Source organism: Onychomys torridus, chromosome 4, assembly GCF_903995425.1.
Source record: "Onychomys torridus chromosome 4, mOncTor1.1, whole genome shotgun sequence".
NCBI classification, from domain to species: Eukaryota; Metazoa; Chordata; class Mammalia; order Rodentia; family Cricetidae; genus Onychomys; species Onychomys torridus.
Window position 1 is genome coordinate 48,832,338 of NC_050446.1, and position 414,164 is coordinate 49,246,501.

General features: G+C 43.9%; 2 protein-coding genes across 6 annotated transcripts; both read left to right on the forward strand.

Annotated features, from left to right (window-relative positions):
• The first annotated feature begins 7,248 nt into the window (after positions 1–7,248).
• Pdk1 (pyruvate dehydrogenase kinase 1) lies at positions 7,249–41,558 on the forward strand. Of its 2 annotated transcripts, XM_036184160.1 has the most exons (11): positions 7,249–7,594; positions 9,247–9,388; positions 15,399–15,470; positions 21,138–21,322; positions 21,556–21,645; positions 23,387–23,464; positions 24,712–24,788; positions 26,277–26,375; positions 32,739–32,849; positions 34,828–34,941; positions 37,786–41,558. In XM_036184160.1, the coding sequence occupies exons 1-11, from the start codon at positions 7,399–7,401 to the stop codon at positions 37,924–37,926; spliced, it is 1,305 nt and encodes a 434-aa protein (XP_036040053.1). In that variant the 5' UTR covers positions 7,249–7,398; the 3' UTR covers positions 37,927–41,558. The 2 variants fall into 2 exon arrangements, with proteins under 2 accessions (XP_036040053.1, XP_036040054.1); XM_036184161.1 differs by lacking the exon at positions 23,387–23,464.
• Positions 41,559–116,107: 74,549 nt separating this feature from the next.
• Positions 116,108–385,333, forward strand: Rapgef4 (Rap guanine nucleotide exchange factor 4). Of its 4 annotated transcripts, XM_036183312.1 has the most exons (32): positions 116,120–116,511; positions 157,328–157,470; positions 161,261–161,349; positions 175,006–175,152; positions 262,790–262,862; positions 266,966–266,985; positions 300,282–300,335; positions 300,648–300,754; positions 303,619–303,740; positions 305,343–305,526; positions 320,789–320,873; positions 321,390–321,450; positions 323,436–323,512; positions 323,852–323,998; positions 326,300–326,419; positions 328,030–328,041; positions 331,870–331,942; positions 336,788–336,866; positions 351,587–351,737; positions 353,778–353,866; positions 354,530–354,560; positions 354,773–354,851; positions 355,319–355,465; positions 357,151–357,248; positions 362,936–363,061; positions 363,467–363,645; positions 366,268–366,358; positions 369,927–369,977; positions 370,746–370,833; positions 371,220–371,284; positions 380,997–381,051; positions 384,098–384,795. In XM_036183312.1, exons 1-32 carry the CDS (start codon positions 116,447–116,449, stop codon positions 384,223–384,225), a joined length of 3,036 nt encoding a protein of 1,011 aa, XP_036039205.1. In that variant the 5' UTR covers positions 116,120–116,446; the 3' UTR covers positions 384,226–384,795. The 4 variants fall into 4 exon arrangements, 2 of the variants coding, with proteins under 2 accessions (XP_036039205.1, XP_036039206.1); XR_004944679.1 differs by lacking the exon at positions 328,030–328,041 and having other exon boundaries at positions 116,108–116,511; positions 326,300–326,415; positions 331,853–331,942; positions 384,098–385,333; XM_036183313.1 differs by lacking the exon at positions 300,282–300,335 and having other exon boundaries at positions 116,122–116,511.
• Positions 385,334–414,164: the final 28,831 nt, after the last annotated feature.

The following is a 414,164-nucleotide window of genomic DNA, read 5'->3' on the forward strand; positions in this document are numbered from 1 at the left end:
TCTGTAATGAGAGCTGGTGCCCTCTTCTGGCCTGCAGGCCTACATACAGACAGAACACTATACATAATAGATATATCTTAAAAACAAAACAAAACTAGTCTTAACAAATGCATTTTAAAATAAAAAAAAAAAATTCAAACTATTCAATGTGGGCATTAAAGGACTGTTCACAGTCCGGTGTGGTGGTACACGCCTTTAATCTCAGCAGAGGCAGGGGGACCTCTGTGAGTTCGAAGCCAACATGGTCTGCATAGCTAGTTCCAGGTCAACCAAAGCTACACAGAAAGACCCGAAGGAAAAGACTACTCAATGCTGTGAACCATCCTGTTGCAGCCTTCTGCTGCCCTTCCCTTTGCTTAGCAAAGTGGATCCTTCTCAAGGCTCCCTGCAAACTTCCTGTTTGCGAACCTTACTGGGGGTGTGTGAGGGGAGGGGTGGAGTGGGCCCCCCCTGAGTCCCCCCCTGTCAGGGGTTGGGGTGGGGCAGGGTAAAGAATCTCCCACTCTGCTTCAAAGTACTTTCTCTAAATAAAGAACAGTGTTTCCGAGGCCAGTGAGGTGGTCCATGCCTTTAATCCCAGCACTCTGGAGGCAGAGATAGGTGAATCTCTGTGAGTCTGAGGACAGCCTGGTCTACAGAGTGAGTTTCAGGACAGTTGAACTGCATAGTGAGATTCCGTCTCAACAAAACAAAACAAAAGCAATGTTTTCCTTCAAACAAATCCTGATGAATAGATGACCTCCACACCATGCACACTTGCATTTCCTGTTAAGAAGGCTCATAGTGTGATGAAACTGTGAAATGCTAGATGTTCTATAAGGCAACCTCCCACCCCGGGGAACTGACTGCCTTCCAGCTGTTTCCTAACTCTGTAAACCATAGAAAACAGATACTAAAAGCCAACCTGTTAGCCTAGGGACCACCCTTGCTGCTTCCCAGCAAAAACCAACTTTGCAGCCTTTGTGAATTACTTTTCCTATTCCCTGTTCAACTTTGGCTGAGCTCTTAGGATTGGCGATACGGTTTGTTGCTGTTTTCTGGTGCTTTTATTCAGTTGGTGTGTAAATGAGAAGTGTGACACATGGCAATTTATTGCTGCATGATCATCTTAATTTCGATCCTTTTTCTTGAAAAACATCTTTCTTGTGCATTAAACAGACAGGAAATGACAGCACACTCAAAAGGGAAATGGAATGGGATTTGGTGAAGGAACTATTTTTAGGGGTGTGAGTTGAGTTAAGCCACTGGGAACTGCGGCCACACTGGAGGAACACAAAGGCAGCCAGCAGCAGCAAGGGACAGGGGAATAAGTGACCTTCCTCTCCTTTTGTACTCCCGGCCCTATGAAGGCAGAGAGCATGGGAGACAGGGTGATACTGTCCAGCTTCTTTTCTGCTGCTTCCCCCACGATCTCCTGCTAAACGCATCCTTCATGGATCATAAATTCTTGGTGTAGTTAGAGTCTGGCTCAAATCCACTAAATTAAGGTGTGTGTGTGTGTGTGTGTGTATGGCAGAAGTGTAAGTAAGGATCTGGGCATTGTGGTGGGTCAATCTCTGGAGTCTGAGACCAGCCAGGGCCCATACTTGGTGAGACCCTGTCTCCAAAAGAAAAAAGTAGAGAACTTTAAAGCGTGATTACATAAGACACCCGCATGGACGAGTAACACAGCTCTTCTGTAAGGTCCTCTCCAGCTTCGGGACAGGAGAGAAGGAAGGAGAGAAAGGAAGGAAGGGAAATTTAACATACCATGTATGACCCGCAGCCTTGTTCCCTGTGTATGGTATGGAAGCATAAAGAATCTACTTTGAGGAAGAGAAAACCCACTTTGTAAAGTAGTGATGGAGCTGGTGAGCTGGTGAGTGGGTAGGGGCACTTGCTGCCAAGTCTGGTGACCTGAGTTTGATCTTTGGAACTCCTACACTAGAAGAAGCAGTCCCTGTAAGTTGTCCACTTGCTTCCACAAATGTGCCACGGCACCCTCCCTGTACACCCCTACAACCACCCTCTGGACCCTCTCCCCAAGGGTGAGGGTGTGTGTGTGTACATATGCGTATGTGTGCACATGCTAGAAAAAAGAAAGGAAAGAAAGAAAGTAAGAAGGAAAAAGAATAATAATAATAACACTCCAAGCATAATAATAATAATACCCCAAGCTGGTAATTGGGCCTGAGGAGATGTCTCAGTTGGCAAAGTTTGAGCCATCTAAGTATGAGGATCTGAGTTCAGGTCCCCAGAACCCACACACAAAAAAATGTTTACAGCTAAGTGGCCTGTTAATTCGGGCTCTGGGGATCAGAGACTGGAGGATCATTGGGGTTTGCAGGCCAGCTAGTCTAGCCATAATGGTGAGCTCCAAGTTTGGTGTGAGACCATTTCTCAAAAAATAAGGTAGAGAGCAATAGAAAATGACACTCAAGGCTGACCACTGCATTCCACAGGCATGTGCACACATACGGACATGTACACACACACACACACACACACACACACACACACACACACACGAACATGCACAGACATAATCACAAACATAAAACAAACAACAACAAAGATGACTGCCTTCTGGGATAACCTTGTTTCTGCTATTCGATTGTGCTCCCACACAGGTTAATGTCATTTAGACATCCTGATGTGCTCAGATAATAGCAGCAGAGATGGAAGTGGGTTTGAAGCAGGAAAGAAAGATACAGAAGAGTAAAGGAACATAAAAAGGGAGGGGCCCTTTGTCCTGGAGTGTGATTCATCAAAACACACACACACACACACACACACACACACACACACACACACACACACAGAGAGAGAGAGAGAGAGAGAGAGAGAGAGAGAGAGAGAGAGAGAGAAGAAATTTCTTAGAAACTCTTAGAGATATAACTTAAGAGCCACTAAATCCGATAATTGGTTACTGCCAATAAGCAGGACTCTCTCCTGAGAAGGCCATGCCCACACCTCCATGTGTCTTATGCATTCCTTGAACATCTCTCTAATAAGCCTCATGCTTAAGGCTGTGTTAAACTTTCTTCATAATAAACTTCAACTCTGCTTCATTCTGGCCTATCCTGAAATTCTTTTCTGCAGCAAAGTCAAGAATCCCCATGTCACTTAAGTTCTCCAAGGAGAACTCTTGGGCTGCTATGGCAGGCAATATGGAGGGAGTCCGGTCTCCAGACCATGTTGACAGGTTGAGGGAGCTGAATGATGCTGTGCTTGATCCAGTAGAAGAATCTGGAGCTCAGGGAATGATCTAGAAAGAAGAAGAGGAAGAAGAAAGAAGGCAGCTAGAGAGGTTGAAGTTGGTGCTTTAGAAATGGCCAGCCATGGTGACACATACCTTTAGTACCAGCAATTGGGAGGCAGAAGCAGGTAGAGCTCTGTGAATTTGCCAGTGTGGGTTGTATAGTGAGTTCTAGGCCAGCCATAGCTATACAGTGAGATCCTGTCTTTAAAAAAAAAGCCAGGCGGTGGTGGCATATTCCTTTAATCCCAGCATGGGGGGGGGTAGGAGTAGGGGGGCCGCGGCGGCGGCTGGGGCAGAGGCAGGTATATCTCTGTGAGTTCGAGGCCAGCCTGGATTACAGAGTGAGTTCTAGGACAGGTTCCAATGCTACACAGAGAAACTTTGTCTCAAATAGAAAAGAAACAACCAAACAAAAAACAACAAAAAATTAATAGAAATGGATAAGAGAGGAATTGGAGAGATGGATCAATGGCTAAAAGCACTTGTTGCTTTTGTAGAAGACCTGGGTTTTGTCTCAGTATGCACATGGAGTCTCATAATGGTCCAGAATTTCAGTTCCAGGATATTGATGCCTTCATTTGACATCCACAGCACACACATGGTACACATACATAGATACAGGCTAAACACCCAAGCACATAGTAAGATAAAATAATCTAAAGAAGAAAAAAAGATAAAGAAACAGCTAGGAGGCCATCTGAATGATGTTTAATATTCAACTTTAAATTGTTTTCTCCTAAGCCTCTGGAAAAGTCTACAGCAAGCACACTATATATGTGAATGCTTCTCATAAAATCCTAATAATGAGATGCCATTGATCAGCTATTTAGTAAGGCCTGGGCATTGTGTTAACATGTATTGGTATATTATTTATGCTACAGTAACCTAGGAAGACATATGTTGTACCTTTCCTAGGTAACTAGATTGAGTCTCTGAGAGATTAAGACACTTGCACAAGAGCATATAGCTAATACAGCACAGTCAAAACATTAAGCCAGAACCCAGGCTCTTTTCATTGCACTACACTGTTTGCCTACCTACAGTCTCCTTGGGCCACTGTTGTGGGATATTTGTACACTGCGTGAAGATGTATTGCTCTGATTGGTGTAATAAAAAGTTGAATAGCCAATAGCTAGGCAGGAGGTATAGGTGGGACTTCCAGGGAATGAAAGGAAGAGGAGGAGGAATCGAGGTGCTCAGGAGATGCAGAACAAGCAGGGCATGCAGGAGGAGAGGTCACAGCCACGAGCTACATGGCAGCACATAGATGAATAGAAATGAGTTAATTGAAGTTATGAGCTAGTGAGAAACAAGCCTAACCTAAAGCCAAGCTTTCATAATTAATAAGTCTCTGTGTCATTATTTGGGAGCTGGCCAGTGAGACAGAGAAAGACTCGTCTGTTACAGGCTATCCTTATAGGGCTGTTTTCTAGACTCTTACCTAAAGGTCACTGATGACAGCCCCTCCTCTATGGTGCCCTCTCAGTGACGTGACTGTAATCAACAATAACCTTCCATGTTGAATCAGATCTGTTGCTCCATAGTTTCCAACTGCTTCTGGGGTCACCCAGAACAAACCTAATCCTTTCCTACAACAGCCTCTCTTGTTTGAAGTTATGGTGTTGAAGGTACCGGAATATTCTGCCCCAAATACGCCCCCTTTGGCAGATAGATTATTTTGAGCTACAGGCAACTGGGAAAAAAAAAAAAAAAAAGGCAGTAGACAGAGGAGTAGCTGTAAAAACAGGTCCTTTTGTAAAGGACATTTTCATTTAATGACCTGCCACTTCTCTAAACAATCAGTTCACTGTACTGGGCTGAAGATGCTATATGCTGGAATTCAAGGCCACTTTTTGAGAATTATCATTCCCTGGCTATACACCACAACTGTATGAAATGAATTTTTTTTTTTTCATTCCTCTGTCTTTCTTTACAGGGACTGTTCCAATAAAGCACTTAATGTTACAGTAGAAGTAAAGCCCCATGAAGAAAAAACTCCATCTGGCCAAGGGAATAGAACCTCTGGCCTGGATGGAGATCTAACAGTCCAGTTGGGCAGGGGTCAGTCCCCTGGCCAAGGACTCCTAGGAAAGCAGAATCACCTTAAGATGTGCTAAAGACATACAGGCAATGATTTTTCCTTTAATGAGATACTGTACTGTTCCTTCCCAGAATTCCTCCTCCTCCAACACAGTCCCTACAGATCACCATGAGGTTCTGCTGGGTCTGCCCGCCTTTCTGAGGCTAGAGTCAGAAAGGCACAGCTTTTAACTTTTCCCTCCCTCTGTGATGCTGGCCAGAAGGAACCTAAGTATGCTTTTCCTGGTATTTGGGGCTTCTTTTCTCTTTTCTCTCAGGTCCCCTTTCCCACCATGTGGCTTGACTTCCATGCTGGTAAGCCAAGAGTATGGGTTTTTTTCTTCCTCTTCTTCCAGCCTCCTCTTCCTCCTCCAGGCCACTGCTGAGATGGACAGTTTATCTCCCCTGGAGTTTTTTTCTTTTAAACTCTAATAAAATTATCTTTGACCTTCCACTTTAGTTAATTCATTTATAAACGAGACTCCGAACCCCAAGAGGGACCACAGTTTCTGCTGTATCATCAGGAAAAACCGTTCCTCTTCCTCTGTAGTCAAAAGCACCTGTTTCTAGGTGGACAATGTTCCCCTTTGTGCCTTACACAGTTTGTTGGATACAGAATAACAGCTTACTCAAAGGGTCGAGCATCTAATCAATCTCTCTCTCTCTCTCTCTCTCTCTCTCTCTCTCTCTCTCTCTCTCTCTCTCTCTCCACCCCCTCTGGGGGCAGGTATTTGTTTCTTTGTTTTGAGATAGGAGCTGGCTTATATTGGATGATGACCGAAAACGTCTGACCTCCCCGGCTCCCACCTCCATCTGCAGACTGCTGAGGTTACAGGCTTGGGACAACACAATGTTTGGGGTTTTCTTTTCTTCCTTGGGGTGCTGGGGATGGAACCCAGGGGCTTTGGCAGATTGACAATCATTCTACCAATTAAGCCATGTCCTCAGTATTCATTATTTATGTATTTTTACAAAACCCAAGGATGACCAGCATGGAGTTGTTAAGTGTTATTCTCTATTTTGTGTACTTTACATAATTGATAAACTTCACACCTGTTGGGGTGTTCTGTGTAGCACGGGTCAGTTGAAGAAAAAAGGCACACCAAGATGGAATTTAAGGCCTGTGCAGTTCTGTGGGATTAAATATTAAATATGCTCTAATCCTATATTCACTATTTCTAGACATTGAAAAGGCAGAGCAGGCACACTGTGACTTTAAGATAACGAGTTAACAGAAAGGTAGAGAGTGGAGAGAAGTTTTAAGTACTGTGTAAGACTGTTTGCAGAGAGTGCTTCAAGCTGGGCTGCCAATGCGCTCTTCGGAGGACTGTGGTCGTGGTATCTTTTAGAGCCATATCCCCAAGATCAACTCCTGTACCACTATTCGGCCAGGGGTGAGCTCTCGAAGCTCTTCACATGCAAATCGTGGGGGCTTACAGGATTCAGGGGCGTTTCTGGAACAGGCTTAGTGCCAGCGACCACGCACGTCCTAGCGTCTTTCGATTAGGACTGGGAGGAGGAAACAGGCAAGTGGGCGTGCGAAAGGGGGTGCACCATAGCGGGGGTGGGGGGATCGTAAGATCCGGTTAGCCACCCTCAGGCTCCCTGGGAATTAGCCAAATCTTCGCTGTCTTCCGAGTGCCAGCCAGGATTCCGGCTGCTAGCTCGGGGTGGTTTCTGCGGCCCCATCCGCTAGGCTGAGCTGCGTTCCCCTTTTCCCTTTCCCCGCCTCCGTCCTCCCCGGGATCCGCCCAGAGGAGGAGGGGCTTCAATGAGTGGCAGTGGCTCGCGCTCCCTCTTAACTCACGTCTCCGTCCTCTCGAGGGTCCGCCCACGTGGAGGCGTGGCTTCAGGAAGGAACGGGGGTGGGGGGGCTGGAGAGTGCTCCGTCTTGTTCTTCTCCAGCCTCCAGGAGCCCCGCCCACGGGGGCGTGGCTCCAGCGAGGGGCGGTGGCCAAGGCGCTGACAGCAGCTCCCCGCCCCCGTGGCCCGCCACGTCCCGCACGTAGCGCCCGGGCCGCGGCACCGAGTGGCAGTCGGCTAGTGCCGGGGGCTCGGGTCCTCCGGCGGGGCTCGGTATGAGGCTGGCAAGGCTGCTCCAAGGCGGCCGGGGCGTCAGGCCGCGCTGCGCGGTCCCCAGTGCTAGCCGCAGTCTGGCCTCTGGCTCGGCTTCGGGCTCCGGGCCGGAGTCCGAGCGCGGCGTTCCGGGCCAGGTGGACTTCTACGCGCGCTTCTCGCCGTCGCCGCTCTCCATGAAGCAGTTCCTGGACTTCGGTGAGGGCGGCTGGGCCTTGTGCACGGGACCCCGTCCTCCCAGGCGCACCCCTCCTCCCTCTTGTCGCCTCCTCTGTGTCTGAGGTGCTTCCTTCCTCCCCGGAGGGTGCGGGCGCTGGCAGGCCAGGCACGTCACCGGGGCTTGAGGCCACAGTGTGCGAGCAAAACAAAGCAGGGGGCCCGCGGGCTGCAGCCTTCCGCGCACGTGCGCAGGTGCGCGCTCGGGACCCGGTGTCTTCCGGGGAGCCTCGCTCCGGTTCAAGGCCAGAGCGCACACTGCTTCAAGGGTGGCGTTCTGCAGAGGCGAGATCAGTGCCAGCCCTGCGATGATCATCCAGAGTGGCGTGATGGCAGGGAAACAAGTTACTACTGGCCCAGTTCTTTCCTCGGCAGTGTTTGCACCGAGAGCAAGTTCGTTTCATCAGTAGTCAGCCACAAGCACGTGTAAAGTGCATGATCTTGTCTGTGTGTAACAGATTGCAGAACTGCAGAGTTAGTCCTTTGACTTCTCATCAGGAGCAATGGGGGGGGGGGGGGGGGGGGGGGGCGGGATGCTTGATATAAATTCTAACATTGAAATCCAAAAGTTCTGGAGTAGAAAAAGTTATCTCTGTGTCATGTTGTCAGGTTATAAGATGGTTGGCTGGCCTAAGAGATTAAGTGGCGGCTGGATGCTTTATCTTAAAATTGTGGTTTGCAGTGGCAGGTGGTTTTCTTGTATTTCTTTTTTAAGGGAGGGAGTACGCAAGGCCTCGTTTTTTTTTGTTTTTGTTTTGTTTTGTTTTGTTTTGTTTTTTTGCTTTTTTGCTTTTTTTAAATGTCTGTGCTGTGGTGGTGCAATGATGTTCACCTTGTTCATGGATATACTGTTAAATTTTTGCAAGATGTTTTCCTTGTGCACGCATCTCGCCATAAGGAAACTCCTACGGTTGACAAGATAGCTTCTGCTAAGGTTTCATTTACAAGACTGAATTAGTTTCAAGTGGATCGCTGAAATAAGACTTTAGTTCCAGTGAAGTTGTTTGTCAAGGGATGGCATCATCAACTATTCTGCCAAATATCTGGATACAAGAGTGGAGAAGGGGGCAGGTGAATTTCCCAGGAATCAGACAATTGAGTAGGTTCTACTTGGTGGTTGCTAACATGGTGCTGGTGGTTTTGCCTCCTTTTGCCTGAAAACCTTGTCCGCACTGACTCTATTCTAGTGAATTGTATTTGTGTCCAGTCAATTTTGACATGCCTAGGTCAAAATTTACCCAGAGTCAGGGATCAGAATGTCTCAAGGCTAGCAGCAGTGAGGCATATAGAATGAATGGGCTTTTCTCACCTCTTCTCAGGTCCCCAGCCTTAGCAGACACATGCAGTTTATCTCAACCCTAAAATAGTAAGTGCAAAGTATAACAAAATACCTACGTTGTTGTACTGAACCATTGGAATAGCAGGAATTGGAAAGTCGTTCTGGAGTCAGGGTTACTTTGTAACCAGTTAGCTCAACCTTGCCTGGATCTGGCTTTGCTTTCCAGCCCCTTCCTCTCACTATGGTCAATCTACCATCTGGTCCTGCCAAGGGACTCCCTCCCCTTTCTCCTTGCTTCCTGGCTCCTGAAAGCTTGTGCCTTCTACTTACTGCCTTCTCCGCTGTTTGGTTTCAGGATCAGTAAATGCTTGTGAAAAGACCTCATTTATGTTTCTGCGACAAGAGCTGCCTGTTAGATTGGCAAATATCATGAAAGAAATAAGCCTCCTTCCAGACAATCTCCTCAGGACCCCGTCCGTACAATTGGTACAAAGTTGGTAAGAGTCCCTTCTTGTGTTTACAGTTTCAGTGGACTTGTGGACTTTGTTCAAGGTTAAAGAAACACTTTTATGCATGTATGAATGTATGTATGTATGTATGTAGGCAGGGTCTCTTATTTGTTTGTTTGTTTATTTATTGAGGCAGGGTTTCATATAGCTCTGCCTGGCCTGAAACTCTCTATGTAGACTAGGGTGGCCTCAAATTCAGAGAGGTCCACTTATCTCTGTTTTCCAAGTGTTGTAGATTAATATTTATCTGAGATAGGATCCCACTATGTAGTCCTGGATGGTCTGGAACTTTATGTAGACCAGGCTGGTCTCAAAAATCAAAAAGATCTGCTTGATGTTTTCCTTCAGGTGCTGGGATTAAAGGTTTGTACCACCATGCCCTTTATTTATTTATTTATTTATTTATTTATTTATTTATTTATTTATTTTTATGTAAATGTGTAAGTATAGATGTACCACACATGTGCAGGTGCCTGTGCAGGCCAGAAGAGGGTACAAGATCCCCAGGAACTACAGTTTTGAGCTGCCTACTATGTGTGGTGGGAACCCAGTCTGAGTCCTCTGCTAGAGTAGCAAGTGCTCCTAACTATTGGGCCACCTCTCTTGCCCTGCACATGCTCTTCAGTAGAATCTTAAGGCAATCCAGGCCCTCCTCTGTTCTGTGTATCTTGTCTTCTCAACACTGTACTTGATTAAAATTCCTTGGTTTTGAGAAAACCAATCAGGCCTGCACAGAAATACCATTACTAAGCTTAAGATTTATGCTACAGTCTCTGCTGGAGTGTTATATTCTAAAGAGAAAGGTATCTACCATTTACTGATGGCTGTATACTTACATACATTTCTTTTTATTCTTTTAACCATGCGTGGTAGGCGTGAGTCACTCCTTTTACTGGTGAGAAAGCTAAGACACTATACAGTCCTTTGTCTGGGTGTGAGCATGAACAGCAGTGGAGCCCTGGGTTTCAAACCTGGATTTGTCTGTTGCTGCTGTACCATGGTGTCTTCAGAATGATGACATGAATTCAGGGCTGCATGTATTTTATTATAAAGTGAGTTTATTTTGGTGAAGTACATCTTTTTCTAAATTATAAAGACTGGAGGATGGAGATGTAGGACAGTTGATAGAGTGATTGCTGGCATGCACTAAGTCCTGGCCTCGACCCCCAACACTACATAAACCAGAGGAAGTAGGGCACACTTGTGTTCCCAGCACTCTTGGGAAGTGGAAGCAGAAGGATCAGAGAGAGGTTCAGGGTCAAGTTTGGTTACACAGCAAGTTCTAGGCCAGACTCCTCTAAGTGAGATCCTGTTTCAAACAACAAAAATCACAAAAGTTACAACTCTTATTCTGCTTTTTAGTAACATCTGTATTAGTGAGTTCAGTGTGATGATGTAGTGTGTGCACTGACACTTTCTCCCTTTTAAAAATAAGTAGAAGTTACTGTATTATATAGGCACTACAATTTTCCCAAAATGATAATAAAAGGTTTTAAAATTTAAGTTTTTTTTTTTTATGTGTATGGGTGTTTTGCCTAGATGTACATTTGTGCACCGAAGGTGTGCCTGGTGCCTGTGGAGGCCAGAAGAGGGCGTCTGATCCCCTGGACCTGGAATTACAGGTGGTTGTGAGCTGCGATGGTAGTAGTGAAAACTGAACCCAGGTCCTTGGAAGAGCAGGAAGTTCTCTTGACCACTGAAACCATTTCTCTAGCCTGATAATAGAAGTTTTAAGGGTATATATTTTTTATGTGGCCACCTGTCTGAATCTTTTATTTATTTTGAGACAGTCTTCTTGTCTTCATCTCCCTAGTGCTGGCATTATAGGCATGTATCACCACAGCCTACTTGTTAATTTTAAAGTGTTATTAACTTTGTTTTAAATTATATTTTAAACATTCTGTGTGTGTGTGTGTGTGTGTGTGAGAGAGAGAGAGAGAGAGAGAGAGAGAGAGAGAGAGAACACATATGCACCAGTGAGAGCGAGAGTGAATGCGAACACACACACACACACACACACACACACACACACACACACACAAGCCCATGTGCTCAAATTCCTGTGGAGGTCAGAGAACAACTTGCAGGAGTCAGTTCTCTCTTCCCATGTGGGTCTCAGGTATCAAACTTTTTGTTAGGCTGGTGCCTTTAACCACTGAGCCATCTTCTGGTCCTTGGTCCTTGTTGTTGTTTTGGGACACTGCCCTGGGCAGCCTGGAGCTCACTGTACTGCTGTGAATGTCATTGGGTATGCTATGAATGTGTTGCTCTGATTGGTTAATAAATAAAGTGCTGATTGGCCAGTAGTCAGGCAGGAAGTATAGTATAGGTGAAGCAAGCAGAAAAGAGAATTTGGGGAAGAGGAAGGCTGAGTCAGGAGTTGCCAGCCAGACACAAAGGAAGTAAGGTGTGAAGGCAGAGCTGAGAAAAAGTACCAAGCCACTTGGTTAACCATAAATAAGAATTATGGGTTAATTTAAGTGTAAGATCTAGCTAGCAAGAAGCCTGAGCCATTAGGCCAAACAGTTTAAATTAATATAAGTGTCTGTGTGTTTATTTGGGTCTGAGAGGCTGCAGGCCCAGGTGGGACTGGAGAAAACTCCAGCCACAAATGGCACTCAACAGCTCAAGTTTCCACCTCTCAGAAAAGGGGAAGTGCTGAGGATGTCTTTCTGTATGCTGTGAATGTGTTGCTCTGATTGACTGATAAATAAAATGCTGATTGGCCAGTAACCAGGCAGGAAGTATAGTATAGGCAGGATAAGCAGAGAAGAGAATTCTGGGAAGTGGAAGGCTGAGTCAGGAGATGCTGCCAGCCACTGCCATGAGAAGCATGATGTAAAGATACCAGTAAGCCAATGAGCTACGTGGCAAGGTATAGATTTATAGAAATGGGTTAATTTAAGATATAAGAACTAGATAGCTAGAAGCCTGCCACGGCCACACAGTTTATAAGTAATATAAGTCTCTGTATGTTTACTTGGGTCTGAGCGGCTGCAGGAGCCGGGTGGACAAAAAAAAAAAAAAAAACTTTAGGGTTGGGGATTTAGCTCAGTGGTAGAGAGCTTGCCTAGCAAGAGAAAGGCCCTGGGTTTGGTCCTCAGCTCTGGCAAAAACAAAAACAAAAATAAAAACACCAAAAAACTTTAGTTACACTGTACAGACCAGGCTGACATTGAACTTGCAGAGATTCTCTTGCCTCTACCTCCTTGGAACAGGGATTACAGGTGTATGCTACCGTGTCCAACTAAAAGCCAATTTCTGTTGTTTTTTTTGAGTCAGGGTCACTGTGTATTATTAGCTAGCCTGAAACTCACTATGTAGACCAGGCTGACCTTGAACTCACAGAGGTCCCTCCTGCCTCTGTCTCCCCAGTGCTGGCATTAGAATCATGAGCTGCCATGCCAGGGGGAAAATATTAAGCAAAATTTTTGTTTGTATGAATGGCCAGAGTCAAGTATTAATTGGGGAAAAAAAAGTAACTGCCAAACATTTCCCAATTATGATCGATGGAGATGCTACTTTTCTATTTGTAGATATTATAGTTCTATTCTCAGTACCTACACTGGGGGGTTCCCAATCACTTATAACTCCAGCTGCAAGGGATCCAACACCTTCTTCTGGACTCTGAGGACCTTTGCACCCACATGTGTACATACTTTCCAACATACGTACACATAATTAAAAATAAGTCATTATCAAAAGGAGATAAACAAGGGCCTGGGAAATTGGCTTCAAAGTGTTCACTGCTCTTCCAGAGGGCCAAGGTCAGACCATGCATAACAGCCTGTAACTCCAGCTCTGGGGATTTGTCAAACTTTTGTGGCCTCTGAAGGAACACACACACACACGCACACACACACACACACACACACACACACACACACACACACACAGGAAATAAATAGTAATAAGCAGAAGAATGACTGCTTCGTGTCGGTCCCCAGAGGTTGGCTAGCTCATGTAGTTAAGGGAGAAAAGTAGTTTAGAGGGTATTTTTGGGATACACAGGAGAAAATTTAATCTTCTGAGGAAGCCTTTCCCATTCCTTACAGTTTTTCATGAAAACTAGCTTACTTTTGAAATTTGGTTTTGCCTCACAAGGGGGAGAGATTTAAATTCCTCCTAAAGACAAGGCTTTCTCTTGCCAACGCAGAGACATTTGAGGGCTACAGCAGGGTGGTAGTTATGAGAACCACTGGGCTTTTGACTGCAGCAAGGCCACTGTCAGACTGGCTCAGGGATTTCCAGATGTCGAAGGTCCCTTCCTTGTCCCATCCTCGCAAAGTTGGGGCAGTGTGAAATGCTTCCAGGCACACCGTGCGGGATTCACACTGTAAACATACCCAAATGGTTGTGCAGGTATTTTCAGCCCTGGCCCTGTGGTGCCTTTATTATGGCCTTTCTCATTTTGTCTTGAATGGTTGGGTAAATTAAAAATTTACATCTTAATGGTTTTTGTGTTTTGTTTATGGTAGATTGTAGGCTTTCGGTAAGTACTTTTTGACTGGATCTAAACATTTACAACTAAAGTTTTAAAACACAAACACTTACACTTAAGTTAGATTCTTAGAGCAAGGTGTACCCCTCATATTGCTGTGACTAAGACAAACATTTACCCATGATCACAGTTAGGAGTGACAGTTCAGTTCTCATGATGTGGTATTTATAATCTAATATGCAGTGGGATATGAAAGATTAAAGAACTTGTAGGGTTTAGAATGTAAATCTTAAACTCTTAACACAAATCTGACCTACTGACCTGTGCTTATGTGTGTGTTGAGGGGCATATACTGGGCAAATGCTTTACCACCAAACTCCACCCTCCAGTCCTTATCTGTTTGTAGTTGGATTTTTTTTGGGCCACCAGCTCACAACAACACAGAGACTTAGTAATTATGAAAGCTTGGCCTTAGCTTAGGCTTGTTTTCAGCCAGCTATTAGAACTTAAATTAACCCGTTTCTATTGACCTACATCCTGCCATGTAGTGTTACCTTTTCTCCATACTGTACATCCTGTTCTCCCGCTGTCTCCTTTGAATCTGCACGCCTAGGCTCCTCCTCCCAGTCTCTGTTTCTGCCTTGAAGTCCCGCCTACTCTCTCCTGCCTAGCCATTGGCCATTTAGCTCTTTGTTAAACCAATCAGAAGACGCCTTAGGCAGAGACACATCTTTATATTATAAACAAATATTCACTAACATCTGCTTTTTAGTTTTTGTTTTTGAGACAGGGTCTCACTATTTAGATCTGTCTGTCCTGGAACTTGCTGTGTAGACCAGGCTGGCTTTGAACTCACAGAGATCTATTTGCTTCCCAAGTGCAAAAGGCTACCACACCTGGCCCTTATCTGTGATTTTAATGATAAAAATATGTGTGCACTCACCCCCCCTTTTTTTGTAAAGAGTTTGTGTGTGTGTGTGTGTGTGTGTCTGTCTGTCTGTCTACATGGTTGTATGCAGTGTGTGGATGCCCACAGAGAACAGGAGAGGGAATTGGGTCACCTGGAACTGGTGTCACAGTGGTTGTGAGCTCCCCTCTGTGGGTGCTGGGAACTGAACTTAATGTCTGAAGGAGTAGAAAGTGTTCTTAACCACTGAGCCATCTCTCCAGCCTGAAATATATACTTTTTACCATGTACCTAGAACTTTGTTTAAATGCTAATGGGGGTAAAAATCCTATTTTAGGACTGGTATGTAGCTCAGCTAATAGTGCACAAAGCCCAGATTTGATTCCCCGTACCACCTGAAGCAGGGCTTGGTGGTGTATGCCTGGCAAGCATTTTACCCTGTCTCAAAAAACAACAACTACAAAAGAGAGAGAGAGAGAGAGAGAGAGAGAGAGAGAGAGAGAGAGAGAGAAAGAGAAGAAAAAACCAGCAATCCTACTTCAACCATAATTTATAGGAGTATTCTAAATTTAAAATTATAAAATATTAGAAATACCCTTTTTGCTAATTTCATAGAGTGAATAAACTCAGCTCTCTGATTTGTGTTTTAGGTATATCCAGAGTCTTCAGGAGCTGCTTGATTTTAAGGACAAAAGTGCTGAAGATGCTAAAACTATTTATGAGTAAGTATAATTGGATGATCCTCTTCTGAATACAGGTTTTATATGTGTATATATTTTGGTTTTTTAATTTTTATCTTTTTGGTTTTTCAAGACAGGGTTTCTCCGTGCAGCCCTTGCTGTTCTGGAATTTGCTCTGTAGACCAGGCTAGCCTTGAACTCACAGATCTACTTGTTTTTGCCCAGGTTTTATACCCTTTAAATGCTATTTAAAGTGTTGGTATGGTTAGCTCAATTTGCCATTGGCCCACTTTAAGGAAACTGATTAATATTGAGGCTTTGTTTTTGTTTGTTTGTTTGTTTTGGGTTTTTTGAGACAGGCTTTCTCTGTGTAGTTTTGGTGACTGTCCTGGATCTCACTCTGTAGACCAGGCTGGGCTCGAACTTACAGAGATCCGCCTGGCTCTGCCTCCCGTGTGCTGGGATTAAAGGCTATAAAAAGCAAGGCTTCTTTTATAGCATAGTTACTGATCCATTTATAGCAGCCCACATAGGTACAGAAGAAAAGAAGACAGTATAGACGACAGAGCTGGCCTGGATGTAAAACACACTCCATATCCCTTTTACAGTAAGAAGAGGCAATTCAAATGTGATGATCAGTGAAAGTCTAGATGTGACCTGCATGTCACCTGTCTGTTAATCTGAGGAGGGCATGCCAGTTCCAAAGGGACAGCCATCTCTGCTCCCACTGCTCATTGATGTGTGCAGATGCTACCCGGATAATTGGAAATTTTCTGTTTTTGAAGAAAAGCTTACAAGTCTGTGTTTTCCATGTAAGATCTCTAATTTTGAAACATGACAACTGCTTATGCTTCTTTTGTTATCTAGAAGGGCTATTAACAAACAGCTCTGGGTTTCTGTGGTTTGTGGTTTATAAGATAATGTAACTCCTGTGCTCACCTTCATAGCCCACACACCAGAGTTGATAAACCCAGCTAGTTACTTGGCAGTGATCTGCTTCTAATGAATGTTATTAGAGTGTAAAGACCATTGTCCTCAAGAGTATGTCGTACTTTATTTTTGGACCATCTTTTAAAAGGATGGCACTACTGCAGTTTTCAAACGTGGTTTTGGTTTGAAAGTAATATTCAGCAGAAGATCACTCTCTAGGTGAGTGACATCATTTTGTGTTTAAAACAACTCTACTACTGAGATATCGTATTTATGTACAAATAGGGTTGTGGCTTGGGGTCTTGTAGCTGGTAAATGGTGGGACTAGGAACAAAGCAAAAGGTAAATGATAGAATGCTACTGTAGAACCTTTTGAAAACATCCATCATTTATATTCTTGTTTATGGTGGGAGAGTGGAGGTTTTGAGTCAGGGTTTTCCTGTGTTGCAGTCCTGCCTGTCCTGGAACTCACTCTAAGACCAGCTGGCCTCAAACTCACAGAGATCTACCAGCCTCTGCCTCCTGAGTGCTGGGATTAAAGGTGTGCGCCACCACCACCTGGCCTATATTCTTTTAAAATTACGTTTGTGTGTGCATGTTCATGCACAGGCAGGTTCCTCTGCATGTGCGTGGAGGCCAGAGGACAACCTCAGGTGTCAACATCTAGAATGCTTGCCATCTGCCTATTTTGAAATGGGGTCTTGTAGTGGGTACCTGTTCCACCTATGACCTTGAGGTACCAGCCCCTAGGGTGTGGCCTCAGAGCTAGCTTAAGACCTGAGGGTCAGGTATGCAGGCCCTTCTCTTCTCTCCCTCATGGGCTTGGATGGTGGGGACTGACTGTGGATCGGCCTTCTAGGACTCTGCAATGGATTTGCCTTATCCTATTTAGTGAGTTGTTCTCAATATAATATTTTTAATAAATAGTTCCTTTATCAGTAATCTGTGTATTGTCTGCAGTATCTGGCACCCACTGTGGCTTAGTGAGTCAATTAGGCTACTTTGGTTGGCCAGTGAACTCCAGGAATCCTATCTTTTTCTCCAGGACTGGGATTACAGATGTGTGGTACCATGCTTGGCATTTTACATGAGTGTGTATGGATTGGACTCAGGTCATTATGCTTGTGCAACAAGCACTTTATCAGCTGAGCTGTCTCCCCAGACCAGCTTTTGTATGCTGAGACAGGCTTTCTTGGAAATCATTGTGTAGTTTAGCCTGGCTTCTAGTCCAACCTCGCTTCTAGTCCACAGTGATTTGCCTGCTTCAGTCTCTGCTTGGGATTGCAGCCGAATTGCTATGTAGGCAGTTTCCCTGTCTTGCAGCCACTCTCAAATAATCACTCAGAGGCTTAATATTAATTACAAATGCTCAGCCAATAGCTCAGGCTTATTACTAATTAGCTCCTACTTTTCAAGTTAACCCATATTCCTTATTTATGCTCTGCCACATGGCAGTACCTTTATTAGTATGATGGGTTCATCTCCTGCTCCCTCTGTGTCTGGCTGGCATTTCCTCTGACTCTACCCTTCCTCATCCCCTCATTCTCAGTTTGGCTTTCCTGCCTAACTTTATTCAGCTTGTTTATTAAACCAATCATAGTGAAATATATTCACACAGTGTACAGAGGATTATTCCATAGCATTTCCTTTTTTTTTTTTCCTATCAAGTAAGAATTACAATATCCAGTCTGTTTGTATTTAGCAAAATTTATCCATCCTATTTTGGTGAGTCTGAAGTTTTATATCTAATTTACCCTTTCATCATAACTAAGAAAAATTAAAACTATGACTATCTAGTCTTCAACTCCATCAAAGACTCCAGAAGGATGAAATGTTACCTAATGACAGGGACATCAGGCTGCCTGGACAGTCACCCAAAGTTCCTCTGCAATGCTGGGGCATCCATCTTCAGCCTACAGGCCTAGCATATCTGACAGAAATTTTGGGAAGCAGGGAAATTTGAAGGACTGTCCAACCTTGTCTTGGCAAAATTTGGCAGTCACCTTTCTCATGTGCTGCAGGTCCAGTTTGGACAGTAACTGTCAGCAATTGAGGCAAGGGCAGTTTCTTTGTCCATGTGGCTAGCTTTTGCCATTAAAAAAAAACAAAAACAATCCAAACTCCATATGGAGTCTACCTGAAATATTTTTTGTATACTTAGAAAACCTAACTAACATGGCGATAAGTTTGACTATTATAGATGACTATTAATCTGTATTTCTTAATTATATATTACATTTTAATTGAGCTGCATAAATGCAATACCTTAAACAAGAGTAGAAATATACATACAGTGTAACAAAATTAACTTTAAATTTGTATCAATAAACTAAAATCCATACCAATGTAAAATATTTTGAGATTAACTATTGTTTTTTGGATTAAAATAGAGTCAATGATCTACCCTTTTCCCCCATCATATTAATCTACCCTTTGCCCCATCATTTCTACATCATATCCCTCTTTCTTCTTTTAGAAAGCAATTGACTATGACCAATAACAATTTCTAACCAACACCCCTTAAATGAAAAAAAAATATTTATAACCAATATTTTTGGAACGTGAACATAGTTTTCTAGACTACTTCCTGTTGATTGGTGGGTGCTGGTAATCTCTGAGGGACCCTGAGAAAAGTCAGGATAATTGTTAAGTCTTGGCTCGAGTATTCCCTGAACCTGGGTCATCTCAGTTGGCATCCTTGAAGCTGTTTTGGATGCTGGATCACTTGGACTGTTTGATTGGTGTTTGGTGCCCTTGTTCTGAAAATAAATTTTTAGAGGTAACATACCTATCTGTATTAATACAAATATAAACTGTGTTATTCACAAGTCAGCCAAAGAGATATTTGTTATGTATTTGAGCAGGTAAAATATACATCACATGTCTTGTAGTTACTTTAGGTTTATTTTCCCATGTCTATAGTCAGGATTTCAGGGGGTCTTCCTCGGTCAAACCTGATTTTCCTTAATCTGGAATGAATCCATAGCCTCTCATTTCCTCTCCCCAAAGGGACATACCTTTTGACTTAAATTTTGGAGTCAAGATGTTTTTAAAATATATAGGTTGGTTTAATTTAGTAGCTTTCACAATCAAATGTCTCTCAGGGGGCTGGCGAGACGGCTCAGAGGTTAAGAGCACTGACTGCTCTTCCAGAGGTCCTGAGTTCAATTCCCAGTAACCACATGGTGGCTCACAACCATCTGTAACGAGATCTGGTGCCCTCTTCTGACATGCAGGCAGAACACTGTATACGTAATAACTAATTCTTAAAAAAAAAAGAACATGCTTTATAAAAAAAAAAAAAAAAAAGTCTCTCAGCAGTTATCATTCCCCCCTTAACAGTCAAAAAGTCCAAAGACAACACGATAAAATATAGAGTGCAGATTCTTTGTGTATTTCCCATCTTTATGTGGCTTATCATATTTTTTTACTCTATTCCCTTTTTGAGAATTTTATTATTTTTAAATATTTTTTTTTTAATCTATGACTGTTTCTACCCCTTCTCTTTTCTCAAGCCTTCACACATTTTTTTGAACACACTGTGACCCATTCAGAGGCCTTTCTGTCTGAATCTGTCCTTACTGTGTATCTCTAACCCTTTTCTGTGTGCGTGAGCAAAACCCCTAAAGCTGCCATGCAGTGCACGGCTGGGAGACACCTCTTCGTGCCGTGGCCTGTGTGAGACTGTGGGCATGGGCTGTACTGCAGGTCAAGCTCAAATGCCACAGCCGGGGTGAGTCTCTAACGTGGCCCACTTGGCTCTGTCTTTGTATCTAGAACCCTTTTTCTTTTTAAAGCTTTCTCAGGCTTTGTGTGGATGTACGTGCACCACATTGGAGTGTCATATGTAAACAGTGCTTTTTGTCCTGACTGCCTGGTCCAAAATAAACACACAAAAACTTGTATTAATTACAAAATGTGCTATACCCTGCTCAACAGTTTTTGTTTTAAAGAGAAACAAACAAGGAGGGGATTATAATAATTTCCAGTTGTTTGTTGGTTTTGAGGAATTTTTTAAAATTATGATTTGTTTTAATAGCTTGCTTTTGAAGTTTGTTATCAACTAAGAATTCCAAGTGTTTTAAGCAGTGAGAAAATCATTGGAGTAAGTTAAATAGTACTCAAGCTGATGCCTTGGGAAAGCACTCATTTGGAAGTGTGAATCCTAATGGCTAGGTTATGAGATTGGTTTTGTTACATCACAATTAAGACTTCCGTCTTTTATCTTATTCCCTAAATTGACAGAAATAAGAAGACAGTATGATTTGAAAAATCTTTTAATTCAACAATTTTCTTTTTCTCGTCCTCATCCACTTTGTAAATTCAGGGTGGTTGAAATCAGAGTTTTTTTTTTCTCTTTTCTGTCCCTAATGGTTTCTTCTCTCTTTGAACTCTAGGGAAGAGATGCACAGCTGATTCTTTTGGCTTTCTCATCTTGACTCACTGTGGAGTGTTTCCCTAGAAGCAAGGGCCGTTTTGTTGGCAGTGTGTCTCTGGAATGCTGTCCTCTTTAGTGAGCCTCAGATGCTTAGATAACAATGGATAAGGGAAACTCTTAAACTGTTCACAGTAGTGTGACAGCCGTATGGGTTTTATATTTGGAGATCCTTGTACCTTGTAGATCTGGTGTATTTTATGACCTGAAATGTGTTATGCAAACGTGGGAAAGCCTTCACTGACGCTCCTTTCTCTGAACTAGTTTTTTTTCGGTATCTACAACTTGTATCTTAAAGTCACTTGTCAAAATATTTGGATGTTTTGACAGAGAGGTTTGTTTAGCTTCACAGACACAGTGATAAGGATCAGAAACCGGCACAATGATGTCATTCCAACCATGGCCCAGGGTGTGACCGAATACAAGGAGAGCTTCGGGGTGGATCCTGTCACCAGTCAAAACGTCCAGTACTTTTTGGACCGATTCTACATGAGTCGCATTTCAATTAGAATGTTACTCAACCAGCACTGTAAGTGTCCCAGAGCTGAAAGTAGTAGTTAGTTGATGTGTGTATTAGAAAATGTCCCTGTAAAGTGAACATTACTGCTGTACAAAGAAGGCATTTTATTGACTTTAAAATGTCATCTTTACGCTTAAGGAAAGTATTTGTTCTACTGTTTGGTACCATTTAGAGCAACATCATTTAGCTCTGGAAAGGGGTGTTAGGTAAAGGCACTTCATCTGGCTTTTCACTTTTGATAGCTTTATTGTTTGGTGGAAAAGGAAGCCCATCTCACCGAAAACACATCGGAAGCATAAATCCAAACTGCGATGTAGTCGAAGTTATTAAAGGTAAGTGCTTCGTCCTTTCTAGAAGGACACGGACACCCCCAAGTGCTGAGTGCTGTTCCTTCTCTTGTAACTATTGCTTATGTCACAAGAGAAAGATGTTAGGAACAAACGTTAGGTTTGGAAAGCACTTCATGACGTGAATTGTGCAGTACGTGAGGTAAACGCCCTCCTGATAGAGTCCTCTGTTAGTAAGTAAAGTTTGGTGATATGACTAAGTGTATTTAATCTGTTTTGCTTCAGAAATTTAAATCTTTCCCCCATTCCCCCTACAAAAAGGGCCACCGAAATGGCTCAGTGTATAGACACATGTAGCCAAGCTTTAAAGCCTGAATTTGATCCCCAGAACATCCTACTTGTAAGGAGAGCACTGACTCCCAAAAGTTGCCCCTCTGACCTCCTTGACATACACATGCCCACAGATGTACACACATACAAGAAAATCAGTGTCATAAAATATTCAGGTTCTGAGTCTGGCCTTTCTAGTTCCCAATGAAACTAGAAATTTGCATCTTATCAAGCATTTTTTTTTTATTGCCATCACATGCATATCTGTATATAAGTTATTTTATGGTTTTTATTGTTTTTAAATTTTCAAAACAATGTTAAGTATATGGGTGTTTTTCCTACAGTTATGTCTGTACATCATGTACTTGCCTGGTGCTCTTGGAGGCTAGAAGAAGACATGTGATCTCCTGGAATTAGAATTAAAGATGGTTGTGTGCTGCCATGTGGATACTGGAAATTGAGTCAGGGCTTCTCTGTGTATCCCTCACTGTCCTGGAACTGACTCTGTAGACCAGGCTGACCTGGAACTCAGATTCCCCCTGCCCCTGCCTCCTGAGTGCCGGCTTTAAAGGCGTGGGCCACCGTACTCGGCTAGCGGCCCGTGTTCTTGACAGTTGGCTCATCTCTAGTCACCGTGTTTGCTGCTTTTAGAAAATGGAGTGTCAGACATTTTGCTACAAACTCACAGCCATATGGACATAGCTCCTATTTTAAATGGCTCTGTAGAATGTAACATAGTGCCATAACCTAGCCTCCTTATAATATACACTTAGGTTGTTTTCATTTTTTCCTTTTTGTTACTCACAGTATCTCCGTGAACATTCTTAAATATATAGTGATTTGCTAGTATAAGGCAAGAATTTTAGAATTGCCAGGCATGGTGGTGTACATCCTTAATCCCAGCACTCAGGAAGCAGAGGCACGTGGATCTCTGTGAGTTCAGGGCCAGCCTGGGAATTTGAGATCAGACCAGCTGGGGTTACACAGTAAGACCATTACCTTAACAACAACAACAATAATAAATCCTCCAATTAAAAACATTTTTATGCACTTAAATTTTCAATGCTTCTCAAAAAAGTTATCAAGTAACAAAGGTGTCCACTTCCTAAACCCTTACCAACTGTTTTTGAGATGTTTCAAAAGCAAATGTATAATTTAAATGTATAGTTAATGTACAAATAATGATCTCTTTAGCCTGCTGTTTTTCTTTTGCTTTGTTTATGGTATGTGTTTCCACGCTGATGTTTTAGAGTTTTTGTGGCCCTTTCTGTCACTATTTTCTCATGGCTCAGAGGGCTCTGTCACATAAGAAGACTTTCCCCTCACGAAGTTGTTGAAGTATATTTTCTTCTGCAGAGAATTTTAAATTTTCATTTGTCATTGCTGTTGGCCTCTTGTTGCATAAGACAGAAGTAAATTTATTTAATGCTTCTTTGTTTTGTTTGATTCACACTAGATGGCTATGAAAATGCTAGGCGGCTTTGTGATTTGTATTATGTTAACTCTCCTGAACTAGAACTTGAAGAACTAAATGGTAAGCCTGCCTGGTGGCGTCTGTCCTCAGTAATGCGTGTTCTGACGACCAAAGGAGCAAGTTGAGATTGACTTGAACAGTAATGGACTCTTCCGTCAACGTCTTCACTAAGTGTGAAGGCAGAAGATACATGTGTGCGGTGCACATCTACACTTACAGAATTTAGTCTGACCCTCAGGATAAATGTTTTCTTGTTTTGTTTTTGCTCTCTTTTAAACTGATAATTTTGATTCATTGCTATTTTTTTTCAGAGACAGGAAAAACAATACCAAGAAAATTATTTTTAATTTTTGTGTGTTCCTCATAGCAAAGTTTACCCTTTTTCTACTTCCTGCATTGTAAATCAGTTTTTATTGTTGAAGTCAGAGACCGGGCGTGAAAGACAAAGGAAGCCGCTCACCCGTGTCTCTCTGATGGCCTCCACCCTGCCTTTGGATAAAGGGTTCAGGGTTTTGGAAGGAGATTGATGGTGGTAGTTTAATAAGGATAACCTCTCCTGGGTTAAGATAATCCCATGGGAAGGCAATGGGAGGAAATATGTTTTAATGGGCTTTAACTAAGCTGCATTCTGGACCTCCGAGATGTGAACTACCCAGTTGAGGTAGAATCTCTTGTGGTTTCCTACCACGCTGATTCTTCTGATGGGTGCCACCCAGTAAGGAAGATGGGGGTTTTGGAGCTTGCGCTGTATGCGCAGTTTCAGGATATCCCATTCATGTTTCTGAGTGGGAGGTGTTAAGAGGAGAGTTTGGTCTATTGTTTGAATTAGAGCCCAGTTGCTTATTGGTCAAAGTGCTCTAAAGGTATGATGTCTTACCCCTTTGTTCTCCCAGAGGTCTGTGTTACATAGACCCCCTTGAGAAATGATGCTAGCTTTTTAAATTTTTTTAGTCCAGTGCTATGTCCATAGAAATATCTGAAGTAAAATAGACATTGTTCTACCCAGGTGAAACATTGTTTTTCCTAAGATGTCCATCTTAGGAAGTAGGGATTGAATTCTTTGGACACTCGCTGTCATAGAAAAGCGTGGGAGGATGGGTGGCTAACTTCCTACACCAGATTGAGGAGAGCAGCAGGCCTCTTGCCCCTGTCATCCATGAGTGTGAGTTCAGGGCTGTGAGAGTCCCCTCCCCGCCCATGGTGCCACCCTCCAGAGCTGACGTTTCCTCCAGGTCACCCCAGTTTGTTCTTAGGACTGCTTTCGGCCGTCTCTCTGTACTTTCACATTTTTCTCTTCTGCTCTGTAGCGATTTCACCAGGACAGACAATACAAGTGGTTTATGTACCATCCCATCTCTATCACATGGTGTTTGAACTGTTCAAGGTTTGTAAAATAGTATTGCGTAACCTTTGCCAGTCCTTTCTTGAGCTTAGGAATCTCTTCTAAGACCCGTATTCCTTTGGACTTCCTGTTTCCTTAAGATGTGCCGGTTCATGCCGGTTCCTGTCAGTAGCCTGCCACTTTGCTGGAAGAGAGCCGTGTCTATGCAGATGGGTGCCTCCACACAGCCCTGGAGTCAGAAAGAACTGCAGTTGAATCTTTATTCTGTTGCATAACATGTGACCTTGGGCAACTGACTCAACTTCTCTGAACCTTGGTGTCCTCTTTGAAACTAGGGTAATATTCTCCAGGGAAACTTGTGAAGATTGGGAAAGATGTACTGAATGGCCATAGTAGCAGAGCATGCCATCGTTGCTTAGTAGAGTTATATTCGTATTTTCATAAACCAAAATATTTAGAATAGTAATTCCCAACTTTCTACCCTTGAGCCCCACTTACATACCTTTGTTCTGTTTTTTTCCTTAGAAAGTTGTTTATATTGGACCTAGAGAACTAGTTGCTGTTTATAACAGATTGAGAAAACTCAATCAAAGCAGGCTGGTTACGTTGAGAATTGTGTCTCCTGTTCCCCACCCCCTACTCCCTACCCCCCACTTGTTAGTCAGAAGAAAGTGGTTGATAATTATGTGTGGTTCCTGCAGCTGAAAATGACTACCCTAGATCAGGCCTGTATTACCTCCTCCTTTAGCTGCCTAGTCTCCAGCCAGCAACAGATCAGAAGAGCAGAGAGAGATGGCTGTCTGTTAGATCATACAAAATACCAACAGGCTGGCCAGGTGTGGTGGCACACTCCATAACCCCAGTGCTTTGAAGTGGAGGCAGGAAGGGCGCAGGCACTAGCCATCCTGGCTGCCTAGCAAGACCCTGGTTGGGAATCCAAAAGAAAAAGAAAAATAAGAAAGAACAGCGTGCCATAACACAGCTAAGAAAGTAAGGGTGGGAGAATGCACTTTGTTTGGCAAATTAAGAACCTACCTAACACTTACAGAAACCCACCAGTGGCTAAAAAATGTTAGAACTCTGTTTCCCCTTGAAATTTCAGCCATGTAAAGATCGTACCTATGATACTTAATACAACTTTATATAAGCGGTGACGTATTATATAATGCCCATGACAGTGGGTTTTGTCTTAAACTGTGCAGTCTCCTCTCCCCAGGTCTGCTCAGTCCTTGGTGGCCAGGGCTCTCACGCTTAATTCCACATCTGGTCGCAGCTTTCTCTGGCCTTCCTCAGATCTACACCAGTGCCACAGGTCCTGTTACTATTCCATGCTTAGGCAGTGCTGGCCTTGTGTGCCTCATGTCTTTTAGACACGGGTCAAACATTTTACAGTGTAAATTCTCTTAGCTTCAAACCAATGACAAAGAAAACTTAAAATTCAAATAGTGTGCCTATGTTTAGAAGTATAAGTAGTTGCTTTTTTTTTTTTTTTAATTAACTGTACTTTAATGTAATCCTAATGTATTTCAGAATGCAATGAGAGCAACCATGGAGCACCACGCTGACAAAGGTGTCTATCCCCCGATTCAAGTTCATGTCACTCTGGGGGAGGAGGATTTGACCGTGAAGGTAATTCCTTTTTTTAATGGATGTGCAGGCATGCAAAAATAGTGTAAGTCTAATTTCTATAATACATAGTTCATTCTTAAGGGAAAGAATTTCAGTCAAGTAGATAATAAGCACTTTGCTTTGTTTACCTGGCAGGTTATCTTTTGAGTCTGTTTCTGTTCTGGTCCTTAATCCAGATGATTCAGGTTGAAGGAACACCCGGAGACAGACTTTGATGAGTGAAATCGCAAATGTTTGGGCACCTGGAGCGTGATGGGGAGTTAATCTTACTTCAGGTTCAAGCAGTGCTCTCCATCCGCTTTGTTCCATTTCATCACAGCTTCTTAGAGCACAAATGTGATTTTAGCAGTATTTTATAGTTGTGGGAATCTAAGGGTTGGAGATGAGCTTAGGGTCACGTGGGGAATAAAAGCTACAGGTCCTGCGATCCAGCCCTCTGGGCCTCCCTGCCCTGCTCTCGAGCTGTTTGCTTAGGTTCAATCAGATGACACACAGAGTGTGATAGTCAGCGGTCCTTTCTGGCCATTTATGCATGCTGCTCTCAGCTTGCCTTAGCTGCTTTGTACTTACTGCGTTTCTGAGGAGTGTTCTGGCATTGCTCGTTCTAAGGCTTTTACACTGTAAATAGCACGCACTGCTTTCTGGGATGGTTGGTAGAGAGGTGTGAGCTCTCTTGAATGTAGCAGTGGGACACTTCTTGTCCCTTCCCTACCCAGCTCAAGTACCAGTTGACAGGACCACCAGGTACCTACAGAACTCCGGAGATGATCGTTTGCAACCTACAATTTCCTGTATGGACTCGACACTGGGAAAACAATGCAGTTCTTTCCAGAGCTCTCCATTATATGTCCCCAGGCGCCAGGCGCCCTCCCTCCCTGAAATGGAGTCTCTCAGGGCAAGGTACAGTCTGAAAAACCACGGTTTTACACAGCATGGAGTAACTTTGTGCAGGGTGCAGGCATTCTCCATCAGGTAGGGTTGAGAGCTCAGGCCTTCTGGAGGCTTTCCTGGATGGGAGCATTGCTCTCAGAGTATGGCCTTCTAGATTCCCAGGGTTGAGGTTTCCGAAGCCTGATGGCCATCTTATTCCTAAACTCTTGGTTCTAGCTTACCCACATCTTCAAAGCCCTCACAGTTACTTCTAATTGTTTCTGACAGCTGTTTCCAGTGGGACCCGAGACTTAGTGGCAGGGTGCTGGGGAACTCTGTCAGTGGCTGGAGTGGCGCCGGGAGCAGACTAGATGAGACTAGGCCCAGAGCGCATGAGAGAGCTACTGTTCAGTGCTTTTCGTGAACAAACGTCTCCCCCCTGGTTCACTTTCAGGGTCCCGATCCTGACAGAATTACAGTTTTTGCCTTTTTCTTGGTGCTCTGTTGGAAGAGTGACTTTGGGGTCCATCCATCCTTTGCTGTTTTTGCAGATGACATCCCGGTTATTCCTTTTGAGGACAACCTGGGGTTCAGAAGGTTTTGCTGCAGTTCCTCTTTCTTTGTGTGATTGGTTTTATTTTAACAGAAGTTCCTAGATCTTTTTCTGGATTGTGTTCTGGGGTTCCCTGTGCTCAGAGTCACTATAGACGTTTGTTTTTCTCTGGGACCTCTGGACCATTTGTCTTTGTTTCTTCCCTTGTTGCTGTGGTAAAATCTTTGGGAAGAGCAACTTGGAAGAGAAAGGGTTGTTTTGGCTGATCGTCAAAGTGTTCAGTCCATCGTGTTAGGGAGGGCATGGCAGAGGAGCCACAGGTAAGTAACGTGCTGCATTGTATCGTCCATGGTCAGGGAATGGCTAGGATGTTAATACTCAGCTAGCCTTTTCCTTTACAGGCTAGTCCAAGACCAGGGGGTGGTGCCAGCCACTTTTAGGATGGGTCTTTCCACCTTAATTATCATAATCAAGAAAATCTCTCATGGCATTGCCAGAAGTAATCTAATCTAGATTTCCCCCCCCCCACCCCGTGACTAGAAGGACCTGATCTAGATACCCCCACAGGCATGCCCAGAGACTGTCTTATAGGTGAGTCGAGATCCTGTTTGGTTGATAGTCAGTATTAAACATCGTCCCATCGTTTCCTAGGGAGTCAGTTCTCTCCTGTTGGCAGTATGGGTTCTGGGTTTGAAGTCAGGTCAGCAAGCTTGGCAGCAACCACTGAGCCATCTCACCAACCCTTCTCTGACTTCAGACTCCCTCCCTGCTCTTCTATTGAACTTTTATTTCCAGTATCTTTCAGATTGTTTTTTTTTTTTTTTTTTTTTTCAAGACAGGGTTTCTCTGTAGCTTTGGAGCCTGTCCTGGACTAGCTCTGTAGCCCAGGCTGGCCTCGAACTTACAGAGATCCGCCTGCCTCTGCCTCCCAAGTGCTGGGATTACAGGCATGCGCCACCACCGCCCAGCTTCTTTCAGATTTTTAAGTACTCTTATTATTTTTAATTATTCTGTAACACATTCTATTATTAAAATTATTAACTATCAATTATTTTTAAATTATTCCATACCACATTTTATTATTCTGTTCTGATTTCTTTGTCACCCCAGAGGTAGTAATTACCATTATTTATTTAAAATTAACAATTTATTTACTTATTTTTCTCTGCTCCCTGTACCTAAACTGTCTCCCTATGTTTCTATTTGTCTTTATTGGCTATTTATTCATAAATAAATAGCAATTCAATGTATTTACTTTAAGGTTGTATTGTTTTCAGATTGTATATTTTGTTTTATTTGCATGTATGTTTATATACTGTGTGTGTGCCTGGTACCTGCATAGTTCAGGAGAGGGTGCTGCATCCCCTGGAACTGAACTGCAGTTGTGGATAATTGTGAACTACCACGAGGGTGCTGGGAACCAAACCTAGGTCTTCTACAAGAGCGTCCAGTGCTCTTAACTGTGAAGCCATCTCTCCAGCCTCATTTTTAAAACAAACAAACAGATCAGAGTCAAGAAGATTCCTTTCCTCTGGGCCTGGATTCACTGAATTAGCTCAGAGAGTCAGTGTTAGGGAAGAAAGGCAGGGGTGGGTGGGTAGTGCTGGAGGTGGTGGTGGCGGCAGCGGCAGCTAGATGAAGTGGTGTGTGCACTGAAGGTGAGCTGGTACGTTTTGTTTCCCCAGCCTTCCTCTCAGCACCTCTGTCTCTTTCCTGATCTTTTCTTGCCACAGACTCAGGCTCACAATTGTCTCCGTGTTGCCTTGTTTTGTTTTCACATCTCTCTCAGTGTGGTTGCTTCCGGAACGTTCTTCCGCTTGCCTGAGTCTCCACACCTCGATCCACCTCCCCACCATCCTTCCTTCCCTTCCCTGGAGGACTCAGATCTTTTAAACTGCTCCGAGATACTTTATATACCTTATATAGCCCACCATGCTGTGCCCCGTGTTGGCTGCAAAGCAAAGGTGGTTCCTCAGGCCTCACGGTGTTCCCCGGCTTAGATTGCCTGTCAGCCTCTAGTAACAAGCCACTTCTCACAGTCCCACAGTCCTTTCTGCTCAGCTCACATGCTCTCCTGAGGAATCACTTCTTGTTTTGTGTGGTCTCTTTGGCTAGAAAGTTCATGTTTTGCTAGAAAAGAAGAAATCAGAAAACATTTATTCAGAACTACTTTTTTTTTTTTTTTTTTTTAAAAGATTTATTTATTTAGTATGTATACAGTGTTCTGTTTGCATGTATCCCTGCAGGCCAGAAGAGGGCACCAGATCTCATTACAGATGGTTGTGAGCCACCATATAGGTGCTGGGAATTGAACTCGGAACCTCTGGAAGAACAGCCAGTGTTCTTGACCTCTGAGCCATCTCTCCAGTCCCAGAACTACCTTTTAATGGTGTGTGTACACTTGTATGTGTGGGTGGACGTGCACACATGTGTGGATGGGTGAGTGGGTATGTTTGTAAGTTAAGAGCAGGTGTGCTCATTTGGAGGACAGAGGACAGCTGTAGCTGTGGGTGTCCTCCCGGTCCTGTGTGAGCCAGGCTGGCCAGCCTACAATCCTCCGGTTCTGTGTGAGCCAGGCTGGCCAGCCTGCAGTCCTCCAGTCCTGTGTGAGCCAGGCTGACCAGCCTGCAGTCCTCCCTGTTCTGCTTCCCACCTGGCTGCAGAAGCTTGGGGATTACGTGCATGTGCTCCTGTGCCGGGCTTTGTGCAGATTCTGGGGACTTAAACTCAGGTCCTCATGCTTAGTACATCGAGGCTTTACCCACTGAGCCATCTCTGCAGCTCCCCCTTAATCTTCATTATTAATATTACTATTCTATTTTTAGAGTTATTTATTTTATGTATGTGAGTATTTTGCCTGCATGCATAGCTGTGTGATACATGCGTGCCTAGTGCCCCTGGACATCAGAAGAGGGAATTGGATCCCCTGAAATTTGAGTATGGATGGTTGTGAGCCACCATGTGGGTGCTAGAAACCAAACCAGGATCTCTGCAAGAGCAGCAAGTGCTCTTACCTTGTGAGCCCTCTCTGCAGCCCCTCCCCCACCTTACTGTCTATTCTGACGACCACTCAGTCAGGATTTTCAGTACACCCACACTTCTCACCAGTGAAGGACAGCTAAACATGGAATTCGCCTCTGAAAATAAATACTCATCCCAGAACTGTTTTTCAAGACAGAGTTTCTCTGTGTATCCCGGAACTCACTCTATAGACCAGGCTGGCCTCAAACTCACAGAGATCCTCCTGCCTCTGCCTCCCAAGTGCTGGGATTAAAAGTGTGTATGACCACCCCTGGCAAGAGCTTTTTATTTATTGTACTAAAATAAATAATTTCAAGGCCTTTGAGTTCAGAGCCAAGAGGAGTTTAAGCATAATTCTACACACTGGTTCTTTATAAAGTCCTTATGTAATTTGATACTGTAATTACTTAGTTCTATCTGTATGAGAGGCAGATCTTCAAATGATATCTCAGGGCAGACTTTTTAAGTCTGAAAATCAGAATAGGATTCTGAGTGTAGCTTATAGTATGTGGGAGGCGGCGCTTGGTCCAGTCTTTTGCACCTCACAGAAAATGAAAACAGCTATGTAATTTTTAGTATATTGGTAGTATACATACATTATCATCTTAAATACTATATGAAAACTCAACTATAAACCATTTACTTTATAGCTTTTTTGGATGTATTACTCATTGCATGCATATGCTAAAAGCATACTTATTAATATATAACATCAACTTAGATGACAAGAGAATGTTTATAGTAAATTAGAATGCAGGTTAGGAAAATAGTCCATATTAATTATAAAAGAAAACAGTATAAATAATGTGTAAGCTAATTACTAATTCAGTCTACCATATGGGTACTTGACTTGAAAAATGATAGAATAGTACAAAGATCTGTCCTTGAACTCACTCAAATGTTGTCTGGGATCCTGTGTTACAAAGTTGCATTTCTTTAGTGGTGTCTGTGCCTGTTGAGCACACAGGTGTGGAGGGCAGAGGACAACTTGCAGGAGGTGATTCCCATTCCCACCGTGTGCACCCAGGGATTGAACTCAGAGTGTCAAGCTTGGTGACAAGTGTCTTCAGCCACTGAGCCATCATCTCATTGGCCCTTACTTTTGTTTTTTTGTTTTGTTTTTTGTTTTTTGGTTTTTTTCAGATAGGATATTACATTATAGCACAAGCTGGCCTCTAATTGTGGCAGTCCTTCTGCCTCAGCCTCCTACATGCTGAGATTCAATTTTAAACTCAATTCGTTTAAAAAAAAAGATTTATTTTAGTTTATATGTATGTGTGTGTTTATAGGTTTTGTGCAGTGCCCATGTAGGCCCGAAGTAGGTGCAGGATTCCTTGGAGCTGGATTGTTTAGAACCAGCATGGGAACCGACTAGGTGCTCCGGAGGAGCAGTCAGTGCCCTTGACTGTGGACCAGTCTCTCCAGCCCATTTCAAACTTAGGTTCTATAATGTATTTACAAAATTAGAATTATGAGCATTTCTGACTTGTTCTTTGTCTCCTGCTTTTTTTGTAGCCATCTCTCTTGCTAATACATAGAATACTACAGATTATTTAAACAACTACATAATTCTGTTTTAGAGTGTGTTTTATGTACTCCCTCATGTGGGTTACTCTCTGATTTTTCTTAGAGCTATGGCAGATACTCTCATGTATACTTTGCATGTTTTAGTTTCTTAGGATAAACTTAGGAGGTGCTATTGCTGTGTAGCGTGTCCTTGCCTTTTTTATTTATTTTGATCCTGGTTGTCATGTTGCCCACCAGGAAGGATTAGCTTTGTGTTAGCTGCACCGTCCAGAGCAGTGTTTGCGTTTGCAGCTTGGGCTGTGGTTTCCGAGGACAGCGTTCTCCCTGAAGCGGTTGAGTTGTGAGACGATAATGTGTGGGGCTTGATCACCGCGTGCTCTTTCTCCTCTTAGATAAGTGACCGAGGAGGTGGTGTTCCACTGAGGAAGATTGACAGACTCTTCAACTACATGTACTCCACTGCACCCCGGCCTCGTGTTGAGACATCCCGTGCAGTGCCCCTGGTAGGTGACTCAGGGAGGCTGTGGTGTCCGTCAGCCATCATCGGGCTGGGTTCCACCAAACTAGCTAAGCCAATTGCACAGGGGCTCACAGGGAAGGAAAATGCTTTGAAACCTTAGAGACAAACTTCTGTTACACAGTCCTGGGATTAATTTTCGATTGAAATAGGTACAAGAGAGATTATAGTTTCCGGCTACTCTGGGCGGTTTTCTCTGTGGTAAACCCTATGTGACAGTCTATTTCAATACGAAGATTAAAGTATGGATTGCAGTAATAATTGGTCAACATTCACTTAATCTTTAATATTGATGTTTCCCCCTCAAGTATTTGTATTTAGAAAGACCCCATTGTGTTGACTCACCTGAAATTCTGATCCCTTTGTTTTTTTTTTTTTTTTTTTTTGAGACATGGTATCACTATGAAGCACAGGCTAGCCTTCAGTTCACAGAGAGCCACCAGCCTTTGCCTCCAGGGTTCTAGAATTAAAGGCATATGGCACCACGCCCACCCAGCTCTTTACATTTTCTAAAAATTCATTTTTATGATTGTATGTGTATGAGTGTTTTGGTTGCATGTATGAAAGTGCGCCACATGTGCAGCACCCACGAAGACCAGAAAAGGCTGTTGAATCCCCTGGAACTGGAGTTATAGATGGTTGTGAGTCACCATGTGGGTACTGGGTACCAACCCTGGATCATCCTTAACTGCTAAGCCATCTCGCCAGCCTCCAGGTTTTGATCTTTTAAGTTCACCAGTCTGAACCTCAAATTATCGTTGTTTAGGTGCTGTTTACTCTCAGAGGTACCCCCTGAACAAAGCGCCCTAACGGGAGAAGCGGGGAACGACTACTGTGACTTCTCCTTCTGTCCTGCTGATTCTCCAGAGCAGGACCCTCTGAGAGCTGAAACACGAATACAGCTCAGCCCTAGGGCAGGGCAAAGTTGGAAATTGGGCAGTTGACTTGGAGGGACACACAGAGTTTAGAATTGTGAAATCATTCGTCCTAGTGGGATGGCTCAGTGGGAACACTCTTGCCTTACCGTCCCGATGACATCATTTGATCCCCATGATGGCAGAAGAGAACCAACTCCTGGAAGCTGTCCTCACCCTCACACTTACAGCATTATGCACACATGTCTGCACTCATAAACACACAAGTAAAATAAGAAAGAATCAGTGGGAGAAGAAGCCAAGGCCTAAGCATGTTGGTGCAGTGACTCTTCTGTTCACACAAACACTAACATCTGTGAGGAATGCCACCAAAGGCATGGTTGGGAGATGGAAGCCATTTTTACCTTTATCCAAGTGTCTGTGAAGTCTATCCAGATACTGGAAACATGTTGAACAGTGAACAAAGATCCAGAAGTTCTGTGTTTAGGGAACTCAGAAGGAGGTTGGTTCTGCTAGATTGGAGAGCAGGAGGCAGAGACCTGCTCCTGTCACAGAAGCTCTCTAGAAGCTGGGCTTTTTACCTCCAGGGCAGGGAGTGGGTGGTGGAGTAGGGTTTGCTTTGAAGACTTTGGAGCAGGGGGGAGTAAGAAAGTGGACTGTTTCACATTATCTCAGGTTCAGAACAAAGGCTGGAAATCAGTGGTGTGAAGTCCGGAGATTCTTACCTGTTGCTGGGAAAGCTGCAACAAAGCATTTCTTAGTCTTGCTCCTAAGTGAAACCGTGTGCTTTATATGAAATTGCCAAGAGATGGCCTGGGGCACCCTGGGGCATGACAGCAAAGGAAAGCAGTGTGCCTTCTGCAGACCACACAGTTACGTTACAGACAGTAAAGGGCTTTGGGTCCAGAACTGAGGAGGCGTTGATGGGCTCAGCCTAACTCCAGCGTAATCCTTCCATCCTTCCGTGTGGTTGTGCTTTACAAGCTCTCTCGGGTCCAGAGGCCAGTGGCTCTGCAGAGGCATTTGTCTTAGTTAGAAGTGTTTCAGGGTGCAGGTCTCGTAACAGAACTTTGTTTTCTTGTTGAACAGGCTGGTTTTGGTTATGGATTGCCCATATCACGCCTGTATGCACAGTACTTTCAGGGAGACCTAAAGCTGTATTCCTTGGAGGGCTATGGGACTGATGCTGTTATCTATATTAAGGTAATAACCAAAGCTTCCTGATTTATTGAAACTGTATTGAAACATATGTTGTTGTTTTAATTTTTACGTGTATGTCTATGTACAATGTATGTGCCTGGTACCCTTAGAGACCAGAAGTGGGCATTGGATCCCCTGGAACTGGAGTTACTGACAGTTGTGAGCCACCATGTAGGTATTGGGAACTGAACCTGGGTCCTCTGCAAGAGCAGCCAGTGCTCTGCACCACTAAGCCATCTCTTCAGCCCCTTGTCCAATTTTTTTAATGGTAAAGAAAGGTACCAAAGAAAAAGTATAATGGTATTTAATAAATGTAGTGATAGCTGAGGGCAGTGGGGGAAGAAACAGAAAATTAGGTTAAAGTAGAAATCCTAAGTGTGCAAGACCGACCCTGGGTTCACTCTACAACTGCAAAAAAAAAAAAAAAGTGCATTTGGTTTTAATTGGTTTTATATGACCAGTCATTGACCTGCTCTTTAAAAAACTAAACAAAAACCTACATTTGTTTGTTTGTTTATTATGTGTGTGTTCATGGGTGTGCACATGCAGGGTGTCAGAGAACAACTTTCCAGAATTAGTTCTTTCCTTTCACCATGTGGGTTCTGGCGATTGACCACGGTCATCAGACTTGGTGACAACCACCTTTAACTGCTAAGCCATTTTGCCAGGCAATAATAACACACAGCCTTTGTGTGTGTGTGAACCCATGGCCTTCCACATGTTAGGCTAGTACTCCCCAACTGCCAGTAAATAATTATTCTTTTTCTAAAAAAAAAAATTTACTTTTATTTTCTATGTATGAGTGTTTTGCCTGCATGTATGTATACCCCACATATGTGCTTGGTGCTCATGGAGAAGGCAGCATCAGATTCCCTGGAACCAGAGTTACAAATGACTGTGAGCCACCATGTAGGTGCTGGGAATAAAACCCAGGTCTTCTGCAAGAGCAGCAAATGATCTTAACTGTTGAGCCAGCTCCCCAGCCACCTAAAGTAGTTCTTTTGAAAATATGTATTTATTATTTAGAGTGTGTTGTGTATGGGCATGTGTGTGTGGAGGTCAGAGGGCAATGTTGGAGTCCCTTCCTCTGACCGTGTGGGTCTTGGACATTAAATTCAGGTCTTTAGGCTTGATGACAAGCGTCTTTACCTGCTTGAGCCATGCATATACACAAATAAATAAATGTAATAATAATATTTTAAAAGCACTAGTTACATGGTTGGTGCTCTAGTTTCTTGTTCTGGCCACTAGATGGCACCTATTTTATAGGCTATGCTCAAGAATTTTGTGGGGAAAAGTTGGCCTGAAAAGATTAAATTCTCATAGCCACATTTCATTTCATTTCATTCATTTATTTATTTATTTATTTATTTATTTATTTATTTATTTATTTGTGTTTTATGTTTTAGGTATATTAGTGTTTTGCCATGCATGAGTGTTGGGTCCCCCAAAACTGGAGTTTTAGACAGTTGTGAGCCACCATGTGGGTGTTGGGAATTGAACCCAGCTCCTCTGGAAGAGCAATCAGTGCTCTTAACCACTGATCCATCTCTCCAGCACTACCATGTTATTTTTTAACATGTTGTGAGGAACTTAAATATCAGTGAAGTATTTTTAGCACTAAATGTAGTGTTTTGGTGGATGTTTAGACTACTCAAAGAGAACACAGGTGGGAAGGTTTTCTACTTGGGAAGAACTAGTGTACTGGCATTTTAAAGGAGGAGTCATCGTACATAGTCTCGTCAGAGACCTCATTGGGCATGGTCAGAAGGAAATGACAGTTCTTATTGTCAACATCTTGGGAAATACAATGGCCTATTGTCAAAACTCTGAAAATTCCTACTGTGAAGACAGTAACAGAAAGTGTAGTTTTTCGCTGGTTTCCATTGTTTACAAGAAGCTGTAGGGCAGTGAACGAATGATTGTGTTTAGGAAACAGAAATACATGTTCAGTGACCTAAACTGACTCTAATGGAGGAAGAAGAAACCACAGTATTCGGACTGGAATGTTGCTCAGTGATAGAGTACTTGCCTCCTATACAAGACCCTGTGTTCAGTCTCCAGTGCTGGGTATGGGGTGGGAGTAGGGCAGAAGATCCAAACAAGGACCAAGCACTCTTCATGGGAAACCCAAGATGTCTTAGATTAGCTTAATATTAATGATGATCAGATTGGTATGTTCAGTTTTTCATTTTTTTAAAAGATTGTTTTATGTATATGAGTGTTTTGCCTACATGTATGTTTGAGTACTAGATGCCTGCCTGATGTGTGTGGAGCTCAGAAGAATGCATCAGGTTCTTTGGACTGAAGTTACAGATGGTAGTGAGCCATTATGTGGATGCTGGGACTGAACCCAGGTCCTCTGCAAGAACAAGTGCTCTTAACCACTGAGCCATCGCCATCCCTATAATGGATTAATGTTTTTAATAATACATTACTATACAGTGAAGAAGATTGGGTTTCTCCCCTCATTCAATCTGTATACATATATTAATGTAGATACGCCCGTTTTTATGCTCTTACACTTAGCCAGCCTTTTGAAGTAGCTGGCTCCTGTCTGGTGTGCACTTTGTAAGAGGTGTCTGTTCTGCCTTGGTAGATGTTTCCAGACTGGCTGGCTAGGGAATGAATGAATCATCAAACACAATCACTGTGCTGTCGGTGCAACAGATGTAGTAACTAGCATGTTTCAAATATGTCCACCCTGAAGACGGTGTGTGATTAGCAGGTAGTTGATAAGATGCCAGTAGGATGTTGTTTACTTTGTATTCATGTTTGCCACCACATATTATCTCCGGGAATGAATTCTTAAAAAGCCTGACTTAGAGAACTTCTTTTCAATCCCAGGCTCTGTCAACAGAATCCATCGAGAGACTCCCTGTGTATAATAAAGCTGCCTGGAAGCATTACAGAACCAACCATGAGGCTGATGACTGGTGTGTCCCCAGCAGAGAGCCGAAAGACATGACCACATTCCGAAGCTCCTAGATGCACATGGGATGCCTGGACAGTCCAATGTGGCTTTTGCTAGGTTTGGAAGAGATGTGTTTGGAGCCACATTGTACCAAATATGTCACGTGTGATTTCACAATTGTGTTTGCTAAAGCTCCTAAAGGATCAGTTATACCAACTTTATTCTGTATGTTTGATTAATTGGACATACTTTTAAACACTCATAATTTTGGCCAATTCCCCTGTGTGTGGTAGATTTATGGAGTGTGAAGTCTCTGGGTTTCTGTAGGAAGTTGAGGGTTGTTTTTTGTTTTTTGTTTTTTTTTTTAAGTTTTCATTTATTTCTGCTAGAAACATCTTCTAAAGGAAGCGGAGTAGCTGGTTAGTGGCCTGCTTTTGGAGTTCTGTCTTCTGTTAGTAGTAATGCCGAATCAGGTGGTTTTCTTGTCTCCCATGAAAGGAGAACACAGAGGTACCAGTAGGACCTTTCAGCATCTACATGCATTGTCGGCTGAAATTACTTGCTATGGCATAATTTTATGGCAGTGCATTTTAATGATGATGGTTCCCCACAGAGCTAAGTCCAGATCACGTACACTGTGCTCAGGATCAATGCAAGGGATTTTCTTTAGAAATAATGTGTCACTGTGTCACCCTAGCTGGCCTTGAACACGATGCCCTTTCTTAGCTTCCTGAGTGCTGCCCCAGAAGAGTGTGTCTGGCTTATGAGAGAATTGTTCATTCCTCAAACAGGCAAAGGAGAATCAGAGAGTAAACCAGAGAGAAAGCCTGACTAAGTGCCCCCGACTGAGCCATTGGCTGTTGAGATTATCTGATGGAGCTTTGGAAAGAATTAGTTTCTCTGGGTCTGCTCTGGGTCTGCTCCAGGCATCCAGAGGCTGAAGGCCAGAGATGAGTTTCTCAAACTAGGAAAGGCTCATGGATGGCCTGGCTGAAACCACCCTTCAGAATGAGTCAGAACACCACTGCTATGGTGACAGATTGGATTGGTAGCCTTTGGTTCCTTGTTTCTAGGTGAGATTGCTAGATGTTAGGGGATGTAATCTGAATCTCAGGCGTGGTACAATTGAAAGCAGTATCAGGAGCAGGGAGACTAGGATGATTTTAGTCACCTTGGTTTTAAGTGGTGACTCTAAGGACATGTATTTTTCTAAAAATACTCAGATTTTTTTTTTTTAAATCAGAAAAGTCCTCTTAGATTGATTACAAAAATCCTTTGTATCTGTATGGTAATTTAAAGTTTGCAAATGCTTTGAAGTATTAGGACGTTATTTGTGTCAAAACACAACGCTGTGGAGCAGCCTGTGACAGCTTGGTTCTCACTCAGAGTGACCCAAAGTCACACAGAATTAGAGCCCCAGCCTGAGCTACCCCTTCTGATCACTGTCAGGGATGTTCTTACCACATCTGTTAGTGATGAGGAAATACTTTGAAAAGGTGTTTGAGTGTGCTTTGCCACTGAACTGGAGGGGTTTGGGGGTTTGGTTTGGAAAATGCTATGAGTTAAAACATCTCACTCTTGACAGGATTTATCAAACTTCACTATGTCCCATAAATATATACATATTTAATACAAAAGCCAAATCATGCAACATGGCACAAAATAGAATTTTTGTACCAAACGATAGAAATATGCAGATTGAGAATGCTCCAGGGTGGTCAGTCCAGGATCCTCAGGTGAGAGGTGAGGGAGCTGAAACTCAGGACTTACTGGCCCAGAAATTTTTAGCTAACATGACCAAATGTTGGAAAAGACACACCTTATACCTGCTGTTCCTAATTGAGGACTTTGTAAGAAATAATAGACTATGTTCATGAGTGACATTTACTCCATGTATTACACTTATTAGCTTTAAATTAAATTTTCTTGCAACAATGAAATATTTTGGAATCTTTTGTACAACTGTCAATAAATGTACTATTTTTACTTGTGAAATACTTTTCCCTCTCCAAGGAATTAAAAAGTCCCCCCCCCCCCATTTAAGAGCTAAGAAATGTTCTCATACAATAAGTAAAATGATTTTACTTTAGTCTCTTTTTAAGGTGTGGCACCTTTTTGCTTTGTTATCATGGTTATGGATGGAAAATTGTGTGTGAAAATGTTCTGGGGTTTTAGAGTTACTTTTAAAGATACCTAAAAGGTTTATAGATTCTTAAGGTGAGCTGTTTTGTCCGTCAGCATTAATTTTATGTGGTGTAGGTGTAAAAATAGATTGATAGTTGGGGAGTGGATAGCAAGTGATTTTTATAACCTGGGCAGTTAATGAGTATGCCAGTGCACTGCGGGAAAGGGAGTGTGAGAATGTTCCGCACTGAAGTTTAAGATGCTTGTTGGTTTTGATGCCTTTACACTTATTAGTGGTCAGTGTCTTCCACTGTGAGGTTCCTGTATGGAGATACTGAAGCAGAATTTTCCTGAAGTATGTTGTCTCGGTGACAGTAAACGGAAAACATGGGTCAGCTCTTCTTAAATAAATTTGAGTCACTTAAGGAATTTTAGAAATATGCCCATGTCTTTTGAGGAGCGATTTCTTTCATCAAGGCTCAACATTCTATAAAAGCTCAGGAACTTGGAACTAGGTGCCAGCACACTGGCTCAGCAGGTAGAAGCGATGGCCACCAAGCCTGGCAACCTGGTTCTTGCCTCAGAGCACACAGGGTGGAAGGGAAGAACCAGTTCCCCATCAGTTGTCTTTGGATCCCCACATGTGCGCACCACACAAAATAAAACGAAACTCCAGCTGTAGCTAGGTGTCGTGCACGCTCTTAACTATTTGTAATTTAAGAGGTGTTTGAGGCAGGTGTCCAGTGTATATAGTCTAATGGGGAAGCAGGTAGTAGAGTTTGCATGATTTGAGTTACCCTAGATTTTCATTATCTAGTGTACTACCAGTGAGTGACATTTACTGCATAGATGGAGAACTGATGGATAATTTTGAAAAGCTGTATAAATAAATCTGAGTAACTTTCCACAGTAGAAATACTGAGGGAAGGCCTTAATTTAACCAGCACTACCTTCCACTTAATACTAATGGAATGCCTGAACTTTTATAGTCAAGACCGATCCTGTCCTATCCCTCACTGATAGCACGGAAGCACCACATCTTTCTCACTGTGCGAAGTTGGTAAGGTCCAGCCAGCATGGTGGCACACCTGTTAGTGGATCTCTTGAGTTTGAGCCAGCCTGGTCCAGCATTGGGAGTTTCGGGCCAGCCAGGACTACATAGTCCCCGTGGTGTTTGTTTCTTCGTTTTAAAATCAATGAAGTCCATTAACAACTACAGAGGGGTGGGAAGAGTTGTGTGTGGCTCTGTGAATGACCAGTTAGGGAGGAACTAGCCAGTAAACTGAGTCTGTGTCGTCAGTTTTACAGGAAATGTGAAGCTCCAGAGGATAGGTGGTTAGACTTGGTTGTTTTCACTGAAGGAACTTCTCATTGTATCTGATTAACTTCTGGTCTCAATACTATTAAATTTCCCATAGTCAAACCCAAGACACTCAAAAAATAATAAACTAGTGCTTTGTGGCATTTTTTCATTTCAGAAGTGAATGCATTCCTATTTTGTTAATCTTGTTATTCGTAAATACTGTACCATTTGCTCTACTTTTGTGTTTGGAAAGAATTAAACATTTTTCTGCCCACTTTTTTTCCTGTAGTCTTCATATTTCTTTAGCAGTTTTTAATAAGAAAAAACAAGATTGTCTCTATTGTTGACTTCCTAAAGCTGTTACTCGGCTAGGGACGTAGATGCTTGCCTTGTATTCATGAGGCCCCTGCGTTTAAGACCCAGTACCACGTAGCGGGTAGAGGCTAGTAGTCCAGGGGCACATGCCTCTACTCTCTGGGTCACAGGGGAGGTGGAAGCTGGAAGATCAGAAGTTCAAGCTCATCCTTGGTTACATAATGAATTCCAGATCCATCTGGGATATTTAAGACCCTGTCTCCAAAAAAAAAAAAAAGTTACTTATTGAGTAGTGGCAACTGCCCTTTTACCTTGTTAGGGATTCTTGAGCAAAAATGTTCTAGTTTTACCTAGTAATAAACTCAGTAATTATTGTTTAAGATTCTGGATGGGCCTACAGTTATCACAGAACAGTGGGTGAAATTTAGAGCTGTGATTGAAATATTGCCACTTGGTTATCCGAAGTTTAGAAAATGTTGAAAAGTCCCTTTAAAAACAGCACATGAGCCTTACATTTACATAAAAAGCTGCAGTATTCTCTGGTTTTGTCCTAGGTGCCTGAGATGGATGTGCTGGTGGCATTCTTACTATGGCAGTGTATAGGAAGAATGCCGTACATTTAGCAGCTAGCGTACTGTGCAACTACAGTACAATATGAAATCATTTGTGCAAAAATTCATTTTTAAAATGGAGTTTGTATTATGTTCTGTCTGAAATAGAATAGAAGAGGCAAGCAGTTTCCCCCCCCCCCCCCACCATTATAGCATAAAAATAACTGGTTTAATATGAACTGGTCCAGTCTTTATTCTCCATAGCTCCCCCAGTGCCTTGTCTGGTAGGCTCTTGCATCTGCCAAATGTGTAATGCAATATGTTTTAACAACGCCGTCCTTTCCCAGTGGTCCCTCAAAATGGGTCAGAAAGCAGAGCAAGCCGTGGATAGTCACCAACATGAGGAGAAGCAGGGGAAAGATAAACTATGAAAAAGATGGGAAGAGTGTGGACAGCGCCATGAGGATGTTCAAAGTACAAAAGCATACACTCACTGGGCGGAGATGTATAAATACTGTCCTGCTGGTAACGCCAAGGATGACATTTTGGGGGTCACTTCTTGAATAGCATGTACTTGAGACTAAACGAGTCAAGTCTAGTCACATTCCAGTAGAACATGATGCCCAGGAGGAAACAAGCTAAGTAGACAGCACAGGCCGACTGTCCTGCTGGAAAGCTGGGCATGTTAGAGTTTAGTGAGCAAAGGGGTTACTATGCAAGCTTGTGCCCACGCTTTCTGGGAGGTGAAAGATGCAAAGATTTCTCTCTTAGAACTGAATCATGGGGAAGGGTGGGTGGGTAAAGGGCATCTGTGTAAGTGTGAGGACCTGAGTTTGCATCCCAGCACCCAGCCTTAAAGAAAGAAAAGCTGAGTGTCACAGTGCACCTGTGGAATCCGAGTGCTGGGGAGTAGATGCAGGGAGACCCCTGGGGCTGATTCAGACCAGCTGATGGTCAGTGAGAGACCCCATCTCAAAAAACAAAATGGAGGTGAGAGAGCAGAGCTTCTCAACCTTCCTAAAGCTGCGACCCTTTAATACAGTTGCTCACGTGTTGACTCCAACTGTAAAATTTTTTTGTTGCTACTTCATAACTGTAATTTTGCTACTGTTATGAATCATAATGTAAATATCCGGTGTGTAACCCCAAGGGGGGGTCACAACCCACAGGGTGATAACATCTGTGATAGAGGAAGATACTTCTGGCATCTATATGTGCATGCACAGGTGAGCGCGTGCACATATGCGCACACACACACACACACACACACACACTACACATGCAATCTCATGCAGTCACATTACACTTACACTCTTATTCTGTATCCCCAGCGCCTAGAAGGAGGTACTGAAAGCTTGTTTTGAGGGGCTCACAGTATCTCAAAGGGCCTTGGATGCCCGAGAAAACTCTCGTGTCTTGCTTCACCAGGACCGCTTGGCTGCTGGGGCACAGAGCATAACACTCTGTGGCCATTTAGAAGCATCTGACAGGCAGAACAAGAAAAATGTGCTTTCAGAAATTCCGACGTCAAGGGCATCTTAGTTGCAGGGTCAGGTTCCTGATACAGAAAGAGTGTTGGTTCTGGAGTTCAGGTGTTGGTGATGATGGTGTCGTTTTTTTTTTTTTTGTTTGTTTGTTTTGTTTTGTTTTTTTTCATTTTTTGAGACAGGGTTTCTCTGTGTAGTTTTGTGCCTTTCCTGGGACTCACTCTGTAGACCAGGCTAGCCTCGAACTCAGAGATTCGCTTGCCTCTGCCTCCCAAGTACTGGGATTAAAGGCGTGCGCCACCACTGCCCGGCAGATGGTGTAGTTCTAAATGAAATCTATATAATGTGAAACTAACCACTTTAAAATGTAAGCCAAAACAAAAAGTGAAATTCAAACATTTTACTTTCAGGGATCATTTATAATTTAATTTTTATTTATTTGGGTGCATGTTCACACATGCTATCGTGTGTGTGTGTAGAGGTCAGAAGATAACTTTCAGAAGTCAGTTCTCTCTCCACTGTGGGTTCCAGGAATTGAACTCGGGTTCTCAGGGTTGGTGGTAAGTGTCTTACCTGTATCCCTCTTGCTGGCCTGCGGGGATGATTGCTGTGGTTTGAAGTGTAATTTGGTAGCATTTTGTTGTGTAATGGAGTATAACCATACTTCTACCTATTTCCAGAACAGACTCCATTTTCCCTCCCCCAAAGTAAACCATGGACCAGGTTGAGCAGGGTTTTGTTGTTGTTGTTGTTTCCTCTTCTTGCCATGCCAGTTTTCTAGCATGATCTAGTCCTGCAGACAGTATTGCAGGCTATTTCTACAGCAGCATAATCTAAGAGTGAAAACCCAAGAAAGTAAGCCTGTAGGACCAGGTCACCCAAACTACCTCCAGGACATCCTTTCTTTAAAGGAGAGTTCTAAACCAGCCTGAAGTTCAAGTCAGCCTGCTTATATTTTAAGCCCCTCAAATTGAACATTAAAAATATAAACTTCATTTTTTAAAAAATGAGATCTGGTTGAGGGACACGGTTCTTTCCCAACCCCCTGCTGTTCATACTTTTTTCTAAGACGTATTTTGAGCCAGCTGAGCATTATAGCTTCTGCATGCCTCCAGGTGCTGGCCATTCCTGGACCTGTGTCAACTTAAATAAGATTCACTGTGACCCCAAGACACAGACTCTGTAGTGGCCTGGCCACCACGGCGACCACAGGCTGTGCCCTGGCCAAGCTCTGTCACTAACTACTGGAACGGAGTGGGTCATGTAATAGAACAGTCATGTGAGGGTGAATCTCAGACTGACTGTGGGAATGAGGTTGGCCTGAGTGCACGGTCAGTCCTAGCGAAACAGGTAGAGAGGTCTGGAGGACCCAGCAGGCATCAGGGGAGGAGGAGGGACCGGAGAACAGACTGACAGCTGGCGTTTGGATTCTGAAACTTCACTGTGGAGGACGTCATCATATCCAGTGCATATACTCCAAGGTGGTTCCTGAGCAACTGTATAGAAGCAGATATTTAAGAATTTTTAATTATCCTTATGTACATACATATTTATGAGATATGGTGCTGTGGATATTGCTCTGTGTAAATAAAATTCTGATTGGCCAGTGGCCAGGCAGGAAGTATAGGCGGGACAAGAGAGAAGAGAATTCTGGGAGGTGGAAGGCTGGGGCAAAGAGATACTGCCAGGCGCGGCCACGACAAGATGTAAGGTAAGCCACGAGCCACGTGGCAAAGTATAGATTTATAGAAATGGGTTAATTTAAGATAAAAGAAGTAGATAAGAAGAAGCCTGCCCCAGCCATACAGTTTGTAAGCAATATAAGTCTCTATGTGCTTTCCTGGTTGGGTCTGCCGACTGTGGGACTGGTGGATAAGAGAGATTTGTCCTGACTGTGGGCCAGGCAGGAAAACTCTAACTACAGTATGGTGTGTGTGTGTGTGTGTGTGTGTGTGTGTGTGTGTGTGTGTGTGTGTGTGTGATGACCAGATCAAAGTAATCAGCATAGCCACTCTCCCCAGCATCTATCATTTCTTTGGGGGACACTCAAAATCCTATTTTGAAGTCTATAATATATTACTACTTACTGTGGTCACCCTGTAGCATAGAGCACACCCGAGCTTTTCCCTTCTGTCCATATGTTTTACCTCATCAACCAACCTCTCTCTGCCCTCTCTTGCCTCTGGTGACCTCAGTTCCATGCTCTCAGATCAAGTGACTGAGCGTCTGTAGATGAGTGAGATCAGGAAGTGCTTATCTTCTTGTGCCCAGCTTACATGTCCCCAGTTCCATCTGTATTATCACACATTATAATATTTTGATAGTTTGCAAAATTTTTTATTACTTATTATTTATTTTTATGTGTGTGGATGTTTTATCTGCTATATTGTCTATGTTTTATCTGTTATATTGTCTATGCACCACATCATGCATGTAGAACCTACAGACGCCAGAAGAAGGCATCAGACACCCTAGATCTGGAGTTATAGATGTGTGAGCCAGTGCATGCTGGGAATCAAACCTAGGTCCTTGGGAAGAGCAGCCAGTACCATCTCACCAGTCCCAGTGAATTTCAATATTTTTAGTGGCTGAAGAGTATTCCATTGTGTATATGCTACATTTTCTTTTATCTGTTCATAACCAATGAGTGCCTAAGATGATTCCAACTCCTGGAAGAAGTAGTATTTGGAAAAGGAGCTATGTTTGGTGTTAGCCTGTATCAATCCATGAAGTATCAAATGTTGTACAGGTTTTGTGAGGTAAGGCAAAAATCTAAGTCAATTAGAGATTCGAAGCAGGGTAGTTAGTATTTAACTGGGAGAGCCCTAACACAATGGGATAAAGGTCCATTTGCAACTGCCCACCACTCTCTGGACCTTGTCTGCACAGGAGTGTAGATCCAGCTAGATTTTTTTCTCCCAATGACCACTAGCTACTTCCAACATTTATCTTTCAATCTTTGGAGATTTCTCTCTGTTTCACTGTCTGTTTGGGTAACAACCTTCATGTTCTTATGAGTTAGAATGGTCTCGTTTTTGCAGAAGGCACATAGACACTAAGAAAAAAATTACCTACTTAATACTCATTATCTAGTCCTCAAACAGGAAGTTTTGAATGCTTACTGGGTGTTATGCAGACACTGGAAGACTAAAAAGGACAAGCATTGAGCCTGACACCATGGAATGTAACTGTCACCTGGTACTGGGAGGCTAAGCCAAGAGGGTTGTTTGAACCCAGCCTGGGTCACATAGACTATAATCCCCTAAACACACTGATACACATGATACTCTGATGGCTTTTCTAGATATGGGATTAAATGTCTCTCCTTGGTTAGGCTCTGTTTTCAGAGGCTCAGAGATATTTGGATATTTTAATAACCATATTTTATAATTTTGAATTTATGTGAACAAAATGTAAGTCCCAAATCTACAGAGATTACTGTGACTTTTAGATTAGTCGACACATTCCTTTTGCTACAGAACCTGTACTTTCTTTCTTTTTTTAAAAATCAGAGTAAGTTTTCATTATAGCAATTTCAAACAAGATTTGTTTTTAGTATTCTCTTCTCCGTCCCTGACCTACCTTGTACCTTTCCACCTACAGACCCAGAACCTTTTTGCTTTCATGTTCTTGTGTCCATGAGCCCCCTGCCCTCTACCTCACTTAGCACTTGGATCAATGGTTCTCTTTCTAGTTTCATAGCCTATATGCACATTCACACCTACCTATGTGCATCCATATATACATACACTCACACCCAACTATGTGCATCCATATATATGTACATTCACACCCACCTATATGCATCCATATATATGTACATTCACACCTACCTATGTGCATCCATATATACATACACTCACACCCACCTATGTGCATCCATATATACGTACACTCACACCCACCTATGTGCATCCATATATATGTACACTCACACCCACCTATGTGCATCCATATATATGTACATTCACACCTACCTATGTGCATCCATATATACGTACACTCACACCCAACTATGTGCATCCATATATATGTACACTCACACCCACCTATGTGCATCCATATATACATACACTCACACCCAACTATGTGCATCCATATATACATACACTCACACCCAACTATGTGCATCCATATATATGTACACTCACACCCAACTATGTGCATCCATATATACATACACTCACACCCAACTATGTGCATCCATATATACGTACACTCACACCCAACTATGTGCATCCATATATATGTACACTCACACCCACCTATGTGCATCCATATATATGTACACTCACACCCAATTATGTGCATCCATATATACATACACTCACACCCACCTATGTGCATCCATATATACCATCATCCACACCTATCTATGTGCATCCATATATATGTACATTCACACCTACCTGTGTGCATCCATATATACATACACTCACACCCAACTATGTGCATCCATATATATGTACACTCACACCCCACCTATGTGCATCCATATATATGTACACTCACACCCAATTATGTGCATCCATATATACATACACTCACACCCACCTATGTGCATCCATATATATGTACATTCACACCTACCTGTGTGCATCCATATATACATACACTCACACCCAACTATGTGCATCCATATATATGTACATTCACACCCACCTATATGCATCCATATATACGTACACTCACACCCACCTATGCATCCATATATATGTACATTCACACATACCTATGTGCATCCATATATACATACACTCACACCCAACTATGTGCATCCATATATACATACACTCACACCCACCTATGTGCATCCATATATATGTACATTCACACCTACCTATGTGCATCCATATATACATACACTCACACCCACCTATGTGCATCCATATATATGTACATTCACACCTACCTATGTGCATCCATATATACATACACTCACACCCAACTATGTGCATCCATATATACATACACTCACACCCACCTATATGCATCCATATATATGTACATTCACACCTACCTATGCATCCATATATACATACACTCACACCCAACTATGTGCATCCATATATACGTACACTCACACCCAACTATGTACATCCATATATATGTACACTCACACCCACCTATGTGCATCCATATAAACATAGGCTAGGCCTACACAGGATAAAGACCATGCAATTTTTTTCTTCCAGAGTCTGTTATCTTAACACCTGCATTTTCTAAAGCAATGACATTAATACGAGGCACCTTTGGAACATCGCCTCATGGGCACGAGCAAATGGCAGCACTCATCTCACTGCGAGAAGGCTAGGATGATGCTCTGTGTGAGCGCTAGGATGATGCTCTGTGTGCACGCTAGGATGATGCTCTGTGTGAGCGCTAGGATGATGCTCTGTGTGAGCGCTAGGATGATGCTCTGTGTGCACGCTAGGATGATGCTCTGTGTGAGCGCTAGGATGATGCTCTGTGTGAGCGCTAGGATGATGCTCTGTGTGAGCGCTAGAATGAGTGTACAGAGCTTCTAGAAAATTATTCCAAAAACTGGGCACATCCAAATGGGAGATCTTCTGATTTGCCTCAGGGGACTATTGGGTGCTTTTGGCCAAATGCTTTTAAATTAATAAGGTGAAAGCTTTCATTGTTCTCCATGCAAACTGGCCTTTCCCAGTACAGGCACGCATCATTAAACAAAGTGTCAGTATGGCCCCACGAGATGGATCAGACTACCTGTAAACCTGTGATGTCATAGCCATTGTAGTTTGTGTAAGTCGTTTACAAAGATAAAATCATCTAATGATGTATTCTCAGTTATTTTCATGGTTGAGCCATGTATTGTGATATAATTGTGTCATATTAAACACAATCCAAAGTTAACTGTGAAGGTCTGAAAATTGAACATACAAATAAAAACATTCTTGTCACACCCAATCTAAAGTAGTGTCTAGGATTAAAGAAAAAAACGGAGGTGGAGTGATGGCTTGGCAGTTAAGACTACTTCCTGCTCTTCCAGAGGACCCAAGTTTGATTCCTAACACCCACAGTGAGTGGGTGGCTCTCAACCACCTGGAAGAGCAGCTCAAGAGATCAGATACGGTCTTCTGAACTCCTTGGGAACTTGCACATATGTTGAGTGTATATTCACACACACAGAGTCACATAAGAATAAATCATTGCAAACAAAAACCTCCCAGGTTACATTTGTTTCAGGAATTCTGCTGGGCCCACACAGAGAAAGCATGCTTTGTTCTTTAAGACTAGTTTTTCCTCCTCAGCAACTGCCCACGGGACTGCTGACTTCCAAGTAGTTTTCCTTAGTAACTGATGCTGCTCTCCAGGTGCCCTGCCACCTCCCAGCACCAAAAGTGCCAACGCACTTTCTTTTTTCTAAAGATTTATTTTTTTATTATGTATGCAGTGTTCTGCCTGCATATCTGCCTACAGGCCAGAAGAGGGCGCCAAATCTCATTGTAGATGCTTTGGGAGCCACCATGTGGTTGCTGGGAATTGAACTCAGGACCTCCAGAAGAGCAGCCAGTGCTCTTAACCTCCGAGGCATCTCTCCAGCCCCTAGTGCACTGACATGTGTGGATCTCTCTCTGTCCTGATAAAACAGCCAGCCTTTTGTTATTTTTCCAGGCATATTAGTGGCTTCTCTAGGCATATGAGCGACCGGTCTCTCTAGCCTACGCTTACATGTCCTGCATCACAAGTTCCTTCATTTCTTACCAAATAAAGGTTCATTATTGGAGATTCTGTTCTATTGTTTTGTTAAAATAAAAAAAAGCAAAGATTTTATACCTTTCAGTGAGCTTATTTCAGGCATCTAAACCAAGTGGATCTGACTTACTGTAGCTTCCATATTATTGCTTCAGGTGCAGAGAGATGCACCCTATTAAATAAATGCAATGTTCTAAGACGTTCCTCAATCACAAACAACCCAAAGAAGCAAGAGGAGGGCATTCCTGGATACTAGGTTTATAAAGTGGGTAATGTATTTTCTTAAATGCTTATTATTGGAAAGCATGATTACCCTGCTGTTTGAGTTTGTGATATTGTCCTTAAATCTAAATTATCCGTTGAACAAATTAGTAGGCCCCTGTACTGAATCCATAGTTTTCTGATGTTGAGTACAAGTCACCATTAGCATTCCCCTGTAATCTGCATCTTTCCAGTTGTGTTGGGCCTTTCTCATTGCATCGTATGCTATGAACTTTGTGGCACATTACTTCCAGTTGATGTCTGGGCCTGGAGAGACTGCTCAGCAGTTAAGAAGTCTTTCTCCTCTTCTAGAGGACCTGAGTTCTGTTCCCAGCGCCCATGTCAGGTGACTCACAAATGTCTTTAACTCCTGCTCCAGGGGAGCTAATGCTTCTGATCTCTGCTGGCACCCACACTCATGTACATACACACAGGCACACATACTCATGTGCATACACATAGATACACACACTTACACATAATTAAAACGAAGACAAACCTGGATGGGCAGTAGTGGTGCATGCCTTTAATCCCAGAACTTGGGAGACAGAGGCAGGTGGATCTCTGTGAGTTTGAGGCCAGCCTGGTCTACAGTGCCAGTTCCAGGACAACCAGAGCTACACAGAGAAACTCTGTCTTGGAAAAGCAAACAAAACAAAAAGGACAATTTTTTTTTTTAAGCTAAAGGTTGATAAATGCAAGGTTCAGGTCAGTGGTTACAAGGGTTAGATATGGAAAAGCACAAAGTAAAATCAGGTTTATTATTAAAGTTGAAGGTTGTGAGTGCATATCAGGGTCATGGAGGTTTAGCACATTACATGTCATTATGCTGAGTAATCTGATTTAGGTTGATTCCCCAGAAATGGAATGAGGTGTGGGCATTAAGTGTTAGCTGAGGGAACATTCTCCACAGTCACACCAGAGAGCTAGAACAACATTCTCCACAGTCACACCTGAGAGCTAGAACAACATTCTCCACAGTCACACCTGAGAGCTAGAACATTCTCCACAGTCACACCTGAGAGCTAGAACAACATTCTCCACAGTCACACCTGAGAGCTAGAACAACATTCTCCACAGTCACACCAGAGAGCTAGAACATTCTCCACAGTCACACCAGAGAGCTGGAACATTCTCCACAGTCACACCAGAGAGCTGGAACATTCTCCACAGTCACACCAGAGAGCTGGAACATTCTCCACAGTCACACCTGAGAGCTAGAACAACATTCTCCACAGTCACACCTGAGAGCTAGAACAACATTCTCCACAGTCACACCAGAGAGCTGGAACATTCTCCACAGTCACACCAGAGAGCTGGAACATTCTCCACAGTCACACCAGAGAGCTACCCCTGGAAGGCCTGGAAGCAGGCAGCATGGGAGAGAGCATGGTTCATCACGCAAGCTGTAACTGAAGACTCGTCCCCTCTTGAGAGTTCCTGAGCTGTGTCTGCAGAGTGGTCCTGTGTGAAGGTGAGAAGCACGTCCACTGTCTTCTTACAGCAGTCAGTTACAGAACGCGGTCATGTCCTGGGAGGGTCATAAATGTGGGTGAGGGAATTACAGAATTCAGCTGACGTCCCCAGCAGGCAGGGGTTATCAGCATCGGCCAAGGATGAAGTCCCACGGTGTTGTCTAGGAGGAAGAATGCAGAGATGCATGAGGGCCTCCATCTGCGCATGGCTTCCCTCACTCCCATGCCACTGTTGGGCTCCTGGGAAGTCTGTCTGCAGGGATGGATGAGGATGTCTCTGACTGCTAGACTTTCTTGTTACAACCCATGTGCTGCTTTCTGGGCATGAGGAAATTCTTGACTTGATCCTTTCTCAGGAGCATTCTTGTCTGTGCTTGGGTTTCCAAACAGACTCAGAGCATCTCCCTCCAGCATGTGAGTAAATTTTCACGATCAGAGTTGAAAGATGAAGGGGTGCCGCAGGATCAGAGAGAACAGACAATGCTGCTCAGAGACGTTTATCCCTCATATAATTTTTATGACCCGACTTCCCTCCAGGCCTAAGTTATATTTTTTTAATGTCCTAAGCTACATGCTTCAGATGTTTAAAAAAATCATTTTCTTTGCTTTTCTGCTGTAGCACCCTTCCCCGAGGCAATGGATGGACTGATTAAATGAATCGAGGACAAAGAGAAAAATAAATTCAGAGAAGGAATCTCAGATAACATCTCAAAATATTATCCTGCCGCAGTTACATCCGAGGACACTAACGGGACCTGGGGGCGAGAGCGATGAAATCTTGTAATAGTTTCTGATGGCTCATGGAAAATGGAAGAAGCATAGATGATCAAAGGCAGGGGAAAGGTTCAGCACTTTTCAAGTACAAAGAAAGAGGGTGCTGCCAATTATAGGTAGGGAGAGCGCCCAAGGAACTCGCCTCCTTTTTTTCCCATATATAGTTTGTCTTGGACAGGGGCTATTGAAATAAGGCGTCCAAATGTTAGCAAATAACCTGAGTATCTCCTGAAATATTGCTCTGGGGAGCAGAAATTTAAAAAAGGTTAGAAACTGTGCAGTACAGTGAACTCTGAAAGACACCTGGACCTCGACCCCAGGGGCTCATGGGAGTGGGACCCAGAGAGGAGTGATCACTGCAGTTTGATTTCTTTGACATGGCTGACACTACCCTATGCATTTCATTACCTCCTGTGCATCACCGACTCGTGTTTGCTCTGGCCCAGCTCTTCCTCATGTCCTAGGCCCTGTCCGTCATTTGTGGCACGACTGTATGAAGCTGGCCCTAGCTGGCTCTTTCAGTGGCTGATAGTGTCAGGATAGCTTCTGTTCGGAACGTGATCACAAATGAGGTGGTACAGTGGGTTGGCCTCCTTTCCATGTGAAGGCAATCTGGGATTGGCTTGTTGCTGAGATCATGATGGGGGATATATATATATATAAAACACTGAGATCCTGTCTCCTTTGCCTTGTCATTTTCCACGGCTCTCTGAACCACTTGCTTTTTCTCACAGGCCACACAAGGCTTTTGGGCAAAGAATGTTATAAAAGGTGTGTGTATGGTGTGTGCGCGCATGTGTGTAAGTATTTGTGCCAATTCACTCAGACCTGAGGAGGTCAAGTTCCCTGCTTCTCTCTCTCTCTCTCTCTCTCTCTCTCTCTCTCTCTCTCTCTCTCTCTCCATTATTCCCTTGAAACAGGGTCTCTCAGCCCCTCTTGTCTCCATGGTTACAAGCACACATGTGACTGTGCCTGGTTTTTATGTGGATTCTAAGGATTCGAACTCAGGCCCTCATGATTGTGCAGAAACCACTCAACACCCTAAGTTCCAAAGAATTTTATTCTTTTAATTAAAGAAAGAATGTTATCAAAGCTTTCAGATATACTCAGTGTGGCTCATGACTGGGAACAATGACAAGAACACTGAGTAAGGTTTTAGGAAAACGCCACTCTCTTTTGATTCACTAGTATTTAATAATTTAATTACCTAAATGTGCTTTCAAAATAACAAGCCTTGTGGGCTCCAGCCGTTCTACAGATCCCACTTAACATGCCCTATTAATAATGGCCCGAAGTCCCACTCACATGCCTTGGTTTTATAGCACTGGGTGTGGGACATGTCCCCAGGCAGACATAAGGTCTCCCTCAATTTCAGGCAGACCACCCAAAACACAGTTCTCCTGAAAACTCACCTTGTTTCCTTTTTTTGTAGTTTGTCTTCACTAGACAAAAATTAGTGACAAAACAGCGTCTGAAATCTTCTGAGAGCATTAGAAATAAGATGTAGAAATGGCAGCCAGAGAAGAGGCTATCTGTCACCATGGACAGTCCAAAAGGAACCGGAATTAGGCCAAAACAGTGCTGAGAGGAGAGGCCCAGCGTCGTACCCAGGAAGGCAGACAGAATGGGGCGCATGGAGCCTGGAGAAGAAGGGCCCCAGAACACCCACAGAAAAGCAGGAGGAAAACGTTTGGGACCCCCCTTATTTAGGCTAATTCTGTGGGGGAATCAAAGAGAAAAAATAGGGATAATTTCCAATCACTAGAATTTGTTTGAAAAGCAAACAGACGCCTCCAGTCTGTTGTGAGGTAATAATTTCACCAGGACCCAAGACTCATTTCTTTGACAGGCAGGCAGTGAGAAGAGATGTGTTCTTCTAAGAATGGCAGCCATGATTCTACCTACTGCTAGGAAAGTTATTTTCGTTACTTTTCTCATGGCTGGGACAGATCAGCCGAGGGAAGGGGAGGCTTGTCTTGGCTCGCTGGCACAGTCCACCACGGTGGGAGGGCATGGGGGGGGGGCGCAGCTTGAGGCTGCCGATCACACCTGTGCTCAGGAAGCAGAGGGACAGGCACGCTGGTGCTCAGCTTATTCCCCCCTTTTTATTCTCCCCGGGCCCCCAGTCCGTGGAATGATGCCACCCGTGTTCAGGGAGGGCCTTCCTTCACGTTCACACCTCTCTGGAAACGCCGTCCCAGACACCCTCAGAGGACTGTCTCCCGGCTGATTTTGAGTCCTATCAAGCTGACCATAAAAATTAATCGTCAGGAAAAGAAAGTGAAAAACCGAACCCAAGTCGGTTATCATTCCTGTTAGCAAAATGTTTTACATGGTTTAGAGAAAAACTAGTGATTCAGAAAGAATCTTAGAAAGGCCTGTGGATAAACTCAGAGTCAATTTTATGGCTCATGGCTGGCAATATTAATGGAAACAGTATTAATAAAAAGTATTCTTTTACAGTAATAAAAACTCGAAGCAAGGACTCATAAGTCATAGTCTAACAGTGACTGAGGCACTTACTTTCCCTGCGTGATTTAAGGGAAAGCAGACTTTAAAAAAAAAAGAGTAGCCTTTAAACTTAGCTGTCACCGAGGAGACCACAGACCTCAGTTTAGGCTAAAGACAAAGATGAAACAATCCAGCCAGGATAACATGCCTGCGACCACACTGCCACTAAAAATGTGACATCCCAGGGCAGGTAAGATGGCTCCTCAGGTAAAGGCAGTTGCTCCATGTCTGATGATCTGAGTTCCATCTGCAGAGCCCACACAGCTATACACACAAGCTGTCCTCTGACCCTACACAGGCACCGTGGCTCGTGTTCACACGCAAGATAAATACAAACATTTAATAGTTGTTGGGTAGAAATGGTTGTCTCAGGGCAGTGGTGGCACATGCCTTTAATCCCAGCACTCAGGAGGCAGAGGCAGATGGATCTCTGTGAGTTCGAGGCTAACCTGGTCTATGGAGCTAGTTCCAGGACAGCCAAGGCTGCACAAAGAAAAGAACCCTGTCTCAGGGGAAAAGAAAGAAAGAAAGAAAGAAAGAAAGAAAGAGAAAGAAAAAACAGTTGTGTTGCCCTACTTTGTGGTAGAAGAAGAGCCTGGAAGCTCCCCAGTGGGTGCTCCTAATTTGAGGTTCAATTGATGCCTCTTGCTTTCAATTTTCCAAGATTGTAGCCAAAACTTTGCTGAAGTAAAGCTTATATTAGTATTACGTGTGGCTGTGGCTTCACCGCCAGTTGCTCTGCCTTCTATTGCTGGAGTCCTCTGTGTTCCATTCAAGGATCCCTGCTCCCACGCCACACAGTCGCTCACCATGTTCTCATCATCCTTGTCTTCAGAGCTGACCAATCACGGTTTCCCAGTGGGAAGTGACTGGCCAGGGGCGTGAGGAGGACAGCTGACCCCCTGAGGTCAGAATCATTTTTCAGGAATTATTAGGGATTTGAGGAGGAAGGTTGGGGAGCGCTCTCCTGGTACCACAAACACACACTATGGTGATGCAGTGTTATGGAGACACCTCTTCTTACATTCTAAGAGACTGGAACTTTTGCTGGACCTCACAGCCCAGCTGCTAACACCTCTTGGGGTCACTTAGGACTGCTATCTTGCATTGTACTCAGCCTGTGTAACCTGCCTTTAAGAGAACAATATGACAGTCAATCTTACTGTGCCTTGGATTGCCCCTGTGATGAACTTTTACAACCCAAACTAATACATAGTTTTAATCTTAAATTATGCATTCTTCCATGCTCCTGATCCAGAGGGCAATACATGTGTGTTTGTAGGTGTGTTATAAAAATCATTTGCTGAAAACAGCAAGTGAGTGAAAGCTGCCTTATAAAACAGATATCTGCTATAAATACAGAAAACAAGACACGGATATGGCTTGACAGTGTTTGCGTGTTTGTTACCTGGGACATTTGGGGTCAGCTGGAGCCAGTGACTTAAGCCCTTGTAAAACTCTTAAAGGATCCTGTAAATCATCCGTCATTCTTTCCACATGTGACACTTTCTGTGATGTTCAGTAAATACAGAGCAAAAGCCCTTTGCTAGGGACAGACAGTACAGGTTATGACAAGACAGCATCCAGGACGTGGAGAATTCAAACTCCAGCTTGCTCATGGTTAAACCATTTCAGGAGGAAATCTCTGATTTCTTCAACGAGACACAGACACGTATTAGTGACTCCGAGTGTGTAAGTGAGACGCATAACCAATGCCCCACACCTTTTGAGTAGAAAAGCTGGGACCCTTTATGACCGCGGGGAGAGAGCATCCTGGGGACTCCACCAGTGCAGAGGGAAACAACCTAAGGGATGAGAAGAGATGACAGAGGCCTGACGACATATTTGAATGCCCGAATCCAGCTGCAGTCAGGTCCCTTTGGAGCCTTGGATACTTCAGACTCCCGGAACAATGAGTTCTTGTCTGTTAGGCCAGCATGAGTTCAGCGCTGCTGCTCAACCCCAGAGTCCCGGTTAGTTAGCCATGCCAGAGTTCCTTTTATGCAGTAGAAACGTAGCTTGTCCTTAGCACACGTTCTGATGACCACCTTCAAAGAGCAAGAACTGAGAGTCAGAAGAGGTCTTTATTTCCAACCCAGATAGTACTAACTACTTAGTGATGGGTTGCATTTATTTATTTATGAAAGTAACCCCAGCAGGCTCATGACTTAGAAGGAGCGTATTGAGCTCCAAAGCTGGGCTAGACTTGGAGCTTACCTGCTGAGTGAAAGCAGGCTGCTGATTGTAACAGGCCATGTGTCTGATTTATTGCGCCCATGTACTTGTGGCATGGTTTACATTGCTCTCACCAAGACGGATCTTGATTTACTGTCTTTGGATCAGACAGGGGCTTGTGAATTCTGAGTTTCTGGAGTATAATGATGTGGGTATCTGAAGCTGGGCTATACAAAGGATGTAACTTCTGGGCCAACGAGATGGCTGAGTGGGTAAAGGAGCTTGCTGCCAAACCTGATAACCCGCTTTTGATCTCTGAAACTCACAGAGTGGAGGGAGAAAACTGACTCTGGCAAACTGTCTCCTGAACTCATTTGCTGTGTGTTTCCTTTGACAAATGTAGGCTTGTATAACTTCAACATCAAAACTATTGAAACCTTGTAATTGCTCAAGCCTGTAATATCACAACATGTTCAGTATGAAATATGTAAATCTAGTGTTATCTGAACATTTATACTATACCCATTTCCATAGCAACAGAGTAGAATTTACAAAAGTGGATATTTTAAATATTTAATTGCACCAAAAATGATTACCTTTCTATCATCTTATTTCAACTGTACTTTTTCAGATTCTGTATTAGTCTACTTGGTATCTATTTATCACAGAGCTAATTATATTAACTATATTTTCCTATCTTCTGTATTTTTGATGCCCTGATATTTAGGGCCTTTATAGATCTAGGAAGAGACTGTCCCATCCAGGGCTCACTAGCTCTAACATAGTGAGGATCTTGTTCTCACGCACCAACCCCATATCTTTCATGTCCTCAATCTTTTCAGAACCAGGTACCTGACAAAGAGAAACCACCAGAGACTTACAGATACCCCAGACACTTCTAGAACCACTCAGGCTATGCAGGCCATGGGGCAAACTTGTTTTTTTTTTTTTTTTAGCCAAACTTGGTGTTTCCCTGTTGTATGAATTATATTTTCTGATGCTGAAATAAAAAATCATGACCAAAAGCTGATTTTGGTTTTTGTTTCTACAGGCAGAGTCCCTAATGGTGAGGGAGGCATGATAACATTTAGTGGTCACATTTCCATCCATACACTTGAAGGAGAAAGTGAACTGGATATAAGGTGAGGTTATAGGTCCTTAAAGCCCTCCTCCAGGGACATACTTTCTTCAGCAAGGCCACAATTTGTAGGTGGAGTTTTTCTGTGCCAGCAGTCACTCTAGAAAACCACTCAGAGTCTTAATATTAATTACAAATACTTGGCCAATAGCTCAGGCTTGTTACTAGCTAACTCTTACATTTAAATTAACTCATATTTTTTATTTATGCTTTGCCACATGGCTTGGTACCTTTCTGCAGTGCGCATGCTCATCTTGCTTCTCTTTGCATCTGCTGCAACTCCTCTGACCCTACCCTTCTTCCTCCCAGCATTCTCAGTTTGGCTCTCCTGTCTAACTTTATGCTGTTCAGCTATTGGCCAGTCAGCTTCTTTAGTAAATCAGTTGCAATGACATATATTCATAGTGTAAAGGAATATTCCACATTTCCCCTTTTTGTCTAATCAAAAAGGAAGGTTCTAACTTTAATACAGTAAAATTATATACAACAAAAACAGTTATCAAGTTAAGAATTACAGTTACAATATCTAGTCTATTTGTATTTGACAAAATTAAAGAAAATATTCTGTTATCTATCTTATCTTTCTGACTCCAAAGTTTTGTACCTAATTTACCTTCTATCATAACCAAGGAAAACTATAGCTATCTAGTCTTCAACTTCATCAAAGAAGGGTGAAATGTTACCTAATGACAGGGACATCTGGCTGCCTAGACAGTCACCCTAGGTTCTTCTGGAACATTGGGGAATCCAACTTTGGCCTACAGACCTGGTATATCTGACAGACATTTCTGAGAAGCAGGGAATTCTGAAGGGCTCTCCTACCTTGTCTTGGCAAAGCTTGGCAATTGCTTTCCTTTTTGTCCTGCTGGTCCAGTTTGGACAGTATATTGTCAGCAACTAAGGCAAGGGCAGTTTCTTTCCCCAAATGGCTAACTTTTGCCATAAAGAAAGCAAACTCCATACAGAGGTTCTTCAATGCCTGTCATCTTCTTTTGAAGTAAATGGGTGCTATCAGGAGCAGATGTGTTTCACTGTCATGCAAAGCCTGATGTTATTAAACATATTAAATGTTATATTCTGCAGGTCTTTGAAGTGTTTGAAGACTATCTATCCATCTAAATATATCTGTGTATGATCTTGAAAACATACCTAGCATGATTATGTTTGACTATTATAGATGACTAGTAATCTGTATTTCTTAATTATACATTACATTTTAAAATGAGCTGCATAGACATAATACCCCAAATAAGAGTAGAAATATACATACAGTATAACAAAGTTAACTTTAAATTTGTATCACTATATAAAATCCATACCAATGTAAAATATTTAAGACTAGTAGCTTGCTTTTATTATTTTTTTTAAAGAAGATTCAGTAATCTTACTCTTTTATCCTATCACTTCTATATTCTCCCTTTCTCTTTTTCAGAAAAAGATATTTGAATTTAACTCCTTTGTTTAGCTTTTTTTCTTGACTATTACCAATAACAACTTGTAGCCAATCCCCCTTAAATGATAATAATATCTATAACCCATCTTTTAGGAATATGGATGTTGTGCTCTAGACTACTTTCTGTTGTTTGAGGGTGCTGGTAATCTTTGGGGGAACCTTGAGAAAATCAGGATAATTGTTATGTATTGGCTGGAATAGTTTTTGAGGCTGTACCATCTCAGCCAGAAGGCTTGAAGCTGTTCTGGATGCTGAATCACCTGGGCCATCCATTTTTATTGGTGTCTGGTCCCCTTGTTCTGAAAATACATAAACTTTTAAAGGTAACATACCTATCTGTATTAATACAAGTATAGATTGTGCACTGTACACAAGTCAGCCAAAGATGATTTTTTTGTTTTATCTTTGAGCAAGTAAAATACACATCATGTGTCTTGTAGTTCTTCTAGGTTTATTTCTTTATGTTTATAGTCAGTATTTTCAGGGTGTCTTCCTGATCAAACCTGATCATCTTTAACCTTGAATGAATCCATAACCTCTCATTTTCTGTGGAAATAAAAACATAACCTCTTCCTCAAAGTAACATATCCTTTGACTTAAATTTTGAAGTTAAGATTTTTTTTAAATATATAGGTTGATTTAATCTAGTATCTTTTATAATCCAGTGTCTCTTAGCAACCAAAAAATTTAAAGACAATACAATAACATATAGGATCCAGACTCTGTGTATTTTCCATCTTTATGTGGCTTATTTATTTTATATTTCTTTACTCCCTTTTTAAGGACTTTATTATTTTAAAGCTATATTTTTTTTATGATGTCTATACTTAATCTTTTCTCTCCCAAGCCTATGTATATTTTTAAATACACTTTAACCTCTTTAGAGGTTTTTTTCTGTCTGAATCTCTCTTTATTGCATATCTGTAGTCCTTTTCTGACCATATGAGCCTTTAAGTGGTGTGGCTAGGACCAAAGCCTTTGCTTTGGCGACTGACTTCACCCCCTTGGTTCCCCGAGAGCCTAGCTTCATGGCAGAGGTACCAGCAAGAGCCATATTTACTGCCTCGGCTCTCAGGAATTTTTGAGTTCATGCTGCCACCCAATAGTGTACCACCGACTGCTCATAAACCTCATTTAAGTGTTTGGTAGCAGGGCCTCTTAAAAGAGCCACACAGTTTTTGTTGCTCACACTGAGTTGGGAGCCGCCTCTTAAAGGAGCCATGTCCCTGCTAGCAAACAGAGCCTACCAAGAAAAGGCAGTTACCAAGAAGCTGTGCTTGACTCCATTTTTGTATGTTTAGAATGCTTTTTAAAGCTTTGTCAGGTCTTAGGTGGAAATTCGGGCTCCATGTTGGAACACCATTTGTAGGCAGAGTTTTCCTGTGCTGGCAGCCACTCTTGATGTGGGAAACCAGCCCCCACATTTATTTAGCTCAGGGACTCTTGAGAAGTGAGGGATGAGAGATTTAGAAACAGATAGAAATCCAGCCTCGGGAGGGCCTGGATCCTTATCCACTGGCCCAGAACAAAAGGGCTTTTTTAAAAAATAACAATGCCAAGGGGAGGGGCAAAAAGACCTCCCCTTATTAGATGCAGCCAAGTCTACACTTGGTACTTCCAAAAACCTGGTACTCAGGCCCATGGTCCAATCAACCTCTTATACAGTCCTGCCAGGTAATGTCACTAGGAAACCTCAGTGGGCTCCAACACTTAAATAACCACTCAGAGTCTTAATATTAGTTACAAATGCTTGGCCAGTAGCTCAGGCTTGCTACTAGCTAACTCTTCCATTTAAATTGACTCATATTTCTTATCATTGCTTTGCCACATGGCTTGGCACCTCTTCTCAGTATGGCATGCTCATCTTCTTCTCCCTGAACCTGCTGGCAACTCCTCCATCCCTGTCCTTCTTCCCAGAATTCTCAGTTTGGCTCTCGAGCCTAACTGTATTCTATTCAGCTTTTGGCCAGTCAGCTTCTTTAGTAAACCAATCACAAGGACATATATTCATAGTATAAAGGAATATTCCTCAACAACTCTTAAAGGTTTCCATAACTCTCCTAAACAGTGCCTCCATCTGGGGACTGAGTGTTCAAATCTCAAGCTTATGGGACAGATTTCATAATTCAGCCACCACAGTTGTTGGTCCTTAATAATATGACATACTCCTACTGGGAAAAATGGTTGACAAATTCTTCTTTCAAAGGCTTTGAACTCTCTGTGTCAGCATTCTGTCACCTATGTAATTTAAAATCCCAAGACTATAAAGGGGACATACAGAAGAAAGTCTACTATAGCCCATCAAATAAAATTGATCCCCCCAACACACACAAAAATCAAATGTAACTAAAGACAAACAATGAAAAGCAAGTCTCCTTCCCACTCCAGGCCTTCAGTATTCCAGAAACACCAGCTCAGTGTATAGCATAGAAATTGTACATATAACAGGGCCAGGAGAGATGGCTCAGCGGTTAAGAGCACTGACTGCTCTTCCAAAGGTCCTGAGTTCGCGTCCCAGCAAACACATGGTGGCTCACAACCACTATAATGAGGTTTGGTGCCCTCTTCTGGCCTGCAGGCAGAAAAACTGTATACATAATAAATAAATAAATCTTTAAAAAAAGAAATTATATATTTAACAAAAAATGACATTTCAGGATTCCCATGACCATTTGAAGACAGAAGAGTCTAGCTTGGGTTTATATATCCAAAATAGGCCTGAGTTCAAAGGTTTCTACATAAGGCAACTCTAGAGCAAACTCTTATTGATATCTGCAGGCATCCCTTGGTTACCGCTGTGACCAGTTGACCTGTCCAGGTTATCATGGGATGTTCCCAATGCTCACACCATGCTCACATCCTCACAGGTCATTTATTCTGTCTATTTCTTATCAGAAATATTAACATGCAAAAATACTATTTCTTTGATGGAATAAATCATATAGTTAAAATCTGTATAATGACTATTTTTATCCACAAGCATTCTTCTATTCAGTACAAGATATAGCACAAAACTAAGCAATATTAATACTCAAACCCTATTATAAAACTTTGATAATTAGTTGTAATGCACTCATAAAACTCATAAAACTATTTCTATTTACCACTGTCCACATCATGTATATTCTATAGCCATTCATTTGTGAGTTGAAAAGACATTGTCTGAGGACAGATGAAATATTTTCACTCCTGTGCTCCCCATGAACTCAGTCTGTATCTCTTCCCATTTCTTTTCTCATCCTGGCCTCTCTGCTCCCATACCAGGCATGGTCCCAACAGGGGAAGCGCCTCCTGGGAAAAGACTCTCTGAAGTTTCTTCTCAATAGTTTAGACCAAAATGTGAAGTGACTGAGCATTGGTGTCCTAATAAATAAGTAGAAATAGGAGAAGTGGTCCTGTAAAACCCAGAGCAAGTGAACTTAGGACTATGTGCGAAGTAGACACCAGGTGTGGTGGCTATGGATAGGATGTTTGTAGGAAGAAGATTAACAGATGGTATGATCTCTGAGACCCTTGGAATGTATTATTGCCTTGGGAAAGCGCACGTATCTCCTCCCACCCCTTATTCCCTCTCTCCCTCCCTTCTTGCAAAGATTAGTTTTACTGTTGGTTTCAATGTCTGGTGTGGGTTCCTGCTGCAGAGATGAGCTGCCAATTATGTTCTCAGGAAGGTGGAAGGGCGAGCATTCATGGACTAGAATTAAGCTGTGGATGCAGCAAGAGTGACTTGAGAACCCCAAGAAAGAAACTTCCAAAAGTGACAAAATCCCACACACCAGTGGCATCGGCATCCTCTGGGCACTGGATGAAAATGCAGCCTCAGATCCCAAATCAGACTTACTGAAAGAAACTCCCAGGGAAAGTCAGCATTCTGTTGCTTGTTAAACAAGCCCTTCAGGTAACTTGCTAAATTAGGAAGTTCCAGAACTTTCTAGAGCAAGCCAGGCCTGGTGTGCTCACTGAGTCCTCCTAGCACAGTGGCTGGTCAGGTGTGTCCTGAGCTCTTAGGGCTTCCTGCTCAGGCTTTTCGTGTCTGTACCAAGTCACTGGCTTGCTCCCCTTCCTTTCTGTCAGAATCTAGAAAGTGTAAGTGTTAAAGCTTAAATTTTAGGAAATCATTTGCTTTCACACTTGGTGAACTAAATAAAGAAAATTACTTGTGTGATTTGCATATTTGAGATTGGATCTATGGGAGGAGAAAGCTCCAGGTAACTCAGATCATAAATAGGAGAGCATTGGGGAACCACGTCACGTTTATTATAACTCATTAGCCAAATGATTGCATTAGCTTTCACACTGGTCTAGTCATCAGGGCCTGAACAGGTGAGTTTTTAGCCATTAGGAAGTGATCACCTCATAATGATGTAATTAGAATATTAATGTGAGATTCCTTCCTCACTTAGCTTTCATCCATTTGTCAAATACTCGAATCATTGAAAATGATCACCCACAGGTTTCAAGCTGTGCCTCCAGGAGAGCATGCTCACGGTACTCCCACAGGAATACTGCACAATAGGGCCCTGGATGTTGAGCTCTGTGTTTTGGAAGGCTAGGCCATGATGCTCTTTCAGTCTCAAGATATCTCTTCCCACTCATGGGCCCTGGAATTGCCTGCCCAAACACCTAGTTTACATGCAGGGCTTGAAGTCTTCCTCCTTAGGTCTGTCTTCCTAGGGACAGGCTATGGCCCTGTGTGTCTACCCAAGAGGTGGCCAGAGCAGCTGTTTGTTTTGGAGGGGACCTAGCTTGACTGTATGGGGTGGAATGTTTGTAGACAAGACTGAACCGGGGAAGGAGGAAAGAGACCACGGGTGGGTTAGGATCAATTTTCCCTGCCCCACTGAGAGGAACTCTGAGGGATTCAATAATTCCAGATTCAAACTTAGCCTCCAAAGGAAACCAGACTCTATTGTAGACATTTACTAGCTTTGATTTATAATTCCACGTAGTCAAAAATGATTTGGTGAACCTTCATTACCGTTCTTGCTCTAGGCTCCATAAATGTTGGACGCCAGTTGGCCACCCACACAGACTCATGGAAAACTTTTGTAATCCCAGTTATATGGAACTGGAGTCTTTAGCTCCCATTACTCAGTTCTCTGAGAGTCACCCATGAAGGGTGGTTCATTTCAGATAGTTTTAGAGTGAGGGAAGATTGGGGATTAGCCCTGAGATAATTTGGAGACCCCTGCTTTAGATAAGATGAGAGAGAGAGAGAGAGAGAGAGAGAGAGAGAGAGAGAGAGAGAGACTATTGTTTCCTACCTATTGGGCAGGAAAAGATAAAAGACAAAATGTGTCAAGAAAAACACATACAACATCAGCAACAAAAACTCCAAGAAATACACACTGGTTAGCTGCTGGCATGTTGAATCAGGCAGTACAATGGCATGGGGAGGGACTGCACGGGGTAACAGAGTCTAGGCTCCGAGACTGTGTCCAGCACGAACATCCTGGATGTGAGTTGTGCAACCTTTGAGTAGTTTAATGTGGGTGCTGGGAGTGTCTTGCCTGTAAACAGAGAATGACAACAGAGTCTCTTTCCAGGGAGGTTGTGAGTTCACTTAAAATGAAAGTGTGGAGTGCCTGCATGTTGTAAGTGCTCAGGAGATGCCTTCAGATTTTATTGGTTCTCGTGAAAGAAGTGTGTGTGTGTGTGTGTGTGTGTGTGTGTGTGTGAGAGAGAGAGAGAGGGGGGGGGCTATATATGTGGGGAGGGAGTGTTCTAAAGGGAAGGTTAGGTAGAGATAGGAGAGAGAAATGTAGAATCTAAATCTATATATTAGATATGACAAGAAAGCAGAAGCAGGTTATTTTAGGGAAGGAAGGGGACCAGTGAGGGGACTCTTAGAGTGACGGAGGTAAATATGAGCAAAGTTCAGTCACACACACACACACTTGTACATGCACACACATGAAAATGTTCACTAACTAAAAATTAGTTAAGTCATAAGTAAATGAGGGTTAAATTTAGGCATTTTAACTTTTGAAACATTTATCTGGGCAGAAAGTGATTCACAAAGCTGGCTGCAGCAGATGACAAGAGACTCAGTGTTCCACTAGGTCTGGGTGAGTGTGTGTGTGTGTGTGTGTGTGTGTGTGTGTGTGTGTGTGTACACATGTATTTGAAGATGGCGGTGTGGGGATTAGTAGTAAAGTGCTTGCCTAGGATGTGCAAGGCTATGGGTTTGATCCTCCGCTGCAGTTAAAGTGGGAAATCTGTTAAGATCTTGTACCTGAGAAAAGCTCCGGGTCTTGCGTCTTACATCACCAGGGGGCACTGGTGACTACACGTGCACCTTAAAAAGCCAGATGCAGACCCCAAGCTCTGTCTCTGCTCTCCTCTCTCCTATCCCCTTCTTCCTTCCAATAAAGCTATCTGTAACTCTGGTAGTCATGGCCGTGGCTCGTAACTTTTCCACCGATAACCAGCACAGCCACCAGCCCCAGTTACCTATCATCTGGTGCAGTAACTTGGATATGAAATTCTGGGCACTCTGCATCCAAGGCTGAGCATTCGGAAGCCTATTCCGAGGACCTGCAACTGCCAGCCACCGCTGCCGCCACCACGGTACCACATCGGGACTGTGCTCACGTCTGCCTCCACCACATGTGTGATTGGTGAGTTCCCCTGCCTTTTTCCACACTTCGGCCTGAGCTATATTCTTTACGCTGGACACCCCGCCCCTCCCTGGGGGTGTGTGTCCTCGGGCTGTGCTGGCAAGGACTCATTCTCTCCCTTGAGGAAGGGGACAATGCTGTTGGACCCTCAGGGGGTCCACATGCTGTGTATGCTCCCAGACCTTACTTCTCTCTTGAAAAGGGGAGTAACCTGTGCTGAGTGATAGATCCTTCCACCTCAGGGATGCCTGGGATTGGAGTCTGATCACAGTTTTTTATTTTAATTTTTTGTTTTTCTCTCTCGGCACTGCAGCCATGGGACATAGGGGCGGATACCAGTAAATTTGGCTGTATAATGGCTTCATGGGAATTATCTAACTTCTGCCAGTGAACAGGCAAATGAAAAGAGTTACCTTAATCCACAGCACTTCCCCTTTTCTTTTTTTTTTAAGGAAGGTTTTAACTTTTACATAGTACAATTACATATAACAAAACAATTATCAAGCAAGAATTACAGTTATAATATTAAAGAAGATATCCTATCTATCTTATATTTGTGAGTCTAAGGTTTTATATCTAACTTATCTTTTATCATAACTGAGGAAATTATAACTATCTAGCCTTCAACCACATCAAAGACCTCAGAAGGATGTAATATTACCTGAGAAACGGGAGAAGGATGCAAGCAACTTTTAGGAGTCTTGCAGGGTAGACAGAGACAGCTGGCAGCCTGGACAGTCACCTAATGTTCCTTTGTAAAGTTGGGGCATTTGTCTTCAGCCCACAGGGTAGAGTCTCTCGGTCACTTCTCTCAGTGTCCTGTAGAATGTCTGGCAGTTTCCTCTGTGAAGCAGGAACCTGAAGGACCATTTTGAAAGCAAAGTTCAGTGGTCACCTTTCTATGGGTCCTGCATGTCCAGTTGATCGAGCAGTCCAGGCAAGAACAGTTTCTTGTCCAAATGGCTATTTTTGCCAAGGTGAAGATAAACTCCATATGAAGTGTCTTCAATGCCCATCCTCCTCTCTGAAGTAAATCAGTGCTGCCAGGAGCAGACATGTCTCACTGTCCAGAAAGTCTAAATTTTAAAAGTATTTTAAATGCCATATTCTGTAGGTCTTTGAAGTATTTGAAGATTACCTATCTGTCTGAAATATCTCTATGTACATCTAGAAGACTTAACTAACATGTCTACGAGTATGATTATCATAGATGACTAATTATTAATCTATTTTTAATTATCCATTTCAATTTAAAATGAGCTATACAAACATAATACCTTAAACACGATTAGAAATATACACACAGTATAACAAAATTAACTAAGTTTGTATCAATAGACTAAAATCTAAACCAATGTAAAACATTTTAAACAAGCTGTTGCTCTTTAGAAGTAAGTTCCCTAATCTACCCTTTCATCCTATTATATCTATATCATATTCCCCTTTCTTCTTTAGAAAGAGATCTCATTTATAATCAACTTGCTTTTTAAAGAAAAATATTGGTTTTTCTCTGTCCCACACCAGAGGGCTCTTTTGATTTGGGACACAAGTATCTCTTAACCTTTTTTTTTAGCAATATGTCTGGGTTTAGAGAAGGAGTGAGCCAATTCCATCTCCAAAGCCAGCTTGATAATTTTGGGAATGTGGGCGTAGTTTTTCTTACTACTTCCTGCTGGAAGGGGGCGCTGTATCTTATGGGGACATAAAGAAAATTTTAGGATTATGGAGTAGTCCATTAAGGTGAACCTCTGAGCCAGTTGCCTTGAAACCATTTTGGATGTTGGATCATCTGGGCCATGGTGTCATCAGAGACCTTTCAGGTGGTCTTGGCTGATCAAACCTGATGTATCTTAATCTGGAACAAATCCACAGCCTCTGGCTTTCTGTGGAAACAAAAGCAGAGACTCTTTTCCAAAGCAACATATCCTTATATCCAAATTTTGAAGTCAAGGTACCTTTAAAATTTACATATTTGTTTAACTCAATAGCTTTTACGATCAAATCTTTTTCTGCAGTTAAAAATCCCAAAGACAACATAAACCAGATTCTCTGTGTAATATCCATCTTTGTAAGACTGAAATGCCACTGTGGCTGCTGGCTCCGCCCACCTCAGTTTCCCAACATGGCGGTGGGACAGTTTACCGCCAGCTCTGGGTCTGGAGCCATGTGTACCATGAACTATCAGAAGCAGTTCTATTAAAGCAGCACATAGCCCAGAAACTTTTTTTTTTTTTTTTAACTAGCAAAGGCTAAATCCACCACGCAGCAGAGTAAAGTGCCGCTTGTAGACTCCTCATTCCCGCCACACTGCAGGTCAGACGCACACGCCAGGAACCCACCATAGTAGCTCAAACCGGCAGGCTGCTGCTAACTTGAGAGAGACAATTAGGAAGCTGTTTTTAGCTCTGTCTTAGAATCTTTTTTCTCAGGTTTTAGGTGGAAATTCTTGCCAACACGTTGGACGCCATTTGTAGTTGGAGTTTTCCTGCCTGGCCCTGTCAGGACAAATCTCTCTTACCCGCTAGTCCCACAGTCGCTCAGACCCAACCAAGAAAGCACACAGAAACTTATATTGCTTACAAACTGTATGGCCATGGCAGGCTGCTTGTTATCTACCTTTTCTATCTTAAATTAACCCATTTCTGTTAGTCTATACTTTGCCACATGGCTTGTGGCTTACCGGTGTCTTTACATGTTGCTTCTCATGGTGGCAGCAGCTGGCAGTGTCTCCCTCCAACCTTCTACTTCCCAGAATTCTCTTCTCTCTTGTCCCGCCTATACTTCCTGCCTGGCCATTGGCCAATCAGAACTTTATTGACACAGAGCGATATCCACAGCACCTTATCACCAAGCTTTCTACCGAAACTCTGAACCTCTCCTCCACCCCCCTCTCCACTTCTGATTCTTTCTCTGCCTTGTGCAACCACTTCTGTCTGACTTCCGCTCTCCACTCTTCGCTCTCTGGTATTGGGCAGGCTTTAACTCACCTCACCTTAACTCCTGAATGAGTGGGTGGGCTCTCCAGTATTGGGCTCTCACCTTAACTCCTCCCACTCACTCTCAAGCTGCTGTGAGAGGCACAGACAGGTCTGAAAGCAGGCTAGGATACATGCAAATAAGTTTACCATCAGTTCACACCCTGCCTCCTGGCAGGTCTTTGAAAAGCTGTCCTCAAGCTAGCGGACATCAAAAAGTTCAAAAATCCGTCTCTTGTCCCCCAGACCTCCCCAACATAGGACTAAAACTTAGGCATCTGGAGAGCAAGGCTCCTGACCCCACAGGCGGAAGTTCCAGCTGTGGCATTTAAGGTATGCCAGGGGAGAGATGAGAAAGCCCGAGAACAAAACTGCCAAGTGCTGGCCCATGCTGTCTGACTGGCTCCCAAAAGCTATTGGGTCCCTGTTTTAAGTGCGGGGGGGGGGGCGGGGGCGGGGAGGAAAGGCCACCGGGGCTAGTGCATGTCCTGCCATGCCATCGGTTGAGCCTTGTTCAGAGGGCCACCTAGAAAGACAACCGGTCAGCTGAATGCACCCAGATACCAAGAGGCAGGGGGACAGACAAAGACCTCCAGCAGACCTAGGCTTGGCCACAGCCTCGTTCGCAGGGCACCCAGAACACAGCATGGAAGCCATCCGTTTCTTTCCTTCTGGACATCAGAGCCACTAACCCAGTCCTGGGGTCCCAACTCTCCTCATTTCCCTATTGTCAGGGTAGGGAGGACAGCCTTACCCACCTCACCAGATTTGCTTGCACTTTCAGGCTTACTGAATGGGAAAAGAGTCTCCTGCCAAGACAGGAGCTTCCATTGCATTGCTCCCTCCATGGGCCTCACTCCAGACCTGACAGAAGTGCTTCTCCTCCTCATGCACACAGACAGGGCCCTGACCTCTGCCTTGTCCCTAATTCCAAAAGAATGAGTTCTCACCCCACACGCTTTTCTCTTCCCAGTTCCCTCTCCTAATTAACTGCTCAGCTAATGGTACAGGACCACCACTGAACTGGAGTCCAGGGATCATCAAGTAACAGCTGTAAGAAACTGTAACAGCTAAAAGGTATTGACACCCCCAGACCCAAAAGTGTCTGGGCGCTACAAAACATCTATTATTGTTAAGTGCTCTCAATAATTGATCACCTGTGTCTCCTGGATGCTTAACTAGCAAAGGAAACAGGTGCCTTAAATGATCCATCTCTGATAAAGCTTATCTCAGGGTATAAAAATGAAAAACATGTTCCAATCTCTCTGTCTCTCTCATTAGCACTAACCAATACAAGCAGAGTACTAAACACTACAAATGGTCACTAATATTCTCATGGCTGCTTCTTAACATGTTCAAAATTTCCCCAAGCTCCAGAAACCAGCTTGAGTCCCTCTGGACAGGTCGGATGTAATTCAGGCTTTTTCTGTCTCACCAGCATCCTGTCAGACACAAAAGCAGCCAGAGTGCCAAGCCAAGATGAATGGATGGCTCCAGGGCAGCAGAACAGCCCACTATCCCAGGATGCCTGTCTACCTCAAAAACAAAACAAAACAAAACAAAACAAAAAACTCTTTCCCTACCCTCTTAAGAGTCAACCGATGCCCACCAAGTCAGCTGCAAGCAGTTTTTCTGGGAGAAACGATGCCCCTATTCCTGTTCACTCAGTTTTTATAAGAAGCAAAAATCCTGGACTATTAGGATCTTGTACCTGGACAGCTGGGGTCTTGCATTTATGTCATTGGGGGCACTGACAACTATGTACATGCCTTAAAAGCTGGATGCAGACCCCACGTGTTCTCTCTGCTTTCTCTCTATTCCCTGCTCTCTGCTCTGCTCTCGCCATCTCTTCCTCCCCCCACCCCCCACCCCCAGGCCTGATTCCCCTCTCTCCACCCCCTTTCCCTCCTAATAAAGCTCTCTGTAACTCTATTAGTTGAGGCCATGGCTTGTGACTTTTCCCCTGGTAACCAGCGCTACCACCAGCACCATTCACCTATCAAAATCCACAGGGAAATGTTAGCTGAGGGTTTCTGATTGATTACACTTAAGTTTTATTTTACATTGAGTTTTAATTGAGCTTTAGTGGTGCAGAACCCAGGCTTGCATCTTGGCTCTACAATTTCCTGGATCACTTTTGGTTTTCATGCCTGTGAAATGAGGATGGCAATGATAGGTCACCATCACATGAACTGTGTGTAGGGATGGTGCTAGGTAGCCGGGCGGCGGTGGCGCACACCTGTAATCCCAGCACTCGGGAGGCAGAGGCAGGCGGATCTCTGTGAGTTCGAGGCCAGCCTGGGCTACAGAGTGAGTTCCAGGACAGTCTCCAAAGCTACAGAGAAACCCTGTCTCGAAAAAACCAAAAAGAAAAAAAAGAAAAAAAAATGGTGCTGGGTGGTTGGTGGGACTCAGCCTGTACCACCTGCAGACGAAACTGTTACCTGTTCAGGATTACACAAGCCAGCTTTTTAATCACTGGACAGCCTGAAATTAGCCATGAGGGGAGCATTTTTACCACAGAAATTAGCAATGACTACAAACCAGGCTCCTTTCTCCTAGAGGGCCATTTGCCAGCACAGTGGTGATTGCAACAGAGAAACATTTAAGGGACAGCATTGCCCAGTCCAGAGTAGGAACAGACACTATTCAATACTTTCAGTTGTTAGTGGGCCTTAATATGCACAAAAATGTTTTAGGCATGGTTGTAGTTAGAGTTTTCCTGCCTGGCCCAGTCAGGACAAATCTCTCTTACCCGCCAGTCCCACAGTTGCTCAGACCCAACCAAGAAAGCACACAGAAACTTACATTGTTTAGAAACTGTATGGCCATGGCAGGCCGTTTGTTATCTACTTCTATCTTAAATTAACCCATTTCTGTTAGTCTATACTTTGCCACATGGCTTGTGGCTTACCAGTGTCTTTACATGTTGCTTTTCATGGCAGCGGCTGACAGTGTCTCTCCCCAGCCTTCTACTTCCCAGAATTCTCTTCTCTCTTGTCCTGCCTATACTTCCTGCCTGGCCACTGGCCAATCAGTACTTTATTTACACAGAGCGATATCCACAGCACTTCCCCTTTTCTTTTTTTTTTTTTTAGGAAGGTTTTAACTTTTACATAGTACAATTACATATAACAAAACAATTATCAAGCAAGAATTACAGTTACAATATTAAAGAAGATATCCTATCTATCGTATATTTGTGAGTCTTAGGTTTTATATCTGACTTATCTTTTATCATAACTGAGGAAATTATAACTATCTAGTCTTTAACCACATCAAAGACCTCAGAAGGATATAATATTACCTGAGAACCGGGAAAAGGATGCAAGCAACTTTCGGGAGTCTTGCAAGAGTAGACAGAGACAGCTAGCAGCCTGGACAGTCACCTAATGTTCCTTTGTAAAGTTGGGGCATTTGTCTTCAGCCCACAGGGCTAGAGTATCTCGGTCACTTCTCTCAGTGTCCTGTAGAATGTCTGGCAGTTTCCTCTGCGAAGCAGGAACATGAAGGACCATTTTGTCAAGCAAAGTTCAGTGGTCACCTTTCTATGGGTCCTGCATGTCCAGTTGATCAAGTAGTCCAGGCAAGAACAGTTTCTTGCCCAAATGGCTATTTTTGCCAAGGTGAAGATAAACTCCATATGAAGTGTCTTCAATGCCCATCCTCCTCTCTGAAGTAAATTGGTGCTGCCAGGAGCAGACATGTCTCACTGTCCAGAAAGCCTAAATTTTAAAAATATTTTAAATGCCATATTCTGTAGTCTTTTGAAGTGTTTGAGGATTACCTGTCTATCTGAAATATCTCTCTGTATATCTAGAAGACTTAACTAACATGGCTATGAGTATGATTATCATAGATGACTAATTATTAATCTATTTTTAATTATCCATTTCAATTTAAAATGAGCTGTACAAACATAATACCTTAAACAAAAGTAGAAATATACACACAGTGTAACAAAATTAACTTTAAGTTTGTATCAATAGACTAAAATCTATACCAATGTAAAACATTTTAAATGAGTTGTTGCTCTTTAGAAGTAAGTTCATTAATCTACCCTTTCATCCTATCATATCTATATCATATCCCCTTTTTAACTTTAGAAAAAGATTGCATTTATAATCAACCTGATTTAAATAAAAATATTGGTTTTTCTCTGTCCCACACCAGAGGGCTCTTCTGATTTGGGACACAAGAATCTCTTAACCTTTTCTTTTAGCAATATGTCTGGGTTTAGAGAAGGAGTGAGCCAATTCCATCTCAAAAGCTAGCTGGGAATTTGGTCATAGTTTCTCTTACTACTTCCTGCTTGAGGGGGGCACTGTATCTTATGGGAACACAAAGAAAATTTTAGGATTATGGAGTAGTCCGTGAGGGTGAACCTCTGAGCCAGTTGCCTTGAAACCATTTTGGATGTCGGATCATCTGGGCCATGGTGTCATTGGAGACCTTTCAGGGGGTCTTGGCTGATCAAACCTGATGTATCTTAATCTGGAACAAATCCACAGCCTCTGGCTTTCTGTGGAAACAAAAGCAGAGACTCTTTTCCAAAGCAACATATCCTTATATCCAAATTTTGAAGTCAAGTTACCTTTAAAATTTACATATTTGTTTAACTCAATAGCTTTTACAATCAAATCTTTTTCTGCAGTTAAAAATCCCAAAGACAAGACAAACCAGACTCTCTGTGTAATATCCATCTTTGGCTCCACCCACCTCAGCTTCCCAACATGGTGATGGTACAGTTTACCGCCAGCTCTGGGTCTGGAGCCATGTGTACCATCAACTATCAGAAGCAGTTCTATCAAAGCAGTTCATAGCCCAGAAACCTTTTGTTCTTGTTGTTTTTAACTAGCAAAGGCTAAATCCACCATGCAGCAGAGTAAAGTGCCTCTTGTAGATTCTTCATTCCCGCCACACTGCAGGTCAGACGCACACGCCAGGAACCCGCCATAGTAGCTCAAATCAGCAGGCTGCCACTAACTTGAGAGAGACAACTAGGAAGCTGTTTTTAGCTCCGTTTAGAATCTTTTTTCTCAGGTTTTAGGTGGAAACTCTTGCCAACACGTTGGATGCCATTTGTAGTTAGAGTTTTCCCGCCTGGCCCAGTCAGGACAAATCTCTCTTACCCGCCAGTCCCACAGTTGCTCAGACCCAACCAAGAAAGCACACAGAGACTTATATTGTTTAGAAACTGTATGGCTGTGGCAGGCTTCTTGTTATCTACTTCTTCTCTCTTAAATTAACCCATTTCTGTTAGTCTATACTTTGCCACATGGCTTGTGGCTTACCAGTGTCTTTACATGTTCTTTTCATGGCAGCGGCTGGCGGTGTCTCTCCCCAGCCTTCTACTTCCCAGAATTCTCTTCTCTCTTATCCCGCCTATACTTCCTGCCTGGCCACTGGCCAATCAGTACTTTATTTACACAGAGCGATATCCACAGCACATGGTGAGACTCCATTAGTAGGAGAGGATGGATGTACACACAGTGCTCCAAGGAAAAGCAGCTTAGACCAGATGAGAGAACAGTGCTACGGAAGGGTTTGTCATTACAGTCTCTGAGACTAGAGATCTGCCATGGCAATCTTCTCCATTTCTATCTGGAATTAAAAAAAAAAAAAAAAGATCTGATCTCACTGTAAATGGCTGGCTGGCCTGGAATTCACTCTGTAGAGCAGGCTGGCCTCAAACTCACATCTGTCTGTATCTGCTTCCTGAGGGCTTGGATCAAAGGCATGCACCACAATATATGGCGGGTTTTCCTTAACTTTTAAAGATAGAGATTGTAATGCCTGCCTCATTTTCCATATGAGGTTTCTACAAATCAAAATGAAATAATAGCTATGATGTGCTTTGTAAAATGCTATGAGACTTTCCTAGACTTCAGTGTTCATTCTTACAGTGAGGCTTTTCTCTTCAAAAGCAAAAGCAAAACAAACAGAAGTATCCTCCATCCAATTATTAGTATTTCTGCTGAAGAAAAATGATTCAGCCATAAACCATTAATACTATTTAATGTAGATTTTGATTTTCTATTTATGCAAATCGATCTAATATCTGATCATGCTAGCTAGACGTATGTAAGTAGCTTACAAATGAGAGTATATTGTAGTTTAGACTTAAGCAATGGGAAAGATTCTATCTGTATTCAAAAGAGCATAAATCAAGAATGTTCTGCTCCTGTATAAGTCACTTAAAATAAACTTCCCTCCTTCTGCCAGGAATACAAATGGCATCAACCTTGCTGGTGGCCAATCAATGAAACAATCTTCTCCAAGGTGGGTTGACATCTGATTGTGGCCTGTGGAGCAGCCGTCCAGTGAGGCCATCATTTCCTATGAGGTAAGAGGGAGATGAGAGAGAGACTCAAATAATCATTAAAGCAACATTTGGGACATTTTAATACCCAAGTTTCTAGTTGGAGCTAAGCAGCAAGAGTTCACAATTAAACCATGAAGAGTGTATACAGTTTATTTAGTTGTAGAAAAATAATAATCATAGATGTGATTCATAAGGTTTGTGACTCATGGCTAATTACAGTTTTCTCCTCTAGGAGGCAAAGACATTAAAAAGTGCATCCAGGGACCAATAAGGATGTGGTACTGGGGTTTATCAGGGTCTCTTAAACTTCGCTTCACTTCCCCAGATGGAGAGGCCAGGAGCTCAGGGGTCAGGATGTTCCTTATTGCTCTGGCATGCCCTGGCATGAAGTTATGACTGATACCTATGAGATACCAGGTTCCAGACTTCAGTCAAACTTGCTACATTCATCTTTGGGAATAAATCCACAGGATGTTGCAAGTCCAGAAGGCAAACGTAGAGAAGATTCTGGCTGGGTGGTGGTGGCGCATGCTTTTAATCCCAGCACTAGGGAGGCAGAGGCAGACAGATCTCTGAGTTCAAGGCCAGCCTGGTCTACAGAGTGAGAGTTCCAGGACAGCCAGGGCTACACAGAGAAATCCTGTTTTGAAAAACCAAAAAAATAAAATAAAATAAAAATTTGTTTTCTGGACATTTTCTCAAATTCTCAGAGTTGGCCTTTCTAAAAAACATCTCCTGATTTCACACCAAAGATGAGATAATAATTAACAGAAGTGTGTTATTTAGAATTTCTGGATAGTGTCAGCTATATAGTCTTTAAAGTAAAATCTTACTTTTTATGTGCATAGGTGTTTTGCCTGCTTGTATGTCTATGCGCCACATGCATGCCTGGTGCCTGTGGAGGCCAAAAGGGGGCATTAGAGTCCCTGGAACAGAAGTTACCGATAGTTGTGAGCTACCATGACAGTGACTAGACTTGAACCCAGGGCTCTGGAAGAGCAGCCACTGCTCTTAACCAGTTGAACCCTCTCTTCAGCCCCAGCGTCATGCTATCGGATAACAGGACACAGAAGTCCGGAAGTGGAAGGCCAGTTCCAAGTTTTACCATGGATTCACTGTGCTGTCATTAGCTGCTTTTAACTTTTTTTTTTTTTTTTTTTTTTTTAAGTCTGAAGCATTTATTTGCTGAGGAGCCACAGGCAGAGAGATCAGTACCTGAGTACAGAGATGCCTTTGTATCTGGTGATAATGCAGATTCTAGTATTTGTACTTAATAGTACATGCATTAGGGAATATAGTATTATTTTGTATCTGCAGACAATGGTATTTGATGCTCTTCAGAGGAAGACAAGATAGTATCAATAATGTGTGTGGGAACTATGGCTTCTAGTTCTGTATTGGAGGCTTTGCTACTCTGGAGGGACCACCCTTCCCAGGGCTGTGGAAGTCCTATAGAAGGCAAGTAACTTGCCTTTCATATGAAAGCCAGTGAGTCCAGTAGCTACCCCCTTACCCTTTAGGAACTCTGCATCCCTTCTCTAATCATTGAGGTCAAGTGCCAGATAACCACAGTTAGCCCCTCAGACTAGCCATGCCCCTGCCTCCTGGCTGCTCTGTGTGCTTCTCTGTGAGGCTATGCTTATGTAGTATACCCACAAACCACTTCTTCCTTCAGAACAGAAATTTTTATCTCTGTGGCTTACCATGCTTCACTCAAAAACATCCCAAGTGCCTTTTGCAGCTATATATGTATTTTTAATTGATAAATGAAGCATAAGACATTTGAATAGTCCAAGATCATACCATGTGTTCTAGTTAGCCTTAGTGATCTAATTAACATACACTGGAGTTTTATGAGAAGACACATCTCCATTGAGGAGTCTCCTAGATGAGGATGGCCTATGGAAGATTGTCTTGATGCACTGATTCAGGAGGGCTTAGCAGACTGTGGAAGCACCAGCCCTAGGAGATGAGCCCTGGCTAGATAAGAAAGGTAGCTAAATATGAGCCTGTGAGTGAACCAGCAAATGACATTCCTCCAGTTCTTTCCACCCCTGAGTTGTTTGGTCATGGTGTTCATCAAGACAACAAATGAAATCAGAACACCATCCCTTAAAAAAATAATTACTTCTCACCTCAAAGTTTATTGATTCTTGCTCCAAAGGGAGTAAGAGAGAATTTACTCTTCCTCAAACATGAGTGACCACAGCCCTGGAACATGTCTTGAGGTTGTATAAAATAACATGTTCCACCTTGAAAATGGTTACATGCACTTTGATAATTAGGACAAAAGAAAATCCTAAGTCAGTGTCCATTCACTACGTGTGTTCACGAGGCCATCAGGTGGGTAGACTACAGTTAAGTGAAGAAACTCTGGTCTAGTTTCAGAGGCTATCAAGATGACATTTATTGTTTTTTAGACTTAGGGAAAGTGTGACTTGTTAAGTTAATCTGTATTGGTCACTGAGATATTAGACCAGTTACAGAATGTTTTAGTTTCATTTCTGTTGTGGTGACAAAACGAATCTGAGAGAGAAAGTTTATTTCAACTTAAAATTCCAGGTTACAATCGATCATTGTGGGGAAGTCAAGGCAGGAACTCCAAATATATCATACTCACAGTCAAGAGCAGTGAGAAATGAAAGCATACATCTTTGGTTGGTTGCTTGTTTATGCCTAACTCAAGGCAGAGAGCGAGAGCTAACTGGGAATGGTGTGGGCTTTGGACACCTCTAAGCTTTCCTCCAGTAACATGCCTCCTCTAACAAGGCCACAACATCTAATACTTCCCAAACAGTTCCATCAACAGAGCACTGAGGAGTCAGATATATATGAGCCTATGTGGGTCCTTCTCATTGAACCCCACACAGAGGTGGTTGGTAATAATTGCTATTGAGGTGACTAAACATAACCCAAGACACTCTGGCTCCCAGTCTGCAGCCTTTCCAGCCTTCCAGCCTTCCACCATCATGGAGTTGAAGTCAATCAATCAGTATGCAGACTCTTCAAGACAGAGGGGTCTTTTCCAGGTAGCCCCAGTCCACAGTTCAATTCTTTACATGAAAGCAGCCACTGGGCACACCAGTGTGGAGTGGAAATCCATCTTGTGATAACAGAAACAAGGAAGCCAATAAAGTCTTTCTTGCTCTAAGCATGTAGCTATTTTATTTTCAATTTAGACTTTTCTCCCTTACAATCCTCTCTGTTTACCCACTATGATGTTTCTAGCTTCCCCAGCTAGCTCTTCTCTGCTTCCCTTTTCTCTCTCCTAATAGGTGCACATCACTGGCTGCATCCCATCTTGCCTGACTCCTGGAAAAACAGGCTAGGTCTTCACAAGAACTATGAATATACACGTGAATAGGAAAATTATTTTAACAGGCATTTAGACATTGTTTATTCTTACCTGGGCATGGTACCTGATGCCTTTGTCCTTAGCATTTGGGAGACTGAGACTGGAGGATTGGAAAGGAGGAAATGGCTCAACAAATCAAAGTATTGATCACTGATACTACTTTGGACACTGCCTTAGTATGGACAGAGATTTATATTTCTTTATTTTAAAAATGATTTTTATTCTGCTTTCTTGTTTAACCCAGGACCATCAGCTTAGGGATGACACCACCTACAGTGGGATGGGTCTTCCCATCAACCATTATTCAAGAAAATGCCCCACAGATTTGCCTACAGGTCAACCTGATGGAGGCCTTTCTTCAGATGACTCCAGTTTGTGTCAAGTTGATAAGCTAATCAAAACAATAGCCCTTCCACAATTGCATATTATCAGAGTTTGTTAACTAATATTATCTGCTGTATTTGCCATTTATAATTTACAGGCAACTTGTTTCATTATTTGTTTATTATTATTATTATTATTATTATTATTATTATTATTATTATTGACATGGTTTTACTGTGTAGTCCTGGCTGTCCTGAAACTCCCTATGTATCTCAGGCTGGCCTTGAACTCACAGCGATTCCTCTGCTCCTCTTTCTCAAGTTAAATTGGCCTTTGACAAATATTAATAAAAAGTAGCTATGTCATTTTTGTTCATTAAGAATTTTAAAGACAAAATTTCTTGAATAGATTGGAATATACCTATAAAATAGCGTTTTCCTTTTTAAGCGCCTAATGTTTTGGGGCCTCAGTTGCTTCCCCTGAGAAGTCTAATCTTCCCTCCATCTACTTGTTAAAGGCATGCATCACCACAGACACAACTTGCAAATGTCTTTACACTTGCTGTCTTGTTCATGTCTCCCAACTAATTGTGCAAACTCAATTACTCTAACCTTTATGATTGCAGTTCCTGGGCAGAGTTCCTTCCCAGTCTTAATGACATCAAGCAAAGTAGAAGAAGTAAAATATATTCTACAAATAAACCACAGGATTCTTCACAGTCTCCCGCAGTCATCTCGCCAACCATTGCGAGGCTTCAGATTTTACCTTTATAAACTAATATTACATAGAATTATAATGCAAGTTACCATTATAAATGCAATTGGCATTTGACTAATATTAGTAAAAAGTATAATTTTTGTTCATTAAGAATTTTTAAGATAAAATTGCTCAAACAGATTGGAATATACCTCTAAGATAATATTTTCCTTTTAAAGCCCTTAATGTTTTAGGGCCTCAGTTACTTCCACTGAGGAGTACTTTTCATTTATTTTTCAGGAGAAGGGTTGTTATAAAAACACCTTGAACTAATAATGGTTATGAAAATTTTTTGAAGACTGTTGTTTACATGATTATATTTGCTATAAAGATGTCCATAATATGGAACATAATGATAATGTCATAAATCAGGGCATAAATAAGCAGTAAGGGGCAATCTGTCTTTTTTTTTTTTCTGGTGTCCATAGTAAAATACATTATAGAAGAAAGAAAAGACAGTCACCATGTCTATCTTTTAAATAATTTTATGTATGTATGTATGTATGTATGTATGTATGTATGTATATATGTATGTGTATTTTGCCTGTGTGTATGTCTGTGCACCATCTACATGCCTGATGCTTAGGAGGCCAGAAGAGGGTGTTGGATCCTCGAGAACTGGAGTTACAGATAGTTGTGACTCAGCATGTGGGTGCTGGGAAATTCCTCTTCTGGAAGAGCCAGTCTCTTAACTACTGAGCCATCTCTCTAGAGATGATGTCTTAGGAGAAAATTCTATCTTCACAGTAACAAGGAAATCGAAATCAAGTAATGGAGCAAAAGCCTAAATCCACTTTAGGAGGGAAACTTGGAGGAAGAGGTACCTCAGTAATATTTACTCTCCAAATGAGCAAAAAATTGGACAGGAGGGCGGAAAGAGTACTTCTTGCTCCTTTTATTGTTTCTATAGAAAGTCTTGAGAGTCGTGACGAAAACAGCGTCTTTGATCTTGAAAGAGAAAAGCATTTTTGGAAGACTGAGTGAGTCTGCAGAGAGGAAGACAAACTCCCCACCTTCCCAGAACAACTGGTTCCACGATAGTCTGTGAATCAGCAAGGCTCAAATTCCATGTCCTGCCCTTTCAAACTGCCTGGGGTTTAAAATTAGCATCATACATCAGAGCAACATCTCCTACTAAGACATAGCTCTCCTTTCCATGTTTGGTAGCTGTATTTTTAGCCGCGAATCACTAGCGTTATCTGGATGGCAGACCTTTTAGTTTCCACATTCCAGGGTCTCTCTCATCAGTCTGAAAGTCAAGCCCATTAGCACAACTACTAGGGACCTGTGATTTCCGGTCCTGTGCAGAAAAGGCAGTGGTGATGTCATCACATTTTGCTTTGATTTTAAAATGATGAAGAGTGTTGCTTTTGGCAGTCACAGTGAGGCACAGTTTTACTGGTTAGACAGGAACCAACGTTTGGAAAGTCTATTCCTTAGTGTACAAATACATCATTGCTGGCTCCTTTCTCCCCGACTTAGTCTGTCTCCGGCTGCTGTAAAGAGAAAAGCGCCGCTTGGGCATTTTACATACAGTAGATGTTTGTTTGTTAGACTCACGGTTCTAGAAGCCGAAGTTGTAAGAATGAAGGGCTGCATCTGCTAGGGGCCTTCGCGCTGTGCTTCCCACGGTGGAAGGCAGAGCGCCCCCTTGTGGCGGAGGCCGCTGTAGTCCTCTACCGCCAACTATAGAGAGTACACACTGGGTTCAGCTCTGGCTGAAATACAGTCTTGGCGTAAAGGAGGTGCTTTGTAAGTGTTTGTACGTGAATAAAAGTGAGAAAGGATTCAACGACACTTTTAAGGGCAGAGAACCTTCTAGAAACCACATTGGGCAGTTGAGATTTAAACAAAGATTTTACTGGCTTGCTGGTGTTCCTATGTGGGATCCATCAGAAGGAAATCCTTCAAGAAACACGGGGCAGGAAGATTTCACTAGACAATTTAAATGTTGAGTTTAGAATGTCAAAATGTTGGCATTCTTGAAGAGTTCCCATGAACATGATGGTACCTAAATTGATTAAATTTAACTTTTGAAATTTAAGTTAAATTTAATGTTAACTTTTTAGTTGATTAAATTAAACTTTCAGGAGTGGCAGCCTGTGATGTATGGGCTTTATGGAAGATGTTGGTTGGTATGTTGGTTGGTCATTTCTGCTAAGTTGGTGCTCTTTGGTTTTTGACTTCCCCAAATTAGCATATTCAAAGAGTTATTCCCTGTCTTTTGTACAAGGGGGAGTGCAGGGGGGTGATGGCTGGAAGTGTTTTCTTTTGGAAAGCATTCTCATGGCCTAATGAACCGTATGTACTGGGAGGGCATGGTTCAGCAATGACCGCCAGAAGCTACTCAGGCATCTGCTGTGGGAACAGGACCAACAGGTCATGAAACTGCAGCTTATTGTTTCCGGACATATCTGTTCTCTCTGTTGCAGTCATTATGGGGGAAATATTGGGAGAGGAAGAAAAAATTAGAGTGGGAAGGAAGAGAGGCAAAACCACAGACCAGTGTTTGGAAACCAGGATGAACTCAGTGCACTTATTAACCAATATCTTCTTGGAGAGATGTTTCTGCCACAAAAATATAAAAGTGCCACAATAGACAGACAGACAGACGATAGACAGATAGGCAGGCAGGAGAAAGGTGTCCTTAATTTGAAGCTGTTTGTCACTGATTGAGACATTTGCAGGAGACCTTTTCTTCTGTTGTGGGGTCTCCATCAGAGACCACTCAGACACAGCTTCAAGCCAATAGAAAGAAGGTCAGCAACTTCACAGTGTTCAGGACTCAGATGCTGTCCTGAGCCGTTCTTTTCTTTTCTTTATCCCCCCAAGACTGGGCTGGCCTCAAACTCAGAGACCTGCCTGCTCCTGCCTCTCAAGTGCTAGGATTAACAAAAAAAAAAAAGTGCTGGAATTAAAGGTGTGTGCCACCACCCAGTACTGAGCCTTTCTTAAGGGTGGGTTTTTAAGCACAAAAATGAAGACACACCTCAGTTAGCAAAAACAGTTAAAAAGCGAGGTTAGTATGTTTAAGGACTTTCCCAGAACTATGGACTTTGATGAATTAGGTCTTTGTTCTCATTTGGCAGGTGGGGCTGCCTACATGCTGGGTTCCAAGGCCTGAATGGTACTTCAGTCTTGGTGTCAGTTTTGCTAAGGTCTGGTGGCTATTAGGATCCCTAGCATCATGTTGTGGAACTTTCTTTGACCTTCCATCAATTCCCAGACACTGATGTGTCGAGTTGCAGCTTCGCACACCTCCTAGACACTCTCTGTTGCCATCTTCATCACAATAGCACACACATGTAACTATTTACTCACCAGGGTCTCTCACTCACAGGAGGACATCCTATTTTGTTCATTACTGAATCTTCAAATCCCCCATGCCCGGGGTTTGAAAAGAGTGTTTGCCCAATTCATATCTGCTGGATCATGAGTTAGACTATTCGTTTTTTTTCTACTTCATAGGAACCACTGTCTCTGGAACCCATGAACACTCATTGACAACTTGACTCAAAACAAAACAAAAACAAACAAACAAAAAACAAGCCAAAAGGAATTTGGTGGTCAGTCAAAGCTCTCTAGTCTGAGGGAACCAGATGATGGCTATGGACAAAGTGTGTGAGCCTTCTTCCAGTTTAGGAAAATCGAGGGCTGGCCCCGTTACACATAGGACGCATCTGGGATTGCCTTTCAGGCTCTAGTGCACATCTTTCTTTTCAGTGACTAGACTTTGCTTCAACTGTGCTTAAACCACGCTGCATAAATATCAAAGTGGCTCAGTGGAGATATGTCTTATGGTAAGAAACGGTACCATCTCCTTCACTAAGCAGCAGGCTTAGTAAGTCTGGCTTGTTTATGGGGCTGGCGTGTGTTGCCTCGAGAGTGATATCTCTATGGCCTAGATTGTATTAACCAAGTTGTTCCTTCTCTATGGGAACAGCCTTGGTAGTGTCAGCTAAACTGGCCACTATATCAAACTTGTTAGAAGATGCTGCACCACCTGGGACTCCATCTCGTTGGCCAGCAGCTACAGCTTGATTGACTCAGGGACATAGGTAGTCCTATTGGAAAAGCCCAAGTAGTATCTACTGCTAGATCTAGGTGCTGCAGCCAGCTCTCAGCCACCTGGAAGCTGGGACCCTAAATCCTACAGCTCAGTAATCTGAGTAAGCTTCACAGAGCATCCTTCCCATTTGAGCCTCCAGCTGAGAGCATAGGCTGCCTGGCACCTGGGTTACAGGTTTGTGAGACTCAAAACAGAAACCCAGCTGTGCCTAAATGGACCCAAAGAAACGGGGAGGTTAAATGAATTGTGTTGGTCTATGCCAGTGACTTTGTGGTAGTTTATTTGCAGCAATAGGCAATTCATTATCTAGAGCCCCAGATGATATTTAGTATCTTTCAATTGTATATTTTCAGGGACGAGCAGGTCTATATACTAGAATAGAAAATGTTAGCAAAATGCACTCTAATAGAACACTACTGTGGGCCATTTGGATTCATTTCTTTTCATATTCTGCTGGAAAGGGCTGATCAGCAAGGAAAGTACTTAATGTTCATGATATGCTTTCCCTACGATGATAACCATGAATGTACTTTACACGAACACACTCTATGTACCTGTAATATATCTCTGATTCTTTTGCCTAGAAATGTTGTATTGCTTTATGTTTCTGTATTGCTACAATTCTTCCAATGAACATCTTTTAGTAGTTGAGGGCTGGAGGGATGGGTCAGTAGTTAAGAGAGCCTACTGTGACATCGTGATGCCTGGAGTTTGGAATCCAGCACCTACATAACAATGCAGGCCATCGAGACATGTACCTATAAGTACACACACACACAACTAAAAATAAATCTTTAAAAAAAAAAGATCAGTAGAGTTTCTCAATATTCTCTCTCTCTCTCTCTTGAATGCTACACTGATAAGAGTGTGCCACCATGCTTGATTTGAAATTTTTCTTATAGTTCTACATCTTTGTGATTAGGTGTCACAAGTGATCTAGATAGACCCCTGCTGGTATTTTCTTCTGTAAACACGCAGCTTCCCCAGCCTCTGCCACATGAAGAATATTTTTTATGTGGCTGTAGACTACCCAAGAATAGCATCATGTTAATCATGATGGATGGAGCAACTGTCCTCCTCATCTTTAGAATATTCTGAACAGTGATGCTCTGCTGGGGATGTCTTTCTGTGTGCTGTGAATGTGCTGCTCTGATTGATTGATAAATAAAATGCTGATTGGCCAGTAGCCAGGCAGGAAGTATAGTATAGGTGGGATAAGCAGAGAGGAGAATTCTGGAAACAGGAAGGCTGAGTCAGGAGACACTGCCAGCCGCTGCCATGAGAAGCAAGATGTAAAGATACTGGTAAGCCATGTGGCAAGGTATAGATGTATAGAAAGGGGTTAATTTAAGATGTAAGATCTAACTAGCAAGAAGCCTGAGCCATTAGGCCATACAGTTTTAATTACTATAAGCCTCTGTGTGCTTATTTGGGTCTAAGCAGCTGCGAGACTGGGCGGGACTGGAGAAAACTCCAGCTACAATGCTCAGTAATCCATGCTGAGCTTAATATCTCTGTGCTAATTGAGGTACTGTCTTCTGAGGTATTTCGAGATGTTGATTGGCCTCAACAATTAAATTGCCCTTGCCCCCAAATTGAGGAATATACATAAACAATTAGTATGACCTTACTCTTTCAATAAGTATGTGTCATTCATGAGGCTGTGTGATGGAAGAAATGCCCCCACCCTTCTAAGGTTTTGCCTCCAAGCAGCAGAAATGGAGTTGCCTATCCCTCACTCACATTGCAAGTTTTCCATAGTTATTATTCTAGCACAAAAAATGCACAGTATAACCTCACCATATGCTACTTGCTAATGAGGAGAATTAGAGCTACTGCCCAGAGGACTCACCATGGCAACCACCACAAGTACCTCATTGGAGAGCTAGAAACTACAAAGCGATTTAAAAAAAAAAAAATCAGCATTTGTTTCTTCTCAAAGTACAATTTTGGCATACAATTCATGGTCCCATCTCTGTCTAGAGTGACTTTCAGCCTACAGTGTTGTTTTTATTGTAGAGAAAAAAAAATCTATTAGTGTCCCTTAGAGAGCTATATGGAATGTATTTTTAAAACCAACCAATTTAATATTGCACTCTGGGGGCTGCAGAGGTGGCTCAGCAGTTAAGAGCACCAGCTGTTCCTCCAGGGCACCCAGCTTCAGGTCCAACACTGACATGGCAGCTCACAGCCACCTGTAACTCCAGTTCCAGGGGATGCAACACCTTCTCCTGGTGTCTGTAGGAACTCAAGACATCTTTAATACTACATTCTGTTTGGAGTCAGGGACAAGTGGGCATGCATGAGTAACTGCCCACTTGCTACCAAACATATAGGACCTCAGCCTATGAAACAGTGTTGTCCCCATCCAGGTCTGCCTCCTACATTAATTCTTTCTGGAAATGCCCTTCCAACACACCCAAGTGTCACTCAGGAAAGCCCTAAATGTTTCTTTTTGTTTGTTTTTTCGAGACAGGGTTTCTCTGTGTAGCTTTGGTGCCTGTCCTAGATCTCGCTCTGTAGACCAGGCTGGCCTCGAACTCAAAGATCTGCCTGGCTCTGCCTCCCGAGTGCTGGGATTAAAGGTGTGCACCACCACCACCCGGCCCCTAAATGTTTCTTAATCCAACCAAGCAACAGTCAGATTTAACCCCCACAAGCTGCTAGTCAGTTTAAGTTTAATTTTTTTTTAAGATTGCCAGTTTTACTTCTACCTCTGTTTACTTATTTTGGGGACAGACATTTCCTGACTGACAATGGTCCAAATTTACAATTTATTTTTTAATTTTTTTTTTTTAGTTTTACTATGGCATGAAAACAGCGTGCCCTCAGTAGTAGAAACTGTCCGTCAAAATTTGAATTTGGGGATCAATGAGACGCTCAGTGGGCAAAAAGCACTTGCCAGCAAGCCTTGCGATGACCTGAGTTGACCCCCAGGACCCGCATGGTGGAAGAAGAGAGCAGATTCCCACACGTTTCCTTTGGTCCACCATTCACTGGGCAGCACACACAAGCATACCTCCCACACACATACAAATAAGTAAATAGATGTAAAGCAGTTTTTTATCCTTTTCCTGAGACTAATGATATGCCATAATGCCTTCTCTCCTAAGACTTGGAAGTGAGCAGTGGTCACAAGTCAGAGCTCCAAGCCAGCACCCGATCACAAAGGGAAATGACCCATGTTACAGCGTACCTCTTTTGTTTTGTTTATTTTTTGTTTTTTTGAGACAGGGTTTCTCCATATAGTTTTGGTGCCTGTCCTGGAACTTGCTCTGAAGACCAGGCTGGCCTTGAACTCACAGAGATCCGCCTGGCTCTGCCTCCCGAGTGCTGGGATTAAAGATGTGCGCCACCACCACAGCATACCTCTTTTGATGTTATTAAAAGTTAGTTGGGTGCATAGGCAATTGTGATTTACATTTTCCACTTAGAGTGGTTTTTATCAGGATATCACCCTCTCATCTAAGGACTATCTGTGTATTATTACACACATGCAAAGTTAGGACTATGAGTTCTGGTGATCTGAGTTCTTATATCTAGAAATATCTATTTAAAAACCAACCCAGCCTGTACACAGGCATGCCCATGCTAGCTGAGGCCACTTAGCTCTGCTGAGGAGTCAGCCCCTTCAGCTTTTGTTTAGAATGCATCGGGTAGTGACAACTTTAGCACATACTTGTTAATGATGCCGTCTCTTCGTCATTTGGGGAATATCTCCGCTGGGTATGCTATTTCCCTTCAGAAAGGATTTATATTTGATCCTGGGCAACGGCTAAGGCTGGGGCAGTAATGACACCCACAATTCCGGGTGAATAATTGAAATGACTCAGAGCTGAGCTGGCTTGTTTTGATTCAAATCCACCCGAGGTATATTGCTTTAGTGTTCCTAACTAAGGATGGAGGGATTTACTGGGGTCCCCTCATTGCTGAGCCCTGTTTTCTCTCTTACCTATCTAGTTACCAGGAGCTCTGCTGCTTTTTTTTTTTTAATTTTTAAAAGTTAATTAATTTATTTTATACACTGATTGCAGTGTTCTCCCTCTTTTCTCCTCCCTTTCACCCTCCCTCCTGCAAATCCTCTCCTCTGTTTCTGTTTAGAAAGGGGCAGGCCTCCCATGGGTATCAACAAAGCATGGCATATCGATTTTTGATTTTGAATTAAGGTTGAGCAAGGCAATCCAGTATGAGGAATAGGTTCCAAAGAGCCAGCCAAAGCATTAGGGGCAGCTCTGCTCCCAGCTGTCACACATATGCAGAGGGCCTAGGTTGGTTCCATCCGGGCTCCTGGCTCCTGGGTTGTTGGTTCAGACTCTGAGTTCCTGTGAGCCAGGTTAGTTTTCTTTGAGGTGGGTTTTTTTGTTTTTTTGTTTTTTTTTTTTTGGGGTGTGTGTGTGTGTGTGTGTGTGTGTGTGTGTGTGTGTGTGTGATGTCCTTGACCCCTCTGGCTCCTACAATTCTTCTTCCTTCTCTTCAGCAAGATTCCCCAAGCTCACCCACCATGATCAAATAGAATTCATCCTAGGGATGCAGGGATAGTTCAACATACAAAGATCTGTCAATGTGATCCACCATATAAACACATTGAAAGGAAAAAAAAAAAACCCATATGATCATTTCATTAGATGCTGAAAAAGCCTTTGACAAAATTCAACACCCCTTCATGATAAAAAGTCTTAGAGAGATCAGGGATACAAGGAATATACCTAAATATAATAAAAACAATATACAGCAAGCCAACAGCCAACATCAGAGAGAAACTCAAAGCGATTCCACTAAAATCAGGAACAAGATAAGGCTGTCCACTCTCTCCATATCTATTCAATATGAAGTTTTGAAGTTTTTATCTGCAGCAATAAGATAACAAAAGGAGATCAAGGGGATACAAATTGAAAGAGAAGAAGTCAAAGTATAGCTGTTTCAGATGACATGATAGTATACATAAGTGGTCCCAAAAATTCTACCAGGGAACTCTCCTACAGTTGATAAACATCTTTAGTGAAATCGATGAATACAAGATTAGTTAAAAAAAAAATCACTAGCCCTCTTATACAAATAATAAAAGGGCTCAGGAAAAAATCATGGATACAACACCCTTCACAATAGCCACAAACAATATAAACTATCTTGGGGTAACTCTAGCCAAGCAAGCAAAAGACCTATATGACAAGAACTTCAAGTTTTTGAAGAAAGAAATTGGAGAGAATGTCAGAAGATGGAAAGATCTCCCATGCTCATGGATCGGTAGGATCAACATAGTAAAAATGGCCATTTTACCAAAAGGAATCTATAGATTCAATGCAATCCCCATCAAAATTCCAACATAATTCTTCACAGACCTTGAAAGAACAATACTAAACTTCATACGGAAAAACAAAAAACTCAGGATAGCTAAAACAATCTTGTATAATAAAAGAACTTCTAGAGGCATCACCATCCCTGATCCCAAGCTCTACTAAAGAGCCATAGTAATAAAAACAGCATGGTATTGGCATAAAACAGATAAATAGATCAATGGAATTGAATTGAAGACCAAGACATAAATGCACACATCTATGGACACTGGATTTTTGACAAAGAAGACAAAAATTATACAATGGAAAAAAGAAAGCACCATCAACAAATGGTGCTGGCATAACTGGATGTCAACATGTAAAAGATTACAAATAGATCCATATCTATCACCTTGCACAAAACTCAAGTCCTAGTGGATCAAAGACCTCAACATAAATCTAGTTACACTGAACCTGATAGAAAACGGGAAGTAGCCTTGAACACATTGGCACAGTAGACAACTTCCTGAATAGATTACCAGTTGCACAGACACTGAGATCAACAATTAATCAATGGGACCTCATGAAACTGAAAAGCTTCTGTAAGTCGAAGAACACCATCAGTAGGACAAAACAGTGGCCTACAGAATGAAAAAGATCTTCATCAACTCCACTGCCTTTTAGCTGCCTGGTTTTGAAAGTGGTGACTACTTCCAGGGGAAAACATCCAAAAATACTGGGCTAATCTTTCTGGCTTTCGTCTTTCTCCTGGATTTTGGCTCTATAATACTTTACTGTTTTGAATAGACTTAGATTTCTCTTAAAAACTATATCCGGCTTTTTCAGGTGCTGTCAGTCAGGTGGTTGGTCAGAATTACCCACACCACCATGCTGAAGGCAACACTCTTGGTACGCTGCCCAGATTCTCTTGACAATAACTTTTCCATATATACTGACCTGAAAGACTGTCCTGACATCCTATTTCATCTCTCACAAATACCAGGTCCTAAAATATCAGTTCGAAGGGACTGGAGTATGGCTTAGTGATAGGACATATGCCCAACATGCATAGACTTTGGACTCAAACCACAACACCAAAATGATACATCAGATCCTAACTTTGGAACCTTTCAATGTTACCTTAAAAGGAAATACATATTTTCCAGTGTGATTAAATTTGGGATCCTAAAATGAAGAGTCATTCTGGATTATCTGGGTATGTCCTGAATGGTGCTCAAATACCTTTAGAGGACTGGTGCCGATACTATATATAATAATACTATATATATTACATCACCTAGTAGACAAGATATACGTAACAGTTGGAATGATGAAAGGCAAGGGGTGTCAGCAGTCAGCAGTTAGAAGTCTAAAGGAATAAGTCTCCCAGGGGTCTGGAAGGAAGACAGTCCAGCTGTTATCTTGAATTTGGTCTGCTTCACTGACTATGGCGTTCTGCAATGCCCAGATCTGTGAGAGAATACATTTCTGTTATTTGAAGTTACTAAGACTATGGTATTTTGTTACAGCAGCTGCCAAAAGTAATACATGTATGAATTGTATCATGAAAGCCATTTTATATACTTTATCAAATGTAGACAACAAAGGATTGGAAAGTACAAATCTTTGAGTCCTTTCCTTTTAGAAACTGACCATCTACTGATCTAAAGAAGCAGATCAGCACCCTGGCTAACAGAACTAAAATAACAAGTAACTATGGGGGAGGCGGAGAAACCCAGGAATCCATCTCACACAGGGTAATATTTGGAGAACTCTCTATGCTTCCTAATTCACGGAGCAAACAGATGCTATAAAACAGGCATCAGGAGCTCATTATTATTATGATGCAGCTTCTAAAACTAAGCATGCTGTGTCTGCCATGGCTCTGGAGAAACAGGACAATTTAGAGATCCTAGAATCAAAGTAACAATGATACCTCTGTGTTTGCTGGTTCCCGTATTATTCCTGGGGGCTTGCTTGGTCTGACTTCCAGAGAAATAAGGGCAGATGACAAGAGCTGAAAGGGCTGGTTCCAACTCAGATTACAGGGAAAGCTAGGCCCTTTAACATTGCATAGGAGCTGCGTGCCAGAGTGAACAGGTTCACTGGCAAGGACGGCTCCGTTTTCCTCTTAACATACAGTGCAACTTTGGGATACAATGGCCATCAGAAGGGAAGCCAAGGTTTATGTTTTATGACACCAGGTCTTATTTAAAGACTCTGCCGTGGCAATGTGCTGACCCCTTGCTGGCAGGGCAAGGAGGAGGAAGCCACCTCATTACTGAGGCAAAGTTGCCAGTTTCCCAGTCAGTGGCACTGACACCCTTGAGGTAGGAGGGGCCACTCTCTGGTTAGGGGAGTGGGTCTCAGCTCCCCTCTAAGTCTCCCACACTGGCTTGGAGCAGTGAGAAGGCCTCATTAATGTTTCTTGGGTGGCTTCCATTGATTCCGTGGAGGTGACTTTGTGACCAGTGGTGGAAGTGGCTCTCCAGCCACCTTCCTCTGATATTACTTTACCAGGAAGGAGGAGTACATTGCTTTCCTGGGCATGAGGTTTGGGTCCAGATACTCCATGTGGTCTCGCCTGCTGTGGTTTTCTTAGGGCTTGTCAGGGCTGGAAATACTGATCCATACCTGCTCCTCTATGATCCCACCTGGGGGAGTGGAAAGGAGTGTCTTGCCAGTACAGCCTGGCATGGTGAGTCTCAACTGCCTAGTTGACCTTGGAGGGCACATGTGGGCATGGGATGACTGTGTTCCTGTGATGTTTGACTTGGCTGAAGGTTACTGTTTGAAAGTTCTCTGACTGAGCTGGGCAGTGGTGGTGCACACCTTTAATCCTAGCACCCGGGAGGCAGAGGCAGATGGATCTCTGTGAGTTCGAGGCCAGCTTGGGATATAGAGAGAGTCCCAGGACAGCTGCCCCTTAGCCTTTTGTTTCATAAAAAGGAAGAGAAATCCCAAGCTGTAAAGTTTATCCTTGTTTAAGTTCTTTATAATGGTGCCCTTGCACATGTTTGGCAAGGCTCTTGTATGAATTAATTCATATATCAGTTAATATAATTAATATAATCAGTCTATAAGGCATCACATATGCACAACTGCAGTTTCTTCAATAACATAGCTCAAATTTCAGTTACTTTGATGCTATGGTTTGCATGTGCCCTGCCACCTACAAACGTAACGTGTTAAACAATCTCCAAAGCAATAGAATTGGGAGGGAGGACCTTATTGAGAGATCTGTCCTCATGAGTGGATTAAAGCCATCACTATTGCAAGAGTAGATTTTTTTGGGTTGGAGAGATGGCTCAGCAGGTACGCGCTTATGGAGCAAGCCTGAGATCCTAATTCTCTAGAACCATGTAAGAAAAGCTGATGTGGTAGCACACATCTGTAATCCCAGCACTCCCATGTAGGGATGGGGGCAGAGACTGGAGAGTCAGTAGGAAACCTGGAGGCCAGCAACAGCTACTTAGGCTCAGTGAATATACAGGGTCCCAAACAAGAAAGACCTGGCCTCCATTCCTGAAAGTTGCCCTTGACTTCCAAATCCATGTCTTGGCAGGCATAGTGTCTGAATACACCACATGCACCTTCATAGAATAGAATTTTTTTTTAAAAAGTAAAATAAAAGTGTAGCTTTCTAGCTCTCCCTTATTCTTTCTTGCCATTCTGCCTTAGATTATGGGATGAGGCAAGAAAGAGCTTACCACCTTCGAACTCCTTGATCTTGGTTTCCTAAACATAAGAAATAAATTTCTATTTTTTAAAAATAAAATACCCAATCTCACGCTATCCTTTTATAGATGAGATGTATCATACATTAATTGTGAGAAATTGAATAAAGCACATACCTCACTACTAGCTTGGTTTACAAAACACTGTGTAGATAACAGATGCATAACAATCAGTGACCTGTCATGTCATCATTTCTAAGTCTGTGCTGAATGATCACTGTGTGTTACTTCAGCCAAGGACAGCTGAATTCATTTGTGCTTTCTGATTCACCCATATATCATTCTGAAAAACAAGCAAACAAACAAACAAACCAGGTAACTAAAGCTAAGGCAGCTGGTGGACAACGAGGAAATCGCAGTAAAGAAATAAAAGATGATGTTGGAGGTAAAATTCAGCTCAAACATCCACAGAGTGATAGAGGAAAGAACGGACCACCAGTACACTGACATTGCTACCATGGGAAAGCCTAGATACCCACTTTGTTTAATTCAGGAAAATGGCTGAGATACGGCTGTCCCAGAAGGCATGATACCAGCAAAGAGGGGGCACATTAAAGCAGATCTTGGAGATATTTCACAATGTAAGGAAGTGCTAAGCATGACATTATACACTGACCCGGATTTAGGAAGGAGTAGGACATCTAGATAAGGCACAAAGGACAAGACCCAAGGTGCTACCCAAAGTTTATTTTATAATTTTGATTTCCAAAGAAAACTTGGATTGTCCCTATTTCTAAAGTTACAAACTGTGTGAACCGAGGTCTGGTCTCACGGCTTCTTTTGCATTTAGATTGGTAAATGTTATAGATGTTAAGTGTTGAAGTCTCAACGTTTTCACAGAAGTTGCTAAAGGTCATGGACACTCATTGTCTCCCTGCTGTCCTTAGGATGGCTGTGTGACTCCAGCTCACAGCTATTTTTACCTTCCACGCTGTGTGCAGGGCCAGGGCTGTCTGTCAACGCAATCAAGACATTGGCTTTGCTGCCTTGTTTTCCTATCCCTGCCTGCCCTCTGCTGGAAGTGCTAGACATCAGCAAAATTATCCGGAGACTCAAGACACACGTACGGTGATGCTGACTGTGTATTGTCCCCATCCTGCACCTCTGTTGCCCTTTGAGGCTACTGTCCTTTCCCCCTGGGTTTAGTCATCACACTCACATCCTGCAGATGGCTCTGATGCTGTAACAGCCCTGTCAGGTAACTGAACGTTCTCAATTGAAGATTGCTCCTACTGCAGCATCATATATGCTTCTTATAGAAAGAATTGTAGGAATTTATGCAGTTCTGTTGCTGACTGGGACCAACTTCCACTGCACAACTAATTTTTTTTTAAGTTGTAAATGTTAAGTCAGAGGTCATCCTCTTTATCTTACACCAAATTTCAATTGAGATTCCCTCTGCCCAACTCCTTTTTCTTTCTTAAGTTGTCTGCCCTTGTTGGGCAGTTCTTACAGAAACACTCAATTTTAATAGCTATATAAAGACTTCCTGTGTGACTGTTTCTAGATTACTTGAATTCCTAGATGCTGTTCTGGTCTTCTCTTCATCCCACCCCTACACTGGACCCTTCTGTTTACATTGCCAAATAATGTAACTATTTAAGTTAGATCCACAGAATTCATTTAATAAGTGATGCATACATACTGATGTGTGCGGCACAGTGGCATTTCAGTTAATGATAGACTGTTGCAGCAAAGTCTGGGATAAGCACTCTGTCACCAAGGAGAGTGGAAGAGAGCTGCCACTGATGGGCCAGAACCTGGAAGCAAGATGTCACCAATGGGCCAGAACCAGTGCCTGAAAAGTTTGATCCTGGGTCCAGTTTAGAGTCTCATTTTGTACTCTAAAGCCACAAGGTGGGTGGGGGTGGGGGGCAAGCAAGCAAGATTTTACAGACATGCACATGGCAGTCAGCAGGTTGTTAAGGGCAACGGAACAGCATTTCAGCTGTTTCTCCAGACCACTGTGTTTCAGGAAGCAAGTGAAGCCAGATTTGGCAAATAGGCAGTACAAGCAGTGCTTTAAGTGAATCTCTAGCTAAATCACCAAATCAGTATCAAGTAATTGGTCTTTTCTACCTTATAAAGACCATCCATATGATAGTGGTCCTCTGAGATGACATCACCTAGGAAAGCAGTGTCCATCTTCCTGCAAGCATCTCCAGGTGGTTTGTGCAGCAACAGAATGGCAGTCCTCCTGCCTCAGCCTCCCACGTGCTTGAATTGCAGGTGTGAGCCACCACACCTGACTTCCAGTTCTATTTTTAAAGACATCTTGGAGAACTAAAATGTCCTAAGTTTTTATAATGCCATTGCAGAGTTCCTGATTTTATCCTTATATCTGGGGATATGCAAAGGCCTGGGTGTCATGCCCAGCACAGTGGCAGGTCCACTTGAATGCTCTCATCAACCCCTATTTACGAGAGGCTATGGGGTTGCCTAGTCCCTCTTCCTGGACAGTCGTGTACAGCCGTGGAATGGTGTTCAGTAAAGAAAAGAGGCCACAGTTGGTGTAGACCTCTTTTAAGCTCACACTTGAGTTTCTTTGTGTTGATTTCCTTACCATCTAGTGTAGTTTTTTTTTTTTTTTAACTCTTTGGGGGCCTGCCACCCAGCTCCCGAATAAATAATCGGAGACTTATTTTTACTTATGACTATCTATCCTTAGCTTGACTTGTTTCTAGCAAAGCTTTTCTTAACTCAAATTATACCATCTACCTCTAGGCCTCTAGGCTTTTACTTTTCTCATATATATATATATATATATATATATATATATATATATATATATATATATGATATAGATAGATATAGATACGTATCTTTCTTTCCTTACTTTGTAGCTGGCTGTGTGGATAGTCCCTGGTGTCCTCCTCTCCTTCTCCTTTTTTTGATCCTTGATCTTCTTTGCCCAGATTTCTCCTCCTATTTATTCTCTTTGTCTACCAGCCCCACCTATCCTTTCTCCTGCCTAGCTATTGGCTGTTCAGCAAAGTAACACAGCTTCACAGAGTTAAACAAATGCAACATAAAAGAATGCAACACATCTTTGCATCATTAAACAAATATTCCACAGTATAAACAAATGTAACACATCTATAACTAATATTCCACAACAACCCAGGGCATGGAGAGGCCCACGGTGCTGAAATCAGGGGTGGGGCTGGCACAGTTGGTAAAGTGCTTGTCTCAAAAGCAGGAGGACCAGAGCCTGACCTTTAGAACCCATGTAATAAAGGTGGTGCATTTGTAACTGCAGTTCTGGGAAGAGACAGGTAGATTTGTGGGACTTGCTGGTGATCCAGCCTGGATGAACCAGCCTTCTCCAGTCCCCCCAAAACAAGAGGAGTAGCCCTTGAAGAATGACACCCAAGTTAAACCTTTGGCTTCTACATACAGGAGTGAACACACACATACACACACAACACACACACACACACACACACACACACACACACACACACACACACGGCACAGCCTTTACCAGCCTGGATCTTTCCTGGCAGAGAATGGAATGCCCCTACTTTTGTCTCCCAAACCTGGAACCAATTCAGATTATTTAAGGAGCAGAGAATGTATGTTTCATTTGCTATATACATTGAAATCAGACTGCTATAGCAAACAACCAACCCTAATATACTCTCCTTTTCTTCATTTGCCCAAACACCTACTGGAAAACCTCTGATATAAAATTTTACCAGGCTTGCTAATTATTGGCAGGAGGTCATTCATGAGACACACTTTTTTAGACTTTTGCCATTCACATGCTTGTAAAGATGAGAGACTAAAATGTAGATGGCATTTATTAAAGTGTTTTGAAGTGGTATAAAAATTTCATCTGATGCATTGACTCCAGATTATCCTCATTGAGGCCTGTAGTGCTGTGCTGGGAAACTGTTGAGGTGATGTCCAGGCTCATAGGAAAGCACTCTGATTAATTACCAATAACTGCCATGGGCAGGTGAGGTAAGAACCACAGCATAGGTTCAAAAACTACATCATCCCTGGGGATGCAGCCAAGCCCCTGCTGCATGCAGAAGGCTGTTCCTAGAAATCCAACTCAGATTTGCCACCAAGGCAGCATCCTTGCCATGCCTCTTATTTGTAGAAATTGCTAGATCTTATTGGAAGATTGACCAGGCCAAGTACTAAATGAAGTTCAGATGACCCCCAGCTCCTCCTCCACCACCACCACCACCACCACCACCTAAATTTTGCTTGATTAGTTTAAGATTCAGGTTTTTTTTTTTTAATCACTCAAAAATTCTAGTTCAAGTCATTTTTATTTTATTTTATTTATTACTCTGTGAGAGGCTCTCACTATATAGCCTAAACCAGGCTGCAATTCTCAATCCTGCCTCTGCTTACAGAGTGCTGGAATTTCAGGTGGGAAGAAGCTACTTAATGAAAACAGTTTTGAAGGCTTGCAGGCTGCAGCTTCTGAACAGTGGCTATGCAGATGCTTACACTCTGGTACCACAGCCTCTTAAATCTGTGACTGATTAATCCCTGTCTAGTTTATTGACTGGCCTGGAAAGCAAATAGAGGAGCCGGAAGAGTAGGAAATGCTCTCTTGATATAAAGGAGCCTCAGGTAGTTAAAAGTGTCAGGCCCTTCCCTTCTGCTGTGGTGACTGGTCTTTATTCCCTGTTGTTCTCAATGATTTGGTTTGTTTGTTTTGTTTTCTAGACAGGGGTTTTGTTTTCTAGTCAGCACAGTCCTAGCTGTGCTGGGACTCACTGTGTAGAACTGGCCTTGTATGCAGAGATTCGCCTGCCTCTGCCTCCTAAGTGCTGGTATTAAAGGCAGATGCCACCACCACTACCCAGCTGATAATTTCGCTGTTAAACTACAGGTACTCAGTTACTACCAAGCAGAGGATTGAAGGCTGAGTTTAGATACAAGTGACTGAGTCTAACTCATACAGCATCCATCAAGACCTCAGCCTAAAGGCAGAAGTTTCTTTCTTGCCAGCAACTCCCAAATACTTGGCAGCTGCTTCCCAAATTACCACACAGAGGCTTATATTAATTATAAATGCTTGGCTAGTAGCTCAGGCTTATTACTAACTAGCTCTTTCACTTTAATTAACCCATAATTCTTATCTATGCTTAGTCTCCTGGCTTGGTACCTTTTCTCAGTATGGCATTCTTATCATGCTTCCTCTGTGTCTGGCTGGCAGCTCTCTGACTCCACCTTTTCTCTTTCCATCATCCTTAGTTTGGTCACCCCACCTATACTTCCTACCTGGCTACTGGCCAATCAGCATTTTATTAAACCAACTCAAGTGACAAATCTTTATAGGGTACAAGAGGATTATTCCACAGCATCAGCCCTTAACAAATCTGATAGAGATGTCCTGTTTCAAAGACTATAGGAGAGAATTAATACCATTTCAATGCAAAATGAAATCTATGAGTTAGTGGAGAAATTAATTTCTTTTAAAAAATCATTTAAAATTACTTATTTATTCTTATTTATGTGGATTGCTGTTTTGCCTGCATGTCTGTCTGTCTGAGGGTGTCAGGTCCCCTGGAACTGGAGTTACAGACAGTTGTGAGTTGCCATGTGGGTGCTGGGAATTGAACCTGGGTCCTCTGGAAGAGCAGCCAGAGCTCTTAACTGCTGAGCCATCTCTCCAGCCCCAATTCAAGTAATTTCTAATCATGAAGGAACAGATCTATCCAAAGTTGAAGGATGGCCCAGAAAATATCTAATCCAGACAGAGTCTCAAAAGGGGTCAATATCATGAAAAGACTTTAAAAAATGGTTGAAGGGATTATCTTACATGACACCGGCCCAACTAACTAGAATACACACACAATAGACAAAAGAATGTTTCATAGTGTATTGTTTGTATTTGATAAGAGGATTCTAACATGGCTGCTGCTTGGGTGAAAAGATCCATGTTGCTAGGGAGACACTTGTTCTCAGACACAGATGTATGTGGGACCTCAGACTTGTCTCCAGTGATGTGTACCCAGATAGGAAAAGTATCCCAGGAACAGCCAGTACAGGTGGAGCAGTTATCAGCCTTGTGGTTGTTCCAAACTTGCAACTTCTCTGTAGCTTTGAAATTTTCAAATGAGATTCGATTAAAAAAAAAAAGAAAAAAAGAATGAGAAGCTGGGCGATTGTGGCGCATGCCTTTAATCCCAGCACTTGAGAGGCAGAGGCAGGCGGATCTCTGTGAGTTCAAGGCCAGCCTGGGCTACAGAATGAGTTCCATGAAAGACGCAAAGCTACACAGAGAAACCCTGTCTAAAGAGAACATTCTTAATAATTTATATTTTATTTTTATTGTATCAAATACAGTATTTAAGATGGGGTGATAGTCATTTCAGATCTTCAAGCATAAAATATATTTCTAAATGTGGTAAGCAACACCATGAATAGGGTCATACACTTGTAATTCTAGCACTTGGGAGGTAGAGGCAGGAGGATCAGGAGTTCAAGGTCATCTCTGCTGATATATGTAGCAAGTCTGAGGCCAGACTGGGTTACATAAGAGCCTGTCTCTACAAAGAAAAACATTCTTGGGGAGGTGGAGGGGACCTTGCCCACGATTCTGTTATCACTGGTGATCTCTGCGTGTTTCCAGGTTCTTTGTGCCTGTCCAAAGACACACACACAAACATCAAAGCAGGGAGTTTTGTTAAGAACAAAGAGGAGGACAAGTTATTGCCAAGGGAGGCCGTGGACCACTTGAGAGAGGGAGGGGTACTAAAGGGTTCAAGCCATTGTTAGGAGGAGGAGGAGGAGGAGGTGGCTACCAGGCTGCAGAGCAAGGTGGTTCTCGATTTTGATTGATAAGTTAAAGTAATACAACCCCCCCTCCATGATACGCATGATTTCAATCATGTGTACTCCCAATCATATGCATTGGGCACTAGAAAGCAAATAACAGATTCTTCCTAAAAACTCACTCAGAGGACATAGTTTGTCTTATTTTGCATGCACCCCAAACCAGTCTGGGCCATATCTGTGCCCTCATTCCCATACTGGCATATGGTTGGAAAGGATTTGAATAGAAACTGTCCATGAGAGATGGGTCATTGAGAGTCAGTGGGGTAGAAAGCCGACTTCATTGATCAGAGTTGGTGGTGTGTGCCGCTTGATGCAGGCTGGAGTGCTAGATTGCTAGGTTTGTTTTGGGGAGAGGGGTGTGCCTATAGCCCCCCAAAAGTGGAGCCCCAAGGGGTTAAACTGTTCCCTATGCTTGCCTACCTCACTTTCATTTCTCTTTTTTAACATACATATTTTTATTATTTATTTATTTATTTATTTATTTATTTAATTAATTAATTATTTAGGTTTTTCAAGACAGGGTTTTTCTGTGTAGCTTTGCATCTTTCCTGGAACTCACTTAGTAGCCCAGGCTGGCCTTGAACTCACAGAGATCCGCCTGGCTCTGTCTCCTGAGTGCTGGGATTAAAGGTGTGCGCCACCGCCACCGCCGCCGCCGCCGCTGCCGCCGCCAACACCCAGCCAAATTTTTATTTTTAATAGAGACATTTATTTATGGTATAGACTATGACATTTTTTTTTTCTTTTTGCTTTTTGTGTGTTTGTTTGTTTTGAGACGGGGTTTCATGGGGTAGCCCTGGCTGTTCTGGAACTCACTCTGTAGACCAGGCTGGTCTTGAACTCACAGAGATCCACCTGCCTCTGCCTCCCGAGTGCTGGGATTAAAGGCATATGGTACCACTGCCTGGCTGAGTATGACATTTCAATAAATGAATATAATATATAATGATAAGACCAGAGTGCCATTATCCTCTCATTTTTACATGATTATTATGCTTTTTCTTTCTTATTTCTCTCATGTACACACACACACACACACACACACATACACACACACACACATACACACATACACACACACATACACACACACATACACACACATACACACACACATACACACACACACACACACACACATATATGACATCACATGACAATTTTCATTTACTTGTCCTATGTAACGGTGGACATTCCTTAGAATTTCCTACAGCAGTATATCCTAAGCCCTCTTGATGATTACTTCTTTTTTTTTTTTTTTTTTTTTTGGTTTTTTCGAGACAGGGTTTCTCTGTGTAGCTTTGAGCTTTTCCTGGAACTCACTTGGTAGTCTAGGCTGGCCTTGAACTCACAGAGATCCGCCTGCCTCTGCCTCCCCAGTGCTGGGATTAAAGGCATGTGCCACCACCACCTGACTCGATGATTACTTCTTAATGATCATAATACTAAACACTGGAATCTTATGGAATGGAAATAATAGAAATGAGACAAAGCCGCATATTATGAACAAGACAAGCAAAGCTTCTTTATTATAAGTGATGTTGGACAACTCAAGCCAAAGGCTGCTAGTACGAGTCAGAGGCACGGACAAGGGAAGCAGCAAGCTTTTACTGGCTTTCTGGGGTGGGCTGTAGTTTGGCGATTGTCTGTTGGCCACAGGCACAATTTTGGAAGATGCTTTCTTTCTTGTGAACAAGCATTCTAATGTTGACTTTGCAGGCTAACTGGCCTTTGGGACCTTGTCAGGAACTCCTGGGCTATTCATTGTCTTATGTGAGCATCCTGGCCTCATGGTTTGGTTGGGGCCTTATGGTTGGGCAGATGGACTGCTGGCACTTAAATTGCAGAGAAAGCACAGGGTGGAGAAGGAGAAACACATAGTGCCTCCAAGGGGCAACAGGTCAAGTTGATGTATTGTAGTCGTGGACAAAATCTCAGCCAACCTGTGGTGGTATTGTGTTGCCCAAAATATTGTGCACCCTAATAAGTTTATCTGGGGTCAGAGAACAGACAACCACTAGATACACAGGCTAGGAAATGGTGGCACTCACGCTTTTAATCCTAGCATTCTAGAGACAGAAATCCCCCTGGATCTCTGTGAGTTCAAGGCCACCCTGGAAACAGCCAAGGTGTCTCATGCCTTTAATCCCAGGGAGTGATGGCAAAAACAGAAAGATACATAAGGAGTGAAGACCAGAACCTAGAAGCTTTTGGCGGGTTAAGCTTTAGGCTTTTGAGCAGCACAGTTCAGCTGAGTTCCATTTGGATGAGGACTCAGAGGCTTCCAGTCTGAGGAAACAGGATCAGCTGAGGAACTGGCGAGGTGAGGAAGCTGTGGCTTGTTCTGCTTCTCTGATCTTCCAGCATTCACCCCAATAACTGTCCTCAGGTTTGATTTTATTAATAAGACCATTTAAGATTCCTGCTACACCAACCAACATGCCTAAGGCTTAGTAGAGCCTGACTCAGTGGTCGAGGCAGCACAGGAGACAGACCTAATGTGAAGGTAGAGATGCCAGTCCATCTTAGTCACCCATCAGAGAGGCTGTACAAGAGTCAGTTCTAGCCAAGCATGCTACTTCCAGACTTAGGAGGCGAGGGAGGAGAGGTGCAGAGGCCATCCTAGGCAACAGTTAGTTCTAGGCTACCCTGGGAAATTAGCAAGAGCTTGCTGATTAATCACTATAAGAAAGGTCTGGGGATGTAGTTCAGTAATGGAGTGCTTGTCTAGCAACCACAAGGCCCTGGGTTCCATCCCCAGTACAAAGGAAAAACTAAAAAGGTTAGTGCCTTAGGCTTTCAGGTTTTTGCAAAGTGTCCAAGGAACCTGCAAACCCTCCCCCACCCAGAACACCCCATCTTCAGCAAGCTCTGAGATGTCAAGAATGTACAGCGGCTGCCAGGAGGAGAGTGTTTTAAGTTAACTAGTACAAGCGAAGCCGGAAGGTGTGATCGAGTCTCCGATTTCTCACAGTGTCTCTGTCTTTGCTTTTTGTTTATGTGGCCACCTCTAACTTGACTGGTTTCATATTGGTTTAAGCCAGCAGTTCTCAACCTGTGCATCTCAACTCTTCGGAGGTCAAACAACCCTTTTACAGGGGTTGCCTAAGACCATCAGAAATATCAGATATTTACCTTACGATTCATAACAGTAGCAAAATCACAGTTATGAAGTAGTAATGAAAATAATTTTATGGTTGGAGATCACCACAACATGGGAACTGGATTAAAGGGTCTCAACATTAGGGAGGTTGAGAACCACTGCCCTATGCTTAGAGGGATCCTTGTCTCTAAATTGTTTGGCTTTGTGGTCTAACCTCATGTTTTATGACTAAGCAGTAAAAAGCATGCTTTTCCTGGGTAACAGGGTAAGGGCCCAGGACCTGTTTACTTTTGTGCCCTTGCATAGTACCTATTACTTTCAATTTCATGCCACAGTTTGATTCTTTAATGATGCCACAGTTTAGATTTTTAATTAATGACACATCGATAACGGTTTTGTTCAGCACTTTTTCCATATTCTTTCTCCGGTGTGCATTTCTGCAGGTAGTTGGGGGGGGGGGGTCTAGTGACAGTTTGTAGACTACTGGAAACACTAAATATCTGGGTACAGTAGTGGGGCTTGATGACAGCAAGCCACTGCAAATGGCTTTCTGCTCCTGAGGACGTTTATACCGCCCCTCCCTCTGAATATTTTACTGAGTAACATGAAACACTTCTCCCATGAAGCCCAGATGAATGAGTTTAAAAGTGCTGTTTCTGACCCCATGGTGCCTTCGTATGATGCCAGTCCCAGTCAACGTCACCACTGCAGCCCGAGACTCAGAGCTGAAACATCTCCTAAACTGGTCCCAGGCTCCTGGCCCTTTCAGCTGGAAGGTTTGAGAGTGATTTGTAGGTGACAATAGATGACTAACACAGATGTTGGATGTGGGATGTGGTCAAAACAAAAGGGTAACCCTTTGGATGAGCACTGCATAAAAGAAGCTAAGTAATTATGAGCATATCAAATGGAGATCATCATTAGTCATCAGGAAACATGCATATTAAAACCACGATGAATACCACTGTACACCCACCAGGAAGGCTAAAATTAAAAAGATTGACAATTCCAGCTTTTGGTGAGGTTATGGAACGACTATGGCTCTCACGGATTGTGCAAAAACCATGCAGTCACTTTGAAAAACTAAAGAAGTTTTCATGAACCTTTTGCTGTTGACCTAGAAAGTTCCACGGGTGGTTTTATGCAAGAGAAATGGTCTGCTAAAGAAAGGAAGTGACCATGTAGCTCTTAGCTCTTAGCAGGTCCACTCTTGACAGGCCTAATCTGCAAATAGCTCAATCCACTTATCGGCTGGGGACTGTGTAAACAAACATGGTTTATGCAGGCAGTGTGGTGCTCCTCCACTATGCAAACAGGGGGAACACACATTCTGCAATGGAAGAGTCTCAAATGCGTTACTTTGAGTACAAGTACTGCCCGCCACCTGGTTCGTTATACACCATTCGAGATGCAAAACAAACCCATGATGATAAAAGCAGCTAGTAGTTATCTTTGGTTAGGAAGCTGGTAAGTTATGTTGGCCAAAGGTAGGAATTCCATGAGGTGATGGTGATTTTATCTGGATGGCAGTTGTTTCAGTTAGGGTTTCTATTGCTGAGCTGAAACTCCATGACCAAAAAGCAAGTTGGAGAGGAGAGGGTTGTCAGGACAGGAACTCAAACAGGACAGGAACCTGGAGGCAGGAGCTGATGCAGAGGCCATGGAGGAATGCTGCTGACTAGCTTGCTCCTAACAGCCTGTTCTCCTATAGAACCCAAGACCACCAGACCATGGATGGCACCACCCACAGTAGGCTGGGCCCTCCCCCATCAATCACTAGTGAAGGAAATGCCTTACAGGCTTGCCTACAACCTTATCTATGGAAGCAATTTCTTATTTCTGGTTCCTTCCTCTTAGATGACTCAAATCTGTGTCAAGGTGACAGAAAACCACTGAGCACAGCTGTCATATATTGGATTGTTATATTTTAATTTAAAAAAATCACAAAAGGTACTCTAAGATTTGATCATTTTATTATAATATGTAAATTCTACCTTGACATATAGCAAGAAGGGAAACAACAAACTCAATTCCTGGCCGTGGTCCTGGATCACATCTTTTATTCCTCCAACGAATTTATCTTCTCAGTCCTTCCCATAGCAGGCGGCCAGGTCAGGCCCTTATGTGACTCTTCCCTCTGTCAATACTCTAGGAACTCAAACATCCCTCAACCAATCTTCTTCTAGTTGATTAAGGACTTTGGTTGCCATAGCAATGGTTCTCTGGAAAGCAGACCTCAGGCAAGGATTAAGTGTGAGCACTTTATGTGGGTGGTACAACCCCACGCAGCTGGTTGCCTTGTATATTAGTTTCCTAGGACTGCTGTAATGGAGTGACTGAAGTGCTTAAGACAACGGAGATGTACTGTGTGGTAGTTCTGAGAGTGCATGTTTTCTAGGCAGCTTACAGGAGAGAATCTTCCTTGCTTCTTGGAGCAGGTGTTTGCCGAAATTCTTCCTGGGCCTATAGATGCTTAACTCAATCTCAGTCCCCCTTGTCATTTAGCAAAATCCTCCCTGGGTGTCTTTGTGTCTTTTTGTAAAGATAAAAGTTTGGATTAGAGCCCCATCCCCAACCCATGACTTCATCTTATCATGATCACACATGCAAAGACCTTATATCTAGGTAAAGTCACACAAATACAGGGTGTTAGGACTTGGGTGTATATTTGTGGGGGATACCATTCAATGGTCACACAGGTTGTATGAACTATCTGTGCCCTGGAGTACAAGATTTGTCTTTCAGGATTTTCTTTCATTACTGAGTCAAAAAATTTAACAGAATTGCTTTTTTTTTTTTTTTAATTAGTTGAAAGTTTATCATAACTATGTGTGTGAAGGGGCTCACTAAGGAAACTTCTGAAATGGCTGTTCCATTAGAGGGGAGGTTTTTATTGTGGGTAAGGGAGAAAAAATATCCAGAGGCATCTGGAAGAGTCCAGAGCAAAGAGTAAAAGAAAGAGACTGGACATGGCCAGGACTAAGGAATAGCAAGATATTGAATATTGACAGTAGCTGGGGGGAGGGTCAGGGGGAGCCCCTGAGCTGGAATTTAGGGTAGAAGGGGAGGCAGAGGGACCAGGGTGCTGGTGTGAGGGCTTTGAAATGTATAATTATGGACTGAGGGAGCCTAGAGGCCAGCATGGGCTTTGATATGCTGATAGACACCCTCAGGTATATATATGTCAACGGAGAGTCAGATGTCCCTTCTGCCAGCAGCAAGGGACATGCCTCCCTTTGAGATCAGAAAATTCATTTGACAAGTTCCCGAGGAATGCTGGATTTTATCTACCTTCTGGAAATCCTTCTATAGTCCAGTTTGAATTAAGCCAAGACTCTCATTTCTGGACATAGGCACTGTCTTTTGGAATTTGGGAAATTACAAACTATGCATACTAACACTGTACTTTATCTTCCTATAAAACAGGAGAGGAGGAGCAGCTGTATCTCTGCTCTTCTAGAGAATATACAACCTGAATTTTACATGAGCCCTACAAGAACCTGGTGGTTGGAAGACAATCTCCATACATTCCCAAATCTACGTTTTCCCTGGCTCTCATGGTATTTGGTTATTGGCTTTAATTTTGGTGCTCTAAAGTTGTGTGAGAAATGTTTTTGTTTTTCTATCAAAGGTAGTTAGCCTGCCCAGGGCCAAAAAAAAAATCATAAATCTCCCTCACCTCATAAAACTTTTATTCAAACATTTTAATCTCCCTCCTAGTAAAAGTTTTCTTTACACACAGGCAGTAAGTCTCCTTCTCCTTCTCCTTCTCCTCCTTCTCCTTCTCCTTCTTCTTCTCCTTCTTCTTCTCCTCCTCCTCCTCCTCCTTGTTCTCCTTGTTCTCCTTGTTCTTGTTCTTCTTGTTCTCCTCCTCCTCCTCCTCCTCCTCCTCCTCCTCCTTCTCCTTCTCTTTCTTCTTCTTCTTCTTTTTTTTTTTTTTTGATGATTATTTTAAAATTAGCCAATCCCCAAAGTCTGTGAGGTCTAATTCCAGCCAATGGGAGAAGGACACAGACAGTTACTATGTGTGCTAGAATAAAAGCAGGTGAACCTCCTGCCCCTGTGTGTGCACTAGTCCAGTTTGGGTTCTGGTGCATGGTTTTTGAAGGAAAAAAAAAATCCTTTCGTAGCTACTTTCACTCTGTTCCTTTGCGTGACACTGAGACTAATCTTTATTTCTAACATTTGCTTATATTTAAAGTGCAGTTGAAACTACAGGTAACTCCTCTTCAATTGAATAAACTTTGATATGCCATGATCATACAGAAAGCGAACCCAAACAAACTCTGTTTCTAAAACCCACAAAGAAGGCCAGGGAGAAGGCTCAGAGGGTAACAGCACTTGTTACTGAACTTGACCTCCTGGATGAGAGTCTGGGGACCCACCCACGGGTTTTTGTCAGGTCCCAAAGAACTCAGGACAAATGGCTAACCATGGTGGTGTCTATTTAAAATACCAAAGTGCACGATGGCTGTCAGGCCCTCTGAGTATCACAAGTACCTGTTACAGAGTCCTGACTCCTCTCAACACCCCAAACCTCCTCTCCAGTCCCTGAGGGCCCCCCAATTCCTATCTGACTGGCTCAGCCATTTTGGCTATGCGCTCTCTTGGGTCTTCTCCCTCTCCTGGCCCCCTCTTTTCTTCTTCTCTCACCCTGACCCCCAAGTCCAGTCTATTCTGTTGGCCATGCCCAGTCTGGACTCTCCCAGAAGCCTCTGGCTGTGCTCTCCCTCATATACAATAAAAACCATCTCCTCAACTATACCTTGGTGCAGTCATGTCCTCATTCTCATTCAGAAGGAGAAAATGGACTGTGATTAGCTGTCTTCGAACCTCCACATGAATGCCATGGCACATACCCAGCCATACACATATATACACACACATGCACACAAATCACATCAAATGTGAAACAACAACAACAACAACAACAACAACAACAACAAAAAGCCTACAAAGAAATCTAAGAATGCCTAGTTCAGTATTGTAAATATTGAAGTTCTAAACATGGACCATTTGTGATTTTGCTTTATTGATGAAACTTAAGACCATTGTATTATTATAAGCAAAATTTTAGCCATTTCCTATCCATTCTATTATTATTTTTTTAAAAAACTGTAATCCAGTTATCTTTCCCAGATATGGACAAATCTGCAAAACCACAACCCTTTTAATATAAGCCACAAATTGGCGCTCTCCTGATCGGGGTGGTTTTAATTACACACTTGTTCCTTAGAAAAGCTCAAGGGCCCACAGAGATGTACTTTCCTAATGAGTGTGGGATTCCTTATAACTCCCAGGTGAGTTGCCTCACCTAGAAAGGCAGTTGTTCTAGTTGAATGGGAACGCATGGAAGGTGTAGAGGAGGAAGTTGATTCCATACAGTCATCATTAGCCCAAATCAGCTGTTTCAGGGGAAGTGTAACCTGAGGCACTGAAGTGGAGGGAGATGAAACCCTGTGGGGAGATGCAGAGATGCGGGGTCTCAATAAAAACACCAAGTACAGAGGAAGAGAGAAGTGCTGAGGAGGCTGGTGGTAATTGAGTGAGAGCTTGCTTGAAGAGTCTACAGCTTGGTTTCATGTGTCAACTTGACTACATCAAGAGGTGCCCAGTTTTTGGGTTTGTCTCGGAGGGTTTTTCTCCATGGGATTAGCATTTGAATCACTGGGTTTAAAGCAGATTAGGGGGACTCACCGCTACCTGGGTGCCAGGCAGGTGTTATGCATCATCAAAGTTCTGTGAAGACTTGTTAAAACCACCTTTAGCAAGTAGTTTATTGTAGGCATACCTTCTGAGGCTGATTTTCCTGTTAGCAAATAAGGAAAGCCATAAGGGATAGGGTAATGTAACTGCCTAAGTGACGTTTGTTAGACTCTCGCACAATATCTTGGCAGTCTTGTGAGGACCGTTGGTCAAATAGCCAGCTGGTCTACCTTTAGGCCATCACTGGCCATGTTGAACGCTCCTTGGACACCATGAAGAAACTACATGACAAATGCTGTTGCTTTCTCTGCATCCAAAGGTGCAGCTCCAAGCACATGTGATCCAGACAGCTTTTACTTGACTTTCTCTGCATCCAAAGGTACAGCTCCAAGCACATGTTGTGATCCAGACAGCTTTTACTTGACTTTCTCTGCATCCATCTCCAGCCAGGCAGAAGGGGAGCCTAATAGAGGAATAGTTGTGACTGGTGCCAAAGAAGCAAAGCCATGATTGGTATAAACCAGGGTCCTTCATTTGCATGAAGATCTTCTGTGATGACGCCATGCCCTGTGTCTGGCTGCATGAGAAGACAGCTTTGTAAACTGGCCAGGAGGCCACACTTCTGCGCAGCCTCTCTGGTATGTCAACCTGAGGCCCAATAACAAGGCTTCTCTCAAGAGGCCCTTTCTTGCCTGCTTTTGATATCTGACGTTGGTCGAGTGGGCTGAGCTGGAAACAAAGAAAGGAGAGGTGGCAGAAGGGACATGGAGCAGCTGACAGATGGAGTCACAGAAGTGGGGAGCTGGAGAGTCGCCAAGGCTCGGAGAGCCACGGAAGAGGTGGAGCCACAGGAAGTGTGGTGACCTTGCTGGTGCCCCTGACAACTTGGCAGTGATGGTGGCAGAACCAAGGAGAGAGATGGTTACAACAGTGGCAGCAGGAACCAAGATTGGATTGGAGACACCGCGGTGTCATGGAGCTGTGACCAGGACACTGTAGGAGCAGGGGAAGAAGCAGCATCTGCCGTAAAGTCTTAGACTCCCCAGTGCCAGGAGATGGAATAGCAGCCGCTGCCAAGGGCCAGGGAGTCCCCACACCTAGACCTGTGTATTAGTTCTGTACCTATCAAGGTGCCTGTGGCGGTCTGAATAAGAATGGCCCTCCTAGGCTCATGTATTTGAATGCTTTGTCATCAGAGAGTGGCACGATTTGAAAGGATTGGGAGGTGTGGCCTCGTTGGAGTGGGTGTGGCCTTGTTAGAGGAAATGTGGCAGTGGGGTTGGGCTTTAAGGTTTCAGAAGCTCAAGCCAAGCCCTCTGGCTCCCTTTTCCTGCTGCCTGTGGATCCCAATGTAAAACTCTCAGCTACCCTGTCTGCCTGTGTGCCTCCGTGTTCCCTGCCATAAAGATAATGGATTAAGTCTCTGAAACTGTAAGCCAGCACTAATTAAATGTTTTCTTTTGTCAGAGTTGCCTTGGTCATGGTGTCTCTTCACAGCAGTAGAACACTAAGACACTGCCCAAATGCCAAGGGAAGGAAGATGGAGTTTGGCTGTGGTTTCAGAGTTGTGGGGACAGCACAGCAGAGCATCTCTGTTCATGTTACAGTGGGCCAGGAATTAGGGGGCAGGTGTGAGTCCGCAAGCATAACAACATGGCCCTAAGCAACCACGCCCACCTCCTGCAGCCAGGTCCCACCTCCCCAAGTTTTCAGATTCTCCCAATGGTGCCACTGGCTAGAGACGTGAACCCACCAGAGAAATTTTGGATTCAAACCATAACAGCTCGGGAGCTGTGTGACATGGTTAAGGACTTCCTTGGCCTACACCAAAGATAAAAACTCTTTTTCACCCCAGGGCTAAGGATCCCAGCTCTTGAGGCCTACAGGGAAGCTGTGATGTTGGAAAGTACCACCTGCTGCCACTCCCTGCTGCCAGCCCTCTACTGCCGAGTGCCAAAGGATACAGAAGCTGCCAGAGACCAGCATCTAAGAGCTTCTCCTTGCCTATCCACCACTTCTCTCTAGGTTGAACAGGAGGACCCCAGCAGCTGATTGGTAACAGACGCAGCAAAGCAGGTGTTCCTCCAGAGTCCACCATCATCCAGTCTGAAGAAACTTCATAGAGCAAGAAGTGGAGGAAGGGAGGATTTGCATTCTCCTTTCCTGTCCTACTGTTGATCACAGGTGTCATAGTCCACGTTTCTCTGTCCTCTGCCCTAGGTTTATATTATCAGCATCACTGGAGCCCAGATCTTTGAACTCAGTTTGGATCACCTCACCCGCTGTTTTGGGTCTCCATCTTCTAGAAAGTATATCACAGGCTTCTCAGCTTCTATCCTCATGGAAGCCGACATGATGTCAGTGAATACCCAGTCTACCGTGGACTTTCCAGCGATGGGAAGATGCAGGGTTCTACTTGATTTTTGCTGCTGTGCCTTTGATTTCTATAGGGCAATAATTATTCGGGGTTATGTATGTGGAGCGCTCATTTGAAGAATGGCAGAGCCGTGCCGGGAGTGAATGGCGATGATTGTGATGGGAAGCTCAGAATAGCTTGAGTAGGAAGTGTTATTGTGTCTTAGGGAGAACCATCTCCTGAGTCCTTCACAGTGGAAAATCTGAAGTTACAGAATGTAAATAGAAGGCCATCAATATAAGGGGCCTCAATAATTTATAACTACGTTTCCAGGAAACACAGAGGGTACATACTATCTATCTGTATTGTGCAGAGAATAATACCGAAGAGCTACTTGAATGCATACTTTGTGCTTGGTGCTTTGTTACAAGTCCTACAAGCCTGATTCTCACATATAGTGCCATGAATATCTCCACTTACTGATGAATCTAGTGCCACGGATATCTCCATGTACCAATAAAACAGTCTCCCTCTCTCTCTCTCTCTCTCTCTCTCTCTCTGAGACTGAGTTTCTCTGTGTAGCCCTGGCTGTCCTAGAACTCACTCTGTAGACCAGGCTGGCCTCGAACTCACAGGTATCCGCCTGCCTCTGCCTCCTGAGTGCTGGGATTAAAGGCATGCACCCCCAATCCCTCACCCCACTGAAAATAGAATCTTAAATAATTTATTTAAGGCCAAATTCTTAGTGGAAGAAGGAACTGCAATTTGAACTGAGGGGCCTACCTCCAGACTGTTAACTCAGCTTCTGCTCAGATAAACAAAGTACAGCTTGAACAGTAAGTGGCTTCTTTAAGGGCCGATCAGCATTAGCAGATATACATTATATAACAACACTTTGCACCTAGTGGGAGTGTCATAGAGACCTCCCCTGACCATGTCAGCTGTCATAGAGAGAATTCACAGATCCACAAGGAGAGGATTACGCAGAAAATAACTTTTTGCTAACCATCAAAACAGGTCTAGAGAATACTAAAATAAATTAAAGCTGTATAATTTGAGTATTCAGAAACCAATAAAAATTCCCAATGAAGATATTTTGAACATGTAAAACATATTCCATTACTAGTAGAAAAGTTTATGATCTATTAATTTTTTCAAGCCCGCTTGAATATATTTATACACATCTAAAACATGAATGGTTGAATACAGACAGCCAGTTCTGCCTGTGTTTGTGAGTGTTAGTACTCTGACCCACCCCTTGGGGACCCGCCCTGCGTCTTGACGTCTTGACGTCAAAGCCTCCTTTTTTAAGGAAAAACCCCTCCCTTCATCTCGTCTCTTCTGTGCTTTTTCCCATCCCCGCCTCATCCCCTCTCCTCTCCCCTTTCTTTCTATCTTTCTATCAAAATAAACTCATTTCCACGTGGACATGTGCCTGGATATGAGTCACTCCCATTGTGCAGCGCCAGCCGCCCTGGTCTGCATGGCTTGTTTGCCGCGGGGCACCTTGGTCTACCTGCCAAAGCCTCCCACGCTCCGTATCATTACAGTAGATATACCTGTTTTTTTTTTTGTTTTTTTTTTTTTTGTTTTTTAACATTTATTTTTATGTGTATGGGGATCTTGTGTGCAGTGCTTGTGGAGGCCAAAAGAGGGCATCAGATTCCTTGGAACAGGAGTTACAAGTGGTTGTGAGCTGCCATGTGGGTGCTGGGAATTCAACCCAGGTCCTCTGGAAAAGCAGCCAGTGCCCTTAACCACTGAGTGATCGCTCCAGCCCCTGCCTGTGTCTTTTTAAAATAGAAAAGTTTAAATGAAGTTCACTAAAATATTAACGAGGTCATCTGTAGGTGATAGAACTGTGGCTAATCTTTACTTTTTCTCCTATAACCTTCTTTAAATTTTTTCCTAATTAATGCATGTTCTCCACCCCCGACGCCACAGTAGATAAGTTTACTGTTTCTTTTAAAGAGTTTTATCGTGATGTCATTTGTATGCCATAACATTCACTCATTGTAAACACATCATTCAGGGATTATGTGAATTTATGACATGTGTGTTCTTTACTACAAGCAATTTTGAGTCATTTATTGAGTTCATAATAGCCCCCCTCCCCACCCTGCTGCCCCAGCTCCAAGCAATTCCCAATCTACATTCTATCTTTATAAATTTACCTTCTCTAGATATTTTCCAAAATGAAAACACTTTGTGTATAGTCTTTTTTAGTCTGTTTTTTTTTTTTTTTTTTTTTTTTATGTCCTTTAAAAAGAGGGCCTGGAAGATGGTAAAGAGTGCTTGCTGGTCTTGCAGAGGACCTGGGTTTGGTTTCCAGCACCTACATGGGAGCTCACAACCATTCATAACCCCAGTTCCAGGGGATCTGACACCCTTTTCTGACCTTCATGGAGACCACGTGTGCACGTGGTACCCTTATATAATGCAGTCAAAACACTCACATGTACAAAATAAAGTAAATAAGCCAAAGAAAGAAGAATTAGCAAAACAGAAAGGTAGAAGAATACTCCTTTATCCTTTGCCTGGCCTTTTCCCTCTTCACATTAACAGCAATCAGGTAGTACACTCTCCTTCACTTTTGTAGTTCTTGATAACACATGAGAATAATCTGTATATCAACAAGACTGTGCCTCAGGGGGGTTATTTCTATATACATTTAGTTCCTCAGATGTTTCTCCATTCTTATATTTGAGTAACAGTCTATAACCATTTAGTTCTTATCACTTAGGAAGTCACTTTGGACAGACCTTATATTCTCATTCCATTGACAGAAACACCAGAAACATCACTTTGAAGTTAGACATACCCAGCTCCAGTTCAAGGGAATTGAGGTGGCTTTAGCGTCTGGGTTATGGGTCCTTTGTGGCCCTCACTGTCATGGTGACTCACTGACACCTACCTCCAGGATGATGGAGTCGTGCACATGCTCTGAATGAGCTAATAGCTGTTGGTGCTCCTTCTAGATAATATTTAAGTAATTCTGCCTGTCCTTGGAGGTAAGGCAATTCCCCCCCCCCCCAACAATCAAAGCCCCTGCATTTTATCAGACAGATCTTAACATGCTTCATATGTGTGGGAGATTTCCTGGGGACCTTACCCTCACAAGTGTCTTCCTTTAAGCCAGTCAATTTTCTCCCTCAAAATAGAATTTCCACTCTCTCATTCCGTTTTCAAAGATCTTTAGTGTCCTTATGGAGTGTCATCTCTGTCTCTGCCTCTCAGATAAGAATACATAAAAAATACCGCCACTGTCCAAAACCTAGTGGACCTAACAAACAGCAAATATTCTTAGCTTTATGGCTTCCCATGGCCACCCTGAGCTCTGTGCGATGACAGGTGATGTATTGTCCTTTTCTCCTCTGGCTCCTTACTTCCCAATATTCCTCAGGCATTTTGAGCAAGCATTCAGTAACCTTGAAATGCTCCAACAGCTCTGATACCTTTTTAAACAAAACTATCTAGAAGGCACGTCTCCTCCAATCCATATAAGAGGGCACCTTTGGAAATCTTAATGTGGTATAATATGTTAAGTGATATTATGGTAAATAATAGAAATGAACCGAGTGGAACTCAGCTGAGGGACTAGCCTGAGCAGGGAGGTGCTGCTGAAGGCAGCTGCTGCCAGGTCTGAAACCAGATCCTGTCTACTGGACACGGGGAAATGGAAATTTCCCTGGAAAGATTGAAGGTCAAGGTTGTTTTATGAGACTAAAGCATCCCAGAAGGCATGAGCTGCCTCCTTCTCCCCAGGTTCCCTGAATCTGCCCTGAAGGGGTGGGGTGGGGTGGGGGGAGTAGTAGCAATGAGCAAAGAGGGCACAACAATGTCCCTCTCCACCCTTGCCTGTTCCTAAATGTAAGTCACAAATATCAAAACAGCGCTTGGTAGGAGTCCAACAGATTTAACTTGTCCCCAGATTCCTGAACAACCGTCCTTGTGAATTTGTTGGTTTTTGGCAGAGTATAACTGAACAACTTCCAGGCACAACATTTGGTGTGAACACCTACGGGAGACAGGCAGCTGTGGCCACCCTCAGCACTGGGTCAGGGAAGAGGACAGCTGTGGGAGAGAAGAGGCTACCACCCAAGTTCCTGGAGTGCCCAGGACCTTTGGCTCCTTGGCTTCCAGATGTGGAACCCCAGTTCTGCTTGGGACTCAGGGATACCCCATTCTCAATTGTGTCTTTTTGTCGTGCTTGGGTCATGGAGCCCAAGAAAGTCCAAGTTTCAAGGCCAGCGACTTCAGTTTGCACCCCCTCTTATCCTCTGGTCTCCTGGGTCCTTCCGCCTCAGTGACCACACCGCCTCTCTCTGTCCTTCCCAGCTCCCAACGCCCCCAACCTTCAGAATCATTTACCCTCTGGGATCCACATCAAGAGACCATGGTGTCCCCCACCCCCACCCCCTGGCAAGCCTTCACAGCCCTGCCCTGCCCTCTCTCATCCCTATTTGGGGGGGGAGAGGGGATTGCAAAGGTGAGCCAGGAGCAGCCCGCAAGTTTTGACAGACACTGAAGAGGACTAATAGGTTTCTAAGGAAACGGAGAGGCAGCAGCCATTTTAGTGGCATTTGCCGTACGAAAAATATATAGAGTCTGACATCCCCTCCCCACGAGCACCGGGTGGCCACCGGCTGCAGAGGCCCGGAGGAGGTGAGGGTGGACGCGGCCCGGCAGAGCCGGGCACCTGCCGCAGGTGCCCCGGGGTCGCGGCTCCTGGCGGGCGGGCGGGCGGGGTGGCGGGGCTCCCCCGCGGGCGGGCGCCGCAGTGCAGCGCGGGCCTCGCGCCTGGCCCGCCCCTCGGTCCCCGCCCCGCAGGCCGCGGGAGCCCGCCGGGAGGCGCGCGGGAGGTGGCCGCGGCCCGGGGCCACCGCGCGCCGCTGCCCAACATGGTCGCTGCGCACGCTGCACACTCTCCGTCCTCGGCCGAGTGGATCGCCTGCCTGGATAAAAGGTATGCGTGCCGGGGTGCGGGGGTTTGGGTCGCGGGGAGCCACTCGTGGGGTGCCACCTGCGGGAGAGCCTTCCACGTGCGGGGGACAGAATGCGGCGCCGCGGGGGGAACAAGGCACCGGGCTGCCCCGGTCCCCTTCCGCCCCGCAGACTCCAGGATCCACTCGTGGGTGGGTGGGTGGTTTCCCTTGGCATTAAGACCTGGGGGAGTGCATCCATACTAGCTTCAGACTGTCCAGGCCCTCAGGGTGAATGTCATTTAAGTTTCTAGGAGGGGTGGGGGGCTCATGCAGGTACAGAGTCACCTCTTTTTGTTTCTGAAAACCAAGAGTGAGGGACGCAGTGGAGCTGTCAAGTGCCCTGGTGAAATTCGCAGCTCTCTTTCCTTGGGCGCTCACTCAAGGTCTGTGTAAAGAAGGTCACCGGGAGGTGGCTTTCGTCTTAATCTCTGCAGGAAAGACCCTCACTCTAAAGAGACATGTAAACCTCAGAGAGGGTTGACTCTGGCCAGCCTCTGAGGAAGGTGCTGTGGGTGACAACGGATTGCAGTTGTTTTCCAGGCGCTGACAGTGTAATTTTCTGTTTGTCCAGATTGCAAATTTAACAGTAAACATCACACAGTATGTTAGCAATTATAGTTTATTACCCTAAGGAAAAAGGTGATGCATCTGAACTTTGGAGGAAACAAGCAAAATGTCTTGCAGAGTGAACTGCCTCTGGATCTCAGAGTTTGGTGCCAAAGGCCAGTGGTTCACATCTTGCAGCTATCTGCATGATATCTGTATTTGCATTTGTGGGAAAGATTCTGTGCTCTGCCATATTGAAAATTTTTTCAATGAACAGATTTGTAACCGGATCAAACTTGAAGATCTTAAATTTGGCCTGCTGTGCATGCTCTACTATTATGGGCCTTTGATGAAAAGATATTAACTAATTGAGGAGAGCTAAATGTAGCTCATTTGAATAACGTAATATGACAAGCGATCTTGACTTTTAGTTACCACACAGTTAGCAAGAATATTTTTGGCAGGCATTACCCCACTTCTGACTAAAGTGGCATATACTAATATTAGAGAAATTACATACAGTAAACAATTGAAGAGATGGTTAAGTCATCCAAAATTCTGTGGAGGAATTAAAGTCATATTTAAGCTGAGAGTGTGCTAATGTGATCAGTCATCTAAATTTAATACTTTAGGAAAAGTGAATTATAAAACAAGAGGTAATCAAGAGCTTGCACTTCGACTATAAATAGCAGTGCATCCTTGTGAGTGATAATTCTGGGTAGTAAGCAACATACTTCTCTTTGCAGAAATGCAGAGTGCACAGTTTTTGAACAGTCAGTAGTTCAGTGGAAATCCTTTACTCCGAGAGGACTGACGGCCGAGTCATAGGGCAGTGTGAGTGGGAGGGATGTGATGTCTTTGCCTGCGCATCTGCCTACCTGGTTGTATTTGGAATGGACTTCCAGGCTACGAGTGTCTCAAGTTCACTTCCCAGCAACGGTGGACAAATGGGAGGGAGGAAGAAGCGCAGGGCCAAGTGCATGGGGAACTAGGAGATGCCATGTATGTGCTTTATTTCCTGGTGTGAAGACCTGGTTGTCTGTTCTGTGGCCTTGATCCCAGCATTCCTAAGCAGAACCATTTAGGAGCTGCTGGTTCATTGCAAACAGGCAGGGGAGGCATATTTCCAAATTTCATTTTTCAATGCAGTCTGTTAATTTTTTAAAAGAGAGAATGAAGGCTGAAAGTGTGGATGAAAGTTGTCTGGGAAGCTCCCTGTAATGCCTCTTTCCTTGGGGCATTGCCTTTAATGCATCTGAGCGGTACAGTGTTAATGCTTTGTTCCAGGCCCTGTGCTAGGCCCTGAGGGGGTGCAACAAATGAGAGTTGCTTTCTGGCTTGGGGGTGCTGATGGCTTTGTGGTGGGGTAGCTAGATGACCGTGTAACTGCAGTCCAGTGATAAATGTCTTAAAGAGAATGTGTGAAGTGCTTTGGAAGTGCAGTCAGGCCTGGACGTAAGAGGCCGAGGGCTAGTCTACCAGAGACAGAGAATAGGGAGGTCAGGACAGACAGACGAGAAACTTGGGCAAAGGCACACAGATGTGGAAAGAGACCCCTCTCTCCTCCTCACCTCAAGTTCCTTTCATGACCAAGTCTAGACTACAGGAAGATGTGCTCTGTTTTCTAAATCTTTTATCACGGACATTGCCAAGTATGCATAAGAAAAGACAGAATGATGCAGTGAAGAGGAATTTGGGACTGTGCTGCTGGAAGCATAGGAAGTTCAGCTGAGAAATGTAGTTCGAATGTGCGCATGCACCAATGACCAGTTGGAAGAAAGAGGAGCCCAGAGACTGGAATAGAGGAGGGTGGAGGGAGAGTGCTGTTGATGGAGGTGGCTCGGTCAGTCAAATGTCTGCTGTACAGACACCTGAGTGGATTCCCAGCCCCTGTGTTAAAAAGCCTGGCATTGCAGCAAACATCTGCAGACACGGCAATGGGAGAGCAGAGGCAGGCGCTCATTGGCCGCCAGCCTAGCCAAATGATGAGCCTCACATTCAACAGGATACCCTGTCTAATGAAGTAAGGTTGAGAGACAGTCAAGAGAGACACCTAGCTTTGACTTCTGACTTCTACACATGAAGTGAAGCAAACCGACCTGGGAAACAAAGTCAGAGAAGTGTGCGGTTGGCACGTCTACAAAACAATCCTAGTTGGGACAATGCTCTCTAAACTTACATGTGAGTTTAGAGAAGCAGCAGCTCAGGAATATGTAGCTGTGTTGGTTAGGCTGAAGAATAAAATGCAAAGCGTTTTGTGTGTCAGCTGCTTATGGTCATGGACTGTGGTCATACTGAGGGGGTGTCTATAAATGCTCACCTAAAAGTTGGAATGCTGTCAGACATTAGGACGTATCAACAAACTGACATTGAGAAGTTTCAACGCACTCATGAATGTAGAGCAGGTTTACAGACTGCTTATGGATCTTACCTAGATTGTTCCTTGAGCTGGGATGGTTAACTAAAAATAAAAATTGTATAATTCCTACTATTTGGGATTTAAAATAGTGAAATGGCACTTTTTAAAAACAACGTGACGACCTTTATTGAATTTTAGTGAAAGGTTTTAAGTTGGCTTCCTGTGGCTTTAAGGACTGTTTCTAGGTGGTGATTTGCATGGTGGGTAAGGGGCATCACCGAGTCACGTGTTTGGCGAATTATTGCCTGTTTCAACCATAGTAGAGCAGGAATCTGCAAACCGTGGCTTGTAAATCCTCCAATAATGGCTCTAGAATTCCAGATTGGTTGGAGAATAAATAAAAAGAGTAGTATTTCACGATCCATAAAGTTTATATGAATTCAAATTTCAGTGTGCATCAACAGTTTTATTGGAACACAGCCACACTTACGTGGCTACGTATCGTCTGTGGCTGCTGTCACTTTGCAGTGGCAAAGCTGCGTAGCTGCGAGGAGACTTGTGGTCCATAGAGCTTAAATATGGACTGTGTGGACCTTCACGGAAAACATAGCCATCCTTTGCTCGCGACGAGCAGCTCACCCTGGAGAATGATGTGAACTACTAGAGGTAACAGGGGCATCTTCTCTTTGGAAAGAGTTTGCCTTCCTTTTGTTTGAAGCTCTCTAAAGCTTTGAGGAGGTACAGTTGATTAATCTCCCTGAGGACCACTGTCTCACAGGCTGAAGCAGACGATGAACTCAAGGATGTCAAACAGGCTGTCATCTTTTAAAGGCAACTATGCTTTTTCTTTCTTTCTTTTTTAAAAAAAAGTTTGTATTCATGCTTCCTCTACACACACACAGACACACAGACACACAGACAGACACAGACACACAGACACACACACACACACACACACACACACACACACACACACACTCTTGATGCTTCCTTTGCGTGTGGCTGACCCCCTATCAGAGGTATGTTGGCTATTTTGGTATGATGGAATGAGACGGAATGAAATCAAGGAACACATTTGCTAAAAACCAAAATACTTTGTAGGACACATGGTGTGAGAAGATGACTCAGAAATCAAGCGTCAGATACGGCCTCCCTCTGGAGGGATGGAGAGATGATCGAAGAGGCACATAGAGCAGATCTGTGGCTCTGGGGGAGGCTGGTGTCAACCAGGCAGGGCCCCAGGGTTGGCATTCCTCTGGTACTTTCTCCAGGGCTCAGGGCTGGTCTTGCACATACTCCAGGATTCTTGATTTGTCAGCACATTGAGAATTCATGCATGTTTCAGGGATGGTTGCATAGGCACCAGAGTCCTGAGACCTTAGAGACAAGTCATTAACTCGGCGATAAATCTGTACCACTGGACAAGTGGACACGCTCATCTTTTGGCTAATGCAGTCATGCCAGAGGCCAGCTGAGTGGGGAATCCAGCTCTTAGCAGAAGCCCATCTCTCGAATTTCCAAAGAGAAGCTAGGCTGCTGGGAGGTCAGGATGCTCACTCACATCTCCAGCATGCAGAGTGTGTTCTTTTCCCAGAGCCACAGAGCTGGGAATTGAATTCTAATCACAAGGTAATTCCAGGGATACCTGAGGACAGCTTTGCTGTGCTATCTTCTAGTTAGATGAGCACCGCAAGAGCTCCCAAGGCACACTCTGTCCACTGTAATAAGATGTCAGACTCCGTGGTAGCTGCCTGCTTGCTTCTCGGTCCACATCCTTCAGCATCAGCCCCTGTATTTTGTTCATCCCTTTATCTCCTGCACCTGCCTGGTGCCCTCACTGTAGAAGGTGCTCACAGGGCCAGGGTGAGGTGGCCACACACACTATCTCCTCTGGCCCCAGGTGGCCTCTGCAGCTCTCTGGCAAGGTGCAGGTGGTGGATTAGCACCGTCTGCATCTGCCTCTGAGGCTCCTGGTTCCTGGCTGATGTGAATCTTGGCTTTGGAGTAGGGGTGGGGAGGCATTTCATAACTATTTTAACCATCTGTTTTAAAAATTCAATCTCTTTTTATTGTGGAAAATTTTCAGAATACATAGAATAGTAAGATTTTCCTATTCCACCCTTTCCCACCTCCAATGATGAACCAATAACACACTGCTAACCCTGTTTTATTTTTATGCCCATTCATTCTTCTCTGTCCCCAGGGCTGACTATCTAGTTAGTTAATGAGTTAGTTAGTTAGTTGTGTGTGTGTGTGTGTGTGTGTGTGTGTGTGCACAGGTGTGCACATGCTGCAGTGTGTGGGTGCTGAGTTTAGGACATTTAGGCGACCTCTCTTACCTTCCATTATGTTTAAGCAGGCCATCCTTTTCTCCACAACAGTACACTACGTGCTAGCTGGTCCCAGGTCTCCTGTCCCATTCTTCTGTTGCTGTCTCCCACCTTGCTGTAGGGGTGCTGGGATTTCAGAGGCATGCTACCTACTCCTGCTTTATTGTGTGGGTTCTGGACACAGGTTGTCAGGCACGTGTGTAGTATTTTACCCACTGAGCTTCTCCCCAGCATCTTACCCCTGGGTTATTTTGAAGCAGTTCCCATATGCAATATTTAATCTGAAAATATTTCAGTACATATCTCAAGAAGGTAAGGGTTCTTTATAAAGAAAATAATGCCTGGTGGTGATGGCACATGCCTTTAATCTCAGAACTTGGGAGGCAGAGGCAGATAGATCTCCAGCCTGGCCTACATAGTGAGTTCTAGGACAGTCAGGGCTACACAGAGAAACCCTCTCTCTCAAAAAACCAACCCCCACCAAAAATGCCATTACTATACATTACAAATTTACCTTAATATATTCAAATATTCAAAGTTCCTTGTTTATCTAAAAACTTTTTTTCATTTTGTTTGTATCAGAATGCAAATTATTTGTTTAGTTCAGATATGTTTTAATACCTAAATTTCTCTCTCCGTTTCTCCCTGTTTCTTGAAACTGTGGGATATGTTTCCCATCTCAATTTTAGTTGTTTTCCTATGGTGTTTTTAGAGACACATTCCTTCACACCTGTATTCCCTGAAATTGGCATTTGGGTTTGGAGCTTGATAAAATTATGATTTGATATTTTGCTGAGAGCTTCAACAGAAGAATTATGGAGTTCCATCAAAAGGTACATGGTGTCCATTGATCTCTTTCTGTGATGTTAGTAATATATTATTTTTAAGTTCCATGTCTGACATCTCTCTGTTTGCAGCTTCTTACGGGACAGCTCACTGTGGCCTGAAGACCATGGGCACACACGCTGTATACATGTATAGAAGGGCAGCATAGGCCACTATCTAATCAGGGTCAGTGTTATGATCTGATTTTACTTGCAGAGGGCTTTAGGAAAGGGAAGCATGGCCAGATCTGATGCTCTCAGAGAGGAGACATGGGAGAGGGTACACCTCAGGACCAGTGAGCCTGTGAGAGGGGTAGCTGGCCCAGAGCACCCTTGACCCTGCCACCTGTCCCTGGCCTGGAGCGCGGGAGGCTGAATTTTCTATAGAAAAGTGATGCCCAGCTTCCTGTCTTCCTTGGGTTCCCCCAGGTAGATCTCTGGCTTCTCCAGTGATGGTGAGACTAGCATTGGCCTTTTGTCTGAATTCTCTTGGGTTTATAAGCTTTCATAACCCTTCCTTAGTGCCAGATTAACCTCCCAGACTACTCCCCCAAGCCATGGGCGCCTGGTTTTGCTTCTGGCAGATTTAAAGCTACATCCTCAAGAGAGGCATGGAAGAGAGCAGCCATCCTATGCCTCCCCCCCCCCCCCCAGAAGGAAGGTGCAGGGAGGCTCTGACCTCTCCGAGCACTGAGAGGAAGGAGATGGAATAACTGGGTGGATGATAGATAGAGAAGCGTCTGCACATCCCAAGGAAAACGGCAGAACATCCCGGGTGGCAGCAGGTCTCCAGCTGGTCGTGTTGACTCAGCTGCCTCTCTGTGAAACACGTGGGTCTCCTGTGGAAAAGTGAAACGTGAGCGGCTTCTGTCTGTCCTCTTCACAATGCCCTTTCTTCCCTGTCTCCTGCTCACCTGTGACGATGACCTAAACTTCCTGCCTGAGGCACATGTTACAGAGCAGGTGTGTTTGTGTCTGCACAGGGCAGTTCCCTGTGATATCCCGTTGACATTTTGGGGGGCACACTGCCTTCACCCTCCACTGCCATAGAAACTGGAGAGAAAAGGAAAAGAACCGATTTTCTTCCAGTCTCTTCTACCAGTCCAAGTGTCCACGTCACACAGGTCTGTCCACAGTGACATAGGGGAAGAACACTGAGAGACTCTAGGAAGGCCTTTGGTTTCCTGATGGAAAACAGAGATGCTGATACCCTTGCTGTCTAGAAGGCCCGGGCCTCTGGCAGGCATCTTGTAACTCAAAAGTCAAGACCGCGGCCCCATTCTGACTTCACTCAGCTACTGTGTGTCTTAAGGTTTTCTGTCTGTGAAGAAAATGAGACCCTGCTCCTAGAAACTACTCTTTGTTACCCTCTCTTTCCTTTGCTGTCAAAAGCACCTGCAATCTAACAAGCTCTCTGGGTCTGAAGCTTTTACCCACCCCACCTCCCCAGCCCCTATTTCCCTTAGTTTTCCTTTTGTTTTACTAAGGACATCGTGATTCTGGAGTCTCAGACTCTTGAAGCTCCCTATGTCCTTTTGGACATTTAAAGGGTCACCGGTCCTTCCCTTTACCATTGTGTTCTGCTGGTTTCTTTCAGGCCTTATCCTCAGGGTTCCTCTTCATTTCCTAGACAGATAAGCGTCTTCGGAGGGTCAGCCAGATCTGGATTCTAATTCTGTCATTCCCCTTCACCAGCTGTGTGAAGCAGGCTGTTAGGTTTCCTGAGCTTCTGTCCTGGAATCTTCAGATAAAGCCACCGATACCTGTAATGACAGCTGTGCTGGGATTTGTGGGCCAGTTCAAGCACAGCTGGATGGTTATCTGTAAGTTGTGAAAGTAGGGTACAGGTGACAAGTTTGGGGATCATGGTATGTAGGTTCAGATTGATTAGTGATCAGTTTTGGCCAAGCTAATGAATCCTAGTGGTTACTGTATAATTGTTTTGTATAGAGCACTTGTCTATAAAGAATGGTAGTTTTACTGACTCGTTTTGAGTATGTTTGCTGTTTACTACTTTTCTTGCCTAACTTCACTAGCTAGGACTTCCGGTCTCACTTCTCTGCTTGCCCCCTTCTCCCCACCTCGTGCCCTTTTCTGCCTTTCCCCAACCAAACGTGGTGTAGGTAAAGATCAAATGGAGTCATTTCCTCTGACGGCTCACACGTTGGTTGATTTTCTCAGACTTGACTTTGCTTTCTATACGCCAGGCACTCTTGCTGATTGCCCGTTAGTGAGAAAACTGACAAGCCCTTGACCTTGTGAATTGATGAAATACCAGACGAAAAGATCTTCAGTCAGTCTTCAGGACACAGCTGAGTACCTGATTATGTAAATGCTAGACAGACCCTCTTCCAGCTGGCACAGAATACAGTAGTCAGGGACAAGTTACCTGTGAGAAGTGCCACGGAGCGAAAGGTAAAAGTATACAGAAATGGGGAGACACAGATGACAGCAAGTGCAAACATTTACACTACCATGTTCAGCAGAGACAAGAACCGTGATGGGAGGTAAAGCCGAAAGAAGAGACCCAGAGGCATCGTTGTTTGGAAGAGGATGGCCAGAAAGGTCTTCCTACTGAAGTAATGTTTCATTCAGAACTTTGAATGAGCTGTGCGTTACTTGAATTTGATTTCAATCCAGGCTGTTCCAAATGGATGGATGAAACATTTTAGAGAGCAGAGTCGGATGGATGCCCATGGTGAGGATACAGGCTGAACAAACATGGCGCCATCCTTTTGTTTTGTGACAAGGGCTGACTTTGAAAAGAATGCCCATGTTTTGTTAAAGACTTGTATTGCTGTAATAGATGATGGTAATTTCATAAAATGGATGAATGAAGGCTTTTGGAATTCTTGGTTATCTTTTAAAAACGACACTTTTTATTTATTGAGTGAGTATGAATGTATGTGTGTGTGTGTGTGTGGGGGAGCACATGTGTGCCATGGTACATGTGTGGAGGTCAGAGGACAACTTGTGGGAATCAGTTCTCTTCTTGCCTTGTGGGCACTGGGAATCAAACTCAGGTCATCCAGCTTGGCGGGGTGGGGGGTGGGGGGTAGAGGGGCAGAGGCAGGCAGAGGCAGGCAGACCTCTGTGAGTTCGAGGCCAGCCTGGTCTACAAAGCAAGTTCCAGGACAGCCAGGGCTACACAGAGAAACCCTGTCTTGGAAAACCAGGAAAAACAAAATGGGGTTGGAGAGATGGTTCAGTAGCCAAGAGTACTTGTTGATCTTGCAGAGAGTGGTGGTCCCAGGGAGAATGGCCTCCACAGGCCCATGTGTTTGAATGCTTAGGTTCCAGTGATTGGAACTCTTTGAGAAGGATTAGAAATATGGCCTTGTTGTGGGAGATGTATTACTGGGGGTCAGCCTTGAGGTTTCAAAAGCCCTTGCTAGGTCCAGTCCCCACCCCCTCTGCTTGATGCCTGAGGATTAGGATGTAAAGCCCTCAGCTACTGCTCTAGCACCATGCCTGTTTGCTTCCCACCTGCCATGATGATTGTGGACGAACCCTCTGAAACTGTAAGCAAGGCCCCAGTTAAATCCTTTCTTTTATATGAGTTGCCCTGGTCATGGTGTCTCTTCACAGCAATAGAACAATAGCTAAGAGAGAGGGCCTGGATTTAGTTCCCAGCATCGTGGCTCACAACCACCCATAGCTCCCATTTCAGGGGAATTGGATACTCTCTTTTGACCAACACACATAACAAGTATGCACAAGGTACACATGCATACATGCAGGCAAAACACTAACACATGAAACACACACCCTCCAGTTTTTAAAGGTACAAAGAAAATACAATTCACTTTAGTTTTCACCCTTCCCATTCCCCCTCTTTCCCTCTCTCCCTCTTTCTCTCTTCTGCTTCTCCCTTTATGACTTCCAACAGGATCTCTAGTGTAGCCCACCCTGGACTTGAATTTGCCCACTCCATCTCAGCCTCCCAAATTCCGGGATTATAGGAGTCTGCCCTTAAACCCCCCCCCCCCATCTCAGCTTCTGGAATGCTTGGATTATAAGAGGGCACCCTTCCACCCAGCTTAGTTTTTCAATATAATAATTATTTATTTCTGGAAAAAGGAAACTGCCTTTAGAGCATGGCTGAGGTCCTTCAGCTCAGGAGAGGCGGGGCGGGGGGTGCCATTACCCCTGTTCTAAGGATGGTTTGGGGTTTTTCTATTCACCTGCCTTACTTTTATCAGGATTGCATTTAGTGCCTGTGTGGGGCTCCTGAGGCTTCTAAGGCTGAAGTCCCAGAAGGAAATGGCCTGGAAATCCTGCCAGTTGCCTGTTTGAAAGATTTGTTTTCTAGCTTGAATGTGTGTGTGTGTGTGTGTGTGTGTGTGTGTGTGTGTGTGTGTGTGTGGGGGTCATGTCATGGTTTCCTCAGCACAATTTAGCAGTGTGCTTCATTTTCTTATGTCAAAACTGGAAGCCCACTTGAGAATAACGAGTCTGTTATGAAGATGTTAGGACAACTGCCCGTCTTCAACTTCCCTTGATGGTATTTAAAGACCTAAGTTGTGGGGCTGGAATTATCTGACTCCTGGCCAGGCTTTATATTTTATTTACCTAAAACACTTTAAAAACTTACATCAGGAATCCTGTGTAATTATCCAGATTATTAAGGCACAGATGAGGGAGTCCTCTCTTGATACAACAGGGTGCCAGTTGTGGAAGGCAGCTGCATGCCTGAGGCAGCTCCCTCTGCACAGCCAGGCTGGGAACCCCACTGGCTTAGGGTGAACAGAGCCTGAGTCCCTGTGCTCTCCCACCCGCTGCTGCGGTGGCTGTGTATCACTATAAGCTTGTGAATCCCCCTTTTCTTCCTCTCAATTGAATCTGATGCTATCTCTACCACTGCGCTCTCTACCTTTTCAGCGTGTGGTTGGATATTTATCTTAACTTCGGAGGCTCATTTTAGAATTCAGCATTCAACAGGTTCTGGATATCAAAGTAAATTTAATTTTTAAAACCCCTCTGGGTTTAGAGGATTAATATATGGTTTGTCTCTCTTATCAGGAGTTCTAGCCGCAGGAGAAATGGGCAAGAAAACCAAGCGTGCCTTAGGGGTATGTGCAGAAAGTGGAAGTGGGGGCTAGTTAACTCCGGCGTTGTTTTTGCTTAATGAAATCAAAGTAAGTTAAATAGACGAACATATTATTCATCATTCTTAGGGAATGCCTATAGGTATCATTGAGAAGAGAGACTGAGCAATGGCAGTTTAAAAAAAGCAAGAAATTACTTTTAGAATATGAAACAATTACCTAAGAGTGAGGTTTTCTTTGTTTTTGTCATTATAGTTGAACTTGATTTTATGTTATTTGTTTGCTCCCTGTTGGTTTTTTGTTTTTGTTTTTTGTTTTTTTTTGTTTTTGTTTTGTTTTTCTTGTTTTTTGAGACAGGGTTTCTCTGTAGCTTTGGAGCCTGTCCTGGAGCTCGCTCTGTAGACCAGGCTGGCCTTGAACTCACAGAGATCCACCTGCCTCTGCCTCCCAAGTGCTGGGGTTACAGGCATGCACCACCACCGCCCGGCCCCCTGTTGGTTTTTAATCGGCCACAGGAGAATGTATGATCCTGTGAGTGGAGTAGGGAAACTGGTTTCAGTTTCTTTCTTTCTTTCTTGGGATGAGCAGCGTGTATGACTGGTTTCATGTGCTGTGTTCTTCTTAGTGGGAACATTCTACAGGGGAGACTTCACTGACGTGAGTTTACCTCAAGGCAATAATCTTGAAGGAATGAGAAAGATCTAAAAATATTAAGTTAGTGAAAAGGGAGTTATAGAAGAGGAAAACATTGGAAGTCCTTGATTTTAGATTTAAGACACATAGCTGGGACAGCAGTACCATGGAGATGCTTACCTGGGACCCAGATTTAAGATACATAACTGGGACAGCAGGTACCATGGAGATGCTTACCTGGGACCCAGATCTAAGATACATAGCTGGGACAGCAGTACCACGGAGATGCCTACCTGGGACCTTCTCCCACCTTGGGTTGGTGGTCTGGGGGATACAGAACTGTACAGCACCCCTCTCTACTCTACCTTCTTTCTGAGATTATTACCAAGTAACATGTAATAACACCTTTCTCCTTCCCAGATGGAAAACGACACTAGCTTTGACAAGTTACAGGCTATAACTGAAACATTTTTCTACTTCAGTTTTTTGAGACAGGGCTTCTCTGTGTAGCCTTGACTGTCCTGGAACTCGCTCTGTTGACCAGGCTGGCCTCAGACTCACAGAGATCCTCCTGTCTTTGCCTCCCGAGTGCTTAAAGGCATGTGCCACCATCACCTGGCAAAACTATCTTTTAGTTGGAGTCAAATAAAATAATTGTTGAAACCTTCTCCACCTGGGAACTCTGATCATAGATTTTTCTGTATTCTCTGCAGTGTTTTGGTGTGAGTTTTGTTTGTTTGTTGTTAGCCCAGACTCAATGATTTTATGACCTTTAAAGTGAACATTCTAGAACACTTACAGAATGATCATTTCTTAGGTTACTAAAATTTTTATAAATATAATTTTTATAGGTTTTTTTTTCTCTCTCTCTCTCTCTGAGACAGGGTTTCTCTCTGTAGCCGTGGCTGTCCTGGAACTCACTCTGTAGCCCAGGCTGGCCTCGTACTCTGGGGGTCATTCCTATTCACGCTACGACGCTGGGGCTAAGTAATGAGGGAAAGAGAAGAAGTCACATGGAGAAACAGGGCAGTGAGTTATGAAGGAACTGAGCGGCTCTTACAAGGGCCTCAGCTTTTGCTCTGGGTGTGAGTATAAGGACGGCACGACTTGCATTATTATTATTATTATTAAAAAGGTGTGTGTGTGTGTGTGTGTGTGTGTGTGTGTGTGTGTGTGTGTTGCGGGGCACTCATGGGAATTATAAGCATGTGTGAGCTGCCTAATGTGGGTCTGTCTAGGATCTGAATTCTAGTCCTCTGATAGATCAGTAAGCACTCTTAACCCCCAGCTCATTTCTTCGGCCCCCGACTTACATTTAAAGTATCACTATGACTAGAATGCTGAGAAAGTTGTAGAGAGCAGGCCCCTGGAGGGAAGAGAGACCTAGTAGGAAGCCATTGCAGCAGTCAGGTGAAAGAAGAAGGTGGCTTGCCTCTGGAGGATGGGAGAATTGTTGGGACACATGGGTAGGTTCCACCCATGAGTGGGAAGCTGGACTGTGTAGTGCTGTGTTCTTCGAGGCTTGGGTTCTGGAACCCTGACTAGGGGCAGCGAGGGACTGAAGAAAGGACAGACACACGGACACCCAGAGTAAACTGGGACCAGGTGGAGTCTGCCACAGCATGGGGGAGGGAGTCGCTAGTCTCTGTAGGTGAGCTGCCTCAGGCTACACACATCATGGAGGGAGCTGTGGTCATTGGCCTCTGGGCACACTGGCCAGTTGTCCATAAACACTCAGACCCAGACTCCTGGGGAGAGCTTTGCCACCCTCTCTGAGCCTCACCCAAGGGAAGGCTTTGTCACTTCGAGGCCAAAGCGTTGGAGTCCTCCACATGATCTTGCTCACGTCAACAATACACATCCACTCAGGACGTTACTCACTCGGTGCTTCATCTACAGATAGAAATGTAGAGATCGTTAATGTGTAAACAAAATAAAAAACCATAAACCACTGAATACCAAAGAAGTCTTGGTATTAGAAAAGAACATTCTGGAGGAAGAGGCAATACTAACAGAAGAAGCTGGGTGAGAGGAATTCATGAGCAGGAGAAAGAAGAAAGGAGTGTAGGAGGGGCTTTGGAAGGCAAGGGAAGATGTTTTAAAATATCCAGCTACACTGTCATGTTGGCAAAACATGCAAGAAAAGGCAGGGGTCTGAGAAGTCCGCTGACTGGGTCTCCTTTGAGGCGTCTCTGTCTTACGGTCCCTCCCGAGCCTGCTTTGCAGTCTGGCTGAGCGAAAACTGTGTCAGGTCGAGGCTGGGAGTGTGAGGACACTGGCCGTGCTACAAGCAACACCACAGGATTTACACCCCGGGTACAGTGCAAATGCCCAGCTGATGGATGCCCTCGGCTGCACGGAGGCCATTCAGTTAGAACACAGGAAAGGGGCAGCCCAATTCAGGGAGTTGGAAACCGGAGAGAGGAGGCACAGGGGACTGGAGTGAGGATGACATGGTTTGCGATTATGAGATCTTAGAGTGTCATTTCTACGTAACAGATGGGGAAGAGAACAGGGCGTCAACATCCCCAAGACAAATACTGAACACCGAGCTACCACAGCCGAGGCATGAAGGCTGTCATGAAACGCAGAAGTGATGTTATCAATAAAACCAGAATGGGCATGTCACGAACAAATAAGCCACATGTGGCTCATTGGTTAGCACGTTGCATGGCTCATTGGTTGCCACGTTGCTGGAAACATGGCTGCTTGAGAGAAGGTGTGGCCTCTGGAGAGTTTCCAGTTCCCGAATACCTGCTTTTGGTACATATGGAGATTGTGAAACTGTACCTATCCGGTTTACCTGAGAAAAATTGCTACCATAAAGCAACCATGGCTTTCTGGCTGTGACTAAGAGGGAGTGGTTGCAATTCTCCATATTCCTTCCCTGAAGTTCACTTGTGAGCTCTGGTATTATGTCTAAAACAAACAGAAAAGCAATTTGGAAAGGTGGAGAGAAAATAGTGAATGGGTGTGGGGTCCTTTCTTGCTGGAGAAGGATGCAATGGTGAGTCCTCTGAGTTTTTGTTTTTGTTTTTTTGTCTTGTTTTGGTATATATATCAGGATGAGTGTGGGAATACACAGTGATTCAGAAATACTAAAAACAAAACAAAACACCCTTATAAAACTTACCCTAAGAAAAGCCTGTTTCTCTGTGCTCATAGGACCAAGAAAAGGGACAGCCCCGATGAACCACAAAACTTCTAGACAATAATAGTTCTCTTTTAGTCAAACTCTACATAAGCTGAGGGCCTACTTCTCCCCTGTTTTCACAGTGCCAGCACAGAGTCTAATTTCTTCTTTCCTTGTGCGGGTGTAATGAGGCAGCCTTGCCCTGCCACCTAGATTTTAAAGCGGCCATCATAAAAATACTTCCACAAACAATTGTGAACAATGGGAATAAAAGAAAAAAAAAAACAGATGATCTAAGCAGAGAAATAGAAAGCTCCAGGGAGTAATTATTTTTTAAAAAGAAGAGAATGGAAATATGAAAACTGAAAACCACAGAAATTGGAATTAAAAAGTCAATGGATGATTCAACAGTGGAGTGAAGCAGACAGAGGATACTTGGAGAACTTGACAATGAGATAATACATTTCAAGAGGGGGAGAAAGTCCCCAACAGGACAGCCCCCAGGAATCCATTGTAAGACATAGAAGCTTTTGAAAACTAAAAACAAAGATCAGCGCTTAAAACCAGAATATGCTGTTTCAGAAGAGACACGCCATCTTGTCTATAGGAGAAACAAAACACTAGTGGATTTTCTTATCAAAAACCGTGGAGTCCAGGAGGAAATGAGGGGATGATTCCCAAGTTCAGAAAGAATCGTCAGCACACAGCCCTTTGTTCACTGAGACCATTCTGTAAGAAGGAGGGGGCATCAAGGAGCTCTCAAGCGGGGGCACCCAGGATTGTCACTGACCATCCTACCCAAAAGGAATGATTGAAGGAAGTTCCTGAAACAAAGTGGAAACGAGAAAGAGGGAATCTTGGGGTATCAGGGAGGAAGAAAGGGTAATAGAAAGAGGAAAACTACGGGGCACAAGAGAAGGGGGGCTCAGAAGAGCTGCATCCCGCACACAGAGAGGTGCACGAGGTGGGCAGGACTCGGAGGGGTCTGCCTTTCCCCAGTGTCCTGAAAATCACTCCATCCTTTTAGAAGCCCCCAGCAATGCTCTTTACTCTGAGTGCTAGGATGACGTTAGGTTCCTGCTTCCTCTCTGCTTCCCCTCTGCTACCTATCAGTACTTCCTCTGCTCTTGTCTGCCCAGCCTCTCAGAAGATCACTCCAGAGATACAAAGGCCCTCACCCTGCCCTCCACTACCTATTGCCAGACTGTGAGGTTAGTTACATCTGCATCACTGACAGTTATAGCCTGTATGGAGTCCTCAAAGTGGTTTAAAATTCTTTAACCAACAACTGTTCCTTCTACTTTTCATTCATTCATTCATTCATTCATTCATTTTTTGTTAAGATTTATTTATTTTATGTAGATGAGTGCTCTATCTGCATGCACACCTTTGGTCCCACTAGAGATGGTCCTGAGCCACCATGTGGTTGCTGGGAACTGAAACCAGGACCTCTGGAAAGAGCAGCCAGTGCTCTTAACCGCCGAGCCATCTCTCCAACTCCCTAGGATTCATTCTTACTTTGCCTCTTACCTAATGTGGTGGTTTGAACCAGAATGTCCCCATAGGCTCATATATTTGAATACTTGGTCCGCACTTGGTGGAACTGTTTGGAAAGGATTAGGAGGTGTGGCCTTGTTGGGTGAGGTGGGTCACTGCAGGTGGGCTTCCAGGTCTCAAAAGCAGATACACCATTCCCAGTTAGTTGTCTTTGCCTCCTACTTTTGGATAAGGATTTAAGATCACAGCTACTGCTCTGGTGCCCATGCTTGCTTGCCTGCTGCCATGCTCCCTGCCATGGTGGTCATGGACTTTAGCTCTCTAGGACTGGGAACCTTCAATAAACTCTTTCTTCTGTAAGTTGCCTTGGTTATGGTATCAGTTCCCAGCAGTAGAGAAGTAGCTAAGACACCCAGCCATGACTAATGTCTAGGGTCACAGCAGATGAGATCTTTGAATGCTCATAGTTCCACCATCTTAGCCAGGGTACAAAGATGTGGGGAGAGGGACCAGTGTCAGTCGTAACACTGGCTCTGCACCTGGGGACCCCTGCTGTGAGCGACTGTGGGAAATCCAGTGGAGCTACAAACAGGACCATAGGAAGCCAGTTATGTGAGGGTTGCCTCTTGAATACAGCGTTGTGGTTGTTATTAAATAAGGCAATTTGTGACTTAGCTTTTTGAAACCAAGATCCCCAAGATGAGAGCCTGGTATGATGTGATTGCCAAAGTAAATCTTGTTCTCATTTGATGAGCCAGTCAATGAAAAGGGTGGAGAGGAGAGGACAGCAGAGAGGCATGTGTGTGCAGTACACATTAGTTATTATTTCATCTTGAAAAGTTAGTTCCTTTTTAGCCAGGAATACATGAATTGTGACTTGTAGTGATAAATAGATTAGAAAATCCTGACCCCTAGGTTATTCTTTTTTAGGTTTATTTATTTTTATTGTATATGTAGAATGTTTTGCCTGCATATATATATATACATGCATATATATGCATATATATTTATGTTCCCACAGTGCATGTCTGGTATCTTCAAATGCCTGAAGAGGATATTGGATCATCGGGAACTGGAGTTATAGGTAGTTGTGAGCCCCTGTGGTGGTTTGAATAAAAATGGTCTCTGTAGGCCCTTAGGGAAGGGCACTATTAGCAGGTGTGGCTTTATTGGAGGAAGTGTGTCACTGGGAGGTGAGCTTTGAGGTTTCAGTAGTTTAAATCACACCTAGTGGCTCACTGTCTCTTCCTGCTGCCTATGGATCCAAAAGTAGAGCTCTCAGCTTCCTCCCCAGCACCATGTCTGCCTGCATGCTGCCATGCTTCCTGCCATGGTAATGGACTAAACCTCTGAAACTGCAAGCCAGCTCCAATTAAATGCTTTCCTTTATAAGAGCTGCTGTGGTCATGGTGTCTCTTCATAGCAGTAGAAACCCTAACCAAGACAGACCCCATGTGGGTTCTGGGAAATGAATCTGGGTCCTCTGCAAGAGCAACAAGTTCTTTTAACCACAGAGCTGTGTTTCCAGCCCCTGACCTGCAAATTCTTATTGCTAGAAGGGGAGGAATTTAGAAGGAATAGTTAAAAGTTGACTAGCCTAGTTTTTTGTTTTGTTTGTTTTTGCTTTCTGTTTTCTAAACAACAGAATATTAGGTTTTAGTGTACATATATTTCAGCACAGGCAGTCAGAGACAAGAGACATGTAAGAGAAGAATGGTAGTATACATCCCAGAACAGGAGCAGGCATCTCAAGAGAGTTGAATTTAAGCATCTTAACATTGTTTTAGCTGTAGGGTTTACTATTCTCGTTCTAGGTATTAAAATATTGTATAGTTTGACCTTTTTAAAAGCGCGTCTGTGCACAGATGAATGTGGAGCCCTCTTCTATGGGTGTACATGTGGAATTCTGAGGACAACTTTGGGGAGTCAGTCCCCACCCTCCACTTCATTGAGGCACGGTTTCTCTTGTTCCTGCTGCTGCTGCTGCTGCTGTGTGCTCCAGGCTGGCTGGCCTGTGAGCTTCTGGTGATCCTCAGGGGGATTCTCCTATCTCTGTCTTCTCTCTGTCCATACCAGTGTGGGTATCGCAGATAGGGACCACTGCATCCAGCTTCCTACCTGGGTTCAGGGATCGAATTTGGGTCATCGTCAGGCCTGTGTGGCCTGTGTGGCTAGTGCTTTTGCACTTGTTTTGTATTAAAGATTTTAAATGTATACACATTCTCATGTCCCTTGGGGGCAGCTGATCTCACTAAGGAAGGAAATATTACTCAATTTGTTAAACAAACAAACAAACACTGTCATTCCAGGATCTAATTCTTTCTAGTTCATCACTAAACATACATGATTCCTTTTGTAAACCAGATGCCAAGAACAATTTTAGGTGCTATGGAACCTGCAGACACCCCATCCAAGACTCCTGGCATTTCCCCATGAATCTGAATTTTGTTTGGTTTCTCTGTAGAGATTAAGTTGAAGGAAAGGAGGTGAGATGGGTGTGACAGGAGGTGTTACCTCACTTGTCTCTGCAGTGAAGGTCACACCCATGAGCTGCAGGCAACATGCTTCAATTTGGAGCCTATGGAGACTGGACTAGGTCTGGGGAGTAGAGCTTGCTGCCTATCCCATAATGATATTTTTCAAGAGCACAAAAGAGGACAAACAAAACACACACACACACATACACACACACACACACACACACACACACACACACACACACACACAAACCCACCGGTATTCGAAACAGGGAATTGGAAAGATGCAGACAGCAGCCTGTCCTGTTCCGGGCACCGATAGATGATGGGAGTGACCCATCAGTGGCTATCATAACTAGATTCAGGTTGGAGTTTTCTAACTCCGACAGACTGGAACCTTCCGGTTCCACCAGAAGGGGACCCTCAGGTCCCCTCAACCACTGGGAGGGAGTTACCAGTTACCCATGCATCCATCCTGCCTCTGTTGGTCTGCAGATTGTGTCTGGACACCAGATCAGAACAAAGACTGAACAAAGACACATCAAGACACACCAATCGTAGAGAACAGAATGTGCTCTTCTAAAAATGCTCTACTAATGAGTTAGGGCTCCCCAGCACTTCCTGGCCAATGTACCAAATGTGGGGTCCAAGGAATCACTGAAAGAAGACTCAGACTCAAATAGTTTGCAAGAGCCAAGGAGTACTTGTTAATATTCCAGCATGCACGAGGGGTCGTTCATCTTACAAAACTGTGACAACCCCAAGAGGAGCGGAGCATGCAGCCTGCTTTTAAGCAGGGATTTTAGGGATCATTAAGCCATCTCATATATAATTGGTTAAGCAAGCAGTAGTCACATTAGTATATTTTTAATTGGCGGAGGTTTAGTCTTATCATTGTTGGACATACTTGCACAAGCTTGGGCTGGTCCAAATGTGACTCAGAAGTGGCCTGCGGGATTTGTCCTTGAGACATTGTGCAGCTGACTCAGGCCTAATTTTTGTTTTCTCCCTCATCTCTGAATGTAATTTGTTGATAAATGGCCCTTTGTTGGGAGGGACGTCTGTTTGCTTTTCTCGGAGAACTGAAACCTAAATTCAGTTGTAAAAGCAGGAGAGTTTAAACCCTTCAATCCATTTAGGGGCACCATGGCTGACCTCTGGAAAGCGATGGCCTGCTCTGTTTGTGGGGACTGCTTTGACTCCAGTATCTGTCTAAAACACCTTCCTTCTGGATGATGAGGACAGACAGGAGCTTCCATATAGGTTTTTGTTTGAAGGAATTGTCTCTGGGGAAGATCTCAGAGTTTCTGCACTTTTCTGTCACCAAGAATAAATCTGGACAAAACCACTGAACTGTATTTCACTAATTTTTCTTCTAAGCAATTATGAATTTATCCTCAAGGAAGCTGTGAGCAATTTCTGCTGTGGGTATTTTTTTTTTTTAAATTGTCTTGCTTCTTGCTATAGCTGAACCTCTTTCTCTGGGATGAGGATTCATCAGAGGAGAGGCGATAGAACATAGGTAATACCAGGCAGAAGGGGAAAACACTGGGCATGGAAAGGTTTAAGCCGGGAGGGGTCAGGAGGTAGAGGATGTTGTGGACCTGGAGGTGGTAGGTTAACCAAAATGAAAGGAGTACAGAAGCTGTATGGAAACCTACTGTCTTGCAATGAAATTTAAAAAACTTATTCTAAAAATGTTTGGAGAGAAATACCCTGGAAGGTTAGAAAAATCTGTACTCGGGAGCCATGGGTTATTAAACAAAAAACCTGATGCCAGAGTTGGGTTACCTCCTTAGGAGTTGTTGGTTAGAGACCCCGGAGCCTCCCCAAACAATAAAGATTCTTGCCGTACCTCTTGTTTCCACGAAAACTAGACAGTAAGGCTCTGTTCCTGAAGATGCCACACATCACAAGGAGACTGGACTGAATAGTTCTTGTCAACTTAATACAAACTAGAGTCATCTGAAAAGGGAAGATTAACTGAGGAAATGTTTCCATAAGATCCAGCTGTAAGGCATTTTTTAAATTGGTGATTGATGGGGAGGGCCCAGCCCATTGTGGGTGGTGCCATGCCTGGGCTGGTGGTCCTGGGTTCTATAAGAAAGCAGGCTAAGCAAGCCAGCAAGCAGCACCCCTCCCTGGCCTCTGCATCAGCTCCTGCCTCCAGGTTCCTGCCCTGTTTGAGTTCCTGTCCTGACTTCCTTCAATGACGGGCTACAATGTGGAGCTGTAAGCCAAATAAACCCTTTCCTCCACAACCACAACTTGCTTTTTGGTCATGGGGTTTCATTGCTGCAAGAGAAACACTGACTAAGACAGGGACATTAGGTGCCATGTTTAGTGACTTATGTTGTTTGGATATGTGAGGTTTTCATTGACTGAGACAAAAATATGTGTACTGTTTGCACACAGACAGCCCCTGCTCTCTGCCAAGTGAAATCTTGGGAGTCAAGGTCATTGAAAGTATGTGTGCAGCAACAGACAGCTGTTCATATTGTATTGTTTAGATGTTTTGCCAATTTAAAACGCAAAGGGGGAAAATACTCATATTATTTAAAAATTTTGTTTTGGCTGGTTTTATGTGCTAGGGATATTCTTTAGAACAGAACATGGAGCTATTTATAATCTTGTTTTTGTAAATGAAATATTTGATTTATCACATTTTAAAGCAATTTCAGTTGGAAGTTGCACTAGCTGCTGTGGGAGCCAGTAGATTTTTTTGCAGCCAAAAGTGGGAAGATAAAAAAAAAAGCAAAGCTTCTGTGGATTCATCAAGAAATAGCACTTCCTGGCAGGGATGCTTGGGCGGAAGAGAGCCAGCTGTGCCTAGTGACGTCAGCATCCTCAGCATCCCCAGCATCCTCAGCATCCCCAGTCTCACCCCAGGCATGCCTGGCTGTTTCTGCCTGCAGTGCTGATTCTGGTAATCTTGATCCCCTTCTGAGTACCACAGGGTGCAGTCTCTCACTGCACATGAAAATATTATGGCCACTTGCTTTTCATGAAAAAGAAAGAAAAAAGCTGTGCATTGTCCAAGATGAAAACCAGCAATCTGCATATTCACATGGCAGGTTCTTGTAAAAATTCTAAAACACAAACTTTTCTTGCCAAATCTTTGAGTAAAATTGATGCTAAGAGCAGTGGCTCTTTGTGTCGTGTTGCTCTTTAGCACTCCTCCAATTTCCACCCAGAAAATGAGCTATTAGTTTGTTAATCCCATCAAATGAAAATAAAGACCATTACCCAAATTCTTCTAGTCAAATTAAACAAGCTTTATTTTCTGTCAGACAGGGCTGGCTCCCTGAAGTGGGGCTTGAGAAAACAGCATCAAACACAGGAGAAGGTGGGGTTTATATTTATATTAGCCCCCAAACTGCAAGGCTAGGGGGTTTTCAGGTTTTTTTTTTTTTTTTTTTTTTTATTACATAGGAACTTGGCAGAACATTTCAAAATTATTTGACAGAACATCTTATCAGGGTGGAGTTCAAGGTATAAGGTGTGGAATATGTCAAATTCCAGAAACTGTGTCAAGACCTGGTCAAACCCAAGTTTTACAGAAAACAGGAATGAACTTATTTTGACCCTGTAATGAGATGGCTTTTAACCTTAAGATGGAGTCAGGCTGGTCTGTCAGGGTTCCCAGTGTTGTTGGAAGGCACTAGCAATAATGAGCAGGGGCCTTGGGTCACTCCTCTGTGTACACAGCAGACAGATCGTACCGGAGAGGTAGGAGTAGAGAGCTAGGTCAGGCTCTGAGGCTTTGAGGCAGCTGTCTGGGGCCACCACCATCCCAGCAGTTCTAGACAGCAGCAGAAGGAGAAATGGAGAGAAAACAGGCCTGCCCAAGGGTCTGGATAAAATGCAAGACAACAGGTTAATTTGAATTTCAGATCAATGGGAAATGTAAAAGTATGAACGCATCCCTTTTATTTTAATTGAAAGGATATACTCACATTGAAATTATTATTTACCCGAAATTCAAGTTTTGGAGGATTGCTGTATTTGTATTTGAAAGATTTGGTGACTTTTAGTTTAAACAAACAAACAAAACAAAACCCCCAAACTCTCCATGCCAAGAATGCTGCTTTGGGATGGAGAATCCCTTTTGGAAATTTTAATTATTTTTTTTATTATTGTGAGTGTGCATGATGAGTGGGAGGGAAACACATGTCATGGACATGTGTGGAGGTCAGAGGTCAATTTGGTGGCGTTGGTTCTTCCCTTCTGATTTTGTGCGGGTTTTGGGGATCAAACTCAGGCCACAAGTCTTGTGTGGTAAGTGCCTTTACCTGCAGAACCATCATCTGGTCCCTAGAGAGTCTGTCTTTTCTAAAAAGTTTTAAAGAATATTTGCTTTAGGGTTTCTAATCCCAAGTGGCCAGCCCTAAACACATGTTCAGGCAAACAACACTAAATAGAATCGTGTGTGTGTGTGTGTGTGTGTGTGTGTGTGTGTGTGTGCGCGCATGCGTAAAACAACACTAAAATAGCATAGAGGTCATGACTTTGGGAGTTGGGGGATATGGCAGAAGTTGGAGACAGGAGGAAAAGCTGTAGTAAAGATGTAAATATAGCACTCAGGTTTGAAATTCTCAAAAAATTAAATTAAAAGTATTCATATTTACTTAGGTATATGTCTTGGCACCATGTCATGTGCATGGGCTCTTGGAGGTCAGGAGAGGACACTGGGGCCTTGGAACTGGAGTTACAGGCAGTGTGAACCATCCAGTGTAAGTCCTGGCAGCCAAACTAGGGTCCTCTGCAAGAGTAGCAAGTGCTCTTAAATCCTGAGCCACCTCTTCTCCTTTAAAAGTTTTAAATTGCACATTTTATTTGTGTGTGTGTGTGTGTGTGTGTGTGTGTGTGTGTGTGTGTGTGTGTGTATGCACACATCTGCACACATGTATTGAGTACAGCACATGTGTGGAGGTCAGGAGACAATTTGCAGGAATTAGTTCTTTCCTTCTACTGCGTGGGTCCCAGGGATCGAACTCAGATTGTCGTCAGGCTTGGTGCCTTTACTCACTGAGCCATCTCGTTGGACCAAGGGTCCACCTTACTAAGATATTTGCTTGTGGGATAAGGTGATAATGACTAACCACGGTAATTTAACTATGAAGATGGCACTAATGAAATACAAGTTAATTCTGCTGTGTCTGTGGCCATATGTGTGCTTTTTGTGTGTATTAGCTGCTCAAGGGAGGCAAAGTGGCCACTGCTGAACGTGTCTGGGGACACAGGGCAGTACCTGTAGGCTGTCCTGGCTGGCACCTCTCTTCTGCCCAGCTTAGAGAAATATTGAGCCAATAGAAAGACAATATTTGAAGCAGACCCCACTCATCCATCTGCCTGGGAACAGTCACACATGTCTGGGCATCCCTGAATAGAAGAATTATGGTAGAGAGGGGCACCAAGTGGATGGGGCTCCAATCTAGGCTGTTTCCAACATGTGTGGGCTTTTCAGGAAATTCTTCAACACCTCAGATCAGTTTCACCATCTGAAGGAGGATACTTCCTACCTTACAGGGCTATTGTGAGGATCGGATGGTTAACAATGTAATTCATTCAGCTGTTGAACTGAATGAATGTTGACATCTTAGGAAATAAATTTCCCTGTTGGTTCTTGAGTAGTCACACTTATAGAATGATTTCTCTAGGCCAGAACTTCCCAGAAATCTTTGTGGTACCCAAGGGTCTAATTTCTGGAGCCTGTGAGGTCACCTGAGTTCAGCAGGTACCTCCTGGAGAACATGCATCAGTTTACTCCATCACGACATGAAAATGTAATTTTCTATGAGTCAGTCATGACTTAAGAAAAGTTGGGACATACTGGAGTGATTTATACTCAATAGAAATTTACTACCCACAAATTTGAAAGTTGAGATATCCAAGACAAAATGCCAGTGCGTTTAATGTCTGATGAGGGTGTTGTAGAATAGTATTTTAAGGTGTTACTTTTGTTCATGTTGCATTTGTTTAACTCTGTGAAGCTGTGTTACTGTGCCTGTCTAAAACACCTGATGGTCTAATAAAGAATTGAATGGCCAAGAGCAAGACAGGAGAAAGGATAGGCAGGGCTGGCAGGCAGAGAGAATATATAGAAGGAGAAAATCTGGGAGGAAAAGAAGGAGAAGCAGAGAAGGAAGAGGATAATCAGGGGTCAGCCACCCAGCTACATAGCAAGTCATGGAGTAAGAACTATTGAAAGGTATATAGAAATAAAAAAAGGTAAAAGCCCAAAGGCAAAAGCTAGATAGGATAATTTAAGTAAAGCTGGCTAGCAACAAGCCAAGCTAAGGCTGGATATTTATAATTAAGAATAAGCCTCTGTGTGTGATTTATTTGGGAGCTGAGTGGTGGGCTCCCCAAAGAGTAAAATACCAACAACAACATGAGGATTTGTTTTCTGTTTCCTAGATGGTGTCTTCTTTTTGTGTCCTTTCAAGCTGAAAGGGGCAGACAAACTCTTTTAGCTATCTTTTATAAGGACATGATGCATGATAGCAGAGCCTTCATGACTTGATCACTACCCCAAGGTCCCATCTCCAAATTCTCTAAATATTATCACCTTAGGTTAGGATTTCAACATGTTATTTTGGGGTAATACCAACATTCAGACAACAGCTGTACCGTGTGTGGTGTGTGTGTGTGTGTGTGTGTGTGTGTGTGTGTGTGTGTGTGTGTGTGTGTGTGTGTTTGCATATGCATGTGAGTGTGTGTGGGTATGTGTGTGTGCACGAACTTGTGGAAACCAAAGGCAGACTTCAGGTGTGTTCCTCAAATTGTTCTTTCCCTTAGTTTTTGAGACAAACTCTGTCTCCAAATCTGGAGCTCATGGTTTGGCTAGACTATCTGACCCAAAGCCCGAGGCATCCTCCTGTTTCTGACTCCTCGGTGCTAGGATCATGTGGGTGTTGATGATCGAATGGTAATCCTTATGCTTGTGCAGTGAGCCCTTTCCCAAAGGACTGTCTCCTCAATCACCAAAAGTATCACTTTTGAAAAAGAAGGTTTTCAGCCAGGCCGTGGTGGTGTATGCCTTTAATCCCAGCACTGGAGGCAGAGGCAGGAGGAACTCTGTGAGTTCCAGGACAGTTAGGGCTACAGAGTGAAATCCTGTCTCAAAAAACCAAGATAAATAGAGAGAAAGAGGAGAGACAGAGAGAGATGAAAAAAAAAAGAAAAAGAAAAATAAGGTTTGGGTTTTATCCAGCTGAGCTTCTAGATGTAGACTGGAAAGCTACAAAGTATATGGAGGTTATTTGAGAGACTATAACTGTGGTTTTTTAAAATGTGGTTTCCTCTAAGTCCATTTATGTAACTAGGAAGACAAACCTTCAGAAGTACTGCTTACCCTACAGTGTGTGTGATGTGTGTGTGTGATGTATGTGTATGTGCCTGTTCCTGTGTGTGTGTGTGTGTGTGTGTGATATGTATGTGTATGTGCCTGTTCCTGTGTGTATGTGTGTGTGTGTGTGTGTGTGTGAAGTATGTGTATGTGCCTGTTCCTCTGTGTGTGTGTGTGTCTGTTTCTATGTGTATGTGTGTGTATGTGTGTGATGTGTGTGTGTGTGTGTGATGTATGTGTATGTGCCTGTTCCTATGTGTGTGTGTGTGTGTGTGATGTATGTGTATGTGCCTGTTCCTGTGTGTGTGTGTGTGTGTGTGTCCCAGCACACATGCGGATGTCAGGACAACCTTCAGATGTTAGTCCTTGTCTTTCTACTTCTTCCTCACTGTGTAGGCTGGATGGGCAAGAACCTCAGGCTGATTTTTCTTGTCTCAGCTTCTCCTCTCCAGTAGACAGGGCTGGCATTGCAGATTCTTGACCTACGGTGTCTGGCTTTGCTGAGACTCTGGGGATCCAAACTCAGGTGGTCAGGCTTGCACATCACATGCTTTTCTCCACTGAGCCATCTCTCCAGCCCTGTTTACATGTGTAGTGTTATATATTAGGGCTTTGGCTGTAGCTCAGTGGCAGAGTGCTTGCCTAGCCTATGTGCCAATACTGTGTTGGGGGGGGGGGAGTTAATATATGGGCTCCTAGATGGAAGTAACCTTGAAACACTGATCAACTAGATAAAGTTAGTATATAAAATCAAAACTAAAAATGCCAGCTTCTTAGTTAGAAATTATACTCACTGAATCCTGAATACTGATCAAAGAAAAAACCCAACTCAGAATAAAAATAAGTATTTCAGACAGCAGAAGTTTATTTTTAAATAAAAAAGCTAGTGATTGACAATTCATTAATACTCAGTATGGTCAGTGAATTAACATGAATAATAATCCAGCACCAGTAGGTGCCTGGTGCTGTGGCTGGTGCTGGGTCTGGCTGACACTTTCAGGGGGAGCTATTGGATGTTTGGGACGCTGAAGGAGGAGCTCAGTGACTGAGTGCTTGCTCTAGCAGGTGTGGGGCCCTGGGTTCAATCCCCAGCACTGCAAAATAAAAGTAAAGCCCAAACCATAGCAGTAGCAGCAAACCTTCTGAGGTCTCTATCTGCACTGGCTGTCCTCACCCTCCTTGTTAGTGGTGCATTGCAAGCGTGTGATTCCTGTGTCTGTTCAGTACCCGGGGCTTCCTGAAAGCAATGGAGGTGATTCTCAGATCTCTTTCTGTGATTAAAAATGCATTAGGTTCTTCTGCATGAGCTGCTGGATGGTTCTCCTTTTCATTAGCGGAACTTGGACCCACCCAGGAATGTAATGCTACAGTTTTGGGTTTTTCCACTCTTATAATGGTAGAGATCATTTCTACTGCTTTGGCATTTTTTTTTTTTCTTTTTTTCCTCACAGAAGCTCATTAGAACTCTGAGTGGATAAAATGACTTGTTGGTTATAGAAGGAATCACTGTTAGTGTTGGATTCAAATGATCAGCATAGCAAACCATAATTATGAATGCATGGAGTGTTTATAATTATAATTAGATAACAGTACACTGAGAACACTTTGGCACCTAGTGTAATTTACATGTGTGTTCCTGGGCAGCCCTGTAATTAGAAACAAATGATTCATATGATGTTCAATCCAAGACTGCAATTAGTATTATTTTCATGTAGTGAAGGCCACCATTTTTGTTTTCCCAAATCCAGGTACCCTTTCATCAGCTCACACCCTCCTGACACTTGCAGATGAGAAAGACCCAGAATCTTACTCATCAACACCTGGAGAGCCTTTGTCCTCCATCTCCCCTACTGGAGAATCTTTTCTGGACCTCTGCACTTCCCAGGCCCTCTACCCCAGAAGCTAGGGTCTGCATCCTGCTCTGTCTCAGTGACTTGGAGCTTGGGAGAGAGGCAATAGAAGCCGCTAAGTCAAAACAGCGTGCGTCACCTAGAGATGTGGTGAGCAGAGAAACAGAGGGACCCTCATGGTGAAGGGAGAGGCGGCAAACTGTAGTAGCAGGTCCTTGATGCTGGAGGAGGCATCTGCAGGGAGACAGGAGTGGCGTTATTTCCAAGTAAGGTGCATGCATAATTTATCGTCTAAACCAGGACACTTTTGAGAGTGAATGAGGGCACTATTAATAATTTCACAGGGATTATAGATCTACGCCATGACTATCTCTAGATCAGACTTCCTGTTACACTACTGCTCAGTGTGCATTGGAGGAGAGAAAGGGGAGATGTTTGTGTGTTAACACACCCCAAAGAGCTTGTGCTACTCTGTAAGTGTATAGGCGTGAGGCCTGGCGGTAGGGAAAAGGATACCACACAGAGCCCTGAAAGCCCATTTCCAATTACTCTGCACACCATAACCCCTTCTCTCCCAGTTCACTTCCTTCAGGAGGGCAGATTTTCTAAAATGATAGCTCTGATTTTTTCTGATTACAAAACAACAACAAAACTCGGCTTCCCCCCAACAGCTGGTAGAATACTGTCTGTACTGGGTTGGTGGGCGTTGGGGTCCTGACCAATCAGATCCACTTTTATTTCTTAGTTCGATTCTTTGAGGAGGCTGTAGAATTTCCGAGCGTTGTGGCTGCTGGCCACCAGGTTTTAACTCTCACCCACTCATCTTTCCTCATACTTCACTTTTGGGCTAGCCAGAAACCTTTCATTCTGCCTCAGTACTTTCACAATTTCTACCTGCTCCCCGGAATAGTTAAGATAGCAACATTAGTGCTGAGAGAGTTGGGAATTAAAAGACAAGGGGGTCTCAGTGAAGCCTTCCCTTGGAATCCCCAGGATTCCTCTGCATACCTTTCCGTGGAGACGTGACTGCTTTTTGCCTTGTATGACCGTGACTTAGAGAAATGCTTTGGAATCCCCAATCGAGCAGAAATGGGCATAGGGCAGACTGAGTGAGGTCTGATTTACTTATTGTCCTCTGGTTTGAGAGGACATGTGACAGTCTTATTGAATGAGGGTCTAGAGATGGAGGTTCAATGTTCTGATGTCATTGATCTCTGCTTTCATGAAGCAAAGTTGTGGGACAAAGGTGCTTTATTTATCTGGAGTCTGGGGGCTGGGCAGGTGTGGGCCTCTGTCTTGCTGGCCCTCAGGGTTGGAATTATGAAGCCTGTTGGTGTCCCTCAAACCAGAGCTATTTGGCATGATGGGTAGTCATCATGATTTCTTGCTTGATTGACCATACATGACTCTAACAAGGCCCCCTGCTGATACAAACTCTCCAGGTATCTTTTTGCTTTGGTAGACATGGTTGCTGGTGGTTATAATTTTTTAAAAAGATTTATTATTATTATTATTATTATTATTATTATTATTGTTATTGTTATTTTTAAATTGTATGTGTGCTTACATATATGCTTTTGTGGATACATGCAGGTGCCCACAGAGGTCAGAGGCACTGGATCCCCTGGGGCTGGAGTTGTTACAATTGGAGTCATTGGGGTTACAGTGGTTGTGAGCCATGGAGTGACAGTGGTTGGGAACCATCTGTCATGGTTGCTGGGAACCAGACTTAGGACCTCTGGAGGAGCAACAAGTTCTCTTAATCCCAGAGACATTTCTCCAGCCCAGGCGCCATTTTTTTAATGCAAGAGTTTGAACTTTGAAGTAAACTGCTAGACCTAAGGCTGATGTCTTCTTTATTAAATCAGCTTCCTGCACGCTACCTTACCTGCTCTGGACTGTGAATCTGGGTCTTTCTGAAACCCCTAATGACTAACAGTGAGAGGAAACACCATGGGGCAGAGTCCTCATTCGTAACGGCTCATCGCCCTGCCATCTGTCCTTGGCACATGCCCTGTTTCCTGGGGATTTTGTTTTGTGCGGTGAGGTGTGCAGGAAGCGTGTGTTGCCAAGAACTGCCCTTGTCATTTGACACAGGCAGGGGGTTCCAGAAGCTCCTTCCGAAGAGAGTGAAATTCAGGGCGCTGCCGCTTCCCCTGGCATTTGTGATATTGAAACCGTGGAAATAATGTGTATTGTTGAAGGATTTTGCTTTTAGTTAGTAAGTTTGTTTTAAAGTGTTAAATCTTCTTTAAAATTTAAAAAATGTTTCATCTTCTATCCGCTTCAGAGTCATTTAACAGCCTGTCCACTATTATGACCTAAGCACCATGAAAGAAAGCATTTTACTTTATCTCACTGTGCTTTGTAGACTCTTGGGTTATCAATATCTTTTAGCTGATAGGCCACTATATTAAGTATTTTATAATTTATAGATAAAAGCCAGCTATAGAATGAAAAAAATCATTTAAAAAATCAAAATTTCATGTGCATTTTGAATCAGCATTACATGTGGAAGGTACAGGGACATCTTGGTTAAGGTGGCTAAGACATTTTGATTGGGAGGTGCCAAATAACTGCAGGATGATGACCATATCCTTCTGATTGAGTTTTATTTATAGGCCTAATTCATAACTGCTTCTAAACATGGACTCCCCTAAAAGCTGGTTAAGATCCTAGACCAAGCTTAGCCCCATGTTGCCCTAGTGAAGTCATGGGTCAGGTAACTTAAACTGCTTGCTAGGGGCAGCAGAGCTTGTTAGAATCGGTGCTGAACGTCTGTCTCATTGAGTTGGCCACAGGCCGGTGTGCATTCGCAAAGAGGGAAAAGAAGTCTACTTGTTCAAACAAACAAACAAAATAGAAACAAAAAAACCTTTGCTTAACATTTGTTTTTATTTTATGTGTATAGATGTGTTTTTTTTCTGTATGTATGTTTGTGCACCATGTGTATGCCTGGTGTCCTAGGAGGCCCTGAAGTTGGAGTTACAGACTCCATGAGCCCCCATATGGGCGCTGGGAATTGAACTTGGGTTTCTCTGGAAGAACAGCCAGGGCTCTTAACCATTGAGCCATCTCTCCTGCTCAAAAATTCTACTTCTTGATGGAGATGGCAATAAATTTCTGGTCATCTTTAATTCTCTTCTTTCATAAAGCAAAAATGTTACTCTCTGATATTTTAGACTCTTGTACTATTTATCACATTTTTTATTAGAAAAAAGTCAGCCACTGTTTCTCAAATATTTTTTCCTCCCCCTCATCTGTAGCTTCTGTTACAAGTGTATGAAACTCTCTCAGCTTTGTACCACAGGCCACCAACTCTCTGCTCAGGCGTTTTTAATCTTTGTTCTCTCTGTGTTTTGCCTTGGATAACTTTTCTTGCCCACATCACCGTTCACTGATGTTTTTCTCTGCTGTACTCAATCTGCTCTTAATTCCATATGGTGTTTTTTTTTTTTTTTTCCTTTTCCTTTTGTATTTTTTTCAGCCTTAGAATTCCCTTTTGCTTAAAAAAAAATACTTTAATACTTTCACTACCGCTGTTTCCTGTCTGTTCACTCACTATGCCAATCTTTTCCTTTAAGTTCTTTCATTTTTTTTGGCTTTTCAAGACAGGGTTTCTCTGTGTAACCCTGGCTGTCCTGGAACTCACTCTGTAGACCAGGCTGGCCTTGAACTCAGAAATCCACCTGCCTCTGCCTCCTGAGTGCTGGATTTAAAGGCGTGAGCCACAACTGCCCAGCTTCCTTTAAATTCTTAACCACCTTTATCATGGCCATTCTAACGTCCTTTCTTGGTATTTTCCACATCTCTATCATCTCTGCTTCTGTTTCCATTTCCCCACTTATCTGAATTTATAGTATTTTATGATGGTATCTTAGACATTTTTGATGCTATGACATCGAGAGCTTGGATTTTCTTTCTTTTTTACAAAAAGGCCAGCTTATACTCAGATAGGAACCGAACCTACCAACCAATCCACTCGGTTCTACCAGGCTTATTTTTCAGCCTTGTCAGGGAAGTCTATGGCATGGGCTGGAGTATTGTTTTGGGAGTTTGAGATGAGCGGTTGGCGCCTTGTCTTCTCGGTCTGTTCAGAGCTCCTGGATCTGGGAGAATGGCTGACTTAGAAGCCTAAACAGCTCTTCTCTAGAGCTGCGTTCTGCCAGACCTCTCCATGAACCAGCCTGTGCGTGTGCAGCTGGTGACTCAACAGGCCCTGCCCTCAATTCAGTCCTTCCACGTCCTATCCCGTGACTCATTTCACTGCAGATGGCTGCCACCAGCACAGTGAGCCTGCCAGGCTCCCTCTTTGCCTGTGTCTCACAAAGTATATCAGCAAAACAACAAGGCAGTTAGGTGGATCCCTCCTGTGTCCCTCTCCTTGTTTGGACCACTGACCTGTGTTGCCTGTTGTCTGAAAGCAGGTGCCTCATGTAGTTTGTTCAGTGTCTATTTACTCAGGAAGAATTAGTGCCACACTAGCATTCCACCACAGTAAGGAGTTTCTGCCCCTTTAATAGTGATATAAGAGGTGTGTGTGTGTGTGTGTGTGTGTGTGTGTGTGTGTGTGTATTAAACTCGGGGCCCCATGCATGACAACATGTACGTTGCCATTAAATTATGCCATGGACTTTTAAAAAAGATTTATTTATTTATTATGTATACAGTATCCTTCCCCCAAGTATCCCTGCATGCCAGAAAAGGGCACCAAACCTCATTCTAGATGGTTGTGAGCCACCATGTGGTTGCCAGGAATTGAACTCAGGACCTCTGGAAGAGCAGCCAGTGCTCTTAACCTCTGAGCCATCTCTCCAGCCCATAAGCCATAGCTTTTTATTTTCTTTTTGAAACAGGGTCTCACCAGCCTTGGCTGGCCTAGAACTCAATATGTAGACCAGGATGGCCTTACACTCATAGATATCCACCCGCCTCTTCCTCCTGAGTGCTGGAATTAAAGGTGTGTGGCACAATGCCCTGCAAGAATTTTTTAATAAACAAAAACTTCCTTTTAATAGAAAACAACAAAAACCAATTGCCATTCTGTGTGGTACTTAAATGACCAGTCTGGATTATCAAATATGAACATTGGTTAACCAGGGTCTTAACTGCTTTTCTGTTGCTGTGAAGAATTTATTGGGGCCTACAGTTCCAGGGGGTAAGTTCATGACTCTCATGGCAGGGAGCCGGGCAGTAGGTGGGCAAACATGTGCTGAAGCAGTAGCTATGTTCTTCCTTCTGATCTACAAGCAGGAGGCAGACGGAGAGGGAGAGAGAGACAGAGACAGAGAGATAGAGACAGAGACAGAGAGACAGAGACAGAACTGAAATGGTGTTGGGCCTTTTGAAATACCAAGGCCTGCGCCTAGTGATTCACCTCCTCCAGCAAGGCCACACCTCCTAACCCTTCCTAAACAATCCCACCAACTGGGGGTCAAGAATTTAAATACACAGGCTTATGGGCGCTACACTCATTCTAACCTCTATAACCAGCCACACCTCTAGGGCTGTGTTTGGCTATTGGTTAATGGGTGTGGCTCAGCAAGAGATTCAGCATCTGATGAAATAGTCCTAGTTCAGCATCCTTGCTCGTTTTTCCTCTGTCCTTCAGGTTGTCACAAGCAGGGGCACCAGCAGCAGGTGCTGTGGGATACTTGGTGCTGGACGGGAAGGCAGAAGAAATAAGGCAGGAGTGTTCCATGAAGAGCAGGGACCCAACCAAATGGCTAAAACACTCCAAGGGCTGCAGAGCTAACCCAGAAACCACCTTTCTCTTACAGAGATTCCCAAAAGCTGGTTCAGTTTAAGAGTCTTTTTAAAACATTCTCTGCTACAAATCTGTTTCCCTTTCCTGATGTATGTCCCATGCTTCAGATGGGCCCAGATGATTCAAGCTGGAAAACCATTGGTCCAGGCTAGCTAATGTCAGTTTTGTTGCCTTGGTGTAGACAAGACCGATTTACTCAGAGTGACACTGTCCTGCACCATTGACTTGGATATAGAATACGTGGAATAACATGTAGAATGAATTATAGACAGCTATAGAAGAGAATTCATGGCTTCCCTTCTCATGGCTCAAGAATGGGATAACTAGTAGACAGGTGTGGTAGCTCATACCTGTAACCCAGCACCGGGGAGGTGGGAGCAGGAAGATCATGAGTTCAAAGCCAGCTTGAGCTACTTAGGAAATTCCAGGTCAGCCTAGGCTATGAGACCTTGACTCCAACACAGACAGACAAAAGAGAAGCAAGCAAACAAGAGAAAAGATTGTCAGGAGCGTCCAACTCTCACAACAACCCAAGGCCCCGAGTGGGCCAGCCTCTTAGACTCTCTGGCCGAGTCCTCTGTGAATCACCTAGAAGAAAAGCCACTGGTTCTCATTTAGCCTGAAATGTTTTTAAAAAGCATCTGTTACCTGACTCATCCTGATCGCACAGTTCTATTCTGGTGTGCGTTTAGGGGTCTAGTTCAGTTAGAACCTGTGGCTGAGGGTGTGTGCCTAGCCTGATGATACCGTACTGACTTCAAATACTAAGGCACGGTCCGAGATGTTTGGGAATGGGCTTCTGAAATCCATACGGCCTGTTTTCTATATGGGAATCAAACCTGACAGGTCCGGCAAGTGCTCTACCACTGAGCTACGTCTCCAGCCCCCAGATGAGGCTGTGCTTTGATTTTGTGTTGTGGTTTAAATGTAAAGAAACAAAAGACAAGACAGAATGTGGTCAAAAAGGCCTTCTCCTCCCCACTCACTCACAAGCCCCAGACTCAACATCATTTAAACCTTACCAGGCTGGTCCTGGCTTCCAGGTAACAGTGAGATTTTTCAGTGGCCACAGAGCAGTGGTTTTCAGTCCCCTGTGGGATCTGGGACACAGTAGCTGTGTCAAGCCCGGAGTATAGGTATAGAGGCAGTCTTTAGGATCTCCACTCACAATCTCTGGTCTCATGTTGTTAAAAATAAACCCAGGGTCACAAAGAGACCACCACTCCAGTTGAAGTGTCTCAACAAGGTAAAACTTTACTTCTGATCAGCAGCATGTGCTACTCACAAAAGCAGAAGAGCAAGCTTGCAACTCCTGTTGACTCGGTTTTTAATTCTTATGTAAGTGGCCACTATGGCTATCCCCATTGGCTGGGATCTGACTTCACAGTCTTCCATGACTGGCTAGTTTTAAAAGAATTGGTACAAAAGAAATGAAGGAAAAGTGGGAAGAAGTGGGCCACTTAAGTCATTTAAGTTCCAAAAATGCAGGGGGTGCGGTGGGGCTTTGTGTAAACAAAGGTGTAACCAGGGGTGTGTGTGTGTGTAGGGGCATTTGCATATAGGTTTCGCAAGATGGAGCAAGAAGAAAAATTTGCATAAAAGTCTTACAAAATAGGAGAGATAGTAAGATTCTAATTCCTTACTTAAATTTGGATCTAGAAGGGCTCTCTTCATTGATTTATAGCAATGTAAAAGCAAGTAGGCTGGCTCCTAAGTGGGACTCCCCAAACTCTGTGGGCTTTGCTTCCTGGAGGCAGACAGACAGACAGTGGAAGGACTGGGAAGCCCTTGGCATGCCTCGGTGAAGGGTAACCAAGCACACTGGCAGAATCAAGGATCACAAAGGGAAATTGTGGCAATTGAGTTGATGTGTGGCCATGTATGTATGTACGCATCAATGTAGGTATCTGTCTATCAGCTTGTGTATGTGTGTCTACATAGGTGTGCGTGCATGCACATGTGTAGTGAATGATGATGGGAAAGGGACAGGGGAGGAGTCAGGAGGGCAGGGCTCTCTTGGAACAAACCTGAAGTGATAACTGCAATCTGCAGACTCGATTCCTAGCCCATGGTGCGATAGTTACAAAAGGGGAAATGAGAAGGGGCCATTTCAAGGCTTCTTACAACAATGTACTCTGAGTTCTGGGTAGAATTTTACCTGTAGGGACATCTCTCTCTTTCCCGAATTCCTTCCCCCTCCTTGATTCTGTGTTGGGAAGTGCTGTATGTGCACAGACAGATGTCCCCCACACTGGGCACACAGACTATGCCTTTATGTCGCCAGATAGCTTTACTTACTTTCTTAGTAAATATATGCAGATTGAATGAACCATCATCAACTCCTTCTTTCTGAATTTCATTGACACTGTTGGAAAAACTTGCAATTAGGAAGGAGTAAACAGTGTTCTAAGTGGTTAATAATTGTATAATTATGATGATAACCTGATAAGTGGCAAACATCTTGAGTTTCAAAGACCTTTGACACCTCTACGTCATCACTGGCATTATAAATACACATGATTGCAGCACACTGATAGTTGCCTGACTTATGTGTCTAAATGTTTTTGAGTGTAAAATGGGATTCATTATACTTGCTTTATCTGATAGGCTGCAATGATCAAAAATTTCCATAGGTGTCAAAACCCTTTGAAAAGCTAAGTGTTAGGAAAAGACTGAGACTGTTAAGTACGTATTGTTTAAGATCCTATGGTTATAATAGAAAAGAATATACGCATGTCTAAAAATCTTACAAAAGGCACATGAGCATGCTGTATATATAACTCAAGCTCTGTATTCATTGCTTTCATTAGGTACTGTGTGTGTGTGTGTGTGTGTGTGTGTGTGTGTGTGTGTGTGTGTGTTATATACGTCCATGTGCACATACATGCCTGTGTGGAGGCCGGAAGTCAACATCCAGTATCTTCCGCTATTGTTCTCTACCCTAATTTTTGAGACGGGGTCTCTCACTGGATCTGGATCTCACCTTATCCACAGACCAATTCCTCAGTCCCTCTCTGGATGCTTCCTTTAAAGGTCTTAGTGGCTAATGATCGTGTTGGTGTTGGTACTAGTAATAGTAATAGCTGCTATAGCCTTGTGGAATATATAAAGCTCATATGTGTAGCTGGGATTATCTCCTGGTCCTGTCTGGCCTACAGTCAGGACAAATCTCTCTCACCCGCCAGTCCTGCAGCCAAGTAAATACACAGAGATGCTTATATTATTTAAACTGTTTGGCCTAATGGCTCAAGCTTTTTGTCATCTAGTTTTTAATACCTTCAATTAACCCATTTCTATTAATCTATAAGTTGTCATGTGGCTCGTGGCTTACTGGTATCTTAACATTCTTGTGGCGGCAGCTGGCAGCGTCTCTCTGCCTCAGTCTTTCACTTCCCGGACCTCTCCCTCTCTCTTTGTCCTGCCTATACTTCCTTCTTGTCTAGCTACTGGCCAATCAGTGTTTTATTTATCAATTAATCATCCACAGTACTTCCCACTCCCCCCCCCTTTTTTTTAAAAAAAAAGGAAGGTTTTAACTTTAACATAGTAAAATTATATATAACAAAACAGTTATCAAGCAAGAATTACAGTTACAATATCTAGCCTATTTGTATTTGGCAAAATTAAAGAAAGCATTTTATCTATCCTATATTTGTGAGTCTAAGGTTTTATATCTAACTTATCTTTTATCATAACTAAGGAAAATTATAAGCATCTAGTCTTCAACTACATCAAAGACCTCAGAAGGATATATTACCTGAAAAATGGGAGAAGGACACAAGCAACTTTCAGGAGTCTTGTGAGAGTAGACAGCTGGCAGCCTGGACAGTCATCCAAAGTTCCTCTATAAAGTTGTGGCATCTGTCTTCAGCCCACAGGCTTAGAGTCTTTCAGTCACTTCTCTCTGTGTCCTGTAGAATGTCTGGCAGTTTCCTCAGCAAAGCAGGAACCTGAAGGACCATTTTGCCAAGCAAAGTTCAGTGGTCACCTTCCTATGAGTCCTGCATGTCTAGTCAATCAACAGTCCAGGCAAGAACAGTTTCTTGCCCAAATGGCTATTTTTGCCAAGAAGAAGATAAACTCTATATAAAGTGTCTTTGATTTCTATCCTCCTCTCTGAAGTAAATTGGTGCTGCCAGGAGCAGACATGCCTCATTGTCTAGAAAGTCTAAATTTCCAGTAGCCAGACAGGAAGTATAGGTGGGACAAAGAGAGAAGAGAGGTCTGGGAAGTGAAAGGCTGAGGCAGAGAGACACTGCCAGCTGCCACCATGAGAAGATGTCAAGATACCAGTAAGCCACAAGCCACGTGGCAACTTATAGATTAGTAGAAATGGGTTAATTTAAGATATAAATGTGGTAATATTGTGTTCGCCAAAATATTGTGCACCCTAATAAACTTATCTGGGGTTAGAGAACAGAACAGCCACAATATTAAACGTAGAGGGTAGGCAGTGGTAACACACACCTTTAATCCTAGCATTCCAGAGGCAGAGATCCACCTAGATCTCTGTGAGTTCAAAGCCACATTAGAAACAGCCAGGCATGGTGACACACGCCTTTAATCCCAGGAAGTGATGGTAGGAGCAGAAAGGTATATAAGGTGTGAAAACCAGGAACTAGAGCTTTTGTTAAGCTTTTAGGCTTTTGAGAAACAGTTCAGCTGAGATCCATTTGGATAAGGACACAGAAGCTTCCAGTCTGAGGAAACAGGATCAGCTGAGGATTTGGCAAGGTGAGGAAGCTGTGGCTGGTTCTGCTTCTCTGATCTTCCAGCATTCACCCCAATACCTGGCTTCAGATTTGATTTTATTAATAACACCTTCTAACAATTCATGTTACATATAAGAACAGCTAGCTAAAAGCCTGAGCCATTGGGCCAAACAGTTTAAATAATATAAGCATCTGTGTGTTTATTTTATAAGTGGACTTCGGGAATGAGGGGGCTTGGCGGGACCCAGAGGGAAACTCTCCAGCTATACACATGAGTTATTTTAACTTTGGGAGTTGTTCATTAAAGGAAGGAAAATATCTTTTTTACACTAATTTCCTGTTGAAGTGAAAAGTCAAACTGAGCTACAAAGTCATTTTAACTCAAGTGTATCTAGTTAACCTATGTCTAGTGTTATGAAATGTATCCACTAATTGTCAGAGGACATTTGGAGATGAAAACAGAGGGACCAGCAGAGTTGGTAGAGTGACTAGCGTGCATGAGGCTCTGGGTCCAGCTCCAGTGCTGCATAAACATGCGCACACACAAACACACAGACACGGAAACCGACATGGAATAAATAAATATACTGTGTAAATGTATAATTTTAATTTTAAAAACTGTCACTTTTAACTGTTTGGGGACTTGTGTTTAACAGTCGGTGATAGCACAAAACCAGTGATGTCTTTGGTGACTTACAATCTGGACTTGAACCTTGTTGATTTTCTGGCTTACTTTGAACTCCATGGAAGAACATTTTTTTCCTGCTGCTCTGAGTGTTCAGTCTCTGCTACAGAGCATTGGGCCAACAATCTCCTGCTGCCCTGGTCTGCCTCCCTAATAAAGGGCATACTCAGGGGGAATAGACAGGGGTTTCTCCTTCCCTTTGTGAGGGCAGAGGGACCCTCATCTCTTTTGGTTTTCCTCTTGAGGAGAGAATTCACCACATCAGTGTCGTTTCCAACACATCTGCCTTGCAATTCCTCCTGGGGCCATTTCCATGCTGGCCTTGCTTTGGGCCAGTCCCAGGCCTCCAGTGGCAGGTGCCCACAGTGTGACATGCACCCATTGGGCAGGATGCTCTCTGAGGGACACCCTACTGTTAACCTCGCAGGGCTGAAAGTGCCTCCATGTAAGCTCATGAGGACTCTCTTTGGGTAGCATTTGTTCACTCTCAAAGTTCTAGCTGCCTTTCAAACCCTGAGCCTTGAGGACCTTGCTTCTGACAGGGAGTTTGGAAGTCCTCCCAAGGTGGTGGATGGAAAGGGGCCCTGCTGATACTGTGCTGCTATAACAGAATACCACAAACTGGGTGATTTATGAAGAAAAAAAAAAGCTGTCACATTTCTAGAGTCTAGGTGATCCATTAGAAGATGGGATGGAACCATATTTGCAGGGTCTTCTTCCTGCATAAGCCCATGGTGGACATAAAGAGGGCAACAGTGTCATCCATGCAAAAGCCAGAGAGAAAGGGCCTGGAGAAGAGAGAGGCAAGGGCACCACACTCATCCTTCTATTAGGAACTCGTTCCTATGGTAGAGGTATGATCTTTTCATGAGGGCACAACCCTCATGGCCTGATGACCTCTTAGAGGGCTCAGCCTGGTTACCTTGAAGCTTTGCACCTTTCCTGGAACTCACTTGGTAGCCCAGGCTGGCCTCGAACTCACAGAGATCTGCCTGGCTCTGCCTCCCGAGTGCTGGGATTAAAGGTGTGAGCCACCACCACCCCGTGCCTTGAAGCTTTGAAGAGAACCACAGCACTAGTGAGGTCTGTGCCTCCCACCAGCTCTTCCAGGTACAAGGGCATTTCAGCAGCTGGGCACTGCTCATCCTGGGTCTCCTTTCCTACACGGGAAGTTCCATCTAGACCTTCTTTGTGGGAATTAGCTGGGCTAGCCGGGATGGCACACATTTTCTTTGAATCTAGTTGACTTGACTCTGAGCAGACCTGCCCTAGTCCTTGGCAACAGTAAGGACTTAAGGTGGACACACAGAGAGAGGTCCGTGGTGGGGTAAGTGGTTAAACATTTGGAACACTTGGGATAGCTGACTAACTTCATAGCACAGGCCTGTCATCCGGCACTTGGGAGGTAGAGGGAGGAGGAGATAAGTGGTTCAAAGTCATCCTTGCCTACATTCTAAGTTCCAGACAGACCAGGCTACAGGAGACCCTGCCTCGTGAGAGATAATAAACAACTGTAGTGAGCTATGCCTTGTGGCCTATTTGTCACGAAGACCTCACAGGTTCTGTGTCTCCCCTCTCCCCACAGGCCGCTGGAACGCTCTAGTGAAGATGTGGACATAATCTTCACACGACTGAAAGAAGTGAAAGCTTTTGAGAAATTTCACCCAAACCTCCTTCATCAGATGTGTCTATGCGGCTATTATGAGAACCTGGAAAAAGGGATAACATGTAAGCCCTGCGACGCCTGTGCCGTGTTCTCACGTGTGGCTTGTGCTCATCCGTGGTACAGTGTAGGGACAGATAGCATCCACAGAGTCGGTATGGCAGATACTTGAGCTTCCAAGTGAGCTGGCATTTCTCTCCCCTGGGTTTCTTCTGCTCTTCACTCCTATGTTCGCAGCCTGGACATGGTTACCCCCACCCCCAGGGCACCCCCGCTTTCTAGATGGGCTCGGAAGGACAGACTGACACATTCATGTAGCTGTATCCTTAAAGGTTCAAGTAATCATCTTCTTTAATCCAGGAAGGACGTTACTCTGGGCTGTAAACGAAGCTTTCTTATCTAATCTGTTGGTTATGTTTTGAACGAACCTCAGTAATAAACATTATTTATCCAGGTGTGAATTGGGGGCAGAGAGAATTAGTCAATAGGGTAGATGCTGCATCTCTGAAGTATTTTTCTTTTCATTAAGAAAGCAGCGTCAGCTGGGCGGTGGTGGCGCACACCTTTACTCCCAGCACTCGGGAGGCAGAGCCAGGCGGATCTCTGTGAGTTTAAGGCCAGCCTGGTCTACAGAGCGAGATCCAGGACAGGCACCAAAACTACATGGAGAAACCCTGTCTCGGAAAACAAAACAAACAAATAGATAGATAGATAGATAGATAGATAGATAGATAGATAGATAGATAGATAGATAAAGCAAGCAAGCAAGCAAGCAAGCAAGCAGCGTCTCCCCATTTCTAGGTACGCTTTATGCTGCACTAACAGAATACTTCCATCCAACTGCCCTGAATAACCAATGACTCATTCAAGGAAAAAAAAAAGTTCCTCCTCATCTATGAAAGCCCTGAGGTGAGATGATTCATGGCTGGTAGAGAAGAGCCTCTGGTTCCCCTAGCCTCCCCATGCACCTCAGGGGTTGGCTTGTGCCTCAGGCAGCTCAGCTAGTGGAGATAGTCTGTGTCCACAGCACATATCCTTGTAGCACGAATCCTTAAAGGTCTTATTAATGAAAATAAACCTGGAGCAAGGTATTGGGGTGAACACTGGAAGATCAGAGAAGCAGAATAAGCCACAGCCAACTCACCTTGCCGATTCCTTAGCTGATCCTGTTTCCTCAGACTGGAAACCTCTGAGTCCTCATTCAGATGGATCTCAGCTGAACTGCTTCTCAAAAGCCTAGAAGCTTAACCAGGCTTCCTGGTTTTCATGCCTTATATAACTTTCTGCTTTCTCCCCTCACTTCCTGGGATTAAAGGCTCACTTCCTGGGATTAAAGGCGTGAGTGACCATACCTGGCTGTTTCCAGTGTGGCTTTAAACTCACAGAGATCTGGATGGATCTCTGCCTCCCAAGTGATAGGCTTAAAGGCATGTGTGCCACCATTTTCTGGCCTCTATATCTAGTGGCTGTTCTGTTCTCTGACCCCAAATAAGTTTATTAGGGCATACAATATTTTGGGGAACACAATATCACCACATATCCTCATTATTTCTTCTGAGTTCCCTAGCAGACTTCCTGTGCTGTGTCATTGGCCAAAGCTGTACCCCATGGCTAAAATCTAGACCAATCATTGGTAAAGCTGATGAGATGTCCTGGATTGATTAGAACAATCTTCACCATGCTGGTGGGGCTAGGGTAGGAACTCTTGGACAAGTCCTGTGGACAAGGGTGTGAACTTGCATAAAAATCTTCTTGGTTGAGGAAGAGTGCATGCATGTGTGCTCTGGGTGGGAAAGCCGGGGCGGCATCTTAGCAGAAAACCTAGGAAATTAGCAACAAAAGTCACCTATCATCCCCAGACCCAGAGCTGACTGATAACATTCAGTATGTGTCCACTGAAGTGTTTTCCCAGGTCTACACAAAAGTGGTCACGACAGGAGAGATGGCTCAGTGGTTAAGAGCACTTGGTGCTCTTTGGAAAGGTTGGTTCCTGGCACCCACTTGGGCAGCTCACAACCCACACAATTCCAGCCCCTGGGGCTCTCACATTTTCTTCTGACCAATGCAGACATGTGTGAACAGAGCATACACACACACACACACACACACACACACACACACACACACACACACTGAAATAAATCTTAACATACTCTACATATATAATTTTCAAACCAGCATATGTACTTTTCTTACTGATGTCAGTAACTGTGTTCTTTGGTGGGGGCCGTTTCTGTTTCTTACAGCCGTTTGGAAACAGATCTTGTGTGTAACGGGAATTGGATTACATCTGTAACTCGAAGTGAGTCACAGAGGCTGGGAGCAGTTGTCCCTGGAAAGGCCAGTGCGAGCTCGTCACCCGCCTTTTCCTCTGTCCCTGTGCTTCCTGGCTGCCCTCACTGTCTGTACCTCTCCACAACACACCCACTCAGAGGGCTCAGAGCACAATTGTTGCCATGGCCCCCTGAAGCTGCCTCTTAGGCCCTGCGTACCAGCCCTGCCAGGCCTTGGCTGGCCCCTCAACTGGGCTTTGATTTCAGTAAGCCACTTGCTTGACCTCTAATCATAAATCTGAAAAACAACAGGCAAAGATCGAGTTGTTCCCTGGGGTTCCTTAGTTGCAATATTTAAGAGGAGAGCTGGTTTGCATGAGATTTTGGAGGAGAATTTCAGAGTAACTTTTTCTTTTTTTAAATAAAAGATTGATTTTATTTTTTTCCTTTGTGTGTGTGTGTGTGTGTGTGTGTGTGTGTGTGTGTGTGTGTGTGTACTACATGTGTGTGAGAGCCCACTGAGTTCAGAGGAGGGTATTGTGTTCCCTGGAGCTGCAGTTTCAGGTAGTTGTCCAACTAGGGTGCTGGGAACTGAACCCTGATCCTCTGGAAGAACAGTAAGTGCTCTTAGCTGCTGAGCCATCTTTCCTGCCCTACAGATGACTTCCCAAGGTCTACTCATTACGTCATATGGGACCTAATATCTGAACGGCTTTTCTCTGAGATTACAAACTCAGAGACAATGCTGGTTCAGAAACTTCTGGTGAGGATCATAGCTAAATGTCTATGTGTAGTAGATTCAGAAAATAAACAAAAAGGCAATAACTCAGTCTTTACAATTTTATAAATAAAATAAGCCATCCATTGGTTAGTTTAAAAGGAAACACGCTATTCTAGAAAACACATTACATGCATTCATTTATTTATTAACCTATTGACAGAGTCTCGCTATGCCCCTTGGGCAGGCCACAAACTCATGTTCCTCTTGCCTTAGCCTTCTGAGTGCTGGGATTGTGGGTGTGCCACCACAGTGGTTTTGCCTTTAATGCAGATCTGTGAAGTTGGGTGGCATAGTGTGGCAAGTCATGGAATGCTTTCCCCATGTAGAGTCACAGTTTTCCAAGAATCACAATGCAGTCAAGTGTATGCAAGGTAAATCACACAGAATGTTAGTAAATTATTATGGTCAGTGCTTTGTGTTGCCCTGGCTGTCCTGGTACCCACCAGGCTGGCCTCAAACTCACAGAGCTCTGCCTGCCTCTGCCTCCCAAGTGTCGAGATTAAAGGCTTGTATCACTATGTTGGGCCAATGGATCTTACCACTGTCAGGATGATCCGTTAGCTATTGCAGCTCAGTGTCTGGGAGTGTTCTGTCGACAGGGTATCTGCTTCCGATGATGTTCAATCTCTAGGATAAGCTTTGTGGGTGGATGGCATGAGGGAAGCCATGTTGTATTCCTGGGGGAATAGATGAGGCAAAGGTGAGAATAAGCCATGCTTGTAATACCCAGTGAAGATCTGCCAGGTCATACAGACAGACAAACCTGTACGTGGTGTGTTTACAACATTGTTTCTTTTCCAGTATTTCGTCAAGGAGACATTGGAACCAACTGGTATGCTGTGCTAGCCGGGTCTTTGGATGTGAAAGTTTCTGAGACCAGCAGTCACCAGGTAATCTACTTTGACATTTAAACAACAGTGATAGATGCATTGCTGCTGCTGTTTTTAGTTGTTTTTTTTTTTTTTTTTATTTTGGATAATTTCATACATGAGCACTGTATTTCCACCATTTCCGCCCCGCTTCCCATTCCAATTCCTTGTGTCTTCCCCCAGCTCCTTCTCAAATTCTTGACCTTGTCTGTCACGTTAGTTTTTAGATACATTTTCAAATCTACTTCCCCATGTTAAGAGTTTGTTGAATTCCTTTGATTAGTCATGTCCCAAACATACATTGAAAGTCTTGTGTGAGTGAGCTTGTTGGAACGTTCAGTGCAGGAATGCACTGGCTGGCTGTCTCCTGGGAGGTGCAAACACTCCACCACGGTGTGATAGACAGTTTCATCATTGCTGTACAAGGTGAGGGTGTGCACCAGGCGAAGAATGTTTCCTGTCTCCCCTGTGTTGTGACTTTTCTTCATATCACTGGCCCCCATCAGCGTCCTAGGAGCTCCAGGGATGAGGGAAAGTGGCTGAAGTAGGTACCCCGAAAAACCTCTCCTTCCTAAGTTAGGGTGGTGGCTCAGGCAGGAGAACGTGTGCTGTGCAGATACGAAGACCTGGGTTCGGAGGCCCAGCATCCACTTAGAAGCCTGGCATAGCCACATCCATCTGTAGTCCCAGTTCTCAGAGGGAGGCAGAGACCAGCCAATCCCCGGAGCATACTGGCCCATGAATTGATGAGTTCCAGACTCAAGGAGAGACCCTGGTTCAAAGAATAAGGTGGAGCACAGTTGCGGAAGACAGCCAACACTGAACACCTCTGGCCTCCATACAAAAGTATATACGTGCACACACACACATAGGCACTCATGCATAAACACCACACACACACACACACACACACACACACACACACACACTCTAAATGTGTAAGAGACAGTTTCTGAGCCTTTCTGGCAACACACTTCAAATGGGAAAATATTGGTTATTCTAAATTTGAGATTTACATTTTGTAGGGACTTGTGGGCAATCATTCTCTTAAAAAAATTCATTTATTTTTAGTGTGTGTGTGTGTGTGTGTGTATGTGTGTGTTGCCTGCATATACGCCTATGCACTACATGCATGCTTGGTGTTAGAAGAGGTCAAAAGTGGGCATCAGATCCCCTGGAACTAGAGTTACAAATGGTTGTGAGTCACCATGTGGGCCCTGGGAACTGAACCCAGGGTCCTCTGCAAGAGCAGCAAGTGCTCTTAACCACTGAGCCGTCTGTCTAGCCCCCAGTCACCCTCCAAAAACTGTGGTGGCATCCGAAAAGACTGGTGGTGGAGTGGGATTTGGAACACAGTTGGTTTCCCGTGTGGGGTCCACTGTTGTGCATGGCTGCTTTCTCTCTGGTGCCCCGTCACCCTGTCCCAGGGCATTTCCCATGTGTGGCAGTGCAGAGACCCCACCAGACACGGCCTCCAGCCATGCGTCTCATGCCTCCCAGCTGTGTTGGCTCATCCCCCATTCTCTCTCAGGACTGATTTTCCTTGGATTTCAGAGAAGGCGTTGACTTTCATCAGCTGCCTCAGTTTCCCAGTGGGTCTGAAAACAGTTGGTTTTTTTGCATAGCCGTCCGTAGCAGGCAGTGTTCTAAGCACTTAAGAGGTCTTGCTTTACTCTTGGAACCCCCACATAACCCATGAATTAGGTCGTATTCCTGTTTCCCCAAGTGGTTAAACAACTTAGTCTAAGTGATGTATTATACGTAGAAATTAAGGGAGCTAGGGTTCACACACAAGCAGTCCGGCAGCTGGCCACATATTGTAAATCACTGCTCTGTGCAGTTTGACTGAAAGGAAACATGGAGATGGCTAGGGAAGCAGTCCAGTTGGTAGAGAGCTTGCCTCGTTTGCAGGAAGCCCAGGGTTTGATTCCCAGTACATATGAATGGGATGTGGTGTACATAATTCTAGGTAGAGGCAGGGCGATCAGGAGTTCAAGGTCCATGCTGAGGTACATGGAGAGTTTAGGGCCAGCCTGACCTACCGGAGACTCTAAGAAGGAGAAGAAAGCAAAATGATGAACTATTACCCCCTTCACATACTCGAATGCACACACACTCACGTATATGCACATACTTACACTCACACACACTTACACACATTCATGTACACAGGTATACACACACACACACACACACACACACACACACACACACACACACACACACGTGCACTGTAGCTGCTGTCCTGATGGGCACATACAAGGGCATCTCTGCTTAGAGCTTCTTGGTGCTCATCCTGCCTAGGGGCCTTCTGCATAGATGTGCCACAGAAGGACCTTGAGGAGGGTTGTTTGTAGGTCCCTCTTGCTCTTTGAATTGGCCCTGAATAAGTCTTGATGGAGAAAGAAGAGAGTTGGAAGAGAAAGGGAAGAAGGAAGTGAGGATTAAGGAGAGAGGAGGGGAAGAAGGGCAGCTGTGCCCGAGGGAGTGAAGAGCGAGGCAGAGGTGACGGGCTGACACGCTGCTGCTTTGGCAGGAGATGTGGTGGGGTTGAAATAATATGAGAGCAGCGTCTTCAGGAATCTTGTCCTGTACCAACGGGAGAGCCCCAGGGGCTCCTAGCAGGGAAGAGCCAAGTAACACTTTGCTATTAGCTGTGGAGTTTTACACTTTAATGTAATAGAATTTAATTGTAGGTTTTAAATCTATAATTCTTTGGACTGGAGACATGGCTCAGAGGCTAAGTGCACTGCCTGTTTTTTTCAGAGGTCATGAGTTCAATTCCTAGCAACTACATGGTGGCTCACAGCCATCTGTAATGAGATCTGGTGCCCTCTTCTGGTGTGCAGGCATACATGCACACCAGAAGATAGAACACTGTATACATAACAAACAAATCTTTTATAAAAAAATCTGTATTTTTGGCCTTAAACCAATGCAGAAAACTTTTCGAAGCTAGGCTTGGCCTCCTAGTCTCCTAAATTATGGGAAATTATTAGCTTTATACTGATGCTTGCTTACTGAATCCTTTACATACTCCATCCCATAAGCTTGAACCAGTTTTCTGGATTTAATCACATCACTGGGATACAAAGAAGAAGAGGGACCCCGATTCTACCTGTTCTAGGATGTAGCCAGAGACAGATAGGGGGCCCAGGCTCTCAGGCTGCACAAGGTCCTAGCTGTGAGCCAGGAAGACTCTAAAGAGAGTGAGCAAGATGGCTGCCCCTTCTTCCCCTAGGCTTCCTGGAAAGAAGAAGTGTTGGGTAGGGGGAGCCCCATCTACCTGGGCTGGCTCTGAGGTGGGCACTGGTCCCCTGCCTAGTAGCAGCGGGGGGCCAACCTGCCTGATTGCTGGGGGTGGGGGCGTGGAGGGATGGGAGGGAGATGAGACACAGAGTGACTGACTTTGAGGAACTGGCTCCCAGGTTCACAGGGCTTGGCAAACCCAACCTCCTAGGGCAGCTGTCCTGAGTGTGGGTGGGGTGAAGTTGGGGGGTGTGGGTGGGAGAGGGGTGGAGGTAAGAGTTGATGGAGGCTGAAAACTGACTTCTTTCTTCTGTGGGAAACCCCAAGGGAAACGTATTTGTTCTTAAGAACAACTGATTGGGAGAAGGCCCACCTACTTTGGGAAGGGTAATTTACTTTCTTTGAAGTTTATTTCTGGGTAGCAAGATGAGTCACCAGGTTAAAATGCTTGTTAAGCAAGCCTAGAGAAGCCAGTTTGTCTCTGGGACCTATGCAAAAGGGGGAATGGACTCCACAGAGTTGTGCTCTGACCTCCTCCACATGTGTCCTCTGGTGTGTTTGTGTCCCCCTCAAATAATACATAATTGAATACATTTAAATTTTATTTACTGTAATAGTAATCACATCCAAAAAGTTTTTACAACATCTAGTGTTAGACCAAACAAATGGTCAACAGGTTTGCCTGGAAAATCTTTTATTTTATACCACTCTATCCCTTACACCTGTGTGCACTGACTGGCTTTCTTAGCATTTGCTTGGATAGGAGACTCCCCGATAATGGTCCCAACTCTCCTGGGACCACAGAGGTGCATACCAATTTTGGGTTCGGGTCTAACATAGTCCAAAGTCTACATTCTTCCCGCCGCCCACACAGGAAGAAAGGTAGGTGGTGAGTTAGGGGTGGGAAGTAATGAAAGAGGAAGAAATGGTTACCAGGGATTGAAGGAGAACTGGGAGAGGATAGAAGGAGCTGTGTTCGGAGTCAAGTCCTCCAGAGAGGGCAGGGCAGCCTTTCTCTGCTAGCCTGTGTCTCCATTTTCTCTCTCTAAGACCCTCTCTCTCTGTTGCTTGTCTGTCTTCTCCCTAAGTCAGAAGGGACACAGAGACAAGTTCCCAAAAGCACCCGGAGTTTCAGCTCAGCTGCTTTCTGGGCCAGAACAGTTAAGAGCAAGAATGGCTTCTGGATCAGGAGCGCCACCTACAGGCAGCTGGGCACTGTGCATCCTACGGGCATCTCAACGGCCACACCCTGCACACACCTTTTGCTCTCTTGATTCATTTTATCCCACTGATGTGCTGATGGGGCTTATGTCCTGGACCATGATGGGTGCCTGAAGGGATGGGGAGAAGGAAGAAGTCAAAGTGAGGCCAGCTAGGAGCACAGTTGTTGGGAGAAGCAGCTTCCCCTTGGGGCTCCCCCAGCCACTCTTCTGCGTGTGATGCCAGCTCAGAGCCCTAGCCCCTCACCTCCACACCCAGCCACTCTTCCTTGAATACCTCCTAGATATAGCAATACCAGCTAACCCAGTGTGGCCCTGCATTTCACAGGACACCCGGGCTGGAGTGGGATGAATAAGGGGCAGCAGGTTACAGCAGAGGTGAAATCGTTACAAGGGATGTTGGTGGGTTGTGTGCACAGCTGGGAGAAAGGAAGGACCCTGACTTGGGTGAAGAAGTGGGGGGTGGTGCCCCTGAAGAGACGGGTCCGGGTTCTGACGTAGTGTTTCTTATACTACACATTTATTGGGTGTTATTGATTTGATACCCCTTTTCTGAAAAATTACCGAATTTTATGTAGTGATCAGGAGCTAGGGATGCACATATAAGTATTCTATTTGCCTCATAAACTCCTATTGCCTTCCTGAGCATTCTATATGCTATATCTTCTTTCCCATCACTCACATTTGTGCTCACTAGCTTATGAACACAGCCTCTTCCTCACTGTATGCTTGGTGTAGATGGGTTTTCTTGAATTCTTTGGGCCCTAGGATGTAGGCTGGACTCGATTTTCATTGGTGGTGTCCCCCACACAAATGGTAGGAACCCTCATTGTTTACATGGCCTGTTCCCAACATTGGGTTGCACCCACTCAAGGGTGGACTCATGTGCTGTGTCATGCGTGGCCACAGAGAAAGCAGGGTCTCCTTAGGATGACAGAGTGGGGAGCTGAAGCGCTAGAGGCCACTGGGATTCCTGTCATCCCTGTGCCCTTTCTTTGAGATCTCAGTAAAGAACTCCACTGATCCCACATTGTAAAAAGTGTGGAAATACTCAGGGAATGAGTGGGTCTGTCAGCTTCGGGCCCGCTGTTATGTGGGGAAGATTGAAGACAGACCACTGGACTTCAGACCACAGGATGGCTTACCTCCGGCCACAGGCTCCGTCCCACTGATCAGCTTAGCAGCCACCTGGGTGAGGGTGTGTGTGGGGGGTTACAGCTGGGGAGGGAGAGGTAGGAACCACTGGCAACCACCTCACTCTATCTCCAAATGACACAAAACCCCATTGAGAGCCACACAGCTCAATACTCAACCAGTTCCATTCTTCCTTTCCCTGCGGGACCCCAGAGCCACACCCTGCTTCTGCAGCCTTGCTGTCTGGACAGCGGCCTTCCCCCAGCCCAAGGCTTTCAGAGCAGCCTGGATGAAGAGAGAAAGCCCCAGGATGGGATGGCAGGGACATGATCCACCACCCAGGGAGCTCTCCGGGGAGCTGATGCCCTTGCTCCCATTTTCACATTTCTCCCTTGAAAGCATGTTTGCCCTAAGAATTCTGGGAAATGCTGCTGTTCACCCTGTGCTGAGGAGCTTTCAGAGACCTGTGAACCCTCATGCCTACCTTTGCGTATACTGTGTTTATTCCTCTATAACATCAAACAAAACCCGGGCTCGCTGCAATGTGCTGTCAGAGGCGTGCCTCCTAGCTTCTCAGACAGCCTTCCTGCCTTTATTGCTTTTGCTATCCTATGAAACTTTGGCCAACAACAAGGGGACATGCCCACAGGCAGCATCCCTGTCTAACACTGTACCTCCAGGAACATCCTACCCAGGATACACAGGCCTGCAGAGCCCATCACCAAAACCCAGCTCCGGAACCTCATGTACTTTCAGGCCTGCTTACTTAGGCTGGATAGTCCCACTTGAGTGAACTAGAGGGGTGTGTTTTTTCATTAATATGTTAGTGGATTAGGGCTGGAAATGAACAGTATAGCAGGTTACAAACAAGAAATATTAATACACCTTAAACAGGCTTATAAACCTCATTACATCAGACAACAGCACCCAACGTGTGTGTGTGTGTGTGTGTGTGTGTGTGTGTGTGTGACTGTGTGAGGTCCGATTTTTCCCTGCAGATTTATAGTTGAAGAGACTTTATGGAATAACAAATATCTAAATCTAAATGATATTTAAACTAATCTAGAAACATCCAAAGTATGACAAATTTCCTAAAGACTGCTGACAGAATTTCAAGTTTCAGAACTAGGGAATGGTGGTTTACAATGTCATCAAAGCCTTGCTTCTCTGTAAAGGACACTTACCTCACTGTTGTCTTCATGTGCTACAAATCCAGCAGCGAAATTCTGAGGTCTCCTCGTGGCACTTGGTTGGGTATGAGTGTGCGCAGTTAGACACCTGTAAACTGAAGCCAATAGGTCCTGCCTTAGTGAGCCGATGTATATAAGACACTATAAAGTACAAATCTGGGGCTCTCTGGTGACTAATAAAAAGTTGGTTGCCTAGAAGGGAGAGCTGCTGGCTGCCAGGCTGCCAGGCTGTGGGCTGCCAGGCTGCAATGCTAACACTGGTCACGAGAGGGCAGTGTTAGAACATGGAAAGCAGGAATGCAGCTCAGTATATGAAACTGCAGGCGTTTTTAATTTTTAGCCATTTCACTGGAGCAGAGAATCAGGGCTGCACTTGGCCTTGGCCTTCACTACAGCCCACCCCCTCATCTGTCACTGCGCCGTTATCTGGCACCACTTTACTCTGGTTTTAGAAAAAAGGCCTCTTAGTGTTCTTCTCTCTAAGGTCAACTAGTGGCCCTGTAGTCGTCCCTGCCTTTGCCTTTACAGCAAAGATGCTTTTGTGAGTCGCATTTTTGTGTATCCGATTTGAGGTACAGCTATCACCATCCCCCAACCCACCCCCACTCCCGGTTCGTCACTCACTCACTCGGTCCTTTCACCTTGCTTTTGTTTTCAGTGACGTCACCATTTGGGGGAGACGTTTGTCAGGCATGTTTCTGAACAGGTTCTGGAAGCCCAGGGAATGTGAACGGTGCCAAGCAGGCGGTGGTTGCTCTTCATCGCTGACTCCTGTCTGCTCTGGCTGTGGCTGCGCTGATTGTTAGGACCAGATTTTTTTAATTGACTTAGCATTCTGCACAACTCACCGTACATAGTTTCATTGCTATGTATTCTTTGTCTGGGTGACACAGGACCGGTTGGATAGGCTCTCGGGCTCAGTGTGTGTGGCCTCCTGATTGGTTAGAAATGCCCACACCAGTGCATCTTCTGCAAGCCATCCCTAGCCAGCTTGTCTGATGTCCCTCAGTTGCCTGAGAAGCTCATTCCAGGGACATGCTCTAAAAGGAACCGGCCTAGCTGTTGCTGTTTGGCAGAAAACACATTGGACTCAGAAGTATTTTACCTTCCTGCTCGGCAGTAAATCCTTTTGACATGTGTACAGTTGGATGCCTTGACAGACTCTGAAATTGGGTTCCATCCAATTTTATTACTTAAAAGTGCTTAGAGGACTCAATAAATTCCAGGAGCAACTTCAAGCTCATGAGCTAAATGCAAGAGCTTTGAAACTTAATGGTAAGTAAGGCTGAAAAAGAACATTGTAAAACATTTGCTTTGTAAGAATTTAGGCTATCTACACACTTAAAGATAATCCAACCCAAGTGCGACTATTAAGTCTTGGCTCACTAATATGGAAATGAATGAAGTCTGACTAATTAAAAGCCCCCATAACTTTTTTGGAGGGAGAGATGACGGTTGTTTTTTGTTTGTTTTTTTTTTTCATCCAGGGCTCGCTAGACAGCCCCGGTTAGTCTGGAACTGAATATATAGGAGAGCAGACTGGCCTCAGACTCTCAGAGATCCACCTCCTCTGCCTCCCAACTAACTGCTGGGCTGGGAAGCACGAGCTACCACACCCAGCCTAAGATCTGATAACTCTTCAAAATTACAGAATAATTAAAAAATAAAACCTTCATGTGTTTACCACTGACAGTGCTCACATCTATTGACTTGATTAAATGACTCTGACTCCCCCAGAGCATCTGTGTAAGCTGGATTTCACCAGATGCTTACAGTCTGCTAGGCCCAAAGTTTCCTGCCTCAGACGGCGGCGACCCTAACTGCTGTGGCACTCAAGCCTGGCCTTCCAAGCATCACCCTGTTTTCATACTGTCCGCATGAAACAAACGTGAATGGCCCTAGTGAGAAGTCTGCTTTAAGATGGGAGTTTTCCATGATGCAGATGCACAAAGCAGATAAATTAGGGGTGATTAGACGCAGTACAAAAGGATTCTTTGATTTACGGCAGGGATTGTCAGAAGGGTTCCTTTGAATCCAGGCTCCCCCAGAGAGCTCAAGTGTTTTGCAGATCATTCAAACCACTTGACATCCAGACTGGGGGGGGGGGGGGGACAGAGAAACTTGGAATTTAAACGTTGAAAGCCGTCATTAGATGAAGCTTAATACAACATGACTATAGAGAGTCTCTGTTGTTTAAATAATAGCAAAAATATAATTTGCTTTTTAGAAGGGTAGAAAAACCTATGCATGTGCGGCAATGTGACTGAGTTAGGAATTATAGTTTCCTTTGTATTGTTTATTTCTATTTAATTCTGTCAAGATGGCACAGCCAGTAAAGGTGATTGCTGCCAAACTTGACTGCTTGAGTTCGAGTCCTGAAGCCCACAGGGTAGAAAGAGATCCAACTCCCACAAGTTGTCACACTGAGCCCCACCTGCATGCTATGGTATGTGTGTCATGGCGGCTGTCCCCCAAATAAACAAATGTTTAAAACATGTATTCTGCTATAAATCTTATTAAAGAGATTGTGGCCATTTCCCTGAGGACTCAGGCAACATTTTGCCCAAAGCCGTGGAGGCTGTGTAATCTAGGCCCACGATGGCTCGGGCCTCTTCTGTACCAGCTTTGTGCCTCCATGTGAACCTCCTCTGCCTGGTGCTCAGTACCTGTCACCATGGGCTTGCTGACGTCTCTTGGCTTAGTGCCAGCAGCTGAGGTAGCTGCAGATTTGTACAGCGAAGGCCCAGGCAGGCTTAGGGACCGGAATGCACAGACTGAGGTACATGGGAATAATTTTATGTCAACTTGATGCAGGCTGCAGTCATCTGAGAAGAAGAATCCTAACTGAGAAATATATGCACACACACACACACACACACACACACACACACACACACACACACAATCATATATAATAGACATATAATGCAAATATTCCAAAATCTTAAAAAATGGGAAACCCTAATCCCAAGCATTTCACTCAACCTCTACTGTCAATAGGAACATGCATAGGTAACTAAGCATTTGTTCTGAGTCAGGCATTGTTCAAATAACATGATCTCAGTTGTGAAGGGCGAAAGAGACGTCACAGTCAAAACTGTGTCCAGTCATGGCACAACATTCCACCCACATGTATGCAGATCCCTAACCCCAGGGTGATCCTACACCATCTTCTGGCCTCCAAGGACACTGCACACTGGTAGTACACAAATATACATGGAGGTAAAACACCCATATACACAAAATATGATAATTAAGAAAATCTTTTTAAAGTAGATCAATAGGTTTCCTCTGTGGGAAGCTGGGCTCACTCCAGAGAAGGGCAAGGAAGCTGCCGGTGTCTCCCACTGTCCTACCTCTGTGTAGAAGGATGTACCTTCAAGGTGCCTGCTCAGCACTGTTCTCCAGCTGGGTGAAGATGCTCTAGGTAGAATCTTGCATGTGTGTCTGGATCTGTGCAGAAAGCTACAGTGGTTTGGGAAGTGGGTGGGTGTAACAAGTCGTTCTCTGTCCCACCGGCCAGCTCCCAAATAATGATAAGGAGACTTATTATTGATTTTGAAAGCTCGGCCTTAGCTTAGGCTTGTCCTACCAGCTCTTATAACCCAAATTAACCCATGTATATTAATCTGCATTTTCCCTCATGGGTTTTTACCTTTCCTTTTGTGTGTCTGACTCCCTCCATGTCTCATTGGCATCTCCTCTTGTGCCTAGACTCATCTTGAGTTTCCTCTCTCTGCCGCCTGGAAGTCCTGCCTAGCTATTGGCCATTTAACTCTTTATTAAACAAATCACAGCACTATGTCTTTGCAGAGTGTACAAATAGTCCACTGAAGGTGGGTAATCTGGTAGGGCTCCAGCAGCCTTAGCTAAACCACCTTCATCTCATGAAGTTGTTTACATTCTTGAACCTTTATTTCTCATTTGAAAAGTCCTCAAAGATAATGCAGAACAGGGCATTTATTCAGTGTTTCCAGACTCTCTGGCTGGTGCTGATTGCTTTCTTCATTTTCTATGTCAGTGAGCAATCCACAGACAAGCAGAAGTCATAAACACTCTCCTGAATGGTCTCTGAGAGATAAATTTGCTGATGTGAGTAGACTTGTAGCCTGTAGCTTTAAAGAAATCTCATGTTGCATGTAGAAACAGACATGTTTTTCAATAGGCAGAGGTATCTACAGGAGTCAGGGCTTTGAATTCTGACCTGTGGGGTATAGTGAGATTATAGTGTGGACACAGAATCTTCTACAATTACCCACATTTATGTTACCTTCCAACCTGTGTTCACAGCAACATATTAATCCTGATGCTTAGGAGGACGTTTGGATGTGACTTTATTTGATATTTTTTTCCCTGAGACTATAGGAAGCCCAGATTCCAATGTCAACAAGATGAGGCACCCAAGGATTGCAAAGATATCAGTTAGGCTTTAGAAAAGACAAATGGTTTCTGACCCTTCTATCTCCCGTCGGTGCTCAATATCCTGGTGCCTAACCAATACCTCCCACGTCCATTCCAATTCCTAAGTAAATTTGTCCTAAAAACCATTCTGACCTGAGGAAATTGAGGTTTGAAGCTGCCAACAACGGGGAGAGGCTTCCTAGCCTGAATTTCAAGGTGTGAACGTACGTGTAGTTTGACTGACATGTTGGATCGAATCCAGGTCCTCATGAGTCCTAGGCAAGTGCTATACCACTGGCTGTTGTCATTTGTGACTCCGCCTTTACATCTGACTGGATCAAGAACAAAGGAGGGGGTGGAGGAAGGGCTGATCACCAGTCACTTCTGGTGACAGTGTGGATCCTTGGAATCAGACTGTGCCTGGACTCCTGTTACAGTGGACATCACTGTTCAGTGGACTGTTCTAAGCAGTGCGGGTAACCATACCACCGAGTTTTAGAATATGACTAAGCCTGGGTAAATCAAAGGCTCTGGGAGAAAGCAAGCATTCCAGAAATCTTGTATCTTTATTACAAGAGCCATTCTCTCCCAAGAAGACAGGTCATGTTGAGTTCCACAGCCCATATTTGTGTGTGTTTTGGTGACAGCATACATGTGTCAGGAAGGGAGGTGAAGAAGATGCCTGACTCATCTGTAAGCACTGGCTAGTTCCTGTGTAACTGAAGTCTCCACAACCCTCTTGCTGCAGTGCTCATGATGGGTCTTTCTCATCACCACTAGCCGTGCTGGGGTGGCGCATGCCTTTAACCCCAGCACTTGGGAGGCAGAGGCAGGTAGATCTCTGAGTTCAAGGCCAGCCTGGTCTACAGAGAGAATTCTAGGACAACCAGGACTACACAGAGAAATTGTGTCTTGAAAAATAAAACAATTAAATAAACAAACAAGTCCCCACACTGGAAAGTATGTATTAGGAAAAAAAATTGGTCCTGAAGTAAAGTAATAGAAGAACACAGTAGTCCAGTGGGAGCCTCCAGGGAGCCCTTTATTTTAGGGGATTTCTGGAAGCCTGTAACTTGTCAAAACCTATCTCATGTTTCTACTAGAAACTGAGAGTTACTCGCCAACTTCCCGACTATTGACATTCAGTTCTGGGTGTGCTTTTTGAATGGATTAGTTTGCAGATATTCTTCTGGGGAATAGATCAGTGGCTGTTCTTAAATTTGCCCCAGATCTTTTTTCCCTTTTCTGAAATATTATTGATTTTTATTTTCCTGAGCATAATTTTAGAGGGTAATATCTTTGCAGAAGCAATTCACCATGGTTCAAGGGGCTGGATTCTTGAGTACATTTGTCTCGGTAATGTGCTTGCAGAGTCACTAACTGGATCTTAATAATATTTGCTTATGATTGTGTACTAGATGCATGAAAGGGGAAGTGTGTCTTCGAACTTGGAGGATCACCCTGGTGTGTCTCCATAGCTTACAACGCCTGCAGAATTAATCTCCAGGTGGTTTTGAGACGGCTATTTGCATCGTTTGAAAGTAGTTAGATTTAAATATAAATGTTCTTGCCAATGTTGCGTGTAGAGAGGAATTAGTTTTTACAGTTTCTTCAGAACTTTCTGGAGCACGGACTCAGGACATTTTATAAACAGCTACACAGTGCTTTCTCTGGTGCTGTTTTTCCTCTGTTATGGCTGCAGGAGGCAGCATGGCACAAAAAGCTTGGCATCTCTAATCAGAAAGACTTAGAACCTGGCTCTGGCTCTTTGCTTCCTTAACTAAGGCCTCTGGGAGCTCACCAATCGGACCTTCAGTTTTCCAGGGACAATAGCAGTCCTGTTCCCACTTCCTAAACATTGCGATCATTCCTTCTCACCAAAAGGATCTAGTCCCCTTTTGGTAAAGTCCCTTCTTTTCTTAAAGCAACTAGTAGTTTTATAGAAAGATCAGATTATTGTCGTTAGCAGTATTCACAGTATCCACAAACTAGAAACATCTTAGTGGTCCCAGTATGAGAATGGATGAGCAAATGGTAGCATGGCCATGGACTGCAAAACAACTCACTTACAAGAGGAAAAACATCTACTGACCCGTATGAAAACGTGGCTTACTCAAAGCTGTTACGCTGAGCAAAAGAAGCCAGACATAGATTAGACCCTACTGCCTGTCTCTTTCTATGGAAAGTTCCCTAACAGGCAAAGCATCCTTCTGAGGATGGAACTCAGGGCAGTGGTTTCCTCTGATGGAAGGGTCTTGACTGGATCAGGGATACAGAGAACCTTTAGGAGTGAAAAAAATTTTCTAAGTCTTGATTGGATATCATTTATATCAGTGTCTGTTTGCTGAAATATGTTGAACCACACAGTGAAACTGGGCATTTATTTTACACAAATTATACATCAATTTAGAGAAAAAGCAAGTCTCTCATCCACTGCATCTTTAATTTTCTAATGACTGTTTTTTTGGTGTTGGGGTTCTCAGGACGCGGTGACCATCTGCACCCTGGGAATTGGGACAGCCTTTGGAGAGTCCATACTGGACAACACACCCCGCCATGCAACCATTGTTACCAGAGAGAGCAGTGAGCTCCTCCGCATTGAGCAGGAAGACTTCAAGGCACTATGGGAGGTGAGCCCCAAGGCACCCTGTCAGTGAATGTAGTTGCCAGCAGAGAGAGAGAGAGAGAGAGAGAGAGAGAGAGAGAGAGAGAGAGAGAGAGAGAGAGAGAGAAAGTGTGGATAATGGCATAACAGTCAAGCCTTAATGTGTGCTGTTCTGAGCTGGTGGATAGAATTTAATTTTCTAAACTTGTTTTTGAAATGAGTGAGTGAAAAAGCCATTTTGACATAAGACATCCTTTTTTGTTGATAATTTAGTGCTTGCTCGATTTTCTGTGGTTTGACATACCTTATAATTATTTCTTGAATGACCATAGAGTGTTTTTATGAATTTTCTCTTTCCTATTCCATGGATGTATTCTTAACCAGGGAACAAAATACTTTGACATTTTCTTTTGCATTTTAAAAATCATTATTGACACATTCCTGGAGAAAGTGGAATGAATGGGGTTAACATCTGGTTCATTTAAATGCTTTTAAAAATGATGTGCTCTGTAATAAGGTATGGAAAATGGGGGGCCGTAAAGATGTCTGGTGACTTGCCAACTTCAAAATGCATAGGTGGCACAGCAGTGGGTGGATGCCGCTAGTCCTGTTGGCTCTTGCATTTACTGACACTTCCAGCATCCCTTAGGGCACAGTGCTCATTTACGGGAAGTGTGAGGAATACGTTGTCTAAGAGGCAGTCATGGCGGAGAGAGCACTCATAAAGGCCTGGCCGAGCCTTGCATCTTTTATGCTCTCTTTCCTTTTCAGCCCCTTTGGCTTTGGATTCTAACCCGTGGTGGCTCCCTGTCTTTGTCCCGGGCTCGGTATGTCTAGGAGTCAACCATTGAGCTGGCAGGTTTCACCACTTGTCCCAATGTGGCTAAGATTTCAAACTTGATCTAAAAAAGAATTTTGTGTAATCAAATAGTTTCCTCCAGAGCCAAACAAATGACTGATGCGTTGAGGGAGCTAGCCTGCAGGTGGATGAGCCATGATGCCCAGCCTTGAAAGTCATGCAAAGCTTTGGAAGGCCTTGCTGGTGAAGCCTGGTACTTTTATTCTTGGTGGCCGTGAATAAATTGTGGGGTTGCTTGTTTGAAATGTTTCTCTTAGAAAATTTTAAAGAGCTCCAACTGCTCTGTAAAGTTCAGAGACAAAGCTCAGATTTTTTTTTTTTTAGGAAGGAAAAGTGAAAGTCAATTTATGTGAGGTATGTGGGCAAAGATATTCTGTCAATCAGAAGGGGCCAGGTTCGAGGCAAATAAGCAAGTCGTTTTTGTAATGGGAATTTGGGAAAGTGACTTAAGAAAGGAAGCCATTCCTAAAGGTACCATGTGCTGCAGTAGACACTCTGTGGTCAGTCATGTATTGGCCTGATAGGGGAGCTTGGGGAAATACAGAGAAACACTCAGTTAGGCCTGCAGTGCTGTGAAGGAAGTTCCTGAGAAGTCACTGCCTACGGACATTAAAACAATCTGTAAGACCGTTCTTCAGACAAAATAATAATGTGACGAACCTTTGCTACCGGCTACGTGGCCCAGCAGTTAACACGCTGCTGAGTCTGCTTCATCATGCTTTTCTTCCGAGTCTCTTTAATGTTCCTGAGACATCCTGACGTTTCATCCTGATGTTTCACTATGTATCCCAAGGAAATTAGCGTCCTGCTACAACCCATAATGTTATTATGAGTATATAGAATGAGTAGTAGTATCCTGATATCTAATAACCAGTGTATACTTCATGTTTCCACAGTTGTGCCAAAGCTATGTTTTACAGATATGTTTTTTTTTTTTTTTTTTAACCAGGCTCAGGTGAAGCTAAAACCCAAACGCATTCTGTCTGATTGCACAGTTAAAGCTTGCTCTGATAGCTTTCCCCCGTGTCTCTGTCTCTCCCCACCTTCCCTCTTTTCTCCCCCTTTTTGTTCCCGTCTCCTCTTGTCCTCGACTTCTGTAAAAGGCCTGGCCAGTTTTCTCTCACCCCAAATTTGTCAGACCATTTCTCAAGCTGTCTTCATTGATGCCTCGACCCAGGGTTTCTGTAAATAGATGCTAGGGCTAAAAGTTAATCCAGTCAAGTCAGATGCTTTGTTTCCCAGAAAGTAAGGAGTAACTGCTAATGAATACAGCAGGAGGCTCATAATGGCTGTATACTGTTGGCAATGCTTCTGTCTCTTGGGTAGCTTACATCTACACACCTCAAGGCTGATTCCCATTGCTGTTCCTCTTAGAGACGAATCCTTAAATGAGGGAACTAACCCTGAGGGCTGTCATGGCTGCCTCTGGCTGCCCCAGAGCTCTTCTTGTGTTTTCTAGCTCTGTGGACCACCCGCCACCTGTAGCTTGGGAGCCTGACTTCTGATCTCTCTAGTCAGTGACTTAACTGTGATGGGGACAAGATCCAGAAGGCCCTTTAGCACTGGAAAGGAGGAGATGTTTTTATCCTGACTTCATTTACAGGTCGGAGCCTGGAAACTCATACCCAGAGGACACAGTCGGATGCTTCTTTCCAGTTGCCTGTTCATGTAGCTAAGCCTGGGGTGCGAGTGAGGTGTGCAATCAGTGCTTAAACCATTTGAAGTGAAAATTCAATAAGCCTCTCCTGTAGCAGTCTGTTAATCAAGGCTTTATTAAAGGGCACCCATGTGCATACACGGTGCATATAATCCCAGGAAATTGTACAAGCCTGGAGTAGCTTCTCAGGAAAGCTTAAATGATGCTTATTGTAAGGCTTATTTAGTCAACAAATGCTAAGTAGCTCCCGTGTTTCAGGCACCAGTGAACCAGACTGGCAGGATTCTGTTCTCAGAGCAAGGGACGCCACTTCGCTCTCTGGAGGAGATGGCAAAGTGTAATTTCAGAATACGACACGTCATTGTCATTAAATTTTGCTTGTGTTCTCTGAATATTGGGCTATACCAGTGGCATATATAGCACTCACTGCAAGCAAAACATTTGATAACCAAACACTTTTTTCTTGATTATGTCAAATAATATGACTTATAATTCAGCCATCCAGCCAGCCATTGTGCTGCCAAGTGGCTCTGTTAGCCAAATTAAAATCCAGCATCATGCTGACACCCAAGTTGGACCTGTTAGAAAACACATGAAGGAGTCTGGATGCAGGTGGGAGTCTTGGTGACTTGTGAGCCTCAGAGAAGGCATCCACCAGGTCCAGAGCACAGAGCTGAGGTGAGGTCAGACATTCCAGATCTTAGAAGTGAGAGAAGCTCAGTCTGGCTCTGAATTTGCGTGTCCATTCCTCCTGTCTGGTCATCTGGTGGGATGCCACAGGGGCGGTCTGTTCTATGGCCAGAAGCCTCGTATTTAGCTTGGGGTGCTTATATTAGCTGTTAACTCCCCTCAGAGGGGTTGCAGAACTGTGGCTCTTAGTCATCAGCTGCTGGCCCAGCCTGAGAGTGACTGTGAGCAGCTGCGTGAAGACTCTGGTACCCACTCCTGGGATTTGAGGAGAGAGTTAGGGAAGTCCCTCCCCTGCCCAGGCTTCTGCAGATATGCATGCTCAGTGCTCACGGGAGGTTTTGAAACCCTGCCTAATTCCATTGCAAGGGCTCCTGGCTTCTTGTGTTCTCTTAGGCTCTGAATCAAAGAGGCGGCTCTGGGATATTTTAAAAATTGTCACGATGTGACTAGAAACATTTCCCAATATCTAAGCAAGGCAACAGTTTGAAAGCTCCATGTCTCTTCTCATCTCTTGCTAAGGAAAACTGATCTCTTCTCCATTCTTTCCGAGTTTTACTTTCCAATTTGTGGTTTGCTTGGAGGATGCTAGGTTGGTCCATTGGAAAGTCATTCATGCTTTCTTAGCTGAAGTGAATTATGGGAAATTTACTCCGAGTGGGTCAATAATGCTCCCTCTTCTCATGCCTCTGACACGTTAGCCAGGGTCTAAAATATCTGAGTTTCCAGTGCTATCTCAGAAGGGGAAGACAGACAAAGAGGGATCGGGGGATTGGAGTGATTGAAGACAGGGAAATTTCTGAATTTCATCCAGGAGAAAATTAATTTGAAACTCACGGGCAGCCGTTTTTAGTTCTTAAGACAACTATAATTTATAATTTAAACTCCTTGACACCAGTGGCATTTTTAGGCTTTGTATGGAAGCTAAATGGCAAAGCAGTTAAATGGAGGTCTGGGAATTTAAACCCATCATTAATAGTTGATCCAAGATTATAGGTATTTATGATGGATGGTGGAATAAATATAAAACTGATTTATTATCCAGTTCTATGATCTCTTAGTGTCGGCAGCCTGACAGTTTCTGATGAAACTGTGGGTCTCAACCTTCCTAATGCCACAACCCCCTAATCCAGTTCCTCATGTTGTGGGGACCCCCAACCATAAAATTATTTCATTGCTACTTTGTAACTGTCATTTTGCTACTGTTATAAATGGTAAATATCTGTGTTTTCTGATGTCTTAGATAACCCCTGTGAAAGGGTGGTTTGACCCCAAAGAGGTCACGACCCACAGGTTGAGAATCACTGGTTTAGCAGAACGCAGGTGGTGGGGTGTTATCTCATTTCTCTCTTTCGATTTAACAGTGTATTTCCATGATAATGCTTTGGAGTTGGTCTTGAGATCTCTACCAAACAGTGAGTGAGTACAGTGAGTTCAGAGAAGTGGATGAGAGAGGCCTTCTTAATCAAATGCAGGAAGGACACTAGTGTACAGTATTTCTAGCAGTCCACCACTGTTACCAGCCTTTTGGTTGCATAAACATCATTCTGGAACTTTTTTCTTCTACTGTGAATCCTATTTGAGCATTTTCAAATAATATAGATTTATGAATACATTTTTGAAAATTTAAAGATGCTAATGAAATTATAGCATTTAAAAGTAAAAGTGGTATTTTAAAATTATAAATTGACCCTTCTTAATGAAAGTAACTACTTAGCATAATTGTTACCTGCACAATTGTTGCTTACTATCCTGATTTTATTTTGGCCAGAGGATCATTTCGTAATTGGCAGGATTTATCCCCCAAATGTCTATAGCTTCAGGAACAGCCAAAACACTATTTCATGTCTTATGAGATATATAATTTAAATGGTAAAAATAATAAGTAGATCCGGGTATGGTAGCACATACCTTTAATTCCAGCACTCAGAAGGCACAGGCAGTTGGATCTCTCAGTTCCAGGCGAGCCTGGTCTACAGAGTGAGTTCCAGGACATCCAGGGCTACACAGAGAAATCCTATCTTGGAAAAACAAAACAAAAACTAAATAAATAGAAGAACATGTTTCTGTCTTAGGAAATCCATCTGTTAACAGGGATTTTTCTCAGAGCCATGAATGCTATTGAAGAAAGGTATTTGTGTCTCTCTATTCCAATGCTATTTTGTCTAGAAGATTCTACCAGATATGTTGGCAATTGTGAAGAACTTTTTAGCTACGTTTCTTTACTGCCTCCTTTGCATTCATAGTGGACAAAGTGATTTTCCATTAATAATCTTCGGAGCCACTGTGAGAACAGGAATTGTTGACATGACAGCAGGTTGGTCTTTGCTGACACCTGTTAAAAGCCGTCCTGTAACAGTGCCTTCAGGGGGCATGCGCTCCTGCCCAAATCAGCTCAATACCCCTAGCTGTTTGCAACTGTCACAAAAAACGAAAGCCAGAAAACACAGTCTCTGAGAACACAGATGTCAGGAGTCAGCCGGGTAGGTTTTGTGACTCTATGCAGCATGTTTGCACCAGATTATTTTACCTTTGCATGAGTGAGTAGTTGGTGGACCAGCATTTCGGATGGTTGTCAAGGGCCTAGGAGGTAGACTGTCTCTGGATCCACAACTTCATCCTAGGTAGCACTGGAGGCAGGGAGTGGAGAACCCTGCTCCTCCTGGGGGCAGAGGACCCTGTTTCTCCTGGGGCAGAGGACCCTGCTCCTCCTGGGGCAGAGGACCCTGTTTCTCCTGGGGCAGAGGACCCTGTTTCTCCTGGGGCAGAGGATCTTGTTTCTCCTGGGGCAGAGGACCCTGCTTCTCCTGGGGCAGAGGCCTGTGCTGACTCTTAGCAACTTGGGATTTTCTACTGTAGGGTTACTTCCCAGGCCAGAAATTTGCATCAAAGGCCCAAGAAAAATACATCCAAAAATAAACATGAAAGCCAAGACTTCATGCCAGGAACTCCAGCCACACACATCCTGTTGGCTGGTTCCCTTGTCTCTCTCCTCACAGCTCTGATTCTTTTAACCCAAGCGGAAGCCTGCTCCAATGACTTGGACCTGAAGCCAGCACAAAGGTCTCGCTCCTCAGTCCTCAAGTGTCTCCAAGGAGTGACAGAGTGACTCCAATCCAGACAGGAAAGGGGTGAAGGTGTCAGGAGTGAACTAGAGTTTAAAAAAAAAAAAAAAAGGAAGTCTTTTGCTACCTGTGACTGGCCAAGCTTTCCTGGAGAGCCGTCAGTCAGCGCCACTCCCTCCCCGAGGACTCAGGCTCTCCGCAGGATTTGAGTAGGGACCTGTTGGTGATGAAGGTACACTGTCCTGTTCAGATAAAGGCTGGCTGCTCACTGGATGTCTGAGAACTTCCACAACGGACGCATGCTCTACAAGGTCAGAGGGTCTTTGATTCTTTAGTGAACGGTGGGAGATTGGGGAAATATTATATGTTACGGCTTTTATTTGGCTGGAGGAATTATGCTTCAGAATGTTTCCAGCTTTTCTGATTATGTTCTATCAGACCTAAACATGTACCAAGGCACAACCATAATTTTATTTCATCTTTGTTTGTAGATGTCTGGGTTAGGGGATGGGGTGAGTGGTGGTTCATCTTTTATTCTGATGGTCACGTGATTTTTAATACACTTCTTGAGGCTATGGTTCATAAGTAGGCAGAATTACATTGAGTGCATCGATATTAAATATATATGTGTGTGTATGTATAGATATATGTGTGTGCATGTGTGTTTATCCTGTGATGTATTTGAATGGAATATATTAAAAACAAACATGGGTAGGGAAACAGATTGAGGCTGGTGGTATTTTGTTCTTTGGATGCCCTGCAGGTATTCTGCTGGTAGCTCTCAGATTATTTAAAATCTTTAGTGTTTATGGGAATTCTGTTCCATTATTGATGAGGAGAAGTCCGACCAACTCCCACGTTGTGACCCCACTGTTTCTCAGAAGTCTCTCAGGGGATCTGAACAGATCAAGGCTTGGCTGGCAGGTGCCAGGCATACCCAGATGCTGCTCTGCAGGTCAATTGGCAGGGTGCCGTAACCAACCAGCAGTCACCCAGGCTGGCTCAGGCTCATGCAGATGCTCATTTTGACACTGTTCGGCTCTACTAGGGTCTTGTAGGGTTATGCTAACCGTTTTGAAATGCTCCCTGACTGCAGTCTGTCTCCATGTTGTTGATACCCCTCCTAGCCTGTCTCCCGAGAGAGGACCTCCCAGTGGCCCTCCACACTCACTCAGCTCACCCCTGGACAGTGTGCCCTTCTAAACAGCTGGTCAACTCTCTTCTAAGAAGGGACTGTAACACCTGAACAAACGTACTTGGTTTCCACCACGTGGAGTTGCAGAATCCATTCCAGCTGTCTGTTTGTGGTTTATCCTGTTGTAAAAACAGACAGACAAACAGTCAAGGACATCAACACGAGATGAACTGAATGAGGCTAACAAAAAAATTCTCAGAGAAAGTCTGCAGAAGGTCACAGAGGAGCGCAGGAGAGTGGTTTCTGCCCAGGGTCTCATTTCATACTGAGAAGCCTCTGCCTGGGAAGTCTTGTGTGGCTAAGTAAGCAGTTTCTCAGCCTCCCTCAAGCACTGGGACCAGTTAACCAAATGACGGCGTTGGCGGCTATCTTGTCCCCAGGGAGAGGGCAGGTTCCTTCCTCTGAGATTGTGTCTCTGAGCTTTGGGTTCTCCTCTGTGGAGTCACCAGGCCTCTCAGGAACCTCGAGGAGGGGTCATGTGCTGTGTTTCCAAACACTAGCTTTTGTTTTCTGTATGAGTTCAGCCATCATCTGGCTACATCTACTCTGAGGTTTCATGGTCCGTCGGGCAAAAGCAGTTCTTGCTAGCAAATGCGAAGAGGTTGAGTCTTCCAGAATTAACTTGTGGTGAGGACTAGAAGGTTTGTTAAGCCCATTATGTGTAGAAAACCCTTGGTCATGTGGTGATCTTGCTCACTGGATCCAGATTCCACAGCTGGCTTGGGGTACCTGGGCAGAGAAGACCTGACATCCAGGAAGACTGCAGGAAACTGGCCCACAGTGCTGGCCTCTGAGTTCAGGAAGTCTCCCCCAGCTTGACCTCCCTGACCTTAGTGTTTAGAGCAGTCTGGCCCAAACCAGTAAATGTTCCGTAGATCTTCCAAGGCCATCCATGTGATCTAGTGGTCTGGTCTGCAATGCTCATCTGCTCTTGACTTAGCCCAGCACTGTGGGTGAGTTTCTGCAGGGGTCTTCAGTCTCCGGGGCCCCTCCCGGTGAAACAGAAATCTTTCCTCTTCCGTTCTGGGCATTGACCTGGGAGGTCAGGACTGAGGCCAGTCTGTTACTTCTGTGTGCTATCTGTCCAGAATTTGAGTGTTTCCTCCTCTTTGGTTTGCAAATGAAAGAAGGCAAAGCCACAAATGATATGGACGGAGAGGATAAAATATGAGGTAATGGGATGTAGTGTATCAAAATATATTCTTTGGAAGGGATGAAGAATTCTTGGTATCTTTCTGGTTCCACATTGGAATCGTCAGGGAAGCTTAAAAAAAAAAAAAAAAAATTCCCAGGCCTGTGCCTGCCATAGACTAAAGAAATCTGAAACTCTAGAGAAGGTGGGCCCAACCCTGAGGCCTCTGAACGTGCCATCAGTGGGTCACCAGGCAGCTTCATCTTTGCTCAGAGGGATTTGCCAGTCCATTATGCCTCTCTGCTCATTTCCGAGTGCACCTGGCTGGTGTCCCTGCCCAGGGCTCAGGCTCTGCAAATGTCCTCTGTTACTGTGTTCGATTCCTATTGACATTTTCCTACTTCACAAACCAGGTTTAAGCCACACTTAAATAATAGTGGTGGTCAGTAATTGAGTGAGACTTGGGGGCTCTTCATGAATTACAGGTGCCTGTGTACTGCAGTTATTGAACATATGAAAATAGGTGCAAAGTCACTCCGAGGTCACCCCACCCTATGAGCTTGCTTGTGGCTGTCAGCACAGTGAGGCTTATGCTGGATGACATCAGAGACCCCGGGCAACTCTGTAGTACCCTGTGAGGGAGGAAAAGAAGGGAGGCAAGCCATGTCTGACCTTATTGTAGAGTTTGGGATTTATGTGTCTCCTGAGAATACTGGGAGCCTTCGACTGTCCCTGGTCTGTAGCTTGAGAATTACTTCTTTTGGAAACATTTCTGGAGAAACAATATGATTTGAAAAGTGTGCACACTTCTGATTCTTCATAAATGTGATTATGTTCCTTTTCTTCGTTATGTACTCTTCAACTGAGCTATCTTCTGGCCTAATTGTATTTATTTTCAATGACTGTCATTCTGTCATCAAAAACATTTTAGCCCAGCTCTTACATCCACCTTGGCCAGCATGACTATACTACATATACATATGTGCATATGTGAGTGTGTGTGTGTGTGTGTGTGTGTGTGTGTGTGTGTGTATGTGCATGTATGTGTATGTGTGAGTGTTTGTGTGTATGTGAGTGTGTGTGTGTGTGCATGTATGTGTATGTGTGAGTGTGTATGTGTGAGTGTGTGTGTGTATGTGTGTGTATGTGCATGTGTGAGAGTGTATGGATTACTATTGAAAAAAATCTTTCTTTGAATGTTAGAGGGGCCAGGCTTTCTTATTTCTCTCTTTAGGGGCCCTGTTGTCTCTTTTCCCTCATGCTATTCATACATACAGTAAAACTTATTCAGCAATTCATATAGATGCTTTACTTGATTGAGACGTTTATGCTTGCTAATAATTAACACACTTTTTATTGGCAAATATATCACTCTTCATAACATTTAATGGAAATTCATTTAAAATCCATTAAATTCTTTGTAAACCTAGCTCCCTTTTGGTTTTTAAAATGTTGTTTTGAAACTTACCATCTTCCTTCGGTTCATAGGAGGTTTGGAGAGTCATGTGATGTCTGTGTAGTTAGTAGTGGTACTTGAATGAAGTTGAAAACCTTCCATTGTCTCAAAGCTCTCAATTGTATTTACTATCAAATATTCTAAGTTTTTTTCTCTTCTGAGTTTCAGAAAGTATGTTAGAGATAGGAGACCTCCTTCAGGCTGAGGTCCTGGGAGGAGTGTCATCAGAGATGTCTGTCTTAGAGTTAGTAAGGCTCCAGGATGAAGGCATGGGTGTTGCTGTTTGTTTTTTCTCTTTTACTCTTTTGTGGGGCCCACCACCCAGCTCCCAAATAAATGCACACACGGAGGCTTATTCTTAATTATAAATGCCCGGCCTTAGCTTGGCTTATTTCTTGCCAGCTTTTCTAAACTTTAGTTATTCCTTCTACCTTTGGCCTCTGGGCTTTTCCTGTTCTCTTACTTCTGTAAATCTTACTCTTACTCCATGGCTTGCTGTGTAGCTGGGTGGCTGGCCACTGGAGTCTTCCTCCTTCTCTGGCTATTTCTTTTTCCTTTCCTCCCAGATTTCTCCTTCTATATATTCCCTCTGCCTGCCAGCCCCACCTATCTCTCTCTCCTGCCTTGATATTGGCCATTTAGCTTTTTATTAGACCATCAGGTGTTTTAGACAGGCACAGTAACACAGCTTCACAGAGTTAAACAAATGCAGTGTAAACAAAATTAGCACACCTTAAAATAATATTCTATAACATTTCCTCTTTTTTTCTAAATAAAATTAAATAGTTTTAATTTAAACATAGTAAGATTATATACAATAACAATTATCAAATAAGGATTACATTCACACTATTCTGTCCATTTGTAGTTAGCATATTCAGAGAAAATAATGCATTATCGATCCTATCTTACTGAATCAAAAATTTTTCACCTAATTTGCTTTCTGTCATAACTGCAGGAACACTGAAACTATAACTATTTAGTCTTCAACTCCATCAAAGACCCAGAAGGATGTAATATTGTCTAACAACAGAGGCATTTGGCTGCCTGGACAGTCACCCAAAGTTCCTCTGCAACACTGGGGCATCCATCTTCTGCTTACAGGCCTAGAGTATCTGGTAGACTTTTCTATGAAGCAGGGATTTTGAAGGACTGCCCTACCTTGTTTTGGCAAAGTTCAATAGTCTTTTTCCTGCGTGTCCTGTATGTCCAGTCTGTACAGCACATTGTCAGCAGTCAAAGGCAAGAACAGTTTCTTTGCCCAGTGGCTAACCTTGCCACAATGAAAGCAAACTCCATAAAGGGTTTCTTCAAGCCCATCATCTTCTCTGAAGTAAATTGGTGCTGCTGGGAGCAGATGTGTCTCATTGTCATGAAAAACTTTAAATTAACAGGATATTTTAAATGCCACATTCTATAGGTCTTTGAAGTATTTGAACACCATCTATCTAAAATATATCTATTTAACCTAGAAAACATAATCTAACATATCTACAAATTTGATTGCTATAAATGACTAGCTATTGACCTATATTTCTTGATTGCCCTATATAGTTTATAATAACAACTTTCAAAAACTAGAATTTTACCTTACATTTTAAAATAAACTATATAGGTACAATACCTTAAACAAGAATAGAAGAAACATATATATAATATGTTGTAACAAAAATAACCTTAATTTTTTAATCAATATACAAAAATCCTTTAAATAAGAGTAGAAACATATATACAGTGTAACAAAAATAACTTTAAATATATATCAATATGCTGTATTCTCCTAAAAGATAACAAACATCCATAACCCACCAAATAACCAAAAACCATCCACACCCATCTTGGGAATGTGGACATCGTATTCTCCAAACTGCTTCCTGCTGTCTGTGGACAAAGTATCTTTAGGGTCCCAGACAGAAAATTTTGAGATAATGGCCAAGTCCTGGGAAGACTAGCTATAATCTTTGCTAATAGATATCACCTGTAAAGGTTCAGGAGGTCTCACTTGATCAAACTTAATCCATATTAACTCTGAAAGAATCCACAGCCTCTCATCTCCTGTGGGAACGAAACTCTAAATCATTTTTGATTTCCATTTGACAAATATATTTTTTGACTTTTTAAAAGTTAAGACATTCCTAAAGTGTATAGGCTGCTTTATTTCAACAGTCCCTCTTTCAATTCCAGGCCTCTTTGAAGCTGTCCTTTGCTTCTCAACAATCAAAAAATTCAGAATCAACACAATAACGTACAGGATCCAGACTACCTGTGTATTTCCCATCTTGTGTGGCTTTTTTTCTTCTACTCTCTCTTTAAAGACTCTATTTTATAAACTATTCATTTTTTCCCCTATGACTATACCCTTTTCCTTTTCTTTAGCCTATGCACATTGTTAAACCCTCTGTAACCTGTTTCGAGGTTTTTCCATCTGGACTTCTTTTACTGTGTATCTTCAGCCTTTTTTGACCATATGAGCAAACCTTTAAACTGCTAACCTACACCTGGATTCTCCGCACTCAGCTTTCAGCTGGTTCTTCCTGCTTCTCGGGTTAGGAAAGCCAAACGTGAAGCTTGTGGCCCCAGTCAGAGGTTTGTGACTGAAAACTGCATTCAGCCTTCCTAGCTGTGGGAACCGGTACCTGAGCTGCCACAGCAGCTTTTACCAACCTTGCAGTTTTTATTTAGCCACTCCTGATCCCAAATAAATCACACACAGAGGTTTATTCTTAATTATGAATGCCCAGCCTTAGCTTGGTTTAGTTTCTTGCCAGCTTTCCTCAACTTAAAATTTCTCCTCTATCTTTTGCCTCTGGGCTTTTCCTGTTGTTCTTATTTCTGTATCTTACTCTTTTTGGGTGTTTTTTGTTTTTGTTTTTGTTTTTGTTGTTTTTTTGAGACAGGGTTTCTCTGTGTAGTTTTGGTGCCTGTCCTGGATCTCACTCTGTAGACCAGGCTGGCCTCGAACTCACAGAGATCCGCCTGCCTCTGCCTCCCGAGTGCCACCACTGCCCAGCATAAATCTCACTCTGTGGCTTGCTGTGTAGCTGTGTAGCTGGTTTCTAGATATCCTTTTTCCTCCCAGATTTCTCCTTCTATTTATCCTCTCTGCCTGCCAGCCTCACCTATCTCTTCCTCCTGCCTTGCTATTGGCCATTCAGCTCTTTATTAGACCATCAGGTGTTTTAGACAGGCACAGTAACACAGGTTCACAGAGTTAAACAAATGCAACATAAAAAGTAATACTCCTTAAAATAATATTCTACAACACATGGGGCAGGGTAGGGGTGGGAGTGACCCAGTTAGCCCAGTTTTCCAGGTGCCTCAAAGTTTCAATCACATCCTTAGTATGGTTTGCACAATGAGGTACTCCAAAAAGCATTCTATCTTTTAAGAATCCAAAACAAAATCCAACTCATTTTTCTGCATCACCAAGTTGAGGTAAAAAGCAGCTGGTCCCAACTGAAGCAGAAAGAGAGTAAATACCACAGGAGCAAAAGAACTCCAGTAGCTTCTGGAAACTTCCACTTTGCCTCTGCATGTGGGGTCAACTTACTGTAGGCAGAAGACACCTCAAAATGTATCTTGTAGTCCTGCCGTGGTCACCATATTGTTGCTGGATCGAGGGGCCACAGCCTGCGCCTTAACAAGCCAATTAAAAGAGCCAGGTTAATAGCAAAAAGTAGAAAAAGGAGATTTGGTCAATGTGGCCACATTGGGAGGAGGGACAGAGAGATCCAGTGGCATACCCCATCCAGCCCTGATCCCTGACATCCACCCAAGTGCATCTTTGGGTTTTAAATTGTAAATTTCAAAATTTTTAATCTGTATACTATTTTCAGAAAACAGAAGAACAAATTACCTTTCCCCCTCATTGCTGCTCCTGCTCCTCCCCTCTGCCCTCTCTCCACCCCCCACCCCTCACCTCCCCAACCCCCCACCCCCGTTTGGTACACCAGGGCTTCTGGCATGCCAGGCAGGCTCTGTTCCACCGAGCCACATTCTCAGCCCTCCAGTTGTTTCTTATAACCGCTCTCTGGACCCTCTTCTAGGATCCACACCAACATTTTCTTAAGATCTCTGTTCTGGTGTGATGGTCTCTGATCACCCCTTCGCCTCCTCTAAAGCTTGGTTTCTCCACAACGTCAGTGGTTGACAGCGGAAGGCTGGAGGGCTAGGTTCTGACTTGTCCCCGGGTCACACTCTATTTCCCAAACTTTTCACTAGTAAAGGGTTTCACATACATGATGGATAGCCTTCTTAACAAGATGGTGATTAGTCAATGATAAGTAATCAGTTAAATTCCTCGGGCAAAGGCCTGATGATAATCGCTGCCACTCAGTGCGCAGTGGTCTCAGTCGGTGACGCCTTGCTCTGCTAACACATTTAAGAGAAAATTTTGGCATAGCTGGGGATTGCTCTTCTTAAATTCTTCTCCCCCCCCCCTTTTTTTTTGTTATTGCTTTAGGCCAGGAACTGAGTGGGCCCTAGGACGCAGGAGTGAACAGCACGTGGCCCTCAAGGTGCTCACTGTCTAACAAAGACTCTTTGTGGAAATAAGTGTTAAGATATAATAATAGATCATGGCTACAGGAGGCTGGAGGGAGGGGGAAGAAAGCATCCTCTGAGGGAGTCAGCAGTGGGCGTGGCCACCGTGGATGTCACTGGCAGGTTGCCGCTGTGCACAGGCAGTGGACAGAGTACTCCTGGGAACACATCTTCCTGTGCTGAGACGTCTCTTCCTGGAGAGAGGTACCTCAGAGACAGCCCTTTATGAGGACTGGAATGGTTTGTTGTTGTTTTCATTAAATTTCATTTGTTTGGTTGGTTTTGTTTCGAGACAGGGTTTCTGTGTGTAACAGCCCTAGCTGTCCTGGAACTCACTCTGTAGACCGGACTGGCCTTGAACTCACAGAGAGCCACCTGCTTTTGTGCTGGGATTATAGGTACGCTTGTAATCCCAGCACTTGGGAAGCAGAGGCAGGCGGATCTCCATGAGTTCGAGGCCAGCCTGGTCTACAGGGGCCAGATCCAGGACAGCCACGGTGACTACATAGAGAAACCCTGTCTCAAGAAACAACAACAACAACAACAACAACAACAACAATGAAAACCGGAAAAAATGTGTAGTGTATATATGTATATCTAATAAAGTATTTGTTTAAAAAAGATTTTATCATGCTGGGAAGCTCAAAGACAACACCTGCCCCCACACTGGGCTGGGCACTGTGGGAAGTGTGAAAGTAGGTGGTGGAGAGATGTGAGAGAATGAATCCAGCAAGGAGATGGTGGAGACAAGTGGTTAGCGCCCTATGCAGTGAGGCGGAACTGGAGGTGAGAAGAGAGTTGCTGTTCTCGCTCCTTGGGGAAAGGTGGCTCACACTGCCCTTCAAGAGAGCCAGTAACAAACGCAAGAGCTAGTGGCCCTGTGCCTTCTTCCTTTGAGAAAACCGGCCACTGAATGAGTCGCTGTGACTCCCAGAGTCCCATCCGAGGCCAGGAAGAAGAGCAGTGTCTGCAGCATGGGGACAACTGACTGGACATGTCCTGCTGTGTTTACTTCTCATCCGTGGCCTGACGGCTAATCTCTCTAGTTCAATCCGGAGACCTGACGGCGCTGTGTTGAACTGAGTTTTACCGTGCTCTATCTAACTTTGGCCAGAGATTTATTCCATTGGGAGGTTTGGGTTGGACAAACACTTGAAGACACCCAGAGACCCCACCTGCAGCCACACAGAGTGGGCAGGGCAGGAAGAAGACCCCCAGAGACCCCACGCAGTGTGTGGCCCCGGTAGCACAAGCCACTACGAAGTGCAAGTATGGGGTGGGGGGATGGGAGAGAAAGAGAAGAGGAGCAGCCTGAGCACTGTGAAGAGAAGCCGGTCTGAAGACAGTGAAGAGGTGGTGGAGGCTGGAGAGGAACAGCCTGAGAAGCCACCCGAGGCCACGGTGACGTCCCAGCCTGGGCCGCTGCTGTGGGCCGTGTTTGGCCGTGAAGCAGCAGGAGTCTGTGTCAATGTCCATGGCCCATGTCACCACCCAAGGTCATGTGGACGTCCTTGGTCTGGACTGCCTCCTGGGATCATGTCGCTGTCCAAGGACAGCACAGAGTGGGCCCTGCTCCTCACTGGCTGTAGCACTAGGGAGAGCTAATTCCGCCCCTCATCTGCCATTCTGTGGGATGGTTGAGGGAAAAGATGCCCCCCACTCCTTACTTCTCATCACCTGTGGCAGGCAGGAGAGCGGGAGAGCTGGTCCTGCCCCTCACCAGCTGCAGCACTTGGGAGACTGGGCCCAGCACCTCACCTGGACAGCACAGTGGAGCTGTGGTGTAGGTGCAGGTGAGCAGGCCCCGAGAGTGTGAGAACAGGAGAACTGGCCCTGCCCCTTGCTGCCCATGACATTGGCATGAGTGACTAGCCAGGGCAGTGCTGGAGAGCTCGCCCTGATGGTGAGGACAAGGGAGAGCTGGTGGGCTGACCAACCCAGGTCCACATCCAGGGCTGTAAGGCAGCCCACTCCAACATCCACCTCATCTAGGAACTGCTGGAGCACATGAAGGGGCTGGACCTGCAGACCCAAAGCGGCAGGATCTCCATGACACAGGGCAACAACAGGGTATCCAGAGGAGTCCCAGTGAGGGCCCAGTATCAATAGTGCAGCAGAAGCCAGAGGCCTCGAACCAGACCAATGACTGATTGCAATGAACTCTTGCAAGTAAAGATGTGTGGACAAAAGAGTTTACTGTGTGACTCGCTGTGACACACTACAGCTTCCACGATGAGATTTTTGTTGTCTTTTAAATGTTATTTTTATTTTATTTTTGGGGGAGGTTGCAAGGGCAGAGGGTGGGTACAAAGGGACAAGGAGAGGAATAGGATGGGGTGCATGATGGGAAACCTACAAAGAATCAATAAAACATTTTTTAAAACAAATTTTTTTAGTGTGTATTTTTGCCTCCACATATATGCACCACATATGTGCCTGTGTCCAAAGAGGTAAGAAGAGGGTGTCGGATGCTCTGGAACTGGAGATGCGAGACCCCATGTGGGTGCTGGGAACTGAACCCGGGTCCTCTGCAAGAGCAACAAGTGCTCTAAAGCACTGAGCCATCCCTCCAGCCCCCGACAGGGTGGGTTTGAAATCCACCCATCTCCAGTGGTCCATCCTGCAGACTTTCAGAGGTCACATTCTGTGGGTTCTCCGAGCGCAGTGCACCCCCCCACACACACTCTCAGAAGTGTGACCCCAGAGTACTAAAGGCCAGACTTCAGGCAGCCTCCCCTGCTCCTCTTGTACCTCCTCCACACCCTTGTCTTCTATCCCAAGAAGATGTCCCAGCGCCATCTTTCCTGACACTCCCTTCAGGCTGGCGGGCAAGATGGATGGCGTCGAGCGGAATAACGGCACCTTACGCATGGACTGCCTCTTGGAGGGTTAATTTTAAAATGAAATGCAAGGTGGGAATGAAGCTTTCTCCTGTGGAGAACTGAGCTCTGTGATCAAAAAGAATCCTAACGAAGACAGGTTTCTTTGGAAGCCAAGGTGTGCTCAGGGGATGGGGAGCAGGAAGCCGATGCCTGCCATTGCTCAAATTCAAGGAAAATGAAGGTCCCTCAAAACCAGCAAGAAGCACGCTAAGGGGTTCTGACCCCAGAAAGCCTGGAGCCAGAGGTCAGCTGTGGCTACAAACTGACCCGGGGGCACCATACCTTGTCCAGATACTCTGGAGCCCGCCTGCGTTGGAACCCAGGACTTGCATTTGTTACACAGGCATGCTCCTGCTGGGTAATAGCCTTTGACTTTTGTGTTTTCATTTTTAAAAGCCGTTTTAAAGTTGCCTGTGGTGGCCTTGAACTCACTCTGTAGCCCAGGCAGGCCTTGAACTTGTGAGCCCCCTACTCCTGTCTCCCAAGCAGCTGGGCTCAAGAGACTGACTGTGGCAGGTGTCTACCAGTGGCTGCCTCTGCGGCTGTGGGGTTCTGCTGATCCTGGCTGGGCAGGCGTTATCTGCCAGCTCTGGGTTGGAGGTCACAGAAGGCCCAAACGCTTCACATCACTTTCCACTCTGTGTTCTCCCCGGACTTGGAGACGTCTTCTCTGGTTGATGTAGAAGAAAGATGAGGCCAGGAGAGAATCTCACTGAAGGATGCCCAGCCTCAGGCCAAATGACTGTGGTCATTTGGATCTTACATTTACAAGGTGGGTCTCTTTGAGTAACAAAGAATGAACAGTGACAGATGGATTTGACCCACTACCAACTGACCACTGGAAGCATTCTTAATTGTTTAGAAGTATCAACTCTTTAATAGTAACTTATTATCAACGTGGTCTGGAGAACAGGATTGAAGTGTGAGGATTTCAGTTATATAAACATCTAGAATGAAAAATCTTTTAGCTGGTTTAGGAAATACTCAAGATTAGATTCAAATGCTCACTTTCAGCCTGCAGTGTGGGGTGTTGACCTACCAACCCCACAGCTCCCCAGAGTTTTCTTGAGTGCGAGCAGCAGGAAATATTAGATAGAAGGATTTATAGTGCAAAGATAAACAGATAGAAAATACAGGATAACCTCGAGAGGGCCTGGAACCTTTTCCAATGGGCCCTGACTGTCTCTGCCCCAGGGTATTTATAGAGACGCCAAGGGAGCAAAAGACCTCCTCCCCCAGCACAGCCAAGTGCAGACCATCTCAGACACCTGCACTCAGGCCCGTGGTCCAATCATCCTCTCTATGCGGACCTGCTGGGTACAGCCACAAGGAACCTGAAAACGAGCTCCCACACTACAGGAAATGCAAAAACCTCACTTTATCCCTTGATACACAGATTGCATTAGGCACTTTTAATTGTGGAATTTGTGAGCCAGTGGGGTAGAGATGAGTTCAGGGCTCAGATGTTGACCTTTAACATTGCTCTATGTGTACACATTTTTCTGAAAGTCCTGTAGCCTTTATTCTAATCTGATAAGCATCTGTTGCTGCCCTCCAAGGATCAGAAACCATTTTCTGCAGAATCAAAAGGATATAGAGTGGATTAGAGAGCCTGGAAGAATACAAAAATCAGTAGAAGTTTACCATATTTGTGCAGAATTTGATTAGTAGAATGGAAATAGAAAAATAATTGTCATCAGGCTTTAAAGTTTTGACATGGCTATCTTAAAACTAAAAAAAAAAAAAAAGACAAATAAAACCATAAAATAGAGAGACAGAATCATTTTATATAGCTCAGGCTAGCCAGGAACTCACAGCCCTGCCTGTATCAGTTTCCTGAGTGATGGGTTCCAGATGTGTACCTCCATGCTGGATACTCCAAGTGCCTTTTGGAGTGGAAAGGAAATTATTATTATTTTTTTTTAAAAAGCCAACTTCCAGAGATCAGAACAAATACTTGGAAGCTTAAAGATGGTCTACTAATGTCCATATTAGAAAAATTTGAATATTTTTTAATGTATGGATCACATATCCCAATGAATGGATGAGTCCCAGGAGCATTTCCCACCCACTTCCAGAAGGACCTGCCAAAAGAAGGGTTTCCAGGACCTGAGGTTTTGTATCCCCACCCCTCAGCCTTCCACCAAGCTTCCCAGTTAATGACGTCAGGCGGGCTGACTAAGCAATCTGAGGCAATGGCGCTTGAAGAAGTCAGCCTTGGGGCTGGAAAGATGTGTGGTGGGACAGAGCATGTGGGCACAGCATGAATCCTCAGCATCCGAGGAAGAGGCTGGGTGTGGCTGCAAGTTTGCGTGTAGCCGCAGCACCAATAGCCACAGCCCTGTGGGAGACAGAGGCAGGAGGACTTCTTGGTCTTTGTGTCTGCCAGTATAGTTCACCTTCAGGAAGATACCCTAGATCAAAAAATGAGGCAGAGGGTGACTATAGACGACACCCAACATTGGTCTTTGGCCTCTGCACAGGTGCATGTAGGTACATGTGCCTGCACGCACTTGCTCACATATAGCAAAGACACAGACGCACAGACATGCACAAAGGAAAAGAAGAAAAAAGGATATTAGTCACAACCCACACATCACTCAAAGCAAGAACTTTTGTTTTTATTTTTTTAATCTACCATTTTTCTACGTGTGTGTGTGTGTGTGTGTGTGTGTGTGTGTGTGTGTGTGGTATTTGTGTGCAAACCTGTGTGTATGAGTGCACATGCATATTTATAGGCCAGAGGTCTATGTCAGTGTCTCCTCAATTACTCTCCACCTTGTTTTTTGAGACGGAGTCTCCCATTGAAGCTGGAACTTATAGATTTGGTTCACTGGTTGGCATGCCAGCCCAGAGGCCATCCCCACTGAGTTTCCAGTGTTGGGATTACAGTGCCCACTGCAGCATTAGGCTTTTCCCATGAGTACTGGCACCTGAACTCAGCTCTTCACATTCATGCAGCAAGGACTTTACCATTGAGTCATCTTCCCAGACCAAGAATTTTTGTTGTTATATTAAAAACTTACTAAGATCAATCAGCGTGTGCCTCTGATGAAAAAAATTAAATGTACAACAAAGGATGCAAGAAAGCCAATGCCTTCCATGATCCCCACGGCAGCCAAGGCTTTCCACGATCCCCATGGCAGCCAAGGCTTTCCACGATCCCCACTGCAGCCAAGGCTTTCCATGATCCCCACTGCAGCCAAGGCTTTCCATGATCCCACGGCAGCACTGTTTCCCCTCACCAGAGCAGCCCTGTTCCCAGCTTCTGCTGAATAGCCTTTAATTGACCATTGGGCAGGACTTCCAAAATGTGTGTGGTTCTTCTCAACTTCTTGGAAAGAAAGCAACTTACCCTAAAAAAATGTAATACTTGGTGGCATTCTAAGATTGCAATTTTCATATAAATTGACCCTAACATATTTGCAAGGATGTAATTTGTTGACTCTGTTTGGTTTATTACTTTACCAAACTCTTTTTACCAAAGCCTACATATCCTATCAACATCAAATCTGAGAATATTATTCCAAAATGTGACTACATTATAAACAGAAAATTTGAACCAAGCATGCAAGAGTTATTGCTGACTAGTTAATTTTAACCTGTGGCTTTCAAGAATTGGTGTTCAGTAATATTAAAAGAGGTAAATATAGAAGGGTTTCTTTTGCTTTTCATGGAATTGGCCATTGGAGCTGTGGCTTAGCACACTGACATCATGCTAGTAATGCACCACGAGAAATCGTTTTTGCATTAATTTTCTGTGATATTATGCCTGTAAATAACTCATCCAGATTGTTTATATTCCCAGGGTTGATATATATGGCCCAGTCAAAGGCAGGCAGCTCTTACTTTGTAAATGACCTTGCAGCCATGGCCCTTTGGAGAATACCTATTTATGGGGATGGTGGAGCTGTCATTAGTTGAGTTCATAAAATTGAATCAGGGTTTTCAAGTCTGGCATGCACTTCTGGCTTAATTTCATTGTGCTCACTAGGGTTCCCGTGCTGTAAATCAGGGAGAATAAATGCCCACAGAAGGAAAAGGGAGCAGGAATAATAGTGTGAAGGATAGCCTTTGTTTATTGAATCATTCTTCACTGGGTGCCTTTTTTTAGGCTACAATTCCCTAGGTCTTACTGTCATAACTGTTACATTTTTATTTTTAAGAAACAGATCGAAAACAGATGTGGATTAAGGAATGACAAAAAGCTTATTAAGGAAAAGAGTAAGGCAGGTGGGTGTTAAAAGAATCCTGTTTTTTAAATATATAAAGGTAGAATGTATTTACAAAAAATTCAAATCATACAGACAAGGCCAGTTGCATAATATATTGTACCTAGTGCAAAATAAATATGTGGGGGTTCTTTGTTCTTCCAGACTGAAGAAAATGTCATTAATGGCACTAAAATAAGATTTTCCCTTTACTCTGCATTTTGTACCTCAACCCATCATTTTGTTCTTATCTGCTATTTCATATTATTCTAAGTGAAGAAAAGTAAAAAAATGAAATTATTAGCATAAATTTAGTATCTCTCATTCTGTGATGCAATGCCAGTTTAAAATGCAAATGGAAGAACATTCAACTTGTAAGCAGAACCCCTGAAATTACCATTTATATTTCTTAGCTTGTACATGCATATGTATTTTGTTCTTATCAGAATAGTGGGAACATCAGACGATCCACGCTGTTTGTATTTCATGTCTCAAGTCATGTGTATTCTGCTAACACTTTATCCAGCTTACTGATGAGTGAGGAAGGACTGGAAGAAAAAGGATTCTCTGTTGCTCATCTTCCCCTGATCTTTATGTCGTTATCTTAAGTCTATATGGTTGCTAGTGGGTGGGTAGAAGTAATATAAGGAATAATTTGATGGAGTTCCTTTGCCAACATTACTGTTGTCCTTCTGAGTTCAAAGCCAGTCCACGTTAGAGTAGAAAATGGAGCCTGTGGGGATCTGGCACATCCTGGATTTGTTCATCAAAGTGATCATATGCTTATTTTGTCTTTGCTCTGAACCATGCTTCATGAGTTCACCAGAATCGTGGTTCCGTGGGACACTGTGAACTCTGCGTGGAAGGGATAAAAGCAGAGAAGCATGGGCACACATTTGTGTGTGTGCTTTCTTCTTCTCTTATCCACAGTGTCACTGAGTTTTACTTATTTGTCTAAGTGCAAAATGACAATTACGAAGGATTGCAAGATGGTGGCATCATGACAGCTGTCCATGTGCCTGGGATTCTTTTGTGTGGGCATCCATGCAACCACGCAGGCTTTATATGCTCAGTCAGCCATAGGTGCAGAAATGCTTGAGATGAAAGTAGATTTCTGTGTTTTCCTTCCTTATTCATGTTCCCAGTTCCTCTATCCAGAGGAAAATATCGGAATAGCCTTCACATAAACTCTTCAGACACTTGGAAGATAGAGATATGAACACGTAGACATGCATAGTGGAGAATTAAACACGACCACAATTTTTTTGCGGCTTTTCCAAGTGAGAGGATGCAGTCTATTTTCCAACTCTTGACTCTAGACTGGTCCTGGGACATATTTTTTTATTAAAATTTTAAAATTTATTTTACATACTGACCACAGTTCCCCTTCCCTCCTCTTCTCCCATTCCCTCCTCCCACTTCCCTACTCCCCTGTACCCCTCATCTACTCCTCCTTTGTCTCCATTCAGAAAGGGTAGTCAACACAGCATGGCACATGAAGTTGAGGCAGGACCAATTTTTAACCAAAAAAAATTTGTAGGAAAGACTTTGCCTTCACTCTTGGTCTCCAAAAATGCTGCGTCCTGTATGTGTATCTTCACACCTAGATGAAGGGCAATATGCTTCAAACCAGATATTGCCCCCATAACAGTCAAGACCCCTGTGAAGTAGGTGTCTTAAGCCCCAACCAATGATCCATCTCACTACAGTCACCAAAGAAAGGCATTACCAATAGACGACTTTCCTGGGAAGTCCATTGAGTTGTGAGACAGACATCCTTAACCATTGTTTTAAGACACTAAATTTGGGGTGACTTGCTACGATGATCCATAGTACCTACATTAAAAAACATAGAATTGCATGTTCTCATAAATGGGATTCTATTATTCATGTTGTCTGTATTTTGATTTTTTTTTCATGTAGTACTTACCAGAACAAACCCTTTTTGCAAATTCATGTAGATTAGCCTTATTATGTTATATTTCCATTGAATAAACAGCTATAATTTATTTTACCTATTCTATTGCAGTGGATCTCGACTTGTGGATCAAGACCCCTTGGTGTTGCATATCTGATATTCTGCATTTCAGATATTCACATTATAATTCATAACAGTAGCAAAATTACACTTATGAAGTAACAACAAAATAATTTTATGGCTGGGGTCACCACAACATGAGGAATTATATTAAAGGGTCTCAGCATTAGGAAAGTTGAGAACCACTGGCTGTTGATAGTTATGTTGGGTTTTGTTCTTATAACTGTTGCTCCAAAGGACATTTTCCTGCATATTTCTCAGTGTACATCATTTGTTCATACTCGTTGAAGCCATCATTATAAAATTTAAAATTTGATATACATTTTATAATAATAATAAAAAACATTTTCTACAGAGTCTTCATCAATTTACACTCCTTCCAACAATTTGTGAGTTAACTTATGAACTCCTCAATGTGAGGAATTTAAAACTCTGAAAAATGTTAACAAAACAAAACTGGAACTATGGGAGGAAAAGGCTTCTTGTTGCTCCACTGCTTTGTGTTTCCTGAGTCCCTAATCTTAGCTAAGTCCTTAATTAAATTGAACTCCTAATTAGTTTAAGAAGTTAAACATTTTTTTTAAAAAAAAGGCATTTCTTCAGTGGCTGTCATTGAGTTTCCCCCTGGGAATGAAGAAGTCACACGCTCCGTTAGGTAGTCTAACTGATGAATTCATGGGAACCCTTGGAAATTCGAGAAACAGACCCCTTTTGCCATACACATCAAAATATCTCTCCCAAGTTTTCGTTGACGGTATGTATATTATGGGACTGGTTGGAGGAACTGGCTTGTTTCACGGGGTCCTTTAAGGCATTTCATTCACTAATTTCTCCTTCTAATCTCTGTCTTGTGAGCTATGTTCCAGTTAGACCAAAGGACATATTGCAAAACTTTTGAAAAGTCATTTTGTTGTCAATCACTTCTCCTGGAAATTAATTTATCCATTTAACGTTATTTTTATCCTTTTGCTACTTCAGGAAGCTGATCCCAAATTAGTTGGTTGCTGGATCCCAATTTGTTGGCTGCAAAATGCAGTTCCCAGCAGTAATTCAGCCTTATCTATTTGGGAGAAGCCAAAGAGAAAAAAAAATATTAAAATTATACCATGTTTTTCTTGGCTAGGTCAATGGTTTAACAGCTCAGGACATGGTCTCTCATTCTCTGCTGATCAGATAAGATCTTGGGAGCCATCGTACAGGGTTGATACTAAAGAGTTCCAGACACAGACCAGACACGTTCCTCTCTGCATCTGACCATTGCTGGGTGCTCATGTGTCATCTAGAGAGTTAGGATATAGTCATGTGTGGGACTTCAGAAAAACCTCAGTGTAGGTACGCTTTGAAGAGGAGCTAAGAACGACTGTCAGAAAGACAGAGGATGAAAACTCCTCATAGTTAACACCTTGGTTTGGAGTCTGTTTTTGACTGTGGTGGAACAAGGTGTTGGTGAACAGCAGAACAGAGCTGGGGAACTCTGCCAGGAAAGTTCTGGAAGGTCTGCAACACAAAATCATGCTCCAGTAGTTAAGTATGCTTATTGCTGAAATGAAAGAATAGAGAAGAAATAGAAGCAGGGGAAGAGAGTCCCACACAACTTAAAAATCCTTTAGGGGCTCTATAACGTATTATTATTGCTATTTTAAAAGATTGTTGTTATTTTATGTGTATAAATGTTTTGACCTATGTATGATGTATGTACATCCACATGTGTGCCTGGTGTCATCAAAGGCCAGAAGATGGTATCAGATCCCCTGGACTTTGAGTTACAGGTGGTTGTGAGCCATGATGTGGGTGCTGGGAACCAAACCTGAAACCTTTTCAAGAGCAACAAGTGTTCTTAACTGTCAGATCCATCTCTCCAGCCTCATAAGACTGGTTATTATCATTAAACAGGAAATAGTCTTCCTTTAACCATTAAAACATTTTCAGAAGACGTATTTAGAAATTACTTTAAATTTTGCCTCATGTGAAATGGCACTAGCCTGGGACAGACTTCTCTAATTTTCCTTTCTTTCTCTTGGGCATCGTCTTTCACGTTCTCCGCCTCATGGTCCCTCCCTGACTGCTTCTCTGTTAAAGGCTGGATAGCTACATGGCTCAGCTTTCTAGCATGTTGTCTGAGCAAAGCAAAGAAACATGAAGGAGATGAGCTGTGTGTGTCTGGTCATAGTGGCGGTGTCTTCCAGCCAGGATGTGCAAGGCAAATGCCGCTCTCTCTTGGTGTCTCAAAGACTTATTTGGAGCTTTCAATTATGTTTGTATCAGGTAGATATTCGTAAGTGGTTGCTGGGTGAGTGTTGGGTTGGTGAAGGGATGTAAATCTTTAGGGGACACTATTTCTAAATCGTCCACTGCTCTGCGCCCATGTCCTGTAATATGTGAGGTCTTTCACGAATAGAGAAGTCAGTTTCTAGGAAAAGGCTGCCAGGTGACCTTGTTGGTAGATGGGCTTGGGTCACAATATGACCCTACTGCTTCCCGCCTCTGATAGTAGGCCTGAAGTATGCTGCTGTGTTTCTTTAACGTAAAATAAGAAAGTAAAACATAGCTTGTAGGGATGTGAAGGGTCTGAGTATCTAGCACATGGATCCTCAGTAAGTGAAAGAATTTTGTGAATGGTAACAATTTTAGATATACAGAAGTTGATAGTGGTATTATCTAGGAAAAGAGGTTTCATGTTGCTTAGGCTGGCCTTGAACTCATGACCTGGCTGACTTCCCACTTCCCAGCTGTTTAGATTACAGACTTCTGCCACTATACCTGGTCATAAACTGATGTTAATTAGAATGTTTTCTAAATATACATCATGAGAATTCCTTCTCAGTATTTGTGATAAGAAAACCTTATATCTCATTGATCCATAAAAAATATGATTATTAACTGCCAAAGCACACAGTTTTCAAATTAAACAAAACCTCTTAAGGATTCCTACTCCAGTTAGGAAGTCAGATTCCCAGTAGCAGTGCCAGAGGGAGGTCATGAGAGAGCAAAGATTAGTTAGTATTTCGTTTCTCAAAGGTTCCCAGCTGGACTGTGAGTCTGAGGTACAGAGGAGGTAAGCTTGAGCATGACTTTCCAAACTCTGCACCCCCGCCCTCATTTCAACAACCTTCCAGATCCAGAAAGTGTAGATGAGGTAACTCCTCACCATTTGAATTGCAAATATATTTTCACTCCATAAAAAATGTCATATCTTGATTCAGGCTTCCTTTTGAAAATGCTAATTTATTAAAAATGGCAGTCTTGGCAATGAAGATCCTCACAGTTGCTTCCTTTCGAGTGTCAAAAATCTCCTTGTGTATGGGCATGCATGCCTGCTTCGATACAGGCAAGACACACCCCCACTGTCTACACTCATCAATGCCACTGAGAGTGCTGCTTTCAGGTTAAGGTCTGTGCTTTGAGACCACCCGGGGTCAGCGGGTGGGTCAGTGCAAGCTTCTTGGAGGACACCTTCCTTTCTCATGACTAAATGTGCACTGCTTGGGTGTTCCCTGACAGACGAGAATAATAAATAACACCACTTGGGTAAGAAGAGTATTGTCCCGAGGCGTGGCATCCTTGTGACTTCCTCGTTCAAATGGAGCACTTCCTGCTTTCCGGCTGAATGATGAGTCACGTGAAAAGACATGAGGACGTGACACAGGGGACCAGTCAGCCTGTAATTATTTGGATGGCATTGGCGATAAATTTGCTTTTGGTACACTGCCCATCCAGGTGAAGCAAGAATGTACAAGCAGGACCAGAAACACCTCACGGCTGGTGTCCTGTACCCTCCTCGTTTCTGCTTTTAACAACTCAGAGAGAGACACATCAGTGTCATCAGGTTTACCAGGACTCTCAGTTCAGAGCTGAATATCCTACGCTGATTTCTGTTCTTTGTGAGTTTGGGCAATTGGAAAGCCCTTTTAGAGTTTATTCTGATTGAGAGATTGATGAGTATTTTGTATATGCTGAGAGACACTTATGGATGATGTAATGGCACATCAAAGTATGTGGCCAACAGTACAGTCATTCCAGAAAATTGCCTGGGGTGTGTCAGGAAGGTGGCTCATATTGAGTATTAAATCACGTCTTTATAGAACACCAGCTTTAGCATTTATATGTGCCAAGTGCCATTTTGGAGTGCATGTGTGTATGTGCACACAGTTTTGTTGATTCCTAACAATGACCTTGTGAAGTAATAAGAAATACAAAAATAGCTCTATCATGCTTGCTAAGGGATTGTCATTCTGCTAAACAGACATCTGTCTCATTTAATCCTCCTTGACAGTAGAAGTTATAAACCTGTTTTATAAGTAAGAAAATGAAGACATGGGACTGGAGAGATGACTTAGTGGTTAAGAGGATCCAGGCTCAGTTCTCCTTCCAGGTCTACCCCTCCCCTTTTGATTTGTAAAGATCCCCACTCCCTCCATTTCCATCCTTTTGAAGTAGACACATTTGCTTACAATAGAAATGATTTTAAGAGCACACAAAAATTGTGTGAACAATGAGATAAAATTCTACAGAGTGAGACAGAGCCTAGAACTTGCCAAGTAGGCTTGGCAGGCTGGTCAGTGAGCCCCAGGGACTCACCCCCATCTCTTCCTCTCTAGCTCTGGGATTACAAGTGTATGCCACAATGCCAGTATTGTTTTTAACACGAGTTCTGGTGATCAAACTAAGATCCTTGTGCTTACAAGGCCAACACTTGATCTATTTTGCCAAGACTGGAATTTTAACACTTTGTTAAATTCAACAGATAATGTAGTGCCCCCTGGGCTGATCATATTCTGAGGTGATCCTAAGGTGAGAAGTCAAGATATTTAAGAAAAGAATATCCATTTTCACAAAAAAGCTGCTGTTTTTTATTTTAGTCCTTTCCTACAATGTATCATTTCATACAAGAAATGTCCTTCAAGGCTGGGCATGGTGGTACACATACCTTTAATCCCAGCACTCATGAGTCAGAGGCAGGTGGATCCCTATGAGTTCAAGTCCAGTCTAGTATACATAATGAGTTCCAGGCCAGCCAGGACTAAATAGTGAGACTCTGTCTCAGAAAAAAGAAAGAAAGAAAAGTAATATCCTTTTGAAGGTCTTCACTCCGATTTGCTGTAAAATGAAATCCTTTTTATTTTTCTGTCCAGTCATGATGGGGAAGATCATCTCTTCCAAAGTGTTTTACAGCTAGCCCTGAGCCTGTGGAGCTAAGACAGAAGGATCACAAGTTCAAGGACTGCTGGGGCAACTTTGTGAAATGCTTTTATTTTCAGAGAAAATAAAAAATAAAAAGAGGCCTGGGAGTTTGTGCCATGGTAGAAAGCTTACCTAACTTTCACAAGACCCTGGTTTATTCTCTGGCGTACCCAGAATGTGTCTTCCTAAACTGAACATCATGGTGCATATCTATAATTCAAGCATTTGGGAGGCTAGAGAGCATGGGTTATACAGTGAGTTCAGGAGTAACCTATTCTTTAAGTAAGATTCTGTCCCAACAAAACAAAGCAAAAGCTATCCTCTGTTTGTGCCTTTGAACACTTTCCAAGATCAAGGTCATCAAGATGATGGAGCCATCTAAAATGTCCTAGGAAAGGAGGTAAAGGATGCTTCAGCATTTCCCTTGTTGCCCTGAAGTGATTAACTTAAAGAAAATGAAGTAAGGTAATGGAACATGAGTCAGCTCTTAGCTATTCAGTTTAGGACCAAAGAGAAAGAAGGATCTAGAGAACTTCATGCTGGTATAAAGTTAATGTCTTAAATAAACTGAATGGTATTTGAAATGGGATAGCTCAGTGGTGGAGTTCTTGCCTAGTGTATGTGAGCCCTAAGTTCAACTCCTGTTAAAACAGAAACAATATTAACAATAAATAAGAAAATAAATAAATACATAGATGAAAAGAAACTTAACAAAGCCAGGCGATGGTGGCACACATCTTTAATCCCAGCACTCAGGAGGCAGAGCCAGGTGGATCTCTGCCAGTTCAAGGCCAGCCTGATCTACAGGTCAAGATCCAGGACAAGTATCAAAACTACACTGAGAAACCCTGTCTCAGAAAAAAAGAAAGAAAGGAAAGGAAGGAAGGAAGGAAGGAAGGAAGGAAGGAAGGAAGGAAGGAAGGAAGAAAAGAACTTAACAGCATTCTAAGTATGTTAGTGATGAGGAGGACCATGTTTAACTTTTCTTTTTACCATATTTTATACATATTATCGTAGTGTCTGTTGATCTGGAGGTTATTTCAGAAGACTTTCTATGTATTTAAAATATAATTTGAAGGTATTGTCTTCCACAAATACTTCTCTACCCTAGGTATTTAGTTCACAGATGCGCAAACTTATGTAAAGAATGGATACTGTCTATATACAGTCCACCAGCAGAGCAGTGGAAGAGAAGAGGGGGATTGCAGGAGTCACTGAAGAGGATCAAGAGCAGCTCATTCGTGTCTTCTTCTTCCTCCTCTTTTTTAAAGAAACACAGATTCAGTTTTCAGATGTGGAGGATAAAATAAGATTGCCTTCTGCTCTCCCCGAGGTCTCCATGTATGGATCAGAGAATAGCTCCTTCTGCTAGGACAGGACCCCATGCCTCCTGTCCCAGATGGTCAGCGATGCTCTGAGGGGCTCCTCTACACTTTTACTTTCTAATGAAAGAAGTGCATTGTGGATCCTGCACGTAGTGAATTAGAAGAGCATGCTGAGTTCCCTTATAAAGCTAGATACTGCTTTATCACCAACCTGAGTTTCAGGAGGAGAATTTCATTTATTAGTCCATAGAATATTTACTGACTATTTAGTAGATGTATGCCATTGTACAAATGAGATGAAATATGATATGGGCAAAAGTTCCAAGGAAGTGACTGTCTAACTTATCTGAGAAGTCACATACATAGGGGGGAAATTAGTGGGTCAAGAAATGATGAAATGTTCACAGTCTCATTTCCCGTCTTCTTAAGTTTCCCTAGTACTCTGCCTTGTGTTCCATCTCTAACTCAGACCTTTTATAAAGTCTTTCTTCCTCCATGGAAACTTGAATGTGGGAAGAATTATGGTCAGTTCATCCTTGGGTCGAAGTTGCTCATTATGGACTCCATTTCCATTAAGCATCTGTGTCTGCCTTCCTCGGGTCTGTGGATGGATTTGGTCCCGTGAGAGCTGGCTCCAGGGTTCTCAGCAATCTTGCAGGTACTTATCTACTTTTTAAGGAGGATTTCTCTCCAGGGCAGAAAGCGGTTCTCCTAACTGATCATGTAGTTCTAGAAGACAGGGGAACAGGTGGATGCCGACGTGACAGGGCAGGCCAGTCAAACCCCCCTGGGTGTCGTCAGCAGCCTCCTGACCTCTCTCCTGCACTCCCAGTGATGAACCATTTGTCTTTGGTCCTCTGTGCCTTTCTCCCAGTTTTTGGCACTTTGACCATCTCCCTTCTAGAACTGTCTTCAGTGTGGGATTGAACCATACAGAGTCAAATCTCAGAACCAAGACTGGTGACTATCACATGGGGAAACACAGTTAATATTTATGAAGTAAGTTATTGTGAATCCTTTGGTATGAATTTAACCAAGATGAATAGTACCATTCTTTTATAAAAGGAAAAAACAAAAACCTCTACTGGAAAAGCACAAATGAGGTGGTAGCTTCCTCTTTCCCCTTTTCCCCTCCCCCTCTTTCCCCTCCCTCCTCCTCCCTCCTCTCTGCCCTCTTCCTCTTGTTCTTTATATTTCTTACAGAAACTGTCTGGAAAAGTCTTAGCCTTATTGGGTCTTAGGGATCATTCAGCACATCCCCTTTACAAATGAGTGTATAGAAGTTCATTTTTTAAAAATATTTTTTTTATTGATTCTTTGGGAATTTCACATCGTGTACCCCAATCCTACTCATTTCCCAGTCCCTCCATATCCACCCTTCACCCTTGTAGCATCCCCTCCAAAAGAAAATCTAAAAAGAAATAAAAATGAAAATATTAAAACAAACAACCTTCCCCACCCCCAAACCCCACAAAACAATACAAACAATAAAAAGCAAAACAAAAACAAACAAAAAAAACTACTTTGCTCCTCCATCTTTCCTGCCTCCCCATCACCTCTTCTTTGGTCCAAGTGGCACTGGGAGCTGCTGTGTGTCATGCAGTAGACCTTCTTGTCCATGCAACTTTACTTGCAAATGTTCATTGTGTAATGAGTTGTTGGTCTGGTTCAAGGCCTCTGGCTTTCTGCTACACCGTCAATACTGGACCCTCATGGAAACTCCTCTTGGATATCCTGCTGTTGCCCTGAGTCATGGAGATCCTTCAGCTAAGGTTCTGCAGGACCAATCCCTTCAGGAGCCCTAGATAGGTCATAGATAGGATAAATGTTGGGGTGGGCCCTAGATGTGTGCTTGGGTGGTAGCTGAGTTGGACAGTTTGGGCCACTGGGACTGCCCCCCTCAGGTGATTGGCAGAGCCAGCTCTCCTATACCCCTAGTGAGGGGTGGAGCCAGCTTTCCAAGTATGGGGGCCAACTTTCCTATGAGGGGCAGGACCAGCTCTCCTGTCATGAATATCAACACAGACCCTGGCTGTGGCAGGGCCACAGACACAGATAAGGCCCTCAACTACAGCTCAGGCCTGGGTGTTATCATGGCACTGGGTGGCAGTACAGGCCACTCAGATCTGTGTGGCCCCAGTGGTAGTATGACCCTCAGATACCAACATGGCCTCAAGTGTCAGCCCAGACTCTGGATATCTACATGGCTTTTGGTGGTAACAGGAGCCATGGACATCAACACAGATCCCATCTTCAGTAGGGCCATGGACCTAGACATGCCTCTTGGCAACAGCTCGGGCCCAGACACCACTGTGGCCCTGGAAGGCAGAGCAGGCTGCTCAGATCAGCATGGTACCTGTGGTGGAACAGTCTTCAGACACCAACATGACCACAGTGGCAACCCAGATCCACAGATCCCAGGATTACCAGCCATGGTTTCTCTATTGCTAGCTCCAAGTTGGATCCTGACAGAATTTTTAAGGGAGGCTCACAGAGATGTGATAAGATAAAGCTTTCAGTAGCTCACCTGGGATTCTGATAAAAGTAGTTGATCCTTCCTCAGAAAAATGTGCATGCAGATGTAATTCCAGGCCTGAGCTGGTGACAGCATTGATTCCAAAAGCTAATGACCATGATGTAGCCTCATGATCTTCATTTTTGAGAACTCCTGATGTAAATGGTATTTGACAAGAATCAGCTCTGTTTACTGCCATGTTCTAATTACTCTTAAGTGATTACATGATTGTAGAATGGTTATTGCTATTTCCCTAAATGCCCACTTAGAATTTAATTATTAAAGAGGAAACAGTTCCCACAGCAGACATCCAGTCCACATGTTGGCTGAATTACACTCTCTCTCTCTCTCTCTCTCTCTCTCTCTCTCTCTCTCTCTCGGGCCTAGATATGAACTTTGTATAGTGTGAAGGTAATTTGTGATTTGAAAAGTTTCAGTTTCCTGCAACTACATTATCCTCCATTAACATGTTATTTTTTTCTATCATATTTTCTTTTTCTTCCTTCCTTCCTTCCTTCCTTCCTTCCTTCCTTCCTTCCTTCCTTCCTTTCTTTCTTTTCTTCTCTCTCTCTCTCTCTCTTTCTCTCTTTCCTTCTCTCTCTCTCTCTTTCTTTTTTTGAGACAGTATTTCTCTGTGTAACAGCCCTGGTTGTCCTAAAACTCACTTTGTAGATCAGGCCGGTCTCAAACACACAACGATCATATTTTCATTTACAGATACGTAGTGTGTACCTACTATATTTTTCTCTGGAGGCTAGAATATGTTATCTAGTAGGGGTGTGTGTGTGTGTGTGTGTGTGTGTGTGTGTGTGTGTGTGTGTGTAGATATTCTGAGATATAATGGAAAAAGGTTCCTAGAGAAATGCAAACACTGACTTTTTTCTCAAAGAAATTATAAAGTCATGTGATATGTTAATATGCACTGAGTGGTGGATCTGTATTGGGGCCATTCAAGCTTCAAGCAATGGGAGAGAAATCACCTTCAGGCATGCTTAGCCTTGTGAAGTAGGTGATATTCATACTGAGCTTCGAAGAGGTTGGAATTTAAAAGGCTGAAAAGGACCAGAAGAAGGAGTTCATTGTTTTGTTTTCTATTCCAGTTACCCACTGTTACATAACAAGCCATCTCAAACACAGCTACTTGAACAACAACATGTCTTTGTTTTGCTTATGAACCTGAAATTTGAACAGAGCTGTGGAATGTGAGGGGAACCAGCTCATCTCTGTTCTACCTGCTGTCCTCATGGACAATGCAGGCAAGGATGTAATCAACTGCAGGCTGGATTCTAGCATGTCTGTCTACGTTGATAATGGATGGAGCTGTTGGCCAGAGCCTTTCCATGTGACTGCATGTCTTCTTCCCAGTAAGGAGGCTTCATAACAAGAGCTAATATCTCAAGAGAACCAGGCAGAAGCTCTCAACATTTTCCAACTGGCTTTGGAAGTCACTATCTGCCACTTTTGTCATAGTCCAACTCCAAAGGGTGTGGTGATATATTGTGTATTGGTGAAATTATTAAGGCCACTCCACGTAGTTAAAAGGGAGGTTTATTTTGTGGGGTAACTTACAAATGAAGGGGTAGGTTGCAGGGTCTGGCAAAGGTATGGAGCAGTCCGGCGGTGTTCTCTGGAGAACTCTGCTCGGTCTACCTCCAGTGTCCAGGGTCCCGGAACCAAGAGAGAGACCTCCTCTCGATCCTCGGTCTTCCACTTCCTCCTCTGCCCTGCCTTGTGGGCGTGACCATTACTGAAGCCTCAATGGGGGTTGGAACTTCCAGGACAATGCTGGGATGGCTATCCACTACATCTCCCCCTTTTGTCTAAATAAGAAAATTCTAACCTAATACAAGACTATATGCAAAGAGATGGTTATCAAATATTGTCCAGGAGTAATGAGGGATAATGACTTAGATAAGTTGGAATTACAATAAGTGCAAACAATATCAAGCAAAAAACACATAGTAAAATCCAGGGAAGTCTAGGACATGGGTAGGTGGCGTGTTACAAAGATCATTCCAAAAGGTGTCCTATCCTAAACAATGTAAGTTTCTGTGTGCTTTCTTGGTTGGGTCTGAGCGACTGTGGGACTGGCGGGTAAGAGAGATTTGTCCTGACTGGGCCAGGCAGGAAAACTCTAACTACAATTGTGTACCCTAATAAAATTTGCTGAAAGATCAGAGAGACAAAGGAACAAGCCACAGCCACCACCTCTTACCTTACCAACTCCTCAGCCTGAAAAAGCCTCAGTTCCTGTCTCCTCACACTTTATATACCTTTCTCCACCCAGCCATCACTTCCTGGGATTAAAGGCCTGTGTGTTTCTCAGTCCTGGGATTAAAGGTGTGTGCCACCACTGCCTAGCTCTGTTTTCTCTCCAAGACTAAGTCAGTTTCATGCAGTCCAGGGTGGCTTTGAGCTCACAGAGATTCAGATGGATCTCTGCCTCCCAAGAGGCTGGGATTAAAGGTGTGTGCCACCACTGCCTGGCCTCTATGTTTAATCTAGTGGCTTGCTCTGTTCTCTGATCTTCAGACAAATTTTATTAGAGTACACAATATCACCGCAAAAGGGAGAAGGCTACACTTTAAAAAAAAATGTAACCTGACAGTGGTGGTGGCAAACGCCTTTAATCCAAGCACTTGGGAAGCAGAACCAGGTGGATCTCTCTGTGAGTTCAAGGCCAGCCTGGTCTACAGAGTGAGTTCCAGGACAGCCAGAGCTACACAGAGAAACCCTGTCTCAAAGAAACAAACAAAATGCATTGCAGGAGGAGCAGGTGGGGTGGGAGAGAGTGAGGCCATTTTGTAGGAAGTAGCCTGCCACAGGGGCTGCAATGATGAGAATGAGGTCGCAGAGGGTGGCCAGTTATGTGGGTTAAGATCACACGCTGCTCTTCTAAAGGACCCAGCACCCACATCAGCTTCCCACTGCCAATCACCCAACTGCCTATGAGTCCAGTTCCAAGGAATTGGTGGTTCTGGCCATATCGGCACATGTACTCACATACACATAACTGTGCACCCCTCCCATGACATAATTAAAAATAAAATAAATCTTAGAAGAAATGGCAAGCCTGTGTTTTATGCTTTCAGAGAAATGGGTATGTTACACTTTGTTAATTTTTAAAAATTGGTTTTTGTTTTATGTATATGAATGTTTTGCCTGCCTGTATGTTTCTGCATCACATGTCTACCTGGTGCCCACAGAGACAGATCCAGAGGTCTGGGATCCTCTGGAACTGGAGTTACAGATGGTGGTGAGCTGCCATGTAGGTGCTGGGAATTGAACCTGGGTCCTCTGAAAGAGCAGCCAGTGATCTTAACTGCTGAGCCGGCTCTCCAGCCCCATAATTTCTTAATTTTAAAACTCAAAATTAAGAATGCAAAAACATGTTCCAAGCGATGAAAACAATCATGTGTTCTCCAAAATAGAGATATAGCTTCTGTGGTCAGTATCCACTAAATTCTCCTGCTCACAGCCATTCTGTAGTTCTAGTGCCTAAAAGAACAACACAAACCTACTGCTCTTCCGAGACTCCCTGTACATCTAATTTTAACGGCCTCAAGATGCTGCTAAAGTAGCAACATCTTAAAGAGATCAAAAACTTTCCTGTGGAAAAAAAAATACTCTGATATGGCTCTGCTTCCCAAACATTTCTGGAGACCAAGGAAATACTATGCGTGTCTCAAGGAGAGGACTGGGCAGCCTCAGATCTAAGCACTGTCTTCAGCTGGTTGTTGATAGCAGGTTACGGCAAGGTTAATCGTCTGTTTGATGCATTTCCCTAAATTTTTAAATAGGATATTCAGCCTCTTGTGTGTACCTTGCACTCAAATGTCTTACTAAAACAAACACTCAGGGATGCTCATGTAAGCCAGATACTGGTGGAAAAAGAAAGAGATTTCTGTGAGAATGTGAAGACAGACCTGCACCCAGGGCACTCAGAGGGGTATCCGATTGCTAATTTAGTGGATAGTGTTGGTTTTCAATTCTGAGCTGAAACACTCGGAGATGACAGCTCTCTCTAGGATTTCCTGGGGCCATCTGCTGTTACAGAGCATAAATCGTAAATTTACCTTTGAACCATCAGAGCCTCACTGGCCTGTCCCTTGTCACTCAGACGTCCAGTCTCAATGGGGTACAGAAGGAGAAGCTCGGTAGAATAGACAGTGGGATCCTTGTCTGGGAGTGACTGCCTGGCAATTGTTTCATGGAAAACAGGGAGGGGTGTGGGACAACAACCCTGCTCTGTTCACTGGCTCTTTAATTTAGATTACCAATGATAAAGCCGGGGCAACGGCTAAAGAAAGGTAGGATGCATACGCAGACATTAGTGCTAATGTGCTGGAGAAAGACAAGATAAATCAGTCCAGCTCTCATACATCACTAAGGGGGAAGCTGATTGCAACTTGACCATGTGCCTGAGTGGTCCCATCAGTGAGAAGAGGAGACCACGGATAAAAAACACTAGGATGTACCGTTAGGGCTACCGCTGTGCAGGATCTGGGAGCTCTGGTGTAAGTGTCAGCTTGTTTGATTGTATTTTCCAGTATGTTCACGTCCAGGGAGCTTGTTTCTCTTCTCTGTGTTTTCCTGGAAGCTCCAGCATGTTTATTTGCAGTAGTAGACTTAATTCCGCATAAATGCAATCACCACCTAATAAAGTTCTGGAGAGAGGACCGTTTAGCTCAGTGTGTATCCAGGAGCCGAATCTGGGAAAGCAATGTTCATCGTTACTGTCTATAGGAAGCCTGGGGGTGAGATTTATATTGTTTGTTTACTGTTTTGATTTTTTTTTTTTATTTTACAGGGAAGTGGGAGGTGAGAGGGAGGTACATTGTAATCTAATATCTTGGTTATTTTGCTAGACATTTTTTTTTTAGTCAGGGCTGGGTGGAGCAGAGTCTGTGGAAAGGAGACTGAAGAGGGAGAGGGGTCTCAGTCAACAGGGTGCTCATTGACGAGTAGGATCTGGCTCAGGGGGCAGAGGGCTTGGTGGGGGATGTTACAGGAGTGCCATTTGCTGCAGTTTCTTACTGCAGTCTAGATATGGATAGGGAGAAAACAGAAGTAACAGGAGGGAAGACATTGCTAGGGAATATACGCGGTGCTGAGAAGGATTGGATTAGAGGAGCAGGGGACAGCGAGAGAGCCGGGATGACACTGGTGGGCACTCAACAGAGTAGAGGCCTTATTCTTAAAAGAGATTAGTGGAAGTTTCCCCAGCAGAATCTTCCAGGGGCCAGTCCAAGTATGCACACTTGGATAATCAGTGTTTCCTAAGGTCCCACAGGGACCTCTGTGCACATTAGGGATGAGCTTGATGGAAGTGCATTTATAAAATGAAGACATTTCTAAATGTAGCTGATTATATGCAGCTCAGACCCCTGTGTTTATAAGGGTAAGCTCTCCCAACTGAGCTATCCCTCAGCCCACATCATGGGCTGGTTTCATCTCTGATAACTGCTTCTGTCAGGGGCATTAATTTGTAATGTGTTTTGTAACAGTATCAGTGTGGTATTCGTGTTATTTGCCTTACGTATATTTAATTTTTGAGGTGGAGTGCATTTGATGGATGCATACTCCAATGTAGGCCACATGCAGCAAGCTGACTAAGAATGCAATACCAGGTAAGTCTATGGGCTGTCAGCACCACAACCAGGGAGGCTCTGAGCAGTACAATCCTCCGAGGGCAGAATGGCCTCAGCCTGGGAGTCTCATCTCAGTGACCTAAACTGAACCCGTGAGACCTTGGGGCAGGCCCAAGGCTAAGCTCTGAGATCTCAGATGGCCTCCAGGTGCCCATTGTTGGGGGATGGTCCTGGTTATGAAGCACTCCAGTGTTGTTGGTTGTTTTTTGCTCTTTTGGGGGCCCGCCACCCAACTCCCAAATAAATCACTCACACAGAAGTTTATTCTTACTTATAAATGCCAGGCCTTAGCTTGGCTTATTTCTTGACAGCTTTCCTTAACTTAAATTATCCTATCTACCTGTTGCCTCTGGGCTTTTCCCTTTTCTTACTTCTGTGTATCTTACTCTTACTCAGTGGCTTGCTGTGTAGCTGGATGGCTGGCCATGGAGCCCTCCTCCTTCTCTGGCTAAATTTTTTTCCTCCCAGATTTCTCTTTCTATATATTCTACTAGCTCTGCCTATCCTTCTCCTCCCTTGCTATTGGTCATTCAGTTCTTTATTAGATCATCAGGTGTTTTAGACAGGCACAGTAACACAGCTTCACAGAGTTAAACAAATACAACATAAACAAAAGTAACACACCTTAAAATAATTTTCTGAAACACTCCAGGAACACAGACTCACAGGCTTCCATCTTGGGCCTCTTCTGAAAAGGCAACCTTAGCTTTTTTGGACACACTTCCCATATTTGCTTCTTCATCTACTCTGTTTCTCATACCCCACAGTGAATCAGCTGTGTGCGCCTCAGCGTGAGAGTTAATGACTTTTATCACCAAGGTTGCCTTCAATGGTCTCTAGTGGTCAGAAAATTATCCAACAGAAAACTTCATAACTGTATTAAACAATATAAGCTCCTCAAGCCAAAATCCAAATGAACAAGAGAAAACCACAATTAGAAAACTCAGCCACAATGTCCCTGTGACTTTTGGCTGGCAGGAAAGTGTTCCCTCAGGAGAATCTTTCAGATGTTTGGCAGTGCCTTACCCCTACACTTTATTTCATAGATGGAGACCTGAGGGCTTTGGTATTTTTACATTTATTTTTTAGTTCCTTTCAATAGCACACATATAAAATATATTTAAGCCACCCAAAGATGAAAGTGTAAGTTTAATATGATTCTTTTGGTAGAAAACATTACTACCTCCTGTGGGTTTTTGTTTTGAAAACTGTGTTTGAATATGTAAACCAGAGTGCTTGAAACACATTATATTTTATTATATTTTGTGACTGGGATGTTTGTATTGTTTCATATCTGTTATTAGACAAAATAATCATAAAGGGTGTTTTCTGTGGACCTTTTTATATTCCAAAATTAAGTACAGATGGTAATTTCCAGCAGTTTTAAAAATTTGTCAATTATTTAATTTAGCATCGCTTAAGCGTCTGCACAGGGAGAAAGCTGAAATGGTACAGGGCTGAATGAACACTGATTGCTAGTCTGAATTGCATCTTTAAAGTTTTTTGCCTCGAATCTCTGATTTCACAGTTTATTTTTACCAAATTAGATTATCATATTTTATTATCGAGACTGTGAATGGGTGGAACTCTCTCCCGGAGCCCACAATCCCGTTAGAGCAGAGCTTCCAGTGCCTGCCGATTGTTGTTCTGAGGGAGTCTCAAGCCAGCTCCCTGAGAAGACCGCGTAAATAATGCAGGAGCAGGAGAGAGGCAAGATGCAATTTATGGCCCAGACCCTAAGATCAGGCTTTTGTTCAGAGGGGAGGCCTTTTAAGTGTGAGCATGTAACGTAGACCAAGGCTCCAGGGAACTAATGTCACTGAATGAAATTAGTGGCCCCATGATGCCGTCCACATGCTATTTCAAAACAAGCCTTAAAACAACCCACTGAGCCCATCACACGGCTGGCTGGGAGAAGGGGAAATTTGAAGGGCCAATTGGAAATGGAGTCCCCTGCCTGAAAATTCCATGGGACAGACAGAGAAGTAAGTATTGTGCAGGGAGGAGGTGGCTCTAGGGAGGGCGGATGTCCGACTGTTGAGATGCAGCATGGCAGTCTTGATAGGAAAGAATAAACCTTGTCTACACTGCAGCACTCTATGGACAACATCTTCCATCTTGTCCTAATTAGAGAAATATGGCTGCTGAATCCTAATCTCTTTAATTGTTGATAGAGCTGGCATGTGATCTGCTATAAATACACGCATGCATTCATTTCTGAAATAATGGCTGTTACCAAATATATTAGGCCGACAGGAGTGCTGGACTTGGGAAGCCGTGCTGAGTCGTTGTGTTCACGAGGTAACGGACCCGTCGAGAATCACTGCACAGCTGGGCCGGCAGCTGCACCCAGTGCTCTGTCAAGTTCGGCCTCTAATTTCCTTGAGCTTGTCCTTGTTTGCCAAAGTGATGAACGTAGCAAGAACTTGCTTTCAGTGAGCCGGCTGCAAGTGACCAAGGCCTTTCCCAAGGAGTCTTTGTCACAGACTCAAGAGCAGCAGTGGCCAAATGGGTATTGATGAGGCACATGAAGTTTGGGTCATCATAAAAGTTGAAACCAAAGGCAAAGTTGTAGAGTGAGGTCAACGGGCAGGAGGTCAAAAGGCGGTCAAAGGCAGCCTTGGGTCATCTCACTCCAAACTAAAGGACATATGGAAAAATCCCAGAGTAATATCCAGCAATAATTATCCTGTCGTTAGGAAAAGCAAATAGTGCTGTTGAGTTGGAAAGGAGCCCAGGATTGCAACGCCTTTTCCCCTAACGGTGTATTGTTCTGATTTGGGGGAGGGTGACTGGGCCAGAAGGAGGTGTCAGGCAAGAGGATGTCTTATATTAAGAAGCCGTCCTATGGCCAAGCAACCCAGTCTGAAACTAGCCAAGCTGGGAGAGCAGCGAGGCTGGCTTTCCAGTCCCAGGTCTCAGATACATCAAGGATTAATTTAGCACTTGCTCACATAGTGTATCTACTATGTTCCCTATCCTACTGTGACTAGATTAAAAACTCTTTGAAAGAAGATGTTTGAATTCACGCTTCCTTCTTACAAATCCCATTCTTCAAAACCACTGGGCTTGAGGTTGTTCCTTGATGCTAAACAGAGTGAACATGGGATCTTTGTCATAGGAGCGCTTCATTGACCCTTTACAAACACAGGTTGTTTCCTCTCCCTGTATTCCAGGGCCAGAAGCCTGAACCTCCAGGACCTCCAGTTTCTTCACTTGTGAAGTGAGGAAATTAAGCTCATCTTTCAGTGTTGGGAGAGTTCAGGAAGCAGTTCCTGGGTACCATCACCTGGGAGGTGTGTCCTGCCCTCTCTGGCCAAAGAGCACAGGGTTCACCATGCAGGGGGAGTGGAGGATGGAGCTTGGTTGGCAAGAGAATGAGTAAGGCGACAGGAAAGCTGCCTTGAGCTGTAGCAGGGCCTTGGAACAGCAAGTGGGCGGGGACATGAGAAGGCGGGTGGGGGTGAGGGACAAAGGATGAATGTGAAACACATCTTCCGAAGGGGATGGGGTGTGACCAGACTGAGAGAAAGGTGAAGAAGGACGTGTGTGAAGAGTCACAATGGGGAGTGACAAGGTGATGGCTCTCCGAAGGGCCAAGTGTGATTTAATGGAGCGAAGTGTTTTCTCTGAAAATCAAAAAGCTAAAACAATATTGTGTTCCAGCAATGTGGAAGGACCAAGAACACATAATGAGAGGGGAGGAAATTAGAATGTTCTAGTTAACTTATGTAAAGGAAAGGGGGACAATCAATAAGAAGCCAATAACATAGGGTATTGCTGACAACAGGGGATTCAAAGGAAGGGCTTAAAACGGCAAATCTGGGTTTGGAGGTTTTCCCAGACAAGATTCACAATCATCAAATAATAAGGCTGTGCTGCAGTCTTGGAACTTATTTAAGTTTTCCTGCGTTAAAAAATGCCACCAAAGAGACACAAATAGTGTCAGGGTTGGGAAGAAAAAGAACACAGGGAATGGAAAAGTCTTAAAATAGCTTGGTAAACAAGAGGAAGTGGGAGCCAAAAGATGGCCGGATGACCCTCTGAGGCATTCACCATTCATTATAATTTCTCATAACCCTTATCAAGAGTATTACTCAGTAGCTTGTTGGGATCTTCAAGGAAATCCAAACAAAGAGTCAGGACTATACTATACCTCTAACTGGCAAGTAGGTTGTAGTCAAAAAGTCCATTTGGACAACAATATCATAAACATCTGAAGTCTAGTTTTTAAACAGCTACCCAATCTAGGCGGCAGCAGAAATTATATACATTGCAATATAAAATTAACAGCAAAATACTTCTAATGTTAATCATTAAAATACCAATGAGAAATGTCATGATCGAAGATGTTCTGAACGCTTGTGCTCAGATAAGGACAGGGCAGTTAGATACAATATGATATAGTTTGTAAGTCCTTTAAAATTCATGCCCCTTTCCTAAGAAGCTATGCTTTCTTTAACTTTGCAATGTCAAGGTTTCTTTGCCCTTCTTTCATACGTACTGTGTGTTCTATGATTATCCATACTTACCATGATGGGGATTGTTTTCATAAACTAAAAAAGGAAACCGGATGAAGCTAAAAGAAAGAGATATATGTGGGGCAGCTGGGCAATAAAAAGAGAGAAAAGAACCAGGCGGTGGTGGCGCACGCCTTTAATCCCAGCACTAGGGAGGCAGAGGCAGGCAGAACTCTGTGAGTTCAAGGCCAGCCTGGTCTACAGAGAGATCCAGGACAGGAACCAAAACTACACAGAGAAGCCCTGCCTCAATAAACTGAGAGAGAGAGAGAGAGAGAGAGAGAGAGAGAGAGAGAGAGAGAGAGAGAGGGAGGGGAGGGGAGGGGAGAGGAGAGGAGAGGAGAGGAGAGGAGAGATATCAAGTTAAAAGACTGAATGAGGAGATAGATTAAAGAGAAAAGAAGGGAGTGTTGGACAGTGAATGGAGGAACACAGTATGTGTGGAAAGAGGATTGGGACCTACTAGCTCCCAGACCAGCCACCAGGGGGTGCCTAAGACTCAAGACAACTCAAAGTTGTCCCCTTGAGTGTAAAACTGCTAAGTACACTGATGAATCCCTCAGGACCCTTTGTGTTGGTCCCTCTCTCAGGTTCCTTTGTCTTCACTTCCTTCCCTGTTCAGTTTGGACACTATAGCTTGTCATCTCAACCACTCTTTAGCCAGATTATAAGCAGTCTTGTTCATTCATTCATTCATTCTGAAAGACTTATTGCGTGGTTCATGTATGTTGGACATGTTGGATGGAAAGTTGTTCTGCTTTGGGCAACTTCCAGGGTAATTACAAACCCTGAAGAGATTCAGTTGTGTGCTTTCTATGTCCTCCAAGCTGGCCTCCAATCACTGCTGGGAAAAACCCACTGCTATTCAGGCTGATGCTATTGCAAACTTGTGACCTTCAGCCTCAGTGGACCCCGTGATAAACTCAACTCTCGTTAGTAAGTGCAGTGTTGCAGCTCTGAGGGGAAAGGTATCCTGCCATTGGGAGCCAAGGAAGACCGCAAAGTCACATAGCACAACAAACTTCACACAAGAGATTTGTTGGAAAAGACAGTAGTAGCTGTGGGACTCTCCCCAGCACTTCTCCCAGGGCTTGGGGCAAGCCCAGGGATTGGTGGGATTTCAAGCTCAGAGACTGGTGGGTTTTGAAACCCAGACTGGAGCTCAGACTTTTTACCCTCCACGTGCCTACCATTGTTCTCAACACCTATGAGGCAGACCTTTGTATGAGGCCTCAAATCCTGGACAAACCACCCACTCCCCTCATGCTCAACACACAGCCTCAGCTTTTACCCTGCAAGCTTGCCTTCCTGCTACCAAGTCTACGGCCTGTATAAGCTGAAGAAAACCAGCTGCTTTGAGGACAGTTAATTCCGGGGAACAATCCCAGAGTTGACGCAGGAAGCCTTGGGAAGCAAGGGGACTCTTTACTGAAAGTTTCTACATGAGTCAACCAAGACCAAGGTCTCTAAAAACCATGCTTACACGGTTTCCTCCCTCTGCTCTTGTTCTTCCAGCAACCATCAGTTCCTTCTCTGTTGAGGTCCTCCCTTGCTGCTGTGCTCATCCAGCTCATCATCTTACTGTCTTCCATTCTTGGCCGGGGAAGCTGACCTGTTGCTACTGCCATTGTCCTCCTCCTCGGCCTCAGTACAAGGCTAGGGTGACTCAGCAGAGTTTCCTTCTGGGTCAGCGGATGAAGGGCTTACAAATGTCAGCGTGTGTGTGTGTGTGTGTGTGTGTGTGTGTGTGTGTGTGTGTATACATATATGTATATATAATACATATATATGTATATATGTGTGTATGTATATATATACACACATACACACACACATATATATATATATATGTTTATGTATATATAAATAAATGTGTCCACTTGTGCTCCTCCATACCTCATGTCTCAGGTTAAAATGGAAGAGCTTTTTTTTCACATTACACTCTGTTAGGTCTCAGACCTCCGGGGCAAATGGCTAATTGAGGTGCCTATTGACATATCAAACCAGACTCTGGCCAGCTCTCCCAGCATTCCTCAGCACCTGTGGCTCCTCCCAGCGCTGCTGACCCTGCTGTTCCCTGCCTTAAATCCTCCCTTCCATGGTCTGGGCTTCCACTTTCCTTCCCTGAGCCTGATCTCTTGGCCTCTTGGCCCTGGGCATCTCTCTTGGTCTGTGGGGGGCTCTTTTCCCATATCTGTTAGCATTCAGGCATTTGTACTAGTCAACCCAGGGTCCTACGGCCACGCATGTGTTGTCACTATCCAGGCAGATGCCTAGACAGCACAGGGTGTAAGGCCTTACATTGCTTAGTTTCTATACGCATGCGCTAAGCCCCCTTTAAAAGCAACCCTCTCCTCATGTCTCCCTCCCTCCCCATGAGGTCCCATCTGCACCCTCTCCTCTTCCTCCTTTTCCCATCTCTTCTTTTCTTCTCTCCCTCTCGTCTTATCTCAGAGGCACACTCTGTCCCTTCTCTTCCCCCGCTAATTGTCTATGTGAGCGCTCTGTCCTCTCATGGTCGGCTTTAGTCTGCTGGTCATGTTCAGCCTGGATTTTCCCCTCTGCCTGCCTTTTCCCTTATATCTCCATTCTTTGGAAGTAGTCATGTCCTCCTCCTTTTATTTTCTTTCTTTCTTTCTTTCTTTCTTTCTTTCTTTCTTTCTTTCTTTCTTTCTTTCTTTCTTTCTTTCTTTCTTTCATTCATTCATTCATTTATTTATTATTTTGTTGTTGTTGATTTTTTTGAGACAGGGTTTCTTTGTAGCTTTGGAGCCTGTCCTGGACTAGCTCTGTAGACCAGGCTGGCCTCGAACTCACAGAGATCCACCTGCCTCTGCTTCCCGAGTGCTGGGATTATAGGTGTGCACCAACACCACCCGGCTTATTTTATTTTTTCATTCAGAATCTCTCACCTGTGTTCTGGCCCCTATACACCTTCATCTTTTTATAGTGCTCGATACCGGGGGGGGGGGGGGTCGTCACTCTAATCTTCAAAAATAAAACCAAACAAATCATTATCCTCCCAGCATGCTCTTTAGTGTCCTTTGACCCTGCCTGCTTGGTACAGTCGAACTTGGTGAAGGAATTGACAGTATTTGTTGTGTCCACTCTGTCCCTTCCCAGACACACTTCAGCCCACCCTCATTTAACTTCTACCCCAGACACTATGGACACCCGACTAGCCGAAGCCATCTGCTGCCTCCTTGTCCAGAACATAGAGGACAAGCTCAGTTCTTCCGTCGTTGGTCGTTTCTTGAAATGCTGTTTTCCCATAGCGTTCTTGTGCCCTCCTGGCCTTTCTTTACGTATTGTTAGGACACGGGGGGGGGGGGGGGGGGGAGGGACAGATGGCTTCTCAATTGAAAGTGCCTGTTAGACAAGCATGAGGAGCCCCAGTTTGGATTGGTCTGTAACCCCGGCACTGAAGGGTGTGGAGCCAGGAGATATTACTGACTTCCAGCCTAACTGGGAGACTCAGAGAGAGGTCCTGCCTCAAAGGAATAGGCTAGAGATCGAAGAGGAAAGGTGACATTCCCCTCCGGCATCCACATGGGTACAGGTGCATGTACCTCTCTCCCAAACACATCCATGTACAACACACACACACACACACACACACACACACACACACACACACACGCCATAAACAAAAATTAATAATAAAAATAACATGGACGAGACCAGGCAGTAGTGGCACACGCCTTTAATCCCAGCACTCAGGAAGCAGAGGCAAGCTGATCTTTGTGAGTTTGAGGCCAGCATGGTCTGGTCTTCAGAGTGAGTTCCAGGACAGCCAGGCTACACTGAGAAACCCTGTCTCTAGAAAACAAAACAAACAAACAAGAAACATGGCTGTTTAGGGGCACTGTTCTTTTCTGATTCTGGCTAGAGGTAGGAAGGGACCCCATCCATTGGGGGTGGGGAGGGACCCATCCATTAGTGTGATTTCTGTTACTGATCATATGATGCTGATTCCCACACTGGGTGACCCTGGCCTTACTTAGGAAGTGAAGGCCAGATCTCCTCTTCTCTGACATCCCCTCCACATCTACAGCAGTGCAGTTAAGGTGTGAGCTTCATTCTTGCCCTCTCCCTTTTTAAATAGTGTAAGCTTCAGGGCATTTGTCCCTCCAAACAAAGGTTTTAGAATACTAAAGTCTCTTCTGTCCTAAAAAGTTGAGTAGACTTTCTGTGCTTTGGGATTTCTTAAGAGTCTGATGGATTGCCTGAAAAGACAGCTCTGTTTGATTCAGGTCTTTGGGTGTCTTGAGGTAACTGGAGGTATCTCACTGGGGCAGGGAGATACAAAAAACTTTTAAATACGTTAAACTGCACTAGCAGGGAAAAGAGGTGGTTTTACTCGTGATCAGAAAACTCACCCAAGAGAAGAGACTCTTAGCCCTGGACTCGAGGGCTGAGGAGACACCCTTTGCTCGTCTAGACAGCTCCCTTGTCAACTAGTGTGCCACAGTCACTTTGACATTGGAAATAATGAATTGGAAGACCGTAATTGTTCAGCATTTCACAAGTAAATGGATTGATAACTGAGAGTATGTCTGTTTGTTGAGTCTTTGGGATAAGTTGTGGGGAAAGAGAGCCAAGCTTATTGGCTTTAACCAGTTTGAACCTGTACAGACTCACCTGTATAGATGGGGTGGGAGAGGAGGATGACAGACGGACCCACTGATTTGGACCTTTGACCCTTGGCTAACTGTTTATGCTCATTCCAAATGACATGGAGGAAGTAGAACTACCATGTCAGACAAGGAAAGTTGAATGTTGCTTAATAAGGTTTTTTAAGGCCGTTTTTGTTTATGAATGTAGAAAATACTTGAACTTTCAAGAGTTAAAGTAGACCGTTTCACAAATTCAAACTATGTCTTACTGTTTAGCAAGAGCAGATAAACTAGGAACATGCTGTATGCTTCGGTTGTAAGGCTCTGACCATGCAGGCATGCGATTGCATTTTGCACGGGTTACACTAGAAGGAACTGATTATTGGAACACCTAACAAAACCCGAATCCCAGTGATCAATCACTGCAATAATCAACACATGAACTAAATGGGTTTTGATCAATATTATTATCATAGCTCATATCCTTAATGATAATCCTTAACTGAAAGAGAGACCTTTGCTTCAAGGTTCGTTTGTGAGCCACAGAGAACTCTAAATCTGGTTGACACCCAGTCCTCCTGAAATGTATGAGTCCTGTATTTCATTTTATGAAATTATAGCTGACTGCAAAGTAACATGCTCAGATCATCTCTAGCTTTCTTTCTATTTTTTTTCCCTTTTTTTTTTTTTTTCTGGACAGAGGGGCACTAGGGATTAAACCCACGCTGAACATGCACTTGGTTGGTGAAGTACCTCCCACCCAGAACCATTCTAAGTTCTAATAAGCAAAAACACAGTGGGAGGCAGAGGGAAGGACTTCGGGTGTGGAGGGTGTTAGAAAGCCACATGTATTCTCTCTTGTTAAGTGTGCCTGTGTCCTCTATAAAGGTGTGTCTCTCTAGAGACCGAGACAGTGGAGACAGTCAGCTGTCTGTGTCAATCTCCTGCTACCTGTTAGCTCAGAGGACAGAATTGTGCTTCTGTCTTTGCCCTTATTAACTAACCGGTGTTCTTCAGGCTCTCTGCCTCTGAAAGGAGGATGCAGGGAACTCTTAGTAGTTTCATTCCACTCCGAGTGGTGGGACAGGTATAAGTCCTTATACAGTCCCCTTTGGAGCCCGTGGAAGGACGGACCTGCTGCTCTCATCCTTCTGAATTACCTGTGCCGAGGCCAATCCGTCAGCAGCTCAGCCCGTTCTGCAGCAGACTGACGGACTGAGCTATATAGAGAGACACCTTGTCTCCATCACTTACCGTTGCCTGCAAAAAATTGAGCGGAACTGCAAAATGAGTCCTGTGGTACTCAGCACTTCCTGGGTGGGGGCAGTAGCTCTTCCAGAGTCTGCAAATTGTTGTCATTGGTGCCTTTTGTCATCTTGGCTTTCCAACCAAAGGTGATCCTCCGCAAAAATTTCTGGTTTTTTTTTTTTTTTTTTTTTTTTTGAGAAACTGGATGGTAGATGGCCTCCTACCTATGTTGGTAAACCCATACAACGGAGAGACGCTCCTAGGGCTGGTTAAGACTGACTGTGTGGTCTGCTACCCCTAACAACCACAGATCATGACCTGTAACTAAGACTTTTAATTTTATCACTTCATTTGGCCAGTTTTGAAGCATGAGAAACACATACTGGGTGGAGCCATGGCTCAGAGGGGAAAGGCACTGGCTGTAAGTCCCGCAGTCTGGGTGCCGTCGGGGACCGGCATGGTGAAAGGAGATGACCAGCTCCTGTGGTTGCCCTCTGCCCTCCACACACATGCTGTGATGCATGGTCAAAACGCCCCCATTTGTGTGTGTGTCCACCTGCCCTTTGGGGAATGAGGACCCGGTTAAATTTTGTAGGGATTTTTATGCTCCCTGACAGAAGGGAAAGGAAACATACCCCAGCTCAATTTTCAGTATCCTTCTTAAGCAACAGCAGCCTTCTTTGGTTTAGAACAGAATTTATTTCTCTCTGCCTAGTGTGGAGAAGCCACAGCCTTGCAGATGAGCCCCAGGGTGGGGCTGTGGCTTGAGTCACAACGCACTGACGTCCTCCTAATTAATTGACGGTGGTCATGGCTTCTTTGAGCTGCGGCAGATTGTGCTCTGTTGAACGGATATGGCTGTGGAGGTTTCTCATCTTCACGCCCGTTTCCTGTCCCTCCAGCAGCTTTACAACCTTTCCTGTCTATGGCTTGAGATTTCAGTTCAGAAGCAAGCCTCTGCAGAGCCAGCTAGCTGACAACAGGCTGCGGGTTGTGCTTTGTGAACCGAACACCTTGGGAGACAGTGGCTTTGATCAAAACTTTTGAAATATGTTGAAAAGAGTTCTGCACCTTGAACTCGGTTCCACAATTTGGTGTCAAGTGCCTATATTACTTCTAGAACTGAGAAAAGAGTCTGACACCATAGGTTACTCAGATAACCTAGTTCCGTGTGGTGTTTCCAAGTGCCCAACTGCTTCAAATGCAGAGATATTTGCTAGAGGGAAGGGAAGACATTTTTTCTTCCCTTGAGGCTCTGTCCTTATCAGAGTTGCCAGCCCTGTCTGGAACCTGCTCACCCGGCAGGAACTAGAGGCAGGAAGCTTTTCCTATTCAGATGAATCAGAACGGACTCAGAGTACTGTTCAAAGGAAAACTTGTCAAACAGCTTGTCTTACACTTGTGTTGATTTCTGGGGTGCAGTGGCTCTTGGCCCAGCATCATGCTGTCTGCTAGCGAGGGCACGGACTGAAGAGAAATGTGGCAATCATAGGAAATTTCATTTTGAAGACTCTAAGAGTAGTCTCGCTGAGTTCAGGGTTAGGAAGAGAGTAGTGGATGACAAGTCAGGACTAGTTGTCCTGACCTCCAATCCACTTTATCCCCTGCCCTAGGTCACTGCTGTCTTTGCAGAGGTTTTTAGCTATGAAGGGAAATTAAGACGTCCATTCCTTAGACCTTGCCAAAGGCATCTCTACATTTTGACAGAAGAAAGCGGCTAATATGTTTTGCACCACAGGCAATTCAAAGGGGGAGTTACAGTAGCGTTTTGAGATGACAGCATTGTTCAAAAGCACATGACCAGCAAAGGCAAGTACATATGGAAGCAAAGGAAGAAGTTGGTATTACCAAGTGGTAGAGTAAGTGCTTATGATGGGTGAGGCCCTGGGTTTTATCCCCAGCACTGAACAACAGCCAAAACAAAACCTCCAAAACTCACCCCCTCAAAAGCTAGAATGAGTCTTCAAAAACTACTGATCGATTAGCATCCTTGGAGCAACTGTAGTGACAAGGAAATTTGTATCTGAACCATCATCCTGTTTCCAACTTTTCTGGAAACATTTCCATGTTTCCTATCAAAACTTCAGTACAGGATTTATGGCTACTGTGTATGTACCACCCATGTCTAAGACCACAGTTAAGATGTAAGATGATTCGTTTTCAGACCCAGGACATCTCACATGCCATCCATTGGTCCAGCCTTGGCATGTTCTTGAGATGCTGCATTGTATAGGTAATACTAGAGTGACACCAGTTCATCTTCCTTCGGCCCTTTCCTGTCCCCCTTCCCACTGAACGACGACACACAATCATTTGGAGCAAACTGATGCCCTATGCCAATGTGGTGGTTCAGATCACGATTGCCCTGTTGCTGCTGTGCTTCAGGAAACAAGTTTGGAGTTCAGTCCAAGACCTTGGTGCTGAGCTGACCCATTCATGCTGGATCCATGCCTTGCTCTTCCCGCTTTGTTAGACAGTAGCATCTGCTGGAACCGGAACCCCTCCATAACCTTGGGTCAACCTTTTAGGTCCAAGACTTTTCCATTCTCAGTGGCTACCTGCATCTGAACATCATACAGCCGTGTGCTGATTTGAGGCCCTTTCTCTATTGCTGCCCCCAAGCCCTTGGAAAGCATTAAGCATGGGAGACCTTCTCTCTTCTCTGTGTTGGTGGGGGGACAGGGCACAGTCACCCTAACGATGAGAAAGATGGTGCTGTGTAATTCTGAACCTGCTAACAGTCTGCTGTATGAATAGATCCTAAATCTGTTTTATTCTCTCATTCTCAGATGATTGCTAAGAATAGAGAGAAATAGTTGCTATGAAACTTAGTCTGTGACCCTTTCCTGACTCAGCCGGCATTGCTAATTTGCCGTAGGAGTCAGCTTTCAGTTTGTTGGCACAAATGACTCAAGTTAGTACTCTTTGCTTGAGAATCAGCACCTCAGGTGAGTTAACAGCCTGGTGCAAGAAATAAGCATAAGCACAAGGTTAGAGGTGGTCAAGCAGGACTAGAGACAGGTAAAGTGATGTGCTGTGGTTAATTCTCCATCAGAGATGGGTAAAGTGATTTGCTGTGGTTAATTCTCCACAATTTTCACTTAGGTCTTCAAACCTCCTTTTCTATCAAAGCTGTTTCTTCTTCCAGGCATCCCCCCGCCCCGTGTTCCCCACCTACTCTAAAGTGGTTATAAACAGTTGCCCAACAGCTCACTTATATTTGTATCTCCTTAGCTCAAGACACTCTAGCATCCACTCCAGGTTTCCTGAGGAGTCTATGTTCATTGTCGAAAGAGATCTATGTCCAGCCTGCTTATTTCTAGAAAAAACAAAACTTGCTACTGAGCTTATTGGCATCTTTCCAGATGGCAGAGGGATTATTCCTGTGGCTGACATCTGGGGTGGTTAGCAGTTGTGGGTAGAAGACTTGGGAAAGAATTTCATCAAGACCATCAGAATGTTATTGCCATACTTGCCTGCTAGAGAACAACAGACACATCCAGGTGGCTAGACTGATTTAGAAACACTGTCTGGATGAGAAATCTTAAGTATGTTCCCAAATCTTGTCAACGAAAAAGGAAAGGCCACTAGCAAGAAAAGTAGGCAAACAATATCTACGACAATTCAAAAAGAAATAGAAATGACCAATTGTAGCTAGAGTTTTCCTGGTCCTGCCTGACCCACGGTCGGGACTAATCTCTCTCACCTTCCAGTCTCACAGCCGCTCAGACCCAACCAAGTAAACACACAGAGACTTATATTACTTATAAACTGTATGGCCATGGCAGGCTTCTTGCTAACTGTTCTTATATCTTAAATTAACCCATTTCTATTAATCTATAAGTTGCCACTTGGCTCGTGGCTAACCAGTATCTTAACATCTGCTTTTCATCATGGCGGCTGGCAGCTTCTCTCTGCCTCAGCCTTTCACTTCCCAGAATTTTCCTCTCTCTTTGTCCCACCTATACTTCCTGCCTGGCTACTGGCCAATCAGCGTTTTATTTATCAATCAATCATAGCAACAATATATCCACAGCATACAGAACATCCCAACAATAACCAATAAATATCACTCACTGGTCATCACCAAAACATAAATGGAAACAACTAGATATGCTTTCCTCCGTCAGACTGATGTAGCAAAAGTCACTGACAAATATCCAACAATAGGGAAGCAGAGGTTCCTGGAGTTTGTTGGGGTGGGTGCTAATGCTAATCAGATTTTATAGTTTGTTTGCATACACCATTGGCATAAACATTTTTAAGTCTTGCACAAAGATGTGCATTTAAGAGTCTTCTCTGCAGGGTTGGAGAGATAGTGTAGCAGTTAAGAGGTTAAGAGTACTGACTGATCTACCAGAGAAGCTAGATTCAGTCCCTAGCGCCCACATGGCCTCTCACAACCATCTTTCTAACTCCAGTCCCACAAGATCCAACACCCTCTTCTGCCTCCATGGGTACTGCATGCATCTCATGCACACAGAGACATGCAGGCAAAACCCCTGTACACATAAAATGAAAGAGAATGTATGTTTTTTTTTTTTTTTCAAGACAAGGTTTCTCTGTGTAGCCTTGACTGTCCTGGAACTAACTCTGTAGACCAGCTGGTCTCAAACTCAGAGATCTGCCTGCCTCTGCCTCTCGAGTGCTGGGATCAAAGGCATGTGCTACCACCACCCAGCTAAAAGAGAATGTTCTTTGCGTTGTTATTTATAAGGGCAAACAACTGGAACAATCATAAATATCTACCAATTAACAAATTGTATAAATCATAATTCATGCCCAAACTGAAAGACTATAAAGCTATTTAACTCCTTAAGAGACATACATAGATACATACAGATCTTTAAGACATATTGTTAATTCATAACCAGGAAATTTTAAGACAGTGCCTATAGGCATGATTCCATTTACTGTAAAATGAGCTCAGAGCCGTAGATCTGCGTGAATGTAGGTAGATGTGCAGGTAAACACATCTGTGTGTTGATGGAGTTATGAAAGGTTGTAAATTAAGCCGTTTGCCCTGGAAATGGGAGAGAAGGGAGTACAGAGTGAAGTAGGTCCTCCCATTTTTTATTATGCATACTTCCGACCTATGACATTTTTTAAATAATAAGAATGAATTCATGGATTGTTTCTATAATTCATTAAAGTTTATATAAAAATAGGAAACTTGCAGCTTAGTTTTCTGGGAAAAGCATTCAGAATTGCTTCCCAAAGACGCCATTCAGGAAACCACAGGTGGGTGTAATGGAAGTTTTTCTTTTTCTTTTGGTAGTGGTTAGTCTGTTTATATAGTTAGGAATGAGAGAGCAGCCCACCCCCCTCCCCCATAGACTTCCCAGAAGACGTACCTGTGTGGCCTGCAGATGAGGTGAACCTATAACTGGTCCCACTACTTATCTACAGGTTGCAGTGGGTGGGGATACTGTTCCCACTTGCTGACTGGAATAGCATGGTCGTCATTAGAGACGATTGTGCATAAGATGCTGGTCTGCTCCCTGGTGTGCACACTCCTTTCCTGGCCTCAGGGCCCAGGGCTCAGACAGTGAAGCTAAGGTGTCAGGGTCTCACTAGCCTTCAGGGGAGCTCAATCTTATAAAACACCCTTCTCCAGGTCACCAGCAGTCAGGCCTGATGTGGCCATTCTCCAGACAGCAGTTCTAGTCTTGTGTACACACTGCACAGTAATTGATGTGTCAGTCTCCCACTCTGCTCTGCCTACTGCTTCTAGGAAAGAGTTGTATTTTGTTCATCTCTGTATCCATAGTACCCAGTTCAGTGCCTGATCCCACAAGATACTCAACAAATGATTGTTAGATAAATGGTAAGTCTGACTTTCAAGTAACTTTAAAAAAATGTTATTTTATGTGTACGGATGTTTTGCTTGTGTGTATGTCTGTGTACCACATGGCTACCTGGTGTCTGCAGAGGCCAAATGAGGGTACCAGATCCCCTGGAACTGGAGTTACAGACAGTTATTAGTCACCATGTGAGTGCTGGAAATTAAACCTGGGTCCTCTAGAAAAGCATTCAGTGCTCTTAACTGCTGAATCGTCTCTCCAGCCCTACAATGTATATATAGGTATGTAGGTAGGGGTGTGTGTGTGTGTGTGTGTGTGTGTGTGTGTGTGTGTGTGTGTGTAGACCAGAGGGCAATTTCAGATGTCATCCTTTGAGACAAGATCCCTCAATAGCTTGGAGCTCACCATTTAGGCTAGACTAGCTGATCAGGGAACTCCAGACATCCCACTTCCACCTCCCCAGCACTGGACTTATGAGGGCTTGGGGGATCTCATGTCCTCCTGCTTGCAAGGCAAGTGGTTTACCCATTGATCCATCCATGCAGCCTACAACTCACTCTTAAATAAAGGAAACTAGAGTTTGCTGTGGTTGGATATGAGAGAGAAGGCTAGAAACACAGTAGCTAAAAGCTGGTACAGTTAAAGTGAGCGCTGTGGCCACTGTAGCTTGGTGTTCAGACTTCAGAGTCCACAGGTGGCGACTTTTGACTTTGCGAGTTCCTTAACCCCCATGCCTTACCTCTTCCTTTGTAGACTGGACACACTGCTCATCTGCATCCCATGATGCTTTCTGGGGTCCAGTGAGGTAAGGATGAAGAGTTTTCCCTGTGGCCACGGTGTGTGGATGGAGACGTTCACTGTTCCTGCTGGCTGTTTCCCAGAATGTCTATGACATGAGTTGTTCTCCTGGTCAGGTTTTCTAAACAGCCCTTTAAATACCAAGTGATTATTATATAACTAACTTTAGAGATCCATCTTCTGGAAATGGAGTCATTTCCTGAAACAGTCTAATGAGCATCGTACCTTTTAGCTCAGGAACATGATCATAAGCAGCAATTATTGTCCTGTGTAAGACACAGAAATACTGCCTGAGCCCTCAGAGGTATGGGCCACTGCCATGCTTTATGGCTACTCTGATGTTTAAGTTCTTTGTCTTAGCTCCCTTAATAGCCAGTTGTCAATTCTTATTACTCTTGGTGGCCTGTGTCTAGTACATTCTTTCATCATTATAATTTTCTCTCCTAATAGGCTGTCCTCTTGGGAATCAAACAGCCAAGGATGCTATAGTTGTGCTTAAATAGCAGTGACTTGATGAGGCTCCTTAGGAGCTCTCTGATGAATCGGATGAGGGATCTTTGCCACTGCTGTGTAGGCTGAGGCTTTTTCTTCCTCCTTGACATCACTATTCCGTATGGTTAAGATAGACAAAGTCTTACCGTGCACAAAACCATTCTCGAACCCACTCACAGTGGCTCCCTTGTAACCCAGGTTGGGATTAGAGGCATGTGACCCCAAGTCTGACTCTGTTTTCTATTCTTCAGTTTTAGCTTGAATTCAGCACAGTGCCGTGGGGTGGTCTAGACCTCTCCACACTTCCTGTACTCAGGGAGAAGCACTTTGTGCTACTTGGGGGTGACTCTGAACCTGCTGCTTAGGTTGAGTTCAGTTTTTTCTCCTCTAACTAGGACTAAGACTGGTTTTTATCGATGTCAGTGGAACTGATCGGTTAACTTGAAAGGGCTAAAAAGAGCATTAGTGTTATGCCACTCCAGCACATGGCTGCACTTTTGTTTTAGAGTTCTTCCGAGAATCTGCGTTTTTATCGAAGAAATGTCTCGGCAGCCTTTCCGTGAACCTCTGTTCTTTGGGGGGGGGGGGGGGCATTCCACAGAACCGTTGTGAAGCTGCCGTCTGGGAGATGAAGTGAGGTTGCAGGGGAGAGGTAATGAAAAGTACCACCGTGTGGGATGTAGTGAGCTGAGACAAGAGGGAACACTCCTGTTTCTACTAGATTTTGCCAAAAAGTTCATTTATACATACAGATGGGAAAGCATTAAAATAAATACGTGGTATGTTTATGGGCTTGAATAGAAGAACCGTTGATAATTAAGTAGATCCAGTATTTGTCTTCTAAATTTATATTAAATTTCTCAGATTAGATAATGTATTTCTGCAGGAACCATCTGTCTTGGAGCACACAGTATGAGAGGACTTGTGAGTCTTCAGTAATTTTTCTCTGGTAGATAGCTGCCCTGTGCCCTCACCTACTCTTTCTGATTTCTTTGGACATCTTGGGGATCTAGTTGGGAGGAATTTCCCATTGCAGCTCTGGGTCCTCTGGGGCTGCCTGACCCTGGAGGCCTGGAGTAAAGATCTTGCTGCACCTTCATTATATAGTTAATGGAACCCACTCAGTGTCTGTTTAATGCCCCTGTTTAATGAAATGCAGAAACTTTAAAGACACCTGAGTCTGAAGTGTGAGAGACCATGAGGCTGAAAATGGAGCATGAGCAGCCATGGAGTGGAAGGAGGGGCTGGATGTGAAGGAAGCAGGTGGAATTCCACATCTCAAGATCTGTGTTTATATCCTGACCTTTCAGTTCTTTAAAATACATCATTGTGTATGGTCTGCATGCATGTGTGGGTACATGGGTGTGTGTGCAGTTCTGTCTTTCCACTTTTGCATGAATTCTAGGGATGGAACTCAGGCCACCAGGCTTATGGGACAAGCACCTTTACCCTCTGAGTCAGAGCCATCTTGCTGGCTTTATCAGTATTTTAACTGTGATTCATTGGGTGAGACATTTTGTCTCTGAAACTCAGATTTGTTTTGTTTTACTGGCAAAAGTGAGGATACAGTGTCTGGTGTGTATTGCAAAGTGGGGTAGAGCTGAGCTGTGATAACTCATGGAAGTGCTTTCCATATTGAGATGCCATTAGTCACCATCCTGGCCATAGGTATTGTGAGGACAATGAATGGTGGGTCCACCAACTTCGCCATTTTGGCTATTTATGGCATAGGACTGTTTCCTTGCTCTTGTTTGCTTCAAGTTCAATCACTGCTCTAACTCGTGTTCTATCACAGCTTTAATTTTATCAATGGCCTGTCATCCACTGATTTCAGAGAATGAAGTCAAGACAGGGTGTCAGCTGGCTAGGGGATCAGATGGCCAGGGGATCAGATGGCCAGGAATGTGGTTAGGAGATAGAAGTAGGCTAAGCTTTAAAGCAAGGTGTTTCATACGTTTAAACACACACACGAGAGAGAGAAAGAGAGAGAGAGAGAGAGAGAGAGAGAGAGACAGACAGACACTAACCTAGCCTTGGCGAGAACCCATTGGAGGTGAATAATGACTCTTCAAAAGAGAGAAGTTCACTTCACGGGCCTGACTGACATTAAGAGTTGGCACCTGGTGGAGCTTTACCCAAATTTTGCTGTCCTTTAAGGTGATTTCCAAATGGGTGGGCTGTGCGGGAAGCTTGTTTGGGACAGCGGTGTCTGAGCGTGGGGTGAAGAGTCTACCTCTGAGCTGTCCCACGCAAACATCATGCTGTATAGAGATGAGATGCAAAATATGGTTTGGAAGGAGGCGAGAGCATCAAGTCTCCCCTTACCCAGTATTTAGGTTAGTGGAAAGAACAAACCCCGTGTCAGAGTCATTTCTGAGTAAGGAAGGAGAGAGATGATGTATGTGGTCAGTGAGATAATTGGACTCGTGGAGTTGGGACGGCAGCTGTGGAATCCGACCAATTTTTGTCCTCATCGATTAGGCTTCTTCTAGTAACTAAACTGTCACCACAGCAATTTTGCTACAACAGTGACCTGTGATCACAGTGTTTAAATTCCACTATAGCCATGTACTGCCACCCCAGGACCAGGGCACCAACAGGGAGCCGTTAAAATGCATGAAGCGGCACCTCACTGGGAGGCCATTCCTACAGCAGTAACTCCAAGTGTGAAGCCTGAAAACGGCTGGAGATTCTTTACCTTCAGATACAAAGCCTTAATACCACGTTGACCTTGGACTGTAATTTGGGTAACCAGCACTTTTATGGCCCATTTACAGCAGGGAGGTAGATTGGTTAGAAAACAGGTGTTTGCAGTCAGTAGTGTTCATGGGTGGGTTCCTGCGTACCTGTCTTGGATGAGTGTTTGCAAACTCTTTACTCCCCTTTGTCCATAGGTATTGGATCTTGCACGCAAGTCCCTTATCTAAAATGGTGTACTGTCTGTAGGAGCCCTGCGCCCACCCTCCTGTGTTCTCTATTGCTCTCTAGCTTACTTATAATACCTTACACAATGTAAATATTGTCATTCTGTGGTCTTTAGGGAGCAATGAAGAGAAAAAACCAACATGTGTGTGTTTAGTGCAGATACAGTTTTAAAAATTACTTTTCAACTGTTGGGCACATCTGCCAGGGCCAGACTGTATGTGCAAAAGGCCAAAGGCGTCGCTTGAAGGAACTCGTGTGAGATTTGTCTCTGTCTTCCTCACACCATGTGCCAGGTTGGGTTTTCTCACACCTTCCCCAGCTGAGGTCCAGAGCATCCCTGCTGCCATGGAAATTCCTCGCTGGCCTTCCTCTGTGTTTGTTCAGCCCTTGCTGCCCTGGGCCACTGTGGGTCCAGTCCACCCTAAAGAGTTTTTGTTTGTTTTTCTGTTGTGAGACAAAGAATGTCACTGTGTATCCCTGACTGGCCTAGAACTCTCTGGAAAACCAGGTTGGCTTAACTCATCCAGATCCATCTGCCTCTGCCTCTGCCTCCGAGGGCTGGGTTTAGAGGTGTGCCACACCACACTCGGAGAGTGTTTGACGTCTACTTTGAATTGTCTTTGCCTGTGATGCTTCAGCTGTTGAACGGTTTAAACACGGTCCCGGTGGCTGATTCCATACATCATCTCTGTAGACATTTTCTTTTTCCTTTTTTGACATTGACCAAAAAAAAAAAAAATTATTTAGAAAGATTTGATGGCATTTGAGAATAGCTTCTAGTTTTCTTGTTTTACCTCAGGTAAAACAGAGAGGTTAGTTTCCATAAATGCTATCGGTGTGCCGTCTATGCAGGACCACGCCTCCGTTGTCTGGCAGCTCAGTGGACTGGTCCTCTGTTTCCCACTTCAGTCATCTGTGTCCTACTTCTGTCTGATGGCCTTCTTCACTAGCAAGGTGTGCTGGTTAGGTTAACTAACTGTTAACTTGATACAACCTGGAGTCACCTGGGAAGAGAGTCTCATGAGTAATTATCTAGAGCAGCGGTCCTCACCCTTCCTAACCCTGCAGCCCTTTAATACAGTTCCTCATGCTGTGGTGAGCCCAACCGTAAAATTATTTCGTTGCTACTTCATAACTGTGTTTTTGCTACTGTTATGAAATGTAATGTAAGTATCTGTGTTTTCCAATGGTCTTAGGCGACCCCTGTGAAAGGGTCATTCGATCCCCACAGTTTGCAACCCACAGGTTGAGAACCACTGACCTAGACTAAGTTGGCCTGTGGACATGTCTGTGGGGGATTGTCTTGATTGTTACTTGAGGTGGGAAGCTCTACCCTGAATGTGGGCAGTACCGTTTAAGGACTGAACCTTGGACTGTGTAAGTGTAGCAGAAGTTTGCTGAGTCCTAGGAGGCAAGAAAGGGTGTGATATGACCAGTGGCCTTGACGTTCCTGAGGTGATGCCTGTAACTTGGAGCTGTAAGCCAAATAAACCCTTCCCTTCTCTGGGTTGCTTTTTGTTAGGGTTCCTTATTAAAACAATAGGAATGAAACTGGGGTGTAGGGGTCTTCATAGGGAGAGGGCAGCATGGATTCCTCCATGTTTATTCAAGTCATGAGGATTGTATTCGAGAGCCCCTCATCTGCACATGGATGGGTGTGGAAGTGCATGCCCCGTACCTCCTCAGTGGGTCCCCACAATGATTGATTTCCAATTATCCATAGCAACATTGGCTTTTCTCTCTCTCCTACCTCACTTTCCCCTTCCATACACTTTCTGAGATTCCAAATACAAAATTCCCTGCAAACCAAGACCTGGACTCCGGTGGGCCAAAACCGAGATAGAATTGTTTTCTAAGCTTCTGGTTAGGTTCCTCGGGCCTATTTCCCTGGCCATTTGCCACCTCCAAATCTCTTAGAGGAAACCAATCAATTCTTGAAGCTCTTCAATGCTTTTCTCTTACCTTGAACAGAAGCCAAGGTTTCTAATGCGTCCTCTTGCCCTACAGGGACTTGGCTGTTCCTGTCTTTCAGTGCCTGAGTATTCAGGGCTCTCTGTGTGCCTCAGCCTACTAGCTTGAGTCTCTCTGTACCCCCTTTCCTCTTCTGGGTGCCTGTTCCCACTACCTTATTTTCCAACTCTTTCCTGGACCTCTCAGGCTTGGTCCGGCACCTCAAACTCAAGTTCCCGTGGAGCCTTGTGCCTTATTACCTCACTGCTTTTTGTTTGTGCACACCGGACTTACTTTCAGCTGTGCCTGACTCAGAATCTGAACAAAATACAGTTTTATTACCCCTGCATCCATTGGTCTCCACTTTACCTGTTCTCTTCTGATACAGCTGCAGGGTGACCTGAGATAGACTCCATGTGGCTCACAACATCGAGAAGATTTTCTTTATTAACTTAGACAAGAAAAAGTTTAGGGACCCTCCCCCTAGACTGTGAGCTCTTTGGGAGCCGAGTGCCTTGTTTGCAAGTGATGGAGCATGGGGCACTACTGGTGATCCAAAGTAGACCACATATAAATGTTATTTACTGTCTGCATTGAAAGCAGTTCTAGGAATACGGGCCTTCTTTCCTCCTTGCTGTTACTGGTCCCCATCCTGTGGATTGTGGGTGTCCCTGTAACAACACTACCGATAACAAGGGACCCTTTTCAGATAGCCTGACCTCCTTCGGACCCTTGTCAGACAACATGGGATTTGCCTCTGTGGGACTGTGTGTCTGTTTATTGGCCTCACAGGCAGCCCTTTTTACTAGAGAGACTTCCTTTTTTAATCTTCAACTTCTGTTCAGGTGTTTCAGAGCAGGCGGGATATGATGCACTGCGCTGCTTTCCAGATGAAAAAGAATATGTCCCTGCTTTTATGTTTACGTGGGGAAATATGACCATGCTGAGTTCAATTTGAGGAAATCAGAGTATAGTGAAGAACAGAAAGGATACAGCTTTGATTTTGACCATACAAAGTATGAAAATGTCCATACCGGATGCTGCTGTTATTTCTCTTAGCGTACAGATGTGCATCATTTCTCTTTTACTTAAAAAATATTGATGTTTCCCACGCTTCTCAGCAATGCCTGTCTGAGTGTTTCTAATCCGGTTGTCTGTCAGTTGTCTTTACAGCTGTGTCTCCTGGTATGCTCTAGGACAGGGCTGTGAAGCTACTGCTTTGTCTACATCCAGACCGCCACTGCTTTTGTAAATATAATTTTATTGGCATACAGCCACGCTCATCTAGTTATGCATTGTCTGCATATTTAGATGGGCAATACTGTGGGGCCTAAAATGTCCAGCCCTTTGCAGAGTGCATGTACTGATCTGCTCTAGGAAGGCTGCTATGGTTTGGATATGGTTTGTGTCTCAAAGGTTCATGTGCTGAACACTTGGTCCCTGGAGTAGGGGTGTGACGGAAACTCCAAGAAGCAGGACCTACCTGACATGGGTCATGTGGCTCCTCCACCTTTACGGGTAAATCCATTTTCTGTCTGTGCAGTGGGACAGGACTAATACTAGAAGGACGGTGTCTGCTCCCCCTCCACTCCTCACTCATGTATGTGCCCTCTCTGCACATAGGTTTGCTTTCCTTTCTGCTTCACAGTCATGTTGAGATATTGCCAATGGGGCCCTTTCCAAGATGCTGGTCTGTGCATACGGACCTTCTAGTCTCCTGAATCGTGAGCCAAATAAAACTTCTTTCTTTGTAAAAACTATGCAGGCTTGGGTGTATTGACATGGGAACATGAAATGGGAAAAGACAAAGCTCTCTGTACTTAACTGTACCCATCAGTTGCCTTCATTTGCCTTTCTTGCTAGAGTACTGCATGTGCTATGTATGTACCATGCTCTAAGTACCATTGTCTCTGGCTACAAAGCCACCCTGTCCTTTCCTGCTTAGAAAACACCTCCTACCAGTTCTGTCATCTGAGTTTTCATCTTCCTTGTGAAATTTCAAATGTATTTTTTTCCTCTTCTGGATTGTCATGACACTTAGAGGTATGCCTTAAAATGGCTTATCATCTCATAGTGCCTGGATTTGTGTCTTTCTCCTGCTATAGTAAGGGCCTGCAACCAGGTAGATGATAAAATAACACATCCATGTTGGAGCATTGAATATTCTTTTAAAAATATTTTATTTATTATCTGGTATGACACATGTACACATGTGCATACCACAGCCCATGCGTGTGGCATAAGGAGGTCAGAGGACAAGTTTGTGGAGTTGGGTCAATCTGTCCATTTTTACATGGATTCTGGGGATCCAAGTCAGGTCACCAAGTTTGTGTGTCCAGATCCTTTACCCATGGAGCTGTCTTACTGTCCCCACTGGATGCTCTTTACCAGAGTACAGGATAGTAGAGGTCACAGAAAACACACTGCAGGTGGGGACCCTCGAATGTAAAGGACTTGGGTCATGGGCATCCTACTTTCCCCATATCCACCCATTTTACAGATGGAAAACATGAGGCATAATTGAAGAGGGGATTTGGCCAGGATTCCTGGTAGATGTGCTCCTCGCTCTTCTGGCTCTCTCAGCTGTGCAGTGGGGAGACCCTTTGGTGGCATAGAGTAGGGATGGGGTGTGACTAGACACAGTGTATTGGCTGCAGAGGTGTTTAGAGAATTGTTAACTCTTTATCCCCCTGGAGGAAGATGGGTATTTATCGGTAGACTGACCTCCTACAGCAGGAGGTGAAGGATAATAACAGTCTAACCTCCATCTTTCATTTAAAGGTGCTCTGACTTCTTCATCTCCTTTAGCTTTTCCCTGTGGAATGTAAGAACTCTTCACCATCCCTGGTATTGTCTCTGCCTCATCAGTTGAATCTAAACACCTTTAAAGTTGCTTTGAATCCATGATGATCTTTGTAGCTGCAGCTTGGTGACCTGGATGTTACAGGCAACTTAATATTCTCCTTTTTCATGGAAGATGGGATTGAAAAATGGAAAGCAGTGGTTTTCAACAGTTCCTCATATTTATCTGAGTGGTGGTGATTTCATGTTGCTAGAACAAGCGAGCTGCTGGAAGCTTCACATTTTCTGACTGCCTAATGGGAAGCATTTGATCTGGCGAAGAGCCCAATTGTCCATCTTCCTGGGGCTGACAACCACTTACGGGGTTATGAGCGTGCGCTTTAATCGGCTTCCCAGACACCTCTCCGCTGGGGGAGCGCCTGCCGATGAGGAAAGGAGTGTGTGAGTGCTGACGAGCAATTCCTGAGATTGATAGGTGGTTTGGATCTCCTTTTAAATACCAGGAAAGCCATATTCATCATCTCGGAGAGCAGATTGGAAGGAGAACTTCGAGCCGGCCCTTCTCTGCTGATACTTAACGAAGTTACAATCTAAGCATCGAGACACTCATTTTCCCCCCCTTGCTAAAGAGCTGTGAGAGAGATCACATGACACTGAATCCTTTTAAATCAATGGGCTTTTGACATCTTTGGGGCATGTTTTATAAAGAAATCCATTTTTGCTGGCTTCTCATGGCTCACGTTTTGCAGTTACACTTAAGCGTTATAATAATGTCAGCAAAGAGGTCTCGTTCACTTACAAATAGAATTCAGTGGTTTAGAGGCTGGATCGTGTCCTGTTGCTAGAAATACGGGCAATATTTGGTCTCTGTTCACTGAATGACTTTGTAATTAGGATGGTGTCCACATAACAAATACTTCTTCCCATGGAGGCCATTACAGCTTGCGCTTCCCACTGACAGGAAAGGGCCTTAGCAGAGGACTAGTCTAGACACGTAGATAAGCTCTAATCAAATATATGTATATACATATATCCGGGCCACGTGTCCATGTCTGATTGTGCTTGGCTCCTTACTTAATACCAACCAGCAAGGGAAGAACTTTAAATATGGATAGGAATTTTATAAGATTCAGTAAGCAAACTTCCAGAAAATAAATGCTGTCAGCCAGTTGTGCAAAGGAAAAAGCGCTCTGGCACACAGGTGTGTTTAAAGGGCTCCGTGTCCCTGGGCTCTGTCTCTCAGGCTCTGGGGCTGTACTGTGGTACAGGAGACACAGATGTGCAGGCACAGACAGAGGGGGGCCTCACGCCTCACTTTGTCAGCATTGCCGAGGTCACATGCCACTGTGGCCAGCAGTCCCAGGACTGGAAAGCAAGGGTCACACAGATGCTCAGCTGCTGGACGGTGAATGGGGACATGTAGCCAGAAAGCATGTAACCGGGACATCGGGTGTGCACTGAGAACCATGTAGAGGGGTTTCAGTTTAGGCAGCTGAGGCTCTGACAACAGGACCGGCTTTTGCCGAGGAAGGCTGCTGGTGACATTTGTAGTGGTTCTATTTAAGGACAGGAAGTTTGGGAAGGTTTGATGGCTGATAAGAGCCGAGGCTCAGTCAGAACTTGAGGGACTGGCGACAGCCATTTCCACAATTGTCCCTGGGGACTCCAGGGTGACCCTTTGTGCCCTCTCCTGCCCTCCTCCCCGCTTCTAAGGGGACTCGAAGAATTTTCTTTGCAAGGAAGTTAGGGTTTATCTACGGGAGCCTTATTCTGAAGAGTTTTCCTTGGTTGTATTTGGAAATGCCATTTCCTGCTTCTCCGAATGAGGAAACGGTAGAAAGAGCTGGGGATCTCATGCACTCCGAACTTTGTTTCACTGTGGCTTCCTGCTCTTGGCACTCATCACCAGGTGACTGGTTCCTTCCTCCACCCAACATGTCAGCATCTTTAAACCAAGGGAGGCAGCTGGCAAAGAATCCATGAGAAACAGGGAGGGGGCATGTGGAGGATACCCCCTCAAGTCACTCCCTCCATGCCAAGACACCCGACTGGCAGGGAAGTGTCTTATCCCATGATTTCTGTCCCTTCGGGATCAGAAATGGAAGTGAAAACATGCAAGCTTGTTGAGAAATCTCAGGACAGCAGCAACACAGCCGTAAACCAGGAACAGCGCCCTCTGATGGCCGCTGCTCAAGTTGCAGGTCCCACATTCCAGAAGCCAGGCCTGATTTGAGGTTTCTTCCTTTGATGAATCCCAAGACTGGAGCTGACCCAATCTTTATAAGTCTTACTGTAACGTCTGTCAAATACTAAATTGGGAAGTGTCTCAATGTCTTCTGGTTTCTCTCAGCCCCTGAATGGGTAGTTTGTTTTCTTTTTCTCTCTTCTTCCACCCCCCTTTTCTCTTTGTTGGTATGTGATATACTTACTTAGGTGTGCACATGTGTTTTCAGGTGTACTCACTCGTGTGTATGCACGTGGAGACCAGAGATCCATGCCAGGTGTCCTCTCTGTCATCTTCTGCTTTATTTCTTTGAGATTGGGTGTCCCACTGAATCTGGAGGTCCCCCATTTGTCTAGATTGGATGGCCAAGGGACTCCCAGGATCCTCCTGGCTCTACCTACCAGTGTTGAGCTACATCCCACCTTTTCTGAAGGTTCCAGAGATCTGAACTCTGCTCATGCAGCAGGGTCTTTCCTCACCCAGCTCTCTCCTCTTCTGTTTTAAAAGCCATTTTCCAGGCTAGTTTCTGCTTTTATGGCCCCTTTCTCACCTTGCCGCCATGGCATCTGTTTCTCTCAAAATTCTGGGCCAGTACTAAGCTAAAAGATACTTGAGGGGAAAGCAAGGCTGATTACAGAAGACAGAGAGCTGAATTTATGGTTATTTGTTCTGTGCGGAGGGATTGGAGGCGGGTAAGAGCGCGGATGGAGGGTGCACGTGCTTGGGGGAAATGAGCCAGTGACTCCTTTACCAAGTGAGCAGTGAGTACGCCGCTTCAGCTAGAAAGACAACAGGAAGAGAGGTCCTCTTCCCTCTTTCCAATTGGCATGGGAATCTCTGGTAACGACGAATACCAGGAGCTTAACCAAACTGACTTGGAGAAGGCTGAGTAGCAGGTTTACTTCAGTGGTAGTAGATTCCTCTGGTCTTGCTTAGGGTTACACTGGTGTGATAAAATGCCATGACCGAAAGCAAGTCTGGGACTGTAAGGGGTGCATTTGCTTACACTTCCATATCATAGTCGTCACTGAAGGAAGTCAGGACAGGAACTCAAATAGGGCAGGAACCTGGAGGCAGGAGCTGATGCAGAGGGGTGCTGCTTTCTGGCTTGCTCATCATGGCATATTCAGCCTGCTTTTTTATAGAATCCAGAACCATCAGCCCAGGGAGGGTCCCCACCCACTATGGGCTGGGCTCTCCCTCATCAATCACTAATTAAGACAATGCTCTCCAGCCTCACCGACAGCCCTGTCTTACTGAGGCATTTTCTCCATCCAGGTTCCCTGCTCTCACATGACAATAGCTTATGGCAAATTAGCATGGAACAGCCCAGCACAAATGACCTCTTGTCAGCTTGACATACAAACATGTCACTACACCGCCACAACCTTTCCTTTCTTATTCATCCCCAAGATCACACACTAATATTGACATCACAGTATAAAACATTTTCAAACTTAAAGAAGTCCCACAAATCTTACAAATTCAAACACTTCAAAAAATTCAATCTTTTTTAAAATCCAAAGTCCCTCAACTGTGGGCTCCTAGACAATAAGATGTTAGCTAAGTACTTTCTTATTTTAGGAGGGAAGAACCAGGGTACAGTCATAATGAAATCAAAGCCAAATCAACTTCTGGTGTTGTCCTTGGCGGTCATTCATCCCAAGACCATCAAGATACTGGTGTCTCCAAAATGCTGGGGTCTCTTGCAGCAACTGAGCTAAACTTTCACCAATAGCCTCTCCTGGGCTCTCTTTAGGGACCCCAGCCCTACAACGTAGTTCCAAGCCTCAGCTGCTCTCCATGTCCTTCATGCCTTCAAAAACCGTACCACCAGGGTGACTCTTCCACTACTAAGTCCAGCTGCCAGCAGGAGGTGCAAACTTGGTTACCTCTGGGACACAGCTTGTGTATGCTGATTCTGAGGAAACACCTCCCAGAAGATCTCACCCCTGTGGTGTTTATCTCTTCTTAATCACTGGTAATTTCTCAGACCCTCTGGCCAGCATCAATCGTCCTAGTAAAGCAAAGGTTTCATTCCCTTCAGTGGTGCTGGGCTCTTGTTAACCACAGCTCACTCTTCAGTCTCAACTGCCCAGAACCACAGAATCTTAATTCAAAATGGCAAACAACCCCGAGAGAATTTTTAAATGTCCCTCTGGACTTCCCAAGCCAGGCCTCCATCATTTGTACTGCTTTCAGCATTTTCTTCCAGGCTCTCCTAGAAAGCTCACAATGAGGGGCTGGAGAGATGGCTCTGTGGTTAAGAGCACTATCTGCTCTTCCAGAGGACCGGGGTTCAATTCCCACATCCACATGGCAGCACATGACTGTCTGTAACTCCAGTTTCAGAGACCTGACACCTTCACACAATGCACATGAAATAAATTAAAAAAAAAAAACAAAAAAAGCTCACCATGCTTTGAAGAATCAATGGCTTTTCTAGTCCAGATTTCCAAATCCCTTCCAAAATCCTCCCCAAAACACATGGTCATGCCTGTCACAGCAATACCCCCACAATCCTGACTTCTGTCCTAGTTAGAGTCACTATTGCTGTGATAAAACAGTGTGGTCAAAAGCAAGCTGAGGAGGAAAGGGTTGATTTGGCTTACACTCCCACATCATAGTCCATCATTGAAGGAAGTTGAGGGGCAGGAACTCAAACAGGGCAGGAACTTGGAGGCAGGAGCTGATGCAGAGGCCATGGAGGATGCTGCTTACTGGCTTGTTCCGCATGGCTCAGCCTGCTGCTTTCTTATTGAATCCAGGACCACCAGCCCAGGGATGGCCCCACCCACAATAGACCTGGCCCTCATCACTAATTAATCGTCACTAATTAAGAAAATGCTCTACGGGCTTGCCTGTAGCCCAACCTTCAGAAGGATGTTTTCAAATGAGGTTCCCTTTTCTCAGATGACTCTAGTTTATGTTGAGTCCACAGGAAACTAGCCAGCACACCTCCCACATACTAGGTGAGAACTTTCTCAGATCCATCATCAAAGCCCAAGAGATGAGAAGAGGCTCCCCCTCTTTGCACTGTTCCCTGAACCCATATATATAAAAGGCCCTGGATGGTGGCAAGAATTTATAATGAGTGAGAAAGATCTGTGGCCATGCTTAGTCCTTTTTGTGTTGAGTAGTGGAGGCAGATGCAGGTGGGAATCAGAGCTCGAAGAAGGGTATATAAGTGTTGAGAGTTACTGGACATCAACTTATAACCCTCCCCTTCCCGTGTCACTCCATCCTTGGGAAGCACTTTTATTCTTGGGTTGCTGTATTGTGATTTGGAATCAGCTTTTTATTTGGCTGCATAAATATGACGTAAGTCCTTACTTCTTCCACTGCTCCTTCCTTATCAGTATCAACAGGTGATGTGGCCAGCCATCTTAGCTTCGGGTGTGATGGACAGTTCCAGAGCACATTAGCATCCTGTCTCAGTGACTTGCAGCCCATGTATGTCTGCTGTGCGGCTTTCTTTTCTAAACCACAAGAGATTGCACAGCCTCAGCTCAGCACTCCATGTCCTGTGTGATAGACAGTGAAGGGGGATGGAGCACAGAAATGTCATGAGCTCAGTAACCAATAACTTCTGCAGGTTCGAAGGCGGCTGCCCTCAACCACAGGTGTTGAGCACGAGGCTAAGACTCTGGATTCTTGGCTCTTTTCTTCTTCGTAAAATATTACAACCTTACATTTTTAAAAGTTAGTGTTTTGATTTAGCCAAGGCCTTGAGAGCATAAAGGCTTAGCCATGGTCATATTGGCAATGGTTTTATTCAGAGAAATATGAACTTTCTTTGTCTTCTTCAGAAGACAGGGCTCCAGGAAGTCCCAAAAGTAATGTCAGTATAGAGCCTCTTATGGAAGTCTGACTCATTGATCCTGAGGATGGTCCTGACCATGGCAGGTTATCTCCCTTCCTGCTCTAGGCAGCTTGCTCTCATTTTCAGATTTACCTCCAGGGGCAGGGTGAGGATAACTTGACGATAGAGTGTTTGTCTAGCCTGCCCAAGGCTTTGGGCTATAAGCAAAAGCTAATTCATTCTAAAATTGGCCCCACTCAATGGCATATTGGTGTTTACATTGTCACAGTGTGAGTCTTCCGGTGCAAGCCAGTACACAATTCTTCCCTTTGTAAAGATGCTGCTAGAAAAACCCCCTTTCAAATCCATCACTCTGCATGAAGACCTCCTCTCCACTGGGCTGAAAGACATACAAAATCAGAGCAGTCCACTCTGTACGTGCAGTATATGCATCACGGGCGAGAGCCGCCAGTCATCAGGGTTTACTTTTAGAATAGTTGAGCATGCTGCATGGAGGTGGGGGCTGGGCAGTAACAGGAGTACAATGTGCAATATCATCAGTTCCAGTTTTAGGGTGATGTGTTGTCCCAGAACGCTCATGTTTCCCATTCTTAACCGCTTAGTCTCTGTTTGGTGTGGCGTGGCCCACAGAGCCTATTCCACAAGGACAGCCCTGCTGTTCATAGGGTTTTCCTATGCCACCTTCACTTCGTCATGGATGCTCGCTTGTGAAAAGAGACACTTCACAATCATCCTTCACTGGCCCAAGACTCTGAGCTCTTGGCACTAAAGCAAGTTTGGTTTTCTGTGGGGACTTTGAAAGTCTAAATTCCTGTTTATTGCAAGGTGGACAGTAGAAAGCCAGAGTTGATCTTTCTAAAAGTTGTCATTCCAGGTCTTTTCTTTCTTTCCTTCTCTTTTTACTCTAGGGAAAATGATTTGGTAGGAGTTTGTTGTTGTTGTTTTTAACATGTATTTTGGAAAGGAGTGGTGAGCGACTCTGCAGAGGTGAGAAGAGATTGTTCCATTTATGCTCTGTGAATAGGAATTTAGCCTGCCGAGTGAGGAAGCAATGAAAAGAGAAAACCTATCTGTGACGACTGTGAGGGGTGTGCTCAAATGTGCCTTTGCCCCCGGGGTGCTTCAAGCTCATAAGGAGGGTCTCTCTATTTTGCTGCTTGTTTCCCATTCCAGATGACACCAACCTTTTGAAATATTCGTATTACCGCCAGCACCTGCACACACCGTTCTGGCCTTTAGAGTGGGTAATGCATGTTGTGGAATAATGTTGTCACACCGGGGTTGAACTGGCTTGAACTCCTCATGCACGTCGGTACACCGAGCCTTTCAAAGCACACCAAACAGAAGAACTGTGTTTGAGTTTTCTTTGGAGGGCTCTTCATGGCTTCTGGTATGTGAGGGACCAGAGCGGGGAGTGGAGGCCTTCCGCCTGTTTTAAATGCTCCCTAGGAAGCATCCTGTAACCGGTCCCCTTTTATGTTTTTATTCTTTGTTTTCAGTCTTCCCTAGACAACAGCTGGATTCTGCTCTCAAGACTCTTAATTCCATGTCCTGATGTGAGCCATTCTGGTGGGTGGTATTTTTTTTTTTTTTTTTTTAAGCATCTGAACTGTAATATTTAGCTAAAACTTTGACTTTGGGGAACTTATCATTGGTAATTATTTCTCGAAAGTAGGGCCAGCATACATTTCCTGGGAGCCGGGATTCTTTCTCTGCCCATTCAGCCTCCTTATCTGAGGATTGAATGCTTTGCATTAACTGAGATAAGATGAATATTACATACAAACATGCCACCGGGTGTATTGTGTGGCCACTGTTCTCAGATTCCTATTGGCCAACACCATTTAGTTTTATTTATTTATCACTTACTTAGCAAAGGCACTCTACTTCTGACTCGGTTTTCTGAGACGATCAAACATGGAATTTTGTGCTTCTGTGCTTTATCTACAAATAATGTTCTGATCACCAAGTGTATCATCTTAGTCATTGTGGTGCTACTGAATTGGATTATTACCAATGGGATAATTTATTAAGAATAGAAATTAACTTGGCTCACAGCTTGGGAGGCTGAGGGATCCAAGATGGAGTGGCTGTATCTAGTGAGGGTCTTCCCCCCTGCACTGTAATATGGCCAAAGGCATCACGTGGGTGAGAGGGAGGAAGAGGGCAGAGTTTGCTTTTAGAACAAGCCCATTCTGGCTTCAGTGACACAAATCTACTCATTTGTGTCACCTCTGTAGGTCTTAGTCCTCTACGTGAATGACCTGGGGAAGGTGTTTTCCACATAGGATTTTTAAGGACACACTCAATCCATTTACAGGCATTCAGAAATACATATCTAAGTTTTCTATATGTGTAGTTGGAAGATTTCCTGTGTCCTGGCTGCCAGCGGTCAGGACAAATCTCTCCCACTCACGTCCCCCAAGTAAACACGCAGAGGCTTATATTAATTATAACTGCATGGTCATAGCTCAAGCCTTTTCCTAGCTAGCTCTTATATCTTAAATTAGCCCATAACTATTAATCTATGTATCGCCACATGTTCCATGGCTTTATCTGTGTCCCATTACATGTTGCTCCTTGGGTGGTTCCCTGGTGTCTCCTCTGCGAAGCAGAAACCCGAAGGACCATCTCGCCTTGCAAAGTTCAGCGGTCCTGTTCCTCGGTCCCTCATGTCTAGTCAATACAACATTTTGTCAAGCGGTCCAAGGCAGTCAAGAACAATTTCTTGCCCAAATAGCTATTTTTGCCAAGAAGAAGATAAACTCCATATGGAGTGTCTTCGATTCCCATCCTCCTCTTTGAAGTAAATCAGTGCTGCTAGGAGCAGACGTGTCTCATTGTCCAGAAAGTCTAAGTTTTTAAAACATTTTAAATGCCATATTCTGTAGGTCTTTGAAGTGTTTGAGGATTACCTACCTAATTGAAATATATGTATACCTAGAAAACTTAACTAATATGACTATAAGTTTGACTATCATAGATGACTAATTATTAATCTGTATTTCTCAACTATACACTATAATTTCAAACAAACAAAATACTTTAAACAAGAGTAGAAATATACATACAGTATAACAAAATTAAATTTGTAGCAATAAACTAGAATCTATAGAAATGTAAGATAAATATTTTACATTTCTATATCATATATGAGAAGGAAGGAATTTGGGGAAATAAGGATTAAGAATAAAAATCAAACAACACCGGTTGCTAGAATTTTCTCTAGAGCCATTTTCAAACGTTCCCCTTGTTCAGATCATGACTTTAGCATGAGCTCTGTTATCACAATTTTATGCATTTACTTTGAAATCAGGTTCCTCTTTCCATTGTCTTGCCATCCACACAATGGAAAATGGAGGCTTGTCTGCAATTACACCCCAGTGGGATTCTACATCAGTGATGGAGACCTTAAACATAGTCTCTAAGAATCAAAATCTTTATTTTTATTCACATGTTTGTACCCATGGGTCTGAGTGAGTGTGTGAATGTGGATGCCCCCAGGGGCCAGAAGATCCCTCGGACCTGGAGACCCAGAGGGATGTGAGAGAACTGAGCTGGTATCTATTCTCTGGCAGAGGAACCAGTGCTCTTAAGCGCCATCTCTCCAGCCCACAAAGCCGAGCCTTGAACGTTAAAAACAACTTATTTTTCTGCTAGATTATATGAACTTTTGTCCACACAGACGAGGAATTTCACTTACAAGAAGAAGGTAAAACCTACTGGAGATGAGAGGTTGTTAGCCTTCCCTTGAAATCTTTCATTTGAATTATTCTTGTTATGATAGGCAGAATGAGATTACCCAGAAGATGAAGGAACTACTCTAAGATTTAAAAGAAAAGTTATCTTAATCGTTTTTTTAATCTTTTTTGATAACATAATTTTCAGGATACATCATTATGACGCACTGAATTATAATCTAGAAATTAGAATATAATTGTGCAATTTGTGTTTAATTCTATCACTCTCATTTTATATTACACGGGCTTCTTTGCAGACTTACAGTATCGTTGGTTTTCATAAACAGCCATTTAAAGCCATTCATATAATCAAAATAATATTTATAGATATTCAGGAAATAATTATTCTTAGGATTGTGCAAAACAGAAAACCTTACTGTGTTGTGGGTTTGTACTGCCCATCCCCCATCCAAAAAAACAAAAAACAAAAAACTCAAGTTTTAGTTAAGTTCCATGAATGGATGTTGTGAAAATTTAGTTTCTTTTGGAATGCTCCTACAGTTGAAAGACTAATTTAAATTAGGAGGGCACACTGGGCTTGGAAGAGGGCATTGTGGGAATGCAAAGCGTAATGTCCCCCTACACAAAGGCAAGCTTGTTAGTGCACATGCTTTATTGCCTGGAAATTCTATATATATGCAAAGTTGCTTGTCAATTCACTGTGGGGTTTTATGTGCTTGTTCTCTCCTTTTGTTTGGAAGAATCAAATGCTGAAAATAGCTTGCACGGCTCTGTATGATACAGGCACAGAGGAACCTACACACATCAGTTCCCATGCCACGCGACATCCCTCCCACAGGCAGCTCAAGGCGAGCTCCACATAGATAAACTCAGCACATATGCTTTATCAAGACCCACTCAGGGTTTCTGGAACATGGTGTTTCCACATCTTTTTCTATCCCTCCCTCTGACAGAAATGAGGCTACACTGGTTCATGTCCTGAAATCCACTTAGGGTCTCCCCTGCTTTTTACTGAGGCATGATTCATATACTATACAGTCTACCTACTTAGAGTGTACAGTTCTATAGTTTAGAAACACCTGTCAACCACTACAAGTTCTAGCACAAAATGACACCTTGAACCTGAGCTAGTGTTTTCCGGGGATCCAGATGTGGAGTGAATTCAGTCAGTGAAATAAAGGTACTGGCTTTTTGGGATGCCTCCAAGGGTGAGTTCTGGTCTCTGGAACTGCCACTCATCCTATGCCTTAGCTTCTTGGTACAGCAACCCAGTTCATCCCTCTCTCCACATACAGCATTTTATAGTTTGCCAAGAACTTTCTCACAGGCTCCAGATGGGAAACCTGATCACCAACATAACCAGGTTTAGGGTGAGAGATTCCCAAGTGACTGCCTGGGGGAAAAGGGCCAGTCTGGAACCATGCTCCTCATCAGGTCTCTACCTGCACAGAGCCAAGTGGGCTTTTGCCTGCATTAGGGACAGCAGGAGACCCAACCACCAGACGTGGGAATGAGCTAAGGAGACTGATGGAGTTATTGATGGAGATTGGGGACCCCAAATATCAGGATGGAAGGTTCTCAAAGTAGGAGCCAAAGTCCAAAAAGAAGGAGAGCCTGGCAAATATTCAGATAGGAATGAAGCCAAACCTGAGGCAGCAAGGCTGGGGCAGGGCCAGGAGGACCGGGAAGAATTTGGTGTGGCTGCTGAACCCCCCCCCCCCCCCCCGCACCCTGTGAAGGAATCTCATTGGCTGCTACAGCTGTCACCTCACATTCAGTAATGTCCCACCCTCCTCATTGCTCAAGCCCACCTCTCTCCTCACCCTGGGGGCCCATTTGGATAGGCTCCACTGGTCAGCATTCCCCCTCATCCAAAAAGCCCTGCCTCTGGCCAGTGCCTCACACTCACTGCTAGCTGTAAGTGGGAAGGCCTTTGGGCAGCCATCCCAGGTTCTTGTGTGCAGACTGGCTAGACCAGCTGGCTTTCATTAGGAGGGAGGACAGGAGAATGCCATCATTTAGGGGACTGTGGGTGGGCAGAGAAAGCCTAGGCTAGACTCTCCTAGGCCCCAGTGTCTAAGATCGGGCTCCTTCACCAGGCTCCCATGTCATGGGCTGTCCTGACATTTGGGATTGTCAGCTCCTGCCACGTTCACTGATAGAGTGGTCTTTTTGTCCAGGTGTGCTGTGTGCTGTGTGTGTGTGGGTAGGGGGTGGGAAGGTGAGAGGCAGTGGTTACTCTCCTGGTAAACCTTCTAAGAAAAATTTGTTCTTGTTTTGTTTTTCTCTTTGTAGTCCTGTCTGTCCTGGAACTCTCTCTGTAGACCAGGCTGGCCTCGAACTCACAGAGATCCATCTGCCTCTGCCTCCCAAGTGCTGGGATTAAAGGTGTGTTCCACCATTGCCCAGCTCTAAGAGAGTTGGGTCATTCTCTACTGCCTAAAGGTTTGTCCCCTACAGATTGTCCAGTTTTCCTGCAAGATTTACATATCACTTCATTCAATAGATATTACTATAAAGTAATATATCTATTAATTTGGACAAATTTTAATATCTTTTTAAATCAGAAGGACTTTTATTTCAAGTTGCTATAAAATCAAGAATACCCATATGTTACCAGTGTTGAGCACCATGCACAAGCATGATACTCCCGGGCCATACTGCCTTGTTTGTGTTGGCTGGTGGAAAGGTTGCGTCTTTTCTTCTAGTGCTGTGGAATTCGTTTATATGGAGGCTTTGTGTCTGTTTTCTGACTAGAGAATTAACATTTGAAGTGAAGCTTCTAAATTACATCAGCAATCTGATTATCTGCAGAAAATAGACTCTTCAGTTCACAGGGCATTGGATGTATGAGACCCTTGGACCTTGATATAGCCCAGTATGGTGAATCCAAGGAAGCCAAAATGTGCTTCCCAGAAAACTGATCTAGAGAGGTAGGACTGACCGCTGGAGGCAGTGGCCAGTGATCAAATGAGAGTGGCAAAGGAGGTCAGGCAACTCAGATTTCATCGAGAGGACAGATGGCCAAGGGTGGCCCTGTAACGAATGCCAGGTGAGACTTGAAGGCATGGGTTAACGGAGACAAACTAACATCACTTGGGAGACTGAGGCAAGAGGATTGCTAATTAAGTCTATCTTGAGCTATGAAGTAAGTTCAAGGTGAGCATGGGCAGCTCATCCAAAACAAAAATGTTAAAAATGGGCAGGGCAATAAACCCAAACCACAGGTTGGTTCAGTGAAATTACATAAGCACCCACAAACTCCTAGCCAACTTCAACAAACCAGGTTCCTTTAAATACAAATAATCAAACATCCCCGGCCATGTTCTGTCATTTGTCTTATCATTTGCAAACTGCCAAAAGATTGAAGTTTTCATTTAAACCAAATTTAAATAAAGTTCCTTTTTCCTCTTGATGGTCACTTTTCTCTTCACATACATTATATGAAAGCCTTTCACCAAGTTTACAAGAACTCTGCTGATAGTCTGTGCAGTTATAGCACACTGCTGGGAAGGGGGTGAAGCTGTCCAGGGAAGGGGGTTTGGGGGTGATATGTGTGCATATCAGTTTTGTGTGGGAATTAAAATTGCACACCACTATCTTGTTTTGGAGACTAAAATGGAAATTTTATACATGGCTCCTCTAAAATTTCATGAATATATTTTGGCTCTGCTCTCTCTTTTCCCCTCTGTACTTCATTTTCAGTCACAACTAAGTATTCATAAATGAGTATTAAATTTTAAAAAGTAGTGTGGGGTGTGTGTGAGAGCCCCAGCACATGTGTAGAGGTCAGAGGACAATACTGGGAATCACTTCTCACCTACAACCTTTACATCGGTTCTATGGCTCCAACTTGGGCTTGCCTGGCAACTGCCTTTCCGGCTGAGTCATCTTACCACCGCCATTTGTGGACTTTCGATAAATTAAGTTTAGGTTTCGTTTTCATCTGCATCAACCAATCATCAGGTTTCCCCTGTCTTTGCCTGAAAGCCGGAAGCTCGTTTATAATGAAGAAACACCACAGAGATATTCAACCGTGCCATCCCAGGATCTCAAATCCAGATCACTAGCCTTGTGGTTGTAGATCTCTGTAGGGAGTCTTTCTCTGTCCCACCAGGAAGCTCCCAAACCACGACATGGAGACTTATTATTAATTGTGGAAGCTTGGGTGATAGCTTAGGCTTGTTTCTAACTGGCTCTTCTGACTTAAATCAACCCATTTCTATTCATCTACAGGCTGCCACGTGGCTCATGGCCGTTGCTCTCCGCCTGCATGTCTTGCCTGTTCCCTGTCTCTCAACGTCTCTGCTCTTCTTCTTGCCAGCTCTGCTCTTCTTCCCAGCATCCTCTATGCCTCAAAAATCCTGCCTAGCTATTGGCCATTTAGCTTTTTATTAAACCAATCAGAGAGGCCCATCTTCACAGTGTACAAAAAGATTATTCCACAGCAGATCTTCATGCATTGGGCTGCTTTTTATTTCAAGCATTAGTTGTTTTAAATGAAATTGAAGCCCTTGACAGAATTGGTTCAGGGAAAAAAAAATGATGTAGAAGAAATAGGAACTCATATTTATTGTGTGTCAGAGCCACGAGGACACTCACCCAGTCCCTCTATCCCCATGAGAGATGCCATAATAATAGCATTTGCTAGACTTAGGTACATAGTGATGGCGGATATAGCAGGGTCCCTGCCCTCTGTTTGCTTATAATGGAGCAGAAAAGGGAGTGGAAGCTGTGCATGTTCAGATACAGTAAATGATGCTCACACTAGTGCTGGAGTCTCATGTAGGCTAAGAGACTGGGGACAGCCACTCCAAGGAAGACAGCTCACATGAGATACTGGCAAGGCTGAGAGTGACGGAGTACATTCCAGCAGGGGGCCACTTGTGTTGGGTTCTACAGAAGCCAATGTGCTTGGAAAGGAGTGAACAGGAGAAGGCTGGGGGAGCTGTAGGTGGAGGCACGGGCAGGCAGGACTGGGGAGCGCAGGGTTCCCAAGTCTTGTCAACACCAACAGAGATGTGTATAGCTGACTAGAGGTTCCAGTCACCTGCGTCTTCAAGCCATGCCCTCACAACTCACTCAGCCTTGCTCACTGTCACACTCCATCTCCTTGAACAACAAGACATCTTAGTGTTCTCTTCCAAACTGTCTCCAGCGGGCTAAAGCATCCCTTTCATTATTGGTCTTCTTGGTGTTCATGCTGGGTGAAGTGGGACCTAATCTGTTACTGAGGTTTAGAGGGACATTAGACAGTCCAGACTGGGGGCAGCCAATAAGAACACACCATGCAGGACAGTGGAGGTGACCAGAAGTAGAGAAAGGACAGAAGCCAAGGTCTGTTCAAAGAATTCAAGCATTTTCATACCCCATAATACATGGGCCTCAAGCCCTGATCCCATAGAAATGGACAGTAAATATATGTTGCTTTATCGTGACAGAGCTGTCTCACGTTTGCTCACTGGAACTTGTAACATAGAACAGAACCAATGTGGGCAAGTGGATAAAGTCAGCCTAACGGACAGGTGGGAGGAAGGCTGGGCAGAGTGAGATGTGTCGAGCTGCAAGTGCTTTAAAAGTGAAGAATTATGGGGCAAAATGATGTGCTCCAAGTGATTGAGCAGACCTAACGTCAGTCACTGTCCGAGTTTAGTGTAGAGTGAGTATGAGTATGTAACCAGTCATTCTGGGTGGATGCCATGTGCCCACTGGGACTTTCAAGGCAGGATGGGAGGTAAGGAGGAAGGAAGGATGAGGTATGTAGGAATGTTTCTAGATAAAACAAATGGAAGAGTAGGCAGTGCCTGTCCCCCAGTGGTAAGAGACTTAGAGGGACTGAGCTGGAACTTGAGAGGGAGTTCACATGTCTTGGAGCCAGTGAGGTCTTCCCCATCTCCTCTGCTCGGCTCCCTTCCTGCTGTCTGTTCTCTTCCATTGTACAGCAAGAAAGCAAATCCTCTGTGAGGAGTTTCCTCTGCAGGGAGGGTAGTCCTGGGCCATTACTTTTGGGAAAACGATTCTTCAATGGTCTGTGGGTCTAGAGTCTATATTATCAATACTGAAACACATTTATTTTGGAATTTCCATTTCCATGGCTTGTATTGCTGGTAATTACTGTTAATTTTTATAAGAATTAGGGGCTGGAGAGATGGCTCAGTGGTTAAGAGCACTGGCTGCTTTTGCAGAGGACTCCTGTGTGACATCTCACAACCATCTATGACTGCAGTTTCAGGGAATCTGACACCCACTTCTGGCCTCCTTGAGCATCAAGCACCCATGCAGTACACTTACATTCACATAGCCTGAACAGCCATACACATAAATTTTTTTTAAAAAAAATACACATCATTTTAGTATGTAGATGGGGTTTTATACATTAGTTTTTATTTGGAATAGCCACATTTAAGATCTACCGCCCTTTGAGTTTTACATGGTTAAAGAATAAAATGTCAGCTGTTTCCCACAGCCAAGGCAGCAATTCCTAATTGTTTCCTCAATCACAGCTGTACTTGGATGTTGGCTGGGCTGCAGTGGGCTCAGCCCTGCTGTGACCCTAAAGTTTACCACGCAGTCACAGTGCCAGAGTAAACTGTTAGACAACTTTCAACTAAGCAGTATTGACCTCCTGTGTGTGCCTTGCTCCCGTCTTGAGTTCTGCTAACAGAGCCCTCGGTTAATTAATGACTAGAAGACAGTGAGCACTAACTTATGTTACTTGTCCCAGGCAGCCCTCTGAAGCCCCCCAACAGTTCAGCTTAAAGACACAGGGATGTTGCGTTTCAACAAGGAATTGTCCACAGAAAGCAGATGGAGGCTGCCTCACCCCTCTTTTTCGGAACACGTGTCCTCATCTCCATCTGCCCCTACACCACACCCCTCGCTCTTTCCTCATTCTTGACAATTCTCGTGGTGCCTTGGTTGTGCTATGCCCAGGCCAGCTCTCAGGCACACAAGGCCTTCCTTATCTCCTCATCAAAACCATTCTCACCATCGTCAGGATGTTCTAAAAACACTCACGTGCTCCTCTTACTTCTCCATCTTCCCATTACACTGTGAGAGCGGCCCACATCCTCACCTGTGAGAGACCCTGCCTGCTGAGGCCTCCTCACCATCACCTTCCCCGTCTCCGTATCCTTGCCTTCTACCCTGATGGCCTTAGTTCATTCTCAGCCCACCTCTTTGGGCTCATTGACCCTCATCTCTGGTCCAATGTCATTTTCCCATCGTCTAAATCTAAATTGCCACGCCCTATCCCCTAGCTTCCCAGTCATGGCTTCAGCCTTCCCCGTGACGTTCTAGTATGACTGTTGCTGTTCGTGTGATCATGCATTAGTGGCTGTCCTTGTGAGACCTCGACAGTTCTTCAAGGACCCCACTGATCCTCCCTTGTCATGGTTGAGCAGGCATCAGTCAGCAAGTGCTGTCTGTCTGAAGGAAAGTGTACTTAATTACCTCTTCCTTCCATGTTACTGTGACCATGTTCTGGGGAGTGAGACTTGGTCAGTGAGTGCTCAGAAGTGGTCATTCTTCTTTGAGTTGATAGCACTTAGGGAACCCGCCCATACTGGTCAGCATCTTGGGCATCATTGGTATCTCAAGTGGGCTGGTTTAACAATGACCTCATATACTCACGTGTAGCTTTTAGCTTCTTTAAGAGACCCAGTTTGGAGGCCTTTTTCCATCAGAGCCATCTTGAGACAGATGTACTGACACTTGTATCTCTGTGTTCTTCCTTTTCCCACCACCCTGGAGCCTGCTCTCAGAGACCAGTTTGCTATGTGGATACAAAATAGGTAGTATGTTATGGATTGTTTTTGGTGTCTTCTTTTGAGATAGGACCTCACTTGGCCCAGATGGGTCTTGAATTTGCTATGTAGTAAAGGCTGGCTTTGAACTCATGATCCTTCTGCTTCTATTTTCTAAGTGCTGACATTACAGATGTGCACCATTACCCTATGGAATTATTTTTAAAGCTCTATGATTTAAGTTATGTGCTTAATATAATTGAAAATCAGAAATATTTTAGATTACATATCTCTGAAATTTTTAAGTCTATGATTTAGGTTCTTATGTATCCATAGCTCCATTTAACACACAGATTCTTTATACAATGTACCTGTCACAGCCTCAGTAATGTTCCCAAAGCTGTGATGATTTGGTTACAAAATATCAAGTATACTACACTTATCTTGATTCAACCTTGGTTTGTTGTTATTTTCAGTATTATTGTTGTCATTATCAATAACCACTTACTAAATGCATAATATGTGCTGGGTACTTTTATAGATTTTATTTCTTTCCCTCACAAGGGTCTGAAAGTTGGGTGTAACTATCCAACTTCCTTATCAGGGAGATTGGGTTGAATGTCTTCAAGCCCACACAAGTAGCATTTGGCAGAGTCAGAATTAAGGCTGCAGGCTTACATAGTGCCAATGTCTGCCTGCTTTCCACAACATCAGAGGTCCTTGGTTTTTTCCACTGAAGTTCCTGAATGCAGAGGACATCAATACATAATGCCTGGGGTCTAGACCCTTTGTAGCTAGAAGTAGCCAGCAGCCAGTTCAGAATTTCTTTGAAGTTGTATGCTTTAATCTTTAAAATTTATGCAAATTTATCTTTCTACTCTATAATATAAAAGTATAAAAGTAATCCTTTCAACTACTTGACATGGAATAAAATTGAAAGTCCAGGAAGAGCTGCTGTTTATCTTTCCCTCATCCATCCTGCCTTGCTGGGTGCCACTCTGGGGAACTTCACTCCTGAGGTGGAGAAGGTCAGCGCTGCTCCATAGGGCTGCATAACCTGAACAGCCTTAGTATGGACTTCCACCATCTGCTGAGCTAGGCATCAGCTCCAGGGACCTCAGGCATGCCAGCCAAGGGCTCCACCACTGCCCTCTGTCCCTTCCCTTTGATTTATTGAGACAGGAACTCACTGTCACCCGGACTGGCTTCAATTTCAAGATCCTTTGGTCTCAGCCCGTTACTACCTTTGGTTGTTGGAAAAGCTTTTCAGTGACAGAACACACCATCGATACACAGCCATAGAAGTCTTCATTTCAGAGAGCAGAACCTCCAGGAGCATTGCCTAGGCAACCCTACACCAGGCTTTGTTGATGCTGTGTGGAGGAGTTTGAGTGATAGCAATCTAGTGGAAAGTCTGGAGATTCTTTAGTCATGGTTTGTAAACCTTCAATTTTTTAGGAACCAAAGGCATTTTTAAAAATGAAATTACGCTCAAGGCTGTAATTTATGAAATCAGTGAGAGTGAAGACACCCGCTTCCCCACAGGCCCTGAAAGTTGTATTTCTGTGATGTGTCTTTCTTCAGGGTTCTGTGGGCACCCCCAGCTGTGCAAAACAAAGCAGAGACACCCCAGATCTGACTCAGCATGCACTTTACTGAAGAGACTCAGGCTGGAGGACTTGTCTGCAGGGACCCTGTTGATGAACTACCTTCCAGTAGTAGGATCTCAGAGGAAGCCAGAGACCCAGACCGGCCAGCTTCTCCTAGAACCCTTCATGGCTCTTCTGGGTTTAGTCTCATCTGAAAAGCTGCTTTGGCAACTTCTCTGAGAGGCTGGGAGAGGCATCCCCTAGTCCCATCAGCACCATGGGCAGGGTGGTCTCATGGGAAAAGACACCCTGGCACACCGGGTCTTGAGACAGTCTTGAGACAGCCAACAGAGACTCTGTTGGTTTGCTGTGCCCTTACCTCCACCCCAGGCAGGCTTCTGTAGGATAGTGTAAATGAGAGTGAATGTTCACAGAATAATAGAAAGCCTGAGCTGTTACAAGTCACATACAAGGCCATATTCTGAGGGCCACTGTGCAGGAGTTTGGGGTAACACCAGAGCTCAGCCCTTTCTTCTCCACCTCTCAGCTGATTCTGATCTTGCCTCAGCTCACTGCTGCTTTGGCTCTGCTGAGACCTGGTCATTTCAAAACTTGGGGTAGCGGCATAGTTCCTTTCTGAGCACCTGGGGCCACTTGGCAAGTGCCTGAATGAGTCCATGAAGGCTACTGTTATATTGTAGTGGGGTGGGATCCAGAGAAAGGGTTTATGGGGAAAGGTCCACCAGGATTCCAAAGAAGATGTAGATAAAGGGTTCCATATACCTCAGCCAAGCCACCACATACCTCAACTGTTGAGGTTTGGGGTGTGGGAGGGTATGGTGAATGACAGCCGTAAAGACCTACTGGATCACCTCTGAAGTCTGATGTCCTCAGGTTCATACTGACCAGTACTGACTTATATGTGTGAACTTCTTAAGCATGGCCTTCTCACCACCTTTAATTTGTTTTATTTTTCAGAAAATGGGAGTTGTTTTAAACGGCTGTAAAAATATGAACTGTTGTACAATATAGGTTTATCAACACAGTCACTTTGCTCTTATTCCTGGGGTACATGTAGGCACTACTAGAAGGACGCCAGTATCCAATCTCTCAATCCTCATGGCCTCTGGAGGACTTCCTAGTTGAGGGGATTAGTCCCTCCTGTGTGTCTCACTCTGTCATTCACGGCTGTGTTATTATGACCCCCAGTGCCACATGTACCCTGACACTAAATGCTCCTGGGAGCCGATCCCACTAGTGGAGGGGTGGCCTGTGTTCTCTCCACCAGAAATGCTCCAGGCTTGAGTCTGCACAGGTCTCTTGGTTCTCATCTATCCCTGGCCACACCAACAGAGCACTTTCTTGTTTGTTTAGCATCTGTCCCTGTGAAAACCTCGAATAGCCATCTCATGCCTTCCTACCCAGTAACTTCTCGGCAATAACCGCGGGCTTTATAGACACCGGTAGCATGCGCACGCACACTGCTTAGAAAGCCACTAACTACAGAGACCTCATGAAAGTGGCCCAGCAAATCCCTCCAGCCCTGCCTACTCATCATGAAAGCCAGAACTGAAAATTGCAAGCATTTAATTTCTCATAGGACACAGTGTACATGTGTGTATGCTTGTGTGTGTGTGTGTGTGTGTGTGTGTGTGTGTGTGTGTGTGTGTGTAAGGGAGAGAGAGAGAGAGAGAGAGAGAGAGAGAGAGAGAGAGAGACCCTGCCCCTAAACACAGCCTTTTTTTTTTTTTTTTTTTTTAATAACTCCTTAATTCTTCAAGTTTTTTCCTTCTGGTTGTATGATGTTTCATTTCTTTTCAGGTGCTTATTGCTCTCATAATGGAAAACTTTCTTTAAATGAATATGTAATAGCAAATAAAATAGCAAAGACTGTGAGCTGTTTTGGCACCCCAAAGGAAATGAGCGGCACAGGGTACAAAGTCAAAGGTTCCGAAGTGCATACAGTGAAAACTGTGTCTCTCTTTCCTTGCCCTCAGTCACAGCTGCCTCCCTCCAGAAGCTCTCTTGTCGCTCTCCTCTCGGGTTGAAGATGCGCTTCATGGTCACAGATCCTTATATTTATGCACAGGCATCTGTTCTTGTATTATCACAAAATAGTATCACCCTGTGCACATCACATTATAGCCCAGCAGTTCTCAACTTGTGGGGCATGACAGCTCTTGAGCCACACATATCAGATATCCTGCATAACAGGTATTTACATTACAATTCATAACAGTAGCAAAACTATGCATATGAAGTAGCAACACAATAATTTTGTGTTTGGAGCTCATCACCACATGAGGAACTGTATTAAAAGGTCGTAGCATTAGGAAGGTTGGGAACCACTGCTATAGCCTGTCCTGTGTTTGTATGTGTAACACTATAAAGCCTGTGTGCACATGTCGTGCAAATGTGCCTACCCATGCAGTCACACACATACACACACACACACACACACACACACACCTTTAATTTAAAGAAATATTTACTTTAATTACAGATATGTTAGCCCTGCCTGCTTTTGTACCCAAAGCTGTTGTATTGACACCATTGTTGTCTTATTAAATAAACCTATTTTAAAATTTGGTTCATGGATGACATTTATGAAACAACTAAAATTCTTACATCAACTGGGGGTTATGGACTTTTACAAAGTTATGACGGTGCTGTGATTTTATTTAAGAAGAGCCTTTATCTTTTAGAAATCCCTACTGAAATATTTACTGATTAATTTATATGATACCTAGAATTTGACCCAAAAGAATTCTGAAAGGAATAAGCAGATACATGTATAGTGAAATAACACCAGCCACCAATTGATAATTACTGAAGGAATATATGAGTACGTGGTATTCTGTCTAGTTAAATCTGTGTTTGAAATTAACAGGTAAGTATTAAATTTGTATAGTAGTTGCCCCCTACCTGGGATGTTATTTCCCACGGTTTTAGTTACCTGTCATCCATTATAGTCCAACTTATTTGGGTACAGTGACATACTTTGAAGGAGTGAATGAGAAGAGGCCATGTTCATCTAACATTTATTGTTGTGTGTTGGTAGAATTGTCCTATTGTGTTATCAGTTGCCATAAATCTCTTACTGTGCCCAGTTTTTAAATTAAACTTTACTGTATGTATTTGTGAATAGGTAAAAACAGTATAGATAGAGGTCAGTGCTGTCCATGGTTGATGGTCCCTTGTTGGTTTTGATGGGAACCCCATGGATAATGGGGAGCTAATATAGTAAGCCCAAGTCCTTGTGCCCTGTGTTTCAGTAATTAGATGTTTCACAAGTGCAAAGGTCCTTGTCTCCTGTTCTCTTGATGTGCCCAGTGCCTGGGACACACACTCACATGGTGGAAACTCCAAACACACATCTCTAAATTTATCCCACATGATCTTCCCTGGAGGCTGCCCTGGTTTCTGTCCTCAAAGCAGTGGCCCCCGGGATTCGCACTGGGGGAGCCGAGCCACAGACCAGGTGCTCCGGGCTTGGAGGAAGGTCAACGGTGCTTCCTGAGTCCATGGGAATTGGCGTGGACGTGCAGAGACAAATAGCACCATCAGTCCCAAGAGAACATTTCTAAGCAAAACAAACTGGCCCCTGAAACTGAACAGGAATTATTTCTTTTAGAGGCTTGTAAGAAAATTGTAAAGCACACGAGGAAGGACTCCAATGTTCAAGGAGGGTCGCGGAGCTTCTTGGAATGTAACAGATCTCTTACACCCTTTTGGAACTGTTCCAGAGCACAAGTTCACTGGATGCCCAGAATGTCGCCCCATGAGGAAGGGTAGATAACAGTATAAGAAAGAAGAGAGTCAGAACTGGGGGGGTGGCGAGGGGTGACAATGGTACTGGGTGACACGTTGGCCCTGTGGGTATGTTTTCGTCATCAGCTCAGAGACAGGAAAAAAAACCTCGCCATCTTCATGTTGGCACACATGCATACTGGAGTAGTTGCTTCCTATTGGGGAAGAAAACATGGGGTGGAGGAACTAGTCACATCTTGACTAGAAGGCTCTTTAGAGAAAGTACCATGACAACACTGTTCAGATCTTCCAAGTGGGCCAGATGGTTGCTGGGGTACCACGTGTCACCAGCTGCCCATTGCTACAGATGAAGCCTTTCCTCTGGTGGCTGTACAGCACACATTGTGAGGTGCTGGTTCTTTTGATGCTGTTTAACATTTCTGAGTGTCACTGTAATTATAAACCATAAATATACATGATACCACACATCAGGAAAAGCACCCAGCTTTCATTCTGCAGGAGAGGAAGCTATACTTATTGCCTGAGAGCATTCACCTTCCATTCTTTGTAAATGCCCTCCTTTCTTCTCCGATGCTCACCAAACCTTATGCCTCCCACACACCACAGACTCCTGGGGATAATCACATAGATTGTGGAGCCCCAAGTTTCCGAGCATGCCTGGACCAAAAAAGCCAGAGGAAGACAATTCAGGAGCATCTAAATAAAGCCAAATGATTTTATTTGACAACGTAACAAAAGTGCTTTGGAGGTCACGTAGCAGACAGGTGTACCGTGTAAAAGGAGCGAGGTAAATGGGAGCGAGTCAGCTTCCTTTCAAAGAGACATGTTCCAAGAGCTGCTGCGTTTCTTTTGGCTTTGAAAGCCGCTGATTCGGAGGCATTCACCTCGGAGATAGGCAGCAAGGTTACTGTGTCTGCGCCTGTAAACACTCACTGGTTCTCAGGTGCCTATGTATAACAGGGTGGGGAGAGGTAAGAACCCCACCATTCTCTCCCCCACGAATGCATAACATATAAATGAAGCAGCTGGGTGGAGCCCTGCCCTGTGCAGAGGACACTTTCAGCCTCACCCAGGAAGCCTTGTGCTGAACCCCACATCTTTAGTTTAAACCCAGAGCCCTAGAGAGCACACTTCCTGGCTCTATAAATAAGAGACTCGGGTTTCCTGACACCCAGGGTTTCTGTCTTTAACATGTAAATAAACGTATGCTCCAAGCGAGTAAATACCTGTGTGCTGACTTTACAATCTTGTCTTGCAGAAATACCGACAGTATATGGCCGGACTTCTGGCTCCTCCTTATGGTGTTATGGAAACGGGCTCTAACAATGACAGTAAGTGACGTGTGGACATTTTGTATCTGAAAATTTGTTGTGGGGTATGTGTTTTCATGTGACAAAAAAAAAAAAAAAAAAAAAGTGTGTTGAACACCAGCATGACAGAGGAAGCACCCTGACTCTGGTGTGAGTAACAGACTGGCAGCTCACACTGGAGATCACGACTATGTGGTCTGTGCCCTGTCCTGCAGGGTCTTGGCTAGTAGAGAGTGTCTGGCTCTGGTGCAGGCTGGGGCCTCCATACTGGATATCTGCATGCTTGGAATAGTTCTGTGCCCTTTTCAAAATGGGATTTCTGGCTGTGTTTGTCTCAGCCACATGGAGGTATGCGGGAACTCCATCTTCTGTTCACTTAAGCTCCATTGCCCAAAGAGAGAAACAGCAGTCATTAGTTCTTTTAAAATGGCCCCTTCAATCCCAGGCTTTTGGTAGGTTCTGGGTGCTAGGTGCTCTACCACATAGGAAGATGATGGGCAGCTTAACTTTGGTATTTACTTCCCCCACCTGTCTGTAGTCAAGTGGTGTGGTATATATGTTCAATGTACACCAGCAAAAAGAAAAAAAAATCAGGCTCCTGTAAGAGAGCCACCGTTGGCTGAGGTTTAAAGATAGGGGTAGGGTGAGTTGTGTGATGCTGCTCTAAAGATTGGTTTTATTTTTATGTATGTGTCTGTGCACAAGAGAAGAGCACAGGTGCCCTTAGAGGCCAGAAGAGGGCATCAGATTCCCTGGAGCAGTTGTGAGCTATCTGACCTGAGTGCTAGGAACTGCATCAGTCCTCTGGAAGAGCAGTACATGATCTTAACTGCTGAGCCATCTCTCTATTCCCTATCCCTCCTACAAGTGTGTGTGTGTGTGTGTGTGTGTGTGTGTGTGTACCAAGCATGGAGTGGTTGAAGTTATGGTACCTTGATGGCCAGATACAGCCATGGCAGACAGCATTTCCACCCTGTCTCTTGGTCCTTGAATGCTACTCTGGTCCTCCAGTGTGTTAGTAGTTTCTGCAGGGGCCACCTTCTTGCTTGCCTGGATCTCCAGGGTTCCCGCCTTCTGTCCCACATGCTGCTCTTTCTCTATAGCCCCTGCCCTCTCCCACATCTGCCTCCTTGAAAAGGGGGCAGGAAAGAGGACATCAGCTCTCGCGCTCTCTCTCTCTCTCTCTCTCTCTCTCTCTCTCTCTCTCTCTCTCTCTCTCTCTCTCTCTCGGACTACCCAAGTTAAAAACATCAACTCTGCTGTCCTCTAGCTATGTGACCTCAGGCAAGACACTCAGATGCTTTGTGCCTTATATTCTCCGCTAAGGTTGTTGTATTAAACGAATCGAAATGTGCCATGTGTTTAAAAGAGTGTCAGGCTCATAATAATTATGCATAAAGTATTAGCTATTATGTCCTCACCCCTAGCCACTCACTAGCCCCATGAAGTCTGGCTTTTGCCCCATACTTTTTTTTTTTTTTTTTTTTAGAGACAGGGTTTCTCTTTATAGTTTTGATGCCTGTCCTGGATCTCACTCTGTAGCCCAGGCTGGCCTCAAGCTCACAGAGATCCGGCTGCCTCTGCCTCCCGAGTGCTGGGATTAAAAGCGTGCGCTATAGACACCCAGCCCCACCCAATACTTTTCAATGACTAACTCCACAGTTAACTATCACCAACAGCCGCGGTGGCTCCCGTTGTTCTCATTGATTTAATAGCTTTCCAGCCCGGCTCTTCCTGGGGGTCTCAGGGCTCTGTTGCATGAGCTGTGTGTTCCTGCCCTACTCAATGCTTACAGTTCTTGACTTTTCACAGGCCTTCCGCTTTCTCCTAAATGCTTGGGAGCTTGAACTTGGGTCTCTGTCTCTGTCTCTGTCTTTCTCTCCACTGTGTGGTACCACATACCTGAGACTAGCCTAACTTCCAGTCTTCCTGCCTCGGCCTCCTTAGTGTCTAGGATTACAGGCATCCAGCCCTGCTCCCAGCTAGGAGGCCTTTTTGAAAACAAAGGCTTTTCCATGTGTAGTCAGCACTTCAACCACATGAAAGAGCTGCCATTATTTCCCTTAAAAAATCCTCTATCAAGTCAATATTCAGATTCCCAAACTTACTATCTTTATCACAGTTGCTGAACTGGACCCAGTCAAGAGGCAGGCAGCCACTCTATCTGATCTTGGTGTCTCTTAAAAAAAAAAAATTAGTATTACATTTATTTGTTTATTCTGTGTACGTTTGTGCAAGTTTGTGCCATACCGAATGTGTGAAGACCAGAGGATTATTTATAGAGTCAGCTCTCTCCTCCCACCATGTGGGTCCAAGGTCAAGCTCACAGCAAGCACTTTTACCAGCTGAACCATCTCACCATTCCCCTTTTATTGAGTCTTACTAAGTACCCCAGGCTAAGCTGGGTGGTGGCGGCACATGCCTTTAATCCTAGCCATCGGGAGGCAGAGCCAGGTAGATCTCTGTGAGTTTGAGGCCAGGCTGGTCTACAGAGATTCAGGACAGGCACCAAAACTACACAGAGAAACCCTGTCTCTAAAACAAACAAAAACAAAACAAAACAAAACAAACAAACAAACAAACAAAAGAGTCCTCCAGGGTAGCCTCAAATTTGTGATCTTCCTGGCTCAGCCTCCTGCATACTAGGATTACAAGTGGGTAGTACCAATCAACTGTCTTTTAATTTTGAGCCAACCTTTGTTCTCCTTTTGGCTGTCCTCATCCCAAGCCTTTTGATGCTTGCCATTGCCTTCCATGGAAGGTCCAAGAATCTTCACACCTTAGCCCCACTGTCAAGACCTGCACGGCTGAAAACTCACCTTTTCCTAGTGGTCTCCCAGAGGTGTTCTAAGGTCTAGCATTCATATTTAGCAATCTGTGCTACTGTGTCTTTCACTCACTGAACAACTTACGGAGGCAGTTGACTGTAGACCCCATCTCTCCTCAGTCAGTCCACTCCAGGCCTACAAGGTGGTTGCCAATTGGATAGTCGCCTCACTGGGTGGGTGCAGGATGAATTTCAGACTTATGGCACAAGGCCACATATCTATCTATCTATCTATCTATCTATCTATCTATCTATCCATCTATCTCTATCTCTCTCTCTATATATATATCTGGGATGCTATGGCAGACATGCCTATCACTCCTGCATCCTGCCTGAGTATTTGTGACTTGAGACTCTCCAGATTAAGGGAACAAAGCTCCAACTAGACCAAGCTTTCAGATGATCTCTTCCAGTCTAAGGCTGCTTGCCTACCACCTTGCTGCTGTTGGGATGGCCACTCTGTTCTGCTAAGGTTGATATGGCAATTGTGTGGCCATATCTGGGAACAGTGCCCTGTTTACTTAGAATCTGGACACACTGTGCTTTTGTGGTGCAAACCACCTTACGCTGAGCCCGTGGTTGGAAGCCAGATAGAAGCCACACAGGAGACTCATCGGTGCTGCTTTTTCCTCCTTGGGATAGCACTTGTGCCCGATGCCCTGAACTTAGTGAGCTCTGCTGAAGATATGGCTTCCCACAGTGGCCCCCTTACCATGTCCACCTAGAGGAAAGGAGCAGGGGCTGCCTCTGGTAGATGCTCCTGTAATGTTCATAAATGACCGAACAGAGGAGTACACAGAAGAGCAGGGCATTTTCTTAGCTAAGGAAACTGAGCTCACCCTGGCCTTGAAACAGCTGCTGCCATGCTTAGGCCTGGCCTGAGCACAGCAGGAAGGAGCTTTGCTCAAGACAGAACTTTGGCTATGGTGGGTTCCTGTGCTGCTTGCTCCTGAGTTCAGATCCCTGGCGCAGAGTGAGGTGGTTTGTAGTGTGGAGACGTGCAGGGTGTAAGTGAGTCACAGAGAGATTTTTACCACTGGGAGGGGAAAGCGTATGGTGGACACAAAATAATCCTGGGCTTTGTTGCCCGGACACATAGCTGCATTCACCATGACACATTGATTTAGAGTTACGTGTGGGTACATCTGTCTGTCTCTCTGTGTAGCTTTTATGGGTGCACACACACATGGAAAACATGGAAGTGTTACTGATCTTCCTCCAGCAAAGGATTTTGGTTCCATTGTATTGGCTGATCATACAATTTATGGCCTCTCTTTTCTCTCTTTCCTCCCTCTAGGGATTCCTGACAAGGAGAATGTGAGTAACTACTTCCTCTGCCTAGCTTCTATAAACTATCATAAGGTAAAACCTAACCATAGTGACCTTCCAGGCAAAGGAAGCTCTCCATCCACAGTCAACAGAGCAATAAATATTCTTCTAATCTTATTGTGGCATCTTGGGTGAGTCATTTAAAATACCCAGGCGAGCAGGGTGACTGCTCCAACGTGATTGTCACATGTTTCTGGTATTTAGTCCAGAGAAAGGTTACTCTAGGGGTAAAGCATGTAAGTGCTAAGTGTTCTTTTTCCCATGATGCATATACGTCAATAGAACAAATTATTATAACACTGTGAAGAAAACCAGTTGCTTTTCCTTAATGGGGATGTAAATGATGAAAACCAGGGTCTGTTGATGAATTTGTCTAATTATATCTAAGTGCACTAAGGTCGGCATTTCTCTGTGGAAACTGAGGATGACTGATTGATGTAATTGGTTTCTGAACACAGCTTCCAGGGCTGGGTATAGTGTTTCACTCCCTTAATCCCAGCACTCAGGAGGCAGAGGCAGGCAGATCTCTGAGTTTGAGGCTAGCCTGGTCTACAGAGTGAGTTCCAAAACAGCCAGGGCTATACAGTGGAACCCTGTCTAAAAAAAAACAGAAAAAAAAAAAAAAAAAAAAAAAAAAAAAAAACAGAAAAAAAAATGAAAAAAGGTACAGTTTCCACCGACGATTGTATATGCTAATGTATATCCATTGTATGTGCTAAGGATAGGAATATCTCAGTGGCTGTACCTCTCATGCAGATAACGATGGTATTAATTCTCTTAAGTGCACTCTAGGCTTATACCACAACATGGAAGGCTTCGTGGTGCACATGCCTGGGAATGATCATAATGATATTTGGTTAGAACTCAGATGTACTGCCTTGTAACCCTGTTCTTGATTGCTGTACCTAAGTGATGATGTTACTGAAATGTTAGGCTTCTCTTTGCTCTCAGACCTGCAACTGTGGGCAGATATGGTCTTATTTAAAGTCGAGTTATCTGTGTATCTCTTCTCAGAGAGCTGACTCTGTAAGGGATCCGCTTTTCATACTGCTGGTTTTTGAAGAGCTGGCTGGCTCTGACCCCACTGCTCTGCCATGTCAAACAGGACATCCAGTCTTAGCCATACCACTCAAATGTCACACCAAGTTTTGACGTTATTTAGCTCAGCCAAGCATTTCAGAACGCAGCTATGGGCCGTGTGCAAGCTGCTTTGTTTACCTAAACATCTTAGTCTCATTTTAAAAATGTGGCTGTGGCTGTTAGTCATGACCACCTCAAAATTCTATTATGAATATTGAATGAGGTCGTTTATGGAGAGCATTGAGTGAGAACAGTAGAGCTGAGAAGTGTTAGGACTGTTGTTGTAATTAGTATTTTCTCAAGCACTGTGTCATTTTCTAGCTATCTTTTCATCTCAGAAAAGTGTGCTCTGGGTTGGGGATTTAGCTCAGTGGTAGAGCACTTGCCTAGCAAGTGCAAGACCCTGGGTTCGATCCTCAGCTCCAAAAAAAAAGGTAAAAATGTCCTCACCCCTTCTAAAAAAACTGTCCAGGTGCCTTTTGTGGCCCTCCTTAAAACACTTTGCTTCACTGAACCTTGTTGTCTGTCTTCCACTGTTAAAAACAGAAACAAAAAGCAAAAAACAAGCAACAATAACAAACACCCAAGTCTGGATGTCTAAAAAAAATAAGCTAGAGAATTGGTCTCACAAGATTCACAAGCAACAGGCTTTCCAGGAAGTAGCAAGCTGATGCTGCCACCACTTTGCAGCAGGCGTCCCAAAGCATCCACACTGTAACAACTAGCCTGCAGAGATCATGAGGTAAATCAAGATGGTAAAATAGCCTCGAACTTTCTTATCAAGGACAGCTGGTGATTTGGAGAAGAATACAAAGAATTCCCGAGCCTTGGGGGGGCTAACATGTTCTAAGCTTCAAAAGGAAATTCCATCACTTCTCATCTCTGGGTGACCTTTAGGTTTGCTCCCCCCTCTGCAGTGGGACCCCCAGGCACAGGACTATGAGCAGAGAACCTCACAGCTGTTAGGTCCTCATGTCCAGACAAAATAGGAATTTGAAGTTTGCAGAACCTCGGAGAACTGTGAGGAACACATTGCCCTGAAAGATTTGGGGGATTTGGCAAGCTGATGCCCCAGTATTAGTACCAGCAGACATGTGGATTATTCTTGATCGTTCCCCAGTGAACCCTAAAGTGCATGGACTCTGTATTAGCAAATAGAATAGATGTACTGGTCCCACATGCAATTTGGGAAGATCTCCAGTGCACAGTCAAATAAGGCAGAGGAGATGAAAGGCATTCATGAGTAGAGTTGAAGTTCCAGAGAGATTAAAAGAGACCTAGGAGCCTTAAAGTGGGGCTAATTGAAAATGTTCCCTTTCAAGGAACAAGTTGGGATATGATGTTTTCTTTTATCCTTTCTCTTCTTTAAGTACACGCTGAGAGACACTGTATTGTCACGTGTTCCCAAATAACGATAGTGTGCCTGTAGGATGGAATAAAAGTGCTTAGATGATGGCCTCGGTGTCTGAGCAGACTCTTTGTAGAAGAATCTATTCCCCTCCCTGGCTTCCACTCCTAGTTCCGTTAATCTCCGTGTTTAACTTTTCATCAAACATGAGGACATCAGTATGGAGCATTTGAACTACCTTGCCAGCTCTGTTTTATTTCCAGAACAGTTCTTCCTGTACATAAAAAGAACATTCTGTTTCATTAGTTTCATATACGCACTCACTGGATTATATTGTCTACCACCTACTCTAAGGTTAGGCTTGTCACTCAATGTAGGATGGACCCAGGACACAAACCGAAGCAATGATGCAGAGAAATATTAGAAAAATGACTGTGGAGCCAATAATGCAGGTGGACTGTTTTCGCAAAGCTGTGATTGCTCTTAGCTGTTGGTCTTCCAAAGAAATCCCTCTCTTTGATCTGTTTTAACTGTAGTTTTCTCTTCTTTACATGCCATACCAGCTGACCATGTTTAACACTGAAGTTAAATCCCCAGGTACCAGCTCTCCAGCTAGTGTGACAGCTAGCCTTTAAGGGAAGGAGCCTTTCTCTGAGATTTTTCTCCCTAGGGAGATTTGTTGTTTGTTGTGCTGAATCTTTAGACAGGCAATTGCCAAGAGGTTTATTATTCTAGAGAGTTCCTTCTTTCTATGTGGAAAAGGCAGCAAAATAGACCAGCGATCAGGGGGCTGCTGAAAAATAAAATTCCACTTCCTGAATGACCAACATCTTGTTTCCCTTGAAGTGTTCATTCCTAGGCAGTTACGGAGTCGATGGTGTAAGGAGCATCGAGTGCTCTGCCCACAGACAGCAGGATCCCCTCAGATCTCAAGGTGATTCCAAGCAGATTTAGACACACCTAGATCTGATCAAGCGTGGTTCCTTTCCATATGGCTGACAGGCCTCATGTAAGATTAGTTTAGGGAGAGTTTCTCAATGTTTAAGAATCATTAGACACAATGTAGATGAAGAATCACTTAGGGACGTCACTTGGCAGATTTAAGGTTTTACATCGTGACTTGGTAAGGAATCAGTTCAGTTTGTGAAGCACCTTGTTAAGGAGTGGGCAGCAGGACAGAGCAGGCAACTGTTGGCCAGGATGTTCGGGACGTCATCAGTGTTTAGTGACATTTCTTTCTCATTACTGCTGTCGTTTTTCAAGGTAGAGAAAGCAAACGGAATGTGTTCCAGCTCTTATTTCATTGCTATTGTGCATTTTAGGTCCAGATGCAGAGAAAGGAAAGTATGTGTCTTCATACAAACTTATATCATAAAAATGTGAGATAGTCCCTTAAAATGAGGCAAACCTTTTCAACTCCAGCCTCCGAGTTCACGAAGTTTCCTCTGGAGCACAGTATAAAATTCCTGTTCGTCAAATGCCTGCAACAGGTCCTGAGCCTGTGAAGACATCCTGCCTTCAGTTCAAGACTTGGCCTTTAATAGCTGTTCCCCTCTGCCTTGGGGTCCTTGTGTTTTAACCTGTACCTTAGCTGGGTGCCAACACAGATCAGAATGCACGTGTCACTGACACAGGGCACAGAGAGAGCTCTCACAGAACAGAACACCAAAGTCCTAAAGCCTTAGGAAGTCCTGAGCCTACCTTTTCTGAATTTGAAGGGCAAATCACTTATCGCCAGGGTAGATTAGATATAGCTGAGCTGTTCCTGGGTCCTGCAACTTGTATGATGTGTAAATACTGAGGTTTTTTTTTTTTTTTTAAAGCTGGCCTATTAGGAAGGGTGGAGCAGCCAGCCAGCCAAGACTGTACTCTGCTCCACCTCCCAGAAAACACCAGTGACTTCATGGCCCAGGGGCCAAGGACGACCTCAGCTCTCTGGCCTCCGAAGAGATGTTTGTTTTTGTATTTGTGAGTTATGTGTTTTATGGGAGGAATGTCCTTGCCGGGTTTCTCTATGCCTTTTCTTCCCTCCCTTCCTCTGCTGCTATAAAAGTGGACCGTCCTGCACCTCTCTGGTTTCTGCAGTGGTATGGTGGTTAAAGGTTTAAGATGGTTTGCAGTTGCTGTTTGTCTGGATAGGAAGCAAGCAGTAGATGTAGGTAGCGCCCTAAACTTGGATGCATCTTCAGTTAGATCAGGTGTTGGTGGCATCTGAATGTTTTCCGAATTGAGCCTGGTACCTGCTGACTGTGAGTTTGCATGGTGAAGGGGCATGCTTTGGGGTATCCTAGGTGGTGTCTCACTGTATATTTTAGAATAGTTTTTTTTTAATAATATTATGGATCTCTCTGGTGATTGTTTTTTATGTTACTTCACTCTCTTTAAAATATCTTGACATAGAGCTTATCCACTGCAGATGGTTTATTCAGCTCCTGTCACTGAGCTGTGCTTTGAAAATGTTCCTGCAATGTTTTCAGTGAGTAGAATTTGGTGTGGGCGGGAGATCACAAAGAAACAAGGCAATGTAGAGTTCAATGTTCAAAATAATAATGGTGCTTGCTAGTGACAAAGGCCTGACATCGCGGCCCCCCAGCCCTCCCCAGCCAGTAGCCTCTTCCTGCTTTCTCTTTGATACATGGCCTGTGGTGGGCCAAGCATTGTGGCCCATCTATGGTAAAGCACTACCACACGGCTCCACAGCTGAGGAGAGAGTACCTTGCTGTCTTTAGAAACCTTTTATCTTAGCAGTTATCTTCATCATCACTGTGGGTGGTCAGAGTAGTCTCAACTAATTCCGATCTGGCATCTCTTAGGTTTGAAGTCATTGAGTTGTTGTTTTTTTTAAATCATTTCTGCCTTGAGAACTTGTGACCAAATTACAGTTATGCCTTAAGTTAAGGACAGTAAACAGTTTTCTCAGATGAGATGAACCAATCTAGGGTTGACTGTAATTTATAATTTACAAAAAAAAATTATTTGTTCATTTATTTCTTTAAATGCATATAGGTGTTTTGCCTGCATGTATGTCTGTGTGCCATGTGTGTGTCTGGCACCTGCAGAGGCCAGAAGAGAGCATTAGATTCCCTGGGACTAGAGTTACAGGTGGTTGTGAGAGTTGCCATGTGGGTCCTGGGACTCAAACTCAGGTCCTTCGGAAGAGCAGCGGGTGCTTTTAACTGCTGAGCCACCTCCCCAGTCCCCATCATTTAGAATTTGAATTCCATGTCAAGAAAGCTTTCCAGAGTCCACAGATAATAGAACTTTTTTTAAAAAATCATTCTCTTTACCTTTAGGGAAAATCATATTCACAATAGATGATAACTTGATAAATGTTCATAGATGTACACAAACTATATGTAGATGCATATATATGATTTTACATGTGTACAAAGATATGTAACTATTTCCATTCTTTTACATTTTATAAACCTGTCCAATCACTGTCAGTACTGCTTCAGATTTGTGCCAATTTTCAGAACTAATTAAATTCTCTTCACTACAACATAATTTATTTTCTATTTTCTTTCAGTCAAAAAATGACTCAGAGGCCGGGCGGTGGTGGTGCACGCCTGTAATCCCAGCACTGGGAGGCAGAGGCAGGTGGAGCTCTGTGAGTTTGAGGCCAGCCTGGTCTAAAGAGCTATTTCCAGGACAGGCATCAAAGCTACAGAGAAACTGTCTCGAAAAACCAAAAAAAAAAAAAAAAAAAAAAAAAAGACTCAGAAATACCCACAGAACACATTACCTACTTGGTCAAAAACTTTGAATTTAACACATATTGTTGATCAATCCCAGGTTCTGAATGGGTCACAAACAAAACTTGGTTCCATCAGGTATAGGAGCCCCAGATGGAGGCAGACACCAAGCAAATAAGTACAGTAAGATATTGTGGATGCCCATGGGGCCATGGAATGTGGCCTTAAGAGCTCTTCAGCCTTTAGTGAAAGTCCCAGCCCTGACAGCTTCTAAGCACAGCACCACAGACAGTTCCTCTTCCTCCTTGTTTGTTTTCTCATCTATAGAATGAAGCCATAATAATTCATGCCAGGTCGGGGGGTTGGGGAGCACTGTTGCCCAGTGCTGGTTGGTATCTAGTTTGTGGAAGCACATGCAGAGTGGCTGGGCAAGGTGCCTTGGGGGAGGAACTCAGAGCACCCTCATGGAGAAAGAAGTGATGTCCAAGTCGAAGGAGAGAGGAAGTTCTAGGCTGTGAGCATGACATGAACAAAGAACTGAGCTTGAGAATGTAGACTAATGAGGTTAATGCCATCAGTCACAAATTTAAAAACTTTGCCTTCCTAACCTACCTTCCAAGGTATAGGTTTTGGGGTCCAAACAACACCCTTTCTACTAGACTGATCTCATTTGTATCTAGAAGAGGAATTAGCTTAACAGTGCCCCGACTTGTCCCTCCTGAAATAATGCCTTCTTTTTCAGAGTGACAGAGCTAGGTTGCTGCTGTCTCTGAAGGCTGTCGTTCACTCTGACCTCTGGCTCCTTTTCTGTTGTAACCGTGCAGTGTTTTCTCACGTCTCTTGTTCCTTGCTTCCCCACATCTCTTGAGTGAATGATTTTGCAAAGATTTCTATTAAATTTTGCCCTCTTTTTCCTTTTCTGTTCATCAAGATCTTTTTAAATTTCAATCCAGTTTTCCTAACTGTCAGTCACCCCACCCAATTGGGCGTCATTGCTAAATTTGATAATAATGTCTTTGAGTCTGTATCTGAAGCATTAATAAGCACGTTGAACCCAACAGCATCTAGCCGAGGACCTAACCCTGTAGAATTCAATTTGTTTGTGCTAATTTATTTGCATACATTATAAAATTACCCTATCTAGACATGAAAAAGAAACTTGGAAAACAAGGCTAAGTCATTCAGTTCACTTCTGACGTACTTTCAAGTGTAGTTGGAGGGGAAGGAAGACAGAAAAATTCTCTCTCAGAGGATATGGATATGAAGGACTTTGACAGTCACATGTTAGAGTTCATGTCTCCAGACATGAATCTTCATCAGAGTTTGAGTCCTTGACACTTAATTGTTATCAATCATGGACCTGAAACCCTGTGAGTTTCATTTTCCTTGTAGATGAATGATCAGGACTCTCAATACACCCCAAGAAAAAGTCTAACAAGACAAGCTTGGTAATGCTGTCAAATGTAAGGTGTTATGATGTTAGAAAGACCTAGGACATTTCTCCAACTTGGGGGTGACTGAGCTGGGTCCATGGGTCTGGCTTACAAGAGTTCAGTTCTAGACTTCCTGGTAGAGGACCTATGTCATCCTGTTTAGAACTCAGTCCAGTTTTCCATTCTAGGAAGACTTCAAGATGACAAGTGGAAAAATCATTCTTTTTAATGCCCTCATCATTTGGCTCAGACAGGAGAAGGGAAAAAAATCCCAAGTCACACCAAGTGCTGTAATTTGATAGCCGGATCCCAAACAAAGTGAGGAAGCCACACCCAAACCTTCCCCCAAAGTTAACCACAAAGATGAACCAGAATAGTGAAGGAAAGCAGGAATGTTAAGAAAAACTGCAGAAGGCTTGCCTGAGGCGTGGCGGCGGCGAACTGTGGATGTCATCACAGCACTTTCCTCCGGACCTTCTAGTTTTGGGGTATGTGAATTTTTAAAATAGATTATGATCGGCTAATCACTGTTTTTTTTGTGTGTGTGTCAAAGCATTGAGATAGACCGCTGCTGAGTTAGGGGATTTGTAGCATAAATACAAGATGCACCCGCCAGACAATAAGACATTCTTTCAAACGACTACAGCCCCGCTCCCCTCTCCTGTCCAGCTTTAAGTTTTATAAACTTTTTCTCTTTTTTGGTATTTTATATACTTAGAAAACCACTCTGGCTCCCTCTGGTGGTCAAACCAGTGTTTCCAGCATGCCTAACCTTGAAGTTGGAGTCATACAGAACAAGACCTTTGAGTGAAAATATTAATGGTAAATGTTGTTCTCTAAGATTCCTCGGGCTTGAGAACATTCAAATTAACACAAGCTGACAAAATACCTGCCCATCCATATGTGAAAGTGTACAGTTCTACTATATTATGTTAGTGATGTTCGACTTTGCTGAATGCAGCCTAGGCTGAGAGTCCATAGGAAGACGTGGAGCTCCAGTCCCGTAAGTCAGACAAGCACTGGCTCCCAAGAATCAAGTCTGTTGATCAGTGGTTCTTAGAGACTACTTGCTAACTGTGTTCTACCTGAGCTAAGTATTATGAGAAGTGATCTGCTACCATTTAAAAAATCCTGGGAGAATTCTTTACGATGACAGTGTTGTTTCTTTTTCTCCTTAAGTCACATTCTGGGAACGTGATCTTACTGTAATGTGGTTGTATGATGGTATATTTGTATCAGTGTTAACATGTAGGCTGAGTGGTTGAACACGGTGGTAACAGCTTCGGCTCTAAACCAGAAGTTTGTTTTTCATGCCTCTGAACTGTCCAGGTGTTCGTTGTCCTGGGGAAACCTAGAAGCTCCAGGTTGTGATGTGTGCTGTAGCCGAAAGTGTCCTGAACCACCACCCTCCTACACACAGCATCTCCAAGCAGCATGGAAACTTAAGTCTCGGTGTTTTAAATTTTCTGATGGCCAAATGTTTTTATTGAAATTTTTCTTCTTGACTGGATTAATGGTCATCAGTAGCTGTGCACAACTATAGACACAGAGTAAATATTTTATATATTATTATTATTATTATTATTATTATTATTATTATTATTAAACATTAAGATACATTGTTATTGGAAATTCATTCCTGAGTTACTTGGAGGTACTTACTAAGAAATGAATTAGGATCCCAGCATGGTGGTGTACTTAAGAGATAGAGGCAGGAAGATCATGAGTTCAGTCACCCTCTGTTAAACAGCAAGTCTAAGGCTGCCCTGGACCACATGAGGCATTGTCTCAAAATGAAAGAGTTAAGATATTTGCACAAAATGGGGCTTGGCATCAGTTTTTTGTTTGTTTGTTTGTTTGTTTGTTTGTGTTGTTGTTGTTGGTTTGATTTTTGGCTCTTTTTGGTTTTTATTCTTGTAAGAACTGAAGAAACACAATTACATAAATAAGCAGATGGGGATGAGAATAATTTAAATAGTGTGACTAAGTTCTTTGACTCCTAGGAAATCAGAGTGGTGTTCTAGAGAGCCAGAGGTGAGGAGAGGCCAGTTGCAGCAGAGGTGACTGGAATAGCACCGCATCCAGGCGGATTTAGAGACTGATTCTGTGGGATTATTTGGTGAATGAAACATGAGGTACGGGAAAGAGCTGTAGGAGTGCCTGTCCGGCTTTTGGCTTGAATGGGTGGAAGGCTGCGCTCGTCATTGACTGAGAAAGGGAAGGCTGAGGTGAAAATGGGTTTCAGGACCCAGGTTCAAGGTTGCTCGCTGTTCAGGGCAGTATCAGGAATGTGGGGTGATTTGGACTTTAGTGCCCTACCTACCAATCAATAGTTACCGGCAGTAAATGTTTGATCATGGTAAGATAGATGCTAGGGGTTTATACCCCAAAGCATTTGCTCAGCAAATGAATGAAATGAAGTATATCTTAAAGAAGTTAAATAACGGATAAGACACAAACCAGCCAGAAGTTTATTAGGTTTGTTTCACTCATTATTATATTTTTGTAGATTTTAAGAGAATTTATGTTTGTGAGTAAACCATGTATAACTGCCAGTGTTACCTTTCCCATTAATAAGGGGCTGACTTATGGAATATTTCAAGTGCAAATAATAAATGAACCAGCCTAACAAAGTGTTACTTAATAAACATCCTCAGGGACCTTATTTAATGAATAGGTAGAGGGCTATTATTTGAAACGTAGCCCACAAATTATTTCTACACGAATTGGTGATACTAAATGGTTATGGCCTGCTTGAAACAATTTATTTTCTTAATTAGTTTCATCATTCTCTTTACAGTCTCTTACACTACTACATGAGTTAATAACCACTTTTTTTCTTGAATAAATTAATTTTCTAGCCTGCTTACAAATTTCCAATTAATAAAGTTTCAAGGAGTGAGGTAATGCTGGAATCATAGGAAAAATGACCATAGTTTATTTTGAAATCAACTGGCATTTAATAAGCACCTACTGTATGCTGTACAGGCTCTGTGTTTTGGTCTGGGGCCTCAAAGTGCAGTAAAATAAACTCCTGACTTTACAGATGAAGGAAAGAGAGACAGGTGAATGCAGGATTATATCCAGGGATGGTAGAGTAGAAACAAGTGCCCAAATGCCAAATACACACCACACACTCCTGCCCCCTGCAAACCGAGGGGCTCTGAAGAATGTTTGGTTAATCGCCTCTCAGCACACGACCTCAACACCAGCCTGCAGCTCCGAAACTTCTATACTCTATAGCTCAGACTTTGCAGGGACAAGTGATAGAAGTCCACACAAAGTCACCTTTTGCCATCAAGAGTAGAAGCTGACACTGTCTGCCAAGTCTGCAGGATGAGAGCATAGGAGCTCAGTGCTCTGCTTGTTGCTGATTTGGAAGTCTTGGAAATAGAGTCCCCATGAGTTCTTGGTTATTCCCTAGCATCTACTATGAGGAAATCTTATGCAAACACATTGATTGAGTTAGGGTGGGTCATGTGACTTCTCTGCCAAAACTCCGAGCCAACTAATGTGAGTACAGTTCTACTGTGGTTTCTGTTCTGGAGATAGGAAAGGGGAAACCGGAGAAATAATCATTGCCTGTCTCTTATTCCCGACAATGCGCACGCAGCTGACAGCTACAATTCCGGTCCTCTTGGTCTGAGGTACTCAGAACATCATAATGCAATCAATATCTCATTTGTGGGCAGTCTTCTTTCCTTGCTTATGGAGAAATGGGACAGAAGCACTAGGGAGAATAATGTTGTCATGACATTTTGGAAGAGCCTTGATTGCAGGAAGCTTTGTGCGTAGACATCCCATGCGTTCCCCACAATCAGAATCACCATGTTCTTCCTGCTGTCTTCTGAACACGTGGGATGCGGAGCCTAAGAGGGTTGATCTTGTTAAGTCTCTTGAGCAAGCTGGATGCTGAAATGGTGTCGAACATAAGCTGTCCCACTTTTTGTAGAATGGTCGAGGAATTCTTTTTTATCTATTTGATTTTAAGTCATTGAAGTCTGGGAGCCAAATTTACATTCAGAGGAAGCCACTGGAGTCTGGAGTCTGTGCCGAAAGACAATGTTTCTGCCAAGAGCCTAAAGTGAAGTGTAGCAAGACGGTAGGTTTTGCAATATAATGTTTTCCTGACCATAAATGTGACAGTTTCTGTTGCTTTTTGGGAAACAGAAAACTAGTTTTACAAACTCTTTTGAATGCCACCACCTAGTACACACCACACACACACACACACACACACACACACACACACACACACACAGAGAGAGAGAGAGAGAGAGAGAGAGAGAGCGCTGGGGCAATGGCTCAGCACTTTGCACACAAGCATGAGGATTTGAGTTCAAATCTCCAGGACTCACATAAGAAGCTAAGTGTGACCGCCAGGCAATGGTGGTGGCACACGCCTTTAATCCCAGCACTCAGGATGCAGAGGCAGGCAGATCTCTGTGAGTTTGAGGCCAGCCTGGGCTACAGTGTGAGTTCCAAGACAGGCTCCAAAGCTACACAGAGAAACCCTGTCTTGAAAAAAAACAAAACAAAACAAAATAAAAACAAAAACAAACAAACAAAAAAGAAGCTGAGTGTGACCATACACACATGTAACCTCAGTGGTGTAGACTAGAGGATGGTTGAAACTTCCTGGCTGCCATCCTAGCTCCAGGTTAAGTGAGAGACCCTGTGTCAAGGGTCTCTCACAGGAGATGGGGCAGAACACCAGCTATCCTCTGACCATCACACGGGTGTGCATAGCCTCACACATTTGCACACATACCACATATATACCATACACACTTATGCCACACATCTATGCACACACACATACACACACAAACATATATATATATATATATATATATTTCACACTGTATATAGTTTCTTTATTGGTGAAATTTTTAAGGCCACTCCATGTAGTTAAAAGGGAGGTTTATTTTGTGGGGTAACTTACAAATGAAGGGATAGGTAACAGAGTCTGGGAAAGGTGTGGTGCAGTCCAGTGGTCTGGAGAACTCTGCTCGGTCTATCTCCAGCGTCCAGTGTCCAGGAACCAAGAGAGCTGGCCCATTGGGATCTCAGGTCTTCAGGGTCCTCTCGGCCCCACCTTATAGGTGTGACAGTTACCAGAAACCTCAATGGGGATTCCAGATCAAAGCTGGAATGGCTACCCACTACATTTCTTACCCATCTTTTTCAATTAAGTTTTTAGAAAGACCTTTAAAGTAGTTTATATTGACTGAACCATAGCAGGAGGAATTTCCTCTGTAATTAACATTTTTTTTTTTACACTTTTACATTTTATCTATGTATCTTGTCAAAGTTGGTTTTTACATTATCTCCTCCCCATTTCTAGAGTGATTTTTGGTGACTTTAGTGCAGTTCTTTCTTTGTCCCTGATGGTTTTAGTTTCTGGTGTCACTCTGTCTGTCTGAGAACTTCATCCAGAACTTCTGGAAGGTGTGCTGCCTGCAGGGTCTCCCATGCTCTCCTTCCTCGACAGTGCCTTTACTTCCTCCTCATCCCTAAGGGGAGTTTCCTGGGACATAACGTTCTTCCTTCAGATCATTTGAGGACGCTGTCGTGGACTGAGGTCCTCCAGTCCATGGTCTACCCAGCTTTCCTTCATGTTTACTGAATGTCCGTCTCTTTCCCAAGAGCCCATTTAAGATAGCATACTGCACTTAGCTGTCACCTCTTTGGACAACCTTTGCCTGTTCCTTAGACCTTTGTTTTGATGACTTTTTGACTGTTTCATAGGGTGCTGTCAGCCTATTTGTAGCATATTCCCCCCAATTGGGACTTATTTGGTCTTTTCCTCAAAGTAGACTCACCTTCTGGGCTCCAGGAAGGAAACACAGAAGTGGACCATTTGTATGCACTTTTATCCAATCATATCAAAATATGCCCCGTCAGTATGACCAACCACTATTGCTGTTGACCTTGCTTACCTGGTTAAGGTGTAATTGCCAAGTTTCTCCTCTGTAAGGTCACTGTCCCTACCTGCCCCCCCCCACTTTGCATACAATTGTGGAAAGGTATCACTGTGCACAACCCATGGTGTGCTTTTAAAGGAACATGAGCTGTGTCCCCAGACACAATAACAACATGAGTATTTAGAATTTTTTTTTTTTTTTTTTTTTTTGGTTTTTCGAGACAGGGTTTCTATGTGTAGCTTTTGCACCTTTCCTGGAACTCGCTCTGTAGACCAGGCTGGCCTCGAACTCACAGAGATCCACCTGGCTCTAGAATTCTTTCTCCTGGGAGATTGGTCTCTTTTCCACGATGACTTATTAATTCAGTCTCTTTCTATCTCACTGTGTACTCTCGGGCATCCGTGGTAGACTTGAGGCTCTGGTCCGGCACTACTTGACTGAATGTGGTCCTGACATTGTCCTCACATAGCTCTCAGTCTTCCGTGACCGTTTCTTTGTGTCTCCTTTTGTTTGTGAGTACTGTCTTCTGCTCTAACCAAATACTTCTCATTCATTCCTTTATCCAGTACTATAATTAATCATTTTTCCAAGTAATTCATTTTTCCTTTCACTCAAATATGCTATTAGAAACGAGTGTCTGGAGCCCGGTGGTGGTGGCACACACCTTTAATCCCAGCACTCAGGAGGCAGAGCCAGGCGGATCTCTGTGAGTTCAAGGCCAGCCTGGTCTACAGAGTGAGTTCCAGGACAGGCTCCAAAACTACACAGAGAAACCCTGTCTCAAAAAAGCCAAAGAAGAAGGAGAAGGATGAGGAGGAGGAGGAGGAGGAGGAGGAGGAGAAGAAGAAGAAGAAGAAGAAGAAGAAGAAGAAGAAGAGGAAGAAGAAGAGGAAGAGGAAGAGGAAGAGAAAGAGAAAGAAAGAAAAGAAAAGAACAAAGAAACGAGTGTCTGGGTCCTAGATGTGTTGTTACTATTGGGAACTCTAAGCTGATACAGGAAGGCAGCATAAGTAACCCAAATGCCAGAAGGGTGATTGAGGGGGACTTAGCCTTCCTTTGCCTTGGTTTCTTCATCTGTGAAATGGGACTAATGAGAGTTCCTTCATCAAAGTATTGCTATTGGTGTTCAGTTATTGGCTTGAAGTACTAGCATCTAGAAATTAATAAATAATCATTCTTGTACTCTCCTGAATCCTGAGTAGCATCTTCTGGGTAAATCCACAGACTTTATGCCTTCTCCTTCTCCATCCCTTACTTCCACTATTTTGCTTTGCTTGTAAGGGTTCTTTCTGGTGAGCTATAAAGAAAGGAATGGCTACCCTTCTCCAACCACCCTGCACCAGAAAGGAAAACTGAAGAGCTTGGGTTTCACCCCAGTCTTTGTTTGTGTGCACATCTGCTTTTATAGCCTGAGAATAGTGTGTGTGGTTGGGAAAAGCACCCACATGCCGGTCTGTGCCTGGAAACAGTTCTCCTGGGAACTGGGTGTCTTGGCATTTCCTCTGCTAGATATCCTCAGAAAGATGCCCACCCACTCCTTCAACAATATGGTGGCATCACAGGTTCACACTCCTAACGGTAACCAGGGAGAAACACCTCTCAAAATGGCTACTTGAGTAAAAGCAGAAATGATATTGCCAAATAATCAAAGGAAAACAAAAACAGTTATTTATAGTGTTTTCAGGCACTGTAAATCACCAGAGAGATTTGACTTGCAAAGTTTTGAAGTAAGAACGTTTCATAAAAGATTAAATCACACAGAGAGGGTTTCCTCCCTTCTAGAGGAAATGTGTGAACATCTGGGCCGGCTCCCCTCCCCTTCCTTCCTGTGCTGGTGAAGTATGCTCCTGCAGCCACCCTGTCTTCTGGAGGGACCCACGTTGTGGAAAAGATTGAAACTGGTTCAGTTCTTGGCAATCCTTTTAGGTTTAAGTGGTAAGACAATGGTGTATGAATAGTCGCGTCTTTATTGGGCAGAGAGCGGCTTTAAAATGAAGCCTACCACTTAAAAAATTTAAGCTGCACAAAACAGATTTGTAGTGTTTCCAACGTTGGATGGAGCGGGAAACAAGACAGGTTGGTGAGGCTCAGAACCCTGGGGCGCAGGCTCAGAACTGGGGCGCGTGCGCAGAGAGACCTGTATCACTCAGCGGATCGTGTGATTCTTTCCCACTCTGGTTTCATGGCTATAAACCGCCCCATGCAGCATCTGAGGCTTTGGGTAAGGGAGGGAATGTGGTCCTTGGTGCTGTCTGGTAAAAGAGCCCATCCAAAAACAAATTTGTACATGTCACAACCACTGTTCACCAGAATTCATAATAATCTGTTTCAGGAGACGATTGTTCTATCTTTCATAACTAATAAAGTATCAATTTTCTGTAAACAATTTACAATAAAAAAAAAAAAAGAGCCCGTCCCTCACCAGCTCCTACAGTGCTTAACCCCAGTCCGCCCGAAGGCTTTAATCAAGGGCTGTGGCAATTAACACATCCCACTCAAAACGCTGTGAAAATCTGTGGCTATCATGTCCCTAGAGTTCACGTTTCTAGTCAATAAAAGCATAATAACATTTGATTCCTTCTCATTGTACTTGCAAATGTTTCAAGTATTTCTGAAGTCTTTCAAATGACTTTGGATTAAAACAAACAAACAAACCTGCAACATTAAGGTCAAAACAGCTTGGTTTCTGAAGTATGCTTATGCCTCTCTCAGCTTATTATTTCTCCAGTAATAACAAGGCTTTAAATTTTGGAGATTTTTTTTCTCGTTTTATGCACACTACAAGAAACTAGAAAAATATGGAAGGAGGAAGGAAGAAAAATATATGGAGAATAATAATTTTAAAAGTCCAGTACACCTGAGTACTTATTTCTTTGGCCTTGGCAGTACTCAGATCGCGTAGTGATGGAAACCATTGTCTGCACTGGGGCAGCCTGATAAAGAAAAGCCCCAAAGGCCGTGTGTAGGTCACCTACCTGGTTTATGAGCCAGTTCGGAAATGGAGTTGGTGTTTTACCCAGTGTGCTGCTGTCCCAGCCTGCTTTCATATTTTATATGGTATGCTTTTAGGGCTTTGATCATTTCTGTTTTGATGAGCTTTGTAAAGGTTTAAAAGGTTTCTTGAAAACAGTAATAGGCCTTTACTATTCCTGGAATTTTGTATAACGTGGATCAAATGTGCGCCGCTCTCAGCTTCCAGACTCTTAAAGGTTATCAGAGTCATCTGTTTGTGTGCCCTGTCTTTGTCTCCAGGTTATCACTGTCTATTTGTCCCCAGGTTGTGTTTACTGTACCTTTGGCTTGCTGGATTGTTCTAGGCATGGAAAAAAAAACAAAAAACAAAAACAAAAAACCTCTTTCAGAATTTACAATCAATACAGATAAACACAGGTCCGTGAAGAGGACTGTACAAAAGTCAATGGAGTGCATTATTTCCAACTCGAAGTATAGGGCAAAGAGTCCCATTTTCTTTTTAGTAATTGTTTTACCTTTCCCAATTGGGAGTTATAAGGCTATTAAAATAATAGCTGAAGGCATTTTAGATAGGATGCATTGACATGCTAGGGAATGTATTTGTGTTTACCTACTGGAAATCTCTGTCTTAATTGACTAATTTGTTCCTATTAATATTTATGAATCTTAATACAGAAGGACTCTATTTAAGAAGCCCAAGCTAGACCACTTTTCTAAGAGTCCATCCACAAGAAACAACCCATCTGAAGCTGGCTTCTGTGAAAGCATTCCAACTTGCCATTGTCTCAGAACCTGAACCCATGGCATTAGTGGACGTCTAAACACTGATTCTTAGGGTGTAGCCCCCTGTAAGTGGGTGATGGGAACTTTTGGCCTAAACTTGTAGCATGTTTAAAGTATCAAATTGTTCAAAATTTGCAACTTAAAGGTACAATGACAAGAAAACCATTCAATTATGCCATATATATTTAATAAAATTTCTCATTAAAAAGAATTTAGAGAAATAGGTGAAATTTTTATGACTTATTGCTATGTAAAAAAGGAGAAATATAAAATTTTATTTAGAGTGATTATGCCTCATTTAAAAATACAGCAAACCGCATATCTAGATAGAAAGATTAATATTCAGATTCTAAAGTAATAATCATATTTTGCTTTGTATGATTAAGATATTTTATACTTTCCAATGAACATGCATCATTTTATAATAGAAAAAGCTAAAAATTAAGCATAAGCTTCTACTGTAATTCACAACCCAACATTCTAGTGCCCCTCATCAGCACTGGCATCTGCTGTGTCTTGGCGTATCCTGTCTGCAAGAGCGTTCTCCCACCTCATCCCACCCGAGCAGTGCATCAGTCAGACCTGGGAACGCCTGCTGTCCTCAGCTCCCACCAGTGCGACTTTGGTTTCAAGCCATAACTCCATTCTGCTTCCTTTGTGCCCATCAAATCCTGTTCACATCAAGGCGACTGGAGCCCCACCCACTTCAGGAAGGCTTCCTGAGTCAGGTCTGCTGTCGCCCTCCCTTTCCACTTCCCCAGCACAAACCTGTCTCTTTAAGAGACGTGTGTGCATGAAATGGAGCTCAGCTAGATATAAGTTTAAGGTACAAGGATAAGACTATTAAATTATCCCATATGCAATTAATAAAATTTCTCATTAAAAGGAAACAACAGTACTATGTGATATTGCATATGATGTAGTGTTATATAAGAAAGAAGAATTCTGTATTTTAATGTACAGTATAATTACACCTTGCTAGAAAATAGAGCAAATCCCATGCTTAGTTGAAAGGATTTCTATCAATATCCTAAAAGAATAATCATTTTTTGCACATCCCTTTGACCTTGGGAAGCTCCACATGTATTTTATCAGTGCCACTAAGTGGTGACAGGTACAGAATGACCACTATAGCTGTGAGTGCATTTTGATCCTGCTCATAACTTACTAGAGAACACACCGCAGAGTTTCCACAGTACATAACATTAAATGTAGCCCATTTATTTCAAATATGGTATGTTATCTGAAGACTTATGGCAGATTCCACTTTTGTCATCAGAAGCATGTAGACAAAACTTTGTCCCTCTCTCAAGAGTCAAATCACTGGGTTTCTTAAATGTTGAATCTGAGAAGAATGCAATCTGATGATATTCGCAAAGAAATATATGAATGAATAAAATAACACTGTGGTCCACTAAAATGTGTGCTTAGCCAGATATAGCCAGTGAAACCATGAAGTTGTAGAACATTCAATTGTGTGCTGCCTTTTGACCCTTTGCTTCATTTTTCGTGTCCTTGAGAGTAGTATTAAGCAATTGACATCTGCAATGAGCACTTTTAACTATCTCCAGAAGCAACACGTGAAAAAAATATTTCTGAAAATGTCGTGTGGTCTGCTAGGCTCAGTCTCTAGCCTAGTGTCCTGTACTACCTTCCCTGGAGCTTGCTGGTGGTATCATAGAGAAGGATGCTTCTCATGGATGGAAGCATATATGCATTCTCTTCTCCTTCAAGCTACTCTTCAAAGGAAAATTAAGTTCCAGACTACTGCCTGCCATTCTGTAGAACAGCTGTTACCCTCAGGTCACAGGGACTGCTGTGCATGAAATCTAAAACCCTACCATCCCGTTTAGAGTGTCTCTCACCTGTATAATGGATGCTAAGTACATACTTTCCAAACTTGTTTTTATGAGGAGATAAAGTTGATTTCTTGTTTGTAAGGCAGACTTTTTCTTTTAAACTCCTTATACAAACATAACATATTCATAGAAAGAGAGCACTCACATCAGTTAGGTCAATACCATTTCAAAACAAACAAACAAACAAACAAAAAAACCCAACATTCTCATGTTAACGCTTTCCAGAACAGGAAGCAGAACAGAGTTGTAACTGCTGAAGCCCAGCCCACCCCGTTTCCTCCCAGCATCTCCCCGCTGTCCATTCTTCTAAGAGACCAGTGATTTGTATCAATGAAAACCATCTGTCACTTGCCCATATCCACTCTTCCACTGAGCATTGTGTGTGGGATTTAGGCTGCATGGGTGTGCAGCTATAAACTGTTTTAGCATTCCAGCGTGGGAACATGTCACATCTTCTGCTGGCAGTGGGTTGCTGTGAAGAGCATTGCCTGGACATCTTGGTTTATGGCTTTTAGTGTATGTATCTGTTCATTTCTGTTGGGTCTTTATTTAACAGTTGGTTTCTGGAGAGTTAAAAATGTTTGTTCAGGTTTTGGGTCTGTGTAGGGACTTGCAGAAGTCTGTTAATCCATGAAATTATAAGCAGGATTTTGGATGTTGCATCTTAAAGTGTCATTTTTATGACAGTCTTGAAATTGTCCCCCCAAAAAAACTTCAGCAAAACAGTAAAAACTCAAAAACTGATCTTGTTTTTGTCAAAGGAAAAAATAAGCAAAAGATAACAAAAATATCAGAACCTGTGAAAGGGCCACAGAGAGAGACAGACTGAGGGGTGGTAGAGCCAAAGGCAAGACCCAACTACACCCCTTGACTGAGACTTTTTCAGAGCAAAGGATAGCTTCCAGGCTCGAGGACAATTTGTTTTCTAGACTTTTCTTCAATCTAAAGGGAATACAAAGGTTTTACCTTGAATCAATGTTCTTATTCCCAGGACACAATACCTTGTTGCAGATTTGATTGGAGAGAATTTTTTCTAGGGAGGAAGCAGGAACAAAGTCAGTCACAGCTCAGTTGGCGTCATCCGGTAAACTTGGGCTCTCCTTATCCGACTATGAAAAGTGGAACTGGAATATCAGACATGAAAGAAGGAAAATCCTTCCTTTCTTGTCATTCCTCTGTCAGGTTTAAAAGCTCCTCAGAGATCTCTCCATGTTATTCCGGTAAATATTTAATGAATAATCTATATACAGCGCCATGGGGACTTCAAGATAACTAAGACATGGTTTTGATTTTAAGGAATTCATTTAGTATTTAACAAAATAAACACATAAATAATTGTGGTGCAGGCAACAAAGTGTGTGCAGGAGCAGAGCTTGGGGAAATACAAAGGGTCCTCAGGGCAGGCTTAGCTGGTAGAAGGAGGAAGCAGAGAGCCCACAGAACAAACAACAAACAAACAAACAAACAGGAATGCATGCCCTTTTCTCCAATGGTTTTCTCAACTCTCTCATCTAGTTCATTGATTATAAAACTTCCAGGCACCAAGGATGAGAAAAATCTCCTATAGCTAGTTTAATTTCTATAGCTTCTCAGATCATTTCATTGTGTGTCCCAATCAGACCAATTTTATTTTTAAGTATTTTGTTACCCAAACCTAGGATTATAACCCAAGCTTAGCATCATTTACCAGAATAGTCCTCTTTGAATTCTTTTGGGTTAAGCTTAGCACAGCTCTGCTGACATTCTAAAATATGCATGAAGTTGACATTTGCACATTTGGAGTCAAATTAAAATGACAGACTATGATATCATCATATGTTGTTATATATAGGGTGTTATTGTGTATCATTATGTTGCATGATTTTAAGGACTAGTCTATGCCCAGGGGGTTTATGAAGATATTTCCAAAATTTCCTAAGATGTGAATTTTAACTTTCTTTGAGGGTATATAAGATGGCTGCCATCTTGGTTACATATTGTACACATGTTACTGTTTGTGGTATCTGTAACTCTGTTCTCTCTACTGAGGTTTTGAACCTACAGGTTGGTAATCACTCCTCCTGCTTGGTTACCAGGGAGTCCATACTTGAGAATTTCAGCCTCCCTGATAACAACTGAGGCTCCAGTATGTGGCCCAAATTCTTGTCATCCTTGGCAGAATCCATTTTCTTTAGCAGGAGTGTAGCAGGTTTTCAGAGTCCACTGTCTGCTCTGAAAAAGTCTCAGTCAAGGGGTGTAGTTGGGTCTTGCCTTTGGTTCTACCACCCCTCAGTCTGTCTCTCTGTGGCCCTTTCAGAGATTCTGATATTTTTGTTATCTGTGAGTATGTTTCCACCCTACCTTAACTAACTAGACTAAGAATATAACCTTATACCCCCAAATTTTGAGAGGACTATTTAATGTGGAAATTTAGATTCACTTTATAAACAGTTCCCTCCATTTTCAAGTACTGGTTTTATAAATATGGAATATGATTTTTTCCCTGTCTTCCTTTAGGATGTTGTTGTAGTTAGAGTTACTATTAATTGTGGTGGAACACCATGAGCTAGAGCAACTTGGAGTGGAAAGGGTTTATTTGGAACTGAAACTAGATTGGAACCTTGAGGCCAGAGCTGATACAGAGGCCATGGAGGAGTACTGCTTACTGGGTTCCTCCTCATGGCTTGCTCAGCCTGCTTTCCTATAGAACTCAGGACCACCTGCCCCGGGTGGTCCTGCTCATCGTGGGCTGGTCCCTCTCCCATCCATCACTAGTTAACACAATGGTCTACAGGCTTGCCTACAGCTAAGTCTTATAGAGGTAGTTTTGAACTCCCTTCCCTCAGAAGACTATAGCTTGTGTCAAGCTGACAAACTAGCCAGCACAGATGGCAGTAAGGTAAAGATTAGGTTGTGTTTTAACTATTCTTGGAATCCTTATGTTTACACAATGATTTGAGTTGAAATAGTTATTTGTAATTTAGAAATTATAAAGCCCTTTATTTGTGAATATTAAGTACATGACCCAAAATAAGCATACATTTTCTTTACTAAATTACTAGTATTGGGTTTTCATATAAAGTATTTGAGTACCCAAAACAAACAACAAAAAAATGGGTGGGAAATGATTCCTTTGAGGGAGCCATCTAAGTTTATTTCGGTAGTTTAAATATTGCTAGTGTGATAACCTCATGATTGTGTGACCTTGGCGCAACCTTCAGGAAACATGCATCTTAGTGAAGAATTGTGTTATAGATGTGCAGATTGCATTTGGCATTCACTGAATTCTCCGTTGCTCAAATTGATATCCACATACCAGTGGTTTAATACCTTTAGGCAGAAGTAGAGAATTTCAGACCATACCCCAGATCAACAAAGCCGAAATCTGCACTATAATGAGATTCCCTGTGTGCTTTGCAAAGCATTAACTTCAGTCCTCCACCCACTCCCACCCCCATCCCCCATAGGATTCTGGCCAATCACAGCTCAGTGGAAACAGCTGCAATTTTCCTCCCAACATTCCTTCACATCCCGGAACATGTAAATTGCCTTTTTGGTCACTCTTTTTGTCACCACTTTTTGGTCAGGAATAAATGAAGTCTACTAAGAGATTTTAATTCATTCATTAAGAAAACTGTCCACTCATCAATAATGACTTACTGAGTACTTCTGTATGCCAAGAGTTGGGGGACAAAAGAGTGAGCATGATGATGTTTACAAAGCTAGTGTTTCAGTGGAGAGCACAGACAGGAAGTGATAAGCCATGTGTCAAAAGTGTAAGGTGCTGTCTAGCACGAGGAGGAGGAGAGTGCTGGTTTCCACAGGGATGGGCACACTAGATCCTCCAGGATGGGCAGAGTAGCCTCTCTGGCAAGGTGTGTTTAAATAAAGGCTTGAATGGGGTGTGAGCCGGCAGCCATCTTGGAACAGTGTCTAGACAGAAGGAAGAATGGGAAGTGGCAGGGCAGGAGAGACTAGAGAACACAGGAGACCAGAGAGCAACCAGGAGCTAGATGACTCCTACTTTAGAGTTCAGCTTGCACTATGAGCATTGGATTTCTCAGGATAGCATCATTGATCCATGTTTCTTTTGGTAGGATGCTCTAGCTATGGACTTGAGAATGATGGGGAATATGGAAGGAGACATGCAGACTTCTAAGGCCATCATCACAGTTCCTAGACAAGAGAAGTCTATGGCATTGATACTGGCACTTGGCATGTAGCTCATGAACTTTAGCTTAGGGACTGAATTTTTTACATTTTAATAAGTATAAACGTAAATGCCTGCATAAGGCCAGTGGCCAATGAGTTGAAGTGTGTAATTCTTGAGTTCATAGATAATATCATCATGGTTTTGTTTCCTTGTGTAGTCTTGTGCTACTGACAGGTAGTAATTAGTAATAATTCATGAATTAAAAAGACCATTTCCCAATCAACCCTAAAATACTTGTATTTTGGGCCAAAATTATTCTGGCCTTTTCTAATGTCTTTTATATGACTGTCACTACAGCTAGTATCATGAGAACATTTCAGTCACGAAGGCCATCCACTATATTTTAGCAGATGTTCCATGGGCTGTGAAAAAAATGCACTAAAATACCAGAAAAATAACATGTACTCTCATTTCCAGGGTCTTGTCTCTGCTTTTCTTTGCATTCAAAGTGTGCAGTGAAGTAGACTTTTGGTAAATTGTTATAACAAAGTCTGTGCAGAATGTCTGAAGGGTTTGCCACAACTCTGTTTGCCACAGCTGTATTGTTTTCCTTGTGGAAGTCACACCATATAGCCGTCACCATTGCTCTGTCGTTTTTTAAACTATGTTTTTCCTCACAGTAGAATGCTGGCTTTTCAGGAGCACAGAGATAACAGAATATCCCATAATTTCTCATTGGCTTTATCTTTTATTATGTGTGCACCGAACTCAGGGGAGCAATGCTAAATGTCCGTCAATAAACGATCATTTAGCAAATCGTACCATGTCCGGGCAATGGCTGCCATACAGCTATGAAAAAAAAAAATGCACAGAAGTGCAAAACTAGATGAGATACCTCTTTATGTTCTGATATGGAAATTCTTGAAGATTCTTCGTAAGTGATAAACACAAGATTGAGGCCGATGTGTATATTATTTGTGTAGGAGAATAGGGGAGATCATATATATTTCCATATTAGTTTGTGTATGATAATTAGCATTTCAGCACAATTAGATTTTCTAAAACATGTTATGCAAATCACTTGCAGCCTTGGAAACACTGAGCAGGAGCCTGGAGCCTGGATTCAGAGTGGGTAGCGCTCCAATCATGTCTTTTCCATATTCACTTTACATGCCTGGTGTATTTTAAAATGCCAAATAAATGCTAAAACTTTCCGTATCTTACCACACCCAGATTTCAATTAGAGACTTTAATGGGGCAAATAATGTGCCTAGACTTACCACTAATAAGTATCCCTCCATGAACACACTGGACACTGATATGAATCTCAATCATGGTCTCTGTTTCCCAAGAGTACAGAGCGCACTCTTCCCAGATTTGAACTTCATTGTTAGGATTTATCAGAATGGAAGTCAGGATGGTGGAGGCCAAGGCTTAGGTTTGTAAGATGGGAGGAAAGAGGTTTTAGTAATCTTTCACAGAACTTAGATGTCCATAGAAATTGCAGTTGTGAAGGTAGTGAAGGCAGGACAGAGGTATTTGTGTAATATTGTGGTTGGTTGATTGGCGTACATCTCATCTCCTCTTACTAAAAGTGCAGATCTCATAGGAATACACTGAGATACCTTTTATAAGAAAATCTGGGCCAATTTTTAGGAAAAGAGAAGACAAAACAAATGGCATGCACGCATGCGCACACACTCCCAAAGGAACTATTTTGACTGGTAACTCTCCAACAAAACATTTCCTTTCTTGCAGAGCAGGGCCACAAACAGTTAATTCCTTTGGAATTGATTTGTCTTAGAAAGCTGATATTTTCCTTTCTTCTCTGTGTGTGTGTTATTGTGTGTATGTGTGTGTGTGTGTGTGTGTGTGAGAGAGAGAGAGACAGAGAGACAGAGAGACAGAGAGACAGAGAGACAGAGAGAGAGAGAGAGAGAGAGATACAGGACCTTAGAGATGACCACATGTCATGGTGTACGTGTGGAAGTCAGAGGGCACCTTCACCTTCACATGGGTTCTGAGGACCAAACTCAGGTCATCAAGCTTGTACAGTGAGTACTTTCCACAGGGCCATCACACCTGCTCTGTATTAGATTTTTCTAGAGCGTGCATCTGATGTGCGCCTGGGCAGGATTTTTATCTGTTTTTATTTATTCTGCTTGGTGTTCTGTGGGCTTCCTGCAGCTGTAGGTTGGTGCCTGTCATTCATTTATTCCATTTTGAGAGAATCTGAACCACTAAAGTATTTATTCTCTTTACTTTTTTCTTGCGGTATTGCAAGTACATGTGTGTTTTTAATCACATGTGTGTTTTACCTTTGAAATTGTCTCAGCATTCTTAGATATTCTGGGTTTGGACACAGGGACAGTATCCTTTTCTCTTTGCAGTCCAGTTGGAAAGGTGTCTGTTGACCTGAGTTCAGGATCACTGAACCTTTCTCTAGCGGTTGTGTACATTCTACTGCTGGGAATGTCAATGTCCTTTCTGTGAGAGTTTGGTATGTAGAGTTTGCTTGATTTTTTTCCTTAGCATTTCTATGTCTCTGGTTTATGTTACCCAGTGCATTTTTGTATTTAGCATATAATTTCATTAGTGCTATCAATAGACTAAATATTCCATAGTTAACTTACATTACTAATTTAAATGTCCAGTCTGGTCATTCAAAAATCTGTGTTACATCTACGTTTTATTCCAGCTCTTGGTTTGTGCTTCAAACTAAAGTTTCTCTTGTTTATCATGCCTTGTGATTTTTATTACTGAAAGCCAGATATGATGGGATCTGTAATAAGAATGGAGGTAAATAGGCAGTCTTAGCAACTGTTCTATTGCTGGGAAGAGACACCATGGCCAAGCAACTCTTATGAAAGAAAGCATTTAATTGGGGGCTTGTTTACAGTTTCAGAGGTTAGTACAAGATCAGCATGGTGGGAAGCAGACGGGCATGAAGAAAGCTTTACATCCTGATCCATAGGCAGCAGGCAGAGAGAGAGAGAGAGAGAGAGAGAGAGAGAGAGAGAGAGAGAGAGAGAGAGAGATATGCTGTCCTGACGTCCATTGGTGATTAAACAGCAATGGAAAATGTGGACGGGTAAGCCAAATAAACCCATTCCTCTCCAATTTGCTTTTTGGTCGTGGTGTTTCACCGTAGCAATAGAAACCATAACTAGGACACACCTCCTCCAAGAAGGCCACACCTACTAACCCTTCCCAAACAGTTCTGCTAACTGGGGAGCAAGCATTCAAACATGTGAATCTATGGGGCCATTCTCATTCATACCTCCCCATAGGCCTTTAGCCTAATGTTTTCTGCTAATCTGTCTAGGAGATGGGTGGTGCTTGATGTTTGCTACAGTATAGAGATCAAAAGTCTCCTTAAAAGGAGTTAGAATCAGGGGCTGGAGAGGTATCTCAGAGTTAAGAGCACTGGCTGCTGTTGCAGAGGACCCAGGTTCGCTTCCCAAAACCAAAGCATGGCAGCTCACCAGTCTCTGTAGTTCCTTCCAGTTCTAAGGGAATTTAATGCCCTCTTCTGGCTCTGGGGGCACCAGGCACACAAATGATACATAGACATATGTACAGGTAAGCATTTATACACATAAAAAATGAATAAATGAGAGAAAGAAAGAGAATCTTTCCACTAGCTCTGCTATTTTTATGTTGGTACGGGCAGGTGTGAGCTGGATGGTAAGAGCCTTGTTGGCAGGTGGCCTGTGTCCCTGGCCTGGGACCCTCACAACTGTTTTTTGTTGTTGATGCTTTTGTTTTATAGACTTTTCTTAAACCTCCAGATACTAGAGTCTGGAACCCTCCTTTTAAAAATTCTTTTTATTGAGAATTTTATACACGTATATATTGTGTTTTGATCAAATCTACCCCTCCTCACTCCCAACTCCTCCTCCATCCCCTACTACTTTTCTTTCCCAACTCCCCTCCCCATTTCTCTCCCCACCAAGTCCATTTAGGACTATCAGTGTTACAGGAGCAGCACTATCTCCTGGAGGGGTATGGGCAGCCTCTCTGGAGCTCTTTTCCTGAAGAGAGCTTGCTCTCCCTCCAATCAGTTGCCAATAGCTTCTCAGCTAGGGGTGAGACTTCATGAACCCCCCACAACTGTCTCTCAGCTCCTGCTCTCCCACTCAGTTAATGCAGGATGGTGGATGCTAAGTCCCCACCTCCAGGTGGGGTCAGGCTCCAGGGAGTCTTCCCAGGGAGCGGGCCTTTGCTTTGGAGAATGTTCTCAGTGTATTTCACATTATTCTCAATCCCTCCTTTCCTGAGCCACAACCATGAGAGCCTGCAAGGGTTAAAATAAGCAAAACACAAAGCCACGGGGCCCATGGAAGACTTCTGCCCACTACCAGAGGTCCCTATGAAAGCTGGTCCACGTTTGGCCTCCAGCAGTTCAGCAGGAGCCAGGTTTAAGGGCTCTAATCCCTGTCCTGCATCTGCTACAGGTCAGCTGACCTCAGCCCAGGTGGGAATGCCCATCTATACCTGCAGATCCCGGGCTGGCAGTGTAGGTAGCAGCCTCAGTTCTCTGGTGCGCCCAAAGGAAGTTAGTTTTGTTTTACTCAGACTTCCAAGCTCCTTGGAAGCATTTCTCTGTAGGCCAGCTTTGAACTAGGAAAGTTACAGAAGAAGAACAGCCTCAGACAGAAGCCAGAGGAGCCTAAAGATGGTGTTCCCATGATTTCACGAATGGGAAAGCTTAGTTATTGCAGAGCCATGGAATCTGCCTATGCGTCTCAGTCCTGACTTGGATTTCATCTGTCTGGCACCAGAATGGTGACATTGTGGTAAGGATGAGAATGAGGAAACCATTTCAAAGGCTTAGCTGCATTGTTCAAAACATCAAAACGGGGGACATTAACATTTTATAGCATCTTCACTAAGAAAGCATTTCCCTACGCGATTGAATGTTCTTTGCTCTTGCTCACCAGAAATAGGAAAAGTGAAGGGATTTGAAAGCCACGGCGCTGGCTGTGGCATTTATTTGTGGACTCGGATGGACTTGCTAACTGGTGAACCTGTAGAAAGTTCAAGAGCTCATTTAAATCAGGCACTTTCTCCACCCGAATCCCCAGTTTAGCTTTTCACACTGCTCTGCACACCATAGGCCTTCATTAAATCTCTGGATCCTGCTGGACGTGACTGCCATGACTTTTTATTGCCCTGGATTGCCAGCGTCGGCTCTGAGCTCCAAGTCCTCATTCTAGCTTGTTATTCTTGTCTCTTGGCTTAAGATGTTGTGCCTTGCAAAAAGGCTTCTGTGAGCAAATACTTGACTAAAAGAATCACCCTGTTTTCAAAGGCGTCTGAATATGAATTTTCGTGAGGCCTATTACAAGGTCTCATCGACCTCATTATATCTACTTGGGGGTTATTGTGCACCTTGTAATGGAAGCTAAATTCCTATTTTTCATCACCTGATTAGTATTTCTGAATTGGCTCAGATGCCAAAAGGAATATTTTTTTCCTTGCTGTTTTTCCCCTTTCACTGGTAATAGAAACATAATAAAAAGGCAGCTGAAAGAGAAGGCCCTTCCCTAAAACAAACAAAAACCAATTATAGTTAATCCTGAGGGAAGCCTTCAGGGGAGACGGCCAAGAAAATGCTGGAGGCTTCTGCCCTTATCTGTCCTTCCTGCCTGCCTTTGAGGATCACATGTTCACAGCCTGGCTTGGACTCTTTCGTGCCCACAGGAATTTCTGTCAACACACGAGAATGTGTTGAAATGCACGCAGTTTAATCAGAGAGGGCCTATCCCTTGTCCAGCCGCCTCCTTGCGATGTGTGCATCCTAGCTACAGGTCAGAGCGGAGGCCAGCTCTTGGACCCAAACCAAGCTATCATTAATGGATTCCCTGTGCCATACTGGCTTCCCATCTGCCTTCCTCTTCTGTACCCAATGGGAAATATGCCTGGAGGATATAGGCCAGCAAGCAGGTGGAAGAGCTGGGGTATTGCTTGCTGAGGCTCTGCCCAAGTCTGGCTGCTGTGTCTACCTTGTAGGGCTGGCCCTTCAGGTCTCTTCTTTGTCCTTGCTGTGCTCTGACAGAGGCTGGCCTCTGGAGGCATGGTTTCTGGCTGCCTGTCCCTCATGGTCTTGCTTTGGTTCTCACTGACATTGCTCTGTTGCTGTTTCTGTCTCTCCCGTGTGACCTAACCATTGACATAAGGAAATGGTTCCCTCCTTTCTCTAGTTCCCGACCAGAGGGAGAATGGGCACAGGTAGATCTTGCCTTCCTCTGGGCCGAGGATAGACTGGTAGCATCAGTAGCAGTGGCCATGCCTCAAGGGGTTCTTGAGGTCCTCCAAGTTCCAGTATCTTCCAGGACCCCTGGATCAGGTTCTGGTGATGTTTCCTTCTTCCTCGGCACTCTTCCCGAGGCTTTCTTCTGCCAACATGGGGACTGGCTGAGTGGATCAGGCACCTTCCCCATAGCCCTCCACCTGTACAACTGTTTCCCAGCAGAGAAATCCGTCTCTGATCAGGTTTCCAAATGGCTTCTAGTCTCCTTGGTGGATTTCTGTGACTCCCTTTCTCTGACACATGTATCTTATCCCTGAGGGAATGGTTCTTCAATGTAAATGTTTTATTCTTATAAAGTTGCCTTTTAGAAAGTTAATTCTGACTAAGTATGCTGCATACTGCAATGGGTATGATCTCAGTTAGTAAAAATGAGGGTTTTGTTTTTTTTTTTCTGAAAATTTATACAACCAAATCTGATGCCTGGACCTAGAAGGGCTGACCAGCATGTTGTACCCTTTTCAGTGAACATCAATCAAACAACATACCAAATCCTCCAACATGACAACCAAGACATTTCTAGAAGAAATGGGGTGGTGGTGGTGACGGAGGCTGTGGTGGTGGTGGTGGTGGTGGGTGGTGGTGGTGACTGGACTTATGATGCAGACACTAGAGTAATCTAGAAGTAGATTGAAATCTCAGCACTTCCAGATAGTAGCAGGTCCGAGCTCAGGCAAGTCCTTACACATCTCTGGCCTTAATGAAAAAGAAAACAGCCATGAAACCAGGAGCTAGTGTGGATGAAGGAGTGGGGTAGACATATCAAACCCATCTCTAGATCAGATTTTCTTACTTGAATGCTTCTTGAGAATAACCATATTTTGTCTGTCCTTCCTAACTGTTCACAAAATACAATTATCTTCCTTATTTCTCTATAACACAGCCAAGGGGAAACTTACTTCAATGATGAGGGAAAACAAATTGGAAATAAGCAGAGAGACCCAAAAGCAGTGTAGTCACACTGGTTACATAGGGGTCCCCGGCCATGTCTTGGCCAGGGATGGTTTCCCAAGGACCCTGCCTGCCTGTCTCAAGTCTGTCTATATCAACATTCACCGTCAGGCACCGGCCCTTTCTCAGTCCTTCTGAGTGAATGTAGTATTCTCTTCAAAGTCAAAGTCCTATTCTCTGAGGAGAACACTTTCCCTGCATAGGTCCCACATGGGATTTATTTAAAGAAAGGGGAATCCCCTCCTCAGAGCACCCATTCATGGTGTTGACCCAAACCTAACATCTCTGAGGTGGAAAAGGTTTGAGAACATTGCTTTTCAGCAGATGAAACAGATTCCTGGCCCTGGAGCTGGTGCTGGGATTGTCTAGCTGAAAGAACCTTGTAGACATTCTGTGCCTTCAGAAGTCACACCTCAAAGGGACAGTGTTGGCCGAAGCTTGATGCTCCATCTTGCTTTGGTAATACTTCCTTTACAAGGTTCCAAGGGGGGGGGAAAAAGTCATTGAATGAAATAAGCTAAGCTAGACACCACTTGTTAGTATTTTGTTATAATATAGTAGATGCAACTAAAAATATATATAGTCTTTGAATAGTTTCATTTAGCTCACCAAGAACAAGAAGAAAAAGCATTTTTATCAGCCATCCTCAGTCTGGGCCTCCTCTTGAGCTCCAGCTTAGCCAGCTTCTTAAGGACAAATGGAAAAGAAACACCAGCTTTTCATAGGGGGGCGGTCTAGAAACCAAACCCCACCTCCATCTGCTCTAGATGGAGCATGCTTCTCCAGAAGAGGGAGAAGGTGTGGGTTTCTAGCGTCATTTTCTGGAGTAACCAGAAGCTTTTACAGTTAGATTCGTAACCAGGAAGCCTCAGAGATGTATGAAGCCACCTGTGTATAGAAGGGACAGGATCACTGGAGTGGAAGTCCAGAAGCGGAAAGTTTACAGCAGCTTTAGTTGTGTGTTTCCAGGGACCTGATGTATGATCGCCCCATTTCCCTGGCTGGCCAATGCTCTGGGTTAAGTACAGGAGTTCCATGGTCTCACAGCTCCTCACCCATCAGCAGGTCTATGTGATGAACGTAGGAGCTCTCAGGGCATGCCTATCTGAATGGGACCACATTGACATCCGTTGGTCTGTGCTTGCTCTGAGTGGTGTGCTGCCCACACTCTGTCCGTTTCAGTGGGTGGGGTCTGCTGGATGCCAATCACATGAAGAAAATGTTGAAATGGGTGAGTTCAAGGAGTCACAGCCATTCTAATCAAATCTGTCTCGCCTCTGCTGGTTTTCAACGTTTAGTACTCAACTCCCCCTTTAGCTCTATTATAATATTAAAAGCACCAACCCGCCTGAAATTGGTCACTGATAATGGGCAAACATAATGTTTAAGTGTGTATGTTTGCATTGAGGTTTAAAGGGTTTCTTAAAACTAATGCTGACTTTCATCTCCCTCCATCGTTTCGGATTTTAAAGGAGAAGAGACGAACTCACCGATGTATTTTCACTATAATGAACTCCCATTTGCAAAAGGCAGGGGGTGTTGATATAAAGTGTTATAATCTCTGTGCCAGGGTTTGGGGGCTGCCATAACAAATCGCCACTCACTGAGCAGACCAGATAATCAAGTCACTGAGCCCTGTGTGCTGTAGCCCAGACCTCCAGTGTGAGTCTCTGGGATAAGATGGAGGGAGGTCAGCAGAATCCCTCTGCTTTTGGAGGCTCAAGGGACACTTTTGTTTTGTTTTGTTTTTGCTTGCTGACATTCTGCCTTTCATTCTTACATCGTTTATAACACAACCCCCAGGAACACGAGGCTGGCTGGCTGGTCTCCACATTTTGTCCTTAACCTTAACCACACCCATATATCATTCTTTGGCCGTGTAACCCAGTACTACGTACAGGCTCTGGGGATAAAGATGTCTGCATCTTTGGGGGAATATAGGTAAGGAGCCCCAGCCTACTAAAGCTCCAAAGTAATAAAATAAAAAATAAGATCATGCTTTTCGAAAGTGTCACAAACAGCATTAGTATCCACGGCTCTTCCACCACCTTTGACGGGACACATTTGCAAAGGTCATTGCCAGATATGTGAGATAATGAGGTTAGGGGGCTCTGTTTTGTAGAAACAGAACTCCTCCACAGATCCATCCACAGAATGTGTTTTGTATGATGAATGCCATCTAGGTCCTGGAGCTGTTCTGACTGGTACAGACTCTTGATTACACAGTTTTCTCAGAAAAGAGAAGGGCACCAGCTGCCTCCCTTGGGTTCTAGGAGCTGGAGTGCAGGAAACTACCTGTGAAAATAACAACAAACAAACAAAAGAGCACTGATGAGGAAGAGTCTTAACAGCACAGGAGAACAGGCAACAGCTCATTCCCAAATCAATCTTTATCCACGGCTGGCCCGGGCAGGTCGCTGTGACCTCCGACTGTTTACCGTATTTGCTTCCTTCCCTGTTCTGACTTTCCTATGCTTCCACCAGCTGCCTTTTCCCTCCTCATTAAGCTACAGACATTGAATCATTCCTGTTTGGTTCTTTTTTCCCCCCTTTTTTTCATTTTTTTAAAAACAATTTATATTTAAGTGTTGGCAAACTAAATGGTCCAATTTTGCCCTTTGAATGCCGATGCATTCAAGTTCCTTAGGCAGCTTTTCTCTCTCTCTCTCTTTTTTTTAAATTCTATTTTGAGTTTCATAAAAATTGGTGTTTCTTATTATCCCCAACCCATAATTTTCGTTACTGAATTTTTTGTTTAATTTTCTTTTGCTTTAACATTTTATTTTTCAGACACCTCTCATTGAACCTCACGTTCCTCTCCGTCCTGCTAACACCATTACCAAGGTAATGGGATGTAGGTGGGTTGATGAGCCATCCAAGCTCGCTTCTTAAGTACCACTGGAGGTGGTTCCTATGTCAGAGCTTCATGTCAAGGCCCTCCCGTCCACTTCCTAGAGTCCATAAATATGCAGCATGTCTCAGTTCTCAACATAAAACAGTGACATGTCACAGGAGTGAGCAATGTAAATATGTATGAGTGAGTTATGTTTTTCTCTCCGTACTCTGATTAGAAAGTGGTCTAAGAATTCACTGGGTCTAGCTCCCTTTCCTAAACTCTCCTCTTCCCTCTCCTCCTCCCATTTGATTAAAACCCAGGTCCCTTCAGAGAAGATCCTCAGAGCTGGAAAGATTTTGCGGATTGCCATTCTCTCTCGAGCTCCCCACATGATAAGAGACAGAAAATACCACCTGAAGACGTACAGGTATGTTTGCTCGTTCTGACGGCTTGGCCCCTCTGATTCATGGTTTATCAAAGTCGGATACATAGCCTCTGTTTGTAGCCTCTCCCCCCCCCCCCCCCCCGTTCCCTCCTAAACTTGATTTAGCCTCAGCATTCCAGGCTAATGTGTGCAGGCATGCACAGAGAGGAGAGACCTCTCGTGTTTCTGGTAGCCAGCATCTTTCAGTGGACCGACTAAGTTCAGCGAGCATCCACACAGTGCTAACCTGCTCCAATGATGATACCAGGCCATTTCCCACATGCCATCTCAGCTTCTCTCTACCATATCCCTGCTAGAAAGGTCTGTCTAGGTGTGTGTTCACTTCTCAGATGACAAAAATGACCCAGGGCAAAGAGATCAAATAGCTTCCCTTCACTAAGTCAGGTCTAGTGAGTACACAAGATTTAAACCAAGGATGGTTGATCTCCAAATTCAGTGACTTTTTTTTTAGGTCATAATGTTACAAGCTCTGAGGATCCAGAAGTGAACATAATATTCAAAGTCTTTTATGGGGTTTGTTTTCTAGTAAAGTTTTATTTTAGTAAGATACTTAACCTGGGGCGTGCGGGAGGCTGCACTTGCTGAAGCCGGAGGAGGACATTGGGTGACCTGCTCTATCACTGTCCATCTTATCCCTTTGAGACAGGGTCTCTCACTAAACCTGGAGTTAGGCTGGCAACCAGCAAGCCCCCGGGATTCTCCTGTCCCCTCCTGTCACAACATGGGAGTGAACCTAACTCTTTACACTGGGAATTCAAACTGAGGTCCTCATACTTGTGTGGCAGACGTCCTTACTCACTGAGCCAGCTCCCCAATGCCATGTTTTCACTAGCTGACTGTTTTCAGAGTCTGTTAGTCGATGACATCTGTAAGTCTTGTTCTGCAACTCTGGAAGTTAATCTGTCTGGATATGGCTCATGCACACCATCATAGTTCTAAGGAAAGTCAGGATTTAAAACAAAACTAAAACATGTGTATTACACATCCCCCAGAGTTCAGCCCCTTTAGCCCTTTGACTCTTTAGCTTTAAGTAAACCTTAAAATCTCACATGGCTGAAAAGATCTTTTCCTTTGAATGTTTTAATTATTTTTCCCTTAAGATGCGAGTATGGTCCCCCAACTATTGACTGTGTTGGGAAAATTCCATTAACTATGTCATGTTCCGTGGCAAATACTGGAAACTGGACGTCAGAAACTGATCTCTTCCTTGTGCCATCCTGCTGAGACTTAAACCCCTGACATGGAGGTGTTATGTCTGCTCCACACCCTATGACACAAATTAATGATCTGTTGGTGATGACCAGTGGACTCCACTGCAGGCCACAGACACGGTTTCTTCTTCTGCCCCAGTTTGAGTTCCTGTCCCAGATCTGCACTAGCAAGCTCTGCCCCCTTCCTCCTGCTCTTCGTCCCATTATGCAATTGCCTCAGTGTCAGAGTGTGGAGACCCCTCCAGGTTCAGTATCACCCCAATACTATGCTAGGGTGGTTGACAGTCAGTTCTGAAGTACAGGTGTCACTCAGTGGCAGGGATACCCAGGGACTCTGCTGTGTGCCTCTCTTATGTATTCTGCCTTTCCTAGAAACTCGATCTTCTGAGTCTTTTTTGTTCTTTGTGCTTTTCTTTTCTTTTTTTTTAACTTTAAGAACAGTCATTGAACAAAAAGCCAAGTTAAAATTGATTTCTATGCTTTTATAAGAACTTTTCCACTAATAAACTATCAAATTCTAAGAGAAATGCTTGTTTATTTTGTATGTTTAGCTAAGAGGTGTTCGGTTAATTCAGAGTGAAGACGTAGATGTCTCTTCACCCTTTGAAGCTGTGATGATGGGCGTAGCTGGCCTTCACCACGGTCCTCCCTGGGTCAGGGTCAGCACATCCCAGGAATGCTGATAAGATTTCAGGGATTCTAGAATATTGGAACTGGAGAAGGTCTCCAGCACCAGCACTTTTGCGTTCTTTATCTCCCAGAGAAAGCAACAGAACCAGAGAGATGGCCAAAGTCACAGAGCTAATGAGTAGTTGTTTTATCCCATAACTCTCTCTCACTTCAAGGTTTTTCCCAAAGTGGCCCAGGACAAGGGATCTACTTCAGTTTAGGCTAGAGTTCTTTAGGTTTGGCCCAGTCTCTGCTCATCCCCAGAGGCATGCAAAGGGAGGCAACCAATGAGTCAGGCCCAGCTGCACACAGCCATCTGCTCTGGGCCTCCCTGCCCTGTTCCACTGTCCCTGGAGATCTGTCCCCAGGACTGCAAGACTCCACTTCTCCCTTGTACACACGCACAAGGAACACCTGCCCTATTTTCTCACCTCACTCAGAGTCTCCTAATATGTAAGTGTATAATTGTGTGTTTCCTAACTAATGCACATAGTTTGTTTACCCAGACTGGCTCACTGCAGGGGACAGCTTTGGGACTAACATGTGAATATACAGGGAGCATCTGTTGGTATTAGATGACAGGTTCTGTAGACATGCTAATGCTCATTACACTGAACCTTTTCGGAGAGATTTATGGTGCTAATTGCTTATTTCTCCCAACACTCCTCACACTGAGGTCTTCCGGGACCTGCTCACAGTGATAGACTTAGAAGGAAGTCTAAGTCTAAGGAGGCTTTCCCTCTCCAGCCCTTTGAGGAGCTTGGTGCTCTGTGTTCTGGTGTTCTTTTATTTACACGACCCTGCTTAGATGGTACAAGAGCCTCGGGTTATATACCCTATAGTACTTTCTTTGCCTTCATACCTCCCATGGGGCCACGCTTTTTGGAAGGTTCTCCTCTTGAAACTGTCTCCCACTCTCTCTGCAAAGGGGTGACCTTTCCATCCTCTGTGTCTCATCTCCTTTAGACAATGCTGTGTTGGGACCGAGCTTGTAGACTGGATGATACAGCAAACGTCCTGTGTTCACTCCCGGACTCAAGCTGTTGGCATGTGGCAAGTCTTGCTGGAAGACGGTGTCCTCAACCATGGTAAGATGAGCCACGGGCTCTGGAAAACTCTGAAGACATGCAAAGTGTATTTCCCTTGGGTAAGCTATTGCTGAATACCCAAGTGGACAAGAAAGAATTATGATCTCCTTAAGGAACCACCAAGCTAGCATCTTCATTTAGCAATACAAATGCAGTGAGCGGGCGCTATTGATTGCTATGTTCCACCACTGTACCTTCCTAACTTCCAAGAATGAAGGAAAGGAAAATGAAATTGCAACCGGAGTGCATCAGCTCCAATTATGTTTATTAGTTTGCATTCATGGTTCATTGATAGTGTGATTATACTCCAAGCATTGCATGGCGGTCCTGATGCAGGGGCAGAATGAAAGAGCAATGAAATGTGTGGCCGGGCTGATGACATGAAGGTAAGTAATGAATGCAGACAGTGCCTTTTAACCGTGCCACTGTCTGCGAGAGCCAATTTGTATACCCGCAGGATGACCATATTTAAAATCAGAGCGGTGCTCTGCAATTGCAGTCTCTGGTAACTGCAGCAGCTCTGGATGAACAGAAGAGCTATTCAGGGCTGGTGTGTGACTGCTGCTGAACTGCTCACGCCACTTGTTTAAGACTACTTTTCTAAACATGAAAATATTCAAATCATCCCTTTCATTCGCCAGCACCTGGGAACGTGGGAAAAATAGCTTTGCTGGAGTTTCTCAGACTTGAAATGTGCATACCAATCACCCAGGGCTTTTGTTGAAAGCAAATTCCAACTTTGCAGGTCTGGGGCGGATTCTAAGCATCTTGCTTTGCAGTAAGTGCCCATATGTTGCTGCCGTCACCACTGTCATCCCTAGTTGGGGACCTGCAAGGGTCTACCGCAGTTCTTCGTCTTTGGAACATCTTGACAATCTGTGCTGTGAAGGGACTAAATGACTTCCAGACATTTAGATGAGGGGTTCTAGCCCAGTTCACCCTCTCTTTCTAACAGAGACCTAAATCTTGTTGATTGCTTGGTTAGTGTGTGTGAGCTCCTGGATTTGAGTCCCTGGCTTTGACAAAGGAAAGGGAGGAAGCAGCTTTCTGAAAACTGAAACTGGAAGCAGATGACCACAGATTCCTTTGTGGAGTCTCTGGCCTAGAAGCTTGATCGGGTTGCTCTGTTCATATCTTTGTGCTCTTGGAACCTTTTTTTTTTTTCTCCAAGTGGGGAGAGAAGTGTGGCTAACGGGTACAGATAGCTAGCTAAGGTCTGACCTCCCAAAGGAACGCCTCTTGTAAGCCCATTCCCCCAGAGCCGTGCTGCAAGCCTTCTCTGACAGTTTGGGACACGTGCCCACCCTGTAGAAAATGCCACCAAGGCGTTGTGTGCTTATTCCATAAAAGCTGGCAGGTGCTCAGAGGAGGCCTGGGGAGGCAAAATTGGGTGGGTCCAAGAGGCTGTGGCTGGAATGACTGCAGATGGGATGGTGTGGCTTCCAACCGCCCCGCCTGAGTGAGGTGGAGTTCAAAGGGCTCAGGCTCACTGCTGTGCTAATGCATGGCGGTCTTGCAGGACTCCGGCCCTGTGCTTCTGGCAGAGAGCTGTGGGGCAGAGCTTCAAGCCCCAGCTGACCCTTGCCTCTATGTTTCCCGCAGTGGACCAGGAACGCCATTTCCAAGACAAATATTTATTTTATCGATTTCTGGATGACGAGCATGAGGATGGCCCTTTGCCTACTGAGGAAGAGAAGAAGGAGTGTGATGAGGAACTCCAGGATACCATGCTGCTGCTGTCACAGATGGGCCCTGATGCCCACATGAGGATGATCCTGCGCAAACCGTAAGTGAGAACTAGCGGCTCATCTAGCTGTCCCAGGATGCTGCAGGCACATCTGGGGAGGGGCGCGAGGCTGGTGGCAAACGTCCTTCCCTTCCCTTGAGTCAGAGGAGGGATGACAAAGGGGTGATACTGCAGGGGTGTTTGTCTCTATCCTATTTTAAACTTTTACCCCCCCAAAACTCCACTTTCTACTCACTTGAGTTTAAACTATAGATATTTAGCAGGTAGCTCAGAATATCAAACTGGGGTGCCCATATCAATGACCTTTGGCCAAGGGCAAGCAGAAACTGTTCTGTTTCTATGCCAGGCTAAAGACAGCCCCTTTCTTCATAGTGCTAGAGGGCAAATGTCCTCAGAAGCAAAGCTCCCATGCCTGTGTCACATTCACTCATTCATTTGTTCATTCATTCATTCATTCATTCATTCATTCTTTTAGTAACCCCTTGAAGGCCTCCATTCAGTCAGTGAGGCAGCTGGAAACCCCCTTGTCTGCCACAGCTGACCACAAGCTGACAACCAAAACCTTGAGGGATTTAACTAGGGCAAAGAAGAAGAAAAAAAAAGTGATATGCTCCTGTTAGATTCCAGGCATTCTACTAACTGGGCCCTCCCGGCCTTCCTCAGTCCTCAGGGGGACCTTTGCAGTTGAGATGGCTTGGCACTGCATTTGGAAGCCCCCCCCCCCACAGGCCTATATTTTCATGCTGGAAATGAAACCTCCTTCCATCGTACCAGCCAGTGCCAGGCAGCTATGGATGGCAACCCTAGGCCACTGGCTCGGCCGACCTCCCTTCATTACCAGGGCTCTGTGAGAACATTCAGTTTTCTGTCTTCTGTGTCCACTGGGCACTTTCCGAGAGAGCGTTGTCCCTCAGACCTACTTCCCCAGCATCTGCCCGTTGGACCAGTTCACACCGGCCTCTGAGTGCAGCTTTATCACCTTTCCCCAGGACGCCTTCCCTTTCACTGGCCCATACCCCAGGCAGCATGGGCTTTTCAACATATGTCATTTTTGTCACACCGAGTCCCCTTTGTCCAAACTCTCTCTTGGGGCTTAATCTCCCACACAGAGCCTTTCAAAGGCCTTTCCCTCATCCCAGCTGGTACCGTCATCCTTAACTCTAGAACCATGGTTTTCAGCTCTTTCAGCCTCAATACTTTTTCTTCAAACAGAAAATTAATAGAAGAATCCAAAATATCAAATAGAAAAGCCAGAGTTTCGCTGACCTAAGCAGGAGTAGGGTCCAAGGAACCAGCCCAGCCAATTTATCCTCTGCCTGCCCTGAAGGATCATGGGGAGGGTGGCTGAGGGCACAAGAATTCCCCAGGGCGGTGGGAAAATCAAATGAATGAGGCCATCAGAAACCACGATTTCTCTCCCGTCAGACTGTCTCCCTTCCTCTTGACCCATTCGTCCATCATCTGTCCTTCTTCATCACTTCCTGGATCAATCCCCTTTATGCTGTTTTCCTTGCTGTCAGGTTCCTTCAAGCCACCGTCATTCTGTGGTTCTGAGTCAGACTGAGATAGACCCTAAGGCATTTAGAAATGTGTGGGGATGTTCCAGTTGTCAGAATATGAGTGGACACACAGGCTTTTGGCATCCACTGGGCAGAGGTGAAGACCAAGGTATACTGAAGGCATCCATGTCAAGGAACCCTGCCATGTCTGCCCTGTGAACAGCTCTTGGCTGCTGAGAAGCAGCTGAACACTGGGAGTCTCTGAAAGGCAATCACACAACGCCAGTTTTCTTCATTTAACCCCCTTGTTATGTACCGGCACTTATTGGCTGCCATCTTGTTTTGATAGTGTGTGTTAGCATTCTATGCTGTGGAGAGGGGGCTCCCTAGTGTGAAATAGTCAGGCTATGTCCCTGTCTTCCATTGTTTCTATTGCTGTGAAGAGACATAATGACCACAGCAACTCTTATAAAGGAAAACATTTAATTGGGCTGGCTTACAGTTTCAGAGGTTCAGTCTATTATCATCATGGTGGGACATGGCAGCATGCAAGCAGACATGGTTCTGGAGAAGGAGCTGATCCCCAGGCAACAGGAAGTGCACTGTGTCACTGGGTATAGCTTGAACATAAGAGACCTCAAAGCCCACCCCCACAATGACACACTTCCTCTAACAAGGCCACACCCACTCTAACAAAGCCACACCTCCTAGGAGTGCCACTCCCTATGGGGGCCATTTTCTTTCCAACCACCACAGCCCCCAGCAAGGAAGCCATCAATAACCTTTGTAGAGTGAGTGAGTGAGTTCAGAGCACCTGCCAATCCTCCCTCAGCTCTTCCTTCCACTGAATTCACTAATATTTCCGACCCTTACCAAGTAGATTACAATGTAAGAAGAATAAGTTGTTCATCTGAGGAGTTTGTAACCCAGTGAGAGAAGAGTTCCCAAATTATATTCAAATGGGACAGACATTTATCGAGTTCGTGCTGCATGCTCCAGATTTGATGGCTAGGTTTCATGTGTCATGCCTAGAAATAGGATCCTCTGGGTTGGGGGCTAAGAACTTATCATGTGTGACTGAAGCTATGGGTTCACTTCCCAGCACCCCCAAAGAGAGACGGTGCTGCTCCCATTTTCTTACACAGAGCAATGGATTGCAAGAACCCTAGGAACCCAAGTCTTCAAAGAAAATTCGTTTCCCAAGCTTGGCTGCAGCTGACCTCTGGCCATTGAATGGCAGATTTTCACTTGGTGGTGTGACTCAAGCCTGGGATCTGAGCACTCAAGAGGCTGAGGCAGGAAGATTTGGACAACATAACAAGTTTCAGACCAGTTTGGATTACATATGGAGATCCTGTCTCCAAAACAAACAGACAAACAAACAAACAAACAAAAACCAAGAAGACATTGATCTACTCACATTCCAAGATGTATCATTTGGGGATTTTCTTCCCATCTTCCCAATTTTGTTTTGTTTTGTTTTTTTTAATTTGGCAAACAGTAGAATTGGGCTGGCAATGCTCCTTTTGGCTTATGGATTTTCTTCCTATTTGAATGACAGCTCCAAAGGGATGGGAAAGTGAAAAATAAGGAATCTAATTTTGTGAGATAGACACTCAAGTTCTACACACCCACACACACACTCACACTCCTCCCATTCCCCTGTTTTTTTGGTTAGTTATTTTTTCAATTTTCTGGTAGTCTTTGGAGGTACCACTTGATTCTCTTTAAGAAGGCAGAAAAGAAACCGATTTGGTCAAGAGTTACCCGCACCACCCAGCACCATGTCTGTCCTTGAAGGGACTGACGCAGCACTTTACTCTTGGAGACTAAGGCCATGTCCATAGGGCCTGGGGAGGTTGGCTCCATAGGACCCAAACTGCCGAGTCATTAAGAAATGCAGAGCCATGGCATGCATTGGCTCTATGTCAGCTGGGCCAAGACCCCCAATTTTTGAACTCAGCACAGCTGCATTTATAATAGTTCCCACTGCCAGAAAGGTTGCAGAACTCTGATAATTACTGGGAAAGAAATAACACAATATTCTTTGATGAGAAGATTACTCCGAGAATTTGATTGTATAATGAAGATGTTGCTTTGAAAGGTACTTCCCATTGTTCTGAGGCTGAGACTCGCTAGCTTAAAAAAAAAGTGTCACTTGTTTTGACAGGCTACTTAGAAAAATTCTCTGTTTATTACATTAACTGCAGCATTTTAACTGTCAAACTATGAAAGAATGTTCTGCAGTTTAAAAAACAGAATAGAGCTTCAGGGGGAATTTTTTGGCACACTCTTGTTGCTATTGGTATTGAAAGAAAAAAAACATACATTCTGAATGTGAAATTAGCTTTTTATGTGGTGGCAGACAGAGTGACTCACAATGCCCTTCGTGGTTGCGCAGGTGTGGACCTGGATGGCATTTGGGGGCAAATGCTACCGAACGGTGACAGGTTGATGGTGCTGTTGTTGCAGCGTTGAGACAGGGCCATCAAATACAAATGAACTCTCAGAGCTTATTGTTTTGACTTTGCTTTGTTTATGAGCCAGAATGCAGGAGGTTACTCTACACACATAGATATAGTGGGGATGCTCATACACAGAAGTGGGCACTTGGGTATAGTTACGCAGGCACTTTGGGTAGGAAGCCATGGGCCAAAAAATCCAGAGGTGGCCAGGTAAGTACAATATAGTAAAAGGTGAAGCCACCTGGAAACAAAGAGGCTTCCCAGACGCAGGATTCTCCTGCTATCAAGCCTTCCAGCTCCCTCCATGAAGAGTGAGGCATCATGCCCCACTCTTTACAGTGGTCTCTCGGGGGCCTGCCTAGAGCAGGAGGGAAAGGAAGATTGTATTCCTCAAATCTCATTCTAGTTCTGCAATTCTGAAACTTCCTAAATCCTAGAGTACAAGTGGTTGAAAAAGAAAAGTCCATTGAGCCTGGAAAGAGGGGAAAACAGCCCAGGAAAATTAGATCATCATACCAAAAATTGTTAGCAGGTTCTGGAGTCTTCCAAATGGACCTGAAACTCATAAACTTGAATTCACTTATTTTATGTGATCAGTGAAAGGTTTTAGGCATCTGAGTCTAGAAAGGAAGTGAGCACTAGGAAGAGGTACAGGCTGTCCACCCCTGCCCATTGATGGCTCTAATGCCCAATACATTTGTTAGAGGGAGCTCAAGGGGCTGTGTATTTTTTTCTTAATTAGAAAATTTATCTTTTAAAATATTATTATTATTATCTGTGTGTGTGTGTGAGCGTGTGTGTGCGTGTGTGTGTGTGTGTGTGTGTGAACGTGTGTGTGTGCAGAGGCCAGAAGAGGGTACTGGATCCCCTGTGGGTTGCCTGATGTGGGTGGGTATTGGGAACTAAACTGAGGTTGAATAGCAGGAAGCCCTCTTAAGCACTGGGCCATCTCTCTCCCCATTTGTCTTAACTGGATCTTCATTTGTTCAGACTGTTTTTGAGGATGTGAAGTTTGAAATCCTGATATTTTAGGAAGGTACCTTTACTCTGTAGATCTCAAATTCTCCATCCAAAAGCCATCGGTGGTGCTCATTTCTGGGGAGGAGGTACTCTCCAGGAGCATGTTCACTGTCTGGCAGTCCATCTTCACAGGATGGACAGAGGACGGAAGAGACATGGGCACAGGAGCTGAAGCTGTGAAACAGGACTGCACTGTGGGCCCTGGCCATAGTGCACCCTTCAGTGCTTGGCATACTGCCTCTGTTCTTACTGCGAAGGTTGCTGTGTCCTCATTGAAAGCTTAGAGATTTCCCTGCATAAGGGATTCCACTAAGTGGGTCATTTCTGGAGTTTAGAATTACACACACACCTATAAAAGCAGTGTGCCATGTTCTGTTAACTGAAGTGTGTGTGTGTGTGTGTGTGTGTGTGTGTGTGTGTGTGTGTGCTCGCGTGCACATGCACTCAGGTACCTGCAGAAGCCAGAAGAGGGTATTGGATTCTCTGTGGGTTTCCTGATGTGGTACTGCTGTAACTGCACACGTATACTTTAGGGTTCCTGGTAAGATGAGCTCAAGTTTTTAATCACTTCCTATTGTTCAGCCCATCTATTTGTTGTAGAAAATTTGAAAACCATTAGGAGTTTCAAAAGAATGCATAGACCTGCAGTCCTATCTCCCAGATATGAAACTACTGTTAACATTTTTGGGGAGCTAGCTCTCTGGTGATTTTCATGGTTGTTGTTGTTGTTGTTCTCCTCCTCCTCCTCCTCCTCCTCCTCCTCCTCCTCCTCCTCCTCCTTCTCCTTCTTTTCTACAATTAATGACATGAGGGTCTTTAGGGCTGGGTTTTTAAGTGTGGAATGTGCTATCTGCCCTCTGAATGTCCCTGCATGCATCATTTTGTGATTCGTACACATGGGTTGATTCTATGCTTCTTAGAAGCAACAAAGGCTGTTACTGTTAATGCCTCGGTACTCTTCCTATCAGAACAGAGAAGGAGCTTCCAGCCAGGCAGGGTCGCAAGCAGAGTGATGGGCCAGAAATATGCCATGAAAATAAAGAGCTGCCTGACACTTAAGGAGTGCCCAAACCAGGAGCAGAGTTGATCCAGTCAGGTAAAGGGAGGCCTGCTATGCCATCTTTTGACATTAGAAGGAATTTACAGCCATCTCGGGGCACCATGGAAGAGCATGAAAGGAAGATATGAGTGGTCAGTTATGCGGTATATTGACTTTTCTGAAGTTGAATTTTCTGATGACTATAGAGAATGGACTAGAGAGGCCAAGACTGAGAACAGCTAGATGTTTGTATGAGAATAAAATTAATGGGTTTTGGAGAATTTAATGATACCATTTGAAATACATGCATGCAATCCAAGAGCCTGCTAAATAACTTGTCAGTAATATGGAGCGTGAGAGCCAGGATTCTATTCTCACACATTTGCTATTAATGCATCCAACATCTTTTGGGTACAAATCTCAAAGAATCTAATAATGCCTGCTAACCCTCTCCCTGCTTTCCAAGGGCTTGTAAATGGAAGCACAGATGCAATTGTATTTAATGATAGGCAGCATTAATTAAGTACATGTGTGCTAGGTGCTGGGCTAAACAGTTCTTTAATTCAGTTCTCTCAAGAAACTCTGAGGTAGTTAACATACTCCCCACCTTATAGATTAGGAAACAGGAGCGTAGGCAAAGTCAGTTGCCTGTTGGTTATCCAGAGCATAGTGGGCTATGAATTTGATCCAGATGTCTAACTGGAGCTGGGCTCCACCTGCCACGGTCCTAAAGGGACTCAGAATGGCTTTGAAAATTATGTTTTGAGCATTGGTGAAGAAATATGTCATGGAAATCAGATTTTAAAGTAGTCATTACAAGATTACCTCATCTCATTAAATCACTCCTCTATAAATCTGAAATACGAGCATAACACATTCAATAAGTAGAATAGAACATGTAGACTAGAACAGAAGTGTACTGTCTACTCGAGATTGAGTGGTCTACTTTGAGAGAGTCATAGAGGGTTATTATAATAATCGAGATTATTCTTTCCTCACATGCTCTGGAGCCTGTAATTCTCTTGTGTGTATCTCAGGCACTGAGAGCCCCTCTGTGTTGCCAATAGCAGAGTCCACATGGTTATGTGGGTGTAACATTATCAAAACTGATTTCATAAAGTGAAATGCTTTATGATTAGTGTTTCCGGATTAAATATAGGAGGCCCAACTAAATTTAGATTTCAGATAAACAATGCTTTATTAAAACTGTATATGTTTCATGCATTTTTTTTTTTTGAGGCAGAGTTTCACCATGAAAGCCTGGATGACTTCAAACTTATAGAGACTTACCTGCCTCTGTCTCTGGAGTGCTGGGACTAAAAGGGTACAACCATGCCTGGCTCTCATGCATCATTTTATTTGCCAAAATTGGTCCCTGGCTTGGGGTTATTTAATTGGCTTGTCCCACAGCTGTCTAGAAGAGGTGCTAGAAAACTTAGGTAAGAAGAGAAACCCCAGCTGGGAGGAGCCACCTTACTCCTCCAGAACCACACACAAGACGTAGTGACTCATATTTGAATAGCTCTGCGTAGTTTATGTGGTGACCTCACATCCTTCGCCTCCTTGAAGCATTGAATACTTCTGTAAACTCTACATGGCCAATTATAACTTTCTGTTTTCGGAAGAAGAAATTGAGTTGAATGGATGTCAAGTGCTTTTCTTGTTTTATTCTTTCCTTCCTACAACGTTGCTTCAGGTTTCTCCTTTCTAGTAGAGTTAATGAATTATGATGAAATGGCAGAAGAGGAGGAGGAGGAGGAGGAGGAGGAGGAGGAGGAGGAAAAAATAAAGAAAAAATGGAATAATTCAACTGTCCCTGACAAGAACTGACAGTTTACTGAGAAAAAAAGTGAAGCTAACAATGTATCCCTACAGCATCTCTGAAAGTTTGCATTTTCTATTGCACCCAAGAGCAGAGGGTGAGCTTTGCCATCTGACTCCATCCTAACTGGTTTGTCCTCCTCCACTTATGACTTGGGTATTTCACAGGAAAATACCAGTAGTTGTACTTCTTACAAAGTTTAATGTTAGGGTGCAGAGATGGCTCAGCGGTCAAGGGGACTTACTGCCCTTATAGAGGACTGTGGTTTAGTTCTCATCCATTCCTGGCGACTCACTAACTCCAGTTCCAGAGGGTCTGACACCCTCTTCTGAGTTTCTTGAGCCCTGGGCACCAGGCATGCACATGGTGCACATACACAATTAAAAATAAATAATGCTTTCTTTTTTAAACAGTAGAATATCCTTGTAAGACATGTTTGCTGGAAGAATATTAGGCATATGCTGTTCCTGAGTTCAACCAAACACCTTGTCCTAAAAGCACTCGGGGTGTGGAGTCTCTGACCTATGAGACTGGGGATGTCTTACAGGATGGCACCCTTTCTTACAAACGGGAAGCTTTTGTGGTTTACCGATCGCTTGTATTTATTTCTCACCTCCTAGATAAGCACGAAGCCCCTCTGCATGGCTTTACAGTTACAGTGGAAGGTAGCTCTGTGCATCTAGGAAACGGCTCTGTGGTGAAGGGGAGAGGGTAGCAGCTGGGCAGGCCACTTCACTGCTCATCACAGGGAATGCCCCTGACATGTATGAAGAGGGGGCTAGGGGTGGGGAAAGCAAGCAAGCTAACAAACAACAGCAACACACTGTTTCTCTAGACAAGGACACAGACACCTGCCACACCTCCTTTTAAGGGGAATAAGATTTACACACAGTCTCAAGAGCACCCGAAAGTGATACGAAGTTAAAACATGACTTGAAAGTTGAGTGTCAGCTGGAACATATCCTCCGTCAGGAATAAACATCCCTCCAGAGGTAAACAAAGCACTTTATTGGAAGTTTAGAAGCTTAAACATGACTTGTGCTTGTATTTATAATGTTGGCTTCTCTTAGTGGTGTCCACACAAATCTATCAGATGGCAGGTCTACTGGAACCAGTTTGTTCGCTTTCTCAACTGCATATTGTACTTCCAGTCATGCCTACACACCACTTGGTAGATGGGTGAATCCCTCATTTCATCCACATCCCAAGAGCTAAGGAACGCTGTCTCTGACCTTGATAAATTCCTTGATAAAACAGTATTTACCAGCAGCGTCCAATATCACCTGAGCCCTCCCATCCTTTAATGTATAAACTGCTTCTCCCTCCATCCCCATTTATTATCTTGTCTGTAACTAGACATTGCTGCCAGAATGCAGCCCTTGCAAAAACTAGGCCTTTCCACAGCGGGATCCAGCAAATCCACATCAATGTGGCACCACGCAGGTTTGTAAAGAAGCAGGGATGCCTAACATCTCTCCCTGTGACATCTGGAGAGGGACAAGTAAAGACCAGGTACATTCACCAGCTGCCACTCAGAGCATCCAGAGAGTCAATTCACTTCCAGCCTTGTAGGTTCCTCTTCTGAAGGTCCATGGGAGTTATCTCCTCCCCCCATCACCCCCGTTTCCTTTTCCTCTTGAAAGCCAAATTGCCTTCAGTCCTTGGGACCCTTTCATTACTGTTTGAACAGGCTGGGGGCTGATTTGTAGGATCACTTCTCCATTTCCCCCCCATCACCCCCATAAAGACCAAAGCATGAAAGGTACCTAATGCCACTGTTTGCTACGAGAGACCCGCTTTTAAAAATATGACTTTGTTCAGTGGTTGTGGTAGGGAAGGTTCAGTTTTAGATGTTCTCGGGTGCTCTTTGAGGGCTTGGGGCAGATCAAGGGGAGGGCCTCCATCTGACAGCAAGAGTGGAGAGACGAACCTTCCCAAAGGTGCTAGATGGCACAGCAGCCCTGAGCTGGTGGCCTTGGGAACAGCCCGGTGCGTTGCTGTTATTCTATAGCCGACACTGAGGTACACTCAGGCTAGGAGAAGGACTCACATTTTGATTTGCTTAGCCGGGCACAGACTGACTAGACTGAGTTTTAGCTCCATCTGGCCTTCTCCCTAGTATTTACCTCAACTGTCAATCCTAACGACACGTGGAGGCCCCAGAGGGACAGGGTCTTGGCTCTGGGCAAATCTCTTCGGAATGTTTTTATCATTGTGTGCATTGTGAAGACTCAGTTTTGAAAAGGTACATCTCCCTACAGTGCTGACTCCTCTTACCTCATTTCAGCACTTGCTGTAAACAGGACCAAAGAACTCCTGGGAGGCTAGGTCTGTCGCCAAACGGCAGCGACCTGCCAGGTCATTTCATTGAACACTTCAGACCACAGAGGTTTTTTGGTTGTTGTTGTTACTGGAATGTTATTCCTTTCTTTTTTTTCCCATTCATTTGAAAGCTAGCCTGTGTTGAGACACTGTTTGGTTTGGTTTCAAGGGCCCGCACATGTTTTACCACAGTACCTGGTCAGTCCCTGCAGAAGATGTTATTTCCATGGGTTGGTTGCTAAAGATGTATGACCAAGGCTGGAGCAGGCTGCCACACAGGTGTCCGTATGCCAGTGGTACCCCCAGAGAGCCTCTCCTGAAAGCAGAAAGGTGGATCTTTCTGCTAGGCTTCTTCCCAGCAGGCTGTGCTTTATGAGAGGCATATGAGATCAGAGAGGTCACACCTCTACTTCCTTCTTATTGCCAAAACAAAGAGAATTTCTCCAGCCTGAGGCCATTTCATACCCTTCCTGGGACAACCACTGGCCCTTTCTCAACTGTGTGTCTCTGAAACCATTAGCTCTGTCTACATTTCCCAGGCTCCCTCAGCCACCCTGAGAATCCTCTTTGGACATCATCTCAGAGAATAGGTTTTCTTCCCATGGTAAACTCTGTCATTGTCTTCTGCTCAGTGTGGTAGGTGAAGGCCAGGAATGGGCCAGAGTCCAGTCAATCTGAGTAGGGAGCAGTTGATGAACTACTGAGACCCACCTCATACAAGTTCCTATAAGGCTTTCATCTGTACCACCGCTTATCTCCCATGGCAGTGTCTACGTGGATGTCAGGCTCCAGAACTTCCCAGTCTTACCCTGTCCATTTCTGTCTGCTTCCTACTCTCCAAGAATTCTGGAAACTTCTGGTAAAGCTCACTACGGGGTTTGGTGGTCACACCTGCTTGTTTCTCACTAGGCCGTTCATACCACAGACGAAACCCTGGCCACAAAAGCTAGCTCAACAGGTGCTATTTACCTGGTCACCTTCATCCACATCCCTCCCCCACACTCCCTTTGATGCAGAGTAACTGGCTGCATGTCATAACTCTCTGGATATACATTTTTCTATCATTTGTGGAAAAAGATTGATTATTTCCACCTAATTTCCTCCCTCTCCTGAGAATTAAAATACCTCCTTTGCCCATAGAGGATATGTTCTAAGATGCTCCATGGATACTTGAAATTGTAGATGGTACCCAACTGTGTGTGTGTGTGTGCATGCATGTGTGTGTGTTTGTGTGCATGAGAGAGAGGGTGGGTATCATCCATCATATATATACACATACACATATATATATACATATATATGTATATATACATATATATAATAGGATCTAGTATATAAGTTAGAAATAATAAGCAATCAGAATAATTTACTAGGAGTTATTTGGAATTTGTAAATTGTTTACTTCTGGAATTTTCCATCTGATAGTGTTTGATGTCAGCTGACTGCAGGCATGTGAATTTACAGAGAACAAAACTCCAGGTAAGGAAGGCAGCTGTTACCATTTGCCACGGTGTAAATCAAGCTGGAGTGTGCAGTGGGCACCTTGTGTTACCCAGTGGAAAGATCACCAAGCACAACCCCACTTGCTCAGGCCACAGAGCTGCTCCATGTTTCTGCGGGTATCGCCTCTAAGTCCATCGTGAATTTCAAGAACTCCATCTATCCTATGAGCTGTGATGAAAACTTGCCCTTATAATAATGCCTCCTACCTTTGTGATATATTCCATATATGCAGTATTTCATGGGCCTTCAGTCACATGGCCTTTACAGCCATCATACTTAAGGTTGCCATCTTACAGATGCAGAAATAAGCCACTCGATTGTTGGGGAAATAGGAAGTTCATAGGTTAGACCTCAACTCCAGTTTCTGTGTCTAGTCTAGTACACAATGCCTTTTTGATACTGCTTCTCTTGAGAAGAGTCTAGAGTAGGAGCAGTTAAGCAAACAGCACTGCTCCAAGAGTGTTCTAAATTACCACAACAATCCAGCCTTGGCAAGACAAAGGCTGCTGAGCCCAAGCGAGAAGGCCTGAGGCAGAAAGAAGCATCCTAGGCAAAGGGAGCTTCGAGAAGTCTTCTGGACAGGAAGTGCAGTGTGCAGATGGCTGGGGCAGACAACGATGACAGATGAATCTAGAACAGTAATTCAAGACCAGGCTTTAAAGAGCCTTAGTGGATGCTAAAGAAGTATGGACACTGATGGTGGTCAGGAAACCACCTGAGGGCAGAAGAGGATGCCATCTGGAGGTGAGTTAGATCCCGGGGCTACAGATGGTAGCTGGGGCCTTTCCCCAGGGAGAGTGAACAGAGCAGATCCTTGGTGGCAGAGCCCACCACTGAAAGCAGACAAGGGAAGGCCAGGTTTAGGAAAGCAAGAAGGGGGCGTGGCAAAGCAGTGGGCAGAAGCGAACCCAAGTAGGCCCCTAGTGTAGGACGCTAAACAAATAGAGCATGTTTCAAAGACAGTCACCATCCTTACCCCCTTCCCACACAGGTCCTAAGACTGATTGGCTCAACACTGACAGATTTTGAGTACATTTCCTTGAAGATCTGACAGTTCACCATGTTTGATATTCTAGATGAAATGTAACTACTTTTACTGTAATGAGACCTGTAAATTCTACAGATGGTATTTAAATCTAAATAATTTAATGTATTAAATTGAGTAATCTAAATCAATTTTAAAATTCTAAATTTTTAAAAAGACATCTGAATGAAGCAATAAAGATTTCATATTGCCACTATGTAAAATATCCCTAAACACCCCAGAGATCTGCTCCCCTAACCCCAATATTGAACCAGTCAAGATTTTAGAGCTGACTTGATACTTGTAAATCGCTCTTGTTGAGGTTGTGCCCCCACCTGCAGCCCCATCTGCACAGAGGAAGTGAGGTGGTCCAGTCACTCCTTTGACTTTAGACAAGCATCTAGGAGCTACTGTGTGCTATTTGCAACCAAAGACAAGAAGCAGGAACAGCAGGGCTCTCCTCCAACTGAAGAGCAGTAATCGTATTATGCCTACCTGAGCTTTCCTCCATGGATGCTCTATGGCCGTAGATGCATGGAGGTGACAGGATTAACTTTTAAATCCCCAAGGGTACTCGTTTCTAAATCCCCACATGTAAGTCAAGTGGTAGATTGGGCACTTGCTAAGAGGGCCTGACTCCTTTGGCACCCCTGTGGCCCCAACTTCTCTTCAGCATCTTTCGAGGGTCTGCACTCTTTAGGTGACACCACTGAACGCTAGCCCGGTGTGCTATTGTGTCCTTCAGCGATGATCCTTAGCAGGAAATTAATGTGGTTGGTGTCTCCCAAGTCCTGGATTTTGTATTTGTGCAGTCAGGATTAATAAACAGGTCTTCCTTTGATTCTTTGTAACAAGGGCATAGCATTCTTTTGTTTGTGACAAAGCTATCCTCATGAAGGTCATGTGTAAGTTATGATGTTTTCTTCCCCCAGCTATCTCCAAGTAGGCCTGCCACTTACCTTGTGTGATAGTGTGTTTGCAAAATTATTTAATGCAGCTACCTCTTTCGGCATACTTACAACGTGGCTCCAAACACTCCACAACTGACTTAAGTTCCAGATGTCAGTTACTGGATTAAACACCATACCCTACCTGAAGTTTGTTTCACTTTGGCTTGAGTTTTAGGTAGCCTGTTGCTGGGTTGTGTTTCCCACGTACACAAATAGCTATGTAAGTACCTCAGCATCCACTGATGCTGCGTGATGATTACGTGAGTCTCACATCTCTCTCAAGAAGGAATTATCTCTGGTTTTCTGTGGGATGTCAAAGGGATGGTGTCTTGGTAACTTTTCTGTTGTTGTGATAAAATGCCATACCAACACAATTTATAAAAGAAAGAGTTTATTGAGGCCTACAGTTTCAGAGGGATAGAAGACATGGTCACCATGGTGGGGGAAGCATGGCCGCAGGTAGGCAAGCATGACCCTGGAGCAGTAGCTGAGAACTCACATCTTGAGACAAGTCCACAAAGCAGAGAAAGCTAACTGGGAATGGCACAGGCTTTTAGAACCTCAAACCCACTCCCCAGTGACACACCTCTTTCAACAAGGCCACACCTCCTAATCCTTCCCAAACAGTTCTACCAACTGGAGACCATATGAGCTTGTGGGGGGCCATTCTTGTTCAACCCCGCAGCTGGTGAGTGTCAGTGCACACCGTTTCTCTCCGAACTTCCTAGACTTCTCGGCATCCAGCTATAACTTTCAAGAACCTGTTAGTCAGGCTTCCTTATACTGCAGCGAACAATAAAAACCCCAAATTACTGACTGAACTTATCATTAATGTTATTGAATGCCATTAGGGGCTCCACTTTTAGACACAAAAGGCAGTCAGGAATGTATTCAGTCTTCTTATGTTAACAATGACTCCTTACTCCATACATCAAAGGTACATTACTAACTTTATGTAGCTCTGAGCTTCAGAATTAAAAAAAAAGACAGTAACACAAATCATTAACCCTTTACAGACAGTGGTAGTCCGTGGAGCACAGTTTATGTGGACGTACTTCTCTTTCCCTCTCTTAGAATTCCCAGACACCGTGGTTTGTCTTGTTCTCACCCCATGGATACACCTCCTTAGGGCTGGGTAAAAAAAAAAAAAAAAAAAAAAAATCATTTCATATTTGAGCCTTCTGGGAGCAGCATGACATATAGTCTTAGAACAGTGAGATCAGCCGTGTTACCCTTTTGTTAGGCTAAAATACCACACCGCAGCTTAGGGATTGTGAATCCATTGCCAGGTTGATCAACCAAGTATCCCTCGTGTGAAAGAGGCAAGTTTTATCATTACTGACTAAGGATGTAAAAAGAGACAATGTTTTACAATTCTCTACAGAGTGCCGGGTGAGTTAACCAATGACTGTACAGGTGCTCCTCCCACTGAGATTGGAAGGGATGGGGGCCTGTGTCCATGCGACTCCCCCCATGTCCTTCCCACTAGTGACCCCATTCATTCCTAGTCCCTTGAGGGACTATTGAGGCACATAGTCTCCCTCAGTCAACATCTTTCCATGTAGAATAAATCCCTGAACATGTCACTGACCGCTGGCTCTATTTCCTTATCTGAAGCTTGCGTAACAACATGTTTCATTATTATCTTTCTTTACAGACCTGGCCAGAGAACTGTGGATGACCTAGAAATGATCTATGATGAACTCCTTCATATCAAAGCCTTATCCTATCTTTCTACCACGGTGAGCGTCTCTTGATCAAGCTGCGGGGCGCGGGCATACACTCAAGCAAACGCTGTCCACACAAAGAAAAATAAAATAAATAAATGAATCACAGAACAACAACAAAAAGCGGTATCCAAACCTAAGAAATGACTCAGCGTGAGCGTAGGTACAAGCCCGAGGACCTGAACTCCATTCCAGTAACCCACGTGGTGGGAGAAGAGAACAAACTCTCATGAGTTGTTCCCTGACCTCAACATGTTCACCACGGCATGCCGTCACCCCACAGAATAAATAAATGTCACCAAGGGGCTGCCTGGTGGGAATATGTTCTGAGCTTTTCTGTTGTTTTAGTATAGACTTTGAGATCCCAGCAGCAAGTCTAGTGAAAGTAGTTCTGGATGACAGGAATTTGTGTAAACAAGGTGAGAGAGACAGCTTTGAGGTGAGTCTGGGAACCACAGTGAACAGGGAAGCACACAAAACACAAGTCTCTTCCCCTTCCCTCACCTGCCCACGTTCTTTCTTTCCTTCTAGGTGAAACGGGAGTTAGCGGGTGTTCTCATTTTTGAGTCTCATGCCAAAGGAGGAACTGTGTGTAAGTGAGAACACTAATGAAGCTCTGGGCCTGGCCACACCGTCTGCTGTTCAAGGTCAATGCCATACTCTCCCTGGTGGCCCCAACCAGGAAGGATGTCACTTGACACTTGTGTTTTCCTGGATCTGTGACTGTTCCAGCATGTGTCAGTCAATCTGAAGTCTGGTGGTTTTCCAGCCCCACATGTTAGCACTTGCCCATCTGAGTCCTGCTGGCTCTCTACCGCACTGGTCCAACACAGTGTCGAAATGGGTGGGATGAAGTCTTTGCTCTTTTGACAGGGCTTCTCTGGTGACTTGGATTTGGAAGAACTAATTTGGGGCTGGGGCTGGGGGAACAGTTCAGCTAGCAGAGCTCTTGCCTAGCATGTGTGAAATAGCCCCTAGGTTCCTATCCCTAGCACGGCATAACCCCAGGGGACTAGGGGACGAAATTGGGAGGGTGGCTCACACCTGTAATCCCAGCACTTGGGAGATGGAAGTAGCAGGGTTTGAAGTTCAAGGTCATACCTGGCTGTATAGCAAGTTTGAAGCCAGCCTGGGTTACTACTTAAGACCCAGTCACAACAAGTTTAAATTAACTTAAAAAAAAAAATAACTAATTTGGCTTATGAAATTTCTTGTTACAGTTATGGTTAAAGTTTTGTGTTTCATGTTCTTCTTCACCTTGCACCATGGGCTCCAAGCCCAGGAGGACCTCTTTGCCTCAGATACTGACAAAGTATTAATCATATGGTGCATCCCTCTAGAATTCAAACTGTCCTTCTGATCTGTGATCATACCCGGAAGCAAGAAATTCTGATATTAATAGATGCAAGCAGTATTACCAAAGCTGGCACTTCCCATTAGTCATACAAAATCTTTCTTCAACAGTTGGGGTTAAGGCCAGGAAATGCCCCCTTGTCTAATCTGTGGCAGAATCAGAAGATGAATCACATGCCAAAGATTCTCAGGGGTTCCATGCCAAAGAGAAAATGATGGCTAGCTATAAGCGGATGCTTCCTAAGCCTGGTGACACACAGAACACTTTGTTAATGGACACCAATTAAACAAACTTCCAGGGAAATGTTGCTGTTTGTTAACTACATCACAATAGTTAAAAATAAAGGGGAAATATGAAACAGAGAATCAAAATGAGTTTTAAAAACTGTATCTCAAAATGTCTCATTTTCGGTCACTAAGAACACTATTTCCAGCCCTGTTACCTCCTCCAGCAAGAGACTCACTCATCCCCTTTTCAGAGGCACCTTCTTACTTTTTAATCTTCACCTCTTTAATTGTTTTCTTCTATTTAACTTACTTTTACTGGTCTTTTAATTCTTTTCATTCAAATTGTTTTCACTGCATTGTGAAGTATTTAAATGTTTTGGATGAATCAGAGACTACTAAAATATTTTATTTTTTTTAATCAAACACTCCTGTTTCTACTCCAGTTTAAATATTTTCCAAACAATGAAACTGTGCGCTCCAGCTACCTCATGATCCTCCTTATTCTGCTCTTCTCTCATCCTCCCAAGGGTGATTGCTACCCTGGATATATTGGTTATCATTCTAACCAATTAAAAACATATGCGTAGATATATATTTATCAACGTGCTATGGACCAGTTTGCATGTTTTCAAACTTCACATTACCAGTCTGGTCACTTTTAAAACCCATTTCCTATAGCACAACACTTTATGAATTGTGGGGGAAACATGCATTCCATTAAGAAATGGATTGCTGGGTAAATTGATATCCAGTGAAAACCTGTCTTTCAGGGCAGAGCAAATAGTACAGCCTCTTGTCCTTTTATGTTCCATAGGAAGACAATAATATTCCACCTGAATTAGTTAGGATTTGCTGGTAATTTTTTTTTTTTTTTTTTTTTTTTTGTATTTTCTGTATGCCTAATTCTGGGGACGTGGAAGTGACGATTTGATAAGCTGTAATTTGTATTGATGTGCTTCTGTTCCTCTCCTAAGTCTCTTTATCTTTTTTGTCTAGTGTTTAACCAGGGGGAAGAAGGTACCTCCTGGTACATTATTCTAAAAGGATCAGTGAATGTAGTCATTTATGGCAAGGTATATATCTATATATATTTTCTTCTTCTTCTTGAAACGTTATTGTACTGCGTTTGCTAGTGTGCCTCGAAGTAGTAACAAATGCTGCTGCAATTTAAGTTACCCTGGCATCCTGACCATACGTAGAAAAGACATAATTTCATCTTTGATCATAAATGTTCTCAGTTATCACACTCAGTCATTCATTGACTGTATTTACTCTATGACAGAAAACTTGAGCCATTTTAATTTAATTAGATAATACTAGATGCAACCCATTTATATACACAGTGTTTGGGGGGCAGGGGAGAGGAAGGAGGGTGTTTGAGGCACTTTATCTGAATGTCCTGCTCTCCCCAGGGTGTGGTTTGCACCCTGCATGAGGGAGATGACTTTGGCAAGTTAGCCCTCGTGAATGATGCCCCACGAGCTGCTTCCATTGTTCTTCGAGAAGATAACTGTCACTTCTTAAGAGTCGACAAGGAAGATTTCAACCGGATTTTGAGGGTAAGTTGAGAGAACAAACTTTGGTGGAAGGATATCCTATTTTTCCCCTTCTTGAATAAAAAAGGATTTGGGAGGATTGTTCATCCCACAGGACTATGGCAAAGAGATACTTGAACAAAGGACCTTTGTTGTGAAACAGGCATGTTCAATGTGCTGGTGTACATTCTGGAGACCAGGTGCAGACACCAAATATTTTGCTGGACCAAATACTTCTGTATATGCCTATAGTGGACCATATGGATGGACAATAATAGCAGTCACCTTAGCAAAATACCAAAGTCTAAGAAGTTTCTTGCTGGTCTCGTGTACATCCTTTTTATGACCTCTTCTACCCTGCTGTCCAGCAGAGTGGTGGCTTCCCTCTGCCAGGGTCTTTTCTATGGTCCACGTTCCATCTCTTCCCAAGTCTGAACCATTCTCCTACCGTCAGACTCTTGATTTACTGAGTGCTTGTTAATGGAAATTAATGCCTATTATAGTAATCCAACAAAGTATATTCATTTGCCAGCCAGTGGTGGCGCACACCTTTAACCCCAGCACTCAGGAGGCAGAGGCAGGTGGATCTCTGAGTTTGAGGCCAGCCTGGTCTACAGAGTGAGTTTCAGGACAGCCGGGGCTACCCAGAGAAACCCTGTCTTGAAAAACAAAACAAACAAACAAGGGCTTTATCTCAAACTGTTTCAAACTAAAGCTGTTGCAGATATTGGCAAATAGGTGAATGATTTGGGTGGTGGAGCAGGAGCAGCAGAATTACACCTGAGTTGAGTTCTGAGGAAGAGCCCCAGAAAGCTCTTTAAGGTATCTGTAAGAGTGTGGGATGTTAAAAAAAAAAAAAAAAATGGTTCCTGGCCCCAGACAAGCTTCCTCTGTCCCTATCCTTCCACATGCCTGAGTCCCCTCTGCTTACAACACTGGTGACACACTTGGTCACAAAGCAGAGAAAGTTAAAGTTCATACCATTGAGAGGGTTAGAAGCGTGGCTCAGCTGGTAGAGTACTCGCCTAGCAGGCCTGAAGCACTGGGTTCAGTACCCAGTACTGTATGAGCCAGGCATGGTAGTACACAGCTATCAGCTCAGCCTTTAGAGGTAGACGCATGCCTGTAGGATCACAAGATCAAGGCCAGCCTCAGCTACATAGGGAATCTGAGGCTAGCTTGGGATATATAAGACCCTGTAAATAATAACAATGATAATGAAAATAGCAATAATAAAATTTATGCCACCGAATAATATAGGGGAAGGTGTCATAGGAATATGATTTTATTGTTATCTAGTCTCATTTAAAATGGAGACAAAATATTAAGAAAAAGTAGTGGAATTTTCAGAGTAAATATTTTAATGTATATTAAGGTTTAAGTGAACTTGACTAATTCTGAAGTTTACACCAATGTGGTTACATTCTGAGAAAAAAAAAGAAAAAAAAAGAAAAGAAAAGAAAAGAAATCATTTGAGTCATATTTGGATGGTTTTTATCACTGACATCATTTATAAAGCCGCTTAAAACAACTGAAGAGGGCTTGTATCACACTCCGGTTTGATTTTTAAAGAGCTGTTTGTTGCGTGGGCTTGGGAGATGGCTGAGTCAGGAAAGAGCTTGCTCTGCAAACATGAGGACTTGCCTTCAGATCCCCAGAGCTCACCTGAAACACCAAGCACAGTGGTGCCATCTATTCCCCCCTCCCCGTGCCGGGAAGTGGGGGACAGGTGGACCCCTGGGGCCCGCTGGCCAGCCAGTCTAGTTGAATCCAAGAGCTCCAGGTTCAGTGAGAGACTCTGTCTCAAAAACTAGCTGGGGTGTAGCCCTCTGGCTTCTGAATGCACACTTGCACAAGTAGAGGGCACACAAAGAAGCATGGATGCACATACATCCCACATGTATCAAAATCGAAACAAAACAGTTGTTTAATTAGACAATGCTGCCACTCCTAAGGATCACAGAAAAAGACTTTGCTGAAGCTCTGTTCTGTTTGCCACATATTCTTCGGAAGGATAAACACCTCTGGTTCACTCTTTGCTTGCTCCATGCCCTCCCCCAGAGATTTCTCAGAGCACCACCACCACACCAGGCTCCTCCAGAGCTTTTCTAAGACTACGGTAAAAGCAGAATTTTCAATTCATATGCTTCAAACCTCATCTGGTCCTCCCTCTGACCATTCCAGCCCTTGACTTTGAAAATGGCTTAATTTGTAGACGCGACAATTAACATCACAAGCGCCAAATGAGTTTCTGAAGCACTGGAAATTTCTGTCATTGTCTGAGTGAACGGCGGCATCTGTATGTGGTATAATTTGTGTTTGCAGGACGTTGAGGCGAATACAGTCAGACTTAAAGAACATGACCAAGATGTCTTGGTGCTGGAGAAGGTCCCAGCGGGGAGCAGAGCTTCCAATCAAGGAAACTCACAGCCTCAGCAAAAGTATGTTTGCATCCAACACTGTAATTGCCAGACTATGATTAACCTTTTCACATGGTATCATTTCTACAATAGATGTTCTCTCTTTCTCTCTTTTTTTTTGTGGAAGATGGCAGTGTGTATGACTTTTTTCTCTCTCTATTGACTAATCACACATCTTGTGGCATATAATGTATCCATTTCTGGCACTGCGTTGAGCTTGGTGCTGTGTAGAGTAATGCCAGAGAGAATATTGTCCTTCTCCGAAGCGTCTCCCTCCACACTGTGCATCCATAATAGCTTCAAGAAGAGGACCCTGCATGAACAATGCAAGGAGGCATGCCAGGCAGCTCAGGGCACAGGCCCCAGTGATGAGAAGCTATGGTATTTGAATGTCCCAGGGAGGTTTCTCATACAGCATTTTCACCTTGTTATTAGAGTGGCTATGCAATATGGCTAAAACTCTGATTTTGAATGGAAAGCGTGAGCTACCCCATTGGCTTCCTGGGTACTTATTCTTGCCAGCATCCAGTGGGAACTTCGCTTCCCATTCCTTAGGTTGCTTGTTTAACTCCAGTCATTTCCAGGGCATCTGGGTTCAGTTCTGGCTTTTGCTGTGACTTCCTACCTAAGACGGTGGCGTGAAATGTACCAACATTTGAGTGACGAGACGAGAGACTTCGAAGCGAGGCTCTGGGAAATCAGGGCTTCCGGATTTTTAAGTGAGGATTCAGTCTGTGTATAAGAAAAGCGAATGAGTGTTTGTTTGCTAAAGCAACATCACCAAATAATATGTTGAAGGAGCACTTCCCTCTGTTGCCGAAGCAAGTGGGGTTTCCTTTATCAGAGCGCTCACCCAAACTGATGGGTTCCTATTGTTTCGACTAAAAGCCTATGACTCAGATGTTTTCATCTGGATAAGTCAACACATTTGAGAAGAAGACAGGGAGAAACATATTATTAGATAAGCACAGTATGTTTTGCAAATTTGATCTAATCCTTACAACAACCCCTTTTTAAGGGATGGAGGCATTTCAGCTCTCATGGGCAAGTGGTTCACTCAAGGATTCAGAACTCCCATGGGACTCCTTAAAGCAGAGGGTCTCAACCTTCCTGATGCTGCGACCCTTGAGTACAGTCCCTCATGTTCTGGTGACCCCAACCATAACATTGTTTTCATTGCCACTTTGTAACTGTATTTTGCTACTGTTGTGAATCATAATGTAAATATCTGGTATATCGGATATCTGATATGTGACCCCCCCATGAAAAGGGATCATGACCCACAGGTTAAGAACTGTTGCCTTAAAGGGAAGTTCAACTGGACCAGCTTTCTGCTCCTCTCACTTTCTAGCTTACAGTATCAAAACAGAGTAGTGGGGTCCCTGGCTCCATGGGTCCCAAATACTCAGAGAGTGGGGGATACATATGAATGTGTCCATGTGTTTTCCCCTATGGTTATTTCTTATACAATACAGAGCAGCAGCTATTTATATCACATTGACTTTCAGTAAATATGTGGTACTATCAGTAATCTAGAGCAAACTGTGAGTAGATGTATCCTATGCTGTTTGTATAAGGGACTTGAACAGCTGCATGTTTTAGCATCAATGTGCATGCTGTTACCAAATTATATAGGGAGTGATGACTGTAGGTAGACACTGAATCTTCAACACTCCATGGGAATGCTGCGAACCAATTAAAGGGGGTGGCATCAAAAAGAATGTGTAAAAATCTGTTCTTTCACTTACAAAACTCTACACTTAACCTTCCAGATCTCTTTATTATTTATTAATTATCTTTGCTTTTATCTGTTCTTTTTCTACCAGGGATTGAACCCAGAGCCTCAAAAGTGCTAGATTAGTACTCTCCTCTGAGCTATGGCCCCAGCTCTATTATCTCTGCTATTATCCATTTTTTGGACAGTTTTTTTTACAGACTACTGAGGATAACAACAACAATTTTGTGTGTGTGTATGTGAAGGTTTCTGCTACTTCCAAAATCTTTATTTATAACTAGATGATTTTGCAGATGACTGCATTCTTTAATACTGTCCCATGTCTCAGGAAAATTGTTCTATCTGGAAAATTCCCCTCAACTTTGGGACATTTGATCAGGAGATGCCCTGACACCTCCCTTTACCTCTTCTGTACATGAGGGAGAAATCAAAAGCCTGTGGTTATTACAAGTCTTCTATTGAGGGTGCCTTCCAATTTATAAATTCAGTGGAATGAAAAGTTGAACAAAAGGTGATATAGATGAAGACACTGTGTGTCTTACATTTATTTTAGTATCATATCAATTTTCTATTTGTGTCCTGTCATCCAGTCCAAGTTTCTTATATAATTCAAAGATAATGTACCCGTGCATGTTTGTAGGGAGCTATTTATGAAGTTTAACTCACTGAGTACAGAACAATGCACCATACAGCCAGCTTCCTGAAGAACAGAAAGCGGTCTCTCAAGGGGTCATGTTTCAAGACTGACCAGAGCTAAAAGGACAGTCCCTGAGCTGGGCGGTGGTGGTGCACGCCTTTAATCCCAGCACTCAGGAGGCAGAGGCAGGCAGATCTTTGTGAGTTTGAGGCCAGCCTGGTCTACGGAGCAAGCTCCAGGAAAGGCGCAAAGCTACACAGAGAAACCCTGTCTCAAAAAACAAAAACAAACAAACAAAAAAGACGGTCCCTGTAGGTAAAATTTATGGCTGATGTTCTCATCAACTTTGAGAACATGCCAACAACTATGTCTGCAGATAAATATATGATCAAGGGTATCTGTCTGCAGAAATTGTTCCTTTTGAACTCAGAGAACATCATCATGTTGGTGGCAATAATGTTATTTTTCTGATTTACTTCCCCCCCCACACTGAGAAATCCAGCTAAGTTGATGTATACACATTAAGCTTTCAAAACTGCCTGACTTGGCCCAAGCCACTGAACACTGAGTGCGGCATCGATGCTAATATCAAGTTAGTAGCTGTGATGATGGATTCACTGTGACATCCCCTCTGGGGGATGTCTTGGGCAGTGGATTGTGAGGATTTAGTGAGACAAGAACTCAAAAAATGACTGTCCTGTTCCAGGCTGAGGCTCTGCCTTTTCCCTTAACTGGTTTCCCACTGCAATACTCCCAACTTGGTCACAGGAAGCTCTGCTTTTCCCTTCCTCCTCCCCTGGTCCTTGCTTTGCTTGTTCTAAATGCAGACTTGGTGTTAGGAAAAGATTTTTCCCTCACAGGTTTAGGACAACCCGCTGGCTGGTATAGGGTAGCAACGGGGGTGTGCTTTTCCCAAGAACAGGGGTAGCTTTTCCTTGCCGGAAACCGGCAGTATATGGTGGTCCCAAGCACGAATGACTGCACGTAATGAGGACTCAAGCTGTAGGCACCTGTCTATATCTGCTGTGAAGGAAAGCCAGAACCTGATGTTTTAGGTAAAACTGGGGCCATCTAGAAGTGTCCATGCCCTCTTTTTTTCTTCAGTCTTCTGCCCAAACTCCTGGGTTCTATGGAGCTACTAGCTAGGTAAGGAATCCACAAAGCTATACCACTAGAGGGAGTCAGGGACCAAAGAAAGATCCTGTGGGGTGTGACTAGCCAGGCAGGCAGAACCTAAAGAAGACACTTGCTCTCTATTGGGGTGACAGCTTGTATGGCCTGCTAGCGGGTCATTAGTCTATGTGAGCAGGCAGAACACTTGGCCTAAGGGAAGTCCAAACAAGGGAAACCGTAATGTAAACACAAGCTGCTTCAGAATTAAAGTTCGGACAAAGGGCCACATTGTCTAGGATTTGCTCCCCAGATAACATGGGAAGTAACCCACTCACTCAGTGCCCAGTTAAAGAATGCATTGATAGTCTTATTTAAATACAAACTGCTTTCCAAACAGAACAGAAAAGCCCCCTTAAAGAGGAAGATTCTTGATGACATGGAGAATTTCCTGCTTAGAATGAGCTCCTGGCAGCCAGGCCTGGCCTCTCTCCACCCGGAGCATCTTTCTGTAAAGGCACACAAAGCAAAACAAACCAACAAATAGCCACACACAGTAGCATTCTCTAAGGCTTGCCAAACAGTTTCCCCACCTGCAGAGGCAGAGAGAGGCAGAGGCAGTGTTGACTAGCAGGAGTCAACTGGGTTACCTATTTCAGTTGTCGGGACCTAGTGAACTCCAGGCAGGTGTAGAAAGCTCTCCACCACCACCACCACCACCCCCATTTCCTGGTTAAAGTGGCCACATGCTCCTCCTCTGGGAGCTCATCTAGTGAATCAGATATTCATATACTCCAGCTAGGGCTTAGCAGCAAAGTGCTCACCTAGCACACACAAGGCCCCGAGTTCGGTTTCCAGGGCTGTTTCCCTCTCTCTGTTTTTGTCTACTCGGGGTCCTGTGCTGCCATGTCTCTTCTGTCCCTCAGGCAGGAGGTCAGACCCTACTCATGCTGCAGATGCTCTTGCCATCTCTCCATGCCTCCTCCACAGTCTCAGACAGGCAAGAAAAGCACACTGGTGAGGAGGTGACGGGAGCTGGGCTCCCTCTGAGCTCCATTCTGTCGCTGCTTTCCGAACACGAGAGAATGTTCTTGGCGTTGTTGGCTTCCTTTCCTGTCATTTTGCCAAGCAGGAAGGCCAGGTCTGAGTTCTGGCTGAGGGAGAGCCACATCCCCTTCATGCACTCTACCCACCTACAGCTATCATTGGCTGTTTGCCACTGTCTGGACTCTAACTAACATTGAATTGTAAAAGCATACTTTCTCTTGTGGGTTGGAGAGCACCCTGAATCCCTGGAAGTAATGACTAATGCAGCCCCCTAAAATAATTCAAATTTGGCACTGCATAAGTTACATATAGTTTTCTAGTTATGATTTACTTCCCATTCATGATGCTCTCTGGGTTTGTTTGCTCGCCAGTGCTTGGGGGTTTTGTTTTCTTTTCTTTTATTATTTGCTGATTTCCAAAGCATGTAGCAGTGTGCAGCTGGAAAAGGCAGAACATTCCAGAAATCGGCAAGGAGATCCAGTGTGTCAGTGACATTTCCTATGAGTGACCCATGTCTGGATAACCCAGTCCACCATCATTTTTCCTCAGCAGCTCCCCCTGCCCTGCCCTGCCCTGCCCTGCTCTGCCCTGCCCCGGGGATTTTATACTACTTGTCATTCTCCCTTGGAATAAGGCCTATGTCCCTCAGCTTCAGTTGTGGGAGTTGTCCCCTTAGACACTCCTTTAGCTCCACGTAGGGGAGAGAAAGAACATTTTTAGTAACTGCTTCTATTGACTTTTTCTAGTGCCTTCTTGTGTACTTAGGCAGCATACATGGTCTCCCCCACCACAGAGCACATACTAGTCCCAAGTAGTCCATGTGATTTCCTGGGATCTCCGTTTTCAAAAATATACATCAGTAATTTATATCTCCCAGTGAATGCTCACACGTGCAAAACTAATGAACGCCCTTTTTATTTCTTGCCCAGGTATACTGTGATGTCAGGGAACACCTGAAAAAATCTTAGAGCATTTTTTAGAAACAATACGCCTCGAGCCATCTTTGAATGAAGCAACAGGTATGCATCCACAAGAGTTTTGTGTGCCCGTTAAGTCCATGTGTAGAAATGTGAGAGCAAAACCCCCCAGGTCACTGTCAGTAGATGCTGCCAAGGCGCATACTGACACATATCATATATAATGACACATATGTGCACTCGTTTTTAAAGAGTGTCCCTGGGTGGGGTGGAGCTGACCTATCCCCAGCGGTGGTGTGGTTTTATTCAAGTAGTTAGGAGAAGTCGTTCACTCGTAGACATCTGTTAAAATGTCATTCAGTCTCACCCATGCCCCCAAAAGTGTCTACTAGTTTGACATTTAAACCCAAGTCCTATTCATTTGAAGCTGCTGACCTCAAGGATAAATGGTTCTCTCTGTGGTTGTGGAATGTTATTTCAGAGTGTAACTAAACACCCCTGTATTGGTTTATTGCCAACTGCTCTCACAGCCAATGCTCAGGACAGTGGCATCTGATTATCCTACAGTTCTGGAGGTTAGATGTCCAAAATGGTGGTGATAATAGGTTGATTTCCTTATGAGGGTTGTGAAGAGAGTCTGTTCCAATGCCTTTCTCCAAGCTTCTGATGTCCATTGGAAATCTTTGGTATTCCTTCCCACGTGGATGGACTACCCCAGTACTGTCCTATTGGCAATGTCTTCATATGGTCTTCCCTCTGTGCCTATCTATCTCCATGATTAGTGTCTCATGTTTAAAGGATAACTGTCATTGATTAGAACCTACACTACTTACTCACTTTAACTTGGCCGTGTCTTCAAAGACTCTGTTTCCGTATAGGGTCACATTTGGAGGTACTGAGGGTCAGCCCTACAATATATCTTTTGTGGGTGATAAAGTTCTATCACATAAGCTTCCTTATAGCAAAGAGGCCTTGTGCTGTTAAGACACAGCATTGAGCATGAACAAGATAAATCTCATGAGTGAGTTGAGTCCAGGGTTCTATCATGTCTACATTGTGGATGAAGTGGAAAGAAAGCTCACAACAACTTTTTCTTTTTACTTTCTTACAATGCTGGGGATCGAACCTAGGGCCTTGCGTATGCTAGGCAAGTGCTGTACCACAGAGATACACTGCCAGTTCAGGCTTAGAAAAGTCCTAGGCTACTTGCCCGTCTCTCTGAATGATATTGTGTGTTAATGCCTTAAGCAGTGACCTCCACAGGAGAACATTTCTCACCATAAGAAACTCACAGATTTATCTCAGAAACTTAGTGGTAGCTCAAAATATACTTAGCAACTGATCTTGTTAATATACTCGAGATGAAGCCATTATTATATAGTTCTTATAAATATGTTGCCACTGACTTCTTCATCTCCCCCCAGTGCCTTATTCTATGAACTGACTATTTGAGATTTTGCAAAACAGCAAATGAACTGGGAGGTAGGGGTGGGGGTGGTAATTGACATAAAGCCAGAGTCCCAGGCTCCAGGCCTGTTCTCCTTAGAGCAGGATTTGTTGAGTTGGTCCAGTAGATACTAAGATGGATGCCTTGTGTTAGGTGACATACATAGGCGATCACTTCCACTCCCTAAAGAAGCTTAGAATGTGCTAGAAGACATGAGGAAATATACAAATAACTTGAATTTAAGGCAGGGTGTGCTCAGTGCTTTGGGGCTCTGACTAAGATGCCTTGGGAAAATGTCACACAGAGTTTAGACTTTGAAGTGGCCCTGAAGGAAAGCTGGGGACCAGTATCTAGAGTTATTGACAAAGCCTTCTATCCAAAGAGACAAAGTTAGGAGTAACAGAGAAGCAAGGAAGGAGTGTGGACTCTGCTGTATCCTCTGTGTGCATATGGGCCCGGGAAGGGACAGGCTAAGACATTGGGGTACAGATTTTCCGGTGTCTGAAAACAAAGTAGCAGGAAAGAGCTGAAAATATCTGGGCAAAAAGGAGAAAGCTGGGCTGGAGAGATGGCTCAGAGGTTAAGCGCACTGGCTGTTCTTCCAGAGGTCCTGAGTTCAATTCCCAGCAACCACATGGTGGCTCACAACCACCTGTAATAAGATCTGGTACCCTCTTCTGGCCTGCAGGGATATATGCAAACAGAACATTGTATACACAATAAATCTTTAAAAAAAAAAAAATGGAGAAAGCTTTGCTGGGAATTTAAAAAAAAAAAAAAAAAAAGTCCCTCTGAGAAGCACTGGTAACCCAAATAAACCAAGTTCCAAGGCCAGAGGTCAGAAAGATGTAGGTAGGATTTTTTTTTTTTTTTTTTTTTTTTGGCTCAGAATGTAGCATTAAATAATGCAAGAAACTCCATTTTTTTTTCTAAAATGAGTAGTGACCCAAAGGAAGAGTCTGATGTATTAGTAGTTGCAATATGTGTGGTGTGGTGTGGTGTGGTGTGGTGTGGTGTGGTGTGGTGTGGTGTGGTGTGGTGTGGTGTGGTGTGGTGTGGTGTGGTGTGGTGTGGTGTGGTGTGGTGTAGTATGGCTTCTTCATACCTTATTGTATCTAAAGAAAGAATCTGTAAGACAATACTTAGGGAAACAAAGGTATCCTTTCTTTGGTTACTTCTTAAGGAGGTAAGGATCTGGATCAGTAAAGAAAGTGGATAGGCCAAGGACATATCTCAGTGGTAGAGCACAAGTCTAGCCCAGACAAGCCCTGGGTCCCGGCCCCACCCTTAGATGAAAAAGAAAAGAAAAAAGGTTGAAACTAGGAATCGTTGAGTCTGATGGCTAGCATGCAGGATATGTTTTCTGATCCCTTGATGTTTGATGTTAGAGATGAGGCTAACATTATCAATTAATATAATAATTCATCCACTGCAGTTTTCCTGATTTTTATGCCATCCCCATTACTGTTGCAGACACCAAAAATAATCCTAGCTCAGGAACATGAAATATGGATATAGTGGGAAGGAAGGAATTTATGGACCTACAATGTAGGGGTACAGTGAAGCCTGTATGCACTATGGAAGTAAACACCACTGGATATGACAGTACATCCTCCTAATGTACCAGACCACCAGTTTTCTTACTTAAGATCTGTTAGTTTGCTAGCCTTTTGACTGCTGTGACCAACATCAGCCATCAGATTACTGGGAAAGCATTGTCTAGGAGAAGATCATTTGAAATAAATTTTCAGGAGTTGCTGTGCGTGAGTAGAGGGAAGATCACACTCAAATGTGAGGCTGGATGTGGTGGCGCACGCCTTTAACCCCAGCACTCAGGAGGCAGAGGCAGGTAGGTCTCTGTGAGTTTGAAGCCAGCCTGATCTACCGAGTGAGTTCCAGGACAACCTGGGCTATGTAGAGAGACCCTGTCACAAAAAAATCTAAACATGGGGGGGTCGGGGGGTGCAGAGAGTGCTGGGTGATTGGTCAGGCTGTGACCAGCTCCTCAACCTTCAAGAACCCACAGCCAATCTCTGCCTTAGCCATTCAGAAAGTCCTGCAGGGCTGGGAATGTAGCTCAGTGCTAGAGTACTTGCCTAGCAAGTACATGTGTGATCCCTGGCATCACAGAAATAAAGAGGCGAGTAAAGAGAATTTAAATGACTATACAGCACAGGCCTTCTTGGGTGGCATAAAAAGCAAGCATTACCTAAAATCAGACCAACAGTGTGCCTTCTGTTATTTAAAAATAAGCTCCAAACAGCTTCTTTCTGGCACCTTCTCTGGCTGAGTGTAAGGAGCCAATGGAGAGTGCCCAGCGACACTGAGGAATGGCGCCATGACTTTACAATATACTGAAATGATGAACACACGGTGATTAAACCTTTAGCCATAGACTCAGACTCTGCAACGTACTATCACTAAAGACATTGGAAATGTAGTTTCAAATTTCACATTCCCACGATTTTCTATTCAGAAAGTTTAACAAGTCTTGGCTGGTAATGGTCCTCCACCCCTACCCACTCCTCTCCTCTTTCTCTTTTAGTTGAAAAAGCATCCTGGGTTCTGAGTTTCAGTAAAGATCCTTCTGGGGCTTTTAGGTTTCGTCAACACATGCTTTCCCATCAAGAATGCCTGGATAATGCCATCCTTGCAATAAGGACACGCCATGCATCTCACTGATGAAGTAACCAGAGCTTGTCCTGAGACAAGCCTTCCCTCCCTCACCATCCCTTCCTACCCATCACAGAGCAGGCCACCGCTCTCATCCGCTGGTGGCTTTTGTCACTTCCGGCGCGGCTCACAGGCCATATCATATTGGTTCCGGCTGATCCCCTGTGCCCTCCCATTCTGTGCTTTTACGGTCTCCATTTCCCCATAGTTCTAGCCTCCTCTCGCCTGCATCCCTCTTTCTGGAAAGAGATGAAAACAAAGATAAAAGAAAAGAGACATGGCAACGAAGATGCTCTAAAATAGACAGATGGCTGTGTGTTAACTCAGCATTGTGCTATTGCCCGGGATAATTCTTTAATATGCAAATATGTTTAACATACAAATAACATATATAGGATAGATAGATTGATTGATAGATAGATAGATAGATAGATGATAGATAGATGATAGATAGATAGATAGATAGATGATAGATAGATAGATAGATGATAGATAGATAGATAGATAGATAGATAGATAGATAGATAGATAGCTCATGATAGAATTGCCTAGTGTTTGTAAGGTCCTAGCACAGAAAAAAAAATTATTTGTGGCTTAAGTGATTAGTGCTGTTCATACAAGGCTGTATTTTTTTCTAAAAATGTTTCTGTTCATTGTCCTGAGAAATTAAATTTTGATCTCAAGCTTTGTCTGCATCACTAATTGCAGATAAAGGCACCCATACCCAGAAGAGCATACCTAAACTAACCCTTAAGAGCAAACAGATAGATCTCCTTGCTGTCATAGAGATGACTACAAATGTAATCTCTTCTCCTTTCCCCCTCTAGATTCGGTTTTAAATGACTTTGTTATGATGCACTGTGTTTTTATGCCAAACACCCAGCTTTGCCCTGCCCTGGTGGCCCAATATCCTTTGCTGTGGTAAGTGTCAGCTCTCAGAAACAGCCCACATGTACCTGGCCATTACCTCCTTCCATCTCCTGCAGGTAAGTCGCAGCTCAATCAGTGCTGTGCTTCTTACTCTTAGCAGACTCAGAGACACCAGCATGTTCCCTCGTGCAGACAGACATCCGCCTTTTCTTGTCCTTGGGCTTTACTAACTCTATGCAATACAAGCCAGTTTACCTCAGTGTCTCAGTCCACTTTTCCATTCCGATAGCAGAATCGCCAACACTGGGTTATTTATAAAGAGAGGAAGTTGACGTAGCTCACGGTTCTGGAGGATGGAAGTCTTGGGAACCAGGGAGCTGCATCTGTCAAAGCCCTTGCACTGTGCCATTAAATGATAGAAGCAGAAAGGTGAGCAGGCGTGTGGAAAAGAGACAAAACATGGAGTGTGGCTTCACTATGTAACAGTCCTCAGTGTGACGCGTTGGCCCCAGAGTGAGAAGTCACTTAGCTCCCTGTAGTAATAGCCCTGCCCCACAGAGAGAAAGATCAATCTATCCATGAGGACAGTACCTCCATGACTAATCGGCACTTCATAAAACCTTACAAGGTCAATCAGTCTTCAACTTGGGTGTCAGAGAAGACAAATGGAACCCAAACCATGCACTCAGAAAGGCACTCAGCTGATTTTTTTTCTCCCATTACATAACGTTGTCTTAAAACAAAGATACAATACTTGAAATTCTAAGAATAGTCCAATAGACAGCTCCAAGACTGCGTTTGGTTTATGGCAACTTTTCAATAATGTTGTGGACCAACCAGTTGGTAAGCATTGGTACCGTAAGCATTCAAAATGTTAAATTGAATAAAAGAAGTGAATTTTGTGAATGAATTTTACCTCGATTTTAGAAGAGACATGAAAGTATATTTTCCAGTTCTGCTTTATTTCTAAAGCCACAAAAACTTCGACCCCAAAACACTTTGCCCTTCTTGAGCAATTAAGCATATTCAAAAAGATTGTCTCTTTATTTCTTTTTTGAGCAACCCAATCACTGTTGCCATGTTTTCCTTTTTCAAAATTATAATTGTCCTACCTCATTCTCGTTTTCTTGCTCACCCGTAATTCTCTTTGAAGTCAACAGAATGTGTGAGGATGGGAGATTTGAGTTGAATGCATTACTCAGAGGAAGCTGCAAGAGGGAGATTTGGGTGTTTATTTGCCTGGAAACTATATTTCCAAGTAATGACAGCTTAATGAGTCTTACCTATATTATGTATTCTTCCTGGCTCATCTTCAGTTTTGTAAAGTAAAATTAACATATTCAGGGGCTCTTCATGCTCTCTTCACTCTATACATGCTGATCATTATGAGACCTTTGAGATTTCCTGGAAGGAAAATAAAAACCACAACTGAACGCAACTTATTTTTCTCAGCCTAGAGCCGGAGAAAGCAAAGGAACGGGAGAGTTCAGCTGGGCCTGAACTCAACCTTCTAACTCAAAGCTCCGACACAAAGCCTGTGCCCATCTCCTTATTTATCAGCATCTCCCCATTAAGAGGGACTCAGAGCCTTCATAGTGCTGGCTTGTTTTGAAAAGAGCAGCTCCAGAGGGAAGGCTCATGCCATGCCCAGGTGGAGAGGAGTGGGGGTGTGGCGAAGAGAAGAAAGTCAACAACACAACAATCATAGGGCTCTGGGATCCGGTGAGAATGATGAGAATTCCCTTCTCAGCCGACTAAGGAAAGTTAGGACAGCTGGATGTAATTTACACTACCTGCTACCTCCAGACTCCCCCGTTCCCGCCGGGCTCTGTGAGGACGGACATGGATCTGCTCTGAGTTTCAGACACTCTTCTAAGAGCTTTGAACTATATACCATCACCTTATCTATACAAGATTCTGTTGAGTTAGTGTTAACATTGCTTTGCAAACATGGACCTTAAAGCCCGCCCTCCCCAAATATGGAGTAGGATCTCCAAGGCTCATCTGGAATTTATCATTTGTTTTTGTTATAATTAATTTATTTAAAAGCTTATTTAAAAATTTTAATGATTCTGTAACCTTTAATTACAGTTTAAGAATGTTTCTTGCCAGGCAGTGGTGGTACACTTGGGAGGCAAAGGCAGTCAGATCTCTGTGAGTTCAAGGTCATCCTGGTCTACAGAGCTAGTTCCTGGACAGCCAGGGCTGTTACACAAAAAAATCTTGTCTCAAAAGAAGAACGTTTCTTAACAATACCTTGTATTTTATACAGGTTTATCTTTGCTTCAACTGGGAAAAACCAAAGGGCCTTATTAAAACCAAATAAAACGTCTCATAGAACTTCTACCTATATTAAACATTCTCAGGGATTTTCTTAATGCATTCTTTAAAAGGAGGAGGAGGAGGAAGAAGAGAAAGAGGTCTTTTCAGTTCTAATAGTTTCTAGAACATGTAAGGCCTTTAGGGCATCTCATTTATATATTCACCTAGAGAACCTAGGGATGTTCCAACCAACTAGTAAAGGGTTTGGCTTGTAGGTGAGGAGGATTGAGAGGCTCTGGGCCATGAAATAGTCTAGTCACCACTGTTCAATCTACGTAAGTTCAATAGCCACTAAGTTAAAATTGGAATTGCAATGCACCAAATTTGGTTTGATTTAATTGTGCTTGTTGTAAGTTTACATTCCACATGAGGCTAGTGGCTACCACATTTGGCCGCAAAAGCTTAGTCCTTATGTTTTAGGAGCAGGAGATTCTGATGAGGACTGTTCTGGGATGGCTGGAGAAAATGTCTCAGGAAGCCAAGGCTCTTCCTGCCCTGAGTAAGAAAATGGGTGGGGCTCTATCCTCAAGGGTACGTATGTGCAAGGGCATGTGTATTACGCAGTTTTCAGCCCCCCTTTCCTCTCAAGGAGATGGCATGGATAGGACCTTGGGGTGAGCTACTTTTCTGGTTACAAGTAACATAAATCAGCTGTGACGGACTGAAGGAATGGAGGAACCCATCAGAAGGCAATTTGGGGACAGCTTGGCAAACTGGGGAATTCCAGGGATCCCAGACCTTAGGAAGGAGCCTGGGCAGGCAGGAACTTAAGGCCTTACTGATGGGACAGATGCACACCAAACCTTCTGCACCCGTGCCTCATTCCCACATCCTTGGGAATGAGGGCCTCCTTGACTTTGTTATCCGTAGGCATCTTGGGCAAGTGGAAGTGAGACTTTGCTGTATAGGTTTATAGAGGCAGCCTGACAAGACAGAGTGAGTGAGGAAAAGGTGATGATCAGGTAGAACAGCAACGTGTATGTCTGTATGCATACATGCATTGTGTATGTATATGTGTGTGTATGTATACATGTTTACTGCACCCCAGAAGAAGCAGAGATGCTGAATACACAGTGAGATAAGTCAGTTGACTCCCTTGTTCTTAGCACGGTGAATTACTTAAGCCCATTGTGTGACTTGGTGGGTTTTGGTAACGCACAGAGTGTTTTCAAAGTGCTTGACATCTCCGACTTTTCAGAGCAGCCCTCAAAAGAAGTAGTCAGTACTTTTTTTTCCACTGTTCTTTTTCCAAATCAATAAACTAGGATAATGAAAAATTATGATTTGCTCGGAGAAAGGTAATTACCAGCACAGAAAAGATTTGAGCCCAGAGCCACTGACACCTATTCTGTCCTTACTCCACATTGTGCATCTCTCCCAGGTTTGCTTTCAGCATGGAAAAGAGGTGGAAGAACCCAGTTTAACATTAATATCAGAGCCTTTTATGTGCTAATGAGAGCGACTCTATTCATGAACTACACTTTGGACATGATTTGACCTGATGAATACAAGTGCTTTATAATGAGTCTTAAAATTATATTTGTTCACGTCCTATACTTTTCATCTCCAGCTTTTTAAATCTTTTTAAAATCTGTATTTAAAATTCAGTTCCATTTTCCTTTAGTTTAAAAATAAAATTAAAGCTGCCCATATATAAAACCTTATCATCTCCCAGATATAACTATGACTAACATTTTGGTGTGTATTCTTGTCATCCTTTGTAATACATGTAGACATAGACTTTTAAAAAAATTCTCATTCCTTCTCCCACTCCTTCTGTGTGTGTGTGTGTGTGTGTGTATGTGTGTGTATGTGTGTATATGTGTATATGTGTGTGTATGTGTGTATGTGTGTATGTCTGTGTATGTATGTGTGTGTATGTGTGTATGTGTGTGTATGTGTGTATATGTGTGTGTATGTGTGTGTATGTGTGTATATGTGTATATGTGTGTGTGTATGTCTGTATGTGTGTGTGTGTGTGTGTGTGTGTGTGTGTGTGAGCCCATATGCAGGCGAGTGTGTGCACATGTATATATGTGGAGGGTAGAAGTTAACCTGAGTGCTGTTGCTTAGGACCTATCCACCTTGGGTTTTGAAGCAGGGTCTCTCTCTCAGACACTGGGCTAGGTCATTAGGCTGGGCTGGCCTGTGAGCCCCAGGAATCTACCTGCCCACACCTTTCCAGCACTGAGCTTACAAGCACACATCACCAAACCTGGCTTTTCTAGGTGGATGTTAGGTACCAACCCTACTTATTCATGCTTATACAACAAGCGTCTCATCAGCTCAGCCATCTCCCCAGCCTGATAGATAGTTGTAAATGCAAGAATGGGACCGTGTTATCATTTTATATACTTTTCCATTTTCAACTGCCACAGAAAGAGAAAGAGAAAAATCCACCTGACATTTTACTTCTATTCATCTTTTTATGAAAAACATGCCAGTATTTGGGAAGGGAAGGGAGAGATGGATATAGAATGTTTGGTTTTCAGTGTTTGGGGTTTCTTTTTTCTTTTTCTTTTTCTTTTTTTTTTAACCAAATTGCTCTCCTGGTGTCCTCATTTTCTGCTTTGGAATTAAATTCTCCTGTAACCCTCAATTTAGTGAATGATCACTGAGTTAACACTGTTTGGAATTTGATGACTGGCTCCTTGATGGCTAGTGTTTTCATTTTGCTTACTTTCCAATGCCCATTCCCCAGACATGAGGCCAAAAGAAATAGTACATTACTTATTTCATTTGACATCTACGAGAAACTTTAGCCTAGAGGACCAAGTAAACACCAAAGAGTCTGAATATACTGACAGGTGAGTGTGTTACGGGACGTAATTGTTTGTAGACTGTCTCAGTTGACTCAGCAGCATGCAAGCCATCATAAGAGGTCAAGGCTGGCATGCCTAGTGCTTAGCTGCCCTTGCAAACAATCTTGAGGCTCTATGAAGACTGGGCCAGTGAAAATTCAGAAAGAGGCTTCCTGGGTTTCTGGGCAAAACATTTGAAACATTTAAGACAGAGAACAAGAAGCCTATAGCCCCAGTTTCTGGAACCAAGCATCTGGGGATTATAAGGGAAATGAAGAACTCTAGAATAAACCAGAAATGAGTCGGCAGTCACAAACGTGGGGTCTGTAATGTGTCATCAGCACTTGGACCAGTCTGGAACTTACCCTGCCAATAGCATGTTTTTTATGTCAGTGAATACTTGGTCTTTGTTATGTAGGATGGATTCTGACTGAAGCTAAAAGGATCCTAAGTGATAAATGGGTTATATTTAAACATATAGAAATTTAAATACAGCAGTAATTTTAGTTGAATATTTTCTATTAGCATACTAATTTTCTTTGGCTGCATGTCAGGACAAATTTTATGCTTTTGACATGGAAGTAATTTACTTAGTTTCCCAAATTAAAAAGAAGAAATGGAATATAGATGTGCTACTAAGTTCTAGCTAAAACCGTCTTTTATGTATTTTTTTTCCTATACAGAAACAAACCTAACAGGGTTTCGTTCTGAGAAGACAGTGTCCTCATCAATTATAGCTCTGTGAACCTGACCTGGAAATGTCTTTATGAATTGGCTGGGGTTCTCAGCAGGAATGCATATCAAAACTTGTTTTTGTTGTAGATGAAAGATTAATTAAGCAGTATTAGGTTCATAGTCTTTAGATGAAGTGAACTTTTAGGAACATTCTTTAGTTTTATTTTTAAGACTTATTAGTTTTAACTATGTGTATTGTATGTCTGCACGTGGATATGTGCATATAAGTGTGGGTACCCATGGAGCTCAAAGGCATTGGTTTCCCTTGAGGCTGTGGTGAGCTGCCCAGTGTGGGTGCTGGGAGCTGAACTTGAGTTCTCTGGAAGAGCAGTTAAATGTTTTTAACCACTTAGCCATCTCCTCAGCCCCTCTTTAGATTTCTAAAGGGAAAAAATGTCAACTTAAATTTCCTTGAAGCCAAATCTCACAATTATGGTCCCTATTTAATCCTGGAAAGTGTTTGTATATCACCATCAGAACAATTCCCTTCCACAGTTGTGTGTTTTGAGAATTTCTTCCTGGTAAGGAAATTTTGATTCGTTGATATGTACATGATGTTCTGCTTTAAAAAAAAAACCAACCATCTTGGTAGATAAGCTGCAAAGTTCCTCAAAGACATTTTCTCAGCCTCATAGCAGTACTGTAGGGTGTGGACTCTCAACCCCGCTTCTCACAATAGGAGAATTGAGATTAAGCAGTTTACTAATGTGCTCCAAATTACACCACCAGTGTTAACAGAAATATGAACCCTGACAATGTGTTTCCTGGGGCTCTGTCCTAACTGCTTGGCTCTAAGAAAGTGCAGACCCCTCCTTTGAAACTTGAAAGGAGACTCCTAAGAGGCAGCAACTTCTACAAGTAGAAAAGTCTGAAAATCAATGAAGGAGAAATATTCTAAGCAAGAAAATGAGAGACTCTTAAAGATATTGATGGCAGCATAGATGCTTCTGGAAGCCTGAAGTTACCAGTTGCACATAAACACAGGAGCAACGTGTGTTGGTCTGAGCAGTGTTAACATTAGGGTGGTTTCCAGAAGCAGGGCGGTAAGAAGTACCATACCTAAGGTCTACTAAACACTTCATCTGTTACGGAAGTAGCCCTGATGTCTCTTATCCATGTTAACTCATTTCATCCTCTCCTTGGAAGCTGACAAGAGCATCTCAAAGCTCTACGCAAGACTACTTACGTGTGAGCCTAGACCATCCCATTCTAGACCTGCACTCATTCAAGGGAAGGACAGTGGCCAGCGTGTTAAACTGTTCCCCAAAGGCACACAGGAAGCAAAGAGGCCCCAGTTCAGAGAGGAAAGAGCAAGTACTCTGAAGCCAGAAGGTCATGTTTAAGATCTCCAGCTTGCAAACCACATGGGCAATTATGCTTAACCTCGATGAGAGACCTTTGTATAATAGGGGTAATTATCCTTGCCCTACCCACTCTCTAGGTTGTTGTAAAGATCAAATGAGGCTGTGTGTGTGAAAGTACATTATAAACCCTGACATCCCATTAAATACCACCACGATTATTGTGCCATCATGAGAGGAGTCTGGCATCAGGTAAAGACTGCAAAAGCTTTGTCTCCTCGGTGGGCAGATGACCCCCAAAGTTTGTTTTCAGTTGCAAGCGGAGAGATCTTGTATGCAAAGCAGGGTTTTCAAAAACAACAACATTGAAGAGTATCAGTTTGAATGTTGATAAGTGTTTTATAAATAGCTGCATAATTAGCATGTACTTACTGCAAAAAGTATACATAATCTTTTATTCCCTGTTGTAGGCTGTAATGAATCTGCTGTCTCCACATCCTAGGAGGTTTTCACTTACTTTCCCTGTGATAATTTTAATACATGGCACCATTATTAGCTGAATTAAGAATAAGTAAATGAGCAGTTAAAAAAATACAGAAAAATTACAGGTGCCTGTGGTGAGTAAGATAATAACTAGGTAAAAATATATGAAATAATTACAGTGTTTGAACGGCAGAGCCGGCATGGGAAAATGACTCAATGGCATATCAAGCCTTCTGTAGGGATAGTAGAAAGAGTGCAGCCTGCCTGTGGCCTTCACCTCTTCCCCTTTCAACCCCGAACACACACCCTGTCTCTCCTCAGCCCAAGGACATGACGCTGAACCAGCTGGTCCTCCTCTGTGGAGACAGTCACCCTGGAAGCTTGCTTGTCATCGTGTAGATTCAGCAACCAGTAGTGGAAGATCCCGTTTAAGAGGTGTGCCAGATGTTTGGACACCTGTGTGGACCTCCTGTACCTGGTGGCACTGGAATCATTATAAACTGCCTCAGAGACAGATCTATGACCTGTGTTTGACATCTTTGTGAAGAAAAGTTTCAGGTCATTTGGATAAAAGTCTGGAGCAGCTGTGATATTTTTGAAGTATTTTCTGGAAAAGTACATTCTGTGTTAGCATTTCCCAATTGTGTAATGACTTCAGATAGTTAACCAATCAGTGTTTGAGAGCTTTTTTGTGCCCAGTCCCCAGATAGTAAATGTAGAGATCCACTGTGTCTTTAAACCCTGGACCCAGCCCTGAAGGGTTCTGACTCCGTGCTTCTGCACGCAGAGCCATCCCCTTTAGAGAGAAGGCTGAGTCTGGAACTGGAATAGTTGGTAGAAGTGACCATGTTGGGTTAGTTAGTCACAGCAACACTGTCAGCAATGAACATACTGCAGAGGGTCCAGTTCATACATTAGCAGCTCTGGCCTCCCTGACTCAGTTTACCCAAGCAGCAGCACTTGTATTGTTATTTTTTGCATGTTCTGTGTATGCTGTGAGAATTTGCGTACATTTTTCTCCACCTCCAATGAATTTTTCTCATACCCAAGAGACTTCTAAATCTACTACATAGCACATGTTTAATAAGGAGATGAATATCATATGAACTGGATTACAGCACCCACTGGGGAAAGACTATTGGAGGATACAAGAACCTGAGTTCCAGTCCTGAGAGTTTCACTGTTAGACTTTGGGAATCATTTAATCTTGTTCTGCCTCAGTTTTTCTGATCAAGTTGAAGGAAATGCTATCAAAAGGCTATGAACTATGATTCCTGTTCCATCGGAAATCAGCTGTGCCTAAGTGACGAGTCTAGCCCTTTAAACTATGTATTTTCTTACAGACCTTCAGCCCTTCTCACATTTGGGGTAGATTTGTGGAAGTGAACAGAAATCACTCCTTGGAGCCATCTCAGATAGCTAATTATCTGTGAAGTCTTCTCTATGTCCCTTAAGAAACAGATTCCAGGGCCGGGAGAGAGGACTCAACTAACGAAGTGCCTACTGGGGGGGGGGGGGGCCGGGGGCAGGCTAAGGTCATAGGGTCATGCTGTTGGTTGGTCTTTGATTCTTTTCTGGGGGACCCTCTACCCAGCTCTCATATAAATCACACATGGAGGCTTATTATCACTTATGAATGCCCAGCCTTAGCTTGGCTTTCTAGTTTCTAGCCAGCTTTCCTTAATTCATCCCATCTACCTTTTGCCTCTGGGCTTTTCCTGTTCTCTTACTTCTGTAAATCTTACTCTTACTCCATGGCTTGCTGTGTAGCTGGGTGGCTGGCCCCTGGAGTCCTCCTTCTCTGGCTGCTAGCTCTTAGATCTCCAATCTCTCTTTCCAGATTTCTCCTTCTATATATCCCCTCTGCCTGCCAGCCCCACCTATCCTTTCTCCTGCCTTGCTATTGGCCAGTTCTCTATTAGACCATCAGGTGTTTTAGACAGGCACAGTAACACAGCTCCACAGAGTTAAACAAATGCAACATGAGCAAAAGTAACACACCTTACAATAATATTCTACTACAGGTTCAGATCCCCAGAACCCATGTAAAAGCCAGGTATGATTTGTAACCTAGCAACAGAGGTAGGGTGGGAAATAGGCAGATGGCTGGTGCTTGCTGGACAGACAGCCCTTTGGTGAGCGCCATGTTCAGTAACAGACTCTGTCTCAAGGGAAATAAATGACAAGATGAGGAGTGACCAAGGAAGACATCTCCCACCAACCTCTGGCCTTCTCATAGATATGTGCATGTGTGCGCACACACACACACACAGATGAATGCACAGACATCCAGGGTGTTGCCTATGAACGGGCAGAAGCTTTGAGCACAGGAAGAGGAACTTAGCTATAAAAAGAATATTAACTCAACTGAGTTTTGTAAATATAAACATCTGTGAGAGGAAACGCCAGACTGTGTGAAAGAAGTCAATTATTTTCCTATGTGGGGGAACATCCTTAGCTTTCATGAGAAAAGCAGGAACACCTCCCCCATTTTCTTCCTAGTTTTGGTCAGTTCTAGCAGCTGGGTGGTTCAGGCTAGAGATGACTCTAGGAAATTAGAACCGAGAAGTGAAAGGAGAAAGGAAGGGGAGGAGGAGGGGAGGATGATGATGATGATAATGATGAGAACAAGCGGACTCTCACTTTAAGAATTTTGCTTCCTGCCAGGCAATGGTGGCGCACCCCTTTAATCTCAGCACTTGGGAGGCAGAGCCAAGCGGATCTCTATGAGTTCAAGGCCAGCCTGGGCTACAGAGTGAGTTCCAGGAAAGGCATAAAGCTACACAGAGAAACGCTGTCTCAAAAAACCAAAAAAAAAAAAAAAAAAAAAAGAATTTTGCTTCCCTTAGAGTTAGGGAGATATAGGGAGATTGCTCAGTGATTAAAAGCACTGGCTCCTTTTCCACAGAGGGCCTGGGTTCACTTCCTGGCACCCACATGGCACCTCGACCCCAGTTCCAAGGGACCCTACACCCTCACAATGCATACATGCAGGCAAAAGCATTCATGCATAAAAAAATAAGTCCAACAAAAAACAAACCATGAAGTCAAAGAGTTAAAAAAAAAAAAAAAAGATTTCCACTTCCCAAATGAAGTTATTTTTGCTAACATAGAACAAGCACTAAAGTAGAGCCCGAGGCCCTGTTTGGAACAGTGGGCATGAGAACTGTCGGGGTTCATCAGCCTTGCTATTCACTTCTGACGCCTTTAGCCAACAGAGCTCCTTCCCTAGAACCTTAGGGTTTTTCATCTTTAAATATTTCCTCCTAGGTTTGTAGGGAGCATTGTATGTGTATGCTCGTGTGAGCATACTAAAGATGTTTTATAAACGTAAACTTCTACATACACTTGAAACATTATCATATTTATTTGCCCAACTATGTATTCTGTCATTTATTATAGACAACAACAAACAAACAAACAAAACTAGATTTCCACAGCAACAGAGAGGTCAGGAACAACCTGTGTGCTGATTTGCAGGGACAATACAGACCCTGGCTGTCAGCCACAGGTGTCCTGCTGGTACTGCCCAGCCAGCACATGGGCATTTGTCCTGCTTCCTCAGTCTTAGTGAAGATAACCTGGATAATTGTGATTAAATACCCTTGGTGCCAACTTGTACTTTCAGACTGTTTGATTGTCTTACACATAGGAAAGAGTCTCCTCTACCCTTCATTTCCGCATATTTCCCAGTGCAATAACCCAAGAGACAGGACCTAGGTCCGCCATACCCCTACCACTGAGCACTGTGTCCTCCTCTATGGAGTACCTTTATTAGTGATAACTCAGTTTGAGTGGTTTCTCGGCCCACATATTTGTAAGAAATTTAGAGTTTTCTTTAATTGTTCGCTGTTTTATTTTAAAACACATTTGCTTCTTAAAAACCAAATCAAAGGGCTGGAGAGGCAGATGTCTCCATGACTAAGAGCATCTGTTGCTCTTGGAGAAGCGCTGGCTTTGTTTCACAGCACCCATGTGATGGCACATACTCATTTGTAACTTGAGTTCCAGGGAGTCCAACGCCCTCTTCTGGTCTCTGTGTGCACTGCATGCGTATGGTGCACTTACATGCAAGGAAAGCACCTATACAAATGAAAAAAAAAACACATAAATAGTTTTAAAAAGCAAATCATCACTTCCCTCATTCCCTATTGAGGTGATTTTCCTAAATCCAGGGCAAGGGCTCCCACTCTGTCCAGCAGCTCAGTAGAAACCTCCATTCCCTTTGATGATGTCACCATCTTCAAGTGACTCAAAATCCTATCTCCTGTGTAATGAAATCTTTTTAAAGACTCTAGTCCGTATAGTTAGGGAACAGTGTGCTATTCTTTTAAAGTTGATATGACATGTTCAGGACTATATGCGCATTTTCACAGTATAGGGCCATCAGAAAGATGTTTTTCATAGACATTTTCACTTAGTTCTAGCAAAGTGGATGGAGAGAAGCCTAGGTTGAGGGAAGGATGAAGTACCTAAGTGAGGGTACAACTTGGAGTCAAGGTAGCTGGTGTAGAGAGTGAGCTTGGAGAAGCCTGGCATGGTAGGGCTTTAAAACACGTTCTATTCAGATTTCATAATTTTACTACCTCATACATCCCGCGGTTGTCCAAACCCCACAGCCTTGCCTCCGTCTTAGCCATTCTTACTCTCTCCTACTCACTCCAGAAATGAAGTTTTAAAATAGGACTTTCTGAGGCCTGATCTCAGCCAAGTCTCCACATGTCTTCATTCATTTTGTCCTTGTACTAGAACACCAGACACTCGGTCAGTTACAAAGAAAAGAGGTGGATCAGGTCATGGTTCCAGAGGCTGCAAGTTCAAGGTGGCCACATCTGCTCAGTGTCTGATGAGGGCATCATCCTGCTCCAGGCAGAAGGGCAACTGGGCATGTAAAAAGAGAGCCAAGAAAGGCACCCACATGCCTTACAGTGATCCACTCTAGTAAGAACCAATCCATTCCTGAGAACTAATACAGTCTCTCAACAAAGACATTAATGTCCCTTAAAGGCATCACCTTGTGGTATTGTTGAATTAACGACTTAAAACCTATACATTAATCTTGGTGGGAACATACCATATCGAGACTATAGCACCACACAGCATACAAGTTACTGTAAAATCAAGCAAAAGAGACCATGAGAAAGCAGCTTATTTTTGTTATGTTCGTTTGTGGTCCCTAATTCTCTTTGGATCAACCTCACATTGCTGTTATTAGCTATATCTGAAGAGAAGCCAGAAGTTTCTCAGTTCACCTCATTCCACAGGTGAGCAAACAGAAGTCAGTAGTTCCCAGTAACTCAGTCCAAATCAAAGCAATAGACAATGGGAACCAGAGGACTCAAGCCCAGATTCTCCAGGCCTCTGCTGAGCCGACCAGCACGTTTGGTCAGTCAGCCCCCAGCAGTGCTGATGCCTGCTGTACGTGGTGGTCACTAAACTTTATAACCAGTGTTACAGTTCTTAAGAAAGAAAAACCCAGTTATTCACATATGTATGCATATATATGAGCAAGAGACCAAAGGGTTAATCAGAAAAGAAATAATTTTCACATAAAGTGATCTGTCTTCCCTCTTTTTATTGTAAGCTCAGAGAGAATTGTAGCAATACAGCTTGAGCAATTTTCTTTTTTATGAATCTCGTGCTCAATTTATGAAAGCCATTTTGCAACCCATTTACATGCAGTAAACCTTTGCTTTAAGGTTCTGTCGTTTGCCTTGATCATGATTATTTATAGTTCTCTCTGAAAGGCCCTTTCGGGTTTAGCTCTGGTGTATAGCACTACCATGAGGCAGGTTTCTCCGATGCCTTCTAAGCTGTGGCCATCAGCTAGGATGTGGGTGGTCTTGTTGCTTGCTATCAGACTCAGGAATGTGGTCCTGTGGGAAGAGAGCTCTCTGGATCTCCCAGCCAGCTCTGCCCCTTCCTGGGTAATCACAGCCTTTCATGTGCCTTTAGTGATTGTTGCTTTGCTTATTTTTACAAAGGAAACAACAGTGTCTTCACCAGGTGGTAAAGTAGAGTTTCCCCAAGGTCCTTTTTGTATATTTTATGGCATAAACTGTAAAAGCTAAATTGTTTTATGAACTAGGTGATTTTGATATGAGCTACTATAAATCACTAAAAGAAGAAAAGCGTGTCTAATCTAAAATACTTGTGCTGTCCCTACAAGAGTGTCAATGGCAGCATGGCCCTTTACTTTTGGCATGTGGTAGGCACTCAACTAAGTCTTGAATTCTCTTGATGAGTAAATACAATTTTGAGATGAAAGTCAAGGCATGGTATAGAACGCAGGATGAACAACATCAGCCCAAGCCTCCTAGGGCTTGTCCTTAAGATGGCTAGCCATTTGTGCACAAGATGATAATGAGGTAGGATGTGGCTCTAAGCAAGAGAAGGGGGTGTGGTATAAGGAGGGTCTGGAACCCTCACAAGGGACTGATTATGTACAAATGTTCTCTCCCTAATGCATAGTGAGTTTAAATACTTCTACCTTGCTTGTTCATATAAACAGGACAGGGTGTACACCCAAATGAGTTAAGTTGAAATTTATGTAAAAAAGGGGATCCTAAAGCTGGGCAGTGGTGACACATGCCTTTAATCCCAGTACTCAAGAGGCAGAGGCAGGTGGATCTCTGTGAGTTCAAGACCAGACTGGTCTACAGAGAGAGATCCAGGACAGGCACCAAAACTACACAGAGAAACCCTGTCTCAAAAAGTCAAACAAAAAAGAAGAAGAAGAAGAAGAGGAGGATCCCAAAGATGTGGGTAGACTTATGGGACCCAACAGGATAAAGCAAAGAACCCAGAGATAAACACTGGGAAATCACGTGACTATCCTGAGAGGTGAAGTACAGCTGAAGCTAGACCCTACAGAAATATTGGCAACACATTAGTCTGTGTAGTCTGACTCCTCAGTCAGCTATCAGGTAAAAGTGAGCAGGAGTCCCCAAGAGTGTGTATGTGTGTGCTTCAGACCCTATGGTGGGGAGTCTCTCGGAGGACCAGTGAGGGAGATGGCGTCAGTCTGAAGCTGGGATCTGTCATTCTCTGCATTGCAAGTAGCGCGTTGAAGTGGGTGGAAAGCAGCTCTGTGGTTTCCTTGACTCCTTGGCACTTACCACGCACAGCCTTCTCAAGGTACAGAACAGGAAAGAATGGACTATGCCCTCAACAACAAGAGGCGGGTCATCCGCTTGGTTCTGCAGTGGGCTGCCATGTATGGGGACCTCCTCCAAGAAGATGATGTGGCCATGGCTTTCCTGGAGGTATGTGGGGGTCATCCACTCCAAGACTATCCTTTTGTCCCATAACACAGGGGTATACAGCAAATGGTATAGAGATGTAATTGCTGGGTCTCGACTCTGTTAGCATGTTCACTATCAGAGAGGAAGTGTGATAAAGAAAAACCTCATCCCACCACCCTAACTCACCAAGTGGTAGCATTGCAATGTGTTATCGGCTGCCCTCTTCTCTTCCTATGTTTGAAAGACGTGCAATCACATTAGTACCCAGCATTTTGCAGGCTGCTTTTCTTACTTAGCTCCATCAAGATTTGCCCAAGTCAGTATGATCTTTGTAATAAAAAGTTCTGATGATCCACAAAGGCCACTCATCTCTGCTTGTATTGTACCATTTTATCCTTCCCAGAATAATTGTACAACAAACATTTTTTTTTTTTTTGCATGTAGATCTGTCTTTAGTTACTTACTCTCTTAGGAGGAAGATTGCTAGGACAAATGGTAGGTGGGTTTGGTGCCTAAGAAGCCGATTGATTCAATGAGGAATTGCCAGGGCAGCCAGGAGTCAGTTTGGAATGGATGTTGCTCCCTGGCCAATACCACTTCTAGCTCAGCTGTCTTTCTTCCCTGTGGCTCACTGCAGCAGAGCTTTGACCTTTGACACTAGAGTAGGTAGGACCCCATATCCATTGGTAGAGACCTGTACTGCTAATGGAACCAAGTTCTGTATATGACTGGTTTTTTGTTTATTTTTTTCTGCACATAGCTATTCAGAATGAAGTTTGCTAATTCAGCACCCTAGGAGGTAACCTACAGCAACTGATACAAAAATACTACATATGCTGTAATAAATATTTAAATTCTATGAATTATTTATTTCTGGGATTCTCCATGTAGTATCCCAGACTGTAGTTGGTGACAGGTAGCTGACACAGGGGGACATGACTCTCCCAAGATAAGGGGGACAACTGTACTCACTCTCCTCCAGAACTTCACACGAACACTCCTGTACAGGTAGAAGATGGTGTGGTTCCGTTCCAAAATTTCCAGTCTATTGCTCTCAAATTAATTTTCCAAAAGAATCCTGCCTCCTGTGTCATCTTTGATGAGGCCTCAGAGAAAGTAGACTATGATGGGAAGGGTCATTCAAGGAGTCAGGATTTTGAAAATAAGGAATATGGTGGCTTGAGACCATGTGCTGACTTGCCTCCCCCCATAACTACTACAGTTGCCATGGTCCACCACGGAGGCCACTGCTCCTGAGAGACACGGGGAATAGGTGCTGCTGTCACTACTGGCTGATGGTCCCAGCTCTGAGAGCATCCAATATGATGGCGGCACAAGCCCACAGTGTTGAGGACCGGGTCTGCGTTTGTACCATTAACAACCACACTGGTGGTATATTAAATAAACAGCAAACACTAAAGTAATAGCACAAATAAATATTGTGGTGGTTGCGGCGGTGCACGCCTTCAATCCCAGCACTCAGGGAGGCAGAGGTAGGCAGATCTCTGTGAGTTCGAGGCCAACCAGAGCTACACAGAGAAACCCTGTCTAAAAAAAAAAAAAAAAAAAAAAAGAAAGAAAGGAAGGGAGAGAGAGAGAGGGAAATTATTAAAATTTCTTGGAGATAAAAGAGCGGGGGGGGGGGGGGGGAGTGTTTGAAGTGTAGATTGTCAAGCGGTCTATTACAAAACACTGCCCTTTGTGTTCTTCTACACAGGCACATATAAGTTCACTGCAGTTTATTGTTTTAATTTTTGTTGTGGTAAAATGTAAACAACCTAACATTGTTTTAGCGATCTTAAAATATACAGGTCATGGATGGTCATTTCATCACCATTGTCTATTTCCGGGACCTTTTCTCATTAGCAATTTTCAATGTAAATGTTTACTTCCCCGTCCTTCTCTCCCTTCCTCCGTCCCCTCCCACCCTCTCCTCTCCATGAGACTACAGTCTGGGGGTGCTAGCAACATACATGGTCTAGGAGCGAGGCTCTTCTGTTCTCTAGAGAACCATGCTCCGTTCAGCTCTCGTTAAGACCCTGTCACCTTTTCCGATTACAGGAATTCTATGTGTCTGTATCAGATGACGCTCGGATGATGTCTGCCTTCAAGGAGCAGCTGCCAGAGCTGGAGAAGATTGTCAAACAAATGTAAGGAGGGGCTCGGCTCTGGGGTGTACTTTCACCAACTAGGTGCCTGCCTCATGATTAGAATGTCTCCCCAAAAAAGTCTTTGCCTGCAGAAATGGCTAGCACTGGTCTATCATTCATCACAACATGTTCTGATTTGTGTCACAGGCCCCAGGCACAGGTGGCAATGAGGCTGGACGAGGAGAAGGCTGGATGCCCTCTTTGCTAGCACCCAGCAAATAAAATAGTCCGTGGGCATTTGGGGACATTTGAAGACAGTTACCCATATGGGAAATCCACTCTTTGCTGCTAAAGCCGTTAATTGAAAATACACCTGTCCTTGTAGTGGTGAATTTGGGGGCTTTCCGTGCTATTAATGAACTGTTAGATTAAGTACTGGAGAGTAAGTAAGTGATCAGATTGACTTTGAAAGCCAGGAGCCAGGGCACTTAATCTCAGGGCTGCTCAGAATCTGCCTGTGATGAGAGCTAGTGGCTTTGCTGCACTCTGACCTCTGACTGTTGGGGGGAAGGGGAGTGGTCTCCCATTGCTGCCCAGAGAGATTGTGTGATTTCACTGCCTAACACAAGATTGAAGTAATGTACAAATAAAGCAGCCTGAAAGAACGGTAGTGGCGGTATTCAATGGTGGTATTCAACGGTGTGCTTTCTCTACTTCTTGTAGCTCAGAAGATGCAAAAGCCCCACAGAAGAAGGTAAGGGGTCTTCAGAGCCCAACACTGTCTGTACCCTGTAGCATTATGATTATTCAGAAACATCGGTGTGATGGCTCCTTTGTATACACAAAAATCTATTTGCTTTATTCCGGGGCTCTGATTGCTTCTACATGCATCTTCTCTTCTCTGAGTTGTGAGGACACGTTAGTCACTTGCTCTCCCTTACGTCACTGTGGTTATTACTTTTCCAGCACAAGGTGCTTTTGCAGCAGTTCAACACAGGGGACGAGAGGGCCCAGAAGCGCCAGCCTATTCGTGGTTCTGATGAGGGTGAGTAATCTCTCATGTGAAATATTTATAGTCAGGCTAAAATCTGCCCCAGGAAACCACAACAACAACAACAACAACAACAAAAGCCCTGCTCTTGGGTGTGGCCCTTGGACTCCTGATAAGTCCTGTTCTTGGAGTCTGGTACGCAGACAGAGCTGAGATGCTTGCCCACACCTCACTGACACTACCTCCCCTCAATTGCCACTATCTCTTAGAAGAATGTGTGTTCTCTCAGGGCTTGGTTGTCAAGATTATCACTTCTAGGAAGAACCGCGTGGAAGGCTGTGGGAACCTTATGGATCCCCAGAGCAAGGTGCAGTGCTCCTTCCCCTGCCCACCTCAGAGCTGGGCTTCTGAGCAGGGAGTGTGCTCAGGCCCTGACCACACATATCTAACTACTGTATAGAGCTTCTGTTTTTCTCTGAATGCCCAAGACCATTTTCTCACATTGCCAACTGTCTCTGAAGTTTTGTTTAAGGTCTACTGCGTGGACCATACCTACACCACCATTCGGGTGCCCGTAGCTGCCTCAGTGAAGGAAGTCATCAGTGCAGTGGCTGACAAACTCGGCTCTGGGGAAGGCCTGCTCATAGTCAAGATGAATTCTGGAGGAGGTAACAGCCTGGATTAGTATTTGGGACTTTTGTGAAATAAGCCCTCCTGTCCACTAAAAACCATGCAAGGAGTTGGCGAGGCCGTTTGTGGCTGGTCCAAAAGGATGGCAGAGGTTGTGTGAGCTCCCAGGAGTAACGGAAATACTGTGAGAAGAGGCAGGCTTCTCCGATGTCTACCATCCCCTATCTCAGGTTCCCACAGAAAGGAGAAGAGGAGAAGTGATTTATGGGAGGCAGCTGTGCTGGAATTTCAGGCATCTGTATCAGCCTGGGGCTTTTTCCATAGAAACCATAAAACCTCTGTGGGCCTAAGAAAGGCACTTGGAGTTTGGCGGGCTAAGGCTCCAGGTGTCCACAGAACTGAAGTTGGGGCAGTGTCGGACTCATTCTTTCCCACAGATGACAATTTTCTCCTTACCCAGTAGAGCCATGGAGCCCAGCTGGTCTAAAAACGTGAGCACTCCACTCCCCGACCTGGGACTAAAATTCCTTTCCTTGTCCCTGATTTCATCATACCTGAAACGTCATTTTGGGTCATCATGTACGTCCTGACCACTTTCATGTAGCAAGGACAGAAATGAATTAGACACCCTCTGTGTCATGAGGAGGGGTTAGGAAGTAAATGAACATCAGCACCACATGCTGGCAGGGTTGGGAAGTGGTCACCCATAATGCAATGGGACAGTGTAGGAAGGAGCTCGGAGATCAAGTCCCCAGAGAAGGCTTCACAGCCATTTGAGGGGTCCTTTAGTAATGGAGGGAAGCGTTTCTGGCTCATATGATGGATGATGGATTCTCAAGTAAGTCCTCTCCTTCTGTTTTTGTCCCAGTTGGTCCGGACCCAGGATGAACGGTTCATTTATTATAATCTTCCCATAGGCATCCCAATACATGGGTATTCATTTAAATGATAGTGTGCTGTTGAAGCCTGCCCCTTGATGACCCATCTAAAATCTTAACTGCTCCCTGACACATACTTTCTAACCCCTTCCCTGCTCTACTTTGTGGCCCTCATCCCATCTCACTAACACACACACACACACACACACACACACACACACACACACACTCATTCATTATCCCTCTGTGTTGACTGGGATTTTTATGCTTTATTTCTCTCTATCATTATATTTTATCTCTATCATTTCTTTATGTGTCCCTAATGTCTGGAATGTAGTAAGTACTAAATATATATTCAATAAACTAATTCGTAAAATATAGACAGGGGCTTAAAGTTGTTAAACTCTGTGACCTTCCAAATTGGGAGCAAGTGAAAACAAAAAGATATATTTTGGCAACTAAAATCATGTGAGATCTCTGAAGCTTCCCTCAAGGTTTCTAAAAGTGATCTTTCTACCGCCAAAGGACCAGGCTTCGTTACTATCAAGAAACCTAACTTGCTATACAAATGGCTGTGTGGCTTTAATAAATAATTACGGTTGCAGAGTAGGTCTGGGTGTTTCTGCCCCTGTCGTGTGGTCATTTCTGATGGCATCCCAAGCACTGTGCAGCCACATGAAAGTCCTGTCTTTTTTATTCAGTGGATCCCTTCACCCCTGCATTTTATGCAGGTGCGTTTCGTGTTCTGGTAATTCACCAAGCTGGCAATTTGTTGGTGTGATTAGGGCAGTGCAGCAAATCTCAGATGGATTTAATAGGCAATCTCATGCTTTTTATGTTCACAGAAAAGGTGGTGCTCAAACCTAATGATGTTTCAGTATTTACGACACTCACCATTAATGGACGCCTGTTTGCCTGCCCGCGAGAGCAATTCGACTCACTGGTAGGTGTGAATGGCCTCCTCGGAACAGTGTGTGCAATCAGAAAACCTTGTCTGCAGCTTAATTTCACAGCCACACTGAGGCTGGTGGCTGAACATTCTCAACTGTCATGTGTCTCGTTCAACACTGTGGTCTGCCAGGAAAGCCTCAGGTACTCACTGGAGATGCCTCAAGCTTCAGATGCTCTTCTGTGGAAATTAGCCAAGCCACACCGCCGTGGGGACATGGTTTAGTGTTCCGAACCTTGGTTGGGATTCATTTCATGGAAATGTCTTTAAGTTCAGTATTAATGTTCGAAGTTGGAATGCTCAGATCAGGAGGGTGATGATCAAAAAGGAAGCCCCAGTCTGAGGAGACTCCTGGAGGAGGACAGGTGGCAGGGCTGCCATCAGGTCTAGAAGGGCGTCAGGTCTAGAAGGGCGTCAGGTCTAGAAGGGCGTCAGGTCTAGAAGGGCGTCAGGTCTAGAAGGGCGTCAGGTCTAGAAGGGCGTCAGGTCTAGAAGGGCGTCAGGTCTAGAAGGGCTTTTCCCTCAGCATTCTCTCAGGTCCCTCAGAGGGATACCAGAGGTCAGAACACTTGTCTGCAGCCACCCAGAACCCCTGCGAAGAAAAGACACAGTCCTTTCTGTTTATCCTATAAAAATTAAGTGTGGAATTGACTATCTATTAAGAGATCGTAGAAGCCACAGGACTAGTTTCGGTTTCACAAAGCTGGTTTCCTCTGTGTCTGGACCCATGGGCTTCTCTTGTTAAAAAAGAAAGAAAGAAAGAAAAAAGACAGTATATGGGTGAGAGGTAAACTTAAAATTTGGAGAGCATTCCATTTCCTTAGTGGACAGATCTTGCTAGAACTTCAGACGGGAGTCAGGTTAGAGAGTGTAGTCAGGGTCCTTGGTAGAAAGTGAGGCCTTGGGTTTCTGCCCAGCACTTCACAAGATGTTCTTCCAGATCTTGACACAGCTCCTTTTCCCTGATCAGGACCCTGGTTTCTGCTTCAGGGAAAACCATGGGTTTTTGTTCATTCATTTTTTTTTTTTTCAAATATGGTCTTACTACGTAGCTCATGCTGACCCCTAAGGTTTTTTATTTGTTTGTTTGTTTTTGTTTTTGTTTTTGTTTTTGAGGGTTTTTGTTTTATTGTTGTTGTTGTTTTTTTTCCAAGACAGGGTTTCTCTGTGTAGCCCTGGCTGTCCTGAAACTCACTCTATAGACCAGGCTGGTCCCGAACTCAGAGATCCGCCTGCCTCTGCCTCGAAAGTGCTGGGATTAAAGGCGTGTGCCACTTCTAGGTTTTAATCCTCATTCCTTAGTCTCCCGAGTTCTGGGATTACAGGTGTGTGCCACCAGAGGCAGAGGGATAGCTCACAAACACCATCTTGTTTCACTTAAGGAAGAACAAACATTACCTGGTGCCTTCGACTCCCTGCTCAAGCCCTCATCCTAGCGACCAGCACAGGGAGAGCATCATGGAATCACCATCCTTTCTGTGTATTCTTTGGCTCTTTAATCACCTGCCTTCATTCCTCTCTGGGTAAACATCTCTCGGCATTGAGCAATTAAGAAATAAATGAATGAATAACCAGGAAACCACATAAAGACAGAAGGAGGAAAGTTGAGTCCACAAAGTTGTCCTCTGACCTCCCCAGGTGCCATGAAACGTTTGCCCTTCCTCTCCCCCCACCGCCCACATCAGGCATGCACATAGAAACTTTGAAAAATTGCTGTGTGTCCAGCTACCCTCTCCTGGAAACTAACACCTTAAGCAGCCAGCGTTGCTGATGTTTCATGGAAGGTGCTGGGTGAAGTGTTTGTCACACAGCGTGCTGGGGCCTCTCTTGCCCGCTGTTCCTTGGCTGCTGTGTTGAGCCAGGGGGTGGACACGTAGGCATGTGGACTGTCTCCAGCTCCCTGGGGGCAGACACTAACTTTTTAAGCTTCTGTTTATTGCACACAGTCCTTCGGCCTTCCAAGTTCTGGGCTCTGGCTTATCTTCCGTTTGAAGGCCTGAGTAGCTGGAAGGAATTTGCTTGGCAACAAGGACCCTGGCCATGAACCTCTCAGCTGGGGGTGGCATGTCTCTCTGTGCTCACAGAGGTTGGGCCTTACCTGAAGAAGCCCCTTCTCCGACTTGCTAAAGTGTTGCCGTGAGGACCATCCTTCTAGAGTCATCGGAGGATGAGTGCGGGGCAGAATGTCGATGGATCCGTCAGATCTATCAGCACACACTTACCACTTGTCTGCTGAGCGCTCAATGCTGTGCTAGCTCCCGTGGCCAATATGACAAGTGCCCTGGCACAGCTGTTCTTAGGACAATGACAGGTCAAATTAGGATGAGAGTAACCCAGCAGTCCAGAAGAAAATGAATGTTCGTATTATTGTGCTGTCTACTAGTAGAGTGCCAGTTGATCCCACTGGGTAAGGGCTTGGATTCGGAAGCTTTACTCTCCTGAAATTTTGTGTGAGTATAAATGTTAGTACAAAGTCAATTATAGCAAAGCTGCGGTGTGCTGGAATTTGGCTCTCCTTCGAGTCGCTCACTGGTTCCTCCGACTTTTATTATGTATCTGCTCCTTTGCTCCATGTTCTGTGGCTGTTTCTGGCTGTGGGATAGTCTCAGAGACAAATCCTTCATAGTTGGTGTTCCTCAAGGAGCTTGTGATGACCAGTATGTCATCAGAGAGAACCCACTGTGACAAGTTCCCCATAAGGGGGTGTAGCACAAGCAGAGAGGGGTGCTGGGTGTAGGTTGCTTAGCCATCAGCTTGTCACTGACAATTAGCACCCCCTTTTTTGTGTTAACTCTCTGGACATAGGACCATGGTGATGCTATTCTTCCAATCACCTTCCCCCAGCATTAGTAAAAATGTCATCTCTCAATAAGGTTGAGGGGGAAGGGGGGCACTCTAGGGGTCCCGGGATGGGGGCTTGTCAGTTCTCAGACACTTGTGCTGGGCAGATCCTATGTAAGCTCTGCAGTGACTCACCAGCAGGACACGTCCACAGAAAAATGGCACAAGGAAGTGTTTCCTGTGGGGTCCAGGCTCAGCAGGTAAATCCCCCTCCTTCAGAGAGAGACACTCCTGCTGCTCATGGAAGACACGTGAGGTGGGCCTGGTATTCCCACCCAAGGAAGATGGAGATTCTACAGGACTTTCTTTTACATCCTGGAGTGGTACAGGGATGGCAGCCCGGCATCCACTACCAAAAGAGCTTCCCATCTTGCTTAGTGGTGAAAACTCCACAGGACTTGTCGGGTTAATTAGTCCTATCTCTCAGACACCATAAAACCTGAAGGAAAATGCTAGAGAGGCAGGTAGATGGAGTCACTCCAGCCTCAAGGAAGGAGCCCAGAGCAGCTGTGCTCACAATGGCAGCCCCAGGAGGGAGGGAAACCACAGAGAGCCAGCCTGACCTGAGCCGTGGTCCTAAGACCTGGAGTTTAAAAACTCTGTCTACTGTTCCACCGAAGACCTGCCCTGGGCTGAAACCATCCTCACCTGGTTCCATGAGCTGCTTGCCCATCAGTGTCAGGTCTGTTTGGAGTTGTTGCTTTCCGTCTGTTCTCTATGCTCTGCTGAGTGGGTTCATATCCAGTTCTGAGCCTGTTGCACTGGCCACACTTTCCTGTGTGCTTGGAGCACTGTAATCCCTCCAGAAAGTGACCTAATTTGAGAGAGGGGACCTCCCTGTGCCAAGGACTGGGTTTACATGCTGCACTTAAATTGCTCCCATTTAATCCTCTTAACAAACCTTGGTATTAATACCCTAAGTTGCCAACTTAGATAGTATAACCCTGATTTCCTGGAGCTAGAGACAGACAGTAAAAGATTAAGGGATCGTGTCAAGCATGAGTTGCTATAGTGGGGTTTATGTTTTCTGCTGTTTTCCAAGGCCGGCGCTAACACGGTCTATTATCTTGCCTGTGACTAAACCTCGTCTCCTGAAGAATCTCAGAGACTCTCTCAAAGCTGTTATTTGGTGCCTCTGTGCAATCTGTTCCTGCACATCAAGTCTCCTGGCAGCTTCCCCATTTCCAAGCCACCCTTGCCATCAGCCTGGCACGGGCCATCCTGAACAAAGCTTTTCTCGCTCACCTGCTCACTGGCTCTTTTAATCCTCCATCACACACTGATTCCAAGTCTGCAGCGTCTTTCAAAAGGTCCATTCAGGTGCCTCCACCTGCCTGTCTATGTACCCAGTAGTCTAGTCTGTTGATGCTCTGTCTCCAGATGTTCCAATGAAGTCCAGCTAGTGACTGCATCCACAAGAAGCACAGCACCTGTTAGTGGAGGAGGATTCTATTATACTGTAAACTTGACTGCTCATCTCGCAGACTGCACTTTCCAGTGCGGGAACCACCCACACCCTGAACATGTCATTTCTTTGGTGTCTAGAACACAGGGGCATTTATTGAATACAGTGGTAATGGTGATGCTGATGAAGCCTGTAGAATATTAGTTTCTAACATGAGCCCTTTCCCTGACTAATGCTGGGGATGGAGCCCACAGCCTTGAAAATGCAAAGGAAGTGCTCAACCAGAGTTATATACCTAGCCCTGTGATGTGAATATTGAATATCTGAATAGTTAGCGTCATATTGGCAAATAGTCTTTTCCTCACTACATGTTCTCAGTCTTTACAGGTAAGTATTAAGGTATTATACACTCCCTCATCACTCACCTTACAAAGTAAAAACACTTTATAGAGCATTTCTCCAAATACAAAAGGAGATAAGTGAACCAGATGAAAACTTCGACCAAGAGTCTTGGCCATAGGAGCAGAGTTTGGGATTGCCCCAAATATGGAAATAACCTTCTCAGTCCAATAGCTCTCAGGAGCTAAGGACTTGGAAATCCTGTGTGGACTCAGTTCACAGCACTCTCCACCACCTCACCATTTTAAGGTGGTGTGTGAAGACGTGGCTGTGGCAACTTGACCTCAGTCACCACCAGCAGTTAAGTGGTACTTACTGTAGGTAGAAATTCAAACTCCTATGCTAGTACTTAGCTTTAGAACAGTTTCCATGGGAACGTGAGGGGAAGGTCTCCAAGAGCATCCTCCATCTTTACCATGGAAAAGAAAGAGTTTCCAGGTACCTCCAAGCCCCAAGCAAAGGAGGACTGAGGTGTTTATCTAATTATTCTTTACCAATAAAAACTCAGGAGTCAGATATCAGGGTAATAACCTGAATGATCAGAGAAGTGGTTCCACTCAAAAGATGGAGACCCTCTCTAAGCCCCACTCTACTGTTTTCTGTCTCTCTATCTGCCCTCAGTCCTCCGAAACCTCTATGGCTAATTTTGGTCAGCTAGTAGCTAGCTCCACCCTCAGATTCCAAGCAAACTTTATTGTCAGAATGCAATCAAAATATCACACAACAGAGACCCTTCTCAGGCCATCCTTTGTCAAATCTTACTTGCCATGGCTTGTAGTTGATTATGATGGTGGTGGTAATAATGATGATGATGATGGTGGTGGTGGTGGTGGTGGCATGATGATGGTGATGGCAAAGATGGCCTTGAAGCAAGCACAACAAACAGCAAAGGCATTTTTAGCCTCAAAAACAACATTTCAAAATATGCCTCCAAGTGTCCCCCAAACCCTTTCCCATCAAAAACTCCCTAAAGCATTTGACGCTCAGCACTTATTCCTTTTGTGGTTCTGATCCAGTTTTTCACAATTATTCCCAGACTCCCTTGCCAGAACAAGAAGGCCCAACCACTGGGACAGTGGGAACTTTTGAGCTGATGAGCTCGAAAGACTTGGCGTACCAGATGACAACATATGATTGGGAACTCTTCAACTGTGTGCATGAGGTAAGGTGAGCAGCCAGGAGCATCCATGGGTTGGTTCTGTAAGGCTCTGGATGGAGCCCGTGTGCTTCACTCCACTGGCATTTCTGGGTGCTGACATATGGAAGCCACATGATGGATTTGTGCATGCTGAGCTTATAAAACCCTCAAATATTAAAGAAGAAAATCTCTGTGATGCTTTGCTATGTCTTCCAGAGTCTATTAAGCCAATAACACCTAGTTTATATTTATATATTCCACACGCCTCACGAAGGCCCTTCAAATCTATATGACAAGTCACATCCGGGTTAGTGATTGAATTCACATCTGCTGCTCGATTGAACGCTTTCTTGACGCATAGAGGAGCCAGGCTGGCGTTTTGATTTAAAAGCCAACAAATAAGTGAAATTGTTTTCCTTTCTGTTCTAGCTGGAGCTAATCTACCACACATTTGGAAGGCATAATTTTAAAAAGACCACAGCAAACTTGGATTTGTTCCTGAGGAGATTTAATGAAATTCAGTTTTGGGTTGTTACTGAGATCTGCCTTTGTTCCCAGCTCAGCAAGCGGGTACAGCTTTTGAAAAAGTTTATCAAGATAGCGGCTCAGTAAGTGTCTTTAACTTTGGAGGGGAAAAAAAATTAGTCTCTGAGCTGTGCTCTAACGCAGGGTGGAAGAACTGCCAGCCGCTGAGTTCTTGTAAGAGAAGAACGTCTTCTGGATTTCTAAAACAGTTAACATCAATATATAAATTAACATCTTGGATATGGGTGCTGGGGTCAAAGTGGGGCTCAGTTTTGCTCCAAACTCCTCAAATTGCCCCCCCCCCTTCTTGTGTTTGAAGAATGCTTTAAGTAAGCAAATGCCCCTTTGCAGAAACTTCTGTTGTAAGGCTTGAAGCCGGCGTCCCACATGACACGTTCTCACCAGTAGAGGGCAGTAGAACATGCTGGAACAACAGCTAATCCAGCCCAGCCAGAATAGAATCAGTAAAAGGCATAAAGGCCAGCTAACCTGGTACTAGGAAATAATCTCCATACACATCAGAGAAAGCACACATCTTATAAATATTCTATTTTAAATCACTTCTTGGGAAACAATTTATTTGCTGCAGGGGCCAGCTAGGTTTCTCCCTGACATGAATTTAATCTTCTCTCGCTATTTAGATACGCCTGACGACCTCCTGTTTACTTCCATGTTTTTGGTATCACCACAGTACTAAAAATAAAAAAGCTAAATGTGGCTTGTGGCTGTGAGACTCCTTCCCTTTCTAAAGGCAGAGCCCCAGCTCAGGAAGGTTGGGAGAACACGTGGCTCTGGCCAGGCAATTTTCTTGAGCCAAACAGTTGGGATCCCACACAGTCTGATTCCCAGAGCTAAACAAAGAAGGAAAAGCTACCTGGTGTTTTATAGGTGCCGGCTTGCCAAATGCCGTGAGTTGTTTTGCCAAACATGTTGAGGGTACAATAGAATACCAGATCCTTTCAATTCGCATGCGCTTGCTCTTTCTTTGGAAAAGCTGGCTATCTGAAGAAAGGTTTAGTCGAGTGTGACCACTTTTCCTAGCAGCACCAACGGCCTCTGTGCAGTGAGCAAATGCCTTCACGTGTTTGGAATGAGTGGTTATGGAAACTGTGACGGGTGTGCTTTCCCATCACAGAGAGCATTCTCTCTTCACCTTAGCCAGCGAGTGCCAAGTGCAGGGGGGAGGGAGGCTGCCCTTTACTTCATGGAGGCAACACAGATGAGCCTCTCTAAAGAACCGGGAATTTTTTTTTTTTTTAATGTTTCTGCCTTTGTGATTTGTCCTTCTTCCTTCTGACTCTGTGGATGATTTAGGTGGGTGTAGCCTTCCCTATATGTCAGCTGATTATTCAACCATTATTCAGCCCTGTTCTGAGGCTCCTGTCCTGTAAGGAACCTGTCTACTCAGCCTGGCTGTTAAAGACGGCAGACTATCCGTAACCCAGAGTCTATGAGAAGGAAACAGAAGCTATAGTCAATAGCGGCTGTTTGGCCTGCTGTCTTTCGAGGGCAGCAGCTCTTGGCCCTGTTCGGAGCTTAGCAAAGTTGAGGGAACAAAGTTGAGTTGGTAACAGAGCAGGTCTGAGCTCCAGGCAATTCTCCCACAGTCACTTATACAAGACAAGGCAAGTGTATGTACGAGGTGACGTTAGCTCCTGACCTGGGAGTCACTAGCCAGCAACATAATGGCTTTGCTTGTTTTCTCACGTGTGATCTGACCCTGTGTAGCTCCTCCAAAGTGCTTTTCCCCATCTCCACAGGCATGTGGAGAAGTGCTCATCGCTAGTCTTTGAGTTCAGTATGAGCAGCCAAAGCTTTAACCATGCATTGAGCCTTCTGCAAAAATGTTTATTCTGACACATATTAATGGCACCAGTCAACTTAGATAACCATAAGGATTTGTGTTTATTATGAAATGAGTGCGTTCCCTTTTTAGGGGCCTGGTGTGAAGAACTTAAGGTGTGGGTGTTGTCGTTGGCCATCAGGTACACCAAACACCTGGGATAATGTCACCATTTTAATAAGAATTTATAGGCTTGGTCCACATGCTTCATTCCCAAATGTAAATACTCATAATGGCATAAACACAGATTATCAACCTCATGTCAGCTAAACAGAAAATCAGGTTATTTTGTTATTGATGTGATAAGTTATCTCCCAACTTTAAACTTCTGGAGAGCAAGTGCCCAAACCCCAGGATCACACCTTGGAAGCTGATACTTTTCAACAATCTAGTGTCATTAATACAGCATGCAAGAGCCAGGGTGACCACAGTGTTGTGACATCCTTAGCTCCTTCCTACCTGCCAGGTCAGAGCATCCACCTCCAGGTCTCAATTCCTCCAACATTTTGCCTTCCCTTTTCCAATCCCATGGGATGTCTTCCTCTCCCCTCTTCCAGATTCACCACAGCTTTTAGTAAGTTTAGGATTATAATTACAACCCTCTGGGGAGGTAAATTTAAATTGCTTCTCAAACCCAAACCTCAGTGTCCAAAATCATCGACTTAAACTCTAGTGGGGTGTTGGGCAGCAGGGCGTGGCTACCCAAGCAGAACTCCTACAGTGTGGCGTTAAATCTGTCACTGCCAGTTCACATAATCGAGTCCTGATGACTATTCATGACTATCAGAAAATAGAACTCTTATTTTTTTTAATCTTGCTCAAGAGTGGCATTCTACTTAGACCCTTGCCTCTTGTGTTTCAGCTGCAAAGAGTACAAGAATCTAAATTCCTTCTTTGCCATCGTCATGGGTCTTAGTAATGTCGCTGTGAGCCGCCTGGCACTAACGTGGGAGGTAAGCTGCTGCTGCTGCTGCTGCTGGGATCCAGCTGTGACTCTTGCCTTCGGAATAAAAACAGAGGCCCACCAGTGAGCTCTTCTATAGAAATAGGCTCGCACTGGCGTAACAATGGGAAAGGTGGGACCCTTGGAGGGAGATGACCCGTCTCCTTTTCTAGTCACCTCAGAGTGAGCCTTTACAAAGATACTGTCCAGGTGGGGGCCGTTGGGGAGGGGCAGGGAACCTTGGCATTTCCATCTCTGCAATGTAAATAATCAGAAATCCAGGTCTGGCACAGAACATGAAGGAACGGCATTGCTCAGATGACTGCAGACGTCACTTGGCACACAGGTTCAACTGTCTCCAAACTGGCTGCTTGTTGCTTTTGCTCTGAGCCTTACCTGTGATTGAAAGAGGGCAGAAGATCCATTTTATCCAAGTAGTCATTTTGCTTCTGGGGAAAACAGCCCAGAGGCCAACTGTTGGGAGCAGCAGAGCACCGCGCGTCTCCTACCCACCTGGTGACTCCTCCCTTCAGAGAGGAGCAACAGTTGGCACGGGCTGTCTTCCGAGCCAAAGTTATGCAGGTGTGCTATGGATTTCCGTAACAAATGGGATGAGTGATTCATGGACAGTTCAAAAACACCTTGCTTTGTCATTCGCTCAGTACTCAGAATGCGCTGGTCCCCTTTCATGTGACATAGTTGAAGAAATACTAAACTCTAATAGAACATACTCACAAAAATAGACTCTTGATAAACACACACAAGCATGCGTAAGAGGCACCGCAGAAGGCGGGCAAGGAATGTCTGCGAGCCCCACGGCAAAGTCTGCCGTGAGCCCTTACTAGCAACTGTTTGCCTCTACATTCCCCTTGGAGTTATTTTCTACCCGTTTGCCTCGGGGACTGTTTCCTTCCCCGACTCTCCTAAATATTTCCATTGTTTATAAGGCAGGTCCTCACAAGTCCTTCCGTCTTGAGTTTCCCTTCAGATTCCAGGCAGCACGCAGCATGAAGCTGTTCACCCCCTGAATATAGGCATGAGGGAATTGGTGAGGCCTGCGGGCCACGCCGCTGTATCGTCTTCCAGCCGGTGCAAGAACAGAGTCGGTGTGCCAACAATCAGCGAGCAATGAATCCGCTGTGCAGTGCCCCATCTCCCTGCCCAAGCTACCTGCAACCTGTAGAGACCTAGGATCCCCCCAGGTGGTCTGTACTCCACGGTCTGCCTCTGGCTTCTGATCCCCAACACAGAGTCCAAATGAGCTGGTTAGAAGAAAGGACAGTTCTAAAGTTTTTTGAGGACCCATGGAGGCCAGCCAGCTGTAGGTCCCATGTGACAGCAAGTACTATCTGGGCCCTTCCGGGCTGCCTCAGAGGCCTCTAGGGAGGCTCCAACCAGCTAATTGAGCAGTTTATTGTCAGCAAAAGGAGACAGATAATTGGCCAGTCCTTTACTTTTACCAGTATAAGAGTGTCATGAGCCTATGAGCTTCCTCCCTTCCTGTCCTTGTGTGTGTCTGACGGAAAAGATCAGCCTTTTCGGACATAGAAACCTTCATTTCTTTTTCGAGTTGAAGTGTGTATGTAGTTCCATAAGGAGAACTTTCACCATGAGCATCTTTGACTTGGATTACTTCTCTGTGTTTGCTGAAAACCTCCCAAGGGCTTCTCAACACAGCCACCGTGAGCAGTAGAGTGGCCACGCATAAGCGGTATAAGTAGACCAGTCAGGGAGCAAGGATAAAATAACAAAACCCCCATCTGAGGGGACACCACTGGGAGTGCTGGCCTTGGCCTAGTGACACTTTGGGAGGGCTAGTCCCTGGGGCGGTGGGGGGGCGGGGGGGGCTGCCTGTGTGTGGTAGGGTGCTGAGACGCCTTCTCTGGCCACACCCACTATATTTCAGGAGCACTTCCTGTTGCCCCACCCACACCCCACATCATGACAGCAAAATGCCTGCTGGCTCTCCTTGCCTCCCCCTGGATTGGCTAATGGCCCCTACTAAAGACTCTTCTTTTGAAACTGTGTGTAGATAGAGAGCAGACAAAAAGACTTATTACCATGTTGCGTATTTCCTTTGTCTGAGAATCTGGCTAAGTTAAGAAAGCTAGGGTGACAGAGGTGTGATCAAAAGCAGACTGTGTCAATGAATGTTGACACAAAGATTCTAACCCACACAGGTCTGTGCAGTATCTAGTCCTGGAGATGTAGCCCTGGTTGGCCTTGAACACACTATGGAGACCAGGCTGGCCTGGAACTCACAGAGATCTACCTGTCTCTGCTTCCAGAGTATTTGGATTAAAGTTGTGGGTTGCCATGACCAGCTCCAAAAAGGTCTATTTTTTTTTTATATATATAATGGACTGTATTTACTATCCAGTGTGGTGATGCTCCATGCAACATCCTCAGACCCCTAACGCCCGTCACAGCTTTCAGCCTTGAATTCGTCATCTGAGAGATAATAGAACGTTTCCCACATCCTTGAAAATGGTACTAGGGGATGTGGAGGAGGTTCAAGGCACTGGCTTCCAGAAACAAAACAGGAGTTTCACAGGTGTTTAAATGGGACTATGATGGTCTGAGCCACACACCTGAGAACAGGCAGGAGTTTCCTGAGGACTGTGGAGGGCCGGTTGGTGGAGTAGTCTTAGAAGGTAGAACTCGCCAAGCAGATCAGGGCTGCTGGGAATCTCCAGGTCTTGGCGCTGCTGATGTTTTCCCACTCTCACAATGGGGGAAACACACTGCTCTGCTCCATCTGGGCTTGTCAGTAGAAAGTTCAGCTTTACAAAAGCAACTCTCAGCAAAATGGGATCCGGTACTGATCTCCCGGCCTCTCTCAGCAGGCTCACTGAGGGGTGCTATCAAGTACCAAACCCATAGACACAGAGAAGCCAGGCAGGGAAAGTGTGCAGAAGGGCCTGCTTGGAGGGGCAGCTCTGAGCACTGAACAGGGCACCTGCAAAGCAAGCAGGGACTGTGAACCCAAGGAGCCAGGGGTGACCAGCTGTGGCTTGGGGACACGCAGGCTGTGAGACTAACTCCCTCCATCTGTAAAATTCAGGTTTCAACTACTTCGAGGAAACTGAGCACCCCTGTACCTCAACACTGTTGGGCACAGAGGAAATACCAGTTTTAAAAAGAAAACCTGTGAGAAAAGGGCCTTCTTAGAGGTTTCCTTAGACTCTCCTATCCTAACATTTTCCAGTGTAAATGTGTAATGGGGGAATCAAGGAGTTAATAGAAACAAGGATTTGGAGGGTCCAGGCCACTTGGAGTCTCGGGAATGCAGCAATCCTGATTATGAATCATCCAGTCAAGGATCTATTGTAAAAGCAGTCAGGCCAAGGCATCCATAGCTTCTCGGAGTTCAACTACGTTAAGACTTTTCAAAGGCAAGTTCTCTGTACTCCAGGAATTATTCTCAAGTGAGAGGGCACACGGTAGTTCATCCTGGCTCAGCGGTGTTTGACAAGGGGCCAGAAGAAATGCACTTCCCTCAGAAACAGCAGCACATGCAATCCATATCTCGACATAGGATCTGACAGATGTGTGTGTCTTTTTCGTTTTATTAACAGAAACTGCCAAGCAAGTTTAAGAAGTTCTACGCAGAGTTTGAGAGCTTAATGGTAAGAGACAGTGGCTTCTTCCTTCTGCTCACTGTCCGCATTAATCCAATTTCTGATTAGCTCAAGTTCTCACTGCAGAAATTTTATCTGTCCTTGTATGACTTTAAGAAGTTTATGACCCCTTTTAGTGCTGCTAAAACAAGCATGTCTGACTAATGAATGACACCCTCAGGAACTAACTTAAAGAGGACTTATGTCCCACATAAGGTCAATTTGTGTAACTTAGAAAAGCAGTTTAATAGGTTCCTACCTAACACAGCTCAGGTTGGCTAGGTGTTGGAAGCTACATCTCTTGGCTTGCCAAAATTATGTCTCCCCGTTGTCTGGGAGGTGTTACCAGTCAGGAACGGGATGAATGGGTCTTGCTGGGAGGCAGGGGATGGTTCAGAGGGCGAGTTAGGACTGGCTATGTGAGGTAGGGGATGGGGTGGGGAGCCAGCCTTCGGGAAGGAGGTGGGGCTCCAGGGAGTTGGGAATCTGTAGAGGTTTGTTCTACACAGTTGTTTTTTGCATTGAGAGCGATGCTTCCCCTTGGCTCCTGTAGGCTCCTTCAAACCAGAATGGAAACAAACACACAATACTGTCTCACCCCTCTGTGAAGTTGTTTTAAAACCAATCAAACCTGTTTAAATCTGCCTTGCTTCCGTAGTTACATCTCACCCCAAACACCTGATTGTGGGATGCCGAGGCTATGCATGCTGAGAGGTTGAAAAGGGGGTGTGGTATGTCTCACTCATCACTGATAAGCAACACTTTGTTTCTCCCAAGGATCCTTCCAGAAACCACAGGGCCTACAGGCTGACGGCAGCTAAACTGGATCCCCCCCTCATCCCTTTCATGCCCTTGCTTATTAAAGGTAAGCTGAAGACACACCCAGGCCAGGCAGGAGGGATGACCGACACCCTCTGAGAGGGCTGTTTGACTGAAAGACCTTCTTTCTACCCCCTGTGATTCCCACTCTTGGGCCTTAGTGTCCTGAAAGGGTTGGAAGGTGGGAAGGGGTGGTATGAAAAGCCTGTGATTTTGAAGCCTTGGGAGGGAAAAGGATTTATGTGAGGGATTTTACCAACCTCAGGTAAAGTGATTTGGAAAGTTAAACACCTAACATAAAAGAAACTATTATCAGCTTTTTCAATGGCAGTGTTATGCAAATCCACCCGCATATGCTAATGGTGCTATTGTACTTTCTTAGTATGACATATTTCCGTTAGTGACTAGAATGTGGCTTTTATTTCTTTACAGATATGACATTTACTCATGAGGGGAACAAGACGTTCATTGACAATCTAGTAAACTTTGAAAAAATGGTACGTGCGGTATTATAACCTTAACCACAATGTTTTTTTTAAAAATAACATTTGCATTTGTACTAATCAGGCAAATAGCGTCTGTGTATGCTGCCATGTTACAAAGGTAGTTATACAGAATGGAGTTTTGAAACATTTGGTTCAAATTGGCTCCCTCTTTGGCTGTCAGCTCTCTTTTGTGGAGTTGAATGGTATTTGTACCTTGGCTCCCAGCAGCAGCTGGCTTTTATGCCCGGGTGCCTCTCTCCCTCTGCTGCCTGTTGTTCAAATGCACGAATGTTCAAGAGTGACTTCTGGGTTCCTTGTTGTTCGGTAAGATTTGTGCAGCTAGACTGCCCCAGGATGCCTTTGAAACGTTCATCTGCCGAGGCTGACTTGAGCGCTTGTAGGTAAAAGGCAGGGCTGCAGCCCATCTTTACTGCAGGGTATTAATCTAAGTGTGTATTGCTTAGTCTCATAAAGTTCACTCAAGTTCAGAGAGGGGACTCAGAGATCTCCATGACGACCACGACAACAACAACAACAACAATGAAATGTCAGTAACAAATGTGAAACTGGCACCTTCATAGTCAGTGTTTTCCAGCCTGTCCTCCTCCACCCCGCCCCTATCCGGAGAAGAGGGAATCTGGCAAAGGTGCTGTGCAGTTTATGTTCTTATCTTCCAAGAAGCAATAAGGCAGACCGTGCCAGAGACTTTCTTTAGCTACACAGTCCATGTCAATGGAATGCCACACTGTCTCCGAACCCCTGGGCTGCATGTCGCCTGGAGAGACAGAGTGATAGGGCTTTGTTTCCCCCAAGGGGTTAGCATCTGCCCAAGATTGTTTTGCAGTGTGAATGTGGCCCTGGATTTGGAACTCAGGAGACACTTGGATCCACACTCAGCTCAGTCCTTGTGCTCCTCACCCTCTGTGTGAGTCTATTTCTCCAACAGAAAATGGGGCCCATGCCTGCTTTTGCCATGCTGATGGATGGTCCATGGTGCATGAGTCTTTCTGTATGTCAGAAACCTGTAATTCTGATTGTTTCTTGAAATCAAGCTAGTGTGTATGTCTTCGGGAGAATTTGAAACACCCCACTATATGTTGTGGGCTAAGGCTTAGCCCTGGTCGTATGGGCTGATGATTAGGAAGTATGGTTTAAGTCACTGTCTTAAACCTCAGAGGTTTAAGACTCTAAGCAAAGACACCCATGGGGCAATAGTGATTCCTTGCTGACCTGTTAGTATAGAGAGCTAACATTCCCCAGCTTTTTTGAGAAAGAAAGACAAATGCCTGTTTTCCCAAAGTGGATGATTTAGCAAATAGGAAAAGTGCCTCCTCGATCACTTATCCGGAACATTCTAAGACCAAGAAACAGCTAAGCTGACCGCTGAGCTATAAAAATACACTCGGGCACAAAGATGTGACACCCAGCATTCCCTGAAGAGTTGACGTTCTTCAACACTCTTAATACCTAACATGGAGGACATGGTCCAGAGCAAGCCAGTGATGGCAACGTACACTGAGCCAGCCGTCTGGGGATGCTGAGAGTTGTCTGTGAGTGCCTAGAGCTGTGTCCCCTCCAAAGCCTGCAGAGGGAAAGTCAAGATGACCCAGGAGTAGGCTGTACCTCAGGTCCATAGCAGCTCCCTGCTCCCTGCTAGGCAGTAAGCAAGGAGGTCCTAACTGTTCTGCTCTCCCGGTGGCCATGTGTGTTTAAGAGCCACTGGTTAGTTAAGCTAGTACCGTGGCTACAATGCACAAGCCTAAATTAATGATGGGCCGAAGATCATTATGATAAGTTAGAAGCACAGGAAGTTTATGTCTTTTCACTTCAAAATCTTCAGTAAACACGGCAGCTCTGCTCTGAGGAACAGTCAAGGTTTCTGGCTTCAGCTTGCTTCTCATATCGCATGGTCCATGATGATGGGGCGCCATCACATCCGCATCCCAGCTGTGAAGAAGGAAGGTATGCTTTTTCCCACGAAGGCCAGGGAAGAAGCTCTACTCACCACTTATATTTTAGTGGCTAAAAAAATTCATCACATGAAAGGAAGGCTAGAAAACGTAGGCCTCATTTGGGGTTTCAGTGTGCCTCATTCAAAAATCAAGGGTTCTGTTGCTGTGAAAGAGAGAGAGGGAGAGACTTTGGAAAGTTCCTTTAGTCCTCTGGACCTCAATTTTCTAAGTTTTATTTTATTTGATAAATCCAATTACCAGATAGTTGATTTTAGAAATGTTCTTGCACGAGTTAGAAGTTACTAGAAAATAAAATAGAATTTCAAAAAGATTTAATTGGCTTTCTGAAACTGACTGATCAATGTGGCATTATCAATCATCATTGACAGTCAATACTGGCTAGCTTTCCAACATTTTCTCCCATCAATCAGCCCACCCTTCCTCTTGGCCCTACCACATCACTGTTATCCATGGTTCCACTTATGTGTTTTGGAGAAGGTTGCATCTTCTTTTCTGGATTGTTATCAGTCATCCATCAGCAAGGACCAGGTGTGAGCAGAGTTGGCAGTCTGTGTGAACCTGCTGGGCACTGTCCTCAGTGGGAACTCCTGACAGGGGCAGAAGTCACCAGGGCAGGCAGCAACACCAATGCCTTTCTGTGGTGCTTGCCTCACAAGGGTATGGCAAACCAGCATGCTAATGCTAAGTTTTTTGGTTGGTTGGTTGGTTGGTTGGTTTTTTTGGTTTTTTTTTTTTGTTTTTTTGTTTTTTTTGTTTTTTGAGTATCTTCACCCTTGAGGTATGAAATAAGGATTAGAGAATTTGTTACAATTGGTTTTCAGGGTCTATGAGTATGAACAAAAGAGAGAACTCACTTTGATCCTTATGCAAAAAAAAATATTCTCAAGCATCCTTTCTTTTGGGGAAAGCATAAAGGGGTATTCAAAAATGTTTGAATAAATACCTTTATAGCTTTCTGTGGCATGTATGAATATTTATAACACTCAGAAGGTAGACCAGCTATGGATTAGAAGCTAACATGCTGGTCTGCTGCCACTATTCCAGGCTGCAGAAAGTGCGCTGATAGGTACAGTTGCTGCTGGACTGGAAGGTTGGTTCCATTTCAGACACAGCCAGATTTAGGTATATTTGTTTATGAATAAGATTTTGAAGTAGTCAGTTTTTTTTTCTGGAACGAGAAGCACGGGGGAAACTTCTAGACTTCTGGAAACATGAACAGAAGCTTCTTAAGGAAGAGAAATATTGTGAAGCCTTTCAGTTTGGCATTTCTAGGCATGCCATTGTATAATTAGCAACAGTGTGACTTCTAACACCAATCATGTTCTAAAATGCAGTTGTGGAGTACTGGTTTTGTTACCTGGAGCTATGGAAAAAAATCTTTAGGTAAAAATCTGCCTGGTCCCCAAGACCTTTTCAATTCAAAGGAAAACTATAGGAATACTTTGGGAACTTACACTTTATAGAGACTTCACAGACCAAGACGAGTGCAGATTTTCCAAAGAGCATGCTTCAAAGTAATGGAACATAGGAGAACGCCCAGGCAAAGGATTTCACTAGGAAATAAAATTTTAAAAAAAGAAAAAAACACCTACAAAGTAGTCCTTGTCCTTTAGAATAGATGCTATTGTAAAGATAAGATAAAAACACACGGAATATTAAAAATTGACAAAAGATAGCAAATGGTGTTAAAACAGGGGTCATGGGAATCATAAGACATGCACCAGAGAAGCTACTGGGTGAGAAGTTCCTGCAACCATGTCAGCAGCAGATGAAATCGCATTACAATTACATACAATCACACAATAGGATCCAGACTTGCTAACCCTAAGTACCCGTCAAGCATCATCTCAGACTTCAGCTCTGTACATAGCCCAAGTTGGCAGAACTGTTCTTCTTTCTTCCTCTTCCAGCCTCAGGTTCTTTGTTCTAGCTGTCACCTTTGCCCAAGAATTTTCTCTCCCAGGTGTTCAGGTATCTGGCTCCTTTCATGGTTGAGGCTTGACCCCATGCTTCTTCTCTGAAGGGGTGACCTTGACTTCCCATTTACCATTGCTCCCTCACATAAAGCGCTCTGACTGGTGGCCCAGCCTGGAGAGCAGTTCTTACCATCCGAGATGGTTATCTTTGCTTTCCTCATTTGTCCTCCATGCTAGAAGTCAAGGGCCATGGACCAAGGGATCTTGTCTGTTTTGGTCACTGGGAAATTGATAAGGAAGGACATTTGAAAGGGATTCTATGACAAAAACAAGATACTCAAAAGCATTTTTTTATTTGTTAGAAATTGAATTTACAAGGGTGTCCTTTTTTTTTTTTTTTTTTTTTTGCATTTCACAAAATGGAGTTTTGACCCAGGGTGTCTTTCCCTTAGCTTTCTCTTCCTGAAAGGACATTATTCCTCCCCTTCCCCACCCCATGGTACTCTGTCTGTCCTTCAGTGTCCTGCCAGTCTCCTTCAGTGTGCAGAGATGCATACACTACTCCATGTATGCCTGAGCTGTGATCTCCCGTGACCTTCCTATGTACAATAGACTGTGAATGCTATATATGTTAGACATGTGTGTCTGTTTGTCACAAATCCTTTGGGTAATAAAGATCCTCCACTGGGGATAAAGCTTAGACTCCTTCAGGAATGCACACCATTGAGTTCCAGGAAGTTGGGTCTTACTGTATACAACCAGTGGTTGCTTCTATGGGCATAAACTTTGTAGAAGAGAGACTGTGTATTTCTATACCTTCTTATGGGAGGAAAATTGTGCCCTGAAGATGTAGCAGTCTGAATAAAACTATTAGGTATAAATGATATTATTTATACATGCTAATCATGGAAGGATTGATAGAGGGCCTGTACTGGATAAGCATAGAGACAGAGATTCAATGCAGTCAGAATAGGAAATGTCAGAGGAGAAAAGAGAGCTTGGCAAACATGAGCAGCGGTGCTCCTGGGTGTGGAACATGTCTGGAATCCTGGCACTGGAGTTCAAAGCCAGCCTGGACTACAGCAAGATCTTACTTGAAAATCAAAATAATAAGAAGAAGGATCAAGATCTTCACGGTCAGTGGAAGGAGAGGCAAAAACTGCTCCAACAGACACTTGCTGGAAGGGGCGTGATTCCCAGGAGCCGCTCTTCAGGGTGCTCCTAGCTGAGAAGCCAAATGGCCTAAGGCCAGAGACTGTACTGGTGGTGTCTGAGCCTGTAACAGTGTCAGGTGACCTTGCCTGGAGGCCTGCTAGTCTGAACTTGAACACTAGACACATAAGCCTGCATCTCCTCAGCAACACGAGGCATAGGGAGCTCCGGCAGGGCCAAGAGACAGTAGTAACAAACCAGGAAGACTGGAAAGCATAGAGGCCTGGCAAGCAGCTGCAGGTCCACATGGGGATGGAAATGTGAGTGGGAAGACCTGGTTGGGCGAGCCTGCTCCCAAAAGGCTCCCACAGGGTAGCAGACGGGTGAGGCTGAGGCCATGAACAAAGCACCTCAAACCTCACTGGATCCAAGGATAAATATCTGCCTCAGAGTTTAAGGGACATTTGTGTCTGGCTTATCACCCCAGAGGTGAAACACAGGCACAGTTGGTCTCCATATTATTCTCTTGGGCCCCAGAAAGGACATCTGTTTCTGAGCCTCTGTCTTCAGCTATAAAGAGAAATTAATATCTGAGTGTGGTTCCAGAGTCTTCCATACACCACCACTGTTTTCTTTTGTGAGCTTTCTGCAAATGCTCATCCCAGGGAGAATTCCTCAGCTGGGTCCATCTCTCAGCCCTGCAAGTTGGGCACTATACAAACAACACACTAAGTGTGCAAACAAGCTTGGGCAGCCCACACTTAGAATGGGAGAATCATTTCAGCGATTCTGACAAGGGGTTCCGGCCTGTCCACCCCGCCGACTTGGAACATCTTCTGAGGGAGGTGTTCTCACATTTCACCCCAAATTACCAATCGCTTTGGTAATAAACCAGCTGTACAGAGGAGTTCTAATCCTCAGCTTTTCCAGGGTGGAAAAAGTGTTTGACATTCTGCTCTGGAGCAGTCAAGCGTTTCTCTCCCTGCCTGGCATGATGTAGAGTTGCCTGGCCGGCTCCAGCCAGGCTAACCTGCTCTGGCAAGACCTCCAGGCCGAGGATGTAATTGTTTACTCCCTCCCCATTATGGCAGTTGGATAATGAAACCTGGGTCTCTTTGACTTCAGTTTTGGCCAGCCTCAGCTGAGCACAGCCACAGATAATCTTGTCTGCCACCAAAGATGACACACGGGGCGAGTGAGGTCTTTGGAACACAAAAGACAGAAAGACTAACTAGGTATGTTTTAGTAGAGATGAATGTAAAGTCCTCCACCTTGGTCCTCAAAATCAGAGGCAGAGCAGAATGCTGAATCCAGGCTGCAGCCCAGTGAGCCGGGCGGTGAGGTTTAATTCTCCGAAGTCCAACAGATGTCAGCTACATCATTTTATTCAAATTATGACTTAGATGTATAACTCAGCCAGATCAAGGAAAGGATTTTTTTCTGTGCTCTAAGATGCCACAGTAGAAACTGGCTAGGAGAAGCAAAATTGTCCCATTAGAAACTCGAACAGCCGGGTATGAGGCAGAGGTAGGTGAGTCTCTGTGAGTTCGAGGGCAGCCTAGTCTACAGAGCGAGTGCCAGAATAGCCAGAGTTGTTACACAGAGGAGCACCCTGTCTCACAAAAAAAAAAAAAAGAGAGAGAGAAGTAAATGAAAGGAAAGGAAAGGAAAGGGAAAAAGGGATGGAGGAAGGAAGGAAGGAAGGAAAGAAGGAAGGAAGGAAGGAAGGAAGGAAGGAAGGAAGGAAGGAAGGAAGGAAGGAAACTGCTGAATGATCAGGGTGTGTAGGTTGAATAAGGAAGACCTAAGGAGGATGTTGTCTGTGTGTTTGAGGAATTTAACCTAACATGTTTGCTAAGGTTTCAGAGCTCAGTGGGTGAAAGAGATAAATACTTCTGACTCCAACCAGCAATGAAATTCCAGGTCAAACATGTTTATCGATGAGAAGGTTGACTTTGGAGGTGATCATTCCCACTGCTGGACGCACTCAAACACTGGGAAGCTGTGACTTATAGGCAGGCTGTAGAAGGCGTCATGCACCCTGGAGATGGTTTGGGGGTGATTCTTGGAGTCTCAGTAGCACATTAAATATTGCATGTGTCAATAGATGCAGAAGAGGTTAGAGCTAAAATATCATGTAAATTCCCCCTTTTTTTGCCTCCTGAAAAACCTTCTATAAGTACACATTGGCTAGTGGCTTCCCTTTTCATCACTGAGTTCACACCATTCAACATTACTGTGTGGACCTCACCTAGAGAAAGAATGGACTTCCTTATAAAGCCCAATTTGGATTCTGAAGTTATCTTGGCAATACAATTAAAAGGATACGTCAAAATTAAAACCATTGTTAAAATTAATCAAAGATTTGGAAAGGTAAAATGAACTTCGGGGCTAGAAATTACGGATTTGAACAATTGTTCTCACATTTTAAACTACATAATGAGCTAAAAATTATGAAGCCTCCCTCAGAGGATAGCTACAAAGAGTAGTCTAAAACTCAAGTCAGAAGGAGATGTTTTATCTTTCAGAACTAAAAAGCAGAACAATTACTCCCCACAAAATGGTATAGGAAGAGGTTTCTGACCCCTGCTAATTGTTTTATTATTCTTCAGAGGGGCATACTGGCAGCATTTCACGGGGTTTTCGGTAATTACACTCCATTCAATATCTGAAGAATTACAATAATTCTACATGGAATATACTTGTGCCCTTCCGATGCAAAGCCTTTTGAGGAGTGAAAAAACAGCTTAAAGTAAATTAGCAGGGAAATTATCATAGTTACTGTTTATTCTAGGGCTCCATATATCAGAGGCTAATTATACATTGTATGCCACGTTTCCTTGGAGGTATTTGTAGTTTATTTCTCTTGCCGATAACAGTCCTGCTGGTTTTTAGGATCCTTTATGAAAGTAAAGTTTGAACGACTTTTCTGATGGCGTCTTTGTGTGTGAGAAAGCATCCCGAGCAGACACATGCTGCCTCTGCTTGCCAGAACAACACCCCCCCACCCCACCCCAAAGAGAAGCGAACCGGAAGTGCACAATGTGATGCTCGTGTGTACACATTTGCAAGGCCTTGACCCTCCTGTTATTTCCTCAAAGTCATTTTCTTATACTTTGGTAAGCCCAGGGCCTATGAAGAGAGAAAAGTGGGGACTGGATTTACATAGCTCCTTAGAAGGTGGGGAGTCACTCTCCCTGGATGGAGCCTTTTCAATTTTCTGCTGATAGGACAATTCATCTACTATCTCGGCAGAGTTTCCCTCAGAATCTGAGAAGCAAAGTCCAGGAACATAAGCAGGAACTTCAAAGCCAAGCTACTGTTCAAGTGCCATAAACAAAAACTGGACATCCTGGCTAAAGACCAGTGAGAAGGTCTCGCCTGTCTCTCTCTTTGGGAGTCTGGGGTCTCTGTTCCTAGCCTTCATGGTGGTGTCTGTCCTTTTGTTGGACTTTCAGTTCTGGAGCTTGAGTCTAGGGTCTCTCATCTGCTCAGCAAGTGCTTTCCCACGAAGCTACACTCCCCAGCCCCTTGCACTTCTTCTGTGTCTGCATTCAACACACACACACACACACATGCTCTTTTACATTTTTATTGCAACCAAAACGTCAAGGAAATTAAGATCGCTTACTGACCAAATTAACAAAGGCCAACTGAGTTATGATCTGTTTAGAGAATCTTTGAAGTGTAAATGGCATGGAAAATAATCAATGCAATGTGAAAGTAAAAACCAAAATTAAAATATACCTACAGAGTATGACTTACTTCTTAAATGCATTTGCGTGTTCATTTTTAAAATATCAGAAGGCTAGCCAGACAGTGGTGGTGCACACCTTTAATCCTAGCACTCAGGAGGGAGAGGCAGGAAGATGTCTGAGTTTGAGGCCAGCCTGGTCTACAGAGAGAGTTCTAGGACAGACAGGGCTGTTACAGAGAGAAACCCTGTCTCAAAAAACATTTTTATTACATCGTTATTTATTGTTATCAGGTATACGCCTGATATATACATATATATTTATAAAATCAGAAGGCAATGCCCGGAAATAGTAAGGAGTTTACTCCTTGAGTGGACCATCTACACGGTTTTTACTCTGTCCCTACCATTTTGAGTTTCGTTTCGAGTGCAATGCTGCTATGGCGGTGTTACAAATGAGGAGGTCAAAACAAAGAAGAAAGGAAAACAGAATTTGGTTGGAAACATACTTTTGCTGAGACTTAAAAAGGTCAGGAAAGCACAGTGAGCAGCAATTATGAGGAGAATATTCGGACTTCCTGTTCAGACAATGTAGTCTACCACCTCACTGCTGGTGACTGGGAGAAACTTGAAAGCTAACCTTCTTTCAGATCCAAGATAGTTTCAAAGGATGGTGGAAGCGGTTTCTTAGCATCAAAGGACAGTGTCAGATGCATTTTTACCAGGTGAGGAGTAGGCACACACTGAGACAAAGAGCTGTGTCACCGAGTCGTGAATATTTGTTACCTGCAAATGCTTTGTACTAGCATGCCTCGTTAACGTCACTGTGCAAGTTACACATGGACCAGCTGCCTTCAGATCGTCAACATGCCAGAACATGCTGTTTCCTGTGATACCAAGTGTTGCTGGAATAAATCATGATCCCCCCACCATGGGGATTACACACTAAACTGACTCCCATTTCCCTTTTCTGTTCTTACTCTTTACAGCGCATGATTGCAAATACTGCCAGAGCAGTGCGGTATTACAGGAGCCAGCCCTTCAGTAAGTTCTGCATGCTGTCGTGGCCATGGGGGGATTAAGTCCTTTTTAATGAGACCTTCAAGACCTTCTAGGAGTCTGGATAGCATTTGACTGTGTCTTGACACATGTGCCTTGGGTTTAAGAACTTTGTTTTGCTGTTCTAAGACAAAGATATATTTACTTTGCTGTAGCACAAGAAAATACGTGTCAGAATATTATTTTAATGAGTGAATTTGAAGGAAATTCATTTGCTCATCCCGGTGTAGCTAGAACAGGTAGGTTGCAAAGGCCCACAAAAGCCTGCCTCCGTGCCTCTCTTGATGTGACTCACTACTCAATGCCGAGAAACTTAGCAGCCCTTGGTGAGTCAGAGCTATCATTTATAAACTGAGAAAAAGAATATTTATTGTCTCTCAAAAATGCATTGTTTATAACACATTTGCAAAAAGTCCCACGGCAGGATTCTACATAACATTTCTGGTATTCCCAGGTATCCTTTTAAATGTTGGGCGTATGTCATAAACACCAGTGTTTTCATAGGTATAACATATTACTATTAACAAATGACCATTTTAAACTGTTGGGAGGTAAGTTTCTTTGTCATACCAGCTGGCCACACTGGGTCGGTGTTGCTGTCTTTCTGACCTAGGACTCAGGATAAGGACTAGAGCTTTGCTCCTTCAGCCTGGTTTGGGAGAGAGCAGGCGAAGCCTTGGAAGGTTTGTGCTAATGTCATGATGTGAGTCATTTGAGAGAATTGGCATATTAACTCACACGCCAAGATAACACAGACGTGACAGCACCTACCTCACCATCCTCTCCAGTAGGTCCTGTCTTCAGAGACTGACAGCTTCTTGTTTTGATAATCACAGTGGTATGTTCTTTGTAGTGTAGATCTGGCCCAAAGCCAGAGCTTGCTAACATAGAATGCCACAACTACTCACTGTTCTTTTTTTTTTTTTTTTTTTTAATGTTCAGGAGAGAAAAAAAAAAACAATTAGAGAAAGTAATCTTGGCTTAGGGAGTGAGAAGAGCTTGAAAAAGTTAATTCAAATAACTGTGCCCTTTCGTTTCTAAAAATGACAACAGTCTTGCATGTTACCAACCCTTGCTACATGGATTCTGCCAGAATTCAAGTGTCTCACATCCTTCTCTAGAGTAATTTACTATGTGTATAATAAACATGGCCATAAATCGGCCAAAAAGGAGGAGAAACAGTACCAGTTACAACAGGCTTTGTAATCTAGAATCCATGTCCCTTCAGAGGATTCCAAAGCATCCTCGAAATCACATGCAAAGTTCTGTGTGCTGGAGAGGGCTCAGAGCTGTGGGAGAGGTTCCAGAACCAAACAGGAGCCACGGTAGAACCAGGTTTGTTTCACCATCCTCTTTGACAGTAAATTCTGCATCCTTCCACATCCTTGAGAGAAGTGAGGGGATTCTTTTTTTTTTAATTTCCAGTGCATTTGTTGAACTGATCAGCAACTGCTGGTAAACAGCAGCTGCTCGGCTCTGAAGTCAACAATCTATAGATAAAGCTATAGGAATAGATTCATAAACATTGTGGGGATATATACAATGTAATTATAGTATATTGTACACGCAGAGCACACTGCCAGTGGGAAGCCAAGGGAATTAAGCACAATGTGTTCTGTGGTTCACTGTGGTATTATTTCTATGTGATAATTATACTGATGAGTTTCTTCTTGCAGCAAGCAGGGCCCGTGGTAGCTTGTCTCTGCTTTCTGGGCTCTGACCTGCTTCACTCCCTTCAGCCCCTCATGCAGATGGCTTCCTAATTGTCTTGTGGAGTGGTGGGTGGATCTAACAGGAGCAAGTGAACTTTGGAGCGCAGCCTTGGGGTGGGAGGAGAGAACTCTGTCCAGAGTCCAGATTCCAGCTTGGCCACTCCTGTGTACTACTAGAGAAAAGAGTGATCCCCAGGACAGTCTGTGACCCTCAGATTACAGCAGAGGGTTGGGCTGTGTATAAACAGCCTGTCCTTTATATGGAGAGCCTCCATCTAAAATTCAGGGAAATTTACAGAGGAGAAATGCAGATGCCTTGTTTCAAAAAGAAAGAAAGGAAAAAGGTAGGATGGAAGGAAGGAAGGGAGGAGGGAGGGAAGGAGGGCAGGAGGGAGGGAGGGAAAGAGGGAGAGAGGATGGGAGGAAGGAAGGAAGGAAGGGAGGGAGAGAAGAACAAAGGAAAGACCTGGCTGCTCTGGACATAAATTCCTATGTGGGGACGACATTCAGGAGCTAGGTAGCCACTTGCCGAGGTTCTGTGTCTCCAGTTTTCCACTCTGCTGTTGAATCTGGCTTTCCTCTTTCTCTATGTAGGAACTATGGGCATTAGATTTCCTTGGAGTCCTGGTTTGAATAAAATCCATTTACCTTTTTGATAGCCCAGGTGATTGCATCAATACATCAAAATAGAATGGTTAGCAGGTATTCAGAGCAAGTCATGTCAGAGAAGCAAAGTTTACTAGAAGTCATCAATTTAGCCAGAAGGTGGCCTTTCCCCAGTCCAGACTGTGCCTAGGGGCACACAGTTGAAGTAGTTCCATACATGTGTGTAAGCAAAGGGGCCTCCCAGGCCTGATGCCCACTGGCTTGCTTCAGTTCAGTCCAGGTGTTAAGTGCTTTTGTGAGTTGCTAACGAAACTCTGTCTTTGACATTAGTCCTCATCAGGATCAAAGGAGGTGGAGACAGAGTGTGAGAACAGAGGTAGGCTGGGAAGGGAAAACAATTTTCATCTGTCACCAGGGCCATCAGACAGATGCCTTCCCTTTTTATTTGGTGCCTTTTTTTTTTTTTTCCAGTGTGCAATGCAAAGGAAATGATCAAAAGAGATGATTCCAGGCAAGAAAAGAAAATTGGAGGGTAGAAGGGAGCAGATGGACCAACCAAGTAGAAATATTTCAGTGAATGTAGTGTGTGGAAAGGTCTTGGTGGAGCCCGGGGAATCTGTGATAAATGTCATAAGTCAGTGGGGAAGATAAAGCTGCATCTTCTGTGCAGATGTTATTATGCAATACCAACTCTGCTGCCATTCTTTTACCAGATCCTGATGCCGCTCAAGCTAATAAAAACCATCAGGATGTCCGGAGTTATGTGCGGCAACTAAATGTGATTGACAACCAGAGGACTTTATCGCAGATGTCACACCGATTAGAGCCTCGCAGGCCATAGACACGGCAAGTGCCCAGAATGTTGTTTGTTCTCCAGTCCACAATCTTTCAAAAATGCCCTGTATGCTACTACTGACTGTGTTGCCACTTAAGAAGTCTCCAGAATGAGCAGAGACACATTCTGAGACTCCCCCTTCAGGGCCACATCCAGCTTTCCAACCACACAGTGCAAGAAGGATTTGACTTGTGTAACGCTGACATGCCGTAGCTTAGGAATCCTCAGTTATAGTCACCCTCGTTCATTCCCAGCCATGCCATCGTCGGGCTCACATGAAGAAATAACATTGGCAAGGGCTACATCAAGCCCCTGACATCCCTTTCCAGGCTGTTTGCAGTGTGAAACTGGGCCATGGGTGGGTTTGACTTAGATACATTGGTGATGATATAATTGAATGATTTTTTTTAAACTTAGCACCTTGACTTGGGGCATGGGGTCTGGGGAGGGCATTGAGGAAACCACAAAAGTCCAAATTATAGGTCATATTCTTTTATCTTCAGAATCTTACCTCTGAAGGAATAGAACCTCACCACAATGCTATGAAATATTATGGCTATTTGGTCTGTGATTTATGAATGATCTATAAAATAATATGTTTACACTGTAACTTTAAAAAATTTACAAATCAGGATAACATATGTAAGAATTCCACTAAGAAACACTAAGGTTCTTAATATTGCCAGCGTTAAGATAGAAAATAACATTTCAGAAGAGCACAATATGCACAAAACATTTTTCAAAATTGAAATATTTTCCTGGGCATTAAAAAAAACCTTTCCTCTACAAATTTATTGTTACTGATGAAATAAAAAACATATTTTCTGGACTTAAATGTTATTACAAAATTCTTAATTTTCAGCAATTGTTTTGCACTTTCAGATAGATTGTAAATAGGTCATGTGATCAATGGTATAGAGTTATTTATTTGCTACATAATAGACATTGTGCCAAATAATTCCTTTTTATTTATTTTATTCAGTATGAAATTTTGGAGTACATTTTTTTTTCTGTTTTCACAATTAGACTACATTGAATGTGCAGGAATTGTATGTACATATCTCTTCTGTAAATAACAGTCAGTATCTTCATTAAATATACTTGACAAGAAATAGCTGTGTTGTCAATTTCTTCGATACAGGAAGTCTTACCTTCCAGTGCTGTGGGTGCTGGATTTGTTTTTTCATTTATATTTTGTGCATGTGCTGGGGACTGAACTCAGGGCCTAGTGCATGCTAAGTACACAAGCAACCTGGGACTATAACCCAGCCTGAATTTGCTTTTGTTTTTGTTGGTGGTGGGTGTTTTTACTTGAAACAAATTCATATACCAATGCTAAAACTCACCCTCTTAAAGTAATCTAGTGAATTTTAGTATATCCATGATGCCGTAAAGCCGTCACCACTGTCTGTCAGCAGACAGTCATCTTGTGGAGGGAGAGTCATTTTTCATTCTCCTTGCAGCCCCAGGCAACCCTGTTCTTCTTTTCGTTGATAGGAGCTTGCTCTGAACCTCCTATCATTGGAACCACACAAGCCTTGGCATCTGGCTCCTTTCGCTTAACACAACGTGTTTATGATTCTTCCACAGTACACCTTATATCAGTAGTTCATTCCTTAATATGGCTGATCAATGTATGTTACATGGATAAACCATGTTTCGTTCACCCTTTCATCACCCTTTGGCCATTGGAGATGCTGCTGATGTCAAGAGGCTCTGGATGGTGGAGCTGCATGGATGGGGCATCATGCTGTTTCTCAGTGTGAAGCTTTTAGTAAATATTGAAGAAGGAGATATCTAAAATTCTTTCTGTTATGGATTTGCCTTTTTTTTTTTTAGAAAGTCCATTTTTTTCCATGTTGTATTCCAGGCTAGTCTAACAAGTTCACATTATTTCTCCATAGACAGGAATACAACCATGAAGACAAGAAAATGAAGATAATCTTCAAATAAGTTTGGAGGCCACTGCGTAGTATATCGATTCTTATGATTACGTCCTTGTTCTCATTACTATATTAAGGGCTCTGAGAAGTCTTACTAAACTTCGTGTAACATCCCCAACTAAAACTTACCTTACTAATTACCAAAACAGGTCAACTGCTTTCTGTGTTTCTTTACTTAATATTTAAGTGCCCTAAAGAATAGAGGTGTTATTTCATGCACTATTGACTTCTGCCCAGAAGTACACACATCCAATGCCTTGGATTTACTGCACAGTAATGATTTTTTAAGTCATAGAATAAATTTTCTTATAGTCATGACTATTAAGTATTTCACTATATCAATAGGCCTCAGTCAGCTACAAAGTTTTCACTGTTATGGATTTCTAGATAATTTATAAAGATCATTAATAAGGCCGACTATCCATTCTTTCTTGCTCTGATCTTACTCTTTTTCCTTCCCACATTTCTTAAAAGCTGGTATCCTGAGCTCACCAGCACCATTCCCCAATTCCACGGTGATGGACACATTATAACCTCATTTTAATTTACTTGCAACATTATTAAAAATTAATACATATTCTCCCATGTGTATTACCCTTGGTCTCCCAAATGAGAATAACAATTAGTATATAAAATAAAGATAAGAGGTTTTAATTATGACTGGCTTTTATATAAATACATTAAATTCCTTTATTCAAGGTAGAAATGATGAGGTCAGAAAATTTATACTCTGAAAAGTATAGAGTAGTAGCCAGGCAACCCTTCCTGAATCAGGGGATGCAGTTAATATTTTAAAACTTGCAAACAAGCCAACAGAAAATGAGATGCCTACGAGGTCATAAGAAGGATAATGAGGTTTGCTGAAAGATGTGGAGGGGGGGAGATAAAGAGAAAGAGAATGTTTTTCCCAAAAGCTCCAGTAGAAAATTACAGATTTAAGTGTTTAACATAGCTGCTCAGCAAGACCAGCAGCATCGTCTCTGGTAACTAAGCTTTCCCAGCAGCGTTTGAATGCCATGCAGCTTCAATATACTCCCCTCATGAATTTAATGGCATTTCCTCTCAAGCTAGGAATGCTGATCAATGACTACCAGTGTGAGAAAATTAAAAGAGGTGTCACTCTGCTTTCAAATTGTGCTTCTGATAATAATAAAAATTCAGCATAGAGGAAGCGGTGGGCTAAGATGAGCCCCGGCCTTGAATACCTTGCCTTTTCTTGTCCATCTAAAATGCATTACACATCTTGCTTCTGAGTGATTTGAATCTGTCCTACATAGCAGAATGGAGCATTGTACGAGCCGGCCCCAGCAGCCTTTACTTACTTATAAATTAGAGAAAAACCTTTAACTCAACTGGCGCCGGTCATTTTTCCGATTTGCTCCCTGGTCCATTGATTTGTTAGCAGATAGTGATTAGGATGTGCTATCGTTTGGATCTCGAGTGTCCCTGAAGTACTTCTATGTTGAAGCCTTGTCCCCAGCCCGTGGTGGCCTTGGGAGATAGTGGAACCTTTATGGGGTGGGGCCTATGGAAGGAAGTGAGGTCACTAGGTGCAAGGGTTGGGGATTCCAGTTTCTCCTTTTTCTCTTTGCTCTGGGCAATCCTAAAGTAAGCAGCTTCCTCCAGGACAATGTGCCCAAAGGACTATGGATTGGAACTGCTGACCATGAGCCAAAATCTCAAGTATTTTGTGAGGCCTCTACAGACTGAGGATTCAATGCTGTGACAAACCACAGTTTCCCTTCTCATAGATACAGCATGGGAAACGGAAGAAACCACTTGCATAATCAGACAGAGGAACAGAAAACCTCCTTCAAGGGAGGCTATGGTGTTAGCATGCCAAATGAGGATTGAACCTGAGGTGAAGAAATGTGGTCAGTGGAAATAACAGTCAGGCTGAGCTCTGAAGGACAGAGGAAGAGAAGGTGTTCTAAGAGGAAAACGATTCTATTTCCCCTTCCCAGAGAGGGCCATGTGCCCCTCTCCCGCCATCCCTAAAGCCTTCCATGTTACTTAGTCTATCTGGGTCTGTGGATGGTAGTGTGATTATCCTTTTCTATGGGTGGCCTGGGGGTGGATGGGGATGGGAACAGGAGGAATCAGGTAGGGGAGGGAGGGACAGAGGAAGACAGTACAAGGAGAGACAACTGGAATAGGTGGGCATTTGGGGGGCGAGTGGAAACCTAGTGCTGTGGAAACTTCCTAGAACCTGTGAGGGTGACCCTAGTGAGGACTCCTAGTAATGAGGATATGGAGCCTGAACCAGCCATCTTCTGTAACCAGGCAAGGCTTCCAGTGGGGGACTGGAACACCAACACAGCCACAAAACCTTCCACTCCAACCTGTCCTGCCTGCAAGATGCTCTGGGGCAATGGTCGCTCAGAACTGTGGGAGTGGCCAGCCAATGACTGCTCTAACCTGTGACCTGAGCCACAGGGACAGAGCCCATGCTCAACACTGCCTGGATGGCCAGGAATGGTAAATTGGATGGCTCAGAGACCTAGGTTAGAACCGAACATGACTGACCAAAAGAACAAAAAGAAGTCAATGAAATGATTCCTGATGATATTCTGCTATACTCATAGACTGGTGCCTAGCCCAATTAGAGAGGCTTCACCCAGCAGCTGATGGGAGCAGAGGCAGAGACCTACAGCCAAACATTAGAAGGAGAACCCCTGGCTGGAGAGATGGCTTAGCGGTTAAGAGCACTGGCTGCTCTTTCAGAGGTCCTGAGTTCAATTCCCAGCAACCACACAGTGGCTCACAACCATCTATAGTGGGGTATGATGCTTTCTTCCACCATAAAGGTGCACATGCAGATAGAGCACTCATATACATAAAATAAATAAATAATTTTTGTTTTTTTTTTTAAAAAAAGGAGAACCTCACAGCACATGGGGAGGAAGGATTGTAGGAGCCAGAGGAGTCCAGGACACCATGAGAACACGACCCACAGAATCAACTAAGCAGGGATCATAAGGGCTCACAGAGATTGAAGTGAACCATGGAGCCTGTGTGGGTCTGCGCTAGGTCCTCTGCATACATGCTGTGGTTTTTCAGCTTGGGGATTTGTGGGACGCCTACAGTGGGAGTCGGGGTGTCTCTGACTCTTTCACGTACTTGTGGGACCCCTTTCCTCCTACTGGGTTGCCTAGTCCAGCCTTGATATGAGGGTTTGTTCCTAGTCTTATTGTAACTTGTTATACTATGTTTGGTTGATATCCCTGGGAGTCAGTTGATATCACCGATCACTGGGAGACCTGTTCTTTTCTGGAGGGAAACGGAGAAGCAATGGATCTAAGGCGGTGTGTGTGATGGGGTCGGGGAAGGCTGGAAGGAGGGGAAGAAGGGGAGGCTGCAGTCAGGATGTATTATATGAGAGAAGAATAAAGAGAAAGAAAAAGTAAGCCTTAAAAAAAAAAAAAAAAGGAAAGAAAGGATACTGGCATCGAGGGCCAGAAAGCTCACATGCCTACAAGGATCATGGATAAGAATGCTCTGGGATTTGCTGGTGAGCTAAGAAAGACCCAAGAGCATGCTGCACCCTCACACCGTGGTCTTTTACCCAAGTAGTGTGCAGACATGGAAGAACAGAGTTGAACTTCTGGTGGTGAGCCTCTGGATGGTAGAACTATTGCTCTGATCTGTCATAGTATGCTGATTTATGGAGAGCACCATCCACCAGGCCTTAGTTACTTTACTGTGAAGCTTGAAAGAAGGGCAGAGAGTTCTACAAAAAACAGGAGATCTGAAAAGTCAGAGGTGGATCTAGAGTCCTGTGGTTACCTGCCCTCCCTCCACCTGAATCTTTTGTAGGGCATGTTTCAACTTTATTGTGATAAAATACAAGAAACTAGAACTTACCGTTTCAAACTCTTTTACAAGTGAGCAGTTCAATGGCACTGTGCTCTATGGATCCGTCCTGATCGTACTCCAGCCATCTCGAACTCCAACTGCCACAGCTTCACTGGAGTGATACTTGTCTGTTCTCTGCTTGGTTTCCCAGCAGACCATAAATAGCCAAAACAACCAGTGGTGTGTGGGACTTTGCAACTGGACCCTGGAGCCAGGAATGTGCTTGACCTTGGTACGAGCTTAAGCTAAGCCAGGTTTTATCCATTCCGGCTAGGGCTAAGTCATTTTGGTCAATGCACATGCTCTGCCTTTGTTTGACCCAGGCTAAAGGGCTCTGTACCACCTTGCTGCTGCCTCAGACTAACTTTTCTCAGTAAATCCAATGAATTGCATACAGTGTGACCCTAGATCGTTCCTCCTTTTTCTTTGGTTCCATCGCGTCTTAGAGCTGATTCTCATACATGGAAGCCAGGTTATTCCAGATCTGATGCATTTATATTGTTGGACAGAGGTTACCACACTCTATCCAACAACACCCTTCAGCACTTAGACGGATGCGGTATACCCTTCCTGCGGTCAGCACCCCCCACCCCCCCACCCCACCCCACCCCACCCCTACCCCCCGCAGCTGTGGTAACAACCGTTCCTCCTCACTCTCCGGATGTGCCCATTCATAAGCTGTGTATAAGCACAGTCACTCAGCACTTGTCCTTCTGTCCGTCTGGATCTGAGTTCCGTGTAATTTACTGTATTGGAGGCTCATCCTGTTGTGTCATGGATGAGAATGAAAATTTCTACCCTTTAAAGGCTGATTTTTTTTCCCCTTGTGAGACAGGGTGTCATGTAGTTCAAGCCAGCCTTGAACTCACTATGTAGCTGACGATGACCTTGAACTTTTGACCCTCCTGCCTCCACCTCTACAGTACAGAAATTATAGTTATGTGTTACCATGCCCAGCTTATGTAGCGCTCAGAGTTGAACCCAGGGCCTGCTAGGTAATTACTCTGCCAACTGAGCTACATCTTCAGTCTAAGGCAAAATTATTAACAGCCCATTTATTTATGTGCATATTAAATTTTGTTAATTTACTCATATATTGACAGACATTTGGCTTATTATACCTTTTAGCTATTATGAATAATACTAATTTATGAGTATATGCATTCAAATACCTGTTCAAGCTCCATTTTTTAAACTTTAGGAGTGAGGTTGCTAAATCATAGAGCAATTCTATATTTAACTGTCAAACAATATTCTTATGTACTCTTGGAAAATTTTATATATTTATGTAGTATATTATGGAAGGCAGCTATACCCAACACTGTTCTTCCAAGGCACCCTACATAGTATGTTTTGATCACACCCACCCACTGTTACCTCCTTCAAACTCCACTTATTACTCCCCACCCTGACCCCTCCCAATTTCATGCCCTTCTTTTGTTGTTGTTATTGACAACTCCTGAGTCCAATTCATGCTGTCCATATGCACATGGGTGTGGGCCCTCCACTGGCGAATGGACAACCTACCAGCTTCCACAGCCCCATCAGCAACCACCTACTTCTCCACCGAGGGTGAGGTCTCAGGGGTTCTTCCTCCATTCTTTCTTTTTTTTAATTTATTTTTCATTTTTTACTTTATTTGCGTTGGTGTTTTGCCATGGGTGTCAGGTCCCCTGGAACTGGAGTTACAGACAGTTGTGAGCTGACATGTGGGTGCTGGGAATTGAACCTGTGTCCTCTGGAAGAGCAGTCAGTACTCTTAACCACTAAGCCATCTCTCCAGCCCCGCTCCTCCATTCTTGACGGTATTTTGACTGCCTGTATCTTGTGCAGTTCTTGAGTAGACGACCACAGGTGCTGTGTGAAGTAGCCATGTCATGTCCAGAAGTCAGCATTTCCCAGTCCTCCTCCTCATCTATCAGCTCTTACATTCTTTCTGCCCACTCTTCTGCCATGTTCCCAGAGCCTTAAATGGAGTAGGTTAATATAGATGATTCATCCAGAGCTGAGCATTCCAGAGTTACTACTACATGGCACTTCAACCAAATGAGTCTCTGCATATACTGCTACCTGTTTATATTTATTTAATTTGCATGTGTATGTGTAAACACACGTGTGCATGTGATTGTTTGTGTATGCATTGCCACAGCTCGTGTGTGGAGGTCAAAGGAGAACACCAAGCGTCAGCCCTCATCTCTCAGCTTGTTTACAGACAGGGGCTCTTATCTTACTGGATGGCCCACAAGCTTTCAAGGATCTTGTGCCTCCCCTCCCATCTTGCCAGAGAAGCACCAGGATTGTACATGTGTGTGACTACATTCAGCTCTGGTGATCCCAGCTTGCCAAGTTTTGAAGGGCTGCCACACTTTCCCCCACAGTGGCAGTATCATCTTATGGACCATAGTTGACGTGGCCCACAATTACCTGTGTCATTTTTAGAATGAAGCTGCCAATGTATCCCATGGTTATTCAGGAAGTAGTGCCTGGGGGACCTAGGCCTCGATATCTGGGTGTAGTCGTTTAGGAACGGCTTGAGTGTGTCCCCTGAGGGTTCATATGTCGGAAGCTTGGTCCACAGTGTAGCAATGTTGGCAAATGGTAGAACTGGTTGTAAGGTAGCTGGGTCATGGGAGCACACAGTTCTTGTGGGAACTGCTTAGTTCCTGTGGCCTGAGAGAGAGCCTGGACTCCTTTTCCCTTTGGCTTCCTATCTCCCCCTGTGCTCTCCTCCTCATACTTGCTCTTGCCATGGTGCCATTCACCAGGAGGCCCTCACTAAAGGCTGAGTGGATGGTATTCTGATCTTCGATGTTCAGCCTCTAAAACCATAAGCTAAATGAACCTCCTTTCATCATATACCGCCCAGCCTCAGTTATCCTCTCAAATATTAACAGAGAGTAGATTAATATAGTGGGTGTCCAAGCTTGGAGACATGGCTGCCTAGAGCGTGACCGAGGCCCCAGGATCTTGATCCATCCATGTTATGGATGTTATCCCACCAGAGGAGGGAGTGAAAGGGTTGGTAAAGAGTGTCTACCCTGCTTAGCCTCTATTGCATGCCCAAATCTGGGTGGTGGGAGGGGCCCTGTCCTGGGAGGTTTTGTTTTTTCTGGAATCCAAGTTGACTTACAGAGTTTAGGGCACTGACTTATCTCTGTCCCTTCCTCTGTGAAGGGTTACAAGCTTGGGGTAACTGGAAGACACTCCTTGCAGGATTGGTAAGTCGATGCAGAGTCTAACCCAAAGCAAGAGCTAGAGGGCAGAGCATGTGGGCTACTTTTTCTTTCTTTTTTTTTCCAAGCTTGATGCAAGCTAGCATCATCTAAGAAGAGGGAACCACAATTGAGGCTTTCTCCAATTGCCTGTAGGCAAGTCTGTGAGACATGTTCTTGATTGATGTGGGAGATCCTGGCCCAGTCTTGGCAGAGCCACCCTGGGAAGGCAGTCCTGGGTTGTTTGAGAAGGCAAGCTGACCAGCCCCAAGAACTAACCAGTAAGCAGCCTTTTTCCACAGACTCTGCTCCAGTTCCTGCCTCCAGGTTCCTGCCTTGGGCTCCTGCCCTGACTTCCCTCAATGATGGTTTGCTGGCACAGCCATATCTGGATAGAATGGCAGAAGTCATAGAGTCAGCACAGCTGCTTGACAAAGATCCAGCAGAACTGAGATACATGATGGCTGCCATGCCACCTTTGGTTTTCATCTCCACCTGTTACATACTTGGGACATTTTTAATATTTGTACAATTTAAGGATGTTGGATTGATGGAAAATTTCTTATGAATCATGTATGCCTTCTCCCAGGAATGCTGCTTCTAAGCTTATCCAGGAAAGTCCTAAACATACTATCTCACACACACACACACAATTTGAAGGAGACATCCTTATCTCCTTGAAGGCCTTCCTTATGCCTTGGAAGTTGTGACACATAAAGTAGCCACAGGTCTCTTCATGAGGCTATGAGACATTCTTGAAACATCTCTCCCTGTACTTACACTGGAACAAGATATTCAAAACAAAGTAAATTCAAAAAGGTCAACAAGATTCAGTGGGCTAGAGGAATTGTCCACAGTTCAGATTACAAGGCTCTTCCCACTGTACACTCAGACAATTACGTGGCATACAACTCTGCCGTACATAGAGACATATTGATGAGCAAAGTATGGAGTGGAAAGATGATAAAAGTATGAGGTGTCAGGACCTCCCTCTCTTAGAAGGTAGCTCATACAGAGCCACAATAATGTCATATGACCAAGGAACAACAGAATGCCAGGATTAGACATGTAGACAAATTCTATAAGGATATAAATGTGAACATTGATCAGATTATGCCAGAATTTGAACAATAACTTCAGCAGCTTTAGCCTGAAGATTTTTCCTGGGCATTCTGACCACTAAGAGTTAATAATACATTGCTTGAGACATGGCAAAATGCCCAGGGTGGTTGAAGATTTTGTTTTGGTCTAATGTCCTTGAAGCAACCAAAGCAACCAGCCTGAGAACAGGCTGTCATATGCTTCTAGAGTCTCAAAAATTGGGTCATGGGATTAATGAGTAAGAATGATAACTCTGTTTATTAATGATGTCAAAACTTGAGGGGAAATGATTAGAAATGATAACTCTGTTCTGTCATAGTTTATTAATGATGACTAAAAAATGAGCAAAAGGAAGTGAAACACATGTCCAAAAATGATATGATATATGTTTTGGAACAAAATGAATGTATCTCTGCTAACTAAATTCTGTATAAATAAGAAACACTCTGGCTGCTAGTCAGTCAGGCTTCAAGATTCTCACTTCCTTCTCCACTGACTCCTTATACCCTCTGCAGGACCCATCCACTGGCAGTTTGCAACCTAGGTTTGTAAACTGAATAAACCCTTTCTTCCCCAAGTTGGTTTTGGTCATGGTGATTCTCTCTCTCTCTCTCTCTCTCTCTCTCTCTCTCTCTCTCTCTCACACACACACACACACACACACACACACACACACACACACACTCCTATAGAAAGCAAAGTAGGACACAGAGATCCTGGGTTTTCCTCATGCATGTGCCTCCAAGTGAGAAATTGTTGCTTTGTGAGCAAACACTACTTCTAAGGGCCCATTAATAAGGAGACCTGGTGGCACCAATGAAGTCCAGGCAGTCTGCTGCTTTTGTTAACTATATGAAGATGTGTTACATTTGTTTCTGCTGCATTTGTTTAATGATGTAAAGATGCATTGCTTTGCCTGCCTAAGGCACCTGATTGGTCTAATAATAAGCTGAATGGCCAATAGCTTAGCAGTAGAGGGATAGGCGGGGCTGGCTGGCAGAGAGAATAAGTAGGAGGAGGAGTCTCGGGAGAGAGAAGGGGAAAAGGGAGAAAGAGATAAGAAAGAAAGACGTCCAGGACCAGCCCTGCAGCCACCAACCAGACAGACATGGAGCAGGACATACAGAATGAAAGAAAGGTAAAAAGCCTAGAGGCAAAACATAAAGAGAAACAGGTTAACTTAAGTTAAAACAAGAAACCTAGCCAGAAACGAACATATGACAAGGCTGAGCATTCATAACTAATAATAAGTCTCTCTGCCATGATTTGGGAGCTGGTTGGTGTCCCAAAAGAAAGCCTGTTACATGGATGCCTTCCACTGATTAGATGAGACCCAGCTACATCAGAGTGCCTCTGTCCTTCCAAAGTCGGTCTGCTTGGCCCAAAGTTCCCCAATTTAAAGATCAACCTTATCCCCAAAATATCAATGAAATGAAACACTACAGGGTGTAGCAAACCACTTCAAACAATGGCTTTAAAAGACAACCACAGATGATGGTTCACCTGGGCAAGTCTGTCACACTTCATCTCTGCAATCTTTTCTACGCCAGTGGGCCTCCTGAGCTTGTCTTAGCCACTTGTAAGCTGAGCAAGTCTTGCAGGAAGCAAAGAGATAACCAAGAGCCCTGAAGGGCCCAGCTCAGAATGACTGGTCAACACTAGATAGCAGCCAGCGAGGCAAAGGGGGCTGGGAGGCCAGCTGAGAGGTAGAAGGTAGAAAGATACTCTTCTCTGAGGTCTGCACCATCCCCCCCTCCAGCGCAGTGCTTGAGGATAGAGGAGACCCGACACTAACACCGGTCTCAAGTGTTCATCGAGGTGACTTTAGCAGTCCTGGGAGAGGCAGCACAAGACGAAAGAGAGAAATCATGCTCAAGCATTGCTAGATCTGGGTTTGACTTAGGGATCCCCCCCCACACACACACACATCAGCACTTCATATGCATGGCGGAGGCGGGGGGGGGGGGGGCTTCTTTCTCGCTCCTACCACCTCACTGAAGTGCCCCTCAACAGACTTCCCTGTGTATGCTACAGTCCATAATCATAGGCTGTGGAGGACAGACCTGGGCTGTGAACTTGGGCTCATATATTCCAGAAGGATGGAAATGGAGCTCTGAGTCATTGAAAAGGACTTGGGAATGAGGGACAGTTTGGGAATTATGTCAAATGCTTGCCCTTTGTACCCCAAATTTGTGTTCCAACAGTTTAAGACAGATGTTGCTGCACCAGGATACCTCTGTACCTATGGATACCCTTGTGCAGGTATGGCTTAAAAATTCTTGGCTGTTAACAGATAGCATTTTTAAAAAGTACTGAATGAAAGGGAGGAGAAGTGGAAACAGGATTGGAAAAACTCATAATTCTTCATAAAAAGTGATTTAAAAGTGATATGTATGTATGTATGCCTGCATGAGTTTATGTGTACTGTGTGCACAAAGATGCCTAAAGATGCCAGAAGGTGTTGGAGCCTCTGGAACTGGAGATCCAGGCAGTTATGAGCCACCTGATGTGGGTGCTGGGAACTGAGCCCTGGTCCTCTGTAAGATCTTATCCTCTGAGCCATCTCTCCATTCCCAAGACTCACACTTCCTACCTACAGATCAAATAACCAAAAATTAAAGAACCAAATAGGAAAGAATTTAAATTAAAGCACAACTCATACTCACATAAATCATACTACAAATTCAATTTTCATGTGCCCTGGGTGTTCACTGAGAAGTTCAGTCCGTGCAATCCAGAAACAACTCTGCATGATTATGAGATCACCCCTAAAAACCTAGCTCTCCATCAGCAATCCCAATCTCCTCTCATCTAATACACACATGCCATTATAAAATCCATTTGTATTTCTGGCTTCAGAAATTAAACTGTAAGTATGAATCAAAGAATACAATGAATTAAGGATTATCGCTTGGGGCACTCCAGGTGAGCTGGGTGATGCCAGGCCATTTTAATTAACAATTAAATTCTCAATAACAATTCAAGCAAACGAATAACATTAAGTCAACACTGAAGCAGTTGTGAGTGGGGGGCTGGGGCGAATGACTGAGATACGCAGCTGTATTCCGGGTTCATGGTGCAGAGTTCACTTACACATTTCAAAGTGCATCTTCAGAGCGACTGGGAAGTCTAGGGCATGGACTTGGAGCTCTTTGGCATACCAAGAGATGCCTGCCAGAGGGGGTAAAGGAAATTCTTATTTTTTTCCCTAGTCAGAGGACAAGCAAGGCCACTAAGGAATTCAGAGCTTTAAATATGAAGTTTTCTGAATGTTGACTTTGGAAGGGAATGGACTTGGCTATGCTGACTCAGTTATCAGTGCTTCTTGCTTCTCAGTCCTACAATTCATTGAACACCCACTCTGTGCCAGGTACATATGCCTGGCAGTTTATTCGAAATGCCCAGGAGATGAATAACGTCACTATCTGCTGCTGAGGAAAAACATAGAAATAAAATATCTTGGCCAAGTTTGCATGCTTGGATCAGGACAGAGCTGGGGTTGCCAGCCAATAGATCTGATTCCAGTGTCCTCATTCACACCGAGGTTACCCAGTGTGCCTATGTTCCTGCCCCAGGGGACGGATTTTGTATACTTTCAATGCCACAAAGCAAAATCAGTGGAATGTATTTGGAAGCTCAAGCATGAGATTCATTTTTGCAAAACATAGCAGTCCCTGAGATTGTGTGTGTGTGTGTGTGTGTGTGTGTGTGTGTGTGTGTGTGTGTAAATGTATGGGTGTATCTATTTCCACATGTGGTCTGGCTATGCTGCCCGTCTGGCCTCAGACTGTGCAGCTTCAGGGGAGTTCTTCCTGACTCGCCCTCCTGAAGAGCTGGGACCACATGCAAGCTAGCTCAGTGAGGCATTTTGTGATGTTCTTTTTGTTTGTTTGTTTTTCTGAAAAATTAACTTGTTTAGGTAATTTATCTTCTAGCTGAACATTTTTCTTTATTATTCTTTTCTTTTTTTGAGATTATAATATAATTACATCATTTCTCCCTTTCCTTTCCTCCCTCCCAAACCTCCCATGTGCCCCTCCTTGCTCTCTTTCAAATTCAGGGCCTATTTTTTTCATTAATTGTTGTTACATACAGATACATATATATTCCTGAATACAACCTGCCCAATCTGTCTAAGGCTACTTGTATGTGTTTTCAGGGATGACCAGTGGAAAGAGAACAGCAACTGGTTATCCAATACCAAATGGTCAGTGAGGTTTTAGTTTAGTGATCTGTGAGTTTTGTCTTTAAGACAGAAGGGGTGTGTGTGTGTGTGTGTGTGTGTGTGTGTGTGTGTGTGTGTGTGTACAGTCCTTATATAAAATTTCCATAGATCCTACGTGTCTCCTGAGTCCCATTATGGGAAGGGCTCCATTGTAGTATGAATCTTAAAGAGTCTTATTAATAAAACTCAAACCCGAGACCAGTTATTGGGGTGAATGCTGGAAGATCAGAGAAGCAGAACAAGCCACAGCTACCTCACCTTGCTATTTCCTCAGGTGATCCTGTTTCCTCAGGCTGGAAGCTTCTGAGTCCTCCTCCACATGAATCTCAGCTGAACTGTGTTGCCCCAAAGCCTGAACACTTAACCCACCAAATGCTTAACTAACTACATGCTTTTTCCTCTTTAGTTCCTGGTCCTCACACCTTATATACCTTTTTCTTTCTGCCCCCACTCCCTGGGATTAAAGGGGTGGGTCACCATGCTTAGCTGTTTCTAAAGTGGCCTTGAACTCAGAGAACTGGCTAGCTCTGCCTCCCAAGTGCTGGGATTAAAGGAGTGTACCACCACCGCCCAACTTCTGTTATGGCTTACTCTTCCCATTTTCTAGCCACCATTTCTGGCTCTGTTCTAGTGGCTGTCTGTTCTCTGACCCCAGATATGTTTATTTTGGGGAACACACAATATTTCAGGGAACACAATACCCACCACACTCCATGGCAGTTGCAGTACCTTCTCTAGAATGATCCATCAGTCTACTTGGGATTCCTGCTGTTCTCTATGCTTTCTTTCCTAAAATTGACTCCACTGAAGTCAACGCATAACTGAACTATGTATGTATGCCGATTTTTGTTGAGGATATGGAGAAGGGGTTTTCATTCCAGACTCCCAGAGTGTTTGATGTCCTCGTTGGACATAATCTTGTTTGGCAATCTTGCCGGCCAGTCATCTGGTTTCTTCTTTCTCTTCCTTGTTCTCTCCACCCCATTTAGAGGCTGGCAGGTCCTTGTTGGGGCCTTGAGTCATGTTAATTTGAAACTTTCTACCTTGCTAAAAGACTATTGCTCATGACCGGCCTGTTATGAGGCTCCATTTGCTAGAGATAGGTGTTACCAGTGACCACACATAAATAAACAAGTAGCCTGTTATAAGGCTGGTCACGATGGCCTTTGGTTGTAGTCTCAGGCATCGGAAAAGCTCAGTCAGTGATCACAGGAAGGGCTGGGACTTTGCCAGGAGCAGTGGCACACATGTGTAATCAGGATACTTAGGAGGTAGAAAGCTGAGACACAGGATTGCTATATGTTCGAGGCAAGTCTGGTCTACATAGTGAGTTCCAGGATAGCCAAGGCTATATCGCAAGGTACGATTACAGAAAAACAAAGGAAAAGAAACAAAACAAGACAACAGAGCAGTAACTTGAGCCCAGGGGATGAGATCAGCCTGGATAACATGCCCACCCTCCCCACCCCCCCCCCCCCCCCCCCCCCACCCCCCCACCCCCACTCAAAACAAACAAAGCAGTTCTGGTCTTATATAGAAGTAGGAAAACACATTTGCTTAAAAACCACTGTCCCCAGCTCTTCCTGCTCCTGCCTCCTCCTGTGTGTGTGTGCGCGCGCGTGCGTATGTGTGTGTGTGTGTGTGTGTGTGTGTGTGTGTGTGTGTGTGAGAGAGAGAGAGAGAGAGAGAGAGAGAGAGAGAGAGAGATGGAGAGAGAGAGAGAGAGATTCCTATCAGGAGCAGTAAATCCCTCTCCTATTTAGCTGCACTCAGAGATTGAGGGGAAGAGAAGGTGAAGAGTCCAAACCTCCCTGAGCCAGGCTGTGCCCAGGCACTTCTCAGCATGGGGACATACTCACAGAAATAAGAGCCTTACCAAGTCACTACCATTCTGCTTGGAGACAAACTCCCAGAATACACACTGATGTCACTCTTCGCTTCTCATTAAAGCCACCAAGTCATAATAAGCTCATTAAGGGGTAGGTTGCCCCCCCTCTGCTATTTTTGGTAACTACTCAGAGGCAAGAGTGATATTTTTGTGTCCTTCATCAGGTCAAAATATTTGTATGAACTCCTAATCTCCCTGCTCTTTACCTTCTTTACCAGTCGTTTTGAGGCTGGAGAGATGGCTCGGTAGTTAAAAGCACATATTGTTCCTGCAGAGAATCCAAGTGTGAGTTCCAGCACTCACACAAGGCAGCTCACAACTGAAACTCCAGCTCCAGGGAATCTGACAGCTCTACCTCTCTGACCTCCTTATATAAACACACACACACACACACAGAGGCGTGCACAGGCATGCACACATGCACATAAATAAATACTTTTTAAAAACCTAGTCATTTTAATAGAGGCTTCTCAACTCCCAAAGAAGTCATTTTTTTTTTTTAAGATTGATTTATTTATTATATATACAGCATGTATGACTGCAGGCCAGAAGAGGGCGCCAGATCTCATTACAGACGGTTGTGAGCCACCATGTGGTTGCTGGGAATTGAACTCAGGACCTCTAGAAGAGCAGTCAGTGCTCTTAACCTCTGAGCCATCTCTCTAGCCCTCTAGAGAAGTCTTAATTTACATGTACAGTGAGGTGTCTCCCTGACACTGTTTTCTGTTGATCTCCACACCATCTTGCATATGTTTTCATTGACTGTGTGGAGTATAACTTCACAAAATGACCTAGAACAGTACAAGGCACAATAATATTGACTCAATTTTACAGACTCAAGCCAACCACAGGAAAAAATGCATTTATGTTATTGAATTAGCCAGCTTTCTCTTATTGTAAGAAAATACTGAAGTAATCAGCTTATGAAGAGAAAAGGTCACAATGTTTTCTGCTGTGGTGCCTTTCCTGATGTGACTTCCTATAGCTCTGACCTTGAACTCAGGTTCCCTGCATTGTGGGATTACAGATGGAGCTACCCACCTGGCTTGGCTCAGTTTTGAAGGTGTCAGTGCCTGGTCAGTTGGACCATTGCTTTGGGCCTGTGGTGAGGTAGCATTCTGTAGCAGGAGCCCACAGCAGAGCAGAATTCCTCACCTGATGGCCAGGATAGGAATGTGCAAGAAAGAAAGCTGTGGTCCCATTGGCTCCTTCAAGGAGATAACCCTAGTTATTAAAATAAAACCCTTCCCCTGAGCTCAGTCTCAAGGCTTCAGCCTCCAACACATGGGCCGTTGGGAACTTCAGGGCCAAGGGACAGCAGTTTTCCTAAAGTAAGAGGGTCAATCAGCATATCCTACCACACACTAGGTATTGTCGTGGAAATATGGGGAAATATACTTGCTAATAGCAGAAGAAAACCCATGCCAGCTCCCGAAAATGGCCAGAGTAGCAACTCCCTTTTATTTATAAACAATAACTAGCATCATTGAAGATATCTGAGAACATAGCACTGTAAAATCTAAATAAAAAGAAAACTCGGCTCCAGGAAAACAAGTAATTCAGGGAATTGAGAAGCATTAAGAACAGTAAGTGTAGTAAGTGCTTAACATTGAACTACAGCCAGTCATAACAATAACCAGCTTTTCTGAACACGGCAAGGTCCTGTCTTAAGTGTTGTGTATATATTGATTTATTAACCAAAACAAAAACATAATTATTACCCTCAAATTGTAGATGAGGAAATGAGCCCCAGAGAAGCTAAGTAAAGTATCCAAAGTCCTGGAGCTCAAAAGAAGATGGTCCAGTTCTTCCTGCAGGTTTATCTAGAACCAGAGCCCTTTTAAAGGTCCTATTCCACAATGCCTTAACTTTTGGTATGTGTATATGTGTATACACATTGTGTGTGTTTGTATGTGTGTGTGTGGTGTGTGTCTATGTATGTTTGTGTATAGTGTGTGTGTGTGTTCATATGTGGTGTGTGTATGTGCATGTGGTGTGTGTATATGTGTATGTGGTATATGTATATGGTATGTGTGTGTGGTGTGTGTGTGGTGTGTGTGTGTGTATGTTGTGTGTGTATGTGGTGTGTGTGTGTGGTGTGTGTGTGGTGTGTGTGTGTATTTGTGCATGTGTGTGGTGTGTGGGTAAGTGTGCGTGGTGTGTGTATGTTTGTGTGTGGTATGTCTGTGTGTGTGTGCTTATGTGTGGTAAGTGTATGTATATGTGTGTTTGTTGTGTGGTTTGTGTGTGGTGTGTGTGTGTATGTGTGTGATTATGTATGTGTGGTGTGTGTGTGTGTGTGTGTGTGTGTGTGTGTGGTATGTGGGTATGTGTGCACGGTGTATGTAGATGTTTGTATGTGGTGTGTGTGATGTGTATGTGTGTGTATATGTGTGTGTGGTGTGTGGGTATGTGTGCACGGTGTGTGTGGATGTTTGTGTGTGGTGTGGTGTGTGTGTGTGTGTGTGTGTGTGTGTGTGTTTATGTGTGTTGTGTAAGTATATGTATATGTGTGTTTGTTGTGTGGTGTCAATGGTGTATGTTTGTGTGTGATTGTGTCTGTGTGTGTATTTGTATGTGGGGTGTGTGTGTGAAGGCCAAAGGTCAAAGTCAGATGCTGTATTCTTCCTCAAGTCCTGCCTGTCCTGGTCTTGTTTTTTGTCTTTCAGTGGCCTGGAGCTTGGTGGTTTGACCTAGACCCAAGCCCCAGGGTCCCACATGTCTCCATCCGTGCTTGGCTTTTCCGTGTGGGGTCTGGAGATAAAACTCAAGCTCTGAAGCTTGCTCACAAATATTCTAGCAAATGTGCCATCTTCCAGCCTCCTCCCCATTCTTCCTCTTCATGTCTGCACTAACATTTATCCTTAGGGATCCCCCAAAGCCTCAAGTTCTCATGTAGAAGATCATCCAAGGTCCAGCCGGACTTACCTAGTCTGGGAAAGAGTGGGAGCTTGAACTGGGATCCCAACTCTATGTCTGTTTAGGGTAATTGCATTATGAGGCTGAAATCAGGCCCAGGAAAGGAAGATGTCTAGGAACTTTGTTCTGTAACAGTGTGTCAACACTAAAACGGACCATGTCCAGATCCATCAGGAACAGGCAATCTCTACCGTCCAGAGATGTGGCTAAGGCAACTTCCTTCAGATATGAAAATGTCGGCTATGTAGTCAAGCATGTAATCTAACACTGAGACTTGGGGGAAGGTTTGTATAGCTAATTTTCATGGCAAAATGACCTAGACAAACTGGTTGTCTAGACAGCTACAGACCGGCTAAGTGAGGCCAAGGTGCAATTACCCAACTGAAATAATTCAGTGGAATTTTGCAAACATGACTTACAATTACTTTGAAATGTCTACCACAAAGATTTAATAAGACTTGCTCTACATTAATGATATGAAAAACTAACACAATTATCCAATTATTTCAACTCGTTCCATTTTTCCTGACATCTGGCCACAAGAGAATCTTGAGTGAAATGTTTAAGAAAGGGAGGCAAAAACGTATTTGCATACACGAGTATGTTGGGGAGGAAGTGTCTGCACTCTTGGGAACCTGCCTCCTCGCTCTGAAAGCATAATCCCTTCACCTAAGTGCTTTGTGTCAGCCCAGGCGCCTGGGACAAAAGGCGCCCTGCCTGCTTGTTACTCCCTAGCACGTCACATATGGGTTTGATCTTTCTTCCGCCACTAGGAAATAGCAACTTTATGACTATCTAAGACAGTTTCAAAGAAAAGGCCGAAAATGCGGGTAATTCTATGAAGAATCATCCCAAACTGACTGACAACGAAAGGTGGAGCATGTCTGGAAGGCGGCTACTCAGAGCAGGGGCTAGTCAAGGGTCCTCAAGAACCCCTCTCATCATAGGTGGCCACCCACTCTTTTAATTCCCCAATTCAGGAGGCTGAGGCAGAGGACCACAAATTTCAAGCCAGTCTAGATGATATAGGGAAGTTAAAATTATGGATAAACTGTCAAAAGCAAACACACAAATAGTAATATAAGACATGTTATCCTAAACAGAAAACGGAGCTAATAAATGGCCCAGTCAATGTCTTCAAAAAAATTTGAAACCTTAAAAAATTAACAACAACAACAACAAGCCAAGTCGGTGTGTTCTCTTTAATCCCAACACTCGTGAGGCGGAGGCAGGTGGATCTCTGTGAGTTCAAGGCCAGCCTGGTCTACAGAGCAATATCCAAGACAGGTTCCAAAGCTACACAGAGAAACCCTGTCTTGAAAAGCTGGGGGGAAAAAAAAGGAAGAACTGAAGGAAAAATAAAAGAAACAGGTTTCCATGGGGAAACAAAATTTATTTTATTTTTTGGACAGTCTTACTATGTAACTCTGATCCTCCTTCCAAGTGCTGGAATTAAAGGACTGTGCCACCACACCAGGCTTTTAACTGGTTTATTATCTTTTTTCTCTTTAATCTCTATGTCCACTTTGGAATTATTTTTTAAATCTGTTGAATAAAATTGTGTTAAGACAGAGAGATTCTAAAATGCTGAAAAATTTATCTCCAAATTGTAGCTTTAGTATTTGATTGTATCCAAAACCAGCTATGAAATGATTTTGATGTTTACTGAGAAAACAGGTACTTGTTCTGAAAAAAAAAAAAAAAAAAAAAAAAGATCTTACGGAAATTCAGCGTTTAAACTCTCCAGAAAAGCAGTGTATGGATTTGTCTTTTGTCTTTACTATATTACAGGAAATGAATATATTTTATCTCCTTTTTATAAAACTTTTAAACCTCTTTTTCTAAGAGATGGCTCAGCAGTTACGAGAACATGCTGCTCTCGCAGAGGGCCGGAGTTCAGTTCTCAACAGTGCTTTGGCTGGCTCAAAATTGTCTGTTATCCAGCTCCAGGGCACCCAACCTCCTCTTCTGGCCTCCAGGGGAACCTGCGCTCAGGTGCAGACGCCCACGCATATAAATAAATAAAAATAAATCTTAAAGTTACATGTCAACTTTATGGTGGTGCCCTGAGATGGTTAACACAGCTATTGGGAGACCATCTCATGTTAGGAAACTACATTTTAGAATTAAAAAAAAAAAAAGACAAAACAAAACAAAACAAAATCAGCCTTCCAAGGTGTAAAACAGAAGGTCACCATGGGATCCTATTGTGAGGACACCACAGAAAAAAAAGGGAAGACACACAGAGATTGAGAGAGAAAACAGAGATGTTTCCTGGAAACAGCAGAGAACACAAGACTAATTGGATGTCTAATGATTTCAAACTGCCACATGTGACCAGAAGTGACAGGTGGGAAGACTCGTCTCTCTGGCAATGCAAACTATTGCTGTAGAAGACTAATAATGAGGGTGATGTCTGGCAAAAAGAGAAGGAAAGGCCTAATAAGTCTCACACACTGGTCTGAGGGGCTTTCTGGAGTCCATTATAAAAACAAAGTCACCTCAGGTTCTCTAGGGGTCAGTGGGCACACTTCAAAAATGCATGCTCCCCTTTATTTATATTAATATAAAGAATATTAAGAGAATTTTACAAAGCATATAATACATTTATACCTTATATATTATTTCCTTGCTTACAAAAATATATCTACAATCTATTTCATGTTAGAACATCAATACTATGCAAAGAAAAAATAAATATTATGACTATGGATTAAAGATCTTAATGTAGAACATTTCTTAAATCAATGGAAGAACATGGACCGAGAAAAAAAAGACTTAATTTCTTTTATAAATAGCTGTGGATTAGAGTTCAACAATGGCTAACTCTGCTATTGCTGTGTTTTTAAAGCCAAGATGATGACTGTATTGAAAAATGGGGACGAGAAAAATCAATGGATTATAGCTTCAATGGAGCTCACAACAGTGCTGATTATAGAACACAAACGGGTTGCATAATAGTAAAATAACTATAAACTAGGTATGGATTTAAGCCTATGTGAAGGCCATTCTTAACTGCATTGTGTCTTTAGAAAACATGCATTGAAATTACAACAGCAAATTAAATCTATTCGACCGCAAAATTTAATACATAAGACATTGCATTTTTTTTAATGATCTGGAATAGGGAGTAAATAGCATTGTTAATGAAATTTGCAGATGTTACTAAATTAGAAGGTGTTAAAACAAAAGTATGAACAGCGTCTTAATACACGTGGTCCTTATAAAGTTAGAGAAGGGCCTATGATGGCCAAAATGGGCAATTGGAACTTCACGAAAATATTAGTTGGGTAAATTTCAACATGAGGAAGAGTAATATGTAAGAAGTATAGAGAAAATGAATTTGATACTTGACTGGAATGTTTTGACCTTGAAAGCTGATATGGTATATCTACATTGGCAGCAATCTGGTCCAGGTTGTGAGGGGAGCAATCATTCCTTACGTCCTGCATGGAAGCAGATCAGAGGACCCATGCTGCTTACTTGTGTTCTTTTTTGGGGGGTGGGGTGGGGGAAACAAAACATATCAAAAACACAGAGATCAGGCTTATCGGTAAAACATAAATGCAGATAAAAGAGAAAGGAACTATTGTTGGTGATAAGTAATGATAAGCCACCCTGGTCCATCTTAGGCTTAAAAACCATCTTCTAGTAAAGACAAATTAGGTTCATTCCTATTTATGATTAAATCTGTTTCTCAAGGATTGGGCTACACCTTACCTGTAACCTTAACTACAAATGATTCTGTATTGCTTGTTCCAGAAAATGGCAACCGTGTCTTTGTTTCAAAAAATATAGTCATCTTGCAAACCTACCTTTGTTTCAAAAGGTTGTTATGACTACCTTGTTATGATCACCTTGCAATCCTGTCTTTGTAATTTGTTATGCTTATGTTCTGTTCCTATAACCCCCTTATTTTGCCTGCTGAATCCCCTATTTGGAAACTCCCTACCCCTGAGTTACAAGAAACCTTGTGTTCCTCACGTCCAATGCTGATCTTATGAGCCCCAACTTAGGGGAAGGCAGCCTGTGTGCAAGAATAAAAAATAGGCCAGGCGGTGGTGGCACACGCCTTTAATCCCAGCACTCGGGAGGCAGAGGCAGGAAGATCTCTGTGAGTTGGAGGCCAGCCTGGTCTCCAAAGCAGGTTCCAGGAAAGGTGCAAAGCTACACAGAGAAACCCTGTCTCAAAAAAAACAAAACAAACAAATATATATATATATATATATATATATATATATATATATATATATAGTTTAATTAATTGCTTGTTTTAATTAATTTGGTCATGATGATTTGGGTTGGTGGTCTTTCTCCTTGCATCTTTGAGATTAACTAACATTTAATGATGTGTATAATCAAAAAAGGCCATGAGGTTGGGTGTGGTTGGCTCACATCTATAATCCCAGCCCCCATCAGTATTGTGGTCAGGTAGGCCTGGGCTACATAGTGAGTTCCCGGCCAACTTGACCTAACAAGCAAGACTCTTTCTCAAAAAGAAAGAAATGCATCAACAATGTATAGATACCTGAAAATTTAATATAAGGTTATTGATACCACTTGATTTATGCACAATTATTAAGTGGGATTAACTATTTCCTTATGGAGTAGCATTACTGATTTTTCAGATATGAACAGAAGATATTTCTCCCCACCCTAATGGAAAACATGACTCCAAATCCAAGAAACTGTCAATAACACTTAATGTTATATGAGATTCTATCATTTGACTTCTTACAATATCTAGAAATTTGAATCTGAGAACCTTTTTTATCCATGATAAAAAGGGATTTTTCCTGAAAGATACAGAAGGTGTAAAAAAATAATAATGGGTCTTACCAGCTTGCCTACAGCTAAAATACAGCGTCTTAGCAGCTCATCCGAGGCTAAGAGGCAGGAATCTGGGGATGGAACCTCTCAGCTCTTCCATCTCTATTGCTCCTCTTGGCACAGAAGTCTCAATTGCAGAAACTGGAGTATTTTCACTACACTTTGGGTTTAGGGAATTTTATTCTGCACTCTGCCCTTTAGATTTCAATAACATTCTTTGCAAATAAAGTTTTCTAGCACCACATCTGTGATGGAGGGAGGCAGAGCAAGTTTGGTTGCCATGTGCAATGATGAGGGTGAGAACTGATATGGAAAGATCGAAGGTGATGAGTAGTCCTGAGTAGGGTATGAGTAGATATGCATTCCCCCCTTCCCGGGTGTGTGTGGATTGTTTTGCTTTCTTGACTAAGTCACTAATGTTGTGGGTTCACATGTAGGAAGATATTCTTGTTTTGTTTTGTTTGAGACAGGGTTTCACTGTGTAGCCCTGGCTGTCCTGGAACTCACTATGTAGACCAGGCTGGCCTCAAACTCACAGATATCCACCTGCCTCTGTTCTATGAGTGCTGGGATTAAAGGAGTGCACCCCCACACACACCACCACCACCTGGCTGGAAGATATTCTCAACAGAAGTCTGGGAGTCTGTTCCTGAACCATTACAATGAGAAACGGTTGTATTCACATTGTGAAACATCCTACCCAAATGGACGTTCAGTCCTTTACAGTTAGGCCACTTAGTTGGGAAACTTAATTTTAGTAAATAACACCAAGATAGCTTAAAGTCTTTCAGGAAAAAGTTAAAGGCAGGGAATATGTGGATTTCCCCCCACTGCTTATACACAAGAGCCTTCAGGTATACACACAATAAACCACTTTTATCTTTCGCAATGGCGGCACCCTTTGGGAAAGAGTTGTATAAATGACAAATGTTGCTGAACCAGTGGTTCTCCATTGTCCTGATGCTGCGACCCTTTAATACAGATCCTCATGTCATGCTGACCCCCAACCATAACATTATTTTCATTGCTACCTCATAACTGTCAGTTTGCTGCTGCTATGACTCGTAATGAAAATATCTGTGTCTATTCTGATGGTCTTAGGTGACCTCTGTGAAAGGGTCATTTGACTCCCAAAGGGGTCCCAGCCCACAGGTTGAGAACCACTGTTTGAAACTCATCACTTTATCAGACATTTCTCAAAGCACCTTTCCTCTATTGTCCAGTGCAATAGAAAGGAAGTGAAAGGAAACACAGGATCAGACCGATGGCGCTTCACGCTTCACTTGGAACTCAGCTTGACTCGTGAGCTGTGTGATGTTGAGCAAACTGTGTAGCATCACTTGAGCCTTCAGCTCCCCTTTTATGGATTAAATATTTAACAATCCATGTATTTGCAAAACTTCTAGTGATTTGCCTAACAGAACTAATGATCATGCGTTGTTCATTTCCATCCATTTCTAGTCTCCAATCACTAAAGATGGAACTAATTGAATCATAAACCCAATTGTAGTTCATTTTCTTTTCCTCATTGAATACTTGAGTGCTTTCAAACACTGCCTTGCGTCAGTTAGGGAGAGTACAGGGCCCAGACACTATAGTAATATCCATGGATCTTGCTTTTAAGGTTCATGAAGAGCAGGAAATGACAGGCCTGTAAATTATTAAATGATTATATTGTAGAGTAAAACCCTAGTGTAAAGTATTATGAGAGCCCACCGGGAAGGGGAATATTACTAATCCACAGAAGAGTGGGAAAGGCCTTGGGGAAGCAAAGGCTTTAGCTGGTCCTTAAAGACAGGGGTCCAGAGAAAGGAAACGCCACAGTTTAGAGATCGGAAGCATGTGGTTCAGCCTGGTGCAGGGATGAAGCTCATGAAAATGGCAGATATTTTGGGGCAGGGACCTTTGGGTTAGATGACGAAGGTTTTGAAAGTGCTACAAGGGACTTGTACCTGATGTAGTGAGACATCCATAAAAGTTCTCAAAGTTTTCTGAGGTGTTTGAGACAAGGTCTTACATGTACCCCAAGCTGGTGTCAAACCCTTAAATCCTGAGTATGGGGATTAGCTTGTGCCACCAACATGGTGGGTTTTGAAATCATGGGGTTTTGAAATGATTATTTTTAAAAATTATTTTTATTATTTTAAATTATATTATGTGTCTGTGCACATGAGTGCAGGTGCCCACAGAGGACAGGAGTCTCAGATGCCCCTGGAGCTGGAGTTACAGACGGCTGTGAGCTGCCTGATGTGGGTGCTGGGAATTGAACTCAGATCTTCTGGAAGAGAAGTACATGCACTTAACCACTGAACCATCTCTCTAGCTCCTGAAATGATTCTTCTATCAGACAGGTTGGCTGTTCCTTCTAGACTCATGTTCCTCTGTCACTAAATGTGCACATCACCTACGTCTTCATTCGAGCTGCTAGGGCAGATGAGTGAGGGAAATCCAGCAGTCTACCCAAGGAAACCCTTCCATCAGAATGGTGTCCCAGTGCTGGGGCCTAACTTCCCACTCTTAGAGCAACTGATGATATTGTGTTGTCACTAGCTAAAACGTCTGTCTAATTTATGAAACCATGCTGGGAACTCTGTCAAAGGTCCTGCTGAAATTGAGCTACACCACCCTCCCTGGTTCCAGTAAAGAAAAACTAGGCACTTCCTGGTTTCAATGAGTGTGCACTGGTGTTCACACACACGGTACACCAATTAGTAATGACCCGAGGAATCCAGCAGGAAACCATAGCAAGTCATACCTTTTAGGAGGAGACGATCAGTTTCTTACCATAAGGTACGGCCGAGGGGGACCTGAAGATGGCAAGGCTTGATGCTGGAGGGCTGTGACAAACTCAGATTTAGATCTTGGATTTGAAGGGCTGGCATGGCAAACATTGGCAAAGACTGATCCTGAATCAGACGGAAGAGTCCTGGAAGTGCAGCTCTATCATCCCATGTAATCACAAGGCAGCATAGTCCCTGAAGGCGGCAGCTGCTTCAATAAGGACGGCATTGCATTCCACAAATTCTAATTTCTAGCAAAGTACTTTCTTTCCCTCCTCCAGGGAGCTAAGACATTGTCCTGAGACAGAGCATGAGCTCCTTCCCACTTAGAGAGCATCGCTAGACTCTATAGCAGTAACCACAACCCTTACACAGGGGCTGGGCTAAGACGGGTTTGACTGTGTAGCTCGAGTGTAGAGTTCCTAGAGGGTACATGTGTGCGGTGCAATGTATTAAATGCAGAGGCAGAGTGAGAATCCATGTCTTCTACTTAAGCCAGGCATTAAGGAGATTTTCCAAAACAGGAGGGAGAGAGAGAGAGAGAGAGAGAGAGAGAGAGAGAGAGAGAGAGAGAGAGAGAGAGAAGGGAGATACTTTTCTGATTTTTGAAGATGTTTGGACAATGGTTACTTTTCATTTGGTTTTGGTTTTTGAGATAAGGTCTTACTCTGTAGCCTAGGCTGGCTGAACCTCACAAGTGTCGTCTTGCCCTAGCTTCCCAGATGCTGGGGTTACTGTTGTGAGCTGCTGCATCTGGCTGCTTTTCATCAAAATCCATTCATTATACAGGGCTGAAAGATGGCGCAGCAGATAAAGGTGTTTGCTCCCAACCCATGGTGGAAGGGAGAAGCATCTCCAGTGAGTGGTCTTCTGCAGACAGTGACGTAGGTGTCCTTTCCAGTTTTAAGGTAAAGACTATACTTACCTCCTGGGATATTTGGTTATCTGCCTTAATTTCCTAGGAACTCACAGTTGTACAGCAGGTGAAGCACTGGCCTTTGGAGACCAGTTGGGTAATTTGTAGGTGTGATGCTGTGATTCAGACCTCTTAAGTTTCTCAGTCTGAGATGGAGGACTGAGATGACTAGAGAAAATGCTCCGATTAGCCTGTGCTGAGGCTGTTACCACTTCGAGGGGCCGAGAGGATAAGAGTGGCTTCCTTCCTTCTAAGTCACCTGCTTGCTCTCCCTCTGCTAGCTAGAGGCACTTCCAGGATTCCTATTTAAGGAGAGTTTAGGGGAAACAACCCATTGAATAAGGGGTTAGGTAACATTTTTGTGAAGGTGTATTTAACACACACACACCCCACACTTAGAATGCATGTTTGTTTTTGAGGGTGTTCTTGGTTATAAGAGGGTGCTAAGGACTTCCAAACCCTACCACTGCTGAGAATACATCTATTTTTAGTGGGGAAGCCTTTGAAGTGAAGGAGTAACAAGGATTGACAAAGTTTTGGCCAGGACTTTTTTTGCTATTGCTGTTTACATGTATGAATCTATATTCTGCCTAATGAGGATTAATCAAAACATAAACTTGCAGGATTTTTTTTTTTAAGTTTGAAAACGCTGAATAAATGGTAAGAGTAAACACAATGGCAGACTATATTAGCTCTGGGATCTAAAGCAACTGATAGAGCCCACAAGTAAACAGGCAATTAGATCAAAGAAAAACCAAAGGTTGAAGCAGTGGGGATGGAGAGACGGCTCAGTGGGTAAGATCACTGGCTGCTCTTGCAAAGGGCCCTGGTTAGATTCCCAGTGCCCACATGGTGGCTCACACCCATCTGTAACTCTAATTCCAATGAACCTGTCACCCTCTCCTGACCTCAGGTACATATATGGTGTACATACATACCTGCAGATAAAAACTTGTACACACAAAATAAAAGTAAGTCTTAAACCGAGGTTGAGGCAAGCAGTTTATCACAGAATCATTGTGCTTTTACTACAGTCAAGGTCTGCTCAGTAGGATATAAGGTACGGCCCCGAGGAACTTGCAACATAAGCAGGAAGACCGGGGGATGTCTGAGATGCTCCTTTCAAGTATGGTTTCGAAACTGTTTTGTAGCGTTTATTGTTCCTGTTGGTTACTCTCTGAGTCTAATTTTAAAAGGAAAATAGAAGGAAGAAAAAAGTAGATAATTAGATTAAAATACAGAGGTTTTTCAACTACATGCTCCCAGTGATGTGTGCACGGCTGGTTGGCTGGCAGGCAAGCTGGAGCCTAACGCCTTATGTTGTTGGTGAGGAAGAAACTGAGGTCTGTCCAGCGAGGGTCCCACCTGACCACCCAGAGGACCAGCAGCAACGCCAGGTTCTCTGATTCCCAGGCTAGAGTCACGACACAATCAAGCCCTTTAACAAAGCTGAGGTACAGAGTGCTCGCAGTGGGCTGAGGAGCCCGTCACCCAGTTTTTGAGTAGACAGGCGGCTTCTGCAATTGTTTGATCACCTACAACAGATTTTTCAGTTTCCTTCAGTCTTCTGTTACCAAGACGTAAGCTATTAATCTCAAATCCTTCGTCCTTGTAATGACAGACCAGGAGGGCTCTTTAAAATCACTAATTTATGTGTACGCACGCTTCCACATTCATATGCTAGACATAAATGAATGGTTTTCAAAATTTCTATTTCTCCTTCGGCCTCTCTTCTGATTTCCGTTTCTCGTTTCATCTCTACCTGTTTTTCCTCTCATGACTTCAAAACTCAGCGGGAAGCCAGCTTCCTCTCCACAGATTTCTATTTCTGTCGATGACACCATCATTCTTCCAGTCACCCAGGTCTCAGATCCTGGCATCACCGCTTTCTTCTTTGCCAATCGAATGGGTCACCAATTTCTGTGGCCTCTTTCTGAAACATGTCTCTCATTTCCAATTTCCCTTTTTTTTTTTTTTTTTTTTTTTAAAAAGATTCCATGCCGTACCTTCTAACTCAGGTCCTCACGGTCCTATATGTAAGCAGGAAGTGACAATATCTACCATTTATCCTGTTCTCATTCCTAGGGAACTCTCTAAATCACCACGAAAATGAATGGGGGCCGGGGTGGGGGCAAGAATGTGGCTTACAGTCTTAAGGCTTGTAAGCCACGTGCTCCGATATAAAGCACTGCCCTAACACACAAACACCCATTTTACTCCATTTCAACTTTCCACGTGTCCTCCAGGTGTGTGCACGTCTAAACTCTAATTCAGAA

Coding starts and splice junctions, on each gene's coding strand:
- Pdk1 (XM_036184160.1), top strand. CDS start 7,399: ATGAGGCTGGCAAGGCTGCTCCAAGGCGGCCGGGGCGTCAGGCCGCGC. Junction 21,646..23,386: donor TGTAGTCGAAGTTATTAAAG/GTAAGTGCTTCG, acceptor GATTCACACTAG/ATGGCTATGAAAATGCTAGG. Junction 34,942..37,785: donor ATGCTGTTATCTATATTAAG/GTAATAACCAAA, acceptor TTTCAATCCCAG/GCTCTGTCAACAGAATCCAT.
- Rapgef4 (XM_036183312.1), top strand. CDS start 116,447: ATGGTCGCTGCGCACGCTGCACACTCTCCGTCCTCGGCCGAGTGGATC. Junction 320,874..321,389: donor TATCCTATCTTTCTACCACG/GTGAGCGTCTCT, acceptor CTTTCCTTCTAG/GTGAAACGGGAGTTAGCGGG. Junction 354,852..355,318: donor TATTCGTGGTTCTGATGAGG/GTGAGTAATCTC, acceptor CTGTCTCTGAAG/TTTTGTTTAAGGTCTACTGC.